General features: G+C 43.4%; 1 protein-coding gene across 1 annotated transcript; it reads left to right on the top strand.

Annotated features, from left to right (window-relative positions):
* The first annotated feature begins 121447 nt into the window (after positions 1-121447).
* On the top strand, positions 121448-550119 carry KCNH8 (potassium voltage-gated channel subfamily H member 8). Its single transcript, XM_074986135.1, has 16 exons — positions 121448-121523; positions 247977-248210; positions 274733-274864; positions 318782-318909; positions 328143-328383; positions 382183-382340; positions 397408-397615; positions 456491-456688; positions 476343-476542; positions 482318-482567; positions 486275-486489; positions 520867-520905; positions 523481-523839; positions 535536-535642; positions 537019-537095; positions 549295-550119. The coding sequence occupies exons 1-16, from the start codon at positions 121448-121450 to the stop codon at positions 550000-550002; spliced, it is 3330 nt and encodes a 1109-aa protein (XP_074842236.1). The 3' UTR covers positions 550003-550119.
* Positions 550120-576716: the final 26597 nt, after the last annotated feature.

Raw genomic sequence — 576716 nt, 5'->3', positions numbered from 1 at the left:
GGTTTTCTTTTGCTTAACAACAATGTAACTTTTAGTAAATAATTACAGTGATATTATTTATAATAGAATTATTGTATAGGGTCTAATTATTAGCAGACCACTTTTTGCAGTGGTTCCACTTGCCTCCTGAAAATTTCTTAGCAAAAATCTGACAGGTGAAAACTGATGACCACAGATAACCTTCATGTCTCCACAGCAGAGGCCTCAGATGTTTTAATGCCTATATATAGGACCTGAATTGAAATCCACTGCAGTCAGGTCTGTGGGGCACTTGTAAGTTTGTAAACTTTTATATAAAATTATTTGAAGTCCTTTTGATGACCTTTGGTAAGTTTCTAAACTTTCAAAATTGAGACATTTCTATACTCAGCAACCCAGAGTGAGTGAGTATTTTTAGTTATTTCAGAACCATTCAATGTAGTTAAAAAGCTGTCATTTTTATGTGAACGTTTACTTTTAATTAACAAAGTGCAGTTGTGTACTACTAGAAGTTATTGTCTAACCTAGCAGAAATAGGCACCAATAGTTATTGTATCCTTGTATTCTTAGTTAAGCTTTCAAGACACATGGTAACTTTATGCCCTGATGCAGACACGAGTTTATTTTATTTGGTTTGAAATGATAAAAGCTCATAAATGTATGTAAAGTGTAATAAAAAGGAAAAGTTGTTGCCATTATCATTAAAAGTAGATTTAACAGATTGAGATGAACTGATTGCTTTTGACAGCCCAGAAGATATTTATATTTTCACTGAACTTTTTATATCAATTTTTCATCACTAAAGTATTTACTCTCTGTGGTTTAGCTAGATTTTGACTCCCTTGATTGTTCATAGGGGAAGCAGATGATGACGTTATATTTAATTTTCATTACTCCTGCGTGTGTGATATATATTTTTGAGATGCTTGCCAAGATGTATTCTGTTAATATCATATTATTTTAATTCTATCCTATCTCTGAGTCTGTATTTTTATTAAAAAATAGGAAGCTTCCCTGAAATACTTATAACCTGGTGGCACAAAAGGAACTCTTTTTGTTTTAAATACATCTTACAAAACATCTAAGAAAACAATGATCCAGATAGGAGAAGACTGTCTTTCCTGCTCTGCTTAGTGATTTTTCAGGCTTGATCTAGCACTAAAAACTCAAAACTCCCACTGACTTTTGTGGAGATCCATATGCACACTGAAGCTCAGACTAAGGGATTTGAAATTACACTCACGTGTCAAATAGATCTGGGAGAACACAGCTGAATATTTTTAGCAAATGTTTGTGATATCCTTGGGTCTCTTTTCTACTTGTTTCCCATAAAAATTAAAGGAAATTGACTAGCTAATAGTTATAGAAAAATATTTATAGGAAGAAAAATTCAAAGTGGAGTACATATATATTTTCAGAAATCAAATTTTTAATTTGAGTCTAAAAGTATTTGTGTTGGAAGCACTGTCACATTCATCCAAAGAGAGTATAAACAAAACCACATGATTTTACATGACCATTCAGAACTAAGATGGTGGAACACAGTGAGGATAGAGAAACCACGAGGTGCAATGATGTTAACTCATTCACTGGGAACTGAAAAAGTTTAAAAGGGGCAAACCTACAGGGTGTAGGCCTCTTTCACATGCACCAAGAATGAACAAACAATAGCATTCGTCAGGAATTTTTTCATCTGAATGTTTCTAATTTAAAAATGCAGACAGAAGCAAAAACTGTTTGCAGGAAATAGTCAGTTTGCATGAATCTGACACCTCAAAAATGTTAGGAAAATTTTCTAAACTGTTAAAGGGGAAGTTTCAGCATTTTCAAAATAAATAGATGTTTTCAGATTGAAAATAAATTTGAAATCAAAAGCCACTTAATTTATACAAAGAAGTTTTTAAGTGACATATTTCAAGGCTTTTGAAATAAAATGTTTTGATTGTCCTGAACCAATTATTTTTTCCTGTTAGTTAGATTTTGACTTTTTATCCTAGCATAAAATGTTGAAAATTTTCAAAATATCAAAAATATTCATGACAGGAAAACCACTTGCTGCCCAGCTGGAAAGATCACAGTCATCACAACTGTACTGGGGATGGTGCAAAGCTGGTGCACAGTATCTCTGGGAAATGCAAGAGAACATGGCCACATATGAAGATGACATATAATCAGCTCCTCTCTGCATCTGACTAGCTACATGGCTGTTTCAAAAGAGAGGCAGGACCATAGTCTTACCCTCTTGCCAACTTCTGCAGACACACCAACCATGTGTAGGCTAAAGGATAATTCCTTTCTTTTCATTCCTCTGTACATTCATGCAGGGCCAGTCCTACCCATCCTGAGCAGAGATGGACTAAATTATCCTAACGAAAATAATGGGCCAGATTGTGCTCTTGGATATACTGGCTTCAAGGGATTTACTGCGGGTTTACACTGGTAGAGTGATGCCTGTATCTGTCTCAATGGCGTTTTTTAATCATCTAGTATGTCTGAAGCAATCGGGTGCATCAGTGGTTGACCTGAGGATAGTTTATTCTCCCTGGATTTTCTTTAGAACATATCGGTTTCAATTTAAAGAAAGTAAAGTCTAAACTTATGTCATGAGAAAACCTTCCAGACTCATGAGAAGAATTACACTTTGTGTGTGTGGGTGGGTGTGTTTTGTGTATAAATAATGTTCTTGTTCATTTATTTTTCTGTTTGTGAATTTTAACAAAAAATCTGGTGATAGTTTTCAAGTCCATGGTATCTATAGAAATTGAGCACAGGTGATCATGGTGTTAGAATTCAATATTTGAGGTAGTATTTTTCGACTAACACAAGACTGGAAAATATACTATGTTTTCATTAAAATGTGACAGCATATAACCAGTGAAGAAGAATGAAATTTAGTCATTAAAGCACAGCAAAGGATAACTGTCTCCTGTTATTGCCAACCCCAAACATCCAAAAAACATGATTCCAGTTTCCACCGTCCAAAAATCCTCCATGGCATTGTGCTAAAATCAGTTATGATATTTTTAAAAAATTATAAATATTGATATCTTTTTATTTGCTTATGTGTTTTGAGCCCTTAGGCTGCACTTCCTGCTCATTTTCAAGCTTTTCTCTGTGTCCATGTGGGATAAAAACTTATTTTTATTTTAAAGATTTTTAAAGCTGAGCTTTTCAAATAGTATCATTATTCCAACATCTAAAGCTTTGAGAAAACCACTGCAAATCATGAGACATTCAATAAAATCACTAGAGATGTCAGCATTGGTTGCATGATCTAAACAAAATCTGCTGCACTCCTGAAACCTGCTGCAGGGTGCAATGTCACTGAATCAAGACACCTGGGCTATTACAAACCTATTTGGCCTTGGCCTATTTAAAACTAGCCTGAAGGAGGTTATGTGATCAAAGCACTATAAAAGCGTTGCCCCGTGACTCACTTTCTGGGGGAGACTCTCAGAAGTGCCTTGTTTTTCCTGAGTCTCTCCTTGGTGGTCCACAGAGGAGGTGTGGGAAGAAGTTCAGGAGGATAACTGAAAAGCAAGAGAGAGTACTTTCAGAAAGCAGCAGTGTTTGGCCTTAAAAGACAAAAGGCTGTGTGGAAGAGACCCAGAATAAAAGATTATTTGAGCCTTTGGGGCAAAGGGGAGTGAATGAAGTAAATCATTGTTATTTTTGGTAAAGATTTAAAGCTGTGGGGAACAGGAGGAGGTCATTATGGCCTGTGACATGTGGAATAGTGTTAGAATTAGGCCTGCTAAGTACAAGTCCCTTCAGAGCTTCAACTTCTAATTTTTTAATTACAATTCATGTGATATATTGCTTAATGGTTTAAATTCTTGTAGACAAATGTTTGTGAGAAAATATTGTCTTTCATTTTTTTGGAAGAAGTAATTTTCTAACTGTGGTAGTTGCAGAAAAAAAAATGAAAATGTGGCCAGTGTATAATGTAAACATTCAAAAAATAGAAAGAAAAAAATCCTTAAAGTTGTTTCTGTATCTTCTGATTTTATAAACAGTATCTTGATTTTTCAAATTTTATTTAAGATCCTTGGCTAGAAAGTCTTCAAAGGATGGGAAGTAATTGCCTTTGTCTCTTTGACATGCAGTGATAGAGATCAGGTCAGACAATGGGAGAAAAACAAAATTTTCTGAGAAGATGATGAATTCAGTGCCCGTGGGCTGTGGTGACACTAGTCCCTCTTTTCGGAGTGCCTATGGTAATGTGGCACTTTGGAATATGCTAACGAGGCACTGCTATGAACATGCAGTGCCTCATTAGTGTAATTGCAGCCACTCACACTTGGAAACTGCCAGTTTCGAAATGCACTCCACCCGTGTAACTGGGAGGGTCCTTTCGAAATGACCCCCTGATTTTGAAAACCCTTTCTTCCCAAAACCAAATGGGAAGAAGGGGCTTTCGAAACTGGGGGCTGTTTTGAAAGGCCCCCGGCTACATGGGCAGCATGCGTTTTGAAATCGGCAGTTTTGAAGTGCGCGCAGCCGCCATTATGTTAATGAGGTGCTGCATGTTCATAGCAGCGCCTCACTAGCATATTCCAAAGTACCACATTACCACAACCCCTCCAAAAGGAGGGGTTAGTGTCACCACAGCCATGGGGCTGTGTAGTGTTGAAGTAACTAACCCTTTATACTCGGGAGTAGCCCCAGAATTGTTTGCCTTTAAGAACTAATGGAGGATGCAAAGTCCAATAACTGTGGAAATAAGTTTGAGTTGGCTAATGTCCACAGTTTGGATCTGTTGAATGAGGTATCACATTTTTAAGGTCAAACTTTTTTATGACTGGTTCCAGTCAGCTGGCATCAGTAGAAGGGATGAATATTCAGAAATGAAGCTAAATGTCCTCTATTTACTTACAAAAGAAAAAAAATTGTAACAGAAGAAAGCAAAAATCCTCTTTACTTAATGTGAACCTCTGTCTCTGGTGTTCAAGTCCTCTGTGTCCAAAGATAATTAGCACTTTATAATGCTAATTATTATAATTATGTCTGTGAAAAATCATTAGGGGGTAGGTCTGTTCAATGATTTTCAATTGCCCCTGCTACTCAGAAATAAGGTCACTTTTCCATTAACTTGCTCTAGGAGTTCAGAAATGAAAACATACTTACAGAAAATCCTTTGATCGCTTTATTTTTTGCCTCATTTATAACATTGTGCAAGTTGTCTGAAAAGCCAAATAAAGAAAAATATTAGTGTGAGAAAATTACACTAACTCAGGTTCCATGGTACCGAGATTAAAGAAATCATTGCATCTTTTGCCATTGCTGTGCCATTAGTGTGTGCATTTCATGCCAAAATACTAATAGAAAGCTCCCTTATGGATTCTCTTCTTTCTTGTTGTTATTCATATTATCACAACTCATAAGGTGGTGGTGGTTTGAGACAAATTTATGAGCAACTGTAGAGAATATAAATGTGGACCAGTAATATAAAATTACAAATGGTGTCACCATAGTGACTGGAAATGATCAGCTCTTCAGTAATTTCTTATTTCCTCCATATCACTTGGGGTATCACGTCTGTGGAAGCTGGTTTAGCAGTCTAAATCCTTTCCAGATTGGCTTGAAAGTGTTTTGTAAATTATTCTGTGACTAGTTTACAGGTTCTTACACTCTGCAACTTGAAATAATCCAAGATTTCACCTGGTCAAACCTTGTGAAATAAGGCTTTAAGGAAACTGAGAAGAGAATTTACTGTGAGAGAAATTAGATCAATTTGTTCAAGAAGGAGGGAACTGAGGTAAGGGTTTTACTGCAGATATATAATTAAGAGGCCACCAGTTGAGAAAATAGAGGGAAATTAGTATAGGTGAGTTGAACTGCAAGGGAAGTGGAAGAGAAACCTACTTGGGGAGCCAAAGTTTGATTTGACCTACGTGACCTGTACAAGGCCACAAAAGAAGTTGAAGACATAGCCAGGACTTCCTAAGTGCTCAATCCTTTAGACAAAGTTATATCTCCAAAACAGATCCTTTTAAAAAACTGTCTGGAGTTTTTACTGAAGTCTGTATCATGCTACTGCTTACAGTGTGGTAGACTAGTGGTTCCCAAACTTTTCACTAATGTGGACCCCCAATTATCCCCGCAGACATTCACAGACCCCCCCAGTCATCCCCCCCAGTCATTTGCAGAACCCCATCAAAGCCAATTCGAGCCACTATGTACACTTCATTAAATGAATAATGTAACTCAATATAGATTTTTGGACAGCAATTGATAATATTATTGGAAGATATTAAATTTAAAAATAATTAATTGTAACTTTGAAATTCATTTAAATTTATTTTCTATGATCATTTTTATTTATATTTTTTTTCCACCAATCCTCTGCAATTCCCTTGTGGACCCCAGCTTGGGAACCACTGTGAAAGACAGAGGGCCTAGAAGAAAATAGGTTTTTCTCCCTGATTTTATCAGCTAGATCAGAGAACTCAACTAAAACACACCTTCTGTTTCTGAGAAACCAAATGACTGTTTCTTGAAAAACTCATCTGACTATCCAGACCGAATGAGGTAGGCTCATTCAATCAAGGACACAAAAGAAATTCCATGTGACTTCTGCCATATGACATCACCTTTGTTTCGTAGTCTCATAAACCAGGCTTCACCTAAAGTATACAGCAAATGATAGCCTCACAAATAAATATATACAGTAAAAATGATCACAGTAAGCCTTCATGACCATTCTCAAGCATGCACAAAGTTTGAGCAAACAAGTACTGGTTTGCAGAAGTAGTCTGAATTTGAACTCAGGTTGATTTTGTGTACTTTTGCAGCATGATTCACAAAGTCCCTACAATTCAAGCTGGCTTAAATCAGGAAAAGATATTGAAGAAGAAAGTGCTGCCCCCAAAAAACTGTAAAGAAGAAAGATCCTCAATGATAACATCTCCATATGCTAACTGAGTGCTTAAAAAAGGAAATCTCCAGAGGACAAAGCAAGACCTCTGTTACATAATTTGAGTTCTTTGAAAGGGAAAGACTAGCAAATTTTGAGAAGATGGCTGTTTATGTTAATTTTCAGGTTATATTGCCTTCTCAGAAAGTGCCAATCAAAAAATCTTAATGAAGGCCTTCTTTCCAAGTACGCACACCACTGTTTGATAAGCGGTTGCAGTAAGATACATTGAATTCCAAATATCAGAGCGGTAGCTGTGTTAGTCTGTAGCTTCGAGAACAACAAGAAGTCTTGTGGCACCTTACAGATGAACAGATATTTTAGAGCATAAGCTTTCGTGGGCAAAGACCCGCTTCATCAGATGCATGAGTCGGGGGTGGTATCAGAGGGGTACTTAAAGAGTGGGGTCCCAGTAAAAGGGAGGGCCAGAGCTGACAAGGTCTAGTCAGCAAAGTGGAAATGGCCCAGGTGACTCCATTAACCAAGGATTAAACAGAGACTGCGAGTGGCTCGCAGCTTACAAAAACAGCTTCTCTGCCCTGGGTGTTAATAGCTCCCCATTAGACTCTGACAAAATCTCACATCCCTGTCTGATCTAACTTGTTTTTTGCATCTTTTGATAAGTACTATTGATACTAGGGCAGTTTCTTTAACTGCATCTTCTTAACAAACACAGTCCCACCTCTTGCAAAACTATTACTTCGAAGTCTGTGCAAGAATTTCAGCCCATTCCCCAATTCAGTCTATCACACCAATAATTCCCATAACAAGATTTCTTAGCTCAGATCCTCAATTCCCACACATTCCCCAAGCAGTTTCCCCTCGTGTGTTTGATTTTCTGGGGCAGTTCTTTTCAGCAGTAATTCCAGTGGAGGTCCCGGGGTAGCACCATCCAAGCATTTCCGATATCTGGAGGAAGTTGCAGTAACCTGCTGCATATTCTTGCTGTTGTCTCTTATAAGTGCCACCTATTTAAGTTCTGCTTATTTCCTCAAGACCCAGTGCAGCAAAGCATGTAAGCAGAAAGAGTCACAAGAGCAAGCTGCATGAAAACTGTTGGAAAAACAATATATATATATATATAAAAGAAGCTCTCATTAAATGCATTTACCACCACCTCCCAAAAAATTAAAAGGAATAGTAAGAGGACAAAAAGGCTACGTCTACACGTGCACACTACATCGAAATAGCTTATTTCGATGTAGCGACATCGAAATAGTCTATTTCGATGAATAACATCTACACATCCTCCAGGGCTGGTGACGTCGACGTTCAACTTCGACGTTGGGCAGCACCACATCGAAATAGGCGCTGCGAGGGAACGTCTACATGCCAAAGTAGCACACATCAAAATAAGGGTGCCAGGAACAGCTGCAGACAGGGTCACAGGGCGGACTCAACAGCAAGCCGCTCCCTTAAAGGGCCCCTCCCAGACACACTTGCACTAAACAACGCAAGATCCACAGAGCCGACAACTGGTTGCAGACCCTGTGCATGCAACATGGATCCCCAGCTGCCGCAGCAGCAGCCAGAAGCCCTGGGCTAAGGGCTGCTGCACACGGTGACCATAGAGCCCCGCAGGGGCTGGAGAGAGAGCATCTCTCAACCCCTCAGCTGATGGCCGCCATGGCGAACACCGCTATTTTGATGTTGCAGGATGCGGATCGTCTACACGTGCCCTACTTCGACGTTCAACTTCGAAGTAGGGCGCTATTCCCATCCCCTCATGGGGTTAGTGACTTCGACGTCTCGCCGCCTAAAGTCGATTTCAACTTCAAAATAGCGCCCAACACATGTAGCCGTGACAGGCTGTATTTCGAAGTTGGCGCCACTACTTCGAAGTAGCGTGCATGTGTGTAGGCGCGGCCAAACAGAAAGAGAAAGTAGTTAAAGGGCATCCTTTAAAAATTGGAAGACAAATAACATTAAAGAAAATGGAAAGGAGCATAAACTCTAGAAAGTCAAGTGAGATTACAAATGGAAAAAGTACAGAGAGTGTGTATGGAATATCTTCTATCAGAAGAAATACTGGGACTGTTCAGCTTGGAAAAGAGACAACCAAGTTGGGTGTATGAGGTTATGAAAGAGGTTTATAAAATCATGACAAGTGAGGAGAAAGTAAATAAGGAATTTAACTCTTCACTTAACACAAAGTGTTGGATGTTATTCAATGAAATTAATAGGTAGCAAGTTTAAAACAATCAAGGGAAGTATTTATTGCTGAGGGATGTTGTAAAAGAAAACGATAGGATGCATTAGCTACGATGGTCCAGAATGTGGTTCTATGCTCTGAGTATCCCTAATGTTCTACCTGCAAGATGCAAGATGCTGAGACTGGGTGACCGGGGATGGATCATTTGATGATTGCTGGATTATATTGATTCCCTCTGAAGAATTGGATTTGGCACTGGCCACTGTCTGTTATGTTAGCTAGACCATTGGCGTGACCCAGTATGGTCATTCTTATGTTCATATGATTTCAGCTTCCATTGCCAAGTACTGGTGAATGTTGAGCACCCACAGCTCGACACTGATATCAGAAAGGTCTGAAATGCTCATCAGGTCTTAGAAGTTGTCCCCTAGTTCATGGTATGTGATTCTAAAAGTTATGGCTGTGATGTGACACAAACACATGTGACACAAGTCTATGAGCTGTCTTGTGGTAAGACATGGTAAAACATGGTGGCTGCGTCTACACGTGCACGCTACTTCGAAGTAGCGGCAGTAACTTCAAAATAGCGCCCGTCACGTCTACACGTGTTGGGCGCTATTTCGAAGTTGAAATCGACATTAGGCGGCGAGACGTCGAAGTCGCTAACCCCATGAGGGGATGGGAATAGCGCCCTACTTCGACGTTCAACATCGAAGTAGGGACGTGTAGACGATCCGCGTCCCGCAACATCGAAATAGCGGGGTCCTCCATGGCGGCCATCAGCTGGGGGGTTGAGAGATACTCTCTCTCCAGCCCTTGCGGGGCTCTGTGGTCACCGTGGGCAGCAGCCCTTAGCCCAGGGCTTCTGGCTGCTGCTGCTGCAGCTGGGGGTCCGTGCTGCATATACAGGGTCTGCAACTAGTTGTTGGCTCTGTGTATCTTGCACTGTTTAATGAAAGTGTGTCTGGGAGGGGCCCTTTAAGGGAGCGACTTGCTGTTGAGTCCACCCTGTGACCCTGTCTGCAGCTGTGCCTGGCATCCCTATTTCGATGTGTGCTACTTTGACGTGTAGACGTTCCCTCGCTGCGCCTATTTCGATGTTGGGCTGAGCAACGTCGAAGTTGAACATCGACGTTGCCGGCCCTGGAGGACGTGTAGACGTTATTCATCGAAATAGACTATTTCGATGTCGCAACATCGAAATAAGCTATTTCGAAGTTGGGTGCACGTGTAGACGTAGCCGGTAAGAGATGTCTTGTGGTAAGACATCCCTAATTTAAGAGATGAGTCACAAGGAACAATAGTTATTCAAAGTCTCAGTTCTTCTAACTGTGAGTACTATCTGTGAGTACTGGGGACAGCTAGTGACTATAGAAACCCAAGTGGGGATATTAAAGTGTGGGACAGGAATCAATCCTCAACCGTATCTCATGCTCATCAAAATTTAGTCAGCAATAGGGGAGGAGGTAGCAAGTCAGGAATCATATCCCACCTGAGTTACTGCAACTGCCTTTATGTGCTCCCCTTCCACTTAGGAGAATATAACGCCTCAGAAGCAGATGCTAGGAAAACACAAGCACCTTTGTGCCTTTCACCACAGGTTGCACATTGTGTGTCAGTATAAAGTAGCTCTAAATGAAGAGGTAAAACTTCTAGTGAAGGCAGATGACAGACAGGCTACAAAAAAGAATCCTTTTTCCATTTTCATTTGCCTCATTCAGTGATTCTTCTGTTATCACAGTGGGTGCCTATAGTTCAGGAAATGGATTCACTGCACATGAGACTAATGAGAAATTTGTTTAGTTTGTTTCCTTAGGATGGAAAGAACATTGGAATTGGGCAATAATGGTCTTGTAGCACTAACTTTTTAAAACTTTGCTGTACTAATATGTTAGTTTAGAGAGATTATCTAAATTAATCTCTTGGTTCTAGTGGGTGGAGAACCCCAGGTGTAAAATGTGAGATCTCTAGCCCAAAAAATTAATAAATCTGCTAATTATGTCATGTCTGTGATTTCGACTGGAATATATTTTGCAATTTGTTTAATAAACTTGCGTGCTTAAATACCATGTGTCTGTGGGATGGTCCCCTGGGATTCATCTTGAAGGTTGCCCAAATGTATCTCCTTTTCCACAGTGACCTACGTAGGAAGTGACACGAGGCGCGTGGTGGTTTAATTAACAAAATGTTGGCATCAGATTAATAATGTAGAATACCCTTTTCTTCAGCTTCTGTTTCATATAAATATTCCTCTTCAGAGCTCTAGTTCCATATGGCAATTAGAAAAACTTGTTCACATGCTGCACCAGTTCTGTAGTTTTGTGAACACTGAAAATGGTTTTCCTAGGAGCCTGTAAGAACTAGTGATGGACAAACTTCTGCAGATAAAACACTACTTACCCTATCCACCAAAGAATTTTTATCTATTTTTAGAGCCAATTTAAGAGCAATTTTTTGATATTTTGACATTGTTGTATAGTTTTTTATTTTTAATTCTGTTTTTATGTGCCTGTAACTATCTGGAATACATGCTAGGAAGGGAGTGACAATAGCCTGAAAAAATCTCATAGGGCGTGGAGATAACTGGCAATTTTGATAAATCTAAATCAATTGAATTATAATATTTAAAGAATATCAAATGATTTATAGTAAATTATTTATTCAACAAAATCTCTTTTTTCAGCTGTTGAGAAACCTAGAGCCAGATACTGTTTTCCTTGAATTTTTTTTTTTTTAATGCTCAGAGAATTTTCGGTAAATTTGGGGTAAGAATTTGGGGTAATTTTTTGTTCCTCTAAAGACTTACTGCAAACAGTTATTAATATTTGAAACCCAGTATTTAAAAGTTTAGCTATCCTGACTGGTCACGTAACTCACACCGAGAACATGATAGTTATTGTGTAGGTGACCTTTACCTTAGCACTAACTGTTGTTACGTAAGGCTGGTGAACTTGCAAAGGTGGAAACCTTCTACAGCCACATCAGGATTGCTTACTCTGTTTGCATGGAACATCTTTACAGGATCCTCCTGCTTTGCCAAAAGCAAATTATTTATCTTATTTAAATGGAAAAATATATGGATGTGACCTCGCTATACAACAACACTCGCACAGTGATTGTATAGTTGCCTGCCTCTCACATTACTCCTTGTGAAATTATGTACCAAAACCTAAAAATTCTGCAAAATTCTGCATCTCTTATTTGTTAAAATAACACTGTCTGATGATGCTAATCTCAATTATTTCGGTCATGTACTTTAAAATACCTGTCAGCCACTAAGTCTGTAAGAACATAGGCACAGAAAATTCCCCCAGGAGCAGAGTGTTAATCTCCTAAGACTATCCAGTTCCTGTTTCTCTTCCCCTCTCCACACACAGCACAGGTTGGAGGGGGCAAACACTCACACTCCCTTCCCTGCAAGTCCAGCCATGGGGCTCTCCCCAGTCCAGTTGCACTCGGTCTCTCTTTCTCTAACACACACACACACCCTCCTGTTCCCCCTTTCCCCCCCAGAAAAAATCCTGAGGCTATCCGTGGGGCTCTTCTGGCCCAGACACTCACCCCATGCTGAGCCCAGCCATGGCCCCCTTCACTCCAGATACTCTCCCCTCTGAGGCTAGCTGCAGGGACTCAAATATACCCCCAAAGGAAGCAATGCACCACCAATGTGATTCATAGACGGCACAACATCCTTTTCCTTTTCAGTTGTTCTACCAGTGACTTCCACATCTCTTTTCACACTCTTGCTAATCCAAAACACTTACCCTGTGTCTACAAGTGCCACTTCCTTTTGAAAGGGGCATGTTAATGAGCGGGTTCGAAAGATGCTAATGCAGTGCTGCAATGAATATGCAGCACCTCATTAGCATAATGGCAGCTGCGGCAATTCGAAAGTGCAGCTTTTCAAATCGTGCACTGCCCGTGGAGACGGGACCTTCCGAAAGGACCGCCCCCAGTTTTCAAAAGCCCTTCTTCCTATCTGGTGATTGGAAGAAGGGCTTTCGAAAACTGGGGGGGGTCCTTTTGGAAGGTCCCGTCTCCAGGGGTGCTGCGCGATTTGAAAAGCCACACTTTTGAATCGCCATGGCCGCCATTATGCAAATGAGGTGCTGCGTATTCATTGCAGCGCCTCACTAGCATCTTTTGAACCGACTCATTAACATGTCCCTTTAGAAAGGAAGGCGCATGTGTAGACCCAGCCTTACTGTTTACAGCACACTGTTCAGAAGAGTTTCATACTCTCCCTTTGCTCTGGTCTGTTTGATGAAACCAGTGGGATGCACATAAGGAGCTCTCGTGCGGTTCCTACAACTTTTGGCTATCCCAAAACTTTTGGGCTTGAAAATGAGATTGGGTCCTGCTACCACCTCCCTACCATCCTGTGTCAGGGAATGAGTGCAGTGAACACACATTCCTCCCTGAATCCATTGTCTTGACTGCAATTTGGGGTGTCCATCCTTGCTCCTAGGTTGGAATATGGGGTGTTCCCTTCAACATTTTTTCAGGCATATCTCTGGGGCTTCAGTGTCTCAGGCACACTGGGTTCTCCTGCACACTGGGAGGCCCTTTCAGGAGTGTGTTCCAACCATAGCACTTGTGCATATACAAGGAGCTCATCTTCCCTCCCAGGCTCAACCTTTTACCTCACCCTCAGAAATGAGTCATTTCCCAGCTCCCCTTAAGGGTTGTGATTTTGGCTCTCTCATTTCAGAGGACCCAACATGGCCTTGGCTACCCCCCGATGAGATTACTCTGTTATCAGCAACATCCTTCCAGTTGCATCTCCTTTCCCTAGGAAACCCTTTGGGTTAACTTGCTCATCTGAAAGAAGTGCTCTGTGTAAGCTAAAAAGCTTGTCTCACTCACAAACACAAGTTGTTCCCATAGAAGATGTTACTTCATTCACTTTGTCTGTGGAAAAATACAGTCACGTGCAGTTTAATCATCACTAATTCTGGCAGAGTGAAAAGCAATAAAGGTGAAACATTCTCCAGAACGTCCATGTATTCTGAGGTTTCTTGAAGCCTCTCTGAAAGAGGAATGTTCTTGGTGGAATGAATTGCATAGCATCAGTGTAGATAATGTTGTGGCTACTACAAGTGGGCTTGCCAACCTCTGTGTCCCTTAAGAAGCAGGGACATGTTTCCATATCTCACCTAAACTCACATGCTGAAAAATGTTATGATCCCTTCCTCATTCTGAGAATTATTGGTATTCATGTTTCTCAAGTCAATAAACCTTGCTTAATTTTCTTTTGTTTTGCTTCTGGACTTTATTTCAAGTTTAAATTCTATCTTTGAATATTCAACATCAGTAACCCTGATTGTCAGAATTTCTTTAGTTTGAGACTTTTCCTTCAAAGTTAATGTTAAAGATGTTAAATGTTTCTTGTAGAATTTCAAATATGGTTCTCTTGTAGCATTTCACATATGGTTCAACTGCCATTTTAAAATCTTTATCTATTGTCTGTAATGAAGCTGTTTCAGCCTGCAGGCAGCTGCACTGAACAGGGGGAGGAAGACAGTAGCCTGCTGTCTGTGTTTATCAGTGTGCACAGTTTTAGAGAAAATACCCACATAGGATTTGATGTAGGTTTTTTGGGCACTAGTAAACACCTTGCTGATTTTACAGCATCTTGAGAAGTTTTGACAAAAGGCTCCATTCTCCTCCTGAAGAAACCATTACATCTCACCATAACAGAGCTTCAGGAATAGATCTTGCAGAAGTCAATTATGCAACAACCTCCTGTTGATGAGGCCTCGGATGGATTTAACAAAGGTGTAGCAGGGCAGGTTTGAAGTGCAGGCAGGCCTGCTGATGGGGGTAGGGTGGGGGAGGAGGCAAAGGGGGCAGTTCGCCAAAGGCCTGTTGATTCAGAGAGCTCCAGGACTCACAGCTGCCACCACTGCTATTGCAACCATGGTGATGTCCAGAGCCGTGGGCCCCTTCCAGTTACTGCCAGAGTGCTGGAGCACCCCACATGGTGCTGGAGGGAAGGGGTGTATTGTGGTCCAGAGACAGCTGAAAGTATCTTTTCTACTTTTACCTAACTTCTAGCCTCAAAATCCTAGTGCTTTCTAAAATAGATAACAAGAAAGAAAACAGGTATTCATTCTCCCCCAACTTTATGACTGAATGAATGGGAACTCAACTAATGTATAATCTTCTTTCCAGAAAGTGAAAAATACTTATAGTATGTAATGAGGTGTCATGTAAAAATGAGGGTATTGTGTTTCAACAGGGGACAATTTGAAAATATTAGTTTTATGAAATAAAAACAACATACTGTTAAAATACTTCCATTTTCGTATTTGCTTTTTATACAGAGAACTTATATGAATGGGCAGATTTCAGGCTAACTATTACTTTGGAAATCAACTCTAGCAGAGTAGATACAGAACAAAGTAATGAAAACATTAGTACATCTTTATACATTGTGTTATTCATTGATCAAGTCCTTTCCTTGTTGTGGGTTCACCCTTCCAGGCTCACTTGTTATAATAGTCATGTCCCCCCGCCCACATCTCCCATATTTACCTACTATTTCTTTCCCTTGATCAGAATCTCCCAGAATTAAGAATGCAAGAACATTTAAAAGGTTGTGTCATCCTTCCATCAACAAATTTGGAGGTTAATAGTTTTACTACTGAACTTCGTAATGTATAAATGACTGTTGCATAGGTGCAACTTTCTTTATAAATAAGTGTCATTTTATAGAGTTTCTAGTCACCATTTTTACTGTTCTGTCTCCTTTTCAGTGGCTTCCAAACTGACTGATGATGCAAATGCTATGGACTCAGCAGAGACCTCACAAATTATCATTCTTACTGTTTTAGGAGAGTTTCTAACTCAGGGTCTGAACATGCAAATGTGCTGGAGAAGGACTAAGTGTTCCATTCCTTTTGTGCAATCAGAGTTGTTTGTATGAAGGCTAGAAACTCAGGATGGACCACAAACAATCCCAGTATTTAACTTTTTCCAGATTTTTGTGACTCTCAGGATGCTTCTGGCATGCTGTTTCATCTCTTGTATGGCAGCTTTATCATTATTCAAGATGGGGTTAAACAATTTTACATTTTTAAAATTAATAATTAAAAACAATAAAATTCTGTCATATAGGAAAAGGAGAGAGATGAGTTGCAAAGTCAGTCAATTCGTCTCTCACAAAATAACAAATCAGTGGTGTGTATGTATGCATATTGTTTTCTTTAGGTTTTTTTTTTTTTTTGTAGGCAGGCAGGCAGGCAGGCAGATAGAAACTGCTGAAAGGACCTCTTACATTGGCACAAAGCCAATCTTGCTCATTTTCTGCAGCTGGCATGAAAATAAACTCATTTTTTCAGAAGTGACCCCCATTATTTCAATTTTGTTAGCTCCCAACTAGTTGATGAGCTATAATACAAAGCAATGCAATTAATTTTTATATGGCATCTTTGTTAGATGGGTAATGGTGATCAGTGGTTGGGGAGGAGGAGTCAGTTATAAGCTAATGATGAAATAAAGATTTTCAGGAGAGGAAATGGGAAGAGGACATGGCTTCATCTAGAAAATATGTAGCAGGTAGAAGGAGATAGCAAAGAAAGAATGGTCCTACACTATGAAGAGTCCTAGGCCAAAATTGGAAGAGCAACATGAGTGACAGGAGGAAGAGGTGTCTATGAAGTCGATGAGATAGTGTAGCTGAAGCCAGTGGAGAGCCCAGAAAAGGGAGTGTTCTTCTGATTGTGATGTAGAAATGTAAAGAAGGTAGTGACAGGGATGGGTGTGAAAGGGTGGCATTCCTGGAGGGATAAGGTGAGAAACTGAACTGTAGTATGCTGAATTCACTGAAGCTTAGCTTCCATGCGGAACAGGGAGAAAATGTTTTTAAGGAGAATGTTAAAGAGGAAGTTGTAATATTTAAGATAAGACAATTGAGGCTGGCTTGCTTCTTTTCACTAATGTTAAGCATAGAGGCTGGTAGAACTAGATTGTGGTTGTGGAAAATGGTTCCCTGATTCAGTGGAAACCCCATTGCCTTAAGACCATGATTTTGGGTTACCCAGAGAGGATGTGCAGAAAGGGTAGACACAGGGGATATAGTTTTATTCTATTATATATTCCTTATCTCTCACTGTTTAAAAACTTATCTGCATAGGAGTTAAAACTACATCAAACAGAATTTCCACTCCGTTCTCCTTTGCAGAGGGAGTTTTGCAGAAGTAGATAGAAGGTCCACTTCACTGAGATAACTTAGAGATCTGTGAGTGCTAAGCATTCCTGGAACTCAGACAGTCTACAGTTACATTAGCATGTTTTGCCAGCAAAACCCTGGTTTTGTTCACAAAACTCGTGGAGCATGCACACACAAAATGGGATTTGTTGACAGTATCTGGACAAAACAGAGCACTTTCACTGGCAGCATTCTGCCTCAAAGCTTTGAGGCATAACACTGTCGTCAACAGATTCTGTCAAGAAAAAAGCTGCGTGAAAGCTCTCAACCAGGGCCTTCTCTCAACAGACAGGGCATCCACAACAATGGGCAGCTCTGCCTGCTATGCTTCCGGGTGCCTGTTTTGTCGAGAGCTCAGCCAGGCAGTCTGGCTGCTGTGTCAAGAGAGCAGAATTCTCTTTCAATATGCTTTTAATGGGTGGCTGCGCTCTGTCGACAGCAGCTTTGTCGGCAAATCTCTTCCAACTGTGACTTCTGTTCCCAGAGCGCTGTAGCGTTACCATAGCCGCAGTTTACTAAGTGCCAAACCCTAGCTGTCCAACTTTGGTAATGTTGGCTTTATTTTGAAGAAACACTCTGAAAATTAATCTATAATCTGCAAATGTAGGGCTTTCTACAAAAGAAAATGGTCTTTCTGTGTCTGCTGATACTTGTGAAAGTTGACAGATTAAGAGGCCTAATGAAAAACATCCTTTGTCTACCGAACAGCCAGCCATACACACTTCCCACACTATTGAACAAATAAACCCAAACTTAATACAAAGCGAACAGCTGTAGGAAGCAAAGTCCATAATTTGGTCTCTGGGCACATTCAAGCCTATTTGGGACTGATATCTTTGTTAGCAGATATTGTGCTGTATGCTATTCTTTGGGCTCTTGTCCTCCAGATGTTAGTTCATACTTGCTTCAAACACTATAGGCCAAAAAGCCTATTGACAGATAGTAGTGCGTTTTAACTCATTACTCAGTTTAGAAGGGTTTGCAGTGTAAAAGTCTCTCTGTCCTGCTGTCAGTTTGCCATGGACTGATGTATGTGACTTGCAGTGTTGCAGAAACAAAGGTGAGTGATAAAAACATCAAGCAAGTGATCCCCATTTCCTCTTCAGTCCTTAATATAAAATGGGAACCCACACTGGTTGGAACTACAGACACAGACAAACAGATTGACTTGTGTTGGGAGCAAACATGCAGTCAGTCAGTCAGTTATTCTTCCCTGATGTCACAGACCGAAGCAAGGAATGACTTCTAAAAAGAATGAAGAAAAGGAGAGAAGAGAAGCAATAATGCTGAAAGCGGTGCTGTTAGTGTGGAAACGAATAAATGTGTACTGGGTGACTAGGCCCTCAGATAGGATGCTTGTAGACTTTGGGCATGTCCTTCAATATGAAGGAAGAAAGAAGAAAGGGGGAGAACCCCACTCTATATGTCATATGAACTCATAAGAAAAAAGAGCATACATTCAAGTTATTCCGTTTAATACTAATATAGCATGGTAGAGGTGTCTGATACTTCACAAAGCTAGTAAAGGCAGAATTCCTGCCTCAGAGACTTACAGCTTGAGGTCCAGATCCTGAAAATGTATATTTAGAAAAGCCACCTTTTGCATATACATAGTACCAACTAAATCCTCAATAATCTACACAGAATAGAATTTAGCTACATGCTGAAATGTTTGCAGGTGAAACACTAAAAAGGGCTTGCAGGCCAGGGCCTAAGTTAGGAAAACACAACTAGAAGAAGTGACAACATGGGGAAAGTGTTAGAAAGGGAGAATGAGGATCAAGGCAGTATAAAATACAATTGCCAACATTCTAAGATTGTGCTGAAGTCTACAAGAGTTAAAGATTAAGCTTTCATTAAAGATTATGTCATGTGTTGAAACCTCTTGGACTATATTTAACCAAAACTGGCAATCTTAGTATGAAAATTAAGAGAGTGAATGCATCTTGTGTGTTATTCTGTATGTTATATGACTATATATATATGAATATTTACTGACTATTGTGACATCCTGATTGTCACATTCCTAAATGAAGATCACATTTTAAAGAGACTGCAGTCAAAAATGCTTAAATTACATTTTCTTAAACTCTCCAAAATATTTCCACAGTAGATTTTCTATAGTGTATCTGAGAAATATACATGCACAGTTTGGTGTAGAGGTTTGATACATGTTTGCATATATGACATCACCATTCATAAATAATGAATTCATCCCAAATGCAAGTGAGTCATGGACAGCTCCAAAGTGTAAAAGCATATTATTATAATGACTTTCATTTACCATGTTATTAACACAAGATTTGCCACCAGATTAGACTGTTGATCCACCAAGTATATAATCTTTTACCTGTGGAAATAGTGACTACCTGATATATCAGATATCAACACGTAACAAAAAAACTCCCCATCACATTTAGTAATGCCATATGGAATGATTCTGTCCTGACCTCTCCTGATCATCTTATTGTAGTATGGATAGCTATATATTTGAGGTCTGATCTTGATCTCACTTTGGTGTAAATCACAAGAAATTCAATTTATATTCTGGATTACTCTGGTGTCAGACTAGTGTGAGTGAGAACAAAATAAGAACCTCGATAGATATAGTTCTAGAAATAAATTCTCAACTGGTGTAGATAACCATTCATCAGAATCAAACCCCGGAGACAGGGAAGGAGGCAAAAGAAGTAGACCAAAATTATGCAGGGCAGAAATGCACAAAAATCTCTTTCCCCTATCACTGATTACAAATTATTATACAAGCTGAGTCCCATATTGTATACTTCATTTACAATAATTGTACAACAGCTGTGTAATAGGTGTAGTTTAAGGTATGAGTGTTGCGCAGAGTGTAGCTTAAATGTCCACAGTGAGATGTTAATATGAATATGAATAGTCCTGACTGCATGGTAATTGGTAGTATTACCAGAGTGAATGGGAAAGCTACATATGGATGAATGGGTGGGGCGAGGAAAGGGTGCAGCACAAGAGATTAATGGTAGATTTTATTTTCTTATATAGATGCCTTTTCCTTTAAATAATTAGCCAGTGGCAGTAAAAGCAAATGGGAAAAAAAATTAAAAAAAAAAAAAGAAAAAGGAGGAACTAGTTTAACACAATGAAGCTGTATATGCATTGTGTTAAATCATTCTAACTTCCCTCTATCTCACCCCTCTGTCTATCGATTCATCCCTATTATATTTATAACATGAATGAAAAAAAAGTTTCGATCAGAGTTAAAAATAAGGCATAAGGAATATGGTAAAAGTAAAATGTTAATATGCAAACTGATTTAGCAGTCAAAGCTATCCAGACTCACTCTTCTTCTTCATGCATATTTCTGGTATGTGTGTGTGCATTTAGGGTGTAAACAAAATAGGAGGTGACAGCTCCCATGAGGAAATAATTTGTTAGGACTCCAGGCTGAGGATGACTGCATCTTAGACATTTTCTGTTTTATTCTACAGTTACAGTAGTATATGAAAATCTATTTTTTCTGTCCCTTATTTATTTGACTTTTAAATAAACCCAGGTACACAATAATCTGCCTATTTTGTAATGTTGAATTTATAGTTATAAGAAAAACTCTGGGGTCTAGATTATTTGTGTGCTTTGTCTAATCTGTAAGTGAAAAAGTATGAATCAAACTTTATGGAAGGAAAATAACTGAAAAAACGTTGGGAATAAAATGTAGAATGGTGTAATTAGACAAGTGTATTGACACCGCGTATAGACTAAGAGCTTGATCATGTAAAGTCTTATACTTATCTGAAGTCTTGCACTAGTGAATAACTTTATTTCAGTGGAATTACTCACATGAGTAAAGGTACTAACATCCATCAGTTTTTGTAAGGTCAGGCCCTACGTCATGATATTCACATTACTCTGCTTTTCTCTGTGTAGTTTACTATTCTGCACTAGAAAGAGGCAAGAAAACAAACAAATCCTCACTGCATACAATATTTAAACAATTATATTTGGGGTGACATACTTGTGTGCATCTTATTTTATGGGTCTCAAAATCTTTGTGTATAATATTCATTGTCAGTTTTTGGATTATCAGAGATAATTGCTATTGTACACACTTAAAATAACAAGCAGAATATGACAACATCATGTACCTATTTATAAATTCTAAAGAATAATTGCAGCAAAATCAAGTACAATTATTCCTGTTCTTGAAAGTGACTGTATATGACAAGAAAAAGGGGTCACTACTTACTCACTCTTCTTTTCTAAGACAATCTTTGTTTTCCTAGTCCCAAAGTATTAAGAGAATGTATGGTACATTTGCATAGGATAACTAACATATACCACACCATTTTCACGTCTGCAAGTACACGTGAGTAACCGTAATTACACGTGACACCAATTACTCTATTACTTTGTATTAAATTATAATGGAAAATTCCACTAGAGAATTGAAGCCTAATTGCATCTTAATTTGCATAATTTTGCATATTAATTACATCTCAGATGAATAATAAATTTCAGCAGATTTTTAATTTATGCATAGACACAAAAACAAGTGAAGAAATAATTTAGAAAAAAATACCAGCAACTATTACTTAGGGCATTCAACTAATTTTGCTTAGTTTAGCAAAACAAAACTTGGTTTGTTTAATATAGCATCTTTAGGCTGATTGCTGTTTATTGCACAATATGTCAGTCTTAACGCATACAGAAAAGCCAAGCCTTTTCTTAATAATAATAAAAAAGTGTTAATTCACAGCATTGTAAGTTCAAGGATTTCATATTTCGAACAAAGTGTTTTGAGGACAGTGCTACTTATCTAATTTGATAATGTGTTTAATTGTGGTAGAATTTTTTTACTTACTGAGTATCATATTTCATTTGCAGTTTTAAAACATGAAGAAATAAAAGCAGTATTAAAGAACAAATCTTGATGAGGAGGTGTCTCTGTTAATCAAATGTAAAATGTTTTCTTGTTTAGAGATGGGTTGAGCAACTGCAATTTTAGTGACTATTAATTTCAGAAAAGGGGCAAACTGAGGCCAGGAAATTTGTGGGTTTTTAAACCAACATATATTTAAGTAATTGCAGAGGCATTGTGTGGATTCTAGAACAGTTTTATTGGCTACACAAATACCTATGTAATCATCCATGCAAAACGCATACAAACTATACCCCTGATCCTGCAAAAAATATTGCATTCAATGGGACTACACATGTGTCAATTTAAGCATATGAGTAAGTATTTGCCGAATCGGTGACTATATGCCCCATTTTGACTGTGTCCATGCCCATGTTCTGTCCAAAACAGGAATAATTAATTTAAAAAATTACAGTAGCAGTATAGATGAAAAAGCCTACATATTTGCTCTACTTAATAAAACCATTTCACATTGGCAGAATTGCTCCCATGAACTGCCATCATAATTATCAGTCCACTTACTGTTCTTCAATCTGGTTTATGAAACTAAAATATCATTCCACTGCTAATTTAGCTAAAACCCTAATCTGGTATTACTCCTTTTTACCTTCTGCCAGTCAATGTGAAACTGCCTGCACCATAGGTAATTCTATTGATCACTTGCCAAATTACACAAAAGGATCGGATATCAACACTCTAATAAATCAGGAAAGTGTCAAGATCAATAAACTTATTCCCCTTTGCTTAAAAAGGAGGGGGAATTACAGTGAGCTTATACTTACCAACTCGTTTTGTACTTCTGTCAGTGAAACTGCTGGACAGAATCCAGGATGCTGTGTAATCTCTAAGAGGACATTCTATATATATTTTTGCACATTATGCTGTATTTTGCCAATTGTAATGATCAAGGAGATTGTAAAGGGTACTTTACAGCATACATTTCTGCTTCTCTTGTTACAGATCATCATTTTTACTTGCTAGACAACAATTTGATCTGATGACTACTGGGCTGTTTTTGTTTTACAGTAAAATGTTTTAAATTAAGGTATCTCTGGAAAGTTGTCCTTCTCTTTAGAAAGTGCTACAGTGAATGCTTTCTTTTATGATGTCCACTGCTATTGTGTCTGGTTCTAATATCAGGATTTTGTCACTTGGCTCCATCCATCCATCACACTAAATCCCATTAGTAGCACCATCTTTAGTATCCTTCTTGTTAAAAGTTGAAACAGTTTAGGTTTCAAAACTAGCATCCTAATGAGGATTGAGACTGTCCTTTTACTTTCTGAACAGCCCATTTGGTAGGGTTCAGATAAGCAGGGAGAAATTGCACTGAATGAATTGAATAGTGGAACTAAATCCTCAACTGTTAAACAATGTTTCCCTCTAATGGCCATTGTTAGCTACTGCAATTGGAGTACTAATCTTTGACAGTTTTTAGAGGCTTTAAAGAAAAGTCATTCATTTTGTATGTGCATATATATGTAAATTAACACCAGAGAGAGAGAGTGCATAGTATGTGATGAATGATTTTTGTATATTCTGTATAATTCCAACAGAATTTTTTTCCAAATCTATCTCCATAAAGTGTTTTGATTGTATTGTGCGCTTTTCTTTTTCTTTTTTTCTTTCTTTCTTTCTTCATACAGTTTTCAGAGCGACATGTGTTGATTAAAATACCTTAGTTTCAAGATGCACTTTCCAACTGAAATTCCTAATATTTTATTAGTTGGAGGAATCTGTTAAAATAACCAAACTGGGCAAATAAAATTGGCAAGGTTCTCCTTTCTTTTGTAAGTTTACTTACTCCAGGTCTTAGGGTTCTCAAGACTGTGTTTGATACTGTAAGTTGGAAAAGGCACACTATAACTTCTGGGATTTGAAGTGAAAACTAGTCTGTAACCATTATTCTGACCTACGAAAGGTACCATTCTTCCTCTTCCCTGTGTTCTTAATCTACCATTGCCAGGGAGTGACATACACTTTCTCCCTGCTCCCAGGATCCTCACATGAATGTGGTCTGGCTGTTAGCCAGGGCCTGGAACTTAGAATTTTTGATGGCCCTACACTACACATTAGAATTCAAAACAATAACAATTTTTATGATTTCATAATTTTTATTTTAATAAAATAAAACACGTAAAGAGCAAAATGTCTATGATGTTACTTCTTCTTGCTTTATGACTTGCAAAATCTGCAATTACAGGATCTAGATCCCATTTTTATTGGCCTATTCTGGCAATAGGCCTGGAGCTTCAGCTCCCGCAGTTCCCTCCTTAACAGGGCGCTGCCGTTACCTTCCTTGTCTCTGCCGGCCCTGTTGCTTTCTTCACCTCTCCACAGTTCAGTAGAATAGCAGATTCGCACACACAAGCGCCGTGGAGCAGTGAGTATTATGATATATTTTCTGCAGGTAAGGCCACCTGTTTGAATTGCAAGTCCCCATTTTCTTAATGGGCCTACGAAGCTGTTATCATGATCTTTCTACCATTTGGATTGGGAGACTGGATCAAAGCTAGCTCTGTTAGGATTTCAGTCACAATCCAGACTTGAAATTTGATCTCTAATCAGTGCGGCTGACAGACTGGTTGGGTCCCTGGAGAAGGTGTAAGGCGGCTGCTGCCGTGGTCCAAGAAGGGACACGACTTCAGCCAGAAGGGGCGGGGCTGAGGGCAGCTAGCCCTCACAGCTGCCGGGAACATACCACAGTGGCACTCTGGCGGTAATGTAAAGGGCCCAGGGTGCTGGCTGCTGCTGCTGCTCCTACATTAGTGGTGGCCAGGGCCTCAGTCTCCTTTGTCTCAGTTGCCAACTTTGCCCCCTCCCAACCCTCTTGGTGGGCTTGTCTCTAATGTAATCTGCTTGTGGAAGGATACGCTTCCAGGTTAGTAGTCTCTGTGGAGAAGATTGGCACCTAATGATGTCCACTGTAGTTTTCTTAGGGATGGGTTTCAGGCTTTGACCTCACACGAGAACATTTGGATGCCACCACTCTGCAATCTCCAATTTTATCTAAATACAAAAGGTACCTTCATCTTTGTCTGAAATAGTCTTGAGTTCAGACTGGTGAATTTTTAGAATCACCTTTAATATTTCAAAATATTTTCAGGTGAGTTTTAAGGGATTTGTATTGAAATGTAATACATATTTATAGGTATAAACATGTACAATTTTAACAATTTTAATTAACAAATAAGAATCTTCATATTCCTCAAGCACTTTTCAAGCCACTAAATGTCCAGTCCAATAACAACTGCAGATCACAAAACACAGAGGGAAAATCCTTTTAAAATACGTAAAAGATCTAATGATTTGTAGCTGTGTTTTTTTTTAAAAAATGAGGTTGTCTGACCTGCTTTGCCAGTAAGATCATGGGTAATTTTTGTTTAAGTATAACAAAGTGAAAACTTACTGAGTACGTAACAGTGAGGTAGCTGTGTTAGTCTGTAGCCTAACAAAACCAAAAAGCAGTCCTGTAGCACTTTAAAGACTAATAAAAAACTCATCGCCTCATAAATTGTTTTGTTTGTCTTTAAATTGCTACATGACCGCTGGTTTGTTTTGTTACTGCATATGAAAAACGTGAAATTCACACTCTAAGGCTCCAGTCCTGCAAATCACCACACTAGTGCTCTGCACAGAGACAAGGCTTGCATGCAACAACTTACAGGTTCAAAGATCTAGAAAATAATTTCTACGGTTTGTCTATACTACACCAACACAAAAGGAGGTGTAAGTGCTTCTTAGACTGCCCTGGCAGTGTGCCTTACCCTTGTTCTGGAGATACTACAATGAGGGGTCAGACATTAGTTAATTCTTAGCCCCTGTGCAAGAGTGACATTATAGGTATCAAGTTCTATTGGTTAGGAGGGTGATTTGTGACGAAGATGCCTAGATACCCAGAAATAAGCTGGCCCAGCATTTCATTTCCCATGAGAAAATCACATTTAGTATTGGATTCTAATTTCCCTCTCTTTGTACCGCAGTTCTTTGTCGTACATCACTGTAAAACAAACAATTATATCAGAAGCTATACAAAATAGACAGATTCCTAACTGCAGTAATGATTTTTTTAGTATATTTAAACCCTACTGAGACCATCATGTCTGATTTCCCCTAACAACACAGCATAGAAAACCCCCAAGATTAGTAAAAAACTTGGGTCAGTCATGCTTCAGTTTCTTCACTTATGCTTCATATCTTGCTGCTACTGTCATAAACTGATTTCAGTTAGACTTTTAGTTGAAGGGAGGTGGGAGGTTATCTATTTTTAGTTGTTAAGCTGTTACTTAGCTCTTCTCAATGCCATTAGACTCCAGAAACAGGGTTAGTCAGTGAGATCTGCCATGCATATCATAAATTCCCTTGATGGGTAGTATTGAAATGTATTATTTAAAACACTACAGAGTGTGTACAACATAGCATCGGCATGGACAGCTGCTGCAGACCCTAGGGCAACATGGGAGGTGGGCAGCTCTGTGCCCCAGAAGTGGGAGAACAAGAGCAGTCAGCTTTCAGCACCATCCAGATTGCAGTGCTGGGCCCTCCCCCACTCTCTCACAGCTGCCCCTTTGAAATGCCAGGCCCAGGGACAACTGCCCTCTTTACCCTCTCACCTCCCCCAGCTACCAGTGGGTCGGCAGCATAGCATTTCTTGAAAAGGAGGAAACCAGTGTGCGAGGTAGAGAAGCAAGGAGTTACGTGCCCTACAAAGGAGTAAACACTAGAGTAGCTACAGGTTTGAGTGACCTGGAATTCAAAAGATGCTACTTGAAAATCAGAAGAAGAAGAAGATTTTGAACTTCTTATGGAACACTCAGAGAATTTAGCTGTGCTGGAGTCTTTTCCTGACTTATGTAAAACCATTTTTGTTTCCTTTATTTCAACCATTGAACACAAAACCTTGGAAATAAAAGTGCTGTTGACTAAAAACGTGTTTGCTTAGGTTTTTTGTTGTTTCTTTTTTTCTTTTTGTACTTGGACAACTTACCTATTTCTCCAAGTTAGCTCTTTTAGAGAACCTAATCTAAAGTTTGAGACAGCTGGTGTAGTCCCTATATATTTTACTTTTATTCTGTTTCACTTATGTTGACATCTGAACCTTTACTAAGCCAGAGGAGAGAAAGAGGCACTTGACATTTAGTTGTGCCACAGAAACTAAGCCACTCCACACTGGGCGGGGAAAGATGGAAGGAAATAGTGGGAGAGGCATCAGACACCGATGGGCACTGAGCCCATGGTTGTTGATGATGATGATAATGATGACATTTATTTATACAATTGGAAAGGACGCATAATATATGAGTATCATATGCATATCTCTTGTCTGGATGGATGTTACTTGAATATCTCTCGAGACCCCATAGGGTTAAATTAACATAGTGGAACAAATTGGTCCATTGCTTTTATTTAAAGTGGTCCATGATTACTAATTTATGACTTCCAGGCCAGTTTCTGCTTTCAAATTTCTGCTTTGGACAGAAAAGTTTTGCTGAGTAAGTCAGCAATGCAGACACGAACAAATATTCTCATTTTCCTTCCACTTTCTTTTTAAGATATAGCAAACCTGCATGTCAACCAAGAAGGTAAAATCTTGCGGGGGGAAACCCTGGTATTCATTAGATCAGCAACGAATCATTTGCCATATAGAAGAGAAAACTACAAACTGATTTATAACTGGCAAAAATATTGTTTGGCATACTAAGCTGCTTGTTGGATTCTTTGTCTCCCATCTTGTAGATACAGAGAGTTTAAAAACTGTGCTAAATTTTCAAAAAACACCTTTAAAAGATTCCATTACTTAAAGTGATTTGGATAATTGTGTTCAATGGTAGCCATTATTTAAAAATATAATTAGTTGCTGAACTCAGAGAAGGAGAGAAATTTCTGCAGGTGTTTCTCATTATTTGTTATGCATACAAAATATCTGCATAAATTACCATTATTATTCCAATGTATACTAAGAGACAATAAAGCATTAGCAAGCAAAGAAAAATGTTGTTGACCCCCAATCTGTGATAGAAGCATGGATGTACAGCAAAAGAGTTTTGGCCTTCAGTACTTTTGATGCACATGTGCAACTGCATTCAAGACTAAAATTACAGTTTTGCACCTGTAACAATATTAAGTACGTAACAAAAGGTGCATTAGAAAGATACTGAAAATTCAGAAGACGATGTGAGAGAGATATCTGCATATGCCTGCAAATGTTTTAGATGTCCTGTATGCATGAAAGGTAATGTGGTAGGCAGAGCTTTTCTTTTGCATTTGGTGTTTTATCCAAAGTTCCTCTTTTACCTCGATAGAAATTTCCAAGTTTCTCCTGGGTAGTATCCCTGCGATATAAGAGAAAGCTCTGGGTATTGGTAACAAGCATCAGACTTAGAGGCAGGAGTTCCTGAGGTCTAGATTTGGCTTAGAGAATGAGATGCTGTGAAGACCTGGGCACTTTTCTATTTCTGAGGGTATGTTGGCACTACCAAGTTCTGTTTACAAGACTTACGTTTACACCCAAAAGTCAACAAAACAAAAATCACCCAGAGGGTGTTCACGTTTGCTCCCTCTCTCCACAGATCACGTCTACATTGGGGCCACCATCATCGACAGTGTATGTTTGCATGTATTCAACAGTGCAGTGTTGTGGGAAGGCAGAGCTGATCCCGACACATTTTGGGATTCCCTCCGAGTTCTCCCACAACAACCTCACTTGGCAGTAGCATCAGGAGTAGCTCCGCGAGCTCTCCTTGCTTAGGAATGTCAAAGCAGGACAGCAGCCTGTTCCCCTCCCAATGGCAGCAGCAGTGTGCCAGGGCTGCGGAGCACTCCAAGGATTTATTCTCTGTTTGTGGAGCAGCTCACTCTGCTGCCTGATACCTCCCAGAGCTTTGAAAGGGGAGGGGCACATGCCTGCTGGGCAACAGAGATCAAACATTGGGCAAATCCAGGGCTGTCTTTCTGGTGGAACACACCAGAATGGAGTTTCAGCAACTTTTTCCATTAGAATACCAACAAAATTTCACTGCCGGTCCCACAGCAGCACAGGGACCGGGCCAGGAGCCCCTGCCAGTCTTGACGCAGCGCAGGGACTGGGGCATTAAAACTGAACTCCCTAACCCACTCGAGGAATCATCCGACTTGAGTTCTAGCAGCTTTTTTTTTAGAAAAAATGCACTGGGCAGAGACATCAGTGGCAATGACAAGTGCCACAAATCCTGGGGCAAGGCATGGGGGGGCTTGCTCTGTGCCTGGAAGGGGTGGGTCCAAGATTAGAAGGGGAGGGGCCAAGAGCTGTCAGTTCTCAGCACCACCCATTCCAGTGCACTGCCCACCCCACTTACTGACCACCACAGGCAGCTGGAGCAGCACTGCCACAACATTTAAAGGGGCCTGGAGTTCCTGGTGTTCCTGAGGACCATCAAGGCAGGCATTGTGGGATACTGGTGGTGACCATCTCTGTGGACAAAACATACAACATTTGTTTACACCAGCTATTTGTTAAAAATAAAGGTCATGAAAAGAAAAATGTCTCTCAATGGAAGAGTTTTGACACCAAAAGTGGGTGTTCCTTCTGAAAAATGTCGCATTGAAGTGTAAACCTTCTCACTTTTTTCATGAAAACTCAAACAAATAAAATACTCTGAGATTGCTTATCATGTTTTGATATTTTTCCACAAATGCTCATAAAATTATTTGATTTGTAGAATATTTGTGGGACAAAAACTCATAAGAATTCAGTGCACAGTAAACGCTTTCATATCTGGCAACCCTGCGACTGGGAGGTTGCCGGATATGCAAATATTCTGGTTTATCAAGAGTAACTGGGGGGAAGCAAGGCAGAGGTCAGTGCCACCCCCAATGAGAAAGTTCACTTCCTCCTGCCCCCCAGTGCTGGCTCCCCACAGCCACTGCCCTGTTTATCTTTTTTGGTAAGCAGGGGCCACTGGTGGGGCTTAGAGTTTGCCACGTGGTACAGGGAACCGCTGACAGGACTTGGAGTTCATCACCTGGTGTGGGGAGCCCCTGACTGCCACCCTGCAGCCAACTCCCTGACAGGGACTCTCAGAGCCCCAGTTGGCACTGGGAGGAGCTGCCACAATGCAGGGGGACTTGCCTGGCAGCTCCAAGTGGAGAACTTCCAACAAACCTGCTCAGCCTGGGTGGGGGTGGGGGGTCTCATGCAGCACCCAGGGACTGTTTGGAGAAAAGAAAAAGGGGGGAAAACCACATTATGGCTCAGGGTTATCTGAGAGTCTCAGCTGATCAAATACCAGCTGAACAAGAGTTTACTGTATATTTTGTGCATTTCAATTATATGTCTCTTAGGCTACATCTACGCTTGTCCCCTCCTTCAAAGTGGGTATGGTAATCAGGCCGATGGGATATTACTAATGAAGTACTGCGATGCATATGCAGCACTTCATTAGGCTAATTCTTCCCTGTGGCTACTTCAAAGTGTCAAACTTTGAAGTGCCAGTATGCTCTGTTGCCACAGGCACTTCAGAGGAGCGTGGGTGCTTTGAAGTGCCTGTGGCTACACGGCATGACAGCATTTCGAAGTTTGACACTTCGAAGTTGCCACGGGGGAGAATTAGCCTAATGAAGTGCTGCATATGTATCACAGCACTTCATTAGTAATCTCCCATCAGCCTAATTACTATACCCCCTTTGAAAGAGGGGACAATTGTAGACACAACCCTAGATTTCCCTACCTCCTGTTTGCAAAAGTTCATCCAATAATAGTAATAATAATAATAATAATAATAATAATGTACGAGTTAATTTATGAGATTAACTAAAATAATTAAATACAATTTAAAAAATTAATTGCAATTAATCACAATTTTAATCATACTATTAAATAATAGACTTCTATTTGAAATTTATTTTATAGTTGGATTTTTCTACATTTTCATACATATTTATTTCAATTACAATATAGAGTATGAAGTGTTTTGTGCTTATAATATAATATAATATAATATAATATATTTGCACTGTAAAACAAAACAATATAAATAGTATTCTTCAATTCACCTCATGCAAGTACTGTAGTAAATCTCATTATGGTGAAAGTTGAACTTATAAATATGGATTTTTTTTGTTCCATAATTGCACTCAAGAACAAAACAATGTAAAATTTCAGATTCTGCAAGTCCACTCAGTTGTACTTCTTGTTCAGCCAGTTGTAAAGACAAACAAGTTTGTTTACATTTATGGGAGGTAATGCTGCTTATTTCTTATTGAGCATGCCACCTGAAAGAGAGAACAGGTGTTCATATGGTACTCAAGATATTTACATGCTGGATATGCTGTTAATTTTATTCTCCTTCATGCTTCATGCTTTGTTCTGCTGGGGGCATCTGACTCAGATGATGAAAACGAACATTCATTGGTCTGCAGTGCTTTGCATCATGATAAAACAGAACCAATCATCAGTGTGGATGCATGTCCTCTGAAATGGTGGTTGACTCATGAAGGCTGTGTCTGCACTACCTCCCTACTTCAAAGGAAGGATGGTAAGTAGGGTGTTGGGAGTTTACTAATGTAATGTTTCTTTGCACATGCAGCACTTCATTAAGCAAATTCCCACCTGGGGCAACTTCGAAGTGTTAAACTTTGAAGTGCCAGCTTGTGTCTAGCCGTGGCTCACCCGCCGGTACTTCGAAGTGCCTGGGGTACTTTGAAGTCCCTTTACTCCTCTAAATTTTTGAAGTTGCTGCGGGGCGGGTGGGATTTGCTTAATAAAGTGCTGCATATGCAGTACAGCACTTCATTAATAAACTCCCAACACCCTACTTACCATCCTCCCTTCGAAGTAGGGAGGTAGTGTAGACGAGCCCAAAGAGACATAAGGATGATTTGCACATCTGGGATGTAAATATCTTGCAGGGCTGGGTACAGTATTACCTTATGAATACCTTTTCTCATTTTCAGGTGACTGTATAAACAAAAAGTGGTCAGTTTTATCTCCTCCAAATGCAGACTTGTTTGTCTGAATGATAGGCTGAACATGATGTAGGACTTAGTGGACATGTAGTCTCTAAAGTTTTACATTGTTTTATTTTTGAATGAAGTTATTTTTGTACCTAATTGTATACTTTTAACATCAATTTTCATGATACAGACTGCACTGTGGTACTTGTATGAGATGACTTGACAAATGCTATATTGTTTCACAGTGCAAATAGTAGTCGTAGAAATAAATATAAACAATTGCACAATACACTTTGGCTGTAGCCGCACATGGACAAAACTTCGGAATGGCCATGCAACTGGCCTTTTCAAAGATTACTAATGAGGCACTGAACTGAATATTCAGTGTCTCATTAGCATTAGGATGCTTCCAGTTGCGGCACTTCGAAAGCGCGGCTTTCGAAAGCGCACGGCTCGGCGTGGCTACATAGGGGTCCTTTTCAAAAGGACCCCGCTCCTTTCAAAATCCCCTTATTCCTCTCAGTGCCTCATTAGTAATCTTCGAAATGGCCATTTGCATGGCTATTTCGAAGTTTTGGCCAAGTCCGGCCACAGCCTTTGTATTCTGTGTACTAACTGAAATCACTATGTTTGAAAATGTAGAAAAAACAAAAGTATCTAAATAAATGGTATTCACTGAGGCTATGTCTACACTACAGCAATCTTCCGGGAGACCTTTTCTGAAATAACTTATTTTGAAAGAGTGCACCAACAAAACAAAAAGAAAGTGCCCAAGCAGCCTCTGCTTGTTCAAAAGAACGGGCCAGGGATCGAAAAATCAGGTGCCATGAGGACTGCTCTTTTGAAAGAAGTGCCCTGTGGAGTGTCTACACACATTTTCTTTTGAAAGAAGGCGCTCTTCCTGTAACAGGAGTGGAAGAGCACTTTCGAAAGGACTGCCGCATTCTTTTGATTAACTTTTGAAAGAATATTTTCGTGTATAGATGCTCCGTTGGATCTTTCGAAACAGGCTCCTCAGCTTGAAATCTTTTGAAAGAACTTGCTAGTGTAGATGCAACGTTATTGTTTAACAGTGCAATTAATCTTTCTGTGATTGATTGTAATTCATTATTTAATTGCTTGACAGACCTAAAATAGTCAAAGAATAGTTGAATACTAGGCCAGTGGAAATATATGTGCATCGAATGTTCATACAATTTAACTCATGAATAAATTATTAAATAGCCAAGTTTTTGTTATGAATATGTGATCAGAAAAAAAGGCAGCACGGACCCACCCCTATGCACTCACCATGAGTGCTGTGCCACTTCCCATGAGTATGGCGGCAGACCCCACCCTCCACCCTGCAACAGCATGGTCCCAAAGTGCAACTCATAAGCCACAGGCCACTCTGCTCTGGGGGGAGGGGGCTGCCCTCTCAGCCACTGGAAGTGGTGTGTTGCTTCCTTAGGAAGAGGCAGCAGGAGGCAGAGTGGGGACAGAATGAAGGCGGGGCATGAATGGTGCTGGAGTGGGATGGGCAGGGGCAAGAGGAGAAGTGCATGTCTGGGGAAGGGAAGGGGGGATGGGTGGAGCAAGGGAGAGGGTAGGGCAGAGGCACACAGCCAGTGCACCCTGCAGTCCCACACCAGTCACCTCTGGTGACAGTGGAATTGCTGTACTGAAACAGAATTAAGAAACATCTAGTAGTTCATTATCCTGTTTCCAGCAGTGGCCAATACCAGTTCATTCAGTGGAAGGTGTAGGAACTAGAACAGGGCAAAATGGTTTGACCAAAACCTTTTTCAATGAAACATGCCAATATACACCGACTGAAAGATTTTCTTTTAAAATGTAGTTAATATTTTATTTTAAAACTGTTTAAAAGCTTCAAGTGTACATGAAACATTTTGTTTCAGATCAAGCTAAATGTTTTGTTCAACCTGAAATGCTTCTGTTTAGTCACCAGTAATTTCTAAAAAAAATTGCATTTGAGTTGATCTGAAATTCTCTTTCCCCTCCATCCTCCACTATTGCTAGCAATCCAAAACTTCATTATTTATATAGACAAATGTGGAATAATCTGCTGCCCACATTAGGTCTTTACTCATCTCTAATAGTTATAGATTAGTTTAAGCCCTGAAGCATGAGGTTTAATATCTCTTCTAAAATTTTTATAATTAAGTGTAACAGCTCTGGATATTCTTGTTATCTATATAAATGAGAACAGGCAAGAAAGTAAGAAGAAAAGAGTTTATTCAATTTCAGGTGGGGGGGTGGAACATCCTCTCTTAAATATCTTTCTCCAGTATTTTTCCCAATTCATTTCTTTCTCTCTTTGAATTTAAGGTAAACATTAGTCTTTCAGGAATCTTTTGCATTCTGCTGGTAATCCACTGAAACATAATTTACTCTTTTCAAAATGAGGCAAGTGTTAGCTGAACACTGTGCTCCTGCTTTTACTCCCAAGTGGACAAATTTCTGAAAGCATTTAATTTGCATACTTGGGTTTTATGACCTGAGATACATCCAGAAACATTATAAACCACTTTTCAAATGGAAAATCTGTATTTCATTTTTCATGTCTGGAAAGACAGGATTCCAAATCTGGACTGAGGAAAACAATATTATAATGGGCTGTCTGAGCTGCATTTGGTGGAGTCAGTTCTCTCCCTTTTTCTTTTTTAATTTGTCATGTGCATTTAGTTTGGTTAAAGATTTTAATTGGCTTTCTTAGAGTCCTGGTACAGCAAAGATCTTGAAAACATCAGCACATGATCCATATTTAGGATTAAGGAGGTAGGTTTGTCTTCTTAGCATTTCAGTCCTGCTAATAAGGAGTCTAATTAAGTTATGTCTACACTACAATTAAAAAACCAGGGCAGACCCATGCTAGATGAATCGGACTCATGGGCCTAGGGCTTCAGAACTGTTTTATTGCAGTTTAGACTTCCAGACTGTGGCTGCAGCTCAGGCTCTGGAACCCTTTCACCTTGCTGGCTCCTAGAGTTTGGGATCCAGCCACAGCCAGCCGTCTACACTGCAATGAAATAGCCTGGTAGTCTCAGACCTGCGAGCCCAATTCAACTGGCATGGACCAGCCTAAGTGCATTGTCTAAGTGCAGTGCAGACATGCCCATTGTGTCAACTTTGGTGACAGCATTTGCGTCTGTCAGCATTCGTTGATTAGAAACTGGAGGAAGATCATTAAGTTATTCCCTATAGTCCAATTAAAAGCCAACAGGTAAGCTACGTTTATACATGCCCCTTCCTTTTGGAAGGAGGATGTAAATGAAGTGGGTCAAAAATGCTAATGCAGTGCTGTATCAATATTCAGTGTCTCATTTGCATAATGACAACCACCTGGAGTGTCGAAAGTGCTGCTTTCAAATTGCAAACTAGCCATGTAGGTGGGGTTCCTTCGAAAGGAAACCCTGATTTCAAAAGCACCCTTTGTTGTCTGATCACGTGTTCTGTTATCATCCACATACCCAAAATTTATAAATTTTCACTCCTTCAATGGATTTCCCATTTCTTCTTCAAGTGGTGTTAGGTCATTAGGTTTTACTATGGATCTGGAAAGAACTTTTACATTCTCCATTTTAGCACCTGCAAACTCATAGACTTGTATTATGGTTTCTTCGAGTGTCTCCAGCTAATCTATTCTGATGAACTAAAGGCACTGCTGATTGTTTTACAGTCTATCATTGCTGTCACCTAGGCTACGGCTACACTTCAACCCTATTTTGAAATAAGGTATTTTGAAACGGCTATTTTGGATTATCTTATTTTGAAATAATGTAACCACACACAAAACACATTTTGAAATAACACCCAACTATTTTGGAACAGCATTTCCGTGTTCATAGCACTATTTCAAAATAGTGCCATTACAGCCCATTATGGCTGATTTTGAAATAGTGGTATTCCATATCTTAATAGTGCCTGTTTCAAAATAGCAATTTCAAATTGGCATTGTTTCTCTTGGAATGATGTGTACCATCATTGAAATAATGCACCTGCTATTCTGAATTTGTTTTGAAATAGCATGTGCATCATTTAGATGCTGCTAAAGTTATTTGGAAATAACTACTGACCAATCTGATTAGCTTCTATGATGAGGTAATAAGCTCTGTGGACACGGGGAAGTCAATGACTTTAGCAAAGCTTTTGATACAGTCTTCCACAATATTCTTGCCCGTAAGTCAAGGAAGTATGGTTTGGATAAATGGACTGCAAGTGTAACTGCCCTTAGGCAGGCTCAAACCTGGGATCTCAGTGCAGGCACCTTTACAAGCTTGAGCTGAAGGCTAGCTGCCTTGGAGTTTAGGTTGTAGAGGATACTTATTGTTTCTCTGTGACGTGGTATAGGTACCACTGCATGGGATAGTTAACCATACTTACGTGTGCAGGAAAAAAAAAGCAGTCCAGTAGCACTTTAAAAACTAACAAAATAATTTATTAGATGGTGAGCTTTCGTGGGATAGAGCCAGTTCTTCAGACCACAGACTCAATATTTAAGGCACAAAGAACCAAAAATAGTTATCAATGTTGACGAATCAGAAAATTGTAATCACGGTGGGCAAATCAGAAGAGCAGAGGGGCAGTAGGAAGGGGAGAAGTCAAGAGTCAGATAAAAACAAATATGTAAAAGAGTCTATATAATGACCCAAATAATTGGTGTCCCAGTTCAAACCACATGTTAATGTGTCAAATATGAATATAAAAGAGAGTTTGGCACTCTCTCTTTGCAGGCAATTCTTAAATTTCCTTTTCAGTAAAACACAGACTTTCAGGTAATTAACAGAATGGCCCACTCCATTAAAGTGCTGGATGACAGGCTTGTGAGTTAAGAGCTTTCTGATGTCTGTTTTGTGTCCCGTCATTCTTTGTCAAAGCATGATTACCATTTGTCCTATATACAAAGGATGTGGGCATTGTTGGCACATGATGGCATATATGATGTTAGTAGAGGAACATGAGGATGTGCCTGTAATTCTGTGAATAACCTGGTTAGGTCCAGTGATGGTATCTCCAGAATAGATATGTGGACAAAGCTGTCAATGGGGCTTGTTGCAAGGAAAACTTTCAGGATTGGTATTATTGTGGTACAGTCTATGGTTGCTGGTGAGAATCCTCATAAGGTTGAGAGGTTGTCTTTAGGAGAGAACAGGCCTGTCACCTAGGGCCTTCTGGAGTGTGGCATCCTGATTAAGGAAGGGTTGTAGGTCTTTAATGATGTGTTGCCCTGGTTTGAGTTGGGGGCTGTAGGTAATGACCAGTGGTGTTCTGTTGTTGGTTTTTATGGTCCTATCTTGAAGTAGCTGGTTTCTGGGTATTCATCTGGCCCTGTTGATTTGTTTTTTACTTCTCCTGGTTGGTAATTCAGGTTTATGAATATTTGGTAGAGATCTTGTAGTTTTTGGTCTCTATCAGTAGGATCAGAGCAAATGCGATTGTACCTAAGGACTTGACTGTAAACAATGGATCTTGTTGTGTGTGTAGGATGGCAGCTAGAAGCCTGTGGGTAAGTATAGTGGTCAGTTGGTTTCTGGTAGAGTGTGGTCCTGATCAGACCATCCTTGATTTGTACTGTAGTGTCCTGGAAATGTATCTCTTGCATGGAGTGGTCGAGGCATGAGCTGATGGTGGGGTGCAGATTGTTAAAGTCTCTGTGGAATTCTTCTAGAGGTTCTATACCATGGGTCCAAATCATAAAGATGTCATCAATATATCATAAATAAAGGAGGGGTAATAGGGGACGAGAGCTGAGAAATCGTTGTTCCAGGTCAGCCATAAATATATTAGCATATTGTGGAGCCATGCGGGTGCCCATAGCAGTTCCACTAATCTGGAGGTATAAGTCGTCCCCAAATTGGAAACAATTGTGGGTGAGAACAAAGTTACAGAGGTCAGCCACCAGACTGGCTGTGGTGACATCAGGGATGGTATTCCTGATCGCTTGTAATCCATCGTCATGCGGGATATTAGTGTACACAGCCTCTACATCCATGGTGGCAAGGATGGTGTTGTTGGGAAGTTTTCCGATGCTTTGTAATTTCCTCAGGAAGTCAGTGGCAACTTGGAGATAGCTGGGAGTGTTGGTGGCATAGGGTTTGAGGAGGGAGTCTACTGTGGGGTTACTTAAGGTGGATAGAAAGCTGGTCAGATGGTCGGGCCCAACAGTTAGTGATCAATAGCTCAATGTCTGTTTCGCAGTTGGTTTCAAGTGGAGTGACCCAAGGATTGGTTCTAGGGCCAGTACTGTTCGTCATCTTTATTAATCACTTGGATTGCATCCTCAGCAAATGTGTAGATGACACTAAGCTAGGGGGTCGGGTAGATACATTGGAGGGTACGGATAGGGTCCAAAGTGACCTAGGTAAATTGGAGGATTGGGCCAAAAGAAATCTGACGAGGTTCAACACGGACAAGTGCAGAGTCCTACACTTGGAACAGAAGAATCCCACACATCGTTACAGACTGGTCACTGACTGGCTAAGTAGCAGTGCAGCAGAAAAGGACCTGGAGATTAGAGATGTGAAGAGGCTGGATATGAGTCGAGAGTGTGCCATTGTAGCCACGAAGGCTAACAGCATATTGGGGTGCATTAGGAGGAACATTTCTAGCAGATCTAGAGAAGTTATTATTCCCCTCTACTCAACACTAGTGAGGCCACATCTGGAGTATTGTGTCTAGGTTCTGGGCCCCCCAGAAAGGATATGGATACACTGGAGCAGATCCAGCAGAGGGCAACAAAAATTATTAAGTGGCTGGAGCACATGACCTATGAGAAGGAGCTGAGGGATTTGGCCTTATTTAGTTTGCAGAAGAGAAGAGTGAGGGGCAACTTGATAGCAGCCTTCAGCTTGCTGACCTACGGTTATAAAGAGGTTGGAGAGAGGCTGTTCTCTGCAGTGATGAACGGCAGAACAAGGAGCAATGATCTCAAGTTACAGAGGGGGAGGCATACATTCAATATTAGGAAAAACTATTTCAGCAGAAGAGCAGTGACTCATTGGAATGTTCTACCGAGAGAGGTGGTGGAATCTCCATCCCTAAAGGTTTTTAAGTTCCGGCTTGACAAAGTCCTGTCTGGGATGATTTAGTTGGTCCTGCTTTAGGCAGGGATCTGGACGTGATGAACTCCTGAGGTCCCTTCTGGCCCTAGGATTCTATGATTCCATGATAAGGTAAGAAAAGATGTGCACCACCCATAGAAACACATGCTGATGGCTGTAGGCGCTCTCCTAGTCAATTGGGTAGCCCCTGAATCTCTTCTGGGAGGCTCCCCAAGTGCTCAGCCTACAGGGAACACCTGTTGGGATCTGACCCGTCCCAAAGAAGGATTTTGCCAGACCAGCAGAGGTCAATTCCATCTCTAGATGCCAGCCTGCCAGCCCCCTAGTTGCTGCCCTCTCCCAGTGTCCTGGTCACCAGCTCACACCACCAGACCAGCTCAGCTGTGAGCCCTGGCCCGTGGGGCTGCTGGCCTGCTGCTGCTGGCCCCTGCTCAAACTTCCCAGCCCAGCCAGGCTCCCAGCCAGTGGCCTGAGCAACCAGCTGCTGGTTGCCTGCCCCACTCAGGCTGCTGGTCCCACTGCCACTGGCCCTTCTTGGGTTGCTAGCTCCATTGCCACTGGTCCCATCCAGCTTTCTGGCTGTTAGGCTGCATGCCCCATTCAGGCAGCCAGTCCTGTGTCCACAGGCCCTGTGTCCACCAGCCTCGCTCAAGCTGCCTTCCTGATGGGGCTTCTACCCAGTGTCCCTGGCCAGGCTGCCAAGCCTGCTGCCACTGGCCTCAGTCAGACTTCTGGCATGGCAGGGCTCTGAGCTGCAGGCTGTCTATCCTCCTGAGTCCTGACTTCTGGGGCTCTCTGATCCAGGAATATCCATGGTCCAGGACCAGAGAGTCCCAGTTTTTAGATGTCCGACCTGTTGTATCAAAGAGAGCCAGGCCTAATGTGGGCAAGTAATGTACAAGCTGACAGTTGTGCCATACACTCCAATTTTGACATCCAACACCTCCACTGTCCCAGAACTGGATTTCTATCTCTTCAGCAGAAGTTCACAGCTGGCCTATGATGTTCACCTCATGTGACTAAATTAGGGTTACTAAGAGCAGGACTCCATTAGTAGCCAATTTTATATAGCCTGACAGTGCTGAAGTGCACATTAGTATGTTTTCGATTCAGGCACAATGGAAATTAAAGCAACTACAACAATATCACAACAAGATATTTGGAAGAATAGCAGCCTGTTGTTTGTGAATAATGTCTCTTCAATAAGTTGTTGCCTCCTGAGATATGAAAGATTTATTTTAATAACCTTCTAATATATCGTGAGCAGAGCAAAGCTCTATTTTATCACACATATGATAATGACCACTACTCACAAGAAGTTAAAACTGATTTTAGATAGCATATTTAGTTGAAAATAAACAAAATGTTGGAGCTGAAGTACTAAGCTTAAAAACTCAACTGTTTGACACTTCCAATATTTACATTTTTGGAAAAATCTGGGGCATAATTGGGATATGGAAACAAATTGAACCTTAAAGAGAAATTCTGCAATATATGAGTCTGGTTTTAAAAATTAAATCTATTATTATTTTAGCCCTTATCCTGCATCCTGATCTGCACAAATTAATATATAGAAGACAATGAGATTACTCACAAAGAGCTGCTGTTAGTTCCTAACTCTTCACTATATCTGAACAAAACAAATAATTAATAGAATCACTCTGTCAGGAAGTGGCGAGATCACTAATTTACTACTACAAAGGAAGTTTAGCCAAAAATTAAAAATTAACCTATTTGATGCACCTCTACAGATACAAAGTATGCAGGATCTGGGGCGATATAAGGGACATATATTTTTCTCCCCGCAGACAATATATAACAACTAAATCCTTTCTTGAGAAAAAATTAACAAAATTCCTCACTTCAATTGATGTTACTCTGAAATAGAGTTGTCTCAGCCAATAATAATTCACTATTGCTGTACAATTATTGACCCATAACTGTGTAGTTAAATCTCATTATATAATTCACATGTGCAATTTTCTGCAATCTGACTTGCATAATTAATGCATAGTAGTTTCTCCATTTGTCAACCTTCTGTTTAAAAAAATAGTCATCTTGTCCAGGAACAATAGCAATATCCTGTGGCATAGGTGACCAATTAAAAATTACAAATAATGAACAGTGAATAGCCGCTCAAAACAGTTCACCAGCTATGACTTGATTACTGTTTTGCACTAGTTTGTGAGTACTTATAAATAATAAGTAGATTCATATATATTAGATTCAGTTTGCAAACAATTAGGAAGCAGAATAAAATGGCTGAATTTGTAACTAATATAATTGACAATAAATAATTAAATTCAAGTGATATATATAGTATGTAGCAATTTGTTACCAACATTATTTCAGAAGAGTCAAACCAAAAATAATCTCAGAAAAGAGCCAGTACTCACAGCAGGAATTCTCTTATGACAACATTACTGAAAAGGTTGCAATTAATACAAAAAATAAAGCGGACAATCTATTAACATAATCTGAACAAAATTCTTCTACAGTTAAATGCAGACACAAAGTGCTTCTGTAATACTTTATTAATTAACAAAAGTATTTATCCACTGGGAAATGAGTATAAAAGACTACACGGTTTGTCAGAAGTGTTAGCTCTTCATAAGAAATGCATAAAACTCAAACAAAAGAATGATTATCTTTTAAAACCAATTACATTTAATCTCAAAAGAAAGAATAAATACATCAGTTATTCCATGTTGGCTGATAAGCCACCATAATACTCAGAAGACCACAAATTCTTTCCAGATTGCAGTACTGTCATGAAGCTATGGTGCCTGAGCTTAAGAACCTGCATACACATTTAATGGACAGGATTATTTTTTCTTTTGAAGAGTACAAATATTTCTTTTATTAACCACAATACTTTAAACAAAGTCCTCTTCTAGTTCAGCAAGCACAATGTACATTCAGTCTGTAAGACTGGGGCACACTCTCCCTCTCACCCACCCCCTTGGCCATAATAATTAATGGGAGGATTCTTCCACCAGCTGGTTAAACTAGCTTTATGGCTGTGTGGTTTTGACTGTGGCAGGGACTCTAATTCTTCCTGTTTGTTTCCCAGGCTTCTTGCATTTGTGCACAAACACCTTAGATAAGTAGGTGATTGGCCTACCTTCTCCTTTTGAATCAGGGTTCCTCCTTTGTTGCTCCTTCTTCCTTCCCTCCTTACCGCAGGGCTTGTGTCATCGTCCACCAAAGATCATAGTTTAAAGCCTGCCTCACTAGGTTTGCAAGCCTTCTTACAAAGGTGCTCTTTCCTCTCTTTGTAGCTGATCCCATCTCTTCCAGGCAATCCTTGTTCCTGAAACAGAATCCCATGGTCCAAGAAACCAAAGCCCTCTCTCCAACACCATCAGCGCAACCTCACATTTACTTCCATGATTCGATGATCCATACCTGGATCCCTTCCTTCAACGAGGAAGATGGATGAGAAGACCACTTCCGCTCCATATTCCTTGATCTTCCTTCCCAGAGATACATAATCCACAGTGATCTGCTCAAGGCCGTTCTTTGCTATGTCATTAGTTCCTACATGGAGAAGTAGAGAAGTCTTCTGATGCCTTCCCTGAGAGGTCTCTGCCACAGCATTCTCCACTATATAACCCTGCATAGAACCTGAAAGTGGTTGTTTACCTCCACTGAAATTGGGTATATCTGAACTGGCTGTCTTCTCCTAGAGGCTACATGCTTCCAGTTTTCTTCCTTGTTTTGTACAGCCCTAACTGGGTGCTCAGCCTGCTGTGCCTGCTGTACTAAATGCTGCCTTCTGCCAAGGAAGTCCTCACCTTCTCTGATGGACCTTGGTGCACATAAACATTTATTCTGCACATGAAAGGAAAATATTACCAGAAACACTGGTCCCAGCTGTGCCAGACCAGGGAGGTCCAAACTGTATCTATTTCTTTTTCTTCTGTGCCTTCCTCAATGCACAAACAAAAACATGGGGAAAATGGGGAAAAGGTGAATACACTAGCAATCATGTACAGTATACCACCAACAGTATTTCAGCTAAAGTATGTTCAGATATAAAGAGCTAAATCCTGAAGTCCTCATTTGCATTTCAATGTCCTCATTCATGCAAAACTCCCACTGAATTTAGTGGCTGTTGTGTCTGTGTAAAACCACTATAAATAAAGACTTGGAATGTTGTCTCTTTCTTTCTCTCTAGTTGTATAAATTTCAGCCTAGATGCCAAAGTGGAAGACAGAGGAAATGTATTTATTATTATATGTGCAACCATTTTGTCAGCTGTTGAATCTTGACACCATTAGTGGCTGGTAAAATATTCAATTAATAAAAGTGCTTTCAGCAAAAATAAACCAAAGGATCCACAAACTCTGTACATTTTAACTGTGAGTGTACAAAATTAGTACATGAAATAAAGGCATCTGCCCAGCCAAATCTTTGTTTAGCCTTCTAAATAGAAGGTCAAGATTATGAAACAATCAGTTGAAGACAATGAACCTGTCTTCCTCCAGGAGAATAATGCTCCTTCATGGACTGGAATATGTGATAGATCCCTTGAACACAAGGGGATGTGCAGTTTGTCATGTTAGACCACTCATTCTTGCCTACGAGGAATGTTAGTGAGTGGTGGAAAGAGATGTGGCAGGTAATCAACTGAGAACACATGTAAGGGAGAAAATAGGTTTGGCCCTACCAGACTGAGCTCTGAAGAAACTACAGGCAGGGTTTATGTAGCCTAGAGGATGATGCAGCCAGAGTCTAGGGAAATGTGATTCTGAACGTGTATTTTTTTCAAAACAAAAAGAGTCTGATATTCAAAAGCACTCATCGCTGACTTTACTTTACTTTTGTTGTAGTCAGTGACAGTTTTGCAGTTCACTTCAAAGGAGGGAAAGTTAAGGCGACATTCAGTATTTTTGCAACTGACACCCAAAATGAGTCATAATCATTAAACGATTTCATACCTGATTTTTAAAGCATGCAGACGAAGAGAGAAGTATTATAGACTGAACCTCTCTATTCTGGAATCCTTGGGACCTGACCGGTGCTGGGTGAGAGAATTTATTGAACCGTGGAGAGTCAATATTTTCTAACAGCATTACCAGCATTGCCACGGCTTACTGGGCTCTTAGAAGATATTTAGGGGGAAATTACAGTTAAATAACAGAACAGAACACTGAGAGCCAGGACTGGTGGCTGTAAAAAAACTTGATGTGACCATGGGAAACTTGGCCACCCCCATGATAAGTGGACATACAGCTAACTAAAATCATGCTGAACTACTGATGTTGCTGGATGAGAGAGTGCTGGATTAAAGAGGCTACTTTTGTGAGCAGCAGTGTGGAGCTGACCAGGAAATGCGGATAAGAGAGGCAAGGCATGCACCTATGAGCATGAATGTCAACCACAAGAAAGACATCATATGTAAGGGATGAGTAATGGCAACAGTTGTTCTCATGTTACTCAATTAGGTGCTTTATAAAAGGCCATTTGTGTTTAAAGAAAAATAGTAACACTACAGAGGAAGAAAGAACTTAGATGAGGATGCCTGATACATTTTGTTCTATGAGGTGCATCGTTTTGTTATAAAGTTGTTTTTCAACGTTTTTATTTGTTGACCATTCTGAATTTTCAGAGTAAGTAATAGGCCAAGATTAGCACTTGAGCTGCTTCTAAATAACCAGGAACCTTTGTCACTGAAAATAAGTAAAATCTAGTCCAGGCAATTACATTTTTAATAGGCAAGATTTTCCTGTCTAAGACTCTTAGTATTGTGACAGCACTTGATTGACATTTATTTAAAGAGACCTCATGTAATGTGACTGGACTTTCTGAGCAAATATGCAGATTATATTGCAATCTATGTATAGCCCTTATTACAATATATTGGGAGGCATTCCCATTCATGCTGTCAATCTGGTCATAAGATCAGCAGTACCAGTTCACTGTTTCTTGATAATGCTGTTTAAGAGTTTGCTTGGAAGGCCTTGGCAATTTGATCAGGCATGTTTGATGCTGCAGTGTCATTAGCAGGCAGGGGTACAATTCTGCTTGTAAGTGGCTGGCAGGAGAGACCAGTTTCTGTGCATCAGGGCAGAAGCATCAAACAGCACATGCTATTGTACCATCCATTTAGATTTTTTTAAAGCTTAAGAAAATTAATAATGTCTGAGTAACCAACAGGGTCTCATAAGACTTTGCCTTCAAAATAAAAACACAACATACAATTAATATTAGTTTAAAAGTCTTATCTGAAAATTTCTAGGAAAGTTTCCTGTTTCTTGAGGTGACAAGCCTGGGGTGTAATCCTGGCCCTATTGAAGGCAAAATTCCACATTTTCACTGGAGTCCCCCATTTCATCTGTGATTTGTTGGATGAAAGGTTGCAATGAAGTTGCTATTCAGGATGTTTCATAAAGTGCTGCTGCTAGGAGATATAGATTGTTGAAGTTAAGGAAGTCCTTCAGATTTTATTTCAAGATATTAAGAACATAACAAGAGGTCCTGTAGCACTGTATAGGCTAACAGATATTTTGCAGCATAAGCTTTCATGCGCAAAGGCCTGCTTTGTCAGATGCAGTATGGGTATAGTTGTGGATATAGTTCAGGTTGTCATGGATTTATGAGATGTCAGCATCAGGAGCACTGTCTCATAAGTAAAGAGACCTGTTATTGTCTGACCAGATATTATTATTGTTATTACTACACTTATTTGTTGCTTCTGAAGGACAGGTTGATTACACATGCAAGACAAATGAGCTGAATGAGCTCTTGCCCGGCATTTAGTGATGAACTGGGGAAGAGGATTTCAGCATAAGAACATAAGAACATAAGAATGGCCATACTGGGTCAGACCAAAGGTCCATCCAGCCCAGTATCCCGTCTGCCGACAGTGGCCAATGCCAAGTGCCCCAGAGAAGGAGAACAGAAGACAATGATCAAGTGATTTATCTCCTGCCATCCAACACCTGCCCTTGTACTGAAGGCTAGGGCACCATACTTTATCCCTGGCTAATAGCCATTTATGGACCTAACCTGCAAAAATTTATCGAGCTCTTTTTAAAACCCTAATAGAGTCCTGGCCTTCACAGCCTCCTCCGGCAAGGAGTTCCACAGGTTGACTGTGCGCTGTGTGAAGAAAAATTTCCTTTTATTAGTTTTGAACCTACTACCCATCAATTTCATTTGGTGTCCCCTAGTTCTTGTATTATGGGAAAAGGTAAATAATTTTTCTATATTCACTTTCTCCACACCATTCATGATTTTATATACCTCTATCATATCACCCCTCAATCGCCTCTTTTCCAGACTGAAAAGTCCCAGTCTCTCTAGCCTCTCCCCATATGGGACCCGTTCCAAACCCCTAATCATCTTAGTCGCCTTTCTGAACCTTTTCTAATGCCAATATATCTTTTTTGAGGTGAGGAGACCACATCTGCACACAGTACTCAAGATGTGGCCGTACCATAGTTTTATATGGGGGAAGTATAATATCTTTTGTCTTATTATCTATCCCTTTTTTAATAATTCCTAACATCCTATTTGCTTTACTAACAGCCGCTGCACACTGCGTGGATGTCTTCAGAGAACTATCCACTATAACTCCAAGATCCCTTTCCTGATCTGCAGCTGACCTTGTTTGCATAGACACACCCACTCTACCTTGGAGCTCAGCAAGATGGAATTCCTTTGCCCAGATGATCACTTTGGTTGGTGTTGGATCGCAAGTTTTTTTGTTTTTGTTTCTTTTATTGGGGACAGGAATAATAAATGGCTTTCTATCCATTTTGTGTGAATCAAGGGTAGCAGAACTGTCCTTGGCATACCCTGTGTGAGGGACTCACCCTCAGCCCACCTGTATTCTCTAGACTGGGGGCATGGGGGCCAAAACGCAGAGAGTTGTGAGAGAGTGAGTACAAAGGTGGGGGTGGTTTTGCCTCAGAGTTTTAGATCCTATTTGATCCTCCTGTTTCCATTATGTAATAAAAGCTAATTAAGACTCAGTGAAGAAGCTTGTTAGATGCTGAAGAATTAGATCTCTTTTATGACAGCTTCTGTGACGTCTGATGTGTATTAACAGTGAGGCTCTCCCACTAACAGCTAAAATCTTGGAGAACTGTGTTAAGTGGTAGGACCTGGTGGTGCAGCAGTGAGTGGCCAGCAGGGTGGATTCCAAACAAAAGTCAGGGGTGGCCAGTCATGCAATGAGTGAGTAAGCTGGTTCCTTGGACTCCTCCTAGCCAGGTGGGAAGTGAACTCTGCAGATGCACCTCTGAATTCAGGGTCTGCACTGACAATCACAGAAGCTATGGGGGAGTTCAGAGAAAAGAGGGACATGTTAAAAAAAAAAGACTTCTTGGTTGTTGGGTTTAAGAACCTGGGGCAAAACACACTCCACAGTGTATTCTGAGGTCAGTCTTTTGCTCATGGTTTTATGTTTATAAATCTTGCTTTAAGTATTTTCCCGAATTAATGCTAGGTTACTTCACTCCTTTTGTTAAAGGATTCTTTTCTTATCTTCCACTATGTCTACACTAGAAGCATCTGTCTACAGAAGTTAGTGTCAACGGATTGCGTCTACGCATAATCAATCTTTTGATCTGCCCTGTCAACAAAAGGGCCCTCAGAGTGTCTACATGGCTTTTTTGTCAATGGTTTCTGTCAACAAAATGCATTTTGTGTGTAGATGCTCCGCAAATTTTGTCAACAAGACCCCAAGCTGGTTTTGTGTTATACTGTTGAACAGGAACCTCTACTGTATTGAACCATGAACCTCCTCTCATTTTCACCATGCAGTAACCATGCTGTGGCTGATCTGAGGGCAATTACACAAGGCCGCATCTATACTAGCTGGCGACTTTGAAGTAGCCAGCACAACTCTGAAATAGCGCGCGCCACGTCGACACATGCTGCGTGCTACTTTGAAGTTCAAATCGACATTAGGCGGTGAGACGTCAAAATCGCTATCCCTGTCAGAAGATGGGAATAGCGCCCTATGTTGACGTTAAATGTTGAAGTAGGGTGTGCGTAGACAATCCGTGTCCTGCTACTTCGAAATAGTGGGGTCCTCCATGGCGGCAATCAGCTGAGGGGTTGAGACATGCTGTGCAGCAGCCCTTAAAGCACCATGGACCCAGATATCCTGTGACAGGAAGCTGAGAGTGTGCAGGCATCAGCACACACACGTGCTCACCCTCCAGAGGCCCCAGTCCAACCACTCAGCACCCATGGCAGTCAGCCAGTCCCCTGGGTGTCCCCAGGGCACCCTCCCCAAGGGGACCCAGGGCTCCCAAGTGTCCAGCTGGGGGGTGGGGGGAGAGGTTGTGGGGCCTCTCCTGGACAGATGCCAAGCTCCAAGATCTGCTGGGGCTCTGGGGCGAGGAGGAGGTCATGCTACAGGTAATAGGGAGCAAGCGGCGGAACACAGAAGTGTTTGCCCAGCTGGCTGAGGGCCTGGCTACCTGGGGTCACCCTGCCCACACTCCTGACCACATCAGAAGTAAAGTCAAGGAGCTGTGGCAGGGTTACGCCTGGGCCCAGGATACAGCCAGCTGGTCTGGGACTGCCCCCACTGCTTGCCACTTTTTCAGGGAGCTCAGGGAAATCCTGGGACCCTGATGCACCTCCTCCTCCTCCCCTGGCCAATCTTGACACAGCAGCTGAAGAGTCCCAGCAGGCCTTGGAGTTGGAGGCCAGCCCTGCACTCCAGGGACCCCCAGAGGAGCCTGCCCCTGGGACAGCAGAGGAGGGGTCCAGTGACGGGGAGCTCCTGATCTACCTCCCCTCCCACAGCTCCAGCAGGGCGTCTGCCTGATGGGTGTCCCCTGACCGCAGGAGTGGACCATCAGGTATGTACCCCGCAGGGCCCACACTCCCAGGTTATGGGGCTGGGTCAAGGGACATGACCAGCCCCCCCCACATACCCAGCCGACCCCGGCCCACCATGGCCCAGCCAGACCATGGCCCTGGGACAGCAGCACGGCCCCCACGGCCAATCAGCACCCACTCCCATGGACAGCGCCACACCCCATCACTGCGGGGGGCTGAACCCCCAAAGGGGGCCGCTCATGGGGACGATGCACTCAGGGCTGGAGGACAGGGGTCTGGGACGCAGTGCCCATGGGGGGTAGGGCACATGGGCCATGGGCCAAGGCCTAGGACTAATGGCTGTCCTCTCTCTTTCCCACTCTTTCCGCAGCTGCACTGTCTGATGGCCATGACAGCACTGTGGTGTCTGTGGTACCAGACAGCCCACCAGGAATGCAGCACTGTGGCAGCCAGCCTGGGCAGAGACCAGCGCCAGGACCGGCCCATCACTACCAGAGCAAGCCATGGCTGGTCACTGACCCCAAGGTCCTCGCCATGCTCCGGTGCCAGGTTGAGGTGGTAAAGCGCCAGCTCCAATAGGAGAAGCGGGCACTGGCCTGGCACTGGGAGGCCTGGGGATCCTTCATGAGGACATTTGACCTCATCGCGGGAACCCTCGAGCAGATCACAGACCAACTGCCGCCCCCTGCTGTTCCAGCTACTGTCCCTCCCAGCAGTCCTCCTCCACTGGAGCCCAATGAAAGGGACCAGAGGGCTACGGAGCCAGCCTGGGTGTCTTTCTGCCAGTCCTCCCAGCCCCCACCTGGCCTCGACGGGGACCCTGGACAAGGCATGGGTCGTGCCCCTCCATGATGGATGAGGGGCTGCGAGGGGCCAAGGACTGGGTCACATAGGCCCCCCTCTACTGTACATAGTTTCCCCCACCTCTGCTGTAACACTTCCGGGACAACAGCAAGCTGCTCCCTTAAAGGGCCCCTCCCAAAAGGGGCCACTTTTTTGTGTAGACACTCTCCTGAGGGGCCCTTTTCTATGTTGTGCATTGTTATGTCAACAGTGCCAGCCCCGGAGAATGTGTGGACGCTACACATCCAAGTAGCTTATTTCGATATTACTACTTCGACATAAGCTACTTCTATGTAGCATTCTAGTGTAGACGTAGCCCATGTGAGTGAGCCACTTCAAGCTGGAGACAAGGAAAAGAAACTGATTCCTTCTCAGGAATGATCACAGATGTTTGACTATGAAGAGGGAGACTAAAGACAGCCTTGCAAAACATTCATAACGCGGGCCTCAGGATTTCACCAAGTGTATTGTGCGTCAAGACTAAAATGTGTAGTTCAGTGGGTGCATATATTTTAGAAAGATGTACAGGCTTGATTTAAGTCTTTAAGCGATGGAAAACCCACAGTCCGTTTGTAAGTTGACGTAATATTTAATTCCACTCAACTGTTAAAAATTTGCTCTCTGTTTCTGGACTCAATTTGTGCAGCTTCTCCTTCCAGACATTGAATAGTATGGAGTGCGGTAATGGTCCTTCTAGAAGTTGGAAATTCAGACTGGTCCTTTCAGGGGAGGATTGCTCAATGTAGAGAGCACCTCCATATGAGGAATTTTGTAGGTGTACTTCTTAAGTTGCTTAGGTAGACACTGACATAATTGCAACCGTGAGGAAGGGGAACAAAACCTCTGTGATCAAATGTGGGTAGTAGTGTTAACTTTACATTGTCCCATATAATCCACTTGAGATAAAATATTGCATTCACAGTTATGGAAACAGATTTAGCTAGGTGGTTGCACAACCAAGGTTATGGCTGCATCTACATTACGAGCTAAAATCGAATGGATTGAAATTGATTATCACTGGGTATTATCGATTCGATTTTGAGCATCCTCACCTTCCCACATCCTCCCCACAAAATTAACTTATTGCTGCTACACACAAATAGCTTAAATAGACTGTAGCAGCAGTGTATTTTGGGAAGCTATCCCACAGTTCCCTGAGCCCTACAGCATTCTGGCTATTTTTGCTGATGCAGCATAGCCAAAAAAAATGTCCTGCAAGTGGCTGTCAGTATCTGATGACATCTCACATTTCATTTCCCTCATTCCCCTGCTGTGTTAACAAAACGTCACTTTTCCAGGTGGGGTCTGGCTTGCCTGTATAACAGCTGTGCTTTTTATGATGGAGAAGAGGGGAAGGATAGTAAAGCACTAAGCAAAGGTTAGAAAAAAGATCTTGGGTTTCCCAACCAACAGGTTTTCCAAAATGGAATGCAAAAGCACTGGGTCTTTGCAGGTTTGGATCTGGATTTAGACCTCCTGTCAAAGAAGATCCTCAGATCAATAATTTTGTCTCAAAGGCCCAAGAGCCAGCCCAGGATACCAAGAGGCGGATCCCCTCTGGAGTGGGTGAAAGGTGCAGACCCTCCTGGACATGTGGGGAAAGGAGGATCTACTGCGAGACCTTAAAGTGAATGGCTATAATGCCCCAGCTTACGCCAGGTTGCCACCAGGATTGAGGCCACCCCCTGCTGCAGCATGGAGGTAGGAGATAGGAGCAGGTATAGACCTGGCAAAGAAGGCCCTCAGAACAGGAATTTTCAACTGAAATACGCATTGAAGTAGACAAAGCCACTACGCTGAAATGCAATGGATCATTGAATTAGTTACAGCTGCTTTGATTGTTCACCAACACTACAAGGCAGGACCCACCATCTGCCCTATTACCAGCATGCCCAGGCTTGGATCTATGTTTGGATGTGGCAAAGAAGACCCTCAGAACAAGAATTTTCATTGCTGGAAGCCTTACTTTGAGAACTGTGGTAATTGAGGAGCTATTACATTGCTTTCAATGGCCATTAGAAAAAGACCACGACTATAGCCAGCCCCTGAAAATTGTAACCACCCAGGGAGACTTCCCCCAATCACTAAAAGACCCCCAAGGATCTTCTTTGACAGTATGTCTACACTACAAGACAATATCGATTTTATGACATTTAGCCAGATTTTACCAAGTGCCTGTGTTCATTGTAAATTCCATTGGTTGGATGTATGGTGCACTAAAATTGATGTAAGATGGATATCATAATATCATAATAACTTGATGGGTGTAGTGTTCAGTTCAAATTTAAAATGCTGAATAAAGGGTCGTGAGGAGGTGCCATATCTTTAAATTGAATTCATTAGCCTCCAGACATGTCCCATCTACACCCCACATTGCCCCACAGTTCTCTGCTCTGGCCTCTTCCATCTCCACTGCTCTCAGGTGCAGCAGAATTAGGCAACAGGAAGACCATTTCAGTTTGCCACCTGGAAGCCCATGTAGGGTCATGAGAGGCTGAAAAATCTTTTTTCTTTCTTTGCTATTAATGTGGCTGTAGGGCCTGAGGTCCTGTGTCTACCTCTACTAGCTCTTTTTTTTTTCTGTGCTGCCTCACACCAGCCACTAAACCTCCCCTCTCCCCCCACCGACCTAGGCTGTGTGTGGGGGTCATGCTTGGACAAAAAACTTCTTGTCAGCCATTTACATGTTGCCCTGCCCCCCACATTCCCTCCCTTCCCTCCCTGAGAGACGCCACACATGCTGGAACTTTCGTTCACCTGCATCATGTGGCAGCTAGTCTGTGGGTGAGGATCATGCTTGGATGAGAAACTCCTTTTCAGCAGCTTGCATTTTGTCTTAACCCCCACATTCCCTCCCTTCCCTCCCTCTGGAGGCACCACACAGTCTGGAACTTTCCCATGCCCAGTGGTCATGATTTTCGGGGTTGACTGTAGTCAGAGGTCTAGTAGCCGCTTGGTGGAAGTCTTTCTATGCAGTCATGATTTTTAGTGTTGGCTGTAGTCAGAGGTCTTCTAGCCACTTGGGGAAAGTCTCCCTCACTGGACACAATTTTCAGGCAAGAGAAGATAATACTTTTTTACTAGAGTACCTGTCCTCTCAGATGAAATTCTTGTATGGGCTTTATCCAAAGGCCAACGGGTTGGCTATGGTGGGGGGTCTTTTAGCCACCCAAGGGAAGTCTCCCTGGGCAGTCACAATTTTCAAGGCTAGCTAGAGTTGGAGGTCTTTTAGCTGCCCCACGCCATAACAGATTTTTTGATCCATTGCAGTTTCAGTTTAACACCCATGTCTACTTCAACAAATTCTTGTTCTAAGGGTCGTCTTTTCCAGGTCTAAATCCAGATACAGGTGATGGGTCCTACCAAGGCGTGTGTATGGGCTTTCTCCAAAGACCAGAGGTATGGCTATACTCATGGGTCTTTTAGCCACCTGGGGAAAGTATTCCTGTGTGCCCACAATTTTCAGAGCTGGCTATAGTTAGGAGTCTTTTAGCCATTGGGGGGAAGTCTCCCTGGGTGGTCACGATTTTTGGGGGCTGTCTATAGTCGTGGTCTTTTTCCAAAGGCCATGGATGACAATGTAGTAGCTCTACATGTAAGGCTTGCAGTGATGAAAATTCTTGTTCTGAGGGTCTTCTTTGCCACATCCAAACCTAGATCCAAGCCTGAGCATGCTGGTAATAGGGGCAGGTGGTGAGTCCTCCCCTGGAGTGTTGGTGAGTAACCAAAGCAGCTGTAACTGATTCAATGCACCATTGCATTTTCAGTGTAGTGGCCATGTCTACTTAAACATATATTTCAGTTGAAAATACCTGTTCTGAGGGCCTTCTTTGCCAGGTCTACACCTGCTCCTACCTCATACCTCTATGCTGCAGCCGTGGATGGCCATGCTCCACCAGGGGCTAGCCGTCTGGTGTAGGCTTGGGCAGTGCATTACATTACTTCACATTGGGGTCTTGGGGTCTTTTCCAGGAGGGTCTGCACCTTTTGACCAGTCCAGGAGGGACTTGCATCTTGCTGCCCCAGTCTGGCTTTTGGGCCTTTGAGACAAAATTATTGATCTGAGGATCTTCTTTGACAGAAGGTCTAAATCCAGATCCAAACCTGCAAAGACCCAGTGCTTTTTCATCCCGTTTTGAAAACTTGTCGGTTGGAAAACCCAAAATCTTTTTTCTAACCTTTCCTAAGCATTATACTACCCCTGCCCTCTCCTCCCTCATTAAAAGCACAGCTGTTATACAGGCAAGCCAGACCCCACCTGGAAAAAAGAGACATTTTGTTAACACAGCAGGGGAATGTAGGAAATGAAATGTAGGACAATGTTGTCAGATACTGACAAGCACTTGCAGGGCGTTTTTTTCCCATACTGCACCAGTGAAAATAGCCAGAATGCTGTAGGGCTCAGGGAACTGTGGGATAGCTTCCCACAATACACTGCTGCTACAGTCTATTTAAGCTATTTGTGTGTAGCAGCAATAAGTTAATTTTGTGGGGAGGATGTGGGAAGGTGAGGATGCTCAAAATCGAATTGATAAAACCCAGAGATAATCAATTTTAATAAATTCGGTTTTAGCTGATAGTGTAGGTGCAGCCAAAGTAAAGGGAGATTGTTTTCTAGTGCATTAGAGCCCTTCAGAAGTAATACGGTTATTCCCAGCTGTGACATACCAGAGTACAGACCACAATAATAAGGATCAGTGTCTCCCCGGCCCTCTAATCTGAGGTGCTCTTTACAGTGTTTTGCTGCTATAGCTCTAGCCTGAACTGCAGAGAAAAAACTTACAGCTATGTTTGTGCCAGTTTTGCAGCCAGCCAACCATACCTTTGTTCTTAACAGCCTCAGTTATATTGCAAGGTGTGACCCCAACACACTCCCAGTCTTAAATTACTTTCCAGAAATAGATATCCTGTATTGCCCAGAAGTCTTCTGGACAATACAAAGTCCATTTTATACAAAGTCCATTATTTCTTTAATAGAAATATTATACATACAACTTGCCATGTTAAACAGAGTTCCCCAACATTTCAAGTTAAACACACTGGATAAAATTAAACGATGAAAGATTATTAACTAGACAGAAAGTGCAAGTAATGAGTCAGAAAAATCTATATAAAATGTCTACAAGAAAAATAAAGTTAAAACTTAATGGGTTCCTACACTGACAAAGTATACTAAATTCAAAGAGGAATCTCCTTGTCCCATGGTTTCAGAAAAAAGAGACAGAAAGAGAGAGACCATGCCTTGGTGTGTTTATCCATCCCTTTATTATTTCAGTGCTCCTTTGGAAAAACACTTCCTGCTGTGCATTTGGATAAAGATGTTCCCTGTTTTTATTTTTTTCTCACCTATTTGAACTTCCTTTGATTCCCTTCCTACTTGATGATTCTGTTCACTGCTTCAATACAAATTTCAGGAGAGCATTTATTGCTTTGTTTGAGATTGACCTATTTGCCAGTTTCCATTTGGAACATGCGCTAGTAAATCCATAAAGTAGAATTTGTAAGTTCACATCTGATGTTGTCACACATTTTGTCAGGATAATATTGACCAGTAAAGCATGAGTTTTCAAATGACACCTTATAGGTCATTGTAGAAGGGACTATGGTCTCCCACCCTAACTGACAGGAAGAGACTCACAATGACTGCCTAGTGGGTAGAACTGGGACACCTGTGGCTAGCCCGCCAGAAGCAGAGGGGTGGGAGAGAAAGCGGGCCTATAAAAGGCCAGCCCTCTAGCTCAGTTAAGGAAGAACTTCCAGATGATCACGATAGCTATTCCCTGCTGCTGGAGCTTGGGACCAACTGAGATCTGCCCGAGGAGAAGGACATCTCTTCCCAGGTGCTGGAGCTACTAACAGCCAGAGACCCTGCAGGACTGCCTTCGTTGCCAGATACCAATAATACCAATGAGCTGCTGGGGCTGCCCTTTTGGTCTACCTGAGGGAGACAGAGGAAACCCTGGAACCCAGGTACTCCCATCCTGGAAGGGTAGGAAGTGGCCCAGGGAAGCTGAATAGGGTTCAGCTGTTGGATTGTTTTTAGACTGTCCTGCTTGTTGCATGCAGATCCACTCTGAGCTAGTGGAGGATTACCCCACTCTGAGCAGACTACGTGCTGCTGACAGGGCCCTAGGCTGGGATGTAGTGGTGTGGGAGGGCCTGCACTCTCCCTATACCAGCCACCCTATCCCCTGGGGCTAGCCATCTCCCCACTGATAGGCTAGGAGACCTGGATAGCCCTGCTGCCTGTCGGAGCTAGAGAACTAGACACATCTGTTATAGCTCCTGCCTGGAGGTAATTCCCCCACTGACCTACCAGTAGTAAAATGTGGGCTGCCCTGCCCTGGTTGAGGGATCTGGGCATTGAGGTTGATTTAATTGCCTGGACTGATTGCCAACCAGGCCCCACTAGTTGTTGGCTGCCACACCCAGATTGTGGCACAAAGACTCCATGCTCCTCAGTCCTACCACAGGGTATAGCCAGTGACCCCTCAGGGATTTCTCTGGACTGAGATTCTCCAGGATATGGTGGAGCAAGGGGGTGTGGATTCCTGCCCTGACAGACAGGGAGAGACCCACAGACATCCTACAGTCATACATGGTACAAAGACTATTACAGTAGCACACAGGGTGCAGTCATAGGTACATTCCCTCACACCAGCATACTCTGAGGTGGGACCAGAAAGGGGAGAAATGGAGGATCAGAATAAAATAGGGAGTGAAAAATGTAAGTATTATATTTACTGGACAAAGAAGCTAAAAGTTTATATTACTGATAAGATAGATAATTCCCAGCTTGTAGCTGTACTAATATCAACACTACTTATAAACAGTTATTTTTAGTATTAAACATGATATTTTATTTTCATTTTGGATTGTTTTAAAAATACTGACAGGGCTCCAGAGGAGTTTGGATTTAGGAATCTTTCAACATATCCTATTGATCTAACCTGGATGTGTTCCTCCAGCCATTGCTTCTCTTTTTTGAGATGTTCCAGTGCAATAGTAACGAGGAGTTAATAGCACGATCACTTTGTCCATAAACTGTAATGTCAGTGTGTAGATTGGGTAAAAGTGTTATGTTGTTCCACAGCAAAATTTCATGTCATTGATAATTTGTTGAGATAAGTAGCTGTAGAAGTAGTTTTGAGTCAGTGTATAGCTCTGCCAGGGTTTCATGGATTTAGATTAGATAAAACATCAACCCAAGGAAGATTAAAAATAACAGGGACAAATGCATAGCAGAGTGCATTAGAAAAAGGTTGCCTTTATAGCTCATCAGTGTAAATTTCTTGTCAAAAAGCTCCCTGAGCTAAGTAAAGGTTCCTTATTCATATGAGCACCTGACTTATAAAATCAATCAAGCCCTGATATCAAAGATGTCTAGGTTTTGCATCTATTCAGGTTGATGCTTCCATTAACTGAACTTCATAGCCTAAAAAGGTATTTCATTTTTAAATCTGCTATGCATAACTCATTAACATCATAGCCCCTCACAGTAATTGCCTGAAACTGAGTAAAGAAAATCGAGAACGATGAAGAGGGGAATTAGCACTTAATGAAAGGAAAAAGACAGACTGTTCAAATTGACTGCCTGTCTGTCATGCAGCAGCTATTCCCTGTTTTATGGAAAACGTACAGTAAAAATGTTTCTACTATCTAGGTGGTATTTATGGTTTGTAGAGAAGCTTTTACAATGGGATGTCAAAAAAGTGAAGAGCAGTGTTAAACATTGGTTTAAATTGCAATGTTCAGTGAGTGTCAAGTGTAAAAAAAATTATTCAGGGAATGCACATGTTGGCAATCATCTAATATCACACAAGAGATTTTTCAAAGTTTTCAAATATTTCTAGAGGATAGAGCCTAATAATTCTTCAGCTGATATATTATGTTACAATAGCTCTGGGTAACTCTAAAATTATCCTCACAATTTTCTGACTGAGATACCAAAAGATTTCTGGAAGCAGTCTGTCAAAAGGTTTTCTGGAAGCAGAGGTGCTATGCATAGCTTATAGTACCGATTGGACTTCAGTTAATGTGGCTTTTCAAATAGTTCGAGGTTGGAATAACTAAAGAGATTATCAGAAGTGTCCTCAAAATCCTTTTCTGATTCACAGCTTTCCAAGACACTCTCTCCTATCCTGTAGGTATTCTTGGTTTCTAGATGTACCACCTTGTATTTGGCTATTTTAAAATAAATTTTATTGAATAGTGACCATTTAACAAGCTGATTTAGATCTGACTGTCTATCCGTCCTTGACATCATTTACTACCCCACCATTCTTTGTACTATCTGCAAACTTTGCCACCAAAGATTTTATATCATCATCTAACTTGATAACATCACACATGTCGTTTGACCAACAGCCATGGGGTATGCTGCTCAAAACACCCTTTGAAATCTCCCTATTACCAAGGACTTCATGAGATCTGTGTGTAAGTTTTTAATCCATCTAATGTGTATCCTTTTAATTCCATAGAACTTAAATTCATTTATTTAGACATCATGTGATTCTAAGTCAAATGCTTTGAGAAATCCAGGTATACGATATCAATTAGAATGTCAATCTTCTAAACATATATATATATATATTTGCCAAAATCTACGTTCCATGAAACGACATGGACTGACATTTATATTTTTAGCTTCAAAATCTTTGTTGGTGGATATCAGATCAACTATTTCATTAAATAAAGATGCTAAAATGGGCACAAATCAATTTAAAAAAATCCTGCACAGGCCACCTTTAAAACAGCTACTATTAAAATCTTTATAGTGAGAGAAAATATGAAATGCTGCCAAAGAGCTAGACAAACATGTGCATGTGAGCAAACCCCATCTCAGTTATTTCTCACCAAAAGGGAAAAAAATACCCCGATTCTGATCTTAATTTCATTTTCCATTCATTTCATTGGAATTACTTTTGATTTATACCAGTGTGAGGACAGAATTATGCTTATTCTTTTCCAAATCGTTGAGGCAGACTTCGAGGCAAATCCTTTATGTTGTGAATGGAATAAAATGTAATTATATTATTTTTAAGTCAGGTAAGTTTGTTACATTACTTATTTAATCAGATTGTATTCTTGCCCTGGAAACTAATGCATTGATTTTATAAATGGTGTAGATTTGCGAAGCAGGCATAATATCTAAATGCTCAAATTTGTAAGTATTAATGAAGTCTGTATTGAAGAAAACTACTGCAGAAATAGTGAGTGGAGAAAAGCTTCACGTGTGATTACAGCTGTAGTTTGCATTGGGTACACTGAATTAACAATATTGGATTTATTTTAAGCTACTCAGAATTAATTGTGGGCCAGAGAGTCTGACAAATGTTATCACAAATATGCCTTATATATGAGTACTAGCAATCAGTAGTTCCATGGCTGAAGTAGCTAGAGCTTCTCTTTTCCTAACATTTTTGCAGACTCCTGTCCAATGTTTCCAAATGATATTTCAGATAACCCTTGATGACTCTTCAACCTTTTTTGGATTTCTTTGAAATAAACTGAATGTTGAGATTTGGCCATCATTCTCATTGACCAGAACTATGACAAGATTCTAGAAAAATCAGCAACATAAACAATTTCTCAGCATTTAGGTGAAAGATGCTTTCATATCTTAGCAATTAACCTGGATATGCTTCTGTTCCATTCAGATTCCTACACTGCACCCAGCACTGTGGTACCTGAATACCTTCCCAAAGCAAAATAAGCAACATGAGTAATATCTGTTGCATGTGGTGCTTCCACTGTTAGTCACTCCAAGGCAAATATTGCTTGTGGACATTCTTGAATGTTTTTATTTTATTTCTTTGAAAAGTAGTATAGGTAGACTAACGATATACAGTGTGCTTTCTTTGGGGAAGGCAAGGTCAATGAAGTTCACCTTACACTTGAAAAGGAAGTTTGGCAAGTTTTTATTGGGGTCTTTGATCCTGCACTTCCTTCCACAGCCCCTGAAGGAGCTCCATGTCCTGTGCCATTCAGATCCATTGCACACAAGAGCAGTTCCCAGTTAGTCCTCTTCCCAAAGCTTTAGGCAAGCCTGGACCCAGATCATTAAGGCTGGGTCTACATTAGAGAGTTTTGCCGACAGAAGGGGCCTTCTGTCGCCATAACTCAGGGAGCGTCTACACGCTTAAAGCATTCTGTCGGCAGAGTTTCCACAGAACACTGCATTTTCCTCAACAGTATTATCCCTCAAAAATTTGAGGCATAACAATCTCTGGATAGAGTACTGTCAACAGAAGCGCAGTGTAGACACTTCTGTTGACAATGAGGGCCTTCACCTGAGGGATAGCCCTTTGGCAGATCTGCCATTCTGCTTTCTGGCACCAGAGGGCAGTGCAGCCTGGCAGTTCTCTGTCGAGAGAGCAAGTTGTGTGTAGATGAAAGCTGTTGACAGATGTTCTGTCGAGATTTACTTCTGTCAACATGTATTCAGTGTAGACATAGCCCAAGGCTGTGGCCACACTAGAGAGTGACATCAAAATGGCTTATCCCTATCCGTCATTTCGAAATAAGCTATTTCAGATTAAGTGCTATGGAAGCGACTATACACGAAACGCAGATCAACGTTGAGATCTGCAACATCGAAAAGCCTCCCAGTCGTTTTGAAATGGAGCAGCTACACAGCCACGGCTTCATTTCGAAATAACAGGACAGAAAATGGTGAGGGCGGGTTCGAATGGCCGACAAGCCCTTCCTGGAGCACGGGCGAGCCAACCCCTTAAAGGGCCCCTCCCAAACACATCCCCCATGCACATGCTGAGGACTCTGGCTGCTTGCAGCACGCACTCCAGAACAGCACTCGCAGAGCCTTGGTTAGCCACCACACCACTGCCTGCCATGGACCTGAAGCACTTCACTGACAGGAACACCTTGGACATCACGGCCAGCCAGATGGCCATCCTGACAGCATGCCATATGAGGTTACATGCTGCCCGACACATGGCCAGCCTCCCGCAGGCTCCCCCCACGGTGCATCTGGAGCGCCCCCTGTTCCAGCCCCACCTTTGCCTCTGGCTGTACCCCACCAGCGGGGAATGGTGGGACGACATTGTCCTTGGAGAGTGGGACGATGACCAGTGGCTCCGCAAATTCTGGATGGCTCGGGCCACCTTCATGGAGCTGTGCCAGTGGCTGGCACCAGCATTTCACCACCAGGACACCCGCATGCGGCCCACGCTCCCCCTGGAGAAATGAGTAGCCATTGCCCTGTGGAAGCTGGCCACCCTGGACAGCAACTGCTTGGTCGTCCACCAATTTGGGGTGAGGAAGGCCACCGTCGGGGTCGTCCTCTTTGAGGTAAGGCACCCAGGGCCACACACCCACGGCGGGGCCCCAGGGAGTGGGGTCCCAGGGAGGGGTCCCCCATATGCTACCACACACTCAGAGGTGCCTGTGCCGTCTACCCCTACAGGTTGTTGCTGCCATCAACAGGATCCTCCTGCACTGCCTGATCCGCCTTGGAGACACGGACACTGCCATGGCTGGCTTCCAACAGCTGGGATTCCCCAACTGCATCGGTGCATTGGACAGCACCCACATCACCATCCGGGCCCCACCACACAGCCAGGGATGGGCTACCACTCTGTCGTCCTCCAGGCCCTCATGGATGCCCGAGGATGTTTCACAGACATCTGTGTGGGCTGGCCAGGCAAGGCCCACAATGCCCGCATCCTGCGGAACTCGTGGCTCGGCTGCAGGATGGCAGAGGGCACCTACATCCCCCTACGGGAGCTGCCAGTGGGGGATGTGACCATGCCCCCGTGCATCATCACTGATGCTGCCTACCCACTCCAGGCCTGGCTAATGCACCCCAACACAGGACACACCAATGAGAGCCAGGACGTCTTCAATGCCTGCCTCAACCAGGCCAGGAACACCATGAAGCGAGCATCTGGCTGTCTGAAGGCACGTTTCAGGTGCCTCCTGATGCTCCTGGAGGTAGGCCTGCCCGGCATGCCCGCTGTGGTGGGCACCTGCTGTGCACTCCACAACCTTGTGGAGAGTAAGCAGGAGCTCTTTGTGGCACACTAGGCAGCTGAGGCCCTACTACACTATGAGCAGCCAGGTGCAGTCCCTTGTTGCCAGGTGCCAGGTGTGGATGGGGTGCGCGTGTGGGAGGCTCTCTGGAAGGCCTTTGCCTGGGGGCCCCCATGACCTGGGCCAGCTCACTCCATGCAACTTCTCCCCCGTTCTTACTCCTGCCCCACCAGCAACGCCCTTGCCATCCTGACCCGAGGCAGGACACATCTCACCTTTAAATAAATTCAACTGCTATTTTTCGAACACAAAGAACATGTGACTATTTACGTTGCAGGGGCGGAGGTGAACTATTTACATGGAGGGCAGGGATGAACTATACATGGGGAGATGGGTGGCCTCAATCCTCCATCGGAGTGGCTGGTCTGGAGCCACAATGGCCCCTGGAGCAGTGACCGCCCTGGGTCTGGGGACCACAGTGGGGCCGGGATGGGGCAGGTGGAATGGGGAGGTAGGGCTGGACCGGGGTATCTAGGGGCTCAGACTCAAGGGGAGGAGCAGGGAGATCGAGAGATGGCCAGGGCTCGCCTGGCCACAGCTAGTGTGCCATCTCCCGCCGTTCAGCCAGGGTCATGTTGACTGGGAGCAGAGCTGCAAGGTCGGAGGGGGGCAGAAGGGGTGTGGGGAGGATGGGAAAGAGGGGGAGCTGAGGAAGAGGGGGGTGGCAGGGAAGAGGGGGAGGCTGGGGCAGGGGGGCGGGGAAGGAAGGTGGGGCTGGGGCAGTGCGAGTTGCTGCGGGAAAGGCCATCCAAGGGGTGGGTGGCTGGGCCAGGTGGTTGGCAACGGCCTGGGTCAGGATGTCGAGATACCCAGTCCCAGGCCACCCGCTCCATGGAGAGCCATTCCCGCAGCAAGCAGCAAGCAGTTCTGCTCCCACCATACAGTGTAAGAATGGCTGTCTGTCCTCCATCCATCAGCACCACAAATGCTGTTTCTGTTCCTTGTTCTGGCCAAAGTGCAGATTGTCCAGCATCTAGACAACTGGCTTTGGATAGATGAACATAAAGGAGGCTTTTTGATAGTGTCCCTGTGAGCTTGCTCAGGAATGGGTGGTTGATGTTGAGTGTCAAATAGGACTGATACATCTAGGATTTCTTGAAACCCATATAAACTTCCATTAAACCCAAATAAAATTGTGGCCCACAAATTTAAGTTAATTCACAGAAAGTCAGGAATAATACAAAATGGTATTGTTTTCAGTTTGCATTATTTCTGTTTCAGTCATGCCTAAAGACCCTAATTAGAATCAGGGACGCATTGTGCCAGGTGCTGCATGAACGCACAAATAGACGTGGTCCAAAGAGGTTACTGGCAGATCTGAAACACAACAAAGCAAGTGTGTGTGACAAGGAAGGGAGTGGGGGAGGAAGAAATAACAAAAAGAGGGCCATATTATTACAAAGGTGAGTGATTGCTACATGTACTAGGTATTAGTGATTTTTGTGTGGGGGGTGGTAACTGAGCTAGCTTGCTAACATAGCAATGAAGCAACAAGAGCACAGGCTAGCTATCAAATTCAACCCATTCTGGTTTGTACTCTGGCACTTAGGTTTTACTGATAGTTTTAGTGAGCTAGTCTGGTGTGACCTAGCTTGGGTATGTAAATATATGCTCCAAATGCACTTCCTGATTGCACAGTAGACGTAACCACAGACTGACTTAGGGAGAGTTTTCCACATACAAGAAGGAGTGCTGAGGAAAGCACAGGTTTACCTGTGGAGAAGCAGATGAGTGAACATTCAAGCCTTGCATCATCAATGGAAGACGGCATGTGTGGAGAGCCTGCTAGGACACAAAGCAGCAGATCACTGTGGAGAAGCTGACTCCTGAGGGGCTTTGAGGAGGAGGACAAAAATCTTGAATCTGAAGCACTAGAAAAAAAACATATATTGTACAACTGGCAAATATCCCCCTGCCCACAAACAGCTCCTTCATAGGAGACCTACGTGGGTAGGCAGGGACTGGATTAGGAAAGGGGCATGCAATGTACTCTGACTCTCTCTAAGGCTTCAGTGTTAGTATCATTACTTGTATTGTGGTAGCATCTAGATGCCCTAACCCCATCATGTTAGGCCCTGTAAACACTTATGACAAAGAGACTGTCCCTAGATGTGACCAGACATTGTGGCAGCCACTGGAGAACATCTTTTTCCACTACATCTTGCCTCAGGAAAGAAGCAGCAAAAGGTGGGTTTTCCAGGCCTACCTAGCAAGGATGCAGAGAAGCAGCCAATCTGAATTCAGCAAGTTCAGATAAAAGGAGCTCAGAAGATCTGTTCCTCACTGGGACCAGAGGGGTAAGAATGGCCAATCTGGGTCAAACCAAAGGTCCATCTAGCCCAGTATCCTGTCTTCTGACAGTGGCCACTGTCAGGTGTTCCAGAGAAATGAATACAACAGGTAGTTATCAAATAATCCCTCCCTGTCACCCATTCTGAGTTTCTGACAGAGGCTGAGGACACGATTCCTACCATCCCAGTTAATAGCCAGTGGTGGACCTATCCTCCATGAGTTTATCTAGCTCTTTTTTGAACCCTGTTGAAGTTTTGGTCTTTATGAGATCATCTGGCAAGAACTTCCACAGGCCTACTGGGGTACTGCGTGAAGAATTATTTCCTTTTATTGATTTTAAACCTGCTACGTATTAATTTCATTTGGTGACCCTTAGTTCTTGTCTTGACTAACAGATATTTTGGAACTTAAGATTTCACAGGCAAAGACCCACTTCATCAGGTGCATGAGTGGTGTGGGGGAGGTTCAGAAGGGTATGTAAAGAGTGGGGTCCCAGTAAAAGGGAGGGCCAGAGCTGACAAGGTCTATTCAGTCAGGGTGGGAATGGCCCATTATCGGTAGCATGCATCAAAAGAGGAAAAAACAAGTTAGATAAATCGGGGGATGTGGCCATTGTCAGAATCTAATGTGGAGGTGTTAACGCCCAAAGCAGAGAAGCTGCTTTTGTAATGAGCCAGCCAGCCCCAGTTTCTGTTTAATCCCTGGGTGGTGGAGTCAAATTTGCAAATAAATTGCAGTTCAGAGATTTCTTTCTCCATTTGATTTTTGAAGTTTCTTTGTTTTAGAACTGCTACTTTTAAATCTGTTACTGAGTGTCCAGGGAGATTGGTGTTCTCCTGCAAGTTTTTGTACATAACCATTCCTGATGTCTGATTTATGTCCATTTATTCAAAGCTTCTCTGCTTTGGGTGTTAACACCTCCACATTAGATTTTGACAATGGGCCACATTCCCGCTTACTTATCTAACTTATTTTTTCCTCTTTTCATACATAGTACCAATAATGGGCCATTTCCACCCTGACTGAATAGACCTTGTTAGCTCTGGCCCTCCCCTTTACTGGGATCCCACTCTTTAAATACCCCTCTGAACCCACCCCCCATGCATCTGATGAAGCAGGTCTTTGCCCACGATAGCTTATGCTCCAAAATATCTGTTAGTCTATAAAGTGCCACAGGCCTTCTTGTTCTCGAAGATAGAGACTAACATGGCTACCTTGATAGAAGTGATGATGCAGCCATGCCACAGTAAGTTCTTTCAAGTAGCTGTTCTAAGGAGACATGAGAGAACTCTCCTACTGCCATAATTAGTGGCAATAGCCATGTAGTAATAGACACTCTCCCATCGACTTAGTGCTGTCTACACTGCACTTCTGTTAGTGTAGCTTATGTTTTCACACCCCTGACTGGCATAAGTTATCCTGACAAAAGTGCTAGTGTAGCCATGGCTGGTCCAAAGTAAAGAACTCCAGTTTCTAATAATTTGTGAGAGTGTGTACCAACCCCACACTGACACACCAGGGGTTAACCCATTTTTGTTAGCAGGAGAGGCCACATCCTTCCTTTTCTATTGGGTATGCTCCAGTTGGAACCAGAGTATAAAACGCCTGAGAGGAGCTCAGTCTGGGTTGACTGCTGGAGGAGAAGGAGGTACACCAAAAGCTCCAGCCAATGGACCACTTGCACTCCAAGATCTGAAGGCCAGCCATGCAAGACTGGATGTAGGCACCCGGACAAGGGATGTCACATTGGGTGCAGAGACTACTGGACCATGTACACCACAGACTCCGTAGGCTCAGACAGGAAGACACCCAAGGGGACCAGAGGAGGAAAACAGTGTAAGAACTGGGTGGATTCCCCACTAAGCTGGTGGCAGGCAGGTCTGCCATCGACAGGGCCCTGAGTCAGAACCTGGTGGAGAAGGCGTTCCAAAGTTCCCCTGTGCACCTGGAGAGTGGTGGCCTGACACACTATTATATAATGACTCAAGCCACTGGGAGGCACTACCCCAAATACAAGGGATTGCTCTAGTGACTCTGGGCATTGTATCTCACTACTCCGACCATAGGGGCTTATTGTAGAGATCCTGGCCTGTAGGATGTGCTACCAACTGCAGAGGATCACTCCAGTGACTCTGGCCATTGGGCCGCACTACCCTGAATGTGGGGGATTGCTGCAGAGACTGAGTAAATGATGCAGACACTGGACTGCATGGGCACAAGATGCAGGATACTTTTTAGACAAGTGCTTGGGGCTGTGCTACATCTGTTCCCTTCCACAATGTGTGACATGATTTATCTGTCCCACAACATCATTAGAAATATTTGTCTTTTCTCACATACAAAGAAAACATGTCAATATTCCAGGATAGGAAGTAAAGTAGTCAGCTAAGTTTTTAATGTTGATACTACAGGGCCTGGCTGTAATGTAGCATACTTCACACTAGGTGGTGCTCTTGCCACATCAATAGCTATCAAAGGAAAATCTTTTTCCTAATATACTGTGGAAAATCCCATTTTGAAAATAGCCTTTTTTTTCATGGAAGAACTACGACAAACGTAATGTTACTGAGGGTCTTCACTGTGGGCTGCAATAACAATGCATGCCAGTTTTGTAATTTTGTAGTTGCCAACAATCCAGGCTTGTCCTGGAGTCTCAAGGAATTATGAATTAATCTCTAATTAAAGTTTGTGTCATGTGATGAAACCTCCAGGAATGCATCCAACCAAAATTGGCAACCCCAATTTTCAGGCAGTTAATTTTCTTGAAGCTCACAAATCTTAGTTAAATGATAGCCATTACAGCAATTTGTTTGTCTTGGTTTTCCTGTTTTTATCAACCAAAGGTTTTAGGTGTGAGAGAGGGAATTAGTGGCTAGTTGAAATCTGTGACCTACATTTTTCTGATGTAACATTTGAATTTGTATTATAGGGGGTTACTCTTGTTTCACATATTGCTTCTCTTTCCTGGTTTGTTTGTGCTGCACTTTTATTGTTATGATGGGAACTTGCTGGGATGCTGCATGTTCCTTTAAATTTAAAACCAGCTGTGGGCAGAAATACTGCCTACTTCAGATCACAGTTGCATAATCCTTTCTTCATAGATGATGTTTGCACTTTTCCAAATATCAAGATTGAGAGACAGAGAGAGAGAGTGCATGTACGTGTTTGCATGCATTGGGATGTGCCCTTTTTTTAAAAAAAAAGGGCTCCACAGGAAATCCTGATGATTACAGGATTGGGAGCAGTGAGTTAACATCAGTTCCAGGCTATAGTACTATAATAAAGAACAGGCTTGTCAGTCATATAGAATTATATTATTAGCTGGGGAAGTCAGTGAAGCTTTTATAAAGGGAACTCATACCTCACCAATCTAGTAGATAATCTCAGAGCAGTAGCTTTGTTAGTGTGTAGCTTCACAAAAACAAGCAGTCCTGTAGCATCTTAAAGAATAACTAATTTATTTATTAGGCAATTAGCTTTTTTGGGCAAGACCCACTTCAGATTTTCAGATTTGAATAGACAATTAGAATCAGGGTTTAGATAGTGGAGAAGGGCAGGCAAAGTAAGGAATGGAGAAAAGGGGGCAGGTCATTACTAGGACCTGTGGAAGAAGTAAATTATGTGGGATGGGTGTCATTCCTGCAAATATCAAAGATGGGAAAATTGCCATTGTCATGTGTAAGATAATTGAGATCTCTGTTAAGCCAGAGGTTAAATGGGTCAAACTTGCAAATATCTCCCTCTCTAATCTTGTGGTAAAATCCTGCTGCAGAAGAATGGCTGCTTTCAAATCCTTTATTGACTGTCCAGAGAAGCTGAAGATTTCCCCTCTAGATTTATCTGTATTCCAATTCTTAGTGCAGGCTTTATGCCCAATCATCTTCTGGCATATACACTGTCCAGTTTTTTCAGTGCATGTGACACAAGGGCATTGCTGACACCTGAAGGCATATATCGCATTAGTATATGTGCAGGTATATGAGCCCCTGATGGCGTGGGTGATGTGGTGAAGTCCAATGATGCTTAGTATAGATATGTGGACAGAGTTGGCAATGGAGTTTGTTGCAAGGATAAATTCCTGGGTTAAATTTTCTATGGTGTGGTGTGGCTGCTAGTATTTTCTTGAGGTTGGGTGGCTGGCTGAATGAGAGGACAGACCTGTCAGCCAAGACCTGTGAGCGTGAGGGATCATGTTCCAGTAAAGGTTGTAGATTGCTAATGATGCACTGGAGGGATTTAAGTTGAGAGCTATACACGATGACAAGTGGTGTTCTGTTATTTTCCTTCTTGGGTCTATCATGAAGTAGCTTTCTTCTGGGACTCACCTTGCTCTGTCAATCTGTTTCTTTACTTCCCCCAGTGGGTAATTAAGTTACACAAATGCTTGGTAAAGCTCTTGCAGTTTTTTGGCAATGCCATTGAGATTGGAGCAGATACAGTTGTATCTTAGGGCTTGGCAGTAGACAATGGATTTTGTAACGTGTCTTGGATGGAAGCTGGAGGCATTTAGGTAAGAATAATGGTTGGTGGGTTTCTGGTGTAGAGTGGTATTAATTTAACCATCATCATTCATGATGGCTGTGTCTACACTTACCAAAAACTTTGAAATGGTCATGCTAATGGCCAGATCGAAGAATACTAATGAGGCGCTGAAATGCATACTCTGCACCATATTAAGATGCTACCGGCTGCAGCACTTGGAAATTGTCGTGGTTCGCTCCCATGCAGCTCGGCTACATGGGGGTCTTTTTCGAAAGGACCCCACCAACATTGAAATCCCCGTATTCCTATGAGCTCATTAGCATGGCCATTTTGAAGTTTTTGGTAAATGTAGACACAGCCATCATGAATAAGTCAGACTATGAATAGGATGTAGACAGATAACTCTCTAACACCACATTCTACAGGCCTTTTTCCTCTGATCCCACTGAAGACTGTGAAAGGAAACTACACAATCTGCTCAAGAAACTCCCTGCTTCAGCTCCAGACCATATCCACACAGACATGCCCACTGAGCCCCAGCCAGGAGTATTCTATCTGCTACCAAAGATCCATAAACTTGGAAATTTCAGACGCCCTATCATTTCAGGGATTGGCACCTCTACACCCGGACTACCTTGCTATGTAGACTCTCTCCTCAAACCCTATGCTACCAGAACTCATAGGTATAAGGGGATTTCGATTTTGGTGGGGTCCTTTTCAAAGGACCCCTGTTTGGATGAGCCGGATGACTGCACCACCCACTTTGTCAGACTCTTTGATTAATTTCAGAGTTGTTTTTGAGGCTATGAGTTACATTGCATTCAGCATGGCTGTGGTTATGTATCACATGGTGTTCTTTGTGCACAATATCAGCCTGTGCATGTTTGAGGAACCATGCAATGTAGAAGTCAAAACTGTCAGTCCGACCATCAGCGGAGTCTATGCAGAATTCTTCTTCTTGTGGTGTTGGTAGGATCTAGTAGGATCTAGGATCTAGTATGTCAGTGTGATGTTCATGTGTGTGTAAGAAGTATTCCTTCAGATGGAGATGGTGAAAATAGGTAACCACAGAACTGTATCATGTGTGTACAGGTGATGGTGGGGCAGAGAGTCCCCAAAACTGGACAGACTCTTATGCCAGGCCAAGTCTGTAGTTGGAAAGATTAACAATGTTTTCAACGTAGTTGAGGCTGTTGTAGTTGCCTGTAGCACAAAGGAGTTTAGTTTATTGTCATTTTTCTTCCATAGGGAGGTGAAGCGAGCATTGTAAATAGCTTGTCTTGTATTAGTAAAAGCTTGTCAAGTGACACTTTGCGTGGACACTTGGTTATTGATGAAAGTCTAGTTCATTCTTGATTTTCCCATTTGTTGTATAGGATACTGGTTAGGTGGTTTCTCTTACTGTAATTAATATAGTACATTGATTGTCGTGGTTTTTTCGCTTTCAGTCCATCCATTTGCGCTTGGAGAGGAAGATGATGTCTGTCTGTATCGGTGGGAGATTTTTCATGTAGTTGGTGGATTTCTACTCAAAATGGCTAAATGCAGTGCCTTGCATGGCAAATAGTCTGAGAAGAGTAGCCGTGTTAGTCTGTAGCTTCACAAAAAACAAGCAGTCCTGTAGAACCTTAAAAACTAACACATTTATTTATTAGGTAATGAGCTTTCATGGGTAAGACCCACTTCTTCAGATTTTCAGACTGGAACAGACAGTAAGAATCCAGGGTATATACAGTGTGGGAGGGGAGATGAATAAAGGGAAAATGTTTTTTGAAGGGGTTAACAAACACACGTGGGTAAGAGTGATCCAATGGATACAGTGTTCTTGGACTCTCAAAAGCATTTGACAACGTCTCTCACCAAAGACTCTTAAGCAAACTAAGCAGTGATGGGATAAAAGGGAAGGTCCTGTCATGGATCAGTAACTGATTAAAAAATAGGAAACAAAAGGTAGGAATAACTGGTCAGTTTTCAGAGTGCAGAGAGGTAAATAGCGGGGATCCCTCTGAACTGGTACGAGACCAGTGCTGTTCACTATATTCCCAAATGATCTAGAAAAGTGTTAAGCAAGGAGGTGGCAAAATTTGAAGATCATATGAAATTTCTCAAGATAATTAAGTGACCTGGAAAAGCAGCCACAACTCTGTCCAGACTCAGCGAGAGAGTGTGGAATAACATCAAGTTGTACACCCACACCAAAATGCAGGTCTACAGAGCCTACATCCTCAGCTCCCTCCTTTACAGCAGCAAGTCTTGGATCCTGTACGCCCACCAGGAAAAAAGGCTGAACATCTTCCACTTGCGCTGCCTCAGGCACATCCTTGGAATATCATGGAAGGACAGAGTGTCCAACACCGCCGTCCTTGAGCAAGCTGGAATCCCAAACATGCACACCCTCCTCAGGCAGCGGCAGCTCCGCTGGCTTGGCCAAGTCCACAGGATGAATGATGGAAGGATCCCAAAAGACATCCTATACGGCGAGCTAGCCTCTGACAAAAGACCTCCCAGATGCCCCCAATTATGCTACAAAGGTGTTTGCAAGAGGGACCTCAGAGAGGTAGACATTGAGCCGGACAGCTGGGAGGAGCTGGCAAACGATCGCAGCAGATGGGGGCGGGAACTACAAAAGGGCCTTCAGAGGGGTGAGACGAGGATCAGACAGCTAGCAAAGGAGAAGCAAGCCCACAGAACAGTAAGGACCTGCCAGACACCCATTACACATGCAACAGATGCAGCAAGGACTGTCACTCTCGTGTGGGCCTTCACAGTCACAGTCGACGCTGCAAATGATGATCCCAAATGGAACTATGAAGGGCGCGATCCATAGTCTACATAGACTGAAGGATGCCTACTTCTAATTAAGTGATCATGAAGAATTACAAAAGGGTCTCATAAAACTGAATGGCAGGGGGAAAATGGCAGACGAAATTCATGAATTAATAAATGCAGTCATCCACATTGGCAAACAAAATCCCAACTGCAAATACAAAATGATGGCATCTAAAGAAGTTGTTACCACTCAGGAAAGAGATCTTGGAGTCACTGTGGACATTTCTCTGCAAACATCCACGCCGTGTGTAGTGGCAGTCAAAAAAAGAAAACAAGCAGAATGTTAGCAACCATTAGGAAATGGGAAAATAATAAGATAGTCAGTATCATGAGGCCACCAGAGAAATCCATGATAGATCTACTCCTTGAGTATTGTGTGCTGCTCACCCTATATCAAAGATATATTAAAATGGGAGAAGGGCAGCAAAAATGGTTATAGGTATGGGACAGTTTCCACTGAAGGAGTGAGTAATAAGACCAAAGGTAAAAGGGAGCTGATGCATTCTGTGCAATGCACCAGGAAGAGACTGATTAGCTGGGAGCAGGGCTCTGAATATTGCTGGTGTAGTGACAACAAATGATTTGTGTCACTGCACCCTGGGAAGTGCAGCCACAGTGTACCCAGGCTCCAGACTCAGTGCTCAGGTGGCTGTGATGCAAGGTGGCCATGTTCCTACCCCTGAGCTTTCCCCATATCCATGCAATCTCCTACCTTGAGCTCCCACTCTCCTATATCCCCTTCACTCAATCCACCTTACTGCCTCCTGCTCTGACTCCTGCATCCTCATATTCCCAACCACCCAGACACTCTCACCCACCCCAACCTGCTTCCCTGAGCCTCCCACAAACCAAGGGCATCTTCTGACAGTGGCCAGTGCCCAGTGACCCAGAGGGAATGAACAGAACAGGCACTCATCAAGTGATCCACCCCCTGTTGCTTGCTCCCAGGTTCTAGAGAGCAGGACTGGGAACACCATACCTATCTATCCTGGCTAACAGCCATTGATGGACCTATTCTCCAAGAATGTATCTAGTTCCCTTTTTTAGCCTTGTTGTCGTCTTGGCCTTCACCACATCCTCTGGCAAAGAGTTCCACAGGCTGACTGTGGGCTCTGTCAAAAATACTTCATTTTATTTGTTTTAAACTTGCTGCCTATTCATTTCATTTGGTGACCCCCTAGTTCTTGTGTGATGAGGTGTAGATAGCACATCCATCTACTGCAGCCATCCACATTTGCATCTACACCAGTCATGATTTTAGAGACAGTCATATGTCCCCCTTAGTCATCTGTCCTTGTATGGATGCTGTTCTATACCCCCTAATAATATTTGCTGCCCTTGCCCTGAACCTTTTCCAACTCCAATATGTCTTTTGAAGGATTGGGTGGCTACATTTGCATGCAATATTCAAGATGTGGGCATACCTCGGATTAATATAGAGGAAATACAGTATTTTCTGTCTTGTTATCCATCCCTTTCTTAATGATTCCAGACTTTCTACGTGCCCTTTTCATTGCCATTGTTTTTACTTGCCACCATGAGAATGGATGTCTTGCTTTAGTTGACCATAAAATATGATCTTGAGTATTTTCAAGTTGGTCGTATGAAAAATATGACCAGACCATTACAGCTGAACTTTCATGTTCATGTCTTAAGGGTGAGCCATCTGACAATAATTAAGGATTTTGATGTTGGAAGTGACCCTGTGAACAGACCCAGAATGGTGCATATGGAACAGATTAAGTTTGCTGCTGTGGCAGTAATACACTGTGCATGTGTTAGGACTGTAATGCTTATTTTGACATCCCTATCATTCCACGTGCAGTGTGAGTACTTCAAATGCAGAGCTGGCCTTGGCTATGTGGTGGGAAATCTGATCATCATTTTCTTGTTATGTCACAGCATACTCCATCAGTAGAAAAAAAAATTCTCTCCAGGCTTTTGGGGGTGTTGTTGATTTTAATAAATTGGGTAGATATGTGCATCCCCAGCACAAGTTGTTACAGAGCTTTAATTTTTTGTAAGTTAATTGTGAAATCAAAATGATTGACTGCACAGTCAAAGTGATCAGCTATAAATTCAATGTCATCAATCAAGCGAGCAACCAGCGCAGTCAGCAGCTGCAGGGGGAAAAAAAGCAGCAGCAGCTCCTTAATGAGTAAATCTGTTATCTGTTTCTTTCATGCAAGCATTAAAGTGTTGCAAATTCAACAAATTCACGTCAGTGCAGAACTGGATAAATGCTACTCTGTCCATGCCATGAAATGCATCCATAACCGTATGGAAAATGCAAAAAAGATGGAAAACTGTGCAGAGTGCTACTGGAAAGAGGAAAAGGATCTGATATCGCACCATTTTCCACTATTGTGTCCATTTTCCCATCAGGGAAGGAGTGAATAATAGACATGAACTTTGCAGGCCATTCAAAAACGGGAAAAAAAATTTGAGTCCCTCATAATTTACAGCATCAAAAGCTTTCCTGAAGCTAACGGGCTGTGATGACCATGTCTAGATTGCCCTATCTAGACCAAAATCCACAATGGGACTCAGAGAGGATGGTTTCCATCAGGCAGGTGTTCAATTATATATGACTAGGGCACTAATTTTTTCTAGCAGCAAATCATATATATGATTTTTGCTGTGTCATTCCATCTGACCGGGCAAGATTCTACAATGTTTGCGCCCTCCCCCGCACTATGCTGGAGTCACCCCCTCCCCTGGCCAGTGCAGGGTCCAGCCCAGCCCACCCAAGAGACTCCCCACGCCTGCCAACTCTACCCTTCCCCCAGCCAGCACACGGCCCAGCCCAGCCCCCAACAGAGGTCCCCCCGCAGGCCAGTGCCAGCACCAGCCCATACAGTTTAGATGTGTACTACAAGTTTCTGTCTAGAACTTCCTTCCAGTCCAACTTCTGCTTGCAAGCTGGGCTACAACCAGGTCTTTAGTTGTACTGAAATGAGATGATCATCACAGTTTGCCTATCATCCTGACATTTACAGACGTGGACAATGTTGGCATCACTGGAATTTTGTGACGCTGACTCCTGCTCCCCGATTATGTGGAAGAGCCATGTGATTTGGCTTGCTCTCCGTGCCTGCCCTGCTTATTACTCTTTGGTAGAATGCCATCTGGTTCAGCAGTTTTCCCTTGCAAAATCTGCTTGCTTGCAGTCATCTCATAGGATGGGTACTATTGCAGGCCTTCTTTTAATGAGCTTTGTGGCAAAGTGTTTAATTGCTTCCTCAGAAATGTCAGAAGGGTGACAGAAGTGAACTGGTATATTCCATCAATTGGTCACATATTTCTTTTTTCAGTTAATTCTATTACAATAAAAAAGAAAAGGTAGGTTGTTAGTGTAGTGTCTGATTCCCTAATGCACGTACAGGGACCTGGCTTACACTTAGCCATATATAGAATGGTGATCATTCGAGCTAAATATCCTTAAATGGTTATTTCGAGGCCATGCAGAGTTCATGAAGAGGGCCTAAATCTTTAAATATTCCAGATTTTTTAAAAAAATCTTGAGGAAAATATCTCTGCTCTGAGATTTTTTTGAGAGTGAGCATTTCACCCTTTATTAAGTGTTTCATATTACAAATGTGAGCAATTGGGTTTGTACACTCTTGCCACGTGGTTGTGTTTCTGTTCCCTCATCATATGAGCATAACTCTTCTGTGCAAAGAGTCATGACCACAAGTTCAGAATTCTTTCTGCAGAATTCTCTTAAAATTCACCCTTTTGGTGGTAGTAGGCATCCTTCGATCCTGAGGGATCATGGGTTTGTGCCCCCGTTGGACTGATTCGAGCAGCGTCTTCTGTGGCTGTGCAATCCAATCCGGGAGTGGCAGTCCTTTCCACACTGTGAGCAGCAGTAGGCAGATGTCGCTCTGCTATCACAGGCATGGATCTTCCTGAGGGCTCTCCTGTCTTCTGCTTCCTTCACCAAGGTAGTTGCATACATAACAAGAGCTTCCTTCACTCCCTGTTTCCAGGCATGCCTGTCTGAGGTGAGCGAATGCCAGGTGTTCACACTGATAGAGAGAGCGCTGAGGTCATGCTTGCACGTGTCCTTGAGCACAATTTAGGTCGCCCTTTCGGCCTCTTTCCAGACGCCAGTTTGCCGAAGACGAGGTCCGTCGGTATTCGGCCATCTGTCATGCGTGAGACATGGCCCAGCCAGCACATACGCCTCTGTTTGAGAAGGGTGAACATGGAGGCAGTGCCTGCCCTCTCAAGCACTGCGCTAGTGGGGACCTTTTGTAATTACTTTCAATATTATGCTCACTTGCTGAAGTATTTGTGGAGCGCAAATGCCCAGGTGGCACAAAGTTGAAGTCAATTTAAAATCTCTAATGAATATTTACAGAAACATCTTTTTTGTTTTGGTGAAGTTCATGTTATATAGTTTGTGGCAAGGCTGGTTCCCACTGTGCTTTAACATAGGGGGTACATCCACATTGTATAGTCCTCATGGAGGTCTGCTAGAGATGCATGTATTCTACAAGGCCATCTAGAATGCATGCAATTAATAATGTAGATGGTGAGGCTAAGGCTTGTAGACAAATGAATTGCCCAAGCTGTGCCTCATTTGTCTAAACCAGGGATGCCCAACCTACGAGTTGTGACACAATCATGGGTCACGATTAGATTTTCTGAGGGTCACCAGCTGGGCTCTTAAGGAGCCATTTGAATCTCCTGAGCTGTCACTTGACTCCTCGTTGGTGCTGAAACCAATTAAACTGAGTGCATTTAAGCCTGCAGGAGAGGGAACTGTCCAGCTGCAGGTGAGGGAAGAGAGTGATAGGGCTGGGGGGAGCTGGGCAGTGCCCAATGGAGGAGCATCAGGGGTCAGCAGGGCAGTGCAACTCACCTGTGAGGTAGGTGAGGGGAGCTGCAGGTTGTGCAATTACTTCTGCCTGGTCAGGACTGCAGGCTGGGAATTTCAGACCCCTGATTTTATGCTTCCTTTATTCTGGTAGTTGAACTTCAACACAGAGTAGCTGGCACTGCTATGCAAGGCTCAATGCCCCACCTAGCTCCCAGCCATGGAGCTGCAGGGGTTCTCCTCTGCACCTCTGTTCAGGGTCTATTTGCTGCTATGCCATGTGTACAAGGGGGCTTGAACTCTCACTTCAGCCACTGAGCTTAATCCACAAGGTATTGCGCACTGAAGATTCCACAGCAAAGTGATGGTGCATCTTGCTGCTCTATGGGCCTCAGAGCACCCTTGTGCAACAACTGGTGAGCAAGGGTGAACACAGCCTCTCGGCAGCTGCTTTGGTACGGAGTGTGAGAAGCTTCCAAAGAAACTGGACAACCCGAGTGAGCAAGCTGGAATCACACAATGGATGTCATATGTTAGCGTCTGTTCGCTATAATCAGGCAGCACAAGGCTTGTTAGGAGTGATGTGCAGTGTGATGAGGATTGCAGCTTCATGGCAGAGTGGCCTGACAGTGGAACAAGATGATAAAGGGCAGGGCGGGGTGGGGGGGTGGTGTCTTCAGTGGCTTATTGAGATTTTGCTGTCCTTCGTGTAGGTAGGAATTTGATCTGTGAAGTGGACACTGCTGATCCTGGTGCCAGGTTGTCAGGGTGTTGCAAGACTATGGAGCCAGTCCAGAAGAAGAATAGCTGTAGCCTCACTGACTTTTGCTGCCCCGTACTCTCAACACAAGTGGTGTGGCCTTTATCAGCCCTCCTACACAGAGCCTCCTACACATGTGCATTGAGAACAAATTAAATATTACAACCAGGAACCACAAGCCAAGTTAAGGGTTGGTGTAAGTAAGTATTACTCCATTAAACTCAAACCTGGTGTAAATGAGTGCACTGTATTACAAATCAGTGAGTTTGTACCTGATTACTCCAGATCTGAACTATCTGTGTTACTCTGGAATTTCCTAACTCCTGTTCCCCGGACTGTGTCTACACTTGCATTCCTCTTTGGAAAGAGGTACACAAACGAGGGGAATTGAAAATGCAAATGTGACTCATATTTGCATATTCAGCACCTCATTTGCATATTCTTATTTCAAAAGAAGAAAACCAGTGGGCTGTTTCTACACATACCACTTTCTCCAAAAAGTGGAATGCTAATAAACAGCCCAAAATATGCTAATGAGGCACAGATGCAAATTCCCTGTGCCTCATTAGCTTAAGGTCACATGATTTGGAGTCTGGAAGACAGTCTTCCGGATTCCAAAACAGCATGTAGAAGTGTGGCCCCTGGGGGGTCTTCCGGAAGGAAATCCTCCTTCCAAAGGCCCCTTCTTCCTAAAACTTTTGATCTGGTCTAGACAGGTAGTTCAATCTGGTGAAATCAGGTGCAAACCCACAGATTGCAATACAGTGCACTCATTTACACCAGGTTTGAGTTTAATGGAGTAATACTTACTTACACCAACCCTTAACTTGGCTTGTGGTTCCTAGTTGTAATATTTAATTTGTGCTCAATGCACATGTGTAGGAGGCTCTGTGTAGGAGGGCTGATAAAGGCCACACCACTTGTGTTGAGAGTACGGGGCAGCAAAAGTCAGTGAGGCTACAGCTATTCTTCCTCTGGACTGGCTCCACAGTCTTGCAACACCCTGACAACCTGGCACCAGGATCAGCAGTGTCCACTTCACAGATCAAATTCCTACCTACACGAAGGACAGCAAAATCTCAATAAGCCACTGAAGGCACCCCCCCGCCCCACCCCGCCTCGCCCTGCCCTGCCCTGCCCTCTATCACCTTGTTCCACTGTCAGGCCACTCTGCCATGAAGCTGCAATCCCCATCACACTGCACGTCACTCCTAACAAGCCTTGTGCTGCCTGATTATAGCGAACAGACGCTAACATATGGCATCCATTGTGCAATTCTGGCTTGCTCACTCGGGTTGTCCAGTTTCTTTGGAAGCTTCTCACACTCTGTACCAAAGCAGCTGCTGAGAGGCTGTGTTCACCCTTGCTCACCAGTTGTTGCACAAGGGTGTTCTGAGGCCCATAGAGCAGTAAGATGCACCATCACTTTGCTGTGGAATCTTCAGTGCGCAATACCTTGTGAATTAAGCTCAGCTGCTGAAGTGAGAGTCCAAGCCCCCTTGCACGTATGGCATAGCAGAGAACAGACCCTGGAGAGAGGAGCACAAGAGAACCCCTGCACTTCATTTTGCATTTTCAATTTCCCTCATTTGCATACCTCTTTTGAAAGAGGAATACAAGTGTAGACACACCCTTGGTGATAATAAATAAACCCTGTTTTCAAAAGAACTCTTCTTCCTGAAACAAAATGGGAAGAAGGGTTCTTTCAAAGATGGGCTTTATTTTTGAAAGAGCCCCATCTACACTGCTTTTTTTCTTTTGAAAGAATCCTGTACGAAAAGAGATTATGCAAATGAAGTACAAGATATGTAAATTGGTGCCTCATTTGAATTTTGATTTCCCTCATTTGCACTCCTCTTTAGAAAGAGGAAGCAAGTGTAGATTTAGCCACCGAGTTTACAAGACTCACTTCAGGATCACCACTTAGTGAACACAACACTTGGCCCTCTGTCTCTATGGCTGGGTCTACACATGCCCCTTCCTTTCAAAAGGGGCATGTTAATGAGTGGGTTTGAAAGATGCTAATGAGGCGCTGCAATGAATATGCAGTGCTTCATTAGCATAATGGCGGCCACAGCGATTCAAAAGTGAGGCTTTTCGAATTGCGCGCCACCTGTGGAGACGGGACTTTCTGAAAGAATCCCCCAGTTTTCAAAAGCCATTCTTCCTATCTGGTGATCAGAAGAAGGGCTTTTCAAAACTGAGGGGGGACCTTTCGGAAGGTCCCATCTCCACGAGCATCGCACAATTCGAAAAGCTGCACTTTTGAATCGCAGCGGCTGCCATTATGCTAATGAGGCACTGCATATTCATTGCAGCGCCTCATTAGCATCTTTTGAACCCGCTCATTAACATGCCCCTTTCAAAAGGAAGGGGCGGGTGTAGACACAGGGTGTGGTTGTGTGTGTGTATATGTGTATAGTGAAAATAAGAATGTTTATTGTCAAAGAAGAGAGATTCAGGTGACTGTAATTATGAATACTGGAAACAAATGGCTACATATAAAAGTAAACCATAAAACACTTTCTAAAGTCTGATCTTAACACACAAGATAGTCTCCTGTCTCTTACAAGATGCCTTACCTAGTCCATTTCCCAGCATTTTCAGCCATGATGCACAGAATCCCACTTTCATTAGATGAAGCCTTCTGCTAGCCTGTATTCACAGACCAAAGGGTGCCAGAGTACTTCTGTGCATTCCCAAGTATAGCAGAACAGTCATATGATCATCAATGAAACATGGGTTCCCTCCTACTGTTGTTTCCCTTTTTTGTGGATTTCCTTTTGAAGTTTCCATATGCTCTTCATTAGCAGTTGCCTCACAATGCTAATAGATTCTACTGCAAGATACACAATGGTCCACCAGGGAAAGAAATGTCTTCCATCTCCTGTCTCAAGGCATGCTACCTTTGACTGACCTGAGTTTAACTCACAGCCCTCGAGAACATAATTTTCTGCATATATGCATACACTTTTGCAATTATCATAAAGCGATTACGAGTGTGACACAGACTTTCACTAGAAACCTTATATCATAACTTTTGGTTAACCCAGGGGATCTCCTGTGCCCTCTGCCTTGACACCAGCGGCCCTTGGGACACATGTACGACTGCCAGTTCTTTAAACAAACAGCATTCCCTCCCTTGGTTAGTGCCAGGTGAACATTTAATTAATTTATGGCAAGAGGGGTTTCTAATGGCATCTTTACTTTTTCATATTAACTCTAATATAATTCAGGTCGCACTCTGAATATTACTTAATATTTAAGGGAAATTAAGAAAGTGTTCTGACTTCATGATCATTGTATTCTTCCTATTATGATTATGAATCAAAAGCTCCTTGAAGTCAAAGGCAAAACTCCCATTTTAATGATAATAAAAGGAATGTACAAAATGTTCAAAAATAGTATCAGAATGATTTAAGATTTCAAGAGGCAATGAAGACTAATGGATAGAGCAATGGAAAGGGACTTACTCGACCTGCATTCTATTCCCAGTTCTGCCACTGGCCTGCTTGGGCAACTTTGTTCAACTCAGGTGATCTTCATTTTCCTATGTGCACAGTAGGAATAATTATATTGACTTTGAGACATACTTCTGAAAAGGGCTATGGCTATAAAAAGGTAGGTTTCATTATTATTATCTCACTTTCCCTTCTAATTTGATAATCCCTTTTCTGTAGGCAGTCAAAAAGCTTGACAAATATTTCATATAGGCTTGATCTACATGGCCAAGTTATCTCGAAATAACAGCAGTTATTTCAAAATAACTTTGGCAAGGTCTAATGACACTCACTCTAATTCAAAATAAATTCAAAATAGTGGATGCATTATTTCTATTCCAGGAAACATAATTTCCTGAGGAATAACACCTATTTCGAACTAGGCCATAATGGGCTCCAATGGCAGTATTCTGAAATAGCACTAAGGATCTGGAAATGCTATTTCAAAATGTGCTGTATGCACCTTAGGTAACTCCTATCTCTTAAGTGACAGAGGCAGAGTAACTGTAACCCATGTTCAACATCTCTGTCTTCCCTTGTAGAAGTGATCAAGTTTAGTGAATGTGGTAGACTGCTTTTCCTACTCAGTACAAAATTTTAGTACTTATGCTTACTTTTCTCCTGTAGAAAACCAATTTTTTCAAGTCAATGATTGATTTAAAAACTTCCTGGAAAAAGGAAATTTGACTAAGGAAGCCACAAAATTAAAGAATGAGGGAACATTGTAGAGAAAGTATGTTTAACAAATGTTCATACAAGCCACCAGATATGCATACCTGAGCTCAGAAACCTAGAGAGCAGATGGTCTAGACTGAGGTATGAATTTTCCTGACATTTTCAACATGTGGGATGTATAAAGGCCATTGGTGTGATTTATTTCTCTGTAAGGGTCCTATTAAAATAAGTGGCCATCCTTCCATTGACTTCAATGGGCTTCGGATCAGGCCCCAGATGTGTAGTAATTTCAGTCTAAACTGTGGTCTTTCACAGCATAAAGATTCTCTCCACCAGGATGTTAGGTAGGTTTTTTTTAAAAAAAGCGTAATTTTGTGGGGACTTAAGAAATTTTAGGATTATATTAATTTCATAGTAAAACCCATGAATTTCTAATTTTAACTGATTAATACTGGATATTTTTGACCTTAGATGAGGAACTTCCCTAGCATAAAAATGTACTGGATTCTCTATTCTGGGTTTAATTTTAGAATTATATTCTTTAAAAAGATGTTTTTGCTGATCTGATGTCTATTTTAAACAGTAGGTGGCGCTTACCCTTTACCCTTAACTTCAAATTATAGGTTTGTTTGCATGTGCTGTTGTTTAAGAGTTTATTTTTGGCCTGTGTGAATAGCAATGATGTGCAATATTATCAAGGAATAATTATTACAAATTAGAAAAGTATATGTGCAAAGAACAAAGCATTATTTTTAAAATGTCCGAGTACTATGTAATGAAAATTGTAGAACGAATCTGTGGGATTTGGAATTCCTCCCATAAGACTGAAAGCAGAACTCATGAATCAAGAAGGTAAAGTGAAATTAAATTATGGAAGCCTTTCCTTCAGAGCTGGATTTGTTCCATGTCTCTCAGACGCTCATTATGTGTTCTGTGTACAGTACCGTGGGGAAGCAAAAATAATTAAACCTGAACATTAGATTTAAATACTTTTAAAAGTATGACTCACATCAATAAAAGCAAGGAAATTCAAAGTTAACACTGACACATCGTCATTATATTGTCCTGTTCAATATCACAAAGTATAAGGTTATCCATTTAGTGAGAACAAATGAAAACTTCAGATACTTGCTTTAATGGAATGGAACTGAAGGAAACTTGAAATAGCAAGCTAGGAAGTGATACCAATCAAGTAATAGTATGAAAATGGGTGGAAAAAGGACTTTGTGAAAGTGCAAAGAGAGCAGACAAAGTATTTTGACTGTATTTGTATGTCAAACGTGCACAGTAGTTAACTTAGTGAATAAGGAGATACTGATTTGACTGCCAAGCCTTAACTGCATTACTCTTGAAATGCACTTTTGAGCATTGTATTTGGAAAAAAAACAGTTTTAAGAGACTATGTAAGCCCCAAAGTTCATTTAACAGAGATGTGATGAGGCAGAAAAGCAACCTTTTAATGTGTTAGAATTTTCGTACAGGATTCTTGAAAGCTCTGAAGTGCCTCTGCAGTATTGTGGTCAGTTAGGCCTGATCTACACTTGAAAATTAGATTGGTTGAAGTAGTTAAGCTGACGTAAATTCTCACGTAGACAGCACTTTGAATTGTCCATCAGCCTTGTTACTGCCTGTCAGGAAGGTGGATTACCTATATTTGGCATAGGTCATATCCACACTGAATTTCTAGAGCGCTGCAGCTGTGCTGCTGTAGGATTTTAAGTGTAGAAAAGCCTTTAGGATTTGAAGTGAAGCCAATAATGAAAGGGCAGCGTACAAACCTCACTTAGTTGAAGTGGATAAGTTCACAACTTTTGTAGCTGCTGTATTTGCTAGGAATTAGTTTTGCACAAGGATGGTTTTACCAAGATGGACTGCGTTTGTTTCCATTGTGATGACTCTGTCTTGCCAAAAGAAAAAGAAAGGGACTAAAAGCTAGATTTTTGTAAAGGATATTTACACACCTAACTATGCAGATACATACTTAAGTTCATAATTTGCATGGACTTCCATAGGCGCTTTCATCTATTTAAGAATCTGACCCCTAAGTTTGTTGTTGTTTTCACATTTGTTTTTAATGACTGACACTAATTAAATAATATATCTTAAAGCAGATTTAACAAAAACCTAGTTAAATGTAACATGGAAACACAAATGTGTGCTAAGGCTCAGAGGCTCCAGCTCCAGATTAAAAGGGTATTTCTTTACATGCTTAATTTTAAGCACACATGCAGTCTCATTAAAATAAAAGGGATGATTTGCATACTTAAAGTCAATCAAGTAGTTAAGTAAACTACTGAACCATGGGCAAACACCATGGGTTTTACTGAATTATTGGTGTGACATTTCCAATTTATTGTAGCATTTATATTTCCAAAAGGAAAACCCCTGTGTATTTCACTTATGAGTACAGACCTAGTCCAAATTTGATCAGAGTCATTAGGAGTATTTCTGTTGACCTCAGTGGCCTTTAGATCAGGTTTTGTCACTTTTTTAACCTATTTGTTTTTCCTTCTGTTACTGGTGCCTTACTGATAATACATTACATGCCCATTCAACAATAAATAACACCAAATAACATTTTGCAATGTGTTTCAAATGAAGCTTTGCTAATGCTATAAACAGAGATTGGTGAATGGCAACAGTGCCCCTCAAATGAAATAAAACCTTCCTGTTCATGTTTAGTTTGTATTCATCTATCATACATAATACAATCAGGAAATAAGAAAAAAATGTTAGAAAAGAGAGATACTGGAATAACAGCTTGCCAGGGCAGTATAAATACAGACAAAAAACAGATCGTGATGGAGCAAAACAAAAAGCAAATTAGAGAAAAGCAAAAATGACACATTCAAAGAAATTACCAGGGTAATGCTGCGTATTTCGTATGCAATGGAAATATTTTGTGCATGATGAAAATATTTTGCTCTAGATTACTAAACTTCAAAACAAATAAAATGTACTGTGCAACTTCTGGGTTAGGCTTTTACCCCTTCCCCAATATTAAAGAGGTTACAAAGCATCCGCAGAAGATAATGAAAAATATCTGATACAATGTTTAATTTTTCTTTAGCAGGAACACATTCCACTACATCTACATGTTCTTAAATTGTAGCAGAACCTAAATTTCTGAACTTTTTAAGTATTACAGTGATTACTTGTTAAAATTAAATGAAATGCTTAAAGTTTAAACTTTCTGAAAAGAGTGCAGTGTACTAACCAAGCACTGGACATTTTTTGTATTTTTTCTTTCTTGAGTTTTCAGAGTCAGAAGTTCACCTAAAATATCTGTGAATCCCAGTTTAAGCCTATGATTAGTGGGAATTGATTCAGCTAACCTAAATGTTTACCCTGTGGTTTAAATGTGGGTGAAAATATTTTTGACCATTGCTCAAACCTAGGGCTATGGCATCCACACTGCACAGCACAGACTTGAGTCTAAATAACCATATCCTAGAGTTCCTCCCTTTACCACTCTGGCCCTAGCAATATGGTGCACTGTGAGAAAACTGCTGACTAGTCTGCACGTTTTAAGAAATTTGAGCACTGTACCAACACAATCTGCTGAGTGTCATTTTGCTCAGTGTGCTCCCATCTCCCCAAGCCAGGAATGTGGAAGAGGTACCTTTTGAAGGACTTTTCCTCTTGTCTTTTACTCCCATGTCACCGAGGCACTGGTGGACTTTTCAGCAGCATTTGGTGTCCCACCACAGGTACCTGACTGATTTGCTGATGGATCTGGAGAAGAAGCATCCTGGCATTGCAGACTCTCACCGGCAGATGTTGCTCCCGAAATTTGACATAGTCCCAGATTGCCCTGCACATACTAGTGCTTCTGGAGCCGGGCCACAAGAACAGACTGGTGGGACCATATCACCATTCAGGTATCAGAGGGGTAGTCGAGTTAGTCTGTATCCGCAAAAACAACAAGAAGTCCTGCTGTACCTTATAAGCCGCATCTACAATAGCCAGCTATTTCAAAGTAGCTGTGCCAACTTCGAAATAGCGCCCACCGCGTCTACACGTGCCGAGCGCTATTTTGAAGTTGAAATTGACGTAAGGTGGCGAGACGTCGAAGTCGCTATCCTCATCAAGAGATGGGAATAGTGCCCTACTTTGATGTTGAACGTTGAAGTAGGGCACGTGCACACGATCCACGTCCCACAACATCGAAATAGCGGGGTCCTCCCTGGCGGCCATCAGCTGAGGGGTTGAGAGACGCTCCCTCCAGCCCCTGAGCTCTATTGTCGCCGCGTGCAGCAGCCCCTTAAAGCTCCCCACCCCCTTATTTCCTGTGCAGGAAGCTGAGAGCTCGTGCAGGCAGCAGCACAGCCACGTGCCCAGCCTGCACATCCCTCAGCAGCCCCAACCCACCACCCTGCACCCCATGGCATCCAGCCAGCCCCCAAGCGCCCACAGGGCACCCTCCCCAAGGGGACCCAGGGCTCCCAGCCAGCTGGGGAAGAGGCAGCAGGGCCCCTCCTGGACGGAGGCCGAGATCTGGGACCTGCTGGGGCTCTGGGGTGAGGAGGAGGTGCTCCAGGTAATGGGGAGCAAGAGGCGGAATGCGGATGCGTTCGCTCAGCCGGCCGAGGACCTGGCTGCCCGGGGTCACCCTGCCCGCACTCCTGACCACGTCAGGAGTAAGGTCAAGGAGCTGCGGCAGGGTTACACCCAGGCCTGGGACACGGCCAGCCGATCTGGGGCCGCCCCTGCTGCTTGCCCCTTTTACAGGGAGCTCAGGGCCATTCTGGGCCCCCAGTACACCTCCTGCCCCCTGGCCACCCTTGACACATCAGGCAACAAGCCCCAGCAGGTCCCGGAGACGGAGTCCGCCCCGGAGGCCAGCCCTGCACCGCAGGGGCCCCCCGAGGAGCCCGCCCCTGGGACGCCGGAGGAGGAGGAGGAGGGGGCCTCCAGCCACAGGGGGCTCCAAATCGACCTCCTCTCCCGCAGCTCCAGCAGGGCATCTGCCTGATGGGTGTCCCCCGACCGTGGGAGCGGACCATCAGGTATGTATCCCCCTGGTGCACACCCCCGCAGTTAAGGGGCGGGGACAAGAGACATTAACAGGGCCCTCCACACACCCAGATGACCATGGCCCCGAGGACAGCAGTGGCATGTCCGTCAGAAGAGTCCATCAGCCCCTGCCCCCCAGCAGGACACTGCCATGCCCCATCCCTGGGGATGGAGGGAGCGGAACTTAAGGTCCCCTGGGGGGGGGTTGGACACCCAGCAGCAGCAGCAGCAGCATCTCCGGGGGACAGGGATGGGGAACCAGCAGCAGAGGGGTGGGGGGACAAGGGCCATGGGTCAGGGCCCAAACTAACGGCTGTCTCCACTCTTCTTCCCCCCTCTGTTCTGCAGCTGCACCATTGGAGGGCCCGGAGAGCACCGGCGCGCCGTCTGTGGTCCCGGAGAGCCCACCAGGCCATCCCACCAGGCCAGCCCCTCAGCGGAGCATGGACCAAACCCAGGACAAGCCTGACAGTGGCGGAGCCATCCGTGGGCATCCACGGACCCCCAGCTGCTCGCCACCCTCCGGCGTCAGCTGGAGGTGTCGGAGCGGTGCCTGCAGGTGGAGGAGCGGTGGCTCCATCTCCAGGAGCGAGCGCTGGCCTGGTGCCAGGAGGCTTGGGGGGCCTTCATGCACACCTTTGAGGACATTGCGCAGCACTTGGCCCCCCCGCCGCTCCTCCTGCCGCTCCACCCGCCGCTCTGCCTGCTGTACCTCCACCATCAGCCATCCTGGGGCCTGCCACCAAGGGGGACCATAGGCCTCCAGACTCCGCCCGGCCCTATCTGCTGGTTCTCCCAGCCCCCACACAGCCTTGACTGGGCCTCTGGCCGAGACATGGGTCGTGCCCCCCCAACACCAGGCGCAGGACAATAGGGGTGCATGGCCGAGGACGTTGCCCCCCAAGGCCCCCTCCTTTGGACATATTCCCCCCATCTTTGTAAATAGTTTTTGTTCTACCCCTGTTTTGTACCTGCCCCCCCATGTACATAGTTCCTCCCTTCTTCTTCTGTTAATAATTAATACGGGTTGCACAGTTTTGTTTAAAAAAAACTCCATTTATTGCACAGAAGTGTGGGGGGGCGTGGTGTGCTCTCGGGTTCTCTGTGGTGTGGGCGTGGGGGCAGGGAGTGTTGTGGAGGATGGGGGGTGCAGTGGGTGGCTCACCCGCAGCTGGCCCTGCCAGCGTTCACCCCACAGCCTGGTCAAAATGGGCCCTCAGGGCCTCCCGGACCCGGATCCCCTCAGGTTCAACCTGGCGACTGGGGGCAGCAGGTGGCTGGCCGTCGGCCCTGCCAGCCTCCACAGCCCAGCCCTGGAAGAAGGCCTCGCCCTTGCTCTCCACCAGGTTATGGAGTGCACTGCACGCACCCACAACCTGGGGGATGTTGGTGAGGCCTGCATCCAGGCGGGTGAGGAGACACCTCCAGCGCCCTTTGAAGCAGCCGAAAGTGCACTCGACCACCTGGCATGCATGGTTCAAGCGTGTGTTGAACCGCTCCTGGCTGGCTGTGACGTGGCCCATGTAAGGGTGCATAAGCCAGGGCCAGAGGGGGTACGCCATGTCTGCGATGATGCAGAGGGGCATGGTGGTGTCCCCCACAGGGATCTCCCGCTGGGGGATATAGGTCCCCACCTCCAGCCGGCGGCACAGGCCTCTTTATTTTTGTTTTTTTTAATATTTGGCAACTCAGAAAGTAGGGAAATTTAGTTTTAGATCAAATAAAACATTTTTCTTCTAATTTTCTGGCATTTACATTCTTTATTTTTGTTTTTTTTAATATTTGGCAACTCAGAAAGTAGGGAAATTTAGTTTTAGATCAAATAAAACATTTTTCTTCTAATTTTCTGGCATTTACATTCTTCTTTTTGTTATTATTGTAAATGATGGGATAAATTCAAAACACTGGAGAAGCCGCTAATGCCCATACTCATTCTTGGCCCCTCTCCAGGGCCTGCATTCCCAGCTGGGGCCCTCGGATCCCGCTGGCCCTCCAACATCTGAGCCAGTATGGCTATTCTGGATATCCCATCGCTGGACCTAACCATGTTAATTACAGAATCATGGGCACATTCTCGTGTTCCTCAACTAACATCATATATGTCATCATGTGCCAACAATGCCCACACACCAACTATGTAGGACAGCTGCAAACACTCCTCAACAAAGAATGAATGGACGTAAAACAGACATCAAAAACTCCAAAGACAAACCTGTCAGCCATTACTTCAATGGAGTGGGCCATTCTGTTAAAGACTTGAAAGTTTGTGTTCTACTGAAAATTGACTTTAACAACGGCCTGCAGAGCATTCACATTCAAATTCGACACATTAACACTTGGTTTGAACAGGGACAGCAACTACCTGACCCATTATAAGGACTCTTTTACATACTTTGATGTTTTATCTAATTCTTAACTTCCCCATCCGCCCCACACCCCTGCTGTCCCTCTGCTTTTCTGATTTGTCAGCCTTGATAACAATTCTTCTGATATGTCAAACTTGATAACAATTTTTGGACCTCTGTGCTTTATGTATTGAGTCTGTTCTAGTAAGGCTATGATCTGAAGAAGTGGGTCTGTCCCACGAAAGCTCATCACCTAATAAATTATTTTGTTAGTCTTTAAAGTGCTACATGACTGCTTTTTTGTTTTAATAAAATACAGACTAACATGGCTATCTCTCTGTCATTAATGGGTTCAAGTTTATATTCTAGAGGGAAGATTCAAACATAGGCTTCCCACATGCAAGGCAAGGTCATTGGCTATTGGTTAAAAGAGGGTCTGCTGTTGTTACCACCTCCTGCTGTGTCACAGAGGAGTAAGCCCCTATACCTGGGCAGGGCGAAGCCAGGGGAAACTCTGGTGGAGGTCCATAGTGGTCCTGATGTGCAAGTTGGTCATCTGACCTGGGTACAGGGGTGAAAGACTAATTGAACCATCTAGTAGCTGGTTACCTCCAAAGTTTCCCTCAGGATAGCTGGCACTCATCCGTCTCCACAGTTTTATCTGGTAAAGCGAATGATTAGAAGTCTTGGGGCTGAAACTATCTCAACCTGTCCTCCTTTATGAATGTAGCCCAGGGGGTCTCAAACTCTATTTGCATTAGGGTCAGTGCCAGTATTCAACCCCCCTAGCCAGCCAGCGGGCTCTGGGTGAGGGGATGAGGTTATCAGTGCTTTCCCCGATGCAACACTTGACTCCTCCTACTGGCCCTGACTCTTCCCCCACTTTGTCCCCCAAATGATTTAGAACCCATGGGGGGGTGGGAAGGGGCACTGCCACCACCACAGAGTGGCTTCCTGCTGTTAGCTCCATGCTGCTGTCAGCAAGTCTCTGTGGCCCACGGGAGGTGTGTGTAGAGCCTGTCCGTAGGTTTAAATTGTGAAACAATTAATGCATTTGTGAAACTGACTAAATATCAGTGATCTCAAGTCTCTTTATTTCATCACACGCCTCCTAATAATTGGGGCTTTTTTAATTTTTTAGTGAAAAACCCCACCCATGTTATTAGAATTAAGCTAGCTCCAGGAACTTCATTACCTATGCCTCATGCACCACTATCAACTGTGATTGCTTTGACTTAGTAGATTATGCTTGTTTATTGACAGATGGTATCAGAAGAAAATCCCATCCCTCTTTTTCTATTTTGTGTTTTAGGAAGAATTTAGATCTCACAGTTTATGGAGAAAAGCTAGAAAACAAGCCCCAAGTTCAGACAAAGATCACAAACACCAGATGCCAAATAAAGAGATCCCCAATATATTTTTATCTGGTTTTTTTCAAGAAGCCATTTTCTTTTGGGGGTTGTGTGGGCTGATTCACGAGTGTTGAATGCTTGGGGCTGGCAATACAGTATATGCAAGTTAGCAATGTTTTCTCCTGTGTCCAGGAGCCCAGAGACAGACCAGGATCCTACAAAAGACATGAAACTGAGTCCTTACCCTGACACCCCCATGTCCTCAGGCTGGGATGACCCAACCCTGCTAATAGCCACATTCTTGCACTGGAATCCTCATGTCCCTCCTCCCAGCTAACATCCGTATCCCCGCACTGGGATCCACCCATCCCACTGAGGTTAACTAAAAATTAAGTCCACTAGCCCTGCCCCACTGGCTGCAGAAGTGCATCAGCTCAGCTGGCTTCCTGGCCAGCACAGTTCTCATTTGATCTGAGGCAGCCAGCATGGCTTCCTAGACCAAGCAGCAACTTATATGGCTGGGACTCTGTGGATCCTAGGGGCATGGATGCTGCTAAGAGCCGTGTATTAGGGTAAGTCCCTATGTACCACCCACCTGCCCACTCCACAGGGTCAGCATCTGTGTGCGCCTGATTACATAACTTTTTCAAAATATTTTGCAAGCCAGACTGGGGAAGTACTCAGGCCACAGATGGCCCCCAGCTGGAAGTTTGAGAACTAGCTGTGGTCTATAAGATTTTTATAAAAGCAGAACTTTTAGTGAGTTTATGTCCACTTAGTGAATAGTCCCAGTTACCCAGAAATTGCTTGTTTTGGTGAATAAAAATTAGCATTTTTGTTGTCCAACTCTATCCCAATCCTGTAAAGATTTATACACTGTGGGATTGGTCCTTCTAGACACTCCCCCTGCAATAGCTCTTAGATCTTATTTCAGTGTGGCATGGTAGCATATGCTTAATATACTATAGTAGGATTCCTCATAAATTTAATTAGATGTTTTGGATGGTTTGAAGGAACAAGATCCACGGTGCTAAATACTGTGCAGCATTGAGCCTGACTCAAAGATTTCATAACGTGCATAACGTTTTTTCAGTATTAGAGTTTGCAGGTCTGGAGCATTGACCCCAGTTCTGTCACAACATTGCATGTACTTAATTTTATTCACCTCGATGGAGCAGATGTGCATGTGTAAAGTTAAATAAGTGAGAAACCATTAGAAGAATTGGAGGCAAAGCTTTTATCTGTATATGGAACAGTTTGGCCACAGTATGCAGATAATTACTTGACACAAGGGCTTTAGCTTCAATTCACATTGTGAAGTAAGCTTATAAATACTGCAGCAGGAATGTGTATGAAGTGACTTTCCAATTGTTTCTATTTGTATTATGTTCTGTTTGGGTAAAACTATTCAGGAGGGATACCCAATAATGATCTGCAATTGTTCTCCTTGTATTTTCTTTTGGGGGACAAAGATAGTTTGGGGTGCAGCATCTGAGTGGTGTCCAGAATGTTTATTTGACATACCTCTCATATTTGGTTTTATTAACATCATTTATTTATTGCGTATCAATTCACTAATAAGATTGTCTGTAGTATTTATTGTGTTATGATGGGTTTTCTCACGTGAGTAACTGTTGAAGAAGTGGATCCCAAATCAGCTAAAGTCTTGGGGTCAGATTTGCAAAGACAGTTAGGCACCTAATCATAGAGACTGCTATCTAGTGGGATTTGCAAATATATGTAAGTAGCTTAAGTACCTGAGTCCTATTGAAGTCAATGGCAGTTGGGCACCTAACCTTCTTAGGCACTTTTGAAAAGTCCACTAATCATCTACCTACATTTTTAGCCACCAAAATACAGATCTTGCCCCTAGTCTTTCTCATGCTGCAGTCAATAACAGTTCTACCATTAATTTCACTAAAAGTAGAATCACGTCCTTATTCTTTAGTATTTCTTGACTGCAAAAAATCAGTTTAATGGAAAACAATAAAATTCATTTTCTACTTTCTCATCCACAAAACAGCTGCATTAACTAAAAACATTACACATATCCAGGGCTATTGAGGAATAAGGCTAAATACCTAGGCATTGGCTTCTCAAATTATTTCAGCCACTGAGGCTACGTCTACACGTGCACGCTACATCGAAATAGCTTATTTCGATGAATAACGTCTACACCTCCTCCAGGGCTGGCAACGTTGACGTTCAACTTCGACGTTGGGCAGCACCACATCGAAATAGGCGCTGCGAGGGAACATCTACACGCCAAAGTAGCACACATCGAAATAAGGGTGCCAGGAACAGCTGCAGACAGGGTCACAGGGCGGACTCAACAGCAAGCCACTCCCTTAAAGGGCCCCTCCCAGACACAGTTGCACTAAACAACACAAGATCCACAGAGCCGACAACTGGTTGCAGACCCTGTGCATGCAGCATGGATCCCCAGCTGCCGCAGCAGCAGCCAGAAGCCCTGGGCTAAGGGTTGCTGCACACAATGACCATAGAGCCCCGCAGGGGCTAGAGAGAGAGCGTCTCTCAACCCCTCAGCTGATGGCCACCACGGCGGACCCCGCTATTTCGATGTTGCGGGACACAGATAGTCTACACGTGCCCTACTTCGACGTTCAACTTCGAAGTAGGGCGCTATTCCCATCCCCTCATGGGGTTAGCGACTTCGACGTCTCGCCACCTAACGTCGATTTCAACTTTGAAATAGCGCCCAACACATGTAGCCGTGACGGGTGCTATTTCGAAGTTGGCGCTGCTACTTCGAAGTAGCATGCACGTGTAGACACGGCCTGAACGTGTTAAGAAAGTAGGTGGGTGTAGGGAGTGCAAATTTAAACATGCATTATTTTTGTAGTATTAATATAATGCATCTTAAAGCTCAAGCACAGCCCTGTCTTCTTGAGTTTATATGTCTGTGCCCTAATATGGGTGTTGCTCTTCATTATTAATAGTCAAATTACTGAATGTACAGCTTATAGAAATACACCAAACCAATCAGTAAAGCCTCTTCGCCAACTACCACAAAAATGGAAACAAAACAGAAATACCATACATTAAATATCTAAAAGCCACATTACACTGTTTAAGAATATCTTCAGACCTATCCAGAACAAATTACAATACAGTGCTGTGTGACCAAAATAATGTCTTTCAGTACAATCCCAAAGAACATGGTTAGCAATTCAAAATACCAACCCTAATGATTTGCCATTCACTCATCTGAATTATGAATACTTTGACTGCCGTTAGAACCATTATACTCAGATGCTCCCTCCACTCAATAATGAGCATTCTTTGGCAGGACAGAGTGATCAATATGCAGGTCCTTGAGCCAACAGCCAAACAGCAAGTTATTTCAACAATACAGTGGTTTTTGTTTTTTTGTTTTCTTTTTTAATAACTTTGCAAGCATCTACACTACACTCACGCTATTTCAAAATAAATTTGAAATAATGGGTGTGCTATTTTGAATTTTGAAAACCTCATTGCAGGAGAAATAATGCCTATTTCAAAATAGCTATTTGTAGGTGTGGTTAAGACAGGGAATAGAGCTTATTTCAAAATAAGCCATAATGTTGTCCAAAGGCTCTATTTTGAAATAGGCACTATGTTTCTGGACATGCTATTTTGAAACAGCTGGGTGCTATTTCAAATTCATTCTTGTGTGTAGCTGTGTTATCTTGAAATAAACTATGTTGTAATGGCTATTCCGGAATGGATTACTTCAAAATCACTATGCTGTATAGACATGGCCTGAGGGAGCAAACATACCCAGCATTGAAGAGATGTTATTGAGAACACAACTTAGATGGACTGCATCATCAGAAGGGAAGACCACTGTCTCCCAAAACTGATCTTGTATGAGGAGCTGCATGAAGTCAATAAAGGGTCTTCCCTATAAGTGCTTCAAAGATAATCTGAAGTGGTCTCCAATGGTCTGGCATCAGTCCCAAGGAACTTGAACAAGTGTGTCAGTTCAGGACTCACTGTTGGTCTCTGTTAAGATTTGCATGTGATAAGTTTGAGTGGGATTGATGAAATTACATCAAGGCTGCTCATGAAAGGCACCATGGAGCTGCATCATCAAACATCATAAATAAAGACTTCCTATTTCCTCTGTGCAGCCAACTTCATGCATCAGGATTTGGAGCACAGTCATATGTACAGCTGTATATGAGAACTGTGACAATATTCTCATCATCATCAGTGATGGAGTGTCTCTCTCTTTCTTGTTGCATACATATATATATATATATATATAGTCAGAAACACCCAAAATTGTCTTCATAAGTACACATTCTACAAATACTTGTTTCAATTTTTAAATAAATTTGGTTTAACTGTGTGCGTGTATTTTTGGTTGTCACTTTCTGTGATTAGTTTCATAAACAAGCTTTACTAGCACAAATACTCTGCACAGATTTTGAATTTTAAGTTCAGATGTGCAATTTGAGATTGTTGTCCTTGTTGTCTAACTACACACATTAACCAAACAGAGAAACAACACTATACTATATGACCGATAACTGATCAACGCCATATGATTTTTTTTTCTTTTTTTACATGTTCATAGTAAGTTGTGTGTGGTTTACCTACATGGCAAGAACTACCTCCCAAAGAAATTCAAGAATAGTTGAGCTTGGGGATGGAGCATAACTTGAGAATTTCTTTATAGAAAATTCATGATCCCAACCACCCCCTGAAAATCATTAAAAATCATGTTACCAATAAATTCACTGAGCTCTAAAGTATGTAACATAAGAGAAAAGTTTCAGAATGACTCCTTTATTTATCCAGAAGTGCCCTGAGATTGGACCACTCACTCTTGCTGCCCACTTTCCATTTTTTTCCGGAGGAGGGTCTTGCACATCGAACTTGTCATCGTTGTTCTAGTCTCATTGTCAGCATCACTAACAAAAATAACATGTGGCTGTATGCCTTTGCCCTGATTCAGCAAACATTTAAGCAGAAGCTTAACTTTAAACCTGAGTAGTGTCTCTTAACTGCAGAGGGACTAATGGCATGGGCACAGTTATACCTGTGCTTTGCAGGATCAGAGCCTGAAAGCTCAACACCTTGCAGGATTAATGTGATGATGCCCTTTTTAACTTTGAGAACAACAAAAAGTCTTGTGGCACCAAATAGACTAACAGATATTTTGGAGCATAAGCTTTCGTGGGCAAAGACCTGCTTCATCAGATGCATGAGTGGGGGCGGGGGCGGGTTCAGAGGGGTATTTAAAGAGTGGGGTCCCAGTAAGAGGAAGGGCCAGAGCTAACAAGGTCTATTCAGCAAGGTGGAAATGGCCCAGTATCAACAGTACTTATCAAAAGAGTTAAAAACAAGTCAGAGCAGACAGAGGGATGTGAGCCATTGTCAGCATCTAATGGGGAGCTATCAACACCCAAAGCAGAGAAACTGTCTTTGTAAATTGCAAGCCACTCCCAGTCTCTGTTTAATCCATGGTTAATGGAGTCAAATTTGCAAATAAATTGCACCTCAGAGATCTCTCTCCATCTGATTTCTGAAATTTTTTTTGTTTCAGAACTGTCACCCTTAAATCTGCCACTGAGTGTCCAGGGAGATTGAAATGCTCTCCTACAGACTTCTGTACGTTGCCGTTCCTGATGTTTGATTTATGTCCATTTATTCTTTTACGGAGAGACTGTCCAGTTTGGCCAATGTAAATTGCAGTGCAGCATTTCTGGCACATGATGGCATATATTATATTAGTAGACATGCAGGTAAAGGAGCCCCTGATGGTATAGTTGATGTTAGGTCCTGTGATGATGTCACTGGTGTAGATATGTGAGCAGAGTTGGCAGCTAGGACTGTTACAGGGGCTGGTTCCAGGCCTAGAGTCACTGGTTTGTGATTTGTAGTGGCTGGTGAGGATTTGTTTAAGGTTGGCGGGCTGTCTGTAAGCGAGAACAGGCCTGCCTCCCAAGGTTTGTGAGAGTGAAAGATCATTGTTCAGGATGGGTTGCAGATCACTGCTGGTGCGCTGGAAAGGCCTTAGGTGTGGGCTGTATGTGATGGTCAGTGGTGTTCTCTTGTTTTCCTTGCGAGGCCTCTCTTGTAGCAGGTTGCTTCTGGGTACCCGTCTGGCTCTATCAATCTGTTTCCTCACTTCCTTAGGTGGGTATTGTAGTTTGAGGAAAGCTTGGTAAAGGTCTCGTAGATATTTGTCTCTGTGTGATGGATCAGAGCAAATACAGTTGTACCTTAGTGCCTGGCTGTAAACAATGGAGCGTGTAGTATGCCCTGGATGGAAGCTGGAGGCATGTAGATAAGCATAGCGGTCTGTGGGTTTTCGGTATAGGGTGGTATTTATGTGACCGTTGCTTATCTGCACAGTAGTGTCCAGGAAGTGAATCTCTTGTGTGGACTGGTCCAGGCTAAGGTTGATGGTGGGGAGGAAACTGTTGAAATCACAGTGGAACTCTTCAAGAGTTTCCTTCCCACGGGTCCAGATGATGAAGATGTCATTAAACAGAGACTGGGAGTGGCTCACAGTTTACAAAGACAGTTTCTCTGCTTTGGGTTTTAATAGCTCCCCATTAGACACTGACAATGGCTCACATCCCCTGTCTGATCTGACTTGTGTTTTCCTCTTTTGATAAGTACTGTTGATACTGGGCCATTTCTACCTTGCTGAATAGACCTTGTTAGCTCTGGCCCTTCCTCTTACTGGGACCCCACTCTTTAAATACCCCTCTGTAACCACCTCCCCTCTCATGCATCTGGTGAAGCGGATCTTTGCCCATGAAAGCTTATGCTCCAAAATATCTGTTAGTCTATAAGGTGCCACAAGAATTTTTGTTGTTCTCGAAGCTATAGACTAACACGGCTACCTCTCTGATACTTTTTAACTTTGGAACTTAAAGGCTAAGGGCCAGAATATCCGGTACCATGCAGTTGAATTGCACTGTAACCCTGACTTTTTTGGAGTAATGTGTCTGACCCTGTGAGACTCACGCCAGTGTAAGGGGAACCCCTCAATGATGTAGACATGACAATGAGGCTCTTTGATCTCATGCAGCCAGCATAGGAGTTATGGCTGAGATATTCCTTCTTCACATTGTTCCCTGGCAGAAGTTTTGGTCTATGTAGATTTTTTGTTGTCAGTATTTTAGGGCAGCTCTAAAGCACACAGTTGCAGGAGGTTAGTAGGAGTACAAAGTTAAGGTTTGGGTGGTTTTTGTAGTCCACTGCCTGGGGCCAGAGCTTCAAAGTATACAGTTCAGTTGGACTGCATGACCTATGATTAAGGTAACATTACATTGCTGGCAGCTGAGCAAATAATACTCCTTCCTATTGACAGTCGGACAATCAAAAGATACTGATGCATTTCTGTCACCTTTGAAAAACAGATTAGGGTAGGTGTTTAAATCTTTTAATCAGCTATAGCCCCAGAAAATATCAAACTGAATTCCTGGAATATAGTCTCTATACTCACATATTCTTAATTACAAGACAAGGCCACACAAACGATGTGGCAAATGGGCAATGTGTTATCATTTATTGCTGCTCTGGGAGAAAACATCAGAATGCTGGCTGCTGGTGTTCTAAGGACAATGGCTTGTATAAAGGCTGTTTTATTATTTTAATTTTACTTCTCCTTTGGACTAAAAATGCTGGAGCACACACATTTTCCAACCTAAATTCTGTCATTACCCCAAAACTGTTTATGTGACAGTAAATGCCATCATAAATAAGATATTCTTCTTAAGAACCATACCAAGAATATACAAACTGATATGCAATACATAAAATAAAGTAATAAAATATCTTCCTCTCCCTGCACACACATAATACCTGTAACGTGGCTAAGAAGCAGATTGTACATTATGAAAAAGAATCTATAACACATTGTTTTTACTGCTGTGTTTGGTGTTTACATATATTGGCACTGATTCTGCAAGCAGATGCTGGGCTATTTTCCCCTGTGGTGACACCACAGTGACTTCTGAGACTTTGTACATGGGCAAGGATCTCCTTGCATAGATCCAATTGTAGCATTGAGGCCATTTTTCACAGAAGTAATTGGAGAACTGTAAAGTGAAGTGTTTTGTAGAAACAGTTGCTCAGGAAACAATTTTGTAGTAACTAATATAACAGAGATACAACTTCACTTCATTTGGAATGCCAAGATAATACAAATCACAAAAAATAATATAGTGTGATAGTCGACATTGTAAATAAGAATTGGAATTGTTGTCCTTGATCACAAACATTCTGTTTTGTGTCATCATACACCAGCAAAGTGGATAGGCTTATTTCAGTTACTCAGCACAGAACCTAAGGGATGGAGGCTAAAATGTCATGAAGTCACCTCTGGGCTCTTTGAGGGTAACAGGCAGAATGTAATACACTCTAATGCCTCTTACTACAGCTGTCAAGTCCAAGAGCACCCTCCTGCTTCTGTACCCTGTCAATTGGATCAGGCATTAAGAGCTCACCTGTATCTTTTTCTTCCCATTTATGTAATGAAAACTGTTGGGCTTTTTCCCTTATATAAACAAGATTCTTCACTTTTTCTGCTTATCTTTGCCCCTGTGCTTGGCTCACTCTTCTCACCTAGGTGTTCTCTTTAGTCACCACTTTCCTCTATACTATCCTGTCTTTTTCCCCACTACACTTTACCCAGACCTGCAATGAGAGCCCTCTTCTTGTGCCAGATTCCTCCATTACACTCTTCCTCCAAACTTAGTTTGCCATCTTGTTTTCTTGTGGTTGATATCTCCTGTGATATCGGCTTCTCAACTCTTTCTCTACTTAACAGCAGGTGAATTTGTAAGTTTCTCCTTTTATAATATGGCTTATTTTCCTCTGTTCAAAACTGCATCTATTCTTTCCCCCACCCTTTCCATTTATATTGTAAACTCAAGGAGTGTGTTGTGTGTGTGTTTAATCTCTTCCAGGCGCCATGCAACATATTGGCGTTATATGAGTATTAATAATCAGAGATCGAACAAAGGAGTTTTATTTAAGTCACTTGAAAAGTATATTATACCTACCAAATAGAAGAGGTAAGAGGTACATCTGCTGATATGTCCAAATGAGTTCCTCTGTTTTAATGGCCCCATGAGAGTGAGAAACTAATGAAGCTGTTATTGAGAAAGGAAGATTAGGAAGCAGATGAATCAATATTAAGGTGATCTGTTATGCTCTTGCTGAACTCAGGTTACTCTGCTGTTTCTTAATTAACTAGGTTCTGTACGTTCTCTTCTGCAGCACTTGTACCTCAAATTTATTTATATTGTATACCAAAAGTTGTTTATATCATGTAACAATTGATTAAATATAGATAAGAGTGTAATGATGCATTCATACAAGAGGGAAACACAAATATTCTAAAATGTGCATTCACACAGCCAAAAACAATGCCTATGGAAGTAATTGGAAGGAATCCCAATGACTCTTCTGAGTGTTGCGTAAGCCCCATCATTCACAGTATGCATATACACATGGGATATGTCTACACAGGCAGCCTGTGTTGCCAGAAGAGCACATTAGTTGACAGAATGCCTCAAGCATCAACATGGCTAAAGTCCTCTGTCGACAGTTTGTGGACAAAACTCAGCTGTTCAGATGGCAATGTTATACCTCTCCCTGTTCAGGTATAATGCCTCTGTCGACTGCGTTTTGTCAATGGAGTGCCCAGGTAGACAGTTCTGTCAAGAGAGCGGGTCCTCCATAGCGGCCAGCAGCTGGAGCCATGACACACCCTCTCCACAGCCAGCAGGGATCTATGTGTAATACCTATGGCTACTGCTTCCACCTGCCCTTAAAGCAGCTGGGTTCCAAGAAGCCCTGGGTCGGAAGGTGGAGATGTGGCTGTATGCTGGTAGTGAGTGCTCTGTCCCACACCCCGGTAGCCCCTCTCCAGACAGCACAAACATGGCACATGCTTCCCAGGACAGCCCTCGTCCCTCCCAGGAGCCCAGGAGTCCCGCAGAGCATCCCAGAAATCAGCCAGTGGGACCTGCAAGTAGGTACCATCCTGGTCCAGCACTGAAGTCCAAGACCTGCTAGCTTTCTGGGCAGACAAGCCACTTGTCCTGGCCCCCAGCACCAAGTGCTGGAACACCCCCAGCTACAGACGCATAGCTGGTGTCCTGTCACAGTGCAGGCACCCGGCACGCGCCCTCCAACAGGTACATGCAAAAACCAGGGAGCTGCGCCAGGGCTACCTGTGGACCAGGGATGCCCAGTGCTGCTCAATAGCAGGGGTGCTCTTCTGTCCTCAGTATAATGCCCTGCAGGTTGTGAGACAGAGGACACTGGCGAGGAGGTGTTTACCAGTAAAACCATCATCTTGGACCCAGGATCATCCCCAGAGCCACATGACATGCAGACCTCCAGCTCCAACTCCAGCCAGGACATGTTGACCATCACCTTGTCCTCTGGCCCCTCCAGCAATACAGCGTCAGAAAGGGTGTCCCCAGAACAGTTCCCGGCACCCTCTGGTTAGCCCTCCATGGGGAGCATACAGCCATTGGCAGGGAGGAGCCAGGGCATGCGATGGGCCCTGATGGGATGGGCACACCAGAAATCCACCTGCGCCATGCACCCACCAGGGCATCCCACCCAGACCCCATGGGCAGCCCCCAGGCTCAGCTGCTGGGCCGCGTACAGCTCCATGACAAGCTGCCTGACCCCTGGGACCTCTGGGGAGGAAGTGCCTGTCCCTGCCATGCCTGGCAGCATGCTAGCCACCTGGGTGATGGGACTACCCCACACGCCCCACCTTGGGGTGTGGCTCCCCACTATCAGGCATGGCCACAAGGTGATGGCCACCCACCCCCCTGGACAGCGCTATGGGTTGCATGCATGTCAGGGGAGAGGCCCTGGGGAGGCTCCAGCTGCACCCAGAATGACCACGGCCCACAGGCGGGGACCACTATATAGCCACTCCCCTGGGGCACCAGCCCCTGAGGCTGGCTTGGCAGGGGACAGTGGTCAGCACAGAGTCCCTGTCCAACATGGCTCACCATCCAGGGGGCACGGGCATGCACACCCCAGACGGACCCATCCCATGGCTTGGAGGGAGGGCTCCTGATTGGAGGAGTGGGCTGCAGGGGCTGTGCAGAAATGTGATCCCAGTGTTCCCCCCTCCCACCCTACAGCTGCCCCATTCAGGGCCCAGGCCAGCCCTGCCACCCAATCAGGCAGCCCTGATGAGAAGCCTGAGCCAGTGGGAGCAGGACAAGTGTCAGCCAGGGAGGACACATCACTGCCCCCAGTGTGCACCCATGGCCCAAGGGTCCCTCGCCACCCAGCAGACAATGGCTTCCAGGCATTGGCAGCTGCTGTCTGGGAACTGAATAGCATTGCCTGGGAGTAGCTGCCAGCGGACCGGGAATGGCTGCAAGCAGAGCGGGAACAGCCGCAAGCCCAGGTGCAGTTCTCAGAACTGTGCCTGGCCTAGGTGGACCCTATCCTGCACCTGGTCGAGGCCTGGCTGGCCCAGGGCGTGCATCCCAGGGTCCTGCCCATCCCCCCATTCCCCACTGCTGATGTCCCTCCTGCCACTCCCGCTGCCCCAAGGCCATGCCCTAGGTGCTGTTAAAGTCCCTGTGGTAGGCAGCAGTCGTAGCCCACATGCATGCACCACAGGGCCCCCCTACCTCCCCAGCTCCTCCCACCGAGCCCAACCCCATCCTCCCCCACCCGACCCCGCACCTCCCCATGCTCCCAGCCGTGACTCCGCCTTAAGGCAGGCCCTGTAACTGAGACAGATTGGGAACTGTGGCTGGCATGGCTCAAGGCCATCCACCCCCTCCCTAGGATACTGTCCTCCTGGCTGTTCAGAGCCCCCTACCAGTTCAGAGGTCCCCCTATCCAACCCCCTCCCATACTTATGCATATAGTTCACAGACATACATAGTCCATATAGAGGTTTTTATTTCTGTACAATTAGTAGGTTTAGGTCATGCACAGTTACGTATCATTTGGCAAATGGTTTCAGTTTTTGATGTAAAGCTTTGGTTGGTTTAAAACCATACCCACGTGCTTCCATTTGGGTCTGGGTAGGGGAATGGTGCAGGAGTATGGGAGGGGAGTTGGAAAGGCTGTTGGCACAGGGTGGCCTTCAGAGGAGACCTGGGGAGTGATTTCAGTGACCATGAGTGAGGTGCCCCCAAGTGTCTCCCAGATGTGGACCCCCCTCAGCATGCCCCTGATGGCTAAGCATGGCACCCAGCTGTTCTTAGGGGCCACTGCCCTCTGGCCCCCTCCCTGCAGAAAGTCCTGCCCCTTCCACTACACCAACTTATGGAGGGCACAGCAGGTGGCCATGATGTGGAGACCTTTCTGCTCCCCCATGTCCAGCCAGTTTGGGAGGCACCAGAACCTCCTCTTCAGTCACCTGAAAGTGAGCTCAATGGGGTTCAGTGCCCATGCCAGCCTGGTATTGAGTTGTTCCTGGGTGATGTCCAGGTGCCCTGTGTAGGGTTTCATTAGCTGTGGGAAGAGCTGGTAGGCTGCATCTCCAGTGATGCACAGGGTCATCTGCATGACCCCCTATGGCCAGCTCCCAGCAGGGGATGCAGGTGCCTGCCTCTATCTGCTGGAACAGGCTGGAGTACCTTCACACCCTGGCTCCAGCCTGACCACCAGACACAAGTGTCAAGTAATTGTCCTCAGTGATCCACCAGGGTCTGCATCACCATGGATTGGTAGCCCTTCCTATTACGGTATCAGCTAGTGCTGTGTTCCATGGCCTGGATGGGGATGTGGGTCTCGTCCAGCACCCTGAAACAGTCAGGGAAGTTGATGTGGTCATAGCCAGTGTCAAGGGCATCCATGTCGCTGATCCGCACCAATCTCCACAGCAGGATGGCATATGTGGCTTGCACCACCTGGGGTGGGGGAGGCCAGACACACCCAGGAGGGTCTGCAGGTGATGGGGCCCCTGGGCTAAAGCAAGCTGCATGTCCCTCAGCCCCATGTCCCAGCTCCCACTCTGCCCCCATCCCCCTGTCCTCCTCTGCCCCGTCCCCATGCATCCCTCTCCCTGTCCCTCCTGTCCCCCAGTCCCCTGTGCTACCCCGTCCCCACCACCCACTTTCCCTCATCCCCCTCTGTTCCCTTCTCCCTGTCCCCCTCTGCCTCTGTCCCCGTCTCCGCTCCCCCTCTGTCCCCTGTCCCCCTCTCCTTCTGCCCCATCCCCTCTTCTCCCGACCCCTCTCCTTTCCCTGTGTCCCCCCTCTATCTCTGCCCCATCTGCCCACAAATGGGTCCCAGGGTGTCTAAACATGTTTTTTTTTTCTTTTTCTGAAAGAATCTTTTGGAAAAAGGCACTCTTCTTCACCGGCAATGGCAGAGGGCGGCTGGAAAAAGTGCTGTGTTTTTCCGATTTCATATCAAAAGAATGCATTCTGTGCATAGATGCTCTGTGGGATTTTTTGAAAGAACCCTGGCTTTTTCGAAAAAACTTGCTAGTTTAGACATAGCCGCAGTGTTTTGATCTAGAACTCTTTTTCCCTTTCTCCTTCCCTAGGGAAGGTTAAAAATGGAAGAGAAAGAAAGAAAGCAGGATTTTTTTAAATTTTTCAGAGTAAGAACTAAATGAAAACTTCAATGAGAAACAGTGGCAGACCACAGTCGACAAGCTGCAAGAGCCTGATTGAAGGGAGGTGTTGTGGGGACTGGATTATTGCCTTCTTGTTTCCCAACTAGGTTCTCAGAGTGCAGCCCAGCAGTCAATTAAAGCAGCTGTGGCTCATTAAGGCCCAGCCTGTAAGGAAGGGCCCATTAGACACTTGTTGCCAGAGAAAGTCTGCTGGCTCAGCATAAAAAGGCGTCTTCCAAGGCAAAAGGGGAGGAAGTTGGGCAGTGCAAGGGGAGGAAAGGCAAAATGTTTGAGGACCAGACCACCAGCGAGGTGGATAGTTCCAGAGGGAAGTGGTGAATGAAGCAGCTTAGGGAAAGGTTGCCTCATTGGGGCAGGGGCAAAAGCCCTTCCAGCTGCCTTTCCCCGAGGGTCCCTGGGCCAGAACACAGAGGAGAGGGTGGGCCTGGGCTCCCACTGCCCTTCGCCTGGAGGGCCATCCTGCTGGGCAGAAGAGAGCAGCCCAAGGACTGCAGAATGGGGTTTGCTTGCCTGGCAGGTGGAACTTTGCCTGTGATGTGAATGGCTTGGTACGCAGAGACCCTCGCCTTTGGAAGGACATGGGCAGCTAAGACGCTACTGTGAGTCTCTGAGGTACACACCAGACCACCGAGAAGTGCAAAAGCCCCTAAGGCACTGATAGGAACGGTGGCACAAAACTAAACACAATTTTATTTCATTTTCATTGCTTCATTAGCACAACTGAACATTTTGTCAAAATTTAACTGTGTCTGTGACACAGTTTGACAAAGCTTCATTTTTCAATGAAAAAAGGTACAGGTAATAATTTCTTCTTGCTATACATTTTTATGATCTAACAAATGAAGTCTTTTTAAAAGAAACAAGAAATTACACATGCTGACTCCTGATTAAAATATTTAGAATTCTATGGCAGGTGACATTTTAATGAGATATCAAACACAAACTATACATTTGGTTAATGATCAAAGAGCAATGCACTTCTTAAGGCATGTTCCTTTAAGACAGCGAGATATAAATGGTGTTTGACAGTCTGAGAATAATAATGACAAATATGGTTTTGAAACAACTGCTTCAAGAGCTAACTTTCCCAGACTTAGTTACAGTAGGCAAACTATTTAAATAATATGAGTGAAACTAAAGGCATTGATTACAAATGTATAAAGAAAATCAGCTCAAAATTTCATATTAGAAGATTCATTCAATATACTATGGATCAGATCCTTAGCTGCCATAAATAAATATACCTCCATTGACATCAATCGAGAGAAGCTAATTTTCACCCAGAATGGATCTGGTTCAACATCATCTTAGTATGGGTGCATCTACACTTGCACTCCTCTTTTGAAAGAGGTATGTAAATGAGGGAAATTGAAAATGCAAATGAGGTGTAGATTTGCATGTTTGGCACCTTATTTGCATATTCTTATTTCAAAAGAGCTTCTGTCAATAGAAGAAAACCAGTGTAGATGCTGCTCGTTTGAAAGTAAACCCCATCTTCAAAAGAATCCTTTTTCCCTTTATTTAATGGGAAGAAGGATTCTTTCGAAGATGAGGTTTACTTTTGAAAAAGCAGCATCTATACTGGTTTTCTTCTTTTAGAAGAAGCTCCTTTGAAATAAGAATATGCAAATGAGGTGTCAAACATGCAAATCTGCACCTCATTTGCATTTTTGATTTCCCTCATTTGCATGCCTCTTTCGAGAGAGGAATGCAAGTGTAGACACACCCTATGTGTTGCCTATTGGCAAACAATCTCATGAGTTAGGCTTTACACGTTTTACTGAAATAGTTTTATATTTTAAAATGTGCTTGTGTTTTTGTTCGTGGTTTCTTTGCAATACAGAGGTTCTATTCTGCTTTCTTAATCCTATTACATGCCTTCTAAAATACAAGTGCTTCATGTGACAACTCATTTCTGTATCTTTACTGTTCATGAATATAAAGAGAAGAAAATATATTAGAAAATGTAAATAGAACTGCCAGTGTCACTGTGTTGGGTGGACTGCACCTCTGCTACCCTTGGTTTTGTCAAGTATATTCCTCCTATAAATGAGTGTCTGACTTTGCGTCCACACGCTAGTTGGCAGTTCCATGTGTTTTAATCACCTCTGCATGTGTGATCTGAGCTCAGATTATTCCCTTTGAGACAAAGGCAATGGTAATTAGTGACTAAACTGCTTCTTTAAAGTCAAGTGTTGTTTGTTTGGGGACGGGAGAATTTTGGAAAAAGCATATTTCTAAACCAATAGAATATACTGTATTTCCATCTCTTCTTCCTTATTGTTCACTGTTTCCTGGATGCGGGAGGCCCAATGTCTTCAGACCCCTCGCCCCCCACACAATGCCAGTCTGTCATCTAGACAGTGGTTCACAAGAAAACTTCTTGCTATTGTCTTTATGGAGATCTTTGCAACGCTTTAGTCTTCTTTAGCTTTCTAGTCCCTCATTTGCCAGAACTATGATGGAGAGAAGAAACTGAAACGTTACAACTAAACGTTCGCTGTTGTCTTTCTAGTGTGTACCTACATATTCTTATCTGGGAAGCTTTCCTATATAGCCTCCCACTCAAATGAGGCATTATAGGCATATAAAAACAGCCACTAACCCTCTACCAATTAGATTATTGCATTCACACTGGAATATTTTATAAACCAGAATAAAATAATTTCACATTACTGACCTGGTCACATATAATGTTCATCCCATTATTGCATATCACTATTCATAAATTAACATAACAATTCCTGCCATATTCACAATCTTATTACATTTCAGCTCCATTTTTTTCACAACCAGATCTGCATGTAACCACACAAGACTGAAACACATAACAAAGGTTTCTTGGGAGTTTGAGTTGCAAATCTTATATTTAATATGAAAACTAAACTTCACATTTACAAATAAAATAAAACCTAAAATAGAAGTAATAAACAACACTACTTCTATCCTGGGTTTCTCTTAAGGAGATCTCCAAAGAACTGATCAAATTTCAAAAAATGTTGAAGATTGCATCGCAGTGGAAGACTGATCATTTTTAATCACTTTCTCCCCATTGTATAACCTGATGTAACTGACTTGCCTCATCTTATCAGGATCAGTCTGGAAAATATTTAGTATTCTGTTAAGTACAAGAATGGCTGTTAAAATAAACTAGTATCACCATAGTATTATAGATAATCCCTGTACTCAGTACATTTTGCCTACCAGAAATACTGATAAATTGGCTTTATTTTGCTCTTCTATACACCAGTAAAAATTAAGAGTGATTCCATCAAATTAATCTGATTTACCTTAGTATCAAACTGATGTAATATGATACAGAATTGGGCCCTCTATTGGTTGTATGCTAAAAAGTTCAGGAAAAAAAAAGAATAGTTAGTCCTAGTATTTGTTGTCATGTAGCCAATTAAATCACTGAAAAAATAGGCTCAGGTGGACTATGTTATGAATAAGGCTGGTGTTTGGAAGGCAGTCACACCTAAATTCTGTGGTCTGTGAATGTAACAGGTAAACTAGATAAGGACCCCATTCTGGTAACTGAACAGAGTATAAAATACACACTCAGTTGGTAATACAAGAAGTTATAAATGTGAAGGTCAGAGCCTTTAAACAATAGGTATAAAACAGAAAAAAAATCACAAGGTACGACAGTACTTGTGACAGGGTCAGGCCAGAAGGCTAGATTAGAAGGGGAGAGAGGAAGCTCTAAAAAGCAGAAAAGGCCCTGGCTAATTAGGAGTTATCATGGGCAAAGTGGGAGTAGCAGGGACAGGGCTGCTATAAATCAATTAAAGCCCAATGATCTTACTTAAGTCTGCCACAGGGCCTTTTGAGACTCCCCACCCCCAAACACACACACAAACTAGAGAAGGGGTAGAGAGTGGAAGAGGTGGCTGTAGTAAGATGAATAGGACTGGAGGGAGTGTCAATAGTCTGAGAATGTCAGCACTGAAACAGCAGAGGAGGTGAAAAGTGCTGACAAGCCATATGGGGTCTCCCTTTCTCCTCCTCTATTCCCCCCTCAGGTAGCCTGAAAGTTCAGCTGGTAGTTGGAGTGGACTGCTTTCCCACATCAAGGGCTGCCTGTCTCAGCGCCTTCTAGCTGAGGAACAGGAGCCCAAACCTTGGCAAGAGCAAGTGGGCCTGTGCTGCAGGGTCTAAAGTATCACTGATACTAAACTGAACAGGAGTCTGGGGCCCAGGAGTGGGACTGACCTTACCACATACCATATGTGAAGGGAGGGACACAAATAACATGGAATCAAGACACTGACGGGGCAGTGATGAACTCTGGGGTTCTTGGAACTCAGTGTTCTTCTCTCTCTAGGCAGGTCTCAGCTTGCTCTCTCAGTCTCTGCTTGACTTTGTAGTCTTGCTTACTAGTACGTGTGCTGCTAATAAAGCACAGTGGTGCATGCAAGTAAGTGTTGAAGTGGACTAAGCGTCCAGTCTTATGAATCCTGATCTTTAGCAGCATGGCTGATCTTCTAGGACTAGTTTCCCCTCAGCTTGACATCTGAGTGATGGGGTGCACCACATTTAGATAACCTATGGATACAGGGGAAATTAATCTCGCACATGACTTAACCATCCTAAAATTTCCCACCTTGATTTGGAAAGAGCTAGAGAGTGGCAACTTTTCTAAGAATAAGGATTTCCTTTGTGGAGGCTTAACTGTTCTTTTATGAATCCAAAATGTTGATTACAGAAAATAGGCCAAACAGATTTTCCACAAAATAGTGGATCTCGGCATACATGCAGGGCAGCCCAATTTCAAACAAATTGCTATGGATGTGGCTGCAGGAAGGGGAATTTTACAGATCGCTCTTCAGAAACACATGTTTAGGGCTTCACAGCAAATCCTATATCTAGGGAGCTTATATATGCTGTCTTTGTTCTCGATGTTTTATTGTGGCTGCTAAATACAGAATATGCTTTATATCAGTACCTGAAGTCATAATGACAGATTCTGCTCCACTCTTCCTACTGAATAGTACTTATTTGTAAGCAATCCCTTAATGTTAACTATTTCTGGACAGGGAATGGCTAAACTAAAGTGTCATATCTGGGATAGCATTTTAAGCAGATTTTTTTCTTTTCACTGAAATTTCAGGATTTTAGACAATACCAGTTAAGGATTATTCCTGGAGCCCAAATAATACATTTAAATATATCACAAATAAGACAACATGCAAGATACTTCAGTGATGGAGATTCTGGATAATCATGTTTCTGTTCAACAGGTATTAGTAGGAAAGCAATGGAAATATTACTAGCATTTCTTGAACAGAAAGCATGACATTTTAGGTGTGTGACATGAAACAAGATCCTCAATGTTGTTGTTATCTTGTTGGATGTTGCCATAAAATAGGTAGGTGCTGTGTAACATGCATATCAGCCACATCTGACCTTCAGGAAGGCATTTTCTATTTTGTTTTTTCCTTCACATTGAGTTTATTTTTCACAATCTGTTCCCATTTTGGTCAACCTTCACTTTGAACTCATCATGCTAACTGTTAGGAGTTTTCTTCTCCTGTAAACTGGACCTGATTCTATTGCTGCTTGTTTGTAAATTCTGGTTTGAGACACAAGTACGATTTTCCTTCAAATACAACAGTCTCATAAAGCTGTGGCACAGATTGTAGGGTTTGTTTTGTTTTTTTTTAAAGAATGAGTTCCATTAAAAGTGTCTAGAATAGTCATCAGATGTTTAGCTGCAGCTATTTCATGAGGACACTTGCTTTCAGGAGAAACTTGTATATAAAAAACGGTTAGAAGAATATGGAAGAAATATAATTTGATCATTTAGATAAAGACTTTACCATACTACAGATATATGAGAAAGTAAACTTAATGTTGAACAGTAACAGAGAGGTAGCTGTGTTAGTTTGTACTCCAACAAAACAAAGCTACAGAAATGTAACACTTTAAAGATTAACAAAATAATTTATTCGGTGATGAGCTTTCACCCACTTCATCAGATCAATTTCATTTCCCAGACAGACTGATATTTGTAAGTACAGAGGACTCCCCCGCACCGCAAAAAAAAAAAAGAAAAAAAATGTAATAAAGACTTACAAATCAGATAGGATTGAAGGAAGGGGGTGAGAGGTGGGGGGGACATTAAGTGTCTATCTGAGATAATTACCAGCATCAAAGGAAAGGAAGCAGTCCTTGTAATGAGTGAGATAGTTGATGTCTCTTTTCACACTCTCTTCAGGCAAGCCGATAAATACAAGACCACATAGATGCACCTGAGATCAAAACAGTGGCACCTGATAGACTATGTCATCAGGCACAGGTGGGACATTTGAGATGTTAAGATCATCAGGGCCATGCAGGAAGGTGAGTGCTGGACTGATCAGAGACTCATCAGCTCAGTCCTTATGCTGCACATCGCACCACTGCACTGCAAGAAGTTCAAGGTTGTCAGACCCTCTTTCAACATCGGGAAGCTGCAACATACTGGTCATCGTGAGAAATTCACAGCCTGCCTTGATGAAGCGCTGATGTCCCATGGATCTCTGACTGGAGACCCAACACAAAAGTGGGACCAGTTCAAAACCCTGGTGATGGAGTCAGCCAAGTCAACACTAGGACTGAAAAAGAGAGTTCACCAAGACTGGTTTGATGAAAATGATGAAGCCATCATGAAAATCTTAGAGCTAAAACAGAATGCATTTCTGCTATGGCAAAACGATCAGTCCTAAATCTTCAAACATGATCGTTTCAAACACCTTCAGAGCCAGGCACAAAAGGCACTTTGCAAAATGCAAGATCAGTGGTGGGAGAGTAAAGCTGATGAAGTCCAATACTACTCTGACAACCAAGAACTCCACGATGTTCTTCAGTGCTATCAAAGCTATATACGGCCCTTCAAAGCCAAGTACTACACCTCTCCTGTCTGCAGACAGCATGACCCTTCTGAGGGAGAAGAGCAGTATCAACAACAGGCGGAGAGAGCACTTCAGCAACCTTCTCAACAGGCCCTCCATTGTCGACCCTCTGACCCTAGACCAGACCCCTCAGAAACCCACAACAGACAGTCTTGACCTGCCCCCTACAATGGATGAGGTCAAAAAAGGCAATCAGCCAGACCACCTCTGGCAAAGCCCCTGGGATGGATGGTATCCCTGCTGAAATTTTCAAAGTGGCAGGACCAGTGTCGCTTGAAGCCTTTCACAACATCTTGATCAGCATCTGGGAAGAAGAAGACGTGCCCAAAGACTTTAAGGATGCCACAATCATCTCGCTCTTCAAGAAAAAGGGCAACAAAACTGACTGTGGAAATTACCAGGGTATCTCCCTCCTCTGTACTGCTGGAAAGATCTTGGCTTGAGTCATTCTCAACAGTCTGATCACCAGCATATCAGAGAAGAACCTACCAGAGGCACAGTGCAGTTTTCGCTCAGGCCGCAGCACCATTGACATGATCTTTGCTGTTCATCAGGTCCAGGAAAAGTGCATAGAGCAGAACTTGGATCTATACGCTGTCTTTATAGACCTGATCAAGACGTTTGACATCGTCAACAGAGAAGCCCTGCGGATTATCCTGTCAAAACTTGGCTGCCCGAGAAGATTCATTAACGTCATACACCTGTTCCACGCTGACATGACTGGCTTTGTTCTTTCAAATGGCAAGTCCTCAGATCCATTTGAGATATCCAATGGTGTGAAGCAAGGGTGTGTGCTGGCCCCAGTGTTATTCAACCTCTTTTTCACGTGCGTCCTCAGCCACACAGTTTGGGACCTGGACCATGGAGTCTACATAAAATACAGACTTGATGGGCAACTTTTCGACCTCCATCATCTGAATTCTAAAACCAAGATGCTTGAAGCCCTTTTTGCTGATGACTGTGCACTTATGACACACAAGGAATCTGATCTCCAGCTCATCGTCAACAAGTTTCCTGATGTCACTCGCCTCTTTGGTTTGACCATCAGCCTAGGAAATACCAAGGTACTGTTTCAACCTGCTCCAGGATCTGCTGTTCTCCACACTTCAATCTTTATTAAAGAAACAGAGTTAAAAACAGTAGAGGAGTTCACGTACCTTGGCAGTGTGATAGCCAATGATGGCTCCCTTGACAAAGAAATCAATGCCAGAATCTGCCAGGCCAGCGGGGCACTAGGACATCTGAGAGCACGAGTGTTGAAGCAGCACAATATCCGACAGTCCACTAAAGTGAAAGTGTACAAGGCTGTAGTCCTGACCAGTCTCCTGTATGGCTGTATGGCTGAAACCTGGACCTTGTATAGAAAACATATAAAACTGCTGGACTGCTTCCACACACGCAGTCTGAGGTCAATACTGCACATTTGATGGCAGGACAGAGTTACAAACTTGAAAGTTCTGGACCGAGCAGGAACCATGAGCATCGAAGCCACGATTCAGAAAGCCCAGCTTCACTGGACAGGGCACATCATACGAATGGAGGAGTCAGGAATCCCTAAGCAACCCTCTACAGTGAACTCTCCCAGGGCAAAAGAAATCAATGTAGGCCTTGCAAGAGGTGTAAAGACTGAGTGAAGGCCAGCATTGCTCATCCTGGTTTAAAACCAGATCAGCTAGAGCAGCATGGAAAAGACCAAACAAGCTGGCATGCTGTCGTACAACATGCATATGAGAACTTTGAAGAGCAGCGATGCATACGCCTCATTGATGCTCATGAGAGAAAGAAAGCAACAGCCTCGGTCGCACCAACAGAGCCAGAACAATTCTCTTGCCCCCACTGTGAACGCCCATGCCATTCAAAGCTTAAACTCCTCAGCCACATGTAAGTCCACAACCGATGAGCCTGTGCAAGCTCAAGACATCATCATCGGACACGACGGACTACCTACATACATGCACTCATAGCACGTGTTAATGTGTTGAATTGACATATGTATTCTATCTCACAAATCTCTCGCTCTAATCTGTTCTTAAATTCTGGGGATGCCATCACTGGACCTAACCATGTTAGTTAAAAGATCAAACATACATTGTCGTGCACTTCCAGCAACATTGTATATGCTATTATGTGCCAACAATGCCCTGACACTATGTACATTGGACAGACTGGGCAAAACCTTCGCCAAAGAATAAATGGACACAGAGCAGACATCAAGAAACTCAACACACATAAGCTGGGCAATGAACACTTCAATGGAGTGGGCCATACTGTTAAAGACATGAGAATTTGTGTCCTGAAACACAGAGAATTTAACAACAGATTAGAGCAAGAGATTTGTAAGTTAGGGTACATATTCAAATTTAACACATTAACACGTGGTATGAACATAGACATCAAGTACCTCACGCATTACAAGGACTGTTTCCCTTCCTTTGATGCTCATAGTTATCTCAGACGGGACAATTAACATCTCCCGCACCTCTCACCCCTTCTCCTTCAATCCTATTTGATTTGTTAGTTTTTATTGCATTTTTTTTCTTTTGGTCCTCTGTAGCTTGTGCTCCAAAATATCTGTTAGTCTATAAGGTGCCATAGGACTTCTTGTTTTTTTTGTACTTATAAATGTCAGTCTGTATTGGAAATTAAATTGATCTGAAGAAATGGGTTTGTCCCACGAAAGCTCATAACCGAATAATTCATTTTCTTAGTCTTTAAAGCGCTACTTACCTGCCACTTTGTTTTGTTAATGTTGTACAGGCTACTTTAGTTTCCACATTTGCTAACTTTTGAATAGCTGACTTGCAATCTTAATGCTTTAATGCATTGACACTTAAATCTCTTGCATTACAATTTGCTAGGTTTTCAGAAGAGCAAACTGAAAAAGTCAGAAATTCTGTCATGTGGCCACATATTATTTGTTCATCAGCAGGTTAGAAATCTTTAGATCCACTACATGCACCTCTGTAACTGGCGGTAACAGAGTTGAAATAGGCATCCTTCAAACTCCCTGAGTCAAATCTTCAGCTTGTATAAATTGGCACAACTCCTTAACTTCACTGGAGCTACCCAGATTTACCTAGCTAAGGATATGAAGAACAGCCATGCTGGGTCAGATCAAAGGTCCATCTACTCCCATATCCTGTCACATGATAGTGGCCAATGACAGGTGCCCCAGAACAGGCAATCACCTCTTGCCCATTCCCAGCTTCTGACAAAGAGAGGTTAGGGGCACCACTTCTGTCCCATCCTGGCTAATAGCAATTGATCTTGGTGGATGTGATGCTGCACCAGTCTGCAAAATATTGTTTGTGGGATCAACATCTGGATAAACACTGCTCAGAGTGGCTGTTGTTTGATGTTGACAAATTTAATTAAAAAGTTCAGTGTTGGTAAACAGCAGTGGCCACAGAGTTTTGCTTAGTGCTTTGCTGTGATATAGTCATTCTTCTAACAGTCACTATTTCAGATTACATTAGCAATTTCATGGCAGATGAACGGCAGGTTGCCTCATTCTTGCCCTTTTCTCATATTTTTAGATTCTTACCCAGTGCTCTCTCTCCCCTTGGGAGGCCAATGTTAGCAAACCAGTAAGTTCAAGCATAGAAGGATGACGTGCATAGACCTTCTTGATCAGTAATTAGATTTTTTTGGCTAATTATTTTCAGTTGCATGGTTGCAGCAGTAGGTAGGGTCAAATGTTTGTGCTGTGAAAGAAGAAAGCAGTTCTTAAGTTGTTACACTGCAAGATGATTCACAAGGTCATAGAATATTCTTTGAAGGAATTTGAGAAGGAAATATGGTTCATATTTAGCATGGGTTATGTGCTATAGGTCTAGATCCCAAGGAATAAGCAATGTTGCTGTAAAATTGTTTTGATCTGGTGAAAGTGTAATCAGTCATGAGGAAGACTTCCTTGGTCACAACATATACTTGGGATCAGAGAAAGTGTGCAACCAGTTTACTGGTTCTAGATGTGGGCTGAGTTTACACTAGCATTGCACTTTTGAAAGGAGCATGCAAAAGAGAAATAAAAATGCAAATGAGGTGCAGATTTACATATCTGGCAACTCACTTGCATATCTTTCAAAAGAGCTTCTTTTGAAAGCAGAAAAGTAAGTTAGACGTGGCTCTTTTGAAAGTAAACCCCATCTTCAAAAGAGCCCTTCTTTCCCCCAAAAAATTGGAAGAAAGGTTCTTTCGAAGTGGGGCTTACCTTCAAAAAAGCCATGTCTACATGGCTTTTCTTCTTTCAAAAGAAGCTATTTTGAAAGAATACTCAAATGAGGTGTCAGATATGTAAATCTGGCACCTCATTTGCATTTTGGGTTCCTCATTTGCATGCCTCTTTGGAAAGTTCAGTGCTAGTGTAGACACAGACATGGTGATCTACTCCATGCATCTCTGTGCTCTCTCACACCAGTCTTGTGCATGAAAGACTCACTCACCATACCCATTTCTATGTAATCAGTGTTACTTAACAGAAAAAATAAGTAATTAATTAAATAGATCACTTGTGTTAGTGGACCACTGGGACCTTATCGCTAAGCTTACACTTCATATATTGAACTACATAAAGCAGTGACTTTCAATATTTCATTTGTGGACCCCTAAATATTTCTATTTGAAGTGCAGATTGTTTTGAAAATCTTGGACACGTTCTTTGTACCCCTGAGTATGCACAGATAGAGGCTGAAAAGCACTGTTCTATTGTAATGACAACCTTTCACAGACTCCTTAAACAGGCCATGTCTGTCTATGCATTCCATTAGGTCAGCACTGCTATAATCACTTCAGTCAGTGTCAATTTAGTGGACATAGTGAAGAGTCAATGGGAAAGCACTCTCCCACTGATTAGTCAAGTTCACCTCTCCAAGAAGAGTAAGGTAAGTCATCAAAAAAGCATATCCTCTTAACCCAGTACAGTGTAGATACCGTAGTAAGTATATTTAGCTACATTAACTTCATTTGTTAGTGACATAAAAGTAGCATAAAATGGATCAATTTATCATGGTAGTACAGACCAGTCTATGGTCTGTGAACCCTCAGGTGTCAGTGGATCACAGATTGAAAACCACTAATCTAAAGCAACAAACTTTACCTTTTGGACTTGAAGTACAATTCAAGCAAGAAAACACCTGACTAATTTGGGTTTACCTAGGAAAGACGCTACTGCAGATAAACTGTAGCAATCATATCAGCCCCCAGTGTATAAATTCAGTGTACTCTTTCTTTCCTATTCATACTTTAAGTAGACATTTAAAGAATGTTTAAATGGTTCACCTGTTAACTGTTTTAACTCAGGGCCTGCCACCTGTCCATGCTGCGGACAAATGGCAGGGTCCCACCACTGGTCCTGCTGCTGCTGGGTCTGCTCTGGCCCAGTGCAGCTGGCCACTGGCAGAGTTCACTGGAAAGGGCTGGTGAACCAGCTAATCCATAAGTGTGCCAATAAGTCTTGTGCTTATGAATATGCTTTCTGGTTAATTGTTTAGCATCCCTAATTGTTAACTCAGTAAAATGCTCAATGGTACTAATATAAATAAAGGAAGAAAGGAAAGGAATGTATTGATTACCAAAAATAATGATAGAAGCATAGGGTTGCAAACTAAAATGGACTTTCCAGAGACTTTTATCTTGCTATCTTTGGTAGCAATATAGGCGAATGAGCTTGTAAAATCAACATGCAGGGATTTTACTATTCAATTTTAAATGTAATATAATAAAATGTGCCATTAATTTGCTAATGGATATGAATAAGATATAACCCCTTTATTTTGGATTTTATCTTTTCATGTTATGTACAGGACAGTAAACACAAAAGAGAGTCAATATTTGAATACACAGTAAGTGCAAACAACCATGGCTTTGTATTTTAACTAAAGCAAAAGAGTAATTTTCCAGTACCTGGCAGACTTTTTGTCTGTCCATCATAGTCAACTCCCTTTTAGCTACTCTAGGCCTCTTAGGGCAAGACCACATTGCAACTGGTAGGTTTGATTTTTTTCCACTGGGGCTAAATCATCTTGCACTAGCTCTACTCAAGCTAACACACCAAAAATAGCAGTGTGCCTTGGATGGTGTCTCTAGGCTAGTTGCCTGGATTTTGACTAGGGGAAGTGGGTGGGAGGGAGCATGGGCCTGAGCTAATAGCCACAATGTCCACAGTGCTATTGTTAGCATGTTAGCACAAGCAGACCTATTGCGATTCTGTCTACATATGCTGGGAATCTCATCTCCCAGCTGCAATGTAGACATACCTTTTACTCCTTGCTTTCTTGACCTTACTACTCTCAGTGAAGTACTATTTCAAGCTGCTAATTATCTCCTTTGAGATGCTCCATATATTCTGCTTTTCTGCCCTTTGGAAACCTATTACATCTAAAACTCCTACGTAAGTATCAGACTGACTTCACTGGGATGACTCTTCTTGGTAAACAATTGTGGGATCAGTTTCAGGTGATTTCAGCCCAAACTGGAATGCCAGTGCCTGCTAAAGCATTTCACATTTTACCTGTTCTTTCCTGTCCCACTACCCTCTAATAGTTCAGTGTCTTTTGTGTGTGCGTGTGTGCGTGTGCGTGTGCATGCATGTGCTCATATCTATATTTTTAATTATTCAATCAGCTCTACTAGTAACTGAAAATTTTTAAGGTAGTTCTGTAGCATATAACATGAGTTTGATCTAAGTCCTCATTTTCCCCACTACAAAATGCATGGTGACAATTGGCACTATTTTTAATTTACACTAACATTTATATTATGATAACATCCACAATGTGCCATGCACTGTGCGAGCATAGTGTGATACACTATATGCCTATATTCCCTGTCCTCTGCCCTGAAGTAGGAGACCTTTGGTATTTTCAGCTGAGAGTACAAAGAATGAATGATATTAAAGATGAAATATTTTCTCTCCCCTGTATGTAGTCCCTCTAAAACAGGGCAAAGGCACACAGATGATGCAGTTTGCATTGAAACTGCCAATGCTATTCCTCCAGCTAGTTGCTAGAGGGACTTCAGTCACCATGACACTTAGTCCTTCACCTTTCACCATAAATGAATTCATATTTGAAGCATGCAGGAGAGGTTGCCTGGCAGGTGTTAGTGACGTCTATATTTTAATGTCAATATAGATTTTTTTCTTAAAGTGCCTTGGTTATGCTTTCCAATTACAGGATTTTTGTTTATTTTCTCCCTCCTTTTCATTATGAAACCATTGTGGAATCTTTACAGGGTACTCTGCTACCCTTTCCTGAAGGGGGCTGATTCAGAAGATGCTGCAGAACTTACTTACTGAGGTCCCACTGTTCAGGGAGACCCCAAATACGAACACTGCCACAGTAAAGACTGTGCCCTGTTATGTGGAATACAGTACGAGATACTATATGCTTGCCGAGTGTTCTGATTATGGAAAATGTCCTGGTGTTGATTGAGGCAAAATGCAGAAAACTTTCATTCATTATATTCTATCTCTCTCCCCAAAGAAACACAGGCGATGTGGACAAATTACTTATACTCTCTCCTCCTATCCCTCCTTCTCCACTGTACCCTGATTTGACTAACCTAAGAAAGTGGGGCAGATGGAGAAAGTCACAGACTGAACCTTGTCTCTTGCAGCCATAACTTGATGTGAGATACTTCATAAATTGTAAGGGACACAGATTTATCTTTACCAATCCTGATAGCATGGGTAAAAATCCCATTCTGTTTCTGGGTTTTAAACATTTAGCTTTAACACTTTTGCTTCCATTTAGTACTGGGGTCTTTCCACTGCCCATAGATTTCACTTACTTACTAACCTGAGCTTGAGCACCTAACTTAAAAGACAATGTTCAGCCATTCAGAGAAATTGAATGTTCTTTAAATATGTAACACATACTTAAATTAGAATATATATAGGGATTATAGGCACAGTCTAGGCAACCTTGGATACTTTCCAGTCAAAAAACTATTTCTTTGGCCCTCAGGTGAAAGTAATTTGTGGAGCTTTTAATACTGAAGTATCCTGCTTGTGCCTGCTGCAAATGGGAATCTATACTAATCCATCTTCCATCTGATGTTTAGTCAGTCACCTATTGTAGCAAATGATTCAGCAGGAGGTTGGAGGCTTTTAAGGTGATAGCAGGTAACTGTAGGACAAAGAGATCCTTTACTCTCATGTGCTAGTTGAAAAATAGGCTTGGGGCTTCTTATTGCTGAGCCCCAGGCATACCCATGGGATACATGAGTGTGTCTCATGGGCTTCCAAAACAAGAGGGGATTGGATAGGTTAATGTAATCTGTGTAAAACATTGCTGTCTTTGCAGAGCCAAGGGGAGGTTGCCATGGGCAGGCTTTCTGCTGTGTAACAAAATCAGTGCATCAGCATTCGCCCTCCCCATGAACCTTCTTCATCAATCCTGCTGCATGAAACATTTTTGACCCTTTTGTGCTGCCACCCATGGTGCTTCTAGGGAGGGAGAAACAAGATGTGGTTTGTATTGTCCAAGGAAGGGGGAGTCACAAAGAATCAGAAATTGATGGGAATAAAAGAGGTGAGAGAAACACTGGTATAAGGAATGCCAGGGCCCCTCTGAAGCACTGTGATTTGAAAAAAATCTACCCTTGCCTATCTCCTGGTCAACCGCTTTGGGGACTGAGGAGAGAGGAGAGAGAGGCTTTGCAGCCACAGTTGCTACAGTAAATGAAATGACTTTACTTAAGGGAATAATACTAGGCAACAATCAAACAGCAACACTAGTCTCCACATGGGAGCAGTTTTTAGATGTCAGTATCGCTCCCTTTTATATCTACCTCACAAACTTGTCTTCTGTGCTGTGATATGCATCTCTGCGCTTTTTTCTTTTTGTTGTTAAAAGGTATTTCTCAAATTAGGTAGAAGTCCAGAATCATGAAAAATCAAAACCATGAAAAAAAATCATCCAGAATCATGAAAAAAATCAGAATAATGAAAAAAACTAAACCCACTATATTTATAGGACAATGAAATCAACTTCCAGGGTTGTCCGAAAATGCATACAACTCATTTGAGACTGTACTGATGATAAAATGTGGATAAACTCCTGATCTTATAGACGAAAGAGCATGCATGGTTTCACTTATTAATACACACAAATCTTAAATGTTCTTTTATCTGAACAGGATCCTGTGCTTTGTCTTGCACAGTTATTTCCCACAGCCTTATGGCTCAGCCTACTTAGTGTGACACAAATCAAGAAAACGTTTAAAACTCCTATTAACATAATTTTAAATTGTGTGTGGGGAGAGGGTAAAGAGGACTAAAATGCATTTCTTACAAGGCAGTAAGTGAGGTGAGCAACAGCAATAAGAAAGTCACTTATTAAGAGACTCGTCAGGCAAATTAAAAGGGGCAGGGTCTGAGTAAATAAGTAGACCTTGCCAAATCTTTCCTGGTTTTGGCTCCACACCCAATATTGCACAGCTTAAATGTAGAACAAGTCTAGCTTCTCCTGTTGATTGAAAGCATTTTGGAGCATTTGCTGTAGGAATTCTGCATGTTTTGGGCCAAAGCCCCCTTATCTAGCCCCATTGCTTACCCTGGGTACATCTGCCAACTGCAACATTGTAACAATGGAAAGCATAACATTGCATGTATGTGTAATAGTACTGCGAAAATGACAATCCAAAAACTTGGATCCTGCTGGACTCTGCTAATTTCCAGCCCATCTCCCCACACTTCTTCAGAAAAAGAGAAGATATGTGGACACTTCTCTTCCTTGTGTGTGTGCCTGTAATTCAGACACCTAATACACCCTGGTTCCACAGAACCACAGATATCTGGACCCTGTCAGCTTTTGCCTATGATAAATTCCACAATTAGCAATTTCTTCTGTGTCTAGATCTCATGTCCAAGTGAGCGATTGCCCTGTAGAACTCCTCTCTGGTGGCCCAGGTGAACCCTGAACACTTTTGCAACAGTGCTGTGTCACAATACCTTGGGACTGAGACTACTCTGGTGGACTAGGAGAAACTACCTACCTGTTAAGTTTAGATAATAAAACCGAAAGGGATATGCCCACAACAAAAGATAGCTGAATGCAGCCGAAAATGGTGCCTCATGAAAGTTTTTGCAGACTTCTGTGCTAGAATGGGTAAACGGGGAGGGAGGAATAGTAGAAGCAAGACTTTTTCTGGCTTTTAAGGCATAATTAATTGGTTGTGGCCACACAATGGCAGGCTCCAGATTCTGTGCTTTTGCAGTGCTCTTGCTCTGGGGTGCATCGGCCTCTGCCTTTTCCGGTGTATTTTGGAACTGGGGAGCCGAAGAGTGGGAGGAGTTGGGTGTTCGCGCGGGGCTGTATATGTTGGGGATTGCAGCGGAGCCGGTAGGTTCCTGCTGTACTTGGTCAACAGAACTGAGGCTCGAGACGACAAAAGCGCGTCTGGACACAGGCTTTTGCAGCTGCGCTGTGGTGGGACAGGCGGCGATCTGGATTTTAGGGGGCGGGCTGGTTCTTTAAGCACCAGCTGGTGGTTATTTTCGACTGGGCAGGGTGGGGTGGAGGGGTGTGACAGGCTGGGGGCGGGAGCCCCAGCTGGTACCTTTCTGCGGGAAGGCGGATGGGGTGCCAGGGGATCAGGCCCTCATAGTGCCCGCTGGTCATAGCACCCCCACCCTTTGGGACTCCGCCCGCTCCGCTCCGGGGGCCCGGCTGCCACAACCCGGGCCACGCGGTGCGGCTCCCGCTTGGTGCAGGGCACCGCCTCCCTCCGCCCGCCACGCGCACACCTCCCCCCCCCCCCACCCCGGGTTCTCCCGCCAGCCAATCGGGGCGATGGAGCGCGCGGCGGCGGCGGCTGGCGGGCGCAGCTGGCGGGCGGGCAGGAGCCGGGCAGCTCCGGCAGAGGGTGGAAGCGGGGAGGCGCCGCTCTGTGGAGCTAGCCTGTGCGCGGCGGGCCGGGCGGGCAGCTCGGCGAAGTGGCAGCGGCCCCGGCACTTTCTCTGCGCCCCGCCGCCGGGGAAAGTTTGATGGGGACTTCGGCCCGGCGCTGGCAAGATGCCGGTGATGAAAGGTTTGCTGGCCCCGCAGAACACCTTCCTCGACACCATCGCCACGCGCTTCGACGGCACGCGTGAGTAGGGGCCGCGGCGGGGGCGGGGGCGGGGGGGGACCCCGCGCGGCCGTGCCCGGCCGCTCTCCGGAGAGGCTTTGAGGGCTCAGGGCGCCGCCGCTGCGCCCCGAGGCTCGGAGCCCCTCGGGGAGCCTCTGGCGTCGGTCTCCTCCGCTTTGTCCAGTGGCTGCGTGGCTCCGACGGGGAGGGGGCGCGGGGCGCAGTGTCAGCCGCGGGGTAGCCCGGGTGCGACTTCAGCACCCTGGCCAGCGCCCGCGCCTCGGCTTCGGCGAGGACTTGCCCTCCAGCGGCTCCTGGATGACCGCCGGCACCCGCTGCTGCTCTGCCCGTCCCCGCTCGGCGGTCCCCTTGCGCCGGGCTGCGGCATAGCCGGAGTTCGCTCAGGTGCAAGGAAATCCTTTGCCGCTGGAGGCTCCAGGCTATCGTTGAGGACTCCCTGCCCCTCAGGAGTTGTTAGTTGTTACTGTAGTGGAAACACACAATGGGGAAGAAACCTTTCCGCTTGTTCTCCCCCCCCCCACACGCCCCCTGGGGCTGGGAGCAAATCTGAAACGATTCACACTGGATGGGGAAAAAAAATCTTTAGTTTTCCTTTTCTGACAACCACCTGGGTGCTGAGCTGGCTTTTAATTTGTACCTCTCGGGGCATCTTTATTACTAGTTTGGTACTAGTATGACATGAAGAAAAGGGAGCTGGGTTACTATATCAAAACCTCATAAAATCTCAAGACAGATAGCTGCGCAAGTCACGTTACAACTGTGTTTCTAGTATGCGGGTAGATTGAAAACATGATTAAAGGTTGCTTTAAATCTATATTTCTTTATAAAGTAAGCCTTAGACTAGGTGAGCCTTTAAGAGTAATATCAGTTGTGTTAGTGCATTTATTATAATATGCTAAGTTGCTTTATTTTTCAGTTAAGGAGTTTACTATCATTTCTCCAGGTGTCATTCACTAGGAGTTGATTCTTGCAGATTCAGTGTAGTAAGCTTTTTGTAGAGAATGCTGTCTTTTACTTGGAAAAATAATTCCCCATACCTGTCTGCTTAGAAACTCCTTACAATGGCTTCTAGTTCAAAGGACTAAACACAGGATACTTAAAAAACACTTCAGACAAATTATTTTGGGAGGATCAAATTGGTTACACTTGCTTCTTGATGAAATATAGATTTAAAATTATCCAAAACATAGCAATAGGAATAATTGTATTGCCTATGTTCAGAATGACACCTTGAGGTTTAGGACATTTTTGGACTGGTTGAGTCTTGAGAACTTCTCAAGGTATGTGTATAGAAAGAATTACTGCTTAAATTTAGAGGCTCTGTTCCATCCACTCTCCAATCTGACATCAATACCTGTGTCTTCAGAGTGTTTGCTTTACATATGGCACTTATTTGAGTTTTTAAAGGGTGCTAAATTTTATATGAAAAGATGATGAGGTCTGTGCAGCTCCAAAGCTTGCCTTTCTCACAACAGAAGTTGATCCAATCAAAGATAATACCTCAAACTCTTGTATTTCTAAAGGTTTGAAAGGCTTTTAAGAAATACATGGTTTAGTATGACATCTTAGTGAATATATCCTGAAGTTATTGAAAAAAACTTCTTTAATCTGCGAAAATATTTTGCTAACTTATTTTGAAATGTTTGATCGGCAATGAATACACATATCTGTCTATAGTGTGTGTGCATGTGTGCATGCGCAAAGTAATGGGAAAGTTTTTCTTAGTGTCTCTGCTGAGGAAAATCCCCATTGGTTTCAGTGGAAGTTTTGCCCAGAAGCCAAACACAGAAGTCCTCTTTAAATATCCGATAAACAGTCATTGGCTACGTCTACACGTGCAGCCAACATCGAAATAGTCTATTTCGATGAATAACGTCTACACGTCCTCCAGGGCCAGCAACATCGATGTTCAACTTCGACGTTGCTCAGCCCAACATCGAAATAGGCGCAGCGAGGGAACGTCTACACGTCAAAGTAGCACACATCGAAATAGGGATGCCAGGCACAGCTGCAGACAGGGTCACAGGGCGGACTCAACAGCAAGCCGCTCCCTTAAAGGGCCCCTCCCAGACACAGTTGCACTAAACAACACAAGATACACAGAGCTGACAACTGGTTGCAGACCCTGTGCCTGCAGCATAGATCCCCAGCTGCCGCAGAAGCAGCCAGAAGCGCTGGGCTAAGGGCTGCTGCCCATGGTGACCATAGAGCCCCGCAGGGGCTGGAGAGAGAGCATCTCTCAACCCCCCAGCTGATGGCCGCCATGGAGGACCCAGCAATTGCGACGTTGCGGGACGCGGATCGTCTACACAGTCCCTACTTCGACGTTGAACGTCAAAGTAGGGTGCTATTCCTATCTCCTCATGAGGTTAGCGACTTCGACGTCTCGCCGCCTAACGTCGAAGTTAACTTCGAAATAGCGCCCGATGCGTGTAGACGCGACGGGCGCTATTTCGAAGTTGATGCCGCTACTTCGAAGTAGCGTGCACGTGTAGACGCAGCTATTATGTATAGGACATTACCATAGTTAAATAGATTTCTGCCTTTCTGTACAAAAATCACAATGGAAGTCTTGTCATTGGTTGTGTAGTACTGATTAGGACTGGCTATAGGATGGGGCTACCTGTGGAGAATGGTAAAGGAGACAACATCTGGTACTTGATTTTTCAGATCAATAGTTCTTAACCTTTCCAGAATACTGCAGCTCTTTCAGGAGTTTGATTTGACCTGCATATTCAAAGTTTCACTTCTCTTAAAAACAACTTGCTTACAAAATCAGACATAAAATTACAAAAGTGTGACATGTTATTACTGGAAAAAAGTTCTAATTCTGTCTGTATGAAATTTCAGTTGGTAGTGACTTCACTAGTGAATTTTATGTAGCTTGTTGTAAAACTAGAGAACTATTTAGATGAACTGATGTACTCGTTGGAAGATCTTTGTGTATCTCTAGGAGTACATGTACCCTGGTTGAGAACCACTGAGATAAATACATATATTATTCAAATACATTAGTTACATAACTTGTTGATTTTCTTTCTTTTTCTGGAGGAATAATACAGATCAAGTGCATAGAATTTTAAAATCGAAGAAGTCTGTATTTAAAATCTGGAAAAATACTTTTTTTTTCTCCTTGAGCTGTATTGATACACCTAGTTAGCTGTTTAAAATATAAAATTATTTGCAACGTCCTTATTCCTGGGTAGTTTACATGACTGGTTTTTCACATGGGGGAAAATGTTTTGTAAATTCTAGAACAAACTCTGGGCCCAAATCTGCAAACTTTTAAGTTAGTAAGATTACTCATATTAGTAATGTAGGAATACCAAGGATATTGCCATGTTAACAAGTTACTCTAGGACATAATCCTGTAAGGAGTTAAACTTCAATATTTTAAATGTGATTACAAATTTTATACATTCTTATTCAGAATTAAACACAGGATGTTATATAATTTATTTTGACTTCAGATGTGATGATATCCTGTTATAAATCTTTTTCTGCATGTTTTGGTACAGTAATGCTGCTTGTAGTTAACAGACCTTTTATTTTAAGCCTTTGGGAAGGATATATTTTGTTGTCATCAATGATAGACTAATCCACCAATGCATCTTTAATCCAGCAGAGAATTAATTCTAATTCTGGGCAACAGTGCAGAAAAGGATTCCAGAAAACATTGAAAAATATGCTTCACTTTACACAGAACTCTGATGGAAAATCATTAACGTAATATGTATCTTGGTTTTAATGTAGTAACTTACCCTACCATGAAATACACTATTGCAGGGTAGGAAAATGAAGAATCTAGAACATTTGTGCATAATGTGCCGCCTCAAACCAATGTTTATGATGCACTTTAGGTATTCAAAACTTTCATGGCTGTCATAATTTTAACGTCTTGTGTTCATTATATGTATTTCCGTACATCAGAGTACTGAATGCATGTCAGTAATGGAGTCAGAGCAGCACAGGAACTGTTACATCCATAATCTCTGACAACACATTTATGCCCCAAAGCAAAACTCCCCCTACCTCGCATACAAAGCAGGGCTCGTATACCTGGAAAACAAGGCTGTGTTCCTTGAGCTACATCTATACTATACCACTCTTTCAAAAGGGCACCTTTCAAAAGAGAGTGGTCAAAAGATGCCCTTTCAAAGAGGAGTGTCTACACAGGGGTCAGGGCGGGCACCATTGACAAGCACTGTTGAAAGGACCACACACCATGTCGAAGGGGGTCGTCCAGGATGTTGAAAGAGAGCGTCTACACTCACCAATGGCCTCTGTCAAAAGAAAGGGCCAGGAAATGCTGCAGATAGGGTTGTAGGGCAGCCAAGCCCTTCCAGGGCTGCATCAAGCCACCTCTTTAAAGGGCCCCTCCCCAACACCCTTGGTCTGCACAGCATGAGGCCTGCAGAGCTGCCACAAGCCTTGCAGACACAGTATCTGCAGGAATGGACATGGAGCAGCAGCAGCAGCTCGACACCCTGATGGCTGCCACCAGCGAAGTGGGAACCCTGCTGGCTGCAGCACTGGTGACCACCCTGCATCTCTTGGCAGGGCCCCCCACCCCAAGGGGCAGAAGCGGGTGCCCCAGACCAGGGGGTCCTCTGGGCCCACCCCCCCATGCCCTGGGTACTTGCCTGCTCTGGAGCTACCCAACCAGCTCTGAGTGGTGGGAGCAACTGGGGGAGTGGGATGACAACCGGTGGCTCCGGAATTTCCAGATACAGCAGCAGACCTTCCTGAAGCTCTGCCAGTGGCTGTCCCTGGTCCTGAGACACTAGGCCACCCAGATGTGGCACACCCTCCCCATGGAGAAAAGGGTCATGATAACTGTCTAGACACTGACCGCTCCAGACAGCTACCGCACCATGGGACACCAATTTGGTGTAGGCAAGGCCACAGTGGGGTCATCATGATGGAGGTAAGGGGGGCCAGGCATGCGCCCACTGGAGGGTGGAGGGCCGGGGGAGATGGGCACACCCTGCACACCCTCACAGGTGCCTATGTCCCTGCCCTGTGCATGTGGTCCATGCTCTAAAATCCATGATCCCCCAGAGGGTCATCCACATTGGGGACCTGGATGCGGCCATTATGGGCTTGGCCACACTAGGGTTCCTGAATTGCTTCAGGGCCCTCAGCAGGAACCATATACCTATCTGTGCCCTGGAGCACAGTGGAGGGCAATTCATATATAGGAACAGCTACCATTCAGTGGTCCTGCAGGCCATGGCGGACAGCCAGGACCCGTTCCAGAACATTTTCGTTGGTTGGCCCGGCTGCACCCATGATGCGCATGTTTTCCAGAACTCGAGCCTGTGCTGCCAGTTGGAAGCAGGGACCTACGTCTCCAAGAGAGAGATCACGCTGGGGGACACCACTATGCCCTCTGCCTGGTGGCCAGTGTGACATACCCGCTCCAGTCCTGGCTCATGTGGCTCTATACGGGCCACCCCACCCTCCAGCCAGGAGCACTTCAACAGCCAGCTCAACCACACCCACCAAGTGGTTGAGTGCATCTTTGGCCACTTGAAGGGGCAGTAGTGCTGTCTCCTTGCCCTCCTGGATGTGGGTGTCATCAGTGTCCCCCAGGTCATGAGCACCTGATGCATGCTCCACAATATCATGGAGAGTAAGGGGGAGGCCTTTGTGCAGGGATGGGTGCCTGAGGCTGGCATGTGCTACCCCCAGCCAGCTGCTGCCCTTAGCCACCGGGCTCACCAGGACAGGATCTGTGACATCCTGGAACATGGCCAGGAGCTCCCCACAGGTCACCCAGTGCCAGGCAGCCTCCCCTTCCTTAAAACAGAGCCAGTGCTCGGCCAGCTCCACCTGGCACCAGATGGAGGTGGCGAGGTGGGGGTCCTTCACTACCCGCCTCTGGATCTGCCCATCCTGGCACTGGGGGTGCCTCCGGCCAGTAACTGTCCCTCACATCCGAGCGTTGTTCAGCACCATGGATGGGGTGAGGCTCTGCCGGCACTCAGGTGGTGTGGCTCCAGAAAAGAGGGAAGAGAGGAACAGGCCATGAGTACTGACTCCTGCCCATGGCCCATGCCCCCTGTCCCCCCGTGGGCACCGGGTCCCTATCCTCTGTCTCCCATCTGTGGGGTCAGTGGCCTGGGAAGGCTCCTTTGTGTGGTCTGCACCCCTCTTCCTCCCCCTGGGGGCATGGTGTGGCACCTTCTGCAGGAGCAGGTGCTGTCAGACACTGGTGGCCATGCCACTATCCTGGTGCTCCCCGCCCCATGTGTGGTGCCCCCACACCATGATCTGGGGTGTGTGCCCTGTTGGGTATGTACCTGAGGGTCCACCGCTGAGGTCAGGGGATGGATGTCTGGCCAATGCCCAGCTGGAGGTGTGGGAGGGGAGGTCTATGACTAGTTCCGCCTCCTCTCTGGACCTGTCCCTGGCTGAGCCTGGCTCCGTCTCCAGCAGTAGTGGTGTGGGGCTGGTCTCTGGTCCTAGTTTCTGCTCCTCTCCCGGCTGGGGCTCCTTGGCTATGGCGTCCAGGAGGGCCGGGGGTGGAGGTGTCCTGGGGCCCAAGGATGCTCCTGAGCTCCTTGTAATAGGGGCAGGAAGCAGGGGCAGCCCCTGACCAGCTGGCCAAGTCCTGACCCCAGGCGTAACCCTGCCACAGATCCTTCACCTCACTTCTGACAGGGTCAGGAATGTGGACAGGATGACCCCAGGTAGTCAGGCAAAGGTCACTGCGTTCCAGCACTTGCGTCCCATGACCCAGGGCACTATCTCCTCCTGCCAGAGCCCCAACAGGTCTTGTAGTTTGTGCTCACTCCAAGAGGGGGCGTGCTCCCCACCCCCTGGCTGGAGGACCCTTGGGAAACCTGGGTGTGCTCAGGGGAGGAGGGAAGGGCTGGGGCTCATTGTGTGCCTGGCTGGTGGCCATCACTGTCTGGGGTCTGCTGAGGGTCACAATGAGGCATGCAGGGGCAGCACATAGAATCCTACAATCATAGAACACTAGGACCAGAAAGGGCCTTGAGAGGCCATCAAGTCCAGTCCCCTGCCCTGATGGCAGGACCGACCACTATCTACACCATCCCTGATAGACATCTATCTAATCTGTTGTTAAATATCTCCAGCGAGGGAGATTCCACAACCTCCCCTGGCAACTTATTCCAGTACTTGACCACCCTGACAGTTAGGAACTTTTTCCTAATGTCCAACCTAAACTTCCCTTGCTGCAGCTTAAGTCCATTGCCTCTTGTTCTCTCCTCAGAGGCCAAGAAGAACAAGTTTTCTCCCTCCTCCTTATGACACCCTTTAAGATATCTGAAAACCGCTATCATATCCCCCCTCAGTCTTCTTTTTTCAAAGCTAAACAAGCCCAATTCTTTCAGCCTTTCTTCATAAGTCATGTTCTCCAGACCTTTTATCATTCTAGTTGCTCTTCTCTGGACCTTCTCTAATTTCTCCACATCTTTCTTGAATTGGGGTGCCCAGAACTGGACACAATATTCCAGCTGAGGCCTAACCAGCACAGAGGAGAGCGGTAGAATGATTTCTCGTGTCTTGTTCACAGCACACCTGCTAATGCATCCCAGAATCGTGTTTGCTTTTTTTGCAACAGCATCACACTGTTGACTCATATTTAACTTGTGATCTACTAGAACCCCTAGATCCCTTTCTGCTGTACTCCTTCCTAGACAGTCTTTTCCCATTCTGTATGTGTGAAACAGATTATTCCTTCCTAAGTGCAGCACCTTACATTTATCTTTATTAAACTTCATCCCGTTTACTTCAGACCATTTCTCCAATTTATCTAGATCATTCTGAATTATGACCCTATCCTCCAAGGTAGTTGCAACCCCTCCCAGCTTGGTATCATCTGCAAACTTAATAAGCGTACTTTCTATGCCAATATCCAAATCATTAATGAAGATATTGAACAGAACTAGTCCCAAAACAGACCCCTGCGGAACCCCACTTGTTATGCTTTTCCAGCAGGATGGAGCATCATTAACAACTACTCTCTGGGTATGATTAGCTAGCCAGTTATGCACCCACCTTATTGCAGCCCCATTTAAGTTGGACTTGCCTAGTTTGTCGATAAGAATATTATGTGAGACGGTATCAAATGCTTTACTAAAGTCTAGGTATACCACATCCACTGCTTCTCCCTTATCTACGAGTCTCATTATCATGTCAAAAAAAGCTATCAGGTTGGTTTGACATGATTTGTTTTTTACAAAACCATGCTGGCTGTTCCCTATCACTTTACTACCTTCCAAGTGCTTGCAGATGACTTCCTTAACTACCTACTCCATTACCTTTCCTGGCACAGAAGTTAAGCTGACTGGCCTGTAACTTCCTGGGTTGTTCTTATTCCCCTTTTTGTAGATGGGCACTATATTTGCCCTCTTCCAGTCTTCTGGAATCTCTCCTGTCTCCCATGACTTTCCAAAAATGAGAGCTAACGGCTCAGCTACCTCTTCTATCAGCTCCTTGAGGATTCTAGGATGCATTTCATCCGGCCCTGGTGACTTGCAGACATCTAATTTTTCCAAATGGTTTTTAACTTGTTCTTTTTTATTTCAAAAACTAACTCTACCCCTTTTCCACCAGCATTCACTATGTCAGGCATTCCTTCAGACTTCTCTGTGAAGACCGAAACAAAGAAGTCATTAAGCATCTCTGCCATTTCCAAGTTCCCCGTTACTGTTTCTTCCTCCTCACTGAGCAATGGCCCTACCCTGTCCTTGGTCTTCCTCTTGGTTCTAATATATTTGTAAAAGGCCTTCTTGTTACCCTTTATGCCTGTAGCTAGTTGGAGCTCATTTTGTGCCTTATCCTTTCTTATTTTACTCCTGCATTCCTGTGTTGTTTGCCTATGTTCATTCTTTGTAATTTGTCCTAGTTTCCATTTTTATATGATTCCTTTTTTAGTTTGAGATCATGCAGGATCTCCTTGTTAAGCCAAGGCGGTCTTTGCCCATATTTACTATCTTTTCTACATAGGGGAATAGCTTATTTTTGGGCCCTTAATAATGTCTCTGAAAAACTGCCAACTCTCCTCAGTTGTTTTTCCCCTCAGTTTTTCCTCCCATGGGATCTTACCTACCAGCTCTCTGAGTTTACCAAAATCTGCCTTCCAGAAATCCATCATCTCTGTTTTGCTATTTTCCCTCCTACCAGTCCTTAGAATTGTGAATTCTATGATTTCATGATCACTTTCACCCAAGCAGCCTCCCACCTTCAAATTCTCGACCAAGTCCTCCTTATTTGTTAAAATCAAATCCAGAACAGTTTCTCCCCTGGTGGCTTTTTCAACTTTTTGGAATAAAAAATTGTCTCCAATGCAGTCTAAGAACTTATTGGATAGTCTGTGCCTCGCTGTATTAGTGTCCCAGCATATATCTGGATAGTTAAAGTCCCCCATCACCACCAAATCCTGGGCTCTGGATGATTTTGTTAGTTGTTTGAAAAAAGCATCATCCACCTCTTCCACCTGGTTAGGTGGCCTGTAGTAGACTCCTAACAGGACATCACCCTTGCTTTTTACCCCTCTTAAACTAACCCACAGACTCTCAACACGTCCATCTCCTATGTCCATCTCCACCTCAGTCCAAGTGTGTACATTTTTTATATATAAGGCAACACCTCCCCCCTTTTTTCCCCTGTCTATCTTTCCTAACCAGGCTGTAGCCTTCAATACCAACATTCTAATCATGTGTATTATCCCACCAAGTTTCTGTGATGCCAATGATATCATAGTTTTATTTATTTATTAGCACTTCCAGTTCTTCCTGCTTATTACCCATACTTCTTGCATTGGTATATAGGCATCTTAGATATTGATTTGAACTTTCCCCCCAGCGTTTTCCTGGCCCTCTTTTTACTCTGACATTGTTGCCCATGTTCCCTCCTACTTCCGACCCATCTCCCAGGTTTCCATGTTCTCCACTTACCTGTGGGCTTTGCTCCCCTGTCCCTGGCAAACCTAGTTTAAAGCCCTCCTCACCAGGTTAGCAAGTCTGTGTCCGAATATGGTCTTTCCCCTCCTCGAAAGGTGAACGCCATCTCTGCCTAGCAGTCCTTCCTGAAATAGCATCCTGTGATGGCTGATCCCTGCATACTCTCAGCTTCCTGCCATGGGGTTTCCTGGTCTGTGCAGCTTTAAGGGCCGCTGCAGGCACACACCATAGATCCCTGCAGGGGCTGGGCAGCATGTCTCTGCCTGACAGCTGACTGCCACCATGGCAGACCCCGCTTTTTCGAAAAAGCAGAACCTGGAGCATCTGCACACATCCTTTCACAAAAAGCAGCATTGAAAATGTGGCCTCTTCCTATTTTCTGTTGGGAAGAGTGGTTTTGATTCCTGCAATGCCTAATGTCACTGTCATCTTTGAAGTGGGTTGCGGTGTGTCTGCACACGCCACGTACTCTTTTGAAGTGGGGCTTGCTCTTTCAAAAGAACAGGCTAGTGAAGCACAGCTTGGGTGTATAGTAGCAGGCATGTTTCCTCTTCATGCCAGAAACCACCTGATTTTTTTTTCATGCGGTGCTGTCCATTCATATTGCCTGTGTCTTGAGGCTGTGCCTAGTAGACCTATAAGAGTGATCACACTGGGTCAGACCAGTGGTCAGTCCTAATATATCTGTCTTATAACAGGGGCCAATGCCAGGTGATTCAGAGGCAATGAGAAGAACAGCTAATCAAGTGATCCATCCCCTATTACCCATTTTCAGCTTTGCAAACTGAAGCTTGGATCACTTCAGAACATGATTTTACATGATTGCCCATCCCGGTTGACAGCCACTGATGGACCTACCCTTCATAAATTTATCTAGGGTCTTTCTTAACCCTGTTTCAAACCTGCAATCTAATAAAGCTCTTGGGAATTTCTCCAGAGAACACTTAATTGGAAAGTTCTCATTCATCAGAAACAGCGCTTATTATGGGAGAAAATTAGTTTTGTCAATTATTTTTCTTAAAAACAAATTGAAAAAGAGAGCTAATTTTTTTCCAAAACATGTCACTTGATATCTTTCAGCATGAAAAATTCTAGTTTTCTGGTTCAAAAGCTTTCATTTCAAATTTTAAGGTGTTTATATTTTTTAGCAACAAATGATTGAAATCAAAGCAAAACATTTAGCTATTTCTACAGATTTTTTTTCTTTGAACACTTTTCATATTTTGATTTTCTTGTCCTCTTTGGGATGGGATTTTTTGTTATCAGCATCAATTTTTCACAAATTTCAAAGATTTCCAAGAAGCTCTTCAATCTAGCCTGCATATTGAAAAAATTTTCCACATCAGAGCCTGATGTTGCTGCCATTTGTGTTCTGGATGCTTTTTACTTTCCTGTGGAGCAAGGTTAAACTCCGCCTTACTAAATGGACATGCTTAACTACATTGTGAAGAAAATACACTATTTCTCAGTGTGATGTTACTCCTAAAACTTCTCTAAATCTGGCATTTTATAATAGTCTTTTCAGTGCCTTCTGAGGCAGTTGTTCTTAAATTCCAAATATGTTTTCTACCTGATTGCTAGATCTATAAACTGAATCCAGGATTTGAGAGTCAAGCTAGCTTATTATTTCCTTGCTTACTGTTAATTATGATAATGACCTGTCTGTGGAAGAACTTACACTTTTGGTTACACTTCATTCCTCTCTCAACCTGAACTACACTCACAGAGGCTCATTATTGTCAATGTGTAAAAGTGTTACCCACTAGAAATTGATAAAAAAGACCTACTCTTGCTCTTTATTTAGGCTTTTGATTTTCTAGCAGGAGTAAAAAGTTTAAAAAAATATATTTCACTAAATGTAGAGAATGAGTCTGTGTATATTTACAAATATCATTTGCAACTGAAGTTATCTGATATTAGCTTGCTAGACTGCCAGGAGTTAAATCAAAAGAGGCTGTTAAAGGAGAAGCCCATGGGAAATGAAACTATGGCAAATACAAGATTTGTTGAGGGAAGGTGGCTGGGTCATCACTGGGGAAGAAGCTGCCTGTCTGGCTATGTTCAGGCAAGGATGGTTTACTGTTCCCAAACCTAAAAACTGTTGTCAAAGGGAGCCTTAAACCCTCAAAGGCTATGTCTACACTAGCCCCAAACTTCGAAATGGCCATGTAAATGGCCATTTCGAAGTTTACTAATGAAGCGCTGAAATACATATTCAGCATTTCATTAGCATGCGGGCGGCCGTGGCACTTCGAAATTGACGCGGCTCGCCGTCGCGCGGCTCGTTCTGACAGGGCTCCTTTTCGAAAGGACTCTGCCTACTTCGAAGTCCCCTTATTCCTGTGAGCAGATGGGAATTTACATGGCCATTTCGAAGTTTGGGGCTAGTGTAGACATGGCCAAAGACATCAAAAGGGACTGCCCAGTATGTCAGTGAACAGGAGACAGACAGGGAACGTCTTGCAGATGAAGGGAGGCAGAAACTGCAGCTGGGGCAGTATTTCTCCCTGCTCAGTACAGGGTTAGCTGGGCTGAAAGGGATTTATAAAGGTGTAAATCCTAGCCAGGTAGGCCTTCTATTGTGTTAACCCATTCTCCTAAATGTTTCGTACTTTTGAGGAATTAATAATGCTTTGTTTCTAAGATGCTGTTTGTGTTGGTGCAAAGTATACTGTCAGAGGCTCCTCAAGGAAAACTGCATGTACCACAGTTGGGACTGTGTCATTAACGTGACAGGAAACCAAGCTTGTCACCTCTAGGGTGCCTTAGAGAAGTCCTAAAAAGGGTCTATGGCACAGTTCAACCTGTAGCCATGATATGAAAATCAATACACATTATTTGGAATATAAGTATGCTACTTTAAGGCAATGCCACCTTAACCAGCTACTTGTGCATCCCTGCAATGTGGGGGGTCTCACCTGTTATGTCCACCTAATCCCTGTTGGCTCTTGCCAGCAACCATAACTTTGAGAAGCCTTTAGTCTGACCTAAGATGTTGCTTGAGTCCAGCCTGGATGCTTCAGGATCAGATGGGTGTAAAGGTGACTTAGAACCACCTTTGCTCCCTAGTTCCTGAGCTTACATCAGCTACAAAAGGGCTTGTCCTGAGAATTTGGTGCAAGAGGCATATATATAGTTAAAAATTGGCCTTCTTACTTGTTGCCTTTCAGAATAAATCAGTGCTTTAAAAGAGGCTCCTTCATTTACAGTGCATTCTGAAGTGACTTCATAAAATATTTATTTGAATTAAGTAAATTTATTTTGTCTTGTCTGGATCTAGAAGGCAAATGTAATGACAATTCTAGAAAGTGTTAGAGGTGGTGCTATTTTGAAAGAAAGCAATGTAATTTTTAGCAGTGGCAGTGAGAGCTCCAGGCCCTTTTGAAGTGCTGGTAGCACTGCTCTCCCACTCTGTGTGTCTGTCAGGGGGGGCCTGTATTGCAGTACTGGTGGTGCTAGAGGGTGATGGCCTTTGTCTCCAAATCTTCTGCCCTTAGCCCCATCCACTTTGCCCAAGAGTCTGCAGTGCCAGCAAGTTTTTAGCTTGTACAGCATACCAGAAGGACTCCCTGACAGCCATGTTTCTGTGTATGAGGCTGGGGGTGGGTCTGGGAATGCTATGGCAGACAGAGGACTTGCTGGTGTTCTGCTCTTTCCTCCCTGCCTCTTCCAGCAGTGAGAGGAGCAGAACTGACAGCTGGTCCTCAGTCTGCCAGACCAGCCCCCAGAGGCAACTCCCGCCAAGTAGTGTGAGATGAGGGGCAGGCGAGAGTGTGGGGGTTCCAGGCTGGAGGCGATATATATGGGGAAGACATATGGCTCCAACTTGGGTGAGGTGCCTGCCTCCTCCACACATACTAGTAAGAACTTTCATTAGCTAAGAGCAACTTGGTTAGCTCAGTGGCTAGAGTATTGGCCTTGCAAACCCAGCTTCGTGACTCCCACCTCAAGGGGGTCTTTCAAGGTTCTGGGGCAGGTTAGTTTTATTTATTTATTTTTAAACTATCAGGACTGGTGATAGGTCCTGCTGAGAGTGCAGGGGAATGGATTTGATGACCTCTGAAGGTCCTTTCTAGTTCTATGAGATATGTATATTCATGGAACAGCTGCACAAGGTGGACCATTGCTTTTGGGCTTAGGAAACAAGCAGAGTGGTGAGATCATATTGTCATGCGGGTCTGGGATGATGAACAGTGGCAGCTACATAACTTTTGCATGCAGAAAGCCACCTTTCTGGATTCATGTGTGGAGCACGCCCCAGCGCTGCAGTGGGAGGACAACAGAAAATAGCCCTATCCATAAAGAAATATGGGGCAAGCACAGTGTGCAAACTGGCCACTCTAGACTGCTGCTAGACAAGAATCATTCTGGAGGCTGGAAGTTGACCATTGGGGCCGTGTTGATGCAAGTGTGCAGAACAGTTAATTGCAGCCTGCTGTGAAGGACTATGACTTTGGGAAATGTGCTTGAAATCATTGGTGGCTTTGCAGAAATGGCTTTCCCTAACTGGAGGGGTGATAGATGGCACCAGAACACTTTGTGATGGAGTGGTGTCAGATGGCAGAACAAGGAGTAATGGCCTGAAGTTGAAGAGTGAGAGGTGTAGGTTGGATATTAGGAAAAACTACTTCACCAGGAGGGTGGTGAAGCATTGGAATGCGTTGCCTAGAGAAGTGGTGGATTCTCCATCCCTAGAGGTTTTTAAGTCCCGGCTTGACAGGGTAATAGATGGAATGGAGTTGATTGTGCTTGAAGCAGAGGGCTGGACTAGATGACCTCCTGACGTTCCTTCCAGCTCTATGATTCTATGATACATCAAATAGAAAGGGGTACTTCAGCATGGCGTTGCAGGAGCTATTGGATCATTGGGGAAACTTCACATCAGGCAGGATGACCCATGAAGGTGCACAAGCCATGTATCTTCAGGAACATAGCCTGTATGGAAAGCTGCAAGCAGGACTTTCTTTCCAGACCAGAAGATTACAGTGGAAGTGCCTGTAGTGATCCTGGAACAGCAATGAAGGGTCCTGTGGCACCTTATAGACTAACAGAAAAGTTTTGAGCATGAGCTTTCGTGAGCAAAGACTCACTTCGTCAATGCCCAATATACCCCTTACAGACAGGGCTCATGGAAACCTTGCGCAGGAAACATGGATAGTAATAAGAAGTGGCACAAGAACAAGCTGAGTGGGTGCCAGATGACAGTGGAGTTAGACTATGCCTTTCGCAGATTTAAGGCATCCCAGGCCTCAATGAGGACAATATACTTGTGGTTATCGGTGTGCGTTGCATAATGTTTGTGAGGCTAAAGATGAAAGGTTTGCTCAACTGTGGAATGCTAAGACAGAGTGCCTGACTACTGATTTTGAGCAATCAGATATCAAAGGAGCCCAGAAGAGGGTAATTTAAATCAGGGAGCTTTGAGGCATTGCTTTGAAAATGAGAACCTAAACTGGTAACGTGTATCTCTGTAATTGCTACTGTAATGATTCATCCAGATTCCCTAGAAAGCAATTGTGAAAACTGGGGCCTTAAATTTTGGCAAACAAATTATTAAAGTGCTGTATATGTCTTGGTAGTGCCCACAATCTTGATATGCGGGAGAAAAACAAAGATGATTTATCATGCACAATCTCGGATTTTATTTCACACTCTCCCTACGTGCAATGTGTGCCCTGAGCTAGGTCCAGTCTAAATATGTACTGTTTGTTTGCTCAGCCCTGCTGAAAGGACCCCTGTATTGACTGCTGCCCCACCGTGAACCAGAGCAGGCTGGCTTACTTCAAGCAGCAGTGTGTGCAGTCTCCGGCTCTCTGCTCAGTGTCTCCCTCTGGTTCCCTCATTTTAAACGTGTAACCTGCAGCCCCACCTCTGTTTTCTCATTTGTTGTCCCACGCAAATAGTTGGTGGGTCCAATAGCCCCCTCCCACTAGGCTGGCAGAGGGGCCTTAGCTTAGGCCCACCCATTTTCCAGCATCCAAATAGTACTCACTGTTCAATCAGCCCTGTTGAGAGGAGCTGAGTTCTGCAATGACTGCTGCTCTGCCCTGAACTTGAGCAGGCTTATACCTACTGACTACTTGGTTGTTCAGTCTGGTTTAGAGGAGATGAGCCCTGAAATAACTTTTGCTCCTTCTCAAACTAGGGCTACTGGCTAGTTCACTCTGATCCCCCCGAAGGGAACTGAGCCTGGAATTACTGCTATCTCGCTCTGAAAAAGGACAGTCTCAGAGACTGACTGTAATGAGGTGTTGTGGCCTTCTCTGGCCCTGGAGGGGGTAAACCCTGGCAAACACCTCTATAAACTAGCTTTCTCATTTTTGTGTAGCTCCTCCTTTTGAAATTACATGCTATGGCCATGGGCATTCCCCATTTTATGTTTGTTATGTTGTTATTACTGAGTCTTTAAGCTAAGTTTACTTGTCAGACCAGATCAATACTCTGCTTAGTCTTAAATCAAGAAATGTTTTCTTCTGTTGTGGGTTCAGTAGCAGCTGTTTTAAGAAGCAGTCTTTGATGGTGTCAAAAAGTTTAACTTTGCATTCCATCAGGACGTGTACCAACTCAAGATGGGGATAGTTGAAATTTTCTGTTACTAATGGGTTTTCTATTTACAATAATTAGCATTTCACAATCACTCTGCAACCGCTCTGATCCTGCTATTCTTTTATTGTTTAAACATGAAATTTGTGTCCATAGAGTTTTCTATGGTATAGTTTTGAGCCATTTAAGATTACTCTTTGCTTTTTTCCCTGCTTGCAGTGCTGTTCCTCCACTAGGGCAACCTACTCTCATTCCTCTGTGTGTGGGTGTGGGTGTGTGTAAAGATATAGATTGTGTGTGTGTATATGTGTGTGTGTGTGTGTGTATATAGATATAGATATTTTATCTCAGTATTCCTGTGTCTCTTTGGCTAACATTCTCTCAAGTTTCTGTGGTTCCTTTTATATCAATATTCCCATTTAATATTCAGTGCTCAAGTTCAGTTCTCTTAGTAGTTACATTCCTGGCATTTGTAACCAGCACTTATATGACTTATCAATATTTGTATGCCTTCATGTAATGTAATTGAATGATACCCTTGTTCACATGACTTTCTCTTCGGTTCCAGTCCTTGAACTTTATCATCTTTGATCCTTTACCCTTTACTAAGATAGAGTATCCTCTTTCATTTTGCCCTAAGGAATGTGCGTGTCTAAATCATTTGCTTTTCTACACCTGTTCATGTTCCCCCAGTCCTTTGTTCTTTTTAAAACTGCCTCTTGTGTGTTTGAAATTTCCCTCTATGTAATTCAGTTGTAAACCTTCAGTTTACAGAAGGTACTCTCTATATAGATATTCTGAAATACTATAGAATGGCTGCGTTCTTTCCTACTGATTATTTTTCTACAGCACAATCATTAAGAATGATGTAGACTTCCAAATGAATGATGTCATTCTTATTCCTGATACAAGTCTACTGAAGTAAATCAAGTTGCTTTGGAAGCTCAGGAACATATTAAAACGTAGTTGTATTTATATGTTTAAATGTGATATAATTTTATGATTGTTGCTTTGAGTACTTCTAGTAATTTTATAAATCTCATTCCTTTCACATGCAAAGTAGATATGTGATAGATATTCCTTTCACATACAAAGTAGATAGTAGGGTCCTGACCAATATAACAAAATGATTAAAATAATATAATGCCTTCAGTACATGGTGGAGAAAAATGATCCTCATTCATGTGACGTTGTGCTGTGCTGTCATGAGTGACTTGAAACTGAGAGCCTAATTTAAGTGTGTCTCAGCTTCATACACAGTATGGCACTGTCTTGCTGCCCTCTCAGTTACTGGGAAAAATGGGGGGAGAGAGAAGAGAAGAACAGTCGAATTAAAATCTCCTTCTGTACATCTCAAAGCTGTCTCTCAAACTGCAGACAGGGGAAAAAACTTCTATCAAAGAAGTTTGTGGCGCTTCTCTGTGCCAAGAAACTGTTGGCTGCTTTTGTGTTCTAGGGCCTTGTAATAGGACTCAAAGGCTATAGAACAGCTGTTACATTGAAAATGCTAGCATGTTCAGAGGAGGCACTGAATATCCCTTGAATGCTGCTAAAACTTTAATCTATCCTGTCAATCACTGCATGGAGAATTAAAACAGATTGCAGTGTGAGAAAACTCCCTGCCTTTGCTTTGTGACCTTACACCTATGACTGGTATTTTTAACAACAACAACAACAACAAAAATGTATCTTGTAATCTTGCAAAGAAATGTGCCTTCTAAAATCTGTGTGATAGTAAATTTCTGCAAGCTGTCTGTCCTATTTTTGGTTCAGGGATGGAGTTAAGGAATCCTTGGGTCTTTTTATGAGAGTGCATCCCAGTCAGTCTTTTAAGAAGGGCCAGCTATTTGTGTCTTCAAAAGTCTCTTTTCAGTAGCATTTTAAAGGATTTTCCAGGAACGTCCTCCAACTGACCTTGTAAGAATAATAGTTCAAATTATACCCTGGGGATTACTGTGAATAGCCCACTTCTTAATGGAAGCAGTATTTCTTTATTTAGAATAGGCATATGTTTTATATTAAGGGGGGAAAAAACAGGTAACAAGGAATGTCAAAAGAGTTGCCTTTATATTATATAACTTCCAGGTACAGTTTTCTCTAGTGGGATAAACTGGTGTAACTATTTCAATATCTTTTTCCCTTTGTTAGAGGAATTTCATTTTCTTTCTTTTAGTTTCTATTAAATTTCCTATCTGTGTTAATACAAAATGCCAGGAGAACTTTGGTTCTTGGTCAGTTTTTAACAAACTTCATCATAATGACAAATCCCAAAGGCTATGTCTAGATGAGAGAGATTTGTCAACAGAAGTTTCATCAGAAGATATTTGCCGACAAAACTTCTGTCGACAGATCATGGCCAGACCTCAAAGCAGATCTCTTTCAGTCCACTCTGACAGAGAGTGGCCAGACCGCCCAGCCGCTCTTTCAATAAAGCAGCCACCCAGAACCACAGCAGACAGGGTCACAGCTCAGCATTTCCTTCCGGGAGGCTCAGCAAGATGTGTCCTTAAAGGAACACCTCTGTCCGGTGACACCCATTCCCTGCCCATGCCAAGACACGCCTACCTCCACGAGGGACAGCACAGCTGATAAAGTAGGGCTTTCACTCTTCCTGGCAGATACAGATCTTTCCAGAGAGCCATGATGTCAGAGCAGCCCCTGGCTTTGCGCTGGCCCTACACAGAGGTGCTTCAGCACCTGCTGCACCTCCTGACGTACATTGTACTCCTCTTCATGGAGGGTGAGCCTGACATCACCTTTGAGGAGCTCACTGTTGCTGCCAGATGATCACACCTGCATCCACCCTTCCCCCCAGCCCTGAGTGCACAGGTGGATGTGGAGACACTGCAGCAGTTCCGACTGCTGGGACTGGCTGGGGTTGGAGCAGTGGGACGACCAGCAGTGGCTCCAGAAGGCCTGCATGTGGAAGACCACCTTCCTGGAGCTCTCTGCCTGGCTCGCCCCCACCCTCTGGAGACAGAACATCCAGCTGTGTCCCACCATCCCTGTCAAGAAGTGCGTCGCAGTTGCCCTGTGGAAGCTCGCCACCCCTGGCAGGTACCACTCTGTGGGAAACCAGTTGCTGGGGGCAAGTCCATTGTAGGGGCCCTCCTCATGGAGGTAAGGCACTGTGCAGTCCCTGCATGGGCGTGAGGGGTGTTCTGCCAAAGGAGGACCCTCAGGAAGTGGGGTTGAGGGTATGAGGGGTGGGGTTGGGATCGGGGGAAGCCCCACCCCAGGGGACCATGCCATCCCACTCTCACACGGCCCTGCTCCTGGGGGACAGCCTCATAGAGGGGAGCTCCTGGTGTGGTTAGAAATGGCAGGAGCGGGGCAAGGGACCTCCTGGGGCTCAGGGACTCCCTCCCTTGGTCACTAACTTGTGCGATTGCCTCATGGGGCTCGCAGCATGCCCCATCCATGCCTACCTCCCACACCCTGGGGTGTATGACTCTTGGGGTACTTACCAGAGAGGCCCTTGCCCAGTACCGGTGAAGCCTGGGAGGTGGCCTGGCTGGCATGGACTGACTCCAGCACTATGAAGAGGCTGCGGCTGTCTGTCCTCAGATGCCATGTCCAGCTCCATCTGGGGTTGGGGCTCAGAGGCCTCCTCCTCCTGCTGGTGGTGCTCCAGCTGTGGTGGGGGTGCCTCCAGCACCATGCCCATGCTGTGGGTTGGGAGTGATGTGCCCCCCCCACTGCCCCCTGGATGGAGTGGAGCTCTGTGTAATAGGGACAGGTGGCGGGTCCTGCCCCAAGGCATCAGGTAGTGTCTCGGGCCTGGATGTAGCTGTTCCTGAGCTCCTTCACCTTCGCCCAGACCTGCTCCATGGATCGGGGGGAGGGTGATACCACTCCACCAGGGCAGTGGACATCCAGATGTAGATGAAGGTGTTTCAGCACTTTGCCATGGGGTTTTGGAGTATCTCCTCTGCCCCTCATGGGTCCAAGAGGTCTTGGACCTCAGACCCAGTCCAGGAGGGGGCTTGCCTCCTTGAGTCCTGGGGTGGCTCCTGGGACCTCTGTTTGGTCCTTCAAGGGACCAGGAGGGCTCTCGTGTTGCCTGTGCATCGGCCATGCTGCTGACTGGTGTGGCTGTGGGCACTCTGTAGGGAGCAGCATGGCACACTGCTGCTCCAATGCTCAGCTTCTTGTCATGGGCTTTCCTGGGCTCCCAGTGGTTTTAAGAAGGGCTGGAGGCAGGCACCATAAAGGGCTGATTGCTGTGGTCAGGGTGTCCCTGGGGCACCTGCACAGCGTTCTGGAGGCCTTTTCTGTTGACAGAAGGCCACCTGGAATGTCCAGACCTGCCTTTTATTTACACATCTGTTGACACGCGTTCTTCCTTATGGGAAGTGGGATACAGCTGCCAACAAAAGTGCTGCATTCTCAATGTCACTGATAGCTGCCTCTTCAAAGTACTCCATCACCTAAGCATGGTAATATTGATGGTACACAGTCAGTCTTGCTAAATTCCCATGGAAATAGAAAGGATGGTTTCCTATCTGCCATTGACTGAAACACAGCATTTTCTTTCATCATGGAGATTTACTGTGAATAACACCCACCTCAGAGAAACTGGAAGGGACCTTCAGAGATCATCAAGTCCAGCCTACTGCACTCACAGCAGGACTCAATACCATCCCTGACAGATTTTATTTTCAATCTATTTGCCCCAGATCCCTAAATGACCCCCTCAAAGGCTGATCTCACAGCCCTGAATTTAGCAGGCTGATGCTAACACTGTTGTCGTATAGAAGCCAAGATGCATCAGCAGATCTCACAAACTTGCTTGATGCACTGAATCAAAGGTCTGAAGGAAGTCTGAATATTTTGTGCATGGCTTATTAAATCCTGACATCTTCTCCAAAATCTCTTTCACGATAAAGATCTGATCATTACAGGGTGAAAAAGAAACAGGTTCTAACTCTACAATCAGTATCTCAGCCTTTGCCATATACAGTAGACTCTTTCACATCCGGCGTTCTGTTATCCAGAACTCTCAAATAACTGGCATTGTAACCGTAAGTAAATTTGAGTTATGTTTTCTGTAAGTGTCGTATAGTGAAAGTAAGTACAAATCAATACAACAAGTGCAGTATAAGTTTACAGTGTGCAATACTACTGTTGTTGGTAAATAAAGTACTCTGCATACATTTTTGTTTGTTTGTTAATATCTAATCTTGTTTATCTTTACTGTTATGCACTGGTAGGTATACCTCTCTATTATCTCTAGAATATATGAGTATCCAGCAACCTATTGGTTCCAGGGCTGCCAGATACGAAAAGGTTTACTGGAGCGTGTTGCTGATTTGAAATATGAACTGGAATCAAAGACTTTCTTGGCATTGATAACAGTGTAATCCTTCTATAGCTGCTACATTTGATTTTCTTATCCCTTGAAAGAGAGGCAGACTAATAGCTTTGTTCCAGTCATTAGGAATATTATTATGCCAGATGGTTTGGAAAAAGTTATCGAAGCCCTGAAAGTTTATTTGTTTTCACCATTCTCCAGCAAATCAGGGGCAATGTTGCAAACCACTGGTGTTTCCCAGTCTTCAACTTATGGACTGCAGTGCAGACCTCTTGTTAGTTGAAGGAGGATGGCTGTACTGGAATCTTCTGCCCTCTTTCTGGTAGAAGAGGGACTGAAGGTGACAGAGAATTAATGACCATCTTGAAATGATTTCCTATCAGTGCAACTGATCCTGTAGATTCTTGCTGATGCTGGCATCCTGATTCTACATAGGAAAAGCTGGTGCTTTGGTTGCTGAAAACACCATGAACTAGAATAAAGAGGAGAACTCTTGATGGTGAAAGATAGCTTGGCAATCATACTGGGCAACAGCCTGTTCTCAACTGGCTGTCTTGGTTCCGTATGGGTGTTGCATGATGACTTTTGTGCTCTAGTAGTGTCTTTGAAGATTCATATTGTAGCTTACTATTTCCTTAGCTTCAACTGCTGTGGGTATCCCTAGGCTGATTCATGGATGACATTTGAAAGGCAGGCCCTAGCTTTGAGCTCACAGCAGTTAATACTGATAACCAGAAACAATGCCATTTCTCATCCGATGAGACGGAGTGAGACTTCAGTCCCCAATGTTTGTGTGCTTATGTAGTTCAGAATAACAGAAAGTCAATTGATACATTAATAGTAATAAGAACTTTTGATTGAATCAGATTAATTTCAGCCCGTTTGTGGTGTGTCTTCAAAGTCTCGAAGTACATTTTTTTCAGCAGAAGTCAGTGTTAACCTGGCAATCACAAAGCTCTTTGTAGGCAATACTTGTTGTCCAAATAGCAAACTAGCTATGCAAAAAGTGTTGGATTTTCAAATATGCCTCATATAGCTCTAACTCTGTTACCACTGAAATCAACAGGAATTAGATTTCCATTAAAGTCAAGCACCATGTAGACCAATATCTAATCCCCCTGCTGCTGGGTCATGGGTGGGGGTAGCTCAGTGGTTTGAGCATTAGCCTGTTAAACCCAGGCTTGGGTGCTCAATCCTTGAGGGGGCTATTTAGGAGTCTGGGGCAAATTCTTTAAAAGGGAGAAAAAAAACTGTCAGGGATGGTGATAGTCCCCTACTCTCATGGCAAGGCCTGGGCTCAAAGACCTCTCAAAGCCTTTTTGAACTCTGTGAGATAGATATATCTGCATAAAATTATAACAAGGAAATTTGAAAATTCCCTAAGAAAGCATTGTCCACTAGCACAGTGACCCTGATTTCTGTTAAATTCGTGTGAATTACATAGGGTTACTCTGCGGTAAGTTGATTTGCTCGAGACCTACATTGTAGTAAATGAGATCAGAATCCAATCCAAATGCGTAAGGTAGTGCAAAATTAACTTTTTGCATACCTGTTAACCTATCCATGTAACTTTTTTTCATTTTACTTTTATGTATTATTGCACCATTGTTTCTGGAAACCTTATTCCTTTTTCTGAATACAAAGCGATGGCCATCTTCAGAAGTAAGCACGGTGAAATTGGTAGCTAAATTAAATCTTCCAGAAAACAGTAAAACTTTTACATAATATTCAGACAATGCAAATCTAGTACACCTCCAGTATATTCTGAATAGTTGAAGAAGAGGTAAACATGTATTTAATGCGTAAAACCTACTATATATTTTAGTGTGTGTCTGTTGCTCTTCCCGGGGCTGAGGTAAACAGTCTTCACCCCAACAATCCTGCTGGGGCTGAGGAAAAAGCCACACCCTGGCTCTGGTCCCCCCGGCTCCTGCTGGGCTGGGACAGGAAAAAAAAACCCACAGCCAGGGCCCTGGCTCTTTCTGCAGTTGGGTCAAGGTTTAAAAAAAAACAAAAAAACAAAAAAAAAAAACCAGCCCTGTTTTCAGCCCCCATCTCAGTTGCTGTTGTACCAGGGCCAGGGGAAAAAGTCCAAGCCCTGGCTCCAGCCTGCCCCTGGAGTGTGGGAAGGTGCCTTCCTTCAAGAAGCTACAGTTGGAGCTGCAGAAGCCAGCTTGGCCCAACCCAGCCCCTATCCCTGAAGACATTGTGGTCAGGCATCTTGACCCAAACCGTTGCGAGGAGATGCCAGAGCCAGGCAACACATCCTTGCACCCCATCACCCTCGCCATGGACCAGTTCCACCTTTATCACTGTCGCCGCCTCAGTAACCCAGCTGAGACCTCCCAACCCCCTGCCATAAGCCCCCTGCTCTGTAACCCCACCCACTGTTGTTACTGCACTACCTTCCATGCCTGTCCTGAACCCCCCGAATAAAACCCCTGCTTTGATGTCTGCACCACCACCCTGTGCCCTGGCCTTCTCACATACACACAAAACCCTCTGTTCTCACCCCCAGCCCCTACCCTCACCATACCAGCCCCACCCTTTCCACTAAGCTGCCCCACCCTTCCTGCCTTTGCAGTCCTCCACCCCTATCTCCTAGCTGAGCCTGCCCCACACCTCAACACTACTTCCAAGCCACCCCACCAAACTCTCAGCCCCTGCCTGCAGCCTCTGCCCTCACTCTGCCACATTCCACCCCCTCCTAAGTTGTCTCCCACACTAAAACCCCTGCTGTGATGGCTACACACCCATTTCCTATCCAGACCCCCCTCATTCACACCAAATGCTGTGCTGAGTCCCCAACACCCTGCTGTCACATCGCACATCCAAACTACTACCCTCACCTCTCTACTCCCACCCCTCACCCTCTGCCCTGCCACAAAACAAGGCCTCTGTCCTTACCCTCTCACTCCATGTCATCATTGGAGCACTCTCCACACCTGCCCTGACCCCCCAACCCTCTCAGCCTCTCACTCCTTGTCAGCCCGGGGAATGGCCAATCGGGGTAGTACTTAGTGCCGGAAGGAGTCCCTTTTCATCTGAGTCTTTAACTGCTAGGACAGACTGTCCCTTCGCAGAGGGCACCCAGGGTGGCTGACGGATGCCCCAGGAGTCTGCCTCTTGGCAGGCAGCCAAACTCAATGCTCAGTTTCCAGCACACTAGAATCACAGACCCTAAGGGGTCAATTAGCCAAAGCTGGCTAAGGTTCTTTTGGTTGTGTTTGGCTTGACGCAATTACTGGAGGAATCAGGCGCATGCGTCATGGTTACTATGATTTATTATAATAAAAGGTTTAGCATGTAAGAGATGTAAACTTACAGGTGATTTGGACTACTAAGCTTAATGTTAGTTACCACAATACAAACTTAACTTTGGTTACAACAACAACGACTTGATTATAACAACATTAATTCAATACACCTAACATATTAAATGTGTGCAAAAAGAACATCTAGCAGGTATTATTCTCACCCCTGTATTGTCTGACTCTGGCGTCACCAGCGTCTGTCACTCAATCCCTCGGGAAGAGGAGTACGAGGAGGGCTTCCCCTTACCTCGGGAGGCAAAGGCCCGTCCTGACCAGCAGGTTAGGCAATTGCAGCTCAGCTTGTGTGTGCTGCTTGGCCCCACTTTATACCCCAATAGTTACGTATACCCTTCCTTATCTGAAGACACCAATTGTGTTGGTACGTCTCAGTGACGTCAGTCTTAAAAGACAGTTACTAGTTAATTTACACTTGTTAGGTGAAGATAGCCAAATGTTACCCGAATCATTAAGACAAAACATTCTTTTCCCATGGGCGTAGGACTCCTCTCCTGGAACGTTATGTGGGTGTATCACTTATCAGTACTGTTCAAGGGTAGCCCAAGGCCCCTGATTCCAGGAACAGCCTGCTTGTCCCCTTTATCTATTTGCTTGTGCTTCTCATGGTTTCGATGCCTTAGCACATCTGTGCCTTGAAGTAGTTTACAGTGAAGGAGGAAAGAAGGGGGGGGTTGTCTGACTACACTCATACGCCACCCACCCACTACTGTCAGCCCTCCCACATCCAGTAGTCATCCCCTCTATTTATGCTGGCAAGACTATGGATGTTGTCTACTGACAAGCTCTGTGTAAACTTACTCTCACTCTGTGACTTCTATTAATACACTTTTTTTCCTTAATTTTAAAAAACCACAATCATTTGCATAAATCACATTCCCCTTTGTTTTCCAAACAGAAATAAAAGCCCTAACTTCACCCAAGCACCACCAGGTCAAGTTGCTAGTGTTTTTATATAAGGTCTCTTTGATTTCCCTTCATGTAAACCTATTGAAAATCATAGAGGGCTCTGAGGCTGGACACCGAAATCCATTATTGCTATATTGTTTTATGCTTTTTTTTTGTGCTTTCTGGAGAGGTGTCCTTATTCATGTCCAAGTGGCCTTTCCTACTTCACAGATCTGGCGGGGGGGGAGCTCTGAGATGGGTATCTCATATTGTTAGATATCTTCCAATGACAGAATGATCCATTGTATTGGACCAATTTATCTGAAAATGGAATATCTGTTCTGACCAGAGAAACCTGCACTAATTGCCCCTTCCCTTCACCACGTAACCCTGGAAGTATGAGGTAAAGGATAGAAAGGGCATAAAATATTAGCAACCTTACATTTTAGAAGAGGAAAAATATTCTCAAAATTTTGGGGTGGTTATTCTTCTCATTTGCAATTCAGTTCTAGGCACAAATAATATTTGTACGATTTACTACCTGATTTTTACACCCACAATCAGACGATGGTGCAGCTAGGGAAGTTTGACTTGTGCTTGTAAAAGGGAGGCTACCCTTCTCAAATTAACTACTTACCATGCACAAAAGTGAGAGGAGTATTTTATTTGAATAAATTGTATTGAGGAGTCAGTTCTATGGACATTAGATAATTAGAGGAAAAATGATTTGCCAAAGAGGGTACTATGTGCAAAATGTGTTTATCCAAGTTGCGGCGGAAGGGGTCACCAACTGCTGAGGAGCTGTGAATCACTGATGGAATTGCTGAGTAAGCAATGGGAAGTGGTTTGGAATGAACTAAAGAGGAATGATGTCAGAAGTTTCTCTTATGAATATTGCTAAGTTATGGGTTTCTCTGAAGTCACTTAAAAGTCAATCGCTGGTTTTCTGGAGGTTAATGTCTCACTGTTGTCCTTTGTTTTCCTCACAATTGTTTTTTTCTCATACATAACTAGTAGTGAGCTAGAGAAATGGGGAGCATGGGTATTGATGTTTCTACATGTGCTCAGGATAAATCTTGATTTTTTTTTGTTCCCGTATTCATGATATGCTGAAGCACCCATTTCATCAATAAAATATAATTTATGTCAAATGCACAATATACTTTTGTAAAGAATGTATAACTCTGTGTACTTTTGCCCCAGGGTGAAAGTAGCTTAAATTTCTCACAGGTAATGTTTTATTGCTCTCCAGGTGTGGATGGGGTGACTTATGGCAGGAGGTTGGGGTGTGTCTGATACGACTGTATCTGTAAGAAATATGTGTGGGGGTAAAAGGAAGGGGGTTGGGGTGAGACCCTTATCTCTTAAGTGCTACTGAAGAGGATGTGAATTTTAATTGCTATTTTTGTGATGGGATGCTAAGATCAAGACCACTAAATACTAGTCTTCACTGATTTTTACCCCCCTTTTTTTCTGTCCTATGCATCTTGGTGCACCAGGAAGTGCCTGATTACAGCATTATTTACATAAATAAGTATCTGGTCTGAAGAGTCCTCCTTGTTTGCTTGTTTGTTTGTTTACAAGAGGGGGCAGGAAGTAGAAGGGTACAGGAGTCAGGGTTACCAATTGTGTAGAGAAAGGCTCAAGGCAGAGGGTTGGTGTGTATGTGCAGGGATTCAGGAATTGGGGAAGAGGACATGGGGGGCTCAAGGGAGAGGGTTGGAGTGTGGGGGGGTTCAGAAGTCAGGGCTGGGTGGTGTGAGAAGGGGCTCAGGACCGAAGATCAGGGGCATGGGAGGGCTCAGGGCAGGGAATGTGGGGGGGGGGTGAGCAGAGTGGGGAGACAAGGCATTCTTTAGGGAGCGTGGCAGGAGATACAAGCCACCCTTGATTCCTACCAGTTCCACTTATTGCTTGCTGTTTCTTTTCTATTAGTGTCAGGGAGCAAGAGGAAAGCTGAACCACTTACATTTTGGAAATGTTCAGTCTGGCTGTACACTTGCCCCCACCTTCGACAGGGGCATCATAATCAGGGCCACAAGAGATTACTAATGAAGTGCTGTGGTGAATACGCAGCACTTCATTAGGCTGATTTTCCCCTGCAGCAACTTCGAAGCATCAAACTTCAAAGTGCCGGCATGCATGTAGCTGTGGGCACTTCGAAGTGTCCACTCTACTTTGAAGTCTTTACTCCTAAATTTTGATGAGTTTTTGTAAATGTTTTCTTTAAAATGACAGTGACACAGGAATTTTTTTTACTGTGGAACTGATCTTTGAAGTTGTCAGGAATTAATTTTGTCTTGACGCTAACACTATACAATTACTTTGCCTGTCTTGCAATCTTTGCATTTGATGCATTTCTATAGAACAAAAAATGGTTGTTTTGAGTGAGAAAAATAACCTAGTTTAGTCTAAAAAGGGAAAATGTTCATGTATACATGTGAATGGATTCCCCTACCAATGGTTGCATGGACTATCTGTTGTATTAGTTACTTTTATCAGCAGAAAATTAGATGAAGCCTTTCACTTCTGTTTTTAATGCTAAATATTTCTCTAATTTTCTTTTTATTTAATTATTCTAAACCAATATGGTAAGCCCTACATCATTCAAAATGGAAGCAGATACCAAATATAATTTTTTCTATGTAAAATGTTTTAAAAAATCACAATCATTACACAGTTACTGAAATGAATTCCTTCATGATTGAACACCAGAAAAAAAGTGTAAAAACTACTATCTAATCTATCTATCTAAACAATTGTAGAGCTACAGAAGTGGTAGTGTCCAAATATCAGCCCTGCAAGTGGCAGCTGAATAGTAAAATTGTGTCTTCTCAGTGAAATAGGTTCATTCCTGCATCGTCATGCTTCACTTCCACTCTGTTTTAAAAGCCATTTTCTCTGATTCCTGTTTGAAAGAGTCCTCCCACTGAAAGGAAAAGGGGAAAGCAAAACGACTGTCTTTCTGTAGCCTAATGAAATACTGAGTCTGACATAAGTACATGTCTTAATGAGCTGAATTTTAAGGTTTTTTTCTGAAACCATTTACAAGTAAAACAAGAGTTTGGGGATAATTAAGGGGCATTCTTATGTGAATATAGTTTTACTAATATAGCTGATATATTTCCCATGATCTACTCTTTGGTAAAATCTTTCATGGTCCTAGTTAAAAAACATGGAGACCTATTTTTGTGCTTTATATTGTGTAGGAGCTAACTTCAAGACATAGTAATGATTTCAATGGACTCCAGGAGAATAGAGTGTCTGTCAGCGTGAGTAACGCTGGCAGAATTTAAGCCATAATTGGCAGCTTTCACTGTGACTTGAATTATTTCTCTTCCTTGCACAGCAGGTCACCTCTGTGTACCAGCTTGACAGGATCTCCACATTCCATGGAAGGGAAGGATTTGCTGCTGGTATGGCAGGGTCCTCTCCTCCTCCCCCACATGCTGCCAAAGCTGCTCTATAGGTCTGAAAAATCTGGGGGGGAGCTACAGTTTGGGCTGCTGATGAGGAGTGGATGATGAGGATGATGCTGGCCTAGCAAGAGTTAACAAGCTATTGAGGACTCTAGCAGCCCCTCCCCACTTTAACTGAGTGGACTTCCAAGCATGGAGGGGGCAGTTAGGAGAAGATTCATCTTAGTTGCTGCCAGGCTGGAATGGGGAGCAGGTTTTCTGTTCTTACTCCCTGAGAAAAGGGCTGGTAGGCACCAGGACGGGCCATAGCCTTGCGCAGTTCTAGGCCAAATTTCTCTTCTCTATTATGTATACTCTCCTAGTAGAGACTGACTTTTCATCTGGGTAAGATTGTGCATCTCTCTGAGAGGAGCGACCATCCTCAAAAACCTGTGGATTCTTGTTCCCTGCGGGAGTCTACACTGACTTGTTCTGCATCCAGATGCATTCTGGTCAAATTAGGCAAAAATGTGGACCGCAGTCCGGCCTCTTTTGAATGAGAGAGGCCTGAATGGCCTGGGTCTTCAAACATACTTAGTTTGAGAGATGGATCAGATGCTACAATGGATGATAGAAAACCAGCAGCACCAGACCTCTGTACAACAAGAGCATCTTCTGCTACAGATGGTGGGCAAACAGCAGCAGCAATGCTCAGGAACAGGAGCAGCAACAACAAGGAATGACTGTCTTATAAACCCTTTTGGGGGTCATAAAATGTCAGATTGGCTTAGCAAGGGTTAATAGGCAGCTGTGGGCTCCATCAGCCCCTTTTACTAACTGTGCATTTGCTGTTAGGCATGGGAGAGGTGGTTAAACAACACCCCAGCTCTGTTACCGTTTCTTGAGACAAGGGCTGGAGGGGACCAGCACCCACACAGACACTAATAGCAGCCATAGCCTCCCTGGGGGAAGGTAGGATCAGCACAGGATTATTGCATTTCCTTTTCTGCATGGGGTTATTATTGTTTTTTTTTCCTATCTGGATTGACTTCTGGTCCAAACATGACTGCCAAAGGTGGCATCCATCAGAGAAATATAATATATTTGTGCCTTATTCAAGTCCACACCACAGGTCATTCTGAACCTAGATGTATCCTACTCGCAGATGGCCATAGGGAGATTCTGGCACTGATGTAGTGCCAACACAGTCATGCCATAAGGGGAGAGTGGAAATGGTGCAGCCATGATCATGCCAAGTTCAGTAAGTTGAAGCAAGGCATGTGATATTACCATAAGTAGTAGAGAGGGTATAACTGACAATAAAATACAGCATAAACATTTCTGTAACTATACTATACTGGTTGCTATGTACTATACTATACTGATTGCATGTATTGGCACAACCAGGAAATTACACACCATTGTAGATGCCTAGAAGTGCGTAAAGTACTGAACTAGTTCTGCTCAGCTCTAATTAAAATACACACAACCTTAATTATTCTAATGACTATTTCTTTAAAAATCCAGTTAATGAAAAAAACATGCAAAGACAATTTTTAATTCAACAATTGTGAGCCTTTCCTCTCTTAAAATTTAACATTATTGCTGAACAGAGCACAGTGATTTCCCTTTTTCTCATTTTAATGTTCAAATCATTGCACTCGTTTACATGACACTTATTCTTTGTTGCTCATTTATCATGGCTAATTTGTAGCTTCTAGCAACAATTTGTGAATGGCACAATAAAGTAAATGGTTTTCTCTGGGGACTGGCTTGCCGCTGATTGTTACTCAAGCTTGGGAAACAGGCATAGTGGCAAAAATACATTGAAGAGAGTTTTCTAAAAGCTCTTTATATCATTAACAATGAACCAGCTGTAAAGAGCAAGACAATCCTGATATGCAGCTAGATTACAATTCAGAGTTGCAGTAAAGTCTTCCAGGAGCAACTCAGTGACAAATTAGGTCTCGATGGCGCAGTTTTCCCCATGTTACAACACATGATAATCTACTATTGGGTCTTGTTGATTACATTGTTTTATGTATTTTGGGACAAGAAGAAAAGCCAAAGCTCTGGATGGCCTCACCATCCATCTAAGCATGTAGAGAAGGATATAAAAAGGGTGGGAGGATTATCTGTCAGATAGGGGAATTCTGGATCACATAAGAAGTTCTAGTGGAGGGGCTGGCAACCTGCAGCTCCAGAGCAACATGAGGCTCTTTAAGGAGCCACTTGCAGTGCTGAACACTGCCACAGCTGACTCCATGTGCAGCTCTGGAGGCTGCTGCCACTTAGTTTTGTTGTTTAAGTGGTGGCAGCCTCTGGAGCTGCTGAGCAGTCAGCTGCGGCAGGGGGAAAGTCAGCAGGACAGGGAGCCCTGGAAGAGGAATCCTGGGCAAAGTCAGCCTGCAGGAGAGCTGAGGGGAGGGGTGGCCACACCTGCACTGCTGGAGCTGTGTGGAGAAGGCAATGGCGGGGTGAGCAACAGCAGCAGCACACAGAGCTCCTCAGCTAACCCAGGTAAATCCTGGCGGTGGGAGTGGGTGGGTGTGGGGCTAAAGGGTTAAATCTGGGCTTGTGGAGTCAAGTTTGGGGCTGAAGGGGTTCAGCCTGGGTATCGGGTGGGTTTGCAGGATGCATAAAGCTGGGGGATGGGTGTAACTTAACTTTCTAACTGGTAAAAATTATTGTACATGTGGTGTTCTTAAAATAGGGGTGACAAACAGTATGGATTGACTTTATTTTTTATATACTTACATTTATTAAGAACTGTGTCTTATTGGCTACGTCTACACGTGTATGCTACATCGAAATAAATAACGTCTACACGTCCTCCAGGGCTGGTGCCATCGACATTCAACGTCGATGTTGGGCAGCGCCACATCAAAGTAGGCGCTGCAGGGGAGCGTCTACACGCCAAAGTGGCCCACATCGAAATAAGGGTGCCAGGAACAGCTGCAGACAGGGTCACAGGGCGGACTAGCACTTCCGGGGCAACAGCTAACCGCTCCCTTAAAGGGCCCCTCCCTGACACACTCAGCCTGCACAGCACGCAGTTTGCAGAGCCATAGGCACACACACCTCGGCAAAGCAGTTATGGACCCCCAGCAGCAGCAGCAGCAGCAGCAGCAGCCAGAGCTCCACCCAGCCGCCCCTGCAGGAGCAGTGCTCGCCCTGCTGAATGCCATGCGGGAGGCAGCTGATCACCTTTTATTCGTGGAAGAGGATCTGCCCCCAGGGGAGGAGGAAGCAACCCCAGACCCTGCTGCCCCCTGCACCCCCCCACACCGGACATGCTGCCGGCTGTGGAGCTACCCCACGAGCACCGACTGGTGGGAGCGGCTGGTGCTCGGTGAGTGGGACGACAACCGCTGACTCCAGAACTTTCGTATGAGCTGGCAGACATTTCTGGAGCTCTGCCAGTGGCTCACCCCCACACGGAGGCACCAGGACACCACCATGCGGCGTGCCCTCAGCGTGGAGAAACGAGACAGCTACCGATCCGTGGGCCAGCAGTTTGGCATCGGCAAGGCCACCATCGGGGCTGTCCTCATGGAGGTAAGAGGACCCACGGGGAGTGGGAGGCAGCCCTGAGAGGGGAGGGCCAGACACACCCTGCACACCCCTCATTGGTGCTCTCCCATGTCCTTCCCCTGCAGGTCGTCTGCGCCATCTACGCCCTGCTCCTCCACAGGCTCGTGCGGCTTGGGGACCCGGATGCTGCCATCGTGGGGTTTGCCACCCCGGGCTTCCCAAATTGCTTTGGGGCTCTGGATGGGACCCATATCCCCATCCGAGCTCCGGAGCACAGCGGAGGACGCTTCCTGAACAGGAAGGGCTACCATTCGGTGGTCCTCCAGACCTTGGTGATCAGCTGGGGCTGCTTCCTGGACATTTATGTTGGGTGGCCTGGCAGCACCCACGACGCCTGGGTATTCCAGAATTCGGGCCTGTGCCGCCGGCTGGAGGCGGGGACCTACATCCCCCAGTGGGAGATCCCTGTGGGGGACACCACGATGCCCCTCTGAGTCATCGCAGACGCGGCGTACCCCCCTCTGGCCCTGGCTCATGCACCCTTACACGGGCCATCTCACAGCCAGCCAGGAGCTCTTCAATACACGCCTGAACCATGCGCGCCAGGTGGTTGAGCACACATTTGGCTGCCTCAAAGGGCACTGGAGGTGTCTCCTCACCCGCCTTGATGCGGGCCCCACCAACATCCCCCAGATTGTGGGCGCGTGCAGCGCCCTCCATAACCTGGTGGAGAGCAAGGGGGAGGCATTCTTTCAGGGCTGGGCTGTGGAGGCTGGCAGGGCTGACGTGAAGCCACCTGCTGCCCCCAGTCGCCAGGTGGACCCCAAGGGGATCCGGGTCTGGGAGGTCCTGCGGGCCCATTTTGACTAGGCTGCGGGGTGAACGCTGGCAGGCCCCCCACTGCACCCCCCCATCCTCCACAACACTCCCTGCCCCTATGCCCATACCACAGAGCACCCAAGAGCACACCCCCCTCCCCAATTTTCTTGCAAATAAAAATAGACCTGTTGTTCGTGAAACCACAAAATGGTGAATTCTTATTATTATATTATTACTACAAATATAAATATTATGTATTATATGATAACCAAAAAACAGTGGAACACAAGGAAGGGGAGAACTATTTACATGGGGGGGCAGGTATCATAAAATAACAGGGGTCTAATACAAAATATATACAACATAAATAAAGGGGATATGTACAAAGGGGGAGGGGGGGCCACGTCCTGGGCCCCGCACCCCCTAATGTCCAGCACTGAGGGTTGGCGGGCGCGACCCTCGCCTCAGCCTCAGCCCTGGCCAGGGCTGGCTGGGGGCCAGGCGAACCAGCAGATACAGCTGGAGGGTGTCAGCGGGCCCCAGGTCCCCCTCGGCAGAAGGCCCCTCGGTGGCAGACAGCGGGTGGAGTGGCGGGTAGAGCAGGCAGGGCGGGCAGAGTGGCGGCCGGCGCGACATGCGGGGGCCAGGTAGTCTGTGATGCGCTCAAATGTGTGCATAAAGGCCCCCCATGCCTCCTGGCGCCAGGCCAGCGCCCGCTCCTGCAGATGGAGGTGCCACTCGTCCACCCGCAGGCGCTGCTCCGAGACCTCCAGCTGCCGCCGGAGGATCGCCAGCAGCTGGGGGTCCGTCATCATCTGGGGGTGGTGCTGGGTCCGTCGTCGTCCCCGCCCTGGGGCTGGTCAGTGCTCCGCCAAGGGGCTGGCCTGCAGTGATGGCCCCGGTGGGCTCTCTGGGACCACTGCACCTTGCCGGCGCTCTCCGGTCCCTCCGATGGTGCAGCTGCAGAACACGGGGGGTAAGAAGAATGGAGACAGCCATTAGTGTGGGCCCCGCATCATGGCCCTTGTCCCCCCACCCCTCTGCTGCTGGTTCCCCATCCCCAACCCCGGGATATGCTGCTGCTGCTGATGGGTGTCCCACCCTCTCCCCCCGGGGGACCCTAGGTTCCGCTCCCCCCATCCCCAGGGATGGGGCATGGCGCTGTCCTGCTGGGGGGCAGGGGCTGATGCACTCTTCTGAGGGACATGCCACTGCTGTCCTTGGGGCCATGGTCACCTGGGCATATGAAGGGCCCTGGTCATGTCTGTTGCCCCCGCCCCTCAACCCTGGGGCTGTACACCGGGGAGGTACATACCTGACAGTCCACTCCCACGGTCGGGGGACACCCTGTGGGCGGACGCCCTGCTGGAGCTCCGGGATGGGATGGCGATCCGGAGCCACCTGTTGCTGGAGGAGGATTCCTCCTCCTCCTCCTCCTCCGGCATCCCAGGGGTGGGCTCCTGGGGGCGCCCCTGGGGTGCAGGGCTTGCCTCTGGGGCGGTCTGTGACTCCGGGGCCTGCTGGGGCTCATCGGCCGAGGTGTCAAGAGTGGCCGGCGGGGAGGAGGTGTGCCGGGGGTCCAGGATTTCCCTGAGCTCCCTGTAAAAGGGGCAAGTGATGGGGGAGGCCCCAGATCAGCTGGCTGCATCCTGGGCCTGGGTGTAACCCCGCTGCAGCTCCTTGACCTTACTCCTGACATGGTCAGGAGTGTGGGCAGGGTGACCCCGGGCGGCCAGGCCCTCGGCCAGCTGAGCAAACACATCCGCGTTCCGCCTCTTGCTCCCTATTACCTGGAGCACCTCCTCCTCGCTCCAGAGCCCCAAGGTCCCGGAACTCGGCCTCTGTCCAGGAGGGGCCCCACTGCCTCTTTCCTGGCTGGCTGCCAGCCTGGGAGCCCTGGCTCCCCTTCGGGGGGTGCCCGGGGGTGCTTGAGGGGCTGGCGGGCAGCCATCGCAGAGCGGGGGGAGTGTCTCTGGGCTGCAGGGAGGCGTGCAGGCAGTCCGTGTGTCTGTGCTGCCGCCTGCACGCTCTCTCAGCTTCCTGCACAGGAAGGCAGGGGGTGGGGAGCTTTAAGAGGCTGCTGCACGCGGCGACCATAGAGCTCAGGGGCTGGAGAGAGCATTTCTCAACCCCTCAGCTGATGGCCGCCATGGCGGACCCCACTATTTCGATGTTGCGGGACGCGGATCGGCTACACGTGCCCTACTTCGATGTTCAACGTCGAAGTAGGGCGCTATTCCCATCTCCTCATGAGGATAGCGACTTCGACGTCTCGCCGCCTTACGTCGATGTCAACTTTGAAATAGCGCTCACCACGTGTAGACGTGGCGGGCGCTATTTCAAAGTTGGTGTGGCTACTTCGAAGTAGCCGGCACGTGTAGACGCGGCTATTCACATGCATTGCACCTCTTGAAGTATTGATTTTGTAACTGAATCTGAAAAAAATGGCTCTTGTCGCTCTTTCGGTTGCAGACCCCTGTCCTAGTGGAAAGCCCTAGTTAATGGGTGGATGCTTAGAAAAAAATATTACTCTGAGTTACTGGTAAAACAAACTGGAGGAGGCGTATGATGGCCTTTGAATTGGTGGTATAAGTAGAAAATGAAGTGAGAGGTTTGCCAAAGAGAGGGGCTTACAGTACTGCTTATACCTCTGCACCCAGACCAAAGACCAGGTACTCTATGCAGGTTTTTAGTTGGCCTTCAATTTCCTGTTTGGCTATGTAGTCAGTCATATTCTAGCCTGTACTCTTAGTAAGAAGAATATAATGTAGTTGAATGAATTCCTTGTCTTCCAACTCTCCAAAAATCTGGATCAATCTCAGTTTTAGAATTGTGTAAAAGTTTAGACTAATGTATTTCATTCAGATGTCTTTGGCAGCAGTCTATGGAAAATGGGCATGAAGTTCAAAATAATCATGGGAACATCTGAATATCTTAGATGGTCAGGTATTGTGGCAATAGGTATGATTATATTTGAAAAACATAAAACTATGTAGGATGTTTTCTCAATTGACAAAGCCCTGGCTTGGATGATTTAATCGGAGTTGGTCCTGCTTTCACCTGGGGGTTGGACTCGACCTCCCAAGGTCTCTTCCAGCCCTATGATTCTATGAATTATGTAAGTGACTTACGTTTTTGCTGACTTATGAAAAAAAGCTGACAGCTTGTGTAATGAAGAACTACATGTGTCACAAACTTATCTTATTTTGTGCTGTTCAAATTTGTTGGAAGAGCAGAGGGACAGAGGGACAGTAACTCCCAAATACACAAACCTATCAGCCAGCACTTTACTGGAGTGGGCCATTCACCTAATAAACTATTTTCTAGTCTTTAAAGTGCTACTTGACTGCTTTTTGTTTTGATAAAGACCAAAAAGTTTGTGTTCTACTGAAAAGAGACTTTAACAAAGGTCTACAGAAAGAATGCACAGAACTAACATTCATATTCAAATTTGGTACATTTACATGTGGTTTGAACAGTGACAGCAATTACCTGACCCATTATAAGGACTCTTTTACATACTTTGATGTTTTATCTAAATCTTAACTCCCACCCCGCCCTGCATCCCTCTACTCTTCTGAATTGCCAACCTTGATAACAATTTTTCTGATCTGTCAAACTTGATAATTTTTGGACCTCTGTGCTTTATATATCAAGTCTGTTCTGGTAAGGGTATGATCTGAAGAAGTGAGTCTGTCCCCCAAAACCTAATAAATTATTTTGTCAGTCTTTAAAGTGCTACATGACTGCTTTTTTGTTTTGATAGAATACAGACTAACATGGCTTTCTCTCTGTCACTCAGCTTCATGTTGTGTGCTTCACTTTAAAAAAACAAAACAAGACAAAATAAAGAAACAAGCACACAATAACCAACCTTACCTTGAAGGTAACCCTTGAAAGAATCCACTTCATTTCTAACTTTATCTCCTAGATGTGAATTGACTCCCTGAGGTAAGTGGAGAAGGAGTAGGGAGCAATAAAGTAGGTTTCCTTGTTGAAGAGGAGAAAGTAGGCCAATCAGTCACTTCTCTAAGGTGCTTGTACACAAATGCAAGAAGCCTGGGAAACAAACAGGAAGAATTAGAGGCCCTGGCACTATCAAAGAAGTATGAGGTGGTTGGAATAATGGAGACTTGGTGGAATGATTCACGTAACTGGAGCACAGTAATGGAAAGGTATGAACTGTTTAGGAAGGACAGACAGGGGAGGAAAGAAGGAGGAGTTGCATTCTGTGTCAGGGAGTGGTATGATAGCTCAGAGCTCCAGTATGAGGAGGGAGAAAAAACAGTTGATTGTTTTTGAGTTAAGCTTAGAGGTGGAAACAGCGGATGTGATGTTTTAGTTGGTGTCTGCTATAGACTGCCAGATCAGGGAGATGAGGTAGGTGAAGGCTTCTTCAGACAACTAAGAGAAACTTCCAAATCACAGACCCTGGTTCTCATGGGAGACTTTAATCATCTAGACATTTGTTGGGAGACCAATACAGCAGCACACAGATAATCCAGGAAGTTTTTGGAGAAAGTTGGAGATAACTTCTTGGTATAAGTGCTGAAGGAACTGACTGTGGGCCATGCGCAACTTGGCCTGCTGCTCACAAACAGGGAAGAACTAGTAGGAGAAACAGAAGTGGGTGGCAATGTGGGCTGCAGCGACCGTGAGATGGTAGATTTCAGGATCCTGAGAAAAGGAAGAAAGGTGAGCAGTAATATACAGACCCTTGATTTCAAAAGAGTAGACTTCAACTCCTTGAGAGAACTGATGGGCAGGATCCCTTGGGAAATGAAGATGAAGGGGAAAAGAGTTCAGGAGAACTGGCAGTATTTTAAAGAAGTCTTACTGAAGGCAAAAGAAAAAAACATCCCACTGCATAGTAAGAAATGCAAATATGGTCAGCAACCAGCTTGGTTTAACAGGCCAGCTTAAACTCAAAAAGGATGCATATAAGAAATGGAAAGGTGGACAGTTGACTAAGTAGGAGTATGAAAACATAGCTGGAGAATGCCAGGCAGTAACCAGGAAAGCAAAAGCACAATTGGAACTGCAGCGGGTAAGGGATGTGAAGGGTAACAAGAAGTGTTTCTACAGGCATGTTAACAATAAGAGGGTTATCAGGGAAGGTATGGGGGTGTTACTGGATGAAGGAAGTAACCTAGTGACAGAAGATGTAAGAAAAGCTGAAATGCTTCTTTTCCCTCAGTCTTCAGGGACCAAAACAGCTCCTACACTATGGTGCTAGACAATGTGGTATGGGAAAATGGGTATGGAGGGCAGCCATCAGTGGGGAAGGAATGAGTTAAGAGCTACCTGGGAAAACTAGATGTACACAAATCTGAGTCTAGATTTAATGCACCCATGGCTACTGAGGGAATTGGCAGACATCATTGCTGAGCCTTTGGCCATTATCTTTGAAGACTCTTGGAGATCAGGAGAGATTCTGGATGACTGGAAAAAGGCAAATGTAGTGCCCGTGTTTAAAAAAGGAAAGAAGGATAATCCAGAGAACTATAGATCAGTCAGCCTTACCTTGATCCCTGGGCAAATAATGGAGGAGATCCTCAAGGAATTATTATGGAACACTTGGAAGAGGAAAAAGTGATTAGGAGTAGTCAACATGGATTCACCAAGGGCAAGTCGTGCCTGACCACTCTGATTAGCTTCTATGATGAGGTAACAGGCTCTGTGGACAGGGGAGGTCAGTGCGTGCAATATGATGTAATATTAGCTTTTGATACAGTCTCCTACAACTTTCTTGCCCATAAGTGGAGGAAGTATGGATTGGGTCCATGGACTATAAATGGATAGGAAGCTGGCTTGACAGGCAGGCCCAATGGGTAGTGGTTAATGCCTCATTATCTGAATGGCAGTTGGTTTCAAGTAGAGTGCCCCAAGTCTTGTTTCTGGGGCCGGTGTTGTTCACCATCTTAATCAATGACCTGAATGAGGGACTGGATTGCACCCTCAGCAAATTTGCAGACGATGCTAAGCTAGGTGGAGAGGTAGATTCATTGGAGGGTAGAGATAAGATCCAGAGTGACCTGGATAAATTGGAGTATTGGGACAAAAGGAAATCTGATGCGGTTCGACAAGGAGAAGTATAGAATCCTGCACCTGGGGTGGAAGAATACCAAGCATTGTTACAGGCTGGGGACCAACTGGCTAAACAGCAGTACAGTGGAAAGGGACTAGCGGTTGTGGTGGACGAAAGGCTAGATATGAGTCAACAGTGTGCCCTTGTAGCCAAGAAAGGTAATGGCATATTAGAGTGCATTAGGAAAAGTATTGCAAGCAGATCTAGCGAACTGGTTGTTCCCCTCTATTTGGCACTGGTGAGGCCACATCTGGAATATTGTGCCCAGTTTTGGGGCCCCCAGTATAAAAAGGATGTGTATATGCTGAAGCAGGTTCAGCGGAGGGCAACAAAAATGACTGAGGGGCTGGAGCCCATGACCTATGAGGAGAGTCTGAGGTATTTGGGCTTGTTAGTTTACAGAAGAGAAGACTGAGGGGAGCTTCAACAGCAGCCTTCGACTTCCTGAAGGGGTGCTCTAAAGAGGATGGAGAGATATTGTTCTAAGTTGTGGCAGATGGCAGATCAAGGAGCAGTGGTTTGAAGTTACAGAAGGAGAGGAGTAGGTTGGATATTAGGAAAAACTACTTCACCAGGAGGGTGGTGAAACACTGGAATGTGTTGCCTAGAGAGGTGGTGGATTCTCCATCCCAGAGGTTTTTAAGCCCCAGTTTGACAAGGCCCTGGCCGGGATGGCTTAGTTGGGGTTGATCCTGCTTGAAGTGGGGGGCTGGACTAGATGATCTCCTGAGGTGCCTTCTGGCCCTATGATTCTATGACTGCAAATCATACTTTTTAAAATAACCTTTTCTCTTTGTCATCTAATCCAGCGTTTCCCAAAGTATGGTCCACAGCCTAGTACTGGTTCTTGGAAAAAAAATCAGTCATTTGAAAATATACAAATTATAGCACACGATCCTATTAATTGGGTACATTTTGTATTTCCCCATGTAATTAAGGTAATTACAACAAGTTAGGCACTGAAGTCGTTTATATCAAGATTTATATTATGTACTATTATTATTGTGAATAAATAATAAACGGTGAAAATTTATTCATTTCTCATTTTTATGTGCATTTATACTTTTGGGCCACAATAAAAGGTACTGAAAAAACTGGGTTCCAACTGTACAAAGTTTGGAAAACCCTGATCCAAACTAGTCCAGTGCTGTGTTTAAACTGTACAGTTTGGTAACTCCAGTTAAAGTAACAAACCGTTAAATATTGAGTCTTTACAGGCCATTTAACCCTCATATTTGAACTGCTCAGCAGAGGGATGGATGCTGCAAAAAACAGTTTTTTTTGGGAAAATGCAGGGCTGGGAGTGTTTGGGGGGAGGGTGTCACCCTGGAAGTCTTAAAGGCTGGTGAAAGCTAGAGTTTTATATGTTGCTGATTGGCTGCAGCAGCTATCACAGTTGGGTCTGAACTGCATGTTCTTAGGTTGTTTTTGAGCAGCTCAGATCAGGAACTGCAAAAGCAAAGCAGTGTGAGGAACCCAGGCTTGTGGTACAGTGACACAAACCCTCACTTGTCTGGGTTGTACCTTGGAATGTGACAGTTATGAGTGCTAGGGTGAAGTGTTTCCCTCATAGAACTCATGCGCAACCACTGCTCTAGCTGATGCCCAGAGCTAGGCGGGTTGTCTCTGTATAAGAATGTGATCATACCTCAGTGGCTGAAAAGAGAAGTTTCTACAATGATCTGGGCAGTGCTGACAGCAGTTGTGAAATAAACACATGGAAATGGTGAAAAGATGGGAATTTCTGCAAGTTCCTGTGGGGAAAAATGAAATTATAGTTTCAATCAAAATTGTTATTGGAACATGCTATCTGTGCCTCTGGATCTGTCAATCTTCTCTTTTTTTTATTCAGAAGTCTTGAAGGTCAGTCTAAAAGTTAACAAACGTGTATGGTAATTTATCACACAGAATTATAATGACCCTTCTATTCCTCTGATATTTATTGGTTTTATTTCACCTGTCAGGTACTTGGGAGGGAGTCTGGGGCTACTTCTACACTACAGGGATCGTTTGAAAGAAGCCCTTCTGGAAGATCTCTTCTGAAAGAACTTCATTTGAAAGAGTGCATCCACACACAAAAAAGTGGATCAAAAGAGCAATCTGCTTTTTCTAAAGAAAACATCCACACAGCCGTCACTCTTTCGAAAGAACAGGCCAGGGATTGAAAAATCAGGCCCCATGAAGACTGCTCTTTTGATGGAAAGGGCTTGCAGAGACTCTGCACACATTTTCTTTCAAAAGAAGCTTTTGAAAGGGGGAGCTCTTCCTAAAACAGGAAAGAAAGAGTGATTTCAAAAGGAGTGCTGGATCCTTTCAATTTATTTTTGAAAGAACACTTTTTGTGTGCAGACGACCAACAGGATCTTTCAAAAGAGCCCTCTTCTTTTGAAAAAGCTTTTGAAAGAACTAGCTAGTGTAGATGCAGCCTGGGAGGATACAGAATGCTGCCATTTCTTCTGAAGGATGTTCTAAAATGTGTGGAAATTTGTTGAATATTGGTAGGAAAACAAAGACTGACCATCTTTGGCTTGAAATGAATAAACTGAATATTACATAATCTTAAATCTCTGGCAATGGTTATCCTACGAGACCCTACCAGATCTGTCTGTTTCTCTAAATATTGGGACAAATTGTGCTGCCTTTCTTTGAGAAGAGAGATTCCAATCAGCTGATGGGAATAAGGGGACTTCAAAGTAGGCGGGGTCCTTTCGAAAAGGAGCCCCGTCTGGATGCGCCCCGCGGCGGCAAGGCACGTCAATGTTGAAGCGCCGTGGCAGCCCGCATGCTAATGAAGCGCTGAATATGCATTTCAGCGCTTCATTAGTAAACTTTGAAATGCCCATTTGCATGGCCATTTCGAAGTTTGGGGCACGTGTAGACACGGCCTTAACGAGTTATCTAGGTCTGAGTTTTTACATACAGTTTTAATCAAAGATTCAAACTCAAAATGGAAAAGGCAGGGATACAAATCTACATGCTATCATGCTTGTAACAGAGGCAGTGGAGATTTGAATCCATAAACTAACTCATTGATATATTGTCTTCTGTTTGGTATTGGTACAATGTGGGCAGCAATCTTAAACTGCAATATTTGCTGTTTAATTTAATACTAATTCCTAATATATGGCTGGATTGTAATGCTTTTACTGTGGTTAAGAGTAGGTATTGCTTTCAAAGTAAGGTAATTTAATTTAAACTAAGTATTTCAATCGATATCCTTTTTTTCAAATTTTATTTAGTGGTTTCTGAGTATTGTAAGTATACAACTGAAGGGTAGTTATGTGATATAATGAAGTGTTTTTCAGCCTTTATTGACTACTGTACCACTTCCAGGAGTCTGATTTCATTTATCTACCACATGCTTATAAAATCAGAGAAAAATACTACAACAGTGAAGTCTCGTGGCACCTTATAGACTAACAGATTTTTGGAGCATAAGCTTTCGTGGGCAAAGATCCACTTCATCACATGCATGTAGTGGAGATTCCAGAGGCAGGTCTAATTATATACAGGCTCATGAAAAGAAGGCCATAACAGTCAAGAGGAAGACCAGAGCTGACAAGGTCAATTCAGTCAGGGAGGATGTGCCCCACTTCCAGCAGTTGATGTGGAGGTGTGAAGACAAAGAGAGGAGAAACTGCTTTTGTAGTTGGCCAGCCACTCCCGGTCCTTGTTCAGTCCTTAACTGATGGCATGAAACTTGCAAATGAATTATAGCTCTGCAGTTTCACTTTGCAGTCTATTCTTGAAGTGTTTTGTTGCAGGATGGCTGCTTTTAAATCTGCTAATGAGTGTCCAGGGAGATTAAAGTGTTCTCCTACAGGTTTTTGTATGTTACTGTTCCTGATATGTGTCCATTTATTCTTTTATGTAGAGATTGTCCAGTTTGGCCAACGTATATGGCTGAGGGGCATTGCTGGCGCCTCATGGCGTATATTACATGAGTAGATGTGCAGATAAATGAGCCCCAGATAGTGTGATTGATGTGGTTAGGTGCTGTGATGGTGTGGGCAGAGTTAACACTAAAGTTTGTTGCAGGGATTGGTTACTGTGGTGTGGTGTATAGTTGCTGGTGAGACTTTGTTTTGGGTTGGCAGCTGTCTGTAGGCAAGGATTGGCCTGCCTCCCAAGGTCTGTGAGAGTGAGGGATCATTGTCTAGGACGGATTGTAGATCACTGATGTGCTAGGGGGGTTTTAGCTGAGGGCTGTAGGTGATGGCCAGTGGTTTTCTGTTATTTTCCTTGTTGGGCCTGTCTTGTAGCAGTGATTTCTGGGTAAACGTCTGATTCTGTCAATCTGGAATCACATTGTAGCCAGTCTCTACGTGAAAGAATGAATGGACACAAATCAGATATCAGGAACAGTAATGTAGAGACACCTATAGGAGAGCACTGCAATCTCCCTGGACACTCATTAGCAGATTTAAAAGTAGCCATGCTGCAATAAAAAACCTAATGAACAGATTCCAAAGAGAAACTACAGAGCTACAATTCATTTGCAAGTTTGACACCATCAATCAAGGACTGAGCAAAGATTGGGAATCGCTTGCTAACTACAAAAGCAGTTTCTCTTCTCTTGGTGTTCACACCTCCACATCAGCTGCTGGAAGTGGGGCACATCCTCCCTGGCTGAATTGACCTTGTCAGCTCTGGCCTTCCTGTTGATTTGTACTGCCTTCTTTTCATGAGCCTGTATAATTAAACCTGCCTCTGGACTCTCCAGTACATGCATCTGATGAAGTGGATCTTTACCCATGAAAGTTTATGCTTCAAAAAATCTGTTAGTCTGTAAGATGCCACAGGACTTCTTGGTTTTTGCAGATAGAGACTAACACTGCTACCCATCTGATACTTGTCACCACAAAAATGCAACAGTGTCACAAGATACTATACTGAAAACTTGCTGATTTCCTTATTTTATCTGTATGAAACTTTAATTTGTACTGACTTCTTTAGTGCTTTCTTATGAGCCTGTTGTAGAACTAGGCAAACATCTAGATGAGTTGATGTGTTCCCCAGAAGATCTCTCTGTACTCCCTCAGAGGTGAACATACTTCTAATTGAAAAGTACTGATATAAGGCACTGATCAAGTACATTTTATTGCTTTATATATTTTATAATTTTAACAGAAATAAAAGAAATTCCAGATGTATAGATATCTTGCTGCTCCCTTAAACTTTGTTAGCTCTTCTGTGTCTATCACATACACAAATGCAATCATTTCAGTACCTCCAAACATGATACATAACCACACCGCTCCTTCTGTTTGTTCCAGTTTACCTGGGAAAGCAAGTACTTTAGACGAAAGAAAGCAGAGCAGCCCTCCTGGGTACTGACCTGTCACAACAGCTTTAAAAATAGCAAACATAAGAGAGCCTCGTATTTGATAAAATATACACAGTGCAGTTCACACAAAAATGGATGTTTTTCCCCACTCGGTCATCAAAGTTGTTTTTTTTTATAGTAGGTGCTGCAGGGAAGTCTCAGATTACTCAGAATTCATTATTTTTTTCCAAAATACATTTCAATGCATTTGGTAGAATATGATAATATGGTACACTAAATAATTTAAAACTATATTACAGTTACTACAGAGTGAATCACCTCTTTTGTGAAACATTATGCTTGGTGGTTTTCTACATGTATTCATTTGCTTTCTAAAGGCCTGATGCAAAGCCTTTACATCTTGAGTACTGTGTGCAGATGTGGTCTACTCACCTCAAAAAAGATATATTGGCATTAGAAAAGGTACAGAAAAGGGCGACTAAGATGTTTAGGGGTTTGGAATGGGTCCCATATGGGGAGAGGCTAGAGAGACTGGGACTTTTCAGTCTGGAAAAGAGGCGATTGAGGGGTGATATGATAGAGGTATATAAAATCATGAATGGTGTGGAGAAAGTGAACATAGAAAAATTATTTACCTTTTCCCATAATACAAGAACTAGGGGACACCAAATGAAATTGATGGGTAGTAGGTTCAAAACTAATAAAAGGAAATTTTTCTTCACACAGCGCACAGTCAGCCTGTGGAACTCCTTGCCGGAGGAGGCTGTGAAGGCCAGGACTCTATTAGGGTTTAAAAAAGAGCTCGATAAATTTTTGCAGGTTAGGTCCATAAATGGCTATTAGCCAGGGGTAAAGTATGGTGCCCTAGCCTTCAGTACAGGGGCAGGAGATGGATGGCAGGAGATAAATCACTTGATCATTGTCTTCTGTTCTCCTTCTCTGGGGCACCTGGCATTGGCCACTGTCGGCAGACGGGATACTGGGCTGGATGGACCTTTGGTCTGACCCAGTATGGCCATTCTTATGTTCTTATGTAAAGCCAGTTTTGGAGACTATTATGTACCGCATGTTTTGTATCAGGTTTTAATTAAGTGCTTTCACTGCTTTGGATCTAAACCTAATCTGCTAAATTATAAAATTAATAATAGGTCTCTCCCAATCATTAGTGCAAACTATCAAGGTACTGTTGTAGTGTTGTTGTAGCTATTGAATATTTATGCTGTGTACATGTGTAACAGAACTATGAAGACAAGTAACAACACAGTAGTTAAAATAGTCAGACCTGTACCTTAAAATATGTAGAAATCCAGAGTCACAGCTGGTCAGGTTTGTATCAACAACTTATTCTGAAAGTGTTGGCATTTTTTAAAATGCATCTGATAAAGTGATTCTTTGCCTGTGAAAGCTTGTGCTCCAAACATTCTGTCTATAAGGTACCACAGGACTTCTTGCATCTAGCCACATCTGCAGGACCACAGAATGGTAGCAGTTCTTGTTTATGAATTGTTCTCTGCTGTGCTCCAGGGCATGGATAGGTATGTGGGTCCCATTGAGGGCACTGAAGCTATTTGGGAACCCCAGTGCAGTGAAGCCTGCAGTGGCTGCTTCCAGGTCCCTGATGCGTACAACCCTCTGGAGGAGCATGGCATTTAGAGCGTGGACCAACACATACAGGAGGAGGGGACATAGGCACCCATGAGGCAGGCGGGGGTGTGTCCAGCCCCCCCTTCCCCCCCGCTCTGCGGGTGCATGCCCAGGTCTCCTTACCTCCATCACAATGGCCCCAACTGTGGCCTTGCACACACCAAATTGGGGTCCCACAGAGCAGTAGCTGTCTGGAGTGGCCAGTTTCCAGATAGCTATCGCAACCCTCTTCTCCACGGGAAGGGTGCGCCACATCCAAGTGTCCTGGTATCTCAGGGCTGGAGACAGCCACTGGCAGAGCTCCAGGAAGGTCTTCTGCCACATCCGGAAATTCTGAAGCCACTGGTCATCATCCCACTCCCCCATGACCACTTGCTGCCACCACTCGGAGCTGGTGGGGTGGCTCCAGAGCTGGTCGGGTAGCTCCAGAGCCGGTGAAGCACCTGGGGGGCAGGACCCAGAGGACTCTATGGTCTGGGGTGCCCCCCTTCTGCCCCTTGAGGTGGGGGGCCCTGTCAGGAGCTTCAGGGCTGCTACCAGTGCAGTAGCCATCAGGGTGCCCACTTAGCTGGTGGCAGCCAGCAGACAGTCAAGCTGCTGCTGCTCCGTGTCTGTTCCAGTGGGCACTACATCTGCAGGGCTTGTGGCAGCTCTGCAGGCATTGTGCTGTGCAGGCTGGGGGTATTGAGGAGAGGCCCTTGAAAAGAGAAGCTTGCTGCAGCCCTGGAAGGCCTTGGCCACCCTGCAACCCCATCCGCAGCATTTCCTGGCCCTTTCTTTTGAAAGAGGTCGTTGGTAAGTGCAGACGCTCTCCTTCGACATCCTGGACAGCCTCTTTCAACGTGGCATGTGGCCTTTCCAATGGCTCTCATTGATGGTGCCATCCTCGGCCTGTGTGTAGACGCTTCCCTTCAAAGGGTGTCTTTTCACCGCTCTCTTTTGAAAGGTGCCCTTTTTAAAGAAAACTCTAGTGTAGACATAGCGTTTGAGTACAAACAGATTTTTTAAAATAATTTTTTATCAATAATTTAAAGGTGAATGAGTGTATTTGTTTTCTAAAAATTACATCTGCCTCAAAAGGGACACTGTATTTTGACATGATAGCTGGTAAAGAATTTTGCATTAGCAGGGCTTTGGTGAGGCTGTTAAAAATAGCAGTGTGGATATTGGCTGCATCAGCTAGACGTTTTAGGTTGGACCCTCTTTAGCTCCAGGGTCTCCTTTTATGAGGCTAGCCTGAGCCTCCACTGTTTCCACATAGTTCTTGTCACTAGTTTTAGTGCTCTGGGGTAATCCCCACTAATATGTCTGGGGTGAAAGCTGTCTTCCAGCTGCAAATACAGATATAAATATATTTTTGGGAATGCAGATTCACATTTTTCTTTCAGAATTAACTATGCATCCAGAAAAATAATTGAGCTTGTTTAAGTAAGTCTGCATTTGTATTTAATGCATGTGAAAGTTGAGTAATGGGAAATACAACCTTTCATGGCACTTTTCAGTACATTGATAAGAAATTAGATTATATCTAGTAATGCAGCAATAATGAATCAGCAAGTGATTTATAACTGATATTGCATGTTTTTATATACAGTTTTAGTCTTGTGATTAATATCAATGATTTATTAACATGAATGACTTCTGTAGACCTCATTGTGAAAAGTATTAGACCAAATTCAAACCTAGGATACAATTCAGGTATAAGTTAAAAAGAGCGGATCTGACCTAAAAGGGAATAGCTTTGGCTCCATTGTGAAGAAGTAGACCATGGAGACTTGGGCTTTCTGGGTAGGGAGGAGACATGATAGGTACAGGGGTGATCTGAAAGTTAGTTGTAGTCTGTATGATAGTCTTCCTCAGTTCCTTGAGGGTAACAGAGAGGGAGCCGTGCTAGTCTATACACTATCAAAACAAAAAACAGTCAAGTAGCACTTTAAAGACTAGCAAAATAATTTATGAGGTGAGCTTTTGTGGAACAGACCCACTTCTTCAGACCATAGCCATACCAGAACAGACTCAATATTCAGACCATAGCCAGACCAGAACAGACTCAATATCAATATTGAGTCTGTTCTGGTCTGGCTGTGGTCTGAAGAAGTGGGTCTGTCCCATGAAAGCTCACCTAATAAATTATTTTGCTGGTCTTTAAAGTGCTACTTGACTGCTTTTTGTTTTCCTTGAGGGTGTGTGAGATAATCTTGACCCTGTAGTAAGAGCACCTTATTTTCCCCTTCTCCTCTGTATGTTAAAACTGATGGCCGTTGCAGCTAACTGATGAAAGCTTGGTTCTTGAGAGAACCCTTTGCTATAGAGAAGAGAAGGGGATCATGGCGTATCCACCAAAATCTTCTAGCCCTCTGTAAATTAAGACTTATCTCTTTCCCATTCCCAGGTGCCAAGTGCTTTCTTGTGGGCTTCTGAATAACCACAGCTCCATCGCCAGTGGTGACTCGTGAGGGAGATTCTGGGCAGGCGATACTGGTCATGTGCCTCCCTGCAGTTCCCCTCTGCCCCAAATCCTTCCCCTCCCAGCCTGAAGAGGTGATGTTGTTCCTGCCCTGCTGTAGCACAGCCCAAGAGAAGCACAAGCTGCTCTAGCTCTTACTGCTCACAGGCTTGGTCTATACTAGGCATATAAGTCAACTGCAGATGTGCAATTCTAGCTACAGCAGTTGCATAGCTAGAATCATCTTATCTTCAATCAATTTTCCTAACTGTCATACCTGAGGGAGGTTGATGAAAGAGTTTCTCCTGTTGATCTCCCTTACTCCTCACGATAGTTTAAGTTAATGTGTCTCTACCAGACGCGCACAACCGAACTCTGGAAGATTGACTCTGAATGCGTTGATCTTCATCATGGTATAGACAAGCCCTGTGACTTTACCATTCCAGGGGAGGGCCAGAGCCACTCCTGCACTCACCCGGAAGCAGTGCAGTGCTGATGGTGATTGTGGGGGCAGGTGGGTGGGTACGGGGGATGCATGTGACCTCTTGTGAATCCCTACATGTTGCCGTTGCCCATTGGTTAGTATTTTGTGAGCCTGGGCCTTAAGGAAGAAGAGTTCTGAAGATGTCATCACACTAATTCGCAGATAACAATTTTTCTGGATAGGATATTTTAGCTGTAAATTAAAGTCTTCTGCCTTTGGACAGCCATATTATTACTTTATAAAATACTAGCAGATTTAACCAGTGTTGCTCAGATCCTTAATTAAATATTTTAAATAAAGGAAAATGTATGTGTTTTATATAAATGATTGATTGTATTTTTCAAAAATAGTGTTATTTTATGGAGGAAATTTTTATTTCAGTTTTCGTAAAGGATGCATCTTTCTGTTTAATTTTTTAAATGGGAATGTCATTGTATATTTTTTCTTCATTCCTATAAACTCTTATCATTCATTGTGCTTTAGCAAAAGAGGGCTGTAGGGGATTTGGATTCAAATAACATTTTCTTCTACTTTTCAGATCTTAAGCATTGATTTGGCTGTGGCAAAACAGAGCTACTCCCAGTTTCTCCATTTTATCTCTTTTTTGTAAGCCTCTGTAAGAAGCAATCTGATTCCAGATTGATGCTATTTTTCTGGCTTCAGTCTCTTTCTTGCTCAGTTATGCCAATTTTGAGGATTGTACTTTGATTTGGAGATTTCTGTGTAGTTGGAGGGGAAACAAAGAGACAATCTCGTTGCAGGCATATCCTGTTTTTCTGGCACAACTAAACCCTGACGTTGCTTCAGCTTATGATCAGAGAAAGCTATATACTATATTTAGTGGGCTTGGCTCTTATTGTTTCAGTGGAATTCTTGATTAAACAGGCTGACTGTCTAAAATATATAATGAATGACCCATAGTTTAATCAACAAATGTTTATTAGTTAAGTTTAACCAAGCTACTTTTTTAAATTAATTTAGAATTATTTTAAGGCATGTTTATCAAAGAGGTGTATGGTATAAGAAGAGAAATAGCAGCTAAACACTTCTGAGTTGTTCCACAATCCTGGCTTTGACACAGACTCTCTTTATAGCCTTTCCCTAGCTGCAGCTGTATAACTGTTCTGCCACTATTTCCCCATCTCTAAGGTAGATGATGATAGCAATTTGCTTACTTAACTCATGATGACACTGTGAGAATTGCTTAGTGTCTACAAATCATTTTAAATATGAAGTAAATCCTACATAAATGCTAAGTATTATTCCTTATCACTAAGGAATTATTCTTTTTCCTGATCCATTAATATTGCTATCATTTGAAAAATATAGAAGTGAAAGAGTTGTTTCCTTTTGATTACTGATGTGAATTAATATTTTTTTTCTGATAGAGATTTTCAATTAAACTGTCAAAAGCCTGAAAGCTACATTTTCCCTCCTTAAGAAAACCTAAGATTTCTGATTAGCTCCTTGATTACCTTCTGTGGCACTTGGGTATGTACTTAAATCCTAATTATTTGAAGTAGACTGAAGCTGGTGTTTAATGGTCACTTTTTGTTTGCTTCTGAAAGACATTTAGGTCACCGTTTTCAAAGCAAATCATCACCTGCGATCATGGCCCTTTTAAAGGAGCTAATCAGATAAGGGTTTGAAGAAATTTGAAAAATCTAGGTGTGATGTCACAAGGGGAACTATTAGGTGATACGAATTTTGTCAGGAACATCCCATTTCCTAACATCCCCTAAAATATGCAAAACAGGAAATACCTTAGTTAGCTTCTTGTTCCGGGATACAATGGTAGCTGCAGGAATCTCCTTGTATTTAAGATCAGTTGGTTTTGGGTTGATAGTTACTTGTGTTGCCAAATCTTCCTCATTGGAAAGTTTTTTTGTTTCGAGAATCTGGGCTGATCTATTTAGGGAAGATAAAAATTGGTCCTTTATGACTGGATGTAAGAGGATGAAACCTTGTTCAGTATTTTGTCATATTATATTTTGTCCTATTATGGTGTGAAGCTTTGTTATTTCCAACGTACCCATATTCTCTTCAATGGGAATGGTCAACACACAGTAAAACCAGATTATCTGATCTCCAGTTATCCAACATTCCATCTTATCCAACACTGCCCAGGATGGTGTAGGATAAAATGGAATGTTGGGTAACTGGGGGTTGGATAATGTCCGCTGTTACCACCAGACTGCAGCATCCCGGAAATGGTCCCAGGACAGCAGGCCCTGTGGCAGCTGGCAGCCAGCCACTAGCCATTCACCCTGCAGAAAGGGCCCGGCAGCGCTTCTGCCCCATGTCTCCCCTCCTCTGATTATCCAACATCTTATGTTAGATACCTGGGGTTTTACTGTAATTGAAATATAGATGTCTCTGCTGTCTTTTTCACCTCAGCACATAAGAACCCCCTTTTTCCCTTAAGTTGATTTTCCCTATTCATTCTAACCCAAACCTTTTGATTCTTTTCAAAACAAAACAAATCCCGCCTTCCCTCTAAACTGTCTCCTACCCTAATTTCCTCATCATGCCGAGGTCCCCCACTTTCATCTGTATTTTTAATCACTTTATGTTCTTGCTTAATTGTTATTTCTCACCATTTATTGTCTTGCTACTTTTTGTTCTCCATGTACTTTTTTCTTCCAACTGGACATTATTCTATATTTATCACTGCAAAAATACGAGAAGTATTTTTGAAAAAAATGGCTCTCCAAAGGAAATGTGCTGTACTATTGTTGTAATGCAAATACAAAGATATTGTTTCCACACACCTCAATGGATGAAAAAATATGTAGATTTGTGCTCTTACACTTTCATGAGGCCTGTTTATATATAATTTTCTTTGAGGGAGTCCTCATCTCTTGACTGCATTCAGTTTTACTGACTCCTCCTGCTGGAGATGGATGGTGAGTTAGGGTAGTTGAAGGAAAAGGGTCTTTACTATCCCATTTGTTGCTAGGACACATCTGCCTGTTTAAAGGAAATCTGTATGTCCCATTCTGCCAACTGGGCAACGTAGGATGCTCCTGGGGTATGGAAGTATGCTGGCTCTTAAAATATTAATTTTCTTTCCTTCTTTCTTTCTCTGCTTTGATTGTTTACCATTCTCCTTTCTTTATATAGCACTTCCTCTGCTGTCTGCCCTTCCCTAAGCATTAAGCTTAGCCCTGGCTCATTCAGAGTTCCAGATTCTGAATAGATTTCAGCTCAGCTAGTTAGAGGATAGAGTTAAGCTTGAGTATGAGCTGTTGCACCACAGGAGACTTTAGCGTCATCCTTCAACAGTAAAATGCAGGAAAAGTTAAAAAAAACTATAAAGGTTGCATGAGAAGTCAAACATTTATACACTGCACACCCCCCAAAATCCTGTGGGGAGCAACTGTTGTTCTTCGAGTACTGCTACTGTGGGTGTTCCATGGTATGTGTTTTGCACCCTGCACTTGTAGCTGCAGATTTACAGCAGCAATACCCCAGATGGTGTCACATGCATGGCACAATCTTATATTGCAGTGAGTGTTGAACCATCATGTGCCACCAACTCTCCCCTGCTTCCTTCTCTGCTGCCTCAGACTTAGGACGGAATGCAGCAGCTCTCCTGTCTTTTCCGCCCCAGCAGGTAAGATCCCCTCTTTTTCCCCCTTAACCTGATTTTCCCTATTCATTCTAACCCAAACCTTGGATTCTCTTCAAAACAAAACAAAACGCTTCTTCCCTTCAAACTGTCCCCTACCCTAACTTACTCATCATACTGAGGTACCCGGTTATTTGATAGGCTTTCTATACCTGTTTCAGATAGGTATGCGCAGTGCATCCAATGTCCAGGAGAAGCACACATACCACAGAAATGTACCCATTATAAGAAGCTGTCTGCAAAGTCACTTGAAGCACAGGACCTACAGATAAAATGTCTCCTAACAGAGAAAGCTCCGAAACCCGCTTTGGAATCAGAGTCTCAGGATGTGTGACAAACTCTCCACTCAAATAAACCACTCATGAAATGGGTCAGTCCCACAAAAGCTCATCACCAAGTAAATCATTCTGTTAGTCTTTAAAGTGGTACATTGCTGGTGCTTTGGTTTGTTGGAGTGCAGACTAACACGGCTACCTCTATGTTTCTATTCTGCACTCAAATGTTGCCCACCTTCAGCTCAAGGCATGGCTCCTGACAGGCTAACAACATATGACCAGCTCTCTTCTGAACAGGTCAAACACATACTACTCAATTATAAACCTAGCATGAGACAAACATATTCCCAGAAGTGGTGACATTTCCTCATTTGGTCAGCCACTCTCCACATTCTGCGCCTTTATCCATGGCACTGGACTATATATTAGTATTGAAGACATAAGAACTCACCTAAAGTTCCCTGCAAGTGCACCGCTCAGCAATTGCCAGTAAACATGATATGGTAGAAAGCCACATGCTCTTCACACACCCAATAACTAAACATTTCTCAGAAGGCCTACATAACCTTTACCCCCCAGTTATACAACCTCCACTGTGGGATCTCAATATGGTCTTACAAACTCTCATAGGAGAACCTTTTGGACCCCTAGCCACTTGTTTCCTGCTGCACCTCTCCAAGAAATTTGCCTTTCTCATTGTGATTACAGCAGCTAGGAAGGTCAGTGAATTTGCCAGACTAATGGCTGATTCACCGTCTACCATTTTCATAAAGGACAGATTCATCCTTGGACCACATCCCAGATTCCTCCTTAAAGTTGTATCATTATTTTACATCAAGCAACTCATTTACTTATTTGTACACTAGCTCAAACTGCATGGCTGTTCCAATGGTGTTTGTCTCCATACTCTGGATGTATGCAGAAAGTTGTCCTTTCCCCAAGAAAGGACAAAATTGTTTGGCAAATTGCCTTGACTATTCCTTTTCATTGTGGAGCATTCAAAGGGATAAGCTATCTCAAACCAGAGACTCTCCAAATGCATGCATCTCTGCCATGTCAAAATCAACATCCCTGTGCCTTTCCCTGTGTGCCTCACTCAACATGTGCAATGGGCACTTCTTTAGCATTTTTACAAAACGTACGAATTCCTGACCTACGCACAGCAGCCACATGGGCTTCAGTGGACACGTTCACCAGGCATTATAGAAAACTGTGCCTTGCAGGTCATACATTTTGGTTTTGCTGTAGTCTCTTATATTGAAATATAAATTTCAGAGTCCCTCCTTCATAACAGGATGTAGCTTCTTAACCACCTATAGTGGAGCACCCCCGGAGACACTCCTCAAAGAAGAAGAAGAGGTGGTCACTCATCTTGTGCGATAATGACATTCTTTGAGATGGTTGTCCTATGGGTACTCTACGACCTTCCCTCCTACCCTCTCCTTTGAAGTCACACCATACTCTCTGCAGTAGAGAAGGAATGGAGAGATGGGTGTGCGCACTGGTTCAACACTTGCAGCATCACAGGATGGTATCATGAGTGTGCCACCACCTGGGGTACTCCTGGTGCAAATACATAGCTATGGCTACGTCTACACGTGAAGCCAACATCGAAATAGCTTATTTCGATGTAGCAACATCGAAATAGGCTATTTCGATGAATAACGTCTACACGTCCTCCAGGGCTGGCAACGTCGATGTTCAACTTCGACGTTGCGCGGCACCACATGGAAATAGGCGCTGCGAGGGTACGTCTACACGCCAAAGTAGCACACATCGAAATAAGGGTGCCAGGCACAGCTGCAGACAGGGTCACAGGGCGGACTCAACAGCAAGCCGCTCCCTTAAAGGGCCCCTCCCAGACACAGTTGCACTAAACAACACAAGATCCACAGAGCCAACAACTGGTTGCAGACCCTGTGCATGCAGCATGGATCCCCAGCTGCGGCAGCAGCAGTCAGAAGCCCTGGGCTAAGGGCTGCTGCCCACGGTGACCATAGATCCCCGCAGGGGCTGGAGAGAGAGCATCTCTCAACCCCCCAGCTGATGGCCGCCATGGAGGACCCGGCAATTTCGACGTTGCGGGACGCGGATCGTCTACACGGTCCCTACTTCGACGTTCAACGTCGAAGTAGGGCGCTATTCCGATCCCCTCATGAGGTTAGCGACTTCGACGTCTCACCGCCTAACGTCGAAGTTAACTTCGAAATAGCGCCCGACGCATGTAGCCGCGACGGGCGCTATTTCGAAGTTAGTGCCGCTACTTCGAAGTAGCGTGCACGTGTAGACACAGCTTATAAGTGCAGGGTGCCGAAACGCCTACAGTGGAGCACCCACAGGGACAACCATCTCAAAGACCACCGGTTACTGCACAAGGTAAGTAATCTCTTTTACTAAAAGGAACTTCTGTTTCTGTTTGTTTACATATAAACCTTTAAATGCAATGGAGAATTTTAGGTAGTCTCAGAACATTGTAGCTTAGCAGTGAAGCTAGCTGTTCAAATAGAAGTGGTTGCAAAATATTTGATGTGCACTACCTAGGTTTGTATTACACGTATAATTAATAATCAGTAGCTGAGAGACCAAATGAAAAAATACAAATTAAAGCCTGAGCCCCCTGCCATTTTTAACCGTGTTGGAGTCCTGTCCAAGAGCAGCATTTTCCTACTGCCCCACAATTCTTAGTCATATTTTTCTGTTTAAAATCCTTAATAGCATAGATCATGTTTTGCATCCATTTTTAATAATAAGGTAGTATGGTAAGTTTGCTGATTGCTGCTATTTCTTGTGCCATTTGGTCAAGGTTTTTAGAACAAGTGCCATAAATAGAAGAACATAAGTAATCAATCACTATTCAACTAATTGATCAATAATACATAAATCATCATGTGAAAGAGCACACGTCTCATAAGGTAGGCTTTCCAATTGTTGACAGACGGCCACCACAAAACTTTGCCAATGCTATTCTTAGTTTTACAATATTTAAAAACAGGCAAGTAGATAAAACACATGTTTGTATGGAGCATGAAAACAAAAGTCTACCCTCAGGCATTACCTGCTGTAAATGTATGGTTATTATTGTGTTGATGTCATAGTGCATTGGATCAACATATTACTGTACCATTGGTAAATTAAAGTTGAGTGACACGGAATATGTGCAGTTTCCCATTGTAGTACCACACGTACAGGATTGTACATGCCATTACTGGTTAACTTAAAAAAATAGGTAACCTGTTCTAAGTACATTATGCCAGCTGCTTCACACAAGATTAGCAAAGTAACACTTAGAAAGAAATATTGTACTATTTTAATATTAATTGAATATGCTCTACCCGCTTCATTTTCTTATGCAACAATTGATTTTTATCATATAAACATTTTTGTTCTAAAAGGGGATTATTGATTTTGACTGCTGCTTAGTCAATATATATTTAGATTTGTACATATGTGTTATTTATTTTCAGTAAGAACATTTCAGAATAATCTCTTGCTTATATTGTTTACAGTACTGCTACAGTCTGCTTGTTCCTATTGCTGTATAATTGTGGATAATTGAAGAATTCTGTTCCTTGAAAATAATCTTTCCAAAGAACATATGTTCATGCTCCTATTTTGTACTTAGAAGTTTTACAAAGGCTAACAAAGGGCAAAGATAAAATATAACATGCAAAAAATATAGTCAATTCTGAAGATAGATCAGATCATATAGGATTTAGGGGAAAATCATGTATTACAGAAGTATTTAGGGATAATATACAGATAGATAATATCTGGGCAGACACAGACAATGGAATGAAAATAAAACAGAAAGCAAAAGGTAGTATAACCTATAGGTAGAAAAATCTATTATTATGAGATTATTTGGGTTTATCTCCTGATATTGCACTGATCGCTGCATACAAGCGTAGTTTCCAAACTTGTACCAAATATTTTGTGGTACCCAATGTCCCTCTCCCCAATGCCTATGTACGCACACTTATAATGCCTAATATCTGAATTGAGTTAAAGAAATATGATAGGATAGATAGTGGGGCTCCACTTCAGAAACACATGCACAGAGTTTAATAAGCACCTAATACGTTATCTGGGATAATTCTTGTTGACTTATCACTTTTATTCAGTCTACCAACACAAAGCATACGCCCATCCTCATGGCGTTTTGTTTCCTAAAATTAGGATAAAATTCTAATTTGAATTAATATAATTAGAAGGGCATTAGTGGTTTTGCAGGTAAATCAGTGTCCAAATTGATACTATGAAAGCTGTTGCACAACCCTGGGTCATAATTTCCCATGTCCATTACATACTAAGTGTTTGGCTCCCTTAGCCCTCTTAACTGAGCTCTGGGGGAAGAAGGGGAGTTTTCCACGAGAGTTTCCATCCTCTTGTAGATGCATATCATTAAGCAGGCATATGACATGCTTTTTATTCTGTCAGTTGTGATATGTCACCTGAGTATGCCATGTCTGCTTTAGGGTATGCCACTGCTGAAAACAAGGGCTGTGAGATATTTTTCACTTCAATAATGTGTATGCCCTGAAATGCTCCACGTACATATCAGATTTGGCCAATTCTTTCATTTTCAAATACGCATAGGTTCATGAACTGCTGAAGGAGAAAGCTGTATCAATTTGAGATGATCCCTACCTTCTGAAATGTAACAATTTGACCCCAAACTATTTTTCATATATTTAGAATTTTATTCATGTGAAAAAGTAAATCTTACGGTTTGAAATCCTAGACTAGACATATTAATGGGACCTTTAGTTCATCATGTTTTTAAAGCAAATAAGGTCAGTTACTCTCTATTTAAATAGCATGTACCATGTGGTAAAAAGATTGTAGATATCACAGTTTTTTATAATGTAAGCATATTAGTGATGCTGTAGCTATTATTTTCTGATACTAGTAGTCCCTTAAAGAATGCTCTTTCACTATCAGTCTTGCACAGGATAGTTTTGAACATATTTATTCTGAAAATAGTTATTCCCTATATTCAGATACATGTGAGTTGCAGGAAAGTCCCTTGGTCATCATGAGGGGAGAGCCACTAAGTCTCAAGAGTGTATGGATTCTATGCACAGCTGTGGAGAGATAGGTAAGACTGCATTAGGGCTGCAGTGGAAAAAAGTTTCTGACATTACTGACTTGGTTCCTTGATATAGTAGCTAGCCACATCATACAGAAAGGAAAGGAAAATGTAGAGGGGCCTCAGGCATTGGGGCAAAGAGGATGAGTGAGGTTTTAGAGCAGAACATGTGAGCAAAGAGTCTCAGGACTTTATGGGTTCCCCCAAATATTGGTGTATTATCAAATTAGAAGTTATGAAGTATAGAAAATAGTTAAGGAAAGCAGAAGACATTAGGAAAAATCCATAGTTGGTAGGACTAACGACGAAATGAAGGTGTTTAACTACAGTATGAACAAAAGAAAACCTAGCAGCAGTATAGAACCATTACTAGATGCATATGGCTTTAAAAAGCCCCAGCAGGTTTGGTTAACTTGTGAACAAATATCCTAAATGAATTGGCCAAGGCAGTCTCTTGATATCCATTTTTAATAAAAACTGGAATACTGGGGAAATTTAAGAAGAGTACAAGAGTTGCAATGGTGTACCAGTATTCAGAAAGGGCAAGTAAGTTGACTTGGGTAATTATAGCTTGGTTAGGCTGTATCAGTCCTGGGCAAATTAATGAAAAAGCTGTTATCTTCCATTGATAAAGAATTAAAGAATAGGAATAAAATTAGAACAAGTTAACATTGTTTTATGGAAAAGAGGTCTTATCAAATAAGCCTGATTTGATGGGATTACAATTTTGGTGCAAGAGTATCATCTCAGTTTTACTACAGGTTGCACCTCTCAAATATGGTACTCTCTCATCTCGCAACATCCATGATCTGGCAGGCCCACAGACCTTCCAGGATGAGAGTACTGTGCTGGGGCTGCAGCTGGTGTGGGAGCCCTACCTGACCACAGCAATGGGGTTAAGAGCAGATCCAGAGCCCTCTGGCTGTCCCATGGCAGGTGGAGTTGGAGGTTGGAGCCCTGAGGGAGACCACGATGGCCTGAAATCCCCAGGGCTGCAGGAATCCCAGAGCATAGGGCTGTCTGGGTCCAGAAGCCCTGGACCTTCTCTGATCCAACAAATTCTCTTGCTCAGGATCTGTATTGCAAATTCTCAATTATTCTGACTTATAAACTTCACTGTTTAGTTGAATTACTCAGGATTTACATTAGCCTAATTGAAATTAGAATCTATTCTGTTGTGTTTCAAAGTGTTCCCACCTTATTCCATCAGAATATAAATATGACCCTAAGGAGAATTTTGCCACACTAATTTGAAATATTCAGGATTTTACAGCATAGGCCATACCCCAGGACTACCTGTATTATATCATCTCTCAGTGGTAATGGATAACATCTCTGTGTCAACTACAGCAATTAAAGTTAAAGTTTGTGTTAAAACAGGCTTTACTGCATATGATTTTAAAGCAGTTTAATAGGTAGAAAGAAGGAGAAAGATTCCACTGGCTGCTTAGCCAGCTGTCTGTGGTAACCTGTAAGTTCTCTGCCGATCACTAATGGCTGAGACACTACAGCTATTGAACTCAGTACAGGCATAACTAGGTGGAGTGTAATGCTCTGATATACGGGAGGTCACACCAGATGACATAATGCTGTTTTCTGGCCTTAACCTCTGAATATCCTGGGAACTACTGCTAAACAAAAGCAGATCTGTGTGAGGTTTGTCTGTGTACATATCTTAAATTGTATATGCATGTATAAAGGCATATTTAGAAAGGGGTGTGTAAAGTTATGAACCTGTATATTACGTAGCTAGTTTTAGATTGGTGTGTGTATATTTTCTTCAAATCTAATATAAAATAATTTACCTCTGCTATAGTGCTATGTCTCTGAAATATAGAACTTGCATTCAAAAAACTTTTTAATGGCTCTGATTTCTAATGGTATAACCTAGTTTCTATACAAACTAATCATAAATCAGAACTGCAGGAGCGCTGACCACTAAGGGAGACAAAGGTACTTTCCCTTACAGAAGATTTTAACACGGTTGCCATGGATTTCCCTATTTTAGAACACACGGAATTCAGTGCAAGCAGTTTTCTTCCTTTGTATGGTGGGTTATGATGTATGAAACATACAGCATAGTACTCACTTAAAGAAACCTGGTACTTAATATAGGAAACCCCATTCTTTTCTCTGGAAATTTCTTTTTTCCAAAGAATGAAGCAGAATTTATTGTAGTGTATTTAATGAATATTTTTCCCCTCTTCTAGACTACCAGACACTATATGCCACAGTAATTAATTACTTCAATATTCAGGATGGCTATTAAAAGCTTTCTTGTGAGCTCTCCTTGGCAATGTACAAAGACACGAGCTATCTCAGAATGCAGCCTGTTAGCTGAGTTCAGCAATACACATTAGCCAATAAAGGGACACTTCATTCTCTGGAATTGCTGTAAGAACAACACAGATGATTATAGCTGAGTGAACAATATAGGTCAAATAATTCATACAACAAATTTACGCCTTCTTTGCATCTGAAATATCCATGATGTGATTGTGATTTCCTTGAATGTCGTTAATTTTACCATATATTTTCATATGTCAGTTTTTCTTTTCATTGGTATACCTTTACGTATTGATAACTAGCAATTGGCTTAGTGTACTTCATACCCAGCTTTTGGGCCCCAGTCCTGTCACTGCTTATGTACCTGGCTAACATTTTAGGCATGTAAGTAGTCTCCTAGCTTTTTAGGCTTGTAAGTATTGTCTCTACTCAGACATTTAAAGTTATATGAGTAAGCATTAGCAGGTTTGGGACATAATCTAAGTAAAATGTTAACTAATCTTGATGGTGAAACATTGAGCAATTGCACATCATTAAGAGTGAGGATTAAATATCTGGTCCAGGCAAATTCACGTCCATGACTGTAGCTGTTAAAACTTCTGTATGTTCCAAATCAAACTTTCCTGATTGTACCTGTGCCATTGGTTTAGAAAAGGTTTTGGGAAGTCTGAGCTCTTCTGTGGCATGAAATGCACCATCCCATGCAGTGGGGCTGACAGACTCACCAGGCCACTGGACAAGGTGGGCAGGCTGAGTTTAACAAGCCCTCAGTAGTGCCTGGAATACACTGCCCCAAGCTCCAGCAGAATTTTAAAATGCTCAGTGCTTTGGCTGCTGCAAGCTTCACCCCATGTATAATTCCAGATCTTTTCCAAATTTGTGCTACTTGAGCATTCATCTGAATCAAACTGACCGACGAAATGGGTAGGAGCATGGTCAAAACACTTTGGGCTAGATTCTGCCACCCACACTCACATTTAATAGTACCTTAGACCATGAAAGGTGCATTAATTTTAATAAGACTCCAAAAAAGTTAGTCAAATGCTGGCTATGCTAAGAGATCAGTGATCTGTATATAGCCCTTTTACTTCCAGCTCGTTGGCTCCTGTATTGTGGGTAGAAATGTGGGAAAGACAGCAACTGTTGGTGGGATGCTGCTATTCCTCCTGTGCAGGTGGGCTGGTCATGGACCAGCAGTAGCAGGAAGTGGGTGGAGCCTTGACTCCACCTCGTTCTACGACGTCAGCCTCTACATGTGAGTAAGCTTAGTGCGGGAGGTAAGATGTACCAGGGGAGGGCTGGCAGAGTTTAAGTTCTTACCACCACCCCCCTCTGTGGAGATGGGGGGAAATCATATTTTTGTGTCTGTGTTGCAGTTCATTCTGCAGACTGCCAGGGGATACCACAGCTACTGCTGCCTGTTTATTCAGGATGGATTGAAGGGAAGAATATATCCTTGCATAAATAAGGGTGGTAGAATATGGGCCATTTGTTTTAAAATTAGAACAATTGATTAAGAAAAATATGCTGGTGTTCATGCTGCTCTAATTACAAGACAAACCTCAAATGCAATTATCACCACAACTACTTTGCATATTAAGAGAAAATAAAAATATTAGTGTGTAAAGATATCAATATCTTTATCTATAGATATATAGATGAAATATAATATTGATTTTTATCATATTAGCTAATAAATCACTTCAAGATGGTTTATTCCGATCCTAGGTTTGAGGTATTGGAAATAACATAGGTCTGATTTCAGCATTCCTTTGTTTCATTTCTTAGAAAGCTAGGTATAATTTTCCTTCATACCTCAATTGGTTTTGAATAGAAATGAGCACAATGTATAACCCATCCCTGTTATCTGTAATGTTAGAGGCAGGTACTAAAGAAGCTGGGTTTCTCAGAGAAGATGATACACACAAGGTATTTCAGGTATATTTCTTTATCTGGAATTTCTTTTTGGAGGCTGCAAAAAATGTGAAATTAATGACTCAGTGAGGAAAAGCTTTTTTTTAGAAAGATAAGCACAAGTAAGTGAAGGAATAACTATTTTTTTCTTTGAGCCAGTATGAGCAAGATAGGTCAGCAGTGGAAGATATGAACATAGGAAATTACTAGAGCAGTCAAAGAACAAATCTGTTCAAATTCTTTACATTATTAAACAAAGTTCAATATTCAGTGATAATTAAAAGACAACGGCAAGATAAAATGAAAACATTCAGAGCAAGGCATTATTGGAAATTCAATTAACTTTATGAAAACAAAACCAGTAATGCTTTTCAATTTAGTAACGCTCATTCCTTACAGAATTATTGCATGTATGGGAAAAGATGGATGTCTCCAACTATGAGTGGTTCATTGTATTTATTTTAAAGGCCGCTCAACAGTCGTCTTCCACTGCCCTTATCCACACCATACCCTTTTTAAAAATTGATAGTATGTTTTTTTCAGAATTGTACATATTATGATTTAGAATGAAATACAGATTTATCCAGCTCTTCTGCCTGTCCTGGAATTATGTCAAATTGAGATTCTGGCTAGATAGTTACAGAACCTTAAGGCTCCATCTACACTGGGGAAAACTTCGAAGTGGCTGTGCTAATGGCCAAATCGGAGAATAGTAATGAGGCACTGAAATGAATATTCAGTGCCTCATTAGCATGCTGCCAGCCGCAGCACTTCGAAAGTGCAGCGTTTTGCTTGCACGCGGTTTGTCTACACAGGGGTCCTTTTCGAAAGGACCCTGCAAACATTGAAATCCCCTTATTTCTATCAGCTGATAGGAAGTGCTACAGCCAGCAGCATGCTGATAACATGCTGGATATTCATTTCATCACCTCATTAATATTATCTGATTTGGCCATTAGCATGGCCATTTCATAGTTTTCCCCGAGTGTAGATGTAGCCTAAGTCTATCTCCTAAAGAATGTTGGGAGTAAAGGAAATTGTCATCCTTAAAAAAAATGTTATCAGTTAGGTAGAAAATCCCTACTGAGGTAACCAAAGATATATAGGACAAAAATAATACAGTAAATTGAAACCCATGAGATTTAGAGTCACCTTTTTGTGGCTTACACTGGAATAACTTTGTTAACTTTAATGGTGTCCTGATCAATGTTCCCTTTATTTTTTCCCCCATATGCAGAACAAGTTTTGCAATGTGCACTAAGGTGCATGTGGATGTGCACCACCAGTAGAAACACATATTGTGGGTGCTGTGTCTGCTGTGCTAATGAGCGGAACAGCATTTGAATCTCTTCTGGGTGGTTGCCCAGGTGTTCAGCTTACAAGAAAAAGGTGAGGTAATAACTTTAGAACTTTCACTTACAATTTAAAAGGCCAAAGCTTACACATTTTTTACTGAAAAGAGTCAGATCAGTTTATATGAATAAGAATTTGTAAAAGAAGTGATTAAAATTATAGTCTTCATAAAATACCTTTCCAGATACTGCGATTTCTGGACTTGTCTCCTGAATTTGATATGTAATATCAGTTAAACTTTGACTTTTGAGAGCTGCGCGCTCCTTCTGCATGCAATCAAAGGCCATGTCTAAACAGATGCTTAGTACACTGCTGCTGCTGGCAGCACTATGCTAATGAGGTTTCTAGAAATTGCAAACGGTTGCCCATTTGCAAACTCATGTGGCTAATTAGCATAGCCAAGTGAGATTTTGCTGTCGGCAGTGGAGAGTGCCTGCAGTACAGAGGGTGTGTGCACATGCCTCTTGCGGCTAAAAGAAAGTTCAGGGATAAGAAACTGGTGACAGGGGGGTTTAGCCAGAAGAGGCACATCCGCATGGCATGTTTACTGCCGGCACCACCCTCTGCCGAGAATGAAATTTTGCGTGGTTATACTAATAAGCAACCATTTGCAATTGAGACTGCTCATTAAGAGCCCACAGTCATTGATGATGATGACGATTAGCATGGAGCTGCCAGGAGAGCAGCTCCATGTAGTCGTGGGCTATATGTTTGTATCATCCTTAATCAATAAACAATTTCTGGCAGAGTATATGTGTACTGTTCCTTTGCAATTGCAAGAGTCTACTCCACATAAATATTTAGGAAAATTAAAAACCGCTAGACCAACCATTCTTAAGTGTTGTTCAGGAAAGGAGGAATTTAACATAGTAATACAGACAAAATAAATAGATCTTCTGGATAGTACTTTTTCAAGTAATTATTGTTTCATATTGTGTTGCAACTCCATGCAACTAGAGAGGCCCACTGCACCTTACATGATGATAATATTTGTAGGTGTCAGACTGTGATTGCTGAAATTTCCATACTGCTGCCTTGTAGGGAGAGTAGACCTCCCTGGAAATTAAAAACAAAACAGGGAAGGATCCAGGAAAGCAAGCGTAAGTGCTCTTCAGAGAAGCTGACACAGGTATGGTTTAGCACATCTGCCTAAAAATTCCTAACAAAATGCTGACTCACCCTGCAGCAAGTATCTCTCCATCACTGCCTGCTCTTAGATTCTGGTTCAGGTAGAATTGTCCCTTGCCTTTGATTTTTTTTTCTCCCAGTTCCATTGAATGCACCTGCAGTTTATCTTGAGGAATTCCTTTTTATTCCTGTGTGACTGATATTAAAGATGTGGAAGATAAAAGCATAAGCACAAGTATAAAGTATTTGTTAGGCATGGAGGTAATATAACAACTTCATGGTTCTACAGGTTGAACCTCTCTAATCCAGAACACTGTCATCCATTAAACTCTGTAATCCAGCATGATTTTAGTTAGCCGGACGACCACTTATCATGAGTGTGGCCAAGTTTCCCATGGTCCCATAAAGTTTGTTTACAGCCCCCTCTCCTGGTTCTCAGTGTCCTGTACTGTTGTTTAGCTGTAATTTACCCAGATTGTCTTCTATGAGCCCAGTAAGCAGTGGAAGTGTTTGTAATGGGCTAGACAATATTGACCTCCTGTCATCCCAGGTTTGCCGAATGAGAGAGGTTCAACCTGTGTTGATGACTGCAAACACCTCTGACTTTTGTACAGAAACTCCAGTTTCATTTTGGAAGAACATTGTAGGAAATTGCCTCATTATAAGATCTTTGAGTTTACAAAGAATTTAGGGAAATTGTTTCAGTCTTCTGTCTCCACAACAATGGGCTTTCCCCTGTGCTACATTTTGTACAATCTATGATAACTTTTTCTTTGGGGATAGATGAAGCAAACTTGAGTTTTACTATCTTGTGGTACATTTTCTTTTCTTTTTTTTTTTTGTGATTCTTGCAAACAGGAAAAGACTTGAACTTGGACATTCTCTCTTATAGGAGAGTGCATTCAGATTTCCCAGGCTGATGACTTCCACCTTCCACAATGCTGTTCAGTTTAATCTTCTGAAGACTGTTCCCACATCTACCATTCTCACTTCCTGAATCTGTGGGTGTTGATGGCAGCTGCACTGTGGGACCATGCTAAAATATGGATCTGCAAACTAACTTTATACACTAATTTTGAATATTTTGGCTAACGTGAAGGAAATATTTTAAGAAATTACACAGCAGGTGTGGGAAATTTTTTCCTCTCCCCCAGATAGGGCAGTTTTTGCTTCCCATAATTTCTCCTCCACTACCCATTTCTCTGTTTTAAGTAGCTCACTTAAATTCTGTTATTGGAACTCTAAGCTATTGGGTCCTGATGGCAGGAAAGTCAGGAAGAGAGAACTGAAGGATGTGCCTCATTTGTCTAGCTATTGACCATACGTTAATTGTAGAATGTGTGTATGGGAAGGAGGGTGGTTGGTTAATGTGGAGTAACAATTATATGTGGAGTGAAACAGATAGAAGTGAACCTTCAAGATCTCTACTCAAATACAATTAATCGTAATGTTACTGGAAAATCTCTTACACATGCAAATAAAATTGCAGAGTCCCTTATATCTATAACTATATAATTATTGGTTTTTAAAACATAAAGCTCTTTATGTGTAGGGCATTTTAGCTCCCATAAGAACCTTTTGCTCTCATCTAGTGAGTAAAGGTGTCACCTCTGAGACATGGCAATAAACTAGGTTAGTGGCAATGTTTTATAACATGTAGGGACCACAAGAAAACCCATAACAATATTTTATCATGGATTTTCATTTGATTTCTTTTTATTTTTATTATTTTTCAACCAATGTATAGCCTATGCTGACCTAGGCTCTTTAGACTTGCATTGAAGTTTTCAAATGATGCATACTTGCATCACAACTGGCATTATCAGAGAGTGTATGCTTGTAATTAATTTTCCCATAATAAAACTCAAATTACTGTGAAGCTATAGCGGTGTTTTTACACGATAAGATTTGCACTGGAATTTTAATTGCAATCTCATGTTAACTGTGTATATTGGGCTGGCATTGAAATTGATTCTCTAAAGCTAGGTCCACACTAGAGCACTTCTTCAAAAGGCGGTATTTCAAAAGCGATTGATCGAAAGACGCCCTTTCAAAGTGGAGCGTGTACACATGGGTTGGGACTGGTGCCATTGACAAATGCCATTGAAAGGGCCAAGCACTACAGTGAAAGCAGCCATCCAGGCCATTGAAAGAGAGCGTCCACACACACCCATGTCCTCTTTTGAAAGAACAGGGCAGGAAATGCCATGGACAAGGTCACAGGGTGGCCAAGCCCTTCCAGGGCTACAGCAAGCTGGTCCTTTAAAGGGCCCCTCCCCAGCACCCTCAGCCTGCACAGCACAAGGCCTGAAGAGCAGCCACAAGCCCCGCAGATGCAGTGCCCACAGGATCAGACGTGGACCAGCAGCCGCTGGAAACTCTGGCTGCCACCAGCATAGTGGGCACCCTGCTGGCCGCAGCACTGGTAGCCACCCTGCAGCTTCTGACAGGCCCCACTACCCAGGAGCAGAACAGGATGCCCCTGACCATAGGGTCCTCTGGACCCTGCCCCCTGGGCATTCTGCCAGCTTTGGAGCTACCCCACCAGCTCCGAGTGGGGAAAGCAACTGGTCATGGTGGCGTGGGATGATGACTGGTGACTCCAGAATTTCCAGATACAGTGGCAGACCGTTCTGGAGCTGTGCCAGTGGCTGTCCCCAGCCCTGAGACACCAGGATGCCTGCATTCGGTGTGCCCTCCCCATGGAGAAGAGGGTCACAATAGCTGTCTGGAAGCTGGCCACTCCAGACAGCTACCGCTCTGTGGGACACCAATTTGGTGTAGGCAAGACCACAGTTGGGGCAGTTGTGATGGAGGTAAGGAGGCCCAGGCATGCACCCACCAGGGTATTGGGGGGGGCAGGGGGGGCCGAGATGGGCTGTGGGCAGAGGATGGGGCCCGGGGGGGGACATGCACACCCACACACCCTCATGGGTGCCTGTGTCCTCCCCCCGCAGGTGGTCCATGTCCTAAATGCCATGCTCCTCCAGGGGGTCATCTTCATCAGAGACTTGGATGTGGCCATCGTGGGCTTCGCCACACTGGCATTCCCAAATTGTTTCAAGGCTCTCATTGGGACCCATATACCTATCCGCACCCCAGAGCACACTGCAGGAAAGTTCATAAACAGGAAGGGCTACCATTCCATGGTTGTGCAGACCCTGGTGGACAGCCAGGGCCAGTTCCAGGATGTGTACATGGGCTGCACCCATGACACATGGGTGTTCCAGAACTCGGGCCTGTGCCGACAGCTGGAGGCAGGGATCTACATCCCTCAAAGGGAGATCCCTCTGGGGGACACCACCATGCCCCTCAGCCTGGTGGCTGATGTGGCATACCTGCTCCATCCCTGGCTAATGAGGCCTTATACGGGCCACCCCACCCTCAGCCAGGAGCACATCAACAGCCAGCTCAACCACACCTGCCAGGTGGTTAACTGCACCTTTGGCCACTTGAGAGGGTGGTGGCATTGCCTCTTGGTCTTCCTGGGGGTGGGCATCTTCAATGTCTCCCAGGTGGTGGGCACCTGCTGCACTCTGCATAATGTTGTAGAGAGTAAGAGGGAGACCTTCGTGCAGGGTTGGGTGGTCGAGTCCAGGATGGGCTACTCCAGCAGCTGCTGCCACTAGCCGCCAGGCTCACCAGGATGGGATCCACGGTCGGGAGGCCCTGTGCCGGTACTTCAACCAGAAGCCCCAGGAGCAGTGCCCTGGCCATCCCGGGTGGGCCTCCTGCACATTTCCCCCACCCTGCGCACCCCACATCCACACCCCCTGTACACTGTCCCCCATTTCCCAAAGACCGCTCTTCCCACCGTGCACACAGCAGGCAGGAGTTTTGAAAAAATAAATGGGTGTATTGTTAACTACAAAAACACGTGGGTAATACTTCGTGGTAAGAATAACAAAATGTCCAACTATGTGCAGGAGGAGGGGCTTAACTATTTACAGGGGGAGGAGGACCTAGGTGGCCCAACTGTGGGCCATCACTCCAGAATAGGGGTGGAGGGGCATGACCCACACTGGCTCTGGGTCCCATGCTCCCCTTCGTCCAAGTTCCCTGGTGGAGAGTATGGGGAGATAGGGCTGGGGATCAGCCTCAGGCCGGCGGTCTGGCCAAGTGGAGTTCTCTCCCCGGGGGATGGTACGTGGGGCCATAGCAGGAGGGGCAGCTGGCAGGGGTAGGGGGGCGGCAGGAGGAGGCAGCTGGGCCAGCAGCTCCCAGTACATAGCTGCCACATCCCTAAATGTGGAGACGAACTCCCCCCAGGCTGCCTGGTGCCAGGCGGCCTCTCACTCCTTGAAGCGGAGCTGTTGCTCAGCCAGTTCCACCTGGCACCAGATGGAGGCAGTGAGGTGATGGTCCTCTGCTGGCTGCCTCTGGTTCTGCCATGACCAGGCTTGTCCTAGGGCTGAGGGTGGCTCCAATCCGTAGCCATTCCTTGCCTCCAGGGGGCTGTCTGGGATGACTGATGGGGCGAGGCTCTCCCGGCCCTCAGATGGTGTGGCTGTGGAAACTGGGGAACAGAGAAACATGTCGTGATTACCAATCCCTGTCCTGCGGCCCATGTCCCCCACTCCCCCTGTCGGCACCGGGTCCCCATCCCTGTCCCACGTCCGTGGGAGTGGTGGCCTTGTGGGCATCCGCTTTGTTCAGTCCACCCCCACATCCCTCCTCCTTGGGGCAGGTCATGGTGCTGTCTGTAGGAGAGGATGCTGATGGGCACTGGCAGCTGTGCTGCCATTCCATGGCTATGGCCTGGCTGGGCCCTGGTGGGCTGGGGTTGTCCGGGGTTGTGGGGGGCCCCGGGTCAGTTATGGTGCCCCTGCCCCATGATCCAGGGTGTGTGCCCTGTTGGGTATGTACCTGAGGATCCACCATCGAGGTTGGGGTATGGCCGTCTGGCCGATGCCTGGCTGGAGGTGTGGAGGTCAATGGCCAGGTCCCCCTCCACAATGGCCCACTCCTCAGCTGAGGCTGGTTCCATGTCTGGCGCTGGTGTTGCAGGGCTGGCCAATGGCCTTGGCTCCTGCTCCTCTCCCAGCTGGAGTCCTTGGCTGTGGTGTCCAGGATGGCCCTGAGCTCCCGATAATAGGGGCAAGAAGTGGGGACAGCCCCCAACGAGCTGGCTGAGTCCCAAGCCTGGGTGTAACCCTGCTGCAGCTCCTTGACCTTGCTTCTCACTTGGTCCAGAGTGTGGGCAGGATGACCCTGGGTACTCAGGCCCTTGGCCAGCCAGGCGAAGGCGGCCACATTCTGCCATTTTGTGCCCATGACCCGGATCACCCCCTCTTCCTGCCAGAGTCCTAGCAGGTCCCGGAGCTCATGCTGCGTCTGGGAGGGGGCACGCCTTCCCTCCGTGGCTGGATCCTTGGGAGGCCTGGGTGTGCTCGGAGGTGGGGGCCCTGGGATTTCTGACTTGCCCAGGTGCTGGCTATGGCCGTCTGGCAGCTGCTCGGAGCATCACCGAGGCATACAAGGGCAGCACATGTGATGGTTGCTGCCTGCATGCTCTCAGCTTCCTGCAGTGGGGTTTCTGGGTCCATGCGGCTTTAAGAGCTGCGGCACACATGCACCGTAGAGCCCTGCAGGGGCTGGGCAGCATGTATTCGTGTAACAGCTGATTGTCGCCATGGTGGACCCTGCTCTTTCGAAAAAGCGGGACGCGGAGCATCTACACACATCTTTTTTTAAAAAACAGACATCAAAAGGGCGGCCTCTTCCTATTTTCTGTTTGGAAGAGTGGTTTCGATTCCTGCAGTGCCTAACATTGATTTCATATTTGAAAGAGCGTGCAGCATGTGTAGATGTGCTGTGCACTACTTCGAACCGCGGCCTGCTTTTTCGAAAGAACGGCCTCGTGTAAATGCAACTCGTGTACCCCCAGACTTGGAATATTTAATGAAATCGTTGATGAATGTCCTAATTTAAATAACTGGGACTTTTTATTTTAGTTTTAGTTTTTAAACACCAAAAACAGTTGTCTCTATTCCAGGCAAACTGTGTTTATTAACAACGTTCTTGTAAGTTTAAGTTCTTTAAGTTCCCATATTTGAACTCTACTTGCTCCACAGTTGATCTTGCTCATTATTTTCTTCTTCCCGGTAAGAGTTGGCAGAGAGTTATAAATTCAAAATAACATTATAAATTCAAAAAATACAGTAGACTTGAAGCACTATAGGTTCTGAGTTATGGTTGGTATGATTATATTTTTAAACTAGCGATAGTACAGTATAGCTGTTAATAAGAATGAGAGATTAGACCATCAGCCAGGGCATTGTGTATGAACTGTATGTTTTCTGCAAATCCGACTTGCATACTGTGAAGCTGACTGCACTGGAGGCTTGGGAGCAAGGTGGGAGGGGGGGAACCAGCTTCGCACTCACATGACTGAGGCTCTTCTCCAACCTCCATGCCCTAACCCCCCTCCACCACGCCCCAGCACACCCCGCCCCCCTGTGCTCCAGTTCAACCCCTCCCCTGTCTGTCCCAATTCCCCAAATCCCCAGCTCAGCCCCTCACTGACTGGTACTTTTTTCCCAAGGACTGGTACTGGGCCACAGACCACACTTTGGGAAATGCTGCTCTAGGGTAATGTGACGTGCATTTAAATAAGTAGGATATAAACAAATATTGTTGTGTTTTGTTGTGCTTTTTCTTGCGTGAACCATGGGAGCAATTGGTTATCACAATAAAATCGGAACAATGGTCTGTTTTTTAGCTCTGCTGTACACATCCTGTCAAATCATACCATGCTGTGGGCAGCTAAGTTTTGGAATTCTCAAGTCACCATTTCAAGCACTAGTACTTTATTTGTAGTGAGAGTTGGAAATAATTTATCTGACAATTGTCTTTGAAATAAAAACTTACTCTTGCTGTCTTGATTCTTGCATATTGCTTGTTTATATCTCCTGTCATTGCTGTCACGTGTGAAATTGGTGCGTTTGTTAAGGGCTACTTAGTGCTTAAGTAGGGTATAGAGAGGATGGAAAAACCTGGTATCCCAGTCATCAGAAAGAGTTGAGCTGACTGAAAATGAGGACAGAATCTTTCAATAAGCTGCTCTCACGTTCAAGACAATGAAATGAACTAAAATATGCCATGACTTTTTTCAAAATGTCTTATGATACATTTTCTGTCTCTCTCAGCCTATTTCTTCTACTGGGCTACTGAATGTTTATTTTCAACATCCTTAGCAATTTTTTCTATGCATAAACATGCTTTGCAGTTAATCTGTTGTTTTTGAATAATGATTAAAAATGGCTAGAGGCAATCTATGATGGTCCAAAAATGTGACTTCTGAAAGCTGAGTGGGCAGAAATTATTTCTGCTTCTAGATGAAATAAAGCAATATCTAACTCTGGGACTTCTTAATATGTGACTAAAAGTAATGGGAATTATATCCAGTCCCTACAGAATGTTTGTTTCCATCTCCAGTTGCAAATGAAAATGCTCCTTTGAGGCAGCATAACACAACTGGGAATTTAGAAACTGAACAGTGACCATGTTTGAATTTAAATACTTATGGCCACAAAAGCCAAGCCTATTGACAAGTTAAATTAGCAGTTTATCCTTATTTTTACAGGCTAAGGAAATCAACAGTAGTACAGTTGTAGCACTTGATGAAATCTCTCCTTTTCACTACCATGCTGACATAATTATTATTGTTTAGTGTATAAAACAGACCAAATATGACCAGACACAAATGTGAAATTACTTCTAAGGCACTGTTCTTAAAATTAGAAAGATACAGATTTTATCAGGAATTAAGCAGAACTGTCTTCCCTATCATTTGGAAAGCTGTTAAATAAGCACTTTGGATTTTGTTAAAATCATTGTCGTTGGTCAGGGCCAATGTTCCTGTTCACCTTTTCCATCCATATATGGAATAATTTTTATGTGCACCAAAGCATTTGTGAATGTGTACCACTAATAGAGACAAACCACCTAGCTGTGGACACTCCTCTAATTAGCTGCACAGCATATGAATCTCTCCTGAGTGGCCACACAAGTGCAAAGCTTACAAGGAACCCTGCTCAGGGCATATCTTAATTTAAATATGTAATAACATAAAATCCTTTCATAATTCTTGTAAAATCAGTGGAAATGCACAACAGTGTCACATTAAGGTAATTTGTGTTGCCACCTTTTTTAAAAAGGATATGTTAATATTTTATATTATATAATATAACATATTTTGATATGTTAAAATCCAAAATCTATATGATAGCAAATGCAACATGCAAAGTGTAGATCTGTATACATCATCAAGAGCTCCATGGAAGTTAACAGTGGTGTGACAATTAATTCCAGCTGAGGTGCTGCCTCCTTGTGAGTGGTATATTGGATGTAAAAGCTGCAAAGAAGAGGGACAGACTATGTATAGGCTAACTGAGAAAAATATTTTGACAATAACTTTAAATACTGTTTATTACTTCACTGTTATTATTAATACTGTTACATTTTGGCTCTGGTAAGGAAGCTACTTAAGCATGTGCATGAATATAAGCAAATAATCCCATTGACTTTTGTCAATGTACAAGTTTCATCTATGCTTAACTACCCTCCTTAACTGCGGCTGTTATCGTTGTAGGAGTAGCAACCAAAAGGTGCAGTCAAGATAGGACCTATTGAACTAAGTTCTATATGAATGCATACAGTATGTGGACCTTTCCTTGAAAAAAATATATACTGTAAACTCTTTCATATCTGGCAGCCCCAGGACCAAGAGGTTGCCAGATATTCAAATAGTCTGGATAATAGAGAGGTATAACTAGCAAACCATAACACAAAAGAAAAACAAGATTAGATATTAAGAAACAAACAATGTATGCAGAGTACACTTTTTTTACCAACAACTGTAGTACTGTACACCGTAAACGTATACTGCATTTATTTGCATGTACTTTCATCATACTGTACTTATGGAAAACATAACTAAAATTTAATTGTTTAGTTGTTTGAGAGTTCTGGACAATAGAATGCCAGATATGAAAGAGTTTACTGAATGATTAGTAACAGAAAGAATGCTGTGCTAATCTATATACTATCAAAACAAAAAAGCAGTAAAGTAGCATTTGAAAGAGTAACAAAATAATTTATTAGGTGAGCTTTCGTGGGACAGACCCACTTTTTCAGACCAAAGCCATACCAGAGCAGACTCAATATTTAAGGCATAGAGAACCAAAAATAGTAATCAAGGTCGACAAATCAGAAAAAAAAAATCAAGGTGAACAAATCAGAGGGTGGGGGGGGGGAGGAAAAATCATTCACACACACATTCAAACACATTCTCATGTTCCTCAGCTAACATCATATATGCCATCATGTGCCAACAATGCCCAGATGTTTTGTATATTGGACAGACTTCAAACTCTCTTAGACAAAGAGTTAATGGGCACAAAACAGACATAAAAACACTCCTGACATTTTAATGGAGTGGGCCATTCTGTTAATGACTTAAAAGTTTGCATCTTATTGAAGAGGAATTTTCACACTACTTTGGAAAGAGAGGCTGGTGAACTCTCTTTTACATTCAAATTTGACCCATTAACATGTGGTTTGAACCAGGATGCGAACTTTCTGGGTCATTATAGGGGCTCTTTTGCATGGCCATTTTAAAGTTCTGTGCTAGTGTAGACATGGCCTCATTGCTGTAAAATTATTTTCTCTTTTTTCACTTTATGAATCCCTTGCAGAACTCTGAAAACCTACATTTCATTAGGTCATCTACTCTATGAATTGTTTCTTTCTAGATGTCTGGGGATGGTATGAAAAGCAAGATATAGATGATCATTCTGTAAATCCTCTTCTTCCTATTTCTAGATAAAGAAAGCTGTTATTAAATCATGACATTTATTTTCCCGAGTTAAAAGTTGTGAGAAGCAGTATTTTAACCATGGTATTCATCTGTGTCGCCCTGTGCAAGACAGTACATAGCATAGAGTCATCCACATCGTAATTAGGGTCCTTATTATTTTTTTGGGTATAGTGTTAGAAATCAGTAGCTTAACTTATGTGCCTTTTGCTTACATGAATAAGGTTTTCCCCTTGTGTGTGAGCTGTTTATATGAGTGACTGCGTCTACACAGCCCCTCCTTTTCAGAAGGGGCATGCAAATAAGTGAGACTGGAATGCAAATGAGGCACAGATGTAAATATCTTGTGCCTTATTTGCATATTCCCATGTGATCTGGTGTCCAGAAGAGCCATTTCTGGAAGCCAAAGCAATCAGGTGGACGGGACTCCTTGGAAAGGAACCCCCTTTCAAAAGCACCTTGTTCCAATTTTGTTTCAGGAAGAGGGGTGATTTTGAAAGGGCAGGGTGGTCCTTTTGAAGCAACCCCATCCACACAGCTGCTTTGGCTTTCAGAAATGGCTCTTCCAGAAGCCAGATCAAGTGGGAATAGGCAAATGAGGTATGAGAGATCTGTGCCTCATTTGCATTTGTGATTTTGCTCATTTGCATATCTTCCAAAAGGGAGGGGCCATCTAGACTGTAGAGTAATGACTCTAAAATAGAACCCAGTCTAGGGGAGGAACAAAAAAGGTGTAGTAGAGGGTTGACTTCAAGAAGAAATGTGTCTCGTCAAGAAAATTGGAAACAGTATCCTTGACTACTGAATGGAAAGGTTTCATCTGAATGTAGAAAAATATGTAATTTTTCAAAAGACTCATCTTTTCCACATTGTTTAGAACAAACTTACTTTCTTGATCTGACTTGCAGGCTCTGATCATACTCCTTCATATGGTGTGTACACACAGTCTTGAGTCCCACTTTATTTATCTTAAACCAGGAAAGGATTAGTCCATGACTATCTACAGTAGAACCTCAGCTACAAACATCTCAGGAAGGAAGGTCATTTGTGACTCTGAAACGTTCATAATGTGAAACAAAACACTATGGTCGTTCTTAGAAAAGTTTACAACTGGACATTGACTTAATACAGCTTTGAAATGTTACCATGTCTTAGAAAAAATGCTGCTTTTAACCATCTTAATTTAAAGGAAACAAGCACAGAAAGTTTCCTTGTCAATTATTTTTAAACTTTCCCCTTTTAGGTAGTTGGTTTAACACAGTACTATCCTGTATTTGCCCTTTTATTTATTTTTTGTCATCTCAGTGGCAGTCCGTCTACTTCTGGCTCCATATGAGGTGCATGGTTCGCCAGCCAGTTCATAACTATGCTACTCATAACTCTGAAGTTCTGCTGTATTGCCATTTACAATTTAAAAATCCATTGTCTATTAAATTTATAGAGACACTGACTTATGGCTGTAGAAGAGAAGACCTACAAAATGTGAACAATATGGTAAAAGACCAGTTACAGCATAGGTATTACAAAAAACATTGAGACATAACTGTCCTTTGTTCCATTTATTTTTTGAAGACCTACTTTTAGTTGATTATGTAAGAAGTGCCCTCTTCAGAGGCCTTAATGCAACATAATAATATATTAAAACATTTGTTAAAATTAAGTTTAAAAGATTCAATACAAAAATGCAGAAATGGGAAGGCAATACATACAAAGATTAAAATATCCACCACTAACAAAATTTTTATGGTAAGTCTGAAAAATAGAAAGAGAGAATTACTTTCAAATGTAACAAAGCAAAATATGATTTTTCTGCCAAGCTAACTCACCATAGCCGTGTCTACACGTGCACGCTACTTCGAAGTAGCGGCACTAACTTCGAAATAGCGCCCGTCACGGCTACACGCGCCGGGCGCTATTTCGAAGTTAACTTCGACGTTAGGCGGCGAGACGTCAAAGTCGCTAACCCCATGAGGGGATAGGAATAGCGCCCTACTTTGACGTTCAACGTCGAAGTAGGGACCGTTTAGTTGTTGCACGTCCCGCAACTTCGAAATAGCGGGGTCTGCCATGGTGACCATCAGCTGAGGGGTTGAGAGATGCTCTCTCTCGAGCCCCTGCGGGGCTCTATGGTCACCGTGGGCAGCAGCCCTTAGCCCAGGGTTTCTGGCTGCTGCTGCAGCAGCTGGGGATCCATGCTGCAGGCACAGGGTCTGCAACCAGTTGCCAGCTCTGTGTATTTTGTGTTGTTTAGTGCAACTGTGTCTGGGAGGGGCCCTTTAAGGGAGCGGCTTGCTGTTGAGTCCGCCCTGTGACTCTGTCTGCAGCTGTGCCTGGCACCCTTATTTCGATGTGTGCTACTTTGGCATGTAGACGTTCCCTCGCAGCGCCTATTTCGATGTGGTGCCGCGCAACGTCGAAGTTGAACATCGACGTTGCCAGCCCTGGAGGATGTGTAGACGTTACTCATCGAAATAGCCTATTTCGATGTAGGCTTCACGTGTAGACGTAGCCCATGTAAGCATGCCTAAAAGGCAAGTGTCTTTATATATATCTGTTTTGTGATATGCTCTTCCATACACCCAGGGCTTACATGACTTTGGGCACTGAAAACTCACAGAGCCAATTTACTAAGTTCACCATTTTGTAGGTGAAAATACAGGCTGAACCTCTCTCGTCTGGCACCCTTGGGACTTGATCAGTGCTGGATGAGAGAATTTGCTGGACAATGGGATCAATATTTTCTAGCACATTACAAATGCTTCCATTACTTACTGGGATCTTAGAAACCATTTCAGAGTAAATTGCAGCAAAATAACAGCACAGAACATTGAGAGCCAGGATAGGTGTCTGTTAACAAATATTATGGGACCATGGGAAACTTGGTCACATCCATGATAAGTGGCCATCCATCTAACTAAAAATATTGCCAGATTATGAAGTTTGCTGGCTGAGAGAGTTGCAGATTAGAGAGGTTCAACTCGTATAAAGAACACAAAGCAGGCATAGAAGATTCCTGGGTGCTTAAATCGGTGAACAGCATAAAATAAAAGCAGTGGCGTTGTCCTATGAAAGTGATAATGAGCAATATGTTGTTTAGAGATCATCACACAGTATAAGATCATAACTAAAGCTGGAAAAAAAGTTTTTGTGTAAGTTTTTATATGGGAAATGAAGAGTGAGTAACACTGATAAAAAGAATGCATGTTGGTTTTGCTAAATTGTTTGTGAGGGGGAAAACAAAATTCCAAAACATGTCAGAACTCTTAGTGGGGTGTAACGGAGGGAGCAGGTAGTGGTGTGTAAAAGGGACATTCACTTATAGGATCTTCATACTGCAAGGTGAAAAACTGAGGCAAGGAACATGACCCATGCACTGTTGGGCAGGGGTTCGCTTAATGGTTACATGCTTCTGAATCCTGGTGGTGGTGTTTCTTCTCAAACTAGTGTGGGGTCCCCTTTCCTTTTTAATAAAAGTTCCTTTAATTAGGCAATACTTCCCCATGCACAAGCACTGAGTCTATCAGACGCACTCAGGATTGGTGTTTAATATTCCTAGGTTAGTGGATGAGTCCTTGAGTGGCATCTGTTATGCATTGCTAAGAACCCCTATGTCATGACCTCAGTCCTTGTCAATGCAGATGTCACCTGGTTGGAAGGGTTACATATGGAGTTAGAATGGTGCCTAACCTGCCTGATAGCTATAGAGGGTTCCTGGTGGTGGATACCTAGGAGAGAGGTGCCTTACTACAGTCTGGATTTACGTTCCAAAGTGGGCTAGGGCTTATTATTCACCCCTTTCACTGGCATCTTCTATGGCAGGTCACTCCCTTAGTGCCATGCTGGCTTTTGTGGATTGAGGTTTTAGGCACCTCTCTCCCCACATTCACTGAATAGGGAGCCTAGATACCTAACGCAGGCCTTTTTTAATTCTATTGTTGTTCCTGTACCTTTCCAGGGAACTAAAAGTTAAACAGTGCAATGCTAGAATCACTTTGTGGATGCAGGCCTTTATCTTTCAGAGATGTGTTCTGCCTTATCTGATTCAGTTTACATTACTGTGTTTAATTAATACTCACAGCTTAGTTTGTTTGATAGGAATGCCCCCATAGTAAGCGTGATTGATTTAAAGGTGTAAATTTAGTCTCTTTTTTTGTAATTCGTGAACAGAGTGGAGGAGTTAAGAGCTTTTCATTTTCAATATTCTATCTTATAGAAACTAAATAAAACCTTATATTTTGATTCACAAGTCTAAAAGCAGAGTTTGCAGATTTTAAGGATAGAGCAATGAAGTATTTCTGTTCCAGTCACCTCTACTTACTCACATAATGGATAAAGTGATGGTTCAAAAATAGCTGCAATTTGAGATTCACTAGTCACATTTTTATTTCAGTGGAATTTATTAAACTTCAGGGCATGATGTAGTACCTTATTATTTGTAAAACCTCTTATTTGTGGATTTTGGCAAGGAATGGATGGAGACTTTATTTTCAAGGGGTAAGAATATTTGTTGTCAGTTGGAATTTTTGTTATTTAATTGGCCCGTTTCAGTTGTGTTGTTATATTGAGGAATGCAATAAGTTCATTTTGAAAGTTTAAACTAACTTAACAAAAGTAGACTCCTTAGAATCCTGTGCTGTCTGTTACAGGGGATGTAGCTTGAAATAGGCAATTGACTCTGGTTGGTGTTTTCCGCTATGATGTGTCAGTAGTGTGGGGAGAGGACTCTTTGAGAGTCAGACTAGTTAAGACAGGCAGAGAAGAGGATCAGTCTGATCAGAAAAAAATGGTACCACCCTAGGTCCATCCTGTATACATGCAAAGCAAACCACTACTATCATTGGCAGGTAAAACACTAGTTGGCTCCTAGAAAGCTACACATATATCCTCCCGTGCATCTGTCCTGTGCTGGAAATAGCCAACTTTGCATGATAATCACTCAGAAAGTCCTAATGTGGTCCTTTGGAGTGTCGTGCCTGCCACTTGTTTTCTCCAAGACAACCTACTTTGTTGGGAAAGTAAGTAATCTATTCCCACTTCTGAAAACATGTCCAGCATCCAGTCAGTTCCAGCCTATCAGGATTTAACTGTCCAAAGTACACCTTCATTTATAATTTCTGTTCCACTATTACAATTACAATTAGTTTTTAGCTCAATAAAGAGAGCCACCCCATATGTATTATTGACATGTATAAAGCCAAACAAACTATTATCCAGTTAATGAATGAAAGTGATGAGTCTGGATGTTGGAATACAAGAATGGGTTATTGCCCAAGGAATTACAATAAGGATTGCTTTCATTATTTTAGGGTTCATTCAGTGTAAACACCCTGGATATATGCCAAGACCTAGACAGGTGACAAACACTGTTGATGGTGAATATGTATGCACATGGTGCCCACTCCAAAAAAAACACAGGATCCAGTGTATCCTCTTTAAGATACCCTTCCTGTATCCCAAGCTGTGGAAAATGGCTTTGAGATTGGCCCCAAAAATGCCTGACCATCTACATCTATATCTCTCTGACCTGGTTCAGTTTACAGGCCACTGCATCAATGCAGAGGGAGTGCTTGTGTCCTGTGGAGTTACTATATATCTATCTTGTAGATTTCTTATTTCCATATGGCTTTGATTATTTGTTTTATTGTAATAGGTTATAATAAATTGATATTAAAGTACTTTAGCTATAACATAAGAGACATAAAGGCCATATCCTATATTTTGAGCTAAGGCAAAATTAGAATACATGTGTCTAGGACCTTTCACCCAGATAGCTGAGTTGGCTTAGATATGTTCAAGATTTTTCACCTAGGTAGATGGAGATGACCTACAGCATAAGGTCCACATATGATGTTGGCACAGGGACTTTCTTAAATTTATACATTTTAAAACCTAACCATTCTAGTTCAAACTGGAGCTTTTCTGGGGAGTTCTGTGGCTCATGCTATATAGGAGTTCAGACTAAATGAACACAGTGGTCCTTTCTGGACTTCTCTGCTGAGAACAAGTGAAACAAGTGCAGAGGTGTGTGTATGTGGGGGAAGAGAACAGCCATATTATGTGGATATTGGGAAAAAAAGCTTTATATTCATTTGAATCTTATTTTCTGTGGCATCTCCCTCTCCACCATTGCCTTGCTGGTTGCTGTTACTGATGAATGAAAATGCTGAATGTTCTATGATGTATTTCTTTATTTTGCTGCATGCACTTTGCCCTGTACCACCAGTGGTACAGAAGGGCTAGCTGGTGGAGGCTAGACCCAGCCCTATCCCTTTACATGTGAAACCCCATCTCTTCCAGGCGTCTGGAGCTGGCTCTCTCTCCCCAACTTTCTCCCCTCCCGCCTTCCCCCAGTCAGCTGTGGAAATGATCATTTCAGGTCTATTCTTAAAGAAACTGTTTGGTTGATGTGTGATAAGGATCTGTAAATTTAACAAACCAAACCAAAAGAGTTATTATTCAGGAGATGATTGATATTGTGATATCTGAACACATACAGGCATTTCAGCTTCAGAATTACCTTTTAAAATGGTTTCAACTATGTTGTGTTAATTGGAAAAATTAAGTGTTATTTCTAAACAATTTAGGAGGTTGGAATCGCAGTGAAAAAACAACTATGTGAAATAGCTCTTCATTGAAAAGTCTGGCATACTCTCAATCTTTTTCTTTGGAACTGCCACTGCTGTGGTTTTATTACTTCCAAACTTTCAAAGCTTATTAATCTAACAAGCAATTTCCCCACTGAATAATCATGCATTCACCTCTCAGATGCAGTAGATGAGAAGAGATAACTGTGAAGGAATAGAAGCACATTTTTAAGATTGTTACATATTTTTCCAGACTGACAGGTGGAAAGTTGTTCTGTGCCATTCTTTTGCACTATGAAGAAGAAAGTACCTAAACAAATTAGCAAGAGAATAAATAGTGCAACATCTGTTCAAGAAGCTATATGAGGAATATAAAGGTTTGGAAACCACTTATATTGGTTGGTACTAAAATCAAGACGACATAAAATATTTACAGCCCAATTTGATCTTCTACCATGACTTTGTGATTAAAAATATTTTAATTAAAATGGTAAAAATAACTAGATTGTTTTTGCAATTTTCCTTCTACCTTAATAAATAGCTTCTTGTGAGAAGGAAGGATATTTAAATCAGAGAATAATTCACCATCTGCTGAGAGAAAAGTGTCTATTCAACTGAAGCATTGTTCAAAAGAAGAGACATCTAATCTGTATTGCCATATTCATATCCCAATTACATTAGGGAAACACTACTAAAGACGAGTTACTTCTATTACACCAGTGTAAACACAGCATGTGGAAAATTTGAGGATTTTTATTTGTAAGGAAGTATGCAATTGATCAGTTTCTGTACATGGAATGGTATTCATTCTGCCTTGCTAAGAGCACAATTCCTAAGGAGTTCAGGGAAAGGAAACCATGATGATGTTCAGGGATAAAATGTGTATTTTACTTTTACTTACTACTTCTGCTACTTCTCCTACTTTGTGGATTACATTACTTCTGCATGATAAGTGGAGAAAAGGAATTACATAAATTCACTTAGATCACAGACTTTTTTGCAGTACAGTTTTGCTAGGCACCTGTGTTTCTGGCTCTGAGCCTGTGCTTCCCTTGGGGGACTCCTTCCTCTCACATAAGGCCCCAAGGTGCTTATGAACCAGGGAAGAGGCATGTGTTCAGTCACCTAACTTGCATACAGGGCCTAATTTGATAGCTGTGCCCAGAGGGTACTGCATGGGTCAAGCCCCCGCAGGCAATTTCATATGAAACAGATGGAGGTAGCAAGGGAGAGCAGGGACAATTATTTGTGAATAATTTCCTCATGGAGTACTCTTTAGACAAGCAGTCAAGAAAGTTATCTGGTTATGGGAGACTCCTGGTTCAAGTCCCCTCCTCTGCCTGAAAGGGAGAAGGGATTTGAACAAAAACATTTTTTCTATGAGTTACTCTGTGTGTGTGTGTGTGTGTGTGTGTGTGTGTGTGTGTGTGTGTGTGTGTGTGTGTGTGTGTGTGTGTGTGTGTGTGTGTGTGAGAGAGAGAGAGAGAGAGAGAGAGAGAGAGAGAGAGAGAGAGAGAGAGCAGCTCCTCAATCTCTTCTGTCATAGGTAGAACTCAAAGTCTGAAAATGATACCTGAGCATCTTGTCTTCCTTAAAAGCATGATGCTGCTGACTTACATCTGTTTTGCACAAAGTGATTCATAAAAGGTTTTTGGATTTTCATCTAGCTGGGAAGAGGCATCAACCTACAATTACTGATCTGCTATTATCGAACCTCCTAATTCCATTTCCTTGTCCCCCTCATATTAATTGAGAGACTGGTACTATGAGAAATTAATCAAGGGGTGGCAGGGCAAATGGGATATTTAGAATCGCATGTCTGTCCTGGGACTCCCTCTGAAAAGAGCCACTGTATTGGTTAAAAGGCGGAACAGCTTGCTTACAAATAAGGAGAAATGCAACAACTGCGCATTCAATCTAAGTTGTACCAAACTGCACTAAATCTGGAATGAGGTACAGGCTGGTGAAGAAATCAGTGAGATCTGCAATTTAAACAAAATTATCAACAGATGCTTATCCAAAACTTTCTTCTTGAGACTTAGTTACAGCAAAAGTTATGGCTAATAATAGAAGGAAAGGGATTTTGGGTTGCAACATGCCTGAAAAAAATCTTCTTTTCACTTTGCTTATATCAAAGAAAGAGAAGTGAAATTTCAAAACTTTCTGGATTTGGCATCTGGATACTTGGGGAAGGATTGAAGTTATTAGACAAGGGATGCTTGGTTTTTCCACTAGCTTCAGTCATACCTTTCTGTGCCTTTGTGATGTCACACAGCCAGTTTAAGTGCCTACCTGAGGATTATCCAAGATGGCTCTGCACTGCTACCTCACTTCTGGCATATGGGGTTGTAACCAGGAAATAGGGCCTTAAAATTAGGGCCTTGGCCTGATTGCTTTGCTCTAGGTGCTGGAATGCTCTCCTGGAAGCATTGGGTAGTGGGGCTTGATTTAGAACAATCCTGTATAAATCAGAGAAAAATCCAGTCCAGTGCTCATGTTTGACTAAAAGAAAAATATTTGGAATAGCTTGTATTGGTAGGTAGATAAAACAAAAATCTGAAAAGGCATGTTAGTGACCATCCCATATGGGCATTCTGGTGAGTACAATAGCAAGAAAGAATGCAGGGATGTGTATACTTTACGCATAGTGAAAATTGCTGTGTAGTCATGAATCATTAAATACACAGAATTCCTTCAACCTGATTGGCAGAGGTTTTTGCAGTTTAGTAAAATTCTTTAGCAAATTGAATTGTATCAAGAGATTATTGCTACTCTGTTACTTGTTCATAAATACAAATACTGCATAAAACTTAAATCAAGGAAGTGCCATTTTCCTATGGGTTCTGCCTCTTTTGCTATTAGACAGCACTTGATGGTATTACACTGTGATAAAGTTAGGTGAGTAGTGGTCAGAGAAAGCAGGTTTTGTTGCAATTGCTTTTTAATATGCAGAAACAGGGGATCTGTATTTAATAAGGGAAAGGCCTTTATATACACCATATGGTCTTTCCCAAGCCCCGAGTGCACTTTATGTTCCTAAACCAAACACAAAATATGCAAATTATGGCCTTGGGAGGTATTTACAATCACCACCAAGGCAGCAAGCCCAGATGCACTGTACTGAGCTTGACAAACTGACATCAACATCATTGCTTTAGCCAGAAGCATCAGCCCATACATTTTTAACAATGGTGCTGAACTAACAGTAATCCTGTGTCCTGACAAATGTGTTGATTAGCAAAGTTAAAACACCAACAGAATGTAGCTGTCATGATGCTGAAGAATAGGTATTTGGCTTTTTTTGCGTAACAGTTTCTTGGAATGCCATATAATATGCATATTACTTCTGTTATGGATATGTTTTCTGTTTAACATTTTACAGAAATAAATCTTCTGGGATATGAAACATCAAAACATCCTGATCAGGGCTGAGAAATATATTACCACATATTACAAAATCTCATCCCAGTATAATCTTCTAGCATACTGTAACTCTAAGTACTCCTCTAGAAATATTGTTTTGAAACAAGAAGTAATATTGGATTTAAAGAGGAGAAAATAGATCATTTGACTGCTGCAATATCTTTCCAATTAAAGAAAACAATTTCATTGAAAAATTTAGTCATTAGCTTTAAAAGCTGTATGTGATTGGATCAATCAATACTGGCTCCCAGCTTCTGAAGTGTAACTAGCACTACTAGCTCTAACAAGGAAAGATTACTTGGTAAATTGAAAAATGTAAAATTACCATATTTAGCAAAGTTAGTCAGCGAAGCTATTTCATGCATAATATAATGAAGAAGGTCAAGTTACATGTGTTTTCATCAAAATATGGAATACATTTCTAGAAAGTATGTAAGACAAAATTCAATAGTCCTCTTTGTTTTTAAAATAAGTTAATGGAAGCTAGGCTACTTCCAGGATAATGTGCAAAACTAATGTGCTTGACTTAGCTTGTGTACAATCATTTATTCATTTTTTAAAAAAAATTATTCAAATCAAATTACTACCTGTGAGGATAACAAGAGAAAGGATACATGCATATGTACATATAGAATATTTTAAAGTGTAAACTTGTGATGCTACTCTGCAGTTGCTCCAGGGACACATCTACACTGGCAAGTACTTTCAGAAAATCAGCCCCTTTTTGAAAGAACATATGGAGCATCTACCCACAAAACGTCTCTTTCTATCTGCAATTGAAGGAACACAGCACTTCTTCCGGAAGTTATCTTCGGGAAGAGCCCCTCCTTTCTAAAGCTTCTTTTGAAAAAGAAAAAAAAATTGTGTGTAGATGCTCCGTGGGCCCTTTTTTCAAAAGAGCAGTCCTCATGGCACCAGATTTTTCTATCTCTGGCCCATTGTTTAGAAAGAGCGGGGGCTGAGTGGACGCTCTCTATTGAAAGAGCAGATCTATATTTCGATCTGAATTTTTGTGTGTGGACACACTCTTTCTAAAGGGAGAGGTGTAGGCTGGATATTAGGAAAAATTATTTCACCTGGAGTCTGGTGAAGCACTGGAATGCGTTAACAAGAGAGGTGGTGGAATCTCCATCCCTAGAGGATATTAAGTCTCAGCTTGACATAGTCACAGCTGGGATGATTTAGTTGGGGGGTTTGGACTATATGACCTCCTGAGTGAGGTCCCTTCCAGCCCTAGGATTCTGTGACTGATTCTTTCGAAAGATCGCTGTAGTGGAGAGGTAGCCCAGCAGGCACCATTGTTTTTTTTATTTTGAGACTGAGTCATTAGATAGCATAGTAATGGTTGCAGTAAAATCCCTAACTAGCATATAAAATATAAAAACTAATTCCTTCTTTAAATCCTAAGGAATATCAAACAAAATACACTGAACTATTTAAAAAATCTATATATATGAAATGATGCATTCATTCCTTGTCCTTACCCAGTCCTATGGCATTGTGAATAGACATGGTAACAATTATTTTCTTTACAATATATCCTCAGTCAAAGGAAATTTACAGAATAATATTTGGTGACTGAAATATCTGACTAGTTGAAAAGCTAGTAAAGAACACTGATTTTTCTCCTTTTATATTAAATTACATTTATTACGATATTCTGGAATCAGCTCTGCTCAGATAATTATCTTAAGATCCTAGTTTCAAATGGCAGTATATGGAAAATATGTAAATATATTCATTTTGTCTCCATTTTTACATGTGAAAAGATGAAGGCAAAGGAGGAAACAATATATTAAGATATAAATCTGGAAACCAACGTTTGTGAAAATTGGCAAAATAGTTCCAAATCAGCCATAAGGCAGATAAATTGATATCTGCCCTTGTAATGCACAAGTTATGCCAAATTCTGAAGCTCTGGATTGCAGAATCAAGCTCTAGAAGTGGATCTAGAGAGAGTGATTTCTTGATATAGCTGAGAAATAAAGATTAGCGTAATCTAGTTAGATACACTTTAAGAAATTAATTATTTTCTTTTTGCTACTAGTCAGTGTTTGGCAATATATATTTCCACATCTGCATCAGATTTGATTTTCTCTGTCTGTTTGGAAAGTGGATGAAGAGATGCTAACGCAAAAAGTGGTACGCCTTCCTCTCTCAGTTATCCCAGCTTCCACCAGTATAATTAAAACCTGCAGTATACTACATAGTTAGGATGAAGAACAGCAGCTAACATCAAACAAGTTGTGTACATTTGTATGCTAAAGCGTTGCTCCCAGCAGTGTAGCTTGCCTGCTAAACCAACTTAATAACTCCATCTCTGCAACAGGCATAGGTCAAGGTAGTTAGGGTGATGAAGTATTTGTATAGACACTGCATTATGTAACTTGACTTTAGCAGCCTTTGGGAAGCGTCCTGCAAAGCCCCCCTGCCCCCCATGACCGTTTTCATCACCATTTTGAACTCTGCTGCGCAGTAGCCAGATACATGAGTGTCTGACACTTCTCTTTTTAGAAACCATGATTTTTTTTTTAAATTCCGTATTCTGTTTGCTCAGCGTGGTAACCTCACCTAGCACCTTGTCAACTGACCATGCTGGCTCCAAGGAGTCGATGGGAAGTAGTGGATCCCCTGGGTCTGTGGTGAGAAGAGGCTTTGTGGGCACAGCTCTGATCTGTTTGTAGAAAAGTCAACATCTACAGGCAAATTGCTCATGGCAGGGGTGAAACGGGCTAAAGGTAATTTGCCCACTTATAAAGTATTGGCACTATCCCCTGAATATTCATGTCAGTGCCGGCCTTCCAGGCCTAAATCTAATTTCTACACCCACATAATCTTAAAATATACTTATTCTATAGGCTAGCATAAACATAAATTTAATGCCTGTTCCATTCCAAAAGCTGTTACCTTTGTCCTGAGCTGTTACTTCCATGATCTTTCAGTGTACCACCTGGTTACCAGCAGGTCACAAAATTTTGGAGAACACTTTTTAGATTTTAGGGAATGTATCTGATAGGCTATTTATCTACATCAAAGATTATAAATATTTATGCTAAGACTAAGCCCTTGTCATTTTCATTGGCCTCCTTTTATCTATGAGAAATGGTAGAGTTGCAACCTATGATGTAAGTGGTGCACAATGCCTCATGAATGAATAATCCGTTACAAGATTTGAGTGATGTTTGCAGCTGTTGCAAACGTACATATCTTGCTTGGGAGCTGCTTGCTTCCTAAATGTTCTTTTCAAGCTGTAGGAACTTAACTGTGTTGTTGACTTTGATATCCTGATGGAGACTGGGCACCACTTGTTACGATCCCTTGTCAGAATTGGCAATTGGTCAGGATCAGTTCCAAATTCCTTTCCATCTTGTTTGTGTTTGCACAGCTGAGGACACCCTGTAGTTCTTGTTCCCTTTGATAGCTCTCTGCTTCACATGTTCTTGGTTGTGCATCCATCTACCAACTTACTCAGATGGTCTAGGCAGCACAGTCTTTGCTTGAGCGGGTTATTCATAGTAAATATTGCCCCTTGAAGAGCTTCTGCTATTTAGTATTGACTATGTGGCATAAGCCACCCAGATGGCAACTGTTTAACTTTTTCTCATGATGAATATAGGTTGTCCATATTTCCTCACTATACATAAGTGCCAAAGATACAAGGGCTGGTCAGTTTCCAGGGCTGGTCAGTTTCCTGCCTGCTTCTCCCTGCCTTCCCTCCAGCTGTGGAGCTGTCAGCCTGACAGCGGTGCCTCTGGGGGAAAGCAGGGAGAAGGAGCTCTTAGCTTCCCTGTGGGCACCTAGGCAGGCTAAGAGCCCCTTCTTACTGCCTTCCCACAGTGGCACAACTGTTTTTTATGGCTGGGGGAAGACAGGCTGACAGTCGCAGAGAAGCTTCAAGTTGTGCTCAACTCATGTTAAAGCAAGTTAGCCACAACTTGAAGCCTCATATTTCGAAGGTTTACTGTACTAAAATTCAGTACAAAAACATAAGGCTGATATAGTTAATAAAACCAGAAAATAAAATAGGTTATGCTAGAAGGCTAGTCTTATGGTTAGAGTGAGAAGAAACGTTCAAGTGATCTGCAAGCTTCTGGTGATTAGAATACCAAACATGGGGCTTGAAGGATCATCCTCATGGACAGAATAGATAGGGATAAAACAGGAGAAAAGCACAGGGAAAGGACAGATGTGTGTAGCAGGAGTTGCTAATCCTCAAGCTACAAAGAGACATACTGAATACTATTTTTGACCTTCAGGATCAACAGACTAATAGAGAATACTTTCTGGGATGTCCCCAAATTACTTCTCCCATGGTACACATGCTGTCCTTTGTCCTTCCCCAACCAATATGCCCTTAGGGAGCATACAGATAATCTTAGTTGCACATACTCTCAGCCGTGAGAGAGACAGTTTATGACTTCTTTTTCCTGTGTTCGTAACGTGTCACTCAGTTATACATATCTGTGTAACAGGGTTTGGAATAAAAGTCTATTTATGGAAACTTAATTCATCTTTATTAGGTTAGTTTATTAGATGTCTGGAACTGGCATCATTCACAGATAATAGCAATAGGTACCTTTGGAAATGATATATTACTACTCACATATAACACTCATTACAAGTTTACACTGGGATACAAAAAAGGAAATCATGCCAGACAGAAAGTATTGCAGCAATACACATTCCTGTGGCTCACTGTTGACATGGTCTTTCAAAGCCTCCCTGAGCCATGTGGCTTCCCACTGAGGTGGTCTTATAGCCTTGGTATCTGGCTGCTCAAAGTCAGCAGACAGCCCTGCCACCTCTACTCTCTCCCTCTTCCTCCTCCTCCTCTTTGATTTAAAGATATTATAAAGCACACTGCTATTTCTGCAGTGAGGTAATTTCCAAATGATTATAGTGTCCTGAATAGGCAGCACCCATGGTTTCCAAATGGCCAAAGGCACATTCTGCTGTCATTCTGCACCAGCTTATTGTGGAAGTGCTCCCTGCTGTTGAGGTGACTGGTGTACAGTTTCATAAGCTACAATAGGGAAGAATAAGCTGGGTCTCCCAAGACCACTAGTGATTTTTCAATATCCCCAGTGGTAATCCACTGGTTGGAAGAGATTGTGGCTTTCTGAACAAGTTTGTGTTCTTAAAGATACATGTGTCATGAACCTTCCCTGGCCATCCTGTGCTGACGTGAGTAAACTGTCTCATGATCCACCAATGCTTGCAATGCCATAGAGAAGTAGACATTTTTGTTGATATACTAGGTGGCAAGGTCATCTTGGGTCAAATAGGAATACTGATGCCATTTATTGCCTTACTGCTTTAGGATCCCTATTACTGCACAGCCATCTACTACATCCTCTGCATTGCCCAGAGTCCTGGGCCTTCATAGCAGCAGAGGTGGAAAAAGTACCTAAAATGTTACTTGAAAGTAGCTGTACTTTTACTCACTTCTGGATATCTAAGTACAATCAAGATGGGACACCTATACTTTCAGTCAAGTAGTTTTCCAGAGGGATACCAGTGACCTGTACTTAAGTACATCCTTTTCCCCTTCTCCCCGATGCCCACTGAAAAAAATACAGATGTAACTTTTTGGGAGCTTTTTCCACCTCTGCATAGCAGGAATGCAGCTAATGGCTCTGCAGCCCACACACTGCATTTCTCAACTCTGAACCAAATCCAGACGGATCAGTAGCAATCTGGCATTGCAAATTTCCACACAGTGATCACCACTTACTTCTCCACTGTCAGTGCAGCTCTTACTTTGTTGTCACTCCCCTGTACGGCTGGAGCACATACACACACTTGCAGAAATGTGTCCTTGGCACTCAAAAATTCTTCAGCCATTGCTGCTCATCTCAAACCTCCATAATGACGTGATCCCACCAGTCACCGCTTGTTTCTTGGGCTGGACCCAGTGGTCTGCCATCTGCAGCTGTTGTTTTTAGACAACACACCTTAAAATGATTGCTGCCATGCCTCACAGCAAGCTAGCCTCCAGAGTCATCATCTTCTTCATTGTCCCTCTGGTGGGTCTGCAAACAGTGAAGGATCAGATACATTGTGCTCGCTGCACATCACAGTAATACAGAGCTATGCAGGACCCATTCTTCTCCCAAAGTGCACACATATTTGTGTGCCTTTTGAAGCATCATGGGATAGTGCAACCATTTTCCCAGTCATCCTTGAGTAATGTGTTTGCCCCCACAAGGCATTGCAGAATCTTCCCAAAACTTCCCAAAATGCTGAAGTAGATGGTGGGAAGTTGCACAGTGAGAGAGCTACCTGTGGTGCACTGCTCTCTGCATTGCTGGAAGTTCTGCTTGAGAGGATGTGCACCTCTCTCACAAGGGCTACATCTACACTAGCACACTATGTCGAAGTAGCCTATTTCAAAGTAAGGACATCGAAATAGGCTGCTTTGACGCATATCGTCTACACGTCCTCCAGGGCTGGTGTCATCAACGTTCCACGTCGAAGTAGCAATGGGGAATGTCGAAAGGAGTCGCCCCGGAAAGAAATGCGGAGCATCCACACACACAAGCGCTCCCTGTCAAAATAAGGGGCCAGCAGAGCACCAAGCCGCTCCCTTAAAGGGCCCCTCCCAGACACACTCAGCCTGCACAGCACAATATCCACAGAGCCAACAAGCAGTTGCAGACCCTGTGCACGCAGCACAGACCCCCAGCTGCAGCAACAGCAACCAGAAGCCCTGGGCTAAGGGCTGCTGCATGCGGTGACCTGTCCAGCCCCTGTGGGGCTCTATGAGCATCTCTCAACCCCTCAGCTGATGGCTGCCATGGAGGACCCCGCTATTTCGAAGTAGCAGGAGGCGGATCATCTACACACACCCTACTTCGACGTTGAACGTCGAACTAGGGTGCTATTCCCATCTTCGGATGGGAATAGCGATTTCGATGTCTCACTGCCTGACGTCGATTTCAACGTCGAAATAGCACACAGTGTGTGTAGATGCGACGCGTGCTATTTGGACATTGTGCTGGCTACTTCGAAGTAGCTTGCTAGTGTAGACGCACCCAAGAAGCATAGTGAGGCTGTGCAAAAGCAATTTAATTCCTGTGGAGACTGTGGTTGCATCTACACTATGAGAAGAATTCCAATTTAAGGCAATTAGGTCGATATAAACATTGTCTTCACTGCAAATACCATTAGCTCAAATTAGGGTGCACTAATCTCAAGATTACAAAATCACAGTTACCTGATGTGTATAGCGTCAAGCTTGAATTCAGAAGTTTGACTAAAGGCCAGTGTGGAAGCTTTACATCTTCAAACTGAATTTATTAGCCTACAGGGGTGTCCCATATGTAACCCATAATGCCCCTCACTGCTCTGCTCTGGCTACTGCTCCCCAGTAACAGGAAGACCATGAATTTACAAAGTGGAAGCAGCAAGCCTTTGGCTGTGGGCTTATGTTAGTGTGAGAGCCTGAGAAATGTCTTTCTTTGCTATTAATGCTGTAAGTGCAACTGCCTATTCAAATAGTCCTTGCAGGGAATTTGTGGCTCTGTCTCTACATGTGTTATTTTTTTCTGTGATGCCTGGCACCACCCACTGCCCCACCATACCATGCGTCAAGAAGGCTGTGGTGGTGGTCGTGCTTGCATAACACCCTGAGAACCTTCTTTTCAGTGGCTTACATTTGTGTATGAGCCCCCTTCCCTCCCGCACAGGTGCCACACCATCTGGGTCTTTCCTGCACTCTGCCACATCATGTGGGTAGCCCCCAACCCAATAAATGGATGTGCCTGCTGTTCACTGCTGACCATGCTAGACTTTTCTATCCTCTTTCTTCAAACTTTATTGGCATATTTTCAGGGATTGGGAGGGGAATAAGGAAAATGCAATGTGGGAAGATGATGTTAAAACAAGTGAGCATACCCAGAATAGTATGGGAATGAGGGAACTGTGGGATAGCTTCCCACAATGCACTACTGCAACCGTCAATGTTAGCCAATTTGAGTGTGTCAGCAATGACTCAGTTTTATGAGGAACACATGGGAAGTGAGGATGGTCAAATTCGAACTTATAAATTCCAGAATTACAAAATCAATATTAATGAATTCAAATTTATCTTTTAGTGTAGATGCAGCCCTTATGTCATTGCAACTTAGGTCAAGTTAATTTTGTAGTTTGACTTGCTGTTAGGGTAGAGGAGCCATATTGCATGAAAGTTTTCCTTAAGTGGTTTGGCCTTCCACTCCTACTTGACTGTAGCATATAGAGTGGCCATCACCAAATGAGCATGAAGCGCAGCTAGAAAAGGGGCTCATTAAATATATATCTTCTGAGCAGTATGGAGTCACAAATGGAAGCTGCCCTGCTAGACCAATGGTGTGAATTCTCAGCTAAAGAGGGAAATTATTCTTTGAAGTCTGTCTCTTTTTATGAAGGCTACTTGGTACCAGGAACTCCAGTAATTTGCCATTGTGAAAGAAATGTTCTGAAAAACAATAGTTACTATACTCTGACTTTTTTAGAAAGACGTATAAATAGAAAGTAAAGAGTGAGTACTCTAGAGCTTATGTGAATATACTTTCTCCAATTTAATGAAGATAGATATCACACTTTTTCCCACTAGTTCTCTAGCCCTAAAGGGAACAAGGCATACGCCATTTGGATGTCAAAATCAGAAGCATTTCTCTTGGTTTGCTCTTGACTTGCTCCTTCTCCTTTTTCCATATAGATTAGTGATATAGCAGTGTCTGTCTAATGTACTTACTAAATGTTGCATTACTGTCTGCCTATCTTTCTCATTTTCATTGTAATTCTCTTTATTGCTTGCAAGTCATCATAGAATTATCCACAACAGCAATTAAAACACATTGGAAGAGTTTACCCCAAACCCACAAGGAAAATATTAATTCTTTGGAATGAAATTGCTTTGGATAGCTTTTGTTTTGGCCTTGCTAACTTTAATTGTGGTTCCCAGGGAGCAAGGGGCTAGTGTTTCCAAAGCACAAATGGCAGGTAGGCACCATTGCTTGGAAAATCTCTCTCTGATTCATTACAGTGCTATTGATTGTATAACTGCTATTTGAAAGCTTCTTCATTGTTGATTTCAAAATACATTTAAAGTCTTTATTGAAATATAATCAGTATATTACACTGCACATGACTAAATACATTCCTTTTCTTCTTATGTGCTTCAACAGCCATGCCATTTGCATTGTTATTCTGTTCTGAAGACTATATCCCAAGTACAAGAAGAATATTGAGCAAACCATCCTCTCCCATGTGCTCCCTTTACGTATTCATTATTATCTTGTATGAAACACAATTTTGTTAAAAAGTTCCAAAGCATTGCTCTGTGAAGTTCATCTTCGTAACATGGTGGCGTGCACATTTAAAGGACAGGGTTCCTGGGGCTAGCCAGTGCCAATCGATTATCAGATCTAGATGGGAAGGGATCAACCAGTTACAAAAGCCAGAAAGTATCTCAGTGTGGGAAGAGAGCTGCAGAAGGGAGGTTGATTCCTATGACTGATGTACAGAGCACAGAGAGTGAAAAGGTGAAAAGTTTTTTGGGCCCCTGCAGCCTGTGTTGGTTGAGGAAATTAACTGTATGTTTGAGCTCTTGACTGAGTTAATAAAGGGTACCCTGAGAGAAGGGCCTGAAAGTGTGGGGGAGATATACCAACAGCATGTCAATTATACTCTTTGTTATCTGTTTCATTTTACATGAATCCATTGTAAAGCATGTCTGTATGGGGATACTCAGGAAAATGAAGACAAATCAGCTAAAGATGTGAAGTCAATATGTGTAAGCTAAAACAAGTGAAAATAGGATGACAAAAAAGCAAAGGTGAAAAATCAGGACCCAAAGGAGTAACAGGGTCCTATGGAGGACAAAGCCCTTAATATCTGGACAGTCCTGATGAAATAGGGACATCTGGTCACAATAAATACTTACGTTAATGCCTCATTCAAGGTACAGAGGCCTTTAACTCATGCATGTTGATTTTGCACTTCAGTTGTTTGCCCTTAACCTTCCTGAGTGTGCCCATGCAAACAAGCTCTTACTGTCAGATTACTGTCTTCTTGGAAAGTGGATCCTTCTGAAGCGCATGTAGTATAAACAAGGTACTTTAGAAAGCAGATCTGAAGGAGTTAATTAGCAAAGTCATAGCAACAATTATTGATTCTTGTTGTTCTGTAGTTTCTTTTAAAGTGTGGTTGCTGTTGGCACTTTTTTGAAGAAATAATGAGTCTCTTCCTGGGTCAAATTCTGTCATAAATTTATGAAAGCCAAAACCTAGTCCTGATTGAAGAGATGGCAACTGACTTAAAAAGAACCAGTATTTCAATCCAACAGAGAACATGGAATTTTGCCATTTTCTTTGTGACCACTCTGATCGTTAGTAAAAATAATTACATTTTGTTCAGGTTCATACGACTATCATTGCAGCCTCTCTGCAGAACTCATTCTTTCAAGACTTCCCCAAATCCTATCTAATAAAAGTACTGTATGACTGATGACTACAGTTATTTTTCAAAAGATGCATAAGATGCATAGTCATATAGTTTTTGTTTTGCTTTCCAAACACCAGACTAAGTCAGGACAGGAACAGGTTAATACTCTGGCCTGCAAACAAAGGCTGATATCAGCTGGACATCTGTGACGTTGTGTTCTCCATAGTTATTTACTATGTTCACCTGTTGTTTCTTGTTCTATACTAAGTACCTATCTACACAGTGAGTTACTGCATGGCAAGGCAATGTGTGAAACTATAGTACATCATAAGAACACTAAACAAAAATGTAGTCATGTAGCACTTTAAAGGCTAACCAAATAATTTGTTAAGTGATGAGCTTTCATGGGGCAGACCCATGTATTCAGATCTGTAATTAGCACTGAAAATGAACTGGCATGACAAATATATACCAGATAGAAAACAAAACAAAAAATGAAATGAAAACAGATAAATCAGCTGGAGAGGGGAGGGCAGGTATGAAATTACTTACTGCAGGTGTCTAAGTGACTTGCCTGAGATCACGATGAATACTAAAGATGGGGAAGCTGTCTTTGTATGTGTAAGGTAATTGCTATCTCTATTAAGGCCAAGGCACAGGACGTTGAATTTGAGAATAAATTCCAGTTCAGATGTCTCCATTTGTAATCTGGTGCTAAAGTCTCCTTTGATGTAGGACACAGATTCTCAAGTCTTTAATACTATGGCCTACTCTGTTGAAATGCTCATTGACAAGTTTGAGTATTCAGATTCCTAATGTCTGATTTGTGTCCATTCATTCTTTGGTGAAGTGATTGTCCAGTCTGTCCCATATACATAGCAGAGGGGCATTGCTGGCACATGATGGCATGTATAACATTAGTGGAGGCATAGGAATGTGAGCCCCATATCATATAACTGATGTGGATCGGTCCAGTGATGGTATTTCTGGAGTAAATATGTGGGCAAAGTTGACAACGCGGTTTGTTGCAGGGAAAAGTTCCAGGATTAGTATTTCTGTGATATGGCATGCAGTTTCAAGTGAGGTTAGGTGGTTGTTGTTAGGACCGCACAGGGCACTAACTAGTCTCTCATGAGAACACTGCAAGAGTACCATGGGGCCCTGGAGTGCAGCTTTGAATGGTACTATTTAAAAGCAAAATTTGAAAAGTTCAGGCTATGGGTTGTTTGGCCATACATTTGGTGAGTCAGAAAGCTCACTAAATTTCCCTGAGGAAAGAGACACTTTTGGGATCAGCTATATTGTAGGCTTTTCTCTCTGGCTGTGTCTACACTACAGAGATTCTTTGAAAAAAGTTCCTCTGTTAGAGATCTTATGAAAAAAACTTCTTTCGAAAGATTGTGTCCTCACGCAAAAAAGCAGATCCAAATACTGATCTGCTCTTTCAACAGAGAGCATCCTCACACCCCCTGTTCTTTCAAAAGAACAGGCCAGGGATTGAAAAATCTGGCACCGTCAGGAATGCTCTTTTGAAAGAAAGTCCCATGGAGTGCCGATGTACACTTTTTTCCAAAAGAATCTTTCAGAAAAAGGCATACTTCCTCATGTGGGAGAGGAAGAGAGTTGCCAGAAAAAGGGCCGAGTTCTTTTTGATTTAGGATCGAAAGAGTGCATTTTGTGTGTAGATACTCAGAGGTTTTTTTTCAAAAATGAAAATATGGGAATATTCTAGAGGTGGTGATATTTTATCCTCCCTCTCGAGGGTATTCAGTTTAATCCTGGTTAGGATGATTTCTTATTGGGTCTTTGATATTTACATTTATTAAAGTGTTTTCTTGTGTTATCCTACAGCATGCTTTCTTTAGTTCCTGCTGTGGCTAGTTGGTTTTCTCATGACACTTCTCCTATGCAAGCTTACGTATTTACCTGAAACACAAAACAATAGCAATCAGTCTCTTTAATAAAATGTGACATTTATTCATCTTGTTTGTGGTGGCAGAATGGACTAAAGAACTTGACTACAAACAAAATTGTTTAACTGAGAAATGCAAGTGTGCATTTTCTTGCTGTTTTTCAAAATGCTACAATCATTTTTACGCTTGTTTTTCTGTTCTAAAACAAAGTGTCATGTTGAACATAAAAATTGGTCTTACATCAATTTCTTTTTGAAAATATGTTCTTAAGAACTGCAAAAGGAATCCCATAAAACCTAAGAGCTAAAAAGCTAGCAGAATGCAGAAAGTATACTGTTATGTATACCTTTTTATAAAACTACAGATGATGGGGGGTAAAGGTAGAAAGGGAATTAATAAGCGATTAAAAAAAAAAGCTGACTATATTCAAGTTGCAATCTCAGCAGGCTGAACAAAATATTTCACACTCTGGAAGCCAAAAAAAGGCAAGAGCTGAGTGACAAGTACAGCAATACCAGTTTGAAGGTTTAGATGGAAGGTCACAGCCAGAAGGTATCCATCATTACAGAAAACTCTGTGTATGCCTTTTTCTAGTTTTTTTTTTTTCATTCACACTAAATCTTAAATGCATGTAGTTTATTTAATGCACATTTTGGATACATATGACTTTGTGGAGATGAAATATAATTTAATTTCTTTACTGCTGTCATGTTGTGTTTAGCTTACACTTTGTCTTTTCTCCTCGGGGAACCAATGTTTAGTAATGATCTCTTCAGTAAGTAGAGAAATGTATAATACAATCAAATGAGTGGAGTTTGTAGTTAGCCAAATTTAGGCTGGAAATGAAATGTAAATTTTTAACAGTGAGCATAATTAACCGTTGGAACAATTTAACAAGGTTAACTGTGGATTCTCTGTCACTAACAATTTTATAGTCAAGATTGGATTCTTTTTCTAAATTATATGCTCTACGAATTATTTGGGGGATCACTAAATGATCACAGGGGTCTCTTGAACCTCGAATATATGCATCAATGAAGCTTTTCAGGTCAGTGATCAACAGAAGATGATTTGCTACTTGGATAGCATTCCTTGTCATACAAGTATCAGCAAAGTTTCAGAAGTACTTGTGTATCTTTTGACCCTGACAAAAGCAAAGGAAAAATGTGAAGCCTGTGGGGGAGAGAAAATTGTACCATCTTCCTCTTAATCACTTTCAGGATACTATAAAATGAGAAGGAGATTGGAAGGAATAGCTTCCTATCTATATTATTAGTGATTTGTTTTCCTTTTTTTATTTGTGAGCAGCGTGCAAATATAGGATCTGATAATGAAAGATACAGAGCAATGAAAATTCCTGATTTGACTTCAGTATGCAGTAAGGAATCACAGCATAAAGAAGCACAGGATTCTAGGAACATTACTGGCGAGCATAAATGAGATGAGATGTGTGTTAACTAGCTTGTGTAATATCACAAAATATTCTTACATGGAAAGGGTTTGATTGTGGCTGGCCACTATCATGAAATGGAGAGGTGGAAGAGCAGAAAGAGCCTTTTCTACTCATCATGTGGGTCAGCCACAACTGCAGTCCAGGGAAGAAGGCTTATCTGTGGCAGTAGCAAAAGAAGAAGATTGGACAGCTCTGTTGTCTAGGGGGATAGTGGAACCATTTCCCTTCATTCTGGCTGGCTGGGAGGGAATTGATTATACAATTGTGACATTGTTACTAGATTGCACTTGTTGCTAGACAATGAATTATGTCACTACCAGCTTGTTGTGTTTTTTAAAGAACATATATGTGTCATGACAGTAATGAATCTTTGTTTATTGCCATGCTCCTTTTTTAAACAAATCCCTGCACCATGTATCTTCTGTGCTTTACTATTAGTACATATGGTCAAACTTCAGGGGCTGCAGGACTGAGGACTGCAGCATTTTCACATTTTAAAGGCTTAAACCTGAGGCTCTCAAAGCCATTTGCAAACACTGATTACGTAAAGCTACTTAATAAGCCTGTGAAATAGGTTCATGTTATGATTCCCTGGTAATGATGGAAGCACAGTCATAGAAGGGTTAAGTGACTTTTTGTAACTCATGTAGAAGGCTACTGGCAGTTTGTAACACCGATCAAGAAAGATGTAGATAAATTGGAGAGCTGCTTTGTAGATTCAGAGAAGAGCCATGAGAATGATTAAAGGGTTAGAAAACATGCCTTAGACACAGAGATTGAAGGTGCACAATCTATTTAGCATAGCAAAGAAGGTGAAGAGGTGATATGGTTCTAATGCCTATTCAGAGAACAAATATTTGATGATAGGGACAGCGGAGAAAAATATGTGTTGGCTGGAAGTAGAAGCCAAGCAAATTCATATTGGCAGTAAGTTGTCCATTTTTTAAGGATGGAGGTAATGAAATATTGAAGCAATTTACTGAGTGTCATAGTGTATTCTCCATCACTGGCCATTTTAAAAAGCAGGATTGCATTTTGTTCTGAAAGAAAAGATGTGGACAAATTGGAAAAGACACAGAGAAGAGCTACAAAAATGATTTAAGATCTAGAAAATATTACCTATGAGCAATGATTCAAAGAACTGGGTTTGCTTAATCTGGAAAAGAGAAGACTGAGAGGAATAACAGTTTAGGAGTACTTAAAAGGTTTTTATAAAGTGGGGGGAGGAATTTGTTCTCCTTACCCTCTGTTGATAGGACAAGAAGCAATGGTCTTAAATTGCAGCAAAGCAGTCTGATTGATTCCCCCACTGCATGCTTTACTGAAAGTGGGTTATGAATATAAAAGTGTAACTCAGAGGTGCTTTGAACAAAATGACATGTAACCTATCATTTTCAATGTTATAATCTGCTGAATCTGTAAATCCTACCCAAAGACAGCTATTTAGGGTAAGAACTCGCAGGAACAGAATTAGCTATGCATGTTTTCTTTTGTTAAATTGGAAACTCACTGAGATCTGCTTGTCCTTATCTATAAGCACTTAAATCCTACTATTTTGCTTAATAATATTTTTTATTTATAATCAGCACCAGTGTAAATTGCTATTACCTGAAAAGGGTTACCACTGTGCATATTTCCCTTTCATTGATAAAGGGGGGTTGACTAATGCACTAATGCAGAGAGAGACAAATTTATTCGAGGTTTCGATCCCTTCTGTGGGTTGATTTTTTTGCATGCTGTGCCCTAGAACTGCATCCACCCAGAGCTATGGTTAAACAGGGTCTGTATGGCTCTGCAGGGGGTGGTAGCTCCATGAGATGTTCCTATCTCAGAACTGGAGCGGACCTTCATAGGTCATAGAGTCCAGTCCCCTGCCCTCACAGCAGGGTCTAGCACAATTCCTGACAGATTAAAAAAGAAGACTTTTTGCTCCAGATTCCTAAATCACCCCCTCAAGGGTTGAATGCACAACCCTGGGTTTAGCAAGCCTATACTCAAACCACTGAGCTATCCCTCCCTTGTGTCTTGTGTCAGGGAGACCAGAGATATTTGGCTCATCAGGACAGGACAGTGGGGGAGCCTCAGAGAACAAGAAGATGGGTGTCAAAGGCATGATCAACACACCAGGGAACATCTCAATGGATCTTCTGTGACTGCACCCCATCACAAGGAGGTTTAGGTTACACATTAGGAAACCTTCCTAACTGTCAGGGTAGTTGAGCATTGGAATAAATTGCCCAAGGATGTTGTGGATTATCCATAATTGGAGATTTTTAACAGTACCTTAGACAAACACCCATCAGCGATGATCTAGATTGTTGCTTGATCCTGCCATGAGTGCAGAGAACTGGACTTGATGACCTCTCAAGTTTCCTTCCAGTTTTAGAATTCTGATACACTCTAAGAATTACTTTGGGGAACATTCTATCACAGGTGCGGTATAGCAGGGTGCATGCACACAGTGATCTCAGTGGTCCCTTCTGCTCTTGGACTCTCTGAAAAGTATCTGGGAGTCTGAACTCCCAGCTTCCTGCTTGAGCTACTGAGTATTGTTCTCTCCTCTCTTTTGTAAGAGCAAAAGTGAGTGCAACAAGCTTATTTAGAAAGACAGGGAACCATAGCTATGCTTTCTTTTTACCTACTAAATTCCAATTAAGAAATTAGTTCTGCTTCTTTCCCCAGAGGTGAACCCATCATTTGAATTCTGATTCACTTTACTGTGTTTTTTGCCCTTTTACCATGCATAATATGCAGAAATCACATGGGCATAGTGGAATAACTATTTACTGAACATGCAGAACTTGTCCTAATTACATCTGTGCACTGCAGCTCTGGGTTCTGAAAAAAAAAAAGGACAGACTTATTTGAGGGCTCCCAAACTATTCAAAGGGACCCTATATAATCCTATGCATTACATACTTGTACTTTAGTATAAAAGACCTTGCAAAAGTCATAAATGTATTACTACTGTTAAACACAGAACGTGCTATCAAATAAATCTAGAAGATGATTTACAATGTTCCTCTGCATAGTCTCTTGCAGACATCTTAGCAGTATCTGGAATAGCATCTGTATTTTATGGTGTAACTGTATCAATGTTTTCCTGCTTAATACTTTTGGGGTCAAGCCATAGATAGCAGGACATGATGGCAACATTACAAGCAACTTTCTATTGCTGTATTATAACTTTCTTTTCTCTTTTTTTCCCAGTGGTTATCTCTAATGTAGATCATACTGCAAAACTTGTGTTTCACAGCAGTTTACGTGTCATCATTGTGACAGGTTCAGTGCCAGGGTTAGTACCATTTCTATCCTATGAGAAGAAGCGAGCCCTTTCTGCAATGTGTGAAACATAAGCAATGTAAGGTTCCACAGATTATCCTGGGTAGTCTCTTATTAAGACTTTCTTCCACAAATAAAGCCAGGCAGTCACTTGTGGCAATTTGTAGTTAGATTTAAGAGTGTTCTTCTGTAGACTAGACAAGATATTTAATAACACTGAATAATTATCATGGGCTGCATTCTTGAGGGTCAGGGTAAAATTTTCAGTCGTGCTGTGAACTACCTTAATCTGGAGTCATGGCAATCACTGGCTTTAATATCCTGTGAGGGGATGATAAGGACTTGGTGAGATACCTGTGATAAATTTCTTTGGATAAACAATTGAAACTCTTCAGATGTAGATTGAGTTCCATTGTTTTCTGGAATAAATTCATGAATTCCTGTGCTTGAAAGCAATAGTCTATCTGGAATAGTTGAATTCATACAGAACGTTCATAACCTTTAGGACTGGCATCTGGAAAGCTTTGCAGGTATCATACCTTGAAACTCATGAAAACAAACCAAGCCCATTGACTTCTCTGGGAGTTAGACTGATCATCATCCTGGAGGTGTTCTGCACATTGTGGGATTTTCTTTTTTGTTACTGATGCACATACTTGTTTTTCTATCTTGTTGGGATAACTGAGACTCTTCAGTCACTTTATAGTCACTTTATCATATCGTAGGATTTTTTTTTCACTCTTACCTTCTGTAATTCTTTAATATGGAATGAGAGAGCTTTTTGTCAAGTGTGGCCACTGCTTTGTTTTAATTCTTCCACATGTTGCTTTACTTCTGCTGAGAAAGTAATTTAACCCTCTGGCCAAACTAAAAAAGTTCTCTCTTTCCCATGGTAAACAAAAGCACTAAAAACAACACAGAAGGTGTAAATCTTCACTTAACAATACCGGGGCAGCCCGAAGTCCTGTGATTTTTTTGTCAGGCGACATCCTTTTCTCCAGGCATTTGTATGACCTCAGAGTCCATCTGCTTGTCAAGGTTCATGTGTCTGAGATGTGGAGGAGGAGCCCATGACATCTTGACACCCCAGTATTCACTACTGTCATGTAATTAGACTATGTTATGTACAAAGTATGTCTTGTGAGGTATCATTCTAAAAGTCTTGATCTGCTAGATGTTAATACCTTGTTGGATTGTATGTGTTACCTTTCGTATGTGAAGTTAGGAAGTTTGGCTGTGTATGTGTTACAAAAATATGCAAGCTTCAAAACATGCATAAGGACCCTTTAAGGGACAATACTGAAAAGGCCAATGTTAATGGCTTATGGAGAAAAAACCACATGAGCACAGGGATGAGCCCAGGAACTGTTTTCAAATGGAAGCCTCTGAGATAGTACTCCACAATGGAAACTGTTTGACCTATCTCAAAGCAAAAGAAGGTTTCCAGCAGGTGGGAAGAAGACATAAAAGGGGGATAGTGATATCACAGGGAGGTCTTCAGTCACGGTGTAACAATACACCTGGAAACATCTGAAAGGCAAGGACTGAAATGTTGGCAATGATGGTCCCAGACTGGAAGGATATTTAACCTGTGCATGAAAAACTGGGAAAACCAAGGCAACACATGCCTTAAGAATCTGCCACCTAGTTTGTCATCATCATCATCAACATGAGCTCAGCGCTGATTGGTGTCTGATGCCTCCCTCACTATTTCCTTCTATTTTTCCCTGTCCAGTGCAGAGTGCCTTAGTTTCTGTAGACTACCTCTGCACCAATCTACTATATCATCTACCCATTATCCGTGGGGTCTGCTTCTCCTATTCGAACTGTCTATTTTGCTGAATACCAGGATATTGACTTTTCATTCATCATTCATTCTGCATTTATGCCTGAATAGCTGTAATTTCTACTGTATAATCTTGTGCAGTAGGTTGTCTTTGGCTGTATCTACCTACATAATTCCTTGTTGGTGACGTTATGCATCTGTCCTGTTCTCAGGGTCTTTCTATGAGAACTCCTCTCGAACGCCAATACTCTTCTCATCTTTCATAATCACCCATATGTCACATCCAGACAACATGCTGCTGAATACACGTTTTCAAGATGCTCAGCTTCGTTCCTAAGCTAATCACTTCACTTTTCCAGATATTATCCATCACCTTCAAACCTGCTATTTCTTTCACTGTTCTAGTCACTGTTTCCTTTTTACAGTCTAGATCATACATCATGTTGCTCCCCAGATATGTGAACTTCTCCACATTCTCTAGTTCAATCCTGTCTACACCAATCTTCCTTCCTATATCCGTACCTCTAAATACCATTGTTTTCATTTTATCAATGCTCATAATCAGTCCGTACCACTTCCCTTCCTCGTTTAGCACCTGCACCATTCTCGCTAGCTTCTTTTCATCTTCCTTTATGATAACTATATCATCCATGAACCTCAATTAATTCTTATCCCATGTACTGATATCCCTTCTACCTCTTCCTTGATCTTGTTCATTACTCTCTCTAGATGTGTGGTGAAGATACTCAGTGATATCGGATCTCCTTGTCTCCTACCTCTACTCATTCTACACCAACTTCCCAACTCTCCGCATGTTCTCACTTCTGCCTCTGAATTGTTGTTGACACCCTTCAAAAACTATATCAATCTGCTATCCACTCTGTATGACTCCAAAGCTGCGTCTACACGTGCACGCTACTTCGAAGTAGCGGCAGTAACTTCGAAATAGCGCCCGTCACGTCTACACGTGTTGGGCGCTATTTCGAAGTTGAAATCGACGTTAGGCGGCGAGACGTCGAAGTCGCTAACCCCATGAGGGGATGGGAATAGCGCCCTACTTCGACGTTCAACATCGAAGTAGGGACGTGTAGACGATCCGCGTCCCGCAACATCGAAATAGCGGGGTCCTCCATGGCGGCCATCAGCTGGGGGGTTGAGAGATACTCTCTCTCCAGCCCTTGCGGGGCTCTGTGGTCACCGTGGGCAGCAGCCCTTAGCCCAGGGCTTCTGGCTGCTGCTGCTGCAGCTGGGGGTCCGTGCTGCATATACAGGGTCTGCAACTAGTTGTTGGCTCTGTGTATCTTGCACTGTTTAATGAAAGCGTGTCTGGGAGGGGCCCTTTAAGGGAGCGACTTGCTGTTGAGTCCGCCCCGTGACCCTGTCTGCAGCTGTGCCTGGCTCCCTTATTTCGATGTGTGCTACTTTGGCGTGTAGACGTTCCCTCGCTGTGCCTATTTCGATGTTGGGCTGAGCAACGTCGAAGTTGAACATCGACGTTGCCAGCCCTGGAGGACGTGTAAACGTTATTCATCGAAATAGCCTATTTCGATGTCGCAACATCGAAATAAGCTATTTCGAAGTTGGGTGCACGTGTAGACGTAGCCCAAGACTGCTCAAGTCATTTCTGACCTATGCTGTCAAATGCCTTCTGAAAATTGACAAAGCAATTGTAGATGTTCTTGTTCTTTCATCGAGCTTTCTCTGCTATCAATCTTAGCGCCTATTATCTGTTGTATGGTACTTCTGTCTTTCCTGAATACTGCTTGCTCATCCTGTAGCTGTTCTTTTGTCTGTGATCTCAGTCTCTCCAACAGTATCATTATCAGCAGCACCTTGCCTAGATGACTCATTAGGGCAATCATTCTGTAGTCCTTGCACTCCAACACACTTCCTTTCTTTTGTGTTGTCACTAGTACAGATCTTGTCCATGCCTTCTCTTCCTTCCACACTATATTGCATATTTGGTGTATTTCCTGAATCATACTTTCTCTGTATATTTGATCATCTCTCCCATGATCTTATCATGTCTTTGTACTTCTTCCTTTGAAATATAGGTCTCATGCTCAATGCTAGGCAGAGATACCTCTTTCAGCTCTATGATCAGTCTCTCTGAGACACTCGGATCCTCTTGTGCTTTGTACAGATCAGTACAATATCTTGTCCATCACTGCATAACCCTTTCCTTGTTCCATGAGCACCTTGTAATTCCCGTCTTTGATTGCCATCTGCTTTGGCTTCCACTTCCTATTAATATTCCTATTAATCTTGTACACCTCCCTGTTCTTACACTCACTGTAATACCTCTCTGTATCTTCACAGTGCTCCTCTAAGCGTTTTGTCTTATCCTTTCTAGCTGCTTTCCTTACCTCATTGCATTCCATTCTATGTTGCTGTTCTGCCCTTTCAGAAACATTCCTTCTGGTCTTCAATGCTGTCATCTCTTGGACCAACTTCAGTGTCTCCTGTGTAATCCACTTCTTATTGATCTTCTCTTCTTCCAGAACAGTCTGTTTAATTGCTTCTTTAATTGCCATGGCTATCTTTTCGACTCCCTTATCGAGGTCTTTCTCTGTGCCCACATTCCTGATCTTTTCTTTGAGCACTGCTCTGTACACATTCCCTATTTCTTCCTTGCCTAGATTTGCCATGTCTCTTCTTTTCTTAAACTGTGTCTTATACTTTCTCTTGAGTTTAATTTTGATGTGCGTGAGCACTAGACCTGTTTGAGTCTATCCCCACTCCTTGGAAAGTTCAACACTACTGTACTGATGTTACCCATCTTCTTTTTATCGAGATCATATTTATCATGTCTTGGACTTCCTGTCATTTGATTGCCATGCCCACTTCCAACAGTCCTTTTGTTGAAATCTCATGTTGCAGATCACAATCTCATGCTCCACAGGAAACTCTAGTGGGTTCTCACCTCGTTCATTTCTTTCTCCATATCCAAGCCTTCCCATGACTCTCTTCCAACCTTCGTTATCTGTTCTGACCTTCATGCTCCAATTTCCTTCTATGATCAACACATCTCTATCTCCTCCAGCATCTTTGTCAAGTTTCTATAGAATAGATCAATCTCTTCCCCCATACTTTCCAACATGGGTGCATACACCTGAATGACCGAGATGTTGCACAATTTCACTTTGAATCTTGCTACCATCATCCTTGCACTCACCAGTTTATATCCTAACAATGCTCCCCCAGCTCCTTTGCTAAGAAGAAATCTGACTGCTGCTTCATGCTTCATTTTGTTCCCTGACCAAATGACTTTGCAAACACACATCTCTCCCAATGCTGTCCAACACATCTCTGCCAATCCAAGTATATTGCATCGGTATCTCTCCATTTCCTTTCGAAGCAGCTGTAACTTTCCAGTCACCCACTTGTTCGGACATTGTACATTCCAATTGACAGTATATGTGTTAGATGTAATTTTCTTTTGGTAGCCAATTTATCAAACCAACCCTGATCACTCAGTGTTATTGCCTACCTTTTTTCATCTGGGCTACATCCAAGCCGGCATCTTTTATCGGTTAGTCATACTAGCATCAGATTTAATTCATTTTGCTGTTTTATGATCAGTGTATCGTCACTCATGTGACCAACCCTCCTCCTTTATCCAGGTTTGGGACTGGCCTGGCACCCCTAGGGGATTCATAGCAGAGTTAGCCTGTTTGTCACTCAGGATATATACACATTAGCCAATTTCACTGTACCTGTTTAATGTGCTAATCTCAGTTTGTGGGTTTAGGTTGTTTATTAAGGTAATCTGCTTTGATCTGTTTGCTATCACTTATGATCATTGAAAATTTACCTTTTGTAGTTAATAAAAATCTCTTGACTATAAACATGACTGTTGCCCAGTTTGTGCAATTCATAGCGGGAGGTGACGTGGGGTGGGAAAGCCATGCATCTCCTCCTACATTGAGAAAGCTGGTGATTTCGTATGAGCTTGCACTATGCAGATCCCACCATACAGTGAAAGGCTATTATCTTCTGTTTACTCCTTCACAGAGCATGTGCGCGAATGCTGGGTTAATCCCTGAGCTAAATTCCCTCTCACAGATTTTACTGCAGTCCTTCTGCAGCTGGGTGAGTTCTTGCCTAGGTGTGTGCTGGAAAGGGGCTTGAGAGCCTGGCACAGTAACTCAGTGCAAGGGAAATGCAGGCTGGCACAAGATGTAGTCTCAGTGTGACCTCAGTACATCTGTTTTAAACTATGGATGTTTGCACCACAAGCAGCGATCACTGATACATACGGTATCTCATATTAGAATTTCTAACAAAGGACAGGGAATGTGATTGGGGTATCTCACATAAGGATGAGAAGAACTGTAAAAATTAAGAATATAGTCTGGACCTATTTCATTTTATACCATACTTATAAGGTGCACACAAAGTAATGGTGGAACTGCACTGTTAAAAGGAGAGCACTGTTGCCATTCTGATAGTAGGTCCCCTGGAACTCCCCAGCATGCATGCCTGGTACTTCATTCTTTTGTGTGGTGCAGCCTGTTTACCCTACCCTATTATAGCAAGACCACTCTAAAGAGGTGGATATAGCGTTTCTTCTCTTTCTACCCTTCTCCATGGGGGATAATGCTTGCACACTATTTTTCTTCTCAGTGATCACAGTTACCACCATTTCAATTGATCCTTGTGTAAATCAGACAGCTATGAGAAGGTGTTCTTGTACCTTTTCAATGGTGGAAGATTTTATTTCTGTGTCGAACAGAGTCCACTTTGATAGGGATTGTCTTTTCCATGTTATATATCTTGTTTGTTGTATCTTAATTTCATTCCTGCTTGGGTTCCATTGTATTATGATGTAAATACAATGATATACTTAATTGTTTGGTTTGACTGCTTGGAAAGTCATTTCTCACACTTGAGTCACTATTGTACCACTTTAGAGAAAATATATGGAGAAGCGAGTTGGGAAATGTCTGGTGGGACTGTTTTTCATTGAAAAAGACAGTTTAATCAAAATATTTTGTGGAAATGTGTTGATTTCAGTGAAATTTTGATGAGAAAAACTTACGTTGAGTTTTCGTTTTGATTAATTTTACTTTAATTATAAATATTTTGCATTTTATATATAATATTGTATAATGCTATACATATTAAAAATGAATTTTAAAACATTTAATACTATCAGAATGAAGTTTTTTTGATGACCCCCAATATAATTATTTCAAGATTTTCATTTTGAGGGTACTTTTGCAATTTCATTTTTTTGTTCTAATTTGGAACACTTACCTCCCCACCCCACTCCCCAAAAAACTGAAATTTCCTGTGGAATGGAAATTAGACCAGGCCTGATTATAAACGTTTTAGAAAGGAAAGAGCCTTACGCAGAGTCTAGATTCGGTCTGGCTGTCGGCAGCATGATGCAAATGATGGCTAACGATATTACAAATAGCTGCTCATTTGCATATTTACATGACTCATTTCCATATTTTCAGCATAAAACAATTAGTTTAGAGGTGGCTTTGCTGACAAAAAACCCTCTGTCACCAGGTCCTTATCCTTTAGGTGTTTTTTGTTGGCAGAACCATGTGTACACTTTTTGTTTTCTGTGGTGAATATGCAAATGAGTGGGGTGAATATGCAAATGAGTGACTGTTTGCCATTTTGTGAACCCTCATTTGCATCATACTGCCAGCAGTTGACTGAATCTAGCCTTTGAGACTAGCTAGGGTAATAACAAATGTAGTGTGAATGATACACATGGCTGTAACAGTTACTTCTCAGGGTATATCTGCACTGCAGTTAGATACCTGCAGCTGTCCTATGCTGTCGACATACATTAAAGGGCTATTTGAATGCTGTGTAGACATTTGTACTTATGTGCAAGCACAAGGCCCTGCAAGATGAAAGGCCCCCAAAGTTGAGGCTGCAGACTGAGCCCAAACATGTACAACACAATTAAAGGGTTGTGTGAGCCTGTCACCTGGCATTGGCCAGCAGTAAGTTTTTAATTAATTCATAAACTAATGCCCTCACTGTATTTACTTCATTACATATGAAGATGGTTTATAGCCTCTGAGAGTGTGTGACTTTAAATTTCAATTGCCAAGATATCCACTGTCTGCTCTACAATACAGACTTAATTTGGAATAAATATGTCACTTGGGTATAAAAAAAACAATACCCAAAATGATGTTGTTGTACTGACCTAACTTAAGGTGTAGACAGTGCTATGTTGGTGGGAGAGCTTCTTTTTCTTGCTATGTTGGGGAGAATCTCTCTTTTCCTGAGGATGCTAAACACCTTGCTACAGACTAGTGATGTCAAAACTGTACAGGCTGTTTCACCTTCAGACTCCAAAGAAAGTACAGGACTCTTATGACTCTTGAGTTGTTTTTGCCATCCTTTTCCTACTTTGAATCAGGGACAGAAACAAAAGAACTTCCTCTGTTATCGGCGTGCAAGTTACTGTTCCTTTGCACAGCTCTGCTAGCTGAGGTGCACAGGAGTGAGGGGTTGGGTCCATTCCAGGAGACAGGAAGTAACTTAGGTCAGTTCTCTTGGCAAACCATGAAGCCCATCATTCAACCTCATTTCTCAAGAGGAGTGTATAACACGATGACAGAGCCATTACATTCTTGTACTTCCTACCGCTTTTCATTTTATTGGCAAAAACATCTTTTTAAAGACATACACTGTATGTCTAGCAATGATTTGTTTTGTAGAATCCCATCTAGAGCTAAAGGCAATATGATGAATGAAAGGAGGTAGAAGTCCCCAGGAATACTGGATCATCCCTTCTGCAACATTCATCACAGAAACGTGAGGTTCTGCACACATCATGAAGAAGGCTTTGATATAAGCTACATCATAGAGAACAAGAAGAATGCAAGTACTTTCCTCCTAAGTGTTATCAGCATTTGCAGGGACATATACATGAAAGGACAGGATAAAACCCGTGAGCAATTTGTTAACATAATGGTATGTTGTGTCTCTGTTGGTAATAGAGTGGCCTTCAGATTCACCCGAATCCAAACTGTGTTGTCTGGCTCACTAATCAAAAATCATCTTAAAGCAAAAACAGAAACATGACAGGAATGCAAAGATCAGGAGAAGTCCTTGGGATAAATTAGTTGAGTCCCAAATAAATCTGTTCTTAAAATCAGTCAGAATATAGGGCACTAATACTGAGTCAGTTCCATTAAAAAAAAAAGCAAAACTCACTCTGATGGTGGCTATATACAGTAAACCCCCAATATGCACAATTTTGACTTGTGCTTAACTTGCGTTTATCACAAGTTAAGTGCAAGTCAAAATCCTGGAGTCACCGGGGCTGGGGCTGGGGCTGGGGCTGGTGGAAGTGCAGCTCCTCTACCAGCTCCCTGCTCCAGGCCCCTGCTCCCCCAGATGGGGGAAGCCAAGGAGAAGTTGCTCTGCCACGGCTGCCTACCCATCCAGCTCCCCCACCTGGGGGAAGCCAAGTGGACAGACCGCTGTGCCACTGTGGCTTCTCCCTGGAGGAAACTGGGTGGGCAGTCATAGCAGTAAAGCTTCTTCCTGGCTTCCCCCCAGCTGGGACAAGCAGGTACAGCATTGCTGTCTGCGTGCCTGGCTTCCCCTAGCTGGAAGTTGCAGATTGCAGACCCCTGGGCTAGACATATGAGGGAGCAAAGGATGAGCATAGTCTGGTGGCAACAGTTTCTTGGAGCCGTGGAACTCAGACAGACATAATGCCTTCTGGAACACGGGAAGAGCATGACTGCTAGACCAGTTGCAGAGAGACAGCTTGAGTGGCACTAAGGAAGCTGTTATAATCTCCATGGGAGGTTCAAGACCACACTCTAGTCTCCCCATAGAGGCCCTTGTCCCTTCCATGGCCTGTATGGGGAGACTAGTCATAAAGTCACTGCTAGCCTGGAGCAGTCATTGCACTGTTATCGTGCCTGACTCATGTGCAATGGTACAATGTGGGAAAGACTTCCATGAATGCAAATGTGAACAAAGTCTCATAGGTAGTAGGAGGCCTTTATTCTGTAGCATCATTCTTTTCCCTTGACAAATGATCCTAATGAAAAGCTTTTTTTGCAGTCATCTATAAGCTGAAATAAATGTAGTTCCCAGCTCAAAATATTAAGTAACAGTTCAAATAGGTCTAGATGTTGGTCCATTATGATTAATCATAGTTAAGGCCCAGCCAAATTCACAGTCCATATGGCCAATTTCATAGCCATATGATTTGAAAATTGACAAATCTCCCATTTTCAGCCGTGTAAACGTGAAATTCCATAGTATTGTAACTAAGGGACCCTGACCCAGAAGGATATGGGTGACGGGGGATGGGAGGGTCACAAACTTGTTGTAGGGATGTCATGGGGTTGCCACCCTCACTTTTATGGGAGGTGGACTCTGAAGGCTGCAGTCACGGAGCTTCCTGCAACCACAGAAGGGTCCAAAATGTAGAAGTGCATCTGAACTCTGTGGTGTTGGGAGCATCCATCTAAGGGCTCCTCGCTGCTAGTCCTGACTGGCTTACTGAGGACAACACTTGTCCTCTTCCTACGCAGCTGCAGGAATTGCTGCATGCCCTGGCCCACATTCAGCTTCAAGAACCTTGTGCTGCTGCACAGTCCTAGACAGCCTCCTGCAGCAGTGGGAGACACTCCAAGGTGGATCTGGTTTGGTGTCTCACTCCAGCTGTGAGAGCAGTTTTCAGGGAATAGGCAAATCCTGTACCTCGACTGCCTAATAAGATCTAGGAAGCCCTCTTTGATACGGGAGTCCTTGGAACAAGGATACATCAGAATTCATAGGGAAGGGCTCATTTCATGATTCATGACACTATTTTTCATGACCATGAAATTGGTAGGGCCTTGGTCATAGTTATGGAATATCACGTACCTACTTTTAATTATAGCCATTGGAATTGTGTTAGTGACAATAATGATCTGTGTCAAATAGTTGATGCATTCTTCCAGTTTTGAGAGTGCCTATGACACTTTTCTAGAAGAGAGAGAAACAATGGCCATTTTTTTGTAAGATGATATAATTTAGCTCCTCTTATTGGATCACTGATGCCTAAAGTTGTACAAATATAGAAGAAGACATGACCCCTACCTCAAAGAATTCACATTCTGCCTCTGTATTTGGGGAGTTCAAATGTGTTTTTCCTTCTTTTTTCTGATGGTTTTTGAATTTGACTGAATAACATAATTACTGACCCCTCCAGGGTAATCTTCTGAGGAATAACTAAAGGAACACTGCTGCTAATAAAATTTGATCTTGAAGAATTTACATAATAAGGCATCTGTTATCAAATAAAGTAATTATGGGGGATGTCAGATTTCTATTGCACTTTTACTGGAAATTATACCCTTGATTGACCACAGAGCACTAGTCTTTTTATTCCCAAAGAATGTTAAATACCCTTGTACAAAATAACCAAAACCACTATATAAAACAAAACCCCCAGAAATATGTACACAGCAAAACTGTGAGTGTATTATCATCACCTATTTTCTCTTCTGCACAGCTGTCCTTCCTTTTTTTTGTTACATATGTATTTTACATCTTATGGTAAGGCTACTCAAGATGGAGGCTGTATTCACCTGTAGGTCTCTTCCTCGTAATTTTATATCACTATCAATGACTGTAATATCTAAGCATTTTTCATGTAAAATAGAGTTGGCTATGACTTCCTGAAGTTTCTGGGACTTCTCCCGTTTTGGTTTATAGAACTTCTGCTTTGGTTTTAAAATATATTTTATGTTCTGCATTATTCCAGAGGACTGCAATGTCCATGCTGTTCAGAGAGGATGATGTGCTTTGCTGTCTGTTGTGACTTGATCCGATAGTGACTTTAATCCATTAGATTAAAGGTTCTGTTCAATATTTTCATCAATGATTTAGATATTGGCATAGAAAATACATTTATTAAGTTTGCAGATGATACTAAGCCAGGAGGGGTTGCAACTGCTTTGGAGGATAGGGTTAAAATTCAAAATGATCTGGGCAAATTGGAGAAATGGTCTGAAGTAAACAGGAAGAAGTTTAATAAAGACAAATGCAAAGTGCTCCATTTAGGAAGGAACAATCAGTTTCACACATACAGAATGGGAAGCAACTGTCTAGGAAGGAGTATGGTAGAAAGGGATCTAGGGGTTATAGTGAACCACAAGTTAAATATGAGTCCACAGTGTGATGCTGTTGCAAAAAAAGCAAACATAATTCTGGGATGCATTAACAGGTGTGTTGTGAACAAGACACAAGAAGTCATTCTTCCCCTCTACTCTGCGCTGATTAGGCCTTAGTTGGAGTATTGTGTCCAGTTATGGGCACTGCATTTCAAGAAAGATATGGAGAAATTGGAAAGGGTCCAGAAAAGAGCAACAAGAATGATCAAAGGTCTAAAGAACATGAGCTATGAAGAAAGGCTGAAAGAATTGGGCTTGTTTAGTTTGGAAAAAAGGAGATTAAGGGGGGACATGATAGTGACTTTCAGGTATCTAAAAGGGTGTCGTAAGAAGGACGGAGAAAATCTGTTCTTCTTGGCCTCTGAGGATAGAACAAGCAGCAATGGGCTTAAACTGCAGCAAGGGAGGTTTAGGCTGGACATTAGGAAAAAGTTCCTAACTATCAGTGTGGTCAAAAACTGGAACAAATTGCCTAGGGAGGTTGTGGAATCTCCATCTCTGGAGATATTTAAGAACAGGTTAGATAAATGTCTATCACGCATGGTCTAGACAGTACTTGGTCCTGCCATGAGGGTAGCGGACTGGACTCGATGACCTCTCAAGGTCCCTTCCAGTCCTAGCATTCTATGATTCTATGATTAACAATTAGGATCAATGTCCTAAACTGACAGTGCACAAGCAGTGGGAGTCAAGTGAAGGGCAAGACCACAAGCTCAGTATATTCACATGAACAAACTATGATGGATACAGACAGGTGTCTTTTTGCCCCCAGGGTTTCCATTATCTTCACATTTCATCTTCCGATACAATGAATTGCAGTATGCCAGTGGGGTGGCGACAACTGCATGGATTGCTGTGGTTAGACCTTCATCCAGCAGGAAGAGGTGGTATTTCTTAGTAAGTTGGAGAGTAAAAGAAGTGATTCTAGCCACAGAATCTGCTGACTCATCCAAGTTTAATGTCCTGTGTTTGTGCAACATCTATCACAAAATAGGGTTTCAGTTTCAAATGTAGTCCTTAGGCACTACCACTTTGTAGATATAGTAACTTCTAAAAATTCAGCTTGGATATTAGTTACATGACATCACATGTATAATTGCTAAAATCTGAACTGATTCAGCCACACGATACCTAAGATCAGTGTCTGACCACTAGATGGTGCTGAAGATACTAATGGTGAATCAAATAGTGCAGATTAGAGACAGAAGAAATCCAGTACAAGATGGACCCATTTCCACTACTATTCTAACACTTTTATTAGCCATTACTCCAAACCCTTCTTCTCTGTAATGCAATCATTTAATGTTTTATTTTCTGGATCTGAAGGAAATTTCCATACATTCAAATTGTTGATGAAGGCAGAAAACTTGACTAACTTTATAATTTGGTGCCAGCATTTTTAGATACTGATAGCTAAATTAGGCAGCCAACTCAATTTGAAGGTTTTAAACATTTTTTGTATGGGATGGGCCACAGGGTGGAGAGAGAAGGGGGAGTGGTTTGTTTGGTTTTGCACATCAGATAAGCCTGTATATTTCTTTCATGAAAGTCAAATAAGAAAAATATAGTGCAGACCTTTCCATCTAAAATAAGACAATATTGAGAAGTCACACTTTCTGCTCTCTTTATGTTGAAGAGTATCTTAAGGGATTAAAATGTCTTTATAGTTAAGAGAATACTTCATAACGAGTAATTTGTTTGATAGGCTTTGTCTCCACACATATTGCAATTTACTCATCTTGAGAGAATTGTAAGCTCACTTATGAGCAGTTTGACATGAATATCTGATATGTGAAGTCTGAGGTTTGTGCAATATAAAATTAGTTCTTTAAGGCCATGTCTACACTTACAAAAAAACTTTGAAATGGCCATGCTAATGGCCAAATTGAAGAATACTAATGAGGCACTGAAATGAATATTCATCGCCTCATTAGCATGCCGCCAGCCACAGCTCTTCCAAAGTGCCACGTTTTGCTCGCCCATGGCTCGTCCACCTGGGGGTCCTTTTCGAAAGGACCCTGCAAACATTGAAATCAGCTGATAGGAATAAGGGGATTTTGATGTTTGCAGGGTCCTTTTGAAAAGGATCCCCACGCAGATGAGCCGCGGGTGAGCGAAATGCAGCACTTTCAAAGAGGCGTGGCCAGCGGCATGCTAATGAGGCACTGAATATTCATTTCAGCACCTCATTAGTATTCTTCGATTTGGTCACTAGCATGGCCACTTCAAAGTTTTTCGTATGTGTAGACATAGCCTAAGTCTTTAGGTACATTTCTGTTCCTTGATGGGCTAACTTTTAGAATCAGGTTTTCTAGTGTGTGTGTTCATAGCTAGTGAATTTTAAATTTGGCATCATAGAGTATTTCCAATATGTACTTAAAAATTGCTGTTTCTGTGAACATTTAATTCTCAGCAATACGTGTTAAAATATTTAACAATGTCTGCTCAACTTTACATAAAACCCAACTATTACACATGCACACCCCTCCCTCCCATTCTAGATATAGCACTTACTACAAAGCGTCATTGAAAGCCAATTAAACTTACTCATGGCAAAAAGTGTTAAACTCAATATTTTAATACCAGTCCTGGTTTTGTGGCTGTTGCAGTGGAAAAGGTAGATTTTGTACCCACTGTAATTGGCATTGCAATCCCCAAAACTTCTTCTATCAAGAGTCACATTCTGTGGGGTGTTTGAGTCACCTAGCACCAGGATTTCAGTGGGAATTGCAGTAGTTCAGCCCGTCATTGGATTGGCCCACTGTGGTTCTCACTCTAAGTTGTTATAAGATCCAGACAACAGGAAGCCCCACGTTCATTAGAAACAACTCATCAGTCAGTAACCCCTGTGGCTAAGTGTGGGCCTTCCCTTTGGTGGTTTCCCCTGTTGAACATCTCTCCATGGGCCTTTAGTGTCCCAGTTATCAGGCCAAGTCTGTTAAAAGTTCACTCTTTCTCAGAGGTGTTCAAAGTCCCAAAATAAGTACCACTTTTAACAAAAGTCCCAAGTTGCCATAAACAAAATTTTTGGTAAGGCTCCTAAACAGTCACTTTACTCCTTATAAGTTCAGTTTTCTGTTTTTCTCATTCTTAACAGCTTGCTGACTCACTGGGCTTTTCATTATTGGAAGTCCAAGTATGCCATAAACCAAACCTTCTCCCCCAACATCTTCTCTTCAGATGTCTCTTTTTTTATGGAATGCTGACCTCAGGATCATGTTCCAGAGGCCTGCCAAAGGAGATCATGCTAGTCTCCTCTATCGCTATCGCCTCACTCATGGGTTTCCTCCCTTTAAGTCCTACGTACAACACAGTTGTTACAAGTTGGGCCTAATTAAACAGGGATGGTCTGCCCCAGAAACCCTGGCTCCATAGAGGCTTTAAAGTTAATTGGCTAGGTTGAGCCAAGAGATGTATATACCCTGCATTTGTAAATGTTGCCTACCTATGAACACATTTATACATTGAACTATGCCAGCCTTCACTTGGAAAGACTTGGCCAATTAATTTGCTTATAGCATTTACTGTTATGGGTCATGCCTTCATGAGAAACTACAAGCTTCCACTTTATTATGTAACATTTCTGTCTTCTGCCATGCCACTCCAAATGCAGTCAAAGATTACAGTATTCCAGTAGCCCAGAATAGGTAGGGGTACTAGTGAACTATCTGCTTTCCTAAGGGGCATTTAGGGCTTGTGTATGTTTGCCCCCAACTTTGAAGGGGGCATGTTAGTCAGGGTGATGGCAGATTACTAATGAAGTGCTGCGGTGAATATGCAGCGCTTCATTAGGCTAATTCTCCCCCCAGCAGCAACTTCGAAGTGTCAAACTTCAAAGTGCCGGCATGCGTGTGGCCACCAGTGCTATGAAGTAGCATGGGCACTTCGTAGTGCCCACGGCTACATGCATGCCGGCACTTCAAAGTTGGACACTTCGAAGCTGCCGCGGGGGAGAATTAGTCCAACGAAGTGCTGCATATTCACTGCAGCACTTCATTAGTAATCTGCCATCACCCTGATTAACATGCCCCCTTCAAAGTTGGGGGCAAGTGTAGACAAGCCGTTAGGATTAAGTAAATCCTTATTTCCTTATTTGATGAGCAGCCTGAGAGACTTCAGTGGGCCATACTCATCTGAGAAAGATCTAGCCCTCAAGTCCACCATCAAGGCAATGGATGTTTTTTGAAATTATTCTAGGGCTTTGAAGAGATTGTTAAATTTGTCACCTAAATATTTTCTGCTGCTTTTTCAGTCACTGACTATATTTGTTGTTTATTCATACCCATTTTTACAGCCTTAACTCAGGCAAAACTGCCATTAACTAACTCTGTTGTGAGTTGCCTGAATAGGAACTATTGGATTAGGCCTAAATAGCATAGCTCATCTGATTTGGAAGGCTTCTGAAATGTCCTTTAATCCATATAACACATGCAAATTATTTGCTTAATTTATTTCGCCTCTTTGTCTTGTCTTTTTCATTCTGTATTGTATTTTTTTTTCATTGTGATCATGAACAGTCTGCTGAAAGTATTTAATACAGCAGTCTAGTTCAGCACTCTCTTGTCCATCATCTATAATCCTGCATGATTTAGTTAGCTGGGTGACCACTTATGCTAAGTTTCCCATGGTTCCATTAAGTTTGTTTACAGCCACCAGTCCTGGCTTTCAGTGTTCTGTGCTGTTATTTAGCTCTAATTACCCCTTAATGTCTTCTAAGATCTCATAAGCTTTGGAAGTGTTGGTAATGCTGCTAGTTAATATTGACCTCCCACGGTCTGGCAAATTCTCTCGTTCAGCACCAGTCAAGTCCCAAGGGCGCCAGACTAGAGAAGTTCAACTGTATTTAGTATAGTAACAGAGAGGGAGCCATGCTAGTCTATATACTGTCAAAACAAAAAAGCTGTCAAGTAGCACTTTAAAAACTAACAAAAGAATTTATTAGGTGAGCTTTCATGGGACTGACCCACTTCTTCAGACCATAGCCATACCAGAACAGACTCAACATTGAAGGCATAGAGAACCAAGAACAGTAATCAAAGTTGACAAATCAGAAAAAAATTATCAAGGTGACCAAATCAGAGAGCACGGGGTGGGGTGGGGAGTCAAGAATTAGATTAAGCCAAGTATTCCAAAGAGCCCCTATAGTGTCCCAGAAAATTTGCATCCCCGTTCAAACCACGTGTTAATGTGTCGAATTTGAATATGAAAGAGAGTTCATATTTTTCACTCTCTTTCATATTCAAATTCGACACATTAACATGTGGTTTGAACCGGGATGCAAATTTTCTGGGACACTATAGGGGCTCTTTGGAATACTTGGCTTAATCTAATTCTTGACTCCCCCCCACACCCCTCTGCTCTCTGATTTGCTCACCTTGACCATTTTTTTCTGAATTGTCAACTTTGATTACTGTTCTTGGTTCTCTATGCCTTCAATGTTGAGTCTGTTCTGGTATGGCTACGGTCTGAAGAAGTGGGTCGGTCCCATGAAAGCTCACCTAATAAATTCTTTTGTTAGTCTTTAAAGTGCTACTTGACAGCTTTTTTATTTTTTGTTTGTATTTAGTATGGTGACTTAAAACTGTGACAGTCATTGATTGCTCACATAAGTAATATGGTATAGTGTCTGTTCCCTGACTAGATAAAAAGAACAATGAATTGCACAAACCAGGTTGAAACTCTGAGGGAAAGGAACCAATTAAAGCAAGTGAAAGCACAATTGTATTTTTAAAAGGCAGATCGTTTCCTTTCTGGGCTTTATGCAGGTTTACGTGAGGATTGCTTCTAGAAAGAACAACAACAAAAAGAGGCTACTGTAAGGTTTTTTCGCGGGCTGCCAAATTTGTTTGGTCCTAGTTATGAAAGGTATAGTTAGAATGATCCTTGTTCAACTTGTTTAATTGATTTTTTGAGTCCATGAGAAGGGTTTGGTGAGGGGTTTTGGAATTCCTGTTAACTTTTTTGTGCTTCATACATGCTTTCCGTAAATGTTCAACAAACTAAAACTGAATTTCTTGGATGCTCACAGAAAAGGAACACAAAGGAGCATGAACATAGTTGATACAGTTTTGATTTTAAATTCAAGCGAATGCTTGTGAAATGTCTGTTTTATCTGTCAGTATTCACACAACTCTGGTATATTTCTACAGAACTGCTTTATCAAACATTTGTTTTTCTGAGGTTACTGACTTTTTTTTTGACATGCAAATTTCCAAAAATGTCTTTCAAACTTGGCCTGCAAACATGAATGCAAATGTAATTTTTAATCTGAAATTCACACTTACATGCACACCTTGTAAATAAATAATAAAAATAAAATATTCAGCATGACTGAGTTGGGATCTATCAAGCTGTTCACATTGTTTCAAGGCACCAATGCATCATTTGCATGTGGTCCACATTCTGAAGCTTTTCTTCACTTTTGAAGGAGTTAGAGGTTTAATGTTTTAACGGAAATCTGGAGCACAGTTGGGCAGCAAGCTTTTTCCCCAGAAGCTGCATTTATGTAGCTATTAGTATGGGCTCTGCTGATTGCTAATCATTCAGTCTTTTAAAGCATATCAGACTGCCATATGTGAGCACTATTACCAGTCATCCTGTACTGATGAGCTGTGCAACAATGCCTTTGACCATTTTTATTTAGCAAGAAATATGATCCGTGGTTATGCAGATATGGAAACAAATGCTCTTGTGAACTGTTTATTTGTATTGCCCATAGCAACTCTCTTCTACTGTAAATTACAATGTAAGTCAATGGTGCCCAAACGTCTCCTGTCACATCCTCCTTACCAATAATGGAATCTGTCTGTGCCCCCTTTCATACATCACTGCACAGTGGGTGCAGCAGAGGAGTTGGGCTAAACATGCTGGGGTTAGTGATGGTGCTAAGCTGGGGAAGGAGTGGCGCTGTGGCCTGCACTGTACCTGTGGTTGGTACAGAATAGAGCTGAGGATGGAGCTGACCTGGGGGCAGAGGAGAGGTGGCCAACACTTATTCCCCACCACTTCTGGAGTTGGCCCAGGCACCACTGTACCCTCTAACATACCTCTGCCTCTCCAGGAAGGTGCACCCTGTGGTTTGAGAACTACTAATGTAACCCCTTTCTTCTTATCTTCCAGCCTACAGATTTTTAATTTGCATTCAATTTAATTCTTTTTACTTATCTATCTTACAACAGGACTGATTTTCAGTAAAGTCCATTAAGTTAAATGCCAAAGCTTGTTGTATCACCATAAATCAGATCACTGTTATTTCTATGGTCTATTTGTGGAATATTACTTCAGAATGTAAGAACAAAACTAGAGTATGTGATTTTTATTTCACGTTTCCAAATTCTGGAAATAAACTACTGCTAAATCAAATTACATATCTACAAAAATTATGCTTACATATGTTAAAATAATACTTAACAGTGTTTCTTTTTCAGGACCTTTTAAATTAATGATCACAACAATTTTAGTTTTATATATAGGCCTAGAAGAGTCTAAAAAATTTTAACACAAATGTTGAAACAACTCTTTTTACCATCTTGATTGTTCAAACAGTGGACACATTTATACTTTCTCTTTCAGTCTTTGTTAATCTCATAGTTAAATATAATTTATATTTCTGGAGTAGAATTCTAACTATATAATTTGAGTTAATTTACATGGACTTTCTGCAAATCAGGAGGTAGAGACCAAGATCCTGCACCATTAGTCAATGGGAGTTTTGCCTTTGACTTCAACAAGTGTAGTATGATCAAGGTCTAGGAACCTGACCCAACTTACTGTAACGAAGTGAAAAGACACCAATTGAGTTCAGTGAGCTTTGGATCAGGCTATTGGGCCCATTTGTTTCTCTGATTTATGCAGCAATACTGATGTCGGTAGACCACCCCTAGATTTCCTTCATTGTAAGTGCTGCTTGAATTTGCCTCAGTTCCATGATTTACAAGTTGTTTATATACTTGGTATTTTCTAACCTCTACCTACATCAAAAATCACATTCAAACACTCCTACAGTTACGTAGCAATCTCCCCTCAAGTCCATTCTGTGTTCCAGTGGGCTTCATGAACCTGACACGAAATTGGATAAAAAGAGAGAAATGATTTTGTGGTAGATAGTTGTAATTGAAACAATAGGAGACCCAGAAATAAATTCAGTTTATAACTACAGTTACATTTGGAATGTGAGATCCATCACTTTTATGTTGTAGCACCATCATTAAGTTGCAGTGCAAGCATAAAATTTTAATTCTTTTCACAGTCAGGAAATTTGATTTTGTGTTGACAGCAGGAGCAGCATGTCAATGTGCAACCAGTAATGATGATTATTCCCTAGTTAGGCAAATAAAAATGACAGGCTGAGCTGTTGAACAATGCATTGAACTGATCTAGATTTTTAAAATATGTATGTTGAAAACAAGAAGTATCTATTTGAATTTCTAAATAATTTTGGAAAGATCTTTAATTAGACAGAGCAAACAATGAGTAATTGAGCATGGACATGTGAACTGTAACCCCTGCAGGCAATCTTATCTGAAGAAAACTGCATCGTCCTAAAAATATTGGAGTCCCAGCAAATATCAGTCAACAGTTCTCATTATGGTATAAAAGAAGAGTAATTCAGTTGAAGTTGGTGGAATTTCAATGATATAAACCTAAATATAACGTGAATCAAGCCCAGTGTGTTTTCTTAAAGGTTCAGATACTGTTTCCTCACCAAATAACCATAAATACTTTATATATTTAGATTTATGTGTTGTGTAGACTGACCCAAGCCATTACCCACTCATGAATATTTATCAATGGATGAATTTTATTCAGAATCTTCCCATACAAATGGTCCTAAACAATGAGAGATGTCTGCTTTAGGGAAAAGCTGCACCTGGGGCCCCATTAAGATGCTGTAGGCTAACACACATTAATGAGCACACTACAAGAAAAAAATGGCTTTTGGCATTCAGGATGGAGTTTGCACATAGCATGAAACTTCCCCCTACAACACTTGCCCTGTATTTTACCTTGATGGTAGGAGAAGCACAAGTGTAAAAGCTGTGCAATGAGACCTACATACCATGTGGAGGGAGGGGGCCATACTAGTCCGAGACCAGACCAGACGCTGCTGCTGAGTTAGGGTGAGTGTGCAGACCTAGTGAACCAAAAACCTGAAAACAAGGAGCAGTCACCTTCAGATTTGTCCACAGTGAACTGAAGTGAACTATTGCCTGCAGATTGAGAAGTTGAAACAGGATTAATTTGACTCTCCAATCATAAATTTCAATACTCAGTCCCTCTTTATTCCATGTCTTTTCAGAAGCTCCCAGGACCACCATCCACTTCTCAAAAATCGTTAATGTGATTCTTTTTGTCCATTAAGATGTAGGGGTAAGAGCCTATTTGGAAAGGAGCAGAATTGGTTAGTTTTACTGGTGGGCAAACAATTTCAGGACCTATTTCTGAAATTTCACCTACATAGTTGAAGTTTGCAAACACCTTAAATTTTAAAATTAAGATTGAAATTCGATGGGCTTGTGATGTAATATGAATATTGGATACAACAGTTTCAGTCTCTAGATGAGTCATGATTCAGATGTTTTGAAAGAATGATATATAACTAAATGTTCAGAAACTTGATTCATGCAAGTATTTTTTCCTTTGGTGTACATTTTAAATAGTGATTCTGCTTCTGACACTTTACCAAAGATCTCTAAATATTAGGAATTATCAATAACATCTGAATTAAACCCTAACCACTATCATTCTTGTTCAAGTAGTTATAAGAAGCCCACCATGACGTCTAGGATGGACCACTGCAATAAGAGAGCTAATGAACAGATTAATTTACTTTATACAGTGATTGTGGTTCACTTTCCTATGAATTCTACACTGTCTCTCTTTCTCCTTATATGAAAGCTAAAATGATTAGAACAATAGCTCATTACTATGGCACTTTTAAAAAATGTACTTTTCTTGTCTTACATATATTCCAAATGAACTTTTGTAATGTATGTTAAGTGCCTGATCAGATTGGCTGGAATAAAGACACAAAGCTGTTTTTAATTCTTTGTTTTTTTGTTTTAAATAGTGTGTGCACTGGCTCTGAATTCTGAAAACAGGTTTAAAGTACTTGAGAAGTAACTCTAGGGAAATTGAGAGAGATTCAGGAGAATAGATGCTAATTTTAATCACCTTCTCTTTCATGATATGGGCTCAAGAATAAAGAAGATGAAGCACTAATTTAGGACCAGATTTTCAAAGCTATTAGATTCATGAAGATACAAACAGGCAGCAAATGAGATTTTCAAAAGCACCTACATAGGTCAATATCTTAGGCATCTAGAATTTCTTCGCTGACTAATTTTTTCCCTAATGATTTTTTTCAGACGCTTTTCTCAGCTATTCCATTTAAACCTATTAATTTTATCATTTCCTTAATAATATGAAGGCTAGCCCTTATCAGTTTGCATAAAATGATGCTTTAGAAGTCTTGTTCACTGTTAAAACACATTGCAAATAAAAATGAGGTTTAATAACTGTGCTAATATTAAAGGGAATAAATTCCATGATCCTTAGTGGAGCAAAACTCTCACTTATTTCAATGTGAGCCTTGCGCAATTGAGAATTTTATTGCAGATGCTTTTTAATTTGAAATTTAATGTGGGTAAGTGTAAGGTAATGCATGTTGGAAAAAATAACCCAAATTACACGTACTACATGATGGGGTCAAATTTAGCTACGACAGATCAGGAAAGGGATCTTGGAGTTATAGTGGATAGTTCTCTGAAGACATCCACGCAGTGTGCAGCGGCAGTTAGTAAGGCAAATAGGATGTTAGGAATTATTAAAAAAGGGATCGATAATAAGACAAAAGATATCATACTTCCCCTATATAAAACTATGGTACGCCCACATCTCGAGTACTGCGTGCAGATGTGGTCTCCTCACCTCAAAAAAGATATATTGGCATTAGAAAAGGTTCAGAAAAGGGCGACTAAGATGATTAGGGGCTTGGAAAGGGTCCCATATGGGGAGAGGCTAGAGAGACTGGGACTTTTCAGTTTGGAAAAAAGGCGATTGAGGGGCGATATGATAGAGGTATATAAAATCATGAATGGTGTGGAGAAAGTGAATATAGAAAAATTATTTACCTTTTCCCATAATACAAGAACTAGGGGACACCAAATGAAATTGATGGGTAGTAGGTTCAAAACTAATAAAAGGAAATTTTTCTTCACACAGCGCACAGTCAACCTGTGGAACTCCTTGCCCGAGGAGGCTGTGAAGGCCAGGACTCTATTAGGGTTTAAAAAAGAGCTTGATAAATTTTTGCAGGTTAGGTCCATAAATGGCTATTAGCCAGGGATAAAGTATGGTGCCCTAGCCTTCAGAACAAGGGCAGGAGATGGATGGCAGGAGATAAATCACTTGATCATTGTCTTCTGTTCTCCTTCTCTGGGGCACCTGGCATTGGCCACCGTCGGCAGATGGGATGCTGGGCTCGATGGACCTTTGGTCTGACCCAGTATGGCCATTCTTATGTTCTTATGTTCTTATGTTAATCATAACTTAACAAATGTGTTATACACTTTAATATTTGTTTACAGAATACTGGGTCTTAACATGAATTTAGTGTTTGTGAAAAATATTTGTGGGACAGCTTTTAAGGCTGAAATCTTCATTCTCAAAGGAGATAAATCCTCAGAATACGAGGACAGCTGTCTCCACAGTGCTTTACCAGTGTGCCTCATTTTTACCTTCAGGGGAGAACTGACAGTACTGGGATACTGTAAAGAGGGAAATTAAGTTCTTTTTGTTCAGTCTTTGGCTTCTCTGATGAGATGATGAGATGTGCTTGTTTTGCTATATTGACAGCAGTCCATGAAAAAGAGCTCTGCGACCATTAACAGAATTTAGAAATACCACACAGATCAAGAAGAGCCATTTGTCCTTTGGCCACTGGACTTAATCTAAATTCAGCTCAAATGAGTGAGAAATGGAAGTTTCAGTCTGATCCATCTCCCCCACAACCTCTGAGTCAAGTTCTGGGTAAATGCGAGGGCATTGGTTTGCTATTTTCTTTATTTCAGCCCAATAACATACTTCAGTTGTACAAAAGCCGGTTTTATGCACTAATACACAGCTGAGGCTTCCATCATCACATCTATACAAAGGACTGTGGTAGATATGCTGCAATTTGGTCTGTAATTCATGTTTTACTTCTGTGTTTCTCTACAGATAGTAACTTCATCCTGGCCAATGCTCAGGTGGCTAAGGGATTCCCCATAGTTTACTGTTCAGATGGCTTCTGTGAACTTGCTGGATTTGCACGAACTGAAGTCATGCAGAAGAGCTGCAGCTGTAAATTTTTACTTGGTGCTGAAACAAATGAGCAGATGATTCTTCAAATCGAAAAGTCACTAGAAGATAAGGTGGAATTCAAGGGGGAGGTCATGTTTTACAAGAAGAATGGTGAGTTTTATTGCTTTCATCAATGTTCTTTCAGTTCCAGACAAATTGAATTTTACTATTGTTCGGCATAGCAGTTATATATCCACTGTACTCAGCGGGCCTCCCCCATGCACCCCACCACGCCTGTCCCAACACCAGCCCAAAAAAACCATTGACTGTAATATTGCATGTGAATGTTCAGAGGGATACAGAAATGGATTTGAATGAAAGTAGGGCTCTTATGGTTTTAGAAGTATGAAAGTGTGTGTGTGTGTGTATTCTCATTCAGTGAAGAAGATGCATCATATAAAGTTCTCTACTCATCTTGTAATCAAACTTGGTCTTCTAGAAGCTTTAAAACAAAAAATGAATTACAAATCACCTACAGATGGAGGCCAAGCATGGAAACTTCAGCCTGGTAGAGCTGGTTGTACATATTTAAGTGAAACTGTTTTCCTGGGTAAAACACAGGTTTCTTTTTTAAACAAAACAAAACAAAACCTTGATTGTTAAGAAAAATATCCCACAAAAATTGTTCTGCATTGGAAAACACAGATTTTTAAATATAAAAATGTTTTTCCAAATGGAAATTGCAAGTTTCAACCTGCTCTGCTGATGGTGATACTTTTCAGAATCTTTTGAATATCCTAAAATGCTTTCTCCACAGCTGCTATAATACACGTAATTGCTAACGTTTTTTAAAGACTACACAGAGTTAGTGCCCTGGATAATGGATTAGGACCCCAAAGCACTAGCTCTTATTAACTTGTGGCTAAAGGAATACATATTTGTGTGATGAGGGTAGAGGCTTATGTGTTTTGTGCTGAAGGCCCTAAGTTTGATCCTATTTATGACTATGATATTTGTAGGTCTCCTCACATAGATATATAAACAATGATAGCACAAAGGGTAAAGAGAGGCTTGGTTTTGCACCAGCATGCATGTGGCTAAGTGATATAGATGGTTCTTCCACCCATTCTATTGTTGGCAGACTCCTGCACTCCTACGATTAAAACAGGTCCCTCACTCATTGCTATGTGTTTTGATTCTGTTGCCTTTGAAGGAAAGTACTGGCCATGTGTGGTGCTCAATCCAGGAGACACCAGTGGGAGAGCAACTGATATAATGCCACAAGAATGATCTCAAGCAATTAAAAACTATGTAGGGCTTGATGGTGTAGCTCACTGTGTACCACTTCCGTTTTTATTTTATAAGTTCAGAACTTGTGATCAAATTTTGCCACGTGTCTTCTTCACAGATCTTTCTTAATATTTACATGCTGTTGAAATATTTCCCTGGAGAATCACCTTACTTAGGTATCGTGCATTTTTACAGATGAGCATTTTAAAATAATGGATATACTTGGAGGAAAGGAAAGCTTATTTTCTATATAGTGTAAGAAAAATTGTCCCCTTTTCTGACTATAATATAGGAAGGAAGGGGATTGTTTATTGTTTAGGTTCATAAACCTGAGGATAATAATACACACTATATCTTTAAAGTGTCATAATATGTAAAAATGTTTTGAAGTAGTAATAGTAAAATAATTACCTCCCCAACTTTTAGCATTTAAAAGGAAACATTGCAGTGTGTCTGGTCTGGAGCACATGTTCTAGGAAACTGATTCAAAAAGGATTGTTACAGGTTGAACCTCTCTTGTCTGGCACCCTCAGGATCTGACCAGTGTGAGACGAGAGAATTTGCCTAATGATGGGGGGTCAATATTTTATAGCGCATTACCAACACTTCCACCGTTTACTGGGCTCTTAGAAGACAGTTAGAGGTAAATTATAACTAAATAGCATCACAGGACACTGAGAGCCAGGACTGGTGGCTATAAACAAACTTTATGGGACCACGGGAAACTTGGCCACATCCATGATAACTAACTAAAATCATGCAGAATTACAGAGTTTGCTGGAGAGACTTCCAGATTAGAGCAACGAAGGGTCCTGCAGCAAAGAAATTTCAAGAACAGACTCCAAAGAGAAATTGCTGAGCTACAATTCATCTGCAAATTCAATACCCTCAGCTCAGGATTAAACAAAGACTGTGAATGGCTGGCTAAATACAAAAGCAGCTTCCCCTCTCTTGGAGTTCACACCTCCAGATCTACTGATGACAATACAACTCAGCCTGCCTGACTGAGCTAACCTCGTTATCCCCAGCCTTACTCTGGCCTATTTATACCTGGCCTTGCAGATTTCCAGGACCAGCATCTGAAGAAGTGAGTTAACTCACGAAAGCTCATGCTCTAAACTTTTCTGTTAGTCTATAAGGTGCCACAGGACCCTTCGTTGCTCTACAGATCCAGACTAACACGGCTACCCCTCTGATTCCAGATTAGAGAGGTTCAACCTGTACTGAATGTATGAATTTTTCCTGCACGTGAAAAGTGATTCTGAACCAGACATTTCAAGAGCCACTTTCTTCCTATTTTTGGACAGTGGGGACTAAAAAACATCATAAGAGAAGAGATAAGAGATTTGGTGATGGAAGGGTTAGGGCCAGCTATATTCACTGCCTTTCACTGGGGGATGTAAATTGAGCTGTCCTTGAACCATCAGGAATGAATGTTGCCTGAAATGCTTACATTGATAACTAAGGGAAAAAGAAATGATTATGCAGTTGTAGGTAGATTTCCTTGGTAGTTAGGGAGTTGGATCACAGATTAGCTGAGACAGACAAAATGGGAAGGTTTGTATAAAATAATTCCCACTTACCCTCACTTCCTAAATATTTATATATAATTTGAATCCAATGTATATCAGACCATTTTCAAGCATGAACAAATTCCTCTTACTGCCCATTACATCTTCATTTTCTTGCATTTCGGTATCATCTGGAAGCAGAAGTGGAAGTGTAGAAATATCATGAGACTATTTTTGCATTAAAGTCAAGATATCTCGCAAGAAAAAGTATTCTTCTGATTTTTCAACTCAGTCTTGTGGGCTCATAAAACGTGGCAAAGCATCCATAATTTTGGTTATATATCTAAATGAAATGGAATTACTAAAATACCTGAGGTATGCTCAGCAATTGCAGAGAAAGTCAGTATGTGGATTTTTAAAATTTATCTCTTTAAAGGCATCTACAGAATACAAATAAGGTTTTTAATTTAAAAAAATAAAGAAATATTGAAATCTAAAATTGAAAGCTATGGTTCATGTTCTTGACTGCACTAAAGGTGGTTGCTTGTAGCTATGTGAAGAAGGTCAGAGATACTATTCACCTACTGATACCCTGATATCCAAGACTGCAGTAAGTTTTTGGGCTGGCCCTCAGTGTAAATCACAGCCATCTCCAGCTCCACACTGTGGGAGAATCTCATAGGGAACAGAACTGTTGGCCAGGTAGGCCTCAGATGATGATGTCTGAGTTTGCATTGTTATCAGCAGGGAGACCATTTTTCCCATTTTGGCATGGACTATCCCTTTAAACCCTGGCATAGCCTTCCTGACTTTTTTGACAAAAGTGGGCATGTTTATCCTTTGCTATTGTCTCCTGTTGGGGTGGAGAGTACCATGAGGGAGTTGGGGAGGAAGGATGGAGAAAGTGAGCAGCAGTGCCAGCCCCAGGAAATGTCCTGTTTTTCCCTTTGGAAATTATGGGGAACCTAATCATCAGTCACACAAATGTCCATATCCATATGACTGAGTATCTGGGTTTAGGACACTGTTCACAGTTGCAGACTCTGAGTGCTAGACCAACTGGGATTCTTTGCACATAGTACTATTTAATATCAAAATTCTGCTTTTATTAAAGAAGGTGGCAGAAAAACAAGGAAAGAAATTAATTTGGAGAGAAAGGTGCAGGTGGGGTGGGGGTCGGTTGAAGAGAGAAACGCACAGGCTAATCCTTTGGTGGCTAAGGTTTATGTTGTAAGAGTAGTCAGGACTCAGGCCTTTGATACATGACTTCAAAACAAAACAAGTTTAGTGCAGGAAGAAAGTGAGGTTGGCTCATAAACCCATGTGTATGTTCCTCATCCTAAGCATGGTGGGACTTGCTCTCATTTGCAACGTGTTTAGGCACATAAGTTATTAAAAGTTGCTGGCTTTGCTTTTTAAAAGTTCTCTTCATTCTGAGAACAAAACACTTAAAAGTTAGATTTGTACAGTTTCAAAAATACTCTTTTAAAACTCCAGTAGATTAATTCAGCTCTTCTCATTGTGACACTTTAATTTCTTCAGTACGTCCTCTAGCATGGTCATTTGCTTATTTTTGGTTTGCCATTTGATACCAGACGTACCCCTTTCCATGTGTGGTGTGTCCTTTCCATGTGTGGTGTGTGCAGCTTCTAGCTTCTGCTTCATATATCTGGCCAATTCCATTCATAGAAACTAGCCAGCAGTTACACAGCACCTGTGTGCTTCCTGAACTCAGTGGCTTAGTTGCAGTGTGATTGGGTTGGAAGAAGTTTGAGAGTTTGGCGCTGACATGGCATTGGCTATTGGGTAGCTGTACAATCCCTGATCCAGTTAGTGAGGAACATACCTGCCTTCAAGCTGTGTTTCACAGATGCCTCTTTTGAGTTCTTGTGCAGGATATGGATGTAGCATAAAATAAATTCTTGAAGTTCTGACATCTTAAATCCTGGTCAGTAATTTGAAGAGATATGCTCAGCTAGGACTGGATAGTAAGAAAAGCATTCATTGTATTGTAGTCCTGTAATTTATTCAGGTTTTAGAATTGCAAAGTTACAATCTCACACTTAAACATAAGCAGGGACTATGGAGTAGCTTTGGAACTGAGTTAGGTTTCCCGCAAAAGCCAACGTTTGAAACCATGGTGACATATTTTCAAATATGGGCAACTGCACTAATTTCAATCAGCAAAAACATCAATGTATCCGTTTGAACCTGCTAACCTCATATTTGAATATGCAAGTCATTTCCTACCCTATTGAAGGGATAGCTTAATTGCTGCCTTTACACAGACACTGTTATATCAGTAATTCACCTGTAAATCTTAATGCATAGTAGACTGACACACTGCTAAGCCTCTAACATGCTTAAATGCATGCACTGGAGCTGGTTGTAGTGTGTGTACCTGTTTGTAATAACCACTTCAGATAAACACACTATCTAGTTGTGTAAGACACATTAACAAGCTAGGAAGGTATGAATAGCTCAGTGGTTTGAGCATTGGCCTGCTACACGCACCATTGTGAGCCCAATCCTTCATGGGGCCAGTTAGGGATCTAAGGCAAATAGATTTAAAAAAAAAATCCATGAGGGATGGGGATAGGTCCTGCTGTGAGTACAGGGAGACTGGATCTGAAGGTCCCTTCCAGCTCTGTGAGGTAGGTACATCTCTATATATACTGAATCAATGAAGATGGCCCCAAAGACATGTCTGAGCCATGTATTGGTTATACTCAGCATCAGGTTTTGCTTTGATGTGGTCCAGCATTCATATAGTTCTGGGAAGCAAACCAGTGGTCAAATTCATAGGTTTAAATTCTTCACTCAGACACCCTGGCTGGGTCTACATGTGCACCTTCCTTTCAAAAGGGGCATGTTGATGAGCAGGTTCAAAAGATGAATGAATGAATATGCAGCGCCTCATTAGCATAATGGCGGCCACAGAAGAAGGGCTTTTGAAAACTGGAGGGGTCCTTTCCGAAGGTCCCATCTCCACGGGCAGCGCGCAATTTGAAAAGCAGCACTTTTGAATCTCTGCGGCCACCATTTTGCTCATGAGGAGCTGCATATTAATTGCAACATCTCATTAGCCTCTTTCAAACCTGCTCATAGGGGTGGGATAGCTCAGTGGCTTGAGCACTGGCCTGCTAAACCCAGAGTTGTGAGTTTGGCCCTTGAGGGGGCCAAAAAAGGGTGGTGCTTGGCCCTGCCAAGAGGGTAGGGGACTGGACTTGATGACCTCCTGAGGTCCCTTCCAGCTCTATGAGGGGGGTGTGGGGGTGTGTAACATGCCCCTTTCAAAAGGAGGGGGCATGTGTAGACCCAGCCTTTATGTATGGTTCCCAGTTCAGTTAGCAGAAGTGTTACGTGCACATTCCATAGTCTTAATGGACAAATGGGGTCAAATTTAAGCATGGTGTGAATAGATGCAACTCCACTCCCTTGACCTGTTTGAACTACAGCCCCTGCTCACACCGGATCTAAATTCAGCCCATAGCAATGTTGTCTAACTTATAAATGCGAGAAGAGGTTCATTCTCTATAACTATTTTTCTGTTTTGTTTTGGAAAAAACAAACTCTTGTCAGGTTATTTGGTAATTTATAAACCTAAAATCTGCAGCATGCCTGACTTCTCTAATTGGCAGGTCTGACATACTCTCTAGGCAAGCTTGTCTTGCTACCTCAAGAGCCATGTCAGGCACAGTTCTGAGTTCACAGTATAGATTGGAATGCCCTCCCAGTGATTATTTAAAAGCTTCATAATGACCACTAACGTGACAAAAAATGACCATAAGAGGACACTATGTTTGTGAAAATGTTGTATTGTGGTGTTTTTGGTTGTTTACCCTTGTATTTGATATACTATGTAAGAATAGTATTTTGTAACTGTTAACTGATATAGGCTGAACCCCTCTAGTCCGGCACCCTCAGGTCCTGACCAGTGCCAATGAGAAAAATTGCTGGGCCACAGGAAGTCAATATTGTCTGGCATCATTACCAACACTTCCCTTGCTTGCTGGGCTCTTAGAAATATTTGGGTAAATAACATCTAAAGAGAGCACAAAACACTGAGGCTGTGTCAACACGGGCACAAATCTTCAAAATAGTCATATTTCAAAGATTACTAATGAGGTGCTGAATTGAATATTCAGAGCCTCATTAGTATTAGGACACTTCTGGCCACGGCACTTCGAAAACGCCGCTTTCGAAAGTGTGCGGCTTGGTGCGGCTACACGGGGGTCCTTTCTGAAAGGACCCGCCCCTTTTGAAATCACCTTATTCCACTCAGTGAGCAGGATAAGGGGATTTCGAAAGGTATGGGATCCTTTTGAAAAGGATCCCCATGTAGTCACGCTGAGCCGCGCGCTTTCGATGCGCCGCGGCCAGAAGTGTCCTAATGCTAATGAGACACTGAATATTCAGTTCAGCACCTCATTAGTAATCTTCGAAATGGCCATTAGCGTGGCCATTTTGAAGATTTGTGCAGGTGTAGACACACCCTGGCTACGTCTACATGTGCCCCAAACTTCGAAATGGCCATGCAAATGGCCATTTCGAAGTTTACTAATGAAGCGCTGAAATGCATATTCAGCGCTTCATTAGCATGCGGGCGGCAGCGGCGCTTCGAAATTGACGCGCCTTGCCGCCGCGCGTCGCGTCCAGACGGGGCTCCTTTTCGAAAGGGCCCCGCCTACTTCAAAGTCCCCTTATTCCCATGAGCTCATGGGAATAAGGGGACTTCGAAGAAGGTGGCGTCCTTTCGAAAAGGAGCCCCATCTGGACACGCCGCGCGGCGGCAAGGCGCGTCAATTTCGAAGCGCCGCTGCCGCCCGCATGCTAATGAAGCGCTGAATATGCATTTCAGCGCTTCATTTGTAAACTTTGAAATGGCCATTTGCATGGCCATTTCGAAGTTTGGGGCACGTGTAGACATGGCCCCTGAGAGTCAGGACTGGTGGCTGTAGGAAAACTTTATGGAACCATGGGAAACTTGACCACACATGTGATAAGTGGTCATCTGGCTAACTAAAATCATGCTGGGTTACAGCTGTTGCCGGATGGGAGAATAAGACTAGAAAGGTTCAACCTGTATTTTATTTTATGCCTTATGCTGGCAAGACACAGATACAAGTTATACAATCTGGATATAAGGTCCGTTCTCGAGTTTGAGTGCACCCAAACTTTCTTAGTTGTTTTTTCTAGGTTTCAGTTTGTCATATTCTGGAAACATTTGAAATCAGGTTTAGATTTGGACTTTGAGTCACTACGGATTTTAAGGTGGTTGTAGTCAACTTTTATTTGAATCCCATCTCCAATGTTAGCCTCAATGTAGTGGTTTTGATTCTTGATCTCAGCATTCTACCAGTTTTATAATTATTTTTGCCCCGAACACTTAGACATTTCTGTGGTAGTTCAGCTCAGGAATGTAATTTTCAGCAAAACAAATTACAAAAGTGGTCCTTTCAATTAAGGCAACCTGACTACCCAGGAGAAGTTCAGTGGAAGTTTCAGAGAAACTGTTGCTTTAAACTGTCATCAGCAGAAAGTAAAACTAGCTGATTGAAACTGAGAGCTACATGAAGTAAATGACTGTTTGGAAAGATGTGGCTTATGAGAATCACACATCAAATTTTTGAGTAAGCAATTTATTTCTTTCTGATCTATGATTAGAGCTACCAAATTTTTGTCCAAAACTTTATATTTTTGCGAAAAAGATGCAATTTTGGTTCACTTAAGAAATATATGTTGATTTTCTGCAAACTGCTTCAGTAAAAAAGAAAAAAAATCAGAAATATGTAAATAGTTTCAACATGATCCAAATGGAAGTTAGATTTTGGAGGCTATGTTCACAAGTGGATTTAGGTGCCACTCACAAAACAGAGGAGGACAAGGTTGTGATGCGCCTGCCTTCACGCTCAGTCTCTCAGGCTCTCAGTTGCGAAGGAAGAGACTTAAATTTGAATACCCACTCTGGAGCAGGGATTTAAATGCCAGTCTCACTCTTTCCAGCTGAGCACCCTAGCTACATGTTCTCTCTCTTCTGTTCAAGCTATTGGACTTGGTACATGTATTTTAATATTCTTTGGTCTAGAGAGAAAGTGAGAGCGACCCAATGGTTGAAGCACTAATTTGGAAGCTCTCTCCCCACTCCCTCCCCGAGAGTGCATTCCTACCCCTAGCAGAGAACCTCAGTACTTGGGTTCTTTTAAAAATGCAACTCTGTACTGCCTTTTAACATATGTCTCACTTTCTTTAGCTTCTGTCAGTTGCTAGCCATTTGTTTCACAACATCTGGAGTAGAAAGAAAAAAAGCAATTTATCACAGTCTTTTCCTTCAGAGCTCTGACTTCTCAGAGAAAGAATTTAGCAGGAAATTTTCATAGACCTTTGTTTTGCCACAAATGGTGGTACAAATTCTGATCTCAGTTAGTGTTAATTCAGAGTAACGCCACTGAAATAGATGTTCCCAGACAGCTAAAGCAGGCTGAAGGCAGCAGTGCCTGTGAGCGAGAACTGGCCACTTCTGGGCAGTGGTGCCAATAAGCACTGCGGTAGCAGGGGGCAATGGGGGAGAAAGGCCCAACTCTCTGTCTCCAGAAAGGGCAGGTCAAGTGTGGAAGGGGCAGGGCTTGGGCATTCAGCTCTGACCCCCCACCCATGCTCCCTTTGAACTGCCCGTGGAGCAGTGCACAGTGGTCTGCAGCATTTCAGAGGGAATTGCCCCCTTCACTCCCTCCATTGGTGAGCCTCCTTCTGGGGCACAGTATTAGTCCAGCTATGCCAGTGACAGAGAGCCACCCAAGCTAAGCCTGTACCCCAACCCAGTGTCCCCAGTGTAAGGTGAGCACTTGGGCAGCCACCCAGGAGAGTTTCAAGTGCCCGTGTTTCTGTGGCTTGGATACCTGATAACACTAGCATATGGAACAGAAGGAGAAATGTCTTGTTAGCAAGATAACAATAGAAGGTATTAACATTATTTAAATATAGAGTGCAGTAACTGAACACAGCTAAATGAAAAGGGGACAAAGAGAGGGGAAGTTAAAAAGAATGACCAAACACCAGCAATGAAAGTCTTATGATAATGTCCAATTGAAATTACATATCCCATTGACAAGAGTCCATCTTTTTAATTTATAAAGCTAGCCTTACAATTATTCCCACTGGCCTGTTTTACTTATGGTTCAGTAGTTTCAGCTCTCTGCTGCTCTACTAATTATGTTTGAGATAAGCTGTCATTTAAAAAAAGCTCGTGTATTTATTCAAGTAGATAGGCAGGAATGCTTTGATGAGAGAGGAAGTTATATCCTGTTAAGTCGTTGATAAGAGACTCTTTTGTACTTTCAGCACCTTCTTTCTCTCTTCCCTCTGCACAACTGCCCTCATTCATTGTGGCCACCGATTCATTTGCATTACTGTCATGTCCGAAGTCCCTATTGAGACTGTTGCCTTATTGTGCCAGGTGTTGCACAAATGCATGGTAAGAGACAGCTCTCTTCGCCCTGCAGAATTTACAGTTTAAAACAAGACATGGAAGGGTTGGGAAATAGGATGTATTCCAGCTTTTACAGGTGGGGAAGCATGGAGACATTAGGGTCAGACTTCCAAAAGAACTGCACCCCCATTAGGTACTTCTAGGAAGTGGTCAGACTAAGCTTGATGGAAGAGATACAAAAAGGGAATGCACTTCATTCAAAAAAGAAGAAATGGCAGTCAAACAGTGTTAGTAACATGATCTGAAACAATCATGATCTCTTCCTGTAACTTAATGAGATTAAAACAAATATTGCTGAGTTCTTATATTCCAGGCACTGAAGTTGGCACAGCCTACTCACTCTATTGAATAGCAATATGATTTAATTCTGGTGTGATCCAGTGAAAATGGTTTGTTTCTGTAGCTTCAAATTGTGATAGTATTTCACCTAGTCCAACATGAATTTTCCCACTGGATGCACCATTATGGAGAGAGAGATTTTTTTTCTTACGACAACGTCTGCAGTTGACTGATATTCATACACACATGGGCTACGTCTACACGTGCACGCTACATCGAAATAGCTTATTTCGAAGAATAACGTCTACACGTCCTCCAGGGCTGGCAACGTCGACGTTCAACTTCGACGTTGGGCAGCACCATATCGAAATAGGCGCTGCGAGGGAACGTCTACACGCCAAAGTAGCACACATCGAAATAAGGGTGCCAGGAACAGCTGCAGACAGGGTCACAGGGCGGACTCAACAGCAAGCCGCTCCCTTAAAGGGCCCCTCCCAGACACAGTTGCACTAAACAACACAAGATCCAGAGAGCCAACAACTGGTTGCAGACCCTGTGCATGCAGCATGGATCCCCAGCTGCTGCAGCAGCAGCCAGAAGCCCTGGGCTAAGGGCTGCTGCACACGGTGACCATAGAGCCCCGCAGAGGCTGGAGAGAGAGCGTCTCTCAACCTCTCAGCTGATGGCCGCCATGGCGGACCCCGCTATTTCGATGTTGTGGGACGCGGATCGTCTACACGTGCCCTACTTCAATGTTCAACTTCGAAGTAGGGCGCTATTCCCATCCCCTCATGGGGTTAGCGACTTCGACGTCTCCCCGCCTAACGACGATTTCAACTTCGAAATAGCACCCAACACGTGTAGCCGTGATGGGCGCTATTTCGAAGTTGGCGCCGCTACTTCGAAGTAGCATGCACGTGTAGACGCGGCTACGCAGTTTAAAGATGCATTTGAGACAATCAGCTATAAGATGTTGTATGTATTTTTTATTTTTGATCAGGTTTTTTTCTGCTTTGCTTAAATGTTCATTTTAATCACAGTTTTTTCTGTGTTGTAGTGTGGAAAAATTGCTTCACTGTATTAGACCAGTACTACTCTTCTGACTGATTTCCTCCCTTGGCTAAACACTTCTACAATTTCCGCTTTCTTTAGGTTGATGGTTGTTCATGCTTCTTATGATTTTTTCAACCCATCCATCTCCTGTTCCATTATTTTTGCCATATATTTTCTGAGGTAGGCCATCCAGAGCTAAACACAGCATTCTCAGTGAGGGTGCACAATTGAGTTATGCAGTGGCATTACATTTTCAGTATTATTTTTGTTCTATTCTTTATACAGTCTAGCATTTTGATTAGTTTTTGGTCAGGACTGCAAATCAAGCAATGGTTTTGATTGAGGTAAGAGGGATGGTTCAGCTTTTTGCCCCTAGTAGTCACAATGAAATTAATACCCAGAAGTTTGCTGAAGTAGTTCAAATTACTATTCATGACCATTTATTTTTGTACAGTCATCTTCACATTTCATGTGTTGCCTTTTGATTTATCATGGTGAGCTTAGAGTTCCTCATGGTTTTCCCAAGTCTTGACTATCCTGAATACCTATATGCTTTCTGTAACTTCTGTCACCTTGCTAATCACTTCTCATTTGGAGATAAATCTATTACACTAGGCTTGTGCTCTTACTGACCCTTGGAGCACCCAAATATTAACTTTTTGCTATGCTGAAAATTAACCATTTATTTCTGGTCACAGTTTTCTATTTCTTAGCCATTTTCTATTCCATGGCAGCACTTTTTCAAGTTCAGTTGCTTTTCAATCTCCTCTGAATATGGGGGAATGTCTAAGAGTCACATTTCACCCCTTGTTCCCCACCTTGCTTTGTACAGTGCTCCAGTCTTATAACAGTAGGATATCGCTTCTCTGTCCATAGTGACTTTGCTGCACTGGCCAGTAGTTGGGGTGTAGTCCAGGGTCCACTCACACCGTACCCATTCTTCACTGACCTGCATGGAAGGGTGAGTCATGGTCTCAACAATGGTGCCACTCCTTCCTTCACGGTATGGCTTACACTGTGGGTAGCCCACACAAGCAAATAAAGGGGAATACTTTCTTGCCCTTGTGATGACTTAGTTTCTCTGGAAGGCATTTTGTTTGACCTTTTGAAAATCCAAATGAATTGTCTGAACAGTTTAATGATGCACCCCCGTATTCTTTATTATGAAAATAGGAATATCCATTACAGAAGCATAACTCAAATATGCTTTATGCAAAATGTGGCATGTAATTAATAATTAAAAAGCTCATAATCTGCTGAATGTGGGGAGGTCTTCAACCAAACCCATTGAAAGCAGATTAGCCCCATATATTTGTAGACATTCAAAGAGTATTAGTAGATTATGAAAGCATACTTTTTCTTACCAGAAATTATACTGTTTTGTCTATATCCTGTCATGTTCACAGAGGCACTTTGTATTACTGTATTCAGTGCTTTAAAAAAGAAAAGGTGCTCATACTCACCCCCAGCCAATGTCAGGAGCCCCACCAGCAGCCCCAGTGTAGATGGGGCTCTTTCGAGAATAAACCCCATCTTTGAAAGAATCCTTATTCCTAAAAAAGAATTAGGAATAACTTCTTGAAGTTTGACAAATAGTGATTTTGTTTTTAACTTGTCTTCCAATTCCTCTTTTCTAAAGGGGAATGAGTAACTCAGTGTGCTTCTACTCCATCACTAGCCTCTATGCTGAGTGTACGGAGCTGGTTTTCTCACTTTTAACTTCAGAGGTTTTCTTTGCCAAGGTATTCTTAATCAGGGTCCTAAGGGAGCCAGCCACCTGAGGTCATGCACTGCAAAATGGGACAGCCACACCCCAAAGCGAAAGGTTAATCCAATATTTATGTTTACCAAACCAGCACAAAATCACTCTAACTTTTTGATTAATCAGAAGTCCAAACAATGCAGTTTCCTTAAAGTACCCAGCCTCAGGTTTCCATCCAGATACCCAAACCAAATCCAAATCTGCCAGTTCCAAAGGATCAGACATATTGCCTTCCAGGTCAATAAATATTTCAGATTATATTCCAAACATACCCGTGTCACCAATTCTTATTAAATAAACTAAAAGTTGTTTAAAAAGAAAAGGAAGAGTATTGGTTAAAAGATCAATACAAATACAGACAGAAGTTCAATTCTTGAGATTTAGATACATTATAGAAATGGTGATTTTGCAGCTGCACAAAGCCTTTTAGGATTTAGGTCATGGTTATAGTCCAAAATCCAGCAAAATATTCAGAGTGTACCAGTTTAGGATGGGGATCTCAATCTTTATGGTTTAGGCTTCCCCTGTAGGAAGCCTTTATCTGATCTGAGATAAACAGCATCAGGAAGGGCCTTTTATACAATCCTGGGTAAACAAACTTTTGACGTAATCTTCTCCTTCCCAAACATGATAATTAACATAAGATAGTTCATGCATTAAACAGTTTATCATAAACTTTAAAGAGACAACTTGTTAATGACATTATCTCACCCAACATTCATATAAATATTAATATTCCCTTTTGAGCTCAGATTCAACAGTTGTAGTGATAGGAAGTGTGTGTTTACATGTTTAGCAACTATAAGATACAAGTAAACACATATAAATAGTATTATCTCTAATTTATTACAATACAGGCATTTTGCATTTCAGAGCTCTAGCCAAACTAGTATTGAATTATCTTAATTACCATTTACATATTGTTCTAACGTATTAACAGAGAGAGAGACATATTCTTTAGTCTGTATTCCATCAAAACAAAGGGCCTGTACATCCATGGTGGCAAGGATGGTGTTGTCAGGCAGGAAGTCAGTGGTATCTCAAAGATAGCTGGGAGTGTTGGTTTTCTTACATGGTTGACTCTGGATAATTTGGCCTGGGATTGTTTAACTCTTTCTGACCATGAGTCCTATTTGGCATCAACAATGTTTTTTATGGCTATATTATAATCATATAACACCACACAAGTCTTCAGCTTGTACAGAATGCACCTACTCCTTTTGTCTATCCTTCGGCTGCCTTAAGCAAATCAGATCTGTGCTTCTGTACCTTTTATTTCTACCTCCTCTGACTCTGCACAGTTCACAGCCTTGGTACTGACTTTTAAAGCCATTAAGGTGTTGCGCCTGAGCTAAAGAGTTACTGTATCTCTAGCTGTGAATCACCAGGACAGTTGCTCTCTTAAGAAGCAATGCAGTTCACAGACCCTTGTGGCAAAACATGTTGAAGAGAGTGATGAGATTATTCTCACGCAGGGAGATCCTGCTGCTGAATGAACTTTTGGAAGAGATTACACAAATCCAGAGCCTAGTGGGGCTGACAGCCACTGCAGACTCCAGGAAAAGGTGGGGGTGTGAGGGTTTTTTATGTCCAGAGATGGGGACAGCCAGCCATGGAGATACTTTCTGTTTTGCTGAGAACATGAACAAAATCCAAATGAGATGACCAGTTGCTGCAAACCTCTAACTGTCCTAAGCCCTGGACTTGGTAGAGGAAGTAAATTTGGCCCAAAGCAGCATACTACATTGTGTGCTTTTACATAATTTTTAGTATAGACTGAACCTCTCTAATCCAGAACTCTCTCTCCTGGCAACATTCACATCATGATTTCAGCATGATTTTAACTAGCTGGATGTCCACCTATAATAGTTATAGCCAAGTTTCCAGTGGTCCCATATAATTTGTTTACAGCCACCAGTCCTGGCTGTCAGTATTCTGTGATGGTAATTTACCCCTAAATATATGCTAAGTGCCCAGTGAGCAGTGATAGTCTAGCAGCATTACCACCACTTTATTAATTTCCTGTGGTCCAGCAAACTCTCGTCTGGCACTGGTCAGGTCCCAAGGATGGAGGATTGGAGAGGTTCAATCTGCAGTAAAAAGGTTAAACCCTACAATTTTCCAAACAACAGTTACTATCATTTTCTTCTGTGAGTAGACTCACTCTGCGTACAGCATGTGCTTGTTCAGATTCCAGTGATGAAATGAAGAATAAGCCATTGTACAGCCTAATGTAATTCCTCAGCATGTGCTATAGAATCCTGTTATGCAATGAATGTAACCTGGGAGAAAGGACAATCATATCAAGCCCAAATCCTGTCCTCTGTGACGTGAACTCTAGAGAACTTTTTCTAGAGCTCCAACTTTAAAAGCTTCTTCCAAACAGAAAAAAAAAACAATTGCAGCTTCAGATATGTGACAACTCTCTTAGAATGTGTCTATTTATTGGATACTTCTTAATTTAGTTTGTAACTCTTGATGGATGTCAATAGAATTTTAAAAAATAAATAGTAGACAAAAATCTACGAAGAGAAATAAATTTTTTCTTCTTCAATAACAAACATCCCTGAACCAAAGTGAAAACATGAAACTTTCATAAAAATGAACAAAAATAGCAGTTCTATTTTATAAATACAGGTTGAACCTCTCTAGTCCAGCACCCTCAGGACCTGATCAGCGCCTAATGATACAATTTTCTGGACCATGGGAGGTCAAGATTGTCTAACAGCATTACCAATGCTTCCATTGCATACTGTGCTCCTAGAAGACATGTGGGGGTAAATTACAGATAAATAACAGCACAGAACACTGAGAGCCAGCACTGGTGGCTGTAAACAAACTGTAGGGGATCATAGGAAACTTGGCCACCCCCATGCTAAGTGATCATCTGGCCAGCAAAAATCATGCTGGATTGCGAATATTGCCATACAAGAGCATGCCACACATGAGAGGATCAACCTGTATATGCCTTTTAGAAGACGAGCGGAAGGGTAACCTACCCAAATAACCCCTAGGAACACAAACATTTTTCCAGCGAGTAAGGTGCTTAATATTCTAAAAATGCTACTTTTATTAACTATAATAACAGTGAGACTAGAGTAAACGCAAAAGCTTCCAGACTTCAGCAGAAATCTTTGGCTGGGTCTACACGAGCCCCTTCCTTTTGAAAGGGGCATGTTAATGAGTGGGTTCGAAAGATGCTAATGAGGCGCTGCAATGAACATGCAGCACCTCATTAGCATAATGGCAGCCGCGGCGATTTGAAAGTGCGGCTTTTCGAATTGTGCGCAGCCCATGGAGACGGGACCTTCCGAAAGGACCCCCCCACTTTTTGAAAGCCCTTCTTCCTATCTGGTGATAGGACCCCCCCCCAGTGTTTGAAGAGCTTTCAAAAACTGGCTGGAGGTCCTTTCAGAATGTCCCGTCTCCACGGGAAGCACACGATTCGAAAAGCCGCCCTTTCAAATTGCCGCGGCCACCATTATGCTAATGAGGTGCTGCATGTTCATTGCAATGCCTCATTAGCACCTTTTGAACCTGCTCATTAATATGCCCCTTTCAAAAGGAAGGGGCTCGTGTTGGCACAGGGATCATGAAAGCAGGTTATGGAATTAGCTGCTTCACTGCAGGAGGTCATGGGATAAGCTCTAACTCACCAGAAATCTGACATACACCATGTAATTTATACACCAGTTCATGGCTAGAACAAGATAACTGGAAATGCTTAGCTGCAAGGAAGAGTTTACCATTTAGTATATTTTTATATAGTATGTTTTTGTATAGTTTTTGTTTTGTATGAAAATACCTTAATCTCACCATTTTCATTCTATTCATCAAAGGCGGGCTTCAAAAATGATTCTCAAAGAGCAATGAATTTGTCTGACTACTTAATTTTAAAATAATGTTGTTTATTCTAAAACTTCCAGCTGAATATAGGGTCATCCATAATGATGAATACAGGCAGACAATGTAACAAGTAACATATAAAGGACAGAAATAAAATTCATTATATATGCTGGATAATTCATTTGTTTACTAAAAAGAAAAGCAGTTTAAAAGGATTTTTTATTCTTAAAAATATAATCTCATTTTCAGGGACAGCAATACATTCACAGTTACCTGAGAAAAATACATTCATTAGTGTGATCACTTGCTTCTGCCTAACTTGGAGCTATTACCCTCTAATAGCATTAGGCAACAAATATGTGAATGATTGGTCCTTAATGATATGCTACAGCAATGAGGGTGATCCAGGGGAAGTAAGCATTGGCTACTGCTAGTACATAAGAAAGTCCATAGTAGGACAGACTGAAGGTCCATTCAGCCCAGTACCCTGTCTGCCAACAGTGGCCAATACCAGATGCCCCAGAGGGAGTGGACCAAACAGATATCGATCAAGCAATCTCTCTTCTGCCATCTATCTCCAGCTTCTGGCAAACAGAGGCTAGAGACACCATTTCTTACTCATCCTGGCCAATGGCCATTAAAGGACCTAACCTCCATGAATTTATCTAGCTCTTTTAAAATGCTGTTTTAGTCCTAGCCTTCACAGCTTCCTCTAGCAAGGAGTCCCACAGGCTGACCGTGTGCTGTGTGAAGATCTTCCTTTATTTGCTTTAAACCTGCTGCCCATTAATTTCATTTGGTGTTCTCTGGTTCTGATATTATGGCAACAAGTAAATAATTTTTCCTCATTCACTTTCTCCACACCACTCATAATTTCATATGTTTCTATCATATCCCCCCTTAATCTCCTCTTTTCTAAGATGAACATCCTTGTCTCTTTAATCTGTCTTCATATCGGACCCGTTCCAAATCCCTAATCATTTTAGTTGCCCTTTTTTCAACCTTTTCTAATGCCAACCTATCTTTTTTGAGATGAGGTGACCATCAAGAAGTGGGTGTACCATTGTTTTATACAAGGGCAATAAGATACTCTCCGTCTTATTCTCTATCCCCTTTTTAATGATTCCTAACACCCTGTTTGCTTTTTTGACTGCTGCTGCACACTGCATGGATGTTTTCAGAGAATTGTCCACGATGACTCCAAGATCTTTTTCCTAATGAGTTGTAGCTAAATTAGCTCCCATCAGACTGTATGTATAGTTGGGGTTATTTTTTCCAACGTGCATTACTTTACATTTATCCACATTAAATTTCATTTGCCATTTTGTTGCCCAATCACTCAGTTTTATGAGGTCCTTTTGAAGTTTTTCACAGGCTGCTTTGGTCTTAACTATCTTGAGCAATTTAGTGCCGTCTGCAAACTTTGCTACCTCACAGTTTACCCCTTTCTCCAGATCATCTGTACTTGGAATACACTCATCCGTCGCTATATGAGCACAATTGGTTCCCACATTTCTGCTCGTAGGCGAAAACTCATAAGAGCGACACTAAATTCCCATTAAAATACATGTAAAAGTCTCCAATTCTTTCCAAGGGCTTGTAACTTGACATAAACCAGCTGAGTTTTGGTACTTTTCTGATGTATTTGAATAGTTTGGCAACAGAAATAGAATGTAGTGTATGTATGTAGAGCAGGGATTGCCAGCCTATGGGTCAGGACCCAAACATGGGTCCCATTAGATTTGTTAAAAGTCACCAGCTGGGCAGTGTCCAGCTGCATGTGACTGTTCAAGAAGCCATTTGCAGTTTCTTAATACTGCTGCCTCAGGCAGATATCTATTGATAGCAATACATGCTGGAGATGGCAGCTATCAGCTATCTCTATCACGAGAGATAGCAATCACATTATGCCTAGGTGCTGAAACCTTGACACTTGAGTTATTTGCTGGGAGCAGGATAGCTGGGGGAGCCACCCAGCCTAGCAGTCCTGGTGAAGAGGCTGCAGGAGGAGGAGGACTGTCTAAAGTTGGGGCTGTTGAGGGATGCGGGAAGGGGAGGGTCTAAGACTGGGGAAAGTTTGGGGCTGCAGGGAGAGTCTAATGCTGGGGTGGTTTGGGGCTGCTGGGGGGGCTCTAAGGCTGGGGATGGTTTGGGGCTGCTGAGGGTAGGGGGGGAGGTCTAAGGCTGGAGGAGGTTTGTGGCTGCTGGGCAGTTTTAAGGCTGGACACAGTTTGGGACTGTGGGGGGCATTAAACCCTGGCTGAGGGTGAGGTCTGCAGGGCGGGCAGGGGGTATAATACCGTAAACCCTGGAGTTACCCAGGAGTTGTTCCTGCAACCCTTGCATAAATGGAATTTTCCTGCAAGGGGAGGGGAGCCAGAAACCACCAGGGCTGGTCAGTTTCCTGGCTGCCATTGTGGCAGAAGCTCAGAACCAGGGGCTGGGTTGTTTCAGTTTTCCCAGGGCTTGCAGGGCTGGGAAACTGACCAGCTCATGGCTGGTCAGTTTCACATTCCCACCATTTCAGGGGAGGTAACCAGACTAAGAGCCTTCGCCCTCTCTTCCCCCAACCTAAGGACTATCAGACAGCTGCATGTCTGTGGGAAGGAAGGGAGAAGGCTCCAGCTGTGTGTCTCCCCACCCCCCAGCCAGGGAGCCCATGGCTGGAGCTGAGCCAGCAGCAGGGCTGCTGGTCTCCCTGCCCCCAGCTCAGGGTCCCCACTCATATAAGTGGGGGAAGTTCACTCATAGAGGCCATGTCTACACTAGCCAAAAACTTTGAAATGGCCATGCAAATGGCCATTTTGAAGTTTACTAATGAAGCGCTGAAATACATATTCAGCACTTCATTAGGATTCAGGCAGCCGCGGCACTTCAAAATTAACGTGTCTCACCACCGCGTGGCTTGTCCAGATGGAGCTCCTTTTTGAAAGGACACCGGCTGCTTCGGGCTACGTCTACACGTGCACCCAACTTCGAAATAGCTTATTTCGATGTTGCGACATCGAAATAGGCTATTTCGATGAATAACGTCTACACGTCCTCCAGGGCTGGCAACGTCGATGTTCAACTTCGACGTTGCTCAGCCCAACATCGAAATAGGCACAGCGAGGGAACGTCTACACGGCAAAGTAGCACACATCGAAATAAGGGAGCCAGGCACAGCTGCAGACAGGGTCACGGGGCGGACTCAACAGCAAGCCGCTCCCTTAAAGGGCCCCTCCCAGACACACTTTCATTAAACAGTGAAAGATACACAGAGCCAACAACTAGTTGCAGACCCTGTATATGCAGCACGGACCCCCAGCTGCAGGAGCAGCAGCCAGAAGCCCTGGGCTAAGGGCTGCTGCCCACGGTGACCACAGAGCCCCGCAAGGGCTGGAGAGAGAGTATCTCTCAACCCCCCAGCTGATGGCCGCCATGGAGGACCCCGCTATTTCGATGTTGCGGGACGCGGATCGTCTACACGTCCCTACTTCGATGTTGAACGTCGAAGTAGGGCGCTATTCCCATCCGCTCATGGGGTTAGCGACTTCGACGTCTCGCCGCCTAACGTCGATTTCAACTTCGAAATAGCGCCCAACACGTGTAGACGTGACGGGCGCTATTTCGAAGTTACTGCCGCTACTTCGAAGTAGCGTGCACGTGTAGACGCAACCTCGAAGTCCCCTTATTCCTATCTGCTCATAGGAATAAGGGGACTTCGAAGTAGCCAGGGTCCTTTGGAAAAGGAGCCCCGTCTGGATGAGCTGCACGGCGGTGAGCCACGTCAATTTCAAAGTGCCGCGGCCTCCTGCATGCTAATGAGGCGCTGAATATGTATGTCAGCGCTTCATTAGTAAACTTTGAAATGGCCATTTGCATGGCAATTTCGAAGTTTTTGGATAGTGTAGACGTAGCCATAGTGAATAAAGGTAGGTATATATGTTCCTTATTTTAGCGAGTACTCGTAAGTAAAGTACTCATTAAACGAGGGATGAGTGTACTTATTTTTTATATAGTCCAGCATTACAAGGAAGAGTACTGTTTGAAACTTGAAAAAAAATTTTTTTGAAGAAAGGTTAGTATCTGAGTTTGCACATGGATGCTCAGCTGAAGGCAATTTGAGCTAATTTTGACAGAGCCAGTGAAGGATAGGTGCAAATAGCTGTGATTGCGATGGTGACCATAAACTAGCCACCTCTGGCTACGTCTACACGTGCCCCAAACTTTGAAATGGCCACGCAAATGGCCATTTCAAAGTTTACTAATGAAGTGCTGAAATGCATATTCAGCGCTTCATTAGCATGCGGGCTGCCGCGGCGCTTCGACATTGACGCGCCTTGCCACCGCGCGGCACGTCCAGATGGGGCTCCTTTTCAAAAGGACCCCGCCTACTTCAAAGTCCCCTTATTCCCATGAGCAAGGCGCGTCAATTTCGAAGTTCCGCGGCAGCCCACATGCTAATGAAGCGCTGAATATGCATTTCAGCGCTTCATTAGTAAACTTCAAAATGGCCATTTGCGTGGCCAATTCGAAGTTTGGGGCACGTGTAGACACGGCCTCTGTGTTGTTGAGAACAACTATTGGTCTATTTGGATTGCAGAGATTTTTCTTCTCTTCTGTCCTCTGATGTATTATTCTATACCTCAAGAATATTAAAATGTATTTTGAGGCTTTATATTTTACTGGATTTGAAAAAAGGGATCTTTCTGATGTAGAAATAGGTAGGAGCAATAAAGAAAGTTCATAAAATATAACTACAATGGAATTCTTTGTGGAAGACAATGGTTTGTTGACAATAGCAATGTCCTTTCTATGCACTTGCTGAAGCAGGAAAGAAGTATTTCTTTCCTGAATAAGAGCTCTCTGAACAGATTAATTGTAACACTGGGTTTTATTTCTCTTAAGGGAAATCCTACTATAGGCATATAACATTGTGTGATACAGCTTTTCAACGTGCAGACTGTATACAGTGGGTTGCATTATATTTTTTTTCCAGTGAAAATTTGACAGTATTGAAAATTCAAGCTTTCTCTTCATCTGCAAGAAAGATACAAACTGATGCTGATCTGTATAAACCCTGATTTAGGAAATCACCTCTCCTATGGATACTTCATGTCCATACCCATTCATTCCATGGCCTTTTTGCTAATACTGCAATGAAATAGACAGCTAAGGCAAGGTGCAGAATTCCAACAGTTGAAACAGATTATGGTTAAGGATGAAATTAACAGTCCCAGATCAGGTGGTTCGTTCATTTCAGAAGTAAACTGGAAGTCATCCTGAGAGAATTAGTAGATGCTGCTGTTGTAAACTGGTGATCCCTTCAGCAGTTTTAATTTGCTTTGTACATACAGGGATTACTTGGAGAAGAAAATAAGAAAAAATACCTAAAATGATAATGTGGCTAAATTGAAACAAACATGAAACATTAATATGCAAACCTGCTATAAAAATGCTGAGCAAGCTTAGTGACTTGTTCACTTAGGCCATGTTTACACTACAAAAATAAGTTTGAAGTTGCTTATTTTGAAGTACTGCTTCAAAGTAACAGACTTTGAAGTGCAACATCTACACACGCTCTACTTCGAAGTTTAAACTTTGAAGTAGGGCACTACTCTATTCCCAACAATGGAGTAAGGACTTCAAAGTTGGGCTCCCTTACTTAGAAGTTAACTTCAAAGGGAAAACGTGTAGACTCTCTACAGGCTGCTTCGAAGTAGTGCCTATCTTCAAAGTAAACTTCAAAGTTAGTTCCTAGTGTAGATAACACCATTACTAAATCCACTGTACTGCAGCTATTTTAACCGAGGTGAAAGTTGCACATTGTGAAATATTGAAGAGATTTCTGTCTTTATAAATACTTTTGTAAGGACGGAGCTTTTTGTTTGACATTAACTTCCCTAGGTCTCAGAATCAAATTCATTTCAAGTAGTTACCAAATATATTTGGTCGAATGTAGTAATGCATATTTTTAAAAATACATATGTCTTATGTCTGCCACTATACTAGGGTGACCATCCATCCCATTTTCAGCAGGATGGTCCAGTATTTGGGACGCCAAAAAGGCATACTGACTTATTTTATAGAAGGGACTCATTGGCCTGTATTTGCTGTGCAGGCAGAGCTGCCTGCCAGAGAACACTTACTGTACATCAATATGTGCTCTCTGCAAGAGAGGAAGCCAGCAGGTTAGCAACTCTCCCCTTCCCTGAGGATCAGGGGGAGAACGAGTGCCCCTGCTGCTCCATCCCTGTTGATTCCTGGAGGCTCAGGGAAGGGGGCGGAGGGAGGTGCCTGGGTTTCTCCATCTCTGCTGCTTCCCCAAAGCTCAGGGAGGGTCGCGGGGAGAGCCCCTGCTGCTCTGTCCCTGCTGCTTCCCTGAGGCTTGGGGAAGCGGGGGTTGCGGGAGAGCACCTGGGCTGCTCCGTCCCAGCCACTTCCCCAAGGCTTGGGGAAGGGGAAGGGGGAGAGGGAGCACCCCCCCGGCTCCCCGTTCCTTATGTGGCCGTGGGAGATATGGTCACCCTACACTATGCAGTGTTTTAATGGTTGTTTGTGTATTGTTGTTGTAAAAACTGTAACAAAATACTAAAAAGAGAAAAGAAAGGCAGCTACTTCTAGAGTGGATCACAGTTCTGATTTTAAGAACAAGCATAGCAACCAGATACAACAGTTTTGTAGAAGTGAAAAATAACATTGTATCCAATTGAAACTATAGGAGAAATTTAGCTAGGCAGAATATAACTTTTAAAATGGAATTTGGCCAAGTAACATGATTTTAGTAATATTTTTGATACTTGAAATTCTGTTTTTAATTTTAAAATCCCTATAAAATGTTACTGATGCTCTGCAATGTGGATGCACCAGGAGGAATTGGTGTATTCGTTGCCTTTCATCAGACAGAACCCATCAGATTTTCCCAAAGTTTTTTTTAAAGGAGACAACAGTAGTCCAACCCTTTCTCTGCATGATGCTTTGCCTTGCTCAAAGATGCCCATAATAAAAGGTTCATGTTCCATCACACCTGCATGGAAAGGAATAAATAAAGGATGGAAAAAGAGACAATAAGGTGGAAATCTCTTGCTTTTGAACTCCCATTTCTGCCTCTTTTATGCTGGTGTCTCTGCTTGCACTGTTTTCCAAGCTTACAAAATAGGGACTTAAAATTCAGTGTAGACTCATTCTGTTTGATCCACCATATCGTTCTTTTCTCCTTTCCCCACTTTTCTGATGTTCCTCAAACTGAACTGGATGCTTAAACCCAGCTGCAAGTTAAATTTACTAATCTAACTAAAAGCTGCTCAACTGTCTTCCAAGAGCTGTGACTGAGCTGGGAGAGGAACACTTGATTTACCCTTTGAAGCATTCTGCTGGAACTTGAACTGAAATGACGCTTCATATGTAACTTCTACTTCTCCTCCTAGATCAGTCCCTGCTCTGCAGACTCAGTCATATAGATTTTATATTAAACTGTAAATTTGGAAGCTGACATAAGCAAATTTGCAATTCCCAGTACCAATGCTTAAGATGCAAAGTTGGGAAGAGAAGAAATAATGGGACAGGGATGTGAGAGAGCCAAAAGCAAGAGGCTCTAATTTGCTGCCTTTTCTAGTTGGTCTTTTCGGAAGTCAGCTGCATTTTCAGCCATAGCTAGTGCCCAGTGACCATGTTCACTTTCATTTCTTCTGACCTGGAAATCACCTTTGAACCTCAGGTTACATCTACATTTACTGGAGAATTGACGTGCTCACACTCTATCTTCCAGTGTTTGATTTTGTGCATCTAGTGGGGCCATGCTAAATTGAACAATCAGAGCTTCACCATCAACCCTGGTACTCCTCACAGTCATGAGAAGTAAGGGAAGTTGGAGGGAGACCAGGTCTTAAATTCCTGCCGAAAGAGGAATGAGATGGACAGAATAGAAGAGTTTCAGAGTCAGGCATCATGAAAAATTTTGAAAGTAAAAGTCTAAGGACAGGTTTACACTATGGAGAAAGCAATTGATTTAAGATACTCAACACCAGCTATGTGAATGGTGTAGCTGAAGTTAACATATCATAAATTGATTTCTCCTGCCATCCCCACAGCAGGAGGTCAATGGGAGCAACTCTCTCATCTACTTCCCTTATTACTTGCAACTGTGAGTATAAGGGTCAATGGTGGAGCCCTGATGGTTCAGTTTAATGTGGCTGCAGTAGGTGCACTGAACTGAGCCCCAGATGATCGACTGCTGGCATGTCGATCTTCAGGTAAGTGTAGATACACCCCAAGTCCAACAACAGTGATGTTTCTCACTGTGAACATTTTTGCGGTTGGTTGGTATGCTTGAAGTGGCTGGGAAGGTAATTACAATTTTTTTTTTGCCTTCATGGCTTAGAAGTAGGCCCAACCTTCATACTGTAATTATAATCTAGAGTTATTTGCCCCAAAATCTGTGGAGTTTGGATCTAGGGCTTTGCCGTGACTTCAGCCTTACAATGCATTTGAACTATTCAGCAGTACAACAGCAATATACTGGCAACAATTAGCTCTTATGCTTAATTGTTTGGGTCAGTTACAACCCCAGTGATTAAACCCATCTGATTGAATGTCATATTTTCCCAAAGATGAGGTAACTTTTTAAAAAAGCTTTCCAGTTCCACAACATAATTAAGAGACAATTTGACACTATGTCAAAGTTTATATTTAAAAAAGTATTTCTTATGCAGTCTACTAACTACTATTTTTGCAGTTAACATGTAACAGGAAAGGCCTTTGTCATTATTGTGCACAGATAGAATGTTGATTATTATAATGCTCATCTTGAATGAAATACAAAATCTTGACGTTAGTTATTGCTTGCCTAAGTTTAACAGCACAGATTTGAATAGTTTTAATTTGTATTTTAACACACATCTGATTAGTTTAAATATCTTTGAAATAGTGAAATGATACACGAGCTACTGGATCTTCTGCCAAGGAACAATGAGAGATCCGCATCTGATAATTAATCTATGGTAAAGATATTGCATAGTAAACATGGAAACTTGAGATATCAGAGTCTACACAGTGGTCTGCTTTCTGCAGGAAGTTGGATTTGATGACCTCCTGAGTTCTCTTCCAACTCTATGATTCTCTGTGAGGTAGTGCATTAAAATAGGAAGTGCCAGCATCAGCTAAGAGTTCAAAGGAAAATGTGGTTTCAGAGAAATAAGCAGCTTCATTAAACTCTGTTAGTGTTTCCCAATAGATAAATTTTGCATATAAAGTAATGCCTTGATGCCAAAGAAAGCAGCATTACTGAGCTTCAACCAATGATGCAAAGCGATTCATGTGAGGTGAACATCTGTGATTTCCTGATTACTGACCTTGTAAATAAGTTTTTTTTTGTTTTTTGGGTTTTTTTTTTAAGAATTACATTTGTTGCTGCCTTAATAATTTGGACTTTTTTCAAAATAAAGACAGCTGTTTGAATTTAATTCATTTTGTGTCTGTACAGGGTCTTCATTTTGGTGCCTACTGGACATTGTTCCTATAAAGAATGAGAAAGGAGATGTAGTACTTTTTCTCGCTTCTTTCAAAGATATAACAGATACAAAGGTGAAGATTGCTCCAGAAGACAAAAAAGAAGGTCTGTATAGTTTCCAACACACAGTGATATATACTGATGAAATATCAGCATTAAGAGATATATGCACCATTATATATAGGAATTGGGGTGGAAAATTTTTTGAATTTCCCCCTTAAATTCAGTATATTATGTAGGATTTTTTTGGGCTAGAAATGTAACCAAAATGTAAAAACTAATGATGTGAAAAATGCAATTGTGTTGCCTTTTTATTTTTTTTAATTAGCTCTTACTCCACATTCTACAAGCTTTGAGGCATTGCCCTGGAGAATAAAGTATTCTGTAATTCAAAATTAAATTTAGAAACTGAAAAAAAATGTTTTTTCTAGGGAACATTTTACAGCAGATGGAACTGTCTCAATGCTTGGGAGATCACTGGAAATGTCTGATTTTTTTCATTCAAACAAGAAAGAAGCTCCTGTTGCATTTTGCAACAGGAATAATATGCATGATCTCATAATATTTATTTAAACAATAGAACATTAGAGACAGAGCTTTCCTCACAGGTTATAGTTTATTATGGTTTTTTGTCAAGCCCCATTAACTTAATAAGAAATGATGTATCACTATTGAGCTTCTGTTTTTCTCATCTAAATCGGAAGCTATCAAAGATTTTTATTTCACTACGGAGTTTCACCAGTAAATCTTTGAACCAGGTTAAGGAAGAAAAGCAACCATAACCCCATCTTTTTTGTATAGGCCGGTTTATGACCTGTTTGCTGCAGTTGACAAGACACACACAAAGCAATCAGAGTGTGCTGATGAATCTGGATCATAAAGACTGTGTCTACACTATCTCCCAACTTCGAAGGGAGCATGGTAAGTAGGATGTTGGGAGATTATTAATGAAGTGCTGCAGTGCATATACAGCACTTCATTAAGCTAATTCTCCCCTGCAGCAACTTCAAAGTGGCAAACTTCAAAGTGCCAGCTTGCATGTAGCCAAAATTTTGAGGAGTAAAGGCACTTTGAAGTAGCCCAGACGCTTTGAAGTACCTGCAGGTTAGCTGCAGCTACACGCAAGACAGCATTGTGAAGTTTGCCACTTCAAAGTTGCCATGGGGGAGAATTAGCTTAATGAAGCATATGCACCGCAGCACTTCATTAGTAATCTCCCGACACCTTACTTACCACACGCCCTTTGAAGTTGGGAGCTAGTGTAGACACAGCCAAAGAGTGGCATTGCCTTGTTAGAGTAGTTGTGGTTTGGCTTTGTTTGTAATTTGGGGTAAAAAAATAAGGATAATTCATTTTGATTCATAGCCACTGACTGAGGACAGCATAATTTTGCCTGTACTTGAAATTATTTTAAATGTCTACAAATATATGAATGACTAACTTTTAGTACATTTTTCTTGAACAAATGTGATGGCATTTCTAAATCATCTATTAAGAAATAAATGACATTCGTATCTGGTCTAACTTTGAAAGGGACAACACAACATTTTAATACTCTTTAGTTAAGGAAGAGTTCAGAATAAAGACTTTGGAAGAATTGGCTCTCAGAGGCCGTTTCTACACATGGCACTATTTCCGGAAGATCTTCCGGAAGAGATCTTCTGGGAGATCTTCTTCCGAAAGAGTGCATCCACACATCAAACAGGACCTCAAAAGAGCCACCCCTTCTTCCAGAAGAGTGCATCTACACCTGCACTGGCACTGTTCTAGAAGAACAGGGCAGGAAACAGTACGGACAGGGACGCACAGCCAGGGAGCCCTTTCAGGGCTGCCGGCCAAACGGACCCTTAAAAGGCCCCACCCAAACAGCCCCTCCCTGCAAACGCTGCCGAGGCCAGCCACGTCTGAGCACAGCAAGCCGGACCCAGGTCTCTGTCCAGCACCTGCCAACCAGCCGGCATAGACCCTCAGCAGCTGCAGGACAGCAGGCTTGCCCTCACCTGCACGCTAGCCATCCTCCTGGCCACCCTCCTCTGCCTTCTGTGGAGACAGAGGCCCAGGCCCATGTATCCTGCACCCCCAGGGCTCCTGCCGGGCCCCCTCCAACTGGTTCAGCACTTCTGGACCCACGGCACCAGCACAGACTGGTGGGACAGAGTCGTCATGGGGGGGTGAGAAAACTATCGCTGGCTGCAGAACCTGCAGAGGAAGAAAGAGACCTTCCTCGAGATCTGCAGGTGGCTCTCCCCCATGATATGACATCAGGATACCTGGATGAGTCTGGCCCTCTCCCTGGAGAAGTGCATGGCCATCGCCATCTGGAAATTGACCACCCCGGACAGCTATCTATCCATCGGGCAGCAGTTCGGGGTGGGCACATCCACCATTGGGGAAGTCATCCTCCAGGTAAGCCCTGCCCCAGACTCTGCCCCACCGGCAGGAGGGAGGGAGGGAGGGGTCGGCGGGCTCGGGGGACCCCAGGCGCCGATCGGGAGGGAGCAGGGCTGGGGGGGTGGGCAGGCCTAGCCCAGAAGGGATGCCACATGGCTGCTGCTGGTGGGGTCCCTCAACGGGGAGGCCTGGTAGAGAGCGGGGGAGTGGAAGGGGAGGGAGACAGGGACCCCTCCGCGTATGCCCATGAGTGCACCCATTCCCCTGCAGGATGTGAGGGCCATCAACCACGTACTGGTATGGCGGCTGGTGAGCATCGGGGACCTGGATGCAGTCACCGAGGGCTTCACTGCACTCAGGTTCCCCCAGTGCTTTGGGGCAATCGACGGGATGCATATCCCCGTCAGGGCCCCGGCCTACAGTGGCAGTTGATACGTCAATCGCAAGGCGTACCACTCCATCATGCTCCAGGAGGTGATGGACACCCGTGGGAAGTTCACAGACATTTATGGCAGGGCAGGGCACATGACGCATGGATCCTGCAGAATTCTGCCCTTTTCTGTAGGATGGAGGCCGGGACATTCGTGCCCCGGTGGGAGCGTGCCATCAGGGACATCATGATGCCTCTTTGCCTTGTGGGCGACCTGGCCTACCCACTTCAGCCCTGGTTGATCCACCCATACGTGGGCCACGCCACAGCCTCCCAGGAGCTATTTAACGCCCAGCTCACATGGGCCTGGTATCCCGTCGAGTGCGCTTTCAGCCATCTGAAGGCACAGTTCAGGTATCTCCTCACACACCTCGATGTGGGGGTGGAGGACATCCCACAGGTCGTGGCAGCCTGCTGCGTGCTCCACAACCTCATCGAGGCACATGAGGGGACCCTGCCCCAGGGCTGGATGACAGAGCTGGCACCCCGCCACCAGCAGCCCACTGCAGCCCCCAACTCGTGGCTTGACCATTATGGGCTTTGGATCTGTAAGGTGCTTCAGGAGGCATTCAGCTGAGGGGACTACTAGTCCCCACACCCCTACACACACCCCCATGCACACACCCCACACACCCCAACCCTCCACCCTCCCCCACAGTAATCAGGGACAAAGGGGGTGCTGAATGCTAACATATATTTAACCCTGAACCATTAACAATGTGAGAAATGTAAATAGTAAATGGTGAATAATAAAAGTAACAACCAAAACCTGATAGGTAGTGAACTATATACATGGGGGTAAGGGGGCAGGGGCACCTAAACCTGGATGGGGACTGCGGCAGGAATGTTGGGGGGCCCTAATCAAGGGACAGGGTGGAAGGCCACAAGCCCTGGGGCCTGTGGGCACCCCTTCCACCCTGGGTGTGCAGTCCCCTGCAGGACACTGATGGGTCTGGAAGCACCGGCAGGTAGGGCCAGTCAGGAAGAAGGGGCCTCCAAAAGAAAGACTTCCTTCTGGAAGCACCCCCCCCAGGGCCGTGTTCTTCCGGACTCCAAATCACGTGACGTTATGCTACTGAGGTGTGGGGAATTTGCATCCACACCTCTTTAGCATCTTTTGCTCCGTGTATTAGCATGCCACTTCTGAAGGAAGTGGCTTGTTCAGAAACGGCCCCTGATTCTGAAATGGAATACCGCATCCAGAAGAGGGAGCACCTTCTTCTGGAAGAAATCCAAAAGAGCGTCTTGTATGCGGAGACACTCCTCAGATCTTCCAGAAGAAGGCACCATTCTTCCAGAAGATCTTGACTGTGTAGAAATGGCCAGACATACTTTCATGTCACTTAAGTTTGTGTGTGGATGGGATGGGGTTGGTCTGCGGTGTAATTGCTATACATTGTTATTCCAATGCAATAATTCAATCATCATTTGAAATGGGTATAATTTACTTCAATTATTTTTAAAAAAAAGGTGAATATTGTTATTTTCAATATCGAACTCCTTAGAGTCATATTCTTCCCTCACAGGTGGAGGGGACAGTGCGCCTTGTTTTTTTTTTATATGAAGTTTTAAACTATAAATATAGATCATGAAATATAAAATAGATTCACACTGGCATTCACAAGTTCTGATTTTAAATGTACACTTAAGGCTTCTCTACATGGTGGGTTGGCCTTCACTAGAGGTGTGAAAATTGTAGAGCAAATAAGCTTATTGCACATGTGGACACTACAGGTGCACGCTGAAAATTCTCTAGAGTGCATTAATGTAGTCATGTTTGAAATAGGACTACATTAACAAGCCCTGGGGAACATTTAGTGCATATCAGCAAGGTCTACACAGGTCTGTTAATGCACAACACATGAGTGCAGACTAAAATGTAACCTCTTTTCCCACTGTGTGGACTAATGCATTATGCAGACAAGCTTGGTGCTGGGGTGGGAGGACTTTGGATGTCCAGTAGGCTGGTTGGTGCGGCCGTCCACCTCCAGCCATTCTGTTAGTTTGCAACAGCAATAGGTAACCTAGGCTAGTGAGTGGGCTGCAAGATTATTGTTGCCTGGGATAGGGTAGCTTGTGCGCCTATAATTTGCAAGGTGTGCCTATTGCACCATAGCAGTGCTTTGATGGGATGCAGAGGGAGCATGTGGCTTTCACTCAGTATGTACATTCAGCACTCACCTCGCTTCTTGTGCCTTTGCTTATTTGCATGTCACTTTGTTGATACTTATAGTTAAAAATACACAGATGGAAAATGGCAACCCTGCATATAGACACTATGTCTTGTGGGCCCCATAGAGAACCCTGTTGTACCACATACAGCCCACAGGCTTCAGGTTGCCCACCTCTCGTTTACAGTGTCCCAGTCCTCTTAATGAGGTCATCACTGGCCTGGCCTAGGCTAGTAACCCCCAGCTCTGAACTCTTCAAGCATGGGATCGTAACTCTGGATAAGTAGGGGAACCCAGGTCCTTTCTCCTAAAATTGACATTCATCAACCTATGTTCACCCAGGTCACTTGCGCACCTTCACTTAGGCAGCTTGCTACCACCCCACAGGTTGAGGCATGGTCATAGTCTTTTCAGAATCCTGACAGTCTGGTGTTGATGGCTAGGGCTTCCTTGGGCCCTTGGCCTCAGTTCTTCCTCTCTCCTGGAAGTGTCAAGAGAAGACTGGCTGCCAGGTCCCTTAGGTAGACATTTTTTTTCATCTTTTTACTGAGTGGGGTTCTTCTGGAAATAGCCTCCTCTTTTCAGCCCCTTAACCATGCTGAAGCTCCCTTTATATTGGTTTTCTCCTCATAAGCATGTGCAACAGTGAGCTGTCCCAGCCATAGGACTCTTTGGGGTGACCACCCTGTGCTTTGGGGTGGGGGAGGGGAAATCCTCTGGCAACCACACTAATAGTCCTATGGACAGGGCAGTACCCCATATGAATGATAGCCTGCAGCCTAGGGAATTACTCAGGACTGCTATAAAAAGAGGGAGCTTAGAAAGGGAGGCAGAAATGCCTGCGTCAATGAAGGGGCAACACTCCTGCATTAGGCTGCCTCCAGGAGTAAGGCCCAAAGAAACAAACAAAATCAGGTCCCTGGTCCTAATTCAAGGCCATGGTCCCAGAATTACCCTGTTCAAGGCTAGCCAAAGGGATCCAGGCAAGGAACAATAGACACCACTTGCAAGACCACTGACACTGACCACAGGCTTGAAGTTATATATATATATAATGTAGCAAAAAAATTGTAATATTTAGTCCAGGTTCTGTTTTGTATTATTGTTATTATAAACTACTCTTGACCTTTTTTTTATAAAGTACCCATTTAAAAAAAAAATGTAGGCACAGGGAGTACTTATAATTTTCAGACATACACAATTTTTTTCTCCCATTGCAATACATTTGTTTAGACAACTTAATCATAACTGGTTTGTTGGAAGAAATTGCCTATAGGCAATACACTTGTCGTCTTATATATGACTGTGAAAATAGGATAAATAAAAAAATTAGATGAACATAAAATAAGTTTGACATTTTTATTCATGAAAAAGGTTGAGAAACACTGAGATGATATACCCACTGGAACAGCTCTGCATACCCCAAGGGGTACATGTATGCCTGGTTGAGAACCACTGGTATAGGGGATAGCTGTAAATACATATAGTAAATACCCACTGACTTTTTAAAGGCTACATGATACTTAATACTTGGGTGCATCTACACTAGCTGGCTATTTCGAACTAGCTGGCACACCGTCGAAATAGTACGCATCGCGTCTACATGTGCCGTGAGCTATTTTGAAGTTGAAATCGACATTAGGTGGCGAGACGTTGAAATCGCTATTCCTATCCGAAGATGGGAATAGTGCCCTACTTCGACATTCAATGTCGAAGTAGGCTGTGTGTAGACGATCTGTGTCCCGCTATATCGAAATAGCAGGGTCCTCCTGCCGGCCATCAGCTGAGGGGTTGAGAGATGCTCTGTCCAGCCCCTGTGGGGCTCCATGGTTGCCACATGCAGCAGCCCTTAGCCCAGGGCTTCTGGCTGCTGCTGCTGCTGCTGCAGCTGGGGGTCTGTGCTGCATGCGCAGAGTCTGCAACCAGTTGTCGGCTCTGTGGATCTCGTGCTGTGCAGGGCAAGTGTGTCTGGGAGGGGACCTTTAAGGGAGCAGCTAGGGGCTTTGCTGGCCCCTTATTTCAACAGGGAGTGCTTGTGTGTGTGGACGCTCCACATTTCCTTCTGGGGCGGCTCCTTTCGACGTTCCCCCTTGCACCAGCCCTGGAGGATGCGTAGAAGATATGCGTCGAAGTAGCCTATTTTGATGTTCATACATCGAAATAGGCTACTTTGATGTAGAGTGCTAGTGTAGACGTAGCCCTTAAGGGTACCTGACAACATGGTATATACCAAAGATTTGTTTCTGCTTTTATTCTGCATAAAAACTCTCAATTAAGTCAGTACAGCCAGGTCAGACAGTGACAGGATAAGGTCCTACTGCTTCAGATAAACTCATGCATAATAGCAAAAGTCAGGAAAAAATATGTATCTCTCCATCATTTGGTATGGCAATCTGCTGCTGTTCTTTTTGATGGACAATAGCATGTTGCAACTTTCATCCGTTTACACTGATAATTTACCTTTGCACAAATAGATTTGTTTCTCCAACCCAGTAATGTGTCAGAGAAATCCCACCATCCTCCTTCTCTTTAAAATTACCTATAATCAAGAACTGTTGTAAAAAAGCTTTTCAGTACCCTCCCTGCCAAATTTGGAATTCTGTAACAAAATTGATGATCTTTGCTTTCCAAAATATAGAAAATCTCTTACTTTAGAGAAATTCTTATTTTTTTTTTACATCTGTTTAAAACTAGATTAACTTAATTGAAAGCAATCAAATCTAAACTGGAGCTACCTAGATCAAATATGGCCCTCGAAGTTTGAACGTTCAGGGCTGTGTTCTGCTTTTGTGTCCTTTCAATAATATTCTTTGACTTCTCTGGAGGTAACTGTTGTTTTGTGAGAGCATAACTTCTCTACAGAAGTAAAACTTGAGTACTGATTATCAATGCATTTCTTTATCCGAAATCCTATACATTTTTTTCTGGTGGAGAAAATTAGGTTTTGGTAAGAAGAAGATGTTCACCCCTTAAGTATATTGTAGAGACTGTCTGTATTAAATTTATGAATGTTTTCTCTGTGGTTGACTTCTGTTCCAGCAGGGAGGGTTACCGTAGCTCCTTTGGGAACTAAAAATAGCAGAAGCAAGTAAAGGCTGCATAGCCCCTGGAGAAACTAAATGAATTCTTCGCATCAGTCTTGTCGGCAAGGGGGTTTCACTGGATACAGTGTACTTAGAATTTCAGAAAGTCTTTGACAAGGTCCCTCACCAAAGTGTCTTAAGCAAAATAAACTGCCAAGGGATAAGAAGGAAGGTCCTCTCCTGGACTGGCAAAAATAGGAAACTAACAATAGGAAGAAGTGGTTAGTTTTCAGAATGGAGAGAGCTAAATAATGATGTCCCTCAGTAACCTGTATAGGGATCTGTACTGTATAGCATCTCCATAAATGATCCTGAAAGGGGGTTAAAGAAAAATATTCAAGATAGTTAAATGCAAAGCGACTGTGAAGAACAACAAGGGATACCACAAAACTAGGAGACAGAAAAAAAAAAAAAGAAGGGAAAGTCAAAGCTGATAAATGGAAAATAATGCATGTTGGAAAACATAATCCCAACTCTCTCTCTCTCTCTCTCATTATACATATATATAGGTATACATGTGCACCAAAATTGGGTCTTAATTAGCTGTAAGCTCTCAAGAAAGATGTTGGAGTCATACTGGATATTTCATAGAATCACAGAATCATAGAAGAGTAGGACTGGAAGGGACCTCGAGAGGCCATCGAGTCCAGCCCCCTGCCCTCATGGCAGGACCAAGCAGTTTCTAGACCATCCCTGAAAGCCATCTATCTAACCTCTTCTTAAATAGCTCCAGTGATGGAGATTCTACCACCTCCCTTGGCAATTCGTTCCAGTGTTTGATCACCCTGACAGTTAGGAACTTTTTCCTAATGTCCAACCTGAACCTCCCCTGCTGCAATTTCAGTCCTTTGCCTCTTGTTCTATCCTCAGAGGCAAGGAAGAACAAGTTCCCTCCCTCTGCTTTATGACACCCTTTTAGATACCTGAAAACTGCTATCATGTCCCCCCTCAATCTTCTCTTTTCTAAACTAAACAAGCCCAATTCTTTCAGCCTTTCTTCATAGGTCATGTTCTCTAGACCTTTGATCATTCTCGTTGCTCTCCTCTGGACCCTCTCCAATTTCTCCACATCCGTCCTGAACTGTGGTGCCCAGAACTGGACACAATACTCCAGCTGAGGCCTAACCAGCGCAGAGTAGAGCGGGAGAATAACTTCTCGTGTCTTGTTCACAACACACCTGTTAATGCATCCTAGAATCATGTTTGCCTTTTTCGCAACAGCACCACACTGTTGACTCATATGTAGCTTGTGGTCCACTATAACCCCTAGATCCCTTTCTGCTGTACTCATTCCTAGGCAGTCCTTTCCCATTCTGTATGTGTGACACTGATTGTTCCTTCCTAAGTGGAGCACTTTGCATTTGTCCTTATTAAACTTCATCCTGTTTACCTCAGCCCATTTCTCCAGTTTATCCAGATCCTTTTGAATTATGACCCTATCCTCCAAAGAAGTTGCAACCCCTCCCAGCTTGGTATCATCTGCAAACTTAATAAGTGTACTTTCTATGTCAATATCTAAATTGTTAATGAAGATATTGAACAGAACCGGTCCTAAAACAGACCCCTGCGGAACCCCACTAATTATACTTTTCCAACAGGATTGAAAACCATTAATAACTACTCTTTGGGTACGGTTATCCAGCCAGTTGTTCACCCACCTTACAGTAGTCCCATCTAAGTTGTATTTGCGTAGTTTATTGATAAGTATATTATGTGAGACTGTGTCAAATGCTTTACTGAAGTCTAGGTATACCACATCCACCGCTTCTCCCTTATCCACAAGACTCGTTATTCTATCAAAGAAAGTTATTAGATTGGTTTAACATGATCTATTTTTAACAAAACCGTGCTGACTGCTCCCTATCACCTTACCACCTTCCAATTGCTTGCAGATGATTTCTTTAATTACCTGCGCCATTATCTTTCCAGGCACAGAAGTTAAGCTGACTGGCCTGTAGTTTCCTGGGTTATTCTTGTTCCCCTTTTTATAAATGGGCTCTATATTTGCCCTTTTCCAGTCTTCTGGAATCTCTCCCATTTCCCACGATTTACCAAAAATGATTGCTAACGGCTCAGATACCTCTACTATCAGCTCCTTGAGGATTCTAGGATGCATTTCATCAGGCCCTGGTGATTTGCAGACATCTAATTTCTCTAAGTAAATTTTAATTTGTTCTTTTCTTATTTCAACTTCTAAACCTACCCCTTTTTCACTAGCATTCTCTATGTCAGGCATTCCTTCAGATTTCTCAGTGAAGACCGAAACAAAGAAATCATTAAACATCTCTGCCATTTCCAAATTCCCTGTTACTGTTCCTCCCTCCTCACTGACCAATGGCCCTACCCTCTCCTTAGTCTTCCTCTTGTTACCAATGTATTTGTAAAAAGCCTTCTTGTTTCCCTTTATGCTTGTAGCTAGTTTGAGCTCATTTTGTGCCTTAGCCTTTCTAATCTTGCTCCTGCATGCTCGTGTTGTTTGCCTATATTCATCCTTTGTAATTTGTCCTAGTTTCCATTTCTTATATGATTCCTTTTTTATTTTGAGATCATGCAAGATCTCCTGGTTAAGCCAAGGCAGTCTTTTGCCGTGTTTTCTATCTTTCCTACACAGTGGGATAGCTTTCTTTTGGGCCCTTAATAATGTCCCTTTGAAAAACTGCCAACTCTCCTCAGTCGTTTTTCCCCTCAGTTTCGCTTCCCATGGGACCTTACCTTCCAGCTGTCTGAGTTTACCAAAATCTGCCTTCCTGAAATCCATTATCTCTGTTGTACTGTTTTCCCTTCTACCCTTCCTTAGAATTGTGAACTCTATGATTTCATGATCACTTTCACCCAAGCATCCTTCTCTGAAAACATCCACTCAATGTGCATCAGCAGTCAGAAGAGCTAACAGAATGTTGGGAATCATCAAGGAAGGGATAGATAAACAGTATGCCTATGGTTACACGAGAAAGTTTTGCCAGCAAAACCCTGGTTTTGTCAGCAAAACTCTTGGAGCATGCACACACCAAATGCATTTTGTAGACAGTATCTGAACAAAACACAGCACTTTTGCAGGCAACGTTGTGCCTCAAAGCTTTGAGGGATAATGTTGCTGTTGACAGATTTCATTGACAAAAAAGTTGTGTGCTACTCTGAAGAGGCCTTCTTTCCACAGACAGGGCAATGGGCAGCCCTGTCTGCTGTGCTTCTGGGTGCCTGTTTCGTCAACAGAGCAGCTGGGAAGTCTATTTGCTTTGTCAACAAAGCAGAGCACTCTCTCTATTGGCTTTCATGTGTGGCCCCATTCTGTCAACAGAAGTTTTGTTGGCAAATCTCTCTTGACAGTGAATTCAGCTGACAGAGCACTGTAGTGCAACCATAGTCTATGTGTATTGCTTCCATATATGTTCCAAGTGCACCCACATTTTCAGCAGATGTGTTTGTTCCACCTCAAAAAGTTAAAATGGAGCTAGAAAAGTTTCAGAAAAGGGCAACAAAAATGTTCACTGGTCTGGAAAAGCTTCTATAAGAAGGGAGATGACTAAGATTGGAACTTTACCTCTTGGGAGAGAGATGGCTAGATGGGAAGATGAGATTGGGGTCTGTAAAATCATGACTGAAGTGGAGAAAATAAATATGGAATTATTTAATTCTTGTCGTAACCAAAGAGCCAAATGACATTAATAGGCAATGGGTTTAAAACAAACAAAAGGAAGTATCACAAAAATCAAGCAGTCCTGTAGCATCTTAAAGGCTAACCATTTTATTTATTGGTTAATAATGAAAATACATTTTGTGGGCCCTTGAGAAGACAATAAAGCAAGATGGCTCCTAAACAGAGAATTATCTACCCAATATGTATATATATCACAATGCAGTGTGTGTGTGTGCATAGATGTGCACAGACACAATTTTGGTTCCTTGATGTTCCTAAGATACACCTGATATTTTTGCCATTGAAGGAAATGGAAAAAAAAAAACCTGTTGGCAGAATCACAAAATATATTTCCAAAATAAGATACACAGGTGGCAGCTTTCAAATAAGCTATTTTTTTTTTCAGGATGAAGGGTGCTTTCAAAAGCAGGGTTTCCTTTTGAATGGACTCTATCTACATGGCTGTTTTGGCTTTTGAAAACAGCTATTCTGGAAGTGAGATCCCATGCAATTATGCAAATGAAGCACAAGATTTGTAAATCTGTGCTTCATTTGCATTCCCCTTCCAAAAGGGAGATGTAGTGTAGCTGCAGCCCAATTGTAATCAGTCTAAAAACAAATCAAAACAGAAAAGCCTGGAGAGGGGGTGGGCCTCCTTTCTAATCTTTAGTGATGAGGGCACTCACACAAAATGTGGGATAGTTCAAGTCCTCTCTGCCTGATGAGAGGAAGGGATTTGATGACCTTTCTGCCATCTTCCAGCTGAGCGTTAGGTTATGGAATATTCTGATCTGAGTGTCTCAACTTCTCCTACTGAATTTGTTCCACTTTAATTAAATAAATATTAAACACAAATATTAGTTGGGCCAGAGAGCAAGAATGATTTGACAATGCGGTGGTTAGGACACTCCCTTGAGAGGTGGCGGATCACTCTTCAGATCCTATGTCCTCATCAGGCTTGGTAGTATCTGAAGTGGGGAATTGTTCACATTCTGACTGAGTGCTCTAACCATGGGGCTAAAGTTTGTAAGAGAGGAGTTCCTACCTTTCTGCCTTGGCTATTTTGTGTGGTTATAGGTGGCCTCTCAGCACGCACACTGGATCAGTACTGTACGCAACTTAGTTCCCTGTTCATGATTAACTCTCAGAAACAGTTGCCTCTCTGTGGCTGAGGTTTAATCACCTAGCTCTAGGAGGAGAAATTGCTTAAACTATTCCCCTCTGCACATCCTGTTTCATTATCCAGCTTCAACAGTTCCTCTCCTAACGTGCTGGCTTTGTGGATCACATTCTAATACATCTGTTTCTCTGCAGGCATTACAAAGGAGCCTGGGTGCCTAACCTGGGTTTTTTGGATTGCAGTTCTTTTCCAGTGATTTTCCTAGGTGTCTTTATGAGTTAGGCTCACCATCACAGTGTGGATCCCTTTTGTGGTTCTGAACCCAATAGAAAATTTCCAGCATGTGGGAGGATGCAATATTTGCTGGTATGTGTACACGGGGCCTGATCCGGATACCACTGAAGAATGGGGGACGGGGAAGGGAAGGGGGAAACTATAACAGCCTTGTGGCCTTTTAATACAAGCCAAGTGAAGCCTGGCCTATGACCTAGCAGGTAGCCTAAGCTCTTGCTGACTTGACAACAAAAAGCTCCTTAGTGACCTTACTTGTGAATGGATTAGGAAGTTTGTACAAGTATGCAGGGGGTCAAAAGAGACTGCAGAGAGGGCATGACGGTCTTGTGTGTAAGAGAACCACAAAGCATCTTCTGACAGGGAGCCATGAGCTAGATCCTACAAAGACAGAGAAGATCCTAGGGGGGACTGACCACAGAGCTCCAAAGGAAGGGAGAGAAAACCTAGAAAGACAAAAAGTTATAAAAGAACTCTGCAGGAGCAGGCGAGGATCCTGTGGGGGAGGACCTGAGGTAGGGAGAGTAAAATCTAGTGACTAGAGTCTAAGAGGGGAAGAAAACTAATTAGTTCTATGAGAAAGAGGTAATCAGCAGCCTGAAAGCCAAGGAAAGACTGTGTGGAAACAGCACAGGAAGGCTTTGAGAAAGGAAGTAGCTCAGGGAAACAAAACCACATCCGGAACTGCTTTCTGGGCCAGCACACAGAATAGAGGATGAGCCTGAGTTCTACCGGGCCCTGAGGAAGAGACATACTAACCCAGCCACAGGAATGAGTTGGGCTCCTGGGAGGGTGGTCCAATACAGATCCACCACAAAGCAAGAGAGAAAGAACTCCAAAGAAGCAAAATAAGCTCCGTCAGGGAGACCCTGATGAAGGTGAGTGAGAACGCTTCAGTGGAGACCAAGAATTATTTGGCTGTTTAACTTGCACTTTCAGTTGGACCTTTAGTAACCCCAAAAGGGGACTGAACTTTAAACTATTTGGTTGGAGGTGAGAGGCAGGCAAGAGATGGGGACCCTCTTTGTGCCCTGATATGGGGGATGGTGGGAGTGGAGAGGGCAATGGCGCAGATGCAAGTGGTGAGTACACTACCTTACAAACTCCTTCTGGTATCAGCGGGAGTTGGGCTAGATCTTTAGATACTACACTAACATAAATGATCTAAAATCTCTAGGCCACGATCCAACACCAACTGAAGTCAGTGGAAGGATTCCCAGATTTAAACAGTAGTTGTGAAACAGAGCAGAAGCACAGAAATATGGTAATTAGGGTTAACTAAGATTTGAAAATTCTTAGGAGAGATGTGCACAGAGAACATCATTGAAACTGCTTCCTTCTGCTCATGGTGCATGGATAAGCACAAAAAAAGAAAAAGAAACTTTACTATCTTGCAGGGACTAGGGTTCATTGGAGGATATAAAAATTGACTAACAGAAGAAATTGTCACATAGCAAACAACCCAAAACATGAGTTGTGAATCAGTTGTAAATTTAGGCCCAATTCTGGTCTGTAAGAACAGCTCACATCAAGATTGTTTGCTTCAGTAAATGGCTTTGCCCCAGATTCATGGCAGCATAATTGAGAGTAGATTTTGGCCCAAAGTGAGCTAACTCACTAAAGCTGCGTCTACACGTGCACGCTACTTCGAAGTAGCGGCACCAACTTCGAAATAGCGCCCGTCGCGTCTACATGCGTCGGGCGCTATTTCGAAGTTAACTTCGACGTTAGGCGGCGAGACGTCGAAGTCACTAACCTCATGAGGAGATAGGAATAGCGCCCTACTTCGACGTTCAACGTCGAAGTAGGGACCGTGTAGACGATCCGCGTCCCGCAACATCGAAATTGCTGGGTCCTCCATGGCGGCCATCAGCTGGGGGGTTGAGAGATGCTCTCTCTCCAGCCCCTGCGGGGCTCTATGGTCACCGTGCGCAGCAGCCCTTAGCCCAGGGCTTCTGGCTGGTTCTGCGGCAGCTGGGGATCTATGCTGCAGGCACAGGGTCTGCAACCAGTTCTCAGCTCTGTGTATCTTGTGTTGTTTAGTGCAACTGTGTCTGGGAGGGGCCCTTTAAGGGAGCGGCTGGCTGTTGAGTCCGCCCTGTGACCCTGTCTGCAGCTGTGCCTGGCATCCCTATTTCGATGTGTGCTACTTTGACGTGTAGACGTTCCCTTGCTGCGCCTATTTCGATGTTGGGCTGAGCAACGTCGAAGTTGAACATCGACGTTGCCGGCCCTGGAGGACGTGTAGACGTTATTCATCGAAATAGACTATTTCGATGTCGCAACATCGAAATAAGCTATTTTGATGTTGGCTGCACGTGTAGACATAGCCTAAACAGCGTAAATGGTAACATACAGCTTTCCTAGCAAAGCACTGCTATGCATTTCAGATCCCAAAGTCAGAGCAGCTCACTTCATTATGGGACATTGTGTGCTTTTCAGAGGAAAGCCTGAGAGAAGAAGCTTTTTATATTTGTTACCTTTTTTGTCATTAGAAGCATCAGGAAGGAGCAGTAATTTAAAAATCAGTTTATTATCCAGAGCTGATTCTTGTGTTAGATCTCTGCTTTAGTTTTATAAGCAATTAAAAGGGATACTGTCAAATGAATGGGTTCTAAGACTAATCCATGTACCTACATCTGAAAATGCAACTTTGAACTAAAGAATTTTGTCAATTTTTGGAGCTTTTGCAGCTTTTATTTTCCCATGGGTGGTATTGTGTGTGGTTTTCTAGTAGTGGAACATAACAGGGAACAAAATCAGCATTACATAATGTCCATAGAGACTCTCTGGCCGTTTCTACACAGGCCACTTTCTTTGAAAGTGGCATGGTAATACACGGCCCAAAATATGCTAATGAGGCAGGGATGCAAATTCCCCGTGCCTCATTAGCATACGGTCACGTGATTTGGAGTCCGGAAGACCGTTCTTCCGGACTCCAAAACGCTGTTTAGAAGCGTGGCCCCGGAGGGTCTTCCAAAAGGAAGTCCTTCTTCCCAAAAATTTTTGGGAAGAAGGGGCCTCTGGAAGAAGGACTTCCTTCCAGAAGACCCCCCCAAGGCCGCACTTCTAAATGAAGTTTTGGAGTCCGGAAGAACGATCTTCCAGACTCCAAATCACATGACCATATGCTAATGCAGCACATGGAATTTGCATCTGCACCTCATCAGCATATTTCAGGCCGTGTATTACCATGCCACTTTCGAAGAAAGTGGCCTGTGTAGAAACGGCCTCCATCTTCTCCATCGATGAGTGTATGAAACTTCTCCTTTTCCAAGTACCATTAGCAGCAACAGATTCTGCTGCTGTTTCCCCTTACCTGCTCTCAACCTCTAGCTACATGCTGCTAGTACACAATTTAAATTGACAAAGCATGCAATTGATTTTTGGGTACAAAATTAGTCCAATTAAGAAATAAATCTTTACTGTTGTTTGAAAGTGTCATGTGCATGAGAGAGAATTCATGTTAGGTATTTTTATAAGAAATAGGAAAAAGAAAAATGTGATTGTATAGGTAAGTCTTCTTTTAATGCACTGTCATGCCCGTTGTTCTGCAATGGCTTGGCTGAGGCTGATAAGTGTGTGTGTCTATTATGATCTATCAAGAACGGCTTTTCCCAAAGCCCCTGGTGCACATAGACAGTGATACTCCCTCTCTTTTGTCATTCACACACAAACAGGATCACACCAGTTTTCTTCTTCATGAATGTGCACATATATATAATATGAAATGGTTTCACTGATGCTGAATATAATTAAGCAACAAGGATGCTCTGCAATGGCCACAATTTTATTTATTTACTTTTTATAAAATATGAAATATTCCTATACATCAAAGAACTGTATTACCTCAATATTTTCTCCACTGCAGCCTTCTTTACCTTCTAATGAAAGTTAAGGGTTTATCTGTATTTGTACTGTGGGGGAAGATCAATGGTTCTGAAAGAATTCATAGGTATGATGATGAATGGTTAATCAATTGCTATAGCATCCAGCAGACCAGTACTTTTACCTTGGATAATAAGCCAAGTACTTTCTAGATGAGCTTATAAACAATTGTAAAACTACTCTCTGTGTGTATAATGAACATTATACTAACTCTTTATAAATATGTCTACACTATCCCCCACCTTTCGAAAGGGGGATGCTAATAAGACACTTCAGGATATGCTAATGAGGTGCTGCCAAATAGGAATAAGGGGCTTTTGAAGACTGGGGGGGTCCTTTTGAAAGTCCCCCATCTATACAGACGGTGTGTGATTCAAAAGCGCACTTTGAATTACCGCAGCCACCATTATGCTAATGAGGCACAGCATATTCATGGAAGTACCTCATTAGCATGTCCCAAACTGTCTCATTAGCATCCCCCTTTTGAAAGATGGGGGCTAGTGTAGACATAGCCAAAATGTTTTATAAATACAATCTTAATATAAAATATGGCTGACTATTCTGTATCTGCCTTACTATCTTATCTTCTATCATCTTTTTCTTTGCCATCCTGGTGCTGTGCCATGTGCCACGCTGCTAAAACATACACAAGACTTGGCTCCTCCTCGGCAGTGCCCTGTGCAGGAGGATCTTGGACTTTCATGGGGTGTTCGCCCAGGCAGGGAAGAGAAAGGAACCCTGCAGCCAAACTGAATGTGTGTTGAGTGATTCCGTCCTGTCTTGGCTCTCTGAGGCAGAGGCATGTGACCTACCAAGGTTTATGGGAAGGACAAAATAGTTAAAGCAAGGAGTGGAAAGCAAGAGGAGGGGCTTCAGATGGAGACAACAAGAAGGGGATCATGCAAAGGGCTGATGGGTGGACAGCAGAGGTGATACATGGGAGTGGTCAGGTGCCTCTCCATTAGGAATAGCTATGTGTGTCTCTGGGTGGTGGGGGACTTTCTGGATTGGGAGTATTGAACAAGTCCCTCAATATACTGTAAAGAGACAGTGGGTGAGTGAAATGGGATGGTTGGTCATTTTTTAAAAACGTTGTAGTATTGGGGGAGGAAGTGTAACAGCTGCCATTTTGGAAAGGTCAGACAGACAAAGGAGAAATAGCGTAGCAGCTATCATTAGAAAGGCACAACCAGCAAGGAGGAAGGGCAAGAAGATTTAGATGTCTGAAAAGGAAGTAAATCTTCCAGTTCAAATATCTGTCCTAATACCATGAACGAGTAACTCCTACTCCAGTTAACAAAGTGTGGAAGCTCGTGGAGTGGCACTCGTCCCTAAAGCTGGCTTGAAGAACAAGCTAGTAGAAATCAGAGTGATGAGTAGAAGGTGAAGGAACGTTTCCAGGCTTACATTAGAAATGTAAGAAGATTAGTGAGAAAAATCAGTTGTGCAGATAGGATTAAAATTAAGAAGGGTCACCTATGATGGGAAATTTTAACAATGAGTAAAGTCAGAGATGGTATCATAATCTCATAATTCTGGATCTTGTAAAAATAGCTTGATGAGATTAGATAAAGCCTGTTTCCTAAGTGTGACTGTATAGATGTAAGGATGAAGAGAACCCCTCTGCAGCAGAGAACTAACATATCCGTGAAGGAAAGGTAAATGAGTCTCAGGATCAGGGTACAACAATATAGGTGTTAAAGGAAAAGTAGCATACGTCGGAGTTTAAAAATGATTCTATGTGAGCTGAGCTCATGGACATGAGCTGTATCTAAAAATGTCTTATTTAAAGAGGAAGTGCAAGTGCAATGGAGATCTAACATCTTTGTGGTAAGGGCAGATATCTGACTTTTTAAACAGAGGGTGGTATACTGGTTGACAGTATACTTAGTCCTCTTGGGTAAGTTTATTAATGTCCTGGCAGGTTATGTTAAGGGGGTGAGCAGTCGAACAAAAAGGAAAAGCATGTTCTCTTTGCAGAGAGAGGATTTTCCTAGTACAATTTAGGTACAGGAAATACATTCAAGAAAATAAATATCTGAAAGCTTCTAAGACATGGGTAGCAAACCCTTGGCTCTTTGAAGAGTGAAATGTGGCTCTTGCTTGGAGCTGTGCTCCCAGGCTGCTTACTTCTGCTCTGCGAACTTGCCCCAGCGTCTGGAGGGAGAAATGCATCCCATTCGTTGGGTTAGAGCTGGAGGGTGGGGAGGGGAAGCTGGAGGTGCCTGGCTCTGGGGGATGGGGAGGGCATTGAGTCATATTTTATGTAGCTATACTAAATAAATATATACACATACAGGTATTTTGGCTCTAATCTCTAACTGATTTTGGCCACCCCTTTTTAGGACACAGGTACCATAGGACACTTCAGGACAACCTAATAGAAGGGAGGTGGTAATACAGTTTGCTAAACTCTTCCTTTTTCTGGTTTCAGCAAAAAGAATAGGTACAAAGGGCAGATATATTTTAATTAAAGAGCCTTTTTTGAAAAGTAAACTTTCTATCTTAGCCAGTGTGTATGCTCTAATTAAAGGGAAGATTCTTTTTTTTCAGTATTTTGCAGATCTAGGAAATTTTGTGGAAGAGAATATTATTCTTAGGGTGATTATTAATGAAGTGTTTAATCCCACTTTGGATCAGTCCAGTAAACACAGAAGGCATTCTGAAGAAGGAAGTGTAAATTTGATGCACTATATAGAAAATGAGGATCTGCTTGACTGAGAGATGAATCTGGATGCCAGGGACTATATGGCCGTGTCTACACTTGGCCAAAATTTCAAAAGTGCCATGCTAATGGCCAAATTGGAGAATACTAATGAGGCACTGAAGTGAATATTCAGTGCCTCATTAGCATGCTGCTGGTGGCAGCACTTCAAAAGTGCTGCATTTTGCTTGCATATGGCTCATCTACATAGGAACCCTTTCAAAAGGACCCCGCAAACATTGAAATCCCCTTATTTCTATCAGCTGACGATCCACGATTGAAACGCAGCACTTTGAAAGTTCCGTGGCCGTCAGCATGCCAAAGAGGTGCTGAATATTCATTTCAGCACCTTATTAGTATTTTCCAATTTAGCCACTAGCATAGCCCTTTTGAAATTTGGGCCAAGTGTACCCATGGCCTATATGTTTCTCTGCTACTCATGGTTTTTGTTTCTAGGTCTATGGCTAATTAGGTCATAAAAGATGATGTCAACATCTACACTAGCAAATTCTTTTGGAAAATCAAGCCATTTTTCAAAAGAGCACATGGAGCATCCACACACAAAATGTGCTCTTTGAATCTGAAATCAAAAAAACGGGACTGTTCTTCCACATGTCCGGATAAGGAAGAGTACCTCCTTTCTAAAATTACTTTCGAAAAAGCACGTATAGACTCTCTGCGGGTCCTTTTTTCAAAAAAGCAGTCCTCATGGCATCAGCAATTTTTGATTCCTGCCCTGTTCTTTCAAAAGAGCAGGGGTTGTGTGGACACTCTTTCAAAAGAGCAGATCAATCTTTTGATCTGCTTTGTTGCATATGGACACGGTCTTTCGAAAGAATACCTTCTGGAAGAGATTTCCTGGAAGATCATCTTTAGAAAGACCGCTGTAGTGTAGGCGAAACTAATCTATGGCTACAGCTACACTAGCTTTCCTCTTTTGAAAGATCCATACAAATGAGAGAGATTGAAAATGCAAATAAGTTGCAGATTTACATATCTGGCACCTCATTTGCATATTCTTTCAAAAGAAGAAAAAGCAGTATAGATGTGTCTCTTTCAAAAGTAATCCCCATCTTTGAAAGAACGCTTCTTCCTATTTTTTTTAAGGAAGAAGCGTTCTTTCAAAGATGGAGGTTTACATTCAAAAGAGCTGGGCTTACACTGTTTTTCTTCTTTCAAAAGAAGAATATGCAAATGAGGTGCCAGATAAATAAATCTGCACCTCAGTTGCATTTTTTATTTCCCTCATTTACATGAACCTTTCAAAAGAGGAATGCTAGTGTAGATGCAGCCTGAGAGTTTTAACTTGGCCTGATCATGACCTTGCATATACCATAACAAAAGACTGGTACTCAATGGAAAAACAAAGGGCCCAATGGCTTAATAGTGTTTTGTGGTAGAATTTGAGAGCTGGAAGTATTTTTCTTTAGAAATATGTTGAAGAAAATGAAGGAAGGTACCCATAAAAGTATTCTCTGAAATGCTGGAAAGGAGGTAACAAGGAACACCTTTATAAAAAAAGCAAGAGCTCTTGAAGGTCAAAGTTGGCTAAAGTAAGTTTGTGTTTGGGAAGGGAGAAATGTATCTACAGGATCTAAAAGTATATAAAATAAATGAGAGGCAAGATTAGCTTGTTCGAAAACCTGCAAGATGTGTACATAGTTATTATATATTTAAAAATAGTATGAAAAGGGCAATAAACCTGGCAGATTTTTAGCCTGAAAGTTAAAAAAGAAACCAGAAAAACCAGTCATCCCTCAGATTAGAAAGATAGAGGAAATTTACTAAATCATTCTGTGCAGATCTCTGGAATATTTGGAGCCTTTTTGCATATAGTGTATGCTTCAAACCATTCAAATCCCAAACTTATAGGTGAATGTATGAGAAGTGTGACATTACATTAGTTTTCAGAGGATGATGTAGAATCTCTGATAGGACAGTTTTTCAGAAGAAGTTGAAGTTCTAATGTAAAATTCAGTAAAGCTACAGGTCCAAATGGGTTTTATGGAAGGTATGATAGAGCTCTAATGCAAGTGCCTGTCTGTATTTAAACTGAATTTTAATGATATACTGCAGAGGTTCCATATTTACAGAAAGAGGCAAAAATTGTGATAATTCCTAATGAAGAAAAAACTCTTACCGATTATATGTCATACAGGCCTATTAGTTTAATGCGGTTGCTATATTTTTTGCAAAGGTACTAACAGACAGATTGAGTGTCTTTTGTCTAAATGCATTCACGCTGATGAATCTGGACTTGTTGCTGCCAGGTGTCAGTGTGACAATATCAGTAGATGTCTTAATGTGATCTATAATGTTAATTCTAGCAATTCTTCCTTGATATTGCTTTCTTTGTATGCTTACTCAAACTGTCTTGAGTGGGAGTAACTCAGATTTTGGTTAAGTTTTAGAAATCATTTTTATAGGAACATATCAGTCCTATTCATTCATCTTCGTGTTTCTGCTTTTATTAATGGCCAACAATCCCCTCCTTTTAATATGTAAGAGTAATGCAGTTGCCTGTTGGTCCCCTTGTTGTTTGCATTGGCAATAGAATTATTTGCAATAAATATGAGAAACAGACACTTGGGTAAGAGGCATTGAAATGCCATTTCAATTAGACTACAAAATAGCTTTCTATGCTGAAATTATTCTGCAATATTTTCAGGATCCAGAATCCTCATTAAAACTTCTAGAACAACTGAATTTGGAATCAGGCTTCAAAATATACTATGATAAATCTGAAATTTAGTCATTAATATGCCTGAAATGCTCAAAGCAAATTGTTGTCAGCTACATAAATTAAAATGTGTAAAAGAATTTTAAAATATGTAGCAATAAATATTGTGTTGAAATCTTTACATGCAGATTACCCCGCAATGTAGAATAAAATAATTGGTTTCAGAGGATTCCTACTTCTTGACCCCAGTAAAGATGAATGTCCTCCCGAAGTTGTTATTTTTTTCCCGCTGCTTCCCTTTTGGTGTCCCTGACATGACACTGAAAATGCAGAGGTGTGCTATTAACAGTCATAGTCAAACATAAAAGACAAATGGTAAGTTATAAAGTTTTGTAAAACCCCACACAATAAGGCAGGATAGCGTTCCCTAATTTGCCTTATTAATAATCACAATTAAAAGGTGTGATGAATTGGGTTTGCACTACTATCCAAATACAGGGTTATACTCGAACAGGAGTGTAGCTTAGATACAGGTATTGCTTCTGTTTTTTGGGGTATAAAGAAAGCTAGGTCACCAAAAATGGGGAAAAAAACCATCCTTTCATCCAGACCACCTTAACAGCTTTGGACAATTTTTAAAAAATTCTTGTTGCCATGCCTGCTGTCTTAAGCGTGTTCATTAATAATGAGGAATTTCTTCCTAGGTGATATCAAAGAGGTTATTAATTCTCGGTAAGGGCTGAGATTACTCAATTTGGACAGCTGTTATTGGGTTCTTGATGTGAACTCGCACCAACAGATATGTAATAATGCAAATATAAAGATTCTGTAGTTCCAGTTTGCACAAGTCAAACATTTTATTGCAAAATCTGGATGCAAAGTGGTTCTATCTAGAGTTGACGCAGGACAAACCTGGAAAAAAAAGTTACGTTTCTAAGATGCGTGCAATTTTGATTGAAAAAAGATGTTAAGGATCAATCCAGATAAAGATAGGAGAGGGCTTTAGACAAATATATTGATCTGGATAAGTGAATATCTGCAAGGGAAAGTGACTATATATCTTCAATTTGGGTAGCTCATGACGATTTTTATGCATTTATGAATGGTTGGCATTTGACGGGCTAGCATCTGTATCCCAGCATTTGGCCAGAATAACTGTGGCAGGCGGTAGACAAAGTCACAGGTGTGGGGGGATAGCTCTTGCCATCTCAACCATAAAGCATTAGAGAGCCTATGTGAGAAACTTGCATGTCCCTCCCACTGTTTTGTGGTTCTTACAGAAGGACACACATAGATGTGGAACCCAAGATCTTGTACCCACCCTTTCTTAGGTTAGCCTTGAGGTGCTTGTGGGACTTCCCCATCACGCAGTAGAATGTGCCATGCACAATCTGCACATCCATTCTCACACCAATTCCACATCAAGGCGTCTTCCTCAACCGTTGAACAAAGGACCCAGTTTGATCCACCCAGCTCTCATATACTTTTTGGGAATCTTACTCATGCACACAATGGCAACATTTATCCTTTAACTTAGCTATTATTTGACATTTGAAAGTTGCCTTCTGTTTTGGATAACGACTAGCTTCACCATTTTTTTTCTAAAAATGAAAAAAAGGAACTTCAGTTACAATAATCGTTTAAGCAGTTTGATGTCACCAGAGATGAGTAAAAGGGTAGAAATTCATAAAGTGGTGAATATGACAAAGGTAAAACACATGCTCCATACTCCCAGGTCCTACTTTATTAATGATTGCATGTAATATGCATACAAAACTTGAATAGGCTTTTATCAGAAAAAATGCTTAAAAGTACATTTATGGGGAAAGCAGGCAATACTACCATTTATAAATCATGCTTTTTCTCCTGTCCATTTCTCTCTCCATTAGGCCTCAAAGGTGCAGGCAGCCAGCAATAGCAACAAAAATGATCATGCCTCCTTTTGTTGTGATTAATAAAATCTCACAAAGGGGAGTTAAAGAAAGTATTGCAATTAATTAATTCGGTTATTCCTCAACATCTCTAAAGCCATGTCTACACGTGCACGCTACTTCGAAGGAGCGGCGCCAACTTTGAAATAACGCCCGTCATGGCTACACGTGTTGGGCACTATTTCGAAGTTAACATCGATGTTAGGCGGCGAGATGTCGAAGTCGCTAACCCCATGAGGGGATGGGAATAGCGCCCTACTGCGATGTTCAACGTCGAAGTAGGGAACGTGTAGTCATTGCACGTCCCGCAACATCGAAATTGCGGGGTCCTCCATGGCGGCCATCAGCTGAGGGGTTGAGAGACGCTTTCTCCAGCCCCTGAGCTCAATGGTGGCCGCGTGGAGTGTCCCGTTAAAGCTCCCCGCCCCCTCCCTTCCTGTGCAGGAAGCTGAGACAGCGTGCAGGCAGCAGCAGTAACACGTGGCTAGCCTGCACGCTGCTCTGCAGCCGCAAGAACCCCCCAGCGCTGTGATGGCCACCCCCCAGGCCCCCCAGTGCCCCCAGGGAACCCCCCCCAAGGGGAGCCAGGGCTCACAGCCCAGCAGCCAGGCGGGGAAGCGGCAGCGGGGCCCCTCCTGGACGGAGACTGAGCTTCAGGACCTGCTGGGGCTCTGGAGCGAGGAGGAGGTGCTCCAGGTAATGGGGAGCAAGAAGCGGAACACGGATACGTTCGCTCGGCTGGCCGAGGGCCTGGCCGCCCGGGTTCACCCTGCCCGCACTCTGGATCATGTCCGGAGTAAAGTGAAGGAGCTGCGGCAGGGTTACGCCTGGGCCCGGGATGTGGCTGGCTGATCTGGGGCCGCCCCTGTCACTTGCCCCTTTTACAGGGAGCTCAGGGCCATCCTGGGCCCCCAGCACACCTCCTCCCCTCCGGCCACTCTTGATACCTCGGCCGAGGAGCCCCAGCAGGCCCCGGAGGCGGAGTCCGCCCCGGAGTCAAGCCCCACACCCTGGGGGCCCCCCCAGGAGCCCACCCCTGGGGCACAGGAGGAGGAGGAGGAGGAGAGGGACTCCTCCTCCAGTGACGCCGGCCTCCACATCATCCTCCCATCCAGGAGCTCCAGCTGGGCGTCCGCCCCCCAGGTGTCCCCCGACCGTGGGAGTGGACCGTCAGGTATGTACCCCCCCGCTGCACCCCCCCCGGGGTTGAGGGGCAGGGGTAATAGATATGGCCAGGGCCCTCCACATGCCCAGATGACCGTGGCCCCAAGGACAGCAGTGGCATGTCCCTCACAGGAGTGCATCAGCCCCTGCGCCCCCCCCCCAGCACGACAGTGCCATGCCCCATCCCCGGGGCTGGGGGGAGCGGAACCTCTAGGGTCCCCCGGGGTGAGGGGGTCGGATACCCAGCAGCAGCAGCAGCAGCATGCGATGGAGTGGGGGGAGTGCAAATGCGAGACTCAGGCTAGGTATGAGAAACAAGCTGAATAGCTCCCAGTGGCTAAGGATGATCCTGGGGCTACAACTGGCAGGTTACACCTCTGCCCTGAACAAAGAGGAGGGAGGAGCCGAGCTGGGTTTGAATCGGGGGCGGCAGTTAGAGGCTAGGGGACGGAAGAGCTAGAAGGCAGCCAGCCTGAGGAGGGGGAAAGCTGCACCCCAGAGGGGCACCCCTCGGGGTCTTCTCCCCAGGACGGGTTGGAAGGACTGTCTCTGACTGCTGTACTGTTGCTTCTGGGAGAAACTGGGCATCTGTTGCCTAATAAACCTCCTGTCGCACCTGCTGAGTGAGTGAGAGTCACTCTTGCCAGCGGACGGGGTGCAGTGCAGGGGGACCCCTGAACCCCATCACAGCAGCATCTCCCGGGGACGGGGATGGGGAACCTGCAGCAGAGGGGTGGGGGGACAAGGGCCACGGCTCGGGGCCCACACTAATGGATGTCTCCACTCTTCTTCCCCGCCTCCTCTGTTCCGCAGCTGCACCATTGGAAGGACCGGAGAGCGCCGGCGAGGCGTCAGTGGTCCCGGAAAGCCCTCCGGGGCCATCACTCCAGGCCAGCCCCTCGGCGGAGCACCGACCAGCCCCACGGCAGGGAAGACAGCGGACGCAGCACCACCAGGCGACGGCGACGGACCCCCAGCTGCTGGCCCTCCACCGTCGGCAGCTGGAGGTCGCTGAGCAGTGGCTGCGGGTGGAGGAACGCCACCTCCACCTGCAGCAGCGGGCGCTGGCTTGGCGCCAGGAGGCATAGGGGGCCTACATGTGGACCCTCAACCGCATTGCGGACTCCCTGTCCCCCCCAGGCCACGCCAGCCGCCACAGCGCCCGCCCTGCCTGCTCCACCCGCTGCTCCAGCCACTGCGCCATCCACCGTCACACCGCCACCCACCACCAAGGGCCATTCCGCTGAGAGGGACCTGGGGCCAGCTGACACTCGCCGGCCGTATCTCCTGCTCCGCCCGGCCCCCAGCCAGCCCAGTCCAGGGCTGCGGCCGAGGCAGGGATCCCAGCCGCCCACCCCCAGCGCTGGACTGTAGGGGCATGGGGCCCAGGACGTGGCCCCCCCTCCCCCTTTGTATATATTCCCCCCAGTTTATTGTTCTTTTCTTGTAAATAGTTTGTATTTGTGACCCATTACTATGCTGATCCTTACCCCCCCATGTAAATAGTTCTCCCCTTCCTTGTCTTCCCCTTTCATGTTATCCCGATTTTTATAATGTATATATATTTATCAGTTAGATTTCCCCTGTACATAGTTTGTCTTGTTCAGAATATTTATAATAATAATAATAATAATAATAATAATAATAATAATAATAATAATGAGTTGTAGTAAAGAAGATGTTTGAATTGACAAAAAACTGTCTGCTTTTATTTTTACAAGAAAAGTGGGGCGTGCGCTCTTGGGTGCTCTGTGGTGTGGGAGTAGGGGCAGGGGGTGTTGTGGAGGATGGGGGGGGTGCAGTGGGGGTCCTGCCAGTGTTCACCCCACGGCCTCATCGAACTGGGCCCGCAGGGCCTCCCGGACCCGGGTCCCTTCGGGGTACACCTGGCGACTGGGGGCAGCGGGTGGCTGCACATTGGCCCTGCCGGCCTCCACAGCCCAGCCCTGAAAGAAGGCCTCCCCCTTGCTCTCCACAAGGTTGTGTAGGGCACTGCATGCACCCACAATCTGGGGGGATGTTGGTGGGGCCCGCATCAAGGCGGGTGAGGAGACACCTCCAGCACCCTTTGAGGCAGCCAAATGTGCACTCCACCACCTGGCGCGCATGGTTCAGGCGCTGGTTGAAGCTCTCCTGGCTGGCACAGAGATGGCCCGTGTACGGGTGCATGAGCGAGGGCCGGAGGGGGTATGCCGCATCTGCGATGATGCAGAGGGGCATGGTGGTGTCCCCCACAGGGATCTGCCGCTGGGGGATGTAGGTCCCCGCCTCCAGCCGGCGGCACAGGCCCAAGTTCCGGAATACCCGGGCATCGTGGGTTCTGCCAGGCCAGCCCACATAAATGTCCAGGGAACAGCCCCGGCTGTCCACCAAGGCCTGGAGGACCACTGAGTGGTAGCCCTTCCGGTTTACGTAGCATCCTCCACTGTGATGCGGGGCGCGGATGGGGATGTGAGTCCCATCCAGAGCCCCAGAGCTATTGGGGAAGCCCAGGGTGGCAAAGCCCATGATGGCAGCATCCGGGTCCCCAAGCCGCACGAGCCTGTGGAGGAGCAGGGCGTTGATGGCGCAGACAACCTGCAGGGGAAGCACATGGGAAAGCACCAATGAGGGGTGTGCAGGGTGTGTGTGGCCCTCCCCTGCCAGGGCCCCGCTCTCCTCCCCTGCCAGGGCCCCCCTCCCCTCCCCTTCCCTGCCCTCCCCTGCCAGGGCTGCCTCCCCCCACATCCCCCGTGGGTCCTCTTACCTCCATGAGGAGAGCCCCGACGGTGGCCTTGCTGACGCCAAACTGCTGGCCCATGGATCGGTAGCTGTCTGGAGTGGCCAGCTTCCAGACAGCAATGCCAACCCATTTCTCGACGCTGAGGGCATGCTGCATGACGGTGTCCTGGTGCCTGAGTGCAGGGGTGAGCCACTGGCATAGCTCCAGAAATGTCTGCCGGCTCATCCAAAAGTTCTGGAGCCAGCGGTCATCGTCCCACTCTCCGAGCACCAGCCGCTCCCACCAGTCGGTGCTGGTGATGTAGCTCCACAGCCGCCGGCGTGTGCGGTGGGGGGGGCGGCGGGGTGCTGCAGGGTTGGGGGTTGAGTCCTCCTCCCCTGTGGGCAGCTCCTCCTCTGTGGCAAGCACTGCTTCTGCAGGGGCGGCTGTGTGGACCTCTGGCTGCTGCTGCTGCTGCTGGGGGTCCATGACTGTGTCGCTCGAGGTGTGCATGCCTATGGCTCTGCAAACCGCGTGCTGTGCAGGCTGCGTGTGTCTGGGAGGGGCCCTTTAAGGGAGCGGCTAGCTGTTACCCTGGAAGCGCTAGTCCGCCCTGTGACCCTGTCTGCAGCTGTTCCTGGCACCCTTATTTTGATGTGTGCTACTTTGGTGTGTAGACGTTCCCTCGCAGCGCCTATTTCGATGTGGTGCTGCGCAACGTCGACATTGAACGTCGACGTTGCCAGCCCTGGAGGACGTGTAGAGGTTATTCATCGAAATAACCTATTTCGATGTCGCTAAATCGAAATAAGCTACTTTGATGTAGCATTCACGTGTAGACGTAGCTTAAGAGTAGGAATACGCTCATGGCAGTGAGTAAAATACAGAAACTGCACACCCCGTTGCTATGAATATAAACATTTTAGATAGTCAGATAATGCTTAGTTGAGTAGAGTGCCCTGTAATCCTGGAATGTAGGGTATATACACTACATTATTCTTTACATGCCCAGTCAGTCAGTGTCTTCCAAATCTAAACCACAATTTTTTGCAGTATAATTTCCTACTGTCTTCCTTCTCTGGGAGACTGTCCCCGACATACGGTTTTTCTTTTAGTCTCCTGAAGTAGCCTCTGATAAATTTGTTTTCTGAAGTCTGTATCTAGGTTGCTATTATATACGTAAATCCTGCTTATGTGTTTATGTCAAAATTAATCTTCACGATTTTTCTGTGAAATATGAATGAAAAATGCTATACAAAGGCTGGTTATTATGCACGCACATGCATGTGAGCTTCTGTAATAATGATCCATAACTAGATGTGGAACTTGATGCCATTCAAGAGCTAGTGGCTGGGATTCAAGGAATAGGAGGTTCCAGTTAGGGAAACATGAGGGACTTCTAATAATACATACAGACACTGGATAATGTTTAATTATCAGAAGAAGTGAAGACAACGTTATGCTATAAAAAGACATTGGAAACACTTAGGCCACTTCTACACATTCACGATCTTCTGGAAAAGCGCTGGCTTCCTCTGGAAGATTTGTGGAGTGTCTACACATTAAAGGTGCTCTTCCAGAAGGAATCAGGAAGAACATACTGGTCATTTCTACACAGGCCACTTTCTTCAAAAGTGGCATGCTAATACACAGCCCGGAATATGCTAATGAGTCCCAGATGCAAATTCCCATTGCCTCATTAGCATAAGGTCACATGATTTGGAGTCTGAAAGGTGTTCTTCTGGACTCCAAAAAGCTGTTTAGAAGCGTGGCCCCCGGGAGGGTCTTACAGAAGGAAGTCCTTCTTCTGGAGGCCCCTTCTTCCTGAAAATTTTTGGGAAGAAGGGGCCTCTGGAAGAAGGACTTCCTTCCAGAAGACCCCCCTCCATGGACCACACTTCTAAATGGCATTTTGGAGTCCAGAAGAACGTCTTCCAGGCTCCAAATCACATGACCTTAAGCTAAAGACACACGAGGAATTTGCATCTGCATTTCATTAGCATATTTCGGGCCATGTATTAGCATGCCACTTTTGAAGAAAGTGGTCTGTGTAGAAATGGTCACTGTGTTTTCTGAATTTCATACTCCACTCCCAGGTGAGGAAGAGTGCCTTCTTCCAGAAGACTCTTCTGGAAAACATGTGTAGACACTTGTGGACTGCCTCTTTCAGAAGAAGTCGTCTGCCATGGCAGTGGCCAGCTGGAGTGTGGAGACACTCCAGGCAGCCTCAGCCAGTCTCTATGGTCTCTGGGTCCATCCACTTTTAAAGCTGCAAGGACCCAGAGACCCCGTGGCAGAAAGCTGAGAGTGTGGACACAGGCAGCATGTGCTGGGCTGCCAGGTACACTCTACAGAGCCCCCACAGTGATCGCTGAGCCCCAAGCCTGCATGATGGCCACCAGGCCAACACCCATTGCCCCCTAGGGCAGCCCCAAGGAGCCGGTTGAGGGCACCTAGGACTCTGACCGGGCTCCAAAAAGGAGGCCCCTGTCCTGGACAAAGCCAGAGCTCTAGGACCTCCTGAGATTCTGGAGGGATGAAAAAGTGCTGCAGGACACCATGGGGCACTGCAGAAATGCACCTGCCTTTGTGCACTTCGCCAATGGCCTGGCTGCCCAAGCCCACCCTTCCCGGACCCTCAAGCAGGTCTGGTGCAAGGTAAAAGAACTGAGGAAGGGCTACATGGGGGTGTGGGACAGTACCTGCTGGTCTGGCCAGGCCCCAGCCAACTGTCCCTACTTCAGGGAGCTGCAGGACCTACCAGTGTGGGACAACACTTCCCCACACCACACCACTGTGGAGAAAACTGCACCAGAGCCCCCCTCCCACACTGGAGGGGGAGGCAGGTCCAGCCACAGACCATCCCAGACCAGGCACAGTGCCCAATACCCAGGAAGTCAATGTCCCTTTTGGGGACGAGTGCTCGGAGGGCTTCCTCATACTAGAGTTGCCTTCTGCCTCCAGCAGCCAGTCCACCTCCACTGGGTATCACCTGACCTTTTCAAGGCCGCTTCAGGTAAGCCCATGCCATGGCACGTCCCTGGGGGGGCACACCCAAGCTCCTATACCATGGCCCAATCCCAGATGGCCCACCCCAGAATGCAGTTTGGGACCACAAGTTTGGGACCTGTGGGTGACACCTGGCACCTTCCTCTGTAGAGAGCCACACGGGTGTGCTGGGGGACCCTCAGGCTGCACAGCTGTGCCCAGCCCTCCTGCTCCCCCAGCAGGGACTTCCCCATGTCCGAACCCCCACCCATGCCTGCCATCCCATTCCCAGGTGGAGGGAGCACCACAGGCAACACCATTGCCAAGGCATCATGCCACATGGGCCAGCATGCCAGGAACACTATGGGGACATCCCTAGGTCCAGGGTCGGGGATAGCTGCCCAAGGGGTGTTGGGGGCATGGCACCTAGGGTCAGGATGTGCTTCTGAACCCCCTCCATCTCCTTCCACCCCGACTTACAGCAGCTCCATCTGAGGGCCATGAGAACTGGATGAGGAGCCCAGGGCCCACCAGTCCTGCAGCCAGGCCTGGACCAGCCCCAGCACCTGTGGTTCAGCAGTCATGTGTCCAGTGGGCTCGACACCAGGGCTGCAATAAGGAGGCAGTATCTGACTATCTATACAGCCACGCTCCAGCACCAGAATATGCTGGCAGAGAGGCAGCTGGCCCTGGGTGAGGAAGAACTGAACTGGTGGTGGATCACATGGGGGGATGTAGTAGGGATGCTCTACGCAGTGTGTGGGGCCCTTGCCCACCTGCCCCCAGCAGCTTGTGCCCTAGCCCCTCCCCCCAGCATCTCCTGCCCCAGCTGATGCCTCTGAGGCCCTAGCCATGCTACTGTCCCCAGGCCTTTCTGCAGTCGCTGTAAGAAGCTCTGGGCCTGGCTCATGGCCATAGCAGGCCCCATGTAGGGCCCCCCACCCTGTGAATCCTCCCCCTATCCCTGCTGAGGCTGAGCTTGGGGACAGCTGCCACGACCTCCCTGAGCTCCCAGCCTCATCAGTGCCCTGATAGAGACCACACACCCGTGGCAGGAAAGTCACCCACAGGCACCAGGGCCCAGAGCCCTCCACCCCATCCCTTGGGTAGGGCCCCCTCCGTCCCTGTCTCAGTCCTTATCCAAGTTGGTATGCCCCATTTCCTGACCCCCGTGTAAATAGTTGCACAGGTCTTAGTTTGACCATATATGTTCATTGTTTTCTACTTAGTTTTTTTTTAAATAATGTTGTTTATCATTAGCAGGTTCTTGTTATAAAAAGTTTTACAGTTTGCAACCCCCATTTCCCTGATTATTGAGGAGAGATAATAGGGGGTAGGAGGCAGGGCTGTGGGGAGGGCTCGGGCGAGGGTGAGTACTCCTTGTGGGCGAATGCCTCTCTGAATGGCTGCTGGATGCAGACCCCTTTGCAGTTGAGCTGCCATTCAGGGGCCATGGTGGGCTGCTCGTATCTGGGGGCAGACTCAGCCATCCAGCCATGGGGGAGGGTCCACTCCCATGCCTCAGTGAGGTTATGGAGGGTGCAGCAGGCACCCACAAGCTGGGGACTGTTCTCCATCCCCACACTGAGGCATGTGAGGAGGCACCTAAACCTTACATTCAAATGGCCAAAGGCACACTCTGTGGGATACTGGGCCCATGTGAGCTAGGCATTGGATAGATCCTGGGAAGGGGTGAGGCAGCCCGTGTATGGCCACATAAGCTAGGCCTGCAGGGGGTAGGCCAGGTCACCCTCAAGGTAGAGCAGCATGGCAACCTCCCTGTTGGCACACTTCCTCGGGGGGATATAGGTTCCAGCCTCCACCCAGTGGTACAGGACAGAGTTGTGGAGGATGCATGCATCATGTTCCCAGCCTGGCCCAGCCAGCCCATGTAGATGTTGGTGAACCTCCCCTGTGAGTCCACCACCACTAGGAGCACAAAGGAAAGGTACCCCTTGCGGTTCACATAGTGGCCACTGCTGTGCTCCGAGACCCTGGTGGGGATATGTCCCATCAATCGCTCACAGAATCACAGAATCATAGGGCTGGAAGGGACCTCAGAAGGTCATCTAGTCCAGCCCCCTGCTTCAAGCAGGATCAATCCCCACTAAATCATCACAGCTAGGACCTTGTCCAGCCAGGACTTAAAAAACTCAAGGGATGGAGAATCCACCACCTCTCTAGACAACGCATTCCAATGCTTCACCACCCTCCTGGTGAAGTAGTTTTTCCTAATATCTAACCTACACCTCTCCCTCTTCAACTTCAGACCACTACTCCTTGTTCTGCCATCTGACTCCACTAAGAACAGTTTCTCACCCTCCCCTTTAGAGCTGCCCTTTGGAAAGTTGAAGATTGCTATTAAATCACCCCTAAGTCTTCTCTTCTGTAAACTAAACAAGCCCAAATCTCTCAGCCTATCCTCATAGGTCTTGCGCCCCAGCCCCTTAAACATTTTTGTCGCCCTCCACTGAACCTGCTCCAGCACATCCACATCCTTTCTATACTGCAGGGGCCCGGAACTGGACACAATATTCCAGATGTGGCCTCATAAGTGCCAAATAGAGGGGAATAACTACTTCTCTAGATCTTCTCGAAATGCTCCTCCTAATGCACCCTAGTATGTCGTTAGCCTTCTTGGATACAAGGGCACACTGTTTACTCATATCCAGCCTTTCATCCACCATAACCCCTAGGTCCCTTTCCATCATACTGCTGCTCAGCCAGTCAGTACCTAGCCTATAATAATGCTTCAGATTCTTCCACCCCAGGTGCAGGACTCTACACTTCTCCTGGTTGAGCTACATCAGATTTCTTTTGGCCCAGTCCTCCAATTTATCCAGGTCACTCTGGATTCTCTCGCTGCCCTCCAGTGTGTTTACCTCTCCCCCTAGTTTTGTGTCATCTGCAAACTTGCTGAGGGTGCAATCCAGTCCCTCACCCAGGTCATTAGTAAAGATGTTGAACAACACCGGCCCCAGAACTGAGCCTTGTGGCACTCTGCTTGAAACCGACCGCCATCCAGATATTGAGCCATTGGCCACTACCCATTGGGCCTGACCTTCAAGCCAGCTTTCTATCCATCTTATAGTCCAAGGAACCAAACCATATTTGCTTAACTTATGGACTAGAATGTTGTAGGAGACTATATCAAAAGCTTTGCTGAAGTCAAGGTATATCACATCCACTGACTTCCCCATGTCCACAGAGCCTGTTACCTTGTTATAGAAGCTAATCAGATTGGTCAGACAGGACTTGCCCCTGGTGAATCCATGTTGGCTACTTTTGTTCACTTTCCCTCTTCAAAATGCTCCAAAATGGATTCCTTGAGGATCCCCTCCATTATTTTCCCAGAGACTGAGGTAGGGCTGACTCATCTATGGTTTCCTGGATTGTCCTTCTTTCCTTTTTAAAAGATGGGCACTATGTTTGCCTTTTTCCAGTCATCTGGTATCTCCCCCAATCTCCAAGAGTGTTCAAAGATAATGGCCAAAGGTTCAGCAATGACATCTGCCAATTCTAACATCAGTACCAGGCAAATTAGTAGAAACACTAGTAAAGAATAAAATTGCAAGACACGTAGGAGAGCACGAATTGTTGGGCAAAAGTCAGCATGGTTTCTGCAGAGGGAAGTCGTGTCTAACTAATCTATTAGAATTCTTTGAAGGGGTTAATAAACATGCGGACAAGGGGCACCCAGTGGACATAATATACCTAGATTTCCAGAAAGCCTTTGACACGGTCCCACACCAAAGGCTTTTATGTAAATTAGGCGGTCATGGGATAGGAGGAAAGATCCTTTCATGGATCGGGAATTGGTTAAAAGACAGAAAACAAAGGGTGGGAATAAATGGTAAATTTTCACAATGGAGGAGGGTAACTAGTGGTGTTCGCCAGGGGTCAGTCCTGGGACCGATCCTGTTCAACTTGTTCATCAATGATCTAGAAAATGAGGTAAGCAGTGAGGTGGCAAAGTTTGCAGATGACACCAAGTTGTTCAGGACAGTCAAAACCAAAACAGATTGTGAAGAACTACAAAAAGATCTCAGCAAACTGAGTGATTGGGCAGCAAAATGGCAAATGAGATTTAATGTGGGTAAGTGTAAGGTAATGCACATTGGAAAAAATAACCCAAATTACACGTACAACATGATGGGGTCAAATTTAGCTACGACAGATCAGGAAAGGGATCTTGGAGTTATAGTGGATAGTTCTCTGAAGACATCCACGCAGTGTGCAGCAGCAGTTAGTAAAGCAAATAGGATGTTAGGAATTATTAAAAAAGGGATCGATAATAAGACAAAAGATATCATACTTCCCCTATATAAAACTATGGTACGCCCACATCTTGAGTACTGCGTGCAGATGTGGTCTCCTCACCTCAAAAAAGATATATTGGCATTAGAAAAGGTTCAGAAAAGGGCAACTAAGATGATTAGGGGTTTGGAACGGGTCCCATATGGGGAGAGGCTAGAGAGACTGGGACTTTTCAGTCTGGAAAAGAGGAGATTGAGGGGCGATATGATAGAGGTATATAAAATCATGAATGGTGTGGAGAAAGTGAATATAGAAAAATTATTTACCTTTTCCCATAATACAAGAACTAGGGGACACCAAATGAAATTGATGGGTAGTAGGTTCAAAACTAATAAAAGGAAATTTTTCTTCACACAGTGCACAGTCAACCTGTGGAACTCCTTGCCGGAGGAGGCTGTGAAGGCCAGGACTCTATAGCCGTGTCTACACGTACATGCTACTTCGAAGTAGCGGCACTAACTTCGAAATAGCGCCCGTCACGGCTACATGCGTCGGGTGCTATTTCGAAGTTAACTTCGACGTTAAGCGGCGAGACGTCGAAGTCGCTATCCTCATCAGGAGATGGGGATAGCGCCCTACTTCGACGTTCAACGTCGAAGTAGGGACCGTGTGGTCATTGCGCGTCCCACAACTTCGAAATAGCGGGGTCCGCCATGGCGGCCATCAGCTGAGGGGTTGAGAGACGCTCTCTCTCCAGCCCCTGCGGGGCTGTATGGTCACCGTGGGCAGCAGCCCTTAGCCCAGGGCTTCTGGCTGCTGCTGCTGCAGCTGGGGATCCATGCTGCAGGCACAGGGTCTGCAACCAGTTGTCGGCTCTGTGGATCTTGTGTTGTTTAGTGCAACTGTGTCTGGGAGGGGCCCTTTAAGGGAGCGGCTTGCTGTTGAGTCCGCCCTGTGACCCTGTCTTCAGCTGTGCCTGGCACCCTTATTTCGATGTGTGCTACTTTGGCGTGTAGACGTTCCCTCGCAGCGCCTATTTCGATGTGGTGCCGCGCAACGTCGAAGTTGAACATCGACGTTGCCAGCCCTGGAGGACATGTAGACATTATTCATCGAAATAGCCTATTTCGATGTTGCTACATCGAAATAAGCTACTTCAATGTAGGCTTCACGTGTAGACGTAGCCTATTAGGGTTTAAAAAAGAGCTCAATAAATTTTTGCAGGTTACGTCCATAAATGGCTATTAGCCAGGGGTAAAGTATGGTGCCCTAGCCTTCAGTACAGGGGCAGGAGATGGATGGCAGGAGATAAATCACTTGATCATTGTCTTCTGTTCTCCTTCTCTGGGGCACCTGGCATTGGCCACTGTCGGCAGACGGGATACTGGGCTGGATGGACCTTTGGTCTGACCCAGTATGGCCATTCTTATGTTCTTATGTTCTTATGTTCCCACAATACACTCGGGGGCATTAAATCCAGACCCATGGATTTGTGTACATCTAGTTTTTCTAGATAGCTCAGAACTTTTTCCTTCCCCACAGATAGCTGCCCTCCACCTTCCCATACTGCATTGTCTAGGATCATAGTGTGGGAGTTGATTTTGTCCATGAAGACTGAGGCAAAAAAAGCATTGAGTACTTCAGCTTTTCCTACATCATCTGTCACTAGGTTACCTCCCTCATCCAGTGACGGCCCCACACCTTCTCTGCCAACCTGTTTATTGTTAACATGCCTGTAGAAACCCTTCTTGTTACTCTTCACATCCCTTGCCAGCTGCAGTGCCAATTGTGCTTTCGCTTTCCTGATTACTGCCTGGCATTCTCCAGCCATATGTTTACACTCCTCCTTAGTCAACTGTCCATGTTTCCGTTTCTTGTACACATCCTTTTTGAGTTTAATCTGTCTAAGGATTTCCCTGTTAAGCCAAGCTGGTTGCCTACCCTGTCTGCATTTCTTACTATGCAGGGGGATGGTTTGCTCCTGTGCCTTCAGTAAGACCTCTCTAAAGTACTGCCAGTTCTCTTGAACTCTTTTCCCCTTCATCTTCGTTTCCCAGGGGATCCTGCTCATTGGTTCTCTCAGGGAGTTGAAGTCTGCTCTCCTGAAATCAAGGGTCTGTATGTTACCGCTCACCTTTCTTCCTTTTTTCTGGATCCTAAAATCTACGATCTCATGGTTGCTGCAGCCCAGGTTTCCATCCACTTCTAATTCTCCTACTAGTTCTTCCCTGTTTGTGAGCAGCAGGTCTGAAGCACTGGGGGAACCCAGGTTCAGTGAAGCCCTCGATGACTATGTCCAGGTCCCCCATGCACACAAGCATCAGCACTATCACGTCATTGATGGCTCTCATGACCTGCAGGGAACAGAGAGTGAGGTTACTTGGGGGTGTGCACAGGGGTGTCCCTATCCCCCCAGACCCTTCCTCCATCCTTATAGGGCTTTCTGCCTCCCCACCACTGGGACACCCCTCTGGCAGCAGGCCTGTGTTGGTCCCCCGGGGCTAAGCCTACCTGCCCCCTGATTCACAAGGGTCCCCCTTGCCTGGTAGCCCCCTCCTTGGTCCCCTAGCTGGGCCAGGGCCCAGAGCATGGCTTACTTCAAGGATGAGGTTCCCAGTGGTGGATATGCCCACCCCAAATTGTGGTGGTGTTCAGTTGGGACCCACGGGTCTGGGTCTCCTTTACCACAGGAGGCCAAGAAGGGTGGCTAGGAGAATGGCCTGCATCTGGGTCAGGACAATCCTGCAGGTCGGCTGCTGCTGGGGGTCCATGACTGCTGGCTGGGGAAGTCATGACCAGGGACTGGCTCAGCCTTGCTGCAAGCAGCACAGCAGGCCTTGGCAGCTTGTGCAGGGAGGGGCTGTTAAGGAGGGTCCCTTGAATGGACCATGTGGCTGGCAGCTCGGGAACAGCTCTCTGGCCATGCAACCCCATCTGTGGCGTTTCCTGCCCTGTTCTTCCAGAATACTGTCCATGCATGTGTAGATGTGAACTTCTGGAAGAAGGAGCGGCTCTTTTGGACCTCATTTTACATGTGGACACGATTTCCTGTGTTCTTTGTTTGCAATTAACAAATAAAAACTATGGCTGTACCCACCACCTAATGGCATTATGAATCAGTAGTATAACTTTCATCAAGAGGAAGATAAATAAACATTTTATTTTATATTTCACATTTTATTTGTTTACAGTATTCCCATTCCCTAAATGAAGTGTTCTGAACCATATCCGCTGTTGTAGGCTGGTTTCTTCACCCTACTCTAGAGATTCTCACACTATAGGTTGGGACCCCATTTTAATGTGGATTACAGGAATGGCGTTAGTCTTGCTGGGGCCTGGAGCCAAAATCAAACCCCGCTGGCCAGGGCTGAAACCAGGATGTGGGAGTTTGAACTTTGGTTTTATCCATGGGCTGTGGAGGTCAGGTTTCCTATCCCCTGCCTGAGACTGGAGTGATTTGGCTTTAGCATTGCACCTGGACATGGCAGGACTGGGGTGGGCTCAGATTTGTTTCCCTGCAACCTCTCCTGTGGTCATATAGTAATTTTAATTACCAGAAGGAAGTCGCGGTACTGTGAAATTTGATAACCATTCCCCTATCCTGGTGATGTGATGTATGGCTATGTAGTTCTAGAAGCTTGGAGCATGCCAATAAATCTTCCTTCTGGTTTTAAATAAGGGGGAGATTTCTAATAGTACAAAAGGGAATTCAGGCACCCAACTTTCAGTGAGAGTAACAAAAGTAGAAAACGTTGGGGTTTGATCCAGCATACATTTTTTTCTGTCAACATTGGCCAAAAGGATGCAAGATCAGGTCTTCATTTTATATTTGTCTGTTTATTAGCAGGCAGTGCCACTAGTCTAATATTAAGATTTACCATTATTTATTAAATGTTACATTTCTTGAGAAATAATTTCTGAATTTTTACTCTTGATAAGTGGGATTTTCTAGGTGATAAAGTATAAAAGAAAATGTATGGGGACAATGGGAAGAGATTGCTTCTGTCACGGGTGAAGAGGTGGATTGAAAACTAGAACTGGAAAACATCCTTTCTGAGTACTTTTTTTTAGTTTTTTCTAATCACACAGGGGCTACGTTTACACGAGCCCCAAACTTCAAAATGGCCACGCAAATAGCCATTTTGAAGTTTACTAATGAAGCGCTGAAATGCATATTCAGCGCTTCATTAGCATGCGGGCAGCCACAGCACTTCGAAATTGACGTGCCTCGCTGCCGCGCGTCTCGTCCTGACGGGGCTCCTTTTCAAAAGGACCCCGCCTACTTCGAAGTCCCCTTATTCCCATGAGCTCCCCTTATTCCCATGAGTTTATTCCCATAAGCCCCGTCGGGATGAGCCGCGCGACGGCGAGGCGCATCAATTTCGAAGTGCTGCGGCTGCCCGCATGCTAATGAAGCGCTGAATATGCACTTCAGCGCTTCATTAGTAAACTTCGAAATGGCCATTTGCGTGGCCATTTCGAAGTTTGGGGCTCGTGTAGACATGGCCAGGCAGGGGCATCTGAACAGTTTTTTAGCACCAAAATTGAGGGGGTTTTTTGGAACCTTGATCTGTCAAAGTATGTGGGGAGATGAGAAATATTCGATTTTAAACAGGATTAAAAGAAGTAGTTTTAAGCATTTCCATGTGGGTTTATTTAGTTGTTTTTTATTCTAAGATCGGTTATGGAGAGCAGAAGCAATAAATATTTTTCAGTGCACTGTAATTTTTTTCAAAATTGGGTAATAAACAGCTCTGTGTTTTAAATATTATAAGAAATTGTAAGAAAATTCCTTTGTTTTGAGCAGTGATTTGCCCACCTGGAATGGAAATAGGAAATGATCAGGAGTTGTAATACTTCATAAAAAATTCAGAGATTTCAAAAGCACAATCAGTTAACAGGAAAGCAGACAGGGAAATCAGGACTGATGTGTTCAGTGAAGGTTTATGCAAACTCATTTTCTGAGTCATTTCAGTACATGTTGAGCAATTCTAGTCTGCATCCTAAGGACCTGACCAGTGCTGAATGAGAGAACTTTCCAGACCATGGGAGGTCACTATTGTCAAGGAGCATTACTAACACCTCCACTGCTTACTGGACTTTTAGAAGACATTTAATGGTAATTTACCCCTGAATAACAGCACAGAACACTGAGACCCAGGACTGGTGGCTGTAAACCAACTTTATGCGTGTCCCGTGACTGGACATTTATATTGCATATGGAAGCCATTTTGTGTCCATTGTATCTGTTGGCCCCAAACAGTGTGTCGGGAGCCATGTGAGGTGTCTAATGAAAACTGATGCCACTTTTATGTCTGTACCATGTTTGTATGTGAAGTTACAGATTTTAGCTTTGTAGTAGCATTAGGAATGTTTTGGTGCTAAGAGTACACAATGGCAGGTGAATCTCCATCCCAGCCAGTGTACTTGACTGAGACAAAGGAACATACACATATAAGGAAGTTGGGAGTGTCTCCTGGGATTCATCCAATGGCAGTTTGCCACAACAACCTACCTGGGCCAGGGGTGACACTCTCCAGTGCCTGATAGGAAGGAGAAAGGGCTTTGTCCCTACACAGGAGAAAGCTATGAGGTAGACCTAGCAGCATCCATCTTGGACTCGATCTTTTGTCTTTCGTTGTGATTCCTGTTCCAGCATACTTACCCCAGCTGACTGGATCAACAATCCTCCAGTAACTAAAGCTATGTAACCCAGAACTGTACCCTTTATGGGGTGTACTTTCAGAGACTTTCAAGAATCAGCATATAATGCTGCTGGCCTGCAGCAATAGCTGTAATTGATGTATGTAAAGTATCACTTTAACAATTTTGTCACTAACCTTTTTCTTTCTTTTTTTGTTAATAAACCTTTAAATATTTAGATCTGAAGGATTTCGGTATGCATGGGGGAGGGAGAGCTCAGTGTTTTGCCCATTGGCCTGCTGAACTTAGGAGTGTGAATTCAATCCTGGAGAAGGCCATTTAGGGATTTGAGGCAAATAAGTTTAAAGAAAAAATTGGAAGTGCTTGGTCCTGCTAAGAGGGCAGGACCCCATCAATAACCTCATGAGGTCCCATCCAGTTCTATGAGAGGTGTATCTCCATTTTTTTTTATTATTGTGTAAGATCCAAGTATGTATTGACTAGGGACTGTGGCTGGACCCTTTGGGGCCTAAAAGAATATGTGTGGTCCTGATGAAATAGGTTTTAAGAACCACTGACCTGAGTAGCTGTGTTGCTGATCTGCTCTGGTATGGCAGTGGGAAGTCTGTGGGTTTGCTTGTGTGGCTTCTGGCTGGCCAGTGGGCTGGCAGAGGTATTTATGTGGCTGACTGGATTTGCCTTAGTGAGAATGAAACCCCAGCCTGGGGCTGTAAGTGGCTTGGTTTTACGTAAGGATACCCTGGATTGATTTCTCTACCTGTGCCCAGAAACCCTGTCCCATTACAATGTGACAATGGGAAACTTGGCCATGCCCATGATAAGTGGGCACCTGGCTAACTAAAATCATACTGGATCATGGATGTGACTGGATGAAAGAGCGCTGGACTAGAGCTCTAATTTACCCTGAAATGTCTTTGAAGAGAACTATATGGCTGCAGTGTTTCTGCTTCAGGGTTCCCATGCAGGTGCTCTATGATGACAGGAAAGACCTCTTCTGTGAGCATAACTAAACCGGCTGTCCAAACCAGAGTTTTTGTGGGTAAAATGTGTTTTTTCGTTTTTTGTTTGTTTGTTTTTTTTTGGGGGGGGGTTCTCCCTCACTACCTGACTAGCTTAATCAAGAGAAGTGCTTAATCAATAGCTTAATCAAGAGAAGTGCTAGTGTTGACAAAGCCTTAGTGATGACAAGAAAAAAATATCTACATATAAGGATGAATGCCAAGTTTAGTGGTGTTGCTGTGTTTGTGTGTTCAAAAATTTGTATGTATCATTCTTGCCCTGCAATTCTTCTTGGATTTGCTGAGAAGAGACTGTCATTTGGGCTAATTACGTAGTGGATTATTTTGTGTTAAAGGTAATCAATAAGGAATGGATGATACTACCAAACTTTACCAAAATGGGACCAGAATGGGATTGAAACTTGGACAGCAGAGGTTTACTACTCATCGACACAAATTGTATCTTATGTTCTTGTAAGGGAACAAATATGGTTTGGTTTCTAGAGGTGCTACTAGGAACTCCCATGATGTCTATACATCTAGACACCTCCCTTAAAAGTCATGTTAATGCAGTTGAATGGTTTACAATCCAAAGTCCTGATCCTGCAAATATTTTACTCTGTTACACCATTCATATATAACTTTGTTCATATTTACTTAATGATCCATAGGTTTGGAGTCTAAAGGTGGCTGTAACAGATGAGTGTACATGCCACAAAAGCTAAGGGCAAGGAGGGATGTGAGGTTCAGATGAGGCTATTTAGCAGGTGCAACAGCTTTCTGTTTGTTTTTTTTAACTCAAGTACAAGTATGCTTGTTTTGGTTGGTTCTGATGCATTGTAACATTCTTCAGGGAGAGGTTGAGAAGGATGGCTCTCTCCACAAGTCTCATTAACAGTCTCATACAGCATATTAACCTTCATATCAGTTCCATATATATCAAGCCTCCCTGACTTCTCCTTGGCAGGCTCCAAGATATGCTGCTTTTGTCTGTTAATTTCTGGCTGTGCTAATTGTACTTTCTCACCTGTCTTTTCCACATTGATTTTAATTAGACATCCTTCACAAACAGATCCTTCCTATAGTCCCATAATTCCTTTTCTCAATTGTGGCAGTTGTGGTGTTCTTGACATTTTGAAGAATATGAGACAAACTCTGGTCTCCTTTTCTCCAGCATTAAATGAAGGTAATTCCACTGACTTCTGTGGAGTTATTATTATTTGACTTCATTATAAGTGAAACCTGAATTTGCTTGCATGATTGACACTTGCTGATATCTGAATGGGTTGGGGGAGGAGGAAGCACAGAAATTTCCAATGTTTGGTCCTTGCTCTTAATGGATTTCATGTCACTCACATATGCATCAAGTGATGTGTTAGGAAAATTACAATTCTAAAGGCAAATGAGAATTGGACAGTCCTAACAATCACCCTTCCTGCCCAGAACGCATTCTCTTTGAGGAAGACTGATGAGTTAGGATTTTTGTGTGCCTGTGTTTGATTACATGGTACAGGAGAATTTCTAAGTCTACATAGCCAACTTTTTTTTCTTTTTTTCAAGACAAAAACAAGCTGATGGGATTGTGAGAACTTGGTCATTTATCCAAGCCACTGTTAATTTTGGTCAGTGATCTGTTGCAACTTATTTTCTGAAAATGAAATGAGAGAAAAGAGCTATATTTTTCTTATGTCTGGAGCCGAGAGTTATAATGAATTGCTTTTCATTTGAGCAAATTTTGGGTTTTTTTCCTTTTTCTGGGATTGTGATTTTTTGCTTTCCTTTCTTCTGAAATGAGGTATTTAGATGTACACAACACTTATACATATTCTTTTTTGTATGAGTCTCTAAAATGTCAGTGGTTCAGCTCTCACAGGATAAAGTGACAACAGCTGTCATTTAACAAGCTCTCACTTTTATTCTACAGAAAAATGCAAAGGACGAGGAAGAGCAGGTTCGCATTTCGATTCGGCCCGGAGGCGGAGTAGAGCTGTCCTTTATCATATCTCGGGACACCTACAAAGAAGAGAAAAGAACAAATTAAAACTTAATAACGTAGGTGTAATGCACATGTTTAATTTTCCCTGCTCTTTTGGGCCCATTCTTTCTCTTACTGCTGGAAGAGAAGCGGATGCACTCTGCTTTACTAATTATTTTTCTTTTTCTTTGACATACGAATCTGTACAGTTGTTTCTTCTAACAAATGCACTGAAAGAGGTCAGCACATCCATAAGAGAAATCTCTAATCACAGTGTTGTCATAGCAAGAGGATTAAAGTGTGTGCCAGTGCAGTACAGAGCAGCAAGTAGAGGGCTATGGCTGTGGATTTTCATGTGCAGTTTATGAACCAGGACAACATTTTTAGTGACATTACACATGCAAATATTTTTACCAAAAGAAAAGGCCTTATAAAATTTCCCAAAACTTAATTTTAGCTTTCACTTTTCCTCACATAATTGCTTTTCATACCTTTTGCTACAAAGCCTGTGAATGGATTAAAGTAATAAAAACCTACATGTTACAAGAAATCCAGAAGACAATTTCTCCAAGAATAATATTTTATTTGAACATGTCAAACTTGGTGCAGCACTATAAAATTGATGTGCCTATACTTTGCAGTAAAACTCTCTCCGTGTTAAGAAAATCCTGATGTTTATCTCTAAGTAACTATAACTGACAAGTAAGTTAATAAACTGCTCTGTGGTTGTGGTTTTCTTTTTTAACTTTGTCAGTTTTGTTCACCATCGGTTCTTCTGTCATTATATTCCTGCCTTCCCCTCCCAGAAGGCACAAAATGAATTAACTAAGTTCTGGGGAAAGCCCTTAGGCTTTTTCTGTTTTTGATTCATTTTAATCAGTAAATGAAACACATGATTCTTACATTATGCCTATACTTTCCTTCCCATCCCTATCTACCCTAACCCATGTCCATACACTACATTGTGACAGCGATTTGCCAGAGTGGTACTCACAACTCAATAGTCAAATCCACAATTGCAATAGCCCAGATTTGCACCATTGAAACTGATGCTAATTTACATCACCCGAGGCTTTGGATCCAAGTCTCCAACGCCTTTTAACTTTATACTGTTGGTGACATCACTGTTCCTCCACCACCTCCCACATTCCCATCAAGAATCTTGCAGTGAATTGTCCTACGGTTAATCCTAAGGTAATAATACTAGTTATGCTTGTCCCACAACACCTCAGCTGTGGTCACACTAGCCCCTCCTTTTGGAGGGGCTATGGTAATGTGGCACTTTGGGATATGCTTATGAGACACTACCATGAATATGCAGCACCTCATCAGCATAATGGCGACCATGCATGCTTCAAAACTGCCAGTTTCGAAACACAGCCGCCCATGTAGCTGGGGGCCTTTTGAAACAGACTCCTGATTTCAAAATCCCTTTATTCCCAAAACCAAATGGGAATAAGTGGCTTTCGGAATCAGGAAGTCATTTTGAAAGGCCCCCCAGCTACGTGCACGACGTGCATTTAGAAACCAGCAGTTTCGAAGCACGTGCAGCCACCATTATGCTAATAAGGTGCTGCATATTCATGGCAGTGCCTCATTAGCATATCCCAACGTGCCACATTACCATAGTGCCTCCAAAAGGAGGGGCTAGTGTGACCACAGCCTTTATGATGCCACATCAGCACATTCAGTCCCTGCTTTCATTAAACAGGGCTCATGGGCTCTGCCTCCTCAGCCCAGTGAGTCAGACTGACTGCCCATTAAACCCTTGCAAAGGAATCCCATTTACCTGTCTCCAGAAGAACCAGAAATGAGACTGCTTCATTTATGTGCTGAGCCCTGATATTTCTTATAGTTTCTTAAACCTGAGGGACACGACACATCACTGATCTCACATCGCTGACATTTGGGCAAAAGGTGGGTTGCCAAATGTGCAGATCACACAGGCTACATCTGCACTAAGTGAAACCCCAGGAACTTCAGAATCCCCTTATTCCTATCAGCAGAATAGGAATAAGGGGGTTTCAAACTTGGTGGGGTCCTTTCGAAAAGGACCCCCATCTGGACGAGCCACATGGGAGTGAAATGTGCCAATTTTGAAGAGCCGCAACCAGTGGCATGCTAATGAGGCAATGAATATGCATTTCAGTGCCTCATTAGTAATCTTTGAAATGTCCGTTTGCATGGCCATTTCAAAGATTTGTGCTAGTGTAGATATGGCCACAGTGTTGTGAGTGTGAATAAGGTGCTTACATAAAAGTTGGAAAGAACCATAGTTTTTGCACTCATGGAAATTCAGAGACTGCTCTTATAACAACAGCAAAGGGCACAGGCAAAGGTGAAACGTTGAGAGCGACATGCCACCCACCCAAACTTGCCAGCTAGAAAATCTGCCAGGCAATAGAAGAGGGAAAGTGCCTGGCCTTTTAAGAAGGGTTCCTGGTATATGAGCAAATTCAGAGAGGCACACTCAGTGGCATAATTATTAAGATGCTCCTCTGGGGCAATACAGTTCCTACTAACCCCAAAGAAGGGTGTGTGCCTAAATGTCACAATCTAAATGGTAATGATTTGGTCAGTGACCACTGCAGAAACATTGCTACTTCAAAGGAAAATTCCTAAGTTCTTTAGCAACTGCCCTCATATACTGACACTTCCAACACTGTGAAGTGTCTGACAGGGATAGATTGGGACAATGAGGCTAGCATTGAGGCTGGTGGTGCGGAGAGAAATTGGGAATGAGAGTTAGGTGCAGGGAAGATTGGGATTGGATGGGGAAGCAGGGTTGGCCTGAAGGTAGTGGAGTGTGGGGAGCTGATGTATATAGGGTGAGACTGAGATTGGAATGAGAACGGGGATTGGCTGGGTAAAGAGACTGGGACAAGGAGTTGGTATACACAACAGTGAGAGGTGATGAAGTCCGGGTTGCAGACTGGGACTGAGAGCCAGGGTGCTGGGTGTAGATGATGGGTGGAACTAGGACTGCTAACAAGGACACTGGGGTAGAAGCTGGGGGGAACTTGAAATGGCTTTACAAGGACACTAGGAATGGAGGATGCAGCCTGTGACAGGGCATACAGGGGTGAAGAATAGCAGTGACTGGTAAGGAGACTGGCATCAGGCTGAGAAGCCTGAGGACTGGAGTTTGGGACTGGTTAGATGAGAACAATAAGACAGAACTCAGAAAGAGTAAGTAGGAGGGAACGGGTCTCAAAGGCCATGTCTATACTATAAAAATAACTTCAAAGTAACAGACTTCGAAGTTGAATGTCTACACACACACTACTTTGAACTTAAACTTAGAAGTAGGGCACTACTCCATTCCCGGGAATGGAGTAAGGACTTCAAAGTTGGGCTCCTTTACTTCAAAGTTAACTTCGAAGTAAGGGAAAACGTGTAGACTCTCCTCAGGCTACTTCAAAGTAGCACCTAACTTCAAAGTTAACTTCAAAGTTAGTTCCTAGTGTAGATGCAACCACAGAGTGAAGTTTGACAGAACTGCCCACCGGAACCACAGCAGCCAGGGCTGACTGGTGACCCAGAAGCCCTGTCTGTTGACAGAGGGCCCCCTGGAGCATCCACAGAGTTCTTTCATTGACATATTCTGTCAAGAAAGGTGTTCTGCCTCATGGGGGAGAGGCAGAAAGCTGTTATCAAAAGTGCAGAGGTCTCTCAACAGTATGTCAACAGAATGCATTTTTAGTGTGGACAGTCCACAAATTTTGTTGACAAAACAGTCTAGTGTAGACAGAGCCCAAGAGAACTAGATTCCGCTCCTGACACTACCACATAGTGGCTGTGTAATGTGAGGCAACTGGCTTAAAGCAGACCTCTCACAGGTGCTCACAAATTGCGTGTTTGTTTGCTGTGTGCCTAACATGAGACCTTGGGGGCTGATTTGCAGAGCTGCTAAATACTCATAAATGCAACTGAAGCCAATGGGAGTGGTATTTTGAATATGTTAGTGCTAAATACTCTGAAAAATCAGGTCCAAGGTGTGTAAGATTGGGCGTGCCAAATTAATGCAGAGGTACTGGTGCAATTTTTATAAGGGGGTGCTGACATCACATTGAACCAAACTGTGAACCCTGTATACGATGGAAACCACTTCAAGCCAACACCCCCACCACCTCTGCTTCCAGCACATAAGAATTAATGGATACTTTTGACCTTAATAATGCATCTGCTGTAGCTCCCCATTTGTAAAATGGGGATTGTACCATCCCCTTCACCATTACAAGAAGATTATGAAAACAAAGTAATTTTTGTGAAGCATTCAGATATTAGTGATGATTTCCATAGATAGGCCCTTGAGGAAATTAGCAATTCCTTTTTCAAAGCTGGGTACAAATAATGTGCAAATAATAAATAAGTCCTGAGACTGTACATTTATAATAGAGAGAAAAAATAGTGAACTGCAGCTATTAAATGATCACCATGTACTGAATAGGGCAATAGCCCTGTAGAAAAAAATTGTGACCATTTAATTAAAGACTGTATCATAAAGAATATACAAAATTAAAGCTGCATAACTGAGCAAAAGTCTGATATTTCCTTATTTTTGGGAGCTTGATTGCAACTATAATGCTCTTTTACTGTATTTTTATGTGTGTAACATACATTCAATATAACATTACAAAATTAATAAAAGATAATTTCTAAACAGAATTTAGAAACAGATATTGAATTTTATCAGCTTTTATTTTTCAGCAACTGGAAGTTTTTGATGTGGAAATAAGGTGACAGATGAAAAGTATGTCTTTGGATATGGAGAAAAAATACTTTTTTATCAGGCTTTGTCTCTAGAAAAAATAAATATTCTGTTCACATAACGAAAGCCCTACACTAGCTCTGTATTAATAAGCTGTAGTTTAATATTTGGCCAAAGAGCCAAAACATGTTCTCATCAGATCTTTGTCTGCAACCTACAGCTGCATTTTAAAATGAACAAAAATGATTAAATTAAGCAGAGTGAATTATAATACTCTGTTTAACACTGTCCCTTTCTCCAGAATCTTTTTTCACACTCAGAACAGGTGTCTAAAAGGATGTTTTCAGGGCTGTTTCTAGGGGAGGTGTGGGACCTGGGACACAGGTGCTGAGTTTCTGTTCTGCTGGGGAGTGCTCCCCTGGCTCTGTCCATGCCTTACCACCACTCCACCATGTCCCACAAGCCCCACTTCTGTCCTGATTCTTCCCACAACATCTCACCTCTTCCTGCTTCTTCCCTTTTCAGTTCCACACTCTCCCCTGAGCGTAATGCACTAACACTGCTCTCTCTCCCAGAATCTCTTAACACCATGGAACATCTGATCTTTGGGAAGTGTTGAGTATGAGGTGCTAATTACTGGGCCTGCCAGGAGGCACTGGGGGAAGGGGAAGATTCTGATAGTGGGGCTGCTGGTGGTTCCAGTGCTCTGTTGTTTTCCTGTGGGTTGTCTAGCCCCAGAGCCAAGTGTTGCTACAACAATACTGAGAAGCATTTGAGAAGTAGCAGAATTTATGCTATATTGGCCATTTTTGGACATTGGCCATCTATTCAAGGGGTTAGTGTTGAGTTTGGTTTTAGGCACTGGCAGGGCTTCTGTTCCTCCCGCATTATTTTTGACTCACTGGAAACAAAGTGATATAGTAATATTATTTTTAATTACAAATAATCATTACCCTGGGCTACAGAGCTCTAACACTGTGCAGCTGATGTTTGGGCTCAGACTGGAGTCCAGACTCTGCAGCCCTCACAGGATACTAGAGCTTGGGCCCAGCCATCTACATTGCAAATTTTACAGCTCCAAAGCCTGGGCCACAGGAGCCCAAGTCAGCTGAGTGTTTAATTGTAGTGTTAACTGCCCTCTGTTCTCTGTAGAACTTGGGAAATACACTACGGTCTGCACCATCCCACGCTCAGAGCTGCGTGTTAAAGACACATCTTGGTCCTGAATTAGAAAGCATATCAATAAAGAGACTTAACTGACAGCGAGATAACTGACTTCTAAAAACTGATTTGTTTTCCAAGCTACAACTTTGGTGTTCATAGTTGTATCACAGTGGCAGCTCTAAGGCACTGATCACATGAGCCATGCTGCATTGACCATTGTCTTTCCCATTGCCTTTTCAGTTCCTAAGGGAAAACTAAATAAATCAGGAATTTAAACAATGAACTAAGCGCTGAGAAAAAGTGAAGATAAGAACTGTAGCACTTACTATTAAGTACTTTAAGCAGAGGAACAAATGTGATTCTTTTCAAGCTCAGGATTCTTTCTGCTTAGGAAAAATATATTTCAAGCTGTACTGCAACATAATTAAAATCACCCAGGCCTATAGCTAGGGCAGACAAGAACACCACCCCCCGTCCCCAAGCTGTGAAAAAACATAACAGAAAAAAGATGTTAAGAGTGGTAGATTTAGGAGAGAGAACAATTCTTTCAGACATATGAAATTCTGTCATGAGTATAGGATGACCCAAAAGATTCTAACAAAGAGATGACTGTTATCCAAGGCTGGTATCAGCCTGTAAACATATTCACTGGAATATTTTAAGGGAGAACTTTGAACAATAGCTCAAAGCAAGGAAGGAAAACATGAAGATATTATTAGAAGAAAAAATGATTATTGTTGTGTGATTACAATTTATAGTTGCTACAATTTATAGTTTGCTAATATCTAAAGGCCAAAGGGAGATTGGGAACCGAAGACGTTAAGTACTGTGTACAAATATATTGTAAGAATCCTGCAGACCTGTGTGTTGGCAGACCTGTAAGGGTATCTCTACACAGCAGCATTATTCTGAAATAAGCTATTCAGGAAGAGTTATTGTGGAATAGCTTATTTCAAAATACACATCAGCATCTTCATTACTTTAGGGAAAGAACAATTTTGTAAAAATGTTCCATGTCAATATAGAAGGAAAAATAAAGACTGATAATTTTCACAAAATGTATTTCTGCCTTGCTTGGGAAATGTTCTTCACTAAAATAGAACTCATCTTGTAGGGAATGCCTATGCTACAGCTGGGAAGTGTGATTCCCAGTCCAGGTAGACAGGTGCACACTAGCTCTGCTCAAGTTAATGCTCTAACAATATCAGAGTTGCCTGGGGTAGTACAAGCACTGACTTTGGCCAGCTGCCTGAGTATATACCCAGGTTCTATATAGATTTGCGGTAACCAGGCTTTATGTCGGTTTGCAGGAAGACAATTGGCCAAAGACATTGCCCTTGATATTGATGGCTACACCAATTTTTAGCAAGCAAGATTCAACAAAGCTAATGCATTTTCCAGGTGCAATGTAGATGTACCCATAAGAGATGCTACACTGGAAGTGAATAGCTATCTGAATAATTTTTACTGATTGTAAGCAACTTGGATATCAAGTCCCTAAACTATGCATGTTGTATATCATGGGAGACAAGCTTTCATAATGATAGCTTTAAGTGTCAGGTGAATGTGATGGTTGAGCAATCCTATTTTTTTTTCTTTTCTAGTTTAAAAAGATAGTGTATAGTCTTTTTTTTTTTCATTGTTTGTGACAACTTCATTGTATGTATAAAGGAATGTTACTGTCACCCTGGGATGAGCAAAGCAAAATTTTGGGACAATATCAGATTTTGAATACTCTGGGGCAAATCCAGACTTAACTGGATCACACTAGTGCAACCAAGATCAGAATCTGTCCATTTCCAAAATGCAAAGTGACTTTTCTGCAAAAGTGAGACTTGTGCTTTGCAAAGTTAACCTATTGAAGAGTTTGTGCACTTAGGGCCGAACCATGCCCCCTATACAAGCTTGTTGGAAGGCACCATCTGTGTCTTAGTTCAGTTTCATATATGATAGGGCTAGCATTAGTTTGGGTGAGCTCTTTAACAGACTGTTTATCTGTGGGCTAAGGAATATCTCCTTCCAGGAGATATCAACATCAACCAAAAGACACCAACCAAAAGCACAGACCCAAGCTAAATTCAAAAAAAATCAATGTAATAGAAAAATAGGATTTTTCCCTGAGTCATTAATGTGCAGATTCCATCAGGTAAACTGCTGCTGACTCCAGTTAGAATTGATGCTTTTAATTTTGCAACTTTAAGTTGCAGTAATAACAGCCAGTACTCTAAACTTCCTTGGTGCAAATATGCACTGTGCATTAGTTCTGCTAACTCCCTAGGGAAATATTTACCAATAACGTAAATAAAATTATTTAAAAGAAAATTATTACCTTTGTGGTTCAGTTCACTTACAACTTCTGCAATGATCTTGGAAATCCTTATGTAATAAATGAGACCTATCACAAAAATTAAAGTTTCTTGGATCAGACCAATTGTAAAGTTGTTGTTAAATCCCTTAATTGTATAATTCAAGAGAAAAATATAGGTACTACTTTTTATGTCAGGACTAAATCCTTTTATCACTTTAAACAACTTCATATCACACTAAAGTTAAATAAAATATGCATGTATGTGTCTCTCTGTCTCATACAAATTAAAATAAACTTTCTCCTACAAAACAAAAAAGCACAGAGAGCCTTAAATATTGGGTCTGTTCTGGTATGGCTATGATATGAAGAAGTGGGTCTGTCCTGCGAAAGCTCATCACCCAATAAACTATTTTATTAGTCTTTAAAGTGCTACTGGCCTGCTTTTTTGTTTTGATAGTATACAGACTAGCATGGCTATCTCTCTGTTACTATTTCTCCTACAAGGTCATATGATTAATTCATAATATATTGAGTGAATTCTGTTTTTTTGCATGAATGATTGGCAAATAGATTTTCCCCACATTTGTTTTTGAAACTTGTTTATCAGATAAATTCCGCGAATAATTCGGTGTGTAGTTTTTTCTCACGTGGTTTATTGTGAAAATTGGTATATTAAAATGAATAGTTTCTGCTGGCTGGGCAGGTCAGGGGATGTATTTTTATTCCCTAATTGAATGTATTTAACACTCATGATCAGATTTCAATGCTGTTTGCTATAGCTTATGGATGGAAAAACCTCTTTCCTAAATAATGCAATATTTGCTTAATATTTTTTGTTTGGGGAAATATTCTAGCAAATGATTTTTGGTTATAGGACTATTTGTAAGAGTATTTATAAACACAGCAGGGTTTACAAATACACTCAGAGTTAATCTCTTTGTAATTTTGAATGTTCTTTACCACAAAAAAAAAAAAAAGAAAGTAGTAATAGTTTTGAAATATTTGCCCAGCTGTAATTGGTCACAAATGTTTCTAGAGTGTGCTTATAACCTTAAGCGTCAAATTTATTGAAATATAATTTGAGGCCAGATATTTTTGCCTGACTTCTTCCATTCTTTCTCTTTCAGAATGTTTTTGTAGATAAACCAGCATTTCCGGAATACAAAGTTTCAGATGCAAAAAAGTCCAAATTCATACTGTTGCATTTTAGCACTTTTAAAGCTGGCTGGGACTGGCTTATTTTACTGGCAACGTTTTATGTTGCTGTGACTGTACCTTACAATGTTTGTTTTATTGGCAATGATGAGCTATCTACAACTCGAAGCACAACTGTCAGTGACATTGCAGTGGAAATTCTTTTTATCATAGGTAAGATAATTTTTCTGTTTTCTGAATTTGTTTTTTTTTTTGTTTTTTTTTTTAGAATATCTAAATTTTAGTGGAAAAATGCAGAACAATGATCAGGCAGTTACGTAACTTTTTGGAACTATTCGGTTTCTCAGAAGTACGTCCTAAGAGAGGTTTTTTTTGTTTTATTTTGGTTTGCAGATATGTGATGGTTTCTTTATTCTAGTATATTTACCATGACTCTTATCAAAATGTGGTTTCTTGTTAGGTTTCCTGTTGTAGTTTCAATGCAGAGATCATCTTAAAATGATTGCAATATGATTTTCATGCTGGAAATTATTTTCCTATTTCATTACAACACAGGTCACATTGGTACAGTCCGGTTATATTCTGTAGTCTATCTAATGTTGATATTTGAAGGGCACATTTTGCTTTTTTGCTTGTTACTTCCTCAAATTCTTAAACTGTGTTTGCTCTGTGACCACTTGAGCAATTATCTCTCCAGAACTTTGAGGCAAAAATACAATATGTTGGGCAACAGAATTATTCCTGCTGGCTGTTTCATGATTCTTGGAATTTCTTTTCGGAAATTCATTCCTTTTCTTTATGAACACAGAAAAAAATGACCATAGGCCTATGATTATAACAGGAAGGATGTAGGAACTTTTTGTACTTTCAATCTAGTTCTGTTTTTTATTGCTTAAAAATGTGTAGATAGAGTATATAAAGAGTATACTACCACCTGTGTCAAATATATAGGTGTAAAGCATTTTTTTGGAGAAAGATGGAAAGTTGAATAGGATTTTATTTAACCTACAGAGGCTTGAGAATGGGATATGGTGGAAAGGAAACGATGGGAATAGAGAATAAAATTATTGGCAGAGTAAGAAAATCTGAAAATAAAATATCTAAAGTACACAATTAAATGGGAAATACTGTACATTTTCCTTTAAAAAAGTGATTTGCAATGAGAGATAAGCTCGTGCAGATGAAATAAGAACAAAACCCAAAACTTCATATACACCAAATGCCAAATGTAGGCTATTTTTAAACGAGGAAGCTCAAGAAGTGGGAGGTGAGAGGAGTTTTAAATTAAGATCATCTTGAAAAAATGTTTTTTCTTTCCCTTCACTGATAAAAATTTGTCTAACTTCAGTATAAGAATGGCTAGCAGGGATGATTCTTAGTGAAAGCCCTGAAATTGTCACTTCACCCTTGGAAGTAGAGTTCAAAAGCAGATTTAAGGTAAAATTATTTTCCCTGAAACTCATGGCATATCTCTATTAGTCTTTCTTTATTCCACATTAATTGTTCATGGTATCCATAACCTTGAAGAATATGCCATAGAGATGTACTATCTGAGATGCTTATCGGAGAGGAGAATTTTTGTCTTTTGTAAAATGTGTGAGTGGTTTTCTAATCCAGTTATAAAGTGACTACTCATTACAATGTAAAAATTCCATTAGCTCCACTGGAGTGTGGGTAGGAGGTGAAAATAATGTATATTCATAGTTAAAATAACCTGATGATCAATTCCCTTACTATACAGAATGCAGATAACCGGTTGGCTTAGTAATTGGAAAGTGAGTGTGAGAAAACATATACTGCGTCTATGTGATTTATTTGTAGTATTACTAATATGAAGCAAAACAGAAGATTTAAAGACCAGCATTGCTTTTTTCTTTCAGTTTTTGGGTGGGAATGCACAACTCTGATATCAATAAATCATAAACTGTGAGGTATCTGTGATGCATACACAGATATTCTCTTTATTTTTCATTATTTCTCTGATCTTTGCCTGCTATTCCTTGGGCTAGCTCCTGGCTCTGTGAGGTAGTGAGTGAAGAAAGTGGGAAAAAAAATCACGAATAAGCATATGGGGTAAAATTTTTGGTGTGCTAAGAGTCACTTATGTGCCCAGTTCCAGGGAACAATAATGAGAATCTCGAGCATCATGCTAAAAATGTATCTAATACCTTTTACCTTTTTTTCAGACAGTTCTTTTAGTAATTGTTTCATTTGTTCTCTTTTATCCTCCCTGTCCCCAGGTCCCCTTTTGTTCATTTTAAACATAAAGGCTGGATTTTCTAATTTTGGGGTCTGTTGTTCTGATGCTTAGATCTTTTAGGGTTTCTATTTATTTTTTGTAAGGACTGGTTAACATAAGAACATAAGAACATAAGAATGGCCATACTGGGTCAGACCAAAGGTCCATCCAGCCCAGCATCCCATCTGCCAATGGTGGCCAATGCCAGGTGCCCCAGAGAAGGAGAACAGAAGACAATGATCAAGTGATTTATCTCCTGCCATCCATCTCCTGCCCTTGTTCTGAAGGCTAGGGCACCATACTTTATCCCTGGCTAATCGCCATTTATGGACCTAACCTGCAAAAATTTATCGAGCTCTTTTTTAAACCCTAATAGAGTCCTGGCCTTCACAGCCTCCTCAGGCAAGGAGTTCCACAGGTTGACTGTGCGCTGTTTGAAGAAAAATTTCCTTTTATTAGTTTTGAACCTACTACCCATCAATTTCATTTGGTGTCCCCTAGTTCTTGTATTATGGGAAAAGGTAAATAATTTTTCTATATTCACTTTCTCCACACCATTCATGATTTTATATACCTCTATCATATCGCCCCTCAATCGCCTCTTTTCCAAACTGAAAAGTCCCAGTCTCTCTAGCTTCTCCCCATATGGGACCCGTTCCAAGCCCCTAATCATCTTAGTCGCCCTTTTCTGAACCTTTTCTAATGCCAATATATCTTTTTTGAGGTGAGGAGACCACATCTGCACGCAGTACTCAAGATGTGGGCATACCATAGTTTTATATAGGGGAAGTATGATATCTTTTGTCTTATTATCGATCCCTTTTTTAATAATTCCTAACATACTATTTGCCTTACTAACTGCCGCTGCACACTGCGTGGATGTCTTCAGAGAACTATCCACTATAACTCCAAGATCCCTTTCCTGATCTGTCGTAGCTAAATTTGACCCCATCATGTAGTACGTGTAATTTGGGTTATTTTTTCCAACATGCGTTACCTTACACTTACCCACATTAAATTTCATTTGCCATTTTGCTGCCCAATCACTCAGTTTGCTGAGATCTTTTTGTAGTTCTTCACAATCTGTTTTGGTTTTGACTGTCCTGAACAACTTGGTGTCATCTGCAAACTTTGCCACCTCACTGCTTACCTCATTTTCTAGATCATTGATGAACAAGTTGAACAGGATCGGTCCCAGGACTGACCCCTGGGGAACACCACTAGTTACCCTCCTCCATTGTGAAAATTTACCATTTATTCCCACCCTTTGTTTTCTGTCTTTTAACCAATTCCCGATCCATGAAAGGATCTTTCCTCCTATCCCATGACCGCCTAATTTACATAAAAGCCTTTGGTGTGGGACCGTGTCAAAGGCTTTCTGGAAATCTAGGTATATTATGTCCACTGGGTGCCCCTTGTCCGCATGTTTATTAACCCCTTCAAAGAATTCTAATAGATTAGTTAGACACGACTTCCCTCTGCAGAAACCATGCTGACTTTTGCCCAACAATTCGTGCTCTTCTACGTGCCTTGCAATTTTATTCTTTACTAGTGTTTCTACTAATTTGCCTGGTACTGATGTTAAACTTATCGGTCTATAATTGCCAGGGTCTCCTCTAGAGCCTTTTTTAAATATTGGCGTTATATTGGCCGTCTTCCAGTCATTTGGTACCAAAGTGGATTTAAAGGATAGGTTACAAACCACTGTTAATAACTCCGCAATTTCACATTTGAGTTCTTTCAGAACCCTTGGGTGAATGCCGTCTGGTCCTGGAGACTTGTTACTATTCAGCTTATCAATTAACTCCAAAACCTCCTCTAATGTCACTTCAATCTGAGTGAGTTCCTCAGATTTGTCACCTAAAAAGGCTGGCTCAGATTTAGGAACCTCTGTAACATCCTCAGCCGTGAAGACTGAAGCAAAGAAATCATTTAATCGCTCCGCAATGGCACTGTCTTCCTTGATCGCTCCTTTTATATCTTTATCGTCCAAGGGCCCCACTGCTTTTTTAGCGGGCTTCCTGCTTCTAATGTATTTAAAAAACATTTTACTATCGTTTTTTGAATTTTTGGCTAGCTGTTCCTCAAAATCTTTTTTGGCTTTTCTTATTACATTATGACACTTAATTTGGGAGTGTTTGTGTTCCTTTCTATTTTCCTCACTAGGATTTGACTTCCACTTTTTAAAAGCTGCCCTTTTCTCTCTCACTGCCTTTTTAACATGGCTGTTAAGCCATGGTGGTTCTTTGTTAGCTCTCTTACTGTGTTTTTTTATTTGGGGTATACATTTAAGTTGGGCTTCTAGTATAGTGTCTTTAAACAGTTTCCATGCAGCTTCCAGGGATTTTAGTTTAGTTACTCTACCTTTTAGTTTCTGTTTAACTAGCTTCCTCATTTTAGTGTAATTCCCCTTTTTGAAATTAAATGCCGGAGTGTTTGACCGCTGCGGTGTTCTTCCCAACACAGGAATATTAAAAGTTATTATATTGGTTCTTTCATATTTGTGTGGGAGTGGAAAATAGGTTTAATGTTCATCTGTGCCCCAGTGCAAAAAAACCCTTAAGCATGCACTTAACTTTTGGAATATGAATAAGCACACTAAATTCAATGGGACACAAGCTTGAGGACTTTGTTGACTTTGATTGGTTACTTTTGATGGAAAATTTGTACAATTTTAGGGAGACATCAAGAAAGCTTTGAGGAAACTTCTTCAAGATTAGCAGAGTGAGGGAACTGATTGTAATCAGTTTCTTGTACTTGGACTACAGTGTCACTGTACTTCCAGATACTGAAGACCAGTGCTTTTTCTGTCGTTAAAAAACAAAACAAAACAAAACAAAAACAAAAACAAAAACAAAAACAAAAAAAGGAGCCAGTACTCAGCCTGCTCCTTACCTCCAGCCAATCACACGCTGTGCTGCCGAGGTTCTGGTGTTGGCAAGTACCAGCACAAAAAAAGCACTGCTGAAGACACTTGTGTCTGTTTTAAATCTCTTTTGGATATCTCAGAATTTTAGATAATCTTTATTCACCCATAGTTTTGTTAAACTTTTTAAATTTTAGGTAAGTTATGGTCTCATTTTTAGCAATATCATTGATCAGAGTAAAGTACTCACAATAGGAGGGACAATACCACTTGCAGTTTCTAGATATATGCGATGTTTCATGAGAAAGAACAATAGACTACTGTGTCTGCTGCTTTCCAGTTATCAAGAAAGTTAATAGGATGTGGACTGTTGCTTTCCTTTGAGAAAAGATATGTCTGTTAAAGTGCTTTGGGTAAATCCTTTGCTTTGAGTGAAAGACTCAGGCTCATCTGAGCTGTGATTCAGGAAAGCATTCCTAGCAAAGCACTTGATCACATGACTAAATCCCATGAAAGTCAATGGGATTTAAGCACATTGTTAAGATTAAGGGCATGTTCAAATGCTTTCCTGAGTCAGTACCCTGGTGAATGGAGTGAAGTGTTCAGATTAAATGAGAGGTTGTCTCTCTATAGTAAGTCAAGCTGTGGGTTTAAGTGCTATAGCTTTTGAAATTCTCAAAAGCAAAGATTAGGTGTAAGAATATATTTTAATATTTTAGAGGGAGACACAGTTTCTCTTTCAGAATTTAACCTAATTTTAATTTGTTAAATTGTATACATACTAAAGTATTATTTTGGCATTTTGTTTTCATGCAACTATTATTCCAAGACATTTTCTTATCCTCCTTTTCACTTTTGTGTATAGATCTTATCGAGTGTTAGACGCTATAAAATAAATATTTATCTATGTCTGCACCTTGATGAAAAAGCCTACCTAAAAAGCTGATTAAAATTACTTTTAAAATAATTATTGGATCCAGAAAGAAATCCTCAACTCTAGTGAATTTAAGCTCTTACATCCACAATTTTTTTTAAAAAGGATTTAGTTGGTGACTAAGACAATATATGTATTTTACCATTTGTTTCAGAGCTCTTTCAAATGATATTTTAGAGTCAGGTAATTGGTTTGGACTTGCTGTGGAATACATGTGGTAAGGACCTCAGTCAATCATTATGCTGTTCTTTTCCATTGTGCATGAAGGTTTTGTGTATTCTCTATGCTGTGAAAGAACTGGGTTTGATATAAAAAGCAACTACCTTGCACATTTAACCCCTGCTATCTCACCGCAAACTGGAAGTGAGGATACCACAGAGTCAAGATCAAAATCTGGCTTTGCTTAGGCAGATAAAAACAGTTGAAAGATGCAGTTGCACTGATTGGGACATATGAAGTGAAAGGATATGAGAGAAGGGTGTGAGGTGGAAATGTGGTGAATTGACCTTGATTCTAGTTGTCTGAATTTAATGTTTTGTCCCCCACTTCCTGCCCCCAGAAGTTTCTTTGATGATAAGGAGGCTAATGAATGATTATTGGCTATTTCTAGGGAAATTCTTATCGTGTTAGGAGCTCTTACAAGTTATGTGCTTTGCTGAAGAAAATCTAAAAGTGTTTAGTTAGCATGCTTTGAAACAGTCAATGGAAGCTTTTATTTGTCCAAGAATTTGGCACCCAAGCACCCCTCCTCTGGACAGACAGAAGGCCCCCTGAAGGCTGATTCCTCAAAACCTGTTCAGGCTGCATCGCACCATGAGACAAATGCGAATTTGAGGCAGTTAGCTCAATATTGCCATGTGACTGTCTTCACTTTAAATACCATTGGCTTGATTTTGGGAGCATCAATATCGAGATTACACTGTCACTGTTACCTGATGGGTATAGTGTCAAGCTCGAATTCAGAAGTTCAATTAAAAGGCAGTGTGGAAGCACCACGTCTTAAAATCAAATGTATTAGCCTCCGGGGTGTTCCGTATATAACCCACAATGCCCCTGAGCCCTGCACTTGGGTCCCTGCTCTCCATAGCTGTGTCTACACGTGCACGCTACTTCGAAGTAGCGGCACTAACTTCGAAATAGCGCCCGTCGCGGCTACACGCGTCGGGCGCTATTTCGAAGTTAACTTCAATGTTAGGCGGCGAGACGTCGAAGTTGCTAACCTCATGAGGACATAGGAATAGCGCCCTACTTCAACGTTCAACGTCGAAGTAGGGACAGTGTAGACGATCCGCGTCCCGCAACGTCGAAATTGCCGGGTCCTCCATGGCGGCCATCAGCTGGGGGGTTGAGAGACGCTGTCTCCAGCCCCTCAGCTCACTGGTGGCCGCGTGGAGCGGCCCCTTAAAGGTCCCCTCCCCCTCCCTGACTCTGCAGGAAGCTGAGGCAACGTGCAGGCTGCAGCCTGCACACGCGGCGAGCCTGCACAGCCCTCAGCCACCCAGCCAGCGGCGATGGCAAGCCAGCAGCACCCCCAGCGCCCCCAGGGGACCCCCCCCCAAGGGGAGCCAGGGCAGCCAGCCCAGCCAGAGGGCCAGCCACTCTGGGAAGCGGCAGCGGGGCCCCTCCTGGACGGAGGCCGAGCTGCGGGACCTGCTGGGGCTCTGGAGCGAGGAGGAGGTGCTCCAGGTAATGGGGAGCAAGAGGCGGAACGTGGATGCGTTCGCTCGGCTGGCCGACGGCCTGGCTGCCCGGGGTCACCCTGCCCGCACTCCGGATCACGTGAGGAGTAAGGTGAAGGAGCTGCGGCAGGGTTATGCCTGGGCCCAGGATGCGGCCAGCCGATCTGGGGCCGCCCCCGTCACTTGCCCCTTTTACAGGGAGCTCAGGGACATCCTGGGCCCCCGGCACACCTCCTCCCCTCCAGCCACCCTTGACACCTCGGCTGACGAGCCCCAGCAGGCCCTGCAGCCGGAGTCCACCCTGGAGGCAAGCCCTGCACCCCGGGGGCCCCCCCCGGAGGCCATCCCCGGGACATCGCGGCAGGAGGAGGAGGAGGGGGGGGGGCTCCTCCTCCACAGAATCCAGCCTGCAGAGCCTCCTCCTGCCATCCCGGAGCAGCAGCAGGGCCTCCGACCCCCGGGGATCTCCGGACCGTGGGAGCAGACCCACAGGTAGGTACCCCTCTCTGGTGGACACCCCGGGCTTGAGGGGCGGGGGTAACAGAGATGTGTCCAGGGCCCCCCACACGCTCACATGGCCATGGCCCCAAGGACACCAGGGCCATGGCCCTCACAGCACTGCAGCCATCAGCCCCTGCCCCCCCCCCACCCTGCATGACAGTGCCATGCCCCATCCCCAGGCCAGAGGGGGAGCGGAACCTCGAGGGGCCCCCGGGCGGAGGGGGTGGGACACCCCGCAGCAGCAGCATGTGATGGAGTGGGGGGAGTGCCAAAGGGAGACTCAGGCTACATATGAGCCACAAGAGCCGAAGAGCTCCCAGGGCCAAAGGAGGATCCTGGCGCTACAGCTGGCAGGTGACACCTCTGCCCTGAACCAACAGGAGGGAGGAGCCGAGCTGGCCTGGAATTGGGGGGCGAGGGCGGGGGCCACAGGTAGAGGCTAGGGGAAGGGAGAGCTGGTAGGCAGCCAGCCAGAGGAGGGGGAAAGCTGCATCCCAGAGGGGCTCCCCTTGGGGTCTTCTCCCCACGACGGGTTGGAAGGACTGTCTCTTCCGACAGCTGGTGCTGTCACTCCTGCCAGAAACTGGCCATCTGTGGCCTAAGAAAGCTCTCCTGCTCTCAGACCCTGCGGGGTGAAGTGAGAGTCGCTCCCACCAGGGGACGGGGTGCAGGGCAGGGGGACCCCTGAACCCCATCCATCACAGCAGCATCTCCCGGGGACGGGGATGGGGAACCTGCAGCACAGGGCGGGGGGGGACAGAGGCCACAGCTCGGGGCCCACACTAACGCCTGTCTCCATTCTTCTTTCCCCCCTCCTCTCCTGTGTCCTGCACCTGCACCTGCACCATCCGAAGGACCAGAAGAGAGCGCCGGCGAGGCCTCAGTTGTCCCGGAGAGCCCTCCGGGACCATCGCTCCAGGGCAGCCCCTCGGCCGAGGAACAACCGGCCCCGTGGAGGGCTAGACGGCGGACCCCGCGCCTACTACCGGCGACGGCGACGGACCCCCAGCTGCTGGCCATCCTCTGCCGGCAGCTGGAGGTCTCGGAGCAGCACCTCCAGCTGCAGGAGCGGGCGCTGGCCTGGCGCCAGGAGGCATGGGGGACCTATATGCAGACATTTAACCGGCTTGTCGACTACCTGGCCCCCCATGCCGCCCCGGCCGACCCATCACCCGCCCTGCCCGCTCCTGCAGCCCCACCACCAGCTGCTCCGGCCGCCGCCAGGCCGTCCGCCGTCGCCCCACCACCCACCCGCGAGGGCCAGAGCGCCGAGGGACCCCTGGAGCCACCTGAGACTCTCCGGCACCGATACCTTCCGGTCCAGCCCGCTCCCACCCAGCCGCGGACTAGACTGCAGGCACGGCGGGGCTCCTGGCCGGGCACGCCCAGTGCTGGGCTATAGGGGCGAGGGGCCCAGGACGTGTCCCCCCCCTTGTTGTATATAGTTGGACTCTTTTTTTTTTGGTGCCCCCGTTTGCCCTGTCCCCCCCATGTAAATAGTTCTCCCTGTTCTCCTCCCTGGTTTTCTTTTTTGGTGGCGCACAGTTGTTTGCTTTGTTGTATTGTTTTATTTGTGCACATAGTGCTTTTGTGGAACGTTTGTCCCTACTTTTGGGTTTGTGTTTGACATATTTATTTACCAAAAAAAAAAAAGTTTCTGAAAGACAAAAAATAAGTTTACGTTCAGCCACAAGTTCGTGCTGTCATTTGTCCAGGACAAGTGGGGGGGGGGGGGCGGTGGGGTGCTCCATGGTGTGGGCGTTGGGGCAGGAGTGTGGGGGAGGAAGGGGCGGGCAGTAGGGGGCCTGGGCAGAGTTCACCCTGCGGCCTGTTGGTCGAAGTGGGCCCGCAGGGCCTCCCGGACCCGGGTCCCCTCGGGGTCCACCTGCCGACTGGGGGCAGCAGGTGGCTGCACGTGTGCCCTGCCGGCCTTCGCGGCCCAGCCCTGCAGAAAGGTCTCCCCCTTGCTCTCCACAAGGTTGTGCAGGGCGCAGCAGGCACCCACAATCTGGGGGATGTTGTTGGGGCCCGCATCCAGGCGGGTCAGGAGACATCGCCAGCGTCCCTTGAGGCGGCCAAATGAGCGCTCCACCACCTGGCGCGCACGGTTCAGGCGCTCATTGAAGCGCTCCTGGCTAGTGGAGAGATGGCCCGTGTAGGGGTGCATGAGCCATGGCCAGAGGGGGTATGCCGCATCTGCGATGACGCAGAAGGGCATGGTGGTGTCCCCCAGAGGGATCTCCCACTGGGGGATGTAGGTCCCCGCCTCCAGCCGGCGGCACAGGCCCGAGTTCCGAAAAACCCGGGCGTCGTGGGTGCTGCCAGGCCAGCCCACGTAAATGTCCTGGAAACGTCCCCGGCTGTCCACCAAGGCCTGCAGGACGACAGAATGGTAGCCCTTCCGATTGAGGTATCGTCCTCCACTGTGCTGCGGGGCGCGGATGGGGATGTGAGTCCCATCCAGAGCCCCGAAGCAGTTGGGGAAGCTCAGGGTGGCAAAGGCGGCGACAGTGGCATGTGGGTCCCCCAGCCTCACGAGCCTGTGCAGGAGCATGGCGTTGATGGCACGCACGACCTGCAGAGAAAGCACATGGGACAGCCCCAATGAGGGGTGAACAGGGTGTGCATGGCCCTGCCCTGCCCTGGCCTGCCCTGCCCTGGCCTGCCCTACCCTGCCCTGCCCTGTCCCCCCTGCTCTGCCCTGGCCCCCCTGCCCTGCCCTGGCCTGCCCTGCCCTGGCCCCCCTGCCCTGCTCTGGCCCCCCTGCCCTGGCCCCCCTGCCCTGCCCTGCCCTGCCCTGCCCTGCCCTGGCCCCCCTGCTCTGCCCTGGCCCCCCTGCCCTGCTCTGGCCCCCCTGCCCTGGCCCCCCTGCCCTGCCCTGCCCTGGCCCCCCTGCTCTGCCCTGGCCCCCCTGCCCTGCTCTGGCCCCCCTGCCCTGCCCTGCCCTGCGCTGGCCCCCCTGCTCTGCTCTGGCCCCCCTGCCCTGCCCTGGCCTCCCCCTGTGGGTTCTCTTACCTCCATGAAGACAGCCCCGACGGTGGCCTTTCCGACACCAAACTGCTGCCCCACGGATCGGTAGCTGTCCGGAGTGGCCAGCTTCCAGACAGCGATGCCGACCCGTTTCTCCACAGGGAGGGCACGCCACATGGCGGTGTCCCAGTGCCTGAGTGCGGGGGTGAGCCACTGGCACAGCTCCAGAAATGTCTGCCGGGTCATCCTGAAGTTCCTGAGCCAGTGGTCGTCGTCCCACTCCCCAAGCACCAGCCGCTCCCACCAGTCGGTGCTGGTGGGGTAGCTCCACAGCCGCCGGCGTGTGAGGCGGGGGGTGGAGCGGGGTGCTGCAGGGGTAGGGGTTGAGCCCTGCTGCCCTGGGGGCATCTCCTCCCCTGGGGCAAGGAGGTACTCAGCTTCCTCCCACATGGCATGGGCCAGGGCAAGCCCTGCTCCTGCCGGGAGGGCTGGGTGGACCTCTAGCTGCTGCTGCTGCTGCTGCTGCTGCTGCTGCTGATGGGGGTCCATGACTGCGGCGCCCGGGGTCTGTGTGCCTATGGCTCCTCAGACCGCGTGCTGTGCAGGCTGAGTGTATGTGGGAGGGGCCCTTTAAGGGAGCGGCTAGCTGTTGCCCCGGAAGCGTTAGTCCGCCCGTTGACCCTGTCTGCAGCTGTGCCTGGCATCCCTATTTCGATGTGTGCTACTTTGACGTGTAGATGTTCCCTCGCTGCACCTATTTCGACATTGGGCTGAGCAACGTCGAAGTTGAACATCGACGTTGCCGGCCCTGGAGGACGTGTAGACGTTATTCATCGAAATAGCCTATTTCGATGTCGCAACATCGAAATAAGCTATTTCGATGTATGCTTCACGTGTAGACGTAGCCCATGTGTGCAGGAATTAGGTAACAGGAAGACCGTGAATTTCAAAGCAGGAATACCAAGCTTGTGGCTGTGGGATTATGTTTGCATGAGGAACTGAGCCCCCGCCCTTCGCCTGTAGAATGGGACCACTGGGCTTGCAGCCACTGGAGGTAAGTCTCCTCCCAGTGGCTAAGATAGTCGGAGAGACTACTTCAGCTACTTCCACACTCCAAGTGGCTCTGCAGCCAGAGACCACAGCACCCTCCGCAGCCTGCCAAAAATATTTTCGGGGGCTTGCTGTCCCTTACAGACACCTGCTGGTTTGATATTTGTTATAATTTTTTGCTAATATTTCCTATCTGTCTTCATGCTTTGACCCCCCAGAACATGGGGGGGAGGGGCTAGTTTAGATTCCTGTTTCTATTATAAGTTCAGTGTGTGATATTTCACTGACATCACCCATGTTGGCAATATCAGTGTAGTGAAGGGGAAAGTCAAAAATCTTTTTCCTAGATTTTTCTATCCTCCTTCTTCTAAGTTTGAGAATACAGTCCAGGTCCCTGTATTATTTTCAGGGATTGGATGCAATGATGGAAGTGGGGACACGCAATGGATGGCCAGCTGAGAACGCAGTCGTTGCGCAGAAGCCTTAAACTGCACTGGAAAGCCAAAGACTCTCCCATCAGCCACTCTTTTTTTTTAAATCTTTCCTATCTTCTCATTCTTTAAACTTTTCAGGGATATTTCACTGTCATCACCCGTGTTGGGAAGGTCTGTGTAATGAAGAGGGAAGTCATTTTTTTTTCCTAGACTTTTCTATCCTCTTTCTTCTAACATTGAGAATACAGGCAGGGTCCCTGTATTATTTTCAGAGATCAGATACAATCACAGGAGGGGTGACACTCGGTGGATGGCCAGTTGAGAATTCAGCTACAAAAGAAAGACATTTCTGTAAACTTTTTTTGCCATCTCTGTGGAGGCCCTACTTTTCCTTCCTTCCAATGGGAAAAATGGATGTTTGCTTAGCACAGGAGGGGAATGAGGAAAATGCAGTGTGGGAAGATGATGTCAAAGACCAGTGAGCATACCTAGAATGCTACAGGAATGAGAGAACTGTGGGATGGGTTCTCACAATGCAGTGCTGCAACAATCAGTTTGCCAATTGAGTTTGGCAGCAATAAATCGACTTTGTGAGGAGCATGGGGGGAGGTGAGGATGGTCAAATTCAAACTTATAAATTCCAGAATTACAAAATTGATGCTAATAAATTCAAATTTATTTCATAGTGTAGACGCAGCCTCAGACTTTGGGGAAATGTTTTGCATGCTCCAAGCCTACTGCAACAGCATATGTATGTGTATGTGCACTTGAGACCTAATAAAAATGTTGCTTCAGGTAAAGGCACTCTGTTTGTGCCAATCATTTATCAGACAAAGAAGCTGTGTCCCCACTGATTTACTCCAGCATGTTCTGGAGAGAAACATTTAAGCAACCATGTCTTTGTTTTCTGAAAATCATGGGTTTAACATATATTATAAGGGAATGTGGGGTATTTTGCAAGCTGTCCTTTTCTCTTGGGTGATCTATTTTGACTAATCTATCTGGGTAAACTTTCTCTTTCTCTCTGTCCTCCCCTCATATGTTGTTGGTCACAACATTATGAACATGTGACTTTTACCCTTATATAAATCTCCAGTCTGGTGGGTTTTTTGTGTCTTCAAAGTGCTTCATTCTGACTTTCAGACAGAGAAGAAACATCTATTTCATTCCTTTATTTAAAAAAGCATTGTGATTACCTTCTTATGTGTCAGTGATATTACCTGAAAATCTAGGTTGTAGAGAGCTTTCATTATTACTAAATAAAAAAATATGATAAGAATTTATCCTCAAAAGTAGTTGGAATATACAGTAAACTCTCAAGATAGGTGGCTTCAAGTCATACATAACTCACTTTAACACGAGTTAAGCACAACTTGAAGCTGCTCTGCGGCTGTCAGCCTGCCAAGCTGCCTGCAGCTATGGGCAGCTAGACAGGCTAAGAGCCCCATCTCCCTGCCTTCCCCCAGCCACTTGGCTTTCAGCCTGACAGCCATGCAGCTGGGGGAAGGCAGGGAAGAAGCAGACAGGAAACTGACCAGCCCTGGTGGGCTGCTTAGTTTCCTGGGTCCTGCAAATGGAATGGAGCTGGGAACCGAGCAGCAGCCTGGCTTCTGGCTCTCCACCCCGACTTGCACAAAAATTTGAGTTATGAGTTATGTGGGGGTTGCAGGAATGCAATCTTTGCGTAACTTCAGGTTTTACTGTATGTCACACTTTTTTAAAAAGGGATAAATGCACAAGTCTTCTGGCAAGCAATACTTTTTTTGTTGGATTAGCCACTGAAACTTGGAAAGTTTAAAGAGAACAATGATTTTTCTCCATATAAGGCAGTTCAAAGCTAATAAGATGGCCAATAGTTTTGTTGGCAGACATTTTCATGTTAAATATCATTTCACAAATAAAATGGAAATATGTCGTAATTGCCTCATTTGTAATGAACTATAAGGTTATGTAGAGAACAGTAATATTCAAATCCCAGCAACTGGGGAATGAACATATCCTGCATGTTGCCATGAAATGCAATACATCTCTTGTAAATTATTATATCCTAATCTTATAAATTCAAAATAAGAATATCACAGTCATATATGCACTCTATCTACATACCAATTACAACATTTTCATAAGACATTTCCGATGTGGTGATTCCAGTTGCACATTGTAACAGAAGAAGGGAAATACATGGATCATTAATGTACCTCTCACAAATTAAATACTGGATCAATGGATCTAGGCCATGGACCTGAAATCTTCCAGACATTGCTATAAATCCACATGAATTCCAAGTCTTGCACTTTGCATATTACTATCTGAATAATTATAGTACAATAATAAATAGTAAGCATATATCTCACTATTAATTATAGATGAATAGTTCAAATGTGCACTTTATACATCAAAGGTAAATTATAATATACACATACAAAATTTGACTTACATCTTCCATAACAAGATGGTACAGGTCGCATGCATGACTTATCCCTGTCATACAAGATAAATTTGCATGCTAGGATCTGTAAATCTAAATTTATTCATGCCACATATAGACAAATAAGAAAATAATTCCCTCTAAATTAGAGATTTTTTTTTCTAATTTTAAGAATAACTGAAATGTACTAACATAAATTGACCTGAGCACCAACACAGGCTGGACCAGTATTGAATAGTGTTACAGAAGCCGACAGCCTCAGAATGTTATCTCTAGTCATTTAGTTCAAAAAGTCACTTTCCTCATTTTTCTCCTTGCAAACTGAAGCACAGAGAAATCCCAAGAGTGACCAATGGCATTTTCAAATGATAGTCTGACATTGCTTGTCATTTTATCAGCCATCATCAATCAAAGATATGTTTCAATGAATCTGATCTTTGAATACCTGTGCCCCCCACTCATGATTATGACCACCAATATGAGCAAAATCCTAAAAGCTATTAGGAAAATGTCTTTCAGCTCTGTATCATGAATGAACTGGAGAACATGAAGGGGAGTGCTTCCTGTGTGGCAAAATTTGACCACCATTGCCCAATTTGATATAGAACTTTATCGTTAACGTCCAAACAGTCCCAATGAGTCCTTGTCCAGTGAAGGTCCAGTACAATTGGGTGTTTTCCTGCCCGACAGCAGCTTAATAAAGTCATATGAGAATCCCCAGGTCTTTTCATGGTGCTTGATTTGTGCAGGCCTTCCTTCAATGGGCACTCAAATAGTATAAACAAGCAAGCAATAGAGTTTCCCTTGAATTTTTCTCCCAGGCTACCCACCATCTCCTCAAAGCAGCCTGAGGGCAGCTTCTCTTCAAAAGTAGTAGTGATGTCCATCAACTGAGTTTGTGATGCCACGCTTACGATGCTATTTTGAATAAGATGCCACACCAAACGCAACGGAGACCAGAAATTTTAAGTCATTTATTAGATTTGTCAGGATTTGTGCCTCTGTGTGGGATTCTGTCCTTGGCTTTACTTGATTGTGCCAGTTCCTTCAGGGCCATTGTAAACTTCAATCAATTGTTATCTCACTGACCTAACACTATCAATGCAGCTCTCCCAGCAAGTGTTACATCATGGTCAAATTTGTAACATTGTGATCTTCCTCTTGACGAATTAATGCTAAAAACGTTGTATATCGTTTGCATTACTCCAAATAGAGATATTGAGTCTAAAGAAGATGATACTAATCATGCAGAAAGTTTTTGTATTCAGTGCAAGAATTCTTGCCTGAGTGCCACTGTTTCTGCCCTTCATTTTCATGCCATTTTCACAGCCCAGGCCACAGCAGTCTTGAATCACTAATCATTCGAAGTGTTCATAAACTGTTCCGATAGGCTTTTTCCAGTAGAGCTGTCCACAGACAGGAAACAGATGAGTGTTCGTTTACTTGGATACATCCACCCCATTGCCAACAAATCTGTAAATGACATTGTTTCTCCTCAACTAATGTGAGTTCAGTCCATTATTACAGCACAGTTTTTCACTTTGCTGAGCCATATCTGTATATTATCAAGCAGCGTCTTTGCCAGGAGGTAAGTGAATTCATTTTGAATTGCTTAGCTGCAGTAATGGTCCATAGCTGCTTTATGAACTACTTGAGGTCAGTGCTCACACACTTTTATCTTTTGTTTTGTATTGGAGAAAGAGACAGTATTTAGGAGAGCAAATCTATGTTCTGCAGTCTTACAAAGTCATCAAACATTATGTGTGAAGCATGGCACAGGAAGTAAACAATACTTTTTTATATTGTTGCACAGATAGGCATTTCCTAGATATCTCTGTTGTCATATCAAATAGGTCCTTTATTAGCTGCTTACACTTTTCTATCATAAGAATGAATACACTTTCACGATTACACAATAAGCCAACATTCACAATATCACACTTGGACTCTCAGTTTGTTTCAGTGTTTCACTGACTGAGTAGGGATGCTTCATCCTTTACATACCTGTGAGAACATGGCTGACAACATTCTAGGAAGTCCAAGGCAAAGATAGTTCTCAGAAAATCTGGAAGGTCCCACAAGACTCTGCAAAGGTCTCTATATAATTATAGTGATAAATGAATCCACACACAGAATACCTGAAATGCTTTCTTCAAACTTTCTGTTTTCTTTTCCAGCACCACAAGCCTGGTATGCAAAGTGCTCACTTGCTTCTAAATCCAAGCCCCTGTGGAGAGACACATTGGCATGAAAATCAGAATACATTTGCAATTGTGCTATGATGGTGTTAGAGATAAAATGTTCCTGTTCACACTATAAGAATTTTAAATAAATTAAGTACATGTAATTTTAATACAGAAATAATTATAAATTAATCTTCTGTTGTCATCGTAATGACACAAATTAAAATGAGCTTGTAACAGCTCTTTAGAGCCATTACTACTTTGTCAGATCAAGAGCATAAAAACATTTCAGCCACGTCTACACTAGCTGGCTATTTTGAAGTTGAAATTGACGTGAGGCGGCAAGATGTCGAAATTGCTGTCCACATCAGAAAATGGGAATAGTGCCCTATTTCAAAGTCTAACATCAAAGTAGGGTATGTGTAGACAATCAGCATCTCGCTATGTTGAAATAGTGGGGTCCTCCATGGCGGCCATCAGCTGAGGGGTTGAGAGACACTCTGTCCAGCCCCTGTGGAGTTCTATGGTCGCCACATGCAGCAGCCCTTAAATCTCCAATTCCCCCAGATTTTCCTGTGGCAGCAAGCTGAGAGTGTGCAGGCAGCAGCACAGACACATGCATAGCCTGCATGCCCTCCAGACAGCCCGATCCCCCACCCAGTGCCCATGGCAGCCAGCCAGCCCCCTGAGCGCCCCCAGGGTACACCCCCCAGGGGGACCCAGGGCTCCCAGACTTCTATGGTTACTAATTGTTTGTACTTCAGCAATTAAGTACATGAGTTATCAGTATGTATTGGCATAATTTTGCAATCAGAGTTACAGCATTGCTGTGTGACATGCCTCTGGGGGCATCTCAATACTTCAGTTCACTGACTTAAGCTTGCAGGGCTTCAACTGTTTAAATGCAGCATAAACATTAGGGCTCAGGTTAGAGCTATTCATTTGAGATACAGAGTTAGAGCTCAAGCTAGGAAGTTGGTTGAGTAAAAGATATTATCTCACCCACCTTGTACAGTAGCTCTAATATCCTGCAGCTGATATGGCAACAACATTGCATATCATAGAAGTAAATACTTTTCTGAACAAAGTGTGCTTTTATAAAGCTTGAAATTTGGTGTGCCTCTTAGAGGGTGGCGGGTAGCAGTGGTGACCCATATTTGGGGTTATTTGAGCAAGGGTTATGGGCCACAGAAGCCCTCAGCAAATGCCCATTTTCAAAATATTTCTCGTGTGTGGTGGCGGTGGTTTTATGATTGATTTGTTTTGTTTCTTTGATCTCTAGGTCCAGATACTAAATAAATAAATAAATATTCACGTGATATAGGTTGATATCTGTCAAGTTTTATCAAAGGTAAAACTTAGCACCCACTAAATATTTGGGACACCCAAACTGAGAATGGCATCCATGAAAATGTTTACTTTCCACATAGATAGGTCAACAATAAGGAAGGATTATAGTATGCAAATATCAATAAAGAAAAAATCATGAAGGTTTCTCTGCATACACTTTGTGCTGGATTTTGGCTACATCTACACCAGCATTCCTCTTTCAAAAGAGGAATGCAAATGAGGGAAATCAAAAATACAACTGAGGCACAGATTTACATATCTGGCACCTCATTTGCTTATTCTTCTTTCAAAAGAAGAAAAGCAGTGTGGACGCAGCTCTTTCGAAAGTAAAGGGCTTGTTTCAAAGATGGGGTTTACTTTTGAAAGAGCTGCAGTACACTGTTTTTCTTCTTTCAAAAGAAGCGCTTTCGACAGAAGAATATGCAAATGAGATGTCGAATATGTAAATCTGTGCCTCCTTTGCATTTTGATTTCCTTCATTTGCATGCCTCTTCTGAAAGAGGAATGCTAGTGTAGATGCAGCCAGTTTGAGGCAATGTGCTAAAGCCATTGCTTATTACAAACACCTCAAAGTCTGAGCCTTTGTACACTTGTGCAACAAACATTTGATAACTCAAGTTGCTTGTAACAAGTTGTATCTGACAACATTTTAAAAACAGTTATAGGGAGGCTTACTGTGAGTGCAGCAGAATAATCAGCAACTGGTCTAACCAAAAAAACTGTTATATTGGCAGGGAGGAGACAGAGGACATTGCGGGTCTGATGAAGGGGTGATTAAAAGCAAGAAGGGTTGTGTCTGTGAGTTGGAGCAGGAATTGTGGGCAGGTGCTAAGCAAGCTTTGGATTAGTTCTTTGAGCAAACCCGTGTTTAAGTAGCCCATGGAAGGGGAAAAGACGCATATGGTTACTTCCTGATCTCAGAGCAAATTATTGTGCTATTTCCAAAGACACCCTGAGCAGAAGTTTGTAACTGACAGCATGGGTACTCGACCACTGCAGGGAAAAAATATATGCGCTCTGAGAGGGTTTCTGAGGTGTGGATTCTAGGTGATTCCTGCATCATTTAAAGTTTGCATGAGAGCAAGGAGAACACCATGAAATGGTGACTGATTAGGGTAGAAAGAGGTAACTTGCACTCACATCATGTTTTGCCCACTTTGCAGTACCCTAACTCACAAGGTTCTGTCTAGTAGATTACTGAGGTGATTCACTTGGATGGAAGTAGCCTGAGCCTTATTCTTGGTGCTCACCTCAGGTATGAGAGCAATTTTGGACTGCTTCACAGATTTGAGAGTGGGAGCTCTGATACTTTTCTCTGATTTGACCAAGTGTCTGAATAATTGCTACAGTAACAATATTGAAGCTAATAATAAAAGTTGGAAGAACATTGGTAAGAAAATGTATTGTGCGGCGTGGTATAGAAATATTGTACGCTCTGACAACTCACTGTCTTCAGAGATGGGATATAGATATTGGATGAGGTCATAAGCTCTTTGTCTCAGACATAAAACTCTCAGCATTTTGGAACAAAACCCCTGACTGGTTTCTCTCAGGAGTCCTGCAACAAACTCCTTCCTCCAACCATTCAGCAACACGACTAGGAAAACCATTCCAGTACAGCACAATTCGCCTTCACTCAGGCCACTGCACATGAATCAGGCTATAGTGGGCAGGGAGGTAACAGCAATAGAAATACATGTAATAAGAATTGAAGATTCAGGGAGATAGTTTCCTTGTGTGGATTCATTTCAAGAGTGTGACAGAGTTCTGATTGTGCTGTGAGGAGAAATACATTTTACATCTCTCATACAGGAAGAAAGAGAAGGGATGTATGTATGCTTCCAGGATACAGCATGCATGATTTCTGTGCAGATTTGTATGGGTTATGTCAGTAGCAAGATATAAAGCTTTTATTCCAAGGGCATTCAAGGTGGAATATAAAAAGATTCCAGTGCTTCTGAGTTGATGAAGTGAAAGGGATGGTTGCTGTTGTAGCCCGTGAGCATGTGTAAATGAACTGTAAAAGGTTGTTCAGTGGTTCTTAAATTGCACAGACCTGTGGTATCCTTTCTGGGGAGCTGGCTGAAGGTGTGCATGTATGGCAGGAGCTGGACCCTCCTTATAGTGCCAAGGGAAATGTTGTGATACATGTTCATTGAGACAGTACTCAAAGAAGTTAGAGAAGTGTCATGGATATCTTGATTTTCCCATTTTTGTCCATTGATAGTATCAGATGGAATCCTGTGAGTGAGAGTGAATGGGTTAGAAAAGGAGATAAAGACCTTGTGCATTTCAGCACTGTGGCTTTGATAGAATAAATGTATGTGTGTTAACAGCATTGCTGAGAGAGGACAAAGTTACAGTGGCCTTCGGAACATTAACTGTGCATTTTCAGGACTTTTGTGTATTCTGCAAGAGGACGATACTCCACCAGGTTTCTGTGGGAAATGGCGTGACCCAGCCTCAGCCTGCTCCACTCCACCATCTCTCAGTTGGGTGGCAATGTTGGTGGAAGCCAGCCTCACTGAACCTTTCTTAAGGTGCTGGCTTCTGGACTCACCTGATTGTGATTTTTTTTTTAAATTAAAGCTGCTTTTATCTCTCATGGTTGAACAGAAAACCCCGGAATCGTGGTTCTTTATGTTTCAAAACCCACAAGACAAATGAGAACCTAAAATGTATTTATTTAATATCTCCTGGTTTTAAGCCAATGTCATTGTATATGGAGCCTGGTTGATTGATTTTTGGAATGATTAGTGTTGGTGGCTCTGCAGGCTGTAAATCCATCCCACAAAATCAAGCTCTTTTGGGGAACAGAAATGGCATATTAATCTTAATGTAAGGAATTTTAAGAGACACAGAATTGTTATTGCAATATTTGCAGAAATGTAATAGTTGTATTTGGTATTACAGTAAAAGCTCCATTATCTGGCACTCAGTTAACCAGAAAGCCCAATTAATGGCATTTCTGGTATCTCCTGACACAAATTGTCAGTCTAGTAGCTAGAAGTTGTATACTGCCCAGCATGTTATGCATTTACATTCTGCACTCCACTTTTATGCAGAAGAGGCAGAAGACAAGCAAGCTGATATCAGGGATTTATTCCAAAAAAGCTGTTTCCAGGTGTGCCATAGAATCATTACAGATTTAGTGCAATCTTCTAAACCAGGCTGGGGCAACCTAGACTAGAGAGTGGGCTGCATGAGTGGCCGTCCTTCGCCTCAGTGGGCCACAGAATTGTCATAACCAAGATGGTTTCCTGGGGTAGGGTAATTTTGGTGCCTGCACTTCCATGTCTAGAATTTTCAGGGTGTACCTATTGCATTGTAGGAGCACTTTGGATGCAAAGGGAGCACAAGCTTCCCTCAGTCAATGTAGTGTAAAATGAACATACACCTCACTTGTGCCCTTGCGTCGTGGGTGACGGAGGGAAGATTGAGGTTCAGGGCTTCCCCCAGGCTGAAGTAACTCCTCTGGGGGCTGCCAGGAAGTGAGACGGTAGTGTGGGATCTGGGCAGGGGGTAGGGTTCAGGAAAGGGTGGGATCTCAATGGGAGATATGGTGCAGGAGCAGGCTAGATGGGAGGTCTAAGTGGGAGGTGCAGTGCAGGTGTGGGGTGGGGGTATGGGATCTGGCTTGGAGGGGGTGTAGGAGCAGGCAGTGATATGTGTGAGGGGGTGGGAGTGGAGCATTTATCTCCACAGCTCCCGACCCTGGGGGCACATGTTGCTCTGCATCCCTCAGTGCTCCCAGGCACTGTCCCCCTGTTCCCACTGTGGCAAAAAAGCCTCCAGGCTAGTGGTTTCCTGAGTTGCCATTCTGTTCCATCAGCTGGTGGGAGGGGGAGCAACAGCACACAGAGCTGCTTCCTTCCCCTGCCGGTCAGAACCCACAGGCCAGATCTAGCCGCAGTACGCTTTGATCCAGCCTGCGGGGCTCGGCCTTCTGCCCTCCTCCCACCACACACAGTGGGAAGCCAGCACAAGCACTCCAGCCATGCAGGGGGCAGTGGGGCTGGAGCATCAGTGCAGGCTCCCAGTTGAGGGGGGAAGGGGACAAGCCCCAACCCTTGCTGGAACTGGGTCCTTCTGGTTCCCAGTGCTGTGGGGAGTGTGGGGGGAGGTGCAGCCCAAGCCTTGTGGCCAGTCCCAGGCCCCCAGTAGTCCCCCAGGCTGAACTGGGGGATGGAGCGTGGGAGAGGGGAAGCAATGGGATTGGAGTAGGGTGTGAAGAGGTGGTGCAGGGGTGCAGCCAGATGGGGGGGAAGGGGAGGAGAAGTGGTGGAGTGAGGACGCGGGTGGGGGGGACATAGTGCAGGAAGAGGCAGGGCAGGAGTGAGGCCTGGGGAAAGGGATGGGGTGGATGTGGGAAAGAGTTGGGAAGGGGCAGGGCAGAAGCAGAGTCTGGGGAATATCTGGGGGGTTCCCCAGGCCCAGAATCCCCTGGGGACAGCACTGGCAGGGTGCTCAGTGCTGGGGTACGGGGGGAAGGCCTGTGGGGTTGGGTTAGGGATAAGGGACTTTGGGTGCAGAAGGGGATCCAGGTTGTGGGGGAAGCTTAGGTCTAGGGCAGTGGGTAGGAACATGGACTTACCTCCAGAGGCTCCTACTCAGCAGCACAGTGGGGTTTCAGAGGCTTCCTGTCTATCCTGGCACCTGAAATCACGCTGTGCTCCTAAGCACCCAACAGCCAGTCTGGCTTCCAGGCAGAGGTGCATGGCTCTCGCCTACGGGCACTGCCCCTAAATGTCTGGGGAGACAGTGCTCAGAACAGGGGCAGCATGCAGAGCCCTGCAGCCCTCCTGCCTAGGTGCCAGACCTGCAGCAGACTTCTTCCTGGGCACAATGCGGGGTCTGGCGAGGTGGGGATCAGCCTTGGTTTTCAAAATGGCTTTTCAACTAACATGTTTTTGGAATGGTACAGCAGGGTGTGTATTAAAATGGAATTCTTACTCCCACTGAAGTGATTGAGCATTTTGCCTTACGTATCAATGAGAGAAGAATTGATCCTGTCTATTGTGGCACCCTCTTTGGGCAAGAACCATTTCTTCCTTTATGCACTCTACCATATCAAACACTGTCATGCTCAGTAAGTAGTACCAGTAAATTCTGTCTCCTCAGGGAGAATTTAGCTGGGAAGTGACCCTGCTGCATGCAATAGTTATTTTTAGAAAATCAAGCCTATGTATTTACTTAATTCTTCATCCTCTGAAAGCGCCTCAGGGTTTTTGTTTAAATTTGTATCGAACTGCACGACAGATATTTCCTTGTGATGTGGAATTCATGGAAGAAAATAACTTAATACTGGTGCTTTTCATTATTCATCTGAACATTAATTACTCAACTAATTCTACAAAACATTTGACATGTGCTCCTTTGAACTAACACATAATATATAGCTGAAATCAAGTACCTAATCTTTGTAACATCCATCCAAAGTCGGCTGGAACATCTCCAGAATGTTCTCGAGTACTAACATAAACTTGAAATTGTGATTAAAGATTGTGCAAAGGGAACACCGAAGAGATATCATATTTGCTAAAGGGGGGTTTGCCATTTGCTCTCGCCTTTTCTAAAATGCAGCTTTGCACAAGAACCAATTCTAGTTTTTTGATTTAATCTTTTCTAAACTATCGTACTCTCAAGTAAGAGTAGTATTACTTAAAAAAGTGAAATCTGCAGGCTCTGAAAGGGAACACATTTTTCTCTTGGACAAAATAATAAGAGCTGCAGAATGTAGTGGTGCAGAAGTTGCTTGTGGAGCTGAAGTCTGTTTGGGTAGTGCTTTATTAAAAACAAACTCAAAAAACCCCACAAGAATGCTGGCAATATTGGCAGAACCCCAGATTGCGCGCCTGCCTTACGTTTATTTGCCTTTATGATCCAGTGTTAGCCCCTTCCCGACTGAGACATGCGCTGTGTAGCATACAGGTAGGTTGCTTGGCACGACTGGCACTCCAGGAAACAGCAGCAGTGTGTCTGCGTAGTGCACACAGCAGTAGAGGGGCCGGAAAGTTAATCTTCTCCCCGTCGGGTGACCAGATGTCCTGTTTTTAAGGGGACAGTCCTGTACTGAAGCCCTCCTGCAGGTGTCCTGATTCTTCCTTAAAAATTCATAAATTGTCCTGTATTTTGTGCCCCACCCCTTAGTACTGCTGGGTTCTGCTGCTGGCTAGATCCCTGCATGACAGCCGCACTCCCTACCAGCAGTGAGTGGGGTGGACAATGGTCAGCGATGGGGGTGGATGAGCAAGAGTGATGGTAGGAGGGAAAGTGTAGCATGTGGGCCAGCCATTCACCCTGCTGGTCTGTCACCACAGCCCCAGATGCATGCCACCTTTCTGACAGCAGGGCTGCCCTCGCCTCCCCCCGTTTTCAGCTGCAGTAGCTGGGGAGTCTGGGTAGGCACCGGGCAGCTGCTAGTTGTATGTTGAGTGAGTGGGAGCAGGAGGTTGGATAGAGAGCAAAGACCAGGCCACGCCTGGCTGTTTGAGGAAGTGCAATATCCATCAGCCTTCCTTTCTCCACCTGCCATACAATTTCCCTACCTAATATGGCCCTCAAACCAAAAAGTTTGTCCAACTTTGGCTTAACCCTTTCCTGCCAACCCGGTAATCAGGGGAGCAGGAGGCAGCTTGGTATCTTGGTGGCCAGCAGCAGCTGGGAGCTACTGGAAGCCTTTTGACACTGGTTGGGAGGAAAGGAACAAGCTGTTTCCAGCTGTGGTGGTGTGGGGAGAGAAGAAATGAGCTCTGCAAAGACATGTGTCAGGTCATCCTATTTCCTGGTCATCTAGTTGTGCACAGCATATGCAGCTGCACAGGGCACCATTAAATCTAAAGCACCAGTGTTTCCTATATTGAGTATGCATAGGGCCACCCCCAGGAAGGGACATCAAGCATGTAAGGCAGGCAGCACTGTCTTCAGTGACCCATCCCCTATACCCTGTAGGCTGTGCCCAGTCACCACTCATTCATTCTGCCTCACAGGGGCTGGGAGCAGGGTTGTGTTTCCAGGGTGAGGGGAGGGGGAGGGGGAGAGGGAGGTGTGACCCATATGTAATTGGTAAGATAGGTGTTCATGTTTCATCTGTCAACCTTTTCACTGGGCATAGTCAAGTAATTGAAATAGAGAAATTGTCTATTTCATTTAACATTTATATTGGGTTAATACCCAGAATCTAACCAGATCGAGCTGCCATTGTGCTCAAGGACAAGTTTATAGACTCTGGCATAAAAATATGCCTAAAAGAAGAGTTTTGGAAACTGTACATTTCTGAGCTTTGTGAATTAATATTTTGTTTCTTAGGGGGTTTTGTTTGCCTTCAAGTTGCAGCACATATAAAAATGTAGGCAAACTTCTTCCTTCATGTTGCTCCCTTTGTCAGACAAATATGGCATCCCTCTCTTTGTTGTCTTATGGCAGCCCTCAATTCAACGGTTCATGGAGTTTAAGGCTAAAAACGGACATTAGACCATTGACTCTATTAAATTTCCCCTCATTACCACTGTATTTTGCTAAACCTATGTTTCATTCAAGCATATCAGCCAGAAAGGCATCCAGTCTTGATCTGAAGCCGTCAAGAGACAGAGAATCTCTTGCTTCCTGTGCTACTTTATGCCAATGGTTAATCAACCTCACTGTTAAAAATGTGTGTAATTTGAATCTGTCTAGCTTCAGTTTTCATCCATTGGTTCTCGTTAAGCCTTTCTCATCTACATTAAAGAGTCCTTTATTACACAGTGGCTACGTCTACACTAGCCCCAAACTTCGAAATGGCCACGCAAATGGCCATTTCAAAGTTTACTATGAAGCGCTGAAATGTATATTCAGCGCTTCATTAGCATGCGGGCGGCTGCGGCGCTTTGAAATTGAGGCGGCTCGCCGCCGCGCGGCTCATCCTGATGGGACTCCTTTTCGAAAGGACAGGGGAGCAAAGCCCGCAGGGAAGTGGAGAACATGGAAACCTGGGAGATGGGTCGGAAGTAGGAGGGAGCATGGGCAACAATGTCAGAGTAAAAAGAGGGCCAGGAAAAAACTGGGGGGAAAGTTCAAATCAATATCTAAGATGCCTATATACCAATGCAAGAAGTATGGGTAATAAGCAGGAAGAACTGGAAGTGCTAATAAATAAATACAACTATGATATCACTGGCATCACAGAAACTTGGTGGGATAATACACATGATTGGAATGTTGGTATTGAAGGCTACAGCCTGGTTAGGAAAGACAGATGGGAAAAAAGGGGGGAGGTGTTGCCTCATATATAAAAAATGTACACACTTGGACTGAGGTGGAGATGGACATAGGAGATGGATGTGTTGAGAGTCTGTGGGTTAGTTTAAGAGGGGTAAAAAACAAGGGTGATGGCCTGTTAGCAGTCTACTACAGGCCACCTAACCAGGCGGAAGAGGTGGATGATGCTTTTTTTAAACAACTAACAAAATCATCCAGAGCCCAGGATTTGGTGGTGATGGGGGACTTTAACTATCCAGATATATGCTGGGACACTAAGGCTACGTCTACACGTGAAGCCAACATCAAAATAGCTTATTTCAATGTAGCAACATCGAAATAGGCTATTTCGATGAGTAACGTCTACACGTCCTCCAGGGCTGGCAACGTCGATGTTCAACTTCGACGTTGCGTGGCACCACATCGAAATAGGCATTGTGAGGGAACGTCTACATGCCAAAGTAGCACACATCGAAATAAGGGTGCCAGGAACAGCTGCAGACAGGGTCACAGGGCGGACTCAACAGCAAGCCGCTCCCTTAAAGGGCCCCTCCCAGACACAGTTGCACTAAACAACACAAGATACACAGAGCCGACAACTGGTTGCAGACCCTGTGCCTGCAGCATGGATCCCCAGCTGCCGCAGCAGCAGCCAGAAGCCCTGGGCTAAGGGCTGCTGCCCACGGTGACCATAGAGCCCCGCAGGGGCTGGAGAGAGAGCATCTCTCAACCCATCAGCTGATGGCCGCCATGGCGGACCCCGCTATTTCGAAGTTGCGGGATGCACAATGATTACACGGTCTCTACTTCGACGTTGAACGTCGAAGTAGGGTGCTATTCCTATCCCCTCATGGGGTTAGCAACTTCGACGTCTCGCCGCCTAACGTCGAAGTTAACTTCAAAATAGCGCCCGGCGCGTGTAGCCGTGATGGGCGCTATTTCGAACTTAGTGCCGCTACTTCGAAGTAGCGTGCACGTGTAGACATGGCTTAATACAGCAGGGCACAGACTATCCAATAAGTTCTTAGACTGCATTGGAGACAATTTTTTATTCCTAAAAGTTGAAAAAGCCACCAGGGGAGAAACTGTTCTGGATTTGATTTTAACAAATAAGGAGGACTTGGTCGAGAATTTGGATGTGGGAGGCTGCTTGGGTGAAAGTGATCATGAAATCATAGAATTCACAATTCTAAGGACTGGTAGGAGGGAAAATAGCAAAATAGACATGATGGATTTCAGGAAGGCAGATTTTGGTAAACTCAGAGAGCCGGTAGGTAAGATCCCATGGGAGGAAAAACTGAGGGGAAAAACAACTGAGGAGAGTTGGCAGTTTTTCAAAGAGACATTATTAAGGGCCCAAAAACAAGCTATTCCCCTATGTAGGAAAGATAGTAAAAAGGGCAAAGACCGCCTTGGCTTAACAAGGAGATCCTGCATGATCTCGAACTAAAAAAGGAATCCTATAAAAAATGGAAACTAGGACAAATTACAAAGAATGAACATAGGCAAATAACACAGGAATGCAGGAGTAAAATTAGACAGGCTAAGGCACAAAATGAGCTCCAACTAGCTACAGGCATAAAGGGTAACAAGAAGGCCTTTTACAAATATATTAGAACCAAGAGGAAGACCAAGGACAGGGTAGGGCCATTGCTCAGTGAGGAGAGAGAAACAGTAACGGGGAACTTGGAAATGGCAGAGATGCTTAATGACTTCTTTGTTTCAGTCTTCACAGAGAAGTCTGAAGGAATGCCTGACATAGTGAATGCTGGTGGAAAAGAGGTAGAGTTAGTTTTTGAAATAAAAAAAGAACAAGTTAAAAACCATTTGGAAAAATTAGATGTCTGCAAGTCACCAGGGCCGGATGAAATGCATCCTAGAATCCTCAAGGAGCTGATAGAAGAGGTAGCTGAGCCGTTAGCTCTCATTTTTGGAAAATCATGGGAGACAGGAGAGATTCCAGAAGACTGGAAGAGGGCAAATATAGTGCCCATCTACAAAAAGGGGAATAAGAACAACCCAGGAAATTACAGGCCAGTCAGCTTAACTTCTGTGCCAGGAAAGGTAATGGAGTAGGTAGTTAAGGAAGTCATCTGCAAGCACTTGGAGGGTAGTAAAGTGATAGGGAACAGCCAGCATGGTTTTGTAAAAAACAAATCATGTCAAACCAACCTGATAGCTTTTTTTGACACGATAACGAGACTCGTAGATAAGGGAGAAGCAGTGGATGTAGTATACCTAGACTTTAGTAAAGCATTTGATACGGTCTCGCATAATATTCTTATCGACAAACTAGGCAAGTCCAACTTAAATGGGGCTGCAATAAGGTGGGTGCATAACTGGCTGGCTAATCGTACCCAGAGAGTAGTTGTTAGTGGTGCTCAATCCTGCTGGAAAAGCATAACAAGTGGGGTTCCGCAGGGTTCTGTTTTGGGACTAGTTCTGTTCAATATCTTCATTAATGATTTGGATATTGGCGTAGAAAGTACGCTTATTAAGTCTGCAGATGATACCAAGCTGGGAGGGGTTGCAACTACCTTGGAGGATAGGGTCATAATTCAGAACTATCTAGATAAATTGGAGAAATGGTCTGAAGTAAACAGGATGAAGTTTAATAAAGATAAATGTAAGGTGCTGCACTTAGGAAGGAATAATCTGTTTCACACATACAGAATGGGAAAAGACTGTCTAGGAAGGAGTACAGCAGAAAGGACTCTAGGGGTTCTAGTAGATCACGGCTGCGTCTACACGTGCACGCTACTTCGAAGTAGCGGCAGTAACTTCGAAATAGCGCCCGTCACGTCTACACGTGTTGGGCGCTATTTCGAAGTTGACATCGACGTTAGGCAGCGAGACGTTGAAGTCGCTAACCCCATGAGCGGATGGGAATAGCGCCCTACTTCGACGTTCAACATCGAAGTAGGGACGTGTAGACGATCCGCGTCCCGCAACATCGAAATAGCAGGGTCCTCCATGGCGGCCATCAGCTGGGGGGTTGAGAGATACTCTCTCTCCAGCCCTTGCGGGGCTCTGTGGTCACCGTGGGCAGCAGCCCTTAGCCCAGGGCTTCTGGCTGCTGCTGCTGCAGCTGGGGGTCCGTGCTGCATATACAGGGTCTGCAACTAGTTGTTGGCTCTGTGTATTTTGCATTGTTTAATGAAAGTGTGTCTGGGAGGGGCCCTTTAAGGGAGCGGCTTGCTGTTGAGTCCGCCCCGTGACCCTGTCTGCAGCTGTGCCTGGCTCCCTTATTTCGATGTGTGCTACTTTGTCGTGTAGACGTTCCCTCGCTGTGCCTATTTCGATGTTGGGCTGAGCAACGTCGAAGTTGAACATCGACGTTGCCAGCCCTGGAGGACGTGTAGACGTTATTCATCGAAATAGACTATTTCGATGTCGCAACATCGAAATAAGCTATTTCGAAGTTGGGTGCACGTGTAGACGTAGCCCACAAGTTAAATATGAGTCAACAGTGTGATGCTGTTGCAAAAAAAGCAAACATGATTCTGGGATGCATTAGCAGGTGTGCTGTGAACAAGACACGAGAAATCATTCTACCGCTCTCCTCTGCGCGGGTTAGGCCTCAGCTGGAATATTGTGTCCAGTTCTGGGCACCCCAATTCAAGAAAGATGTGGAGAAATTAGAGAAGGTCCAGAAAAGAGCAACTAGAATGATAAAAGGTCTGGAGAACATGACTTATGAAGAAAGGCTGAAAGAATTGGGCTTGTTTAGCTTGGAAAAAAGAAGATTGAGGGGGGACGTGATAGCGGTTTTCAGATATCTTAAAGGGTGTCATAAGGAGGAGGGAGAAAACTTGTTCTTCTTGGCCTCTGAATAGAGAACAAGAGGCAATTGACTTAAGCTGCAGCAAGGGAAGTTTAGGTTGGACATTAGGAAAAAGTTCCTAACTGTCAGGGTGGTCAAGTGCTGGAATAAGTTGCCAAGGGAGGTTGTGGAATCTCCCTCGCTGGAGATATTTAAGAACAGATTAGATAGATGTCTATCAGGGATGGTGTAGATAGTGGTCGGTCCTGCCATCGGGGCAGGGGACTGGACTCGATGGCCTCTCGACGCCACTTCCGGTCCTAGTGTTCTATGATTCTATGATTCTATGAAGTCCCCTTATTGCCATGAGCAGATGGGAATAAGGGGACTTCGAAGTAGGTGGGGTCCTTTCGAAAAGGAGCCCTGTCGGGACGAGTCGCGCAGCGGCGAGGCACGTCAATTTCGAAGTGCCACAGCCTCCCACATGCTAATGAAGCACTGAATATGCATTTCAGTTCTTCATTAGTAAACTTTGAAATGGCATTTGCATGGCCATTTCGAAGTTTGGGGCTAGTGTAGACACGACCAGTGTTTCCTTCCCATGAAGGTACTTATACTTTGCAATCAAGTCAAATCTCACTGTTTCTGATACAGTGTTCCATCAGTTTAGTTTAAGTATCTCACTACACAGGTTTTTTTTCCATTCATCAAATATTTCTTGTATCTCTTTTCTGCACCCTCTCCAATTTTGGACATCTATTTTAAAATGTGGACCATGGCAGCACAGAGTATTTTTTGCACCATATCACCGATGCCACGCGCAGAGGTAAAAGCACCTTGCTTCTCAGACGCGCTTCTGGTTTGATTATAAATTGAAGGGTCACAATAACCTTGTTAGTCACAGCTCCACTCTGGGAGATCATGTTGAGTTGTTTGTCCTCCATGATACCTAAATTGTTTTCATGACACAATGAAACCTCGCTCTGTAGGTATGGCCTCCATTCCTTGTTCCCTAGATATATAGCTTTGCATCTGGCACTTTGTCAGAATGGGCTGAACTTACCAAGTGATCAATATTATTCTGCATGATTCTTCAATCCTCCTCATTACTTAACACTCCCAAGTCTCTTATCAGTGTTATATCCACTAGGCTATACCACCTCACCATCTCTGTCTGTTGTATGTTTCTAGTCTTATCTGAGTTTTTTTTTTTTATATATAGAGCTGTGGGTTTCTGATCCAATGACCGAGGCCTGTGTAGGCAATTCCATAGCACAGACAAGGCCAGAGACAGTTTAACAGCAATTATTAGGCAGTGACTCAAGAGAATGAGTACTAACCTCAGGGCAGATTCTCAGGAAGCAAAACATACAAATTTGGCTTTGATTTCTAAGTGTTAAACTCCTCAGGCACTACAATACCCTAACCATGGTGTCACAGACAATCCCCTTAAGTGCTTTGATCTATCTTGTCACCCCGATAAGTTTGCATTTGTGATAGTTGGTCCCTTACACTAAAAATCTCAAAAATATTCATGTTCCTCCCAGTGACTTACCCCCTGTCAAATGTACCTTTGGTAAAACACCAAACACAACGTCTGGGGCCAATCCTATAATCTAAAGATTTATCAACTAAGGAAAGGATATAGGTGAGGTACTGTAGGTAGTCCATCATGTCCAACAATGACATCTTGAGCTTCTGTGGGAGAATGTTTAAAGTGGAAAAGCCGTTCCATGGGGCGGTTACACTGTCTCGACCTCAAAAGCCTGGTTCCAGTGGTACAAAAAGTCATCACGGCTGGGACTTCCTAGGCTGTAGTGGATGGCCATGCCATACTTGGTGCCTTGTCATGCCCTTCGCTCTCCACAGAGTGTTGCAGAACCTCCTTCCTGGTCGTTGCATCTTGCTGTAGATCTCATCTGTCCAATCTGCTGGGGCCAACTTTGCATGCTGGGATAGGCAATTCCCCATCTCACCACAGGTTTGAGACCTGCTGGCTACCCTCACCTGGTTTAGCCCACCTGGCGAAGCAGTTTATCAGGGTGTGGCTGCTGCATGCTACAGCTTCTTGGAGCCACAGGTGAAAGCTGTGTGCCAGATGGGGACCAAAGGTGCACAAACTGCCCCTGAAGAGACACGAGAAGTCCCCACACCAGAGGTGCTACCCCTCCCTCGACACCCCATACACCCCATAGAAGAGGTGTTTATAAGATTAATGCACATAAACCTATTCATGCACAAATGAGGTGCCGTCTTCAGTTTCAAAGGGCAATAGAAGAGTGGTGGGCAACCTTCAGCCCACTAGGGCTCCATATGCAGACCATAGATCCCCTGGCTCCATCCCTACCCCACATGCCTCTTGCACTCTGGGGCCGTGTCTACACGTGCCCCAAACTTCATTTCGAAGTTTACTAATGAAGCACTGAAATGCATATTCAGCGCTTCATTAGCATGCGGGCGGCAGCAGTTCTTCAAAATTGACGCGCCTTGCCGCCACGTGGCGCGTCCAAACGGGGCTCCTTTTCGAAAGGAAGCCACCTACTTCGAAGTCCCTTTATTCCCATGAGCTCATGGGAATAAGGGGACTTCGAAATAGGTGGGGCCCTTTCGAAAAGGAGCCCCGTCTGGATGAGCCGCGCGGCTGCAAGGCGCGTCAATTTCGAAGCGCTGCTGCCACCCGCATGCTAATGAAGCGCTGAATGTGCATTTCAGCGCTTCATTAGTAAACTTCGAAATGGCCATTTGCATGGCCATTTCAAAGTTTGGGGCACGTGTAGACGTAGCCTGGGTGAACCAGAGCCCTGTGCTTCCTAAGCCTCCCTGCTCGCTCCTAGCATTTTCGGAGATGCAAATTGCCTAGTTTGCACTCCAACCCTGCTGCTCCCACTTTGAGAGCTAGAATGTTGCAGATCAGCTGTTCATGGCTATTTCAGCTCTGGGCGGGAGCAGGGAGGAGTGGGGGTGGAGTTCGAATCAGGTAGAGCTCCAGTGGCCCATGGATTACTGCAGCCCACCGGCATGAAGGAGGGTGACTCATGTGGCCCACTCACCATCTGTGGTTGCCCAGTCCCATAACAGAAGCTTCTACAATAAAAAATTTATATATGTTCCTTATGGCTAATGTGGGAATCTGTTTCTTATGCCTACAAAACCTTGCCTTTGAGAGGCCAAGTAGAATATAGAGTTATAGTTTCTCCTCTTCAAGGTTTTTTCTTACCCTTTTTCTCATCTCTGAGTTTCTAGTTCTGATGATTGGAGGAATTTGCCTGTACATCTGTTCAGGTGGATGAAGAGGAATCAAATAACTCTTTTGTACTTTGAACGCAGAAAGATAGAATTGTAGATGGTTTGGAGGGGACCTCAGGAGATCATATAGTTTAATTCACTCCACCACCACCACTCAGTGCAGGATTAATCTCAACTAAATCATTCCAGTCAAGGCCTTGTCAAGCCTAGCCCTAAAAACCTCTAAGGATAAAGATTCCACCACCTCCCGAGGCAACCCATTCCAGTGCTTTATCACCCTCCTAGTGAAATAGGTCTTTTTCCTCATACTCAACTAGACTGCACCACCGCAACTTAAGACCATTGCTTCTTGTTTTGTCATCTGCCATCATTGAGTATAGTCTGGCTCCATTCTGTTTGGAACCCCCCTTGAGGTAGTTGAAGGCTGCTATCAAATCCCCTGACATTCTTCTTTTCTACAGACTAAGCAAGCCCAGTTCCCTCAGCCTCTGCTCATGAGTCTCATGCTCTGCTGTCTCACAATAGCATCTGGAGCCGATGGGCCTTCTCTGTTGAACAGGGGACCACCTGTGAGAGACTCGTATTTAACACTGGTTAGTATGTCTGTCCTATTTTGGTGTTTTACAGTTACAGAGGATCAAAATTCATATAATCAGCTATTACCTTGAAATGTGGGATACAGATGTCACAAGTGAGATCAATGCACACAGCGACTTCCAGGCATTCGATCAAGTCTGAACATTAACATCACTTTTATAACTCAATTGTGTATTTTAACAATAGAGAGACAAGGTAATGTAGTATCTTTTACCTACCTCACTTTGTATGTCAATATACTGGGACTGATACAGCTACAACTACAGTGCATATTTTAACAATATGAACACACAGGTAAACAAGACTAACTCCAGCTATGTATTTGTCAGTATCCAAAAGAGGCATGGAAATTTGGGCATAAGCTGGCACCTAGTTTATCAGCATCACAATCATTCCGTAAGCAAACTCAATAAACGTGCTACATCAGTCAGAAAAAAGGTAACAGAATCAAGCCCTTAATTGTGCTGATAAATTGGCATGGCCAAAATAAATAGGCTATTTTAAATTGTTCTATTTTGCATCAGTGATTGCCAGAAAGATGACTACTCTGTGCATTTTCCTGTCTGTGCATTGGGAGAGGAAGTCCTCTGACACTGATGATGTCCAGCAGAAGAATGGGCATGACACAGGCACTATATTGGGAATAGCAAAAATTCCCTACAAAACATAAAAAGGGGAATGTCAGTGTAATTAGATTGAACTGACTATAGAGATAAAAAGTGCAAAAACCTGAACTACAACAGCAAACTTTGGGCTCAAGTAAAGGAAAACGGAAAGCTGCATGTGAATGATGTGGGAAGATATCCTAAGCTTTCGTAGAAAGCATGCCTAGCTTGAGAAGATGAATGCAATTAAAATCATTTCAAGGGGAATATTATACAGCATTATATTGAATTTCACAGAAAGCTGAAATCGTACGTATTGTGCAAAAGAACCAGAGGCCAAGGAAATGGTCCCAGAACACAGTTATACAGCTGAGAAAGGAGATGTCCACAGCAGATATGGCTTAAAAGTTAGTAACTTTTTTCAGGGCATTGTTCATAACAGAGTAATTATTTATTTATCTTCCGGGCAAGTGGCATGATTTATGGAACTCCCAAGAGACATAAAACTATCACTGTCATAGTTGGTGTACAGCTTTAGAATTTTTTAAACTTTCAAGTGGCAGCTACCACTGGAATTATTATTCATTATTTACTGAGCTTGAGTAGTGTCCTCAGCAGTGCAGAAATATATCAGAAAAGACATTCCTTGCCGAGGCGATTACAGTCTCAATCAAGCCCCCCCAATCCTGTTTGGATACCCAGAATGCAGATTGAAGGTTCAGTCCTGAAGCATTGTTGGTATGTTTGGATAATAGCAGTTCAGTGTTTTGCCCAAGGAACGTGTTTTAACATATGGTTTTAAGTATGCCATATTAACTAGTTAAGTGTCCTTAACTGTATTGTAGCTGCAAATCTATTGGAAAACTCACGTCCTTCTTTTTATAGCAAATATATCTACATCTTCTTTCTAAACACTACTGCAATCTGTACATTTGGAATACAAATTTCCAGCCTGACAGCATTTTTGGCAGTTATGAAAAAAAAATTACCTGCTCTGGTCCTCTGAGTTTGTTAGAAAGTCCAGAAATCTTTCTCTGCTGCCACTGACTTTATATTTGATCAGCTCACACTTCGATAATTCAGCTTTAATACCTGACTTCCTGCTTGTTAATTCCAATTTAGTCCCCAGTCTAGCTGTTCTGGATTTTAATCTTGAGGGATACAGTTATTTAAAGAGTCAAAGTGCTTAATCTTTCATTTCCCCAATCAACCATATCAGTAAGTTTTGCAACGTGAGTTGACTATATAATTTCTAGAAATAATGAAATCTCTGAGGAAAGTCACTGTCACTTGACAAAATTTAAATGAAAAAAAGTTTGAGTAGTTTCTGTTTTCTCTTTGACATTCCCAACTAATTTACTAACATGGTGGATAGGCTATAAAAAAATTCGCAGAAAAATATGTTCCAGAAAAAGTGCAGAAGACTTTGGAGAAATGAAAGATGGACCACCATCACCCAACTCACTTTGAATTTCTATACAACAAGCGTGGTTCAAAAAGATGCTGTTGCTACTGTATCTCCTCTTCCCAACTGCTCCTTCCCTTTTGTCATCTTTTCCTAGTCATTAAATAAAATATGTACCTGTTATCCTTATCTGGTTTGATTAAATTAGCAAAAGAAGGTGCAGAGCCTAAGGCAACTGCCATCTCTAAAATTTTGCATGGGGGTGCTGCATGCAAAAGTGTATGCTGTTGGTGTCCTGGCAGCTGCTGAGAAATTTAGGCTAAATACCTAACTCCTTTGGTAGTCAGTCAGCATCTAATGTTCAGTGAGTGAGCAAATATTTTTTACTTCAATAGCCTATTCACCAGAGGTGTTTAAGCCAAGTGAGGATAAGCACTTTTGCCATATTTCTAATCACCTATGCAATGTACTGGAGAAATGATGGTATGTTCCTACACTGGCTATTTTGTAAAAACCATAATGAGAATTGAAATTGTGGTTCACATTGGGAAACTGGTTTATATATGAAAGCAAACAACTCTCTGTCAGCACAAAGTGCTCTACTGATTAGTCTTTACATGGCCTGCTGGCTATGTCAGAATCATCCCATATATGAATTTCTGCAAAGAAGATGGAAATGGCAATGAGACCCATTAAATACCCATCTGTCTCCATAAAAAGTCAAAAAGTAAAGCCTAATTAGTCTTTTGTGAAAGTGAATGTGTCCAAATAATGACTCTTCAGTGACAATTCAAAACATGCCAAAGGAAAAAATCTTGGAGAAGGAAAGTTTGAAATTTGCTTTGAGTCATCTCCCTGAGAAGAAAAGTTAAATGAATATAAGAAAATGCTATGCAAATTGTGACTGTGTTTCAGGACTTAGGAGAATCATAATCATAGAATCACAGAATCACAGGGCTGGAAGGGACTTTAAGAGGTCATCAAGTTCAGCCCCCTGCTTCAAGCAGGATCAACCCCAACTAAGTCATGCCAGCCATGGCTATGCCAAGCCAGGACTTAAAAACCTCTAGGGATGGAGATTCTACCACCTCTCCAGGCAACGGATTCCAGTGCTTCACCACCCTTCTGGTGAAGTAGTTTTTCCTAATATCCAACCTACTCCTCTCCTGTAACTTCAGACCATTACTCCTTGTGCCGCCATCTATCGCCACTGAGAACAGTTTCTCTCCATCCTCTTTAAAGCTCCCCTTCAGGAAGTTGAAGGTTACTGTTAAATCGCCCCTCAGTCGTCCCTTCTGCAAACTAAATAAGCCCAAATCCCTCAGCCTCTCCTCATAGGTCATGTGCTCCAGCCCTGTAATCATTTTTGCTGCCCTCCACTGAACCTGCTCCAGCACATCTGCATCTGTTTTATACAGGGGAGCCCAAAACTGGACATAGTATTCCAAATGTGGCCTCAACAGGGCCGAATAGAGGGGAACAACCACCTCTCTAGATCTGCTCAAAATGTTCCTCCTAATGCAGCCCAATATGCTGTTGGCCTTCTTGGCTGCAAGGGCACACTGTTTACTCATATCCCACCTTTCATTCACCATAATCCCTAGGCCCCTTTCCACTGTACTGCTGCTGTCAGTCCCCAGCCTATAACAATGCTTGGGATTCTTCCATCACAATGGCAGGACTCTATACATCTCCTTGTTGAACGGCATCAGGTTTCTTTTGGCCCAATCCTCCAGTTTATCCAGGTCACTTAAGATCCTATCTCTACCCTCCAACATATCTACCTCTCCCCCTATCTTGGTGTCATCCACAAACTTGCAGAGGGTGCAGTCCAGTCCCTCATCCAGGTCACTAACAAAGATGTTGAACAACACAAGCCCCAGAACCGATCCCTGGGGCACTCCGCTTGAAACCGACCACCATCCAGATATTAAACCATTGACCACCACCTGTTGGGCCCAACCATCAAGCTAGCTTTCTATCCATCTCATAGTCCATGTACCCGATCCATACTTCCTTAACTTATGGACAAGACTGTTGTGGGAGACTCTATCAAAAGCTTTGCTGAAGTCAAGGAATATTGCATCCTCTGACTTCCCCATGTTGACTACTCTTGATCACTTTCCCCTCTTCCAAGTGCTCCAAAATGGATTCCTTGAGAATCCCTTCCATTATTTTTGCAGGGATTGAGGTAAGGCTGACTGGTCTATAGTTCCCTGGATTGTCCTTCTACAGTTTTTTCAAGATGGGCACTACATTTGCCTTTATCCAATCATCCAGAATCTCTCCCGATCTCCAAGAGTCTTCAAAGATAATGGCCAAAGTCTAGGCAGTGACATCTGCAAATTCCCTCAGTAGCCTTGGGTGCATTAAATCCAGACCCGTGGATTTGTGTACATCTAGTTTTTCTAAGTAGCTCTTAACTTGTTCCTTCCCCACTGAGGGCTGCCCTCCACCTTCCCATATTGTATTGTCTAGCACCATAGTGTGGGAGCTGTCCTTGTCCGTGAAGACTGTTAAAAAATGCATTGAGTACTTCAGCTTTTCTTGCATCATCTGTCACTAGGTTACCTCTTTAATCCAGAAATGGCCCCATGCCTTCCCTGATAACCCTCTTATTGTTAACATGCCTGTAGAAACACTTCTTGTTACCCTTCTCATTCCTTGCCACCTGCAGTTCCAATAGTATCTTTTCTGTTCTGATTACTGCCCGGCACTTTCCAGCCATATATTTATACTCCACCTTAGTCACTTGTCCAAATTTCCTTTTCTTATATGCATTCTTTCTGAGTTTAAGATGACCAATAATTTTCCTGGTAAGCCAAACTGGTTGCCCGCCATATCTGCATTTCTTACTATGCAATGGGATTATTTGTTCCTGTGCCTTCAGCAAGAATTCTTTAAAATACTGCCAGTTCTCCTGAACTCTTCTCCTCTTCATCTCTGTTTCTGAGGGCATCCTGCCCATCAGTCGTCTCAGGGAGTCAAAGTATGCTCTTTTGAAATCATGGGTCTATATATTACTGCTCACAATCTTGCGATGACTGCAGCTCAGGTTGCCACCCACTTCTATTTCTCCTTCTAGTTCTTCCCTGTTTGTGCATGGTCCCTGGATGGTTCCATCAGCACTTTTACCACAAAGTTTTCCCCAACATTCTCCAAAAACTTCCTAGATTTTTTGTGTGCTGCTGTATTGGTCTTCCAACAAATGTCTGGATAATTAAAGTATCTCATGAAAACCAGGGCTTTGATTTGGAAGCTTCTCTTACCTGTCTGAAGAAATCCTCATCTACCTCGTCTCCCTGACCTGGCAGTCTACAGTATACACCAACTACAACATCACCTCTCTCGCTTCCTCCTCTAAACTTAATCCAAAGACACTCAACTGGCTTTTCTCCCTCCTTATACTGGAGCTCTGAGCAATCATACTCCTTCCTCACATAGAGCACAACTCCTCCTCCTTTTATCCCTTGCCTGTCCTTCCTAAACAGTTTATACCCTTTTCATCAGAAACTTCTTAATGGAAATAATATTCTACAATAATAGACATTTGCAAAGGAGCTATATATATTTACAGACAAGTCAGATACAATTGCCTGGAAGCAATTATAAAATTGACATTCTTGTAACACTGTACATTAGTATTAGGGGGTTCTTTTTAAATGCATTTTGAGAAGTGAGGCATACAAAAGACTTTTCTGGCTATCATGACCGTAGTATCTGAACAGCACATCTCAACAAACGTTATCTTTATGATAGCCTTACGAAGTAAAGACATGTTATTATCCCTTTCTTTAAATTAGCAATTGAGATTCAGAAAATAAGCGATGTACCCAGGTTTATGGATTAAGTCTGTAGCTGTCAGTAAATGACCTTATGGCCAGCCAAGAACTCTATCTTCAAGACGAAATGCAGGGATGTAGACATATTTCTAAGACCAGTGGAATTTATCTCCAAAGTCCATTCTAAGCATGTAGCAACTTAGGTTTTGTTGCAGTTCTTGAGCTGACAGGGCAATAGGAACCAACACATGCTCATACCATATTTGTATGAAACCACAAATGTTTCTTTCATCTGTCCAGATAACAAAGAAAGAAACTCACTTCTCAGTCCTTCCTGGATGAATCCATCTCATTCTTGAAAGTTTTACTTATTAGTTTCCTGCTATCATTGGTTCTCCTTTCTCAACTACATGAGCCTATCCCACTTCCTCTGGATTTCCTCCTCTTCTTTCCCACTCCCCTCTACAAAATGCACCTCTTGCCTCTTTTTCCCTTCTATGGGGCTTGTCTCCATCAGTCAGTGTCCCCCTTCCCTTTCGTATCTTTTCCTCCCTTCTGTCCCCACCTCGTGAGTCCTTCTGCCCTCTCCAGATCCTTCCCCTCTATCTTTGTTCACTGTGTCTCCTCCCTTGGATCCTTCTCACCTCAATTCCCACAGATTTCTCCACCACCCCAGTCTCCTACATTCCACCTGGGGCCTTGGAGTCAGGTGCTTCCTCCACTCTCCTGAAGTCTATGTTTTCCTTTCTGGATCCTTCTGTTTCAGCCACTCTGCCACAGCCTTAGTCTCTTTCCTCTGGGTTCTTCACTGAGGAGAGGAGGCAGTTGGTTAGCTGAGCCAAAAAAGAAATGGAAACATCTTAGCCCATCAAGCATAATATCTAGATAGATTAGGGAAAAACTGTATAAAAATAACATGTAAGAAACTTTCTAAAAACATTCTCATTTTCCTGTCACTACAGGCCCTTGTGTCTTGCTGGTGAGGTAATTTACATAACTCTTCAGCTTCTGTTTTCTTCTGGATGCCTTATGGGGTGCTTCCACTCAGATAAGAGGTAAACCTTAAATGGAGCTCAAATGGGCCCTGTATTCATATCAGATACATTTAGCTTTTGTGTCCCTAAAAAATTAGTGAGTTTCCTGTTCTCGTGTCCCCTCTAATTTGCAGAGGAGAGACCAAGTCACTCATTTCCTTTTCTGTGTAAAATATATTAACAATCTTAATACTTAATGCTGATTTGCAGAGACAGTCATTAGACTGCCCAGTGAGATGAATGAGGGACAGAGTTCACACTTCTCCGACAATCACCATTTTCAACTGCCCCCTGCTCAGAGCCCACTCAGTACAGTGGCAATTGGCCTTCAGGTTGAAAGTATTTCTTCATAACCATAAAAGAAAGTAAGTGCATTTACTTAAAATTAAGCTTAGATTGTGCAGATGAAGATGAACTTTAGTAGTGGGGAGAATAGATGACTGTTTTGCCCCATGCCCCTCTAAAACTGGCATTGTGCTACATGGTCTTATTTGTGGTTGTGGTTCCCCAGAATCTGGACGATTTTTTTTCAAAAATTGACAAAATTCTACTGAAGTTAATTGTATAGTTTCCATGTATCCTAAGCCATTGTTGGGTATGCTTAGGACTTTACAGGTGGTTCTTGAGGGAATAACTTTGCCTTTGAAATTTGATGATGCTTAAAAAGTAAGCTCCATACAGATCTGTTTTCATCCCAGTTTCTTTTGAGGGTTTAGATAGGAGTTCATCATCTTCCATGTGAAAAATGTTAGTGCATACTGACATCTTCTGTAATAGCTTTACAATGTATAATTCAACACTCCGGTAAATTTAAAGTTTCAGCTGTGGAATAGCTAACCTCAGTGCTTTTTGGTAAAGACGGAGGAGCCGCTGGGGCTTCTGGCGGGGCTCTGTGGCCCAGCCAGCTCCCCACTGCAGGGGCTGGAGCTGCTGGCTCCCAGCTGTGGGGCTGCCAGAGTTCCCCCAAGCCTTTGCCAGCTCCCCAGGGCTGGAGATGCCAGTGGGGCTCTGAGCCCTGGGGCTGCTGGGGTTGCCCTGCTTGGTTCCCTGGGTCTGAAACTGCTTGTGGGGCTCCATGTCCCAGCCAGCTCCCAGCCCCGAGACTGCCACGGTTCCCTCAGGCCTGGCTGGGTCCCCAGGGCTGGAGTTGCTGGTGGGGCTGCCAGTTCTGGAGTTGCTTGGGGTTCTTGGCCCCGGATGGGGTTCTCACAGCTGGGGCTGTCAACAGGTCTCCAAGCCCCAGCTGGCTCTGAGATACAGGGGTGATGGGGTCGCACTACCACCTGATCAGGGTTCCCATGGCTGGGGCTGTCCTGGCTTATTTTGAACATCTAATCTTTTTTCCTCTCACTTTCTCTCTCTGCACGTAAAAGCATATGAATTGCCAAACTGAATTAGAGCAGTGGTCCACCTGGTTCAGTGTCCTGTAACTTGGTGATGCCACCTTTCTGGCAGTATTAACACAATCAATAATTAGAAATGACAGTATAAATTGCTCTAATACCCATTAACATATTTTTGCTCAAACTGACAGAGAAAAGACTAAGAGTTTGGCTTGTTTATCCCAGGAAAGTGAAGATGAGAGAAGAGCTGTTTAAATTAAAAGGCAATAATGGCACAAGGATAATGGGTTTGAAATGTCCACGAATAAATTTAGGCTGAATATTAGGTTCTAGAACACCTTTCAAGCAGTAGTAGTAGTTGAGGGCAATCTGACTCTTTTGAAGATGCAGCGTAATATGTTTATGAAAGGCATTATATAAGATGGTTGGCTGTGATAGCAGGGAACTTAAGTTGAGGAACAAGGAGATCCTACACAGCCCAATGTTACCAAAAGAAGTGAGTGCATTTTCATTGTAGCTATTTTGAACTTGTATAGAAAGTGAGGATTATTTTACAAATGCATGCCCCCTCGGTGTTCGTTGAGGTGTTACTGACATGCTTGCCATTTAAAAAACTTGCAATGTTATCTGGTGAAACAAATATTGACTTGCACTCACATTGACAATGTCCGTATTAAGGACAATCATTATTTACGCCTAAGTGAACCAATTCCTAATTTCTTAAATAATATCACTTGGCAGAAAACTATGGACTGCATTTGCCAGATATCTGTCTGCCTAAATTATTTATATTGCTTAAACATTAATTCACTGCTGTATGTAATTTTTACATCCATGCAAAAAAAACCACACTAAGGCCCTTTTTTCAGTCAGCTTTCTGTGCAGCTGCAGCACTTTTATTTCAGTGGGGCTCAGTGTAAACATGGGAGCCATTCTGCAGTATCTGAGCCTACACTCAGATTATGTCAGGGACTGCAGAATGTCAGACTTCACAAACCTAGTGGCTTTTTTTTTTTCTTTTTAATATGAATTGCAACTCTGTGACCACATCATAGTTATAGAAAACCATTCTAATGTTCTTAAATGCAAATGTGTTTCCTAGATTACAAATGATCAAAAAATTAAATACTGTGTGCTCAAAGACAGAGAACTAGGCTGTGTCTTCATCATCATCATCAACAACAATAACCCTGGACTCAGCAGCCGTTAGTGTTTGACTCTCAATATTTCTTTCCATCTTTCCCTGTCCAGTTTGAAGTGGCTTAGTATCTGTAAACTGGCTCTGCACAGATCTACCATATAGTAAGTTCTCATAGTACATGAATCCAGAATACGCAACCCACTCTTACACGGTCAACCCCCAATTCATACAGTAAGCCCTCTCTTTAAGCAACTTCATGTTCGCACAACGCAAAGCTGTTGGGCTCTCAGACTGCCTAGCTTCCTGCAGCTGCCCCTGCCCCCTGCCTTCCTAGAGCATCACCAAGCACTGCTTTGGGAAGGTAGGAGGAAGGCTTTTAGCTCGCCTAGCTGCTTGCCACCGTGGGCAGCCAGGCAGGGTAAAACCTACTTTCCCTGCTTGCCAGAGCGGCTGGTTCACTTCTGTTAACCCCCCCACCCACTGGCTCAACGCCCCCCGCAGCTTCCCTACCCCTGTGGCCCCAGCTCACCCCCCCCACATGCCTCAGCTCACCCACCCCCAGCCGGGGGCTCCAGCTGCATGCCGGGACTCCCCTCCAACCTCTGTGGACCGAATTCCAACCCCTGTGCTGCAACCCCTCTGCATGCCCAGGCATCAGCCCCCACCCTAACTAGCCCCAACCCCTGTGGACCCAGACCCAACCCCTTCAACCCCCTTGTGGCCCCAGCTCACCCCGCCACACAGCTGACTCAGTGCATGTGGGGTTCCAACCCCTGCCTCACTCAAGCATGCCACCCCCAGTGCACCCCCATTCAACCCCTCCCCTGCCTGGCTTAACACCCCCGTGTCCCCAGCTGACCCCCCTACATGGGGCTCTGGCTTCAACCCATGTGCAGGGCTCCAGCTCCCAGCCCCCAGCCCAATGTGTGGGGCTCCAACCCCCCAACTCACCCACCTTGCCCCAATGCACCTCCCTGTTCAATCCCCCCACCTGGGTTAACCCCTCCCCCTGTGGCCCTTGCTCACCCCCATGCTTGAGGCTCCATCTGTCAGACGCTGCCAGCATGCACAGGGGCTCTAACCCCCTGCCAGCCCAACCTACCCCTGCCCTGGTTCACACCCATTCAATCCCACCTCTGCCTGGCTCAACCCCCCATCCCCAGCTCGTACAGCCCCATGGCATGCACTGGGCTGTCAGCCACTAGCATGCCCAGGGCCCCAGCTGTCAGCCACCAGTGCGCACAGGGATCCAGCTGTCAACTAACCCTCCCGGTCTGGTTCGTCCCATTCACCCTCTCCAAACCCCCATGGCTCCAGCTCACACCTTGCAACACGTGGGGCTCTGCCTTCCACCTGAGTTCCAGCTCCAGTCCCCTTACCCACCACCTGTGTGGCCCCGGCTCTAACCCCCTCATTGGGCTCAACCCTGGCCTCAAATTCCTGCTTCCCAGGTCCAACCCCATGTATGCCCCAGCTCAATTGCACCCTCCCAGCTCCCCTGCAGCCCTAACCCACGCCAGGCTTAACCATCTCCCCCTGCCCAGGGCCCCAGCCCATCCACCCAAGCGCTCTCCAACTTACTCAAAATTCATGGTAATTCTCTTCCTGTTGACAGATATCCCTTCTCTCTCTTCTCACCTTGCCTAGATAGCTCATTAGGGCAATTGTTCTGTAGCTCTTGAAGTCCAGTGCACTCCCTTTCTTGTGTTTTGTCACTAGCATGAATCTTGTCCATTCCTTAAGTGCCTTACCTTCTTTCCATGCCATGTTAGTCAGTATATTTCCTGAATCGTACTTTCTCCATGATATTTAATCCTCTGTCCCGTGATCTTATCATTTCCAGGGCTCTTGTTATCCTTTAGTTGTTTCACTGCTCTTTCGACTTCCTCCTTTGAAATGTCAGTCTCACTCTCAATGCTTAGCAGAAATATCTCTTTCAGTTCTTTGATCAGTCTTTCTGAGATGCTTGGGTCCAACTGTGCCTTGTATAGATTGGTGCAATATCTCATCCATCACTGTACAATCTTCTCCTTGTTCCTGAGCACCTCGTCATTCTCGTCTTTGATCACCATCAAAGCTGCTGCTTCCTTTTAATATTCCTAATCATTTTATGCACCTCCCTGGTCTTACATTCTCTGTATTACCTCTCTGTCTTCACACCGCTCCTTTAACCATTTTGCCTTATCCTTTTTGTCCACTTTCCTTACCTCAATACATTTTACCCTATATTGCTATTCTGTTATCTCAGAAACATCCCTTCTGATCTTCAACATTCTCTTCTCTTGGACCAACTTCAGTGTTTCCTGTGTAATCTAGTTCTTATTGATATTCTCTTCTTCCAGAACAGCCTGCTGAATTGCTTCCTCCATCGCTGTAGCTATCCCTTACCTACATCCTTCTCTGTGGCTGCTATCCTAATCTTCTCTTTGAGCGCTGTTCTGTATGCATTCCCTATTTCTCCTTCACCTAGCCTCACCATGTCTCTTCTTTTCTTAAGCTGTCTCTTATACTTCCTCTTGAGTTTCATCTTGATGTTTGCCATCACTAGACTGTGGTCTGAGTCTATATCTGCTCCTTGGAAAGTTCGACACTGCTGTACTGATGTTACCCATCTTCTTCTTATCAAAATCATATCTATCATATTCTTGGACTTCCTGTCATTTGATCACCATGTTCACTTCCTACAGTCCTTTTGTTGGAATTCTGTGTTGCGGATCACCATCTCATGCTCCGTAGCTATATCTAGTAGTTTCTCATCTCATTCATTTCTTTCTCCATATCCAAACCTTCCCATGACTCTGTTCTGACCTTCGTGTTCCAATCTCCTTTGATGAGCAACACATCTCTCTTTGGTATCTCCTCCAGCATTTTTGTCAAGTCTTTATAGAAGAGCTGAAACTCTTCCTCTGTACTGTCCAGTGTGGGTGCATACACCTGAATGACCAAAATGTTAAATGGTTTTGCTTTGAATCTCGCTACCACAATTCTTGAACTCACCAGTTTGTATCCTAACAATGCTCCTCCAGCTCTTTTGCTAAGAAGGAATCTGACTCTTGCTTCATGTTTTGTTTCATTCCCTGGCCAATTGACTTTGTAACCACACATCTCTCCTGATGCCTCACAATGCATCTCCACCAGTCCAAGTGTGTTTCGTCAGTATCTTTCCATCTCCTTCCAAAGCAGCTCTAATTTTCCAGTCTCTCTCAGTGTTCTGATGTTCCACACTCCAACTGATAGCATATGTGTTAGTTGTAATTTTCTTTAGTAGCCAACTTATCGACCCAACCCCGATTGCTTGATTGGTGTTGCAGACCTTGTTTATCTGGGCAACATCTAAGCCAGAATCTTTTATCATTTAGTCTTATTGGCATCAGATTTTTTTCGTATTGTTGTTTCATGGTCAGTGTTTCATCACTCCTCTGACCAACCCTCCTCCCTTATCCAGGTTTGGGACTGGCATTGAACCCCTAGAGGCTTCATGGTGGAGTTCAAAGGCTGTGTGATGTACTTTAAATGTAAATGTTTTTCTGGTTTTCTATTTATGCTGATGTTCCTTCAAAAATTTAAGATCATATTGCATCATAAGATTATATTGCATCTCCCATTAAAAAAAAACAAAACAGGGCAGCCATTGATGCCCCAATTCAATTTTGTGCAAGAGGTGACACTGCAATAGCCTGAATTGCACAACATCTATACCTGAGCTTTCAAAAGAAACACAGCTGACAAGTTGCTTTGTTCTTTTGAGAGAGAATATTGTTCAGGGAAAGGCTGAGATAGTTAATGGGGCCATCTTACACAGCGGCTGTGCGCTAGAATAAACTGCTACCGCGGTGCATCGAGCTCTCAGGTAATCAGAAAAGTGCTATTTCAACTCTTTCCCCGTGTTCCCCAACAAAAATACTGGCTGGTTTAATTGATGGATTTTTAAAATATATATATTTATGTTTTTCCACAAGGCACTAATTAAGCAAAGGGACAAATATTTTGTCTGAACCTACATCATTCGATTATACCACAGGACACTAATCAGAATCAAAGATCATTTTTCAAAGAGAGAAATGCTGCTGAAGTCCATGATTAGAAACTCAAGGAAAGAGGGAGGGCAGAGACATATTTATGATATAAAATCAGAAAAAACGTTTGGCAAAGGTGTGAATAATTTAACACAGAAATATTTGGAGCTCCACATTCGTCCCCGTATCCAGCTAAGGCTGAATTCCAGTCTTGCATCAGTGTAACATCTACTGGAGTTCTAATTTTCAGTGGTGTGTGTGAAGAGATACTAGGCATAAGATATTTCACAAGACTCGATATCTCCCTGAGATAACACAAACTGTGACACAGGTCTCAAAAATTCTTTTCAAGTGACACTCTTTGGAGTTATGTAATTATGGCTGGTGCCTAGTATGGACCACAGCAAGAATGCCATTCTCACAGCAGACGGCAAGAAACAAGGCAGTCACACACCAAAAACTCCTTGTTTATTCTATAATTAGATTAACAAAACTGGTAACAAAAGAAGTTGTGGAGCATCACACTCTTAACTGATGAGAGATTACTGAAAATCCAATTCACCACACATGAGGGTCTACAAGTCCCAGGGGATCAGATACTTACCCCTGGTACTAACATGCTTACTCTGATATGTGTATTAGATCTCATCCAAATGTAATCCTCTACGTCAATCAGTAAACTAAACTAACTGAAGATTGTATTAGTAATAAAAAAGTGTTGTGGAAATTTTTAAAGATTACATATATTACAAATTTCTTAGCTCATATTTGTAGTGGTGATGAATGAGTCTACTGGCTTACAAAAATCTCTGGGATAGTTCCAAAAGATGCCTCAGTCCATAGTTCAAAATGCTCCTTTTGTTAGAAATCCACAGTATAGAGGCTTGGGGGAAAAAGAAGCAAAATAGGTGACTTCAGTTGCCATTTATACGCTTTTCCATGTGCATGAAAAGTTACTGGCACATGCGGAGTCTTACCTAGCATGTGCACAGCACATATCCTTACATGTGTTGCTGAATCATCAGGATAGCTGTTAACTCCATGTGTCCTGAGGCATCAAAATGTAGAGATCATTGAAGAACAGATTAGTCCGGATTGTCCATCAGCCAGGGCTGGCTAGAATGGTTGTAAAACTGGTTGAGTGACATCTTGTGGGTGTTATTTAAGAACAAAACACATTCTTGAATACAAGCATATAGCAAATATTCATATCCTCTGATCAAATATGATTCATTAATATAAACAGGGTTTATCATACTTAGCAGATGACAACTTTTCCATTCATGCCTTAGAAGGTGTGGTTAATATCAGATATAGCGTAGCTGTACAACAGTGGTAGCAACAGTAATGTGAATTGTTCTCTTCCTTTTCATACACCAATAGCCAGTATATCCCTAGTGATCCAAGAGTTTCTGGAATCCTTTTTTCTGCTGTTAGATTAGTGTGGATAATTTTAATTCCTGGGTGAATTTTGGTGTTGTGTGTGTATACCAGAAAACTTGAACTTGAAAAGATGGATACAGGTTGACTCTCTCTAATCCAGAACTGTTTTCTGGCAACATAGATAATCCACCTTGGTTTTATTTATCTAGATGACAACTTACCATGGGTGTGGCTAAGTTTCTCATGGTCCCATAAAACTTGTTTACGGTCACCAGTCCTGGCTCTCAGTGTTCTGTGCTGTTATTTAGTTATTCAGCAGTAATTTATCTCAAATGTCTTCTAAGCAGGAGAAGTTTTGGTAATGTGCTAGACAATATTGACCTCTCATGGTCCATCAAATTCTCTTCTCCAGCACCAGTGAGGTCCCCAGGGTGCCAGACGAGAGAGATTCAACCTGTAATGATAAGCATGAGACCTGCCCATTCTTGCTGTTACATTCTCTCAGGGGGAAGTAAATTAGTGTTTAAAAAGCCCTTTGCTGGTATGATGTACCATTCCCTTGGGAAAAGAAGGGACATCTGATCAGGTGGTAATTTGTTTCACAGTTATTTTTTGTTAAGATTATTCCTTTTTCTAAAAAGACAATATACATTCATTCTATCTCTCTCTCTTTCAGAGGGAGGAGGAGAAAAGATAGAGCAAATGTTTCCTCCTTCTTTGTGTAATGTTCCTACGGGCCCTACACTTCAGGTGCCCATGTGTTACATACGCCTCTGTTCCAATTCTTTAGGGAGCAGTGCTTTATCTGTCAACTCACAAACACCCAGTGATCATGATGCTCTGTTCTTATGATGCATACATAGGATAATGTTGGACAAATCTATGGTGACCAGATAGCAAGTATGAAAAATGGAAAGGGGTGGTGGGGGATGATAGGTCCCTATATAAGAAAAATCCCCCAATATTCACATGTTCCCAGTTGGCCAGAACCAGTGAACCTTGCAGAACTTTATTTTAGAAGCTTACCTTATCCTCTTTTTTTTTCATTTTAGGGGGTTGTTACTTTAGTTAGTTTCTTAATTCCTGTATTTTAGTTGAGGGTTGTTGGGTTTTTTTTCTCATTCCACTCCTCCTTCTCCATTTGAGAGGCCCTTTCTCATCTTGCCAGGAAGAGGTTTGTTTCTCCTTTAATAGGCCTAAATCTCCCAATTTTAAATATTGTTTAACTTGCTAAGAGTTCACCCCTGTTAGTAGCAGCACTCTGGCCATCTCTGCCTCCAAGGGGGCACCAATGTATCTTCTAGACATTGAGTTTGTACTGGATCTGGAGCAGTCCAGGAAGAACAGGGAGATAAAACATGACTCTTTGGCTATGTCTACACTAGTAAGTCCTTTCAGGAAATCAGGCTGTCTTCTGAAAGAACAAGTGGCGCAGACACAAAATGTGCTGTTTCGAATTCCTTTCAAAAGAACGCAGTGCTTCTTCTGGAGGTCCGCTTCTTCTTCCAAATGAGGAAGAGTGCCATTTTCTGAAAGAGTCAAAGATTTCTCTGCAGCATTTTACTGGTCGCCAATCCAAGGTTTCTACTCTGGATCTTGTTCTGAAGGAGAACACTTCATACTTGTATCCATTGGATATGCCACAGTCTGGCCTGGTTTCAACTGTCATGAGTTTCACATCCTTTCCCTTATGAACCTCCTCAAGGATCCCTCAGACTTCTGTGGACTGTAGTAGTCCAAACTATACAGATATTGCTAAAACACATATCAAAGGAAACAGCCATCTATTCTTCTAGATACATAACAACATACTCCTTCTACAGAGAAATCTTTAAGGAACAAGAGAGGAGTACAAACAATGAATTTACTCCTTAGATCAACATATCTTCCTTCCCATCTGCCAAGATAGTTAGACCCACTCCTCCTTCATATGCAGACATTTTCAATCTCAGATAAAGAGAATTGTTGATATTCCCTACAGATCCCTTTGGAGGCGATCCATATTAAAACTCTAAACTCTTACAGTCCCTGTGGAGAGGCAGCCCCTTCCCTTGCCCCATCAAGAAGGGGTTAAAGAGCTCCTGTGGACTTAGTGTCAGACCACAGCACCTTAAAGGGTTATCAATGTTGAGAAAGGAAGGTGCTTAAAGAAGCAGGATCTTGGCTCAGTCTGGGTGACACTTGGGAGCAAACAGCTAGTGCCTAGAAATACCTGGCCCTGGGCAACAGGCTATCTGCCAGGTGAAGCAGCTTCAGAGCCCCAGTTGTGTGAGTCCTTTGGAGAAACAGAGGGACTTGGGGTTTTGTTTGTTTTGTTTTGTTTTGTTCCCTCTTCTTTTTGGAGCCTAGAGACTTGGCCTTGGTTGTTTGGCTACACAAGTGATAAAGAGCCCAGGACTTTTTTGCAAAGAATTGACCTTTTATCCCATTTGAGACCACAGGGTCCTGAGCCTTATTCTAGACCATGGAAGGACTCTACCTTTTTTTGAACTATTTTGAGCCAACCCCTGTCCAGCCTCCCTAAGAGATACATCCAGAACCCAAATGACCTCCTCATCATCTGGAGAAGGAAGTCCAAGGCAAGAAAGTGCCTTCCGTACACCTCCCCTCTACAGGGGACACCAGAGAGGTATAGCATATAGCAGTTCCCCTTAAATTACAGGTTAGGAGCGATTTGGATCAAATATTTCCCAACTACCTATTTGTAATATGTAGAGGTACTTAAAGAGAAACCTCTAATATCACATACATGTTCAATTATTTTGCCTGTGTGCACAGATTTCTAATTGTTTCATTGTATTTAAAGAAGAAATATTTAAGCTAATATAAATGTTTAATTGCTTTCCCTTTGGCACTCACCTTAGTAAAAAGCAGATCTACCTAATTGTTCTTGATTTTCTTGATTTTGCAGAGCTTTCAAATAAATCAAAGCACAGGGGGGGAGAAAACTTGTAACTACTCAATTTTGCTTCTTCTATTGTGCATTTTATATGAAAGCCCAAACATAAATACATATTGGAATAAAGCTCACTTGGTACTGTTTTATAGCTTTGTGGGTAATGTTGCTTTATGCATTGAGCAATGGAAGTCTACACTTCAACGTTGATATCTGAGAAGAGCTTGTTTCTCTGATTGATCAAGCATGCTGGATGTTGCATACATCTGTGGAGTACTGAATTAAAAAGGCAGAGATAAACAGTTTATCAGGAATTAGGAATTATAAGCACATGGTGCTCCATGTGAATGCTGTGGAGGAAAAGTGTTTAATTCCTGAAAGCTCCCTATCAGACAGCAGCGATGACTTTAGAAAATCCTCCCAAAGGAAGCTAAGGAAAAAAGGTTAAAATAATGGGGCAAAGGCGAATATGAGGCCGAGGACTGGGGTTTTGGGTGGATGAAGTTGAGAAGAGTACTGAGTATGTAAGTATGAACCATAACAACTGAGACATGCATGTAAGCTTTTTATATAATTTAAAGGGTTGGTTCAATTTTTGAACAATTACTCTACCCAATATTCAAGGTGCATGTATAGCAGGAAAGTAAATATAGATATCTCAGACTGAAAATTGCTTAACTCAAGAGATATTAACCATGGGTATTTTCTGCTTTTCTTATCTGAAGATAGAAGTTCACATCCCTGTACAATTTAGTCAGTTCATACTGGGTCAACATATGGAGATGGTCTCCAGAATATAAACAGCCAAGAAAACCCACCGAACTCCAGCCTTCCAGGCCAAAGACAAGCCGCACACACCCTTTTTCTTCACAGGGAGAAAAGCAACCCTGCCACCCTGCAGTCCCTTAGTACCTGGGTCTACACACGTCTCTTTTATGGAAGAATCCTAATTTCTTAAAGCACCATACAAATTTCTGATGCTGTAAAAATAAAATAATACCCTCGATCTGTGGCGGAGCTCCTTTGGCATCAGTAGAAGTTATACCAGCAGCTCTCATTGACATCCGTAGGATCTATGTGCATAGCTCAAGGGCAAGATATGGCTCTCATCTTTTGGGAAGTGAAAATAATTGAGACTGAACTGTCAAGATCTGAAATTTTATTTGATGTTTAATGTGTTTTAACCTGTTGTGTCAAAAGAATCTGTATGTTGACAGACATGCAACCTTAAACAACGAAAAGGAACACACAAAGTGCACTAACCACCAACTAATTCATGTTGCTTCTGATATTTCCTCAACAAACCCCACCAGCCAGTTCTTTTCACAGGGTTCAGCACTTTTCTCTTTTAAGTGAGTGTTTATTGTCGAAGAGGATGTTTCATTTGGAATCCTGTGCTGGACAGTCATTATAGCAGACAGTTGTAAGAAGTTAGATTGTTTTAAATTAAAAAGAATCCCTTTCCCTGTAACAAAAGAATTCTTTAAAGTAAATGAATTACATGTATAACCATTATGACTTCGTTTTTCTCAGTGACAGGCATATCTGTTAAAATGAGACTGTGATCTATTAAAAAATGTTAGGTTTGGATTCAGAGCCTTTTTTTTTTTTAAATTAATCAAGCCTTGCTTTGGAATCAATGGAACTAATGCCTATGGGACAGTCATTTTGATAAACTTACATATGAATAACTTTACACCCGTGACTGGCTCAATAGACTAGGCAGGTGTATAAAGTTAAGTAAACAAATAAAAGTTTGGAAGATCAGGCCATAGGAAAGCTTGATGGATTACTGAGTCAGGACTTCAGAATATGACCAGGTGTCTTTCTTACCTAGCACTTGGAAAATAAACATGCTCACCTGATGAACACTACAATTCATTTGAAGCAGGAACTATCTGTATCTAATTGTTTCTTTTCTTTGTCAAGCAGATATTATTTTAAATTTTCGAACAACATATGTCAGCAAGTCTGGCCAAGTTATATTTGAAGCAAGATCTATTTGTATCCACTATGTGACTACATGGTTCATCATTGATTTAATTGCTGCACTTCCCTTTGATCTCCTTTATGCTTTTAATGTCACCGTGGTGAGTATTACGCTTGCGTTCTGTTAACAGTGTTTACCTCAGTGGGTCATTTTGTAAATCAGCTTTCTTTGGGAGGAGCGGGTAATTTTGTAGACAAAAAGCAAATAAACTGCAATTTCTTTGTTCTTGCATTCTTATAAGAAAGTTAGGGAAATGTGGCCTAGACAAAATTATTATAAGGGGAAGCTGCACAACTGATTGACAGAACTACCCAGAAGCTGCACAACTGGTTGACAGAACTACCTGAAAAAGTAGTTAAGTAGCACTTTAAAGACCATAGCCATACCAGAACGTTCTCAGTATTTAAGGCACAGAGAACGAAAAATAGTAATCAAGGTGAACAAATCAGAAAAAAAAATATCAAGGTGAACAAATCAGAGGGTAGAGAGATTTGCTCACCTTGATAATTTTTTTTCTGATTTGTCCACCTTGATTGCTATTTTTGGTTCTCTGTGTCTTAAATATTGAGTCTGTTCTGGTATGGCTATGATCTGAAGAAGCGGGTCTGTCCCACGAAAGCTCACCTAATAAATTATTTTATTAGTCTTTAAAGTGCTACTTGACTGCTTTTTTGTTTTGATAGCATATAGACTAGCATGGCTTTCTCTCTCTGTTACTAGTTATCAACAGTTTTCTGTAAAACTAAGAGGATGTATTTAGTAAGGTCCCTCAAGGGTCAGTCCTGGGCCTGGTACTGTTCAATACTTTCATTAATGGATTGAATAACAGACTGGAGAATATGCTTAAAAACTTGAAGTAGACAGCCAGTTGGGAGTGGTTGCAAGCACTTTCTTGAACAAAATTAGAATTCAAAAATCTTAAATTAAAGAATTGATCTGATATTGACAAGATGTTAGTCAATAAAGACAAATGCAAAATACTTTGATTAGGAAGGAAAAAGCAAATGCACAACTACAAATTGGTGAATAACTAGCTAGGCAGTCAGTAATCAGTAGGCATCCTTCGATCCCAAGGGATCATGGGTTTGCGCCCCAGTTGGGCTGATTCAAGCAGCGTCTTCTGTGGCTATGCAATCCAATCCGGGAGTGGCAGTCCTTTCCGCAGTGTGAGCAGCAGTAGGCAGATGTCACTCTGGTATCACGGGCACAGATCTTCTTGAGGGCTCTCCTGTCTTCCGCTTCCTTCACCAAGATAGTTTCATACATAACAAGAGCTTCCTTCACTCCCTGTTTCCAGGCATGCCTGTCTGAGGCGAGCGAATGCCAGGTGTTCACACTGATAGAGAGAGCGCTGAGGTCACACTTGCACGTGTCCTTGTAGTGCAATTTAGGTCACCCTTTCGGCCTCTTTCCAGACGCCAGTTCGCCGAAGGGGAGGTCCTTTGGTATTCGGCCATCCGTCATGAGTAAGACATGGCCCAGCCAGCGCATACGCCTCTGTTTGAGAAGGGTGAACATGGAGGCGGTGCCTGCCCTCTCAAGCACTGCGCTATTGGGGACCTTGTCCTGCCATGAGATACCGAGTATGCGCCTAAGGCAGCGCATGTGGAATGTGTTGAGCCGCTGCTCTTGTTTTGAAGGCAAAGTCCATGTTTCACTGGCGTACAGCAGTGTGCTCAAAACACAGGCTGTGTAGACCTGCACCTTGGTGTGTACAGTGAGCTTACTGTTAGCCCATACTCTCTTCGTCAGCCTGGAGAACGTTGTGGCGGCTTTTCCAATGCGCTTGTTGATCTCACTATAGTGCTGAAAAGAGTTGCGTTTTATAGACTGCATTTTGAAAAGAGTCATCAACCTAGTACAGTTGAAAAAAGACTAAAATTCTGAGGATATTAAAAGTAATGTCATCCATAGGACATAGGGGCTACGTCTACACGTGCACACTACATCGAAATAGCTTATTTCGATGTAGCGACATCGAAATAGCCTATTTCAATGAATAACGTCTACACGTCCTCCAGGGCTGGCAACGTCGACATTCAACTTCGACGTTGGGCAGCACCACATCGAAATAGGTGCTGTGAGGGAACGTCTACACGCCAAAGTAGCACACATAGAAATAAGGGTGCCAGGAACAGCGGCAGACAGGGTCACAGGGCGGACTCAACAGCAAGCCGCTCCCTTAAAGGGCCCCTCCCAGACACGGTTGCACTAAACAACACAAGATCCACAGAGCCGACAACTGGTTGCAGACCCTGTGCATGCGGCATGGATCCCCAGCTGCAGCAGCAGCAGCCAGAAGCCCTCGGCTAAGGGCTGCTGCACACGGTGACCATAGAGCCCCGCAGGGGCTGGAGAGAGAGCGTCTCTCAACCCCTCAGCTGATGGCCACCATGGCGGACCCCGCTATTTCGATGTTGCGGGACGAGGATCGTCTACACGTGCCCTACTTCGACATTCAACTTCGAAGTAGGGCACTATTCCCATCCCCTCATGGGGTTAGCGACTTTGACGTCTCGCCGCCTAACATCGATTTCAACTTCGAAATAGCGCCCAACACATGTAGCCGTGACGGGCACTATTTCGAAGTTGGCGCCGCTACTTCGAAGTAGCTTACACGTGTAGACGTGGCCAGGAGGTGATAGTGCTGCATACACTAGGACACATACGACCTCAGCTAGAGTATTGTGTTTAATTCTGAGACCACATGTTAGGAAAGATGTGGATAAACTGAAGAGGAGTATAGCATGTTCACTGCATGTTAGACAAGAAGTACTGGAAGCAATCTGCAGCAAGGAAGACTTAGGTTAAATGTTAGGTAGAGCTTTTGGGACCAGGCTTCTATGGAAGTGTATGGAATCCACATCACTGGATGATTTTAGGAACAGGTTGGACAAACACCTGGCAGGGATGGTCTGTGTTTACTCAGTCCTGCTTCAGCACAGGCAATGGACTTGATGACCACTTGATGTTCTTTCCAGTCTTATGTTTCTATGATTTCTATTATTTGATACTTGTTTTCTCATTTAGCACTGTGAAATGTTTTGACCTAAGATAATAAAGGGGGAAATCAAGTGCAGTCATTGAAATGTTTTTGCCAGCTCAGCCATATGCACCAAATTGATGATAAGCCCTTCAGAGGTGCACCGGTCCTACCAAATTCAGTGGGATGTCTGGTGGAAGAAGGTGCTACTAAACCAGATTAAAGGGATCAGAATGTGGCCTATTGGAAATTACTAAGCAGGGCCAGAATGTCTCAACTCTGTAACTGTGAGTTGGGTTCTTCTTGCCCAAGTGACAAAATGTCAGCCAAGCAATGAAGAACACTGAGCTCTATTAACGGTAGCATGTGAAGACAAAATAAATTGAGCTTGTGCCTTTTTTACTTCTTTGTGATGTGTGTATATATAGAGAGAATGTAAAAATGGACTTTTCTAAGATTTTTTTTCCTGTTCATTTTTTAAATTAGAAATTCAGATTATTCCTAAACTGGAAGTCTATGTTGCCTATCAACGTGAACAAAATCAACCACTGATGGCAACTGAGGTCGGCAATTGGTGCACTTGAACAAAGTGCTGAAAAAGGCTTACTTGTCAATGTAGGCAATGGCATACTGTTGGTTAATCATACTTTCAGAGGTCTGCATAGATCATCAGTTTCCACTCAGCACCTCTTCCCCCCATTTTTGAGATGGTGGGTTATGTGCAGATGGAGAAGCCCATAGAGAAGATAGTGGGCAGGACATATCCTCAGCACAGGGTCTAGTTTCCACAGAATCTCCTAGCTGTTCTTGCAAATTTAGACTTTTTACTTCATTCTTTCTGATGATAGTGGAGCAGAAAGGCAATGTCTAACTTTATAAAGATTTTCTCCTTCTGTGGTTGGGTTTCTCACATAGGAGGGGATTGGGTGCTTAATGCTTAGCATTTTGTGGTTTTTAGACTTTTGTTGTCCTAGGAATGAAAACACAGATTTCTTGTGAGTACTGAGAATTACGTATGTATGTTGAGGGTAACATATTTGCATACTAATTCATAAACAAAATTCAGATTGAAATATCTGTTGTTAATCCTCATTGTGGTATCTGCCACATATGGAGAATTTCATTTCATTTATGGAGACTTGCACGTGTATCAGAGATTTTATTTAACCTGAATTGATTGATCCTTGTAGGAACCGTCTGCTGTAAAATACATGCTTCATTTTTATTCTGTTTTAATTCCCTTTCCTTAGCTAACCTCACTTCTTAGCCCATCTGGCATGTTAAGAACTGGCAATCTGATGCTTGTGCTATAATTTTAACCCCAACTCAGTCAATGGGTCCAGATATTCATATCACAGTTTCTACAAACAGTAGGCATATTAGTGCATTAAGCTATCAATCTAGTTTAGCTCAATGCATTATAATTGTGTCAACCAACATGAATGTCAATGAATTTTATTTCCAGTCAGAAATGTACATTGCAACTTCTTCCTGAATGAACCATTCCAAAAGCCTTTTCTTCAAGGATTATTTTTATAGGGAACAATCACAATAGTGATTTTTTTCCATGCTGTCTTTAAGTTAGAAGGGTTGCCAGCACATTCCACACTGAAGACTACATCCTTGATGCTGTACTGCAACTGGAAATCTGATTAACTAGCCTGATTAACTAGCCCTTAGCCATCTGGAAAATTTGGTTAACTGGCATCTGCTTTAGACCACAATACAAGTCACCCTTCAGTTAACTGGAAAAATTCTGGTAGCTATCTTCCATTATTTTTTGACACCTGAAGAAATATTGTTTGCAATCTTGAGTCAGTAAAGGCTATTCTTATTTTGCCTTTGAATATAATACCCATCCTGAAGCAATGGCTACCAATACACCATCAACAAGCAAAGATCAGGAAATAAAACACGTTGTGCTGACTATAACCCAGAAATTGTACCAAATTAGGCACTTTGAAAGAGGAGAAAATAGGAGCCAATTGATGAGGTTTGGCATTGGCTCATTGATGACCTATGATATTAAGGCACAAAGGGCAGATATGAAATTCATGTCAGCTGCTGAGACAAGCACAGCAATTGAGAAATGCTGAACTATGCACAAACCAAAATTGGAGCAATTAGACAGTGTATTGTATGAATGATTTTCCTTGAAGCATTCCGAGGGAATTCCAATTTTTGGCCCAATGTTGATCAAAAAGGCCAAGGACTTTTATCAGCAGATGGAAATAACCAAGACCTGTATTTTCTTTTCTGATAGTTGGTTGGCATGCTTTAAGATGTGACATGGTATTAGAAGACTTGATGTCTCAGGAGAGAAACAATCTGTTGATCACAAGGCCACAGAAAATTATTATGTATGCTTTTAAGAAGTTGATTGAAGAGCATGGCATAACCCCAGATAAATTCTACAATGCTGATGAAACAGGACTCTTTTGGCATTGACTACTGTCTTCAACCCTTGTTGGTGCACATGAGGTGATGCACCTGGTTTTAAGAGAAACAAGGACTGCAACATCTGCTTATGTGTGCTAATGCTACTGACACACACCAAAATCAAGCTGCTAGTGGTTTCCAAATTCAAATGATCGAGAGCATGCATGGGATATTGTCCATCTGCCAGTGGAGTACAAGGCACAGGCAAATGAGTGGATGAACAAGGAAATATTTTTGTATTGGTTCCATCATGTCTTTGCTCCTGCTTTGAAAGACCATCTGAAAGAACTTGCAGGGCCAGAAAACACAAAGGTTATTTTGGTTTTAGATAATTGTTGTGCTCACCCTGAACTTGCAGGGCCAGAAGACACAAAGATTATTTTGGCTTTAGATAATTGTTGTGGTCACCCTTTCGACTCAGAGCTTGTGTCTGGCAATATTTTCAGTCTTCCTGCCTGCAAATGTCACCTCACTTATTCAGCCAATGGATCAGGGAATTATTCAAAATCTAAAAGTCATCTGCAGAAGGGATTTTATAAGGAAGCTGCTCAACTTTGAAGGTGAAATCCAAGATTTCCAGTTGCAGTACAGCATCAAGGATGTAGCCTTCATGCGGAATGTTCTGGCAACCCTTCAGACTTAAAGAGAGTATGGAAAAAAATCTGGGCAGAAGTGGTATTTGTGGAGGGGCCGTCTGATGAAGAATTGCAAGGCTTCAACATAAGACCAAAAAGGAGAGTGCTACAGGAGATACTTGACGTCTGTCAATATGGTGACTCAGAAAACCCACTCACTAAACTGACGGATAATGAAGTTGAAGAGTGGGTAAGTGTTGATCAAGGTCTACTTGTTACAAAATCCCTGACAGACTCTGAAAGTATAGAAATGGTTATCCATCCAGAGAGAGGTACCTGTGCTACAGATGAAATAAATTCAGAAGAAGAAGACCATAGTGCAGAAACCAAAGTTTCTTAGGCTACTGCTGCACAATGTCTAGATACTTTGGTTTAAGTTTGCTGAGCAGCAGTCATCTTATTCTGCTAAGGATGTCATGTGGCTGCTCATTATCCATAACAATTTCCTCAAGAAAAGACAACTCACTCGTAGGCAGGCAGTTATCCGCATGATGCTTCAAAAAACTTATGCAGCTTGTACCATTGGTCCAGCACCACCTACATTGACAGAAGTTGAACTCCTTTTTAATCATGTTCACTCACTGTCTCTCCATTAATGCTCCACTGCCTTGCACTTTCTATAATTATTTAACTCTGCACAAACTTGGTGTAAAGTTTAGAAATCAGAAGTCTGGATATCACACGATTAGTATTATTCTGTGCTCATTTTGCACATCATTTATTTTCATGTAACTGGCTATCCCTAGTGCAAGGCAAACAGTGAACAGTAGAGTTTCTGTGGGAGATTGGCCTGAAAGAGAATGGTGATTTTGTGTTCATTGCTAGAAGTGCAGGGCTTCAGGGCTTTTTTTTTTTGAGTGGTTTGCTCTAGATGTCTGGCTTGACTCAGTGCTTGCTGGTGTTCCTTAACAAGGGGGTGTAATTAACCTAGTGTTAAAAACCTTTCACTAGTGAAAGTTGGAGAGTTTGTAAATGGGAGGTTTCGGTTTGGGTTTTCGCCCTTTTCCCCTTCCCCCTGCCTTTTTTATGAGTAGCGTCTAGAAAAGAAAAGAAAGGAGACTGAATATACTCTAAGTATGTTCCAAAAACTAAAAGAATGCTTTGCCTTGGTTTTCAATAAGGATAATAAGGATAATGGATAATATGGAATATGTTCATGAAGGCAGTACTTCTAATGGAAATGAGCATCTAGAAGTGGAAATTACCACACTGGAGTTGCAGGAAAAACATAAGAAGCTTAATGCATTCGAACTGCAGGGAATCGATAATTTCTGTATAAAAATACTGGCACATGAAAGTGCGAGTCTGATAGAAAGGGTTTTTAGTAAATCTATCTCTATGGTTGTGGTACCCAGTATGAGTACCTGATGTTCTACCTGCATTTAAGAAAACGAAAAATATATTGGTCTTTACAGATCTCAGCTGTATGCAAGGTGCTAGAGTAAATTATGAAGGAAAGAATAATTACGTTCATGGAGGTAAATAGTAAAGGGGATGTAATGCAATATGGGTTTACCAGCGGCAGATCATGTCACACTAATCTGATTTCCTTCTTTGAGAAAATAACTCATCCTTTATTTAGATAAGGGAAGTGTAGTAGATCTATTATATTTGGATATTAGTAAAGCATTTTACCACAAGGGAACCTATTATTTAAACGAGAGAAGATGGGGAATTGGAAGGAGGCTAAGCAACTGGCTAAAAGGGAGAAGGCAACAGTTTATGCTGAAATGTACTGAGACTGTGGGGAGTTTACTAGCAGAGTCGTTCAAGGATTAGTCTGCGGACCAATCTTATACATTATTTTTCTCATGCCTTTAGCCCAAAAAAGTAGTAATATTCTCTTGAAATTTATAGTCAGAAGAAGTTGGGAGCTATCATCAATATGGAGAAGGACTGGACTGTTACACAGTGTGGTCTGAATGATCTTAAAGACTTGAGTGACAGAAATGGGATGAAATTCAATAACATGAAGTGCTAGGCTATGTAGTGAGGGTCTAATAATAAAAAATTCTGCTTCAAGCTGCAGGCTCACCAGTTGGCAGCTGCCTAGGGGGGAAAGACACCTGAGTGTGGGAGCCACTCACAGGATAACTCTGAGCCATCAGTGTGATGCATATGTATAAAAAGGCAAATGTGATCCTTGGCTATAGCCCAAGAGGCATTTCCATTTGATAGAGAAATATTCCTCCCATTGTACTAGGCACTGATAAGACTTCCTTTGGAATGCTGTATACATTTCTGCTCACATTTGTTCCAAAAAAAATGTTATCTTAAATGGAAACAGATTCAGGTACGAGGATGATCAGGGGAATGGAAGAACTTGACTTGTTTAATATATGAAAGTGAAGGCTGAAAGGGGATGCAATTGCACTCTATAAATGCATTAGGGGGACAAATACCAGAAATGGTGAAGAGCTGTTCAAGATAAAGCACACTGCTGGCACAAGAACAAAAACTGACCATGAAAAAATTGGAAATTAAAAGAAGGTTTCTAATCCTCAGAGGGGTTAGATTCTGAAACAGACAATAAGAGTTGTGGGATGGAATTTAGGTTTAGAGAAAGCTAGACAAATGTGATGGTGGTAGAATAAGTAAGTTACTCAGGATGGTAGAGCACAGGGTTCAGCATCCCTGGGGCCCACTTCCAGTTTGTCCTACATTCCTAAAAGCTCATGCTTCAGAGTTTCAGCTAGCCACCTGCAGCAGTCAGGAAGGGATCTTCTCTGTTGTCAACCCAATATATTCTGGGTTGTGGGTATTTTTAATAAATCTCCTCCTTCGGAAGCATCGGAGCATGCCACAGTTGAAGATGGGATATTGGCTAGGATTGGTTAGGACTGTTAAGTAGCACCATGCATTCTCTCTGTCAGGTGCTTGGCTGGCTGGTTCTTGCTCACGTTCTCAGGGTTCAACTGATTTGCATGTGGGCTCAGGAAGGCTTTCTCCACCTAGTCTGATTGAGTAGTGACCACCTTCAGCTTCCTCTGAAACCTGTGGGTGAAGGACACGTGCTAGAACTGAGTATATCTCTGTAAACATGTGCTCTTGTGGGACACTACTGAAAGTATCCAGTTCAGGATGAACTGCTGAGAAAAAGGGCAGTCATAGCCCAAGGCTGGTGACCCTCCAATTATAAGGTACATTGAACCAGCCCAAAAGAGAACTTCAATTTCACCATGCTGGCTAATAAGATGCCAGAAAAGCAATTCCCTCAGATACTTCATTTTCTTTGTATCATCACCAGGAGCACTGTTTATTAGGGATAAGTGGTTCTTAAACCAGTGCCCCAGTTCTTCTGATCCCAATGCACCAGCCACACATGCAGGTCAATATATAACTTATATCTTACACAAAATCATGTTGTTGCTAATCCTTTAGTATCAAAAATCTAAAGATTTGTTTGTAGGAAAAAGAAGAAATATGAGAGCTAAAATTGGTCAAAGGAATCAAATACATAAATAATGGCAGAGTTCTTGGCTCAGGCTCAAATCGGTGGTGGAGTAAACTGCTGGTTTAAATCAATCTCTGGATACTTCCAAAACACTGGAAGGACCTCAGTCCCTTTGTGAGAATGCTCCTGTTGGTGTAAGTTCATAATCCCGAGGCTTGAGCAGCAGAGAAACAGGAGCAGGAAAGAGGCAAGACAGAGATGTCTCCAGGGCCTTTTTTGCAGCTTCTGTCACAGGCAGATAGACTCGTTCTTCTTCCTGTCGGAAATCACAGACCACAAGACGGTGTCTAGGCACCTGAGCCATCACATGGCAAATCACCTGTCCCAGCATGATTCAGTCCTTTACAAGTAGACAGCATTGTCCACATGCTAATTTGAAAGTTCCCAGGAAGGCTCATCGTGTGTGGATTGGCACCTCCCAAGTCCCATTGTGAGTCGAGTACTCCTTGTTGGGCTATTCAGCTTGAATAGTCCCTTCACAATATGCTGACCAAATGCTTCAGGGGAGCTAATCAGAATCCAGCATACTAAAATAACTTCAAATACAAAAGTGATACAGGAATACAAATAGCAGAATGATAACATTTCTATAGACACCTCACTTAACAAATATGTGACAGCGGTTGCAACAATTACCTATATTATTATATTTCAATCAGATAACATCACAATCTTACTTAATCTTTTCCTTGCCATGACAGGAGTGCTGGTGCAGCTCAGTCCCACCTATTCTGTTCCTATGGCACATAATCGTGCGGTCTAAAGCAAGCTGTAATACTTCATTTTCATTTTTGCTCTTGGGTTTTGTGTGCAGGTGCTTGCTGTTGTTAGTGGTCTGTGATACACAGGAGGCCAGATGATATGATCTGATGTCCCTTGTGGCCTTAAACTCTATGGCAACAGAGAAGCAAGCCTAAGGAGTCAAGAAAATCATTCCTAACTTTGTATCAAATTTACCAACTTCATTTCTTCTAATTTCCTTGATGGTTTGAGGCACTGAAGCCTGCTGTGTTTTCAGCTTATACTGCCTTTTACTAAACTCTTGTCATTTCAACAGAAAAGGTTAACCCAGCTAGTCTGATTTGATTAACTCAACATATAAATGTAGCTAGCATTGTATCGATGGGAAAAGCAAATCTACTCTGGCACAAGTATGAGTGCTGATTCTTCACTTTGTCTTTCTAAATTTACTACAGACAAAATAAAGCTGCCTGCTTTCATCTGAGATCTTTCAATGATAGATTGAACACAATAGAAGAAAAATACTTGGAATAGTTAATGAGAAAATTTAGTCTAATTACACAAGGTTTATTATACTTATGTGCAAATTTAATTTCACATAATTTCAAGATGTGTGGGGGTTAGCCCATGGAGATATTATATTAAGTATTGTTTCATCTACTGTGTAATAGCTAGTAATATTCTGTTTTTTTATAAAAACAAAGTGGTCAAAGTTAAGAGTTAAGTAAAATTTCTATATGAATGAACAAGGAAATCAGCAGTTATTTTAGCAATATGACTTATGCCTGGGTATTTTTTTTAATAATAAAGACACTTTCTTGCTTTACCAAAATTTTCATTACATCTGAATTTAAGCCTTTAAATCTCAGCTATATTAGCATTGTTTGTTCATATTATGGTAGTGCCTACAAGCCTCAGTAGGAGGCAGGTGTTCTGTGCTAGACACCGTGGCTACATTTACACTACAGACATCTTGCCAAAGCTGTACAATTACCACAGTTCGCCAAGTAACGCTTGCAGCGAGGAATATTCTTGTTCTGAGGGTCTTCTTTGGCAGGTCCAAACCTGGCTATGGTCTGGGGTCTTTTAGCCATCCCAGGCCATAACTGTTTCAATGATTCATTGCTGTTTCAGTGTAGCACCCGTGTCTACTTAAACAAATTTTGTTCTGAGGGTCTTCTTTGCCAGTAGGTCTAAATCCAGATCCAAGCCTGCAGTGCTTTTGCATCCCATTTTCAAAAACCTGTCACTTGGGAAACCCAAAATCATTTTTCTAACCATTCATAGCAGGGGGAAGAGGGCAGTTATATGTGGAACAGTGTTGTCAGATACCCACATCTACTTGCAGGGCATTTTTTCCCATGCTGCACCAGTGAAAATAGCCAGAATGCTAAAGGGCTCAAGGAACTGGGGGATCGGTTCCCACAATACACTGCTGCAGTACTCAATTTAAGCTATTTGTGTGTGGCAGCAATAAGTTGATTTTGGGGGGAGCAGGTGGGAATGTGAGGATGCTCAAAATCGCATTGATAAAACCCTGCATTAATAAATCTGTTTTAAGAAAATTGATTGTAGCTTGTAGGGTAGAAACAGCCCCACATGCTTAACTATACAAATATGAGTGATCCCCTTGATTCCTGAGCACAGGGGATCTCAAACTTCATTGCACCATAACCCCCTTCTAGCAACAAAAATTACTATGTGACCCCCTCACGGGTAGTGAAACCTGAGACTACCTGAGCCCCACTGCCGCAGGTGGAGAGGGTGCGACATCAAAGATGAAGGGCTTGAACCTCCAACAGAAGGTCTGTAACATGAACTGCATAGACTGGGGTCAAGTATCGGAGGAGTAGCCATGTTAGTCTGGATCTGTAACAACAATGAAGGGTCCTGTGGCACCTTGTAGACTAACAGAAAAGTTTTGAGCATGAGCTTTTGTGAGCACAGACTCACTTCATCAGATGCATCTGATGAGGTGAGTCTGTGCTCATGAAAGCTCATGCTCAAAACTTTTCTGTTAGTCTATAAGGTGCCACAGGACCCTTCATTGCTGCATAGACTGGGGTGGCAGTGGAGCTTAGGCTTTGACATTGGGCCCAAACAAGTGTAAGACAGCCAGGGTGACCCTATTAAAATGGGGTCCCAACCAACGATTTGAGAACCACTGGTTTAGCACATGATTGTGGATGGCTAAAACACACAAATGCCAAGGAAGGAGGAGGACCTGGGGACAGTGAAACATTTGTTTGAAATAATAGGCACAGTGGCATCATGCAGACAGACTGCTTAGCCATAGTCAGTTATGACTGATTGCAGCACTGTACCCTTAAGGAAGGACTTTAAAGGAGAGTCATGTAGTGGTTTTGTGGATTTTTCTCCATCCATTGTATCAGGAGCAGCAAGGGAGAAGAGTGGTGGTAATTAAAATAATGGGGAGAACCGGGCTTCCAGTATCACTGTATCTGAAGGATTGGTTGTTAATGTTTGACAGTGGTGCCATGTCAGCTAATTGGGTATTATTCTGCTGTCAGCAATATCAATGTAAACTAACAATAGCTTCATTGATGTCAATGGATTTGCACAGGTGCAACTGGGAAAAGAATAAAGTCAATAGTTGGTGTAGGGGTTATTAGTCATTGTAAACTCAGCCCTGATTGCAAACTTAATCAGCCAGACTCGACCTACTTTTGAGAGAACCGGTAATGCTTCATTAGGTTTTTAGAATATACAAAAATAATGGAACGAAAATGCCTTCAATTCATACAGGGACTAATAGAAGAAAACAATGGTCAAAGCCAAAAAGAGTTGCTCCTGTTTTTGATAGCTCCTACTACTGCAATACAAGAGTATGGAAACTTTTTTTTTTAATTGAAGACTCAAAGACCCAAAGCAAAATCAATTATTGCCACACACAGATGTGGGGCAGAGATAGCTTGGGGCTTCTCCTAGGCTCTAGCATGAAGCCAGAAAGGAGGAGGGCTCCAGGCTGGTGCAAGGGGTTGTGATGTGGGAAGGAATGAGCACTGCCTCTGGGGTGCAGGCTCTGGGGTGGGGCTGAGGATAAGGGCTTTGGCTGCAAGAGGGGGCTCCAGACTAGGGCCAAGAAGTTTGGAGAGCAGGAGTGGATTCACAGCAGGGGGTGCAGTCTCTGGGAGGGACTTAGGGTGCAGGAAGAGGCTCAGAACTGGGCAAGTGATGGGAGCACTTACCTCAGGCAGCTTCCTGTTGTTGGTACAGCAGGACGAAGACAAGACCCCTGCCTGCCCTGGCCCCATGCCTGTCCTGAAAACTTCAGGAATATCCATGTACCCCCCGAAGGAAGTGCCCCCCACAAGCTGCCCTTGCCTGTAGGTGCCACTGCTGCAGCTCCAGTTGTCCAATGGGAGCTGCAGGGGTGGTGTCTGTAGGGGAAGGCAATTTGTGGACCTTCCCTGATTAACACAAGCTGGTGCTCACAGATCCAGCTCAACAAGGAGAAATGTAAGTTTTGCACTGTGGGCTGGATGAAATTAAGAAGGTGTGGCCAGATCTGGCTTCTGAGGTTGGAGGTTCCCCATCCCAGCTGTAATAGATAAATGTTGTGGAGGCAGACATGCAGTTTAATTTGTATATTTCAGGCAACACAAGATAAACACAGAAGAATTCTTTAAAAATTTATAAATTCCTTTGACTTCATGCAATAAATGTAAATAGTGGTGACAAATGATAAGAAGTCTAAAGCAGGAGGTCTCGAATACCCTGAACCAAGATTTAAATGTGAGTCAAATTTTCACACTTCCTGGAAGCTATTTGATTTCTACATCCACTGAAAAATGTAAAATCAGATTAGTTCACATTGTATTCTCTGTAGCAAGAAGCTGTTTCATGTGGAATCAGGACCTTCCCTGAGCCATAATCTCTTTTGGAGCTCTCCCCTTCTGTGGAGCAATAACCCCTCTCCTCATTGCTCTTGTCCCCAGCACAGTAGTGTGTTTGAAAGGCATGTCAGATCCTGCAGTTCTCTCTGACTTGCAAAATATCTGTAGTTTGCTCTTGCTTCCAATGCACAAACTGCATAACAAGTTTTTCATGTAATATCATCCTTGGGATCATATCCCTCACTGCCCTTTTATTCAGGCTACTGAATCATTTTTATCCTGCATGTAACACTATTAACTTAGGTCCAGCATGATTTATTTAATAATACTCTGTGGCTGGGTCTACACATACCCCTTCCTTTTGAAAGGGGCATGTTAATGAGTGGGTTTGAAAGATCCTAATGAGGTGCTGCAATGAATATCTGGTGATTGGAAGAACGCTTTCGAAAATTGGAGGGGGGCCTTTTGGAAGGTCCCATCTGGATGGGCGGCATGCAATTCGAAAAGCCACACTTTTGAATCGCTGTGGCTGCCATTATGCTAATTCAAACCCACTCATCAACATGCCCCTTGCGAAAGGAGGGGGCATGTGTAGACACAGGGTATGGCTCTTAATTAGTTGTAGTATAAAACTGTTACATAAATGGGTCAGTTTGTGTCTTTACGTTGGAGCCACATGAAATTAGGTCAGTTCGGCTCTTTTTGGTTTGAGGAGTTGGTCTAAATATGATACTTAAGTGAAACACAAGGTCTGGGATTCCACATAAAGCAAGACTAAAGACTGAGGCCAGCTGTGTTTTTGAAATCAGTTTGATTCTAGTCAAATAAACAAAATATATGTCCTCATTTTTTTCAAAATGTACTGGCTTAGCCGCCCTTTGAACCTGTGATTCTAAATCTTAGCTGAACCCATGCACTGTGTAACCAAGTTGTATGTGCATGTGGCAGGGAAATTTCATAGAAGTTGAGGGGAAAGGACTTTCTTCCATTACCCACAACTTTATTCAGGCAATATTTCAACGGTGCTGAAAATTCTTTTGTTTTATCTCTTCCCTTAGGTGTCCCTTGTCCACCTCCTGAAAACTGTCCGATTGCTGCGTCTTTTACGTCTCCTTCAAAAGCTTGATCGTTACTCCCAGCACAGCACAATTGTCCTCACTCTTCTTATGTCCATGTTTGCATTGCTTGCTCACTGGATGGCATGCATTTGGTACGTCATTGGAAAAAAGGAGATGGAAGAGAATAATCCTGTTACTTGGGATATAGGTAAGAGTCTGTTTTTACCCAGTTTCTTTTCTTCTTCTGAAAGTTTATAACACTGTACCATATAGCTCCTGAAGGGTATAAAAACTAAAGTTACACAATATATTTTAATAATCAATGTCTGTTTAATACATGTAAATATTTAAATGAACTGTCTGGTGATTAAGAGACAGTAATCCCACTGAAGATTGACTCAAAATGTCCATTCCTCAGCTTAACATTTGTGTACCTACAAAGTTAACATGACATATATTTAATAAGAATTTATGTATTTGAGCCTAAGGGGCTAAGTTCTTTCTTGAGTTTACCTAATTGAGTATTTCTATCAAAGCAAGAAAAGATTGTCATTCTTTTAGCTGTCTCCTTTGTTTTTTTTTTTAAATATAGCTTGTACTTCAATATATTTTATGTATGATGTTTTAAATCTATCATGTTTAGTTTTTCCAACAGGCCATGAGTACGCTATCCCCCACCTTTTGCAAGAGGCATGGTAATGAGCCACTTCAGCAAATGCTAATGAGGTGCTGCCATGATTATGCAGCACCTCATTAGCAAAATGATGGCCACGTGCATTTTGAAAGCGCCCCTTTTGAAACACAGGCGGCCCTCGTAAACAAGGGCTTTTCAAAAGGTTCCCTGGACTTCGAAAGCCCCTTATTCCTATTTGGTTTTGGGAAGAAGGGGCTTTCAGAGTACTGGGGGTCTTTTGAAAGGCCTCTGTCTATATGAGCAGTATGCATTTCAAAAGTGGCACATTCAAAATGCACAGAGCTGCCATTACACTAATGAGGCACTGCATATTTATGGCAGTGCCTCATTAGCAACTGCTGAAGGGGTTCATTACCATGCCCCTTCCAAAAGGTGAGGGATAGTATAGCCATAGCTATAAAGTTTATTTAAACATTTATTATTTTCCTTTAAATGCATTGAACCAGTGGGAGTGTCTTGTTTGCCCAAATTATGTATTTCTGATGATGGTTTTTAAACCTTTCAGTAAAAGATAGATGGTGTATGGATAACAACATCTGTAAGTACTGATGCATCTTCCTCCCTACAATAAAAATATTGAAATTAGTGAATCAGTAGAGATGAGTTTGGCCAGCTTCTATAATTTAGATTGGAAAATATTAACTCTTATCACACAAGTGGTTTGAGCATTGGCCTACTAAACAAGGAGTTGTGAGCTCAATCCTTGAGGAGTCCGATTGAGGCAAAGAGATGTCAGGGATGGTCTTGGTCCTGCCGAGAGGGCAGGGGACTGGACTAGATGACCTCCCAAGGTCCCTTCCAGTTCTAGGAGATGTGTGTGTACAAGAAGTTTCAGGAGAGAATTGACCATGTCACCAATGGGAACAGAGATATGTTTTTTACCTAAATTTGAACTCACTTGTTTTTAAGAATTTGAAAGTTGGGCACATATTGGACTGTTTTCACATGCCTTGAATTTCACTTGAAATTGAGAAGAGACCCTTTTTTCAAAAAAGGATCAAGCTGGACACAGAGTGGGAAGAGTAAAAAAGAAATACTGAAAAATAAGCAGCAGGAAAGAGACAATAGAAAATTCTGCTGACAGTGCTACATTTGTGCAGTTTTGTTTTGAAGGTAAACATCAGGAACAGACTTTAGACTGTTTTGGTCTTCCCTTTAGACTTCTTTCAGTTTAAGGAGAATGAGAATGTAAGAAGATTTAAAATATAGATGCATTGGGGTGTCTGAAATTCAAACTACTTTAGTGAATCCCACAAACCAAAACTATAGACGCATGAGGTTTGCAAAGCATGGAAAGCCAGGACAGTTGTCCAGTTCTTAGTAGCTGTACTATTGAATGGGTAGACCCTGAACTGGCTTCTTCCCTAATGTCCTTCAGTGAAAGGCCTTGTTTGTTTGGGATGTGTGTGGAAGCGGGAGAAGGATATGTCAATAGGGAAGATCTGTACTTTTCAGGTTAAACCTAAGAGTCATTTTTCTGTTTATTTTGTGATACATCTGAGTGAAGTTCAATACTTCGGGAGATTTAATGTTGCATTGGATGGGAACTCCTCCTTCCTTTCCTTTTTAGATCATATTTAGTTATAGGGGCTTCTGTCTGTGAACTGGGAGATGTGAGTATGAAGGGGGTTGGTAGTGACTTGGTATTATTGCACCTACTTGACTCTGGAAGACAATAATTTATCACCCTGCTGCTTTCAGTGTCATTCTAACTTCACTCTGAATGAGGAGCAAAGATGATCTCCTTCTGTCACTTTCTTTGCTGGCCAGCCATGTGTTGTCTTTATGCTTCCCTTCCTTTTTTCCCTCCTAGTTGTCTTTTCCTTTGTCATTACTAAAAACTTTTTGCTCTTGCCTAGATGAATAGTGTATGGTGAAGATAATGGTAAAATTGGTTGGGTTTTATAAACCCTGTTGATTTTATTTGTTCTGTAAGATACAAAAGGGCTGAATAGGAGCATAGGCGTATTCTAGACTTCTTTGTTGTTATTGTTGTTTGTAAGAAACATCTGTTGCCTACTTCACAAAATAATCATTCCTGATGGACTCATTCTATATCAGATGACTTCTCAAGAAAATGGTGAGAGAAATATACAAAGAGCAGGGTACAAGTGTATAGAGAATTTGCTTCTAGTTAAAATATCACCATATCTCTCCATCACCCTCCTTTAAGATTGTTATAAGAGGAATGGCTGATGGAAAACCTGTTGGGAAGCTTAAAATTCCATCCTGTAATTAACTGAGGAAACTGGTAGGACAAAGTGCAGAAAGGGACACCTAAACAATGCACTACTCCAGCTTGCCACAAGGCTACCAAAACCCACCCTGATTCTGTCAAGCTTGTCTATTGTTCACATTTTCTTCCTCTTTGGCATACATTTGTTTGTAAAAAACAAAACAAAAAGCAAAACAAAAAAACTGCATTGAGGCTGGCTGATGAGCTCCTCACAAAGTGCAATCCAGAAGCCTCACAAAGCTGTAGAAGATGGGGAGATACAAAGAAGATCTGCTGTGCTTGAATTGGTCTCACATTCACAGCAGAAACAAAAAGAGGGAAAAAAGTCATGCTGCCCAGACAGATTAAACAACCTTCCAAGGACATTGCCAGCATGTTACTTTATTCGAACACACTTAGCACTTAGCACTTTGCACTTAGAGGTCAGATTTACCAGATGAACTGTCCCTTTGATTCCATCAGTGTCTCATTGAATGAACCCCCTATAGTCTCAGACCATGGGCCACATCCATTATGTGATTCTCTGACTCTAACTGGCCTGAGGTGGCAGTGTCTGGATAGTAACCATGATTGCCCAGCAGGCCTAACTAAAGGTGTAGCTACACTTACAGCAGCATGCACGGTATCACACAATCACAGAATCACAGGGCTGGAAGGGACCTCAGGAGGTCATCTAGTCCAGCCCCCTGCTTCAAGCAGGATCAACCCCTACTAAGTCATTCCAGCCAGGACCTTGTCCAGCCGGGACTTAAAAACCTCAAGAGATGGAGAATCCACCACATTCCAATGCTTCACCACCTGCCTGGTGAAGTAGTTTTTCCTAATATCTAACCTACACCTTTCCCTCTTCAACTTCTGACCATTACTCCTTGTTCTGCCATCTGACACCACTGAGAACAGTTTCTCACCCTCCTTTTTAGAGTTCCCCTTCAGGAAGTTGAAGGCTGCTATTAAATCACCCCTAAGTCTTCTCTTCTGTAAACTAAACAAGCCCAAATCCCTCAGCCTATCCTCATAGGTCTTGTGCTCCAGACCCTTAATCATTCTTGTTGCCCTTCGCTGAATCTGCTCCAGCAAATCCACATCCTTTTTATACTGGGGGCCCAAAACTGGACACAATATTCCAGTATGCACGTTGCATGCCTAGCTAAGGCTGGCATAAGGTGCCCTACAGAAGTGAGGCACAACCTAGGTGACTAAAGTGCCCTACAGTCCTGAATCTCCATATAGCTCTCTACTCACGTAAGTGGTGCCTCCCACATCTACATTTCTATTGCAATGTATAGAATGTCCTGTTGCCTCCCTGACTGCCAGTTCCTTTCTCTGCCGCATGAAAGTCTCCAACAGCAGGAAGCCTGTGGCATGTACCTACACATGTAGTATCCCTTGTCTACATACTTTCATAAGTATAGGCATAGCTGTAGGCTCAGACCCTGCCATTGTGTGTTCTGTAGGGTCAATGACCATGATAGTTAAGAGACCAAACAACCTCCTTTAAAGTAGCATTTATTTAGAACAGAAGCATCTCTGGAAAACATATTTTAAAAACAATATAGCACATTACACTCATCCAGCAAATTACCAAGTGTTTAACCATTTTCCATATGGGGACAGAGGAAGGACTGTCTTCCTACACACTCTCCCACAGACCCTGTTTCTGTGAGCTTGTCTCCCTGACACAGCTCAGTGATTCTCCATGGGTGGCTCCTGGTGACTCACTGCCCTTTGCAGGGAGCAAGACAACTTTTTAACTTTTTATAACCCTTTTGATCTCTAGAGTTCCAACCTGTCAAAACAGCTGTGTCACTTTCCCCTAGGGTGGGGAAGGAAGCCACTGTCTTTTAAATGTGCTCTTGGATGTTCTTATCAGAAAGCTATATCGTTATCTTCCTGTACAGAGCTCACTGAATTCAAATATTAGAGGCTGCCCCTCATATAGCCAGTGGGTCTGGGGCTCTCCCTCCCTGTTCTGAGGTAAAGTGCCATTAGCGACAGGTGTTTGGGCCTGGTAGAGGGGACAATCAGACTCAAAAAAGAAGAGGTGGTACCTCTAAAGGTTGAAAGAGCAGAACTGAGGGGGCAGGAAGCAGGTTGACCCCTGCAGTGTGTATGGAGTGGAGAGATTTTCTGTCAGACAGCCTCTGGGGGTGGGAGCCGAGAAGCGTTGCCGGGGCATGTGAGCTCTGGCAAGGAAGCCCTGGATTTGATGAACTGGGCAGCTGTTGGACTATGGTTGAACTATTTGTTTTGGGGATTTTTCTGGAGATTGTCAGTACCACCTGTAAATGAAATCCTGAGGGAAAAAGGCCTGATCTCTACTCTGGGTCTAGAAACAGTCCTGCAGTCTACACAGACATATAGTAAACATTTCATTACCCTCCCAAAAATAACTTCCCTTTATCAGGTCATATATAACATTTATAACATTATTATTACATATCAACTTCATATCTGTTACAGGCAGCACTGCTGAGGTTCTTTCCATGTGTTCCATATTTTAAAAGAGGGGATTATAGTCAATTACATTAAAAACAGAATTAGAAACTGAATTCTCAAGCTGGCTGGGCTGTGATACAAAGCCTACTGAAGGCTACGAAAGTGTTTCTATAGACTGTAAAAAGTTTGGGATCAGGCACGGTCAGTCTTTTTTGAAAGATGTGCAGGGTATGAATCTTTATTTTGCTGTTTGGTTACAAAAGAATGTCTCCTCCCTAAAAGTGGGTTTTTTGTTCTCTTCCAGTTAGCTGTGGCAGCAGGTGCCCTGTAGCTGAAAAGCCTTTGTTGAGTCATGCTGTTGGCACTTCAGTACATCTAGCAGCTGGAAGAAAAAGATGGCTTTGGTTGGGAGAGGAAAAAATTAGTGATTCTTTGGTTTGATACATAGATTTGTTTATTAGATTACGTTTCTTTTATCAGCTTCCATGTTTAGTGTTTGCTCAGAAAGCTTTCAACATAAAACGAAGATTGAGGTTTTGCTGGTGCTCTAAAATTTTAAAATTGTAAATATTTCTTAGGACCTATTTGAGCTGCCAGATATGCATCATAAGTCTGATCACACACCATTGACTTCAGCAGAACCAGCATTGGTCCCCATATATGGGTTTCTTTGGTTAATTTAAATATACCAGATACTTGATGTGGTGTTTCCAGTGAAAATACACAAAAGCAGAAAAGTGTATAAGAATTTTGGTTACAAGAAATAAAAAAGAGGGCTTTTCACTAGGGGCCAGTCTGTAGCTCTTGTCTACACATGAAAGAGCAATTACAGGAATAGAATGATTTCTGTTATCTTCAGTGTAAGTAACCATTTGCCAGTGTGAGTACCATAATGAACAGACTGGTCCTAAAATTACTTATTTAGCTGTAGTATTAATGGGAGTGTTAACGATTGACAGAAATTGCAGAAATCAGAGAAGTTTAGGACTGGAAGGGATTTTGTGATAGGTCATCTAGAGCAGTCGTCTGCACTGAGGTAGGACTAAGCATTAACTAGACCAGTGGTGCCCAACCTTATAAACCTAAGCATAACCCTATGTGGGCAAAATAGATTCTGTATATTTGAGTAAGATTTAAAGTCATCTGTACTGATGACTTTGTGTTTAAGTTCAGCTTGTTTCATACATATTTAGATAGATTGTACGCTTTTGTCAGTATTGCAGTTTTGCAGACTAAAATGATGTAAATGTGATAAAATGCTAATGAGTCAGCTGTTAGTATATTGTGGAGAAGCACACTGGACCTTTAGCAATGCTCGGGTGGTTCACGTAAAGCCTATGTATGGTAGGTTAGGCACTCTTGATCTAGACCAGTGCTTCCCAAACTGTAAACATTTATGTACCCCTTTCGGGACTTCAGCCTTATCGGCATACACCCTCTCCCATGCTGTCCCAGGACTTATCTCCTGATTTTCAGTCATTTACTTTCTGCTGAGTACCCCTTGAAATCCTTTCGCTTAGCACCAGTGGTACACGTACCACACTTTGGGAATCGCTGATCTAGAACATTAATATTGTCTCAAGTACTGACTGGACTGTAATACTGATTTTCCTCTTTTTGCTCCTTACTTTTTAAATGCTTGTGTTTTCCTTTGGTACGATTCCCATCTTTCAGTCCCTTTGGTGAGGCAAACATCTCCAGGAGACAATGCATGATTTTCTTTGAAAATGAGATTGCCACTTTTAGAGGCTCTGATTCTGATCTCACTTACGCCAGTGTAATTCTACTAACTTTGCCAGCATTGCTTCTCATTTCCCCAGGCTTAACTTAGCACAGAATCTTTATTGCCTGTTGTCTGTTTTGAATTTGAATATTCTTACCAGCTCTGAGAAGTACCTTTTAAATCTGGCAGTACAAAAACCAGATAGTACTGAAAAATTCCTTTTTGTTAAATGCATTCACCCTATGAGAACTGTATGATCTGTTGAAACTGCACTACTGTGAATATACAGTGAGCAGATATTAGCAGGCAACCAAAAGTCAGGATGATGTTTCTCCTAGATAGTCAAAGCTGTCAAATATAGTTAATGTAACAGTCTGAAGCAGTTTCTCCCTCCTGTCAGCTATAACATCAGCGACAACATTTCATTGGTTCACATACAGTAGCAATACCGTAGCAATGCAGGATTTATTATCAGCACCAGCTTAAAACAACCATATTCAAACTGAAAACAAGTAAAATTTGCATCCTTTGGAAATTGTTAGCAAAACCCTCTTTCATTTACACTTTTAGTTAACTTGTGTTTCTTTCAACAAATTATCTTTATTAGACTTTCTCATTTACACTTGGAAAGTAGTTTTTGTTATTTTTGTGACCATTATGTCTGACCGTAACAGGAAAGCTCTGCAAGCTTTTCAGCCGCTCCACTTGTTATGCTACAGGGTTCCAGTACACAACGCTTAATGCTGAACTAATTTTGCACAGTTTGTCTAAGTTCTGTTAGTATCTCCGAAGGCAAATGTGAAGCTGGAATTTTCCTCCTGATAATTATAAAATAGCATATCCAGAGTGTAGTGGCTTAGTTTCTAATTCTTGGAAGGTTTTCCCAAGCTAATGCTAAGAAACTCGAGGCATTTATTCATTTTTTTCATTAATCCTTTTGCAGTCACAAGCAGTCCCATGAACAGCTGTGGAGATATATTCTGAACATATCTGTTAGGGCAAGCGCTTGAATCATTTGCACACCTGTCTAGGTTAAGCTGAAGTTACGCTTCTTTTAGAGGGAAGGTTTTTTTTACATGTTTGCCATACTGAATCTGAGAGTTCTTCATTTTTATGATGAGCTTTAGCACATTAATTAAAAGCTTCTGGTAATCTGGGATTTGACTCAACAGGCTCAGTGCAATAATAAAAGTTGAGTCAGAAAACTAGGAGTACTGTTACTCTTTGTAAATGACCAAAGTAATGTGGAAGTTCAGATGATAGCAATGTTTAATATTTAATTCCTCAATTTAAATAATCCTTACACCATTGTAAATTTAAGTCAATAACATACTTCCCAATGTATGTAACAAAGCTGCAGCAGAGAAGTTAAACAGCTTGCCAGACACCATAGAGTGGAGAATGCATGAGAGCTCAGATTAGAATTAAGCTTTTGTGGGCTCCCATACTTATCCTTTAGTAGTGCCCCAGTGAATCCCAAGGAAAAACTATTAATTAGTATTCATGTTGATTATTCGTTCTGTGTTTCTGTTCAGACTTAGGACCTGAGCTGTGGCTGGCACCTTCTTAAATTTTTGTGGGTGACATTAGCAGTATTGCTAACTCCAAGGATGTGAAAAGCATGAACCAGTCCCCCATTGCAAGATTTTTAAAATCTGGTTCTCTGAGGAGAGGAGGTGGTTCATATTTCTATTGTTTCTTAACAACTATGAGGGCTAATGACTTTAAAAATATAAAGAAACATAACATACTGGACCTCTCATGGAATTATATACCTCTAGATAGTGGGGCCTTAAGAAAAATACCATCTGTTACAAGATTTGCTCTGGATTCAAGATAGTTCACAAAACTGTATTTGTTAAATCCTGATCCTGTATGGACAGACCCTTACGTGCAAGTAGCATAGACATGGGACTTACCTTCTTGGCTCTGACTGGAGGGTCAGGGCCTATACAAAAAATGTATGGTATACAGGTGTGTGCATGTGAGAGAGAGAGAGAGAGAGAGAGAGAGAGAGAATGCTTAGGCTAGATTATGGCCCAGCTCTTATCCCTAAATATAAGTCCATGCATATCTACATCCTCCTGGAGGAGTCCTAGGAAGAAATTGTGTTTGAGTCACAGTCCACTCCCCTGGGTCCCATGAGGAAGTAAATTACTGCTGCCCTGAAAAGCTTACAACTCATTGCAATGCTGGCGGGTGTGGTGGAAAGGCAAAGCCAAGGCTCCACTTACTCCATGCCCTGTCATGATCATTCCCTCGTAGTGGAAAGAACAGCTGCGGGGAGCTTGCGCTCCTTAATCATGTGTCCTATCACAATCCAGGCAGGCCACACAGAGAATTTTGAGCGATTGACATCCCATGTTGTCCTGTCTGTCCATATAAGTTTAAATTAGGATCTTGCCCTTTGTTTGCTCTGTCATTGAAGAGAAACACACAAGAAATTAAGCTGATGATGAAATGTGGGACCTGTGGATCAGCTACTGTTCCTGTTTGCAGGGTCAGGTATTTTATATGTATTTTTCTCTTAAGTCTCAGTATAGTCTTGATTATATTTTATAGAACTAACTGGATTCTCTCCTATGCCAATAAGAGCCACTGTGACTGCTCAAGACTCTTCACCCATAATTGTGTATTCTCATTAAAATTTGATGAAAATTCCTGGGCTGTGGAACCAGTTGGGCTTCAGCTGGGTGAGAGTCATTGCAGAATTTTGCCAACTCAATTTATCTCCTCCTGTAGCTATAGTTATAGGCAACATGTGTAGGCATCTCTCCATACCAGTGTGATTATTGTCTGAATGATTTCTGAAAAAGTAGGAAGCACAATCAAGCTAAAATAAAGTTACTGAAACTGTACTTCAGCCTTTTCAAAGTAGAATAATTTAGAGCTGGCATGTCTAGGTTTATGACTCCTAGCAGGAGACAAACTGCACTGTTGACTAAATTATGCCATATGTTGTTCACTAGCTATATTCAGAATTATGGCTCTGTCTCTGATCTCTACACCTGAAATCCTAATTCAAATCTATGCTCCAGTGAGATCAGTGTGTTTAATTTTGAATTCACCATTCTCTTACTAATGACAATAATAACTTTCTTTGAAGCTGCAGCCATTTCTAAATTTGGAAATCAGCTTTAAGATGAAGAATAAAAGATAAAATTGAATCTCACTTGAGCAGTGTGTTCCTCAATTGAAGAAAATGTATCAAGGCTGTAGTGACTTGGGGTAGTCCAACTGGAAGTTCTTTGTTTTATGGGATGTACACATATTTCCTTGCCTGTCTATTTCAGATGTCTCGGGAAAGAGAAGGGTGAGTTCAACGGACTTCAGGTTCTTGTCCCAATTAATGTATGAAAGAAACAATTGCCAGTTCAAATTCTTATGAAATATTTTGGGACTCCAGTTACTTGCAGATTTAGCCAACCAGTTCAGATTATCCTTTTTCAGGATTTTTAGAGAATTGATTAGCCCCCATAAAATAATATGTGCATTGTGGTATTTAAATTGTTAGAATAAAATACAGTGATTTCAAAACTTAACCAATTCTAAATCATTCTTAAGTTTTGTAAGACTTTTGCTTCAATCATCTCTTCAGTATTTTTGATTTTTAAGTGGGTTTCAAAAATTTGAGGTAAAGAAAAGAAAGCATTAGAAAAGCATGATAAAGACCATTTTTTGAAATACTTCTGAGACAATTCAAAGAGGAAATGCTGGAAATTTCTTGAGAATATCTGTTCTGGAGAATATTCCAGTGTAGTTTTCAGACAACAGAAGCTTGAGCAAACATAATCTGAACTGGATTTTTAAATCCTGTTAAGTTCCACTGATCGTGAATAGTTATTTCAAAATATTGCATGTTATACACTTAATGCACTCATTAGAAATACTCCATTACTTCAGGGAAAATCTGCACTACATTCTCAGACCTTCAAACAATGAAGTGGTATGGTAAGTAATCGTATATTTTTTGCACTTAATCAGTTGCTTTGAAATGTTTTCAAATGTCAGATTTGGGTTAGTAAAAGCATTTTTGCAAAGAAAATTCTAACAAAGTATGAAAAAAATGGGGAAAAAGCTGTTGAAATTTCTTCCAAATACCTGTCTGAAAATAGAGGGCCTGATTCTGGCACACTTACTCAGGTTGAGAAGAACTCGCTCAAATCAATAATTCCATTGAATTGACAGGACTACACTTATAGTAAGTACTACAAGGGAGAGGAAGTTCCTCCAATCCTTTCATCAGAATCCATCCTCTATTTATTCTTACAGAATCTTTCACTTGTGTGCCAAGCTGCTAGAGTTAACACACAAAAATCTAAATAGAACAAATGGATTGTACATATGCAGATCCACTCACCAGTATGTGCAGCTGCTAGTACATATGTGAGTTTTGAATTCACAAAGCTTCATGTTCACAAATGCAGGCCTTGTTCATGTCCCCTTGTAAGTTTGGATCCAAGTTTCTGCTTCCCTTGTATTGGACAGAGCCTACTCATAAAAGACTTTACGACTGATGATGATTCTTTCCAGTGCTGCTGCAAATGGAAAGATGGGTATTTTCCATACATTTCTGACAGCTAATTTCATTTATGCAAAATCAAAAATGTCTGTGGGAACATTTGGTTTTGCTGAAATATTTCATTGTGGGTGTGTTGTCCTGTATCAGAATATTTCCATCTGTTGAACCCAACAGAAACAGTTAGAACTGCCCTGATCCATTCTGGGAGTTAAACTTCAAGTATCTCATGCTTTCATTCTACTCTTCTTCCTGTATGGGCCATCTGGCTGAACTAGATCTTTCATTGTGCACCACGGTCTCCTCTTTGGTTGAACTACTGCAGTGAATCATGGGAGTTCCGTGATCAAGCTACATCATCTGAAATATCTGAATTACAGTTCCCTTAAGGCACCAGCGTGGTTCAAATGGATAGAGCTGAGTGGTGAACCAAGCTGAAATGTTATAATTTTCAGATCAAACATAATTGTAGATATCAAAACAAAAAGCAGTAAAGTAGGACTTTAAAGACTAACAAAATAATTTATTAGGTGAGCTTTCGTGGGACAGACCCACTTCTTCAGACCATAGCCGTACCAGAACAGACTCAATATTTAAGGCACAGAGAACCAAAAACAGTAATCAAGGAGGACAAATTTATTTTGCTAGTCTTTAAAGAGCTACTTGACTGCTTTTTGTTTTGATCGTATATAGACTAGCACGGCTCTCTCTCTGTTATAATTGTAGATATTTTGACATTTCATCCCAGTTCAGGATGAAAGAGCATATTGACACGTTAGAATTTCCTATGAAATGGAAGTTCCAATTTTGGATGAGATCTGTTGCATACATTACAGCAACCTGTCTACAGAAGTTACTGTTGGGAGAGTTGTTCCAACTAAACTTCTGTTGACAGAGTGTGTCTATACATAAAAGCGGATCAATCTTTTCATGTGCTCTGTTGATAAAAGGGCCCCCAGAGTGTCTATACAGCTTTTTTGTTTGCAGTTTCTGTTGATAAAATGCATTTTGTGTATAGATGCTCCGTACAGCTTTGTGACCAGGTGCTTGCGAACAGGGTGAGTGCTAACAGGAGGGAGTTTTGAGAGGCTCTCCTGGAGGAGGAGAAGGAAGGAGCAAACTAAAGCACCTTTGGGTAAGTGGCTGCTTGTGTTTGGGGGTTCTGGGCTTGTGCGTGTGTGTTTGTTTGTTTGGAGTTTGGAGTGCTGAGCTGAGTGTTTGTTTGAAAGGCCGTGTGCTCAGGCAGGCAGTTGGAAGCTGTGAGTCTTGATTAGGTTTGAATTGAAACACCGTGTGCTGATTGGTTGAGCTGTAGGCAGAGGGAGCACTTAAACCCCGCTAGTAGGCGACCAGGGAGCTTTGTGACTGGGTGCTTGCGAACAGGGTGAGTGCTAACAGGAGGGAGTTTTGAGAGGGGAGTTTAGAGGGGGAGCTTGGAGGGAGCCAGTGACTTCTATTGCCCTTAAACTTAAATCCTTTATAACAACCTCTACCTGAAACATTTAATTAAACCCTCATATGTAATTAGAGTAGGAAATGGAGGCAGAAGCCCAGCAGCAGAGTGGGGGCTATCCTGTTTATTGTGTCGAGTGCAATATGTATGACTACCTACCCTGTGGGCAGGTGGCGTATGTGTGCGCTCGATGCAAGGAGGTCCTGGCCCTCAGAGACCGAATGCGTGCTTTGGAGGCCAGGGTGGCTGAACTGGAGGAGCTAAGGAAGACAGAGGTGTTTGTTGATGAGACTTTCCAGGACATAGTAGGGCTGTCCCACCTCCAATCTGACAGTCCTGATGCTGTTACAGAGGATGAAAGGCTCAGGGAAGGAGAGCAGTCAATGGGAGCAGAGGGAAACCATCCCATAGTTGGGACCCTCCTTCCAGAGGGTGCTATGGTATCCTCTCGCGCCGAGCATACTTCTCCAGGGGAGGGAGCACCAGCTGTTAGGAAGAAGCAGGTTTTAGTAGTGGGGGATTCGATCATTAGAAATATAGATAGTTGGGTTTGTGATGACCGGGAGAACCGTATGGTGACTTGCCTGCCTGGTGCAAAGGTTGCGGATCTCTCGAGGCATCTAGACAGACTTATGGGCAGTGCTGGGGAGGAGCCGGTGGTCATGGTACATGTCGGTACCAATGACATAGGGAAAGGTAGAAGAGATGTTCTGGGGGCCAAATTTAGGTTACTAGGAAAGAGACTGAAATCCAGAACATCTATGGTGGCATTCTCTGAAATGCTTCCAGTTCCACGCGCAGGGCCAGATAGACAGGCAGAACTTCAGAGTCTCAATGCGTGAATGAGACGATGGTGTAGGGAAGAGGGGTTTAGATTTATTAGGAACTGGGGACACTTTTGGGGTAGGGGGAGCCTATACAGGAATGATGGGCTCCACCTAAATCAAGGTGGATCCAGACTGCTGGCATTAAACATTAAAAAGGTCGTAGAGCAGTTTTTAAACTAAGAGGTGGGGGAAAGCCGATTGGTGCGGGGGAGCACGTGGATCGGATGGAGACTTCTCTTACACGAGGCTCCATAGATAGGGATTCCCTAGAAGTTAGTCAGATAGGGAACGTGGGAAATAATATATGGGCAAGATCAGATGTGAAACAATCGCATATAAAAAAATCCAAGGCGTCTGTGAAAGGCGGACATATAAATAGTGGTAGTTTTTTAAAGTGCTTTTACACAAATGCTCGGAGTCTGTCTAATAAGATGGGTGAACTGGAGTACCTCATATCAAAGGAGGAAGTTGACATAATAGGCATCTCAGAAACATAGTGGAATGAGGACAATCGGTGGGACACTATCATACCGGGATATAAATTATATTGGAAAGACAGAACAGGCCATGAGGGTGGCGGAGTGGTACTATATGTGAAGGATAATATAGAATCAAATGAAACAAAAATCCTAAAGGAATCAAAATGTTCCATAGAATCATTATGGATAACAATTCATTCCTCTAATATGAATATGGCATTAGGAATATATTACCGACCACCTAACCAGGACAGTGATAGTGATGCTGAAATGTTAAGGGAGATTAAAGAGGCTATCACAATAAAAAACACAGTACTAATAGGAGATTTCAATTATCCCCATATTGATTGGGTACATGTCACCTCAGGACGGGATTCAGAGATTAAATTTCTTGATACCTTAAATGACTGCTTCTTGGAGCGGCTAGTACAGGAACCCACAAGGGGAGAGTCAATTCTTGATCTAGTCCTGACTGGAACGCAGGATCTGGTCCAAGAGGTAACTGTTACTGGACCGCTTGGAAATAGTGACCACAATATAATAACTTTTAATATTCCTGTGTTGGGAAGAACACCGCAGCGGTCAAACACTCTGGCATTTAATTTCAGAAAGGGGAATTACACTAAAATGAGGAAGCTAGTTAAACAGAAACTAAAAGGTAGAGTAACTAAACTAAAATCCCTGGAAGCTGCATGGAAACTGTTTAAAGACACCATACTAGAGGCCCAAATTAAATGTATACCCCAAATAAAAAAACACAGTAAGAGAGCTAACAAAGAACCACCATGGCTTAACAGCCATGTTAAAAAGGCAGTGAGAGAGAAAAGGGCAGCTTTTAAAAAGTGGAAGTCAAATCCTAGTGAGGAAAATAGAAAGGAACATAAACACTCCCAAATTAAGTGTCATAATGTAGTAAGAAAAGCCAAAAAAGATTTTGAGGAACAGCTAGCAAAAATTCAAAAAATGATAGTAAAATGTTTTTTAAATACATTAGAAGCAGGAAGCCCGCTAAAAAAGCAGTGGGGCCCTTGGACGATAAAGATATAAAAGGAGCGATCAAGGAAGACAGTGCCATTGCGGAGCGATTAAATGATTTCTTTGCTTCGGTCTTCACGGCTGAGGATGTTACAGAGGTTCCTAAATCTGAGCCAGCCTTTTTAGGTGACAAATCTGAGGAACTCTCCCAGATTGAAGTGACATTAGAGGAGGTTTTGGCGTTAATTGATAAGCTGAATAGTAACAAGTCTCCAGGACCAGATGGTATTCACCCAAGGGTTCTGAAAGAACTCAAATGTGAAATTGTGGAGTTGACAACAGTGGTTTGTAACCTATCCTTTAAATCCGCTTCGGTACCCAATGACTGGAAGACGGTCAATATAACGCCAATATTTAAAAAAGGCTCCAGAGGAGACCCTGGCAATTATAGACCGATAAGTCTAATATCAGTACCAGGCAAATTAGTAGAAACAATAGTAAAGAATAAAATTGCAAGGCATGTAGCAGAGCACGAATTGTTGGGCAAAAGTCAGCATGGTTTCTGCAGAGGGAAGTCGTGTCTAACTAATCTATTAGAATTCTTTGAAGGGGTTAATAAACATGCGGACAAGGGGCACCCAGTGGACATAATATATCTAGATTTCCAGAAAGCCTTTGACATGGTCCCACACCAAAGGCTTTTATGTAAATTAGGCAGTCATGGGATAGGAGGAAAGATCCTTTCATGGATCGGGAATTGGTTAAAAGACAGAAAACAAAGGGTTGGAATAAATGGTAAATTTTCACAATGGAGGCGGGTAACTAGTGGTGTTCCCCAGGGGTCAGTCCTGGGACCAATCCTGTTCAACTTGTTCATCAATGATCTAGAAAATGAGGTAAGCAGTGAGGTGGCAAAGTTTGCAGATGACACCAAGTTGTTCAGGACAGTCAAAACCAAAAGGGATTGTGAAGAACTACAAAAAGATCTCAGCAAACTGAGTGATTGGGCAGCAAAATGGCAAATGAAATTTAATGTGGGTAAGTGTAAGGTAATGCACATTGGAAAAAATAACCCAAATTACATGTACAACATGATGGGGTCAAATTTAGCTACAACAGATCAGGAAAGGGATCTTGGAGTTATAGTGGATAGTTCTCTGAAGACATCCACACAGTGTGCAGCGGCAGTTAGTAAAGCAAATAGGATGTTAGGAATTATTAAAAAAGGGATAGATAATACGACAAAAGACATCATACTTCCCCTATATAAAACTATGGTACGCCCACATCTTGAGTACTGCGTGCAGATGTGGTCTCCTCACCTCAAAAAAGATATATTGGCATTAGAAAAGGTTCAGAAAAGGGCGACTAAGATGATTTGGGGTTTGGAACGGGTCCCATATGGGAAGAGGCTAGAGAGACTGGGACTTTTCAGTCTGGAAAAGAGGCAATTGAGGGGCGATATGATAGAGGTATATAAAATCATGAATGGTGTGGAGAAAGTGAATATAGAAAAATTATTTACCTTTTCCCATAATACAAGAACTAGGGGACACCAAATGAAATTGATGGGTAGTAGGTTCAAAACTAATAAAAGGAAATTTTTCTTCACACAGCGCACAGTCAACCTGTGGAACTCCTTGCCTGAGGAGGCTGTGAAGGCCAGGACTCTATGGCTACGTCTACACGTGCAGCCAACATCGAAATAGCTTATTTCGATGTTGCGACATCGAAATAGTCTATTTCGATGAATAACGTCTACACGTCCTCCAGGGCCGGCAACGTCGATGTTCAACTTCGACGTTGCTCAGTCCAACATCGAAATAGGCGCAGCAAGGGAACGTCTACACGTCAAAGTAGCACACATCGAAATAGAGATGCCAGGCACAGCTGCAGACAGGGTCACAGGGCGGACTCAACAGCCAGCCACTCCCTTAAAGGGCCCCTCCCAGACACAGTTGCACTAAGCAACACAAGATACACAGAGCTGACAACTGGTTGCAGACCCTGTGCCTGCAGCATAGATCCCCAGCTGCCGCAGAAGCAGCCAGAAGCCCTGGGCTAAGGGCTGCTGCCCACGGTGACCATAGAGCCCCACAGGGGCTGGAGAGAGAGCATCTCTCAACCCCCCAGCTGATGGCCGCCATGGAGGACCCAGCAATTTCGACGTTGCGGGACGCGGATCGTCTACACAGTCCCTACTTCGACGTTGAACGTCGAAGTAGGGCGCTATTCCTATCTCCTCATGAGGTTAGCGACTTCGACGTCTCGCCACCTAACGTCGAAGTTAACTTCGAAATAGCGCCTGACGCGTGTAGACGCGACGGGCGCTATTTCGAAGTTGGTGCCGCTACTTCGAAGTAGCGTGCACGTGTAGACGCAGCTTATTGGGGTTTAAAAAAGAGCTCGATAAATTTTTGCAGGTTAGGTCCATAAATGGCTATTAGCCAGGGGTAAAGTATGGTGCCCTAGCCTTCAGTACAGGGGCAGGAGATGGATGGCAGGAGATAAATCACTTGATCATTGTCTTCTGTTCTCCTTCTCTGGGGCACCTGGCATTGGCCACTGTCGGCAGACAGGATACTGGGCTGGATGGACCTTTGGTCTGACCCAGTATGGCCATTCTTATGTTCTTATGTTCTCATGAGTTTTATTGACAAAACCCGCTAGTGTAACCATAGACTAAAAGTTTTTCTCCACAGGTAGTGCAATATAAAAAAATGTTTATCCCAAAAGTGAAATGAACAAATATTCTATTGTTTACTGTGCCCTCTTAGTTCTGAAAAAATTACACAGTTTTACACTAATGAAAAGCAGTTTTCACCATTGCTCAATGTTGGGTTTTTTTCTTCTAAGATGTGAAAAAGGCCTCTTATCTAAGGGCTAAAACTATTGTAGGCAAAACGTGGATCATGTTGGCATTTTTGACGCAGGCTGAATCTGTTTAAAACAATCATACTTTGGGTAAAAATTACCGAGGCTTCACCATCAGTTTCTTAAGCAAATTTTAGTGCCCTGTACTGTATGGCTTTAACCTGGGCAGACACTTCAGATGGTGGAATGTAATCCCAGTAGTCCATCAGGGAGTTAAAAGCATTCAAGATAAATTAGAAAGTACTTGGAAGAAAAGAAGACAAGTGAACCCACTTTGGGTATTTTTCCCTTTCTTTGAGCTTGACCTATGCATTTTTAACAGCCTCAGGGCACCTGTGATTTCTGCTCTGTATAGGGGGAATTTTGGGAAAATGTAAAATAAAAAATGCAGCATTCTCATGAGATATAGTGTGATCTACAGATACAGTTTGCAGAATTTGCTAATTTACTTTCCAGGACTCAGTGAATCATTCAAGCTAAGATGAGAGTAAAAAGCGCCACGGATGCATAAGGGTTGAGCTGCAAAGAACTCAGAGAAAAGTGGATTGCCTTTTTATGTAGTTGTTAACATTTTTTGCAGATGAAATCATATTACCTGGAAGTAGTTCCTGTCTTTGGTGATATGTATAACAGTCAAAAATCATGTGTGATGTGCATTGCTGGTGACTTATATATTTGTTTATTCCACAAAGCAGCTACCATTGGTATCAGTGAGAATATCATGTCTAGATCAGTTGCTGGATAGGTAATGGAGCACAAACTGGAGTGAAGAACTGAGAACATAAGAATGGCCCTACTGGGTCAGATCAAGGATCGACGTACCCATTACCTCTCTTGTGTCAGTAGCTTGTATCAGGTTCCTCAGAAGGAGTGATAAGAGCAGAACAATTTTCAAAGATCCAACCCCTGTCATCCAGTCTCAGCTTCAGAGATTTAGAGGGACACAAAGCATTGGGCTGCTTCTCTGGCCATGTTGGCCAACAACCATTGCTGGACCATTCCACCATGAATTTGTCCAATTCTTTTTTGAACATGGCTATACTATTGGCCTTTGCACCCTTCCCTGAAAATGAGTTCCATAGTTCCACTGTACGTTGTGGGGAAAAAGGACTTATACTTGTTTTGAATCTGCTGCTCATTAATAGGTAACCACAGGTTCTTGTGGTATGTGTAGGGTGTAAATAACAATTCCTGTTGACTTACTGCACATGAAGTTTCCCCTCAGTCATGTCTTTTCAAGCTGAACAATCTGAATTGTTTTTTTTTAAATTTCCCTCATGTGGAAGGTGTTGCATATCCCTACTTCTTCAAATTCTAATATTCTTTGTTTTTTTTGTTTTGGGGCAACCAGAACTGCACGTAGTATTCGAGGTATGGGAGTACCATGGATCTGTACAGTGACATTTTCTGTCTTGTAATTCCATTAGCTTTTTAGACTGCCATTGCACATTCAACAGCTTTTCTCAGCAAACTACCCTCAATGATACCAAAATCTTTCATCTTTCATCTTTCATCTGTCATTTTGTTGCCCAGTCACCAAGTTTTGTGAAATCAATTTGTAACTCTTTGAACGTGCGATTGGGTATAATGGGTCAGACCAAAGGTCAGCCCAATGTGACGGGTGCTAATGTTACATTGAAAAGTCAGAAATTGTCAAAACTGTCTTTTCTGAAGACTTTTTAAGAAAGTCAGCATTACATTAGCTACCCTACAGTCATCTGCTACAGAAGCTGGCTTAAGCAATTGGTTGCATACCACAATTACGAGTACTGCAATTCATACTTGAATTTGGTCTTGGTAACTCACCTGTTTAATTCAACAATTTGTTCTTCACCTCCTCTACTGGCACCCCTATCTGGGGCTGTTCCTCAGATTTGTTACCTAGAAAGAATGACTCAGGTATGGGGATCTCTGTCATATCCTCTGCAGTGAAAAACAACACAAAGAATTCCTTTAGCTTTTCTGCAATGGTCTTGTCTTCTTTGAGTGCTTCTTTGGCATCTTGATCATGCAATAGCCCTAGTGATGGTTTGACAGACTTCCTGCTTCTGGCGTACTTAACACTTATTTTTTCTTGTTGGCTTTTGTGTTTTGTTAATTCCTCTTCAGATTCCTTTTTTGGCCTTCCTTCTTACACTTTTACGCCTGACTTGGCAGAGTTTCTTACTCTGTTTCCTTCAGTATGATTTGACTTCCAAATTTTAAAAAAAAATGTTTCTTTGCATCTAACTGTTCCTTTTACTCTGTTTATTCTCAGTAACAAATTGTTTGGTCCTGTTACTGGTTGGCTGGCTTGCGTCTGAAGTATATATCTAACTGGAGCATTTGTTATGGTGTTCTTAAAATGAGCTTGTAGGCATTTCAACCTTTTGACTACTCCCTTAATTTCCGTTTAACAAGTGTTCTCTTTTGTGTGTGTAATTCCCTTTTTTAAAAAGCAAAATGTTACTGTGGTGAGTTTCTTTGGTATTCCTCCTATAGGATGTTAAATTGACTTATATTATGGTCACTATTACCAAGTATTTCAGCTATATTTATCCCTTTTCAGATCCTGTTCATGACTTAAGACTAAATAAAGAATTGGTTCTCGCCTTGTAGGTTTCAGGACTAGCTGCTCTAACAAACAGTCATTAATGATATTTAGAAATTCTAACCATGCATCTCCTTCTGTAGTGACCTGTTCCCTGTCAGTATGGGGTGCGGCAAGATGGGGCCAGGAGAGGAAAAGACAGGAGTACAAACAGGTTAGAGACAGACCTGACAATCAAAGTGGGAGCAGCTGAGGAGTAGGCTGCCCTAAGTAAGCTGATCCCACTCAGGGCTACCTTTATAAGACTTTCTCCATGGAGGGCAGGGGAAGGGTGGTTAAAGAGAGTTTGGAAGGCAAATGAGGAGAGGAAAGGAGCCTTGGAGGAACACCAGAGACCACAAAGTGGACGAGAGCCCCAGCAACCCAGGGGGCTGGATTACCCCAGTCCAGGGGACCTGAAGCTCAACCAGAGACTTCGGGGAACTCATCCGCTGAAGGAGCCAAACAAAGGAGGGGACTTGTTGCAACAGCCACCACTAGCGGAAGGAGGTACCAGGGGAATCATCTGAGCAAGTGGCCCAGAGAGAGGAGCTGCAGGGGCAAGGGTGAAAGGAGTCAGCCTTCACTGGTAGTAGCCATCCAGGGTCCCTGGACCAGAACTCAGAAAGCATGGGTGGGGACCAGGTTCCCCCCAGACCTCCCCGCTTTCCCAGCAAGGGTAACAGGGTTTGTATGGTGGGGCCAGTGGACTAAACAGAGGACCTGGGGCCCAGGAATGAGACTGACCCTGCCACAGAGGATAGTGGAAATTTTCATTCTTGTTGGATTTTCTGCCTTTATAGCCTCTCTAGTTTCCCTGAGCATTACACTGTCATTCTCACCATCCCAGTCAGGTAGTTGATAGTGCATTCCTACTGCTATACAGTAAGCCCTTGGCTATGTCTACACTAGCCCCAAACTTCGAAATGACCATGTAAATGGCCATTTCGAAGTTTACTAATGAAGCACTGAAATGCATATTCAGCGCTTCATTAGCATGCAGGCAGCTGCGGCACTTCGAAATTGACACGGCTCGCCGCCACGCAGCTCGTCCCGACGGGGCTTGTTTTCGAAAGGACCCCGGCTACTTTGAAATCCCCTTATTCCTATGAGCAGATGGGAATAGGAGGACTTCGAAGTAGGCGGGGTCCTTTCGAAAATGAGCCCCGTCGGGATGAGCTGCGCGGCGGCGAGCTGCGTCAATTTTGAAGTGCCACGGCTGCCCGCATGCTGATGATGTGCTGAATATGTATTTCAGCGCTTCATTAGTAAACTTCGAAATGGCCATTTATGTGGCCATTTCAAAGTTTGGCTCGAGTATAGACACGGCCCTTAAATTACATGGGAGCTTCACTCCTGCAACCCCTCCACCCCCCACACACACACACATTTTCGCACAAGTCAAAGGGAGCCTGATTCCCGGCTCCCCTGGGCTTTCAGGAGCCAGGAAACTGACCAGCCCAGAGTGGCAGGGAGCTGGGAACCAGGGGGCAGCCTTGTTCTAATCTCCTTGCCACTTGTGGGTCCAGAAAACTGACCAGCTCATAACTAGCCAGTTTCCTGGGTCCTACCAGTACAGGGGAGCCAGGAACCAAGCTGCCACTTGGTTCCCAGCTCCCTGCCCCTTGCAGGAACCAGGAAGCTGACTCGCCATGAGCTGGTCAGTTTCCTGGGTTCCACAAGCCCAGGAGAGACAGGAACCAAGCAGCAGCTTTATCAGGGGCTGGGCTGGGATCCCAGCTGCTTTCCAGCTGCGGGGCAGCAGGGGACCTCCAGCCCCCAGCCAAGGACCATGCAGCTGGCTCTGCTGGCCAGGTACTGCCACACTGGCTTCCAGCCGCAGGGCTGTGGGTCTCCCCATGCCCTCCCCACACATACACCTCCTCTTGCGTAAACCCGAGGTAAGAATATTTCAAATGTGCATATCTCAGGGGATTACTGCATTCTTGTTATTGAAGAATGGCATTTCTGTCCACAGAGATTTGGCAGTGATTCATTTAAGATTTTTATTATATTTGACTGTGATTTCTTTCAAAGGTTGTGCTACTCCACGATTAGCAACACCTACCCTCATTCTTATTTCATATCCTGATATTACTGGCTACGTCTACACGTGCAGCCAACATCGAAATAGTCTATTTCGATGAATAACGTCTACACGTCCTCCAGGGCCGGCAACGTCGATGTTCAACTTCGACGTTGCTCAGCCCAACATCGAAATAGGCACAGCGAGGGAATGTCTACACGTCAAAGTAGCACACATCGAAATAGGGATGCCAGGCACAGCTGCAGACAGGGTCACAGGGCGGACTCAACAGCAAGCCGCTCCCTTAAAGGGCCCCTCCCAGACACAGTTGCACTAAACAACACAAGATACACAGAGCTGACAACTGGTTGCAGACCCTGTGCCTGCAGCATAGATCCCCAGCTGCCGCAGAAGCAGCCAGAAGCCCTGGGCTAAGGGCTGCTGCCCACGGTGACCATAGAGCCCTGCAGGGGCTGGAGAGAGAGCATCTCTCAACCCCCCAGCTGATGGCCACCATGGAGGACCCAGCAATTTCAACGTTGCGGGACGCGGATCGTCTACACGGTCCCTACTTCGACGTTGAACGTCGAAGTAGGGCGCTATTCCTATCTCCTCATGAGGTTAGCGACTTCGACGTCTCGCCGCCTAACGTCGAAGTTGGTGCCGCTACTTCGAAGTAGCGTGCACGTGTAGACGCAGCTACTGTGTCCCATTGCTTGTCATTCAACCAAGTTTCTGTCATACCCATTATGTCAATATCATTTAATATTAGGCACTTGATTTCATCCATTGTAGTATTTAGGCTTCTTTCATTAGTGTAAAAGCACTTACAAAATTTGTCAATATTTAGTTGTCTGCCTTCATGTACTATAACTGAATGAAACTGCTTTTCATTTGACTTTTTATCTTCATTAACTACCTGTAGTTTACCAACGTCTGTCCTCTCCTCATGACTATGCTATGGCGTATCCCTTTTAATAGGGATATCCCTTCAATCCTTCCCTAAGGGGTACATCTGTCTGAATCTTGTGCTCCTCTGTCTCTCTTGGCTTCCCCCAGCTTTTAATTTAAAAACTCCTCTTCTGTTTTTTTAAATTTTACATGGCAGTAATGTGGCTCTGGTTTGGCTTAGGTGGAGCCAATCCTTCCTATAGAGGCTTCTCCTTTCCCAAATTTTTCCCAGTTCCTAACAAATCTAAATTCCTTCTCTGGACACCATTATCCTATCTACGCATGGATACCTCTATGCTATCTAACTAACTAAGTACATTTTACTTTATATTTGTACCATTGGTTGCAGAAGGAACAAGAGGTAAAATAACCCTGTAATTTCTCCAGCTCTCTTCTGTAATAGAAACTGTAGAAGTTTATATGGAACATTTAAGCTATGTCTGCACTAGAGTGCTCATTTGAAAGGGTGCCATTTGAAAGGGAGTAGCCAAAAGATGTCCTTTCGAAGGGGAGCAGCTACACATGGGCAGGGGCTGGCACCATTGATTCATGCCGTCGAAAGGGCCATCCATCCTTTCAAAAGGGGCCAGTGAGCCCTTTGAAAGAGAGCATCTACATGCACCCACACCCTCTTTTGAAAGAAGGGGCCAGGAAATTCCACAAGCCCTTCCAGGTCACAGCCAGCCTCCCCTTTAAAGGCCCCCTCCCCAACACCCCTGCTCTGCACAGCACAAGGCCTGCAGAGCTGCTACCAGCCTCGCAGACACAGTAACTGCAGGACAAAGCATGAACCAGCAGCAGCTGCAAACCCTGCTTGCTGCCACCAGCGGAGAGGTTGCCCTGCTGGCCCCAGCAGTGGTGGCCACCCTGCAGGTCCTGTTGGGGCGGCCCCCCGCAGGGGCAGGCAGGGGTGCCCCAGGCTTCAGCTCCTTCAGTGCCACAACCCCCAGTGCTCTGCTGGCTCTGGAGCTACCCCACCAGCTCAGACTGGTGGGAACATCTGGTCATGGGGGAGTGTGATGACGACTGGTGGCTCCAGAATTTCCGGATGCAGCAGCTGACCTTCCTGGAGCTCTGCCAGTTGCTGTCGCCTGTGCTGCTGAGACATGAGGACACCTGGAGGTGGCGTGCCCTCCCTGTGGAGAAGAGGGTCACGATCACTGTCTGGAAGCTGGCCACTCCAGACAGCTACTGCTCTGTTGGACACCAATTTGGTGTGGACAAGGCCACAGCTAGGGCAGTCATGGAGGTAAGAAGGGCCAGGCCATGCACCTGTGGGGAGGCTAGGGGGCCAAGGACTGGGGGTCCAGGGTGGGGCTGGGGTAGGGCCTGGCGCATCCTGCACACCCTCATGGGTGTGCATTACCCCTCCCAGTCAATGCGATGCTCCCCCAAAGGGTGGTCTGCACTGGGGACCTGGATGTGGCCATCATGGGCTTCGCTGCACTTGGGTTTCCAAATTGCTTTCGGGCCCTCCACAGGACCCACATACCCATGCATGCCCCAGAGCACAGCAGAGGACAATATATAAACAGGAAGGGCTACCACTACCTGCAGGCCATGGTGAACAGCTGGGGCTGGTTCCAGGACATCTGTGTGGGCTGGACTGGTTGCACCATGACATTCATGGTTTCTGCAGTTTGGGCCTGTGTCACCAGCTGGAGCCAGGGACCTATATCTGTCAAAGGGAGATCCTGCTGGGGGACACCACAGTGCCCCTGTTCCTGGTAGCAGATATGGCATACCCGCTCCAGCCCTGGCTCATGCACCCCTATATGGGCCCTCCCCACCAACATTCAGGAGCTGTTTAACACCCAGCTCAACCATGCCTGCAACATGGTTGAGTGAACCGTCAGTTGTCTCAAGAGCTGGTGGTGCTGCCTGCTACCATGGCTGAAAGTGGGCATCCTCAATGTGCCCCTGGTGGTGGGCACCTGCTGCACACTCCATAATATTGTGGAGAGCAAGGGGGAGGCCTTTGTACAGAGGCGAGTGGCCAAGGGCAGCATGTCCTACCCCCAGCCTGCTGCCATCCCTAGCTGCCAGGTCCACCAGGACAGTGTCTGCATCCAGGAGGCTCTGTGCCAATACTTCGACCAGGATTCCTGGTGAGCGCTGCCCTGGCCACCCCTAGTGGCTCCAGCACACATGCGCTTACCCATCCTGTGCACCCCGCATTTCCATCTCTTGCACGCAACACCCCAGCCCTTCCCACACTGCCCGCAACCTCCTGCATACCACCCTCCCTCTGGTGAGCATGAAGCCCCTGCCCTGTAGTCCGGGGTGTGTGCCCTGTCGGGTACATAACTGATGGTCCATCACTGAGGTCGGGGGATGCCCAGCTGGCTGAGACATGGCTGGAGGCCTGGGAGGGGAGATCTATGACAAGGTCCCCCCTTCAATGGACCACTCTGCTGCTGCTGCAGGATCTGGCTGTGGCCCTGCTGGCGCTGGGCTGGCCGACGGTCCTGGCTTGTCAGGCTCTTCAGACTGGGGCTCCTCCGCAGAGGTACCAAGGGTGGAGGTTGGTGAACTGTGTCCCATGGGCCCAGGAGGCTTCAGGGTTTTGGATAAAATGGGCACGAAGTGGGGGTGGCCTCTATCTGGCTGGCCGAGTCCCAAGCCCGGGCGTACCCCTGTTGCAACCCCTTCACCTTGCTGCATACCTGGCCCAGAGCGTGGGCAGGGTGGCCACAGGTAGTCAGGCCCTTAGCCAACCAGGCAAAAGTGGCCACATTCCACCACTTCGTGCCCATCTCAGACAGGATCTCCTCATCCTGCCATAGGCCCAGCAGGTCCTGCAGCTCTTGATCTATGCAGGAAGGGGCTCACTTTTTCACCCCTGGCTGGCCCTCTGGGAGCCCTGGACACACTCGAAGGGGAGGTCTGGGGCTTCTCTCCTCACTGGCTGATGGCCATGCTGTGCTGGTAGCCTCTGCGGGTCTGGCTGAGGCGTGCAGGGGCACCGTGTGCAACGGCTGCTGCCTACATGCTCTCAGCTTCCTGTAACGGGGTTTCTGTGTGTGTGCGGCTTTAAGGGCTGCCACCCACACAGACCATCAAGCCCTGCAGGAGCTGGACAGCATGTCTCCGCCTAACAGCTGATTGCTGCCATGGCAGACCCCGCTCTTTCGAAAGCGTTGGTCGCGGAACGTCCACACGCACCTTCTTTTGAAAGGAGCAGCTTTTTCTATTTCATGGTTGTGAGAGTGATTTGGAAGCTGAGGAGCATTCCTTCGATTTCGTTATAGAAAGAGCACATGGCGCGTGTGGTTGCACCGGGCACTCTTTCGAAAGAGGGCCTGGACTTTTGAAAATAATGCCTAGTGTGGACGCAGCTTTAGGGATTCATTAAAACTTGCAGATACAGAATGCAAAAAGCTGCCCAGTGAGTGAAAAAATCACATCAGACACTCTTCACCCACAAGCTCTGTAGCTTCTAGAATTTTGTACAGTTCTAGGAACACCTCAGTGTAATGAAAGTTTATGCTAGGAATTTGCCAACTGTATATTGCCGTCATCTTCATAATGCGTGGTTTGGCCCCCTACACATTCAAATGTTTCAAGTTGATCTGAAATGTGGGCAGACTGCAACATTTTTTTCCCTGTAGTTTGCAAGCTTTTCATATGTTTCTTCAATAATAAGTTGTATTGCCTCATAGGCAGTCTGCTATCTTGTCATCTGAGATATCAGTTGAAATGTCCCTCGGTGGGGCACCTGATCCCAGTTTCATGCTCTCTTGAAGCTTTCTTACCTCACTACAGGTAATCTGCTGCATATGCTATGGAGCCAGTTCCCATATTCACACATTTTTCCCAACTGAATGTTTAGAATAGACATGCACCTTGAGTTTCTGCTTTCTTGCTATTGATTCATCCTTCTCTCTGCATTTCTTTCTTTACTATATGGGGTGCTTGGTAAAGAAGAAATGTTCCTGCTAGCAAAATGGAAAATCTTTACAGTAGTAAAGTAAAATGAAACTATATTCTTCAGTATTTTTCAGGAATCTGTTGATTACCTATAGGCCATAAAAATGTTCATTTCTCTTTTGATTTCTAATATTTGTATCAGGATGATAATTAGATTTTCTGTTTGCAAAGTTATGCTCATTTGTTTCTATGACAAATTAGATGTATCTCAGGTTGTAATGTAACTTCTAAACTAGTCAAACTGTGTAATAATATAACAATAATACCTAGATATTATAAAAGCACCATTCATTAAGTCCATCTCAAACCACTCAAATGTCCTACAGAAGTTTGTGCAGTTTGAAGCAGTCATGCCTTTATTTTCATTATACCACATCTTACAAGTTTTTTAAGAACATTGCCAAGCCTGCAAACATGGTGGTTATTTTATGCTCAGAATTGCAGCTTTAAATGTAAACCATGCTTTTTAGGGACACTTTAGTTCTGTTTGTTCATTTTTTTTTCATTTCTGTGTTTTTGTTCTTGTTTTATTTCCCTTAAGTTTAAACAATATCTTTTTTTTACAATGAAAGTACCTGTTTTGTTCTTTGGGTATGAAGGTAGAACAGAGTGAATAGTCAAGAACTGCTGATTTTTAGAAAGCCCAATATTTTTCAGCATTGTCTTATTTAAAATGACATACAAAAATTACATTATAGAAACTTACTCAGACTACAAAGTCAAGTACTGAAATGTTAGGAACAGAAGCATTGCATGAATCAGGAGTCCTGTGGAAAAACACTATGGCTGAGTCTACACTAGCAAGTACATTCAAAATTAGGGGTGAAAGATGTCCCTCCTTCAGAATTATCCACCAAGCATCTACACACACACCACGATCTTTCTAAATTAACTTTGAAAGAACAGGACCATTCCGTCAAAATCGGTCCTCTGTTCCCGCGGTGGGAAGAGCGCCCTCTGTCAAAAGACTCTTTCGAAAAGAGCAAGTGGAGATGCTCCACAGACAGCTATTTCGAAAGAGGAAGTCCTTCTTGGCAGGTGGCAGTGCCGCTCACAGCACAAGCAGAGTTCTATGGCTCCGGTGTCTGGCCCTGTTTAAAGATTCAGGCTCCCACAAACCCTCAGGTAGGAAGCTGAGAGCATGCAGGCAGCAGAGAGCCCACACTGCTGCTCAGCCTGCTGCAACACCCAGGCACAACAGCGTGCTCCCTGGCTCCATGGCCAGCAAGCTGGACCCAGCCCACCCCAGGGGTCCACAAGGAGAGTGGGGAGTCCTCCCAGAAGAGGAGCCAGGCCCTGAAGCACTGGGACCCCTCCTGGACAGAGGTTGAGCTGCACGATCTCCTCTCCCTCTGGGAGGATGAGGAGATCCTCCACCAGGCGGGGAGCCAGCGCTGCAATGCCACGGCATTTGAGCAGCTCTCCAAGGGCCTCACCAGCCAGGGTCGCCCCACCTGCACACCAGACCAGGTGAGGTCCAAAGTGCAGGAGCTCCTCCAGGGCTATTGCAAGGCCCAGGATGCGACTGGGCAGTCGGGGGCAGCTTCCACCAGCTGCCCCTACTTCAAGGAGCTCGACTGCCTCCTCAGGCCCAAGGAGGCAGGACCCACAGCCATCGTCCTGGACACAGCCAAGCCAGACACAGAGCCAGAGATGGTGACCAAGGTTGAGGACCACCCAGGACCAGCGGTGAGCACCAGGCTCCCCCACAGACTGGAGACCATTGGTGATAACGAGTGGTCAAGCGAGGGGGTCCTTGTCATTGACATCACATCCAGGTTGTCCAGCCCGGCCCCATCCACCTGCACCTCACCCAAGTTCCTGGACGAACCCACAGGCAGGTGACGTGCACGCCCGCTGCCCCAGGCCTGAGGAGGGGCCACTCAGTGCCACCTACATGGCCACTGGCCCCGGTGCACATGGAATCCGCACAGCCACACTTCCTGGGCCCCAGGGGACCAATGCACGGCACTCAGGACCATGGGACAGCACCACGGGCCACCTGGCCATGGAGGAACTGGGTGTGTGTGAAGGGGGCCCATGCCCACTCCACCCATGCAGGGAACCTAGGAATACGGATGTCGCAGAGTGCCCTGGGGCAAGGAAGGGAGAGGAGGGGATGCAGGGGCAATCACACGGAACTAATGGCCCATTCCACTCTCCCCTTCAGTCTCCACAGCTCCAGCAGCTGGACCAGCTCTGTCCTGGGCCCAGGGTGCCCAAGCACGGAGGGTGAGGGGGAGTGGCCCAGACCCCGACTGTGAACAGCATGGGGTCGCCACCGAGCTGTCCACCAGTGCCACCAGAGTGGGGAGGAGGGGGGGATGCTGCCCACACTGCAGCCCTGTGGGACCTCACTGGCATGCTGTGGGAGTGGCTCGCCATGGAATGGCAGGCCTCGGACCGGGTGGCAGCCAACCTGGACACCCTGACCCAGGCCGTGACCAGCCATCTAGCCCCACCACTGCCCCAGGTGAGCCACTCCTGCACCCACTGCTCCCACCCCCTCCACCATCCCCCCCGTCGCCCGGCCACCATCTCACCTCCCCACCTTCAACCTCCTGCCCTGCTCCAGTCCCTCTGCAACCCTCCCCCACTCCCTCCTCCCCGCCTGGTCCCTCTGCAACCCTCCCCCACTCTGACCTCCCTCCCCACTCTGGTCCCCCAGCAACCCTGCCCCCCCTTGTCTCCCCTTCCACCGCACCCCCCCAAAGTGGCTCCACCCACGAGCCCTACCTTGCTGCCCTGGTCCCAACCCTCCACCCCCTGGCTGGGCTCGTGGACCTGGTCCTCATGCTGCGGGCCAGGACTGGACAGGAGGAGGCTGTGCCCTCCCCCGGTCCCCCTCTCCTTCTGCCGACCGCAGCAAGGCCATGGGGCCTTGCCTCAGCCAGGCCCTACCTCCCCGTACTCCCATTTCTGGTCCAGCCCCAACAGAGCCCCTGGACAGCCTCCAGGATGGTGACCACCAGGTTTGCAGCCCAGAATTGCTGGTGCACTGTGGCCAGGACTGCGGCCAGTGCACCAGCTGGCCACGGCCTCAATGTGGGGAGGGAGCTGCTCAAGGTCCATGGGGGCCCAGGATGCCTCCTCCTCTCACTCGTGGTCTGCGTGGCTTGGGAGAGTGAGCTGGCCCTCAGTGGCTACATCTACATGTGCACGCTACATCGAAATAGTCTATTTCGATGAATAACATCTACACGTCCTCCAGGGCTGGCAACATCGACGTTCAACTTCGACGTTGGGCAGCACCACGTCGAAATAGGCGCTGCGAGGGAACGTCTACATGCCAAAGTAGCACACATCGAAATAAGGGTGCCAGGAGCAGCTGCAGACAGGGTCACAGGGCGGACTCAACAGCAAGCCGCTCCCTTAAAGGGCCCCTCCCACACACAGTTGCACTAAACAACACAAGATCCACAGAGCCGACAACTGGTTGCAGACTCTGTGCATGCAGCATGGATCCCCAGCTGCAGCAGCAGCAGCCAGAAGCCCTGGGCTAAGGGCTGCTGCACATGGTGACCATAGAGCCCCGCAGGGGCTGGAGAGAGAGCGTCTCTCAACCCCTCAGCTGATGGCCGCCATGGCGGACCCCGCTATTTCGATGTTGCGGGACGCAGATTGTCTACACGTGCCCTACTTCGATGTTCAACTTCGAAGTAGGGCGCTATTCCCATCCCCTCATGGGGTTAGCGACTTCGACATCTCACCGCCTAACGTCGATTTCAACTTCGAAATAGAGCCCAACACGTGTAGCCGTGACGGGCGCTATTTCGAAGTTGGTGCCGCTACTTCGAAGTAGCGTGCACGTGTAGACGCGGCCAGTGTGTGCAGGCCGAGGCTCGGGGGATGGGCGCTTTAAAGGACCAGCAGGCAGTAGCCCCACAAGGGCTCGTCCCCCAGGCAACCATGACCACAGCAATTCCTGGCCCTGTATTTATGAAGGGTGCCCTGGGACGTGTGGCTGCTCGCTTTCAAAAAGCTGTCTTTCAGCGTGTAGTTATGAAAGCCATCTTTTCGAAAGGGAGCTGTAGTGTAGACTCAGCCTCTGTGATCATGAAGCTAAAGACTGCAGCATAATGCACAAACAGGCAGCTTGTGCATGCTGTGATGCGGGGGAGCTGAGTGAGGGCGGGGGGGGGAACAGACTGAGGACAGTGGCTTCAGCAATGTTACTGACCTTTCTCAGTACAAGTCAAGATGCAAATTGAGGGTGAGGACCAACCTTGTTCACCTCCCCCTACCTACATCACCTCCTTCCAGGAGCTACTAAGACACTTGAAAACTCTTGTTCTTTTCACAGTTAAGTTAGCAACTAGCTGAGAGGAGCATTGTATCTAATTCCTATATGAAAGAAAGAAAGAAAATTAAATATTAGAGCCATACAGCAGTAATACTAACTCATTCCAACATCTTGTGGCAAGCCACTTCAGGGACACTGGTTAGCCTTAAGAATATATATTAATATTTTACTTTGTTACTAACTCTGCAAGGGAGTGGGGAGGGGAGAGAGAGAGAGGCTGTCAGGACTCCTGTTATAGTTTGGACCTTTCTATCTTCCCCTGGCAAAGAGTGCCACAGGTTGACCTTATCCTTATTGATTCCTTTTGTCCTTTCTGTACCTTTTTCAAACATACATTAGATAGATAGATAGATAGATAGATAGATAGATGGGGCCTCCAGATATGTAGGCAGTATTCAAGATGGGGGGGCATGCCATGGCATTATATAGAGGCAATATGAAATTCTCAGTCTTATTCTCTGTTCCTTTCTTAATGATTCCCAGAATTCTGTTAGCTTTTTAAATTGCCACTGGACATTGAGCGGATGCTTGCATGGAGCTATCCACAATAATTCCAAGATCTCTTTTTTGAGTGGTGACAGATATTTTAGACCCCCTCATTTTTTCAGGTATGGTTGGGTTTATATTTTTCCATTTGCATTACTTTACATTTATCAACACAGAATTCCATCTGCCCGTGTTGCCCAGTAAATCACATAGTTTTGCAAGAACCCTTTATAATTCTTTACAGTTAGCTTTGAACTTAAATATTTTGACTAAATGTTGCCAGCTCACTGCTTCCCCTTTTTCAAGATCATTTTTTTAATTAGTTGAACAGCAGTGGTCCATGCAGGCACCTAGAACAGATGACTATTTATTCCTACACCTTCTCCCCCTATCTTTTAAGTGGAGTACCTGGCAATGTTTTCATGATCAGCTTAGAACCCTTCAGTTACTTGAACTACAAGCCTTTTGTTATCTCAGTTACCCTACATCCCTCTGTTTACAGTAAACTCTTTCATATCCAGTACTCTATCATCTGGAATTCTCAAATAACTGGCATTTTAACCATAAGTAAATGTTAGTTACATTTTCCATAAGTACAGTATAGTGAAAGAAAATACAAACAAATACAGTATAAGTTCATGGTATACATACTACTGCTCTTGGTAAATAAAGTACTTTGCATATATTTTTGTTTGTTTCTTAATAGCTAACCTTGTTTTTCTTTAGTGTTATGCATTGCTAGGTATACCTCTCTATTATCCAGAATATTTGAATATCCAGCAACCTGCCAGTTCTGCCAGTTCTGGGGCTGCTGAATATGAAAGAGTTTATTGTATAATCCATGGAGTTTACAGTCTATATATAAAACAAGCCATGGCAAATCAATACAGGCAGGAAGAAATGATATTGGTCAGTAAGACATTCGTCTCTGCACATTAGCGTCTGCATCATGTTAACTATCAACACAAAAGCTATTGACTGCTAATCATCTGTTCCTAATCTCACTTCCTTAATTATTTGTGTGATTAGGCCGGTAGCTAATGCTATCTAAATCTTATATTACTTATACATGAGGTAACATACAAATAGTGAAATTTTTAGAGTTGATTTATTTTCAGTTGTGCAAATAAAACAAAGCAAATCTCCACATAGGCAAAATGAGAGAAATATTTTTAAAAGCTTCACGCATTAAAAATAAACTTATGCCCATACCACCAATTATCAATGAGAGAAGCATAGACAAACCATTTTTCATTGACAAACTGTGTACAAATGCCTACTACTTATGTAACACTTGAAATAACTGACTATGTCACTGCTGAAAAGTGGGCATTATAATTATCCCAGTCCCACAAATGGGGACACAGAGGTTGCTCCTACACTCCCTCTCCTTTTTGGAAGGGGCATGTAAATGCAGCCATTTAAAAGTGCAAAATAAGCATGGATTTACATATCTCTCACCTCATTTGCATACTGCCCTTTGATCTTGTTTCCGAAACGGGCAACTCACAACTGGGAAGGAAAAAAAGAACTGTGAAAAAGGAAGCTTTTAAAAGCAGGGTTTCATTTTGATAGAATCCCAGCTATATGGCTGTTTGTGATTCGAAAGTAGCCACTTTTGGAATTGAGATCCCACACAAGTATGCAAATGAGACATGAGATATTTAAATCCATGTCTCATTTGCATTGTCAAGCAGCTGTATTTACATGCTCCTTCCAAAATGGAGATAGTGTAGTTGCAGCCAGAGAGAAATCAAGTGAGATGTATGAAAGTGGAAGAGGCAAGACTATAATCCAAATCTCTTGAGTAGCCTAAATGTAGCTAATGACAAATTACAAATGTGAATAGTCCTGCTTTCTGTATAGAGGAAGTCTTTGGGTACATCTCTTTCTGTATTTATCTATTTCTGAAAAGATTTGGGGGATAGTTTTGCAAGGAAATATAGGCACTCTATTACTTACCGTAAGCATAGGTGTACAAAGGATTACAACATAGACTGCTGAGATGACTTTTAGGACCACTGAAATCCATAGACGATAGATTGTTTCTCCATTATGGGACAGTCCCCAATTAAATGCAAAGCTCTGTTGTGGGACAATTGAGAGGATGTGTTATTTCTTCCTCTTTAATGTAATCAAAAGTTGTTTGGATCTCTTATGTTTCATATTAAAAAGTAGGTATATGCCAGTGAACAGAAAACTCCTTTCAGCTCCTGAAAATTCTGCAAAGCCCTCTGGGTGAATTAACTCATTCACACAGTCCGTCAGAGTACCTTCATCAAGTATCTATGCTCCAGGTACATCACAACATAGCAGCATTATATCGATTCATCTTCTTGCCCCCGAGTTTAGCTTTTTTATACTGCCTGCTTTCCTTCCTGTGTTCTGCCCTTGGAGAGGCACAAGTGTTGTTTTCTACCTTAATCATGCCCAGGACCCTGGAATGTTGGCTTCCGTAGGCCTGACCTGAAATTTATAACAACACTCTGTCAGGGTGCCATGAAAACTGCATTTTCAGTTCTATATATCAACAGGCGTGTGACTCCTCAAATTAGATGGAATGAGCAGAACAGCTCTGCAGCCTGTAATACTGGCCCACAGTCCCAAAAAGCAGCTGTCCACTGAGATGCACCCATCTTGTCCAGAATAATAGTGGGATCAAGGAGCCAAGGTGACGTTAGAAACCTTGAGCCCATGAGTTAGAGGGTCACTCTCCTGAGAGTGCCCCAGATATCCACACACAGGAGCTATTTTAATCCCAACCCAATTTCCTCTCCTTTCCCATGACAACTTCATGAGAAAACAATCATAGAATCATAGAATACTAAGACTGGAAGGGACCTCGAGAGGCCATTGAGTCCAGCCCCTGCCCCAATGGCAGGACCAAGTACTGTCTTAACCATCCCTGGTAGACATCTATCTAACCTGTTCTTAAATATCTCCAGCGAGGGAGATTCCACAACCTCCCTTGGCAATTTATTCCACTGTGGAACCACCCTGACAGTTAGGAACTTTTTCCTAATGTCCAACCTAAACCTCCCTTGCTGCAGTTTAAGTCCATTGCCTCTTGTTCTATCCTCAGAGGCCAAAAAGAACAAGTTTTCTCCCTCCTCCTTATGACACCCTTTTAGATACCTGAAAACTGCTATCATGTCGCCCCTCAATCTTCTCTTTTCCAAACTAAACAAGGCCAATTCTTTCAGCCTTTCTTCATAGGTCACATTATCCAGATCTTTAATCATTCTTGTTGCTCTTTTCTGGACCCTCTCTAATTTCTCCACATCTTCCTTGAACTGCGGTGCCCAGAACTGGACACAATACTCCAGCTGAGGCCTAACCAGCGCAGAGTAGAGCAAAAGAATGACTTCTCGTGTCTTGTTCACAATGGCCTTGTGGGAGAAAGAAAGAGAATCTGCGCCAGTTAGAGAGAGAGGGAAAAACTGTGCATTTTTTATTATATAAACTCTCTACCAGAAGCATTATGGGTCCAAACCTTTGAGTTACTGAATAGTCAGCCCCATAGGGTTGATCAAGCCAGTGTGAAGTCACCATACATACAAGTATGGTACAAAATTTTCCCTTATGCCAAGCACAAGAGGGTCAGGATTTAGACTAATAATTATAATAATAAGAGTTCACTGCCTGGGAATGTGACTGTAATGATGAATGAAGCCAAATAATTCAACCTCACTCAAATCTTCTTGGATTTGCCCTCATCCCTCACAGGGAATAAGGACAGCTGTTGGCAATTCCTTTACATTGATGCTATAATCCATTGGGTTAGATTAAGGAGTAGCAAACCTCTAACTTGACTAATCATATGTTCAAACAAATATATCCATTCTCTCGTTCTTTTTCTAATGAAATGTTATGTAATAACAGAAATATCTCAGAAGAGCACAAATTTTTTGACTCCGCTTAGAAACATCTAACATACCACTACCCAATATAAAGGAATTACCATTGCACCATGTTGCTTTCACTCCTGGGGATTTCATGTCCCTTACACTCTATACAGTAGCTTTCCCTGTGGATCTATTGTTTGGCCTTCCAATTATTTCCAAACCCCCATCCTTCTGAAGACAAGAAATGAAATCCTGGCCCCATTGAAGTTTCCAGGAGTTGTGCCATTAACTTCAGTAGGACCTGAGAATTTGAAACTGTTTCATTCTTGCAGATAATGATATTTGCAAACTTTAGAGTCTGTTTAGAGTTCAGTTTTGTACCTGTAAGGCGTAATTCTTATCAGGTTATTGGAATTGCTGTGGATTCAGTTATCTTTCTTGTTATTGCCAACATTAGAAAAAGAGCTTATTTTTTCTTTTTTTTAGAACGTTCGAACACCTCTTGCTTTTGAAACCAACTTGATTACTAAACATTTGTATACCATGAAAACTGCATTTCCAGTCAGCGTGATAGAATCAATACTTTTGTTATGACTTGATCTAACTTTGACCTTATTCAAACTCTCTTGCAAAACAATTACTTAATAATGACTCCTGAGACTATATTTATTTCCAAGAGAAGTACAGTACATGCTTATACTCAGGGAGTATGGTCACTTGGTAACCCTGCTCTTATTTTGCATTTTATAAAATTCTCCATTGTCTGTCATTGGAACTGGGTTTACAAAGACTGCTGAGTTCATTGCTGAGCTACTTCTACTAACTACTTAAATGTTGCTTACCAGGCTCTTGCCCTTGGGATCAAAGTGTAACTAATTTTATTCTCTGAAAATAAATGGCTCTTTGCTGATGTAATGGGAGTCAGATGACCATCCATCCCGTATTGGTCAGGATAGTCCTCCTTCCCCAGGGCTCCCAGGGAGGCTGGCAGCTGTGGCTTTCCCTAAGGCTCCAGGGGATCGCTGGCAGCTGCCACTTCCCCAGGACTCCGGGGAAGGGCTGGCAGCTGCCGCCTCCTTCCCAGCTCCCAGGGCTTGGAGGAGCCACCCCTGCCCTCCATATCTCCCTGTCCTGTATTTGGAACAGGGACCTATGGTCACTGTAAATGGGATCCACCTTCCTTTGAAGATGTGGCTTAAAACCTGTTGCAATCTTTGCATGGCATATTCAAGTGCAGTTAAATGGGCCTCAAATTCTGCACATGTACTGTTGGGCCGTTACTGTCCTGTTCCAGGAACCATATTTGTTGGGGATCATGATCGCTGAGAAACAGGCAGTTTGAGGAAACTGCTGCCTCTGTTTTTAGGGCCTGAGATGTAAATTCTGCTAGGAGGATGAGTTAGAACTTATTATGTGAGGGACAAGGCTGTCTCCAGTTAGGTCTCAGTTATTCTGTTCACTAGGGACTCTTTAGTGTGCACCAGCAAAGCTGATATGGACTAATTTATGCAAATCACATTGTTGTGCGTTAGAATCACACCCTCATAGTGTGCATTACCCTGCCACACAGACAAGCTCTTCAAACGTTTTTTGTTTGTCAGAGTTCTTTTCTAGAGTTAAAAAGTTGTCTGGGAAAGTGAGTTGCAGAATAAAAACAGGTGGCAATAGATTAATGACAACCCTACTTTATTGCAATGAAGCCTTTATAGATGTGTCTGCTGAACTTATATACAAGTTTCTCCAGTTTCATTTTCCTTGTAAATCAGTCTTGCATTATGTACTGGTTGAAACACTGCCACAATTTTTATTTATTATGAATGCCAACTGACTCCTTGCTTTCTGTACACTCTGTTTAAATTGCACTATCCCTGTGCAGCCTATTATGATGTACTTATTTAAATCATGTGCCATGTCAGAAATGCAATGTTCAGTCCTGGTCACTCCAGCTCAGACTAGATGTAGCACAAATAAAGGTAGGGTCATACATAAATTGTTAATGGGAATTATTGGGACATAGAAACATCCCTATGACAAGAGTGTGATATGTCCAGTGGTAAGAGCTGCTGGTTACAGAAGCGTAGCACAGGTGGGTACGCTTTCCCATCTTAGCAAATGTTTTACACTGGAGTTTACTGTTACACGGCAAACTTTTCAAGGAAACAGGCTAACAGTATAGGTGAAATCTTGGCCCCATAAAAGTCAATGGGAATTTTAACTTTGACTTCAGCTGGGCCAGGATTTCATCCACATTTTTTTTTAATAATAAAAGCTGTGGTTCTCTTTTACAGAGCCCAGAGGGCATCTCTGTTAACAAGGAAACCCACAAACCGTACTGAGAATTCAGCTAATCCTGCCATAGATCTAAAACAGTGGCAGGAAGCAGGCCTACAACAGTGATCATAAGCTGTGTGATTAAGAGCCAGCACTGCTCTCAGGAACTGAATGTACTTCCATTAACAAATGTGGTCTGGTTATGCAGAGTCCATTGTCTCTCAGCTAGTGTTATTTTGCCTGGATGACCTCAAATTGTCTCTTCCTTACACATCAGCAGCAGACATACGGCACCTTCTGTATTGCTACTGTATTTTTATAAAGTAACTCATGCTTAATTCCTATCTTTCTTGTCTTTTGAGGTGGGTAGGGTTTTTTGTTTGTTTTTTGTTTGTTTGTTGTTTTATTTGTTTTTGTTTGTTTTTGTTTTACTTGTCATTTGTTCTCCATCATTTCTAATTTTACAATATTGACTGATGTTTCATAACAGCAAATTACTAAGATTTCTGACTGAGCCAAGGGAATGAGAGAGATTAAAGAGACATATAAGGATAGGATGATGCCGAGTAGAAGGGAGATCAAGAGATGGATGGGGTCAGCTGAGCAAGTGGAACGGTTAGAGGAGGACAGCACATGAGAATCTTCTGTATCGGTAACATGGGAGAAGTAAGCAAGAGGTGCGAGAGAGGAAGGGTAACTAAGGCTGTATCTACACAACGAGATAAAATCAAATTTAAAGGAGTTGCCTCAATATTAAAACATCACTGTCTTCACTGTAAATACCATTAGCTTGATTTATTGAGACCTAATACTGATAACAAAATATCGATATTATGGGGTGGATACAGTATCAATTTTGAATGTAAAATATCAAATAAAGGCTAGTGTGGAAGCGCCATATCTTTAATTTGAATTTATTAGCCTCCAGAAGTGTCCTGTATGTATCCCGCAAAGCTACGTGGTGACCCTCTGTGTACAGCTACTTCCTTCTCCACTGCTCTCCATCCTGGTGTGCAGGAAGAAGGTCACAGGAAGCCTGCAAATTTTTGATCTAAATAGAATTGAAATTTTAATTCAGCAGCAAATATATAGGGCCTCCATAAAGAAAATAATTCCTTTGCCTGTCTCATCACACACATTGGTAGCAAGTGCATCGGTAGTCACATCCTGCTATCATGAGCACTCAGGGTAGTGATCTACCTAGTACATCTCAGGGTCCCAGGACAGCCCCATCGTGGACCCACCAGGAGATTGTGGTTCTTCTTGTAATTTGGGAAGACCAATCAGTGGCAAAGAGACTTTGGGAGGCCAAGAGAAACACGGCAATCTATGAGCAGATGTCGTGCCAGATGATCACCAGAGGTTACTCCCAGAATTCTATGTAATGCTGGGTGGAGGTGTAAGAACTCCAAGCAGGCCTATCAAAAAGTCTGAGAAGCCAGCCAGTGGTCAGGAACAGCTCCACAGTCCTGCCTCTGTTATGAACAGCTGCATATGCTTCTGGGGAGCAACCCCACCGCAGAGCTCAGTCTTAATTACAACACTTGCGGAGGCCCTAGTCTGGAGTTTGAGGTGAGCTGATAGGAGCTGGGTGCCCCAGAAGAAGAGGGCGATGGAGACGAGCTAGGGGGCAATGAGCAGGAAACCGAGGAAGTTCTTCCCAACAGCCCAGAGCTCGTCACCATAGATCTGGAACTAGTCCTCTCCACACCAGTCCCCAAGCCCCTGGACCAAGCTGTTGGGGTGAGTTTTTATTCTGCACGCTAAAAGCAGGTTGTATGTAGGTATAAGGTTGTGTACGAGTACAGGGTTGCTAGGGATCTGCACCCCTCAGAACAGTGTGTTAACGTTTCTTGGGATGGAGCAATTATTCTTTATGGATATCTCCATGAAGGCCTCGTCGAGGCACTCTTGTATTTTTTTCTTGAGGTTCTTGGGCAGGCCTGACTTCTTGTGGCTTCCATGGTAGCACACCTTGTCACACCAAGCAACCAGAGAGCGATCTGGTGTCATGGTGCCACACAGAATTTTGGCAAATTGTCCAGGCTTGTGGTCAAACAGTGTGAGCAGGTCTTCTTTGTCCATATCTGTTAGTTTTAGGAGTGTGCTATCTTCTTTGGCAACCTACAGAAACATGGGAATTTGCATCAGATTTTTTTTTTTTTACTATGCTTCCTGCCCTTTTACATTTCCCTGAAGCAGCAGGCGGGCGTGCCATTCCCAACCCTCAACTTAGTTTGCAGGCTCTGTGGGGCTTCTCCCCGGCCCATGTCCCTTTCCACCCAGCATCTCTTTACTTTGCAAGGATCCCCCATGCCATGGGGCTGCCAGGTTTGACTGGGCTTCTCCCCTCCCATGTACCTTTGCACCAAGCATTTTCTTTTTACTGTACAGAGATCCCTGCACCACACAGCTGCTGGGCTTGGCTGTGCGTCTCCCCTCCCATGTCCCTTTCCACACAGCATTTCTTTTTACTTCAGAAGTATTCCCCTGATGCAGCCGTCCATGTGGCTGTAATTGGACACTTCCCACCATCCACTCTCACCACACAGTTGCCAAGTGCTGTGTTCCTTGCTTATTGGGGAAGATTGCTCCAGGAACGGCTGATTTTTTTTTCCCTGCACCAGAGCATCTGACATCTTCCACTGCTTTGCATCCCTCCCCTTCTCCTGAAAAACAGACAACTGAATATAGCTTACCATGTCCACAAAGAAATCTGCTAGACAACTGCCAGCAAATGATGTGTTGGGAATGCACTCTTAGAATCTCATTCTTAATAAGACTTTTAAAAGAAACTTTCCCTGATAGTAGACACAAAGACCCATTCATTCCATTTGAAAGCACCTGTGTGAATTGTGTTTTTATTTTTTATATTTATTTTTACATATATATTTATTTTATATCTATATCTATACATCTATCTATCTATACATCTATCTATCTATTAATATATTTATATAAAATATATACATAAATAATTATATATATATTTACAGGATATAAGTGTATTCTGTAGCACATGGAGCAGAATGAAGCAGAACATACTAAGCCGACAAAGAACACTGCTCACTGGCATCATAGTACAGCTCAGTGGAGTCATAGTCAAACTGGTTTCAGCAGAGAATGCTTAATTTCCAGCAACAGCAAATGGCAAAGTAGAGTGAGGTCACTGCAAAGCTTGTAACAGCAGTTACAGAGCAAACAGAGGTCCTGCACTCCCTGCAGCTGCTGCAGAGGAACTCCCGACACAGCATTGCAGGAGCCAATATCTACTGCCCAGATTCCCCTGAAGAGAGGTCGCTCACCTCCCATCATCGCGGTCCCCGGGTGCAGGGAGGGAGGGCAAGGATAACCTGCTGCTCTCACCCCAAGGGCCACTGCAACAGGCTATTCAAGCACCCTTGACAACGTTTCTTTTCCCAGCCACTTAAACTTCTCCTCCCACCAAAATAAAACCATTCCTTTGAGCTCAGTGTGATTTTGTGGCATGCAGGAGTGCTAAGGAACACAAATCATTGTGGGGAACCAGGTGGGGGGAGGGCTGAAGGCGCAGCTCCCCACCGATACACCAGCATTCAGAGAGGACACCCAGCACAGGGAACCCAGGCATGTTAGGGGAGGGCTGAAGGCACAGTTGCCCGTTGCTATGCCCAAGTTTGCAGCAGACACGTGGCTGATGGTACCAGGCATGTTGGCAGAGGGCTGAAGGCACAGCTGTCCGCTGCTTCACCCAGGTCCACAACAGACGCACAGCTGATGGAACTGGGTGAGTTGGGAGAAGACTGAAGGCACAGCCGCCCGCTGCTGTGCCCAGGTCTGTAGCAAACACACATCTGATGGAACCAGGCAGGTAATGGGAGGGCTGAAGGCACCGCTGCCCTCTCCTACACCCAAGTCTGCAGCAGGTGCGCAGGTGATGGAACCAAGCAGGTTGGGGGAGGGCTGAAAGCACAGCTGCCCTCCACATGCATTCTACTTACTGCAACTTAACCCCCTCCCATGAAGTAAGATCATTCATTCATGAAGACACGGTGGCTGCGTCTATACTCGCAAGCTTTTTTGAAAGATTATTTTGAAAGAAGGCGGCTCTTTCGAAATATCCCATAGAGCATCTACACACAAAAAGTGTTTTCAAAAGTATATTGAAAGAATGTGCTTCGCCTTTCGAAATCACTCTTCCTTTCCAATTTCAGGAAAAGCATCCCCTTTTGAAAGCTTGTTTCAAAAGAAAATGTATAGATGCTCTGCCTGCCCCCCACTTTTTTTTTGATCTGCTTTTATGTGAGTGGACGCATTCTTTCAAAATAAGTTCTTTTGGAGGAGATCTTACGAAAGAGGTTTTTTTGAAAAATCTCTGTAGTTTATACACAGCTGGCATGATTTATTGGCATTACAACAGACAAATACATCGGTATCATGTGCGTTACAGATTATTCATGAAGCTACATTTTAAAAGCATCCCTTATTGCTGCTGCTTCAGCCTGGTTATTGAATCATAGAATACTAGGACTGGAAGAGACCTCGAGAGGTTATCTAGTCTAGCACCCCCCCCCCACCCTCATGGCAGGACCAAGTACTGTCTACACCATCCCTGATAGACATTTATCTAACCTGTTCTTAAATATCTCCAGAGCTGGAGATTCCACAACCTCCCTAGGCAATTTATTCCCATGTTTGACCACCCTGACAGTTAGGAACTTTTTTCTAATGTCCAACCAAATCCGCCCTTGCTGCAGTTTAAGTCCATTGCTTCTTGTTCTGTCCTTTGAGGCGAAGAAGAACAAGTTTTCTCCCTCCTTCCTCTGACACCCTTTTAGGTACCTGAAAACCACTATCTCTTTTCATGGACTTCCATGTCAAAATGAGTCAGCGACAGAAAGCAGCCTTGCATATAGGAGACACAGGTTCAAGTTCCTGCTCTGCCTGATTTGAAGATGTGCCTCAAAATAGGGTGACACCATGTGCACATACTTCCTTGCTCTATCTCTCAGAAATATTTTCAAAGGTCATGGTTTTGTCCCAGTGGAAAATGGGCAAAAATTTTAAACTCTCAAATACTCATGTTTTCCAATCAGTTTTGCTGTATAATTTACTATCTTTCAGGAAAGGGATTTTTCTCCGACAGCATTATCCATAATTGTGTACACGTATATGATTATGGGGAAGTACTGCATTTTTTAGATCAATTTGCCACTGCATATATGGAATAGTCTGTTCTGCAATTTGCATATGTATAAGGTAAATATTATCATCCACATATATTGAATCATATATAATCACGACCAAAAGGAATCATGGTGATCATCTATGATATAGCTAATAGGACTTCCCCTAAATAATTCTGAGAACATATCTTCCAGAAAAGCATCTAATCTTGATTTTAACATTGACAATGATGGAGACTCAGCTGTTGAAACCATTTACTAAAGCTCACGGTGAGCTACCCTTGCTGTTAACAATGTGCACCTTATTTTCATTATAAGTTTGTCTAGCTTCAGCTTCCAGCCAGTGGATCGTGGCATAGTTTGCTTAGCTAGATTGATGAGTCCATTATCACATATTTATTCCTCTTCATTATTTTCTGCATTTTTTTTGGTGATCTGCAAATTTTACCAGTGATGATTTTGTTTTCTGTCAGGCCACTGACACACGTCTTATATAATGTAGGATGAAGAACCGTTCCCTGCAGGATCTCAGTAGAAACCTACCCTCTCAGTGATGATTCCCCATTTACAATTAAAGTTTCCCATTTACAACTTTGAGAGCTATCATTTAGCCAACTTTTAATCCATTTCACATATGCCACTTTGATGTATTGTTCTATTTTTCAATCAAAGTGACATGTGGTACCAAGTACAAATATATTACTTTAATCCTGTTACTTTTATAAACCAAACTCATAATTTCAATAAACAAAAAGATCAAGTTAGTTTGTCAGGGTCTAGGTTTCTATAAACCCATGTTGATTGGTATTGATTATATACCCCTTTATTTCTATATTAATCAAGTCCTATATCACCTGCTCCATTATCTTGCCTGGAATCAACATCAAACTGACATGCCTATAATTACCGACAATTTTACATAGCAGTGTTGTGAGAGAGAAACAGACCTCATTATTGATGCAAAATTAAGATAAAATTAATATAACGTGTTCATATTTATTTCTCTTTACTGGATATTAAAATATAGATACAAGTACATTATAGCCAGGATGTTTGAAATATAATAATACATATGTTTAGCTATTTGTTTCAAAATATTCCAATTAATCAAAGACATTCCAGAAACCTCTGCTTTTATTCTCCCAAGGAGAAGCAAATGTCTGAAATATAACCTCTCTTTAGTTATAAATCCAAGTTTATTATCCTCAGGTAAGTTTATACAGTGTCTAGTATGTAATTTTATAATTTCTATTTTGTTTAACATCCTTTAATATTTCATTTAATACTACATTTTAAAAGACGTATTTAAGAATTATTGTGTTTATGCTATGCATAGACTATTTCATCACAGTCTGTTATTAGAAATTATAAATATGCTTCAAATGGCAAATCTAGAATCCATTTTTTTTCAAAAAACAAGAACGAAAAACAAATAAACCTATCAATGTGTCTCATTAAACAACAGGACATAACCAGTAAAAAAGATCAGCTTGCTGACAATATGATGGTGGTTTTTTTGTTTGTTAACTTGTTTGTTTTTTACAAGAAAGCAGACTTTGTGAGATATTTTATGTTTGAGGAAGAGTAGAAGATGGGAGGATGTTTAATCCGGAGATTTTAAAAAGAAATATTGCTTAGGATATATTTTAAGAACTATAAAGCAAGTAATTAAAAAAGTGGATCTTTTAGACCTCCCATTAGGTTAAACCCACAGAATAAATTTGAGAAATATGCTTATTCTAATCGATTTCTTTGTAAACACACCAAGAATACATTCTTTCACTCTAGTGAACATTTATGGTGGGATATGTTTTACACATGGTATTGGCTGTTTAAGAAGGTGAAAATGTTTGTTGTTTTTCAAATGCTTAATATGGCATAAGTTCCTTGGAGAGGTGTATTTGTAAATATTTTGTACCCAAACACAAACCTTCACTTAATAACTGCCTGATATTGTTGTATTAATAGTATGATGTTTTGCATTTAAATATATAAAGGTCATATGATGACAATTACTTTTTACCGAGTATGTTTATCTTCCATGAGAGCTGTGGATCCACAGGTAGCTGAAAAGGCCTGTCCTTGAACCACAAGTTCTATTACACTGAGGACAGATGTTTTCATGTATGGCGGGAGGCTGTTGACCATGACTGAAAGCCAGTCTCTCTTTCCCTGTGTGCCTCTTCTTGTTCTCAGTTTGTCAGCAGACAATTTGAAAAAGTAGAGGACCATGCCATAGGACTTCTCTGCATTTTGAGCAATCCTGGGCAAGTGCCTCACAAGTGTCAATGTCAATATTGCACTTCTTAAGTTATCCTTCCAAAGTTACTTTTATAACGCTTCAGTTGTCCACCAAGATTATGGTACCCTCCTTTGAACTGATGGATGATCATTGCCTCAATAATGGTGATCTCATTCGATCTTTAAGGTCTTGCGGAGGCAGCAGTGGTGATGCCTCTCAAGGACTTTCGAGTGATGCCTGTAACTTTTTCAGGTTTCAGACCCATAAAAAAATATAGAGATAATAAGGATGGTTAAACAGGAAGGTCTTATGTCTGTTCAGATGTTGTGTTCTTCAAAAGCCCTGTACCAAAAACTGGCACAGCTCAGATTGTGTTGGAGTTCTGCATCAATATCTGCCTTGGATGAGAGATGACTTCTAAAGTACAGGAAAAGGTCGACAATCTGCAGTACCTCTTTGTTGATTTTAACAGATGAATTATGTGGTAACTCACTTGAAGAGGGCTGATGGAGCACTTTGATCTTGATGTTGAGGATGAGACCAAAAGCACTGGCAAACACCTTCAGGGTAGTTTGAAGATCTTTCTCAGAGTGAGCACAATTTGCGTTGTCATGAGCATACTGAATTTCAGTGATAAATGTGGTGGAAATCTTATTCTTAACTTCCAGCCTGATGAGCCTGATGAGCCTAAAGAGCTTCCCATCCTTCTATAAATGATTTCAGTGCCATCTGGGAGCTACTCAGCAATTACGTGAAGAATGATGGCAATAAAAACTGCAGATATGGTTGGGGTGATGATGCATTCCTCTTTGTATTGTGAAGGTTTCACTCTGGGAGCCACTACGACTCAGAACAGTCATTTTCATATTAAGTAACTAAATATATTTTTTATATTTAAATATATAAAGGTTATATGATCCTATAATTGATTATAGCTATAAACAGCCATTTCACTTGAGATATGTTTATATTAATTGTGATATTAGTTAAGTAATCATTCACCAAACTCATGCTGACGAGAAAGACCTCTCCAAAGAGTGGTATAAAGAAAAGGCAATCCCTCTGAGTGACTATTCAAGCTTACAATCTCTTTAAGCATTTAATTTTAAAAAGGGTAATTTGACAGCTAACTTTTAAAGAGAAGTTAGGATGGTTTGAATTAACATGAAACAATATTTCAGCTCCTTTTAAACCCTGAAGGAAATAAAAGAATATCTCAGAAAATTAACTGAATAAAAAAAGGTTAAAACATTAAATTTGAAGATGTTCTGAGAATCTCCCTTCACAAAGATAAAGGAAATGTAACTGTCCGGAAAGAATTGCAGCTCTGATATATGTGCGCATTAACACTAACAGTCTGAACCTTTCCACACTACTGTACCCATTTCAAGAGTCTGATTTGTCTTGTGTGCACTCCTTCAAGTTTCACTTCTCTTAAAAACTTAGAACATTAGACATAAAAATACAAAGGTGTCACAGCACACTATAACTGAAAAATTGCTTGTTTTCTCATTTTGACCAAAGTAAATCAATCAGACTATAAATATTGTGTTTACATTTCAGTGTATAGTATACCAAGCAGAATAAACAAATCATTGTCTATGAAGTATTAGTTTGTATTAACTTAACTAGTGCTTTTATGTAGACTGTTGTAAGAGTAGGCAAATATCTAGATGTGTTGATGTACCCCTGGAAGACTGTTAAGTAATCCCAGGGGTATACATGCTTCTGCTTGAGAACCACTGCCTTAACACACTAAGCATTCCTAAGATAAATAGGTTCACATAGACTTTGTGTGAAGTCATGGAGCCAATAAAAAAGTAACAACATACAACTTCCAACCTGAACTCACCTGAAATAGGTGTGCTTCTTAATAATTTCATGGAAACAAAAAGGGGAAAAGCATAATACTCTGAAGAGAGCACCCTTCTTTCACACATAACAAGCACTCCACAATTCATTCTGTCCATCTCTACAAATAAGCTGCAACAGACTGTGAAGAAAAACACAGAATACTCAAGAAGAAACAAACTCAAGCAACATCTTTCCGAGGCTTCAATATGAACTGGTAAAGAGAAGTTCACTAAGATACTGCCAAGAGATTAGATGTAAAATACTTCAAAACACTATTACCAGGATATGAAAATGTTGTTATTACCTAAAATATTAATAGGTTTTTTTTTTCTGTTAACCTTCAAATGTATTCCTGGAGACAGGCTAAAGAGTGGCAAACAGCCAACCAGTGGGATTTGGTTGGATTTTAGATTCTTAATATTTGTAACTGACTTGTCTGATGTCAGATCTTTAAATGTCTTGAATGTACCTTTGGTCATTTGAAGGACTGCTAGAATTGTTTACTTGTGAAATTGGACATCAATGAAAAAAATTCTAGTGCTTGTAGCTGTCTGCTGTGTCCTGCATGCCGACTATGAAACAGCGGCGGGGTGTGTATTGGTGGGGGGAAAATATCCATCAGGGTAGAAGGCAGCAGTGGAGTAACTGGTGCCTGAATTTAAACAGACAGATACATGGGCTATTAGAAGAGCTCAGTGCTAAGCTTTAAGGCTCCAGGAGACGATTTGAATAGTGAGCCAGAGTAGTGTGTAGCTGTAGTGTGCTCTACCTCACATTACTCTTTTTTCACCCAGTTTTGATTAATGTTTGCATGTTTATGGAACAATAAAATGAAAAAGGGAGTATATTTGTACAGGGAAAATAAGGGAGCTCAACCCTTGGCCCTGACTATACAAATTATATAGGAGTCATTCTGCTGGCTGCACTGCTGCCTTACAAAGGTGCCATGTGTTTTCCACCTGTGTATTCCGATAACCCTGCTAGTTTATGTGAAGTGTAGGGGGAAGACTACAGATATACTTCTATCTAGTTCAGTGTATTAGTAGTACAGGGTGAGCCTTTCAAATCTGGAACTCTCTCATCTGGGAACATCTGCAATCTGGCATGATTTTAGTTACACTTACAACCACTTATCATAGGCACGTCCAAGTTTCCCACAATCCCATAAAGTTTGTTTACAGCCACCAGTCCTGGCTCTCTGTGTTCTGTGCCGTCATTTAGCTCTAATTTACCCAGAAGTGTCTTCTGAGAGCCCAGTAAGCTGTGAAAGTTTAGTGTAGTAGACAATATTGATCTCCTGTGGTCAGGCAAAATCTCTCATCTGGCACCAGTCAGGTCCCAAGGGTGCCAGACAAGGGAGGGTCAATCTGTAATGACGCTCACCAGTCTGATGTAAGAGCGTTGATTGAATTTTTTCAGAAAATGCCAATACAGAGTCAAAAAAAAAAACCACCCCAGCCATAATACATTATCACAATTGGTAAGCTTTTTGCTTGGAGCTTATTACGTATTTTGCAATTTTTCAACCTACAGGAATTTTCTCAACTCATAGTTTTACTGAGCTGTATGGAGTGCAGGGAAAGGATAGATGTTTGCCTTTCAAACTGTCAGTATATACATAAATTAACATAATTATTGAAGCATCATGAAGGGTGTACAATACAGCCCAAAAATGGAAGTCCCACAACAATCTTTTGAAGGTGAAATCAGCATACACAGCAAATTATATTTCCCTCATTATGCCTGAGCATCCAGGAAGTTTTTGGATTTGCGAAAGCCTCCAAAGGGCAGAACTTGACACTCTAGCTACGTCTACACGTGAACACTACATCGAAGTAGCTTATTTCGATGAATAACGTCTACACGTCCTCCAGGGCTGGCAACGGCGACATTCAACATCGACGTTGCGCAGCACCACATCGAAATAGGTGCTGCTAGGGAACGTCTACACGCCAAAGTAGCACACATCAAAATAAAGGTGCCAGGAACAGCTGCAGACAGGGTCACAGGGCGGACGAGCGCTTCCGGGGCAACAGCTAACCGCTCCCTTAAAGGGCCCCTCCCAGACACACACAGCCTGCACAGCACGCGGTCTGCAGAGCCATAGGCACGCACACCTCGAGCAACGCAGTCATGGACCCCCAGCAGCAGCAGCAGCAGCAGCAGCAGCAGCCAGAGGTCCACACGGCCGCCCCTGTAGGAGCAGTGCTCGCCCTGCTCCATGCCATGCAGGAGGCAGCTGAGCACCTCCTTGCCACAGAGGAGGAGCTGCCCGCAGGGGAGGAGGACTCAACCCCCAACCCTGCAGCACCCCGCCACCCCCCCGCCGCACACGCCGCCGGCTGTGGAGCTACCCCACCAGCACCGACTGGTGGGAGCAGCTGGTGCTCGGAGAGTGGGACGACGACCGCTGGCTCCAGAACGGATGAGCCGGCAGACATTTCTGGAGCTATGCCAGTGGCTCAGCACCGCACTCAGGCACCAGGACACTGCCATGCGGCGTGCCCTAAGCGTGGAGAAACGGGTCGGCATCACTGTCTGGAAGCTGGCCACTCCAGACAGCTACCGATCCGTGGGCCAGCAGTTTGGCGTTGGCAAGGCCACCGTCGGGGCTCTCCTCATGGAGGTAAGAGGACCCACGGGGGGAGGGGGAGGCAGCCCTGGCAGGGGAGGGGAGGGGGGCCCTGGCAGGGGAGGGGAGGGGAACCCTGGCAGGGGAGGGCCACACACACCCTGCACACCCCTCATTGGTGCTCTCCCCTGTGCTTCCCCTGCAGGTCGTCCGCGCCATCAACGCCCTGCTCCTCCACAGGCTTGTGAGGCTTCGGGACCCGGATGCCGCCATCGCGGGCTTTGCCACCCTGGGCTTCCCCAATTGCTTCAGGGCTCTGGATGGGACCCACATCCCCATCTGCGCCCCGGAACACGGTGGAGGATGCTACATAAACAGGAAGGGCTACCACTCAGTGGTCCTCCAGGCGTTGGTGGACAGCCGGGGCCATTTCCTGGACATTTATGTGGGCTGGCCTGGCAGCACCCATGACGCCCGGGTATTCCGGAACTCGGGCCTGTGCCGCCGGCTGGAGGCAGGGACCTACATCCCCCAGCGGGAGATTCCTGTGGGGGACACCACCTTGCCCCTCTGTGTCATCGCAGATGCGGCATACCCCCTCCGGCCCTGGCTCATGCACCCTTACATGGGCCATCTATCAGCCAGCCAGGAGCGCTTCAACCAGCGCCTGAACCACGCGCGCCAGGTGGTGGAGCGCACATTTGGCCACCTCAAAGGGCACTGGAGGTGTCTCCTCACCTGCCTTGATGCGGGCCCCACCAACATCCCCCAGATCGTGGGTGCATGCAGTGCCCTACACAACCTGGTGGAGAGCAAGGGGGAGGCCTTCTTTCAGGGCTGGGCTGTGGAGGCCAGCAGGGCCGATGTGCAGCCACCCGCTGCCCCCAGTCGCCAGGTGGACCCCGAAGGGGCCCGGGTCTGGGAGGCCCTGCGGGCCCAGTTTGATGAGGCCGCGGGGTGAACGCTGGCAGGCCCCCCACTGCGCCCCCCCCGCATCCTCCACAACACTCCCTGCCCCTACGCCCACACCACGGAGCACCCAAGAGCACCCCCGCCGCCACTTTTCTTGTAAAAATAAAAGCAGACAGTTGTTTGTCAAATCAAACATCTTTTGAACTCTTATTATTACTATCTCAATGACGAACTATGTACAGGGAAATTCTAACATAAAAACAGGGATAACATGAAAGGGGAAGACAAGGAAGGGGAGAACTATTTACATGGGGGTAAGGATCAGCATTGTAAAACAGGGGTCACAAATACAAACTATTTACAGCAAAAAACTAACATAAAACTGGGGGGAATATATACAAAGGGTGGGGGGCCACGTCCTGAGCCCCACGCCCCTACAGTCCAGCGCTGGGGGTGGGTGGCCGGGATCCCTGCCTCAGCCGCAGCCCTGGCCGGGGCTGGCTGGGGGCCGGGCGGACTGGCAGATACGGCCGGCTAGTGTCAGCTGGCCCCAGGTCCCCCTCGGCAGAATGGCCCTCGGTGGCGGGTGGTGGTGCGACGGCGGGCTGCGCAGCAGCTGGAGCAGCAGGTAGAGCAGTGGGTGGAGCAGGCAGGGCGGGCGCTGCAGCGGCCGGTGTGGCCTGGGGGGCCGGGGAGTCCGCGATGCGGTTGAGGGTCTGCATGTAGGCCCCCCATGCCAGGCCAGTGCCCGCTCCTGGAGGTGGAGGCGGTGTTCCTCCACCCACAGCCGCTGCTCGGCGACCTCCAGCTGCCGACGGTGCAGTGACAGCAGCTGGGGGTCCGTTGCCGGTGGCTGGTGGTGCTGCGTCCTCCGTCTTCCCCGCCGTGGGGCCAGTCGTTGCTCCACCGAGGGGCTGGCCTGGAGTGATGGCCCCGGAGGGCTTTCCGGGACCACTGACGTCTCACCGGCGCTCTCCGGTCCTTCCGATGGTGCAGCTGCGGAACACAGGAGGCAGGGAAGAAGAGTGGAGACAGCTGTTAGTGTGGGCCCCGAGCCGTGGCCCTTGTCCCCCCACCCCTCTGCTGCAGGTTCCCCATCCCTGTCCCCGGGAGATGCTGCTGTGATGGGGTTCAGGGGTCCCCCTGTAATGCACCCCGCCCACTGGCAGGAGTGACTCTCAACTCAGCAGGTACGACAGGAGGTTTATTAGGCAACAGATGCCCAGTTTCTCCCAGAAGCGACAGTACAGCAGTCAGAGACGGTCCTTCCAACCTGTCCTGGGGAGAAGACCCCGAGGGGTGCCCCTCTGGGGTGTAGCTTTCCCCCTCCTCAGGCTGGCTGCCTTCCAGCTCTCCCTTCCCCTAGCCTCTAACTGCCGCCCCCGATTCAAACCCAGCTCGGCTCCTCCCTACTCTTTGTTCAGGGCAGAGGTGTAGCCTGCCAGTTGTAGCCCCAGGATCATCCTTAGCCACTGGGAGCTATTCAGCTTGTTTCTCATATCTAGCCTGAGTCTCGCATTTGCACTCCCCCCCCTCCATCACATGCTGCTGCTGGGTGTCCCACCCCCTCCCCCTGGGGAACCCTAGAGGTTCCGCTTCCCTCAGCCCTGGGGATGGGGCATGGCACTGTCATGCTCGGGGGGGGGCAGGGGCTGATGCACTCCTGTGAGGTACATGCCACTGCTGTCCTTGGGGCCATGGTCATCTGGGCATGTGGAGGGCCCTGGCCACATATCTATTACCCCCACCCCTCAACCCCGGGGGTGTGCACCAGGGGGGGTACATACCTGACGGTCCACTCCCACGGTCGGGGGACACCCGGGGGGGGGCAGACGCCCGGCTGGAGCTCCAGGATGGCATCTTTATCTGGAGGCCAGTGTCACTGGAGGAGGAGTCCCTCTCCTCCGGTGCCCTGGGGGTGGGCTCCTGGGGGGGCCCCCGGGGTGCGGGGCTTGCCTCCAGGGCGGACTCCGCCTCCAGAGCCTGCTGGGGCTCCTCGCCCGAGGTATCAAGAGTGGCCGGAGCGGAGGAGGTGTGCCGGGGGCCCAGGATGGCCCTGAGCTCCCTGTAAAAGGGGCAAGTGACGGGGGCGGCTCCAGATCGGCCGGCCGCATCCTGGGCCCAGACGTAACCCTGCCGCAGCTCCTTCACTTTACTGCATACATGATCCGGAGTGCGGGCAGGGTGACCCTGGGCGGCCAGGCCCTCAGCCAGCCGAGCGAACGCATCCGCGTTCTGCCTCTTGCTCCCCATTACCTGGAGCACCTCCTCCTCGCTGCAGAGCCCCAGCAGGTCCCGAAGCTCGGCCTCCGTCCAGGAGGGGCCCCGCTGCCGCTTCCCTGCCTGGCTGCTGGGCTGTGAGCCCTGGCTCCCCTTGGGGAGGGTCCCCTGGGGGCACTGGGGGGGCTGCCGGGCAGCCATCGCGTCGGGTGGGGGTTTGGGTGGCTGCGGAGGAGCGTGCAGGCTAGCCGCGTGTTACTGCTGCTGCCTGCACGCTCTCTCAGCTTCCTGCACAGGCAGGGAGCTTTAAGGGGCCGCTCCACGTGGCCACCATTGAGCTCAGGGGCTGGAGAGAGCGTCTCTCAACCCCTCAGCTAATGGCCGCCATGGAGGACCCCGCAATTTCGATGTTGTGGGACGCGCAATGACTACACCTTCCGTACTTCGACGTTGAACGTTGAAGTAGGGCGCAATTCCCATCCCCTCATGGGGTTAGTGGCTTTGATGTCTCGCTGCCCAACGTCGATGTTAACTTCAAAATAGCGCCCAACACATGTAGCCGTGGCAGGCGCTATTTCGAAGTTGGTGCCGCTACTTCGAAGTAGCGTGCACGTGTAGACGCGGCTTCTGAATGAATAGCTTCTTGTCTCTGCTCTTTCCTTGTTGTGCTGCTAATCTGCCATTTATTTAGATTCCTTGGCTGTGCCTACACAACAAAAATTACTTCCAAGTTGCTTACTTTGAAATACAATTTGAAAGTAAGCAACTTCAAAGAAGAGTGTCTACGCACACCCTACTTTGAAGTTAAACTTTGAAGTAGGCACTGGTCCATTCCTGAGACTGGAGTAAGGTCTTTGAAGTTAGGCTCCCTACTTCGAACTTCAAAAGCTACATCTACACTGGGACGCTACATCGAAATAGCTTATTTTGATTTAGTGAAATCGAAATAAGCTATTTCGATGAATAGCGTCTACACATCCTCCAGGGCTGGTGCCGTCGACGTTCAACGTCGACGTTGGACAGTACTACATCAAAGTAGGAGCTGCAGGGGAGCGTCTACACACCAAAGTGGCCCACGCTGAAATAAGGGTGCCAGGAACAGCTGCAGACAGGGTCACAGGGCGGACTAGCACTTCTGGGGCAACAGCTAGCTGCTCCCTTAAAGGGCCCCTCCCAGATACACTCAGCCTGCACAGCACACAGTCTGCAGAGCCACAAGCCCGCACACCCTGTGGAAGCAGCATGGACCCCCAGCAGCAGCAGCCAGAGGCCCCCACACCTGCCCCTGCAGGACCAGTGGCTGCCCTGCTCAGTGCTATCCAGGAGGCAGCTGACCATCTTTTATTTCAGGAAGATGAGCTATCCTCGGGAGATGAGGAAGCAGCCCTAGACCTTGCTGCCCTCCCAGCCCCCCCTGCTGCACACGCCGCCGGCTGTGGAGATACCGCACGAGCACAGGCTGGTGGGAGCGGCTGGTGCTCGGCGAGTGGGACAATGACCGCTGGCTCCGGAACTTCCGGATGAGCTGACAGACATTCCTGGAGCTCTGCCAGTGGCTCACCCCTGCCTTACGGCACCAGGACACCCCCATGCGACGTGCCCTGACAGTAGAGAAATGCGCTGGCATCGCTGTCTGGAAGCTGGCCACTCCAGACAGCTACCGATCCATAGGGCAGCAGTTCAGCGTGGGCAAGGCCACTGTCAGAGCTGTCCTCATGGAGGTAAGAGGACCCAGGGGGAGGGGGGGAGCCCTGTGGGGACAGGGGGAGCCCTGTGGGGAGGGCCGGACACACCCTGCACACCCCTCACCAGTGCTCTCTCATGTCCTTCCCCTGCAGGTCGTCAGCGCAATCAATGCCCTGCTCCTCCACAGGCTCGTGCAGCTTGGGGACCTGGATGCTGCCATCGCTGGGTTTGCCAGCCTGGGCTTCCCAAACTGCTTTGGGGCTCTGGATGGGACCCATATCCCCATCTGTGCCCCGGAGCACAGCGGATGACGCTTCCTCAATAGGAAGGGATAGCATTCCGTGGTCCTGTAGGCCTTGGTGGACAGCCGGGGCCGCCTCTTGGACATTTATGTCGGCTGGCCTGGCAGCACCCACAACGCCCGGGTGTTCAGAAATTCAGGCCTGTGCCGCCGGCTGGAGGCGGGGACCTACATCCCCCAGCGGGGGATCCCTGTGGGGACCACCACCCTGCCCCTCTGTGTCGTCGCAGACGCAGCGTACCCCCTCCGGCCCTGGCTCATGCACCCCTACACGGGCCATGTCACAGCCAGCCAGGAGCGGATCAACACGCACTTGAACCATGCGCACCAGGCGGTCGAGCGGACTTTCGGCCGCCTCAAAGGGCGCTGGAGGTGTCTCCTCACCCGCCTGGATGCAGGCCTCACCAACATCCCCCAGGTCGTGGGCGTGTGCAGCGCACTCCACAATCTGGTAGAGAATAAGGGAGAGGCCTTCTTCCAAGGCTGGGCTGTGGAGGCTGGCAGGGCCGACGTGCAGCCACCCACTGCCCCCAGTCGACAGGTCAACCCTGAGGGGATCTGGGTCCGGGAGGCCCTGTGGGCCCATTTTGACCAGGCTGCAGGGTGAATGCTGGCAGGGCCAGCTGCCGGTGACCCACCCACTGCACCCTCCCATCCTCCACAACACTCCCTGCCCCCACGCCCACACCACAGAGCACCCGAGAGCACACACACCCCCACACTTTTCTTTGAAATAAATGGAAATGTTGTTTGAAACAAAACAGTGCAACGTTATTATTAACAGAAGGAAGGGGGGAACTATGTACATGGGGGGGGCAGAACAAAAACTATTTACAAACATTGTGGGAATATGTACGGGGGGGGGGCAATGTCCTCGGCTCTGCACCCTATTGTCCAGCGCCCGGTGTTTGGGGGAGCGACCCACGTCTCGGCCAGAGCCCTGGTCGAGGCTGGGTGGGGGCCAGGAGAACCGGCAAATAGGGCCAGCCGGTGTCCACAGGCCCATGGTCCCCCTCGGCGGCAGGCCCCAGGGTGGCAGACGGTGGAGGGATGGCAGGTGAGTGGCGGGCGGAGTGGCGGGGGGGCCAGGTGCTGCGCGATCTGGTGGAATGTGCACATGAAGGGCCCCCAAGCCTCCTGGCGCCAGGCCACCGCTCACTCCTGGAGCTCTAGCTGCCGCTTCTCCACCCGCAGGCACCGCTCCGACACCTCCAGCTGATGGCGGAGGGTCGCAAGCAGCTGGGGTTCTGTGGCCATCCGCGGGTGGCTCCTCCTCTGTCGGCCTTGTCCTGGGGCTGGTCTGTGCTCCGCCGAGGGGCTGGCCTGCTGGGATGGCCCCGGTGGGCTCTCTGGGACCACGGACACCTCGCCGGCGTTCTCCAGGCCCTCCGATGCTGCAGCTGTGGAACACAGGGGGAAAAAGAGTGGAGACAGCCGTTAGTGTGGGCCCTCACCCGTGGCCCTTGTCTCCCCACCCCTCTGCTGCTGGTTCCCCATTCCCGTCCCCCGGAGATGCTGCTGCTGCTGATGGGTGTCCCCCCCCATCACGGGGGACCCTAGGTTCCGCTCCCCCCATCCCCAGGTATGGGGCATGGTGCTGTCCTGCTGGGGGGCAGGGGCTGATGCACTCTTCTGAGGGACATGTCACTGCTGTCCTTGGGGCCATGGTCATCTGGGCGTGTGGAGGGCCCTCGTCATGTCTCTAGTCCCCTCCCCTTAACCCCGGGGATGTGCACCGGGGGGCGGGTACATACCTGACAGTCCTCTCCCACGTTCGGGGGACACCCACTGGGCGGACGCCCTGCTGGAGCTGCGGGACGGGAGGGCGATGTGGAGCCCCCCGTCGCTGGAGGAATCCCCCTTCTCCTCCTCTGGTGTCCCAGGGGTGGGCTCCTGGGGGGCGGGCCCTGGGGTGCAGGGCTTGCCTCCGGGGCGGACTCCATCTCCAGGGCCTACTGGGGCTCATTGGCCGATGTGTCAAGAGTGGCCAGGGGGGAGGAGGTGTGCCGGGGGCCCAGGATGGACCTGAGCTCCCTGTAAAAGGGGCAAGTGGCGGGGGTGGTCCCAGATCGGCTGGCTGCGTCCCGGGCCCAGGCGTAACCCTGCCGCAGCTCCTTCACTTTACTCCTGACATGGTCAGGAGTGCGGGCAGGGTGACCCCGGGCAGCCAGGCCCTCGGCCAGCTGAGCAAACGCATCCACGTTCCGCCTCTTGCTCCCCATTTCCTGGAGCACCGTCTCCTCGCCCCAGAGCCCCAGCAGGTCCCAGATCTTGGCCTCCGTCCAGGAGGGTCCCCGCTGCCTCTTCACCCTCTGGCTGGCAGGCTGGGAGCCCTGGGTCCCCTTGGGGGGGTGCCCTGTGGGCTCTTGGGGGTCTGGCTGGCTGCCATGAGGTTCAGGGTACGGGCTGGGGCTTCTGAGGTCTGTGCAGGCTGTGCACGTGGCAGTGCTGCTGCCTGCACGAGCTCTCAGCTTCCTGCACAGGAAATAAGGGGGCGGGGAGCTTTAAGGGGCTGCTGCACGTGGCGACCATAGAGCTCCGAGGCTGGATAGAGCGTCTCTCAGCCCGTCAGCTGATGGCCACTAAGGAAGACCCCGCTATTTCGATGTTGCGGGACGCGGATCATCTACACGTGCCCTACTTCGACATTCAACGTCGAAGTAGGGCGCTATTCCCATCTCCTCATGAGGATAGCAACTTTGACGTCTCGCCGCCTTACGTCGATTTCAACTTCAAAATAACACTCAGCACGTGTAGACGTGGCGGGCGCTATTTCGAAGTTGGCACGGCTACTTCGAAATAGCTGGCTAGCGTAGACGCGGCTAAAGTAAGGGAAAATGTGTGTAGACTCTCTTCTGGCTACTTCGATGTAGTGCCTAACTTCAAAGTTAACTTTGAAGTTAGTTCCCAGTGTAAATGCACCCCTTATGTGTAAGCAAGTATTACTTAGCTTTCCCTCAACTTGGCAAAATGAAAATAAACATTAGATGAACAATTTGGAAAAAAGATTTACTGCAGCCTCTTTTTAAAATCTTAATTTTGGTGTATAATTCTTGTCTGGCTTTCTGAAATGTATACATACACATACGCACACAGATCCAAAATCTTTGATAATAATTAACAGGTCATGCTTTTTCCTCTCAGAAGCTCAAAAAGCTTTCCAAACAGTAAGTAATCAAAAAAATAAAATGGAAATAATATTCATAGTACAGTATTATTAGATTCTTTTTTTTATTTTCTCTGCTAACCTGGAGTCTTTGGGTTGACAATGCAGCTGTTGAGTATATCTCATAAACAGTTAATTACAGGAAAGAAGTCCCTTTTCACCACATGTACTCATGCCTAAGCACAAATCACATATGGACTTAATTTTCCAAATAAAAGTGTTTCCAGGATTGGAACTTTAATCTTCTTTGAATCACGTGTAATAGCCAATGTCCTAAATCTTAAAAAATATTTTATCTATCTTACCAAATAGGTAGCTTTCATTATGCTGCTTCTCATTGGATATGGTTTTTTTTTTTTCCTAAACAGGCTGGCTTCATGAGTTGGGAAAACGTATAGAGTCTCCGTACTACGGCAACAATACACTAGGAGGCCCGTCAATCAGAAGTGCCTATATAGCTGCCCTGTATTTCACTCTTAGCAGCCTCACCAGTGTTGGGTTTGGAAATGTTTCAGCCAATACTGATGCAGAAAAGATTTTCTCCATTTGCACAATGCTGATTGGGGGTAAGTAAAAATGTTTTGCAAGCAGTAGAACTTGAACAGGGGGGAAAGGCAGTTTTAAAGCATCATTTGAAAATAATTCAAATAAAACACAATCCTAAAGTGCAGCTTCTGTGATTAAATTTGAAATGTGTGAGATGTCATGTAGTACATTTGCAACAAATTCAAGGAAGCTGAGAATATTTTGAGGTGTAGTACATCAACAAGCAATTGTCCTCAAGTCTCAGTTTTTAATCACAAGGGCAACAGTACTAGCATATAAAATATGCCTGATTGTTGTTGTAGATTAGTATCAAAGCTTGGAAGTGTTTTTATTGTATTTGGTCAGCACACTGTTATCTGCTTTGCATTTATTACTGTTGGAACAATATTTGCTTGTTGCGGGTTCTCTATTTCTGCCTGATTCCAAGATAGCAAACTGGTTTAACCTTCAAAACCTGGTATGCCTGGATCAGGATAAGTGACTGTAATATAGAGTATCAGAGAGGTAGCCATGTTAGTATGTATCTTCAAGAACAACAAGAAGTCCTGTAGCACCTGATACACTAACAGATATTTTGGAGCATAAGCTTCCCTGGGTAAAGACCCACTTCATCAGATGCATGAGTGGAGGGAGCGGGGGGGGGGGGGCTGTTCAGAGGAGTATTTAAAGAGGGGATCCCAGTAAAAGGAAGGGCCAGAGCTGACAAAGTCTATTCAGTCTGGGTGGAAATGGCCCATTATCAGTAATAGTATATCATCAAGGGCTCATTTACTTACACATCCTGTTCCAGCAATGCCCCACTGTAATTTACATTGGCTAAACTGGACAGTTTCTACATAAAAGAATAAATGGACCTAAATCAGACATCAGAAACGGTAATGTACAAAAACCTGCAGGAGAACACTTCAGTCTCCCTGAACACTCAGTAACAGATTTAAAAGTAGCAGTCCTACAACAACAACAAAAATTCAAAAATAAAATGGAGAGAGAAATCTCTGAGGTGCAATTCATCTGCAAAGTTGACTCCATCAACCAAGGACTAAACAGAGACTAGGAGCGGCTGGCCCCTTACAAAAGCAGTTTCTCTGCTCTGGACATTCACACCTCCACATTAGAATCTAACAACGGGTCATATCCCCCCATCTGATCTGACTTGTTTCTCTCTTGATGTATAACTACTGATAATGGGCCATTTCCACCCTGACTGAATAGACCTTGTCAGCTCTGGCCCTCCCTTTTACTGGGACTCCCCTCTTTAAATACTCATCTGAAACCCCCAACACACTCATGCATCTGATGAAGCGGGTCTTTACCCACAAAAGCTTATGCTCCAAAATCTCTGTAATATAGAATAAAGTGTGCAGTGAGTTCTCCAGCTTTTTACACATTAACATTCCTGTCCTCTCCAAAAATGTTGCATTAAATCATATTACAGATTTCAGACAAATCAAAGGCAGTGCTCTGCAGGTGTAGAGGGCAGAAAAGTGAGTCACTATTAGATCCCTGTGTACCTTACTGTTTTTCTAGTTACTTAATTGTCCTGGATTTAATGACAAGTATTTTCACCAATGATGTTTTTAGTAGAAGGCTAGTCTGCTTGACTCTTATCAGTTCAGCAACATACATTTCCCTACGAGTGTAAACTTGATAATTTAACACCAGGGACCATAGTACATGTTCAATACCCCTGTAAATTAAACATCTAGCAATAAAATGAGAGGGAGAAAAAAAGCCTGTGGAATTATCATCTTTTTCCCTGTCCTAGCAATAAGTAGCTGTAATTATAATGAGTCAGACAAGGGTCAATATCTTATTAATTCCAACAACTTCATGAATGCTACAGTTAGTACAGTAAAATTGATACCGTACAATTTCAATGCTGCTTATAATGAAAAGGCAAAATAATTAGGGCAAGGGCAGTGGGAGAGAGAACTCAGTGGTTTGAGCACTGATACGCTGAACCCACGGTTGTGAGTTTAATCCTTGCGGGGGCCATTTATGGATCTGGGTCAAATACATTAACAATAAAAAATAAATATCTGTCAGGGATGGTGATAGGCCCTGCTCTCAGTGCAGAGCACAGGACTCAATGACCTCTGAAGGTCCCTTACAATTCTAGGAGATAGGTATAGCTCCATATCTTCAACCTTCAAATGTTCCTCGTGCATGCAAGCTAGTCAAACACAACTTTCTGTAGTGGAATGTGGGAGAGATTGTTTTTATTGAGGTATCAAGAAGTATCCATGAAGCATCTATGAATATGGAAGGACTTCCGAAAACTTACCTTGGCAAAATATAAAGAAATCCTGTAATTGCCATTTATTTCCTAGATAGAAGAATTTCACTTATTTTCATTTCAAAATATCTGTTCCAGTGTTGGGGGATGTAGTTTTGCATGTTTGCTTGTTTTTGTAGGTTTAATTTGCAGACTGCATAATAATCAGAAAGTTGACATTCTCCTGTTATCTCAGAGGAAAATTAAAATCCCCATGACTTAATTTTTCCTGCAGCTCATGACTGTCTTTCTCTGAGATCACAGAGAATGACTTGAATTCTGTATGGTGGATCAGAGCAAGGACTCAAACCTCCAAACGGTTACTTAATTCTCAGAGCACTACAAAGACTTACAGGGGTACAGGAACAGTTTGTGCAGTGGGCTGCTGAGAGCCAGTGAACCAAACTGTAAACTCTGGATGGAATGGAAACCAAAAACATCCCTAGTTCAGCACCTATAAAGAGTTAGTAACTAATTGGTGTGAAATACAGAACTTCTGTGGAACTTTGAGAGATATTTCCTCACTCCTAAATAGTTGGTTCAGTGGGGTCGGGGTGTTAAGGAAATGCAGAGAGATTGTCAGGTTTTATCAGGACTGTAATGCAGCTGCAACAGTAGGAAATGGGGCAGCTGAAAGACAGGTTTGCTGAAGGGTAGGTTGGAAGAAGAGGGAATAAATTTACCTCTGGGAAAGGATTGGATGGCAGCATATGGCAGGAGCAGGAAGAAGAGGCTGATTTAGAACACTTCTGCCTGCAGGTTTGTGAGAATCTAAGTATGCAGGACAATATTTAGAGGACTCAGCAAGAGAGCAAAGAGGAGCAGGGCAGATATTATGGGGCAGTGGGAGGTTACAAATATGGTAGACAAAGGAGCCTGTCTTAACCTCAGTAGAATTTGTTGGTGACATGAATATTCATCTACATTGTTTCAGAGCCTAAGGTATTTTTGTCTGACAGACATGGTTCTTGATGTGCCTTTGGTGTATAATTTTCCCATATTTTATATTTTACTACACATTAATGAAGTGGCTAAAGTCTTGAAAATTAATACGATATTTTGCATGATACTTGCCCTAGTGAGGCATCAATTAGTAAATCTGTTGGCTTCATATAGAGTGAATAGTAGTTTTTTTAAAGTTGAAGTAATAGGGTTCTCTGGATGTCACTCCAGGGTAGCTCAGCTGGAAGAATATATATCAGTGTTTGCCAAAGTGTGGAAGTGTTCCATCATTAAGGAAAAAATTATCTACCCTTTATTAATGAAGGCCTTTAGAATGGCAGATCAAGGAAAGGGGTATATTTAACAAGGACAAGCCCGTAAGTTGTGTCTGTAAGCACTTTTCAAGCATGATCTTAAGAACTGGGGAGAAATAATATTTATTGATGATATCAGTTGCTTCCTTAACTTAGTTTTATGAAATTTTGGTTGATGTTTATGAATTTTACATAAAGCCTGTTCTTCAAAGGTAGCCATTACTTTCTGTGCATTAAAACTTTTATTTATTTTTATTGTACTGTGAAGTAATATTCTTGTTTTATTATACCTGTTTTCTAGTTTTAATGTACCATTTTGTATGAATTCATCAGTTGGGATGCAGGACAGATAAATAATCATAGGCCAGACAAAACTGTCTTCCTCAATGGAATGGATGGTGGTCTTAGCAGGATTGATGGAGAAAATAAGTGGATCATGCACAGAGAATTTTTAAGATAAGTAAGAGCTTTAGACTTTAGTAGATCTATCTTCTGGCTCTTGGCAGGTGAACTTGCTTTCACCAGCTGAATCCAGATATATTAAAGATTGCATTGTGATAGTACTGTACTTGTTCAGCAGTAATAAGCAGTTCAGAGAAGTGACAAACATTTAAATCTGTTGTGGTCAAAATCTGATTTGTAACTGTCTGACCTACAGGTTACTCAGGTGAATCAGTTGCTACTAAAATATATTATCTGCATTTGTTCTCCTGTCCTGGCATGTAGGTGCCTCTTAGCAATATCTTATGGTGGGAAACTGCCCAGTCCCAAAGTAGTTTGACTTCCCAGATTCAGCAGTGTGAGCCTATTCTTAAAAAGAAAGAGAGTATGGAACAATGAATGCTGATTTGAATCATCATCATCATTTCAGATACCAAGTCTCTGAAAGCTCTTAGTGCATTTCACTTGTCCCTCAATGTGTAGAGTTCTTGTAGAACCCAAATTCATAAGTGGCTTCAATAGGGCAGTTAGTATTACTGGATATTTTTGGCAACAATATCCTTAATATCTCTGCCTCAGTGCCCTGTCTGTAAAATTGGGATAATACCATCAACTCATCCACTCATCTCACAGTGGTAGCGTAAAGATAAATTCATCCATGATTGTGGAGTCTTCCAATGCTATAGTGATAGTCCATTAGTCACATAGAAAAGCTAATTAGAAAACTAGTAATTCTGAATTTACAGAAGGGTTTGAAGAGTGTGCAGCAAAGAAGGCCTGTGGCCACATGCTGAACAATGATTATAAATAAATGTTTAAAGAGCTACCCAGTCAGAGAACTTCATAGCCACTGGAGATGGCCAGGATGGGTAGAGAGGGAGGTTGGGAGTCATTGCCCTCTCTCTTCTTTAATTGGGGAACATATCCCACTCACTTTTGAAAACTGGGACTCAGCAGGGCTGTAACAAGGGGGACAGCCCTGCAGGCCTATGACCAGAGCAAGGTAGCATAATGAAGAACCTTCTACTCAGCTGGCAAGGTGGAGGGTCAGCTAGGCCATATTTGAGTGAGTAGTATTGTAGTCTGGTGCACAAGGTTGCAACAAAGAATTCTGGCCCATTTTGGATGCTAGTCCCCATCCCACTTTTTCCAGTGCCCATGGTGAACATGGTTCATCCTGTGCATGGCATCAGGGTCCTGTGGAAGTAAATATCATCTGGTTATGTAATTAAGGACACAATAAAAGCATAACTGCATGACCGGATGAATGGACGGCCTGAGTCTGGCATTTTCTAGCTGTTGGCTGTTTGATGTTGCAATGGCAATGTTCCTCACCATAATATTTTTTAATTTACTATACACACACAGCATGTTCTCCCACTGTGCATCCTGTCTTTCCATTCCATCATACTGATCCCATTTTACAGATTTCTTTGTACTCCCTTGACTTCATCTCAGCTCACCAATGCCGTTGCAAGTTGTTGTTATGAAATCTCTCCAAATAGGTACTGTGCTTTATTTAATTCTCTAATCTCCTTTCACAACAAAGGAGTTACTGGTTCCTTCATTATGCTCATCTTAGTTTATAACAGTTTGAGAAACTTTCCTAAACTACTAAATTTGTTGCCTGTCTCTAACTTGTGAGCATCATTAACCAACAGGATGCCTCCTTTCTTTCTCGCCTCCCTTTATCTTTATTCACTTAATCTGTTCAATTTGCCACATAAGGTCAGAGCCATGTTTGTCTTGTTTACAAACCATTGTCTTCAGTACTCTGGGTAGCCTTTCTCTGCTTCCTTTAAAGCTAGGAAGAAAGATGAACCTGAGGAGCAGTAATTAGACTTTTAAATGTTTTTTTTTCAATAAACTATATATAAATAGGCTCATTATGTTTCCCTGCTGTAAATGTAATCTAACACTAATTACTTCCACTGACAACAGACAAGCACACTGCACACCTAAACATAGACTGCTTATGTCATCGGCACTCCTTCAATTTTGCCTCAAGTCTTTTTATTCCCAAGCCTCTCTGTAATTGCAAATACAATGTCCTGTGTCAGATCTGTTTGGATAATTGGGCCTACAAAACTTCCATAATTGTGAGCACAAATGTGAAAAGTGAATTAAAGTTTACAAAAGGTCACAATAACCAATCACAAATATCGATAGGAGAAGGTACAAAAGAGACTCAGACTTAATTACCAGCCAAAGAAGAAGTTTAATTGACAAGCATACTTGGTTACTGGACTATGTATGTGTTCTTGTGTTCTTCCCATAGAAGTACCAAGTGTCCACATATACTGTGCTGGATACTGGTAAAACACAACATTCGCTTTGTATACCCATGTCCATGTTGGCACTGTTGTTATGTGACATCAGTGCTACCATTTTAGGGGTGATATCCCAAGGTTCTGTGCAGACAGGGAGACACCCTGGGCATTACTGTGCTTTGTGGTATTAGTGTCGTCTCCTGCCTTCACACATTTGCTGATAGCAGTTCCTGATCACTGTTACGTGGCTGTGTTCCTGAACATGGGACAAGTGCTCCTTCCATGGAATAGGCAAGGAGTGAGCTGCTGAATGGAATGTGGGCAGAATTTTGAAATATTAAAGAAAGCTGATCTTCAGTGTCAGCTCCATTGACACGCTACAAGATGTGGTGAATGCCTTTGTGATTACAGATATTCTTGTGAGGACTGTCAGTCTGGTGTAGGAGAACCAGCCAAGTGTTGTGAGATCACCTTGCTCTAGAAACTTGGGAGGACCAGCAGGGAATTGAGAAATTTCAGAGGTGGAACCAGACCTGCATGGAGCTGTTTGAAGATCTCGCACAAAATCTCCAATGGTAGAATGTTCTATTCAGGGAAATATATCAGTGCAGCATTGGGTATTACCCTGTGGACGATGGAAACACCAGATAGCTATAGATCTGCTGCAAAGCACTTTGAGATTGTAAAGCCCGTTGCTGGTGATCTACCAACTGATGGTTACCATAATAAGAAGAGCTCCAGAACTAGCTGGATTGGAGAGGACGAAGCTTCCACACTGTGCAGGGGCCATTGACAGTATCCATATTTCAAAACTTTGCTTTCCAACAGGGCCAAGTGACTGTGTGAACCCAAAAGATTACTTTTCATTTGTTCTTCAAAGCTTACTGGACAGCAGAGATATATTCATGAATACAAATAGAGAAACATCGGAAAGGTTTGTGATGCTAAGGTGCTGTGGAGATTGGAAATTTTATTTAAAGAGGAAAGGAGGGACTTTACAGTCAACCATAGAGATACATAGAGATCTGTGCGTCTCAGATTAACACGACTACTGCCCTGACAGGAGCAGGGAAACCACAACCTGACTCTTGGTGCCCCTGACATGAGCAGTTTCCTGCTTCTGACAGGAGTGGGGAAACTGCCTCTGTCAGGGGCAGCAGCCTGACTCTTGGCTGCAGCCCAACAAGAGCAGTTTCCTGTTGGGGTGGCCACAGCCTAACTCGTGCCACCCCTGACAGGAGTGGTTTCCTGCTGTTGTCAGGAACATCAGCTGTTCCTGTCAGGAGTGACAGCTGAGAGGCAGGCTGCCATCCCTGACAGGAGTGGGGGAATGCGCCTGTTGGGGGTGGGGCAGTCTGACTCTTGGCTGCCACCCCGATAGGAGTAGTTTCCCAGTCCCCAGAGTGACAGGGAACTGGGAACCAGGCAGCAACTTGGCTTCTGGCTCCCGTCCACTTTCAGAGTCAGGAAACTGAGCAGAGCTGCAGCCCTGGTCAATTTCCTGGCTCCAAGGAGTGGAGGGAAGCCTGGAGCCAGTCTGTCCCTGATTCTCAGCTCCCCTCCACTGGCTGGAGCCAGGAAATTGACCAAGGCAGCTGCCCTGGTCAGTTTCCCAGTTCTGCAAGGGGAGGAGAGCTGGAAGCCAGGCTGCTGCCTGCTTCCCAGTTCCCTGCCATTTACAGGACCTGGGAAACTGACCAGTGGGTTCTCATCTCCCCTTGACTTGCATGAATATTTAAGTTATGCGGGGGTGGGGGAGGGTGTTTTAAGGAACACAACCCGCATGTAACTCGAGAGTTTACTGTATTCCAAAGAAACAGTATGGCCAAATGCCAGCTTTTGTCAATGTCTCAGGTCTGACTGAAAACTTACAAGCACTTAGCTAGAAAGCAGTTTGTCTTACTTGTGCCTTAGCATTATCAAAATCAACATTGGAGGTGATAATATTAGATTATAAGAATGTGTTGAGTGTTTTTTAAAATGCTTGTGGTCTGCTGTATGTATTGTCCTCACTTAAGTATCCTGCATGTGGTAAAAAGCAAGCAAGCATTTGTGTGGTAAACCTTTTAGAGTATGTGACTTATCAAACAGGAATAAACCTTTTTAATGGAAATGATGGTCTCTGACAAGAAGTTAGTAAATCTTGATCATTAAATGCAAGTAATTTTTTATGTAAGATCAAAGACTGTTAGACATATTCCCTTCCTCAGTCCCAATGGAGAAAAGGACTTGCATGGAAGCTGGTGCTATAAGCTTGATTTCTGAGGAAAGAAGATACAAAAATTCCTCACAAGAAAAATGTCGTTTTGCTTTTTGAACTCTCATGGATCCAGATACACTGACCTAAAGCAGAGATCGCCAGAGTCAATCCAGGTCTTCTGTAAAACACATTTTGAATGAACAGATTATTACATCCCTGTCATTTTTAGGAATCATAAGTGGCAAATAATTTGCCTGCTTTAACCTGTAAATAACTCCTTTTCCATAGTTAATAAACCTTTAAATTCTTTATTACAGGATTGGCTACAGGCATTGTTTTGGGGATAAGATCTGGGATACCAGTAAGCCACCTGAATGCTTTGTTTTGTTTTGGTTTTTGGGTGGGTGGGGGCTGGTCTAAGTAAACACTTCTCACAAGTCTAGCTTGATTGTGTGACAAGGCACACTGAAAAGTCTGACTCCATGTTACAGTGACCTATGAGTTGATGTTTGTTTGTGGGTTGGTAAAATCTGATAAAAAAACACAGCACCAGTATGGGGTGTCTGCTCTAGTTCTGACAGTCTGCACCGAGGAAAACACTCACATTCATGAGCCACTGCAGAGAATGTGGCCATTGCAGACAGTGTGACATGACAATTGTTATATTGGGGGGACACTGCATACCCACTTCTAACTTGACTTATGGAACAAAACCGTGACATCAATGAACCTAGAAAAAGGGAATTCCAATACAAATTCAATAGCTGCAGAATGATCATGGAGTGCCTATTTGAGAGGCTGAAATTTCATTGGTCTGGAAGCCAATATGGTGAATATCATTCACAAAACTGTCACCTGCTGTGCCTTCCATAACATTTATGAGGATAGAGAGGAGCAATTGCATCCTGCGTATTCTCAGGACAAGTCTGCTCTACTGACCCTGTTCAGGCAGCCAGATCCAACCCACATGCACATTGGTCTTTTTTCCTGTTACCAGGTATGCCACATGTGCATATCTCTTGGCACAGAAGAGAGGCAGAGGACTTCATCTGCTTTTGCTGAAGGGCAGCACTGGAAAAGCATTCGAGGAAATAGTGGCACATAATTGTGGGACTACATAACTTTGTGCGAGTTTTATTCCTCTATACTCAAAGAGCATTTACTTTTTGACCCTATGACAAATCACCCATTGCACACAATTGTAACATTGTACTGTGTTGGGGTGGCTACGCCACCCTGGCAGGAATGAGATTAATAGAGCCCTATGGTGGCTGCATGAGGAGCAGCCAGTAAGAGAGACATAGCAAGATGCAGCCTCAGAGTCATTCAGTCACTGCTGGAAGTGTGAGAAGAGAAGTATGTCCTGAATAGCCTGCAAACTTGTAGTACTTTGGGCAGTGCAGTTGGAGACCTGAAGAAGAGAGAGGGATGGAGCACATATGAGCTGTTGAGACTGAGTAGAATGCTGTGGCTATGGGGAAATGGTTCAGGGAAATGCAGTGGTAATAGAGACAAAGGAATACAGATTGCTGTTTAGAAGGTCCATGGTCTGGGACCTGGAGCAGTGGCCAGGCTTAGGTCTTCCCCATACACACTCTCACCTTGGGGCAAGTGACTGGACAGTTGGGCTACGTCTACACGTGCAGCCAACATCGAAATAGCTTATTTCGATGTTGCGACATCGAAATAGTCTATTTCGATTAATAACGTCTACACGTCCTCCAGGGCCAGCAACGTCGATGTTCAACTTCGACGTTGCTCAGCCCAACATCGAAATAGGCGCAGCAAGGGAACGTCTACACGTCAAAGTAGCACACATCGAAATAGGGATGCCAGGCACAGCTGCAGACAGGGTCACAGGGCGGACTCAACAGCAAGCCGCTCCCTTAAAGGGCCCCTCCCAGACACAGTTGCACTAAACAACACAAGATACACAGAGCTGACAACTGGTTGCAGACCCTGTGCCTGCAGCATAGATCCCCAGCTGCCGCAGAAGCAGCCAGAAGCCCTGGGCTAAGGGCTGCTGCCCACGGTGACCATAGAGCCCCGCAGGGGCTGGAGAGAGAGCATCTCTCAACCCCCCAGCTGATGGCCGCCATGGAGGACCCAGCAATTTCGACATTGCGGGACGCAGATTGTCTACACGGTCCCTACTTCGACGTTGAACGTCGAAGTAGGGCGCTATTCCTATCTCCTCATGAGGTTAGCGACTTCGTCATCTCGCCGCCTAACGTCGAAGTTAACTTCGAAATAGCGCCCGACGCGTGTAGACGCGATGGGCGCTATTTCGAAGTTGGTGCCGCTACTTCGAAGTAGCGTGCACGTGTAGACGCAGCTTTGGACTGCAGTACTGTCTCCCAGAAGGGGGAAGCACACGTGGTGATAAGGTCAGAGGGCTGCCTCTTAAAGAGAACTCCTGGGAGTGACATGGGTCTGAGAGCACATGTGACAGCGGGTGACGCATACTGACCTGTGGAGCTAATCCCAGGATGGCCAGCAGGAGGTGCCACTGTGGTAATTCCTGGCCTATCACAGTCATCTGCACAGGGTTAACACTTCAGGGTATGTCTATGCTACAGAATTATGTTGCTCTAATTTACATTGATGTACAGCCACACTGCAATAACTAAATCACTTTTTTGTACGTCTAATCTGTTCTCCTCAGTGGTACACATCCTCACCAGAAGCATGTGCACCAAATTAACTCTCAGTGTGGGCCTTTGTGGCATGGCGTCTGAAAGGCAACAGTAGTCAATGTAAACAATGCAGTGCCTGTATAGGGTGGCTGCTGTGTTGTAATGGTTCTGAATTCACTGTTCACACTTGTTTACAAACCTCCATTATTTGGAATACTTAATCTCTCCAAGGCTACATCTACATGTCAGCCTAACTCAAAATAAGCTATGCAGTGTGCTTTATGCAATGAGGACTACATGGATGCTGAAACAGTGCACCCATTATTTCAAAAAATATTTCAGAATGATGTGTTCGAGCCAAAGACATAGACTAGTTATTTCAGGATACCAGGGTATCCCAAAATAGCTCTGCCATGTAGCTGTAGCCTGGATGACCCCATCAACATTTGCTTTGTGGTTGTACAACTATGGATCAGTTGTTTATGGAGCTATTAAGGTTAAAATTGCTCAAGGTTGGGGAGGGGGAGAAAATGCCATGTAATCATTAGGTAGTGGTGGATGGTTGAATTGTTTTGATTTTTTTAATATATACCAAGACCTGAACACATTTATTTACCCATTTTCTATGTTGTGAATTCTGTTGTGTTTAGAAGTAGTAGTGCTTTCTCTAAGAACACAACACTGACTGTGTTTTCCCTGTCCCTCCTATGTATCTTTAGCACTTGGGATTTTTCTGAAACCTGGGGGTATTTGGGGTGTGGGACAGAAGAAAAAGGGTTTGCAGTATGATGGCACCAGACCCTTACACTGTTCCATTTCTGCACTGGGAATTGTGGGGCCCAATCCCAAGTCTGAAAGCATATGGTTTAGGAAGAAGGGTCCCCACATGCATCAAGAAGACTGTTTGTTAAAAGCTCTATGACACAGATGAATAATTTTTTGGAAAAAAAATATAAACTAATAAAATGCAACTGGACTGAACCTGTGAACAATGGTGAAATGCTGATGGGTCTCCACCGGTCTTTTTGTCCTCAGTTGAAAAGGGGGAACAAAGTGGAGGGAGAAAGTGTTGATGGAAACAAACAGGGACTCATGCTGTGTGGGCTTGGCATGGGGGCACTGCACACTCCTGGCAGCTGTGGAAGGGCAAGAGAGTGTGCTGCTCCTTCTTTTCTAGTGAAATGGTTTCTCTCTCATCAGTGGAAGGTCATGCCAGTTCAAAGACCAGGATAACATTTTTTTCCTTTTGGAAGAAGCCAAGAAAACTTCCCAGATAACATAACTTAGCTGTAGAGCTCCACAACTTTGATACCTTTCAGGATTCCACTAATATGACTGTTAGACTGTCCGTGGTTCTCAGACAACCATCACAGCTCATGACAATATAGCAGAAGCTACTAATGGTAAGATGGATGTACTAATTTAAAAGAAAAATACAACTTGCATAGTGTCTCAAGAAGAGGTGGGTGGCAGTTCATTCCAGAATCTGTTATCAGTTTGAAATTTCTTCTTTAAAGGCTGGCCAACATTTGAAGATTGCAGTAGTTGTCAAGGTAACAGAATGGAAAAGAGAGGAGGCTTTCTAAAGTCCTGTGGAGGAAATTCAACAGTTGATGCCAGAGAGGTGTTTCTACTAATGGTCACCCCTACATATTCCTGAATAGAGAGGCTTCACTAACTTGACCTAGCAGATTTGCACTGCCATTGAACTTCAAACCCCAGCTGAGGCTTCCGCTACACCAAAATTTGCTGAAATTTTATTAAAAAAGCTAGAAGCCATTACACTGAAAATTGTTTATAGTTTCTGCTAGCATACAGGATTTCCATGCAAAAGGAGTTGTGAACCATGAATGTGACCCACTGCGCACAGCTCCGCAACTTGCCCTCCCCTTCCAGCATCTCCAGAAAAATCCTCCCCCTCTGCCTGCCTAACAACATGGATATAAGCAAGGAGAAACAGCCCCTTGCTACTCCACCATGAAGGAACACCTGGCTGTATTTATACAACTGTCAGAGAAGATCTTTCTCCCACCCTCCTTTTCCCTGGCTTGTGGAACACAGACTCAGCGCAGGGATAGAGTGAAACAGGGATGGTGAAAATTGTGTAATCTTCCAAAAAAAAGAAAGAACTGCTGTGATTGCTTTTACCTCAGACAGCTGAAGTGTTCTCTTCCTGGACCCAGTTCTCCCTTTGCCACCAATCCTCAGTCCTCAGCTCAACATTTAGAAATGACATAAAGTCAATACTAAAACTACTGTCTTCCAAGAGACAAAAGACAGCCATATCTAATGTCAGACAAATGACTGTAAATTTTCTACATCTCTCACCACATTCTCAACCTGGACCTTTCTGAAACACCCTTTCCCTTCTCCTGGTCTGCATCCCTAGGACAATCATTGCCTGTTTGTCATCCAAAAAATCCACAGATGATGGGCACAATTAATTATTTGTTTTTCAAGACATAGCTTCTGACAAACATATAATTGTGGTGTTCTGGTAATCAATAAAGCCAGTTATCTGTAGCTATTCCATGTTCTGGGACAATATAAGTGTTGAAGCAGAGTGAGAACTGGGTTTATATTAGGACTTTAGCACCAGGGCAAAAGGCGATATTATGGGGGAACTCGTTTTAGCTTGCCAGCCTTGTGTTCTCATTCCTGCTGCAGCTGGAGGCTCTCCTCAGAATCACTGGTGGGGGAAACTTTCTCAGTCAGCTACTCCAGGCAGAGGTGAAAAATTACATGCTTCTCTTCCTCTGGATCCTCCATCACAACCTCTGCCTTCCTGGTACCTTCTAACCTGGGCCCACCTCAGCGTTCCATTGAATGAGAGGGCCAAAGGGGTTAAGGAGGGGATTTTTGAGCCACTGAGGCTTAGTACTGGGAATCCTTACAGCAAATTGGCCAGTTTGTCATGGAAGGAGCATGTTCAGCCAGTCCACCTGGAGCAAGAGTTGGAATCTTTGGAAACCTTATACAGAAGCCTCAAGTACTTGATGCATTCCCAGCATTAGGACAGAACCTACTCAATGTCCATCTGCTCCAGCCTCCTTGAAATTTCCTGGTAAACATATGTGTTCCTGCTGCTTCAGGAAAAGTCACAGAGGATGATATGGTCAGCCCACTGGTGCAGTTGGCAGGCAAGTCATCTGCCGTCAGAGCAGGATCCACATTCATTTGTTCTAATCAAAAGACTGCAGATGAAAGCTATGTTGAAGTGGTCAGGGCAGCACATTGTTACTGAAAATATATGGGAACTGGGACCTTATCAGTTTGAGTAAAGGTGAGGAACAAAAGAGTTCAGTGCATTGTGGCAATGGTGGTGAAGGACTGCTGAAACTGAAGACCTGATACATGCCCCTTACATCCAACCACAGTGCAGACTATTATGGGTACAAGGCCATGCCACAGGCCAAGATATGTATTTACCCACACCCTGCAGGCCGGGTAGCTTATTCACCCTCTACTTGCCTTCAGCTATGTGGTTCTGGAGTTTAGACATGAAGAATAGGGGGTTATAGCACAGTCATGTGCAGGGATGTATACAGGCATAGCTAGAAAGGCCTGCTGATGTAACTCAAGCACTATATCAAGAGCATGTTGGGTAAACAAGAGATGTGGGAGGCCAGGAATCAATGAACCAAAGCTGACGTTGCAAATTAGGCCAAACTGGTACACCAAATAATTAGGGGATGGGTTGTTTCAGCCATTAGTCCATTCTGATGTCCATAAAGAACAAGACTTTGGAAAGAAAAATTGGCTAGTGAAGTGAGATTCACCATAATGGATGCTACTCCCACCATGTCCTAGGACCCCAGACCATCTTTGTCCTATTCTTGAGAGGTGCCCCACCCAGATGGAGCCAGAGAGAGGGACCCAGATGACGTTGCTGCCCCCACCAGCTCTTGTTGAATCACAAACCTCTCCTACGTCCTTTCCCTTCCCTATGTTATTGTTTCTCTTTCCTATCTCTCTCCTTTTTCCTTGCATCCGACATGAATCAAGCTTAGCTCACCAAGACTGTTCATTTTACAACTCTTCTGTGACGCTGTGACCAAAGAACTAAAAGCAGTGTCCTGAGCAGCGTGATGCTGGTACAAGTTTTCCAGATCTCTGAGTGGCAGATAAGACCAAGTGCCGTATATGTGTTTTTCCAGCAATGCCAGAGACATGAACTGTATTTTCCATCTTTCCCATTCTTTTGTCTCCCTTTTTGTGTGTTTGTCTTGTTTTGTCTTCTAAGAGATGGGATCAGACTTTTACAACAACAGTAATAACTGCTCCAGCCCATTTCAGTTAATTTCTTTCCCAAAAATGGACAGTTATTACCACAAAGACTGTCAAACAAGGGATTTTCCCCTTCTAAAGGCTCACCAGTGAGAGGGAAAAGGAAGCAGGACCATGGTTACAATAGAAGTTTTGCTTTGAAACTTTACATTTCAAATTCTTTAACTGTTTTCCCTTCTTTCTGATATCTGTAAGAAAAAATTAAAACAGTGGTTAATGATGTGTATGCCATGGCACAAGCAGGCCGAGGGCTCTGTAAACCTAATGTTGTGTAAAATCATTTAAGTCTGCTCAGTGGCTGGGTTCTCTTAACAGCACTGGGCCTCTATATTCCATCTAATACAACAGACCTGGCTGGTAAATACTCGCAATACCGCATTTGACCTCATGCAAACAAAAGAAGTCAAACGGTCAATTTGAACGTCTAAATTTTCATTTAAACTACCTCAGCTTTCTACTTAAATGAAAGTTATTGACCAGGTGGTATATGTGCCCATGAATTAGACATTTTTGTGAGGAATTTATTAAAGATATTCCTCTGCAATGAAATGCTAGCTTCCCAGAATTATCCAAAACAACAAATTAATTTCTTTTTTACTGTTAGCAGCAAGACATTCTATTGAATGTTATTGGAAAGATGTGACTTATAGAACTGTGGTTTAGTCTTGTATGGCCTGTTTTCCTCATGGAAACAATTTTTTGCCAAATATTTACACAAGAGACATGTCAAAAAGAGGATAGATATAAAGAAACTAGTAGCTTTACACAGCAATGGCCAGGAGTTCCAAAACAGAGCACAGTTTCAAATTTCTCTGTTGTATCTCTTTTCTGTAAGTTTTAGTGAGAAGCAATCCTGTTTCAGGTTCATTCTATTTTTCTGGCTCATCTTGTATCAGTCTCTTCAGCATTCGCTCAGTCATGTCAATTTTGAGAACTGTACCTGATTTTGGATTCCGTCCCTTTTCTGTTTAGTTTTATGAAAAAACATCCCATTCTATGCATATTTCATTTTCCTGGCACACCCAAACCCTTACCTTGCTTTAAGTTAAAATAAAAGGAAGCTGGATATCAAATTTGGTGGGTCTAGCTCTTACTGTTTAAGAGAAGTTCTTGATCTAATAGACAAACTATCTAAAATATATAGTCAATTTGGTCACCCTTTTTATTCATACTTTGAGCAGAAGAGGCTCCCAAGCCAGGAATATTCATCCAGTTTGAAATGGCTTGACAAAGAAATGTATTTCCTGAATTTGTTTTTAATCTCTAGATACTCCAATAACAACTGATATCTGCACTAATTCTGACCTAATTTATGAGGTGGTTGGAATAACGGAGCCTTGGAGGGATGATTTGCATAACTGGAGCACAGCCATGAAAGGTTATAAACTGTTTAGGAAGGACAGACAGGGGAGAAAAGGAGGAGGAGTTGTGCTCTATGTGAGGGAGCAATATGATTGCTCAGAGCTCTAGTATAAGGAGGGAGAAAATCCAGTTGAGTGTCTTTATGTTAAGCTTAGAGGCAGAAGTAAGAGAGATGATGTTGTAGTTGGTGTCTGCTATAGACCACCAAATCAGGGAGATGAGGTAGATGACGATTTCTTCAGACAGCTTAGTGAAGCTTCCAAACCACAGGCCCTGGTTCTCATGGGAGACTTTAATCATCCAGACATTTCTTGGGAGACCAGTACACCAGCAAACAGACAATCCAGAAAGTTTTTGGAGAATGTTGGGAATAACCTCTTGGTACAAGTGCTGAAGGAACCAACCAGGGGATGTGCACAACTTGACCTGCTGCTCACAAACAGGGAAGAACTAATAGGAGAAACAGAAGTGGATGGAAATCTGGGCTGCAGTGACCATGAGATAGATTTCAGGATCCTGACAAAGGGAAGAAAGGTGAGCAGAAATATACAGACCCTTGATTTCAAAAGAGAAGACTTTGACCTCCTGAGAGAACTGATGAACAGGATCCCTTGGGAAACGAAGATGAAGGGGAAAAGAGTTCAAGAGAACTGGCTGTATTTTAAAGAAGTCTTACTGAAGGCACAGGAACAAACCATCCTACTGCATAGTAAGAAATGCAAACGTGGCACGCAACCAGCTAGGCTTACCAAGGAAATCCTTAGTCAGCTTAACCTCAAAAAGGATCTATACAAGAAATGGAAATGTGGACAATTGACGAAGGAAGATTATAAACATATGGCTGGAAAATGCAAGGGAGTAATCAGGAAAGCAAAAGCATACTTAGAACTGCAGCTGGCAAGGGATGGGAAGGGTGACCAGAAGGGTTTCTACAGGCATGTAAACAATAAGCAGGTTATCAGAGAAGGTCTGGGGCCGTTACTGGATGAGAAAGGTAATGTAGTGACAGATAATGCAAGAAAAGCTGAAGTACTCAATGCTCTTTTTGCCTCCATCTTCACGGACAAAGACAGCTCCCACACTACAGTGCTAGACAATATATTATGGGAAGATGGAGGGCAGCCATCTGTGGGAAAGGAACAAGTTATGAGCAATCTAGAAAAACTACGTGTACACAAATCCCTGGGTCTGGCTTTAATACACCCAAGAGCATTGAGGAAATTGGCAGACATCGTTGTCGAACCTTTGGCCATTATCTTAGAAGACTCTTGGAGATCAGGAGAGATCCCAGATGACTGGAGAAAGGCAAACATAGTGCCCATCTTTAAAAAAAGAAACAACAATCCAGGGAACTCTAGACCCGTCAGCCTTACCTCAATCCCTGGGAAAATAATGGCGGGGATCCTCAAGGAATCTATTTTGGAGCACTTGGAAGAGGGAAAAGTGATCAAAAGTAGCCAACATGGATTCACCAAGGGCAAGTCATGCGTGACCAAACTGATTAGCTTCTAGGACAAGGTAACAGGCTCTGTGGACATGGGGAAGTCAGTGGATGTGATATACCTTGACTTCCGCAAAGCTTTTGATACCGTCTCCCACAACATTCTTGCCCATAAGTTAAGCAAGTATGGATTGTATACATGAACTATAAGATGGGTAGAAAGTGGTCAATGGCTCAATATCTAGATGGCAGTCGGTTTCAAGTGGAGTGTCACAAGGCTCGGTTCTGGGGCTGGTGTTGTTCATTATCTTTACTGATGACCTGGATGAGGGACTGGATTGCACCCTCAGCAAGTTTGCGGATGACACTAATCTTGGGGGAGAGGTAGAAACATTGGAGGATAGAGATAGGATCCAGAGTGACCTGGATAAATTGGAGGATTGGGCCAAAAGAAATCTGACACGGTTCAACAAGGAGAACTGGAGAGTCCTGTACTTGGGATGGAAGAATCCCAAACATTGTTATAGGCTGGGGATCGACTGGCTAAGCAAGCAGTACAACAGAAAGAGACCTAGGGGTTATAGTGGGTGAGAGGCTGGATATGAGTCATCAGTGTGCCCTTGTAGCCAAGAAGTCTAACAGCATAGTAGGGTGCATTAGGAGAAGCATTTTGATCAGATCTAGAGAAGTGGTTGATCCCTTCTATTCAGCCCTGGTGAGGACACATCTGGAATATTGTGTCCAGTTTTGGGCCCCACAGTATAAAAACTTGTGGCTGTGCTGAAGAAGGTTCAGTGGAGGGCAACAAACATGATTAAGGGGCTGGAACACATGACCTATGAGGAGACGCTGAGGGATTTGGGCTTATTTAGTTGGCAGTAGAGAAGACTGAAGGGTGATTTAATAGCAGCCTTCAACTTCCTGAAGGGATTCTCTAAAGAGGATGGTGAAAAACTGTTCTCAGTGGTGTCAGTAGAACAAGGAGCAATGGTCTGAAGTTAAGGAGGGAGAGATGTAGGTTGGATATTAGGAAAAACTACTTCACCAGGAGGGTGGTGAAGCACTGGAATGTGTTATTTAGAGAGGTTGTGGATTCTCCTTCCCTAGAGGTTTTTAAGTCCTGGCTTGACAAGGTCCTGGCTGGAATGACTTAGTTGGGGTTGATCCTGCTTGAAGCAGGGGGCTGGACTAGATGACCTCCTGAGGTGCCTTCCAGCCTTCTGATTCTATGATTCTAATTTTAAATTTTTTGTACAAAAGTTCTGAAATACCACGTCTATCTCCTCTCTAGTTTTGCCGAGCATGCTATCAAAGTAGCCATGTTTACTTCAGAGTTTTATTGCTGTTGTATACTTCCAAAGGTATGCATTCTCCAAAATCTCATTTTACCTGTTTATTAGTGAAATCTGAGATTCTGTGAAATTTATTCTAATATTTTCCATATTGTATTTTAACAATAATCTGCAGTCACTACATCCTATTCAACATAATTTCTGTTCTCCACAGCTCTGATGCATGCCTTGGTGTTCGGCAATGTGACTGCTATAATTCAGAGGATGTACTCCAGGTGGTCCCTTTATCACACAAGAACCAAGGATTTAAAGGACTTTATACGGGTCCATCACCTGCCACAGCAGTTAAAGCAGAGAATGCTTGAATATTTCCAAACCACCTGGTCTGTCAATAATGGAATAGATTCCAATGAGGTAACAATTAAAGACTTGTTTCCATTGGCTTTTTAGATTTGTTCTTATTTTTGGTTAAGACCATTTTCGTCTGCAGTAGTATGCAAAGTGAGTCATCAAAAAGAATCCGTATGAAGACTAAAGATGACTTTGTTATCTCAGAGATGTTATGTCAGATTCCCTGAAACTAAAAATTCAAATTTCAGAAGGACCACCTGAGATTACCATAATTTGGAGGAACTGAAGCATCATTCAGCAGGGGTCATTCTGATGATGACCTGAAGTACAGTAAACCCTCGATTTAACAGACTAATGGGGGAGGGGTTTCCATTAATGCTGAAAGTCTGTTATATGCCAATGGTTATACTGTATGATGATGCACTGGCCTTCCCAGCCCATCACTCACTCCTAGTCCTCTGTGCCCCTTCTTCCCCTCCTGCCCCATTCTTCCCCTAACACCTCCATCTCCCTTTCCCAATTACCAGTAGAGGAGCTGAATGCTGGCCTGGTTCCTCCCACTCCTGCAGCTCTCAGCACTACGGCTGCTCCAGCCCCCAGCTCCAAGCCACCCGTGCAAAGGTAGAGCGTGGCAGCCCACAGCTGCCAGCAGGCAGCAGCCTCCTACACCTTGGCTGCTGCTTAGCGCCATTGCAGGCAGCGGCAGCTGGGTGCCGACATATTCCACACACATGGGCCTGGGAGAGGAGAGCTCCTGTGCCCCGCCACAGTCCCCACAACCCTGGCTCCTCTGGCCCCGGTAGCCCTAGTCGCTGCAGTGGCCCCTCCAGCCCCAGCAGCAGCTCTGGTGAGCCTCTGGCATTTATTTGGCGGGGGGGGGCAGGAGGACTGGCAGTCAGCATCTGTTATTCTGAAGTCCACTATATCAGGGTCCTTTAAATCAAGGGTTTACTGCGGAGGTGTTTCTGCCCTGCACCAAAAGTTAAAGTATCCATGGAATTATTCCAACGGGGAATTTCCTCCCTCTCACTGACCAAACTCCTCACAACCTCCTTCCTTGCTCTTTCTTCACTGCTTGCAAGTTTTGAATATAGGTTGCTGCATTTCATGGATGTTGCCTGTGCAGAGTTGTGAAACATGGCTGGATCCTTTAGACCACTGATGGGGAACCTCCAGTCTATGGGCCAAATCCAGACCCTTACTTAATTTCATCCATCCCATGGCAAGCTCTGAGCCTCAGCCCTACCCCATAGGGGTGGAATGCAATTGTTGCCTGGCAAACCTTAACAAAGTGAATTGAGTGGGAGCAAGGTGGGGGGGTTGTTTTTGTTTTTATTTTTGTTTTTGTTTGGGGGGGATTGCACATCTCATTTGGGAGAAGGTGAGTGAGCGATTTTTTATTATTATTTTTGTTTATATGGGTCTTCCAACTGATTTTTCTGTGGGTCAGTGGCCACTGACTGAAAAAGTGTTCCCCAACTCTGTCTGAATGTAAAATATGCTTATTTGTATAATGTCTGTGTTAACTAATTACTGAAGAAGTGTATATGAGTGTGAACGTTGGAGAGAATTCTAATGGTTTCCTTATACAGTATGGCTGTGTCTACATGAGCCCCTTCCTTTCGGAAGGGGCTTGTTAATGAGGGAGTTTGAAAGATGCTAATAAGGTGGTGCCAGGAATATGGGAAAACAAATGGGAAGAAAGGGCTTTCGAAGACTGGGAGGGTTGCTTCAAATGGCCCCCGGCTACACAGGCAGTGCACGATTCGAATCGCCACTGCCATGATTATGCTAATGAGGCACTGCATATTCATGGCAGTGCCTCATTAGCAATTTTTGAACTTCCTCATTAACATGTCCCTTCCAAACAGAGGGGGCTCGTGTAGACATAGCTTATATGACCCAACTAAAATGTTTATTTCACTCCATAGGCTATATTGACTTCCTTGGCCCAATGCATGTTTGAATAAATCCTTCCTGTTGGATATTTCATCATCATTATAATGTTTCCTTATAAAACTCAAGAATCTCTAAAACGAAAAAAAACAATGTAGAAATCTGAAGATTTTGGTTTTGGAATATTCTTTTTTATGTTTTCTGGTGAATGCACAAAATTCAAGGGGTGGGATTTCCAGCAGTGCCAAGAGACCTAGTAGCATACCAGATTTTCAGTGGCACAAATGTCATTTGCCTCTTCCTATTGACTTTTAAAAGTTACTTCAGCCCTTTTTCTAAGCTTCCGCCCTCCCCTCAGAAACATTTTTTTGCCTTGGTGGAAGAAAGGAGAATGTTTGTTTCATTAATTTTTATGCCACCACTGTATAAAAAGCATCTGTGATGAGAACATAGGCAGTGAGTGAAGGCTGAGGTGGGGAAGCCATCCCCAGTTCTGTCCCCCATTGTGGCCACTTGTCATGTTGAACCTCATGAGATTTCTTTTTGCCCAAACCTCCAATTTATCTAGGTCACTCTGGACTTTATCCCTACACTCCAACATATCTACCTCCCCCGCTAGCTGAATGCCATCCACAAATTTGCTGAGGGTGCAATCCATCCCCTCATTCAGGTCATTAATAAAGATGTTGAACAATACTGGCCCTAGAACTGATCCTTTGGGCACCCCATTTGAAAATGACTGCCAACCAGACATTGAGCCATTGATCACTACCCATTGGGCCAGACCATCTAGCCAGCTTTCTATCCATCTTACAGTCCATGTATCCAACCCATACTTCCTTAGGGGCAAAAATGTTGTGGGAGACTGTATCAAAAGCTTTGTTAAAGTCAAGGTGTATCACATCCATTGACTTCCCTATGTCCACAGAGCCAGTTACCTCATCATAGAAGCTAATCAGATTGGTAAGTCATAATTTGCCCTTGGTGAATCCATGTGACTACTCTTGACCACTTTTTCTTCCAAGTGCTTCAAATTATATTCCTCGAGAATCCTCTCCATGATTTTTCCAGGGACTGAGGTAAGGCTGGTCAGTCTATAGTTCCCTGAATTGTCCTTCTTTCCTTTTTTAAAGATGGGCTCTACAATTGCCTTTTTCGAGTCATCCAGGACCTCTCCCAATCTGAACAAGTTTTCAAAGATAATAGCCAAAGGGTCTGCAATGGCATCTGCCAATTCCCTCAGTACCCTTGGATGCATTAAATCTGGATCCATGGATCTGTGTGCATCTAGCTTTTCTAAATAGCTTCTAACCTGTTCTTTCCCCACTGAGGGCTGCCTCATTTTTCACCCTCCTTCCCATACTGTAATTCCTAGTGCCATAGAATGGGAGATGACCTTGTCTGTGAAGAATAAGGCAAAAAAAGAACCCACTGAATACTTTAGCATTTCCCACCTCATCTGTCACCAGGTTACCTCCCTCATCCACTAATGGCCCGATAGCCTCCCTCATCATCTTCTTATTGTTAACATGCCTGTAGAAACCCTTCTTATTGCCTTTCACATTCTTCGTTAGAAGCGATTTCAATTGTGCTTTCAGTTTCCTGATTACTCCCCAGCATTCTCCAGCCATATAGTTATACTCCTCCTTAGTCAACTGTCCAAGTTTCTATTTCTTATACACATCTTTTTTGAGTTTAAGCTCACCAAGGATTTCCCTGGTAAGCCAAGCTAGTTGCCTACCATATTTGCTTTTCTTACTGTGCCTTGGAATGGTCAGTTCCTCTGCCTTCAATAAAACCTCCTTAAAATACTGCCAGTTCTCCTGAACTCCTTTCCTCTTCATATTAGCTTCCCAGGGGATCCTGCACATCATTTCTCTCAGGAAGTTGAAGTCTGCTCTTCTGAAATCAAGGGTCTGTATTTTACTGCTCACCTTTCTTCCTTTTGTCAGGATCCTGAAATCAATCATCTCATAATTTTTGAGATGGTACAGGAGAAGTGGATTTGGCCTGGGACCAATAGAAGCATCGTGCATGGACCCAGGCAACATTATGTCCTCATCCTGCCCGTATCCAGCCCTGGTTGCCACTCTCTTCTATGTCTCCTACTAGTTCTTCCCTGTTTGTGAGCAGCAGGTCAAGCTGTGCATGGTCCCATGTCTGTTCCTTCAGAACTTGTACCAGGAAGTTATCCCCAGCATTCTCCAAAAACTTTCCGGATTGTCTGTGAGTATTGGTCTCCCAACAAATGTCTCTCACAAGAACCAGGGCCTGTAATTTGGAAGCTTCATTTAGTTGTCTGAAGAAATCCTTGTCTACCTCATCCAGCTGCTCTGAAGGTCTATAGAAGATATCAACCACAACATCACCTCTGTTGCTTCCACCTCTAAGCTTAACCCAAAGACTCAACTTGCTTTTCTTCTTTCATATACTGGAGCTCTGAGAAATCATACTGCTCCCTCACATAGAGCACAACTCCTCCTTCTTTTTTCCCCCGCCTGTCCTTTCTGAACAGTTTATACCCTTCCATGCCAGTGCTCTAGTTATGCGAGTCATCCCACAAAGTCTCTGTTTTTCCAATCACCTCATACTCCTTTGACTGTGTCAGGGCCTCCAGTTCTTCCTGTTTGTTTCCCAGGCTTCTTGCATTTGTGTAAAAGCACCTTAGATAATTAGCTGATTTGTCTACTTTTTTTCTTTCAAACTAGAGGTCCTTCTTTCCTGTTCCTTCCTCCTCCACTTACCTCAGGGCTTGTGTTACCATCCTCCGATGAACCTAGTTTAAACTCACCTCACTAGGTTTGCAAGCCTGCCCTCAAAGATGCTCTTTCCTCTGTTCATTAGGTGGATCCCATCTCTTCCTGGCAATCCTTGTTCCCAAAACAGAATCCTGTGGCAAAAGAAACCAAATCCGTCTATCCAACACGACCTGTGCAGCCACGCATTTTCTGCCATTATTTGACAATCCCTGCCTGCACCCCTTCCTTCAACAGGGAGGATGGATAAGAGCACCACTTGCACTCCATATTCCTTCCCAGAGTTACATAATCCTCAGTGATCTGCTCACAGTCATTCTTTGCTGTCTCATTAGTTCCTACATTTTTTTGGAAGTCTCTCTGTCAGATCCTGGATTCAGAGCCAGGCTCAACAGCCAGAGTGGGAACTTGTCTGATTAGGACTGAGGAAAAGCTAGCAAGTTGTATTCACCTTTCTTCAGGGTTTCCCATTGAACATGTGCCTCATTCCACCACACCACCATCCCTTTTCCCCCAACATCCAATGTAACAGTTAGGAAATTCTACAATGGAGAACCTTATGAAGTTTTGGTTCCATATACCTACGGCCATGGGTTATACCACAGGAGTGGGTGTAAAATTCCATGATTAAAACAGGAAACACATTGCTGAATCTTTCCCTTCTTTTACAGCTATGATTTAAAATGTCTATCTCCCATTCACATGATATATGACATGAACATGCACATATAATGTAGCATCACAACATTGTCTATTTATGCTCATGCCATATAGGTCTGGAATAAATGATTTATTGTTTTAGTTCTACTTGGAGTCATTGTCCCAGACATTGTACATGATATGAAAAGTACTGTCTGCCACAAGGAACATACAAACAATAAAACAGCCAATTTTTTCTATCAAAAAGCTGCAAGAATTGTATGTGGGTTTTGTGTACAAGGTAAACTTGTAGTACAAATGTATTTTTAATTACCAAAAATCCCCTTAATATATTATAAAGTACTCCTGAAATCAAAGGGTACTGATCTGTAATAACTAAGGACTGCAAGATTTGGTCCTCTGTAATACGTGCATTTTATTTTATAAATATAAGCAAGAGAAGATCTAAGCTTACTGCATACTTTGCTAGCAATTCTGATCACTTTTATTTTACACATGCCAATATTGTTTTTTCCTTTTTGCACAGCTTTTAAAAGACTTTCCAGATGAGCTGCGCTCAGATATCACCATGCACTTGAACAAGGAGATTCTGCAGCTGTCCCTTTTTGAGTGTGCCAGCCGTGGTTGCCTCAGGTCTCTGTCTCTGCATATCAAAACCTCCTTTTGTGCTCCTGGGGAGTACCTCCTGCGGCAGGGAGATGCCTTGCAGGCTATCTATTTTGTGTGCTCAGGTTCCATGGAAGTACTGAAAGATAGCATGGTGCTGGCGATTCTTGGTAGGTCAAAGTTTACTGGCTTCAATGAAAATGAATAGTCCTGTGATACAGACAGTACTGTACAGTTACGTGTTAATAGAGATGATCAAACACTAGAGATGATCAGATAACACTTAGACCATTACTAACTATTGTCCTAGCATTATAGGTGAAAGATGAGCCAAAATCAGGTCCTTAGATCTGCTATATGTACAACTCAAATATTCCTAAGGTTTTGGTTCTGAGCTAGAGTCAAGATTAGAAGGGGCATACTTTTAGTTCAGAAGAAGCCCAAGTCACATGAGTGGTGGTCTTACATTAATTCATCATTCAAGGAAAAGTCTCCTGAACACAGCTTGCTAGATGTTGGCACCATTAAATCTAATCCCAACCCAAGGCACAACTGAGCTTTAAACCCAAACCTAAAGTCACAGACTAACTGTAACCCAAATCTGTGTAACACTCTGTATTCTGACCCATCTAACGTAATGCTATGAAGTAAAGCAGCCTTGTTTTTTTAGCTTATCTTTGTCATCAGCTTTCAAGGGGAGGCATCCAATAGCGTGAACAGAGAGTGAAAGTTGAGTCTATTCTAGGATCAGTTAGTTATTGCTATAGCCTGTTAACCTACCCAAGTCTCAAGTAATTGCCATAATGGCACCCAGGCCCATACCCATTAAAATGAAAGAAAAGACTCCCGTGGACTGTGGATTTTGAAACAGACCCACCAGACATAATCAAGTTCAATGTTTTTGTAAAGCACTTTGATATCCCTGATGAAAGGTGGTGTAAGTGCAAAATAATATTTAATGTGAGTTGTTAGGCCCCTTTTGTAATTTTAGCATTTATTTTTACATTTCTAAGTGTAACAGCATTGAATAGCCATACAATACAGAGACAAACCAAGAATTTACTTTCCATATTAACCTCCTATTTTTGTAAGACTATGCTAGATTCTTGACATTACTGATCCCTAGTTTTTATAATTGAATTTCCTTTATTTTGTTACTAGTGTACATTTAGGGGTTAGGTTTTTATAGGAAAATAAATATAATACATTTTTGCTTGTTTTATAACCACTTAATTTCATGAAATTGACAATCCAAGCCACTCCAGGCCATTACTCTTTGTAATTAGGAAGTTAAAAAATGCTTAGCATTTATTGGATCAGCTAAACTAGCGCTGTAAAATAGGGTGTAGAAAAATAGGCTTAAATATAACAAAAGGTCAAGAGTTGCCTGGAGTGGAATTAAAGTTTCATTAATGCTTCCATTGATAAGAATTCCTGAAAATGTTAATCAAAACATTGTACAATAGAGATAAAAACAAAGGATTGGAGGATTTCTGCATGTGACTAATGAAATCACAATTAGTAAACAGAGTAAACAGAGATGTAATAATATGGGTGAAGGTTTCATCACCAGGAATGGGAACTTCCTCAGTTAAATCAGATTAACACTAATAGTAGAGGTATACTTCAATCCTATGCTGCCACTAATAAGAATATACATTGCAGATGTGAAGTAATCCAAGAGATGCATTCATCATTAAAACAGTGGCTTATTCTCTGGTCAAACTTATAAATTAAGGCCTATGATTTTAAAATTTATTCTCTAATTGTAATTCCAATTAAATAATCTTCGAGTTTTTATATGTTTTCTTTGGCAATACAATATCGTTTACGCATTGGATAATTGGTTCAGTTTGATTTATAAACATGAATGAATATGGGTTCATTAAGTAAAGATATATATTTGCTGAACGAACATGCTTTTAAAATATACATATTAGACTTATATTTTAAATATTGTCTAGAATTTTTTGGAAAAAAAAAGATCATTCATCGAACAAATGAATTTGTGAATAAGGTTGCAATGACATAGGGGTATTATCAAACAGATGTCTCCACATAAATCCACATGAGCCCATCTGTTCTCCAGTCAGGAAAGGGAAGAGCTGCTTAGCTTTAGACTGACTTATGTGGTGACATCTGTTTAAATGACAAATATTGGTGTACCCTGCACTTGCTCGTTTTACGTTTGTAATAGTTGGATCTTGAGAATTCTAGCCATGTTTGCACTTTAAGATTTCACTTGAAAAGGAATAGTCAGTTGTCTTGTAAAGATTAATTGTTTTTTCCCCAGATAGTATTATTTTAATTAAAAGGCCTAAACTATAAGACCTAGTCCAGGTGACTTACAGATTCATCTTATTAAAATGTTCACATTCTTGAGGAGTTTCTGACTAGTATATTTGAAACAGTTTTCTTACACTCAGAACAACTTTTTAGCTAGTGTCCTTGTTTATATAGCTGCCACTGGAACAATTTTGCCTGCCATCTCAGGAATATAATCAGGAAAATCTGTTCTAAAAAGTGGATGATATCAGTCACAAAGTAAATACATCATTTTGTTTAGCTTTGTGTTGCTTTTGATTGAGTTGCCATTAGCAAATAATGCAGTGAAATCATCAAAAGTATTTGTCTTGGTCAATTGTTATATCTTCTATTATGTTTATCATTCTGATCATAAACACAGTTGGTCTTGATTAACATTTACAATAAGGGCTCTTTCTCCATTCTTAAAAGACATTTTATTCTGTCAAAGCAGCATAAGGGTATCTTAATGTGAATATTAACAAAGAGGAAGCCGTGTTAGTCTATACACTATCAAAACAAAAAGCAGTCAAGTAGCACTTTAAAGACTAGCAAAATGGTTTATTAGGTGAGCTTTCGTGGGACAGACCAAAGTGGGTCTGTCCCACGAAAGCTCACCTAATAAACCATTTTGCTAGTCTTTAAAGTGCTATTTGACTGCTTTTTGTTTTGTTAAAGTGAATATGGCTGGATTTACTCTAGGCCCTTGTGAAAAAAAAAATGTAACATCTCCATGTTTACAGCAAAGATACAGCAGTAATAAACCAAAACCAAAACCAAAACCACAACCTGATCTGCTTTAAGCAACTTATGGAGTTTTTTAATTTATTCTTTCAAATTAAGTCTGCCAGTGCAATATCCATGTGGAATTACCAGCCAAATGCAATTTCAGATTTGAAATACAGCTCTATTACTTTTATGTGCCAGTGTGTATGAACATTTCACCATAACCTTTCCATGCTCTGATGATCAGGTATGCCCTTTAAATACATGTGCAACTCAAAGGCAATTGTGCCTATATATAAAGATATGATTTGAGAATCAATTTGTTTTTTCAGTTCACTGTATAAAATGGTGCACAGCCACTGTGCATTGCACATCACTTGCCATACAAATTCTAAGTAAAAAAATAAAATACTTAAAAGACCCATTCTGTCACCTTTCTAATTATAACAATCTTTGTCCGTTTTTCTCTTTTCTGATAGAAGGTCTGTGAAAGATCCTTCACTTTTGCAGACACAAAATTGAACCTGTCACTAATAGTTTGTACAAATGCTATAGATGCATTTGTAGATCTAATTACATATCGCTCCCTTCAAGAAGGTGTTACATATCTGGAGATTAGCATTTGTACCTTCCCCCAATTGTAGGTACAGATGTAATATTGCAATAGCAGAAATCAAGAAAGCTTGTAAATATCAAATCATGGATGTCTTTAAAATGTCAGGAATTAAATTACGCAGCAGCAGCAGCAGCAACAGACTTTGTTTTGGCAGTTAACCTTAAATGGTCATCTGTTTCAAGAGAAGCCAAGTATTTATTCTTTTGCAATAACTTTCACATTTTCCTTTAGGTAAAGGAGATTTAATTGGAGCAAACCTCTCAATTAAGGACCAAGTTATTAAAACAAATGCAGATGTTAAAGCTCTAACCTACTGCGACCTCCAGTGCATTATCCTCAAAGGACTCTTTGAAGTGCTTGATCTTTACCCAGAGTATGCTCACAAATTTGTAGAAGACATTCAGCATGATCTCACGTACAATCTGCGAGAAGGCCATGAAAGTGATGTAAGTTTCATTAAGCGATCTGAAGTGTCTATAAGTTTAAATATGCATCTCATACTTAGGAGGTTTAGATTATCACAGTAAACTAAGCATCTATGGTTAATTTTAAAATAAATATTCATTGTGCATGATGTGACAATTCAGTCATTAACCTCATGAAATATTGATTAGATAATTCCAACATGACCTCTTTTCCTCACTTGTCAGTGGGAAAACGTTATTTATGAATGATCCCATGAGAAAAGGTTATTTATGAATGATACCTTTTGAGTGGATTTTGTCCTCTTCCACTTATATTTACAGGTTTTTTTTTGCTGTCAGAGAAAATACATAGCCAAATATGTACTATAGATCCTGAAATACCAGGATGAACACTAATTTCATAACTCACTGAATTCTCCATTTCACACTAAAAATTTTTCATTGCTACCCTGGTTTGGAATGAGCTCTTTTATGAACAACAGTTTTTCAGTGCAGTGCAAATAAATATATTTGATGTTGAATCCAGGCCTTCATAGACATGTGACTGCACAGATAATCAATATGTTGTACACAGTCTGTACTTGCAAGGAAGCAGCCCTGAAGAGGAATAGCTAAGGACCACAGCCTGGATTGACCAAAACACTTTGTATTTACTACACAATTTCAGTTCTATTAACAGTTCAATAATTAAAACAGCTGGAGACAATTCACCTCTTGTGATTCAATATATGTGTTAAAGTCTCCTAAGTAAGACTAAGTGCTTAAGTGACCACTAAACTGAGAACGCTAGTTAGAAGATAGTGATGGGCAAAGTTCTAAAGGTTCACAGGTTTGAGTCACATAAGTTTTGATAAGTTCAAATGCTTATCCAGATTTCTCTGTTTTTTGAAGCTACATGGTGACTCCCTGGAAGGAAGCCTTGGCTAACCTAAAGCACGTGACTTGGGGTTAGGAAATCTGGATTGTAGTCCTAATGTTCACACACACACACACACACACACACACACACACTCTATCCCATAGCACCTCTCAGACATATAGGCTATGTCTACACTAGAGCAATCTGTTGACAGATGTTATTGTTGGAAGATATCTTCTGACAAAACTTCTGTTGACAAATTGTGGCCAGGCTACAAAGCAGTTTGAAAGAGCTATCCACTCTGTCGACAGAGAGAAGCCAGACTTCCTCGCTGCTCTCTCAATAAACAGGCCTACCAGAAGCACAGCAGACGGGGCTGCTCATTGTCGCTGAACCCCTGTCTGTTGACAGAAGGCTGCCTGAGAATGTCCAGACTGCCTTTCTGTCGACAGATGCGTTTTGTCTCATGGGGGAATGGCAGAAGGCTGTTGAGAAGAGTGCCATGTTCTGTCGATTTATTGCTAACAGAACACCTTAGGAATGCAAATCGTCCATAGGTTTTGTTGACAAAACTCACTAGTGTAGATATAGCCATAGATGACTGCGGCTACTGCACGGTAGATGAGAAGTGGGTGAGGCCGGGAACCAATAGAAGCATGGTGCATGGACCTAGGCAACAACAGGTCCTCATCTTGCCCATATCCATTCCTGCATGCTCCTGCAGAAAATATCACTCTGGAGCTCAGTTCTGCAGCAAGTTGTCCTGTGCACAGCTTAGCCTGCAATAAGACAGCTTTATGCCCTAAAGCAAGAAAGAACTCAGGAGCAGGGTCTCTCTCTGCTCTGAGTGGCAGTGTTGGTTCTGGATGTATTTAAACTTATTAGCATGCCCTAGATCTTGTGAGTCGTAGAACGTATTGTGCTCTCCAATTGCTGAGAAGCCCCAGAACTACTTTTCACAAAGAGAGCACCAGAGCCAGCATATATAGAGAACCTTTGCCACAAATGATAGAAGAATGTTAGCTAATTGAAGCCAACAGGCTTCTTGGGGCTAGGAAGAAGTTTGAGAGCCAATCTCAATCAAAGAAAGGGATTAGGCTCACTTGAAAATTGTGGCTGAAATCTGGGCTTTCCTCTTCTTTCCAGTACAGGTTCCTACAATACTAAAAATAGTGCAAATTGTAAATTATCCAATATATTATATCCATATAAACCTATGAAATTGCTATGAAATTAGGCACAAACCTGTTCTTGTTTGAAGTGATGGGATAATAGGTACTTCTCCCTGACCCCCTGAAGGCTAGCACACACAAGCCACGTCTACACATGCACGCTACTTCGAAGTAGCGGCACTAACTTCGAAATAGCGCCCGTCACGGCTACACGCGCCGGGCGCTATTTCGAAGTTAACGTCGACGTTAGGCGGCGAGATGTCGAAGTCGCTAACCCCATGAGGGGATAAGAATAGCGCCCTACTTCGACGTTCAACGTCAAAGTAGGGACCGTGTAGTCGTTGAGCATCCCGCAACTTCGAAATAGCGGGGTCCGCCATGGCGACCATCAGCTGAGGGGTTGAGAGACGCTCTCTCTCGAGCCCCTGTGGGGCTCTATGGTCACCGTGGGCAGCAGCCCTTAGCCCAGGGCTTCTGGCTGCTGCTGCGGCAGCTGGGGATCCATGCTGCAGGCACAGGGTCTGCAACCAGTTGTCAGCTCTGTGTATCTTGTGCTGTTTAGTGCAACTGTGTCTGGGAGGGGCCCTTTAAGGGAGCAGCTTGCTGTTGAGTCCGCCCTGTGACCCTGTCTGCAGCTGTGCCTGGCACCCTTATTTCGATGTGTGCTACTTTGGCATGTAGACGTTCCCTCGCAGCGCCTATTTCGATGTGGTGCCGCGCAACGTCGAAGTTGAACATCGACGTTGCCAGCCCTGGAGGACGTGTAGACATTACTCATCGAAATAGCCTATTTCGATGTTGCTACATCGAAATAAGCTATTTTGATGTAGGCTTCACGTGTAGACGTAGCCACACACACTTGTATTAACCACCTCAACCAACTAGTGTTTTCAATGCTTGTGTTTTCAGTGCTACAATATCCTTGAAACAGTAATGCTTATGATGGCAGACATCCAAACATTGTAGGATGTGCCAAGATCCCTTTTCTTTCTCTTTGGCCGCGTCTACACGTGCACGCTACTTCGAAGTAGTGGTGCCAACTTCGAAACAGCACCCGTCACAGCTACACGTGTTGAGCGCTATTTCGAAGTTGAAATCGACGTTAGACAGTGAGACGTCGAAGTCGCTAACCCCATGAGGGGATGGGAATAACGCCCTACTTCGAAGTTGAACGTCAAAGTAGGGCACGTGTAGACAATCCGCATCCCGCAACATCGAAATAGTGGGGTCCGCCATGGCGGCCATCAGCTGAGGGGTTGAGAGACGCTGTCTCTCCAGCCCCTGCGGGGCTCTATGGTCACTGTGTGCAGCAGCCCTTAGCCCAGGGCTTCTGGCTGCTGCTGCTGCAGCTGGGGATCCATGCTGCATGCACAGGGTCTGCAGCCAGTTGTCGGCTCTGTGGATCTTGTGTTGTTTAGTGCAACTGTGTGTGGGAGGGGCCCTTTAAGGGAGCAGCTTGCTATTGAGTCCGCCCTGTGACCCTGTCTGCAGCTGTTCCTGGCACCCTTATTTCGATGTGTGCTACTTTGGCGTGTAGACGTTCCATCGCAGCGCCTATTTCGATGTGGTGCTGCCCAACGTTGAAGTTGAACGTTGACGTTGCCAGCCCTGGAGGACGTGTAGACGCTATTCATCGAAATAGACTATTTCGATGTAGCGTGCATGTGTAGATGTAGCCTTTGAATACTCTTTTCCAAGCAGTTTTTAAATATAATGATATCTCTAGAAATTTATGGGAAATGTTAGTTTTGTAGGATTTTCTCATCCTTAGCTTGGAGGATCATTAATTCATTTGAACCAATCATTTTTGTTACCTCATTCTTTCTCTTTCTCTCTCTTCCACTACATTTTTATGTGACAGAAAACTCAGTACACATGAAAACAGAGGGCGAATTTGAAAGCTCATGAAAATGAATCAACAGCAATACTTGGCTTACTTCAGGCAAGACTTTTCCCATGATCACTTGCCAGTGTAATTCAGGCCTAACAAACAATGTATGCACTTTTCATGAAGCACACCTGGAGAAAAGCCCACCAATTATCTCACATTATTGAATGTGCTTTTACTTATAATTTGAGCCAGGTGATTTTTTTTTTGTTTTGAAAGAGAGAGTAGTAAATTTGCCATAAATGTGTTTTTCAGGGCACTGAAATGATTTTGGGTCAAATTTGACAGACTTTCTGCCCAGGGTCAAAAAAAATAGCTTCTTTCAAAAAAAGAAAAGGAGTGTAGACACTGCTCTTTCGAAAGTAAACCCCATCTTTGAAAGAATCCTTCCCATTTAAAAAAAGGGAAGAAGGGTTCTTTCGAAGATGTGGTTTACTTTCGAAAGAGCTGAATCTACACTGCTTTTCTCCTTTAGACATAAGCACTTTTGAAAGAAAAATATGAAGTCAGGTGTCAGATATGTAAATCTGCACCTCATTTGCATTTTTGATTTCCCTTATTTGCATGCCTCTTTTGAAAGAGGAATGCAAGTGTAGATGCAGCCTTTCTGTTTGTATCAGGAAACCAGGTGGGATTGGTCTGAAGCAAGTCTTAGCCAGATGTTCTACAATGAAGCAGAAAGGCAGGACCATTTGGGATGGGAAGGGTAGCTCACTGGTTAGAGCATTGGCCTTTTAAACCCAGGCTTGTGAACTCAGTCCTTGGGGGGGGCCTTTCAATGGTCTGGGGTATGTTAGATTTAAAAAAAAAATCTGTCAGGGTTGGTGGTAGGTGAGTGCAGGCGACTGGACTTGATAATCTCTTGAGGTCCCTTCCAGCTCTATAAGAGGTATATATGTAATTTTGCTTACTTAAAATTGATAATAATAAAAATTTTCAAGACAATGAAAACCAGTATGACTATAAATGATTCATCTGCATGGATATATTTTTAATTATGTTTAAGTTTCATGTTGTGCAATAAGTAACATGGGAAACTTTTTACTTTCTAATTATGCAAAATATGTTAAAGTGGATCATCTAAATTTGGATCCACGTCTCCTGAGCTGGATAGCTAGTGCATTAAACCTGAACCTTGGCGGTTAACAGGCTGTCGATGTTTTGTGGCTGTAACTATGAGCTGTGATAAGCAATAAGGAACGCTGGCATGAAACCTTTAAAATTAGCCAGGAGTAATTCCCAAGGCATGTTTGTTTATTGGAAACTAATTGGTTTTATTAAAGGTACAGTATACTGTAAATATTTGGATCAGCAGTGTAGAACCAGTTGCAGTCTTGAATCTCACGTGGGATTGAAAAGAATAGGCAAAATATGTTTGCTACATTGAAGATAAATCAACCATGTCTCTGACTCTAATATAATTCTGCGCTTTCAGCAAATAATCACATTTGATGCTTGTTTAGTGCTCTTGGGTGGCCCTACTAAGAAAATTATTCTGCACTACCCATTTAGACTACTTGAAATCAAAGTGGTGTTTCACTGTGTACCTAAAATAAATGTTCTACAGAGCTACTTTTACTCACCTAATTTTGATTTTGCTGTCCATGTGTTTTTCTTGCAGCCAGTATCTGATGTAGAATATGAGAGCAGCTGAGAGCTCTGTGGAGCAATCTGAGTGCACATACAAGAAAATTTGGTTTCAAAGAGTGCCTTTAATTCTCAAGGCTGAATGATGTTCTTAGAGAGAACCTGGGGCTACAGGGAATATCACTGGCTAATCCACATGATGAGTTAGGCATTTAACTGGCTCCCTGGCCTCCCATCTCCCTAGTGGAATGCATAAGGGCAACCCCTTTTCCTTGTACACAACCCTGTTGACTTCAGCCGGGTCCCACAAAAGTCATGTGAGCATATTAGCTGTCCCAGGATTGTGGTTTAACAGAGGAATTTGCATGAGTTTCCCTTTACAATAGACAAGTATCAGAGGGGTCGCCGTGTTAGTCTGGATCTGCAAAAGCAACGAGGGGTCCTGTGGCACCTTATAGACTAACAGAAATGTATGAGCATAAGCTTTTGTGGGCAAAGACCCACTTCATCAAGTCTGCATCTGACAAAGTGGGTCTTTGCCCATGAAAGCTTATGCTCATACATTTCTGTTAGTCTATAAGGTGCCACAGGACCCCTCGTTGCTTTTACAATAGAGTGGGCCAGGCTACTAAGTAGTGGGTGTCAATTAGAGAAGACCAATAAACAGGAAAGATAAAATTGTCTGTGCATTATTCACTAAACATAGTTTTCCATGTTAAGTTTAGTTTCCATTCTCATCTCGGAGTATTTTTATCCTGCATAAAAATTTTACATAGTTTTAATTATATTCTTTACCATTCTAAATTCCCCAAGCACTGCTCTCGAGACCAGCAAAGAGGCATGTATGTGCTTTTATTTGTAAGTTTTTTAGCACTGCAGATAGACCAAATTCAGTTCTCACTTTTACATGTGAAGTTCTTCAGTGTGATTGCTGAAACTGAGGGAAGAATTTGGTCTAATAAATGAAGAGCAGTTTTAACACACCTCATAGCTACTCTGTTGCTAATGAAACCTCACTGGTCTAGCTTTGATTGTCATCATAAAACTCCATATACCTGTAAACATCTGAAATCATGAACTGTGGGACTTATTTATTTAGCTAACCCTTCCCTATTAAATTTGGTTAAAATTACTTTGGGCAAGATTTTTAAAAGAGACTGGTGATTCTGGACATTTTAAATAGGCCTAATTTTCAGAAGCTGGGTGACTGGCGCTTTCAGAAAATCAAGCCCTTTTAAAGTCATTCTAGTCAGATAACCAAAACTGGGACTCACACAATGTCATTACAATAGTCCCTTGTGAAACTCTTGATCTTTTTACCTGTCAGAACTATCCTCCATACATTAGCATGTATGTGGCAGATATTCTGTTGCACAAAATGATTCTTAATCCATGACAATGATTTTCCTGATTTTAGGATATTTCGAATGGGGAACAACAAGGGTAAGCTCCCCTGCCTGTAACGTCACATAACCAAAGTAGATGAAACTATAACCAAGAAAAGAGGATGGTTGAGACAAAAACAGAAAATAATCTGAAAACCAAGTATACCGATCAGAACGAAACAAAATTCAGCAAAGAAATTTCTACAACACCTTTTCCCCTTAAAGAGTTGGTGCTAATGGCCAAGAGATTACTTCCGTATATGACAGAGAAAAGAGCAGTCATTGAGGAAGCAGCAGAGGAGTATCACTGAGAAATGAAAGATGTATAATAGAATTTCCCAGGCTATCGAGTTGAAACTGCAACCTTCCCATTATAGAAGGGCTGACACCATAACTTGAACAACACATGAAGAAAATCCCAAGAAACTCCTAAATACAAGAAATAGCACCCTCCAAAGTATCTCAGCCTCTGTGGAGAGCGTGAGAGAGAGACGGTCCTATGGAAATGGGGAGGTAAAAGCCTCAATGGGTTCTGCTGATAATGCTAGAAACAGCAATCCTCAAGTGGGCTTGTGATGCTATCAGAACCCAGTGCTGTGTACATAGCTTTCCCAGCAGGGCTATTGTGTTGTCTTTTTTAGGTATTCTCGGCAAAGAAGGATTTTAACTAGAAAAGCATCTTTATAAAACTGGTGTATATTCTGCCCCTCTGTCGTCTTTGCTACAGTATGAGATATTTTCTGGAAAAGCGAAAGTTTTTAAGCATATATAATAATTTTGAGAGTTAAGAATAGCTTCTTGGTTAAAGGGAATTGTAAGATTAGTCATAAATCATGCCATCGTTCACGTCAGTTAATTTGATTTTAGCTCTGAAATAATTTACTACGTGACAGATTTTTGGTGTCTTTTATATACAGTCCACACACATTGTACAAAGTGGGGCACTATCCAAGCCAGATACTTTTGCCATTTCTTGAGTTTTAATGAACTCCCAAAGGAAGGTAAGAACCTGTTTGGAAAGCATGTGTTCTGTGCCTTTGATTCAGCAGGGCACTATCAATATGTGTCACAGTGTGAAGGGAAAGATGGCTTGCTCGAGGACTTAGAAATCTATCTCTGTGGACAGGATATTTAATTAGTATGAATCCATTTCTTGTGTAGCACTAAAAATAGCATCCCATCTTTCATGGAGAGCTGTCCCCTCAAAACTGGCAGAGTATACTGTGTAAAAATAAAAATTCTGGATCTGAAAGAAAGGGAGGGATTGGGACTGTGCAGAACTACCACAATAAAAATGATACATAATTGTGATTGGAGATTCAGAATAGAAATGCAGTAGATTCCTTCTTTTGTCAGGAGCCATCATCTCATTGTTGTAAAGTTAGTGTTTGTTGGTGGCATAACGACCCAGAATCTTTGAATGACTGAAGTGAGGGATTTATACAGAAAAGAAAAATAAATATAAGTTGTGCATGGCCAGTGCTCTTAGACAGAACAGCTAATTCTCCTCTTTCTGAGAAACTTACATCTTATTTGTAGGCTGTGTTAACCTTAAAAGGTTAGTTTTCCCACATATCAACTTCAAGTAGTGTTCTTTTGTCACTGACAAAATTAAAAAGCTCTTGAAGAACTGGATAGTGCTGTACAGGCAGGCAGTCATGTTATTTATCATGTATCCAAACATATTAGTGACATTACCAGCATTTTTTGAAAATCAGTTTCGAAAGGGATCTGCTCTTAAGTTAGTGTTATGTTCTTTCAACACAGTTATCCACTGAAGTAGTTGAAGTGTGCTTCACTTCCCATTTTCTGATATTTTAGTTTAATTTGGTAGGCTAGAATGATTGTCATCAGAGTCATTAGTGCTTCTGTTCACTTGTTAGAAGTTAGATAGGTTAACATTGTTTTTCTGGTAGATCTATATGAGTGTAACTGGAAGAACTGAAAATATCCAAACCTACAACTAGATGTTCAAGATAAAACTGCTGATGAGCCACATCTCTGTCATATAAAACAGAGGTCTTGGTTATGAGTTATGCTGCGGTTTCTCCTGCAAGGTGCCAAACAAACTGGTCCAATCCAGCAAAGCACTTAATTGTGTATGTAAAATTAAGCACAGATAGAATCTGCTGGCCACCAATGCATTTTCCATGTACCCTGGGGCCTCCTTTGAATTCTTCGGATACTCATTCCTTGAGGTGCCATTCTTAGACCTGCTATAGAGCAAGGTCACAAGTCCCAACAATGGCTTTCATTCCCAAGCAACCTCAACTGCAAGCAGCCTGTGTTTCAGGCTCAATTACCATAGAAAACTGGGTCCTGAGCACTATCAGATGTGGTTATGCCCTACAGTTCTTCTGTCCCTCTTCCCTCACCCCATCCCTCTTCACGGACACCCTCACAAGACACTGATCTTTGAATAGATTCAGTCTCTGATGGTGCCAGAGTCTGTTGCAAAGGTCTCCCCACAGCATCAGGAAGAGATATTCCACTCTCAGTATTTCATGATTCCCATGACCAAGGGAGGGATAAGACGTACCCTAAATCTCCGTGATCTCAACAATTACTTCAGATACCTGAGATTCCAAATGGCTGCCATAGCAACCATTCTCCCTGCCTTAAATTTTAATGATTGGTTTTTGCCCAGGATCTCCAGGGTGCTTATGTCCATATATCAATCCCCCTGAGCCACAGGAGGTTCCTCAAGTTTGCTGTAGCTGGTCATCATCATCATCATCATCATCATCATCATCCTCAGCAGGAAATCAGCACTCTTGTATCCTTCTCCAATTTCAATCATCCCAGACAGACATGAAAAGAATTGGTAATCAGGAGAAAATGCAACATGGTTTTTCAAGAGGTAGGTCATGCCAGACCAATCTGATTTCCTTCTTTGTGAAGATGACTGATTTTTTTTTAAGACAAAGAAAACGCAACAGATCTAATCTACATGGATTTCAGCAGGACATTTGATAGAGTTCTGCATGGGAAATTATTAGTTAAATCGGAGATGATGGGGATTCATGTGAAAATTGAAATTTGCATAAAAACCGGGTAAAGGGGAGACTACAGCATGTCAACCTGAAATTCAAACAGCAGGTCAGCCTGAATTGTCAGGCTGGAGTGAGGTTAATGAGGTTCCTCCAGTATCAGACTCAGGACTGATCTTTTTATAAAAATGCTTTGGCTCAAAAAGTGGGAGAGTGTTAATAAAATTTGCAGATGACACAAAATCAGGAGGTACTTCCAATATAGAGAAGGAACAGAATATCATACAAGAAGATCTAGACAACCTGGAAAATTGGAGTTGTAGAAATGAAATGAAATAGTGCAAAGTGCACTTCAGGACTAACAACATTATTTTTTCTAAAAGATTGGGGCTTATTAGTTGGATGTAACAGAGGAGGAGAAAGACCTGAATATATTGGTTGGTTGCAGGATGACTGTGAGCCACCAATGTGATGCAACCATTCAAAAGATGAATGCAGTCGTAGGATGGATCAGGCTAGGTACTGCGAGTGGGGAAGTGTTAGTACCGTTGTACAAGACCTCTGGGTTACTGTGTGCAATTCTGGACTCCAGTGTTTAAATTCAAACTAGAACAGATGCACAGGACTACTAGGGTGACCAGATGAATGGAAAAGCTATCTTATGTGAGTAGATTCAAAGAACTTTTTGTGTTTAGCTAATTCAATGAAGGGTGATCATGGGCAATGATTATTCTCTATAAATGAATCAGAGGGATCAATATTAAGGTGGCAGAGGAGCTATTTAAGTTAAATACCAATACGGACACAAGAATAAATGGCTATCCACTGTCACAAAAAGTTTAGACATGAAATCAGATAAAGGTTTCTAATCATCAGAGGAGTGAAGCTCTGAAACAGCCTTTGCGGTGGTGACAAAGAAAACTGCTTAGAAGCCTGAGCCTGATGCTTAAGGAGGGGCTGATAATGGGACACCAGATGGGGAAAACTCTGAGTTACTGCAGATAATTCTTTCCTGTGTGACTGGCAGGTGGGTCTTGTCCACATTCTCAGACTCTAACTCAGAGGTTCCCAATCTTTTTGAGACAGGGCCCATTTTGACAATTCAGGAAGACTTTGTGACCCAAGGCAATCCAAAACCAGGCCAGGGGTGGGAAGAAGTTCTCCCCGGGAAAAACACACCCCCACTCTCATCTTAAATCCCTTTCAAATCCCTTAAAACCAAAATGCTCCCCCCCACCTCTCCCAGATTAAACTCCTCTCAGCTAGGGTTCCCAGATTTTTGGAAAATTTGTGAGGTACAGACAGCCCCACCCATGGGATCCCAAGCCAGGGCTGCCTGTCCTACATAAGATTTCCAAACAGCGGGGGCGGGGGCGGGGACCCTGAGAACTGGCTCAGGCACAGAGCCTTGGCCAGCAGCGCCAGCTGTGAGATCCCCAGCCAGAGGGGGGTGGGGCAGGGAAGGGCAGTGCAGCGCCGCAGCTGGGAGCTGGTTGGAGCACAGAGCCCTGACTGGCTCTCAGCCCCACCCCGCCCCCCATACACAGACTTAAACCCCTCTTAGCTCCTCTTTACCCGCCACCTACCTCACATAAGTTCCACATGCTGCTGCTGTGGCCTCCCTGCTGCTCCTTTGCTGAGCCGCCACTTCTGCTTTCTCTGAGCATCTCCCCCCAGCTCTCCTATTCCTTTCCCCCACCTGCAGCACATGCAGTTCCCAGTGCTGCTGTGCTGAAGTGAGACTCAATTTAATTGGTTTAATGGCTGGATCCCTCCTGTCAGCCATTAACCCACTTACATTGAGCTTCACTTCAGCGCGGCAGGGCAAGGCAGGGCAGGGACCGGGAGCCAGAGCAGTGAGCAGCGACAGAGCCACAGATGTCTCCTCTAAGATCCACGTGTTTCTTGGAGCTGCACAGCCGGCAACCTTACCAAATCTAATCACAACCCAAAGCTGGGAATCACTGCTGTAACTTATCACCGTATTTGGGGTCAGGAAGGAATTTCCCTGTGAGTCAGATTGGCAGAGACCCTTGGGATTTTTTGCCTTCCTCTGGAGAATAAAACGTGAGTTGCCTGCAGGTTTAAACTCTGCAGCTACAGTTCCACTACAGTTCTCTGTCAACAGAAGTCACTGTCTGAAGAGATTTTCCAACAAAACTTCTGTCGACAGAGTGCAGCCACACACAAAAGCCCATTGGAAGAGCGCTCAGCTGTGTTGACAGAGCAGCGGGAGTCCCTGGCAGCCCTCTTGATAAATCAGGCAGCTGGAAGCACAACAGACAGGATTAAGCCCTAAGTGATGATCGGTTTGATAGGTTTTCTGGGAGCAAATTTCTTAGCTGCCTGTGTTCATGGCCTATTTAGCAGTGACTATGGTTCAGTGCTCCCTTGCATCACTTTCTTACAAGACTTTTTCAGGTTTACCTTTTCTTACATGCTTCTGGGGCTGCCTGGCTCCTGTTTTCAGGTTAAATAACCCTGCTGCTGAATGAGACATCACCCACACAACCACCCACATGGCCTCCCTGTGTTTCTATTTAATGACAAGCAACAGGGGCCATCCTTCTGTAAAACAACATAACCAGTTGGGCAAAATACAGAGAGAGAAGAGTCTCTTTCATGTGCTTTCCATGGCACTTTCAATTTTAAGCCAGAGAAAAACACTGTGGTTTCATCTATACTGCACAGTTTTTTTTTCTTTTTGACAAAACCCGTGGAGTGTCCACAGTAAAAATGTGGTCTGTCAACAGTAAATGGACAGAATATGGCGCTTTTGTCAACAGGACTCTGCCTCTCCCCCATGAGCAGAATGCCTTTGTCAACACAATCTGTCAACAAAAAAGCCATGTGGTCACTCTGGGGGAGATCCTCTGTTGATAGACAGGGCTTCCAGGTCACCAGGCACCCCTGTCTGCTGTGCTTCCACTTTTGTGTGTGGCTGCAATCTGTCAACAGAAATTTTGTCTTTGGTCCACCCCCTCTGGGGCACCTGGCACTAGCCGCTGTTAGCAGACAGGCTACTGGGCTGGAAGGACCTTTGGTCTGACCCAGTATGGCCATTCTTATGTCTCTTATGTTCTAAGGTATCTTCCAACAGTAACTTCTGTCGACAGATCGCTGCAGTGTAGACATAGCCTGTGGGAATAGCTTCTCTCTGATGTTTCCTGGCAGGACATTTCATAGACATCTCCTGTCTAGTTCTGCGACCAAGCATCAACAAAGCCAATTGTCATGAAGTCCCAGGCATGAATTTTTGGAACCACTCTTGAACAATTGCCTCCACTACTGCTGTTGCCATAAACTCAACACTTCTTTCTTTGCATGTTTGCAATCAAACCTCTCTTTCTCCCTGTCCTCCACCACACACATCAGCTTCCTCTGCCTGCTAAGTACTCAGCTCACTGGGCATGGTGAAGGTCAGGAGGTTTGGACAAGCAGTGTGTCTCCAGACCCCAAAGAGGTTTAACTCTGACCAAGGCTAATGTCTCTTCTGCTTGGAATATTGGCTGAATACTATATAAATATTTGGTAAAAACTTTCCTGACCGTGGTGCCCTGCAACTTTGAGAACACTTCACTGACCAACCCTTATCCATCCCCCCTATTGTGCTTCTAATGTCCAACACACAGGTAAGGTGCACATGACGTTGTAAAGAAGCATAAAGTTCAGGAGTGGTAAAATGGGGTGCTTTTTCTCTGTAAGACATGGTGCTGTTTGTCCTTTGGTTTTCATTCCTTGTAACTTTATCTAAAGAATATCAACCTGGCACAGGTTGTGTGTAAGTTTTTCTAGGAACTGCAAATCCTACTGAAAAAATAGAGATCTGTTTTTTCCTTTTTTTTCTTCTCTTCTTGATGTAGATTATTATACCCCTCGGTGCGGGCATTCATCCCACCCTGTTTCACTAAACCCCATCAGGTCCTAATCTCCACTGTTTGGGATAATTTCCAATTCTTTTTACTTGTTTCCCAAGACCCTTGCATGTTGCAACCTTTAGACATTATTTCATTGATGAGAAGCCCCATAACAAGTGGTTCTGAAGTAATACCACAAGGGACCAAAACAGAAGAAATTTGATGTCTTGCAAAATCGCCTTAATACAACATTTGTGGCAACACAAATACCAATAATCACCACAATTATGCCATTACTATATGGTGTCACTACACATGTGAGAGATGTTTATTTGGATACTTGAGATGTTTGGATTTCTTTTCAATTTAATTCTGAATTTTCTGGACCAAACTGCTTGTTTTGGGGAAAATTGCAAAATACTTCTCATGTCTGTGTCCTAAATTACATGTATGCACACCCAACTTTAACTCCATTTTAATGCAGTATTTTTAATCTGGGATTATGCATACATAAAAGAAGGCCTCTTCGGGCAACCCTTATTCCTGTGAATAGCTCCATCCACTGGGTTTCTACAAGTGGACCCATAATGCTTTCAGATAAACAGCCCTATCCAAAGTGACCTGTTTATTGTTATTGTAATTACAATATTGAGACTAAGTGACCAAGTTTACCAACTAATTTTAGCTCTTGAATCATTTTGAACTCTTTCCATCCCCGTTCACCTCACTTCCCAGGATTATTGCATTTTGCAGCAGATTATAAAGCTTAACCAGAGGGTTACATGTAGAAAAATCCAGAGTATAGAAAAGCAGCTTATCTATGTTTTTAAAATGTGCACAAAAAGGGTATAAAACACAGCTACACCCAGGAAAAACTCTTGGCTTTCAATGGTGTATTCTCCTAGGAATCTAAGCAAATTTCTGTTGTGGGCATGTTAGAGATGGGTGTGATCTACGTATCACTGAGCCATGGAACATTGCACTTGCATTGATTTGCAACCATTAAAGTGCTTGTGTGTCTGCAACAGGAAAGCAGAAAGCAATAATATAAAGGCCATATTCTCAGTTACACTGATTTGTGTTCAGATGGACTTCTTTTGAGCAACTCTAAATTTACACTGGTATAACGGAGAGCAGAATTTGGGCCTAAATTTGGAAAAATTATTACACTAAACAACCTTATTATTCAGTGTGATGTAAAATTAAATTGTGGGATTTATTTAAAAATAGTAGTCCAGATACAGCACTATTGAAATCTTAAAATAATTCTGAAACAGTCACTGTTCTCTTAAACAAATATGTTTACATTTTTTAGTAATCATACAGATTATTCTACGCGCGCGCGCACACACACACACACACACACACACACACACGCAGAGTGACTTTTTTGTGAAAAAAGGAAGAAGCAGTACTCCAGTACACTGGCTCCCAACCCAGACCTCACAGGCAACCCTATGCCTGGGGCTGCCAAGGTGCTGGTACTCAGTAGCAGCAGGTACTGGCACAAAGAAAGCACTGTGCATGTGTGTGTGTGTGTGTGTGTGTGTGTGTGTGTACTGAAACATATGATTGCAGTAATGTGTAAGAATACATGAACAAACTGTATATTCACATAAACACATGCAAAAGCACAATTCATGCACTCAATATATACATATTATTTCTAGATTTCAGAGTTCAGATGCATGAGGCATTAGGTGTATAACTTCTTTATATGTGAACCAAAATGTTACTTTTAAAATGTTAGAGATACTTCATTAGGAAACAAAAGATGCTGCATGGATCCCCTAAAGAAAGAGAAATAAGTAACGTGATATGTTCAACAAAGAAAAAACATGGATTATTTTGCAGATTTAAAGTTTCTGTAAGTAGACTTTTTAAAATTAATCTATTAGAACAGTTCACTTAGGCTGGGTCTACACATGCCCCTTCCTTTCGAAAGGGGCATGTTAATGAGCGGGTTCAAAAGATGCTAGTGAGGCGCTGCAATGAATACGCAGCACCTCAATAGCATGATGGCGGCCGCGGTGATTCGAAAGTGCAGCTTTTCAAATCGCGCGCCGCCCGTGGAGACGGGACCTTCCGAAACAATCCCCCCAGTTTTCGAAAGCCCTTCTTCTGATCACCAGATAGGAAGAAGGGCTTTTAAAAACTGGGGAGGGTCGTTTCAGAAGGTCCCGTCTCCACGGGCGGCGCATGATTCGAAAAGCCGCACTTTCGAATCACCGCGGCCGCCATCATGCTAATGAGGCATTGCATATTCATTGCAGCGCCTCATTAGTATATTTCAAACCTGCTCATTAACACGCCCCTTTCGAAAGGAAGGGGCACATGTAGACACAGGGTTAGTGTACATTTCAGTCTCCATTTGGGGAGAATAGACTCAGCACCCAGCGTTCTGCCAGTGTGCCACAACAGTAAAATCATAGAATTCTAGGACTTGAAGGGACCTCAGGAGTCATCTAGTCCAGCCTCCTGCCTAAAGCAGAATCAACCCCAACTAAATCATCCCAGCCATTACCATGTCAAGCTGGGACTTAAAAACCTCTAGGGATGGAGATTCCACCACCTATCTTGGTAGCACCTCCCAGTCTTTTACCACCCTCCTGGTAAAATAGTTTTTCCTAATATCCAACCTACACCTCTCCCTCTGCAACTTCAGACCATTGCTCCTTGTTTTGTCATCTGTCACCACTGAGAACAGTCTCTCTCCATCCTCTTTAGAGCCCACATTCTGAAAGTTGAAGACTGCTATCAAATTTCCCCTCAGTCTTCCCTTCTGCAAACTAAATAAGCCCAAATCTTTCAGACTTTTCTCATAGGTCATGTGTTCCAGACCCCCAGTCATTTTCGTTGCTCTCCACTGATCCCTCTCCAATGCGTCCACATCCTTTCTATACTGGGGGGCCCAGAACTGGATGCAATACTCCAGAGGGTGCCTGATCAGAGCTGAGTAGAAGGGAATAATAACTTCTCTACATCCACTGGAAATGCTGCTCGTAGTGCACCCCAAAATGCTGTTAGCATTCTTAGCTACAAGGGCACACTGTTGGCCATTTCTACACAGGCCACTTCCTTCAGAAGTTGCATGCTAATACAGGGAGTGAAATATGCTAATGAGGGGCGGATGCAAATTCCCTGTGCCTCATTAGCATAATGTCATGTGATTTGGAGTCCGTAAGACCATTCTTCCGGACCCCAAAATGCCATGTAGAGGCGCGGCCCCGGAGGCGGGGCTTCCAGAAAAGTCCTCCTTCCGGAGGCCCCTTCTTCCCAAAAATTTTTGGGAAGAGGGGGCCTACGGAAGGAGGACTTCCTTCCAAAAGCTCCCCCCCCCCGGGGCCATACTTCTACACGGTGTTTTGGAGTCCTGAAGAACAGTCTTCCAGACTCCAAATCACTTGACATTATGCTAATGAGGCACAGGGAATTTGCATCTGTGCCTCATTAGCATCTTTCACTCCCTGCATTATCAGGCCACTTCCAAAGGAATTGGCCTGTGTAGAAATGTCCATTGAGTCATATCCAGCCTCTCATCCACTGTAATCCCCAGGTCCGTTTCTGCTGCACTGCTACTTAGCCAGTTGCTCCCCAGTCTGTAACAATGCTTGGGGTTCTTCTGTCCCAAGTGCAAGACTCTGCACTTCTCCTTGTTGCACCTCATCAGATTTCTTTTGGCCCAATTTTCCAATTTGTCTCGATCATTCTTGACCCTATCCCTACCTTCCAATGTATTTACCTGGCCCACGAGCTTAGTGTCATCTGCAGATTTGCTGAGGGTACAATCCATGCCCTCATCCAGATCATTAATAAAGATGTTGAAGAATACTGGCCCTGGAACTGATTCTTCGGGCACTCCACTTGAAACTGACCACCAGCCAGACACTGAGCCATTGACCACTATCCATTGCACCCATCTGTCAAACCGGTTTTCTATCCATCATACAGTCCATGTGTCCAATCCATACTTCCTTAACTTATGGGCAAGAATATTGTGGAAGACTGTATCAAAACTTTGCTGAAGTCATGGTATATCACATCCATTGACTTTCCCATGTCCACAGAGCCAGTTACCTCATCACAGAAGCTAATCAGATTGGTTAGGCATGACTTGCCCTTGGTGAATCCATGTTGACTACTCTTGAGCACTTTTCCCTCTTCTAAGTGCTCCAAAATAGATTCCTTGAGGATTCCCTCTGTGATTTTTTCCAGGATTGAGGTGAGGCTGACCAGTCTGTAGTTCCCTGGATTGTCCTTCTGTCCCTTTTTAAAGATGAGTACTACATTTGCCTCATCTGGGATCTCTCCCAAGCTCCATGAGTTTTCAATGATAATAGCTAATGGCTTGGCAAAGATATCTGCCAATTCTCTCAGTATCCTTGGATGCATTAAATCCAGACCAATGGATTCGTGTGCATCTAGCTTTTGTAAATAGCTCGTAACCCATTCTTTCCCCACTGAGGGCTGCCCACCTCCTTCCCATAATGCATTGCATAGTGCTATAGTCAGGGAGCTGACCTTGTCCGTGAAGACAGAGGCAAAAAAAAAAAGCATTGAGTACTTTAGCCTTTCCCACATCATCTGTCACCCGGTTACCTCCCTCATCCAGTAAGAGCCCCACACCCTCCCAGATAACCCTCTTATTGTTAACTTAACTGTAGTAGCCATTCTTGTTGCCCTTCACATTCCTTGCTAGCTGCAGTTCCAATTGTGCTTTCACTTTCCTGATAACTGCCTGGCATTCTCCAGCCATATCTTTATACTCCATCTTACTTATCTGTTCAAGTTCCATACACATCCTTTTTTAGTTTAAACTCACCATGGATTTCCCTTGAAAACCGAGCTGGTTGCCTACCATGTTGGCTTTTCTTACTGCAAATAGGGATGGTTTGTTCCTGTGCCTTCCATAAGACCTCTTTAAAATGTTGCTACTTCTCTGGTAGCCCTTTCCCCTTCATATCAGTTTCCCAGGGTATCCTGCCCATCAAAGTCTGCTCTTCTGAAATCAAGAGTCTATATTTTACTCCGCACCTTTTTTATCTTGTGTGAGAATCCTGAACTCTGCCATCTCCTGATCACTGCCACCCATTTATATTTCTCCTACAACCCTGTTTGTGTGAAGCAGGTCAAGCTGTGCATGGCTCCCAGCTGGTTCTTTCAGCACTTGTACCAGGAAGTTATCCCCAACATTCTCCAAAAACTTCCTGGATTATCTGTGTGCTGCTGTATTGGTCTCCCAACAAATGTCTGGGCGATTAAAGTCTCCCATGAGAACCAGGGCCTGTGATTTGGAAGCCTCTCTTAGCTGTCTGAAGAAATTTTCATCTATCTCATCTACCTGTTCTGGTGGCCTACAGCAGACACCAAACACAACATTGCCTCTGTTGCTTCAGATTCTAAGCTTAACCCAAAGACACTCAACTGTCTCTTCTCCCTCCATTTACTGGAGCCCTGAACAATCATACTGTTCTCTCACATAAATCGCAACTCCTCCTCCTTTTCTCCCCTGTCTGTCCTTTCTGAACACTTTATACCCTTCCATGACAGTACACCAATTATGTGAGTCATCCCACCAAGTCTCCATTACTCCAATCACCTCAAACTTCTTTGAAACCTTATGAATTATAAGCTGTAAGATTGGCTGGGGCTGGAGTGTGGGGAGCCAGCTGAGTACCAGCTCCTCTTTTTATTTTACAAAAAAGACACTGGGAATTATCAATTGTCACCTGATAGGTATGCATTCTACAATAGTTGCCACAAGGAATGACAAAGAAGGCTGCACCAACTAATGACATAGGATGACCTGGAGCTCAGAGTGGAAAGAAAATGGAAAAAAAACAATAGAAAGGAAAATAAGTTTATTTTTTTTAAACTATGCTTTGGACTCTGCATTCTTCTTTTTTTACTGCATACCCTCCCAGAAATGCATATGTTAAACAACTGGCATGCAGTATGCCCTATAAATAGAACAGGACCATCACCTGTAGAGTGTCTTTTTCAGTTGCTTATTGTTAGCTGGGCAATTAACACGTCTTGTCTTTTTTTTTGGGGGGTGGGAGGGGAGAGGAAGAGAGAGACAAGATTCTAGCTCTGCAGAAATAGGTCTTCTTACTGTCTCTGGTCACCTGCAAGCTATGAGGCATGTATTAAAGAAATAAATATGTAGTATAATATAAAGAATTTTCTAATTTGTTAATTTTTTTAGCTGAGTATTAGTTTGAACATTCCCTTCCCAAAAAAGAGACTAAAATGCCTTTTTGCATCTGGAGAAACTCTCCCATGCTTAGGATTATGGCACATTGATGGGGCAGGGCCTGGGATAGGTAGCTCTACCGCTACCTGTGTTGTTGCTTTTAGATGAAAATCAAATGTTGGTGATTGTAACTAGAGTGTGGGACTAAGAGAGTTCTCATATGAAAGAGAAGAATCTCTGGAAAGATACTTTCCTTTTACAAGAAATTCTCCCAGGGTGAGTTTAGAACAGCAATCAAGATTACCAGACCCACTCTGGGCATGTATAATAGCTGCTGTGAAGGACTTTGAATAGGTGAAGGAAAAGGAAAATCCTGTTCTTGGTGTTACCAGAATCTCATCTCTAGCTCATGAAATGCAAAATTTTTTGTTGTTTTTTTTGGGGGTGGGGGTGGTACGAGGGGACCAGACAAATTTTCAGCTAAACTGTTATCTGGAACAGTGAAATATTTGTCCACAGGTTGGTTAATTTAATAATGGTAACAAGCCGGTGTTTTACACTAGTTATACAGCGATATTTTAATTTATGATTTCACTGTGGTGTCATCAGACAAGCAAGGCTGTGATTAGAGCCCGCAAGCAAAGGTAGATATAAGAAAAGGATTGGATGCTCACTTTGTGCCATTCTTCCCTCCAAGCAAGTATTGAACTAATGTCCCATATTGAGACTTGATGGAAGCGGGTGGCTGGGAGTGCCACATGTAGGTTGTGGCATGAAAGAGAAGAAATCTCTTCTAATAGAACCCTAGAAATGCAAGGCTGGAAAGGACCACAGAAAAGTCATTGAGTCCAAGCCCCCATGTTGGAGAAGGATTAACTATACCTGGACTATTTTTCTAACCTGTAGTAAAAGCTTCCATTGTTGGCAATTACAGTAAAAACCTACTTATCCAGCACTCAGATAACTGACACATTCAGTTAATTGGCCTGCCTGGCCAGGCTGGGGCTGGCTGCTGCAGGACTTGTTGTCTGCTGCCTGGCCAGAAGGAAAGGGGGCAGAGCAGGGCCAGCTGCTCGCTGCTCAGCAGGGAAAAGGGGCACAGAGTGGGTCTGTCTGCCCGCAGCCCAGCTGGGGGACAGAACAGAGCTGCTGCCAGCCCCAGCTCCAATAACTAGCACATTTTATTAGCCGGCATCCGCAGTTACTAAGGGATGACAGATAACAAAGCTTGTACAGTAAACCCTCGATGTAATGGACTAATAGTGGGGAGGGGTGTCTGTTAAATCCCAAAGCCATTGAAGCAGTGGGTTTACTGCCCACCCACTCCCACCAGGCTCCCCCAGCCTGAGTGCCCCCTCCCCCCCAAAAAAATGCCTGTGACCCACCTCCGCTGGAACTACTGCCTCTGGAGGAGTCTGCCACCGTGGTTGGGGGCCCTTCCACACACCGCAGCAAAACCCTACCACACATGAGAACGAGAGCCCCACGGTGGCTGGGAGTCCTGCTGTGCATGGCGGTGAGGGCCCCACCGAGGCTGGAAGGGTGCTGCCCCAGCTGAAGGGGTCCCATCCCACATGACTGGAGGGAGCTGCTGCTGCCACCACCACCACTGAAGCTGTCACGTGCTCCTCCCACCAGTGGTGGGATGCATATGCAAGTGCCATCTGCCCACATATGCGCCCCTGGTGGGAGGAGTACATGGCAGCTCCAGCAGAGGAGGTAGTGACGTCTTTAGGCCACAGCAGCAGTAAGTATCCTAATGTACTTTTTGGAAGGGGTGGAAAGAGAATTTAGGATTTTATGGGCCCTAGTTAAGCAGGCTTCAAGAACAATGGAGGAAGGAGAAGTGAGGCTGGTGTATGTCCATTGTTACCTAAATCGGTGTCTGTAAAATTGAGGGTTTACTGTCCTCTAAATATATTTTTTGCAAAATCTACTGGCATTTTTTGCCAGATTCCAAATCAAGTGCCAGGGAGGGGAAGACACAAAGGGAGTGAACTTTTCCCATTTAAACTACAAAATGAATGTTGATATGCATGTGCTAATTGCTCAGGTTAATATTTGGTAATAGAATATCCCTCCTAAAAGCTATCCCTTACAAAAGAGCTATGGAATGCTGGTATAGATGGGGTGCATTTTACTGGGAGTAAGTACATGGTCTCCTTATAGTATGTATAGCTGAAAGGAACTGTGAGGAACTTGCTATGAATTAGGGATTGTTATTTTCAACTGATCATTTACTGTTCTGCTGTCCCTTTCTGAATGGACTGTTTTTATGATGTTTTGCTATGGTATTCATTTTAATGGTCCAGGGCCACATAGTGGATGTAGTTATTAACCAAACTGCTTCTTGTTCAGCTGGTGCAATCCATTATATACAGTCAAGACCAATTGCTGAATCATTCCCTGTTTTTCATTTTCCTTTGGAAGCCTTCTGAATAAGTGTTATGTCATGAAATTACTCATCTGGGGCATTGCCAACACTAATAGTATTATAGTGGCTCCTGTTTGAATCATATTTATCTTGCCTTTGCATTCAGTCTTTACTGAGCTGTACGCATCAGTGTTTTTATCCTGATCTCATAAAGTGATAGGCAAGATAAGCTTAGGCTGCTCCTACACTGAACCCCTCCTGTCAGAGGTGGCATGGCGGTGAGGCAATTTCAAGCAGGCTAATGAGGCGCTAATGTTCATATTCAGCAACCATTAACATAATGGCAGCAGCGTGAATTTCAAAGTGCGGACTTTGAATTGCAGAGTGCCAGTGTAGATGGGGGTAGCTTTGAAGTAAGCACCCCACTTCCACATTCCCTTACTCTGATCTAGTTCTGTGGGAGTGAGGGAATGTGGAAGTGGGGGGCTTATTTCGCAGTTGCCCTCATCTACACTGTCAAGCTGCAATTCAAAGTCTGCACTTTGAAATGTGCATGGCCACCATTATGCTAATGACATGCTGAATATAAATGTTAGCACCTCATTAGCCTGCTTTGAGTTGCTCATTACCATGACACCTCCAACAGGAAGGGACAAGTGTAGAAGCGCCTCAGTGTCTGTTCCCAAACTCTTCCCTGTTTCCTGTTTATTTAAGGCAAAATTAACAGGCACTCCAGCCACTTGATAGTAAAGAGTAAGGTAAGTGCCATTCCACTGAATCAGCAGAAGTCCTAAGGCAGATATGAATTGCAGTGTATGTAGGACCAGACATAATCTGGAGACAATGAAATGCTATAAGCCCACAAAAATCAAACAGTTCATGGTGTGGGACCCAGAAAATAACAAAACTCAGGTCTGGTAGAAGGCCCATATAGATTTTTAAAAGTTTTTTATTTCCACACCTTTATAGGAGTGAGGGATTTTAAAAGGCTAAAGAATTTTGGACCACAGTCATTTTTGTGTTTAATCTAAAGGAATAAAAAGCTTCTGGCAAATTTAGTATTTTTGAGTATTTGTAAATTTGATAGAAGTGTTTTGTTGTTGTTGTTTTCAAATGTGTAAACACATAACTGTTTAAAAACTAAGGGCTGAACTCTGCCAGAGTGCAGAGCTTCCATTAATACAGATCATAACACCCATTCCTGCCTCAAACAGGGGACAGGAGAGATAGCATTTCTCCAACTTTCACTAGGCTGTTGCCAATCCTATTCATTGAAGAGCAGCTGCAAGATTCATCATTCTGTTGCTTATCATTTTGCTCCTTTCATTGCATGGTTACATCTTTACATCACACCGAGCTGAAAGTTTAGCCCTGCATGTATATTGTTTCACATCATGTTTTTTAGTGCTAATGGTACACCTGACCCCTTCTGATCTTTGTTGGGATTCCCTCTGAGACTTCTTTCCACTTGGCTTCCCAAGAACTCAGTTCATCTCTAGCTTTTGTCACTCAGTCATCTTTATTTGGCATAGAGCAGTGCTACACTTCATAGATCAGACTCAAAGAAAGCATGGGTGGATGGCAAGGTAAATCATCACTCTAGAGTTACACAGAAACCTTCTCCCTTCTTATACATTATATATCTGATTGGATTTACTATACATTGCAAAACACATTTGAATGGCTTGGTTGCTTTGCATGTACTCTCTGTATATTGTCCATGGTCTGATTGCCTCTTTACCATATCTCTACGTTCGTAACTTATTTTGACCCTCGTTATCTAGTTCATAGTGAACAATTCCCTGTGTCTTCTCTCTCTTTCCTTAGTTCGCACGCATATTCTGTCTTCTTAGCCCACTGATCTACTTACTTGTCTTATTAAAAACAAATATCCTGTCTTCAGCCTGGTGATTTGTCTCTATGTCTAATTCTATCTTCCAGAAAATGAGGCTTCCCTCCATGTATTAATTATTCCTGTCAAGCCAGGCCTGTGCTACAGTCATGTCAAGTGTACTTGCCTCTCAGGTCTTAGTCTCTAGTCTCACGTAGAATCACATAATTCTCCCACTTTCAGACCAGGCATTGGGCTGTTACCCCATTTTGTAAACATAATTCCCTCAGCAGGCCTGCATTTCTGTGCCCTCCAGGAGCAGTGACCCACTTCTCAAAGAAAAGTGTTATTTATGTATAACAGAAGCATTTCAGAGAAAACATCTTAAAATAAAAAAATGGACGATACACACGCTACCTCTTCCTAAAGCTAGCCAAACTTTGGAAGTCAAGGCAGGCCCAAATTTCCTTTCTCTAGGACCTGTCTCTGTGTCTGTATCACAGTTCACTGACGACTCTCCTCACACCACTCTTTTCAGGGAGCCCTTTCATGTATTGTGTCCCTTTTATCCCTGCATTCCCAGCAGTAGCAGAACAGCTGTGCAATTTTAGGCTGGGGCTTTCTGTATTTGCTCCCATGTGCCCCTCTCAAAACATGTTGGTGGAGAGGTTGTTTATCAAGATCCTTGTGATGCTTTCCTGAAAAAAAAACTCCTTACTAAGCTAAATCATACACTTATACAAGAAAGTATAATAAATCCATGGAGCAGAGATAGTAACTTGGCCTCACTGACCAAGTTGCCTTCAGTATTCTCAAATTGCATATCAGCATTCCTAGATTAATACATAGACATGCCACATTCACTAAAGCAGCTTTAAGCTATCTTTGTACCTTCCTGATCCTGGGCTTGTTTGGGAGCTGAGGATGCCTCCAGCTTCACAAATAGACCTAACAGTCTATCTAAACTATCGCAGTCTCTCTGGTCTGCCCTTTGGGCTGCAACACTTCCTGGAATAGCTGCAGTCTTGTGTGTAACAGCCCTGCCCCTCACACACAGGGGGACACAAAACTATCCTTTGTCTGACCCATGTTTATCAGGGTGTGTAAGTAGATCCACCAACCCTCCAGGATTGTCCTGGAGTCAAAGATTAATCTTCAACAATTATGCCAAGAGACTAAACCTTCAGGAATATGCTGACCTGAAATTGGCAACCATAGTGAGAGGGTCTTCAAACAACCACCTTGCAGCTGACTGCTATAGCTCCTACAGCACAGGGATCCTGCCCAGAGGAGGAGGGATGCTTTTAGATCCCTTTTTCTGTGGCGTGAGTAAGGTGGAGCAGGAGTGGTGATCTCATCTGTAAATTTCCAAAGGTGTTTGTATAGGAACTGAATGCTTTTTACAAGTAGGAACCTACCCAATTCACAATAGATTTTGGTACATGTTCATGGTCAGAAAATTTTAAATATCACACATTTCATGATTTCAGCTATTTAAACCTGAAGTTTCACAATGTTGTAACTATTGGGATCTTAACCCAAAAAGGAATGGGAGGGCATTAACTATGGAGCTAGGCACCTAGCCAAGAGCATGGTTGTCCAGCCACCCAGCTCTGAAGGAATCACAGAAATAATTGTGGCAATACTGCATCCCCTTAAATTAAAATTCTGACTCTCCCCCCACCACCCACACACAACATACCCTTTTTTGAATCTGGACCCTCAGTTTGAGAAACACTAGTCTCCCATGTGAAATCTGTATAGTATAGGACAAAGCCATACATAAGGCTAGGTTTCACAATCCATAATGTTTTTCATTACCATAAATTTAGCAGGGCCCTAGTTATGAGCTTTCTTCCTCTGCAGGGCCCCAGAATGGGAAATGCTTATTCACATATTTCACTGTACTCACCTCAGGAAAGTTAAGAACATACACAAATGTTTACAGGACAAGGGCTTTGGAATGTTATTGTTCTTAAGGCTATCAGTGATGGCTGTAACATTCACAAACACACCTTAAATCCTCATTAAAATGTCCTTGCCTCAATTACTATATCCAAATACGAAAGTTATCCAAAATATTCTTCCCAATATATCTTTTATCTGCAATAACTTGGACACTACAGAATTACCCGATAGAATAACATACTGTAGATGCAAATGTCTATTCCCATCTCTTTTAACAATTGCTTCTTCTAGCTCAGATTGACAGTGGGGTTCTGCAGGGATCAGTTCTGGAACTGGTTCTGTTCTATGTCTTTATCAATGGTTGAAATAACAACATGGAGAGTACACTTGTAACATTTGTGGATCAGACCAAGTAGGGAGGGGTTGCAAGTGCTTGGAGAACAGGATTAGAATTCAAATGATCTAGACAAACTGAGAAATGGTCTGAGGTAAACAGGATGATATCCAATAAGAACAAGTGCAAAGTACTCCCCCGAGGAAGGAGCAATCAGTTGCACACATACAAAATAGGAAGTGACTATCTAGGAAGGAGTACTTCAGAAAGGGATGTAGGGGTCATAGTAGACCACAAGCTAAAAATGAGTCAGCAGTGTGAAGCTGTTGCCAATAAAGCAAACGTCATTCTGGGATATACTAACAGAAGTGTTGAAGGCAAAACTTGAGAAGTAATTCTTCCAGTCTACTCTGTGCTGATTAGGCCTCAGCTGGAGTATTGTGTCCAGTTCTGGGCACTTCATTTCAGAAAAGATGTGAATAAATTGGAAAAAGTCCAGAGAAGAGCAACAAAAATGATTAAAGGTCTAGAAAACACGGCCCATGAGGGAAGATTGAAAGAATTGGGATTGTTTAGCCTGAGAAAGAGAAGACTGAGAGGGTCATAATAACAGTTTTCAAGAACCTACAAGATTTCTACAAGGAAGAGAGAGAAAATTATTCTCCTCAACTTCTGAAGCTAGAACAAGAAGCAATTGGTTTAAATTTCACCGAGGGAAGCTTATGCAGAACATTTAGAAAAGCTTCATGTCAGGGTGGTTAAGCACTAGGTGGCTTAGGGAGGTTGTGGATCTGCATCACTGGAGATTTTTAAGAGCAGGTTAAACAAATACCTGTCAGGGATGGTTTAGATGGTGCATGGTCCTGCCAAGTGCGCAGGAAACTGGACTTGATGACCGCTCAAGGTTCTTCCCAGTCTCAGGGTTCTGTGATTCACTGACTCCCTCTTTCTGGTGGTATTCTTTTCACTGGAAGAGGATTTAATACTTAAATAGAAAGTGTTTTTCTTAATTTATGACTTCAGAGTGGCAGAATATTGCTCAAGAATAGTGTTTTGTGTGTTTGTATTAAAGATTGCACAGAGACACAGAATTAAAAAACTATCTTAGCTCCCTTTATTGGCCATTATTGTAGTTCATGTATTTCTACCTTATAAGCAGAAACACTACAGGTTCAGTGTCAAAGAGTACAATCTAAGTGGAAAAAGCGTGACTTGTTCATTATTAATAATTTATTCCTTGAATTTAGCCTTTTTTCGCTAGTTTTCACATTAGAGAATATTTATGCAAAGTGAATTGCCAACTTTTAAATGTGAGTGTTGACACCAGAAACTTAAACTAAGTATTATGTCCACCCAGTCAGATAAAAAGAAACCCTGTGACCTACATGGCAAATAAAAACTGTGATGACTCACATTTTAAATAATCACACAAAAATCAATAGTTTCAGGATATTTGTCAGAGTTATTCTAGGATTATTTTTGAATAATGAATTAATGGGAGAGAGTTATATATTACTCATGGACACTTCACAATCAGAAGCTAAACTCCTAGCATGAGAGGTACACAATATAGATTATACACTCAGCTCTTGAGGCTTACATAGAATACTGCGCAAACCCAGAGAGTGCTGGAAACATCAGCTTCTGGAGAACTTATTTATTCTCCATTCAACCAGAAGCAGTGTAAAAGAGGAAAGAGGGTAAGAAGGCTGCAAGAGTGAGAGAGAGCTGATGAACCTAAAAATTAAAATGCAGAAGACACTGGGACAGAAAACACTTCCAAATGCCACTGAAAATAGCCTTTTAAATTACAGAATGTAGTTACAGTAGCAATGATAGCTAACCTAAGACCTCCTGTAGCATGTATTTCTGTCAATGAGCTGTGATTCAAGGGATTTATTTTATTTCACAGAGGACCTTCCTGATTAAGGAAAACTGAGGGGATGAACATGTGTGAGGCATTAAGCTTTTCAGCGGTATGATAATCCCTTGTTATGTGCTCATATATTTTCCATTACCAGACAATAAAATCCCTACGAAGTGAGCATATGGCATTTGATCTATATTTTTACATATTGCCAACCTCCTAAACGGTTTTATGTACTTCTTCGTACTAACTAAGCATATTAATATTCCAGTTTGTGTTTCCAAATCCTTTTCTGACATAGTGATTTAGCCTTTTGTTCTCTAATATGCAAAACATTATTAAAATATTGTAGGAAACTAGACTTACAAAGACCTTGGTAAATCTGTAGGCATGCTTTACTTCTAAACTCTGATTCAAGCCCTGCTATGAAGAATATTGAACCTTCTTAGCTGGAGCAGGACAACATAAGCATTCAACCTCTTTCAAGCCCAGCCAATGCTAATCTACATATTTTGTTGTTTATTTGATTATCCCTCAAATTTGAACAGTGTCTGTATCTTTACATTCATTCTTTCTCCAAAATATAATTTCAATCCTTCTTGAAGAGATTATGTATTTTCCCTTATTTATTCCTGAAAATCCCCGTAGACAAGCTACCAGTTATCTATACCACTGGAGGGTGGGAGTTACCATTTTATAACCTCAGTCCAGAAAAAAAAAAGACAATCATCTCCACTTGGTTAAAACATCTGGTCTGACCTGGTGGATTGAACAATCAGCTTTTTTCCTGAGGTGGAAGTAGCATTCTTGACATTATAATTAAGAATACAAGTTTGTCATAGTGGCCATAGATTCTGTGATTTTTTGGTGACCTTTGTGACATCAGCCCTGGATGGAGGGGCTTGGGCTGTCAGGCCCCAAGTGGCAGGACTTGGGCTTCTTTGAACTATTGCTTATTTTCCATGGCCAGTCAGTTATTAAAAAGTTAGTGACAAAATCTCAGCTTTAATTACAGTAAACATAGGCAGAAGATAATATAACCATTGCACTCTCTGTACCAAATTCCAAAATTTATACATTAAGATACTAACCAGCCCTAGGAGAATAACATCAGAGTGAGGCTATGGGCTCAGTTCTAATCTTGGCACGTAGACTATCACCATTGCTATCATGTGAAGTCAGTTACTGTGTTGTGTACAAGGTTTTACAAGATAAGGGCCGTGTCTACACTAGCCCCAAAATTCGAAATGGCTATGCAAATGGCCATTTCGAAGTTTACTAATGAAGCGCTGAAATACATATTCAGCGCCTCATTAGCATGCGGACGGCCACGGCACTTCGAAATTGATGCGGCTTGTTCAGACGGGGCTCCTTTTCGAAAGGACACCACCTACTTCGAAGTCCCCTTATTCTTATGAGCAGATGGGAATAAGGGGACTTCGAAGTACGCGGGGTCCTTTCGAAAAGGAGCCCCGTCTGGACGAGCCACGCGGCAGCAAGCCGCCCGCATGCTAATGAGGTGCTGAATATGTATTTCAGCACTTCATTAGTAAACTTCGAACAAAGTTTGGGGCTAGTGTAGACATAGCCAAGGAAAGATACATATACTGCTTTTGGAATCTGAATCCGGTCCTTTGAGGGTCCTTTGCATGATTCACATTAATAGGAGTGACATTTCCCTAAAGCATATAGTTGTGAAATATATGTTAAATATTGTTTTCAAAATGTTTTGTGCACCATTAACATAGTTGTACTTCTCTTTATAACATAGCGTTTGGTGTGTACAATTGTGCATCCTCCTCCTTTTCATGCAAACTACACAATACTTTACGGCAGTCTGCGTATTATCCTAAAAACAACAAAAAATGTTGTAGAATGGAAACTAAGACAGTTCACTGGGTTCTCTAAGAATTATTTCCTCCGATACTAAAGTTTATGCAGTCAGATGCAGGAAGGTGAAACCCTCTTATGTGGATACTGTAGTTTTTGAATTTCCTGCTCTCGATAGGCTTTGTGTATGCCCTTATATATTTCTGTTCTTTTTTTCTTGCTGAGAATTATATTTTGGAGGGGACAGAGTCTCAATGGAAGCATAAGAGACTTAGAATGCCTCGTCTGAGAATGCTGCCTATTTTCACAGCCTTTAGTTTAGTGCAAGGGTCACAAAAATCTTTACCATTGAGCATCATTTCTGTGAAAGCAAATGAGCACAGGCCCCACCTTTCTGTGAAGTGGACACAATATTTATGTTTGTCAGCTATAAATGAAGTTCTAGAATACTAGAGATATTCATTTATAAAGGCCTTTACAGTGGCACGTTTCAGTGAAAGGAAGAAACTTGCTTCTTGGCATATAACCTATCCAACTGTGCTGATTGATTCAAACAAAGAGCCCACCTGTGGGTCCAGGAGCAAAAGAAGGAACAAGCTGTATAAGGAGAACTAATGCAAGGTGCAGATGGGGGACGGTTCCCTCCCTTGAGCTATTTTTCCCCAGCCTGTACCTTCGTATACCTCCTGATTTCCCCCCCGCCCCCCCCACTATGATTTTCCTTTTCCTGTTAGCAGTGCCCAGAGGCAGCTGGCTGCTGCTGCTGCCTCCTGCCTCAGGCAGCATCACTTTAGCTGTGCACCAGCAGGGTAGAGTGAGCATGGTGGAAAAGGAAGGCACAATGCTCTCATTTCTGGCACTGCATTAATCCCTGGCAGACTGGTGGAGTCCCTGCAGAGGAATTGCTGTTGAGTTCCAGCCGGGCTATAGGAAAGCACACATAAAATCTAAAGCCATTCCATTCAGCATTTTCTTTTCCTGATTTTCAAGGTTGCACATATAACTCATCTTTATATGCAGGGCAGAAAATTCAAAAGAGGAGAAAGATTTAACTAGGTAACAATGCATATGCGTGCGCTCAAACCCTTCATTCGTGGTAAAACCCAGGCAGGATTCTGTCTGGCAAGTTGTTATTTTCATATGTCTGTTTGTTAAACTGCTAATTCATGTGGCTGGATCATAGGTATTAATATTATATGAATATATATTTAACACTTATCCAGCAGTATAGAGAGTCCAAAGTGCCAGGCACTATATAACACCAATATTAAATGGATCTAATTAATACCATGAGCATCTGGGTATAGGTGTGCATGCAAGTCAGGACTTCAGTATCACATTAAAGTCACCCTGTTTAGTATTTGGCACACTGAATGCCTGTATTGCTCCAATCTATCTATGGTCCAAATGCTGAGTTCCTTCAGGTAACACTCATTACTATCTCAGATGAGAGAGGGTTAACGTCTGAGCATATTGTGGCTCTAGTTAGCACTGCTTGACATTTTCCTCTAGCTGACATAGGAAAAACAGGGCCATATTTTTGCTTTATTTACACACTTTAATTATTCTGGTGGTTCTGCTTTTCAGTGTACTGAGAATTATTGCTAAGTTTATGTAAGTAATGTGTCTGATTAATCCACACGTTGGCGGTCAGACAGATGCGGTGTACTGCTCAGACAAAATTAAACTGGGGAAGGGCACATTATTGTGTGGCAATAATAATGCCTGTTTCGACTGGGTTGCTGAAGCACAGGATGTGCTTCCTCAGTTAGGGGAAGTTTGTAACCCACACACCTCCTGGGAGTCATTCGCTGTTTCATTTTTATGAGTAATTATCAAACTATAAACTGCAAAAGCTCTGATATAAAGACAAAACAGAACCAAGATTCTCAAAACTGGGTTACTAAAATTTACCTGCTATAGTAAAATATTCAAAAGCACTTAATTTACTTAGGCTCATAAGATCCCTTGGCTTTCAATGTGACTTAAGCTCCTAAATTCCTACTTTAATTCTGATTTGGCCCAGATTCACTGAGTTATTTAGGTACTTAAATCCCATTGGTGTAAAATAATTTTGAGTATCTGAGGTTGAGGGCTAGATTTATAAAGGTTAAAAGTGAATGGGACTTAGATGACTGCCTCACTTAGGCATTTTGTAAAACCTAGTAGGCTCCTAGCTTCATTTTTATACCTGCAAATACCTTTGCAAGTCTGGCCCTTAAGCTTTTAAAATCTTATCCATAGTTTGTATGTAGACGTCTATATAAACAGTATAGAATAGTGTATAGTTTTCAGAATGGTACGCATCCCTCTGATTTAAATGGAGATACTGGGTAGTCAGCCATTTTGAAAATCATGCCACATATTTTGGAGCCTAAAGGGGAGATGTTTAAACACACGGATGCTAGTTTGACTTTCTGTGGGAGCCTAACTGTAGGAATCCATTTTTCGGAATTGTTAGCCTGCCTGTCACTGTTCTAAGGACTGACCCTAGAATGAACAGTGCAATAGAGACAATGGATTTCAGGAAAGCAAATTCTGGTAAACGCCGAGAGCTGGTAGGTAAGGTCTCATGGGAAGTAAGCCGGAGAGAAAAAACAACTGACGAGAGTTGGCAGTTTTTCAAAAGGACGTTATTAAGCGCCCAAAAGCAAGCTATATCACTGCACAGGAAGATGGAAAGTATGGTAAAAGACTGCTTTGGCTTAGCCAGGAGACCTTGGAGGATCTCAAAATCAAAAAGGAGTCATAGAAAATGTGGAAATTAGGAGAAACTACAAAAGATGAATATAAGCAAATATTACATGTATGCAAGGGTAACATTAGAAAGGCCAAGGCACAAAACAAGTTTAAACTAGCTAGAGATATAACGGCTGTGGCCTTTCGGAGGGGCTATGGTAATGTGGCATTTTGGTATATCCTAATGAGGCACATCCATGAATCTGCAATGCCTCATTAGCACAATGGCAGCTGCATACACTTTGAAACTGCGAGTTTTGAAATGCACGTAGCCCATGTAGCTGAGGGCCTTCAAAATGACCCACTGATTTTGAAAGCCCCTTATTTCCAGCTGGTTTTGGAAATAAGGAGAATTCAAAATCAGGGGTCTGTTTCAAAAGGCCCCCAGCTGCAAGGGCAGGTGTGTTTCGAAACCAGCAGCTTCAGAGCATGCGTGGCCACCATTATGCTAATGAGGTGCTGCATATTCATGGAAGCACCTCATTAGCATATCCTGAAGTGCCACATTACCATAGGGGCTAGTGTGGCCACAGACACAGAATGGGAAATGATTGTCTAGGAAGAAGTACTGCAGAGAGGGATTTAGGGGTCACAGTGAACCACAAGCTAAATATGAGTCAACAGTGTGATGCTGTTGCAAAAAATGCAAACAAGAATCTCTGTGCAATAACAGGAGTGTAGTGAGCAAGATACGAGAAGTCATTCTGCTCCACTCTGCACTGATTACGCCTCAGTTGGAGGACTGTGTCCGGTTGTGGGCACCACATTTAAAGAAAGATGTAGAGAAGGTCCAGAGAAGAGCAACAAGAATGATTAAAGGTCTGGAGAGCATGAGCTGTGAGGGAAGACTGAAAGAACTGGGCTTGTTTAGTTTAGAAAAGAGAAGACTTAGAGGGGACAAGAGAGTGGTTTTCAAGTACCTTAAAGAGGGTTACAAAAAGAAGGGAGAAAATTGTCCTCTGAGGATAGGACAAGGAGCAATGGGCTTAAACTGCAGCGAGAGAGGTCAAGGTTAAACATTAGAAAAAACTTCCTAACTGTCAGGGTGGTTAAACACTGAAATAAATTACCTAGGGAAGTTGTGGCATCTCCACCACTGGAGATTTTTAGGAGCAGGTTAGATAGCTACCTACTGGGGATGGTCTAGACAATGCTTGGTCCTGCTGAGAGGGCAGGGAACTGGACTCGATGACCTCTTGAGGACCCTTGCAGTTCTAGTGTTCTATGATTCTATATGAAACCCTATCAAAGCCATTGGGCCTCCCTGTGCAGAGATCCATGCATGCACTTACAGTGCCAGGTCTTCTCCTTTGTCTTGTTTGACATTGCTGTAAAATGTTAATTTTACAGGAACTCTCTATTTCTTTGAAATAAAAGGTACATTTTCTGATAGATCACGTGGTCATGACAGAGCCTGTTTTGAGGATGATTCATCCGTAGCATCTAGAATTTATTTTGGGGAATATACATTAGTTTTATTATGAGAGTTCTTTAATGTTCCATCTTATAAAATTGCCTTTGGAAGCCAAAACTGCATAGATTTATTTATTTGCTACTACTTTTTTTTTCACCCTTCTACAGGTAATATCAAGATTATCAAACAAGTCTACACTGTCTCAGGTATGATTCTGATTTGAAATATGACATGTGTAACTTTGAAAAATAAGTGTCAAGGGCTTTTAAAACAATAAAAAAACCATCCTCTCTGATGTCAATAGATGTTGACTCAGGTCCTTAAATTGGATCCTGCATTTGGGTGCTGAAAACACCTGTTATGTGTGTATCTCACAAACATCAATTTTCTTTACCTAAATTCTTAGGTGTCGTAGCATCCCAATTCTGGATTTGAGTGTTCCAGTCATATTCATTTTAAAGTGAATCTTGAATATTTACTCAACCCAAATGATAGACATAGAAAGTTCACTTTACATGAAGTTCATTCTCATTAGCATGTAAGGTGGGCTCGTATCAGACTTCTGTACAGTTTGCTCATCAGACTTCTATATAGGAGGTCATTGTAATTGTGAGAGACAGGACTTTACATTTTATATTCTTGACTTTTCTGGACCTATCAGATAGAAAAATTCTGGCTCATTGTATCTGCTTTAGCAAAGATAATTGTATAATGTTCACTCAGTAAACTTAAAGGGCAAATAGAATGGCAAAATTAAACTTATGCTGCAAAACATGAGGTCAAGGAGTGTTGGGGAAATCTCAACAGTTAGTGCACCTAAAACATGTATTTTTACCCAAGGTATCCAAACTGATATGATTGTGAATAACTGGGCTGTAAATCTCTTCAGAACAGGCTCCCTTATGAGATTTTTGCTACTTCCCACTCTTGATTACTCTGAAAATGCTCCAATATCATTTTCAGAAAAGGTTTCTCTTGGGCTAAGCTGAATTTGGCTGTCCCATTTATTTGAGAGGTGTGCAGTTCGTAAGAATGACATAGGACCTGATCCCGCTATTCACCGCGGTAGTAGCTTAAGGTGGTAGTACATCGGCACATGAATTGTAGCATGGAATACATGGGACCATTTGTGAAAAAGGCCCTTACCCAAAATTAAGCTCCATGTGGGCAGACCTCTACAGCTCACTTCACATATATGTTGTTGCTAAGAAAATAATAATTAATAATGTGTAACTTTTATATAGCAATGTTATTAGTAGATATTAAATTTATAAAGACATATTATTATTATTCACCTTTTAAAAATTTACAAACTGTGGCACAGAGTTACTTGACATGTCCATAGTCTCCCAGCAGTAGAATGCCGGGGGTTTTGAATCCATCGGGCCCTCTGCCATCGTAACAGACACTTACAGTCCATGCTGCGGTTTTGATTCTTTGATAGATTCATCTCTCTCTTTTGAGATGTTAATGCTTCAAAAGGTAATCCTGTTACAGAGCTGTACGTTAACAGGGCTCTGCAGGAGCTCAGAGGTCTGACTGTAAGGGAGTAGGTTCAGAGTGTAAGGCCCCACTCAGTGTGACTAGAAAGGTGAACCAGCATGCATTTGGGTCCTAAATGAACTGTATCACTCGTTGTAACTGTCCCTATACTAGCCATATGCTGGATAGCGGGTTCATTTAAGTCCTTTAGGGTGACATCCGTCCCATATTGGCCGGGACAGCGCAGTATTTTGGATGCCGGGAAGGCATCCCGATTTATTTCTAAAAAGGGCTAATTCCCCTGTGTTTGCTGGCTCCCTGAGCCATGGGGAGCTGGAGCCTGACCAGCATGTCTTCTGCCAGGTTCCCACCTCCCCATGCCTGGGGTGAACCAGGAGGACCACCGGCACGGCTGACCCGGATCCTGCTCCCTGTGGCTTGGGGAAGCCGGAGCCGGACCAGCACAGCTGCCTCTTGGCTCTCCACTGCTTGGGGGAGCTGGACCCCCAGCGGCACAGATGCTGCCTGGCGCCCCACTCCGTGGGGGATCCATAGCCTGAGCCACCTGGCTGCTGCCTGGCTCACAGCTCCCAAGCTGTGGGGAGCTGGGAACGCACTGGCACTGCTGGCCCAGATCCAGCTCCCCATGTCTTGGGGAAGCCAGAGCTGGACCAGCACAGCCACCACCTGGCTCCCGACTCCCCGCTGCTGGGGGGAAGACTGGGAGTGTTACTGTCTGCTGCAGCCAGGGAGCATCTCTCCCCAGCACTGCTGCAGCCCTTACAGGGAATCCACTGCCTGCAGCTAAAGTGACCATCTGTCCCATTTTGGCCAGGACACTAGCCCATCCCCCTGTCCCATATTTGGCCTGGGGAGGCCTATTCACCCTCTATAAGTTAGCTACCGAAAACCCATTTTTAATGCACCAACAGCCTGCTAGAATTAACTTCAGAACTAAATCCACAAAAGACAGACAAACCTGTTACAGTACTCTGGGTGACTTGTAAGACTCAAGTCAGGCAACCATTTCACAGCAACAAAACACGTTTGCAGTGAGTTCAATAGTTATGTTACTAGAGGCCTTTTACACACCCTCACCCACGCACACACCTTCTGGAAGGACTGAAAAGAGAGTGAGAAATAAACAATAGGTGGATTCCAAAATAACATTTGCTCTAATGAAAAATAAAAGGTCCAGTGCAGTTGGCTTTAGTCAAGTATGAACATCAGAGCAAATCAGCTCTTCCTGAAGTGTTGGGCTTTGATGTCTGTATCAGTATGAATTATTCACTATTTTAGACAGAGCCCAAGGGAAATGGCAGCATTAACAAGAGACTCCCATCAATAGTGGAAGACGAGGAAGATGAGGAGGAAGGAGAAGAAGAGGAGAGCGCTATCCTTTCTCCAATCCACACAAGGAGCACATCTTCATCCCAACTGAAGAAGGCTGGAAGCAATAAAAGCTATCTAGGGATAAACTTGAAACAGTTGGCCTCAGGAACGGTGCCCTTTCACTCACCTATCCGAGTCTGCAGTTCCAACCCTGCAAGAACCAGACATGAAACTGAACTCCACTATTACTCCAGAAAGAGAGAGAAAAACCTAAAACTGCACCTTTCAACACTGAATACCATTGGTCCCCCTGACCTCAGCCCCAGGTAAGAGATATTAACATTGTCTTCTTCCCCATCACAAAACACTGCCTTTAAGTATCAGCTCAGGAATTTTTCTTAATGCTGCAAAATTCTCATTTTAATTTAATGTTAACATCTAACTTTCTTGGAATCTTCTTATCCCCCAACTTCTACATGGATAAAGACCAGGGTTTTTTTGTTTGTTTGTGTTTTTTTGGGGGGTGGGGTTGGGGTTTAAAACAAGAATTCAATGTTATTTATCTCCTGGCAGGGGAAATTTTAAGACTTCAGGGCTGTCTTATAAAATAAAGATGATGTTATATCAGGGGAAGTTACCGATGCTCAGCTCACATGAAAACTAAATGAAATAATTAGATCATGAGCTACTGATCTGACGTATCCTGATTTAATACTTTGACCTTAACCTCTGTGTGCATCAGTGTACTCACCTGCAGATCAAGTATGAAAATTGTATCTTGCAGGTGCACTATGAGGCTTAAATTTATAAAGCATTTCAAGTCTCCCAGAGGAAAGACTGAATCCAGAGTGAGATCAGTGTCATCACATAACTGCTTATCCACAGACTGATTCAAATGCAATGCTGTAGTTTATAGTTTTTAAAAAAGTGACCGACTGTATAATGGCAACCAGGCTTTACGGGTTGAATGGGGTGTTTTAAAATCAGCTTTTCTCTAAAATGTGTGGTGGCATAAACAAAATACATTATGGTGTGTGTGGGGTATCAAAGTATCATTAGTCCAAGTGTGGAATGACCTTATTAATGGCAAAGCCACTTATGTAAGTCCTTCCCAATTCACTTAAATGAAATTGCAAGTTATTAGCCAAATGGTAGTTTTGGGGCCAGATCCTCAAGTGACATAAATCACTCATAGGGAACTGTAACAGTTGAAGGTTTGGCCCCTCATGTTTTGAGAGATTCATTCATATCCTCCAGCAATTTTGAGGTAGTTACATTTTTAAAAGTTTTCTCTCTTTCACTAATGATAGACAAGCTAAAATAATAATCTCTCATTTTCCTCTTCGGGCTGTGGTGGTGGTAGAGCAAGTGTGCAAACCTCCAACCCAGCCTCACAAATATACAATAGGTCTAACTGGATCAAAATTTATTTAGGAAATCATGTCATGAACTCAGTATAGCCAAAACTTGCATAGATTCCTGCAGCAAAATAACCTTTTGTGTGTATCTGTGGAAGCATGTGAAAAGTCAACTTCAGCTTCAGCAAAAGCGATACAGAGAAAAGTCTTTCATCTGTATTGTAAGTTACATGTTTGATTTGGCTCACTCTGTTATGACTGAAAGTCATTAACATTTGATGGCCTACAGAAAATGAGTTGTAGTTCAATAAATCCTTAGTTCATGGTGCTTTTAAAAATTGTTCATTGCAGCCATACACACACACAGCCAGATGTTGGCTTCCAATTTTGTGGGAGCAAACTGCAGGTGCAGTTACACAACTTTTGATTTTATACATGCTTTTGCACATGCAAAATTCAAATCTCTTTTACAATTATAAACTGAAAATATGGCCCATAACACACGATTTGAGACACATTATCTTGCGAGCCAAAATCCCTTTCTCTGTAATTTCCCAATTCAAACTGTATTCGCAATATCAGAATATATTAACGAAAATAAAAAAGAAAATCAGAAACCCAGAAAAAGATTCTTTCCCAGTTAGTATTAAAATGCAGCTAGAACCCTAACCAATGGTTAAATGTTGACCTGCTTTTGGACAGAAGTATAACAGTGGAGGGTAGACCTGCAGGAAACCACCTCAACTATTTCTAGAAGAACCTGTCACAATGTGGCTGAGGAAATATATGCCCTTCTCTCTCCTTGCACTTTGCACTGGTACTATCCACCTGAAGAAAGGAGGAATAAGAACAGGATCATGTTCCCACCCTGCCAATGTGTCTCTAGATGCATTCTCAAGGAATCCCTAAGAGTAATTCTGGCTGGCCAACCAGAATTCCAGCTGGAGCCACAGCTTTATTTTCACCCTGTAAATATATATCTGTGTCTTCTGAATGTAGAACTATTTTCTAAGTTAATGTAATTTGGCATAGCTCTATTGACTTCAATGCCTGATTTTTTTTCCAGGCATAGGAGGCCACTGGCAAAGAGGGGGTATCGCCAGCAGAACCACATTTACACAGCTTTTTTTGTGCCAGCAGCAGTGTCTGCCAGTGAGCAAATATGCAAATGAGTAGTCATTTGCATTTTGAGTCCACCTATTTGCATACTGCTGCTGGAGGTTTTGGTCAGTATTATCATAGCCAACAGGAAAAGTGCACCAGTAAAATCATTTCTGAACAGAAACGTATGCATTGATTGCACAATCAGAGTCTGCGGCGGGGGGTGGGGGGCAGGTGTCTTAATTGTCCTTAATTTTTCTTAAAAGAAAATCAGACTTCTTATGGGTTCAGTAAAAAGTCCAAGAAGTCTGGAGACATTGCTTCCACATCTTCATAAGAAGGAAGAATTAAGGTCTGATCCCAAGTCCATTATCATTGGTGGGTGTCTTTTCACTGATGATGGGCTCTGGGCCAGGCCCTTGGAAGTCTACATATAAGTCCATGCTGATCTCATTGCTGACATTGTCTTTGCAATTCAACTTAAATCCTAATTTAAAACCTCTCCTAAAATTAGTAAGATCTCTTCTTAGTTTACAGATTTCACCTTAGAGATGTGTTGACTGCAAACTATCGCATGGAGACCTGTTTTGAGAAATACATTACGAGTTATTTTAGAAAGTTCAATCTTTAATTGTCTCTCTCTAAACACTCTCAACTATGGAGCTTCTATAATTTTCAATGCTTATCTGAATAGTTCTTCACCAAGCTTCTTCCTCATATGGGCTTTAAATACAATGAAGATATTAATATTTTAATCCATTAAAAGTGGATATTTGATGTGAATTTATTCTTATTAATTAAGTCCTACTCAGCTTTTGTAATTAATTTCCGAACAAATCATCACCTGAATTTTCAGTTGCAGGAAACACCATAGTCCTCAGTAGGTTCTCTTCATGAGTCCCATCTTTTCTCTGACCCTTACACAAATATTCTATAGTGATGATAGCTGTTGGTTGGTGTGCAAATAGATGCACTACTATAGAGCCTTGTACCCCCAGAATCCCACTGAAACCAGTAAGAATCTGTGTGTGCACATGGGTCTGAATTAAGAGGATGAAGACTATAATACATATGTTGCAGCAAACGTGTCTCAACTTAAACTAACCACCCAGGTATTTGTTCTACAGTCTCCAGATTTGTCCAGTCATGGGGTTTTTGCATTGAAGAGAAGGCTAAGAACCCCCTTATCCCGTGTAAAGTGTAGTTTCCATTATACAGGTGGCCACTCGTCACAAAACCATGTCACAATTAGCAAGAGAAAAAGACTAGCCAAGAACTGGCTGAGCATAAAACTGAACTCTCTTCTAGAAGTCACCCCTGCATGTCAGTATTGAGGCCCTTGGGTAAAGCCAGACAATATTAGGGAAGACTGTACTACCTCCCATGCTACTCCATGCCTGTTCTGTGGACAGAGTGAGGATGTCATTGTCCACTGTTGTCAATTGAGCATCTTTTACAAACACTTGGATTAACGTTAAAACATTAATGGATATAGGTTTATACTCACATTACCAAACATAAATATACCAAAATAGGAAATGTTCAAACTCACATACTAGAGCAGTTGATTAATCATAGTTAACTCATGCTATTAGCTCAAAAATTTAACCATTATTAAAAATTATTCATGATTAATTGCACTGTTAAAAATACAATACCAAATGAAATGCATTTAATATCAATATTTTTTCTGTATTTTCAATGTTGATTTCAAGCACTGCACAATACAGTGTACAGTGATTACTTTATATTATTTTACCACAGTTATATACACTGTGAAAATGATAAACCAAACAAATTGCCTCATGCAAGTAAAGTGCAATCTCTTTATAATGAAAGTCAAACTTACAAATTTATTTTTGTTACATAACTGCACTGAAAAGCAAAACAATGTAAAACTTTAGAGCCTACAAATCTACTCAGTGCTACTTTTTCTTATGTCAGTCGCTAAGACAAACAAGTCTTACATTAATAGGCGATACTGTTGCATGCTTCTTATATACGGTGTCATCAGACGGTGAAAATAGCCATTCATATGGACCTTTTCTAGCAAGCAGTATATGATATTTACAATCCAAAGCTGTGTCTACACGTGCACGCTACTTTGAAGTAGCGGCACTGACTTCGAAATAGCGCTCGTCGCGGCTACACGCGTCGGGCGCTATTTCGAAGTTAACTTCGACGTTAGGCGGCGAGACGTCGAAGTCGCTAACCTCATGAGGGGATCGGAATAGCGCCCTACTTTGACGTTCAACGTCGAAGTAGGGACCGTGTAGACGATCCGCGTCCCGCAACGTCAAAATTGCCGGGTCCTCCATGGCGGCCATCAGCTGGGGGTTGAGAGATGCTCTCTCTCCAGCCCCTGCGGGGCTCTATGGTCACCGTGGGCAGCAGCCCTTAGCCCAGGGCTTCTGGCTGCTTCTGCGGCAGCTGGGGATCCATGCTGCAGGCACAGGGTCTGCAACCAGTTGTAGGCTCTGTGTATCTTGTGTTGTATAGTGCAACTGTGTCTGGGAGGGGCCCTTTAAGGGAGCGGCTTGCTGTTGAGTCCGCCCTGTGACCCTGTCTGCAGCTGTGCCTGGCACCCTTATTTCGATGTGTGCTACTTTGGCGTGTAGACGTTCCCTCGCAGTGCCTATTTCGATGTGGTGCCGCGCAACGTCGAAGTTGAACATCGACATTGCCAGCCCTGGAGGACGTGTAGACGTTATTCATCGAAATAGCCTATTTCGCTGTTACTACATCAAAATAAGCTATTTCGATGTAGGCTTCACGTGTAGACGTAGCCCAAATGTGCTAAAGATTCATATGCACCTTCATGCTTTGGCTTCCATTCCAGAGGACACACCTTCATGCTGATTATGCTCTTTTTAAAAATAATGCATTAATTAAATTTGTGACTGAACTCCTTGAGGGAGGCTTCTAAGTCTCGGACTCTGTTTTACCCACATTCTGTCATCTATTTCATATTATAGCTGTATCCGATGATGACCCAGCACTTGTTTGTTTTAAGGACACTTTCATGGCAGGTTTGATAAAATGCAAAAAAGTTACCAATGTGAGATTTCTAAAGTTAGCTATAGTACTTGACCCAAGATCTAAGCATCTGAAGTGCCATCCAAAATCCAACAGGGATGAGGTATGGAGCATGCTTTCAGGATTTATAAAAGAGCACTATTCTGAAACTACAGCAGAACCACCAAAAAAGAAACTACAGAACATGAACCACCAAAAAAGAAAATCTAGCTTCAACTGGTGGCATGTCTTAAATTATGAAAATGAACATGCATTAATTCATGTTGCTTTGGACTGTCATCAGGCAGAACCCATCATCAACACAAGTGCGTGTCCTTTGGACCAGATTGTTGGAGCACAAAGGGCTATATGAACCTTTAGCACATCTGGCAAGTGAATATCTTGCAATGCCAATTACAATAGTGTCATGTGAAAACGTGTTTTCATTTCTGGTAACATTGTAAACAAGAAGCAGGTAGTATTCTCTTGTTCACATTTTAAGCAAATGTGTTTGTCTGAGTAATTGGCTGAACAAGAAGTAGGACTGAGTGGACTTTTAAGTGCTAACGATTTACATTGTTTTATTTTTGAATGCAGACTTCTAGTACATAATTCTATTTTTGTAGGTTCAACATTCATGATAGAGATTGCACTGCAGTACTTGTATGAGATGAATTGAAATATATAATCTTTTGTTTTTACAGTGCAAATATTTGTAATAATAAATAAATAAAAAATAAGTACTTTTTATTCTGTTTTAATTGAAATCAATACATTTGAAAATATAGAAAACATCCAAAATATTTAAGTAAATAGCATTTTATTATTGTTTAACAGTTCAATTAATTGTGCAGTTAATTTTTAATCATTTGAGAGCCCTAGTATATACTAATAGCCTTTGGTTCCAGTTTTTCCATTTTTCACCTTTATGGGCCTGATTCAGATATCACTTAGACTGGAATGAATCAGGGGATGCCTTTGTGGTACTTGTATGCTACAAAACTGGTCCAAAGTAAAAGTAAGGACTCTTCTTTATGTCAAAAGTTTTTTCTATAAGTGAGTATTTACATGTTAATGCATATTTCTGTGTGCACAGAAGAGTGCTTCTGTGGACAAAGAGATTGTCTAGAGGGCCAATTGAAAAGATCTGTTCATAGATCAGTCTTTTTATTTATTAGCTTGGTTGGCTTAAGATTTTTGAGAAGACGTACATGCTCCCCTTTCTCTTTTTGACAAACAAGTACAGCCTTGAGCTTTGTTTGTGTACGGTAATAAAAACGCATCAGATATAAAATAAGATACTAATGCAATGATCTTGTTCTCAACAGTGCTTTTCATCTGAGTAGCTCCATTGACTGTGATTCTTAAAGCAGCTTAAATTTCACATTAGCTCAGTGAAGCAATTTTAATCCTCTTTCAGGCAAATGCAAACTCGGAAGAAAAAATATTTGGAGCAATAGCTTTTGTGGGCAAAGACCCTCTACGTCAGATGCATTGTGATGAAGCAGGTCTTAGCCTACAAAAGCTTATACTTAGTCTATAAGGTGCCACAGGACTTCTCATTTTTGCAGATACAGACTAACACAACTACCCCCTCTCATACTTGTCAAAAGAAAGAACAATCCTACAGGAGGACTGAATGTCTGAAAAGTTTGGGGTAGTTTTAGTGAATTCAGTATGACATTTGTTACTCTGCTTAGATGTTTGTCCTCATGTTGCAAAACATCTAAGTTGGGTCAACATGTGAGCACCCTTTCGAAAGGGTGAAAATCGACATACAGCAGTCGAAATAGTGGCCGTTGAAAGGGAGCACCCAATGCCATTAGGGGATCGACATTTCGACCTCCTCTTTTGAAGCACCACCACAGTCTTTCGAAAGAGAGCGTCCACATGGCTCCATGCCCTCTTTCAAAAGAAAGGAGGCAGGAAACACTGTGGATGGGGTCTCATGGCCCACAAGCCCTTCCAGGGCTGCAGCCAGCCGCTTCCTTTAAAGGCCCCCCCACACACAAACCTCCACTCCGCATGAGCCAAGTGCTGCCAGCTGTCCCCAGCCTGGCAAAGCCAACTCACACTCATGATGGAAGCACAGCGACGGCTCCTGGAGGAGGACACTCTCATCATGGATGCACTGCTAGCAGTTCTGGGCACCATCACCACAGCTGCAACCAATCTCATTGGGTGGCTGGGTGGTCCCCCTGGGGCCATGGGGCTCCCCCTCCCAGGGCACTGCCGAGTGCCTCCCTGGGTGCCTCAATGTCTCAGGACCCACCCCAGCAGCACTGACTGGGGGGAGCACCTGGTTCTGGGGGACTGGGGTGAGGAAAGTTGACTGCAGAACTTCAGCATGTCGAGGCAGACCTTCAAGGAGATCTGCCCCGGCTCGCCCCCGCACTCCAGCAGCAGAACACCTGCAGGCAGCCAGTCCTCACCCTGGAGAAACAGGTCGCGATCGCCATCTGGAAGCTGGCCAACCTGGACTCCTACCACTTTGTGGGACAACAGTTCGGGGTGGGCAAGGCCATTGTTGGGGCTGTACTTATGGAGGTAAGGTAGGGCTGGGTCACGTGTCCCCCACGGGTTGGGGGGGGGCTGGGGTGAGGGGAACCCACCGCTGCAAGGGGCTGGATGGGAGGGGGCAGGGGACCAGATGTGGCTGGGGCTGGATGGGAGTGGGGCAGAATGGGCCTGAGGCTGGGGGGGAGAAGGCCTGCCATACCTGCACTATAGCACATGTCCCTCCTCCCCCCCCATGCAGGTGATCAGAACCATCAACGTGATGTTGCCCCAAAGGGTTGTCTGCCTGAGGGATCTGGACAACACCGTCACTGGCTTCCAGGACCTGGGCTTTCCGAACTGCATTGGTGCTTTGGATGGCACACATGTCCCCATCCATGCCCCGCCACACACGCCAGCCAGTACATCAACAGGAAGGGCTACCATTCAGTCGTGATCCAGGCCCTGAGGGATATGAGGGGTCAGTTCACCGACATCTATGTGGGCTGGGCCAGCCGCACCCACAATGCCTGGGTCTTCCGGAACTCTGGGCTGTGCTGGCACATGGGAGCCGGCACGTTCACTCCCCCCCCCCAGCAGTAGATCCATGTGGCAGAGGACATCACCATGCTGCTCTGCATGGTGGCAGATGCAGCATACCCCCTGCAGCCATGGCTCATGAGGCCGTACATGTGAAACCTCAACCCCACCCAGGAGGCATTCAGTCAGCATCTCAACCACGCCTGTGACATTGTGGAGTGGGCTTTCAGGTGCCTAAAGAAGCAGTGGAGGTGCCTCCACACATGGCTGGAGGTCAGGGTCCTGAATGTGCTCCAGGTGGTGGGCTACTGTTGTGTCCTCCACAAAGTTGTGGAGGGTAAGGAGGATGCCTATGCCCCCGGCGGGGGGCCCTCCTGCTGGCACTGGCTCTGAGGAGCTAGGCACCACCCCCATCCACCAGGCCCACCAGCCACCACATATGGGAGTCCCGCAGGCAGTCCTTTTGCTGACAGTAGCCTCTGACCCACAGGCACATCCATATCCCACGCACATCTGCCACCCCCCCACCCCCACCAGCACCACACCCACACATCCACCACCCATCCTCCCCCTAAGGAGCACAGCACGGGGTGGTGAATAGCAAATAAACATTCATCAGGAACTTGAGCATGGTGAACTATGTACATGTGGGGGTACTCTGAACCTGGAAGCGGGTGCAGGGAACCTAACCTGGAAGTGGGGAGGGGCTCATTCCAGCACTGGGGTGGTGGGCCAAGAGCCCCGCTGGCCCCTGGAATCCCTTCCTCCCCAGGTGTGGGATCCCCGACAGGGAGGAGAGGGTGTGGGGAGCACCAGCAGGTAAGGCTGGGGAGTGGGCCCAGTGGGGGCGGGCTCAGCTGGGGAAGCTGCCAGAGGGGCCAGGAGGTGAGCAACATTGGCTGCATGCTCCCAGAAGGCCTGGCCAATGCCCTCCAGGGTGGTCAACAGCCTCTCCCAGGCCATCCTCCGCCATTTAATCTCGGCCACTGCAGCCTAGCGCTGGCTGGCTGGGTCCTCTTTGGCCCAGGGGCGGGTGGGGGGTGCCTCTGGCTATGGACCTGACAGCATGCCATGTGGGGTGGTGTCCAGGCACCTCTGAGGTCTGCAGGGGGGAGGCTCTCAGGGATGAAGGATGGCACTGGGCTCTCCTGGCCCATGGATGGTGTGGCTGTATGGAGAGGGGGCCAGCATGTCAGTAATGTGGCCTGGACAGAGGGGACCTGGATGTGGCCCCCATGCCCCCAAGGGACACTGACCCACCCCCCAAAGGCTGGGCCTCCGAGCTAATGGGGGTTCATCCAGGGGTCTCTTGTGCACGTGTGTAGGCCCCAGGTGCTGTCTAGCACTGACCAGCTGCTGCCCTGTGTGCAGCTTGCGGTGCTGTCCACTGAAGGCGGGTGCTGGGCACTGCTGGTGGGCCACCACGGGGTGCCGCATACCATGTGGGACTGGCCTGTGTGGCCCAGGACTACCAGGCCTGTATGCAGCCTACTAGCTGTTGCATTGCCCCCACCCTGCAGAGCAGGTGTACGCCCCTCCCTGTATGTACCAGAGGGTCCCTTGACAACATCCGGGGATGCCTGGCTCCCGGTCGCCTGGCTAGATGAGCAGGAGGGGATGTGTATGGCGAGGTCCCCCTCCTCACTCAACCACTCCATGGTGCCCTCGCCCTCTGGGGTCTGTGGTCTGGGCTCCTCCTCCTCTTCCGGTCGTGGGTCATCGGCTGAGGTGTCAAGGAACACTGGAGGTGGGGAGCTGTCCCAGGGCCCCAGAATGCCCCGGAGCTCCCAGTAGTAGGGGCATATGGCTGGGGCTGCCCTGGAGCAGCTGGCCTGGTCCCTGGCCTGGGCATAGCCCTGCCGCAGACCCTCGGCCTTGGAGTGTACCTGCTCCACAGTACGCTCTGGATGGCCCCTGGTCAGGAGGACCTGTGCCAGGCAGCCGAAGGCAGCAGCATTTCGCTGCTTGACCCCCATCTCGTGCAGGACCTCCTCCTCCTTCCACAGGCCGAGGAGGTCCCGCAGCTCCCGCTCCATCCAGGAGGGGATCCTTTTTTTTTCTTACCCTGGGAGCCCTGCGGGAGCTCAGGGGGTTGGGGGGAGGGTATGGGGCTCGTGTGAGGGCTGGCTGCTGGCCATGGCTGCGGCGCTGGAGCGTGGGGCTGGAGCACATGTGGAGGCTGCTCCTAGCACACTCTCAGCTTCCTCCCATGGGTTTCCTGTGTGTTGCAGCTTTAAGGCAGCTGGATGCAGGGCCCATAGAGCCCCACTGCTGCCCACTGGAACGGCTCCATGCTCCAGCTGACTGGTGCCATGGCGGACCCATATTTCGAAAAAGCAGAAAGTGGAGCGTCTACACATGTCCTCTTTCGATTTAGTTTTTTGAAAGGGGCTGATCTTCCTGTTACGGGATCGGGGTTCGGGTTTCGAGGTCTGCGCCCTGCTCCTTCAATTTCCTTTCGAAAGAAGGCGTTAAGCATGTGGATGCTCCTCCCGCTGTTTCGAAAGAGGGCCACTTATTTTGACGTTTTGAGCATGTGTAGACACAGCTCTAAGGAGCCATACATAGCTGGAATTGCAATCTGACCATTGCAATGCACTGAAACAATCTGCCTTTCAATTCTACTTCCTCATAAACAGAGTTTCACTGGAGCCACATTTATTGTGGGTCATATTCTGCTTCTGTTTTCAGGAGTGCAAAAGATGTGTCGCAAACATCTTTTGCACCTTAAGAGTAGAAGTAGTAATCTGGAGTTGAGGTGAGTCATGGCAGGATCTACACTGATCTTTCATGCTAAGACTACTGTTAGCCATGCCTGAGTAAGAACTAAGCAACCAATAAAAAGCACCTGAAGTCACTGAGAGTCCTGCAAATTGAGTTTGCTCCTTACAGGATGGTAGACTGCTATTTGGCAGGACTGGTTAAACAAAACAAGGAAACTGTTAAAGCTTGTGTGCCAGCAAAGCATGGAGAGAGCTTTTGACCTGGTACTGCTAACTCAGATTGCCATAAATAAATGACATGAGCCTCAGCTGATTGCTTTAATCTTTGAGAGATCTATCGAAGAAGGAAATTGACAGATGCAAATAGAACCAAAATGCCAAGCCCTTCTGAGCCATAGTATTCAATATGCTTTAAAAACCTAAATAGTTTAACAATAATGAGCCAGTAAGTAGTACTACAAATGTAAGCAAAACATTTGTTTCACTGACAGTATATAATTATTATAAATAGCAAAAGGAGGTGGATAAATTAGACTAAAGGCCTTCTCACAACCTGTGAAACTAATGAGTGTTTCAAAATTATCAGTTAAAATGAAGGGCCTGATTCTCCTCTTTTGATGCAAGATTTAAACAAGTGGCAACTCAGCTGGTCACTTTATATTTCTTAAGATTAGTGTCATGCAGAATTCGCCATTGCTTAAGACTGTGCCTTTCGATAATAATATTGATGGTTACACTCTGAAGTGTGATGTCTATACACTCTGTATTCAGAGACAATATTTTTAACAGGATTGTCGATGGGATTGAAGATGGAAACCGTAATGAGGAAAGTCAGACTTTCGACTTTGGCTCTGATCAGCTCAGACATGAGTCCCGAGTATCTCCTACAACTGTTGGTGAGTGCTGTATCTACCCATGTTTCAGATCACTCATTGTCATATACACTTTTTAATGACTTGCCTTTTGTGCATCTATATTTGCACGATTTTTTAACAAAATAAGCATTTATAAGTTATGTGTATGGGTTTAACAGACAGCTAAACTCAGTGTCATTTACATCAAATCAAGCCGGAAGGGTACAGCTAGATATCATCAGTGTGTCTGGCCCTGGTGTCCTGCTCTTCCTTATTAAAATAGAAGATACAAGGCTTCTCAGGAGTTTGAGTTCCACTACATCTTTACTAATGCAGGGGCTCATTCTATGGGCTGCTGAAGCAATGTTCCCTCTAATCTTTTCCGTCCATGTGCAAAATAAATATTTTATGTGCACTGAGTCATGTGCGACTGTGCACCATCAGCAAAACCTAAAAACCTAGCTGTGGAGACTCTGCTCATCAGCTGGGTGGCATTTAAATCTCTTTTGAGTGGTGGCACAAGTGCTCAGCTTCCAGGGAATACTGATGTAGAGTGCCCCCACGTCCATTTATGCTGCTGAACACATTTCAACATCGACTCCCACTGGGACATACCTGGAAAAATAATTTCAGAAGCAGCATACTGGAACTTTGCATCTATTTTACTATTAAATCTTGACTTATTAGGGAGTTAACAATGTGTCAGAACGGAGCAGCATGAAAGGCCTGCGTAGTCTTCTGCAAGAACAGATGTAATGAAGCAGCAGGCAGGAACACAAATATAAGAGCCCAGCCATTATAAATAATGCAAAATCAGTGGGCTGGTGTTCAAATGGCATAACCAGTTGAACTTAGATTTCTTCTCATTTTCCCCTCCTACATGAGGAAACCATTCCTACATAGTTCTGCATTGCTTACATGCCTCTAAGACACTAATTCTTTTTGAAGGCAAAAGCAGCTGTTAAATAGGGGGTGCGGCAATTACATCTGAGATTATTTTTAAATGGAGCAATTGTCAGACTCCAACTCTCGACAGAAGCTCTGTGTCTTCTCACAGAATAGGTTCCCCACACGAAGAGGTAGTACAAATGTAACCCACTCACTTACTTGGTGTGGTTCATTGTGCCATGTACTGGCACCTACACCACTTTAAAGAGAGAAAAAATGAGTTTGCTCTTACAGCCATGACTAACGGCCAGCGGGCTTTTAGCTCAAACAGTAGAGGCTCATGCACTAAGATTCAAGTCCACCTGACGGTGGGTATGCAACCTCATTTGCATCCCTCCTGTACATTTTACTCATTCCATTTGCTCCCATCCAAACCTGGGGTCAAATTTAAAGCAAAGAACAACTGACACTCCCTAAACCACCTTATAATGTATTCCTATCATTTACATATATGTATGGGTTATTTACAGACTCAGAAGTTGATTCTGCAGTGCTAGTCGTCAAAGCAGAAGAAACTAAACAACAGATCAGCAGGCTCAACCATGAGGTACAAAGATTTGTTTTATTCTGATTAACACCACTTTGATTAACAATAACACAAAAAAAGAAGGGCGGCAAAACTCAGGATTTTGGGGAATTTTACGGTTTTGAAATTTTAAAATTAGGAATTGGTTCCCAAACCACCTGACTTGTAATTTAAATACATTGTTTTAAACTCCTTCCAAGAGGAATTCAAACAAACACACATTTTATCTAGTCTGTGCTATGTATTAGTTACCCTAGGCTTGATGGTTCTTCTATCACTAGTAAGCAGCCTCTATAGGATGTGTGTGTGTGTGTATATAAAGGTTTTTTTTTTTCAATAGAATTTCTCTTTTCCCCATCCTCCCTTCCCACGCTTCTTTTGTTTGACTCTGTTTCACTAGGCCTACTCTTATCACCATTTTTCATACATACCTTTTGCTTTTGCTTTTTTTTTACAGTCACCTCTGAGCACAATGAAAACCCAGTAATATTTGAAACCAGACACAATTTTAATCCCTATTATGTGAATGAACTCAAAATCAGGCAGGATTTGTTCATCCCTGCTCAAACTTTTGTCCTGGAAAAGCAGGAATTATATAACGTTTTGCTTTTTTCAGCTTGTAACTTCGTTTTCAAGAAAGGAGTTCCTTCTATCTGCCAAGCTTCCACCTATTCTGAATACTTCATTGACACTGATATGTTATTGCTTGGATATATGGAAAATGAAAAGTATGAGAAATATTATTCCCAGCAAATATATCATATTTTTCTCACAACGGCCTCTTGGCAAAACTCGTGTCTATAATATTTTCAGTCAAATAAAGTATTTCAGGTTATATGATAGAAGCCAGTTGCACTGATATTTGCACTTAAAGCATGACTGTTTCACACTAAAATGGTTGTTTTTAGTTTCCTACTTACAGCTGAATTTTCTGCCTTTTTTTATGAAATGTTATACATTTGGAAATGGAAACATTTAAGAATGCTCCATTTTTTAAGAAATTTGGGCATAAAACTTGTCTTTTTCTCTCCTCTCTCCGAGTAACCAACCAGTCACCATATATGATGAATTTTTTCTCTCACCCAACTAATTTCATTGAACAGCCACTTCTCACATTTTAGGTTTAAACTTCATATCTAATTCAGCTGAAACTCAGTTTATGATGAGCAAATGGGGACTGGAGGGTCGGGTGGAATGGAATGTATACTTTTATCTCCCTTCCCTGTTTTGGAACTGCCTGGATGGAATTATGATGGAGCTCTACATTAATGGAGCTTCAGGGAAATGATTAGATAAACCACAGCTAAAACTGTGATGAGGAGCCTGGAAGCAGCTATATTCCAAATTTGCCTTAGGAGCTCATAGAGCCTCCTCCATAAACAAACTGGAGAATCCCATGGTTTGACACCAGGCTGATGAGACCATCACTGATCAGCACTTTCTAGTAAGTTTGAGGCAGAGAGCTCACACATACCCCAAGAGTGAGCATATGTAAGGTGAAGCCTGACAAAGCCCTGGCTGGAATGGTTCAGTTGGGGGTGGTCCTGCTTGGATTAGATGATTTCTTGAGGACACGTCCAACCCTAATCTTCTACTGACAATAGCCAAAGGAGAAATGCTGCTTGCTACCATATTAATGATGCTTTTGAAACTTTATCATAGCAGAAGTTAGCAAAGTAGCATTGAATCATTCTTTAACCTTGAAGAGCAGATTTTTTCCTCTCTTATCAAGCTGTAAATAAGTATTGTATGATTATCATCAACAGGCAATTGAAAATGCAGTATTATGTCAAACCCTTCAAGCAGAAACTTAGTGGAATAAACAAACACTTTATCTGCAATGGCTTTGTACTTGTCACTGCTTTTTTTCCAGTGTAGTTATATAAATCTTTTAGCGGTTTGATACATTTAGACAACAGTAGGAAAAAAGATGGTCATTTTTCTCTAACACAGAATTAGTTTTCCATGTTAACGCTATGCAAAAAAAAAAAAAAACACTCCACAGTTTTAAGGCTGGTCCTCTTTTCACAACGCTGTGAAAAGGGAACGAGTCCCAAAAGTCAACAGGGTTAAAGAGTGAGGAGAGAATTGAACCTAAAAAAGGGAATCTGTATGTCTAATCCCAGTTTCTAATTCCAAATGATCCATTGAAACACACTGGCCACATCTACACTAGCAAGTTCTTTTGAAATATCTTTCAAAAGAAGGGGCTGTTTTGAAATATCCAACAGAGCAGCTATACACAAACAGCAGTGTTTTGAAATTAAATTGAAAAAACATGGCGCTCCTTTCAAAAGCGCTCTTCCCCTCCCGTTTCAGGAAGAGCATCTTCTTTTCAAAGCTCCTTTCGAAAGAAAACCGTAGTAGATGCTCTGCAGGCCCTTTTTTCAAAAGAGGCACCTGATTTTTCGATCCCTGGCCCATTATTTCAAAAGAGCGAGGGCCGTGTGGATGCTCCCTTTTGAAAGAGCAGCTCACTCTTTTGATCCACTTTTTTTGTGTGTGGATTCATGCTTTCAAAAGAAGTTCTTTAGGAAGAGATCTTCCAGAAGGACTTCATTCGAAAGATCACTGTAGTGTAGACGTAGCCAGATTAAATAACTCTCCAAAATGCAGAGAAATGCTTTTTGGCATGATAATAAAAATGGATCAAGTAAGAGATGTAGCTTTGTTTAGTTCTAGAAAATTAAGGCATAAATGAAGAAATCTGCTCTCTTCCACAAATCCTATTTTACAGAAATATGGTTTCTACCCCCCGGGAGAGAACTAAGCTGTGGGCAAAGTCTCTCTGTATGCTGGGCAGCTCCAGGAAATCTTCCGTCACTGTTTGACAACAGATAGTGAAAGGTGCTGCAAGGATGTCTAGGGTCAGAAGAAACAAATGTTTTTTTTTCTTTTTTTTTCCCCCTTCAGTGAAGATGAATGCTCTTATTTGTTGCTTCAGTATATTGTGTACCTTCTCCTTATCTTGATAAATGTAATGGGAAAATTCTGCTTGAGTTAAATGGGAGTGGAATCAGGCCCTGTGCAGCTACTGTTCTGAATCTTGCTAGGACTTCCATTTTATATGGAAAGAAGGTGTTATTGCCCATAGCAATACCCTATGCAGTGATCCTGTCAGAACTCACCCTTTCAGCATGTTAATTCTTGGCATTGCAGGAAATTCAGAAAGTAGATGAATTCTTTCTTTTGAGTCACTACTGAGCTAATGATGTGAAAGGACAATCTATAGAAGCAATGTAAAACCAAAGATCTGATCTTTACAACATTACATAGGATCTGTCAAAGAAGGGAAGTTAACTCGACTGTAGCCAACTTCCAGCTTAGTTCATTATATTCCACCTCTCTGGTTCATTTCAACTGAATAGGGAATTCTTCTTCTGTTCCTGTCATATTGTGCACTGCTCCTACAGGTTTGTTTCTTTTGGGTGAATTTCTTACTGAATTTGAATGATAATTATTTGTAAATATACGTATTTCTATCAGTTTGATTTTATTATTTTTAAAAGGCACAAATCAATAGTGTGACCTTACATTAACTCAATTCTATCACATATCTGTACCCTTACAAATTTCATACACAAATTGTGTTTATAAAATCACATTTCATTTAAGTTAACACAAAGTCAGTCTCATCACTTATTGAAGAGTTGCTTAGACAGCAGAAGAAAGGCAAAATGAGGAGAAATCTAGAAAGCTGGGAGAGTAAGAGCTAGTGCTGTGGGGAGAATGATCTAAAAAGCTAGCAGAGGAAAGGTTATTCAGGAGGAAGAGGCTATAGATACCTAGAAAAGGCCAAGAAAGACTAAACAGCATGGATAGATTATGGCCTGGAGCTAGTAACAAGATTAAGGGAAAAACAGTAAATGAGATATTAAAAAAGGAAAAGGAGACATTAAAAACAGGACAAAAGAACTAAAATGTTTGAGATGAAACTTATTAGCTATTAAATATAGCAGGCGAGTACACAGTGCTAGTAGTATTAAAACTGTGCTAATAAAAGGGCAGGTTTAATCGACCTTGCATATAAATGCCAAAATACATATTATACTTTTACTTGTACGTTTTAAAAGCATGACAATTGTCTCCACTATCCTCTGATCCAGTTATACTCTAGCTGCATATACTAAGTACACTGGGGCAGTGTAGTATGTGTTGCTTTCCATAGTCCCCATCCTTCAGTGCCATACCTGTGGCTGAATTTTATGCATGGCACAGTCCCATTGACTCAATGTTGCAATATTTATGAACATACATAATTTTTGGAACCATCTGAAAACCATTAAAAAAACAAACTTCATAAATAACCACAGCTACTGTAGACAATAACATTGACAAGTTATGAGCTTTCCTTAGGTACCTTCCATGTTAAAAATTCTATAAGAGATGTGTCTGGTGGTGAGAGTTTATCGGGTCTGATATATGTACGTATCTCATAGAGCTGGAAGGGACCTTGAGTGGCCATCAAGTCCAGTCTCCTGACTTCTTGGCAGGGCCAAGCTCCATCCCTGAGAGTTTGTTTTTTTTATCTAGTTGCGACAGACCCCTAAATGGCCCCCTCAAGGACTGAGCTCACAACCTTGGGTTTACAAGGCCAATGCTCAAACCACAGAGTTTAGGTGAAAGTAGCTTACAAAGAATAGGGAACACTTTGGCCAGGCACCTAAACGTCATAACACTTAGTCCGATTAAAAAAAAATATGAACATGCATTGCTGCTGGCTACCAATGACCTTCTAATATCACCATGGAATATATGGTATTGTGTTAAGAGCAAAAGACAGACAGCGACTAGGAAAATAGCTGCTTTTATAGAAAGTAATTGCATTACAACCATTCACTGGTGATCTTCAAACTACTCTTACTTTTTGCATGAGGAATACAGAAAAATAAATCCCTAATGCAAACATTCATTATAGGCCGCTGTTAGTGAAAAAAAGAAAACAGTCATTCAGTGGCTGAGAACAGTCATAGATAAGTTGTATGTGTTGTCTAGATTTCAAGTCAGAAAGATAGTGGAAGTATTTTAATTTATATCTTCACAAAATGAAACCTGTTTGAGCAGAATGGGTAAAACTGGGTCATAAAGAGGTCATGATCAATTCCTCATTAATGATTGATTTTGTATGCAACTTATGTAGATCCCACTGTTTTAATGTATAGTACAAAAACTACTGAAAAGCTACACTTAATCATCTTGTCCCATTTAAAATTGAAGGGGATGATAATTTTATTTGATTAACACTTGGCCTTTGTATTTTGATAATTACGTAAGAGCATATAGTTGCAGATCAAGTTTATCATTTAGACGTCAGAGTATGAGTCGTAGTCCAAGCTAGTTAGATGCCAAAGGACTGCAAGAAACTTGTATATTTGTTAGCCGGTGGCCGGGTAATGTGCGGTGAGGTACCAACTATGCCCTTGTTACCATCCAAGTCTTTAACTGCTAGAGCACAGGGCTCCTTCGCAGCGGGCAGCCTGGGACAGGCTGACGGATGCCCCAGGGTCCTAAACACCCAAGTCTTTTACTGCTGGAGCAGGGAGCTCCTAGCACTCTCACCTATGGCCAGGCTGTGGTAACCAAACGGTTAAAGTTCTTTTTATTGTGCCGGCTGTGTTGCAGTGACAGAGAATAACTGCAGTCAGGCTTAGATCTTAACTAGTTACAAGTTTATGAAGCTACAGTTATAAGCATGCGGTTACAAAAGGCTATTGTCTACTTCTTATATGCTAGCAGAGTACAGGTGTTAACAGGTTACATTACAATTCAATACCACGACATCTTAATACAACAGCATCTACCTATAGAGCTCTAATTTTTTAACTGTGCGCACCAAAAGGAGACCTTAATATGGGTACATCTTACCCTCCTTAATATGGGTATATCTTACCCTCCTTGCGTCTCTCGATACCAGCGTAGCCAAGCCAGGATTGGTCACTCAATTCCGCAGAAAGACGAATACGAGGTTGGGCATCCCCAGTTGCGGACCTCAGGAGGCAATCACCTGACCCAACCAGCAGGTAGTTGGTGGGAATGCACTCAGAGTCAGAGTGCTGCTGGGCCCATATTTATACCCCCTGGGTCACATATTCTCTTTCTTATCTATGGTGCCAGATCGTACTGGTCTGTCTTTTGTGACGCCAGTTTTTGCAAGGGCATTTCTTACTTAATTTGCACTTGTAAGACAGGAGATAAAGAATTTGGGAGTACAGGACATTCTTTTACAAGGGCGGAGATTCCTCTTCTGGGATGGCTGTGTGGGCACATCACTCCATTAATGCCAGCTGGGGTAATTTCCTGAGGCCCCCTCGTTAATGGTTAGCCTGCTAGCCCTCTATCTGTGTTTTCAGTTCCTCAGGATCACGATGAGCCAGTACATCTGGGCCCCTTTAGGAAGGCATCAAAGACTGTGCTGTTTAACTGCTGTTCGGTGCCCTGTGTGCTCTGAGGCACCTTAGAGGGGAGGCAAAAGCTGGTGTGTAGTTGGGAGATTTTGTCTGGCTACAATACTTCTAAATAACTGCAAGTGCAAAGAATGAGGATCTGTTAAAAACCAGGCCCCAAATGCCTACTTCAATTTACAAGAGACAAGTCACTTCTTTTTTGTCATGTAGGTAGAGTGCCTAAACCAATATCATTCCTCCCAAGTGCACACTTCTCTTGCTCAGCTGAAAAAGACAAACTAAGGATGACCAAGGATGTTGTGTTGCAGTCAAAGTATTTTTCTCTCTTCTTAAGGAGCAGTTACTAGAAGGGTCTACTAGCTGTTTTTAATTCCATTTTCTTGCTGTACAAGTTTAGAATATTCTAGCTAGTCCTGCATGTTGTGTTCAAATCAACACTCTGATAGGCACCCCAGTAGCTTGGCTTTGTCATCCCTTATCTTTGAATTACAGTTTTTTCTAAAAACAAATTATTAGGATTTTTAAATTGATGGGAATTATTAAATTAAAAAGCTCCATTAATGTAATAGTAAGTTTGCATAATTAAAATTTCAATCAAGGAATACAAAACATTAATATTCCTAGAGCATTAACTTTACACATAATTGAAGAGATTATCAGACAATGAAAATCATCATCAATCTATTTGAAGTCTCAAAACCTGGCTCCCTGTTACAGTATACATTTTACAACGTAAAATACGTACTTTAACCAGCATAACAATAACAGAAATACTATCTCTTTGCAGGACAGTCAAATTTAAATGATCACAGAATCAAAGGGTTGGAAGGGACCTCAGGAGGTCATCTAGTCCAGCCCCCTGCTTCAAGCAGGATCAACCCCTACTAAGTCATCCCAGCCAGGACCTTGTCCAGCCAGGACTTAAAAACCTCAAGGGATGGAGAATCCACCACCTCTCTAGGCAATGCATTCCAATGCTTCACCACCCACCTGGTGAAGTAGTTTTTCCTAATATCTAACCTACAGCTTTCCCTCTTCAGCTTCTGACCATTACTCCTTGTTCTGCCATCTGACACCATTGAGAACAGTTTCTCACCCTCCTTTTTAGAGCTCCCCTTCGGGAAGTTGAAGGCTGCTATTAGATCACCTCTAAGTCTTCTCTTCGGTTTCAAGGGTTGTCAAAGCCGGGGGTGGTAGCAGGGATAAGCTCCCACTATCTATAAAATGCTCCCATGGCGTGCGTCTCCAATAGCCTCTGACAACCGGATGGCCTTCGGAACTGCTACAGAGGGCATCTCTCTCCACATGGGAACGGACAGCAACCTCTTCAAACTGTCGAGGCTTAGAGTGAAGACCAGGGTGCTTACGAAGAGTCTAAGGGAGTTCCTTTTTGCTGACGATGCAGCTATTGCTGCTCACACTCAGCAGACTCTGCAATCAGTCATAACTCGCTTTGTGGATGCATGTACGGAATTTGGTCTCACAATCAGCTTAAAGAAGACCCAGGTGATGGGCCAAAATGTGGGTAATGAGCCATCTATCAACGTGCTAGACTACAAACTGGAAGTCGTCCATGAGTTCGTGTACCTAGGCTGGACGATCTCGGACAACTTGTCACTTGATAGCGAGATCAACAAGCGCATTGGAAAAGCCACCACAACGTTCTCCAGGCTGACAAAGAGAGTATGGGCTAATAATAAGCTCACTGTACACACCAAGGTGCAGGTCTACACAGCCTGTGTTTTGAGCACATTGCTGTACGCCAGTGAAACATGGACTTTGCGTTCAAAACAAGAGCAGCGGCTCAACACATTCTACATGCGCTGCCTTAGGCACATACTCGGTATCTCATTGCAGGACAAGGTCCCCAATAGCGCAGTGCTTGAGAGGGCAGGCATCGCCTCCATGTTCACCCTTCTCAAAAAGAGGCGTGTGCGCTGGCTGGGCCATGTCTCACGCATGACGGATGGCCGAATACCAAAGGACCTCCTCTTCGGCGAACTGGCGTCTGGAAAGAGGCCGAAAGGGCGACCTAAATTGCGCTACAAGGACATGTGCAAGCATGACCTCAGAGTTCTCTTTATCAGTGTGAACACCTGGCATTCGCTCGCCTCAGACAGGCATGCCTGGAAACAGGGAGTGAAGGAAGCTCTTGTTACGTATGAAACTACCTTGGTGAAGGAAGCGGAAGACAGGAGAGCCCTCAAGAAGATCCGTGCCCATGATACCAGAGTGACAGCTGCCTACTGCTGCTCACAGTGCGGAAAGGATTGCCACTCCCGGATTGGATTGCACAGCCACAGAAGACGCTGCTCGAATCAGTCCAACTGGGGCGCAAACCCATGATCCCTCGGGATCAAAGGATGCCTACTACCACTACTACTAAATCTTCTCTTCTGTAAACTAAACAAGCCCAAATCCCTCAGCCTATCCTCATCGGTCTTGTGCTCCAGACCTTGGGATTCATTAGATAACTCTCTGAATGAGACAGGAATAAAGCTTTAATAAGACAAACTGGAGAGCATCTCCAGTAAAAGGCTGCTAACTGCTATGCAGCGTTCCAAGCCCCCTGCCTTCAGAGCACATCTCCACATTCCTACGTTCATTAGACTGTCGTCTAAGCTATAACCTTCTACAAACACATCTCTACAAAGTTAACATTGTTGGAAGATTAAATGCTACAGTTAAGTGATGTAGCCACTTCTGGGGAATTTAATCACAAAACCCTAGGTTACTTTATTTTTTTTCTCATGCAGTAGTAGGCATCCTTCAGTCTACGTAGACTATGGATCGCGCCCTTCATAGTTCCATTTGGGATCATCATTTGCAGCGTCGACTATGACTGGGAAGGCCCACACGAGAGTGACAGTCCTTGCTGCATCTGTTGCATGTGTAGTGGGTGTCTGGCAGGTCCTTACTATGCTTTCTGTGGGCTCACTTCTCCTCTGCCAGATGTCTGATCCTCATCTCACCCTTCTGAAGGCCCTTGTGTAGTTCCTGCCTCCATCTGCTGCGATCGTCTGCCAGCTCCTCTCAGCTGTCCGGCTCAATGTCTACCTCCCTGAGGTCCCTGTTGTAAACATCTTTGCAGCGCAACTGGGAGTGTTCGGGAGGTCTTTTGCCAGAGGATAGCTCGCCATACAGGATGTCTTTTGGGATCCTTCTATCATTCATACTGTGGACGTGGCCAAGCCAGCGGAGCCGCCGCTCCCTGAGGAGGGTGTGCATGGTTGATCCCACTGCATGGGAGCCAGGGCTATAGGATCTGGGTGGGACGGAGGGTGAAGGCATGGGCAGCAGGTGGATGATCTGGGTTGGAGCAAGGTTCAAGGGCAGGCTGTAAGTGGGGGATCTGGGCAGGAAGGGATGTAGGAGGGGTCTGGGTTGTAGGGGGAGCAGGAGGGTCTGGGTTGTCTGCAGACTGGAGGGGTCCCCACCCTGATCTGCCCCAAACAGGAAAGAGAGTAGATTGTGTCCCTGCCTCCCTCCAACAGCTGCTACCACTACCCACCAGTATTCCCCGACACACCCCCATCTTTGGTGGGAGATTGTATACCAGCTGCAAAAGAATTGCAGAAGCCAGATTTATGGAAAACCCAGACACACCTTTGGAGTTCTTCATCACAAAGGGGCTTTTCATGGGTGCTCTTTTCACACATGAGTTTGATTCATTAATCTAGTTCATTTCCTTTCATTCCCCCCATGCTCTCTGAAATTCAAACAAATCTGCTATATACCTAAGCGGCCTATCAGCTGTCTCTGGAACCTTGTTATAAGCGCATGTAAAGAGCTGCCACAGTAGCCATTTCATTTGCATGCCAGGCTATGAAATGGCAGTACAAAACTCACTCATGCGATGTATCCCAGAGCTTTATCTGCTAGTTCCTTATTAGTACACTGCATATGTATCTACAAGTAGAGCATTCGTTTAACAAATCTGAGACCTGTAAGACTAGAGTCTCCTCTGCTTCTGACCCATTCCTACTTCTTCCCATCAAGTAGAATCATAAAAGCAAAGAACCTCATGCATAAAAGGGAAATACAACCACTACAAATAAAACAAAACGCTGAGGAAGGAATCTAAATGGGTTTTATACTTTCCTTCCAATTTCCCTATGCCACTACCTATTGCAGCTATATATTAATTGATTGTGATGGCTCATTGCAGAGTATGACCACCTTCCATGGGAGCTGTGGAACCTCAGGTGGTTGACAAGTCCTATCCTTGAACCACAAGTTCTGTAACAATGAGGACAGATGTTTCCAGGTACAACAGGAGGCTGTTGACTATGACTGAAAGGCAGGCTATCCTTTCTCCTGCACCTCTTGTCCTCCTCCGTTTGTTGGCAGGCAAATTTCAAAATGTAGGGTGCCATCGAGTAAGACTTCTCTCCATTTGGAGTGATCCTGGGCAAGTGTTTCACAAGTGTCAATGTCAATAGTGGACTTCTTTAAGTTATCCTTCAGCAAGTCCTTATAGCACTTCCATTGTCCACCTACGTTACAGTACCCTTCTTTCAGATGCGAGAACAAGGCCTGTTTTGGGGGGTGATGGTCTGACATCCGGACAACATGACAGTTCCAACGGAGGTGCCTCAATACTGGTGGCCTTTACCTCTTCCAGAAACTTGTAGCTATAAAAAGTACAGTGGGTGGTCATAACTCCACCAAACCCAGGATGAAGCACCTTCTTCAGTGGATTTTCTGTAACTGTCACAAAGGTGAAGATTATATTTCTGATTGTAAAAAAGTAAAGTTTCATCAGTCACCTAACTTACTGGTGGTCTCGTTAGTTTGGAGCAAAGCAACTACTGCTAGATTGTCCTGTTTTCTATTTTTGACAGGCCGGTATATCCTCCTGAAAAGAAATAAGCAGTCCTGTCTTGCTTTTGACAGATTACTTCCACTAATATCACTTTGATAAACTGCATGTGTTTATTTTCACATTCATAAAGACAGTAATCTGATACAAAATGGATTGATCAACCAACACTGACAGCACAGCAAAGTTCTCTCCCCCACACACATATATTTCCCTTAATTATTAAAAATAAACAGGTAACTGTAACTCCCTAAAATCTTTACCTTTAAAAATATACTAACAAACATGAACTGTTGTCTTAAGCTATTGATTTTCCTGATGAATGTGTTTACCTCCAAACAGCATCATTTTGATCCTGGGTTTCTTCTCATATAGCTCTTTGTGTACATTTTCTGAAGGATTCATCCTATCTTCTTTCATCAGTATTAATATTTCCATACCATTCATGTGTATCTTTCAGACTTTTTCTCTTCTTTTTTTTAAATATAAAAAGGAGTGTTTTAATCTTTGTTGTTAACAAGCTCTTGTTGCCACAGGAAATCCCCCAGGTTTGAATCTGCAGCCATTTTATATAGGTAGAACTTATTTTAAAACAGATGGGCATGTTCAGAGTAAAGAATTCCAGAATCTGCTTTTTTTCTTTTTTTTTTAGATTTTTCTGTTTTAAGCTAAATCTATTTTTCACCTGATTTCACTGTTATATTTGCTTTTTATGTGTTAGTGAAGGATGTAAGCACACTTCCAATAAAATGTATGTGTGCAATGGGAAGGCATACAAATTTAAATGGAAGGACAGTTTCTGTCACATTGCCTCTCTACTTAGTTAAATGATATTTCTTTCTAAACAAAGATATGGTATGATACTAGTGAATAAAGGCAGAAAGGTCTTTCCTCAAGCACAAAAAGGAAATGACAATGTATTTCAGGTGTGTTTGCAAACTATTTATCTGTTTGAGTGCATGAAACTATTGCCTGTTTTACCTTGTCTGGGCAGGTCTCTACTTTAACTCAAGAGGTCTCACAATTAAGAAAAGACATGAAGAATGTGATGCATCTTCTGGAAAATTTACTGATGTCACAGAAGGCCCCAGGGCTCTGTACAGTGCATGGCACATCAATGAGTCCTGCAATGGACAGCTTACAGACTAGAATGACTTGGACTACACATCAACCTTGTATGCATGTGCAAGCTGGGAATATGACTTGCACCAAAGCACAACTTCTCCATGGTAACACAACTCCTGATATTTGGAATAGGGATCCGTCTTCTGTAGGGAGCAGTCCCCAGAGAACTGAATCCAGTATTCAAAATTCTATGGGCAGTGAATTTTATTATACTTCTGGCCTTGAATATTCACCTTCCTGCTATCGGGTAAACCAGAAAGATAATTTGCAGTTTTTAAGATGTACCTCTCCATATTCAGATACTGCCTTGACTCCCCTTCAGTCTATTTCAGCAACTCTTTCTTCCTTGCCGTGCTCCTCCTCAGAGACTTCACTGCACCTTTTGCTCCCCAGCAGATCTGAGGAAAGTAGCTTTAGCCCAGGACCCGTCAGTTCACTAAGCTTTGAGAACTTGCCAGGATCTTGGGACCTCGAAGGAACAACAGGAGCAGTTTCTGCACCAACCTCTGAAGATTTCCTAGCAGCTGTTGTGACAAGCACAATGGATATTAAAGATAGCCAAGCCATAAATGTATAATGGTACTCAAAGCATGTTCCCTAGCTACCAGTTTAAAAACTTAAACAGTACTGCATGACGGCTTCGTTTTGCCTTTTCTCTGGTGAAAATGGAGACTTGCTAAGATGAAAATTCAGATTTATAGAAACCAAGTGGATATGAAAAGATATAATCAGTTCATACTGTAGGAAACAATTTCTAGATTCTAGAAGCATGTTGAAAAGCATTTTGTATGCACATATATAACTTATGGTCTGTTTGGCAGACTTTTATGATAGCCACAAGACCCTGAGGGTCAGAACAGCTGGAAGTCTAGGACAAAAGAACTGTCATAGGAGGCTTTTGTTGCTTGAAGCAAAGGCTCTTCCTGAGTGCCTGATTGTTTTTCTCAGACAATATCCATGGCACTGTTTGCTTCAGGTGATCATGGCTCCTGCTGGTTTATTTGTCAGTTCCGTGAAGGTAAAGGAGCAATTATCGCTGCATGTCATCTCCTAGACAATCAACCAAATAGAATTGGTAGAGAGTGGTTAGTTGTTGCACGTTATTTGTCATGTAAATGAAACCTCTTTATTTATCAAAAATACTATTTTTATATACTTGGTATGAAATAAGTATCTAAAATTATTTAAAATATTTATAAGGAGAATAAGGGTTTCTTTTCTTTTTGGCAAAAGCTTGCAATTTTAACAAGAAATGCACTATCATGTATTAACAATAGTTTGATCTACGTATGTAGTTTAAAACTGGATCCCCTTTTATCTGCATGTTGTTTGCAATGAATGTATCTATGCTGGAGGAATTCAAATAAAAGGTAATATTTTATTAAATAAAAACATGGAAAATCAACTCAGATATTAGTATTTTAACCTGTGAAATGTGCTACGATTATAATATTCAGTGCCCTTCGTTTATGTTACAGCATTCTGTTTCCACCTCTATAGTTGAAGCTGGACCAGCACTTTAACATTATCCCTATTTTAAGGGGGTTGGTACTTTTTGGCCAACAAAATTCAATACAAACTAAAAATTGGCAGGTAGAATTGTCGACTAAGAGCAATATTTTAAGCACATTTAAAATATTTAAACTATTTTAATCAGCAAGAAAAGAATAAATCTTGAACTGTTATATTTATCTATTGGTTTGTACTCATATACCTAAAAATAGCTTTCATCTTTAGAAAAATTAAATTTGGTGAATGATTTTGTCTATAAAATTGTTTAATTGTTTTTGGTATTTTCAAACTATTTTTAAATGCTTAATATATTAACACTTTGAATGAGGATTTCTGTGCATGCATAGCAACTGCTCTTCACTGAGATTTTTCTATGAACCTTTAAGATGCATACTATATGCCATAAGTATAAATTCATCGCAAGTCTCCATACTTATATCCTCTTTATAACCTTAGATTATTTTGAATAAGGAAAAAATACTGTGAGATTATGTTTAAATAATAATGCATCAAATCCAGCAATCTTTATCAAGATGAAACACCCCCTGACTTCACTGTTATTGAAATTTTGATTTCCCTGGGAATTTTGAGTAAGAATCTCAGGACTGATTCCAGTGTTAACGGTTTGATGCCATTGGGAGCACAAATTCAACCTGATATTCTCTGTTTAAGTCACATCATTCCCCTTTGTTCTCTCTGGTGTAAATTAAGAACAAAATGTCAGCATTGAATTGTGATCTGCTTGACTTTTGTCAGTGTGTCAGAACTTAAACATGATTATCTAATAGAAAAAATTACAATCAAATATTGTTTTTGTTTAATTTTAAATACAGACGCAAGTATCAAATGAGCAACATAGAGGAGGTGAGGAGAGAGAAAGAGAGGGAGAAAATAAATTGCTTGGTAGAATATATTACCATGCATGTCTACAGCATTTTATAGGACCAAATTATCCCATTTTTGTCAATGCCCACAGAAAGATAGCCTACTTTAAAATCCCGTCTTCTGTTTATATTCCCACTGGAGAGGAAGGAAAGGGGTAGAACTTAATACTGCAATCCCACCGCAGACTGATAGCAGAGGAAGTGAACCATCCATGCTCCTATCAGTGTTTCTCCTTCAGCAGACCAGCATTATTTAGATCAGTCTTAAGCTTAGTAGAAGTCTGCCACTACTTTAATTTGTCCCATCTTCCTCTAGCCATCCAACTATATGTTTGATTTATAGCAGAATCTTTAACATACACTGTTCACATGGAGCAGCTATCACTGATTTAGGAGCCCACAGCATAGCTATTCACACTTCTTAATACTTCACTCATTTGTTCCTCTTCAGAATCATAGAGTAGTGGAACTATGAGCTATGAGCAGGGTCACCTTGGGTATTTATTAATATTAAAACCCCTTTTAAAGCATCTGTCACTGTAATAACCAAAGTCTATTCAGCTGCTCAAGATGGATTTCAGTGTGGGTGTTCCTAATTTTTTTCTTCCAACTTCCTGACTTAAGCATCTTATTGTAACTTTTTTTGCACTAAATTTTTACAAAAATAAAATAATTCAACTCTGTTTTGTCTCTATTCTTCATGCGCTCTTTCCCTCACTTAATTTCTGTTTTCTTACACTTTCTAAGTCTGTTGTTTTCATCTCTTTTAGTGACTTTCCCCATACTCTTTATGGTATAATACTTGTTCCCTCACTACTGTGCAGTTTCCTGTGTTCAGCCCTTCTATCACTCATCTTCCCCAACAATATTTCCCCATCTTACACATCCCCTCACATTTGTCCATCATTCTTCCTCACTCAGATTATATCTACACTAGAGGGTTTTGTTGGCCAGTAAGTGGACAGAAAGCAGCACTTTTGTTGACAGCTGTTCCCCATGAGGAATAACGCCTCTATCAGCAGAGATCTGTCAACAGAAAGCCAGTCTGGACATTCCAGGGGGAGGCAGGGGAGCCTCTGTTGACAGACAGGGCTTCCAGGCTGCCAGGCAGCACTGTCAGCTCTGCTTCTGGTTGGCCATTTTGCTGATAGAGCAGCTGGATGGTCTAGCCACTCTCTGCAGGTCCACTTGGCAATTTTGCTGTGATCTGTTGAAAGAAATTTTGGTTGGAAAACTTCTGTTGACAAATCCTTGTAATCTAGACATAGTCTCACTGAAATCAGACATATTGTCTCCTTTTCCTCAAGTCAGATAATTTAAACAATTCTCTCAGTAACAATTATCACTGGAAAGCAGTCCAGTAGCACTTTAAAAACTAACAAAATAGTTTATTAGGCGATGACCTTTTGTGGGACAGACCCACATCTTCAGATCATAACCATTCTGGTATTACATTCTGGTCTGTCCCACAAAAGCTCATCGCCTAATAAACTATTTTGTTAAAGTGCTCCTGGACTGCTTTTTTGTTTTGATAGTATATAGACGAGCACGGCTACCTCTCTGTTACTATTCAATCATCACTGGAGTTACTGGATATGAAACCCAGTCATGTGCAAGGATTATAAACTTTGGCTTATATCACACAGCAAGGTCCATGAGATAAACGTTGGGTCTCTTACAGGAACTCTTTTACAAGTTACCTGTGCACAGTATTGCATTCTCTCCATTTTTATTACAAACAGATCTGTTATTTGCCACTTGTTCACCATTGCAGTCTATCTTGAAGCTTCAGTACGTATTTTTAAAGAGATGCACTTTTATTGTTTCACTGGTTGTTAACATGCTAATTGAAGAAACGATTTTCACTAGCCCTGCAAATACAACGCCCAAGGCCAATTCTTGCAATACCCTTGGTTTGACCTGGTTATCACTTACCTGCCACATATAATAATGGTCTTTAATTATTTATTTGTTAAGTGTGCACAAGATTTAGTTTCATTAGGCAGGCTGGTAATATACTACAGGTTGAACCTCTCTAATCTGGCACCCTCAGGACCTGACCAATGCCAAAAGAGAATTTGCCAGATCCCAGGCAGTTAATATTGCCTAACACATTAGCAACACTTTCACAGCTCACTGGGCTCTTAGAAGACGTTTAGGATTAAATCACAGTTAGTTAAACAGCACAGAACACAGAGAGCCAGGACTGGTGGCTGTAAACAAACTTTATGGGACCACAGGAAACTTGGCCACACCCACGATAAGTGGTCATCTGGCTAACTAAAATCTTGCCAGATTATGGAGGTTGCCAGCTGAAAGAGTTCCAGATTAGAAAGATTCAACCTGTAGTCAATTGTCACTTTTGTTTCTTGTGTTTTTCTTGAGTGACATTTTGGCTGGCTCAGTGTATTGTTGACATTCTAAATGTCTATCTAGCAGTTTGTCCTGTGCACACTTCTCATGAAATGTACCACAGCACTCCAATCCTCTAGACACAACATGTAGCAGTGTGGAGGAGTCACCACCTGCAGGTTCTCTTCAATACCATTTGTTTCCAAAAAAAAAAAAAAAGTGCACTTGGCTCAACCCTGCCACATTAAGCAGCTCAAGCGATGGCTTTCACTCCATTTTTGCCAAAGATGTTTAATTTGTATTGTCTGTCACCATGTCTTGTCTTCTTTTAAAAAAGGAATAAATGACTGGTATTTTCTTCCTGACTTCCCCGCCGCCATGCCTTGTGGAGAAGAGGTCACACAGCAGAGGTGACTGAGGGCAGCAATTATGGTTACACAAGTTAAACTCAATTTTCCTGCTCAGAGGAGTCAACAGCCTCTGCAAGCCCCTGGGCAAGTTTGTGAGGATTGGGGGGAGCATGATGCAGCCTCCTCAACCACCAGCCCTCACACTGCCTGGAACATGTGTCTCTCCAGCAGCGATTTAAAAGGCTTGGGCCCCTGGCCGCAGCTATTGCAACAGAGGCTGGACCCTTCTGAAGCACTGAGCCCCAGGGAAACCCCCGCCGCCCACCCCCAGCATCGAGCCTGTTCCCTCTCAAACAAAATAGCTATTCTGCTTTCTGAAACAATGTCCCAATGTTCTATCCCACACAAATCAAACAATCTCCCCTAATCAGATCACCTCTAAAAGAAGCAAATTTCCCCAGACCAAATGATCACTCCCACATTAAGCACACCATCCTTCAAAACAAACAAACAAACAAACAAAACAGGCTCAGCCCAACAAAACAAAAATCAATCCTCCCCCTCCAGCCTTGTTCCCTAACAAAGAGCTCTGCCAGTACCAGATGTTTCAGTTTGCTCTCCAGCCACAGGGGGTGGGAGTTTTGGATTGAAGAAAATGTTTTGTTCAGCCCAAAACAGTGTTTCAATTCATTTAAGCCTAATGCTTTTTAAATAAATCTGAAGCAAATTCATCGACACTCAGTCATGTTGAATTAAAAAAGAAATCAAACCCTTTGGTCTGAAAATGTCAGAACACAACATAGCGGATGCTTTGGAATTTGTTTCAAATGGAAAAATCAATCATGCAATTCGGCAAAGTCTGGAAGTTTTGGTGCACCTGAATCTGCATTTTTCAATAAAAGAAAGAAAAGGCCCAAACAATTCCACCTCTTTTTGATGCTGTTGATCATCCTCCCCCTAACTCCTTGTACACCCTCAGCTTCTTGACACACCTCTGAGGCCCCTTCTGTTGATGGAAGGCCTCCCAGAAGTCCAGACTGCTGTTTTGTCGACAGAGGCGTTCTTTTGTGTAGTGAGTGGGGCACGGCTGTCAATAAAGATGCTGCGTTCTGTCAACTTACTGTCGACAGACTGCTCTTGACAATCTGGACGCTCCGCGGGTTTTGTCTACAAAGTGGCCATTTTGTCAATAAAACCCTGTAGTCTAGCCATAGCCTGACATTCACCATGGTGATGAGCACCTGGGAAGAAAAACCTGGCTGGGAGAGGGTGACGGAGCAGTGCAGGGTGCCGCGTGCATGCATTGCTCCGATTCCCAAGCGCCCGCTGCCGCAGTGAGTGTGTGTGAAGGGGAGGCAGGCAACACCTACTGGCACCCTGTGCCGGCCTCCCTCAAGACTCCACGGGCCCCTTGGACTCCCATCAATACAGGGGGGACCATCCCCTCTATAGATGGTTAGGGTGGCAATCATGGAGCCTCTGGAAGTCACCCTGAACCATTCTATGTCTGGGATAGCTCCACCTTAACTGGGCAGACCGCTCACACAGGATGCTAACCTGTTTGGGAATTCTGCATGACAGAATTCCATGAATCACTGAGGGTGAGTTAGCAAAGGAAACACAAGCAAATTTCTTTGGTTCCCTCTAGCTGTACACATTGCCCTTTTAAATGGCCAGTTGCTAATTTTAAACATAAACTAGCTGTGGCATTATGTGCTCAATGCTCTTAGTAACTAGGCATTGGGGAGTATTTGGAGGGAAGTAAGGTTTCATTTGCTTCTTTTAAATTATTTTCTCACCATCTGTTACATGCCCTGATGTTACCTTGATTTGATTGTGCCTAGATTCTACAGTGCCAGCCTCATCCACTCCAATCTCACAAATCAGGTCCTCTCAAAAGTGCTGAGACTGACCTAAAAATTAGCACATTTTAAAAAAAATGTTTTCATTTGATCTGTGTTTCAGGTGTTGATCCTTTGTGTCATGTTTCTGAACTTTTCTCCCCATTTACAAAGGCTCTAGAAGCTGAGAATCTCATGTAAACACAGCTGCAGCTGTTGAGACTATAAGACAACGCACCCAAATCTTATGAGACTCACAATCAAAGTACAGGACAAGGGAACACTATAGTTCACATAGACTGGAATGCTAAGAGGTTACCAACAACAGTGGGGTGTTTTAAACAAGTCAATGAGGTGCAGATGATTTCTCAGGGAGAATGATCGACGGAATACATGGGAACTTTTTTTCTCTGCTTGAATGGCCCTCACTTCTGAGTAGGGGGCGCGTCCAGTACATATTTCCAAACTATTTTAATTGAACCTTAAAGTTCACCTATAAATCCCACCAAAGGCAGCACACATTTGAACTTCAGTCCCCTATTTCAAATACAACTTTCAAAAAACATATAACTTCTGAATGTTTTTTTTGTTTCCGCCTTAATCAAAAGAGATAATAGAAGCCCACAGCTGCTGAAAATCCTTGAGTTATGAGAACTGCGAAAGCCTTTACCACATATAAAAGGGATCCTGCTTTGTGCTCTGAAACTCTAAACTTCAGAAAAAACAAGTTTCTAGCTCTTCTGCTTACCAGCTATCAAACCCTATGCTCTATTTTCCTTTTAACTCTGCATGTAATGAGAACAAAACAGCTTCAAAAGACAAACGGCTATGTTAGATTAGTGGGGCGTAACTTTGTACACTATTAAGTCCACATAAATTGTCAGACATTTCACTTCTGAGAGTCATCCCAGAAGAAGGTATTTAGTATATTCATTATCAATATAGTCGTTTGTCAGGATTTATTTCACACATGTGGGTGTTCTATCTGTGTAGTAGGTCCATAAAAATCCAGGTGCACATTTTTAATACCCAGATAGTTGAACATTATTTACTACTGTGCTTAACAACCAGAGTAAAAGCAGCAGGTGAACAAAAACATTTTTTACATATTACATTACGTATAGGATTTGAAGGGAGCGTAGTTTACTTCCCATCTAAAATCCTCTTCCAAAAGCAAGTGCTTCGCTTCTTAACACTATTAGATTTTACTGCAGATAGTCAGAGAATAACAACTCTTTCGACCTTTCAAATTGTGGTTCTTGAGCTGTATACCAAAGGGAGATCACAGGCATACGATGTCATTGCCTGCTCATATTTTTCTGAAGGAAAAACACAATCTTTCACTATGTGTTCGTCAACAGAATCCTAGATAACTCTAGCCAGAATAAGAGCGCAGGAAATCCAGTTTGACAGCTCCCTGGTGGCAGATGCTACAGCATCTGATTTCATCTGGTCTCCCATTCCAAAGCCTTTGAACAGTGGGTTTAGGTTTATTACTAACCCCCCAGTAAGAGAAAAATTAACAAGGCATTTAAAACTAAGGCAAGAGGTAAGCCATTTTAGGATTATCTAGCTCCCCTCCCCCACTCTCACCGACTGCAGAGTTTCAGCAAGAAAAGAAACTAATCAGGCTACCAACATGGATCGTTTATGTCAACACACCAATATTCTTCTGCCTGAAGGCGGTGTACAAACAGCCCCTCCAGGTGCACATGTGTATACACACACAGAACAGGCTGCAAGCAGGAGCCTAGGGATCTTTTAATTGCCAGTAAAAAATAAAGTGTAAGACTTTAAAAGAAGATTGCCCTGCCCCAGGGCTGTAACACACCCGTCTTGTTAACCCTAACTCATCAGTTGCAGAGAGTTCTGCTTAGAAATGAACGACATGATGTGGGCCATAGATTAGCTGTTATTTGCATTTCTGTAATACCTGAAGCCCCCAATAGACCCCAGCACTTCATTGTGCTAGGTGCTAGACAAATGTATTGTGAGAGACTGTCCTTGGCCAAACCACTTTCAGGCCAACTAGACCAGACACAGTGGGAGCAGAAGAAAGGTGAAGTGACTTTCCCAGGATCTCACAGCAAACCAGTGGCAGAGACAGAAAGAGTGCCCTTGACTCCAAGGCCAGTACCCCCCATCCATTAGCCCTCTATGTCTCTCCTTTACACTGCTGGCTCCCTAGCCTACCCTGCCATGCTGGTGAAAAGTGAAGTCAAAATTTGGGGGCTAAGACTGGCAACTGTGCCTGGCTAAAGAGGCCTGTTACAAATGTGGAGCACGCAGATTTCGCACTGACAGCTCTCTACAGTTGGGTGCCTTTGCTATTTCTCAGTTCACCCGGCGGGCTGGTGCTGGCTGCAGTGAGGGAATTGTTGGAAAATGCAAGTGGAATGAACATCTGGCGTGGCCTGTGGAACAGGCAGCAGGCAGCTTTCCTGCTGTACCCACTGTGTGACCTATCGGCGGGTGTTTAGAAGTACAGCTGAGGCAAAGCCCCAGAACAGAAATCTCAGCCATAAAGAGGGACCTAGCCCAGCTTTTCCGAAAGGCAGGTTATTTGTCAGTGATCCATCAGGGAAGAGTCTCCCTGCTCCAGACAAGATGGCTGGCTGCACAGCCTGGAGGAGCAGCACCTGTGCGGTGACTGGCTAGCTCTGCAAACAGCTGCCTGCTGCATGCCTGGTGGTTCGATTACTCATTAACCTATTCCAGACACTCTATGGAAGTGGAAGTCTCTGCAGGGTGGCACATCCCAGCTGCATGGTGAATGGCAGGCCTGCCAGTGCAGCACTCACGGAGCACCAGTGAACTGCCTTCTTTGGAAGAAATGCACAGGCCTGCACAAAACCCAAAAAAGGGTACCTGCCATGGTTGGGCTTAGCAACAGCTTGGCTCAGGCAGCCTCATCTAGGCAGAGGTTAGGCATCTATTAGCACTTGAAATGGGCTGTGAAACTGCTGCAGCTGCCACTTAGGATTTCCAGGTGTCTGGTTTTCACCTGGTTGAAAAGAAATTCTTGCAGCTCCAGTAAGCAGCAGAGATGACCAGCCATTACAAGGCCTGCTGGAGGGACTGGCAGGCTTCCTACTTAGCTCTGTGTGGCTCACCTCAAGCGACATGCCCCTCTGTAGCCCTAACCGACAGATGGAATTTGGTTATTATACAAGTTGCTGTTACCTTTTGTGTGTGTGCACTACCTGTTTTAACCTGGGAAATAACTCATTTGTTTGGTTAGTTCACCATAGAATCACAGAGTTCTCAGGCTGGAAGGACCTTCAGGCAGTCTTTTAGTCCAGTCCTCTGAACTCAAGACAGGACAGGAGGCAGGATTACACTATGGGGACAAGTCAGTCAAAGCTATATAATTTGACTGATGTTAGTAGCGTAACTCAAGTTGACATAGCTTAGATCTACTCATGGCAGGCTCCATACTGTGCTTACAACAGAGCCTTTCCCACTGACTCCCCTTTCTCATCTTGCTCTGATAGAGCACCAAAATCAAAGGAAGTCACTGGCCAATTTAACATATCTTCACTAGACCCGCTAAGCTGACCCTACCATGAGGGAATCAATCACCACAGCATCAATCCACCCTGCAGTGAAGAAATATCCTGAGTGTTATCTAGACAATCCCAGCAGATGTTTGTCTAACCTGCTCTTAAAAATCTCCCGTGGTGGGGATTCCACGACCTCCCCAGGCAATTTATTCCAGTGTATAGGAATAACTTCCTCTAAGGGTGATTAATGTCCAACCTATACCACTCTTGTAATATTTTTCTTCTCTCCTCTTTGTAACAATCTTTCACGTACTTGAAAACTGTCATGTCCCACTCTGAGTTGTCTCCTCCAGACTATACCGACCCACTTTTCCCCAGTCTTCTCTCATAGGCCATGTTTTCTAGAGTTTAAACCATTTTTGTTGCTTTTCTCTAGACTGTCTCCAATTTGTCGATGTTTTTTCCTGAAATCATAGACTCATAGGACTGGAAGGCTAGGTCTACATGGCAGAGCTATGTTGGGGTACCTCAGTACTCCACATCTTTGAAATGCACCCGTTATTTCAAAATATTTTTCAAAATAATGGACTGACTATTTCAGCATCCCTGTACTCCTTGTTGCAGGAGGAATAATGAATGCTTCAAAATAGTGCATGATTTCAACATTTGGTGCAGTTTAGACAGTGCCGAATCCTGAAATAGCCTAGTTTGTAATCAGGGTTCTACATAGATGTAGCTAAAAGTCCCTCAAGAGAACTCCTAGTCCTGTCCCCAGAACTCATGGCAGGTGTAAGTACTATCTAAACCATCCCAAACAGATGTTTGTCTAATCTGCTCTTAACCTCCAAAAGTGCAGATTCCCCAACTTTCCTATGCAATTCGTTCCAGTGCTTAACCACCCTGACGGTTAGGAAGTGTTTCCTGATGTCCATCTTAAACCTATCTTGCTGCTGCTAAAGATGACTGCTTCTTATAGAATTGGCTATAGATACTGTCTTTGGTTTGAGAGCTGAGATGCAACTGACTTGGGTAAGTGACTGGCCCTTTGCGACTGGGAATTACGATAGTATTGTGATTTCTTTTGGTTTAAGGGACTGCCTATTACAAGGACAAGCTTGCCTGGTGAAATAAGATACCCCAAGGGGCAATCTGTGACTTCATGGTAAGGCTGTTACAGTGCCTGCAGAGTTCAAACCTTTTACTTGAAGTGAAATCTGAGCATAGAGCATATGACCAATTTAGGGAGCTGTGTCCTATCTCCTGACAATGTGCCCTGTGGTCAGCACCCACATTCATGTGCCACTCCAGACAGCATGGCACCAAGCTTGGAACCTGTCAGGGGGGTCCCTACCACTACACTTGGGTTTTCCACAGCAGAAGGTGAGTACTAATTTTAAATCTACTAGGAGCATCGCAAGAGTCTCTGAAGTAAAAGCACTCAATCAGCTGTATTCCTACCCTCCACAACTCACCAGCATGCGTGGCAGTGACCTCTTACCATCACAGCTCCCCCATCCCCAGCAAATAAAAATTGGAGCAGCTTGTGCTCCTGCTGACTCTTCCCAGGTGGATTTTTCATTAAGAGAGGCAACTTTATCCTGCTTTATAGACTAGCAAAACTCCAAGTGTACATCTGGTCCATTGTACTTGTACACTTAGGACTCCTGACTTCTCAGCATTAAATTGCTAAGTAGCAACTGTGAAATATAAGCATGACACAGTAACAAGGAGCTGGTTGAGTAAGCAAAATGCTTTTATAAAGAAAGAGTGGCCTAGATTCAGTATGAAAAGAAGAGTCCTGTTTCCATGTCACAGGAAAAATGGCTCTTTTGTGGTCTCTCGCAAAATGGAAGAGAAGCAATTTATTTTTCTGACACGCAGTCCTACAGTGGACTTCCGTGCAGGCAGTCACCTTGTGAAAGAATTGCCGTGTTAATGGGGTTCTTCAGCTAAACGATGACGCTGCCTGCTTAAACTTCCCTGGGTGAAATATTAATTTTTAATGCCAGTATACATCTGCTCTCCCATTGTGCACTCAAGATGTTGTGTAGCTCAGCTCAGACACCAGTTACATATAAAGGCTGACACTATGGAAAAAAAATAACTCTCTTATCTCGGCTTTTGGCGAGTGCTGCCATGCAAGTAACATCAGAATAAAATAGATGACCTAAATGTGAGAGTAAATCATTTTCATTAGCCTGTTCAGAACCTCAGCCAAACATTGGTGTTGTTGACCCACAAAGGAAGTGTAAATATATTAATTTTAAAATTGATGACAAGCAAACACTGGTTTTATTATTCACTTTATTCATGGTAAATGGTTTCCGGAGACCTAATTTATGACCCAGATGCAAGCTAACCCAAAACATGTTCTGCAAACAGTGATAATGAAAAGGCAGCGTATTTGAGTTTATAACCCTCGTTAATAAATGATCAGGCCTGGAGAACAGCAAAAAGCAGACCAAAGAGTGCACAGTGATTCCTTGCCAAGAGTTAACAAGAGAAAACTTTAAAACAACAAAAGACTAGCTGGAGACTAGCTACCAAAGGAGATGATGGGTTTTCAGCCTCCAGAGACAGAGTTGAGACAGAGTTATGCCAGAGCAGCGGAACAACAAGGCTGCATGAAGAAGCTGTATGTTATCCTTGGCAAAGATGAGGCATTAAAGAGGTCTCCATGAATAAGAAAATAATCCCTAATATTTACTTTTTACACGTTCCTCCTGAATTTAGGTGATTTCCATTATATATAAGAATACAAATTAAGGACCTCTTAACTTCTTTAAATCTGAATCCTTGCCCCTTTTGAAGTAATAAAATAAAGTCTTTGGCTTCAACATTCCAAGGGTTCCAGGGGAAGTCAGGAACACAGGTCTGAGTCCAACTGTAGATCTCCTCGCTGGTGTTGCCTTGCATCTGACTTCTGCAAACAACGGCACCTCTATACCTTCTCCAGGGATTATTCCACAGCCGAATACAGAGTCAAGGCCATCATTGTGTTCACACCATCCCCCAGATCTGCCCCGCTCCACGGTAGAAGAAAAGATCAGCTGTCTCTGGTGCACATATTCCACCCTGCTAGTGATCCCTGGAGGGGAAAGGTTTGGGCCCACCTTGGTTGTGGAAGGACAGAGTGGAACTGAGGGAACTACCTTATGGATTACTTAGCAAAGCTACCACAGCCCCTGGCTTGTATTAGACAGATGAGGCTGGTATGCCATCCTAGCCTCTGATTGCATCTTTATATCAATAACCCAATAAAAGACATCTACATCAGGAGCTTTCAGATATGATGATGTACCATAAAAATATTGAGCAAAATCCTGATGCACTCAGCTGCTACAGAAATCATCTAGCACTGCAGTGAAGAAGGCACCTTAGCTCCCAGATGAATACACAGAAATCAAGAAACACGGGGAAGGGCCTTTCTTGATTTCTATTAAAATATTCTTCCAGTGGCTTTTGGTGTTTGCCTGATAATGACCTTTTCAGGTAACACTGGAGTAAGACAGAACAATCTTTCTCAGCATTTATACATAAACTTGGTCCATTCTGAGAAGGAGTTCACTGAACTCTCTTCTGCCAGAGAGGGGCTTCAGTCTGCGCAGTCAAGTAATCAGATGTTCAAAGACTCAGAATGAGCAATTTACAAGTGACTTTGATCTGAATAAAATGTATTTTTCTTTCCTGTTCACTTTCCTTTCCAACATGGAGGATGTACTTAACTCTCACAGCCCTTATCTCTCAGTCAAGCTACAAGCCACAGCTTTTTCAAAAGACCTGAAAAAGAAATGGCAACCAGTTGCCCGTAGAGAGAAATTGACCCTTCTGTCAGTCCTAACTGAAATATAAGGACTTTCTGCCTCACTCAGACCTCAGAAGGCTACAAATTACAGCCCTGTAATGAATCGTTTACCTCACTGCTCCATGCACAGGTCAACACTCTGCCAGCACTGACAAACTTATTTATGCTCAGGAAACATTTCTAGGTAGACTTGTAACATTTTGTGATCCTATTAGCAGTTTCATATTTTCTTTCTATATCCATGAGCACATTTTCTTTGATATCCGCTCACATTTGGTTTCTGAGTGGGAGTGGCCGGAGAAGGGGTGCATATACTGCGCAGTTGCTTCTTTTTGCAGTTTATACAATACTCCTGTCATCAGATGTGATTTCTCCAGGAGGCCTGCACCATCAGAATGGAGGATTTTGATTTGATATAAAAGTAGATTTATTCTTCCTTAAGGAGTCTCACAGTAACAATGTACATTATATAGATTTCATCCCTAAATCCCCCAATGCAATTTACACACTACTCTATAAAGAGGGAGTTATTTTAAAATGAAATGCAGCCACATTCTTGGAGACATAAAATTCCTGAGGTCCTGCATAAAGTAAACAGGATAAATGCAAAGTATTCCATTTAGGAAGGAACAATCAGTTGCACACATACGGAATAGAAATAAGTGCCTAGGCAGGAGTACTGTGGAAAGCAATCAGGGGGCTATAGTGGATCACATGCTTAGTATGAGTCAATAAAGTAACAATGTTGCAAAGAAAGCAAACTTTCTCGCATGTATTAGCAGGAGAGCTGTGAGTAAGGCTAAGTCTACACGACAGCCTTATTTCCTTATTAAAATAAGGTATTTTAAGGTATTTTGAAATAACACAACCAAACACAACATGAATTTTGAAACAGTGCTTAGCTATTTCAAAATTGCCTTTCCAGTCCATAGCGCTGTTTCAAAATAGTGCCATTGGAGCCCACTATAGCCTATTTTGAAGTAGGTGTTATTCCTGTTGGATGCGGTTTACCGCAATTGAAATAATACGCCCATTATTTTGAATTTATTTCAAAATAGCGTGTGCATCATTTAGACCAGGAATGCCCAAAGTGTGGGGGGAGGTCCCCTCAGGGTGAGGTATGAAATTTTATAAGGCAGGGGGTGCAGCACAATCGGCTTCTGGGTGTCAGGCTCATCCATCTCATTAAAAATGTTAACATATGCTATCATTTGTGTGTGTGTGTGTGTATTCACATTTGTCTACCAATTACTAAAGTCGTTACAATCTATATACTTACCATCTTCCATATGCTGAAAGGGTTTTGGTTTTGTTTCTTTTCATTGAACATAACTGAAACGTCCGTCAGTTTGGATTACATTACACAGGTTGGGGGGGCCCTGCTAAATGCAGGGACAAATGTGAAGCTGGATATAAAAAGTTTGCTCACCCCTGATTTAGACAATGCCAAAGTTATTTCAAAATAATTGCTGTTCTTGCGTGATAACTGGACCATGTCGACATAGCCTATGACGGTGGTATCCAGTAGAAATTAAAGGATCATCACAGTGCCCTCCCCACAGCTCAAAATAAATGCCCCCCCCAACTGCCAGTGACTTACCAGAGCTGTGATCACCAGTGGAGCCACACCAGGTCTTGCGGCTGGAGCCATGGTGGGTACCACACCAGGCCCCCAGGAGCTGTGCTGGGGGCACAGGAGCCACCCTCCCCTCCAACACCCCCAGCTCCTGGCCAGATCCACAGAAGAAGCCACGGCTGCCACTGCCACCAGATACCTGTCCCACAAATTGGTGCGGTGTGTGCATGGAGTGGGCAGAGGGCGTTCCATGAGTGCAGCTCTGAGGAGCCACATTTCGCCACACCGCGGTGTCAGTTCACCACCTGTGGTGAATGACAAGCATATTGCCCACTGCAGTAATTCTTCTGCTCTAGTCCATGCTGATTAGGCCTCAGCTGGGGTACAGTATCCAGTTCTGGGGTCCACATTTCAACAAACTGGAGACAGTCCAGAGTAAAGCAACAAAGGTGAATAAAAATCTAGAACATGTGACCTATGAGTGAAGGAAAAAATGGGTTTATTTAATCCGGAGAAGGGAAGACCAAGAGAGGAATAACAACAGTTTTCAAGAACATCAAAGTTTACTACAAGAAGGAAGGAGGAAAATTCTTCTCCTTAACCTCTAAGGATAGAACAAGATGCAATAGGCTTTAAATTGCAGCAAGAGAGGCTTAGGTTGAACATTAGGAAAAAATCCTTTCTGTGAGTGATTAATCACTGGAATAAAATTGCCCAGAAGGAATCTCCAGCACAGGAGTTTTTTAATAGCATGTTAGACAAACAGCTGCCAAGGATGAGCAAGGTAATACTTTGGTCTGCCACTAGTGCAGGGAACTGAACCTGATGACTTTCCAAAGCACATTCCAGTTCTATGATTGTACAGTTGCCAACTTACAGCCATCCACTTGGGTTATTCTCTTATGAGATTCCCTGGACAGAGGTAGTGGATGTCAGATTTGCATAATCATTGTATAGGACACAGGTCAATAAGGTGAATAACACGCATGGCAGTCCCTGTGCTCTGACTTGCTGCTGAGCTTAGCATTTCAAGTTGTTGGTTAGAAACAAAGATTCTGCCTCAGCTTTTCTAAAATGTAACATGAGAGGAAAAGAAAAAAAAGCCCAGAAGAAGGTTCCTATCCTCCAAAATAATTGCCATACCTTTCTGACTGTAACAAGGTATTTGGGTGGATTTTCCTTAAGAATTTCTGCCTCCGAGTTAAGAAATCCCATCCCAAGTTGCGTTTAAGATTAGTTTTGATTTTCAGTGGCATTTCTGTTAGGGAAAACTTTGCACTCTAGGAAGTCCTTTGGTTCCATATTTGCAATGGCATGAGAGACTGCCATTCGTGTTTGCCTACAGGCTTTCCTATAGATCTGGTAGGTGTGATTCCCAGCTTGGGCAGACATTCCTGGTTCTAACTGAGTTTGCATGCTAAGCACAGAAGTATACTCAGAAGCTATGTTTACACTTGCCCTGTACTTCAAAAGGGGCATGGTAATTAGGGTGACGGGAGATTACTAATTTTGAGGAGAAAAGGAACTTTGAGGCGCTCACGGCTAAACAACATGCCAGTCTTTCGAAGTCTGACACTTTGAAGTCACCACAGGGAAGAATTAGCCTAATGAAGTGCTGCATATTCACCACAGCACATCATTAGAGATCTCCCATCAGCCTGGTTACCATGCCCCCTTCAAAGTACAGGGCACGCGTAGACATAGCCACAGAGGCATGACTGGTGGGATGAGCCAACCACCAGAGAACATACCTAGGACCTCTGACAGGATTGTATGTGGGAAAGCTAACCCCTCTTGCCCCGTATGTCACCCTGCTTCACTCTGTTTTCAGCATGCTGATTCCACCACAGCTAGCCTGGGTCCGACAGACTGGCGATATCCTGAATTAACTGAACTAGAGTGAATCATATTGAAATAGGATTAATACCTTTGAACTACACTGTATTAAATGAACAGTAGAACCTCAAAGCTCTGAACACCTCGGGAGTGGATTTGTTTGCAACTTTGAAATATGTGTAACTGAACAAAACACTATGGCTGTTCTTTCAAAAGTTTACAGCTGAACATTTGCTTAATACAACTTTGAAACTTCACTATGCAGAAAACAAATGTTGCCTTCCCTTTAGATTGTTAGCAGTTTACATTTAAGCCAATACTGTACTTTTTTCAGTTGGGTTCTTTGTGGAGATTTTTGTGGTGGGGATGGGGGAAGGGGTCTTGGTCCCTGCTGCTGCCTGACTATGTACTTTTAGTTCCAAACGAGATGTGTGGGTAACTGGTCCATTCTTAACTCTGGTGTTCATACTTCCAAGGCTATGCTGTATATTAAGGAAAGAATGGGATAGCTCCTACTTCTCTCCAACCAATTTGCACATTTCCCAAAGAGACTTCTGAATGCAATTATCACCCAAAACATCTGCCGCCAACCTGCCTGCAGCAAAACAAGGAAAAAGTCAAGCAAACTACAACAATGCGCTGACTAAAATGCAAACAAATCAGCTGCTAGTTTTTCTTCCAAAACACAATAGAGCAGCACACAGGTAAAATCAAACAAGATATATGATTATACAGCAATGAGTACCAGTTGAAATAAACAATGGAATAAGTTCAACAACAAGATTTGCTTCAATACATTTCAATCTAAATAGCATACAACTTATTAAAATATAGCTGACTAATCTCTAAAGTGACATATCAAGCTTTGAGGACAAGCTTCTGATTCAGGGCAAAGGCAGTAAGAAAAGCTCATTTTCTTTGCTTTTGCTACAGATTGTGCTTGCAACCATTCCAAACAACTGCTAGGGCAGAGGGCCTGGTGATCACACACTTGTCTGCTAACTCATTATAACCTGCTTTCAATTTGTAACAGTGTGAACCTTCAGCATGCTGCATAACCAGGATAAAGCCTCTTCTTCTTTGGAAGCTATCACTCAGATACAGACATCACCCAGTCTTTAGTTACATGATCACACACTATTTTCTGCAAGATCCCTGCCTTATTAAATTACTCTGGGGAGCCGGAAGGAACAAGCCAGCTGCATGTGTCTGTCATGTCTCATGAAGTGCTTAACGATTAATAACAATGACAAAAAAATGCTTGGAGTTCTCTTGTTATCTGCCTATTTTTGTGTACTACTCCTGCTATCATTCTGCCCATTTCAGAGTTAAAAATACCTTTGCCCATCTTCTATTTATTCTATTTTTTCAAAGCCCAATACCTATGATTTTTTTAATAATAGGAGCTACAAGTAGGAATAGTCTGAATGTGAACACACTTTTAGCCTATTCCCCTCTCCCTACTAGGTGATTTGCAAGCCTCTTGTTTACAGAATCATTTTTTTAAGTTGCTTGCAAAGAAACTTGCTGTTTTGCATCTGATAGTCTCAGCAGGAAATCCTGGCTAAGCAGAGTGCCTGGGCAGCAACTGCCACCTCACTTAAGCTCCTTGAGGAACAAAGCAATTATTGCATATACCTATGACAATCCGAGCCACCTTTAATCTGTAACTGAAGAACAACTTTAACTTATCAAGCGGCAAGAGAAAACCTAAGTCCTATACAATCAATATGCTAAACGAATAATGTAGACAGACCATGCGTGACATAGTGAAAATAGAGTGGCCACAGGTGCATTTGTAACCCACACATCTATGTGTGGGTAACTGCCCCATGGAATGTCACCTAGACCACTTCACAGAGAAAGGACAAGTGTCCTCTATAACCTAAGCTGAGAGGAAGCTGGCCTTTAGCTCAATCTGTAGAGACACCTGCACTGAGGTCCCAGGTGTGAGTCTGACTGAGGGCAATTACATATTCAGACTCCTGAGCATCTGAATGAAATAGTCCTGAGCGTGTGTTTTCATATCCTGTCCATCTCTTGTGGCCTACTGTAATTTCCCAGGGATGACCCCAAGCTGAGAATCCCAAGCAGCATCTCCCCCCAAGCAATGTTTGGAGAAATGACGACTATTGACACCTGTAACTATGTCCTTTATGAAACATTCCCAATGCAAATCTGTTGGGTAGCCTGGAGAATTAGGGAAGAAGCTTCCTGACTATTACAACATTGTACCATCCCTGAAGAAGCAAGAACAACCATTGCTATTAAAATATAACCATGAGCAAGTCAGCCTTAGAAACAGCTGAGGGTCCTGTCACAGAGTGATTGACACCTTTAATGGGAGACTGGCCCTGCCTCACCTGTGACACTTCCCTGCCTCCCAGCTGAGGCTGTGTAGCTACAGGTCAGGTGATCACCTGGAGACTACTTGGGACTAGATTCGAAAAGGGGAATCAGGCCTGACTGCCCCGCACACCGCTACCCTGTGGAACGCACAGATGTGAGGTACACACCCATGAGTCCCAGCAATCAATGCGCACTGATGGGCACTTCAGAAAGATTTTCAGAGACTATCTGGTTGAGCTGGGAACCACCTATGAAAGCCAAAATTGAAATACAGAGGAGAGGGGAGGGGCTGAGGGCCCGGAGGCACAATGGTACTTAATCACCCAGGTCTCAAATCCGTTCTTTAAACACCTTACTGACAAGCCAGAGGGAAGCATCTACTTCAGCTTGGGTTTCTTGGCTATGAACCCTTGCCTGGAATTAGGTGCCTAAAATAGGTCATTCTTTCTCACGCAGAACAAAGGAAAAGACACTACACACCCGTTACCCAAACAGCCCAGAGAATAAGGTGCTCTTCTGGCATACGGGAGCCCTGTTTTCAAAGCCTTGCTCAGCCTGATTAGGAGCTCAGCCCTGACTCTCTGGTCTTACACTGCCTAGCTGAGGGCCATGGCCACAAGGCTATTGGAGATTCTGGTCTCCCTCCAGCTCTCATGTTGAAGCTATTCTACGTTGTGTAAATAATTAACTAGTCATTGAGCCAGACTTTATAGCTTGGTGGCCAGGGCATTCATCTAAGAGTTATCTTAAACTCCATGCTCCAAGTCAAGGCCTGGTGAGGATTCAACCCTGAGTCTCCTGCCTCTCAGGAAAGTACCAAAAGGTGCTCTTGGACCACACACCCTCTCATGCCTGGCTGTCTTTCATGCAGGTTGGGCCTGCTCAGAGTACCTATCTTGGACTAGGCCGTCCATATGAGCTAAGCAAGGGATGCCTCACCTGAGATTCCCATCACATCTTAGAAGTGAACTAGGGCTCAGGGAAGTGTTAGGTCTTGCACATATGCATTGGCAGAAACTTAGGCACTTATGGGGATTAAGCTACTTAGGCAGCCAGGTGGATACAGAGCAGGGGTTTGTGAACATTAGTCATGCCTCAGTGTTGGACTTCAGTGTCTAAAGAAGTACTTAAGCACTGAAATCCTTTTATTAATCTAACTCCAGTCTCTATAGAAGCCATCAAGTGCTCTTGGGAACTGAAGAACTGCAGAGCTGCAAGCTCCTGTAGGTGATGCCAAACCTGTTATCCTGGGCAGTGATAACCCTATGGAGCATGTAGACCACTGCAGGAGTCCCTGTGTCAGAGAGGGGGGCTGAGAGAGGAAAGGGAAAAGCTTCTGGGAACTGGAGTCCATATCAGGGAGAGGAACTATTTTATTTTGTATTGTTCTTAAGTTTTTGGCTGTGTCTACACTACGAGAGAAAATCAATATATAATAAAAATCAATTACTTAATCTTGATACTATGAATTTGAATAAAGGTTCCAAAAAGCTTCTTGAAATTCAACCCACTTTTTCTCCATTTCGAATCTCTGCATCCCTATCACCCCCTTGCAAGTTTGACAGCATGAGTACTGCATTGTGGGTACTGATCCCACAGGGCCTAAGCCCTGGTTGCTTGTGAGTGTTTCATGTTGGAATCCCAGAATTCCAAGCACTATCCCAGAATTCACTGCATCACTAACCATGTGAAAAGAGAACTGGAGATTGCACCGTTTCCTGCAGCAGCATTCCAGCTCAAGCATGGATCCACAAACACTCCAGCTCGTAGCACAGATCATTTTGGGAACCACAGTGGCTGTCACGCAATTTGTCCTTCAATTCCAAAACTCAATGGCTCTTGTCTATCCTCCTGCTGCTGCTGCTGCTGCTGATGGTGGTGTTGTGGAACAGCAAGTGTGCCAAAAGCAGTCCAAGAATGCAGAGATGGTGGCTGCCATGAATGCATTGATGACAGCAGAGCGGTGTTTTTGGACTTGAGAGATCAGCACACACTGGTGGGACTACATCGTTTTGGAGTCCTGGGATGACCAGCAGTGGGTGCAGAACTTCCACATCCACAAGTCCACCTTTATGGAATTTGGTGATGCACTGGCTCCTGCCCTGAAGTGCAGCAACACCAAAATGAGGCCGGCTTTAACGGTACAAGTGATTGGCAATTGTACCATGGAAGTTTGCAGTCCCTGCCAGTTACTGGTCAGCAGCAAATCAGTTTGGAATGTACAGATCTACGGTGGGGTCCATGATGATGGAGGTGGATCATGAAATCTGTCAGCATCGCCTCAGGAAGACTGTGACCCAGGGAGATGTACAGGACATAGTGGATGGCTTTGCTGCCCAGGGCTTTCCTAACTGCGGTTGAGCAATAGATGGCATGCACATCCCCATCATAGCCCCGTCCCACCTGGCGTCGGAGTACATTAATCGAAAGGGGTATTTCTCCATGGTCATGCAGGGGTTGGTAGATCACAAAGGTCATTTTACCAACATCAAAGTTGGCTGGATAGGGAGGGTTCACAACGCGCCCATATTCTGAAATTCATGACTGTACCAAAAGCTCCTGGATGTGACTATTTTCCCTAATCGGAAAATCAAGATTGGCGATGTGGAGATGCCCATTGTTATACTGGGCGACCCTACTTACCCTCTGCTTCCCTGCCTGGTATAACCCAACACAGGAGCCCAGAACCCCAGCAAGAAAAACTTTAATTACAGATTAAGCAGGTGCAGAATGGTGGTGGAATGCACCTTTGGATGTCTGGAAGTGAGGTTCAGATGTTTATTAACCCATTTTGACCTTTCTGAAGCTAATGTCCCCACCGTTATTACAGTGTGCGCTATTTTGCACAACGTATGTGAATCAAGGTTGGAGACTTTCCAGGCTATCTGGAATTCTGAAGCAGAGGCAATAGGCAGGACTTACTAGCAGCCATCTACACTGCCATCCACCAGTAGCCACACTCAGGCTTCAGCAGTATGGGACGCTTTAAAAAACAGCTTTATGACTGATCTGTAATGCACATGCTACCTATGTATGTCTCTGCCATAATGCCAATAAACCAACCGTGCCGTAATGAACAAATGCTCTTTTCTGGGGGAGGGGGCTAAGTTAATAAATAAAATCTGCTGTGCCTTTGGCACCCCCCTCCTGCCTGGTTCCCTCACCCATCTGTTGCAGACAAAGGAGTTTCACTGCCCACCTGTGCCTTTAGTGGCACTCCACCTTCCCCCTCCCCACCAACACCACTCCTGCAGGACAAGAAATCACAGCTAGCTCAAAGGAATTATCTTATTTTGGGGGGCAGGAGAGGTTTAAGTGTTCAGGAAAAGAAGCCTTCTCAAGGGTGCTTGAATAGCCTTTTGAAGTGGCCCTGGGGGCTGGAGTGGCAGTGTAGTCTTGCCCTCCCTCCCTGCGTGCTGGGATCCTGATGATGTGGCTGGATGCCCTCTTCTCAGGGGACTCCAGCCAGCGGGTATCAGCTGATGCTGTGCTGGATGGGAGTCCCTCTGCAACTGCAGCAGGGAGCGCAGGATCGCCATCTGCTCAGTAATGGCCATTACGAGCTTTGCTGTGATCTCAGTCTGCTTTGCCACAGCCTCATTCATCTTTGACAATTGCTGCTGCTGCAGGTCAAGCCTTCTCTCATTAAAGTTTACTTGACTCCGATGCCGCTCAGCTGTACTGTGACGCTACTGAGCAATGTCCTTTGTCAAGTTCTTGTGCTCTGCCTCAGGATTTTCCATGTGCTGCAGGATCAGATTTTGTTTGCATTTCTTGCGGCTTCTGGTTTTCTCTGCAACACTGGACAGTGGGTATGGAAAATGAAGGTCAAAGTTAAGATACAATTCACATACTGTGCTTTGAAGTGCAATGAATGGGTCTTTCTGTGTACAATCACTGAAAGTATACTTTTGAAGGACACGTGGGCTATTAAGGATGGGACAGTAAGTGTGCAATTCACAATACCTCACTTGCCATCACTTAACCAGCCCATTGTTTTGCAGACATGTTAAGTTATAAGCATTTGTCCTCTTCTTGTGGGAATGGGAAGGTCTGCAAAGCAGGGGCAGCTGCCAGGAGTCCTGTGGCAGTGACAAATGGACGGCTGCATGTGGGGCTTCGAAACAGAATAAAAATAATGTAAAGAAAAAAAAATCCAAAGAAAGGCTGGATGTAAAGGGACACAGGAGAGGAAAAGCACAGCAGAGGAATCCCCATGTGGCACAGGGGATTCCTGAGAACTGAAAACAAATGGTGCTTGGTAAGGGACATGGGAGGGGAAATGCCCAGCAGAGCACAGCAGCTGCGTGGGGCAGGGGACAGTGTCATGAAAAATTACAAGAAACGCTGGTTGGAAAGGGACGTGCAGGGGGAACGCACACACACACACCCTGAACCTTGTGGGGAACACAGCGCCTGCCGGCTGCTGCAATGTAAAGGGGCAGGAAGCACATTAAAAAAATTAAATAAGCAGATGTGAATTCTCATGGTTCTGCAGGTTGCCAAAGAAGACATCACCCTCCTAAAACTAACAGATATGGAGAAAGAGCAGCTACTCCTGCCATGTGACCAAAAGCCTGGAAAATTTGCTAAAATGCAGTGTGGTGCTATGATATCAGATTGCTCTCTGGTTGCCTGGCATGGCAAGGTGTGCTACCATGGAAGCCACAACAACTCAGGCCTGCCCAAAAATCTAGTGTGTGGATGAGGTCTTGGAGCAGATCTCCAAAAAGGAGAAATGCTCCATCCCAAGAAACATTCATGTACTGTTCTGAGGGACACAGAAGCACAGCCAGCAAACCTGCACCTATGCAAAAACACTATAGCGATACCCACCCCCAACCCACTTCTAGCATGCAGAATAAAGACTCACCCAAATCACTTGCTCCAGAGGGCTCGGGGGCCAGCATGGAGGTGACCGGCATAGAGGGAACTGCTGTGGAAGGTCCTGACATGGAGGGGAACACTCTGGAGGGGCCCACCATGGAGGGGACCAGTGCCAGGTCAATGGTGAAGAGCTCCAGGCTGTTCAGAACAACTTCCTCTGTCCCCTCCTCTCCATTGCCCTCTTCCTCCAGGCCACGTTGCTCTTCCACACCAGGGCCTTCACAAGTATCTTAATTCAGTCCAGTCTCCAAGGTGGGGTCACTCCCCATAAGCATGTGGAGCTTTGATAATAGCGGCAGGTCTGTGGAGCCGCCCCTGACTGCTGGTTGGCTTCCTGGACTTTTTGCTAGGCCTGACGGAGTTCTTAAACCTTCACCCAGCACTGCTTAGAGTCCTGGCAGTAACCTCAGGCTGCCACCTTGTGCACCATCTGATGATAGACAGTCACATTTCTTTTGGCCACCCAAAGTCTCTTTGGCACCGATTGATTTCCCCAAATGGCAATGAGATCCAGAATCTCCTGGTGGGTCCAAGCTGGGGCTCTCTTGTGAGCCTGAGAAGTACTAGTCAGATCACTAGTCCAAGTGCTCATGACTGCAGTACAGGGCTACCAATAATTGCTACTGATGAGGTGTGATGCAATGGGCAAAGGGATTTTTCATAATGGATGCCCTTTTTATTTCCAGGGCTGGGCCTCTAAATTCCAATTAAAATTTTAATTCAAATTCAAATTCAATCCAAACTTCATGGGCTTACTTTGACTTTCTTCCTGCACACCTGACAGTAGTGTACAACAAAGTGGCCATATTTAGACAGTCACTGCGTAGCTTTGTGGGATCCATACAGGACACTTCTGGAGGCTAACAAATTCGAATTAAGGACATGGTGCTTCCACACTAGGCTTGATTCGAGATTTTAAATTCGAGATAGACACTATATCTGTTCCATAATATTGATATTCTGTACCCAGCATTGTGGCTGATTAAATCGAGTTAACAGTAATATGTATGAAGACAGTCATGTTTTAATATTGAGCCAAAGCCTTGAAATTTGAATTTACCTCAAAGTACAGACACAGCCTTTGTATGGCCAATAAAGGATGCCCTCAGGCAGCAGCCTGAACTGAGAGTCTGGCAGGGCCTCACTCCTTCACTGCACCACTGAGCTAGCTTCATTTGTGTCTATTTTGAAAGAGAAATACACTCTGTGAGTTGCCTCTCTCTCACAGCTAGGCCAGTGCCATCCCTAAAATAACTCCATTTACATGGCTCCTCGCTGATGAGGCTATCCATTTCCATTCAGTTACCTGAAGGATGAGTTAAAGCGCTAAGATGGGATTTTTGGGAATCCTCCCATCAGAATCAAAGGGCTTGTGGTGACTTTAAAGCAGCACTACAAAGCTGGGGCAAGAAACTAATACATATATGCTAGAACGCCCCAGCGAAACCAGAGCTGTCATAGGGAAATCCTAATATAACAAGCTCTGCAAGGTAAGGACCTAAATGGCCAGGGCACAAAACAGAGTGAAAGCTATACCTTCCTTTCAATCCCGCCTTCTGATATTTGAACTTGTTACTGAGCCTCTCTGCCTCAACTGGGCCACCCTTACATACTGAGGATTCCTTAGTTAAAATTTAGAAAGCGCTTCTCTTTTCCTTCCTTTTGAGGTCCAACCTTCAAGTTCCTATCTCTGTCACAGGCCTGGTCCCACTTTCTCTCCCCAGTGCTGCCTTGATTCCCCTTCTGTGTTCTCTCCTCACAAACACTATCATCTCCTCATACAGGGAATGCCCATCCCAAATCTACTTTCAGATTACCTTCCTCTCCATGTTGGACTCCTTCCTTAAACCTTGCCCGGGCCAGCTCAGCTGTGGTGAATGACAGAGTGGAAATGTAACAAGAGAGACATAATTCCTCTTGATGTGTACACTTCTTCATGTGTGACCTCATGATCTTAGTGTGACATTTGTCCTTCTCCTCCTGTTACACTTCTCTAGCATGTAGGCAGCCCCCAGACATTGAAGCCCCCTACCCCCCGTGCAAGATACAGTGCAAACACAGTAAGAGACAGTACCTCCTTATAAAGCATATACATAAAACCAGATAGAGGGAGAAAGGACACAGATAGATAAAGGCACTTGCCCAAGGTCCCACAGCAGTTCTGTGGCACTCAGGAATAGAACCCCATCCTCCTTAATCTGCTCCTCTAGCCACAGGTCCACATACCCTTTTGGCTAACTTAGCCTCTTGGTTATGTCATGTCAAATCTGGACTGTGCACTCATCAGGACCTTTTCATTATTTTGTGCCTCCTAACAGGCCAGAATGTTCATCAGCTGCTATCAGCAAGATATTCATTTTAGGGCGGTCAAGCAATTGAAAAATTTAATCACTATT

The sequence above is a fragment of the Carettochelys insculpta genome, chromosome 2 (assembly GCF_033958435.1).
Source record: "Carettochelys insculpta isolate YL-2023 chromosome 2, ASM3395843v1, whole genome shotgun sequence".
NCBI classification, from domain to species: domain Eukaryota; kingdom Metazoa; phylum Chordata; order Testudines; family Carettochelyidae; genus Carettochelys; species Carettochelys insculpta.
The sequence above is the reverse complement of the archived record's forward strand: the minus strand, read 5'-3'. Positions and strand labels throughout refer to the sequence as shown.

What these genes read in the sequence shown, in the direction of transcription:
- KCNH8 (XM_074986135.1), top strand. Translation starts at nt 121,448, where the DNA reads ATGCCGGTGATGAAAGGTTTGCTGGCCCCGCAGAACACCTTCCTCGAC. An exon ending in TCCAGAAGACAAAAAAGAAG is followed by an intron (nt 274,865 to 318,781) that starts GTCTGTATAGTT and finishes TTTATTCTACAG; the next exon opens with AAAAATGCAAAGGACGAGGA. An exon ending in GGAAATTCTTTTTATCATAG is followed by an intron (nt 328,384 to 382,182) that starts GTAAGATAATTT and finishes TTTGTCAAGCAG; the next exon opens with ATATTATTTTAAATTTTCGA.